General features: G+C 38.6%; 10 protein-coding genes and 2 long non-coding RNA genes across 32 annotated transcripts in view; 4 read left to right on the top strand and 8 right to left on the bottom strand.

Moving 5' to 3' along the window:
- The window catches only part of SOX6 (SRY-box transcription factor 6), a 381,731-nt gene extending 364,567 nt beyond the window's left edge, over nucleotides 1-17,164 (bottom strand). For 2 of the 3 annotated variants that reach the window (XM_075048005.1, XM_075048010.1), the window contains exon 1: nucleotides 16,906-17,164. The gene's annotated coding sequence lies outside the window, so the exon portion shown is untranslated. Of the gene's footprint in view, nucleotides 1-15,651; nucleotides 15,892-16,905 lie in introns of those variants that run through there. The other variant, XM_075048011.1, reaches the window with a different exon arrangement.
- A 40,262-nt stretch (nucleotides 17,165-57,426) lies between these two features.
- Nucleotides 57,427-62,889, top strand: C16H11orf58 (chromosome 16 C11orf58 homolog). The gene is made up of 5 exons (XM_075048003.1): nucleotides 57,427-57,580; nucleotides 57,856-57,936; nucleotides 59,266-59,326; nucleotides 61,126-61,235; nucleotides 62,423-62,889. The coding sequence occupies exons 1-5, from the start codon at nucleotides 57,521-57,523 to the stop codon at nucleotides 62,630-62,632; spliced, it is 522 nt and encodes a 173-aa protein (XP_074904104.1). The 5' UTR covers nucleotides 57,427-57,520; the 3' UTR covers nucleotides 62,633-62,889.
- Nucleotides 62,890-71,481: 8,592 nt separating this feature from the next.
- Nucleotides 71,482-238,391, bottom strand: PLEKHA7 (pleckstrin homology domain containing A7). 11 transcript variants are annotated; one of them, XM_075047990.1, is made up of 28 exons: nucleotides 238,237-238,391; nucleotides 238,029-238,105; nucleotides 237,773-237,830; nucleotides 140,223-140,306; nucleotides 131,829-131,940; nucleotides 126,090-126,194; nucleotides 124,234-124,306; nucleotides 122,932-123,032; nucleotides 115,342-115,520; nucleotides 112,861-113,346; nucleotides 107,004-107,523; nucleotides 104,842-104,928; nucleotides 102,459-102,512; nucleotides 96,669-96,737; nucleotides 96,424-96,504; nucleotides 94,933-95,082; nucleotides 93,135-93,236; nucleotides 89,444-89,552; nucleotides 88,116-88,354; nucleotides 86,901-87,089; nucleotides 86,528-86,645; nucleotides 85,596-85,675; nucleotides 84,995-85,195; nucleotides 81,753-81,905; nucleotides 79,135-79,268; nucleotides 78,144-78,286; nucleotides 74,798-74,906; nucleotides 71,482-73,043 (listed from the first exon to the last, which is right to left on the bottom strand). In XM_075047990.1, the coding sequence occupies exons 1-27, from the start codon at nucleotides 238,317-238,319 to the stop codon at nucleotides 74,809-74,811; spliced, it is 3,885 nt and encodes a 1,294-aa protein (XP_074904091.1). In that variant the 5' UTR covers nucleotides 238,320-238,391; the 3' UTR covers nucleotides 71,482-73,043; nucleotides 74,798-74,808. The 11 variants fall into 11 exon arrangements, with proteins under 11 accessions (XP_074904091.1, XP_074904092.1, XP_074904094.1 ...); XM_075047991.1 differs by having other exon boundaries at nucleotides 88,119-88,354; XM_075047993.1 differs by having other exon boundaries at nucleotides 115,342-115,460.
- On the top strand, nucleotides 126,646-140,226 carry LOC142040298 (uncharacterized). Its single transcript, XR_012653168.1, has 4 exons — nucleotides 126,646-126,736; nucleotides 128,263-128,768; nucleotides 129,499-130,681; nucleotides 137,470-140,226. It is a non-coding gene; the product is annotated as an uncharacterized LOC142040298 (long non-coding RNA).
- Nucleotides 238,392-283,345: 44,954 nt separating the features above from the next.
- On the bottom strand, nucleotides 283,346-287,342 carry RPS13 (ribosomal protein S13). Its single transcript, XM_075047989.1, has 6 exons — nucleotides 287,239-287,342; nucleotides 286,738-286,786; nucleotides 285,317-285,395; nucleotides 284,570-284,739; nucleotides 284,094-284,194; nucleotides 283,346-283,423 (listed from the first exon to the last, which is right to left on the bottom strand). Exons 1-6 carry the CDS (start codon nucleotides 287,259-287,261, stop codon nucleotides 283,390-283,392), a joined length of 456 nt encoding a protein of 151 aa, XP_074904090.1. The 5' UTR covers nucleotides 287,262-287,342; the 3' UTR covers nucleotides 283,346-283,389.
- A 195-nt stretch (nucleotides 287,343-287,537) lies between these two features.
- Nucleotides 287,538-364,299, bottom strand: PIK3C2A (phosphatidylinositol-4-phosphate 3-kinase catalytic subunit type 2 alpha). 5 transcript variants are annotated; one of them, XM_075047985.1, is made up of 34 exons: nucleotides 343,381-343,502; nucleotides 340,512-340,684; nucleotides 330,452-331,623; nucleotides 324,556-324,662; nucleotides 322,852-323,009; nucleotides 319,693-319,813; nucleotides 318,887-318,998; nucleotides 318,204-318,283; nucleotides 318,037-318,100; nucleotides 315,356-315,499; nucleotides 313,084-313,126; nucleotides 312,783-312,996; nucleotides 312,578-312,700; nucleotides 310,776-310,943; nucleotides 307,302-307,410; nucleotides 306,380-306,522; nucleotides 305,557-305,745; nucleotides 304,988-305,081; nucleotides 304,628-304,722; nucleotides 304,127-304,307; nucleotides 303,369-303,473; nucleotides 302,235-302,327; nucleotides 301,726-301,855; nucleotides 300,076-300,212; nucleotides 299,243-299,412; nucleotides 297,989-298,145; nucleotides 297,457-297,566; nucleotides 295,963-296,170; nucleotides 292,853-292,977; nucleotides 292,359-292,476; nucleotides 292,181-292,262; nucleotides 291,625-291,734; nucleotides 291,267-291,392; nucleotides 287,538-290,609 (listed from the first exon to the last, which is right to left on the bottom strand). In XM_075047985.1, exons 3-34 carry the CDS (start codon nucleotides 331,556-331,558, stop codon nucleotides 290,427-290,429), a joined length of 5,106 nt encoding a protein of 1,701 aa, XP_074904086.1. In that variant the 5' UTR covers nucleotides 331,559-331,623; nucleotides 340,512-340,684; nucleotides 343,381-343,502; the 3' UTR covers nucleotides 287,538-290,426. The 5 variants fall into 5 exon arrangements, with proteins under 5 accessions (XP_074904086.1, XP_074904088.1, XP_074904087.1 ...); XM_075047987.1 differs by lacking the exons at nucleotides 340,512-340,684; nucleotides 343,381-343,502 and adding an exon at nucleotides 364,247-364,299; XM_075047986.1 differs by lacking the exons at nucleotides 340,512-340,684; nucleotides 343,381-343,502 and adding an exon at nucleotides 350,783-351,858.
- Nucleotides 364,300-364,396: 97 nt separating this feature from the next.
- NUCB2 (nucleobindin 2) lies at nucleotides 364,397-395,516 on the top strand. The gene is made up of 13 exons (XM_075047982.1): nucleotides 364,397-364,655; nucleotides 375,885-376,028; nucleotides 376,692-376,799; nucleotides 378,112-378,238; nucleotides 381,532-381,635; nucleotides 383,347-383,532; nucleotides 384,181-384,271; nucleotides 385,829-385,887; nucleotides 387,417-387,509; nucleotides 388,587-388,676; nucleotides 389,254-389,424; nucleotides 389,754-389,835; nucleotides 391,644-395,516. The coding sequence occupies exons 2-13, from the start codon at nucleotides 375,885-375,887 to the stop codon at nucleotides 391,754-391,756; spliced, it is 1,368 nt and encodes a 455-aa protein (XP_074904083.1). The 5' UTR covers nucleotides 364,397-364,655; the 3' UTR covers nucleotides 391,757-395,516.
- A 6,512-nt stretch (nucleotides 395,517-402,028) lies between these two features.
- LOC142039933 (uncharacterized) lies at nucleotides 402,029-409,617 on the bottom strand. The gene is made up of 3 exons (XR_012653092.1): nucleotides 408,472-409,617; nucleotides 408,232-408,371; nucleotides 402,029-405,902 (listed from the first exon to the last, which is right to left on the bottom strand). It is a non-coding gene; the product is annotated as an uncharacterized LOC142039933 (long non-coding RNA).
- A 1,733-nt stretch (nucleotides 409,618-411,350) lies between these two features.
- Nucleotides 411,351-414,813, bottom strand: KCNJ11 (potassium inwardly rectifying channel subfamily J member 11). Its single transcript, XM_075047981.1, has one exon. It carries the CDS (start codon nucleotides 414,606-414,608, stop codon nucleotides 413,406-413,408), a length of 1,203 nt encoding a protein of 400 aa, XP_074904082.1. The 5' UTR covers nucleotides 414,609-414,813; the 3' UTR covers nucleotides 411,351-413,405.
- A 5,267-nt stretch (nucleotides 414,814-420,080) lies between these two features.
- On the bottom strand, nucleotides 420,081-500,986 carry ABCC8 (ATP binding cassette subfamily C member 8). Of its 5 annotated transcripts, none has more exons than XM_075047976.1 (39): nucleotides 500,717-500,986; nucleotides 499,205-499,346; nucleotides 496,374-496,564; nucleotides 490,601-490,767; nucleotides 488,129-488,371; nucleotides 487,075-487,263; nucleotides 480,737-480,901; nucleotides 478,590-478,745; nucleotides 472,233-472,367; nucleotides 470,955-471,117; nucleotides 465,861-465,901; nucleotides 465,411-465,556; nucleotides 460,851-460,956; nucleotides 460,520-460,630; nucleotides 458,463-458,538; nucleotides 458,266-458,371; nucleotides 453,526-453,561; nucleotides 451,882-451,917; nucleotides 449,285-449,383; nucleotides 448,359-448,443; nucleotides 447,011-447,091; nucleotides 445,314-445,451; nucleotides 442,788-442,913; nucleotides 441,985-442,084; nucleotides 441,120-441,367; nucleotides 439,964-440,124; nucleotides 438,743-438,812; nucleotides 437,891-438,048; nucleotides 436,593-436,685; nucleotides 432,302-432,404; nucleotides 430,754-430,867; nucleotides 429,998-430,118; nucleotides 429,705-429,835; nucleotides 428,899-428,977; nucleotides 427,906-428,014; nucleotides 426,233-426,336; nucleotides 425,218-425,351; nucleotides 423,788-423,850; nucleotides 420,081-420,712 (listed from the first exon to the last, which is right to left on the bottom strand). In XM_075047976.1, exons 1-39 carry the CDS (start codon nucleotides 500,904-500,906, stop codon nucleotides 420,575-420,577), a joined length of 4,854 nt encoding a protein of 1,617 aa, XP_074904077.1. In that variant the 5' UTR covers nucleotides 500,907-500,986; the 3' UTR covers nucleotides 420,081-420,574. The 5 variants fall into 5 exon arrangements, with proteins under 5 accessions (XP_074904077.1, XP_074904078.1, XP_074904081.1 ...); XM_075047977.1 differs by having other exon boundaries at nucleotides 496,443-496,564; XM_075047980.1 differs by lacking the exon at nucleotides 500,717-500,986 and adding an exon at nucleotides 499,880-499,958.
- A 12,385-nt stretch (nucleotides 500,987-513,371) lies between these two features.
- Nucleotides 513,372-565,818, bottom strand: USH1C (USH1 protein network component harmonin). The gene is made up of 27 exons (XM_075048667.1): nucleotides 565,783-565,818; nucleotides 561,824-561,891; nucleotides 559,702-559,845; nucleotides 559,055-559,193; nucleotides 550,370-550,478; nucleotides 550,256-550,280; nucleotides 549,471-549,528; nucleotides 548,603-548,706; nucleotides 547,268-547,352; nucleotides 546,759-546,818; nucleotides 546,418-546,474; nucleotides 544,431-544,573; nucleotides 543,770-543,835; nucleotides 540,638-540,762; nucleotides 537,109-537,158; nucleotides 534,056-534,208; nucleotides 533,561-533,677; nucleotides 531,168-531,416; nucleotides 529,127-529,183; nucleotides 527,441-527,560; nucleotides 523,642-523,701; nucleotides 519,404-519,445; nucleotides 519,040-519,093; nucleotides 518,793-518,892; nucleotides 517,286-517,395; nucleotides 516,527-516,582; nucleotides 513,372-514,748 (listed from the first exon to the last, which is right to left on the bottom strand). The coding sequence occupies exons 1-27, from the start codon at nucleotides 565,816-565,818 to the stop codon at nucleotides 514,736-514,738; spliced, it is 2,400 nt and encodes a 799-aa protein (XP_074904768.1). The 3' UTR covers nucleotides 513,372-514,735.
- A 3,329-nt stretch (nucleotides 565,819-569,147) lies between these two features.
- The window catches only part of OTOG (otogelin), a 112,773-nt gene continuing 105,204 nt past the window's right edge, over nucleotides 569,148-576,716 (top strand). Inside the window, exons 1-4 of the mRNA XM_075047062.1 lie at nucleotides 569,148-569,199; nucleotides 569,300-569,360; nucleotides 569,490-569,544; nucleotides 573,078-573,168. Coding sequence (XP_074903163.1) covers nucleotides 569,148-569,199; nucleotides 569,300-569,360; nucleotides 569,490-569,544; nucleotides 573,078-573,168 — 259 coding nt within the window. The remainder of the gene's footprint in view (nucleotides 569,200-569,299; nucleotides 569,361-569,489; nucleotides 569,545-573,077; nucleotides 573,169-576,716) is intronic.

Below are 576,716 nucleotides of genomic sequence, written 5' to 3'. Positions count from 1 at the left end.
TGCTCTGAATGATGTCCGTTGCTCAGTACCCTTTTCAATGGAACTAAAGGCTCTCACAGGAGGTGTAAGATACTTACAGAATCAGGCCCCATATGTCCCCGCTTTGCGCTCCATATTTTTACCTCTTTTGAAACATTTTTAAGATTTGCAAGTAACATTGCTTTAGGTCAAAATATGTTATTATACATGAGAGTACCAAGCTCCCATGGAAATCAGCTCCATTGCTGGATTTATTTTCTCTCTTGGAAAGCTGACTAGTCCATTTTATAAACTAGCAATAGCTATATTTTTAAAGTTTATAAAACCTGGCCTCTGGCTAACTTGTAAACATAGGATATATTATCCTTTTGTTTGTAAAGCTTAATCCTACAACTGTCAAGCTGAATAAGCCTTTAGAATAATAGTAAAAATACAAAAACCCAGTAATCATTAACAGAAAATTGAACTCAGATTGAGATAAAAATGTCAGTGGCACGATTTTTTATGTATTTGGTAGTACATATAGAACTGGGCACATTTTTATCATTCAAATTTCTCAAAAGCATTCTTGGGCCATCTAATTTTAAAAGTCATGAAGTGATAAATGTTTTTGAAACGTATCTGTGCTTCACCATCCTCTTTCAATGAATCTCTGGTAGCTGGCAAAAAATAATTCGTAGTGTTTTAGTCATGTCGGACCTTACTGAAACTGAAATGGAAATGAGATTCTACTTGTGGATTCAAAGCACATATCCATACAGCAGCATTAAAAACTATATCTGCTTATATATTTGCAACCCTCAGCATTTGTTCCCAGAACATACTTAAATACAATAGCCATGGTACAAACACTGAGTTAGAGATATTCTTTACACCTTGTAGTCTAAGTAGATCACACAAGAGGAAAGAAGGGTACTGTGAGTAAAAAGTAACATGTTTGTAATCACAGTCTGTGGCAGCATCAAAACAATAGATAATGCAAGTTCTCCTACCTCCCCACTCAGTGCCCTAAGTACTGTCGGCCACCGCTCCCTGAGCTACAGGAGAGGCATATATTGTTCCTCCTTTTATGAAAGCAGCTAGAATTGTTTAAGAAGCCACCGCTCTCCCTGCTAGAACTTACTGTCCCTCCACTTAGACATTACATGGTTTGAGCTGTGGTTTCAACTCACTCCCTTTGCCACACAGTGACATTACATTTGAAGCATTCACACAGTCATTTACTGCACCTCAGCTGAGAGGCAGGAAAGAAGAGCTAAACGTATGATCTCTTCTGTCCCTCCAGCTAGACGTGTGACAGCACGCCTGTCTACACTCTAATCTAGGCTATATATATATACTTTACCTCAGCTATTTTAAAGATGGAGCATAAAAAGAAAGACAAACAGTCAAGATTTAAGCTAGTACTTAGCTGTACCCCTATTCCATCTTGGTGGGAGCAAGCAAAAATCTCTTACAGAGACAATGAAATTCTCTTTCCTCACTGGTTTGAGAAGACCAAGGTTTGTTCCTGCTGAGGAGAAACGGCATCCATTACCTTTGCCTGAGGCATCTAGGATTCTCCCGAGTTTGATTTTTTTTTTTTTTAATTCAGTTTGTTCAGGTGATCCTTTATGATGCTTGGCCATTAATTTAGAGAGAATAATGGACAAATATGTAGGTAAAAATTTTAAAATATCATTGGGAATAATCATACAATAACAGAAAAAGATTCTCTGGCTTCTCTAATTCTAACACCATTAAGGTAGTGCCAAGATTATGCTTTGCAGCAGAACAGGTGAGAGAAGGAAGAAAACAATTAGAACCATTACCTTACGTGGCCAAGACATTTTGAGTCAAGACCAGATATCTGACAGAACTGCCTAGAGATCTCAATTCAGATAAAGCCCCCTGCTAATTATTGCCTGAAGAACACTCTTCCAGAATGAGAAAAAAAGCTGGTAGAAAGCAGAGAGAACTTGGAGACAGAAAAAGTCATTATAAACAAACATAACTTATCTTCAAAACTTGATATACTAATTGTAGACAGGCATTATTAATTTCTGCAGATAAACAACAAAGTTCTAAACGAGGGAAGAAATAAAATCTGGGTCAAATGTTGGTCTCCTGATCAAAAATTTTAGCAATTTAATATTAAACATAAGTTGATTATAGAGAAGATATTTATTTAGCATCAGTAATTACGTAAAATGAGCCATTCCCTCTAGAGATTATCCATAGCCTTCTAGACAAAACAAGCCCCAGAAGTTTTTAATCCTGACCATGTTGTGGGCTGACCATTAAACAAAGGTGCAGGTCAGTGAGGAAATTCATAAGCCAAAAAAATATATAAATCACCACTAGTGAACAAGGATTCAGTCCTCCAAAGTGCTAAGCACATTGGCTCCAATCCAACAAAGTACTTAACTACATGCTGAATTTTAAGCACATACATAGTCTCATTCCCGCTGAGATTATTCACAGGCTTTAAAGCTCAGCATCTGCTTATATAGTCTGTTGAACTAGGACCAGAGCACTTGGTGTCTTCCAGAACTTGAACCCCAAGTGTTATCAGCTGGACCTGAAAGAGCTCAAGCAAATGAATTTTCTACCTGCCTTAGTCAATAACTGCAAACATCATTCCAAAAATGTGAACCATTCAGAGATTGAGCTCTGCAACTACAAGTAGAAGAATGAGGGCTCAGCAGCCATCCCTGTGGTCCACTGCAGCATTTTCTTTTGGTTTGGGTGTCAAAAAAAAAAAAAAAAAAATTCCCTTAGGCGTAGAAAAATCACCAAAGCCCATCAGCTCCTCTGGCTGAGAAAAAAAAATGTGCTGCTGAGTTCCATTGTAAGAAACATCTTTGCCTGAATTATTGGGAATAAATGCCAACTATCCAATTTATCATTGCTATTTAATACAAAAATTGTGATGAGAGGCAAACTGCTCTTCACACATCTGATCTTATTCATTATGGCTCCAACACCAGAGAACAGGCAGCCTGTGGCTGTCAATGACTTCTGGCAAATCAGAACGTCTTACCCAGCAATTGCCTTTACCACAGCTCTGGAATTCACCATGAGGAGACTGAGGCCCAAGTGTGACCTATGAAAACTGGAGTGACACTGAGCATGCTTTCAGACAAGAAAAACAGCAGAAGAGCAAAATGCAAATAAATTAATTTCTCACATCAAACAAGTCATGGCTAATGTTAAACTGCCTTTTATCTATGTGCAAAAGGGGTTGTTTATTTTATGTTCTGCCTTTTTTTTTTTTCAGGGCCATATTAATTGCAAAAAAAAGATATACCAAATATTTTTAAACATAAGTAAAGGCATTTTATTAGAATCTGAATTTTAAAAAAGCTTAATAAGATACTGAAAGATACTGACACATTAATCAAGTGAGAATTTGCACAGAGAAACTGAAAGGGAATAGAAAGAATCACATGCACCTTCATGTCTGAAACAAGATTCAAAACAAATTGTGAAAGACTTTCGTGTAGTGGCTGCTGTGCCTCATTTGGACACCTATATTGCATTGTGGCACAGAACAGAAATGGTGAACATGCATAACCAGTAATAAAGTGACCCTAAAATTATCAGTCAGTCAACTGCCACAAGCTAGCAGCTTTAACTAGACAGAACATTGCTATGGGGAACCCTGGTCTATAGCATTCACCAAGAAAAAGAGCTGACATGCACCATGGAGTATTTTTACATGCTCAAGAATTCCAATCAAGCCACAGTAATGAATGATCCTACTACCCTGGGCACCCTTAGGAGTGACATTGAGGATATACGGATCCTTCCCTGGAAGTTTCAGTGGCTCAATGCCTTTTATGATAAGGCTTCACATTTCTTGTATTTTTGGACTGGCTCCCTATTTGTTACCTCTACAATACAACTCACAGGCCAGCCTGTGTGTCAGTTATTTAAACATGGTGCAGTGGACGCAGCCCAGCCTAACATGCACAACTGGAAGACTGCAGGTCATGGTCTAGTTCTTCTGAAAGAATTGTCTATCATGGGTAGTCCAAAAAAACTCTCACTAAAAGCACAAGAACTGCATAACTTTCCAGAAAGTTGAGAACATAGGAAAACTATTTTTCCCTTTTATGTAACACAATATTCCCAATTCTGAAGATTATACATCCCAGTTATCAACAGCTCTTCCATCATTACTCCCAGTCTAAGCTCAATTAATATCCCGTTTGATTGTGAGTGACAGAAATGCTGATTTTGATATCTCATCCTCAGTTTCTTGGAAAATGGAAGTGTATAGGTGAAGAAGGAGAACAAAGTCATTAAGCATGCCTTGAAAGACTGCATCCACCAGTGCTGATCTGGCCTCCCCACAGTTCTGACTCTCTGCTTTTCCCCCTATCCCTTTTCTTCCTTTTTTCCCCTCTCATTTCCTCTCATTCAAGTATTCTCCCTCTCTTCCCATCCACAGAAACTGACTACTTCAGGTTCTAAAGCACCTATTTCATTTCTGCTTTGCTTTTAGCTAGTCTCAAACCTTCATCGCTTACAAGACCAAAAAGCTAGCACTCTATCACTCACAACTATTTCAAAGAAAAAAAAAAAAATTCATTTCACATTCAACAGTCAGACCACAAATTGGTGTGCAAGTGTATTGGGATTACTAATTTATACTGATAATTCAGAATCTGCAAAGCCTTTCAACAATATTTGCTATCAATCAGTTGTTAGAAGGATCAGTAAACCACAAAAATGTTTGAGATTCATGCTAAGTATTCACGGGCTGTTTATATAAATATTATTTATGTACACATACAAAACTTGATAAAAAATACAAAAATGACCAAACTGATCCACTCAAATCTTCCCCAGAAGCCTACTTTTTCTCAGACAGCAAGGACAGATAACTCGTGTCCCAAAGTATTTGTTGTGAACAACTTGATGAGCAACAGCAAAGGAATATGGAGTTGAGCCTTGAACACAGCAAGCACTAAAGGGGACTTTTTGACCACTGCATGTTATCTTCTTAAAAAGACAGCATTACACCATCTATATAGTGAAGTTTTAATAATTTAAATGTATCAAGCTATTACCAAATACTGTCTGACTACAGATATTCTCCATGCATGTTCAACAGCAATAAGAGCATTACAGTTACTATTCAGTTCAACACATTCACTCTTCTCTCCCATCTTTGTCCTTTCATATCCCTTCCCCTCCTTTTCCTCTCCCTTTGTTTTTCCATCCCCTCTTCTCTCCCACACATGTTCAGGAAGGCCCAGTTCAGCACAGTGTGGCATCAGCAGACACCAGCGACAGCTGCTGTTCCAGCTTCAACAGCGAGTGGATTTAAAAAAATCAAGGGACAGCTTTAAAGTTTGGAAGAGCTGTTTAAATTGAATATTTAATAACTCTGCTGAGGATTTGGACTTTAGCTACACTCAATAGGGGTGCTTCATTACCTACTTGTAGGAATGCCACTTGTCTGCGATGAGGTCACAGCCTCCTGGCGATAAACTCCATATCTGCTGTTTAGCCCGGTCAGCTGAAAACAAACTAGCAGATGCCATGCTGATTTGCATCTAGTTGCTATCGATACTAAAGAGGCAATATGTGAAAGACAGGAAGTATCATGTGGGAGCCACGCTTAGACAGTGCAAGGGGAAAGGAGCCTTCACCTTCTTTATCTAATCATCCCATGCTGAATTACTGAAATAGAAAGTCTTCCACAAGAGGAGCACAGTAATCAAAAACAATTTGGGGCTGGATTTGTCTCTTACTGGTTTATGTGTTATCCTAGGCATTTCTAGGCATTTCTGTGCCACTTTGGGGGGGGGCGGAATCCATCAGAAGTAGAATCAGGAACAGCTTATGCCTTGAAGTTTGCACTTCTATAAGAAATCACCCTTACATACAACTCAGGAAAACAACTTCCTCCTGTTCCTTTTGCTTTTGGTCATGTTATACAATATACTCACATCATGGAAAACGGAATTCAACCTGTTCAAGGGAGGACTTCATAAATTAGAAACTCCAGCAAATCCTCAGTAATTACTTTTTAGGTCCCGCAACTACCTCCTCTCTCCTATCCACATTTTCTCTTTCCCTGAGAAGACAATATGTAACACAGAATTCAAAGCCTTTCCCTTTTACACCATCACCTTGACTTTGGGTCTGTAATTTGACCCCATTCCGTCTCAGAGTGTTGTGCAATGGTGTTTTCAAATCAACTGCTAATGGACACACCCATTCACCCCATAAAATGCATGGCAGTATATCTGCACTAAAATGCATGCTGGTGTATCTCCACTACCATCGCTAATTAGACTTTTTGTTACATTCTTAAAATAAACATTACAGATTGAATCATCATTGTTTAGAGGCAATGGTGAAGATTAAAATAATGGGATTTTTCACTGACTGAGGAAAAAAAGGAATCACAAGGAAAGGCTGTGTACACAAGCAAGGAAAGAAAAGAAAACTTTTTTGGCTTTCACTAAAGGCTGAGGGAAGCTCTGCAAAGCAGGGAACAAAGGCCCGCTTAACTGCTTGAATACTCAGTAGACATGGTCCCTTGAACTCTAGGTTGAGCATTGTGGGTGAGCACAAAGACACACCTGAACTGATTCCATTATGTCTGTATGAGTTCATATACAGAGGCAGCAAAGGACGAAAAATCAGAGGGATTGTTGCGCCTAGCGGGGGCTACCTGAAACTTGCTGTCCCTCAGGAGCATCATGCATACAGTGCAGAAGACTGAAGGCATGATAACGCATAAACTAACATATCCCCAACCTGTGTAAGTCATTCCTGAAGAATACAGGGAGCCTGTGATTTATTTACCTGCAGCAACAATACAGCTTTGAAGTAGAAAGGCTAATAGCATTTGCTCTCCAAGTCCAAAACAGCCAGATGCCAGAATGGCCGATATTAGCACGTTCTTCCACCTTAAGGCAGCAAAGTGATTGCCCACTCAGTATTTTAACTCTAGGCAGGTCTTCTAGCATAGGAACGTTCCTTTTTTCTCTGGCAGGTATGTAACTTGGGGGATTCTAAGAGTGATCAAAATACATAAACAACGCCACTAAGAAGAGTACAAAAGATCTGTTGTACTACCACTCAGCAGAAATGAGACTATGTTTTATCTTACTCCTTTTTCTAGAGCATCAGGTGGCAAGACCTTTCTTTCTTGAGCTCTTTTGTTTCACATTTTTCCAACTCACTACACTTCTCTGAACGTACTCCTCAGCCTGTGTAGCCATCATCCCATCCCAACACCAGTTAACTACCTTCTAGTTCATGAAATCAAGATGAAAAGCTGATCACATCTAACTTGTTTTGAAACAAATGAAAAGATTCCATTGTTACATTCAAAGAGAAATACCACAGGTACCGTAAGTTCTATGTGGAAAGAACAGGTAGTACAACGGGAACTGGAGCCTATAGAAGGCAACCAGAAAGCATGAAAGGGTTTTCCTAGAATTCATCTTTCACCTTCTGGACAAGCAATGATAATAGATATAGATAGCAGAATGTTAAGAACGTACACATATAAACCAGAGGTGAATACAAAATCTCAATCATAGGCACTGCCATAGCAAAAATACTACTAAAAATGTGTTGAAACATGTCTGCTTATGTACGTAAAAAAATTTTCATGTGCATATCTACATATACTTGCACTAAAGGTTGAATAAAGTACATTCTTATTGTAATGGCCTACATGAACCCCTCAGCAGAAGAAAAATATGAAAGGATCTGCAGGAAGATAATCTGCCCACAGCAGATCAGGTGGGACTGAAATTAAAAAAAAGAAAATGCACAGGCACAGCCTCCACCATTACAGGAAGTCAGCAATCAGAATCCCCACAAACTGCATATACTATACCAGAAGACCCACTGGAAGATTAGATTTGGAGAGACAGTTGATCTAATAGGTAGTTTACGTGAGATGAACTCTTGTTAATGTCATCCTAAGCCGTAAGCAAGATCATGGTGCCAAACCTGATTCCACCCTAACTGAAACCAAGTTACCTGCTACAGTGAATCCAGCGCAAACAAGGCCTTCACATGCAACCCCCCTCCCAGCACAGTCACAGAAAGGTCTTTCCATAGAATCCAGAAGGAACTGCATCATGTCCTAAGGAATGCACTTGTGGCTAGAGTAAAATGGCACCCTTCCACTTAAGTAAATGGAGTTACACTGGCTTATGCCAGCTGAGAATCTGTCAAATATCAAATTATATGAAAATATTCCTCTGAAATAGCTCGACATTCAAATAGTATATATATTAAATCCTTCAAAATGTTCATTCTAATAATAATAAGCCAGTCAGGCATATGGCACCCCTGTTATCCAGAAAGCTCCAAAAATGTGACTCATTATCTAGTTCCACCTATTACTTCAATAGCTGAATTTGGTAGTTCTAAGGTAAAATGCTGCAAGTGTCGTTAGCATGCTACACTACCGCATTTAGGAAAGGAAGTGAGGATTAACTGAGCCAGTTAAAACTATAAGAAGAATGCAGATGGCCAACTACATCCTATCTTAGCTGGAATTAGGCCATGACATTGAGGTTAACCCCCCTACTTGTGCAAAAATACCACAGGTTTTTACTAACCACAAATGGTCAGGAATTCAGTTTAACAAGCCCATCCACAACAATAATACAGATGTAAAAAGCACACAGAACAATCTCTCAGAGTGTGATACTCTAGCTCAAAGCACATATTCATACACCAATTGTAATCTAAAACTAGACAAAATGAAGCGAGATTGCAAGATTGTAATACACTACTTTCACAGTACAAACATCTGTTTAAATATGAAGACTTCCTAAAAGCTTCACCTCAATAGTTTTGGAGCATTAATGGACAGAGCCTCTGTAGAACAAGTATCTATGAGTAATGAGGAAGTTTGCAGCAGTCACTGCCTCCTCCGCACTGGGACGCTGACCAATACAGTTTATGAAGTAAACAATTCAACAGCAGCCCTTCCGGAACAGCTCCTCACCAGGCGATCTACTCAGGAATTAGTGTCATATTTATTCCAGAAAAGAGTATCCAGATAGGGAGCACCCTGTAGTATTTTATGTCAATTTTCCCACATTGGCAGGTCCTTGGAGTAATGTATTAATTCTCCTTATAATGTGTAACAGTTAGTTGGAATTAGTAAATACATATTGTTTCATTAAAAATACTATGTTCCAGCACATGCACTTAATTTGCCATAAAGTATGGTATGTAAGAAATCACACCATCTTCAATAAATCTGAAAAGATATTAGCATTTTTTGTTTTAATACAAGATATTTCAAGCAAGTAGTAAAATTTCAGTGGTATATGGAAGGGGTCTTAGAGAAACACACAAAAAAATACGACTATAAACAAGCCATCATTCTGGTAAGAGGAAATACAAACAACCAGAATAAAAATAGTTGATGCACAAAAGCCATAATGAGGGGGTTGCTCAAAAAATAACTTCTACTTTGAATGGTTTGGATGAAATACAAATTATCCACAGAAAAGTGTGGACTGGCATAAATGTTTGTACAAAATTATAAGTATATTTCTAGAAGTATGCAAGAGACAACCGCCTGCATGCTGCACAAGGTCCCAACTAAGTGCTAGTGCACAGAGTCCAAACCACTGCATTTTAATTACTATGCAGCCTCAGATATATTGCCTTTGATATGGAAATGTTCTTGTTCTCTCATCTTCACATACGGTCTCATGCACAGAAATCTTTATCTGATTCATAAAAAATAAACCAGAATCCAATCTCAACACCTGACCTCAGTGCTTAGAAGTTTTTTACTAAGCATGGTGTCACTATAAAAAGAATGGGTAATATTGGTGTAAAGTTAGATATTTGGAGCAATGATATGAAGGATTTGCAGTTAGGAATGAAATCAATACTGTACCTCTGAGGTTTCAGAGTTTGCTGTTGCCTTATACCAGTCTACCAGCGACCGGAAAAACAATTGACTGTACACCTTTCTGTGTAGCTCAAGAAGAAAGAAAAAATATTTCAATGACATCCCATCTTACCACCAATGGAAAAGATGCGACTTAGCCACTTGCTGTATGAAAGAGGTTCTGAAATCAAAGAAATCGCTAATATCAAACTTTCTGGCCTTTTTTTTTTTTCCTAAATTTGTACGTAACTTTTTTGTGTATATTTTAAAGGTATGCACTACAAAGTTCACACGGGAAGAAGTAAAATGTTTCCCAAGCTTTACTTTATCAAACAGGTAAAATAAACATAAAGAATACTTAAAATACAAACCCAGTACTTTTCTATATTTTACATTAATATGCTGCCTGTAAGAAGGCTAAGAAATTTTGCTTTGACAAATTCTACTAGTCATTTGGAAAAAACATTAAATATTCAGACCTATTTAGATAATTGTCCTAGCTCTATAGAATTACATTCTTTTTTTATAAAGAATATGATCTGTGTAACCTCCCTATAGAAGATAATGACCCATCTGTAAATCATTTTGTTGCAGGTTATCTGGTTTTTATCACTTCTAGTACCTGTCTGTCCCTGATATGATACCCTTAAACACATTAACTTGATGGAATGTTTTGCCTGACTTCAAAAAAATACGTCGATTGATAGCTATTTATTCTCCACTGTAAATGAATGACTCTGATTAACCTAGTTTACCAATATATCTAATTTTATATTACTCTTTCCAATTCACAAGGCTCAAGAAATATTTGATTAAGCTAATTTCCAAGCAATGATTGTCAAACTTGGGATACTGTTTTCTCTCTTCTTAATTTAAGGAGACAAAACAGTAAACATAAAACTGATATGAGTATTTTAAAATGTACAAGAGGAGGAAAGAAATGTCTATGTACTGATTCTTGTTTCTTTAAGAGAAAATCTATTTTTCAGGTTCCTGTTGTACTAATTGAAAGAGAATTATTTAAAACTTCACTGAATACTTGAATATACGATGGGTATGTGTAGCAGTTTCACCAGTGCCAAAGAACTCTAGACTTTCCGAAAGACAGTGAACTAAAAATTGGCAGGAAACCTCTTACAGTGATGTCACAAATATTTGTTGTTGCCACAGAATAATGTTTTAAAAGAACACCTACTTCTGTGCTGAAAAGGCTTTGGGAACATGTAATTATCCAGTTTTATCACTGTAGAAATACGGCTGCTTTCCAGCAAGTACGTCTATCAGACCTCTCCCTTCTGTGCAGAACTACATCTAAATAAATATACATATATTTCATACAGACATCACACCAGTCCAGTACACAACCTTACTAATGGCAGGATTTTACCAGATTTTGTTGTTTTCGCAATATGATGTCATGGCCTGGAATGATACATCAATAAATACTGTGGGAGAATCGTGTGCCTAAAAAAATTCTGAATGGCTCAAATACAAAATAAAAGGAAATTCAGTTTCTGTGGTTTGGTAGCAAGTCCCCTAAAGTTCCCATTCTTGCTGTTCTACCTAAGGAAAAAATAGAAAATGGTGTAAATAAAAATCACACAAAAAGACACTGAAAGAGATGAATAGCAATTGGCTTACTAAGGCACAAACTTGAAACGTGCATCTTTGTGTTTTGCTGCTACTTGACGCATAAGCTGTATGTGAACTACCGAACACGTCATAAAGCAGTACTTCTCTTGCAGGTTCTGACATCATGCAGGAACGTTTCAATGTTTCTGTTTCTGTGATTTACTATATTAACTGAAATGTTTTAAAAATATGTCATTGTATCACTTTAGTTGACATAGCTTATATATACACAAACACCCCTATTTACATAACTTTTAAAATGTTAGTCATTACACACAACCTCTGCCAAACCAGCCCGCTGATCTTTAAAGTCATACTATGGAAAAAGAAATATACATCACCCCATTGTACGGGGTATAAAGAAAAGTGCATCGCGGCTTCTCTTCCCTAAGTAATTTTTGTTCCGTGAAATAAATAAATAAATAAATTGACAGAAGCCTTTTAAGTGTGATCTATACACTTTTAAGGGGGAAATCAAACCAAGTGTAAAAGATTAATGGATATGCTTCCTGAAGTGGTATCTCCCAAGGTGATTACAGTCTTTAGCAGATACAAGGCCATGACTAAAGAAACTTTCTAATGCCCACTGAGAAAAAATGTATTTGGTTTTGCTATCATCATGCAAACCTCCGGCCTTTATTACCACAAGATACTCCAAGGCCTGTAAGAACTGCAGGCATACATGGATACTTTTGACTAAAAATACAATCAAAGATGCAAAAAAAAAACGTGTCCAAAGGGAATTTTTTCCCAATTGAGCAAAAGAAGTTCAGCTGGAAGTGACCACGAACAATTGTTGGCCACATACTAAAAACCACTGGCTAGGGAACAAGCACTGGCAGTTCCCACTTGTGAACAAAAATCAAACTGACAGGTGAAAGCAACTAGCTTTGGATGTCAGTTATTATTTTCTACAAGTCAGGCACTAGCGGCCTTCCGAAGGGAACTGATGGGCTCCGCTTTGCTTCTCTTCTCGCTTCCACCAGCGTGTAAACGTACGAAGGAAAAAACGGAGCAGAGTTACGTAAGTTCAGTAGAGAATCGGTAACATGCAAGGAGAGACAGCCATCTGTCTCACTCACTTTCTGCTACGTGTTATACACATGGCACTAGTTTGCACCCTACGATCTAGCAGAAAAGGGAGCTGAGTGAGCTTTGAAGCAGCCCACCGAAGCCTCCCAGCAGCACTGAGACGGAGTACTGAACGGCAAGGAAGGGAGAGAAAATAATGCATTTAGCAGGGGATGCGAGACTGCAGACCAAAGGGCCTCTTACATTCTCATCGCTGAATGAATTAAAGTTCTGAGGGAGGAGGCCAGAGCAATCAAAGTGAGCGAAACAAAAAGTATGACAGGAGAAAAGGAGCCAGGAACCGTAAATCCGGGGACGACGCGGGGAGAGGCCAGCGGCCGCAGCCCGCGGCCCGGCGTCCCCGGGAGGCGCAGGGTCCCCCGGCGACGGCCGCTCCCTCCTTCCCCGCGGGGCTCCGGCTGCCCCCGCCCGCCGCGGGGGCGGGAGCCCTTCCCACAGCGGCCAGGGCTCCGCGGGGCGCGGAGGGGGCGCGGAGGGGGGCGCGGAGGGGGGCCGGCCCCCACCGCCCCGCCGCCGGGGAGGGAGCTTGCGGCGCGACTCGCTCCGGGGGCCGGGCCGCTGCGGCGGGGCAGCCCGGGGGCCCCCGGCCGGCCCGGCCGGCGGCAGCGGGGCGCTCGCCCCGGCCCCCGCAGCGCGGCCCCCCCCTCCGCCCCCCCCAGCCCCCGGGGCAGGGCAGGGCAGGGCAGCGCCCCGCCGGGGCCGTCGCCGCCGCCGCCGCCGGGCCCCGGCCCCCGCGCCACCCCCCTCCGGCCGCGGGAGTCCGGCGGCGGCCGGGGAAGCGGCCTGGAGAGCGGCGCTCGGAGCGATGCCCGGGGCTCACCTTCCCCTCCCCCCGGAGACGTGCGCTTCAAAATGGTTTTGCAGGCGAGGCTGGCCAGGCTGCGCTTGGTGCGTTGATTCCAAGTGCAGTGCCTGGTTTGGTTTCCGTATATTCTTTGGCTTTTAATAGCTAGCTGAGGAAAAAAGAAAGCATTATTGTTTTCTTTCTTTCCTCTTCTCATTGCCTATTCTAAATTTGACTCCAAAGTTTAAGCAGTTGAATTGGCTAATTCTGAATACAGTCTATTGAGAGACCAGACACAGCAGTATATCCCTGTATAGCAATAGATACAATGTGCTGAATTGGCAGTCTAATTATAAATGTGGCATTTGGACCTCCTTTCAGACCCAGTGCCACCTTACCTTATGAGGGAACTTCAACTACAGCAACTGTTCAAAACAAAATGCCATTACAGGATCAGCTTCACCCAACACTGGAACCAGCCAGGGGATTGTTTTACAAACAGCCTTTCTCACTTAACACAAGAATGTATTATAAGGAAAAGTTATGGATAGCGCAGAGTCTGAAGAAAACGCGTATGTAGTTTCTGCCAGGTGTCGAGCTACTTCAAACTGCAGCATACTCCAAATGACCTCATTATTTTCTTCTAAATGTACTCACTATAAATAGATTATTTCTTAGTTTTACTAGAAAGAGCTGCTAGGTGCGCTCGCTCTTTATGTTCCGAGTGTAGTGTGCATATAACATTGTGAGCACAGAAACACGCGGAATATCCTGGCTCAGAACAAAAACCTGCAATAAGATCTTGCCAGAGAGTCACGGTGTGCTGAAAAAAAAGTTTTTTAAAGCGTCTTTTCCAGGGAAATATTTGTATATGATGGCAGACTACACACACATATCTCACATTCATTCTTATTATTTACTTTATGGTATAATGGCTTAATTAAATGAGTGGGCACAAGCACGTCAATAAAACAAGTCAAGTCAAGTCGAAGTCTCAAAACAGGTTTCAAAATTACTCCATTACACGAATAGAGAAAGGGAAATTCGTTGATTTTTGGACTTCAAACCCTGTTTGGGGGCTGGATAAAACTGTTCTTCTGCCCTCACAATCAGCACCGAAGATGGAAATACCAAAAATGTTAAAATGAGGGTAAAAGAGAACAGTAGGAACAAAGTGCCGCTCGTGTGCCGAAGGCTATTTAAATTAGCTTAATAAACATATACCTTATCTACAAACAGCAGGCGAAGATATATTACTTTATCACAGAAAGTTTCACCGTCTGTGTTTTTGGGAAACACCCCTAGGACAGAACTAATCTGTCGTCCCCAGGCTCCCACCAGGCTGACTTTCCCTGCAGCCCCCCCAGCCACTCAGACACAACACTAATTGTCTTTTCACATTGCCACTTTCACTCCTTCCCTTCCTTTAAAAAAAAAAAAAAAACACCAACCAGCCAAAAAACCCACCCAACACCGCCGTGAAACGGGCCGCAGAAAGCAAAGCCAGCAATCAAATCGATCCGATCGGTCCCTCGGATTGACCTCAAGGCCCTGCTCTGCTGAAGCACACAGCCCCTGCTGCAAAGCGGGTTCACTGCTCCACGCTGCCCCGCACGCCTCGGAGAGGGAGCTGGGAAGCTCTCTCGGCAGAGGAGCAGCTCTCTGGCAGCTCGGTTGTTAATGCACGCGTGGAAGTACCTGCTCACATCACGCCTATCTGTTCTCTCGCCCGTATCTACCCACAGCCGCGCTCCCGCAGGGGCGACCCCGCCGCTGGTACACGCGTGCATGCATTACACGAGCGGGCTCGGCGGCAGCGCCGGTGCCCGCTCCTCCCCGGAGCAGGGCAAGCCGCAGAGGCGCACTCATTAGCTCCCACTGATGATTCCTTTCAGGATCATGAATGGAACAATTGTCAAAAACTGCGGGAAAAAAAAACAAGCCCCGAGACTATTTTATACAGGCACAGCTTGTGTGCACGCATGTGACAGTTGCAGGCAACCCAGATTTGTTCCTAAACTCTTCAGCGCTATCCGAGATAAAACATTAAATTGCTTACATGGTTAAAGAGACTTCTTATCCCCAATCAAAAAGCAAACAGCGTCGAAGGTAGTGAAAGCCAGAAAAAGAACGAGCTCTCCACCAGACACACCTTGCCTTACTCGTATCCTACAGCACCGTCTGTAAACAGCTGCGCTCGCTTGTTGCAACTGCCACTATTTTGTTTTTAAAAAAATAATAATAATAGTAGTAGTAGTAAGTGAAATACTTCCTGAAAACTTACTTTGCATTTAGTTTAGGCACTATTCTTTTTTTCAGCTCGCAAAGGAAGCCGTTTTGTCCAGGTTAGGTATTGTCTACTTATGGATCAGCCTCTGGCTAAGGGTTTATTTTAATTTATGGCTTATGCATTCTTTTAAGGTCGATTTGCATGACCTCCGGCAAAGAGCTAAGGCAGCAAGAAATCCCAAGTCGAATGTTGCCACAAAGCGGCACACATCTCCCCTTCCCCGGGTGTAAACAGAGCTCTCTGATGATGGACTGCTTTCTTCCCCCCTCCTTGTGTATCACAAATTAGGGTGCGATATCAATTTTAAAGTTTTCAGGAGAACTTTATCCAAACCCTCTGCTCGGAGAGATAAGGCACCGCCACAGAACTTCAACTCCTCGGGACAGTGCCCCGGTGTGGCCAAACCCAACATTACCACCTCCGCTCCAGCAGCTTTGTATTATTCCTTGCTCCGTGGATAGCACTCATTTGTGGCGAACTTCAAAGCAGTTACCCACCTCAAACTTAACGGAGAATTTAACAGCACCACTAAACTCCCTTTCTCCATCCCGTGCCTTTCGGGGTTACCCGTGGAGAGAAACCCACGCGAGCACTTGGGAGTAATGACAGCAGCGCTCCGCTCTCGAAGATTTATTTCGGATTTTATTCTTCCTCTCTCTCTCTCTCTCTCTTTCTCCCTCTCGTGTTAGTTCCTTACGTACAATATCTTCCCAGCACCATGTGTTCGCCTGCCGTGGGTGATCTTAAAATACAACGCTGATCTGTCACTACATTTTAAAATAAACTGTACTCGGGAAGGATGAGAAAGTGTTGTGATTTCAAGGTAGTGGGGTCCCTTAACGTCTCGGAAACCTCGGGATTCAAACAGCCCCGGAAACTCGCACGGGGACGAGACTATAACTACTTTTCCCTAAAGAAAAAAAAAAAAACAAAAAAAAACCACAAGACACCAACAACACCCTCGTGGTATAAAAGTAAATAATCGTGCAGGGAGAGGTGGGGGGAAGGGGTGAATTCAGCAATGTTAAAAGCTAAACAACAGATCTACCTCCGGACGCTGCTGCTTCACTCAATTGCAACTAATAACCCATTAAAGACAGCGCAGGGGGAACCGGATTCTCTCCTGCAAAGCGACATAAATCCAGCGAAAACCCATTAAACCACCACCACCACCACCAAGCCACGCAGCACTACACACCACAGCAAACAACAGGTATACAACACAATAGGGCTTTTTTTCCTGGTTACCTCCTCGGGATCCAGTGTGGCACAAAGCACTGGGAGAGCCTCCTTTTTTTTTTTTTTGCAACGCGCTTCGGTAATTTTCATTAAAAAAAAAAAAAAGAGGGAAGGAGGTGAAAGGGGAGAGAAAAAGAGGAATAAATGGGTGGTAATTCGGTAAAATAAAATAAAAATAAAATAAAATAAAATAAACCAAAATAAAATAAAATAAAATAAAATAAAATAAAATAAATGAACTAGAGTCTGCTGGTGTTTCTCCGGGCCATGGATGTGCAGGATCCCGATCGTTAGAAGTTTGCGGATGGGTTGCCTGGAGATTTGGTTACAATCAGGTTCATTATTATTATTTTTTTTTTCCTCCTGAAACAAGTGAAGGCGATGGTTACTGCTGTCAATCTTGGCAATCAATGTGAGCGGCCATGTCGTAAGTATTCAAAGCATTTCCCGTCGTGCAACATCAGAAAGTGAGTGGCCAGGGCATTGATCTGAGGAAGGCAAAAGGAGGCAGGGCTCCCCCGCCCAGACAGCACAGGCAAGATGAGACAACACAGGGAGAGAGAGGGAGAGGGGAAGAGAGAGAGGGGGAGACCGAGAGCGAGCGAGCGAGCGAGCGAGCGGGGAAAGCAACAACTGCGGAGAAAGTGAGCACAAAACAGAAAGTGAAATCACCCCAGGCTGCCAGCCGCATCCCCGAGAAGCTATCACCACTCACATTGCTATTAGACAAATGAAACCTTAAACCTCTCTCCTCTAATGACCACTGATTGCCCGGAGTGGTGAGGAAAGGTACTAGAAAGTTACCGGGGAGGGGGTGCGAGGGCGGGGAGGGAGGGGAGGGCGGGCGGGGGCCGGAAAAGGAGGAGGGGGAGCGGGGGGGTCCCGGGAGAGCCGCTTCGCGGGGCCGGGGCTGCGCGGGGGGAGCGGCGCGGGACGCGCCGGCCCTCCCTCCCCCGCCCGGCACGGCGCTGCCCGGGGAGTGCGTGGGGAGGCACACGCCAAAAACGTCCTGCGGGCTCCTGCTCGCAAGTAAAATACAATTTAAAAAAAAAAAAAAAAAAAAAAAACAAAGCAAAGCAAAGGAGCGGGAGGAAGACGATCCGCAGGACATGGGAAGGGAGGACCGGCGGGGAAGCGGGGACGAGGAGGAAAGTGCTCAGCAAGCGCTTCCTGACAGCTGATGGATGGGGCTCTGAGGAGCCCGATCCCACAGCCCTGTCGGGGTAAAACGCAGACGACACGCCAACTATCCATTGCACTGGAGGTGGGAGTCCAGCTACAGGGACCCGGGGGAGAGGAGGGAGGAGAAGGCGCTCAGAGTCCACAAACTATTCGGGGATGCGTTCAACAGAAAGGTGAAACGTGAGCCCAGTTAAAAGGAAAACACAGGTAGGACCGGCGAGGAAAAACTGATTTAGGACGGACTCGAGCTGAAGTTGGGATTCTCGTGGCGACGACGAGAGATTAGCAGTGGCAATGTATAAATATCACTCTCTCTGCCTACCAAAAGGCAACAGATAGGGACTTGAATATCAGCTTGAATACCAATTTAGGAACTCACGCTCCCTTGGAAGTGCTAATTGGGGGGGGGGGGGGGGGGTGGAATCTGGAATAAAGAAGGGAAAACTGTAAGGAGCTGAGGAGAAAATCAACCAGTGGCACAGACTACTGCAAACCCAAGAAAGTCTCTCTGCTGTATTTTTACATGCCAAAGGTAAACATAAAAGAGTCTTTCAAACTGTCAGGGGCCCGCAGATCAGGTGGGCAAACAGCGCTGCAAAGCCAACGTCTCCCTCTTTTGATATTATTCACACCTAGGCTAAACTGTTGTTAAGATGGGAGTGCGGAAAGCAACCTCAAGCCCACAAAATGAGAGAGAGAGAGAGAAGTTGTTGATTCATCTCTGTATTTTTGGCACTTTCTCCCCATTTTCCAGAAGGCGCCTGGAACAGTTAGTAACAGAGAAACTTTTTAATTTTAAAATAGCTTCATAACTTATAGAGGCCAAAAAGACGAGGAGAAAGCCTGATTTCGCTTCCCTCCTCTCTCAAGTAGAAATTTGCGGAATAGGTTAGACCCAGAAGCATACTCTGCCCCACTGCGAATGAACCTTGCTACATAAGGACGTGATGAAAATTGAGCATTAACGTGATGGCACAGGACTCATCTGATCTGGCTCTATTTCATTTTGTTAACAAGCTGTAAAACTCAACACACTGCTGAAGTCGTGCACATTGCATCCTCTACCTTGCTATCCGAGGTACTATCGTCCGTCTCGAGTCGAGTCCAGGGAAAAGGAGTTTTAAGTCAGAACCTCTTGGAATAGCGGACCTGTTTTATACAGTATTTTTGGCAATTCCACTACAATAAAAGGAGCAATCAAGTCCTATTCAGCAAGCAGCAAACACCTTGAAACAGAACTTGAAAATTATCTAGCAAAGCTTTAGCACCCAATTAGCTGGCTGACAACACAGTAGCTAATTTCCATGCATTCTTTCAATTTTAGTAAAAGATACTAAAAAACCGACATTCGGAGACGGGGTAAATTGTAAGATTGTAAATACCGAGTTCGTATTCACCTGCGTTCAGCTAATTCAAAGTATCCACCTTGCTGCAGTTATCTGGGCTATGGATTTAACAACAGGAAATAGCTGCCTTTCCAGATATTGCTCTGTCCTTTTTAATCTTTAATTATAAGAATTCCCGTGATTGGTCATTAACACTTTCCTTGTAATACATTTAAACCTGCTGCAAGTGAAGGAAACACCTTGACTTTTTTGCATAACTAGTACCTTTGCCACGCAAAAAAATGAACTCTGCAAGAAAAGAGATGTAATCAGAACACAAGGACGAACTATCCTGCCCGAGTTTGCAACCCCAGCAATTTGTTACTGGAAGTTTTTTTTCTTTCAAGAAACAAACAGGGGAAAAAAACCAACCCAACCCCACTCCTTAAATGTAGCGTCCTCCTCTTTAAGTACGAGGCGGTAATGGGACGAGAGATAATTAAGGCATCAGATAAATCTAACCGCCCACCTAGCTCCAAATCGGGGGAGCATCTCGCTGCACTCCCGAAAATCCTATGCAGAGAATGACACTCGGCTGGGGCAGGACACGGCAGAGATGGGTCCACATTCCCAGGCGGAGCGCAAGGAATACTCTCTAGCTTGTTGCTTCCCCTGTGTGATCAATTAAGTTACAGATGTAACACACAGCGCCAGAGAGCTACAACTTCTCCGCGGGAGAAAAACAGGACTCCTTGGGCATTGTATGCAAATGTGCGCGTCTGTGCGCTGCACAGGAATAATTGTGGTTCCCTCTTTGTTTGCATAAGTGAACACCCGCCGCGTGGATACGTACACACGTGCCGAGAAACAAGAAAACGCTTTTACTTTTAGCGTTACCATACGTTTAGAGACGGTGTTTTAAATCACTTCCCTTGCTTTTTCTTCATTAAGGCTAAAACCAGTCAGAGAAGCCAGCGCAAGCAGATGTTGAGGAGGGATGCTGAACTGCTGTGGGTCCTGGCAGAGGGAAGGGATCGGAGGCGCTCAGTTCACGTCGGGGCACTTACCTGTTCACTGTTGTCATTGCATTTTGCACCGTCTCTCTCATTAAATACGTTAAAGTAAAGCAATACTCAACAAGCGAAGCGACCTGTCTGCGTGCTAAGTTTTACATACCGCATCTTTAACGTGATGAGCAAACCTACAACTCCTGTAGAGTTGGTGGAACAGTTTCAGAAGTTTTGATTCAAAGGGCAAGAAATTCCACCTTAAAAGTCATTCACCGAATTCTAAACTCTCCTCTCTCCCCAACTAATGCCGGACAATTAACCGGCATATTTATAAGTTCCCTCTGCTGACACTCTCCGACAATGAAGACTTTTTATAGGCTTGTTAAAGATGTTCAGAGAAACTTTTGCAAAATAATCAACAGCATCTGAGAGAAGGCTAAAGGAAAAGAAGTTAAAGCCTGATCATCCGATTGGGAGAAAGTTTTGTTAGACTAGATAGAAGCACATTACTGCACGTTTCTTCATAAGCAAACCCATCAGCTGATACGAGTTCCCCTAAAACAAGAACCTCTGGCCATCTCCTCAAAATTTAGGGGACGTTTGCATTCTATAACGCCCAAGGCTAAAGATCTGACTGAAAACAAAAACTCTGAATTCCTTACAGCGTCATCTGCCAACACAATGTATTGTCCTGGCGGAAAGAGGACCAAGGAGATTTTAATTTCATTTGAAACTGTGCATCATCTTGATAGTGAAGCAAAAAGCAGCAGCAACAATCTCTCCACTCCACCCCCCCGTTTCAAAAAAAAAAAAAAAAAGGGGGGGGGTAGAACTGGAAAAACCACATAAACTTTTACAAAGAAAATAAAAGCAAGTTTGACATGAAACCCCCTTCCTGTCTCGGGAAGTTCATTTTAAAGGTCCCCTCTGTAAATCTAAAGTGCAAACACCAGGCTAAGGTAGTGAGTGGCTGGAATTTGCATGCTGATAAGAGAAGGCTGTTGTACTTACAGTGACAGAGGGCAGGCTGCGGAAGAAAAGCTGTTTGTGTTAGCCTGAGAGTCACCCAGGGCTGCAATGAGAGGAGAAGAGAGGAGTGGGAGTGCCAAGCTGGATACACCTTCACCGCATCTCATCACATCTGCCAGCCTCTCTCTCCCTCTCTCTTTCATTTCCACATTCCCTTTGTTCCTGAAAAAAAAAATCTACACGTCACATCAGTCCCCAGATGCAGTCTACACCAAAGAAAAAAATGAATAATTCAATCAAACTGTGCATAGTCTCTAAGGCAATAAATCTATTGCACTTAAAGAAACGAAGGGTAATTACCGCTATAGAATTAGAATAAGGCCAGAGCGCGCAGGGATCCCAAGGTCTGTAAACTCCACGGTCAAATAAAGTTTCATTTATTTAATCCTTTGACAACCCCAATGTAAACCGAAGGGGAGGATCGGAACTTAGTCCGGTTGGGTTTGAGAATGCTTAAAGTGAATGTTATAAAAGGAGAGCGCCCGTGATCTGTAACAAACACAATGCAAGGAAGTAGAAGTGTTTCACTGCATCACCTCCAGGGTCCGTTCCCCCCTCCCTAATGAAGAGCAGACCACACTCCCACTTCCACCGGCTTCTGCTGCTCTCTGCAAGTGCAACGGGAACCGCTGGCAGCCAGCAGCCGCCTTACCTGCTCCTAGATTGCCTATAAAGCCTGAGAAAAACTCAGGGTAACCGGCAGTTTTGTTCCACGCTCTGGCGGAGAGAAGCCATGGGGGATTTGCACCGGCACGGACTGACTCAGAACGCTGCCCCTGACTTCTGGATTTGTGCTGGGCTGAGTTTGGGGACTGCCTGCCGGGGGGCGGGGGGAGCACGCTGGGGAGCGGAGCCCAGCTGGGCAGGCGGCGGCAGCGCTGCCGGAGCCCTGCGACAGACCGGCCGAGGTGGGATGGAGGAGAGCCACGCTATTCCCTCTCCTACCTCTAACGTTGCTCTCTCGGCTCGGAGGTAAGTTGACTCTATATTGTGTTTATTCTCGTCGGGTAACTCGGGTCCCAGGGGCATGCTTCTGTATTAATGAGGGCGGCGGCTCGGGGCTGGGGCTCAGATCGTTATACTCAAATCGAGCTGGAGTTTAACGTCGGCATCTGCTGCTTTACGCTTTCAGTCGCATTCTTTGTAACTTCTCCTGGGGGGCTGGGGGAGGAGAGAGACAAGGCGGGGGGGGGGGGGGGGGACACGGGACAACCCCAGGTGAGCCCGTGCTGCTCGGTGACACGGACTCTCGCTCTCATTCGGGCGGGCTTTGTGCCGGCCGGGAAGGTTAAAACACCTTCCACTGACGCAGAGCATCGCGCATCTCCCGCACTTGAACGGCTTTAATAGGCAGTTTTGATTTATCCAAAACATTAACGGAACTGTTATTCTAATAAAGGTAAACTAGAACACACACTTGCCTCTCCGCTCGCTTGGGCTTTGTTTATGTGCTTAAAACGCCACCGTGAGGCGAGTACAAATAAAGCAGCGAGAGCAACCGCCTGCCAAGGAGCTCTCGGATTAGCACTTCGCGAAGCAAAACAAACAGCGTTAGCGGCAGCGCGAAAGTCACGGAAGGACCCGCTGCCAGCGGGCGCGGGGTCGGCGGCTCCGCCGCGGGAGCGCAGCCCGGCAGCCCCCTCCGCCCCGCAGGGCTCCGGGGCCAGCACACCCACGGTCTCGGGGGCGAGAGGAAAGAGGGTAGAACTTCGGGCGAACTGAGGGAGAGGGGAACGCACGCAGCAGGACCCCAGCAACGGTGTTTTCCTTAACCATCTGCCCCGAGACCCTCATCTTCCTTCGCCTTTCCCAGCAGCGCCGAGCGCACCCGACTCCTTCCCACGGAGGCACTCGGTGGGGCGAGGAAAGAGCACCCCGGCCCCTCTCCTCCCGCCGGCACCGCTCCCTGCAAAACGCCTCCGACCTCCCCGCTCGAAGGCAGCTTCCTCCTGGAGCGTGTGCCAGGGAGTGCTTCTGCCTCCTCTGCCCACCTTCCTTCTACCTCCCTCCCCGGCCAAAACCAGGCCAATTGCACTGCCCGGGCTTTCCTGGAGGATTTTGCTCCTCAAGTCTTCTAGGGGGTTTCAAGTCAGGGGCTGGGTTTATAGTTTATAATCTACACTCGATTTATTTTTTTAATGGAAAGGGAATGGGAGGGAAAAAAAAAAAAAAAAAAAAAAAGACGAGGCTGTTATGATCCACGAACAGTACCTGGGGTGACACTACTAAAAGTTGTGGGCAAGACAGTGAGTTTCTTAGGCACGCTCCACATGCAAGAAAGCTATAGGAATGGATCAGCTTTAGGAGACAGAGCCTGTTACCTTGGGGCACGACACACCACAATACACTGCAGGTCTTAGCCCCACTCCCACGAAAAGCCTTAAATCAGGAAGGGGTCCTCTCCTGGGATTTTTAGCAGCTGGTGTGATTGATGCTCTCCCCCAGCCACCAGAAAGTATTCACCACGTCAGGGCATCCTGGCACCCAGAAAAGCACTAACTGCACCGGCAAAGTTGAAGTCGCCAAACTCTTGGCTACAAGTTGCACTGGCAGAGTAAGCTCTGCAAATGAATCATGAGAACACTAATAACAAGCTCCAAAAAATGGCAATTACATTCAGCTGTGATTAGAAATCACATTAAGATTGGATGCCTGATACTTTGCAGGTATAGAGTAAAAAAAGAAAAACAGTAGCGTGACTGTGCAAACATTTCCACTGAAACGCATCTGCTCCTCCTATTCTGAGTATTTCACCTAACAGCTGGATTTGCCTACTTGTCATCTTAATCATTTTTCTACTCCCATCTCTGTGTAATAGGATGACCATAAAACACCGTTAACATATAAAAAAGCACTTCAAGATTAACAATGATTTTAAATGTATTTTTTCAGAAGCAACCCAAAGCCATGCAAGAGACGCTTACAGCAATCGTCACAGTCATACTAAGGCATCTCTTCCTTGAGCATACACCTGTGTGGCCTTGCGTATTACACTGATATTCCCAGCTTCAGCTGGGAATAGCTGCGCTTGTCTTGTGAATGAGGAAGGACGGGAAGATATACTGGCATACCTATACCCGCACGCACATTTGAGCAGCTGGGAGGGGTCACATGCTAGAAGACCCCCTTACAGCCTGCAGTAGTCCTATTTTATATTACAGCCCAGAGTAAATTGCAGGTCAGTGATATAAACATGAAGGTTGCTGAATATTTTTCTCTAGAATGTCAACCACAGAAAAACCTTTGCTAAACACGATGACTGCAAACCTCTATGAACTATTGTAAGGGTTTATCAGCACACCACAGTGCTTTTCTTTTTTCACTGGCAATGTCCCATTCTGACAGCACATGCTGGAATTCAACAGAGTATGTATAGACTTTATATTATAACACTGTATTTATTCCATCAGTTTATTTTTGTTTCATAACCCCCCCCAAAAAAAAATCCCAACAACAAAACCACAATTTTTAAAGTTCCTGACCTAACTGTTGTGCTACAAACAAGGTATTATGTAAAAAAAAAAAAAAAAAAAAAAAAACAAAACCCTGAAGGCTAGAATAAATATACAAAGCTGTCTTCGACCTGAGGATTGGCCCACATTGCAAATAAATGCATTGCCACTAAGCCACATATATATGCCACATGAACAGAAACAAAAGGAATCCTCGAGGCAGGCCAATGATTTTGTATTTTATATTACTACCATCGTGCACTTAAAAATTGCATTGGTTTTAAGATGTTCCTGTGGATTTGTGATAATATGGCCTAATCTTGTAGGCTAATGTCACTGTCAATTATTTCACCCAGAAGCTCAAGTCCTGTGCATGTAAAGTGCGTGCTTCTTATTAAGAGCATCAAAATGATGATGATGGAAAGGATAAGCTGTTTAGAAAATATCAAGACAAAAGGTGAAAAAGTCTACAAAGAAATTTGGGGGTACAAAGTTGTTCCAGACTGTCCCATTTTGCCTGGAGCTTATAAATATCATGGCATATTGAACAGCTAGTATGGCTGTCTCCTCCCTTTGATCACCTCTTAGAACACTATACATTTTCTAACCAAAATACCCAATAGTAACTTCTTACAACAAAGTTGACTAAGAAGCAAATCACTGTATAAATCCTTCAAAACATGTTTAAATATAGCTTACTAAACTGGGAACATCAGGTAGAAACTGCTGAAAGTATTGAGACTGTTAAAAACTAAAATGCGACATGATCTCAACATATTTGAACATTCAATTATATGAAATGTTTTTCCAACATAATATCAAATTTAAGACTGAAGTAAAGTAAATGTGATCTGACTGCTTTGGAATCTTCCTAAGACAAATGACTGAAAGATCAAGGTGTTTTATTTCCTATTTGAATCAATGATCAATAAGTCTTACACACAAGACTCACAGGTTTTGAATATAAAACACACTTTTTCAGTAAGTGCAAGTTAGACCGAATTAAATAACCATGTTTTGAGAGCAAAACTCACTATTTTTTAAGTCACTGCGATCTATATAATTATGAAGTAACTTGAATAAGGCATCTTACATTGGTCCTAAATTTTTTACTCAAGTAAAACATTCATTGATTCCAATGTGAGTGTTGCCTGAGTAATAGAGTTCCCTGTCAAACTGTTAAAATCAGCTAACTTGCTTCTAAAAGCCTGCAGATTGATGGAATAATGTGATTATACTAAGGTATGTATTTAATATGAAAAAAAAAAAGTTACCAGGCAAAGCTTTTTAACGTTTACAATAAAATAAGGCAATAATATAAGTAGATATTTTTAGGGGGTTTATAATTCTGTGCCTGGTCATGCAGACACTTATGCTTGTGACTTTATTTATGTAAGTCATGCCAGTGAATCAGTACTTTCATGTCACAAGTATTTGAGGTTTAGCATCTAGGACAATAGAAATAGGAATAGATTGGCTTTAAATATTCCACTAGCAAAACAAGACTATTTGTAAATCAATTGCAGTGGATTACACTGTAAGAGTTATTTTCAAATGTCATCTTTAAAAGTTTGTGACTGATGATATAATTTTTCTTTGAGTGAATAAGCTCTTCAGTAACATTACATAGCAGAGTTAGATTTTAAATATGTTCTTACAAAAATTAGAACTCTTTTACAAAAAAACCAACATCAAACAAATGAAAAGCACTGATATACACCTTTTACTGATTTTTTTTAAATGAAGTATTGAAATCTTAGTTCTAATAAGAATATTAAGTAAATAAATGTTAACTCTACTCAGTGGTATTAGCATAGTTGAAACTGTAGTTTATAAATTTTTGAGAGCATCAGCATCATGATATGGTTGTCATAGAAACTGCAACAATATGTCATTTCAATTAATTTTACATGCAGTGATGCTGAGGTCTGTGTAACAATTCTTTTAAGAAGTTCTAGAAGTAAATATTGAAAAGCAGGAATAAAAATATGAATAGGCAACAGTACCCTTCAATTATTATTTAATTAACAAAACAGGCAGAATTCTAGATTATTTTAAAACTATAACCAAGCTAGAGAAACTGGTTAAGCAGGCTTTGACTTCAAAATTACAAGACAAAAGCTATGGAAACATTCAAACTCTAACTGAAAAGAAGTATCTTTTTCCAATGAAGCAGCTTTGGAAAAATATGTAAAAAAAGATTTATTCCTGTTCAAGAAATAAAAAACATGAAATAGTTTTAAATCATGAATGTTCCTTTTGTGTGTGCAAGAAGCAAAAAGTCAAATGTTACAAATCCACGACCATAATACAAGATAAAAAAAAAGCTTTAAAGGTAGGAAATGTAAGATGAATAGATTTATTTTTTCTGTATAATGCAGCTACTGTGTGTTATGAATGCTACCTTAAGTAAATCATTGCCAGACACACTCAACTGACATTAATGACTTGATTATTAGAACAGAAAAGCTAACCAAAATAAAGGCAGTGTTTTTAAAAAAATAGTAATTGTATTGTAGCAGTATAAAATGTATTTCTTTATTTTTGCTGTCATAGGACAGTATGAACATATACTCTTGTTTTCTTACTACATATATATGCTATAATACCTAATACGATAGTTTATACATGAAAGAAAATACTGAGCAGATCCTAATGAGAAAAAAAATGTAGATTTTCAACACATTTTACACGGTAATCAATAATTATATAGTATATTTTGTTTAAATTTACTAAGTTGCCACAGAGACTAGAATATGTAAGACCTTTCAAACTGAGGCATGAAACAAGCTGTTTGTAAGTAAATAAAAAACTATCAATATTAAAAACAAAACAAATAAAGGAAAGAAAAAAAAAAGAAAAAACACAGCCTAGAGAGGCTATCTGCAGTGAGAAAGGAGAAGCATCTAGAGCTATCCTTTCTGATAGGATTAAGGAATGCTACAAAAGAAGCATTTAAATCTCTAGTTTTCCCTGACAATTAACAATGAAAAGCAGATGTTTACAAAGCTATTTTACATGCTCGTTTATAAGATGCTAAAAGATGTTTTGTGGATGGTAAGAAGGAAGAGCTGGATAACTGCTTGTCTGGTGTATATTTAAAAGCATTTTCATTGGCTCAGTTATTGTTAATAATGAAAGAAACACTTTGTGCTGTATGGCTGTGACTATAGAAAACTGCCATCATAAAGTCCTCAACAAACTCTTAAGATGCAATTTACAAAGATAATAATAACACAGAATTATTTCACTTCTCTGAATGCTACACATTTGCATACCAGGACTGTGTACAATATACTCATAATGCACATTCATAACAACAAGGACTTCTTAACATTGCAACAGCACAAGATCTGTGCATTAAAAATCTACAGTTCCAAGTTTTCCTTTTTGGTGGGAAACCATTTGTATAAACCAGATGCTCTGCATCTACACAGGGTAAGCCCACATTCGGTTCTGCACCTTTATTGAATGGGATCATATCAAGAAAATTATGAAACACTGGAAGGTAGCAACAATATTAATGAATTCCCTCTCATATAGAAACATGGCAAATTAAATTTTCACACAAATTTAAGAAGAAGTCTGGTCTATAACTGTGAGTCAGGAGATGTGGCTTCTATTCCTGGCTGTGCTACAAACCTACAGAGTGTTTTTGAACAAGTCACTTACACCAAGTCACTTGAGTAGAAAAAAATTCAAAGAATGCATGCCTCGAGCTCAATTTAGACAGATCCGTATCTGCTTATATTGGATGCATGCAAATGTAGGCATATGTCTCTGAAAAGCTGAGGCCTACCCTTTTTGGACTTTTCATCTTCTTATTCTATTTCTCTACGTGGAGAGAGACTGTTGGGAGACTTAATTCATAAAAGACTCCTCACATATCAATTATATTTATGCATAACAAGATTACCATTAAAAGTCCCAGCCCTGCAAAGACTCATATGCACATTTCACTTCACACATTTGTAGTAGTCCAATTTACTCTAATAGAATTATTCACTCTGTATAATTCTAGGCATATAAACTTCTGCAGTATCAGGAACTAAGTTAATGGAATAGATAATGTGTAAAAATACTCATACAAGTTAGTAATGAGGTTCAGGCTTCACATTCTTAAAGTCCTACATCACATTCAATAGAAGGATTTTAAAAATATTGCTATTATAATGTTCTGGTACAAGTAAGAGGCTGCATAGCCAACTTGACATAAAAAATTTTGCTATCTTATCATATCTACATTTTCAAAAGAAACAAAAACCTCTTTGAGGCGTGCAAAATAATTCCAAAAACTTCAGTTCTAATCATAAAAGATACTCATAAATCACCTGTGTGTTGCCACCATCCAAGCTGGTTTTGGCTTTTGCCTCAGACACTGAATAAATTCTACTTTCTGTTAATGCTTATGCTATTCCTACTACTTATTCAGTTGTGAATGAATATATTACACTAAAGTACAAAAAATATTTAATTCATATTAGTTGGCCAGATTTCATTTCTTTGATGGACACTTCCACAACTCCGACTTCCCAACGACAGGCTACTCTCTTGGACTAAAATTATGCTACGTACATAATGATATGCAAAGTAGGTCAAGTTTCCAAGTTGCAGCTACAGCCATACTCAACTTCACCCAAATGGATACTGCTCGCATGGTTAAAACTAAACATGCGTATAAATGTTTATAGAATTGGGGCTGAAAGTAGCAAACACTTTTCCTAATTTGGATGGATTTTTACCATAACACAAATTATTTACACAGAAATCTAACAGTAAAGCATAATTGAAAATATTTTGTATACCTTTCAAAAAACACCATGGGGAAAATACCTCCCCAGCAGCTGTTATTGGTAGAGCAGATAGGGACAAAAGAAGGAAACAACTTCTCCCTCAGTCTGTAATAAGTCTGCACTGGTAGTGCACTAATGCCAAGTACCAAACAAACTAATACAATGCAGTTCACAACTGCCTATTTTTTCTAGTACCACACTCCTCAGCCCAGAGACACAAAAGGTATCCTCCCTTCTCCCTCCCCTTCTTCACACAGAAATTATACTGCTGGCTGGGTCCTTGAACGCTGGCCTGCCACAACCACAGAGGAGGGGACACAAATTGCCTCTGTCTCAGTATTTTGCCGTTATTTTAATTTGATGGCATGTTAGTAACATGGAAAGGTTAGCTTTCTCAGACTATCATCTAAAATGTCTGTGACTAAGGTTTCTAATCTGTGGGGTTTTCTTTTTTTTTTTAATTTTTCTTCTTTTCTGTTTTGAACATAGCTTTCAATTAGCTTTCTAATTCATGCAATAGAAAGACATGACCAGGGTGAACATTATAGGTTTTTTTTAAAAATTAACTTAGGATATGTTCAGCAAAGGAACCCATGCTTGTGGAAGTTGGAATTAAAAAGAAAAATACATTGAGCAAAAGGAGAGCACTTTAGAATCAATATGGTCACACACACCCCAAATCCCCAACTCTTATGATCAGCAAGTAATAATTTCTTTAGTATGGTAATTTTCCACTTAAGGACTGAAACCTAAACCTAGATTGTAAAGCAGTATTCAAGGGGTCATAGCTTCTGCCTGTGTTTTTCCTGTCCTTTCTAGAACTCAGAGATGCAAAGAAAATTTGTCATGTTACAGTTTTTAATGTACCAAAGTGGGGAGAGTTGAGTGTGGAATTGGCAATGTCGTAGATTTGAATGCACGCATCTATTGTAGCCACACATGAGGAACCTTTTATAAAATCTTCTCCATAATCATTGTGTTCAGCGCAGGTAGCAATTCCTAAAAATCAACACAAAATACTCTGACATGCTTTCTAAGGTTCTGGGTCAAAGGAGGTGAAACAAGGATTTGTTAAGGCCTGTTTAATGAAAGACCGAGATAGGAAAAGACTAAAATCTGTGCTTTAAATGTAGTACACCATACCGAATCCTCTTTCAATTCTAAAAAACCCAATGCTCTCTTATACAGTATTTCGCACACTTATTTTCTAAGACTGAAATTCAAACTTTTCAAAGCCCTTACATGAGTAACTTGATTTCTTCTGCTCAAAAAATTAATGAAAGATACAAATCCTTTGATTTGGAGAGAAGCTTTATTTTGTGGAGAATATTAAGTGATTTTACTGTTGATATTTTCACATTAATATACATTATTTATCTCCACAGGGTGGCGAAAAAGAGAAAATTGCAAAGACTTACTGGGTGGCAGGAAGTGGGATTCACTATAATCAACAGCAGCAGGGGACTCTTTGAGGTTGTGTTGCAAGATATATTCAAGATTTTAGCAGAAAGAAAATAATTGCATTTAATATTGTGCTGGTGGGAAATAACATATGTTCAATCTTTTCCAGCTTTTATACTTACATTCAGATTTAGACTCTTGCCCTTTAGATGCAGAGATACAACTCCTTAAGATCTGGATACTTTTTTTTTTTTTTAAATGCACTTATGTAGAGAGTGTCCTTTTATTAGCCAGCTAGAGCTTTATGCTACTTGCGAATTTTACTTCAAAAATTTACTAAGGTTTCATGAACATACTCACTGGACAAAATAAAGAGCTCCCTGTTCAATAAGCAAGATATTACCAAAACATAATTAAGTTTCCAGCATTATTTTATTTTAGATTTTTTAATGAAAAACTCAAAAATTATGTGCTTTCTCAGATGTTTGCTTAAAATTTTTTTCTGGGTCAGATCACTACACTTCTTATAAATTCAGAACGTCTTTAAAATGGATATAGTTCTGTCTGTGTAAAGAGCAACTGATAAGTTGATGAAGTAATTGAAGTATGTTAATACAAAAAGCTGCCAGTCATATAAAGGTTTTCCACACTTAAAGGGGATAAAAATTTGTGCATATGATAAACTAACATTGAAGCTCAATTATATCTCATATAAGTTCAGGAAATTAAAAGTAGCTGTCTAGTCTAAGCTAATTGTGTAGAATTCCTTTATAATCAAATACATACATACAGAGAAGTACCTCTATAGCATGTTTCAATATTGCCCTGTTTTGCCCACGAATAACTGAAGTATAAGAGACAAACTGGCCACTGGAGGAGTCTGTCCCTTTCTCTGGATTTAAAAAGGAGCTAGAGACAATTAATTAAGGCTAGATAGCTATCTTTTAGTGACTAAAGCAAGTGAGAGGAATTCTATCTTGCACGACTATTGCAACCCTTGTCTAGTCTTACCATTTATTTACCTTTTCTCATTCTCCTGCTTTGTGTTACTTCAGAACAGGAATCTCGGGGTAGACCATCATCTGTGTAAAATGCTAAAGGAACAGTGATCATTTACACCATATGCGGATCTGCCTATTCCTCCCCTATGAGTTTAGCTGCATACTTCAGGGAAATATATAAAATTATTTTTCAATGAAAATCTGTTAAAGCCCTATTTTTCATAACCCTATTGTTTTCTTAATTTTCTATGTAAGTACAAATGGTAGTACATGTATATACGTAGAAAAATACATCATAAACTTCTGGAATATGAAAGATGCCAGATCTGGCCTTTATATTGACATAGACTTACAGGTGTCTGCAAAAAGAAATTGGGAGTTGTATGTTGGAGGAGGAGTTGGGGAGAAACAATCTGCCATTCGAGAACAGTCCTCTTAAAAGTCATATCAAAGCTAAAGAGATTGGTTTAATTTGTAAAATGTAATATGTACACTTCACAAGCTGTAATTCCATGGTTACTTTACATGGCTTAATGGCTGGCATCACAGAATTTAGTTTTGTTGCTCCACCTTCACTGCCAGCAGTAACATTAAGTGGCTACATATTCAGTCAGTTGAAGAAACTGCTCTGGAGTTGGGGAGGCAGCGAGAGGGGGTCTGTTGTGATTTGGAATAGCACAGCTACACAAAAACTAGTACTGGCAGAAGAAGGGACAGTGATGAGTGAATGGGTGCTGGTACGGAGATGATGCCAGCTTAAAGAAAGAGTGGAACTGCAGCCTACAAGTGGGATTCTATGGCACCTTAATTCAACAAACATTCAGGTTGACAGAGCCTTGCCTCCCATCCTTTCTCTACCAACTAAGCATTTCTATTCTTTTCTTTGCATCAGCACTAACACCCACATAAGCGTGCAGGAGCCAATTCAGGGAAGTAATTTGTCTGGAAGCTAATCCCACAAAAGTAAAAAACAAAACAAAACCAACCAAACAAACAAACAAAAAATTTTTTCAGCCAGATCTGCTCCAAGGAGCAATTCACAGAATGATCAGACAAGCACTAGTGCCAGCACAGCGCAGAAGGTAGAAACACAGAACCAGAGACAACAGAGGAGAGGACAAGACAGCCCAAACTTAGACCAACTCCAGCTGTGATGGATCCAGAGCTGGAGCCACCCTGACCACTTACAAGCTTCCTCTAAAACCTCTGCACTTGCTTTCAAAACACTATGATAGAATGAGTACATATACAGAGTTGAAATTACCAAGATGTCAAAGAAACAAAACCAGGACTTTTACACACTGAATGAGACAAGAAGCAAGAAAAAAATCCCCATGGTCTTGAAACTATCCAGCAGAGTTTCTGTAGAATTTAACAGGCAAGGACACATAATTCCTGACTGGACTACTGGAACTATACAGACCACACTTTTGAGTAAATTTCTACTTTCTAAGCCTTCATTGTGTAGTTTTGGGCTGACAGGAAGACATCAGCAGTGGCTTCAGAAAGCATTACTCATAGTTTACAGGACTCCACATCATCATCATTCTAAAACACATTATTCTACATATTAATTTTTGCAATGCAATCATCATGGAGATGAGAAGATAAGGTAGAGACAGCTTGAAAAGAATTGGAAAAGATGGAAACTGAGAAAACTAGGAGCTAGCATTTGGAAAATTAATAGTGCAGAAGACTGGACTTCTTTTCTCTGTGCAAGTATCTAAATTCTGCCATCCCACATCCACAAAAAAACAAACCTTTTGTTACTTGAGGATTTATAAGTTTTTAAAACGAACAGATTTGCCCTAGCTTAAGTTTGTAAGGGCAACTATGTAGACATGATGAAGCGTTGGAAAACTGAATTTAAAAGAAAGGAGAAAAATCTTTATTCAGGGAGAAATAAAATCAACAACAAAAAGATTTCTAATATTACAGTCACACTGTAAACAAGAGAAACAAAGCCTAGTATGTTGACTACAGTAACAATATTAAGAAAAAACTATCTCTGTAAAAGATATATTTTCTTAAAACTTTGGAAATTGCAGACAAAAGCTGAAGGGAAGCTACAAAGGATTGGCATGTCAATTCTTGAAAGAGAATAGGCTATTTGCAAGTAACTTTGATTAGACCAGTAAGCGAGCTACATGGGGACTGACTCAGACCACTGAGGTATTTGATTAGTTTATGTATGCAAAGTACATAAATAAATAAAGAGATACTAGTTAGTAGGTTTAGATTTCCCATCTGCAGCCTGTACTAGTTGGAAGGAAGATAAAAACTGTCACTGATTTAGGGGAAAATATCTAAGAATAGATTAGAAAGTTTTTTATTGACACCTGACTTGCCAAGAAGGCCCAGAATGAAGGACTCTAAGACAAAAGTGACATGAGGACTGTGAAACCTCTGTTCCCACAAATACACATCAACTAGCAGACAGGTCTTTGAATCTAACTAGGATAAACCAGTATTTACAGATACATTCGTGCTCCCACTGCTGTAGTATCTTCCTGTACCAGATTACAAATGTTCTACGGTCCTCTGCTGATAACTTAGGAAATTGGTATAAATTATATAAGGACATAAAAAGATTTCCAAAAGTTAGGTAGAATGGTCAAGGTATGGTAAAGGTTAACACAAACATTTGAACACATGATGGGATAAAAATGCCTGCTTCTGTAGGGTAGCAGTGGAGAGCAGCAAGGAAAGAGTGTAAAGGATACTTCAAGGAGAAAATGCTGGAAAAACACTGTCAAAGGTATTCAAAGAAGAGAAAAGCAAGCAGAATTAATTCACATGCAATCAGTCCATTTTCAGCTCTGTAGAACTACTGGATGACAGTTTTCCAGAAATAAAAGTTTCTCAGAAATAAAAGTTTCATGTGTAACTGTCCCCTAGCTCTACCTCCAGGTATTGAGGAGAGGGAAGGTAAGGAGTTAGATTTCTGAAGCTTTGATTACTGGCCTGCCCTGGTTGCGATAATAAAAGCAAAGTTTAATTGAGTTAATCCAATTTGGATGTATATTGATTTTTTTTGTTGTTGTTAGCAGCATTGCTATAATACACTTTCTGTCTTATTGGGCAAGGAGAAAGCATCCTGGGAAGGGAAAGATATGTGGCAAGGGGAAGAACAGGATGCTATCTCTGAGGCTGCGAAAAGGAAACATGGGCTTTGATGATACAACGGTAAATACACCTGTAAACCCCATGTCTTTCTGGTCTGCTTTGTTTATACAGATTTGGTAGCAGTCCTCAAAACTGAGTTCTCGTTAGTCAAGCAGATCAAGTCAGTTGAACTCAAACTGCCTGTAGGAGCACAGCTCAAGGATTCAACCGCATTTAGTGGCTAGACTTAATTAGATTCAACACCTGAACATATTTCCTTAGGGAATTTGTCACAGAGACAAGACAGCCTTTTTATTTTTATTTTAAAAAAAACCACAAACAAAGATAAACACCACACACACACACAAAACCGCAAAACAAAAAAAGCAAGCACAGTTTCATCTTAACAGCAGAAAGATAGTAAAACATATGAATAAGAATATAAGGACCACAGAACGTCTTTCCTATCTACAGTATTTTAACCCAGAAACTACAGCTCTTGTCTAAGTCAGTCATCACAGAGTGGAGTGCCCAGATTTTAACTGATAGTCTTTTTAATCAGTATGTGTTGGTATACAACCATGTACCTTTGAGTGAAGCCTAGAACTGCTGTCTTCAGAGCAGATGATTCAGACAGTGTTTTGCAATTACCCCACACTGTGTATCACAGGACTGCTCAATCCAGCCTGCTTCCTCACAGTCGCACCATCACAATAAATTATGATATGCATACAGAAAACATTACAATAATACAATTAAGAAGTAACCACCCTAATTTACTAGATCACATATAGTATTCCAAAACAATAACACATTTCTTACCAAAAATTTAAAAGATTGCTACTAGTTGGGGGAGATCACTGGTCTCCTTTTGTAATGAGTTTATGATATCAGATGTCCTCTTTATTACATGTTGGTCACTAGGAGAATTCATGGGTAATCAGTGATCTTTTAAAATCTGCTGGATTGTCACTCACCTCCTGTAATGCCCTAAGAAATATGTCCTTTCCTGATTAGATGCTTTGATGCCAAAAAACCGAAATTCATTAAAAAAAATAACCACAGTGAATTTAAGGTTTGCAAATGTATATCAGTGCAGCAAGTATAAATTGCCTTATAAAAACTATAAAGTAGATAATCAACATGCCAGGACACTAGAAACTAAGGTTGCTTTTTTTTTTTTTTTTAACAGACTGAAGTCATGTTCAACTCACTCAAAATCTTAGCTCTCCTGTGGAAAGACATATAAAAGGTTAAATCCCTAGACAACAAGGAGAAACCCAAACAAATTCCTCCATCCTAAATTGTCACCAGGATTACAAATCAACTAATTACAATGCAAGAATATGAACTAGGTTGCTTATAGGCAGTGTGTAAACTTAAAACTGTTCTGCACTGAAGGTTAATTTTTCATGCATGCTGTCCTATACAAGGCATAAATAACTTTTCCTGCACAACTATTAAAAATATTTTCAAGTATACATATACTCTGCACATTTCTCAGGAATTATAAGTTTGAACATTTGAAGTTGAGAATTCTTAATTAAATTACACATAGTTAAACTCTGTCTTTTGGTATCTTACAATTTTAAAGTAATTTTAAAAATACAGTAGCTGCCTATTTACATGTTGAAAAGTTGTACTTCAAAATGAAAACTGTTATGGTTCCAATCTGCTACTCATAACATAAAAAAATAACAGATATATATAATTCCACTAGTCACTGTACCTTATTATATTAGTCTTTACCAAGAAAAACATTTTCAAGTAATTTTTCTGACCAGAAGTTTATGAACTGAAGTTGGAAAGGTGATCTATAATTCAGGTAAACAATTTCACTATCAATGACTTTCTCCCTTGCTTCCAAGTATCTATTGCACACAGAGACTTCATTAAAGTGGATTGCAAAAAAAAAATTATACAAAAATATTTGCCTTTCCTGTTGCAGTTTTAATTTCCTTCAATATATTATCACACACTTCCAAATCAGTTATCAGTAACCTTAAATTTAGAATTCCTTACCTTTTTTCACCAACAAAAAGTATTTAAAAAATAATTGTTCTTTTAATACTATTGTGAATATTAGTTTCACTGAAAACAGAATGAAATTATATTGCTATCCAAGAATAAAAATGTTACAAACAACAAAACCACCATCAACAATAAAAAATAGCCTTTGCCTGTATGTTAATTTCATTATGTATCTAAAAGATTATGTTATCTCTGTTTAACTGCTCAAGAGTTCAACATTCAGAATCCATTTTTATGGCCTCACATAATACATGTAGTCATTTTTAGCTGTGTTACAAAATGACCAAAGACTAGAAACCCCAACCCACAACTGCATCCCATTCTACCAGGCACTACTCATCTAGACAGAAGACACACAGTAAAAGGCAGATTCTGTCCTTAATAGTCTTAAGTTTAAAAGACAAGAGAAACAGAAGGTGCAAGGAAAGAATGTAGTGCCTAAATACAAGTATGGAATGTGGGGCAAAGAGAAAGTAAGCTAATGGTTCATGGTCACAGAGGAAGACCATGGCAGAGCCAGAAATTACACCAGATCTCACATCGTCCTCTAACACAAAAGAATTCCTCTCTGCATACATATGGCTTTGCTTGCCTTTCTGGAGGTCTTAGGCCTTATTAAAACTCAGAGTGAGTTAAACAAGATATTTAGGACCTATACTCACTTCTTCAAATTAAAATCTGATCATTAATAGGTTAAGCAGGAAGTCCCAAGCATCACCTGCCAAGACGGCAATGTGAGCTTGTCTCTTAATTGCTACTAATAGCTTTATTTCACTCAGTGTGTATGGAAGAAAACTTAAAGTAACAAATTTTCATCCAGTGAGCAAAGGAAGGAAATATAATCTGAAAGTTTCCTTTGACATCTTAAAATGGGAATCACATAATTATGACAAGGGAAATGAATTGCTAGCATTAATCCCATATCCTCATTGCATTCCTAATTTTTAGTTCACACATTCACCTAACAAGAAATATAACCCCACTGAATTATAATAATTGTGTTAGAGTACACACACATTTACATTCTTAACTGGTTATATATATGTATGTATATATGTATATTTATATGCATGGAGACACAGGAAGACAAATACATATATATTATATAGACACATTGATATGTATACTTCCTGAAGAAATCAAAACATTTTGAAAGAAGAAAAAAATACCTTGCTGGACCACACTCATTACCTGTTAGTGAGCTGTTAATTCAGACTTTTCTTAGGAAAATGCAGAGTCATGAGTTTTACTATAAATATTTTTTAAAGAAAAACCTTTGCTCAGCAGATTTCCAATAATATAAACTGAACAGTTTCTTACTATCTGAATAATGGATATATATTTTTGTTTAACATTTATAATCTCAAAAATACCTGCATAAGTAAAAACATCTCACAGCATTCTAGCACTTACGAGTGAAACTATTGCCTGTCATAAAAAGAGCTAACAGGGCCCAGCACAGAAAAAAAACCCCGTTGGGTTCTTTATGATCTTTCTGACACACCTCTTCCTATGTCAGACTGTGTAATGCTCTCTTTCATTTGCTATTTCTCTAATCCTAATCCTTGCCTCCATGACAGAAGCTACTAGTTTTGTGGCACTCAAAGCAAAACCAATTAGTAGTACAGATATATTCTCAGAGAAGGTCAAAATGCTCATGGAAATAAGGAAATCAAAGCCCACTCCAAGATCCAGCTCCGTGCTTTAACATGACTTCAGACAAAGCTTCCCATCTCACCTCTGTGTTGCAATCTTTGACCAACGTCTTTGTTCTGCTTCAAATGTGCACAGGTATCACCATTACAGTCATCAAACTGCTGTTAAGGCCAGCTATTCACTAACTGGTAGTTTAAAATTACAGCAATGCTGTTTAGCAGACAAGTTGAACAAGATAAACGATTTATTCTGTTGAGCTCCATATAGTACTACAGCCACTGAAGCCCTGAAAGAATTCTGGAGCGCTGTACCTACTTTCCCTGACAGCTAAATTCAGAACAATCTTTCAACCAAAGGTAAGATTTTATTTTAGCTATAACCTATCCTTATTCTTCTGCTGTATTTCTGCAGGCATATTTCCCCACTGTTGTAATTTATCTATCACCAGACCATATGTTTTGTTCTTTGTTTTGTCCAGCAGAGATTTTGTTGTTGTTATTGTTGTTGCCTAAGGGCACCAGCCAGAACAATAAGCAGTTCCAAATAAGTTCCCCTTACACAGCCCTGGATATGCTAAAAATTTACTTGCTAAAGCCTGATCACAAGTGAAATGTGTTTGAACTTTGTCAGTCCTTAATACAGAAAGTTTTCACTTATCCTGGCAAAAAAATGATGAAACCTAGATTTAAAACTTAAAACAAACAAACAAACAAACAAAAACCCCACATGCCAGGACTGTAAAACAGAACTACATGTCCTATTTCTCAGTGGCGCTCAAGGAGAACACTCTGAATGGTAATTTAAAACCAGAAAGTACATATATGAAATAAAATGCATAGACTTGTCAAACAGAAGGAATATTATAACAGCAGATCCAGTGCTGTTCTTTTTTACTTTCACTAGTCCACAGTTCACCTGATTTGTATTGACTAGATTGCTGCCACTGATAAGTCTCTTCATTACTGCATCTGACATGAAAATTGACAGAAGACTAATTTTAGCAATATTATAAGCATCCTTCTATAAGTATATCACACAGGTTTTTTTCAATGTGTGAAACACTTCCCTCCTCAATATCAAGGAGATAATAGACATTCGTTATCTAAATTCCGTTTTAAAAGTCCAGGTCCCCCACATTTCTCCATGTTTAAGGAAAGCTGGCCATCAGCAGGGAACAGAGGGTTGAAACTGTTACAATAATTGGCAGGACACTGTGCAGACTCCAAAACACTTTCTTGAATGGGTATCTCCTAAATAAAATATTACAGCTTTTCCCTGAGTTTATAACATTGTAACATAGTCCATTGGCTTGTTCATTACAGTAATTTTCCTTCCCTTCTCTGTTTTTTTTTTTTTCATTAGTACACATTTGGATCTATTCCCCTTCTTAAATATCAGAATATATGGTAAGAGCTTATCCAATAAACACTTTTCCAAATATCCTAAAACATGTTACATAGCTCACAAAACACCCAAATAAATGGCTATTGCATTGAAATGTTCAGCATCTTTAACACTCTTCACAGCAAAATAAATTTGTTTAAACAGTTTAAAATGCAGAGGTCAGCCTATATTGGTATATCTAAAATACAACTACTTAAGCAGCATGCCATCAGTGTGGTTCTCAGACTCACTAAGCACAGATTACTGAAAGATACCACCTTTTTGGAAGAGCAGCATTGCCCATTATGAAATATTTTTCAAATCCCAACACCTAAAGCAGCCATATTGTATCTTTAAAAGTAATTGCATGCACCTTTCGAAAATAATAAAACAAATGTTGTAATGTCCCATCAAGTGCTGCCAGTATACCATCTCCACTGTACCTACAGAGAAACAGAGATATAGAAGAAGGACTTGATTTACCCCATTCACAAAGAATGGCCGTAGCATAACTGCAAGAAAAACTCTGACCTCTTGAGTCCTTATGCCTTAACCACTCAACCAATATAAACAACCCCCTGCTCCTTAATAATTATTTCCTAAGAAATAAACGTAGCATACTTGCAAAACTGTAGCATAGATAGACTGAAACAACTCTTCAGCTGCTTATACTTACAGATATAAACAGTACACAGTTCATAATCCACCTGGAGTTTTCAGAAGGTTTTGATATCAATGCTGTTCAAACACATCCTCTAAAACGTTGAGTCTATAATCCCTCAATATGTGTCAGATAAAGGATTTCATATTGATTTGAGGTCAGGATTTCAGCATAGTGTAACTCATGCAAACTTAAGGCTTTTTATGTTGTTTCTTTTCCTTTGTCTGGCTTCTCCCTTTTCACTTTCAAACACGCAATCTGTGATCCATGAGACTTAGGAAAAAATCCAAAACTGTTTTCCTTGTAATTCAGTACATCCAGATAAAACCATGCTAGAAGGTTATTATTGATGCCTTGTTTGCTCATGCTATACGCACATTCTATTATACATAATCCCTGGATGTTCTGAAGAATCATTGCTAAAATTAAAGAACCTTTGTTTGAACTTGAAGTTTCGGTGAGTGAAAGGCATGTGCTAATAGTAGAAAAGCTTAGAAAAACCTGCAGAAAATGGTACTTCCTTACTATTACTACTTTTGCAAACTAGCCACAAAAAGATCATGCTAGGTAACCTCAACAAATTGGTTCAGGTGCCTAAGATTAACATTCACAGTGCTTTCCCCGGACATATCTTGCCCTCCTTAACACATACAGAGTTGGATCATTAACTCATTAAGTTTATTTAAAAGTTGTTCTCCCTATTTGCATGATTGGCTGCAACTAACAGTCTGTTTTGTAAACTAAGCAAGTTTATTCTTGGTCTGTGTTCATGCAATGCTTAAGAATTGTCTACATACAAAAGTTATGCTTAATTACACATTTAATTTAATCAGCTTAAGCCCTGTACTGTGATAGGATCATAAGGTTGCTTTTTACGTGTGAAGTTCCTCTTGTTAGGGAAGATGGACCTTTTATACTATTTTATACTATTACAGTTGCATCCACATCCAGGTTACACTTGCACAATTATTTCAGTAAAACATAATGCATAGCCAAAATACTTACACTGCTCTAGAACCCATGTTAACAGAACACACATCTGAAAGAGTAAATGGTCCTTAGAAATTTTGGTAAGAGACTTCATTAGGAATTAAAATACTCTTATTCTTGATGTGTACTATTTTAGGGCTGATGGAAAGTTCCAGATATAATAGTCAGTCTCTACCAGAAGAGAAAATGGCATGAGTACTGGTAGAACCAGCTTTATGAGTTTCTGTGGCAACCCAATAACTGAGAAGGTGTTTCAATTTTCACTGCAAACAATCCTTAACTTTGGATGCTTTTAAATAGAATTCAGGATGTATTTATATTTGTTGCTTAGAAAATTGAAAGACTGAAGATGCAAGGTCACCTGAGCCAACAAATCCTAGTAAATACTTGAAATTTCAGAAAGTGTTGAAAATGTCCAAGAATGCTTTCAACTTAGGATGAGATTTTTCAGTACTTTTGCAAAATATAATGGCTCTTTGCTATATGGTAGCACTGGCACTGAACTATAAAAACAATGTGAAACATTAATAATTTGAAATTTTCCTAATGGAAATACCTAATAAGAAACTTTAATCATTGATGACATTGCTATTTTTATAATTGAGCAGGGATCTCCATTCTAGGGCACTAAGAACAGAGGAAAAATAAAATTTAGGTATTACAAAGCCCTAGAATATGTAGTTTCATTAATGGAATTTCAATAGATATAAATGGTTTTAATGAACAAATTGCTCTGTTAGCAATGGAAATGTTCAGCGTGGCTACCAGCTGATTTGTGCTGTATCACGCTCATGTGGGTCCAACCACAATAGTTGCTCTTTGCTGCACATATGTCCTGTGGCCTCTCCCTCCACTTTCCCCTGACCATGGGTAACACCACGAGCGCTGGTTCCCTTTAGCACTTCACCAGGGAACGCAGCTAGGAGCTGGGCAAGACGCAGCACATGATTCATACAGAAATGAAGACAAGCTGGCTGGCTGGCTATAGATACTGCTGCATTCACTCTGCAGTCTTAGCTGCGCAGAGGAACACTTTGGATGATTCTCTTTCCCTATCTAATCTACTCACCAGTTTTTCTGAAGCTTATAAAAACTTGAAACTTTTCAGACACTGCCCCACTGTCAAATTCTATTGAAATCAGCCAACATTTTCTGAGATACAGACTGGCACAGACATTGCAGATGTGTTTCTATCAGAAACGAGATGGAAATACACTTGATAATGAACATAAATATATCTATTTTTTCTGGAGGTAAGTGGTTGTCCTGCTTTTCTGCTCCCAGATTCCTAACCTTTGTCCCTCTATGGATAATACAAGAGGTCTCACATTGCACTATCACAATGGCTGGTAGTAGAATGCTATATCCACAGATTTGTTAAATTCCAGCATCATCAATACTTCTAAGCAATCCTCTATTTCAGTAGCATAAAAACATTATTAACTACATGGATATAATGACAGAAATATTTAAAATGCTATCAGACTGTAAAAGCAGTATGTTATGGACTCCTGGAATACTAGGCAACAGGTTATGGAATATCCTTTATAAGTTTTCAATTTTGGAAAAATGAAATTGTTTGCATATGGAAATTTTTAGGTATAATATTATTTCCTCACAAAATACCTGTAGATTCAGAGAGGCAAAAACACACTGAAGTGTAAGAATTAGGTATATATGCATCTGACAGAGTGCACACAAAAGATTGCGTGCTGTTACTCATGTATTATATACAGAGTATATGTGTATATTCATATATGAATTGAATACCTTATGAAATTCAGTGTACGATAATGAAAATACAGATAGACTTAAAGATGAGCATTTAGGCTTCTCACTCAAATTTCTGTTATCCATTGTAAAGCAAAAATAATCAGAAATGGCCAAACCTGTCTTTAACAGGTACTTTTTTTTTTAACTAGGTACCTGAATGTTACACACGGTCTAAAAACTTTCATGTTATAAATCACTTCAGAAATAACGATGGATTTATAACTCCCTCTCGATACTGCAGACAAGTGCTACTCTAATCCAAATCACTGGGATCAGGCAGGTTGCATGATACACCCTCACTCAGGACTGTTTAGATCCACCTAAGCATCAGCACTGAAAGTTATTAGCAAGGCATAAAGCATTTGGAACTGTGGCATATTTACTATTGTTCATATTTAAAATCTCCTTTTAAATATTGTGTAACTTTCTGAAGTTTTATTAAGGAACATTTATTGGCTATTAAATCACTCCCCACCCTGTTGCTCTACAGGACAACACTGCATGCTCTTAAAGGCTTGGGTGGCCTAACAGAGTCTGTGACTGCTCTCAGACTTCACTTGCTAGATATATTTACCTTACTTCTACCATTTCATATGGAATCATTTGTCAGTTTCAGTGCCATTCCTTCCTCTGAGCCAGCACTTTCATTTTATTTAATTTTTATCTTTTAGATTCATTTTGCCTCTTCAAGGAATAAAGAAATTGAGGAACTAACTCCAAATTTAAGTTCATATGGCTTCCATCTCTTTATGATAACCCTCTAGATAAGCAGGCACATTCTGAAAAGGACAATGATAGATTCCTTTGTATAGTGGTCTCTCTTCAGATCCCACAAATAAGCACCAAAAAAATTCTTAACTAATATGGAATTTCAGCTTAGATGGTCACAAATTAACCAGAGAAGGGTGAATGTTAGTTTAAACAAATTACTCACATTTTCCATTTTTGGTCTATAGCATAAGAAATTAGATAGTTAATTTTAAATGCAAAGCTTTGTACAGCGTGCAAATCATGTCTGTATGTCAAAGTAAAATAACAAACCTAATGAGGAATGTTAAAAAAGCAAGACCCATTAGTTTAAAGATACATGGAAGCAGCCAAAGATGACAAACATGCATAAAATTCAAAACATGATGGAAAAGGGAACAGGCACCGAACCACATAAATCAGTGTTTTGAATTCTATTTCTCTGTGGGTATAATTGTACCTTAGTTTCTTATAATGATTTATTGAGGTAAATAGTCTGTATGGTTTAACAGCTACAGCTTCAAAGTGTCAGGCACAGACTCTCCTTTATTCATGAGGCAGCTGAGTATTGGGATGTGAATTAGCTTCTGTATTCTGGGACTTGGCAAAGTTTGTTTTTAAGGTCCTTATAAAGGATTCATGTTGATGCAGCTATTCAAATGTGAAAAACACTGTGCTGTAATGGATGAAATAGAAAAGCTTTACAGTAATTCTGGAGGCAAAAAAAGTAAAAACACTGAAATAAACCATTCAGAATTACTTTCAGCAAAAGAAAGGAATGCCCCAGAGTTAATTTTAATACATTATATCATTTGGGGGAACACAGAAAAAAACTAATTTCTTGATGAAGTACAAAAGTGCGATGGGATTCCAGAATTTACTTTTAAGTTAAAATAAAATAAAGTACAAAAAAGAAATGGTAGAAGTTTAAGCTGTGATATTCACATTTTGGGTTGATTGCCAAACCACACGTTCTATTGCTCTCAGACCAGGATAAACCAACCATTAACTAATCAAAAGAATCATTATCCATGAAAGCTATGATGGCATTTTAACAGTTCTTAATCTATTAATAAGAAAGAATAATTTGCAAAATATATTCCCTCTTCTGTTTATATTCATAGGGCCATTCTTAGCAGAAATTATATGTAGGCTCCCATGGTGTAGAAACCCTATGAAAGCCATGAAAATTCACTAAGCTTCCTTACGCACTGTGCCAAGATATTCAGCAGGAACTTTGGTCATTGCCAAGAAACACGTGTGCCTCAGATACAGAAGCTCTGCATGTACCGGTATTTCAACATTCCTGGAGAGAAATGTGACCCCTTGATGCATACACTGGTTTGCTGGCATGCTTGCATTCCTCCCCATCTGTCAGAGTGGCATTCTGCCTTCTCACAAGGTGGGATGCCAGTTTCGGAGCACAGGTGCCAACCAAATATAGGTTCAGACTAATACTCTGCAAAATGTGGCAAATGACATTTCACCTGCAAGAAGATCGTCCTACCCCTGACCCATGCCAAATTAGGATTGCATGCTTCATTAGCAAAGGGGCTCATCAGCTGAAAATCATAGGCAGCACCAGAAATGCTGGTTTTCCGTATAAAGTCTCCTAGCTGAAGGTCTTCAGCACTGAGGTTTAATTTACAATACACCAAATTTTCCTAACGTTGCGGACATACAGCCCTTTTGAGAAAGCTGCAACAGACCATGGACAGAGATCTGTCGAATTCATCCTCCCAGACTCATTTCTAACAAGTTCCAAGATTCTTAAAAAGGGCAAATGAATTAACAGTAGGGAGAAGGCATAAGTAAAGATTTGCGTTACCTCTAAGGGGGTTTGCTAACAACACAAAGAGAACTACCTTTATTATGACTGTCAAAAAACTCAAACCAAACCCACTTGTTATCAACGACCAAATTGCTCATATAATTCTAAAATCCTTAAATTATAATGAAATATTTTATTATAAAAATTGACATATGATATAAAAAGTTAAGTTAGCTTTTAGTTTGAAAATTTACATACATGTGAAAGTACACTACTCATGAACAACCATTATATAAAAACCATTCAACATACAATGACAACACTGGATAATATCAAATGGTGTTTCAATACCCTCAGAATAAAGTATATTTTGAACTCCTTCATTAATGAAAATATTCCACACTAAATTAATCTAACAAGAAAAGTTAAATATTCAGTTGATCGATAAATATAATAGCCACAAAGTAGTGTTGGTTTTGCTTCCAAATTAGCATAGCCTACTTTATTTATAAATGTATAAAACAAAAATGAAGCATTGCTAGTCTAAAAAAATTATCTGCTTTCAGGAAACAATTCACTATCCCTTCTTTTGTGATTTACTATGATTCCGTAATTTATTTATCTCAGGATACACCTAATAGATCATCAACTTTAGGTGATTTTGTTAAACTAACTATCCAAAAATGAGAGTCATATTATGCATAATTCTGCATTATTTAGGCTATTCAGAAGGCATGCCACTGCTATTCCCAAACGACAAACTCAAAGCTATTAATTCTTACTAGCACAAAATTATGACTCAATACATTGAATTCTATAATTACAATTCAATATATTAAGATGCAGTTTCCTGCATCTGAGATGGAATAACCCCATGCAACAGTACAGGCTGGGGGCCAACTGGCTAGAAAGCCTATTTGCAAGAAAAAAAATATAGGTCCCTGTGGACAACAAGCTGATCATGAGCCAGCAGTGTGCCCTGGCAGCAAAGGCAGCCAACAGCACCCTGGGCTGTTTTAACAGGAGCATTGCCGGCAGATTGAGGGACCTGATAATTTCCCTCTTTCTGGCACTTGTGAGACTGCATCAGGAGCAATATCTCCAGCTCTGGTCTTCCCAGTACAAGACAGATATTGAAACAGTGGAGCAAGTCTGGCAGAGACACCAAGACAACTAGGAGGCTGCAGCACGATATACAAGAAGTGGAGAGAGCTGGGTTTGCACAGCCTGGGGAACAGCAGGTGAAGGTGAGAGCTTTTTGCTGCCTGCAACTGCCTAATAAGAGGGTGTAGGGAAGATGGAACAAGGCTCCTCGTGGAGGTGTGCAGTGACATGACAAGAGGCGATGGACACAAGCCAAAATATGGGACATTCCAATTCAATATAAAGAAAAAAATTACCTTGAGGGTGGTCAAACACTGGGCCAGGTTGCCAAGAAACACTGTGGCATCACCATCCTTGGAGATACTCCAACTTGACTGGAGATGGCCCTATGCAACCTGCTCTAATTGGACCTGCATCAAGCAAGAGGTAGGACTAGATGACCCCTGGCGGTCCTTCCAATCTACATAATTCTATGTTTCTATGATATACATGATACGATTTTGTATGATACACATACCAGTTTTAACAATGCCATATACAGGAACATTTATCAGTATTGCACCCTAGACACTTGCTAAACTATTTAGGGACAGCATACAGCCTTACATTTGCTTTTCTCAGCTTTTCATTCAAACAAAGGCTTCAGTCTTTTGTACAGAACTTACTTCTAGTAAATTAACAGCATTACACATGGCATTTATACTAAGCCTTCCCACTTTGGATCCCAAATGCTTTAGAAATAATGCATTATTTAAAATAGAAAAAGGCACCTGTTAAAACATGCACCAGAAAAACAAGGAAAGTGGCATAAAGTCAGTAGAAAAGCATATTTTTCTTCCTGGCACACTGTGCCTATATGTCACAACCACTGTCCTAATGTTAAGAACACTGTCCTGCCTCTAGGCAGGATACCACAATTCCATGACAGTCTCAGGCATATCATAAATATCACAAGAGGACATGATCTTTCATGCCTAGGTTAATTTATTTAAAATTTATTATTTCAGACTATTAAAAATATCCTGATGCTTGGGCTACAAATTTCTACGCTCAAAGTCAAAATGTACATAAGTTGCTGCAGTTCTGCACCTGCAACTTAATGTCATTTATTTTAAGAAAATGAATACCAAAATGGTAAAATCAACTGCAGTATAGGTAGAGTGCACGGTAGGTTCTTGGCGAAGTCGTCAGATAGTTTATAGTTTTTTAACACAGCGTATACCTTGAAAAGATCACTACATTAATTTTAAAGATCTGATGTAAGAAATAAGATGTTGGTGTTAAACAGGTAAAAGAGGGTAATAAATTTCCCTTTTATTTTTGTGTTTATTGCAGTCACTCAAAGCCAATAGGCTGTGACTGATACACAAGTAATAATCCATGAGACCAGTACCTGGACAAAGCAAACATGTATTTGTATGTCCTTTTGTATAGTAAAGATCTTCCAGTAGCTAAAATGAGCAAAAATCAGCATTGCCAAGTAGACACGCTGCCTATGTTTTAAGTACCACAAGTCACCAGAACACATACAAACTGGCTACAATGGACCCGATTCATCTTCCTATAGGCTCCTGTAAATAAGACAGGTAATGAATGATCACATATTTGGAACATATACTGTCAGGACACAAATTAATGAAAATTTTTTTGCAGTAGGAAAAAACTTTCTGATGCAGTGGCAGCAGACAGTACTGTGATACAGCTCTATTATGGGGATGCAGATACTGTCAGAAAAGAAAAATCTCCAGCAGTCTTCAAAGTTTATTTGGACATTGGGTGCATATTAGAAGTCTATGTGCTCCACTGACGAAAGTTAAGCAGAAACATTTCTTTTCCAAAAGGAGTGACTTTGGAGCTATGCAGATATATCAGAGTTTTAACACACCCATTTTCTTCACACCTTTCTCAAAGCATTTTGGATGACGTGAAAAGCAGCAGTGTAAACATATCTGGTGTTATTTCTTATTGCTTTCCACTGACCACTTCCACAAATGTTACTGAAGTCCCTAGGGAGGAGCAACTAATACAATCGTAGAGGATTGGAAAGGAGAATACACAGAGACACTGTTTTTCCCGTATCAATTACATTTCCTTCTAATTTCTCTTTGCCCAACCAGTAAAAGATTCAAAGGTGTTGGGAACAGGAATAATTATATGAAGAGACAAATTCTGTATACAGACAACTTCCAACTGACTTCAGACACTTTGGCTTTCACAGCACCACATTACTCAAAAAGGACAATGTTAATTTTGTTCAACCTTTTTCAGCAGACAGTTATTCACTGAAGTATGTTAAGGAGTGGTTTGTCCATGCCATTTTCAAATTACCCAATAAATTAAATTCCCTAAGAGAAACAGATGGAAATGTTAGATTCCCTTTTCATTTAAGTATTCTGCTTTACTAGAGATGGATGAAACAGGAGATACACCAAAGGAAGAAACTACTGAGTTTTCACTCTAAACAAACACAATTCATTTTGATAATACTGAAGATTTTGTCTCATCATTCAGACTCGCAGTAGAATAATTGAATTTGGCAGATACTTTCTGTGAAACGTCTTTATTGGTGCTTTTATGTGTTAGCAAGCACAAAAGAAAAAGAAGGAAAAGAATTGAAATATATATAAAGCTATATCTTCATAGCAATAAAAATGATTTTTACTCAGGTAAATGAAGAGGCCTAGTCAGTCTAATACGATGTAAAATCTTAGAGGAAGCAAAGCGCTATATTTCCTTATTTTGATGTAGCTGGTTCACATCAACTCCAAGTAAGAGATATATGGTTGGCCTTGACTGGCTACACTGATACAAAACTACCTGGGTCCTGCTTCCACTAGGACTGTACCTAGAGAAAGGTGTCCTAACATACCTTTTACGATGAGGATTTTTAAAATCTTTGTATTGAGGACAAAGCCTAATACATGCAATGGTACTGGAAGCCTGCACAGCGCTGGATTCAAGGACATCATTTCTCCATTCTTTGTTTTCTTCATTCGTTAAACTGGGGCAACAATTCTTTTTTCTGTGGTATTGAATAATGGCCTGTTCTGCTAGCCCAGAAATAAAAGTAAGTGAAGATAGTCTTTGTATTGATGTGCTGCCTGCCTTGTTTATGATAGAAACTATTTTGTTTTTAGAGGGGAAGTGTTCTAAGAAAAGCTTTTATAACAGGTTCAGAAATATAAAAGCCATTTCAGGATGAGGACATCTCTATCCTTTATTTTGTTAGTCCTTGAAAGGGCTTTTTAAATGTTAACAGCTATGACTGCCTTCCCTCAACTGATGCTCCCTTCTCAGCAATCCTTCTGTTGACATCTCTTTGTTTGCTCTTAGCTTGTCTCTCCTTCTTCCCAACCCCTTAAAGCAAAACTTAGCAAGAGCTTGGAATTGAACTTTTGGCAGACTTCGGGCCACTAAAACACACTGAATAAGTATGTTGCATAAGTCAGATTTCAATAAAAAAATTTCTTTCCCCACCTCCAGTGATATACAGAATATTTTCCACTCTTCTCTGTGGCAACCTCTATATATTGCAGTGACAACTACTAAGCAAAGCTGGTCAGAAAACAGGAAGCATTCTCAGCTTAAAATATGCTGAAAGATATGAAAGAGTTTTGAAATGCTAGGGTAATGTCCTGTTTCCATTTAAAAAGAAATAAAGCTTTCTGCCTAAAACAAATTTAATCTAAACTGTGCACTTAAAGTAGGGTGTATGTGTACATACATACTTTTTTTTTATTTCAAGCTAAAAATTCAGTTGTTTCCTTGTTAAGCTTTCCTACAGACAGATACTGGCAGCATTCCCTGTCTCATGGTGATAGCTACTTTGAGTATCAGAAGTTCATTAGTAACAATTAAAAATTCTACAGCACTTGAGAAGAGGTTGATCCTATTTTATATGCCAATGTCAGTTAGCATATTATAAATTACAGTAGTCCAATTACACTATAGCTAATATTTAGCACTTATACATTGCTTTGAACACACACTGTGCAACCCTTAATTAATTCTTAACGCTGGCATGTAGATATATTATCCTAATTTCACAGATAAAGCAGAAAGGTGAGATAATTTGCCAAAGGCACTTAGTCTTGGGTGGAGCCAGGACTATAACAGGGGAAGATTCAACTCTGAATCCATGGCTTCCAGGCCATATCTTGGACAGCATGTGATAGTTCTATTACTGCAGCTTAGTCGGTCACCGCACACCAAAGACATCCTTACCACATTACACAACAAAAAAATTCTTTTTGCTGTCAGACCTAGTTCTACTTTCATCTACCCTAACTCTACACAGAGAGCTCAAAAAAAAAATTAAAAAAAAATTCTGAAGATTCTACATCAGGTTCTTCAAACATGAAACTGCTTCTGCAAGATCTAGTTAATCCTCAGCTTTCCCATACCTAGTTTTCCTAAGCTGTTGTCTGCCCAAAGTTTTTATAATACAGATTGCCGAGATTCAAAACTTGGAACTGGACTGGAATAGAAAATCTTCATTAAGGTAGTTTTTTTAGTATTTCCTGTAATAGAGCTGGTGTTCACCTATCTTCCTCCCCCAAAGATGGTTCCCATCCACAGACTGGAGCTCACGATAGAAGCAGAAATATATAGAAAAGTCAGAAGTGATTATATACAGTGTTATATAGCACATCATACAATTTAATTCATTGGCTATTTTCACCCCAAAGTAAATCCCCTTGAAGCACACATTGGACTTCCCCATCCTCCCACATTACCCACCAAGTGCACCCAGGTCCCTGAGCAAAAGCGATCCTGCAGATGGGTTTGCCTTTGCCTGAGACAGGCATAACCCAGACTGCTTTCCCTAGCATATTTTTTATGTGCACTACAGAGACTTTATCCCCTTCTGCGACACGTAAATGTTCTGATTAGGCAGGGCCAGCTCGATTGGTAGATCCTTGGTTGACTAACCAACCGGCTTTTGCTAAATGGGTATCCCAATGTTCAAAGGTCTCACCCCCCATTGCTCTCAGCATAGTCTTTAACAGTCCACCATATTGTTCGACTTTCCCAGAGGCTGGTGCATGATAGGGGATGTGATACACACACTCAATGCCATGCTCTTTGGCCCAGGTGTCTATAAGGTTGTTTTGGAAATGAGTCCTGTTGTCTGACTCAAGTCTTTCTGGGGTGCTCTGTCACCATAAGACTTGCTTTTCAAGGCCCAGGATGGTGTTCCAGGCAGTGGCATGGGGCACGGGATGTGTTTCCAGCCATCTGGTGTTGCTTCCACCATTTTAAGCACATGGTGCTTGCCTTGATGGGTTTGTGGGAGTGTGATATAGACAATCTGCCAGGCCTCCCCATATTTGTATTTCAGCCATCGCTCTCCACACCACAGGGGCTTTAACCACTTGGCTTGCTTGATTGCAGCACATATTTCACATTCATGGATAACGTGCGCGATAATATCTATGGTCAAGTCTGTCCCTCGATCATGAGCCCATCTATATGTTGCATCTCTTCCTTGATGGCCTGAGGTGTCATGGGCCCACCAAGCCATAAATAATTCAACCTCATGTTGCCAGTCCAGTTCTGGTTCCATCACCGCTGCACTTGTCCAGTTCCATCATTGCTGCACACTCCTCAGCTTCATCAAAGTTCATACTTCATTAATCTGGGTGCTTTTTACTGTAATACCCTTGATATGGCATACGGCCACCATAGTGATAGTAGCAGAGGATGGTTACAATCCATCGACCTCTGGGTTATAAGACAGAGTATAATTGTACAGGACAGTGAACAATTTTGTTACCTTATCTGTCATTTCACCTCATCTTTCTCTCACCTTATTGTCTATCTCTGTTCATTTCCAACAAAAAACCTCAACGTGCCTCCCTATTGTGCTTTGGCTATACTGATAGAGAGTCGTTTAGTTGAGGTCTGATTTCTGCATTGTAGGCAGTTTCTGCTTCATGCAAAAAATCTCACCTCCTGTGAATTGAATGTTAATTTCAGGATAGTCTCTTAAGAGGGACTTCATCTCCTGTGAATTGAATGTTAATTTCAGGATAGTCTCTTAAGAGGGACTATTTCAAAGAAATGTGGAAAATTCACACCGATATTGCCCAGGATCCTTACCTACTGTTTTGCTTATATCCTAAGACAGTCTCACAGATTGGAAAAGACAGGTTTCTTCTTAGAAACCCAGTCTGTCTTGTTCTCCTGTGAATCATTATATTTCTCAGTTGTTCAAAAGAATACAGCAAATATAACATTGAATCCTAGCACAACAGGATTTCCAGAACTCCTTTCTTATCACTTACTAGTGTTACTGGAATTATATAAAGCTCATGAGTTGCACATCCTCAGAATTATCTGAAATATCTCCATAAAGATAAATGAAATCTTTACATAACCAGTCTGCCACTGAGAGAACCCACATTTTTGTTAGCAGTCAGATCACTCCATTTTTAAGTTACTCCATAAGCAGATGGATGCCATTTAATGCTAGGGATGTATCTGTTTATTAAGGTACCTCTTTTCTGCAAAACCAGAGCATTTTTATCCCAAGTGAGCAATAAACTAAGCAAAAAAAAAAATCTAAAAGCCTCTCACTAAAATATCATCAGCACATCATTATTCAAAATGTAAACAAAAACAAAATTACCAAACCATTAGTCAGCCATATAAACATTAGTACATTTTAGTTGTCCTGAAAAAGACTTAAATTTAACAGTAAGCCACAACTAAGACCCAATTATAATAGCTGATTTAGAGTTTAACAGTCTCATTTTCTTGCACTTTTTTTTTTCCCAAGGCAAACCTTCTCAGTTTGTCCCATAAGGGAACCTTAGCCATGAAGCTAAAATTTCACACTTGTTTTTATTAAGGAACAGGTCTTTAGGCATAATAGTACAGAAACTGTAATAAAAGCTTAACTTTAAAAAAATTGAAAAGGTACAGTTACACTGGTATCAGATTACCACAATTCCTATTAAGTTAACAGACTAAAAATGCTGCTAGATACTACTCTAAAAAATTGAGGTTTTTAATTTATAATGTTATTTTTTACATTTTTTGCATTTTACTCCCCTTCTGTTAGAAATAATTTTTAAACACTGAAACTTAAATTAATCCAGTATTACAGTCATTATATAATATTCTATACATTTAAATACATTAAAATGAAGTTAAAGTGGTAAATATAACATTCTCTCATATTAATGCTCCCTTCTGCTCTTTATCATTGTCAAACAATAACTACAGAAGTTGTAGAAAGCAGGTGTAAGAGCTATGCCTTTCTATTTGATTTTGCACACTCAAGCAGTGCAATATATGTGAATGTGAATTTAAACATCACTATCCTAGTGCTGTTCCGTATAAATAATAATTGAAAATAATTATATTCTACACATATCTATAATTCTGAATCTACCTACCCAGGAGTGGAAGGGCTATATCAGCACATTTCTACATTATTAGATCTGCTGAACTTTTGTGCTCCATCTTCCAGAATATTTTCTTATCAACTCTTCTTCCATTGTATTTCAGTCCTACAAAAGAACGATGGGTGACATCTGAATAACAAGGCTCAGGGAAAACGTTAAAAAGTATCAAAGTGACTGAGGAGCTTAATTGCCATACTCACAAAAAAAATAGTAATGACACATTTTAGCTCTGTAAGGAGGAAATTCATAAAGACAAACTTAGCTAGGAGCAGTTCATCCCCCAAGGACACGGATTCCTCTCAAAGACAGTTCAGAGCTGAAGCCTAACTTTAGAAGCCCTATAGGAACTTTTCATTCACTACAGGGAGAGCATAGGAAAACTACATTCAGAAAACTGAAGGCAGTCACTGCAGGATCTTCCCCAAACTGTTTGAAAGCTTGACTCAGCTGCAGCCAGCAGTCAGATCACCTCAGCTAAAAGTGAGTTCATGGAACCAGACCGACCACCATCACCCACCCCAAGCTGCTTCAGCATAAAGAGAAGTTACTTGCAAGGAACTGAACATCCTTCCTTTATGAGATGTGCCGCCCATCAGCACCTTTACACTGTCTGTAGACCTATGTGTTATGGGACCTATGCGCTATGTTTTCAAAGTTATGTTTACCCCTAATCACTCTTTGCAGAGTGTGGTTTTCTTGCCTTGCAGATGACTACACCTGGCATTGGCAGGCACAGCCTACCTTGTCATTCCTTCCGTCTAGTCCTCAAAATCCAAAAAATTTCCCTGATGGAACACGGAGCTAGACAGGGTGGGTGGGTAGACTTACTGGCTCAAATCCAAAATGTTTAACAGGTGTAGCAACACAAACAATAAAAATTAGAATAAAACCTTGTGATTAGAATAAGCCAAACAAACCACTACAGGTAAGCAGATGCAAAGAAATGCAGCTTAGACCACCGCAAGTTAAAACAAAGTTCAGATTCAAGCCAGTTATTGAGAAGAACTGAAGATCTGGGGCATATTCTGACCACCTATACTGTATATACAAAGCACACAATAAGACTGAGAGAACGAGCACATGTAATTTATGGGTACTGCTGGAGATGAAAAGTCCCATGGCTGAAGTGAGTGCCTTTATGCACATGGACAACATGAATGTACAGACTGACAACCACTCAAAAAAGATCTAATTAAGACACTAACTTGAGTTCTTTTGACTAAACAAGAAAATTGCAATCATTTGTTTTAAATCAATTGTTAAGGAGGTTCTAGTAAGACTACATACACTTACATGCGCTCATACCTGTTTTCACCTTAAGTAGTTTACCTCATTTTAATTTCAAAAATCCTTAAGCACCCAACTTTAACCTTAAACTAGCCAGGTTTAAGCTGCAACATGAATTGGCACACACTGTCTGCACATTTCGGTATGCGCACCTTAGCCTCCTGGCATTAGTTGGACCGTTACAACTTTATCATGGGGATAAAGTCACTATGTAATTGAGGAAGTAAAACAGAAGGGATTTTCATAACATTAAGACGAGAAGACCTGAAGATGTGACTGTGCATCTTCCCATCCAACAAATCTAAGCAAAACCCCCAGAATATTAACATTCGGTGGCAACCCATCCAAACTGAGCTAATTCTGAAGCACACGTCTGTGTGTGAGAAAATACTAACTTGGGGGGTGGTAAGTGAATTTCTGCTTCGTACACGGCACACATGTGGAGGAGATGGGACGGCAGGAAAGACAGTGATGGCAAACGGCCAGAGCAGCTGAAGGGTTAACTGGAGACATTTGGAGCCCCAAACACAGAGGAGTCCGCACAGGTCACAGACTGCCGCTCTCCACACGAGGTGGCAGGGCCGGTAGGCGGGAGGGGAGCCCCCGCGTTACTCCGGTGCGGCGGCGGGAGGGATTTCGGGTCAGGCTGGAGCTGGCGGGACGCGGGCGGTTGCTGAGGTGGACCGAGAAGAGCGGGAGAGGCGCCCCGCCTCCGCCTCCGCCTCCGCCCCGGCCCTCCCCTCACCGCCGGGCCGTGAGGAGAGCGGCGGGAACCTCGCGGCGTCCTCGCGGCTCCGGCCGCTACCCGAGGCGCGCGGCAGGAGGGGGGGCGGGGGGAGCTACCGCCGCCTTCAGGCGACCGTTACCCCACCTGAGGCGCCGGCAGCGGCACGCCCGGGCGGGGACCGCGGCCGCCTCCACGCCGGCGGCTCGCACGTTCGACCGCGGCCAGGGCTCGCCTTCCCTCCTCGGCGGGGATTACCTCAGGCCCCCAGCCAGCCGTCGCCCGGCCGCGCTCACACGCCGGCAGAAGCGCAGCCCCGGAGCCGAGAGCCCCTGGCTCCCCTCGTTACCCCAGCGGCACTTCGCGCCTGACCGGCAGCTGCGCCGCGCCCGACGCCGCACCGAGGCGAACTCCCTCCCGGTGACCGCCTGCCGCCGCCGCCGCCACCGCCGGCCCTCCCGCTCCCCGCCCCGCCTCCGCTGCTGCGCGCGACCGAGGACGCCCAAGCCCCGCCTTCCTTGCCGCGCCACCGCCTCCCTCCGGAGACGGGGCCGGGGACCGGCCCGCGCCCCTGCCAATCAGCGGGCAGAGACGCCCCGCCCCCCCCGCCGCGGAGGCCTGTGGGACGGGCAGTCCCCGCCCGCCCGCTCCGCGCCGCCACCGGCCGGGCGAGAACTACCTGTCCCGGCGCGCCCCGCGGCCGACCCCGGGGCCGTGACCCGCCGCCGGCCGAGGGAGCGGCTCCGGCAGGAAGGCGGCGGAGGGGCCCGGTCACCCAGCCGCGGCGATGAGCTCGGCCAGGGAGTCCCAGGGCCACCACGGCCTCAAGCGAGCGGCCTCCCCCGATGTAAATGGGCGCGGGGCCCGGGGGGAGCGGGGAGGAGGCCGGCCGGGAGGGAGGGAGGCCTCGGCGAGGCCCCGGTGCGGGACGCAGGGAAGGCCGCGGCCTTTCCCGGCCGCCTCCTCCCTCCGCCTTCCTCGCGCTGAGGGCTGTCGGGGGGCAGCGGCCGGCGGAGGCGTCACGGGGACGGGGGGGGGGGGTTGTCTGTGGCGGGGGAGGGGGGCGGCGAGGGGCCGCTCGGGGTCCGCCCCGGCGGGCGCAGTCAGCGTGTGCTCCCGCAGGGCTCCAGCAGCTGGGAGGCGGCGGACCTCGGCAACGAGGAGCGGAAGCAGAAGTTCCTGCGGCTGATGGGCGCCGGGAAGGTGAGGCCGCCCCGGGCACACGGGGACCGGGCGGGAGGATCTACCCCACCCCCCCCCAGCCCGGGAGGCTTTGCGGCCTTTTCTGTTTGCGACGCAGCGAACCCTCCCCGTGAGGAGGCTCGCTGCGGGCCGCAGGGCTCTCCCGGGACAAAGACAACACTGGAAGGCGATTTCGCTTTGGGACTCTCCTTTAAGGACGATTTGGGTTTCACGGCCGCAGCTGTTACGTCAGTAGCGATGTGGTGCAAAACATGGGTCTGAAATCGTTGAGCCTCTGCTCTGCAGCTTCCTCCCACCCCCACACCTCTATACTTTCAGACCAGCTAATAAAATTACTTGTGGAAGCTGCCCAGAGAGTCCTTGTTACAAACTAACCAAGCTGTGCGCTGCTAGGTCTGTAAAGTTCGCTTCCACTGGAAAAAAAAATAAAGGTTCAGAAAAATGGTAGCTGATAGACTAAACCAGCAAAATAGTAAACCTAATTAAATAATGCAGGAAATACTTTTAAAGAGAAAATGCTCTAAAACTATTTCTACTATGCTCTTTGCAAAAAATGCTGCAAAACTAGTAAAACATAATTGTGCTTTTTCCACCTACAAAATATTGGTTTAGTGTTGCAATTCTACTTACCATCAAGAAAAATAATTTCACTGGTACTAGCTTATTTTGCTCAAATACAGTATTTCTGTAAGCTAAAATATCTTACTGTATTAAAGAGGCAAAAGTTAATACCTCCTAGTGGATAGGAATACAATACCCTATTAAAACATCCCACTACCACTAATCTTAACGTCTACTTGGATACTTAATGCTGCTTGCTACGTAATGCCAGTTCTTGCCTATAGGGATCCATTTGCTAATGAGAATGACTGAGCCCATAAATTAATGAGCACTGTGAAGGTCTTACCTGATGCTGTGACCAGTCTAAAAGTGGGATCGTCGTAAGATGCACAGACTGAACTATTGCGTAGTGCCAGAGAAAGAGACCCAAAGGGTAAATTGTCAGAACCTAAATTCACACTTGTCCAGCATTGTGTAGTGTAGTTTTTGTATCAGTGGCAAGAAACAGAATGGAGTAGAACCAGCTTTGGGGTGTGGGAAGAGTAAAGGGTATCTAGCTGTTGGGGTTTCTTTTTTTTCAGAAAATTCAACAAAACAAAGGTGAAACAAGTTCATCAAGAGACAGCAGTTGTTAGCTAGTAAAACTTACAGTCCTGCTACAGTTGGTTGTCAAGGTTTGATAGCAAACCTTTTCCATTCAAGATTTCCAGAATGTTGGCAGAGCTGTCTGCACCCTAAAGCTCCAAAACAAACTGCCTTTTCTTTTAGAAAGAACATACTGGCCGCCTTGTTATCGGAGACCACAGATCAACCTCTCACTTCAGGACAGGTCAGTTTATCCAACAGCTGATACAAAGTTGGAAATCGAACACTTATTTAGGAACATCCCAGTACTTTGAGCTTCATAGATACTGCAGGGAGGGATTTCAGATTTTGTGGCTGAAGTTGAAGACAGGGCAGGCTGTGGAGTTGTAGAAGTTGCTAATTTCTCCTGTTAGATTACTGACAAACAGTTTCTGTGACTGCACTTACTTGCCTTCTAAAGTCCAGGTTCAGCAAAGTACTTGATGGTCAATTAAACTTGTGTACAAATGCCATGGAAATCGGGGCCTATCGGTCCTCAGTCTTATTTTGCTGTCAAAATAAGAAAGTAAAGTTTTATTGCTATTGGTACCTAGCAGTATTATACTTCTTCCTTACTGCCAGGTATGGGTATCCAAACTTCTAAATTGTTGTGCAAGGAGAAGAACAGGGCTGATTTCTCCCCCCACCTGTGATTACCTATTGAACAGAAAGATCTCTGCCTTAAAGCAATGAGGGAGAGGCTGAAAAGATCTGCAAGGTCATCTTGGTAATCAGCAATAATTTAATGTCGTGTAACATGTGACCATAGTAACTTCTTATCATGCTTGCTTAGGTAGTAAGTCAAAGTACATCAAAACCAAGCTGGGCTTGACTGTCTGAGAGAAGCTTTGATAAAGTTGTCTAGAATAGCAACTGTCAAGAGTTCCAGAAAACTTCTTTCCCTGATAATGGTCCACTAGTAATTTTTCAGCTGATGAAAAATTATCTGTGGACCAAAACACCAAAAAGAAGCCTGACGATTAGTTCCAGATTCTGCTGTTAGGTTGCAGAGTGACTGAGAATCACCTCCTTATACCTGAATTTCCTAGAAAGGAGATGATGCTTCCCCTAAGGAGTCATAAAGAATCAGTACTACTTTGTTATTGGCAAAAAGTTAAGATGCTGTTTTTTTCACAAAAAAATCAGAACAGCTGTTTTCTTAACACTTTACTTCCTTGTCCAACATACAGTTACTGTCCTTTTATAATAACATACAGCTCTAACTTCCAAATAAGGAAATATTGATTTGCAATATAAGCTTTTAACTTTACAAAGTTACAAATTAAAAACTAGAGTGTTGTAGGCCTATCGGAGGAGAATTAGAGATTCCTACCTTTTACAAGAACAGAGGATTCTTAACTATATTAGACCATATTTTCTCCCAGTCAAAATGATTCTTTACTTACTTATTCAAACAAGTAAGTAAAGGGCATGTAGAAGTGACTCATAAAAAATTGGTTTTTCTGCTAATTCCTAAAGATGGAAAAATGTAGAGCTGTAGTAACCACTCCTGATAATTCAGGATGCTTGAAATAGTTTCAGATACAGCTCTATAAACAAGAGTGATAGTATTGTCCCGACTTCTGCTCCTATATAATAATCATGGTTTAATCATAGTAATCACATGTTACATAGCGAAGGTCAGAAAATTTCTCTTTTCTGTGATGTGTTGCAGTATTGGCAGGAAGCACAGGGAAGTCATACTGGTTACATTTACCTTGTTTAGTGGAACATATGCCATGCATAGTACAACTCTCTGAATGCATCGGGTCTTAGGAATTTAACAACCCATCTTTGTATCAAAGCACTTTTGCTTGCACCCTTGATACCATTGCTTATAAGTCTGGTGGTTTGTATGCAGCAACACTCAGTCCAGTAGTTTAAGATGTCTAAATTTAAACTTTTTCATGTATATATTGATAAACTTTGAAAATGTGACTTCATGTAATTTGATGTCTTTGTTAATTTGAATGAACCATAACCAAAGTACACTGGACAATGCAGGGGAAGAAGACAAGAAAATGAATGAAGAATTGGAGTCTCAGTACCAACAAAGCATGGACAGCACCATGTCTGGACGAAACCGGCGCCATTGTGGACTTGGTTTCAGTGAGGTAGTAAGAAGTTGTTTATTTCCATAATGATTTGGCTTTCGCTTCGCTAAGACAAGACGATACATAGTTTAAAAATCCAATCACCACAACCAGTGGCAAACTTCCGCAGTTTGGGTTAAAGGACAAACTTAGTGCAGGCACTTGACCCCTATTTGCGTACACTGTGGTGGCCATTTAGATGCCTGGAAATGATTGATGCTTCTCATTGTTCTGAAAAGTGATATGACATGCTTAACACTCCATAGCAATCAAGACTGATTAGGACAGAAAGTGACAAATATATTAAATCAGGGTATTGCCAAGGAATACATAAGAAGGCAGGATAACCATCTGAATTGTTGCTGAGAGCTAATTAATGTTAGCTTCTGGTTGCGGTGGGGCACATACCTCTCTATGGTCCTGAAAAGTAAGTGACTATAGAGGAGACAGACAAGGAAAATTTGCTGTACAGAGTCCTCCAGTGAGCTGACACCTGACTAGTCTTGTGCTTGCAAGGAATTCCATAGGAATGAGCAGGAAGAGGAGTGCAACAGAAACCAAGAGAATCAGGTTATTAGGAACATGTCTTCATCTGCCAATTGAAAGGTGCAGTAATTAATTTTTTGCTAACTTTTACCAGCAATTACTGCATAAAAACATAGCTGATGGTTCCAGAACGAGTAAAACCACCTGTGCAGTATTGGGAATCCTTAATATTACAGCCGTGGAGGCTTTGCTCTTTAGGACCACGAAAAAAAAGGCCATTTTGGGATTGTTCTTGTTAGCATTATCATTGGATTACTTCAGCATTCCACTAAACTAACATCTAGTTTCATTATGTTTCACTCAATGACAAATACTCAAGTGTCATTACGTACTGTGTACACCAAAGAAAGGAATTACTAAACTGATGTGATCTGAAACTTTTCAAACTCACTTAATGGTGTCTTTAGGATTTCTGCTGTAACTAAATAAGAATATGGCTGATGAAACCATGGATGTCACGGTTGGCATGGTTAACCAGTTCAGTGGAGTTGCTTTCCATCTAATAATTTGTACATTAAAGACCTGTGTTTAGCAACATAGCCCATTTTAGTACTAAAATGAAAGGAGCCATTAAGCAAGACTTTCTCACTGGGAAATTTTAAAAGCTGAAGTGGAGTTGCCAAGAAATAATGGTTTATCTGTCTCATAATCTGAACTTTTAGTTTCAGGAAAGCGAAGAACAAGAGGAGGCAGCTGGACACTCCTCTGAAGAGAGTTCAGAGGACTCCGAAAGTGGCTCTGAGTCAGAGCAAGAGGAGTCTGCAGAGGAGCTACAAGCTGCTGAAAAGCATGATGAAGCTGAGGTTCCAGAAAACAAAAAAGAAGCAAAAAGCAACTATAAAATGATGTTTGTTAAAGCCAGTGGTTCATAACTGCAGATGTAACAGCTTTGTATTTAAAGTACAGTAAGCCTTATTGTTACAGTGCAAAGTGGAGGACTGCTACAGCACAAATCTTTGTATTATGATTTTAAAAAGACCCTGTTAGATGACAAATAGTAGTATTTGCTTTCTGTTGCCATGGATAACATTTTTATGGGCACAGTGGTATTACTGGTTTTTGTAAAGTGTATAAAATACTGGATGGAGAAATAAATTCTTTTTGTTCCTGCCCAATCTCTACAATGTCATCTAAACTGTGTCTCCCCTTATTCCACGCCAGATAAGGAAACTTCATGTTAGTGGTTTCTTTAGTTAGTACCCCAGTCTTGAATTTCTAACTCTTAAGATTACATGTGAATTACTGGATGTTGCATTAGTTGTAAAATACCAATATCGGCACTATTCTGTGATGTACTAGAGCTTTAAACAATGATTTTGTCTATAGATGCTAGCGTTGACAGGGCTAAGAGAAGTCACTCACTTTTGTGACAGAATTAATCACTGTATCCATCTGAAGTCCTACAGCAGTTGCATGGGAGAAGGTGTTTTAGAAACGTGTAATACAACAGGCGGCTTTAATTGCTTCTCTGGCTTTATAATGAGGGCAGATAAGTTGTAGATCTTTATACCTTTCAGTAGAAAAAAAGTGACTTTTGAATTACTGGCTCCTGGTTATAGCACTGAGCTGTTATTAAAAATAACTCCTCCCGAAGAAACCAGTTTACTTGGAAAGAGAAAATATACTTTGATAATGAAATGGTTATACAAATTGTTTAGCTTTTTTAAATATAGAATACAGAGTTAAGTATGCAACCCCTTCTTCGTTTTCTCCCCGTACACGCATCACTTGGAGGTCTAAAAGTCAATTATCACAAAAAGGTTGTACCTCTCGCGTAAAGTTGATACGCTTAAAGAGTCAGGAGTTCCAGTAACTCCTTCCAGCAAGAATTAAGCACATCCATTCCTCTGTATTCCGGTAGTTAATAAAATATCAGAATGTTTTAGACTTTGTTTTCCTCTTAGTACATCAGACAGATAACTGCCTCTCCTTGCTGGGAGAACAGAACATCTGATCTGTACCTCTAGTACAGCCTCATTCTGCCACAACAGTGTTTCAGGAAACACTCCAGATGCTTGTGGGGAATCTTCCATTTCTGTATACAATTTATGACTTGCAGACAACATTTGCAAGCCAGCTGGCTTACATGAAAGCAGCGGTATGTACTATCACTGTATAGGTTTGCTGAACGTAAACATTGCAGCATCAGTTACTAGGGGAGGACTTGGAATAAGTTACATTATCGAAAAAATAAAAGTAATATTGTAAATAAAAACTGAGTGTATATTTTGATTAATCGTTTTACTAGATTTGCATTTAATACAAAATTTTTCAAAAAGTCATTCAGTTTTAAGAACAATGTTAGAGCAGCCAGTAACGGTCAGTGATTTGTACTTCATGTGTATGGATTTTTTGTTTTCCCAATACTGCAAGCTTCTAATACATAGACAAAAATTAAAGTTGTTTGCACATTGTGAAGACAGACAACCTCACTGTGACTTAGGAAAGTGCCCTATCTCTGGGAAGGTCAAATGATTAACTTCCCTTTTTCCTGTTTAGACACTCAAGCTACACTTAAACCAGTGTGTCACTGTTAAATTCTTTTAGATGTGGCTGCTGGCTGTTTATTGCTTTGAGTGCAATTACAAAATCAAGGTGTAGGCTGCAAAATGCTGCATATGTGCTGACCTCTTTGTCTTCTCTGTCCCAGCACCGGAGCTAGCGCTGCTCCCACAACCTCTCCTTCCGCAGGTGCTTGGCATCCACACACCTTGCCCGTCAGCGCACATCTGAAGAGAGAGTCACTTTCCGAAGGCGACAGAATCCGTTGCTGTAGACCCGCCCTGCCAGGCAGAGGGCCCTGCTGCTTTCCCACTAGCCTCAAAGGAAGGGCACAGGAAAAACCTCACCTGAGGGCTTTTCTCCGCGGTGCTACCAACTTGGAAAGACCCAGGAAAAGCAGATCCAGCTGGCAGGCCCTGCATGGGTCTCTGCCGACAGAACAGGCTGCCACAATGAGCACCGTCAGGGGCCTCTACTGCTCAGCTCTGCCCTGAATTGATTACATCCTCCCGCCTTGTGAAACAGATTTGGCCATCAGTTCCAAATGTAAATAAATAGACCACACAAGGATAAAAAATAAACTGAAATTAAACTGGTCTAGTAAAAGCTCTGACCAGAAAAAAAAAAAAAAAAGCAAAACACTACTTCCATTCCCCAAAAGTATGACATCTAATATTGTGAACATCTGATAACATTTGGTATAACTCATTTATGATGCTGACCTAAGACTCATCTGCTCAAAATAGGAAGGGTTCTACACAATCGCATCTGTTTCTGTGTAACATTTATAAACATACTGAGAACTTGCAGATTCATCTATAAAGCAGCCTGGCCAAGAAGCTTCTCCGTATATGCTGAGAAAGGCTGATTTAGTTCACTGTAGATTGTGCAGTAAATGTTTTCATTCAGAAGTCAGGTTTAGCGACATTTGGTATAATAGCATCAGCAGTAGTGGCATGGATAGTAACAGAATGGGTTTAGCTCTTATTGGAGACAGAGAACACAGAAAAAAATCAAGGTTGGTGTCTTGGTTGATTCTAGTCAGTTCTTTGCTTTTTCAGGTTGGTATGGAAGGAGCTCCCAGACATGATAGCAGAACACATGAGCAGACACTGAATCATAAAGAGGGCAACCACATTTGTCTTTTCAAACAAGATTTGGCCACTGAAATTCCTCAACTCGAAGACCAGCTTATTTCCATCTCAGTAGAAAGGCTGCCCGTACTCCAGCATGTCTTAGGAAACAACTGATGAAAGTCAGATCTGTCACAGAACAACCATCGCATCTGGTAAAAGTTTTCACCTGTTTCTAAACCACACTGGAAATTTACCTACACAAAGGTCAATGCAGGTGCATTATCAGTATTTGGCTTTGGAAGACTGAAGATAGGTGAACAGGTCGAAAGCACTGGTGTGCCTGTTCCTCTTCTGTGTGCCCTGGAATAAGGAACCCCTCGAGACAAGTACTATCACAGCCCCACTGCTGGCAAGGTCCTGCAGTCACAAAAGAGGATGCTTCTAAGCCAGGTAAAAAGGGATTCTCAACAGCATACAGGAATTCTTCGAGGCCAAGAAAACCAGATCTATAAGTCGCCCTGTAGCTTTATGCAACTGCTTTACAGTTTACTCTCCCTTTCTTCCTGAAGTAGAGGCTGACAACTTGATTCCTGAAAGCACAATTTATAGGCCAGCTTCAAAGCTATAGGTCCTTCTAAGGCTCTGGTTGGGGAATTCACATCAAAGACGACGTGCACATGTTGTTCTGATGCCAGAGAGGACGGTTGGTAGAAATCTCTGTGGATTTGCTACAGTCCCCAGTACAGGGATTAAATTATGTACTGAAGCTGCCTCTGTAAACTGCAGGAGACAAAGAGAATAAGTGGCAGTGCAATATCTCATAATCAAAGCCTGGCATGGTTATTTGCATCAGTCTTGGAAGCTGTCAGGGGATTAAGAGAAGGGACATGTGTCAAGGTACCCTCACTGAAGGGACAAAGCAGAAGTTGGTTCTGTTTGCTTTTAAGACTGCCACCTCAACTGTACTTTTCCTGAGAAAAATATCTGAGCAGTACACAGGTGTACAGCATCACGATGGGTAGATAAAAGTTTCCTTAGTTTTTCCACAGCATTAAAGAAATTAAATACTTCGTGATTTACCCTAATTTGATTTGGTTTTGATGTGCAGGTGCGGAATGAGATCACACTGACAGTTTGTGCTATTATCTATCCAAATCCAGTAACATTTATGGTGTCCATAGCTCAGGAAGATCTAGTTGGGGGGGGGCGGGGGCAGGGAAGAGAAGAATGAAAAGTAACATACACCAGAAGAGGGGTTTTGTATCATCAGTCAAGCAATATGGGTGCCATACAAAAAAAACTTCCTTGCTTTGAACTTTTTCACAGCTGCCCACCTTGACCTGCAGGGAAATTCTCTCAAACTGTTACCATAAGTAAGTGTTCTCACCACAAGTATACCAAGCTACATTAAAGACTGCAGAAAGGTTTGATAATCTGAACTGGCTCCTTTTCACCCTCATATTTATTGCTAAAGCTTTAAAACAAATGCAGGTGAAGCTTTTGATCCTTAACTGGTTGGGGCCAAGCCTCCTTCTTCCCGTTACAGTCAGTAAAATCTAGTAATTGCAATCTGTTTGTAAGGATGCAGTAACTGAACATCTCCTTCCAAAACATATTTTTTTTTTGCCAAACAGAATTCTTAACGTAAGAAATTGATTCTGGACACACAAAAAACCCAGAGATCAAATTTACTCAGTAGTCAACTGATGGACTGACTACCCAGATCCTGAATAAAATCTGTGTATAAAATCATTTACTAAGTAACTTTTAAACTGGACTCAGTGAAGACAACTGCTGAGTCCTCAGGCATAAAGTAAGCTTTGAGAAAGCCAGGGGACACAGTTACACCCACAAGATGTTGCTCTCTCTTCCCTCTGAGCCTCTCATCCAGGTTCAGACTTGGGAAGTGAGCGGAGCAGCCAGTTCTGGTACTCGGTGCAGCAGCAGTCCCTCAGCTTTTGCCGATTCTGTGCCTTAGCACCGAATGAAAGGAGAATGGGATCAACATGTGTGCGTGTGTACACGTTCACACCTCCCAACACATACACACAGACACGCTACAACCATGTTGGGCAGAAGACAAAATCCTGTCCAAACAGACTATACCAGAGACAAACAGAACTGGCAGTCATTTCTCTGATGTCAACATTTTCCCCCAGAGTAATACAACTCACTGTAACTAAATGTTAGCAGCTACTTCACTTCATTAGGGTTACATCTCACGTAAGCCATCAGTCAGGGTTTCAAGAAACTTGCCAAAACCTCCCGTGTGTCAAGAGAAGAACCGGAAAACCATGTTAAGGCTTTTCTCAAAACTGGCTCTAGAGATAAAAATCAAGCCAGCCCAAGCCCCCTGAAAATATACCGGACCTGAAGCCAGAGACTGCAGCAGGCCTCACAACACTCAGTCTTGCACGGGGCACATCGCAGTCCAGGCAGGACCAACCTTTTCCACCACCGGCTCTGGGACAAGCCATTTCTACAGGGAAAAGGAGAGTCTCACTCATACTAGCCATTCTTAACTGCAGTTTGCCTTAAAAGAACAGAGCACAGAAGCTGCCAATAGGAAATACAATTGTCCTGTTACCAAAACACTGTTCTGAAGTCATCAGTGATTCTCTCCTTCACCCACTGCCACCATCAACATGCTACTCTCGTTTATCCCATTCACAAGTATTTTTTGTACTAGGACACCGGACTTACATTCTAACTTGCCAGCTATTCCTTCTTCCTACTTCTCCCTCTAAGATTTAGGTTGAGTCCCCTCGTTAAAACATTTTTCTTCTGTCCAGGTCCATGTATTCCAGCTCCTCAAGTCTTTTTACCACCTCTCACTTCAAACCACTCGGCTGTTCTCCACTCTCACCTTCAGCCTCTTAGGCGTTTGCAGAGACATCTCTGCCATTGCTTCCTACAAACTCACTACTCACCTTTGTTTTCTTAATCTCTTCCTTCCTTTAGTGCTTTCTTACACTACAGCTCCTGGTAAAAGCCTTCTTCTAGTGGGCAACAAGAAAACAGCATTGTCCTTTAAGTTTACGCCTTGTAACACTATTTCATCAATAACTGCTGCAAAAATGCCATCCAATTCTGTTAGCGTTTTCTTTGGAGGCTGTTTTGCACTCTCTGTAAGGCAACCAGGAGCACCGGCAAGTAAATAACAAGTAAACAGTGCAGGAATGTGCACATATGCAATACTTTCTGGTTTTACTTACTTTTATAATTAGTGCTCAGAGTTATTCTGCCATCTCCCAGTAATTTCATGGTAGACTTTGTAATTTTACCTTCTTCTTAGGTTTACCTGTAGTTTAACATTCAAAGTATGGTTGTTGCACAGAATACCTCAACAGACTTGTATTAAAAATGCTCTTTAAAATTCCAAAGCTTTGAACTAAAGAAATATCTCAAGAAGTTTTCATGGAAAGTTCATCTCGGTTGGTTCAATTCACCTACAGTTAGATGCACCTTTTCAAATAATGGAAAAAAATGTAAAGGGGTCAGACCCAATCAATACAGTTGTTCAAACAGAATTTCAGGCACTGTGATGTGTGTATTTTTTGTGCTCTTTCTTTGTACTGCTCCGCTATGAAGAAAGGTTGCTTTTGCTAGTAGAGCAATAAAAGTCTTAGCCTTTTTGAATACAGCCAAATAACCAATAGGAATGTTTACTAGGTGTGGAAAACATAGCATTTTTTCATGTTTTTCTTGTGCATGGCTTTATTCTTTTTATAACTACGCAATACATAGACACACACACAGAGCACAAGCAAACACTTTAAAATACCTGAAGACAGGCATAAATCAGAGGGGTAACATCAGATCATGATGTTTTGACACTAAGTAAATCCAGTCTTTCCTTCATATAACATCCAGAAGTTAATTGCTAAGACGCATGGGAAATACGTGGTTTTACTGAGGGGAACTGACACTGATATAAAATACATACACATATATTTGAAGATCTGGAAACCAGGTGAGTAAATGGTGCAGGTGCAAAAATAAGTGTAAACAATACCAGAACCTGTTGGGAGTGCTGTGCTTTCTCAAAACACCAACCCCTCCCTCCAAAGGCTACGGGGTCCCTCGGACCACCTCACTGCACCTTTAACAACTGCTTTGAAACAGCAGCACTCAAGTTGAGTAGTATCTTTCAGTGGCTTTTAGTTCCACACATTAGCAACTTTCCAGAATAGAAGCTCTTAATACAGTTGTTTCCTGAAAAAACTTTCTATCAAGGTTTTTTTCCCAACTGTTCCAAAACAGTCTGGATGCCTCTAACCACTGCTTCTTGTCTAGTCCTTCAAAATAAAGAGCTTTATATAGATGTACAAAGATAAGCAACAGTGCTGTAGCTCAGCAGGATTTCCTAGCAGCCCAGCACTACATACAACTCAAAATAAAAGTAGTGAAAAATGGGGGGCGTGGGGGGTGTTATGCAAGTTCAAAAAGGTGAAAGCAGTGCTACTTACGAGTACTAGGCTGTAGTTTTATAAATTCAGCTGTGCAATAAAATTTTAATAACTTTAGTTGAAGAAATCGAAAACAGATGTATATGGGAAGGGAAGTCAGTCTGCATAATTTTTGCTTGGTATAACATTACAAGACACTAATTAGAAAACAGCGCCTTCAAAAGAACTGATACTGCTTTCTAATGAGTTTCTATTTCTTTAATTATAATTAGTCCCAAACACTTACGCTGCTTAATAGGCAGAAGGAAAAAAAAAGCGCCACTTTCTGACCACAATGATATTGATCTGCAAGCAGACATCATTTTTTTCTGGTCTTAATATTCAAGAGTAGTGGGTAAGACCTACAAAAGAGCATTTTGATTAAAGGAAACAGAACTGAAACAGGAAATCGACCCAGAACAAACACTATATGCATATGAAAATTAGCCCTAATTATTTAAAAATGACAGCCATCCCTGCAAAAAAGATGGTCACTGGAGAACAGCATTTCACATATTCAATGAAAAAGTTTGGAAGAAAAATGATCTTGATAATTTTTTCCCAAATATGGGATTAACTATGGACGCAGAACAAATCTTTAGAAAGACTACTTTTATTAAAAACATTAATGGTATAACTATTTAGGGCCAAATCCTTCTCTTTCACACAAGCTTGAGTGAGCAGATTTTGTGTGTTCGATCAAAGGAAAGAAAATTAACATCTCCCACAACCTGCAGAGCCAAAGTGCCTGCACCCTTTCCCTTCATCACTAGGGCAGCAGACGGAATTCAGAGTCCCTGGCCGCTGCAGTCCTGGATCCCATGGGCTGTGCTCCTCACCCACCAATTATGGGCACATACCCTTCCCTCCTGCATAACAAAGCTCCTGCAGAAAGAATGCAGTTTCACTGAACCACAAAACTTGTCGTCAAAGGCTCCTTTGTGTGCCTGAGAAACGGGACAGGCATGTCATAAGCAGCTCGGCTCTGAATTTCTGCTGCGTGCATCGAAAGGTCAAGCACTCACACTCTCAGATATTCGCTCTCGAGTTCGCAGAGTCAACACTACGCCAGAGAAATACTTCTAACTGCTTCTTTACATTTTGTTCTAGAGATTAAGTTCCAGAAGAATTAGACATTTCCGCCGGTCTCCACCAGACTGATGTCACCGAGGGAACTGTGCAGTGTAAACCACTGCTGGTTAAGCCGCTACTGGCATCTGCTTTGCCGGTTGCCCACCGACCCGCTCTTTGGTTGATACCCTATTTCCATGCAGCGCACATGTTACTATGCGATGCCTCCAGGTTTTTTGCTTGGTTGTTGTTAAATTGAAGTTACTTTTGATACTTTATTTCACCAGAAACTGAAGGGCTAAGAACGTGTCAGACAAACATGTATCTACGAGATAGAAAGGACAGTATTGTAGTCATTGTGTTTGGGGGACCACCCTGAAAAAGCTTTCTATTCAAGAGTAAATTAATCAAATGCTAAGAAACATTTCTAAAAAAGGAAGAAAATAAAAATGAAGCTTTGGTGTAGGGGGAACCTGATCCAAATCCCAGCGAAATAAGTGTAAAACTGGGGAACTTCAATGGGATTTGCACCAAAAAGCAAAATGTGGTAACAGCACAAATGACTGGATTTTCAACCACATGGATGCTGGTAAGAGAGCAGACAAGACAGAGGCAATAGGAGGCAGTTATGTTAATATTTTAATCTGTACATATACCATTTTCCAAACTGTTACATTTTATTTAAATTAATGTTTTCCCGCAAAATATTCATTTATGCTTTCAAAACTTCTTATAAAGGCAAAAATAAATCATTATTTTGGCAAAAGGTTTTGAAGTTGATACTGGCAGTATTGAGGTAAAATAGATTGCATTAGCTAAATACATACTTTTAAGAATATTTCTGACTATACTGTTAATATAATATGATTTCTCTTAAAGACTGAAACTTGAAGGTCAATTTCAAGGGTTTTGTAGCTAGTACTTGAATACAGCAAACGACCAAGTTAGTGGTTTCACAAGATACTGCAAAAGTATTTCTCAGTCATTTCTCATCCAGAGCTTAACTCAACTAATAATCACATAATGGGAAATTTTTGCATGTCTTGCATTCAATGCGTGCAGGTTTTTTTTCCAAGTAAAGCAATTGCAGCAATTCATGTAATCTTATTTTCTCCTTATGTAACTACCTCACCCTTTATCCTATACATAAGTAAAACACTGAATTTCAAAGTTTGGCAAAATTAAGCACCAGGTGAACATACATATGAAATTAGCAGATGCCACATTACATTAGTTTTGCTGTTTCCAGGATAAATACTAGTCAATACACCATATTGTAATGTTTATTGAAAAAAAAAAATCAAAAGAAAAATACATATTTACTAGTAAAATGACATATCCTATTATGTTTTTTTATTGCTTACTTCACATATTTTAATTCAAAGTTTTCTTCTTCCACATCTCAACTTTCAAAAAAGTATAATTTGTTAGCTCTTTGTTACTGAGGGCACAGCACTACTGTTGTCAAGAGCAACCTAGCATACTGTGTACTGATACCAGCAAGTTACTCATATGGGATCAAAAAAAGGAAACGGGAGTTAAAACTGGCTTTCATTATGGCTTTCATGGAAAATTTCAGCTATACAGTGGTTACTGATATTTAGAAATTCAAGCTAAAAGTTCCTGGCAATGTATTATTTAATGGGCAAAAGGGTGGGTGATTAAATCCACAAACATATTCAATCCAAAACACCCTTTCAGCAAACCTCTCACTTGCATTAGCTCTACCCATACCCTATAGGAATGTGCTCCTAGGTTTGTTCAAATTTACATTTTTGTCATGAAACTTTACATTGTGCATCTGAGCCTGAGGGGGAAGTAACAGCATCTTTTAACACCTATGCAAGTAGTTTCTCTTAAAATTAATTCAGCCCTTGATTTAAAAAAATTCTAGAATACATTGTTCTAAAAATACATTGTCAGTATTTTACAGAGTTTATTAAAAGTGCCATTTATTCATATAAAAAGTCTGAACTAAACTGAAGTAAAAATAAAATTATTTGCAATTCTCTTCATTTTCATAGAAAATCCCCCTATTATTCTCTGAATCTATTTCCAGAAGAACATATCATCAGCCGATGAGTATCTTCACAGAAAGCTGGTACAGAATCTCCTCTTTCTTCCATGCGGCATCACAAGGTGGGATTTGCTTTGAGTCTTACGTCAGTGTTCACTTACTGCTTTGGCTAGCATGAAGTAAAATAAAACATGGTTAAATATCAAAGCAAGTACACTAATCCCAAGCAGTAAGCATTTTCAGGAAACATTTTTTTATTAAAGCTTTCTGCAGTTTGACATTATGAACATTTCATATAGACACTTTAAGCAAACAGTTATCTCATGATGCCACTGATGTTCAAACTCCTGTGTCTCCTGCAAGTTGCTGGTTATTGCAATTATTTTCTTGATAATTTTCCTGAAGAAAATGTAGGCTTTTGTATATACAGATGTAAATATATATCTGCACATACACATGTATGTATGTATATTTATATCAACATGTGATACCTGTGTTTTTAAGTCAGTCTGGAATCACAGAATGGTTGGGGTAGGAAGGGACCTCTGAAAGTCATCTGGCCCAAGCCCCCTGCTGAAGTCTAATACCCTGGGACCATACAGTTATTTTTCTGGGTTCTTGAGGCCACAGATGCATACCCTATTTGCATGCAAAGATCTCATGTGATAGTGATAATCAATTAGCATACCCCTGGATATAATAGTAGAGTCAAATGTTATTCAGACACAGCAAAGATGGTGGAGTCCGGTTCTCAGAAAGATAAACTGAACCAGAAAAGCAAATAGCTATTTCCATCAAGGTCTGTAGAGGCTCCTAATGTCTATACACTTCTTGATGCAAAATTTGCCATTTTTCACAGGCCTTGTAGAAGGCAGCTCACTGCCCGTTTGGGCCTTTCTGGTATGTGCTCATTTTTATTTAGGTTTTTATTTCTTGTACAGATATTTGACTCAGATTAGTGACAATGAAAACAAAGGTATCTAAAGATTAATGCTATCTGAGTTATTCACTCAATCAACCCTCTTTACTACTTCATCTGTGTTTTATCTTTTTGTCCAACATCAGGCAATAAAATTAGGCCAAAGGAAATCAGAAAGGTGAGAACAATTTCAAAGGAAACTATGGAAGCATGGCGAGCGTCTTAACTAGGGGCATACTTAGCAGTCAAGTATCATCATATTTATAGGTTTTCCTATTTCAAATAGAGAAAACTCTGAAAATACTACTGGGAAAAGATGATACACATTTCTTTATAAGGACAATGAAATTCTCATAATTTTAATACTTGAAATGGCAAAATAACCTAATGAGAGACAAAAATCAAGTCTTCTGTTAACACGATTCAATGACAAAGACAACAAAAGCACGAAAAAGTCAAACACAATATTGTAGAATTAGTTATAAAGGGCCAAATTTTCAGCTCACCTCAATTAAGACTCCGATGTTAGTTCATGTGTAAGACACCAGCCCATAAATGAACTCCTGCTCATACAACTTTGCACTTTGGATTCTCTTGAGCAGCAACGGTATGTCCCACATGCAGGCAAAAATACCTACGCACCCCTACGGTAGCCACAGGAGTACACAACACTAGCCACAGGAGTACACAACACTAGCCACCGGAGTACAAACCGCTGCTGAAAATCTGGCCCCATGCTACTGAGAATACAGATGTCTCTTTCCTTCACCACAGTAAGATTATGGAAGCATCTTATCTGTAGAGCAACAGCAGCTATTTGAAGACTTTATTAGCCCACATGTTAGCTCATTAGAAGAAATATTTACAAGAATAAAAGGTTTCTGAAAAATAGATGCATGCGTTCATTTGGATCTAATCTATGTTTAGTAAAAATGTTAAAATTCAGCAAGCCACAGCAAAGGTACAATGGCAAATCAGACATGCCGAGAGCAGTTAGTTCTTACTTTTAAGGTGTTTAAACAAATGTGTAGTGAAATCCATTGCTTAAGGGGGAGTGAGGTGGCTGTGGTACAGAAGGTGAGGGTGCTTTAGATGGATAGGTCAACTGCTGAGCTAGAAGGGATCACATACAGGAATTAGGCTGCACAATCAAACATTCATATTAAAAACGGAGTGACCTTAATTTTCTACCACATGAATAGGAAACCTGATTAGTAATGCCATGAGGTGTTACACTATTTTAGTTACACGGAACACAATCTAAACAACAAAATTTCTACCTCCTGTTTTTTTCTTATTAATTGCATAAGTTATGCAAATAAACATTCCCGTTTTGATGATAATATGGACAATCTATCTTAAGATGAAGTTTCCCTGGAACATTTTAAGGCATACAACACTGATATACTCTAGTTCAGCCCTGCTTATAAAACCGCAGCTAGCACCTATATTTGCTAATTTGATTTCAAGATTTCACTGCAGTTGTACAGGTTTTCAACATTTCCTTTGTTACATGCCAATAAGCAGAAACAAATATAATATATAGAAAAATCACACACACCCCAAATTACATATGCATATAACAATTTGCTTAGTACAGTGCACGATATAGTAAATACATTTTCAGATCTCAGCTTGAAACTTCAGGATAAAGAATACAATGATTAAAACTATCCTTGTTTATAAAACAGAGTAATGGTATAGTAACAATAATCATAAAACTAAAGAGATTGAAACTCAGTCTTAAATTCTGCTTTTACATTTTGGAGGGTCAAAGGTAAACCTAATTCCAAAACGTACAATTTAGGAAATTACTTCCTGATACTCCTGCATTTGATTTTCATCTTCCAGATTCTTGTAATGATTTCCATTTAGAAGGTTGATTTCTTAGTACGAACAGAGGAACGCTAAAATGCTGCTTTACAAGAATTAGATAAATGTACATTTTAGAAGATTTATATTGTCATAGCATCTTACCATAACTTAACTGCTTCCCCTTGAAAAATGGGAAAAGTTAAGCTTCACAGCCTTCTTCATAAGCAAATCTTTGTAAAAAATCTAGATATTTAGGTTTGGATTTTCAGAGATGGTCTACTTTCTCAACAAGGAGCAAATGACAACCCATACTTTAAAAATCAAACTACAAAAATATGAATGTGAAGGAATCTGTAAAATCAGAATAAATGAGAATGTACAATCAGCTGTGCAAAGCATCAAACGCTTTTCTTTTTAATCACTTTAGATCATCAGAAGATAGGCCATAACTAAAAAACCTGAACTCCTTTTATGGTTTGTATATTTTCTATCAAAACCAATCCACTCTGGCTTTTTTTAGAATTCCTTGAAAGTTGTTTGTTTGTAAAGGAGTAAGTAATAATTGAAATCAAATTAAGACACATTACAAGAAGTGAGTATTTGAGATACACGTGTGGCAAGGAAATCTGTGCATGGACATAAAGGTTTGGGCTTCCTTAAAGAATCTAGTTCTTGGCCACTATGTTAGGTTTTTTAAAGTGTCTGAAAGACAAAAGAGCTAGCTGCTATACTTCACAATGAAAATTAAATTAAAAATCATCTCGCAACTGACTGCAAATTTCTTCAAGCAGCATTTAAACGTTTCAGTGCCAATACACATTTTAATTCCCTCTTTGGGGAGAACTAAAGAATTAAGAAGATTTCTGTGGTTACATATACTAAAGAAGATGTGGTGATCACACTTTTGAAATAATGACAATAAAAAAATTAAAATATAAACCAAAAAAACCATAGTAATGAAAACATAGCTACTACATTCACTCTACAACATAAAAAGATCAAACACATTTCAGTACTGTACAGTTACTGCAACTACACGCACACCCAGAAGTAAGTTAACTGGCCACATGAAGACTGTTTAGCATGGCAGGCACTCTGCTCTTGTTGTACTGACACAGAGGAATAATTTCAAGTATGGGCTGCATTCAATCTTTGTTGATCCTAGCTTCATCGCTACCTTTTCCGAGAAGAAGCTAGAACTCATGTGGCAAAATGCTGCATTGGCTCGTACCTCATGAAACACAAAGTCCCACTTCATAGCCAAAGTGTGTGAGTCACTGCTACAAGGACCTGGTTACTAGAACTGGGACCAGACTGCCTGTGGAGAAGGCGTTTTGACACACAGATGCCTGAAGGTCCAAAAGATTATTCCTATTCCTGAAATGCTCCCAAGATTTTACAGTTCTGGGGTTTTTTTTGTTTGTTTTGGTTTTTATAATGTCTAGCCTCCTCAGTGAGTCATTTTATCCCTCCCGGTCAGTTAAATTATCCACAGAACCTCTCCGAAGTCTCAAGATTCATATCTTGAAAATGTACTCCATCCCCTCAAAATCACATTCCCCTCGGGTTTAGCTGCCACGGCATCTGTGAGTATACAGCCACATTCAATCAACAGTCTGTTACTACAGATGCGTGTTACGCATCTGGATATTGGAATAATCTGTCTTTAATGGGAAGGTCTTAAGGGCTTCTCTGGCAAGTGCCGTAAGTTTAAACTGACAACTTCAGATGAGAAATGTGCATATTTTTTCTCCATCATAGTTGAAGCTCCCATTATTTCCATTCTCCACTGGAACAGTGAACTGTGCCAGTTATAAATGGCCAGTCAGATACTTGCTAGAATAGCTGCTGCATGTATTACTGTGTGATACAAATCTCTTGACATTGCTTACTTATTTCAACTATAAAGCAATCAAGAGTGAAATTATCACTTTTAGTAACATGTTGCAAAGGATCTATTAATTTCCAGGCATCAAGCAGAATTCATGCACAGCTGTCTTGCTCTGATCTCTAATCTTGGTCACCAGACAGAAACATGCCAATACCCATTTTACAATGTCTTTTTCAGCCTGTTGTCATACAGCTCAAGCTGCAAATGATTGTACTCTAATCTCAATCACCAAACCAGGGAATCTTTCTGTTAAAAAAAAAATTATTTAAAATGCCTTCATCTTGATTTTTTTTAAGTCATAGAACAATTTACTTTTTAAAAATGAATATAGAAATACCTAATTTAATATAATTATAGGGAATTCATTGAAAATGTTGATTTTTTTTAGTAGTATTAGTAAGAGCAAGTTTCCAGGCTCTGAACTTACTGAGCATACTCTTTTGTCCCTTTCACCCTGTCCATATGAGGCCAAATACACAATGTAAATCTTTGGTCCCTCTAAATTTGTTATCTATACACACTTTTCACTATTTTGAATATGAATGACTAAAACTCTCTCTTACACCAGGAGTTCAGTAACAACCCCACACAACTTGAGAAGCTGGGAAGAAATAGCTGTTATTTTGTAAATAACTAAGTATTACCTGCTACCTCCTTGCTCCTCTGAGAGGCTTCAGAAGCCAAAGCATATGATATGGTAATGATGCGCTCCTGCTCTTGCAACTGTGAATCTAAATCAACCGAGTTGTGTTTGTCCTGGGCAACAGTAGGCTGTAGATTGTGCATACTAGTGGGAAAGTGCAAAACAACATTAACATTTGCAAACATAAAGAAGAATCCACCATGCAGATGAGAACAAGCTTGAATCTATACAGCAGTTTTCAGATCTCATCTGTCAAGCTCCATATTTTATTGACATTCTTTAAAGTAGTGTTAGATATTGTACGCAAATGACTACAGCATACAAAGACAAATGATGCAGCCATTACATATTCAGTCACAGTTTCTGTATAGCCTTAAGTACATCTGAAAGTCCTTTGTTGTAGATACGCTCTTTACATGAAAACACTACCAAAAAAAATGCTATTTATTTGAAGTTGTTAATAAAATTTCTTGTTATGCCCAGAGAAAAAGGCATATAACCTGGTGGTCCTCAGGCACAGCCTCTTTAATTGTTTTCCAAAGAGACAGCAGATACTTGAGGTAATCAAATTCTTGAAACTGAATGTTTCAGCTGACTCTACATTAGCTGCAAGTAGCCAAAAGTGTTCTCTCAGAACTCCAGCTCTCTGGAGACAACAGAAACCTGCTCTCACACTGACTTTTCTTCTGCTTTTGGCCAGATCTGTGCCTTTCCTGCCTCCTCACTCTCAACTACAAGTTGCTTGGTAAGGACTCACTACTATTTTAGGATGCTCTGAACAAGAAAATGGACATATAAAAAAATTGTCATTATCTCTTCTACCCTGTTTTAAAAAGGAGTTTAAGCATACTACAAAAATTCTGTGTGCATTTTCTAAAAGCCAGAAGTTATATTTAGATAATTCAATAGGAATTAGACTGTTGTATGAAGTTAGTTCCCAACGTCCAACACCAGCCTCTATATAAGATTTGCGAAAAAAAGAAAATACTGACCTTGATTTAGTAAGAATATTCTTTATCTTTTCTGCTTTGCGCTGCCTTGCTGCCAGTTCTTCTGTAGAAAGAGGCTCTTCTGGCTCCAGTTCAACGTAGCGTTCTGGAATTGCAACCTTCTCAGGTTTTGACAACTGTGGAAAGAAAGCAAGCATCAAGTTTTTAATAACAAAGACTTAAGAAAAAATTAAGATAAATTCTCCTCAATGGGAGAACACAGTGAAAAAAATAAAGCATGGGTTTTCACAGTCAATACATGTACCTGATGCTAAACACTCCCTCTGGATATGAGCCGATGCCCTTTTAATAGTGTCTTTTCCCTCTGATTCCTTTTAGTTCAGAAGGTAGATCAAGCAAATATTGAAGGGGATTACAAAAGAAATCAGAATCAACAGGGAACCTTCCTTCAGCTCAGGCTTAGAGCCCGAACTAGGACTCTGCCTAAAGCTGTTACAGTAGAAAGAAACAACTGTTACAAGAGTGACTGGACAACCTGAGATTTTAATGTCATGATACTTATGTCATGCCAGTGAGGACTTCCTACAACTGAAAGGAAATATCACCTAAAGTTTTAATCTAGGGTATCATTCTTTTGAGACTGCATAATCTTCTTCTGTGAACAGCAGAGAAAAAAAAATGAAACACAACAGTTGGTCATCATCTTAGGAAATTCTTGGACTATAAAATCTGAAATCCTAGGTGTTCAAAAGTTGTCTAGGGAACTGAACCAGAAATACACTAACGTTGTGCAATTGTAACAACACATTGCATACACACAATTCTGCAGATTGAAAATTCTAATATGATTGCACAAAAGCTAGCAACAAGTTTTTGTTAGGATCAGTTTCTTTGTGAGAAATCTTTGTTCCACGTAAGAGATCTAAATCACCCGATGAAAATTCAGTTTACAAATGGACTTTGAAAACTAATGCTTATTATACAGAACAGACTGCTTTTGAAAAGTACAAATAAAGAATGTATGAATAAATAAAAATAAGTAAAAGGGAAACTATTTTTTCTTCTCCTCTTTGGATTTTAGTTAAAACACTCATGAGGCGATGAGTTTTCAAAATTGAAATTTTTAAATACAAATAATCCTAAATTTTTCACCACTGAACCTAGTCCACACTAATTCAATGGCATATGCAAAGTGGCCTGACCTAACCCCCCCAGTGATTAAACTCAGTAATTTACAGGCAATCATAGGCCCAAAGCATTCAATATAGCCCTTCTCCAAGGCTAATGCTTCCTGAAAAATCCTCATTTTCCACTACACTTCCTTACCTTCAAATCCAACTCCTCTCTGGAGCTCTGTAGCTATAGATATATATTTTTTTTTTAATTTATGTATCTATCTCCATACTATAACTAACCTAGATCAGCTCATCCTGCCACTTCCAGAATAACAAACTCAGTTATCATATGAACAGCAGATTTCTTGGCCTTAAAGACACAACTGAGTACATTTCCTTATGAGGCACAGAAGTTCCTCAGGTACAGAAGTGCCTGCCCGATGAAGAGGATGGGTACGTGAAATGGAAAAGGACAACCTGGCTAACCTGAGAAAGCAGCTTTACATTCAGAGCTTCAGACCTGCTTCAGTTACTCTAAAGTAGGACAGAAACACCTATAAGCAAAAATGTTTCCTATCCTAGGCTTAAGGTGCTAATTTGGATATATGAAGTGATTCATGTAGCCCTGGAGGCCTCCTGGAAAAAATTTTAATAGCAGAGTGCAACAAGGAAAGGAAATACAATGAAAGTATTTTTTCTGTTTCTGAAGTTTACAGGAGCACTGCATTTTCCGTAGAAAATATACAATGATTAATTGAAAGATACATTCATTCACAGAAATCAACAGATAATGGCTCACAGGTTCAACCTCTTACAAATATCTCTCTATACAAAATGATACATTGTCAACAGCTTTCAGAAGAGTAGAAGTGCTTACTACTCTAATTATCATTAACAATTTTACTGATTTCCCATCAACGATGGCATTTTACACATTGTGTAGTATCTACTCAAATCTTTCCACTTGCTATATTCTTTCCTTCCACCAGATGGCTCAATCGCATTTCAAACAAATACTTTACTCGGTTACTAGAGCTGAAAAAAGCTCTAATGCCCCAAACACCAAGTCGTTTGAAAAGCTGACAGAAAGGTGTTCTCTGTTCTGACCAGAATAAAGCAGTGCTCCCTCTTCCCTACCATATTTTGCCAGTCAAAATGAAGACTAAGGTAGCTCTGGGGAACTAACTTTTCCTTCATTGCTGTTTCTTATTTTCAAATACTCTTGATGTTGTCATCCCATCTTTTTCTCCCAATGTATATAACATTCCCTAACTTAAATCACTTTTTCTTCTAGAAAGCCTGAGATATATATTTCGAACAGTAGAGCCAGCCTTTCGATTTCTTCTCTCCACTAAAACACAATACGAACAGGAACCTTAGGGAGATTCTAAGTACCAGGCTATAAATTTTCGATACCCAAAAGACTCCTTTTAGTTCAAACTTCCAGCTAGCTTTTGAAAGAAAATATGAGAATTCACTACCTAAAAGTTAGAAAGGTTAATATTTTGGGGCACAGAATAGGAGGCAAAAAATGATGAGTGTTACCTCTCTGCTGATATCTAAATCATAGTCTTGAGGCTCCAGGTCTGTCTCTGTCACTGCTACGGGCTGAACTTTTAACCATTCATTTTCATCCTTGTCTTCTCCACGAATTGCCCTCTCAAGTAACTGCAAATCAAATTCTTGCTCTCGTTTCCACTGGTAATAGATACAAAACAATTAACAGCATTCAACCACACTGCCAAACTCATCATTTAGCAATGTACATTACTGCTGCAAATGCTATATTGCCGAAAGAATCCACAGAGCAAACCCCTTAACTGACAAGAAAATACAACTGTATTTTTTGGAACATATGGTTGGGAGAGCTGATCTCTAGCTGTGCTGCATGGATTTTGGAGTATTGTTTAATTTTCAGATAACGTTCAGCAGTATTAAATTCTAACAAATGTATTAATCACCATTTCACATATGTTGATTAACATGGAACTAGCTACACACAAACACCTTTGGAAGCACAGATGTCAATACAAGTGAGTCTACAGACTGACAGACTAATTAATCCTAGGCATTCTAACCAAGCAGTGCTGTGTGATTTTGAACCACCACACTGAAAGAGTATTTATAATGCAAGTTGAGAACTGCAACTTGAAAATTTTACGTATCTTTTTAGAATAATACCTAGTGTTTAAAGCTAATAATATTTTATGAACTAACACTAACTTGTTTTGAATTCAAAAATAATAATTTAGTAACTTCTAAACTCTTCAGACTTTACTAAAAGCAGTATCTAGCTACCTGCAAAGATAAAAAAATCTCTCACATTCTGTCTTTACAAAGTAAGTATTTAGAAGTAATAAATTCAGAATGTATTTAAATTAAGGAGCATAATTTAGAGTTCCCAAATCATTGCATAGTAGCTCCTTCACAACTACATACAATACAGCTGCATATAAACTCACGCTTAAAAAAAACTACCAACACTTCTTTGTTCAAAATACTAAATTCAGTTGCAGCAACATTCCATCCAGCAGATCTCAGCAGCTTTACCATACAGAGTTGAAACACGATATTAAAAGCAGTGGGAAAGAGAAGGGATAAGAAGAACAACAACAAAGTTATCTCCTCAAGCATTTGAGTGTATCAATAGGAGAATGTGCCATTATATGTTTCTTAAAAATATCTCCAGTATTTCTGTTACAAATCTTTAGCTTGTTTTGGTTGAAATTTGAACTCCATGTGAAGTCCTTAGACTTCATTATGCTACTTGCATTAATCAATCTAATTGAAACCTATTCATGCACAAGCTCTCAATATTCACTCAGAAGATACCTATCTTCCATGTATATTAAAAAAGTTAAATAGCTAAAAGGCATTATATCTCAAAAATTAAGATGTTTCTTTACAGAATTCAAGAGAGAGGAAAAAAAAAATTTTTCTCATACGAGTACTCCAAACTCATTCTTCTACTCATATTCGAACCAGGCCTGATTGACATAGTATATTTTAAATACACAGTTTCATTTTCAAGTTATATATAGGTAAGAAAAACATCAAACCATTCTTACGAAGCAGTATTTTTATTGGCTTTGATGTTGCGACTTTTACATTAAAAAGGCATTGTATATAACAAATGAATTCATGTACTGTGATTAATACTTAAAATGTCATACTACACTTAAGAGCTGACCGATTAAAAATTAGAGTTACACATACAATGTATGTTTAAAGCAAATGTTACATACTGAGCAGCACTTCAATTATACATTTAACTGTTTGCCATTTTGGCTGCTAAATAATTGTAATGCTGTAAGCAATTGTGCTATCAAACATGCTTTTTGCGTATCGAAGCCCTATAGGTACAAGAGATGATCTCTACAAAACATTGCTAGGGCTGAAAGATTCTATTTTAATTCTTTACAGCAAGAAAAAGACCAAGATGGCACCCAACTTTATAGATAAAGTGTTTGCCACAAATGTTAATAAGGAGTGTTATGAAAATGTTTAAATTTGGCTTGTGTATGTTATGTGAGTCAGGAAACATAAGCTCAGATTTACTTCTAATTACGATATGAAAATAACAGTGATACTATAGTTCTACAGTTCCCAAATATTATGCACTATCTTTAATAAATTTGTGATTGCAAACCAGAAGACAAATAGATTACTGTCTCCAAGTAGTGCACTCGTATTTACTGGGCAAGTAAATACAAATAACTGGCTGTAAATTAGTGCTACTGAACAGTGGGAATGAAAGGCTAAATATTACAGGGTTTTTAAAGCTAGCAATTGACACACATGTACTAAATGCAATTAAGCCTGGTAAAAATTGAGTAGTCCAGTTAGAAATTTTAAAATAACTACAAAATTCTGCAAATTAAAAACAAGCAAACAAAAAAAAAGAGGCATTAGGTATGATGAGTGACGGATCTAAAAGCAAGAGATCTTGTGCAATGAATTAGGTAAAACAAGGTGATCATTCTAAAGCTCTAGTGGACCAAATAAAAAATAAATTAAAAGACCACAGCATAAGTGCAATTACAGTACAATCTTGGTTTAGCACCAAGTGAGTGACTGGGTAACTTCACCAATTAGAATTGCTTTGGTTAGTATCCAAAATGTATCATTACAAACTTATCATCTGTACAGCATTTAGTCTCAGAATGCAACAAAAATCCTTTTCTTCAGCAGCTTAAATTTGAGCCTTATTAGAATATTCTATGTTTTAAGCTTTAAAGAAGAATTTGCATCAATTAAAACACATTAGCTCTTACATAAATTTCTAATCAGCATGATTAGATTTTAAAACTGATTACCCACTCATCATCTCTTTAAAAAAACAACCACCACCTTGGTCTGATATTACCACGACTATCTTGCAGCCTAATTTATAAATTAAAAAGAAAAATACCCATGGTGAATAAGAACATTCTAAAAGGCCCATTCCATTATGAAGCAGTTTTAAAACCGTACAAGCTTCTTACACTTTCTAAATACAATTCCAATAAAAAACAATCATGTCTCTGAAATCACTCCAATATACTCACACCTCCACTCAGCACACTAACCTCTGACCAACTTACCTGCTGAACCTGCCATATATACTATAGCTACTAGTAAAAAAAGATCATCTGTTAGTCACACTCTCTGAACTCATTTTATACTGTATAACACTAATTTAATTAGACTAGAAGCATCACACACTCAAGTGAAAGTGCTTGCTAGGAAAAAAAAAAAAAATCCAAAGATATTTTTAGTTTAGTCCTTTTAAGGCATATCTAACATACTGAGCCTATGTCTGCAGAAATGGGTCTGATGAAAGACCGAGATGAAACAGACTGCCTTTCTCCTTGGCTAAGAGTTCTCTTGCGTTCACGAACTAATGCCTTCTGATGTCGCTTCATTCTTTCTAGTTGTTCCTCTGCACTCATCTTGCCTCTTTGGTGGTCTCCAGAGTATAAACGTTCCAAGGCACTCTTTGGTCTCTCCTGTAGAAGTCACAAGGCACACAAAACACATGTTGTAATTAATACTTCATAAGAAGTATACAAAAAAATAAATTCTTTCTGCTACCTTATTACTAAATTAACATGATTTTGTTCTATTATTTTTGCATTAATTTGTATATTTCAACTCTATATTTTGTATTAGTAGTGCTGATTTTTGGTTCTAAACCTTGTCTCATAGATCTATTTCAAATGCAGCAAGTTGTCTGTCTGCTTCCCAATTCATTTAAAAAAGTGAAAAATTGGAGATTTTATTAGGTCATAGGTGTTGGTCATCTCCCATGCTACTACAATCCCACTTACAGGTATGCAAAATATATTCTGGACTTAAATGTTTTGAACAGTTCAGACATATGCCTTCAGATGTTCACTTAAAACTTACCTTGGACCTATCCCTTCGAAGTGTTGCATATGATGAAATGGTAGATGATTGGTGCAATCTGGAAGTTGATCCAGATAAACCTTTATAAGGAAAAAGAGAATGGTTTAAAACCAAGTGACAGGCAAAATGAAGACATCTGTCAGATATTTTCTAAATTATCTTGCTTTTTCTATGACATTTTGGTTACTATTTTAGGCCACATTTCACATTTTGCAGTTCCGGAGATCATGAGAGGCATGAAATTTCATTTCAGCCAGAAGTAATGTATTTCAGGTCACTATTTATCAAAATTCAGAAGGATCTACAATAATTTAGAAGCTTATATTAAATGAGGTATGGGGTATGGGGTGAACTCAGCTGTGCAAGAGTAGATAAACTGTACAAATAATCATCACATCTATGAAGAAAATCAAACCTTAACATTCGCAGTTAGAAAGCGAAGAAATAAGAAGAGAATAGCTAAGAAATTAATTGCTCTTCCCCAAATATTCTCTCTATCCTCATTTGTGAAACACTTGCAGGACTGTAGCACAGTGGGGATGGAGTGTCAAGTCACATGTAGTGTATGGGGGCATTATATTCTTTATCACTTTCATTTCAATGGTAATGTAAGTGTTTAAAAAAATACCTGAGTTTGTAAAGGATCACACAGAAATTATGAGGAAAAATAACTCTGAATATAGGAGACATTCTACTAGCTAATTTCATGTTTTGCTATTTTTTTTAAGCAGTATATATGAAGTTGCTTTGCAAAAGGCTGGTTGTCTCTAACGGCACCATTAAAATGCACAAAATCTCTAGACTTTCACAGCATTGTATAGTTAATCTAAAAATAATGATCTGATGATAAAAATCTCCAGAAAATCCTAGGAGAGAAAAGCTCTTATACAAACAGCACTGTTAAAAATCAACTACATAAATTCCTGGCTTACCACGGGTAGGTAATGTCTGGTATCCACTGTCAGAGCTTATTAAACCACTGGAAGGTTGGCTGAGGTCACCACCTATCGTTGCTAGTTCTGGTTCACTCATGTATGAACGCAGTTCCACCTATATGGAAAAATACTCATCAGCTCAAATGAAATCATGGACAGCAAGTCTTAATAATCTTAAAACAAATCCTAAAGCTTTGTTTCTGGATTACTAAATCTCTCTCCACCATTATACGGCATAGATCTCTCCCTGCCATTACTCTCTGTCCTTATTACAAGACCTAGAGGTCCATGTATTTTACAGACAATAATATCTTTTATTATAGGTTCACATATCAGTAAAGTGCCGGTCTACAGGTGTATGAGTGCTCACCCTATAATCTCCATTTACATACTGTCCGAGTTCTCGGTCTCTCTTTCTTTCATCTGACTGACGTTTCAGGCCCCGCACTGATGTGTGTCTGATGACAGTGGCTTCTCTCGGGAGAGGTGGAACAGCTGGTGGCTGATCATCAGGACTGTACAACTGAGGGAGAGGAGGTCTGGGCGGTGCTTCATCATCCTGGTAACATGAAAGCACACCTATTTGGCAAGCTCTGAAAACAGTCAGGCATAAAACGACTGGAAGTTCATTACATTATATGAGTTATTTGTGACTGCCCTGGCATACGCTCCTCTGTCCACACCAGGAGCTTGAGGCTTTAGAAACCAAACAAGACCCAAGAAAGCAAACAACTAATCAACCACAAAGCTTTACCAAGGAAGGCTCTGCATTGGTATGTTCTAAAAGAGTATATGGCTATATCGTGGTTTAACCCCAGCCAGCAACTAAGCACCACACAGCCACTCACTCACTCCCCCCCACACCCAGTGGGATGGGAGAGAAAAATCGGGAAAAGAAGTAAAACTCGTGGGTTGAGATAAGAACAGTTTAATAGAACAGAAAAGAAGAAACTAATAATGATAATGATAACATTAATAAAATGACAACAGCAATAATAAAAGGATGGGAATGTACAAATGATGTGCAGTGCAATTGCTCACTACCTGCCGATCGACACCCAGTTAGTCCCCGAGCGGCAATCCCCTGCCCCTACTCCCCCCAGTTTCTATACTGGATGCGATGTCCCATGGTATGGAATACCCCGTTGGCCAGTTTGGGTCAGCTGCCCTGGCTGTGTCCCCTCCCAACTTCTTGTGCCCCTCCAGCTTTCTCGCTGGCTGGCTGGGCATGAGAAGCTGAAAAATCCTTGACTTTAGACTAAACATTACTTAGCAACAACTGCAAACATCAGTGTTATCAGCATTCTTCACATACTGAACTCAAAACATAGCACTGTACCAGCTACTAGGAAGACAGTTAACTCTATCCCAGCTGAAAGCAGGACAGGCTACTGTACACAAAGGCCAGGTTATGCACATGTATCCTGCTGTAAGTGCTATATCACTCCGTTTCAGTACAAACACCTTAAGCGTCTCCCTGTTGTCCCTCCACACTGTGTGCACTCTGTAACCATGAAACTTTAACTGTTTCTGCCAGAAGTAAATGGAATCATTGGTGAATGAATCTCACAAGAGCAGTACTTACAACCTTTGGCTTGAGCTTAATTGGTGACTGAAGAGGCGGCTCAATTTTTTTCAGCTGCTGTGCTTGGTGCTGCATTCTGGCCTGGAAATAAGGCTGTGGATACAGTCTAACCTCCAGAGAGGATTTAACCGGACTGGGTGGAGGGCTTTGTGGAACTGAAAGTTTGCTCTCCGCAGTTGCGAGGGAAGCTGGTAAGGAAGGCACTGAAGACTGAGAAAATGAAGGCACTATTTTTCTCTCTAGGGGAGAAATATGCAAATGTGTTAGGTGTTGTTTCTCATCAATAATGTTCTTAAGAATAGCAATCAACATCCTTAGACTTCATAAAACAGGCACATTGCTTTGAACACAAACGGGGGGGGTTTTGGACATAAAAATGTTTGAATGTCACATTATAGCAGGGGTGGAAAACATTTTCTTGATGAGGATCAAGCAAGCCTTTCAGGTAGAAAATAAAAACACATGCTTTAGTATCATCCAGTAAAATTCCTTGGAGAGGGCAGTGGGAGGGCAGGAAGGAAAAGCCCGAGAGTCACACAAAATCAATTCATAGACTGTATCTGGCCCCATGCCACGGGCTCCTTAAGATGCCTGTAGACCTAGACAAGGCTAGGCACTCATAGCCATACCTTAAAGAAGATCTCACCATCTCAAAACTATTTTATCTCTGTATGTAAAAGGTAAGCAAAGATACTTTAAATATAAAGTGAATGTACAATAGGTGTTAACAGTCTCTTGGTATCCCAATGCATTCGCTCTTTTCTTTGAAACATAAAGCAACTGAAAGACAGATCCCACCCACTTTCCCCTCTTCTTTTCCATAGCTGATGTTGTTGCTCTACCCACCAAACACCTGCCTGAAGAGGGAGGGGGAAGGCAACTGCAGCAAGGGCGGCATCCAAGGGAAAGGGGAAAAAAAAAAAAAAAAAAAAAAAAAAAAAGGCAGTCGGGAGGAAGGCAGAGAAGAACACAGAGAGGAGCTCCTGGACAGAATGCAGAATAGATACTATGCTGGTATGAGCCTGGCGTGTGACAGAAACTCTTTCTGCAACTTGAAGAACTCAACCCATTACTATTATTATTGTTCCCTTTTTACAGTCATTACATTTTAGTGCCATCAGTATGTGAAAACAAATACAAAAAAACCTTTTTGCCGCCTCAACCAAATAAACACCAAGTTAAATGTGCTCAATCAACAGAGATTTCTGATGCAGCCAATAGCAGAATTAACTGGATTTTCTGCAGTAGAGCAAACTTCTAGACTATTTGCATGGACCTAAAGATCAGCTCCACTTGTATATTTTTTGTTTTAGTTATGTTCTCCTTACCTGGATTCTTGATAGAGTCTACTATGGTTTTGTAGTTTGTTTTATTTGCACTCAAGCCAGCTGTAACATCTTCAATTCTCCACAAGTCTTTTTGTATTTGTGTTTTCTCCTGATGTTTGTAGTAAAAGAAAAAAAGAAAAATCAATTATATCTCATTTTTATTTTATTATGGGCTTACCCTTCTTTTGATACCAAAACCAAACTAATGTTTCAGAACTTAGATGAAAACTTAGGAGTCTAGAAATGAGTTAAATGATTATTTTAAAATAAAATAAAATAAAAAAACAAACAAAAAACCACCAACACAAACCAACATATCTTGCCCATAAAATTTATTAGAGCATTTTCTGAGTCTTGGAAGACTTCTTATAGACGACTAGGGGAAAGAGACACCTCTACATTTTTCTCTACAATACTATTGAGGCTACAAAAACCTAGTTTAATGTTCTACATAAACTGAGCTTACAGAACCTTTTCATTTCAACTTTGTTCTTAAATTCTATACTAACACACTTAAGACTGCTAAGGCAGCCTTAAGAAACTCATCTTAATACCTTTAAGAGTATGCTCAATATTAAAAAAAGCAAAAAAATCAGTAGAGTTTCCCTGAATACTGCCATGAACTTCCTAATAGTTTTTAACGGATGAAATATAAAACCAAAACTAACTCAGAAGGGCTGACAAATTTAATTTCTGCTTATATTTGTGTTGGTAGGTCTACTGGACATGATGTATTGCAGGTTGAAACAGTATATTGCTGCTGTTCCAGGATTTGGTCTCATCTTGCATCCTATTTGCTTTACGGAGGCTATCCAGGAGGAAAGAAAGGGAAGCTTTGTCTACAGTCTGGACTCCCCCTTTGATTGCATCGTGCAGCCAGACGCCTTGGCTACAGAAGCCACCACTTCAGTCAGATGTTCACTGCAATCATCATAAATAGCTAATCTTATCTACTTAATCAAAGCCTGGTGATTCTGCCTTCAAAAACTGGCATTAAGAATAAACTTAGGAAAACCAAGAGGAAAACAGTAGTATTAAAGGAAGCAGAAGGCAGTGAAACACTTTAGTTAAGAATTGCTTACAAACTGCTCAAGAACTCTAGAAATCCATCACTTGCCATGAGCTGCAAAATAACCACTAATTAATCCTATAAGTCTGAAAGAGAAAAACTTTAGTAAAAGCTCTTACACCTCATAGAACTAAGGCAGGCATATAAATTGCTCTCCACTTTCTGTCTTAGATCAGAAAATATGTTCAGCCAGGTTACAGATCAGCAAACAGGGTGCCAAGAACACAAACATTTAAATGATGGAGAACGTTATTTGCCTGTAGTAAACTCACTCGATAGATGGGACATATCTTGAAAGATTGTCAGGATACAATCTATAAATTTGCACATTCCATTTCAGTTTTCTGAGATTAATCATACTACAAGGAACCAAATGATGGATTTACAATAACCAAGCCTCAGAACTGATTAAAAAAACCCCACATGTAGAAAAAATCCTGCTTCTGAAACCACTCAGAAAATGTTCGATTAGTAACGTACAAAAGCCAGGAGATCTTTTAATATTATTTCTTCCCATTACTTAAATATTGATGTGAAAAGAATATTTTAGATCAAAAGTGGACTAGATCTAAAAGATAAGCAGATGAATTTATTTTTAAATTATGAAAGCCAAGATTGCTGTTTATGAAAGGGTATAAATATACTTTATGGGCAAGCATAAAAAGGTTACTTGGAGAAATACATCGATTTCTCTAACTTCCTTCACACAGAAACATAATTTAGAATGATTTATAAAACCAGGGGAGAAACACTTACCAACTAAAAAGTTATCACTGACAAAATACCACATCTCAGTTAATTTCAGCATGCCCAGATCCCCCCAACCCTTAAGCAAAAGACAACGAAGCTACACTCTTAAAAGCAAGATTTACTCTGAGCTGGTTGAAACATTTAGTTTTTAACCTCTTAATTAATGTTATATAGAAACAACATTAGCTGTTTCCTACAGCAACTTGAGACTGTAAATTTACTGAATTTTTAATAACATTCCATGAAGACTGCATTTTTTTTAAATACAGCCTGTATTAATTTAGTGCTATTGGAAAATACTAGATAAACAATCTTGAGTCTACATACCCTTGGGCAGAGATCAAAAAAACTCTAACTGTTATGGGTACTTGAACTCAGACTTCTTTGAAGGAATATAGTTTTAAGAATATTCAGTACATTCTGAAAAAATCAGCTCCCCTTAGTATCTCCAAAATAGGTATTCAGAAACATTTTTTTAAAATCTTAGCCAAAGACAAACATATCTATGCATACATACATATATACATATATATAGTAAGTATACACACACAAAACACATAACATGCATATGTTAGTGTATGTGCATGCATGTGCACTTTTAATAATTATGCATATATGTGATATAATAATAAAACTGAGTGAACATTTTACTGTGCAAACCGCATTCCCTTTATATGTATTGCTGAATCACATGCCACACATTCAGTATTTTAAGCATGCTCAGTGCACAACTGGAAATTGTTAAAGTACTTTAACAAAGTAGATTTTGTTTAAACCTGTAATTTCCCTTTATTAAACAAAATAACTTCATACAGGGACGATTTTATTCTAAAATACCTCTGGGATTTTTTGGAGGGATGTATTCTACAGCTGAGCTCAATTACATAATATTCTGGCTCTAGAAACTGATTCACTCTCCCACCTCCCAAAATTAAAAGTAAATGCAAATAGGTTTTGAAGATTGATGCAATCTAAAAAAGTTTTACAACTCTTGCTTTGATACAAAACATTTATCTATTATTAGTGAAAATAAATAGACTTCAATCCATATCTGACCAGAAATCTCTTGCAAATAAATAAATTTAAATTTTTAACTAATGAGCTCTTTTGGTCCAGGATATTTGGAAAAGTAGGCTAAGATTTGAGCAAAAGGTATACATTAGCTTTGTTCCTTGTGTTTTGTCTTTTAAACAAAACCGTTCTGCTTAAACACAGGAAAAATAATCCAGACTGTATTCCTTGCTGTAAGAATAAAAACACCAGTTGTAACCAGGTATGTAGAAATAATCTGGTGTGCCACATCCAGTTCAGCAAACAGAATAACTTAGCTTCAAACAAAGCTTCTTCATAAGATTCAAAACTGAATAATTGACTTAAAACCGAGATGCCTTTCAATTACTGATGGCTGTTAAACACTTATTCCACTTCACAAAACAATCTGCAGAGATAAATCTTCCATAGATAGAAGAACATGACAAAGAACAAGTAATGACAATAACAAGTCAGTGACTGATGTTCTTAAAAACAGACGAAGAATCCAACAATGTCAGATCAAATAAATGGAAGACTAAGAAGTCCTGCATAGTCTTATAAATTAAATACGTTATCAATGTCAAGATGTCAGTATGTAATAAAAACATAATAAAATAATGACAAATTTGCATAGACAACTTATGAGAAACTATTACAGATGCTGCAAGATAGCTAGTTACTGCACAGCTATGCCATTACAATGTCTGAACTTTGCAAACTTAACTACATGACAGCTGAATACAGTGCAAAAATTGCAGAGGATTTCTCTTATGAGGTAATAGTTTCAAGTTCAGACAAAATCATCCTCATAAGTAAACCAGTGTCTGGAAATAGACTCACCTGAGATACCAATGAACTATTCATCTGTTCCTGTAAGGCTTTTTTCAGCTGGCTTACATCCTTTTCTAATTTCAGATACTCATTCCAGGCATTTTCCATTTCCTATTAACAGAGTGAATACTCTAATACAATGTTACAATAAACTTCAAAATCACTCTATCCATTCTCTAATTGAGCACCGAAGTGTTTTTAAGATGGTGTTGCTCTATTATAAAAAGAAGCAAAAAATCCATTTTTGTAGTCTACATTTTTGCTTGGAGTTGATGATAAACTTCAAAATGCTTTATAGCTTGCAAGATCAAGTCAAGAATCCCTAGTTAAAAAACTCTGGCCATCTTCCTCACACAAAACCATTTCTTAAGCATACAACTGGCACATAATAGAATCTGAACTATGACTAATATGCTATGAAGGAATCAAGTCTATTCCGATTCCATTTCCTTTTACTTCACTCCCCTATGTAAACAAGTTTATAATTAAAATCCAGTCACCTAAACCAGAACTCATGTTTTGAAACACAAAGCAGGTTATCCTTTAAAAGTTCTACAGACTGTGTTGTAATGGCATTAGAAGTGAATAAACAAGCAGACACCTGGAAAACAAGGCCATCCAATTACCCTTACTTTACTTAGATTATCTCCAGCATCCATGACACCATTGTCTGCCTTCTGACCCAGAACTTAGGAAAATTAAGTGTCTGGAGCATTTTTATGTAAGGAATGATGGAATAGGCTTTTCCTCTGAAGTCTGGAAAAGAGATCACTTCAGAGTTGAGGGCAAGAAATAATGGAGGTCAACGAAACCATAACTGGCACGGAGAGAGTAGATAACAACTGACCGTTCTCTATCCTTTCTCATACAAGAATAACGGTCTATCACATGAAACATATACAATTCAGGCTCAAAACAAATAAAAGAAAGGGGCTGTCCACACAGCGGGAAAAAGATCTATGCAATATCTTGCCAAATGATATTTTGGATGCAAAAAAGTTGGGACCCACCTCTCCTATCCTTACTACTCCCTAAGCATCTGCTTATGTCCACTGTTGAAGCCAGAACCCTGGGCTAGAAGCAGCCTTGGACTGGACCAGTACAGCCATTCTTACAATTACTTGCTATTTATGCTCCCAACTAAATTTTAAATGCTGTCTGCGAAAGTCATACATTTTCTAGAGGTACAAAACACTGTATATATACATATAAATAATACTAGCATTTTAATGATCAAATCTTACTATAGGAAAGGTGTTTGTGCAATTCTAGAAAGAATCTTATGAAGAACTAGTCCCATATTCATTAAGAGGTAGGAATAATACAGTGAGTACACAACACCCAGGTTTAATATACTCTCTTTCATGGCCAATTCTTAGAAATATTTTTATTAATAAAAATGCAACATTAAATTGCAATTGAATTTTATTAAGTCATAATATCAACAGTAAATTTTGACTGAAACATCAACAGAATTTCCCAGTTCTTCTTCCCCTGGAAAAATACCATGGAATCATATTTATATTTTCAAAGGGCTAGCTGAAAGAATTGCAATTTAAGCCCTATACATAAATGCAAAAGGTATAAAAAAGTTTTTTTGAGCTTTTTTTGGGGGGGGAGGTGGGAAGGGAGCATTGAAAAAGAAAGCTAGAGAGATTGTTTAAATTTTTTTATTCTGGTTTATTGTCCTGTACCTTAACCAAATCAGTTCAGAACAGGACTTAACTCTCCTATCCTACAAACAATACAGTTTTACTCTGACTGGTATTTTAATTATGGTTTTCTTGAAACAACCAAAAACACATACCGTTGAAACTTTGGATATTTCAGCCCGAATATGTATGAGATCCTCTTGCAAAAGTCTCTGCTGGTAAGAAATTTTTTCTGCATGTTGTGGTTGGTCTTTGTACTGTTCCATCTGTCTGTGTAAAACCTCCAAAACAGACTCCAGCTGATCCTAACAAAGAAGGAGATGGTAGTAAGCTTACAACAGCTTTACATGGAATTTTATTTATCTACCCGCGGGAATATGAAAGTTGTCTTCCACACTCCTAGTCTTTCTTATAAGCCACTAGAGGTTAGGATTGGCCTCCTGTTGTGAGACTAAGATGTAAATGAAAAAGTGCAAGAGCCTTAATTAACTATTATAACCAAAATTATCTGATATTTTCCATTCAATCTTTACATTAAGTAGCCAAAACTGGAAAACACAAAGCACTGAAAGGGGAATTTTTCTATTTACAGTCTGTACAAAACTGCAATTTCCAGTTTCAGAAAAATTCCCTTAAGCAGTGACAGCCCTACCACAGCACAGCATTAGCTATTTATTTAAGAATAGGTTCTCATTCACTGCTATAGTTGAATTAGCCATGTGAGCAATTAAAATAAAGTCTAAAACACAAAGTAGGTCCAATTCATTCAGTCAGGAGTAAATAACACTGAATAATTTTTGCACAGTAGCTCTTCTCAAGGATCTACCTGGACAGTACTTTCATTTTAGAACACATTTTTCTCTGAACTACCTCAATTTATTGACAGCTGTAGCTCACAGGCAGTGAAGCAGATAAAGATACATATAGGCCAGGAAAGGCAAACCATTTTGTTATTGTTTACTATTTGAACTCTGACTTGAATGGGCACAGAGGAAAGGAGGTGGGCTCCAGCTACAAACTTGTCACAGAAAATATTCCAGCATTTCAGTCATAACGCTCAGAACTAAGTTCACAGCACTATATATAAACCAGCATAGGTTTCTGAAATTACTACAAATTTGAATCTCTCCCCCTTCTCTTACTCCTTTCTTAAAAAAAAACCCCAACAACCAACCAAACAAAAACAAAAAAAAACAAAAAAACAAACCAAAAACAAACAACAACAAACCATGACACAAGTTACAGTGAGAGCTCAATATGGTTGCATGCTGCTATTTTTACAAACATTGTGCAGGCGGGAAGAACTGCAAATGAAACATGACTCAGACTCCCACCATATACATATTAAGACATAAAGCAAAACTACACAGAAAAGTGTATGTACCCCAATTTATAATAAGTGCCAGAAAATTAAATGTATATGGTTTTAAAACATTTGTTTTCAAAAATACGTTTTCTAAAAGTGGGTACTCAATCCTAACATAAAAACTAATTCTTTTCCTTATGTAAGTTTATATACATGTCCAAAGGAAACTACTACAATGCAAGCAGCATCCAGTATTTTGATTTTTTGTTTGTAATTCTGTATTTTATGATTAGATGAAAGTTGTTATTTAATTTTATAAACCCCTTTTTAACCTACTTACTTTATTTTCCTTAAGGGCTCTTATTTTGTCCTCCAAGTCCTGCAGAATTCTGTCCTGCTCACAGAAAATGCTTAGCTTGACCTGAAAATGAAATCATACATATAATGTTAGATTTTAAAAACCAAGCAGAAAAGTCTCCACTAGCAATATTTTACCCTTAAGAGCATAATAATGTGAACACGTGACAGTAAAAAATAAATAGCCAAAACAATGCAAGAGGTTCTGAAGTGGTATTTGATACTTACATCAATATCACTTTCTGCAATCTTGACAGGTTTTGTACTTCGTTCTTTTAACGTGTCACGCCCTGTCACCTAAGAGGAACAGGTTTTAAAGAATTGAGAAATTTGTTGGAAATTAAAACCTAATTATTCTTCAACAATGAAAAGAAAATTTTTGTTAAATATTCACAGTTATTAACAAAGATGAGTAACATTTTGGATACAAGGTTTTTCAAATATGGCTTTAGTTTGTAAAAAACATTATCAGAAAGGATTACTAGTTATATTAGACTATTTAATAACTCTTAACAGTAGCTTAAAATTCTGTACAAAACAGCATAACCCCACTTGTCTATGTTTACAAAGGTCCAGTTCCTGCAAAACCTAATAGTTTTAACAGTTCAGCTTTAATAGCTTTCTTGAAGCCAAAAGACTTGAATAGTTCCTTTAAATGTGTGGTTGCAAGTATTACAGCATTAATTAATGACTAAAAATACAACTTTTTGACAACTATTTCATTCTACAAAGGACAGTCTCTTCCATAGTACTGGGCAAATTTTATTAAAGACAGACTGCTATAAAAGAGCTATAGGGGAATTAAATGTAATTAATCTATTTTGACATGTTTATAATATACCAAATCTCTCGTTCCAGAAATCACTGGTTTCATATTCAATTTCTGGTGAGGTTATCTTCTCACATAACACAGTTTTTAAATCAGTACAGAAACTATACTATATTATACTTCCAACCTTCACAGCAATCTTAAAATGAAGGCATGTCTATCTCTGTAAAAAAGTTTGTTATTTTCACTGTCTACATGGGACCCTTTCTGTGAATAAATGATGTTATGAAAATGGCAATAGAATACAGCTCATTAATCATACAGTTTTTAAAAACCTTAAAATCTAATGCCTTAATATTACTAGATTAGAACACTTTTAAATATTGATTAAAGCAAATACTGTCTTACCAAAAAAACACCCGGTGTTTAGAAGTATGGTACTCATATACAGTATATTTCTGTTCGTATACAGGCAAGAGTTTATGAAGAAAAATTCACCTAAATATTGGCTTTAATAATATATAAGCAGAGGTTTTAATAGAAGAGCAGAAGTTCTTGGCTTTTGTAGTGGGGTAGGAAGGGTAGTTTGCTTTTTCACTGCCTGGCAAGCTCCAGACTTGAAGCTACATAGTTTACTTATTAACCTAACAGGGACCTACAGGATCATGCTAGCTTTCTTAAAGTAATTAAATTTTACTGTAACTATAGCTAAATCTTTAATACAGCCTCAGTTGCTCATCTAACATGTTATATGAAGTTAGCCATCTATACATAGTATTTTCAAATAACAAAGTAGTTTTGAGACAGAAGAGTATGGCCATCATTTAAGCTTACTGTCTTTTCTCTTTCAATGGCAGACTCCACTCAAAGACTTAGCATGTGTTTTCATGTGGTGAAATGTTGCTTACCCACCACCAAAATCAAAAGCATTTACTGCCTCTCAAAGCTTTCAATTTTTGGATATTCTAATTTTCAACAATGATGTGTTTCATATATTAAAAAAAAAAATCCTTTCTTTCGAAAGTATTAACGGAATTATTTAAATGCTAAATTCTATGTATAATAGTAACAAATAATGAAATAGAAGCATAAATACTAGCATGTCAAAGTAATAATTTTGCATATTTAATTATCTGCAAGTTAAGAGAATGCAAAAGCCTTTTTCAAAGCAATGGAATTAACATAAAAAACAGTCTACAGATTTTGGGGATATTTTCAATTACATAATCAGAACTGTAAAGAATTTGTTAATTATCAAGCAGTGAACATGAGAACATAATGAAGATTTAGCATGCTTTCACATTTTCCAAAATTACACATAGGAGTCACCACTTGGCACAATCATTTTCAAAACATGATAAAATGAAACCAAACACTGAGGTCAGCCATAATTTCGCATACAGACTCCAAAGGAGGGGGAAGAAGAAAAAAAAAAAGGGCGGGGGGGGGGGGAATCTTACAGAAAGCATTACTGTTTACCGTAAGACACCTGTAAAAGCCAGAATATGTAAACATTGACTGCTATTTTAAAAAGCAATGGATGAGCGCATTTCAGATGCAAGCAGTCTTACATGTATACTGGACAGTAACCCTTGTGCTGAGTTCTTTAGCACTTTGTATATCATGTTGATCAGAGGTCCATTATTTTCTATCTGTTTCAAACAAAAGTTTAGTAATAGCTTGTTACAGATGTAAAAATTAAAACCCACAAACCTTATAACTCAAAACTCCATGAGCAGCAGTAATCACACGCTCTTATGTCACACCGATCCTTGAGGTTTATACAATCTGCCGGTATGGAAGCTACAACTGGGTATCCACTTATCTTATTATATTGTGGGTAGACTGTTCATCCAACCATAAGACTTTTTTACTTTTGCAAAACACTCATACAAACACACAACACAAAATAGGATTTGCTCAGACTTGTCCAATTGCAGTTTTAAGAGTGTTGGGAATTACAGCAAGATATTTTCTGTCATGTAATACGTAGTAACACTTGCACCACGAGCTCTGTAATGATAATTTGAGCAACCTAGTTAAAACCTCAGTGAAAAAAGTCATTTCAGTCACACTTACCCTTCCCCCCATAACAAATACCTGCCATGCACTATATTCTTCAGTATCTATCAGCTCGCACTAGCAACCTCTTTCAACTGCAGTAGACGAAACAGCTTCAGATATTACAGTAAGACTGCAGAAGAATGAAGCAGGACCACTGCCGAACCACTGAGAGGGCCCCAGATTTGCCTCAACTGGTTGCACAATTCATACTTAGTGACACAAATGTTCCTATACTTCCTTATCCATATTTTGTATAACCTGTTCAGGAATGTTTGTAAAATATTCTGAAGGGAGGCTGCCCATCCATCCCTCCTGTAGCCTGCTTGAACTCGATTTCATAGTCACAAAAAGGGAAGCTTGCTTCACCTTATTTGCAAAGTCATCTTAGAAGCTTGTGGGGAAAATTGAGTTTTTCTTTCCTTTGTTCTTCCTTTCTGCTTTTCTAATACAGGGTCTGTCCACTTTAGAGATAAAAAAAAACCAACTGTGGAAATGACTGTGGAAATCTTTTTGCAGAAGAGGCATGGTTATGCTATAGCATACAGACACACCATTTCTTTCATGCTCCGCATACCTCTATTTCAGAAGCACAAGAATAGAGAGCCACTGCAACAATTGAGGGGAAAAAAAGTTCATAATCTAATGGCAATATTGTTAAAGGAACCACCACAATGCATGGTATTTGGCAAGTTCAAAATTATCAATAATTTTTTTTCATAGTGTGAGTAAATGGCCTTTAGACTTTTTTTTATGTCACAACTAGCTCGCATACAAGAGAAAACTACTGAAATGGATTAACACCTCTAGAGTGTTTTTATTTCATTTATACTTATGACAATACACTATAATGTTGAACAATATAATCTTGGTATTAACAAAAATTATTTCTTAGATAGTATTTTTAAACTCTTAAATAATAAAAAATAGACTTGTATAAAAGGATAAGAGCAAGGGGGGGACAAAACATGTGAGTAACAACAGATTACTAAATGCTCTGTAACCAGTTACTGTAATCAGTTTTAGTGCTATGGCATGCATTATGCAGTTAATTGCTTCATCACTGTTCCATTGTGAAAAGTTGTATTTTGAAATCTCTAAGAAGAGAGATCTTCAGAAATAATGGATTTATTGAAAAGAAAAAAGTTTAACTCCAGTTCAAAAATCTTCAGTCCTATTTGAAATTGTTTAATCAGAGCGGGTCTAACTAAAAGCCCAATGAAGTCAAAAGAGAGACTTGAATTAATAGGCTTTCTAGCTAAGCCTTCAGTGTCTTAAATGAAAGGTACCATGTATATTAACTGTGCATTTGCCATGTTCCACCATTACCAAATCAATATGTAATTTCCTTAGTTTCATCCAGCATGCTATTCTTTTTTCCTCATACTGCAAAACAAAGCATCTCTACATTTAGTGGCAAAACACAAATTTAACCAACACAATGTCACATTCTCAAGTTTCACATTCTCTTTAATCTCTGACCTGAATTTTTACATTTCTAGACCACTACTAAAAGACGGTTACTAAGAAATACCCATTTTGAAAAATTACATCATTCTTACGGAAACACACTTGACATTCTGACTGTCAAGATTTTTCTAAAGGGAACTAACGCTAACATTAAGTTTCTTTTCATGGAAAGATCAGGTGCCCCCCCCCCCATTTTTCTTTCTGGCTATTTTTGTCAGGTGCTATGCAGGCTGCAGAAAAGCACAAGGGGAGCTCCTGGGAGACCAAAGAGCTCTTCATGTCCTGCATTGCAACAAATCAATCTGGGTGGAATCCACCAAAATTTAAAAACTCATCTTAATAATTTTGTTAAGCATATAACATTTTCAGAGGCTTAAACTGTGGCCGTTTTTAATTGTGAAAATTGTTGTGTTTTATAACGGACAAAACACTGTGTTTATTAATAATTTTTCAAATCGTAGGACCTTTTTAACTGAAATTTGTCACAAAATTCAGCTGACGGCTTGGGATGCAGTTACATTTGGCAAAGCCATGAACAAACCAAGAACAAGGCCTAAAGTGAAATGTGTCCAACCAATTTTAAATTTGTATATTGATTACAACAGTTTACATATCTGATCATTTAGACTATATATACCACATATATTATGTGATAAATATTCTATCTTTATATATATATGTGACACTGTACATATGTGTAATACGTATTACTAGTATTTTCCACTGATCTACTTGGCTACATATTCAGTCATTGAAACATCAAATAAAATTGAAATATGCATACTAATAGGTTTAGTCAGCTCATTAGTTGCACATATGCAACGCCCCATGGCATCAGGGAGAACTACGTACATGAAAACTATAAGGATAACAAGGTCTCAAATTTCACGCCACCTTGATTTTCAGAAACACCATATGAATTATATATGGTGAGACATCCTACACACCATAGAAAGTGGTAGACTCCTTTGCTAAGCAAAATGATTACACGGTTTGGGGTTTGTTTGTTTTTTTCCTTCAAAACTGGTATTAATAAGTCTAGATTTGCTTTCCAATTGCCAACTATCAGGTGCACCAGGCACAGAAGTAGTTTAGTTTAGACAGATGCTTTGATGCTCAATATCATATTTTTAGGTGTTTTTTTTAAAGAAAATAACATTATTTGGGCAGATTATACCTACAGACGGATGGATTAATGGGTGGATTTGAAATCTCTTAGATGTAATAATATGAAAACCATGACAGGTGCTAATTAATCACCACATTTTCACAAGAAGGCAAGACATTATAAATAGGGCATATTATAAGAATAAGGAAAAAGTCAGCTCAATAAGATTTAAAGGGAAAAAGCTGGATTAAAAGTATCCCCTATTTTAACTTAGAGGAGTTAACTTCATATTAGTTCTAATGCTACAGCAGACAAACATTTTGAATCAGTTTTTTATCTGATTTCACTAAACCCACATAATATCATTTATCTGGAGTACCAGTAACATGAGTGCTTCTTACAAACTGAAGCAATTACATTGTCTGAGTTTGCACTTTAATTGTATAGTCACTACTATGAAGACACTCAATATTCCAAGCACAACAGTGAAGACACAGAGTTTCCATCTCTGAACAGAAGGTGATTTGAAAACTGCAGGTACAAAGATGATACACAGAAGACCGCTGGGTTAAAAAAAAAATAATGGAAGTAGACTCCTATAAAATCTTACCTTGAGATCCAAATACTCTAAATCCTTTTTCAATTGGATATAAGTGTCATCCGCCTTCAGGTAAGTACATAGGGGGAAAAAACAATGCAATGTATTTGAATGTTTGAAACAATTTCAGAATACTTGTATTGGTTATATATAAGAAAATGGATGAAAGAGGAAACAAAATAACAGAGTAGGAAGTATGTAAAAAAGCACATTTGCTCCACCAGCATATTGCTATTTACAGCTGAAAAATGGGCAAAAAATTTCCCAAGAAATATTACTACCTCATGCCCACCCTCCAAACACATAGATTTGAGTTTTCCACCTCTAATGAGACATGTAACTACCTGAAACAATAGGTTTTCAAAAGATTTTTTTTTCAAGATCAATTTCTACTGACTGTCCCTTCTCTGAAAAAGTTATAGTGTTGTCCTCCAGCACAATAAGTCTCTTTGGGAGCAGAAGAGAAAAACTGTACCTAACTGAATGTCAGATGTAACTAAAAGCCATCATATAACAAATCATTAGAATACTTTTGATCACATTTCATACACATTTTAAGATATGAATTCCTTTATTCAGGGAAAGTACAAAATAAGTTTTGTGAATAAATTACTGAAAAAGATCTCACTTATACGATTAGAGAATCCATTTTGTCTTTTAAGTGATAGCATTCAACTTGATCCTTACTTTTCATTGGCTCACCTGTAATTGCTATCAGCTTAATTTTATAGTTACATTCATCTAGCAACATCTTCATTACAGTCACTTCAAGAAAAGCATGCACAGAAGTCATAACAAAGTTATTTCTCCTATTTTCAAAAGAAGTATTTGCAATACAGAACAAAATAAAGTTTAACTGTTGCAAACGTGCTTTGTAGTCAGCCAAAATGCCCCCAAATTCCTAGAATTCCTAATGCTCTTTTGACAGGATTTTATATCCTGTGTACATTAAACTTCAGAATAAAAGAAAAACACAACTATACCTTTTCTCAAGTTTTGAGCCAATGAGAATGTGTAGTTAAAAAAGAAAAGAAAAACCCTTTATGCCATAAAATCAATAGGTCACACTTGCATTTCTTTAGAGGTGTTCACTTACAATTCTTGTTTGATCAGCTTGTAAGTCCAGCTGAGGACTTGACTAGAAAGTCTGCCCATTTTTTGAGAAATCCCTGTTACTATCACCCATCTTAGTGCAATTGTTCTGTAGGTGAGCTAAGTCCAAAAATGAAACTTTTCCAAATACAAAAAAATACCTTTGGTCTCGGGCCAATACAAAACCTTCACCAATTCCAAGCAGAGTCACCACATTTTATTCCCAGGTGGCTCCATTTTTGAGGCTCTAATATGAACCAAAGAGCTCTGTAAATACATTTGTTTGATCTCACATTTACAAGTTTCATACATCAGAGCAATCAAGAGCCCTGTTGATGATCCAAGATGCCCCTGAGCTTTTATGAACCAATGTTCACCTGCAGAACTGACACAGTTACAAGCTCATATGAATGTACAAACTGGCTGATGCATTTCAATTTGCAGGTGACGCAGCATGTGGCACAGGGAGCCAATTCCACCATGAAAGCAGCACAAAGAAATGGTTTTGCTTTAGAATGAACTTATCTAGTATTTTAACCCACATTTCTGAAGATGCAGCATTTTCAGAAATAGTATAAAAAGGAAGTATACATAACACTTTGAAACATATGCACTAGTGGCCTGTAACTTAAAATGCTCATCTTTTATAGCAAACACAGTAGCAAAGAAAAACTGCAAACAACCTGGGAATTGTAGAATACCAAAGAATGGGCAAGAAAGCACAGACTCAAGCATGCCACTAATGAAGCATGTGCAGAGTCACAAAAAATGTCATACGGCACAGATGAGCCACGCAGCAGCTGACCTGATAGGTGGAATTAGTTGGCAAGTGCTGCAGTAATTGTGCGATTGTGTAATTTCGTATACTAGCCAACTTAGCCTGATGTCTCCTTAATCGAATGAGAAGCAATGTTAGCTCTTCAGGCTGCAGGTATTTAGACACATTGTAAAGAGGAAATTAGCAGTCTTCAGGGAGAGTAACTGTAATTACATTTTTCACCTCAGTGCCCAGAAAGCAGTTACTTGACATGATTAAGCAATTATTCCATTAACTCTGCATTTGGTCAAATAAACATAATAAAGTTGAATCCTGTAATAACACAGACTTCACCCCTGTTCATGTTGCAGGTAGCAGCAAAATTCCTACAGGGTTTACTGGGAGCTGGTTAAGATTAGGTTCTCATTCAAGTTATTTATGTTTTAACTAATAAAAATACAACTACTATGGAATGAGCAGGTTTTTAAAACATAACTACAATACTATGATGACACAAAAGGAAAAGTAAGTGCTCTCTCAACTTACCGACTTGCCATGCAAACTGGGTGCGCTCACTGTATGTGTCATGTAGCCCATAGCAGGCATAGAGCGTCGATCAATGTGAGTTGAGCTCTGTAAGAAGCCACAGCCAGAATTGTAAGGATTGTCTCAAGTGAGAGTCATGTTGTACTTGAGGGAAAATTCAGAAGATATACACCTCTGCCACAAATTTTCTATTTGAATTCACAGCATGCTTAGATCAGGGTAACATTCACAGGCCAGCCAGATCCTTTGATGATTAAGTAAAACTTAGGAATGAACAAATGCAAATTTAGCACTTGTGTCGCTGGGCAGATCAGCAGATTCTGGCAGGACAAGATGCTTCAGCAGAATGCGCAGTGGCTTCCAGCAAATAAAACAAACACTCATAAAGTTCCCCCCTACCTAATGCCTCCCAGAGAAAGGCTGGTTGCCTTATGCCCTCCAACAGCAGGCTTGTACTCCATACAGTAACAACTGTGAATGCCCTCTTTTAGTCAGCAAACACTAAGCTGCTGACATGAGTGACACCTTGTGGCAATGGGTTCCATTAATACCAGGTGTTTTTTAAATAATCGTAGTTGATCCACCCCTTTCAGCTTATAATATGAAACCCTACTGCGCATCCATTCTTTCATTTTTCTCTTAATACCAAACTTTTATGGCTTTCCTCAAGGCAGACTAAATGTCTTATGATTTATTTTTATTCCTGTCTCTGAATTTCACTGAATGCTGTTTTGTTCTGCCTTTTTAATTTCCTTCCCTCCCCCCCCCCCCCCCCCCAAAGTGTAACTGGATGGAATTTAATAAAACATTCCAGGGAGGGGGGAGTATCACAGATTTCTATAGACAGATACATTTAAACGTAAAATGATGCTGTGTGCTTACATATAAAAACACGAGCATTTTTCTCTAGAAACTTTTACATAAGTTTCACAGCAAAGTTTTACAGATGAGGAAAACTGTGTTTCCCTATATTGGTAAAACCAGTGTGACATAAAAAGAGCTTTATTTTATGCGTAAAATTTATGTAGTTACATTACACAGGAAGGGAAAAGACTGCTGCACATTCCTTCGTAAGGGTTGTAATGCTCCTTCAACTTACACATGGAGAAACCAATGCCTGGTATAATATAATCAGGCGTTAAAAAAATATTAATTTCCAGTGCTGCACATCACTAGTCTTTTTCACCCTCTGACAGAATATTATAAATCTATAAAAGCTCAAAGACATCTGACAGCTACAGCGCACATACACTAGGAAAAAAATCTAAATTGTGCATGAAGCTGGCATGCAACCTAAAGTCATGGTCCTGAACCCATGCTGGGTGTCTGAATTTACAAGCCTCTTTCTTTGCAAATACTTTCCCCATCAGAGCCCATGGTTGAGGTCAAAGAATTAGGTGAATACAGAGGCTTTCATTTCCACTTATTCCAGTGTAAGAGCTACCAAGACAAGTTCTACATTGATTCAATCCTGTATTTTCCCTAATTTCCTTAGGCAAGGAGCACCATGTGGAGTACCGAATAGGGAAACCTCTGTCACCTCTGCATAAGAGGCTACAACAGTACCCACAAAAAAACCCAGACCGAAATTCTGCAGAAGGTTAAAGTTTCAGACCAACACTATTTGATTTTTGTTAGCCCAATGATAATGACTCTGTAAAGGGCTTAAACTATCAGATGTATGAAAAATTTTTAGTTATGGCTAAAAACATAATAACTGAATCAGCTGTAAGACTAACTACAATAGCAAGACACGTAGAGAAAACAGACGCGGCAAGCACTGAAGACTACAAGCGTAAGTAAATAATCAAGGAAGAGTTTATCCTGCTGAGTTTTATATTCTTGCCTACCTAGTCTATACACTAAAATACTACAATTCGTGTATTTCATACATATAAACATGTGCCTTCCAGTTTTTGCATAAAAATATTCCAAACCAAGGTGCTGTACCACCAATTTTCCTTTTCTGCCCAACAAAAATTAATAAATCTGAAAAGATCAGAAAGATAAGAGTTTTAGGAGAAAATTATTCATTGTGTTAACCTTTGCTTGCACGATCTTTCATACACAATGAAGGATGCAATGAAAAATGACTAAATTAAATTATCAATGTATGACACCACATGTAGAATAGTTTGAAATCAGTTATACTGTATACAAACCTTTACAGCATGATTTCGTATCTTCCTGGGTGATCCAGCAAAAGGAACATCTACAGTCTGTCTCTCGTCAGATGGTTTAACTGTAAGCCTTTCTGCAGGAGTATGTGGTCTCCTTGGGGGAAAGCTTTTTGGAGGTCCAGGTGGAGGAATATCAGATGGAGAGGGCGGAACAGATATTGATCGTGGAACATCTAATGAACTTTTTGACTTACCACGATCAATAAAGTCTGAAGAACTTACATAAAGCGGGGCAGTGGGGCTGCCATGTTTAAATTGCTGTCTCTGCTGCCACTCATACAGCTGCCAAACAGTTCCGTCTTTATTTGCTTTCCTTTCCTCCTGGGACATCTTCAAGTGGCTAACACGATCTTGTGCATATTTGTAGTCACTCGGCAAATTGCGGATTGGAGGTGGTGGTGAGCTCCCTGAAGGCTGCCTGGTATTCTTTGGCAAAGTGTGATAGTTTTCAGGAAAAGGTGGATTGGGACCCTGACGTGTAAGAGTCTGATCAGAAGTGAGGCTGTAAGGGAGGGTGAAAAAAAAGGGTAAATTTTGGCATACATTGATGAGCAGGAGTGACTGATGGAAAAAAAAAAATCTCTTATGACATTAGCATAGGAGCTACAAGACAGAACACACAAGTAATTTAAAAAGAATTTACAGAAATATTAACAAAGTAATATTGATGAAATCTACTCTACACAAAAAAGTTACACTGTATTGATGCAAAGATGTAAATAGTATAAATACAGGCTTTTAATTTAGTGTCTAACCTAGGATGACCTACTAGAAATAAACATAAAGGACAGCAGCATTATGTACTTAGACCAAAAAGAATGTCAAGAACATGAAGAGAGGAATTATTATGTTTAAAGAGCAAATCCATAAATTACAATATTTCTTTTCACTGAAAGCCTGCTCACCACTAGGTGGTGCAGTTTATGAACTACAAATGCATGCTCATTATAAAAAATTACCTTAAAGTGCAAGAAGAAATCTCACCAATCACAGAATAAGTATCTCAGATAATTTTTGTTGATGTGAATGAAGCAAAAAAAAAAAAAAAGTAAGAAATTGCTCAAGGTCCCCAGGTCTGTATGATTTACTTTCATCTGACCTAATGCTACCAGTTCTACCATTTTAAGCAACACAAGGTTTTTTGCAACACAACTCATTGACAAACTACAATATAAAAAGAGGCATTACATCCTGTCTTTAGTACTGCATCCATAATACACGTAAACTGTAGAAATTAAATCTTTTAGTAGGTAGAGAGTTAAGACAGAATTAGCAATAGCTTTGACAGAGTGTAGTTAGCCCCCTCACCTACTTTGAAGTCAAAATCTTTCCACAGCCTCATGCATAAAACCTGTCTGTCTTATTTCTGATTCTCCAATTAAAGATCTGGGGGGTTTGCACTTGCAGTCATTCGCTCATTGATTCAGGACCTCCAAACAGAAAACCATTCTGCTAGACTTGCTACAGAGCAACAATACAAAAAATAAATAAAAACAACAAAAAAAACCCCACAAATGAAGAAACTCTGAGCACATTCATCACTCCACTTGGTAGGCTCCACTCTCTGCATGAGAGGGAGACCTGATGGTGTGGAAACTGCAAGAATTGTGCATGAAAGACAGGGCATGATGGAAAGGAACATCTTTGTTCAGCATCCAAGAACAACAGAAGCAGGGGGAAAAGAATTGCTACTGCTGCTCAGTAGTTGCCTCTGCAGGATTTGGCTCTGTTGGGCTGTCTTGAAATATGGATGCTCTTGAGAGGATACATAATTTCTCACGCCAGAAAGCAGAATAACTGCCCTGCGCTGCATGGAGGATTACAAATTCGTAAAAGCTCTGCTCTCTCATACCACAGACCCTTGATGTTCCCTCGAATTTCACAATGAAGGTCAAAGCAGGCAGGGAGTATGAATAGAGCCAACTCAAAGATCAGCATTTAGTGGTCAAGTAACCTCTTTTATTTGTCTAGCTCATTACATCATGGGTACTCTGTATGTTCTTTACTGTACTGCCAATTCTTTCCACATGAAAATCAAAGTGGTTGGTAGAAATGTGTTTTCTCTAGGTAGGAATGAGAACTGAGATAACTTGCTTCAAAAGGACATCTGAGACAGGCATGAAGCTAGGACAGATCCTTTTGGTGATTTTCCTGTGGAAAAATGAGGAAAGGGGCTTGACCAGTCCTGTACTCCAACCTAGCAGAACTGTCATGAAGGCACTGGCAAACTACTGAATGTTGCAAATGATCTGTGTTGGTTATTTTCTAATTGGACATGAAAGGGTAAAGTACTGAGATCAGCAAGAATTAATGGTAGTCATGAAGTCATCAGGGCTAGCAGCTTTAGGAGCAAAACCAGTCTGAAAACAAAGACCCCATGTGGTTTTTGTGGGGAGGGAAATCAGGTCGTTCTTCTAGAAAAGGATGCATTTGTCTGAGAGGAACTAAAAACTGTTTGGATGAAAGCAGTACTTTGAGTAGCTGGGAAGTGCCGACTTCATGCAATACTTCAGCCTGCTAGAAAAAAGAACACAGTTGCCTGTGTATTACATTGCACAGGGAAAGTCATATTCAAAGCTGAACTTCAGAGGCAACTGCCTACATACAGGCAGGTTGCAATTTCTCAGTATATGAAGTAAGGAGAAACCTCCAGCTAAGATGACAGCCTTGGAGCAGGTGGCACCTCTAGCACACAAGGTTTCAGACCTTTAAAAATAATTTGCATTGTATAAAAATAGGCACTAAGACGACATAACCAATTTCTGTGACAGGAAAGGAGCAATGTCCCAAATGACTCAAATTAGTCCACCATGGACTGTGGACAATTGCTTTCTCAGGGATCAAGAGTAAAAATAAGCAAAAAGCAGCTCTTCTTGAGAATCTCCCTGTCTTGAATGATGAGGAATAAAGAATATAAAAAGGAAAGCAGACATTGAAGAGTGAAAAAATGGCCTGATGCCATATTATATGAATATTGGCCATGAAAATCATTCAGGGTCTGCAATGGGAAGCAACTGCACAGAAGGTACTGTAAAAAGAGAAGATAGATGTTCAAAAGAAAACAAATACAATTATAGTGGAAACACTATGCCCATTCATGGGAATGCACAGAAGCTAACAAAGACAAGTAATGTTTCTTCCTTAAGCAAATCAGGAAAGAAAGTTCTGCATAGCAAGAGATGTTTAACACTGTATTTGCAAGGAATGAAATTCCTCAACATGACTGCATTTAGATGGGAAATATTAAGGTTGCATTTACTGATATATATATTCTTTGTTTAAGTGCAAATAAACTGTTAGAAATAGCAAATCCTTTACAATTATGAATTCACTATGTCTATCCAGGCACTGGAATCAGATCAAAGACTAATAATTTCTGGACAGCTGCTGTTTGATGGTCCTGAACTTTAATTACTTAAACCCAAAATCTCCTGAAAGCCTCCTTTCAAACCTTCTTCCAGTTCTCTAGATCTCTCTCAAAGGCTGACATGAACCTTACCAAAGCAGGTATTCCCCTTTCCTGAGAACAGAGAGGGGTTAAATGACTACATTGGTTGTAACTGTAGTGCAGCTAACAGTGCAGCTAAGAGAGATGAATCTCCAAAGTGACAGCTAATATTTACTAGTTAGCAAACAGTTCCAAGTGCTTTATAAAAAGAGAAAGTAAAATATCTATTTGAAAGATCTAAATATCTGTATAAAAGGTGCAATCCCTGCAAATAATTGTACAAACAACTGCTGTATTTGTGTGAAGCCTCTAGCTGAAAGAGTTCTTTCTTGTCATAAACAACATGCTGGCAAGCATTGTGTCTTTATACACCTGAGCCAGGAAACAAAACTGTAGTCATTCTGTGTTCAAAAATTATAAAGGCTTCCAAATCCTCAGAGGTTCTTCATTTGTAACATTTCAAGTGGAATAACAATAAACATGGAGCGTTAAGAAATTAAGTGGTCCACTCATACTTACTAAAATGAAAATGGAATGTCAATCAAATTATCATCTCTATCTTAAATTTCTACATCCTGAAATCAAGAAGACACTCAACAACTAACATGCCACTTTTATCCGTCAGTTAAGGGCACTGCAAGAACCTCAGCAGGTTGAGAGAAAGTGCCATTTAAAAAAAATCAATCCATTAATCTTCGGGAAGGTAATGTGCAATTTATTCTGAATGCAGAGAATATAACAGCATTTGTCAGGGAAAGACAAAGAAAACAAGGTCAACTGAGCTAAAATAGAACATAAAGTTCTTAAGGTAAGAAGAAAATTACTACATACATAAAGTTAGATTTTGGTTACATGGCAGAACAAAGCAGTTAACTTTTGTGAAGTTTCTTTGAATACTTAACAGCTCCAGCTGAGGTAGCTAGTTTTATCTAGAACAAAAGCTTGCACCTGCAACAGTGCTATCTTAACACTACACCTGATACACGCCTAAAGGTGATTTACTGGAAAGAGTAATTAGGAAGAAAACAGTACTTATTTAGCTATCAGTCAAGCCTGTTCATTGCCAATACTTTTGATGTGAAAAACATCAACAGAAGTTTTCTTAAGCACTGGCTAATTAGTTCAATAGTTCTCCGTATTACTTTAGACTAATATATCTGTGCATGTAAGAAGAACTAACATACCAAGTACTTTTTTTCATTTAAGTCATATTCTTTTGGGAAGCACTGATTGATATCCAGGCAAAAAAAAATGCAAGTAAACTAACTCTAGCAGGCTAGAACAATGTTATATAAAATCGAAAAGTATGAAGGCTTCTTTAAGGGTAATTCCAAAGGTTAAGAGAGTAGAAGAATGGACTTCGAAACAGAATTAACAAGCTTAAATTTCTTACTGGATCCAAAATGACAAATGTTAGCTTCGATAAGCATTAAAAAAAAAAATGCCCCAAATGTTTTCTTCCTCCTAAAACCCACTAATGCTAATGTCTCCTATTGTTCTAGATTATGATTAGATTTTCGCAAATTTATAAGGTACTAATTGAGGAGGTTACCCATATTTGAAAAATCCTCGCATGCAGCATAGAGCCCAACTGTCTTTCCTGCCACTTGACACAAGGTGACATTCTGAACAGACACATGCATACATCACTTCATTTTTTCAACTGGTACCTATGCACACTTTGGAAGTAAAGCAATGATAAGATTTTCAAATTACAAAAGCACTCCCATGTGCATTCCACTTCTTGGTAGAATTTAGGTAATTTTCAGGGACTGAAAAGGGAAAAAAGAATCCTGGAGACCATGGGAACATCCTAGGACCTCTTCATTAACTAAATGAGTATACGCAGACCTTTCAATAGGTGACGCACACACTGTGACTTTGAGTGCAGTGATCTCATGTAGAGGAGCGAATGGATCTTTGGAACAGGAACAGAAGGGGGTAAAAAAAAGAATCAGCATTCTTTACTTTTAAGTGGAAAATAAACGATAATCTGTAATTTATATTGTGCAGTATTTTAATCAATAAGAAGTAACTGAGGGCTGCACTTCACCCTCTGGTTCTTCAATTGTAGCAAATTTTAAGAAGTTTTAAGCATCCACAGTGATAAAAATAGTAAAAAACCCAACACTCTAACCTCACTTTTGCTATTTGCAGTATAGTGACAATAATAAAGCGATTTGATTAGCCAATCACATATTGATTTTCCCATGAGAAAAACACCTGAAAAATACCATTCTGCACTGGAGGAGAAAGTAAGTTTTGTTATATATTGTCTCTGTAAAAAAAAAAAATAATCATTCTGATTTGCACTAAATTTATTACTAATACATATTTTCCTTTAAGAAAATGCCATTTGGCAGTCTATTTAAAGATGGGCCTATTACTAACCTTTTTGTATCTCCTTTTTGCACTTTTACCCAGTGCTCCACTTGAGCCATGTTACTTTTTCTTTGAATCTGTTTATCTGGGTTTGTTCTGGGAACAAACCCTCTTTTATATGAGCTGGTACCATTCTGTTCCACTAGGCCAGCACTCGTATTTAATGAACTAGGAAGCGTTCCATTTTTCTCAGCTGGCTGAGGCTGAGCTACTTGGGACCTTGATGCATTCGCTAAGTCTGGAAATAATGAATCAGCTTCTGTTAACGCATGCTTAGCCTTTCCCTTCTTAGTTTCCAGAGTTTCTTTTCTGTGGATATAACGCTCCTCCTCCTCTTTTCCTCTTCTTATCTCTTCCCGCTTATCATACCCAAGCACTTCAGCTGATTTTTGATAACTTTCTTTTGTATCTGGAATCTCTGCCTTCACACACTCTTTAAAAACATCCACATGATTGACTTGGGGAACAGCTTGCTGATCCACTTTTTCAGTTTCTCTGAAAAGAAAATACATGTCAGTAATGAACACTGCTTAACTGTGAAAAGTCGATGTGGTCTTGTTACTATTTTAGAAAGGATACCCACAAAAGCACCTTCTCCAGGCTGTAATAAATTTGACATGTTAAGATAGATATGCTCAGCAAAACTCAGTTGTTACCCAGTTAGACAAAAGTTACCTTTACAGTGCTATCAAAGAAGAAGAAGTCATTTATATGCATCTGTGACAGTGACTGAAAATACTAATATTGTATGAAAGAAGTGTTGAACTTGCAAAATATTATGTACAAACAACTGTAAAGAAGAAAGTCTTCCTAACCTGGGAAACACTAAAAGCCAAAAAACCAAAACCAAACTGCCAACTGTTCATTTCAAAGTCAAAAAAGGCTTTCATATCTTTGTAGATGCCTTAGGGACTAGTCATTTTTGGCCAAGAGAACAAAAATGTCTACATTTGCGTCAGTACTATCACTGTCCAGGCAATTTCTAACCTGGGGGCTATTCCTGAAAAGAGGAAAAAAAAAATTTCCATTGCTCCTAATACATGATGCAATGCACACTAGTTTATTTACCTTATTGTCTAAATATTTCAAAAATTTCGTATCAGAAATCTTGATATTAAAGTTAACAGCACATTATAAAAAGTCTAAGGATCTTAAAAGTTTTGTGTTGCTTTTGACACATAACGTACTTCATTTGCAATCTTCTTCATCTCCTTATAGTGATAAGCTTCTTGACAACATTTTTTTCTCTTACAATTCAATGGAGTATCATTGATCACCTCATCTTCTCTGAAACTAAGTTCAGCTTCTTTAAAACTTTATGAAAGGTGAATTCCGAGGAAGTGCCATGAAACAATTGCTTTCACTTCAGTCTATTTAGTGTCTCAAAATGAATAGTCTACTAGGAGGAAGGACACTGGATCAATACTTCTATTGATCTTCCCCGATTTTTCCTTCAATTATTCCTATCCTTATAAAGACAAAGAAAAAACAGGTAACAGTTTACATATTATTTCAAATTTAAACTAAATCCAGAAAATCTTAACACAAAGTCACATAGGATGCAAAGCTGTGGAAGAGGTGTTGATCCTTTACTTATATTTGATTTGCCAAAAGCAAGCAGTAGTGCGAGATACTCTGAGAAACTGCACCATGACATTTTAATCCTCACAGCCCCAAGGGTTAAGAGCAGGGTTGTCTTCAGAGTAACAGAGTCTTCTTTCACAAGGAGTTGTAGGGAAAGAATCACATTCCAAAGTCAAAACATCAAAAAGGCTACATCAATTTTAAGAAAAGGGAAAAACTGGAAGAACATGAAGGCACAGCTGAATTCCTTTGCCTCTAGCACTAATTAAGATTGGGACAATGGGACAAAGGACTTCCTCCTTTTGTAACAGTGCTTTTTTTCTACACCAAGAAAAACATTAAAAAAAATCTTACAAGAACTAAAGGCCACCAAAGTGGGGGGGGAGGGGGGGAAGGCAGTTAATTCCTGCATAAATTAGTTAATATCCATAACTCTATGCACTTATGATCTACCCATCATTAACATTGTTTTCCCTCTTAACAGAATTTTAATCCTAGTTCTAAACACTCATTTGAAACAACTGGTTACTCTTTTGTCTTTTCCCTTTTACTTATCTCTCCTCAAGGCTGCCAATTAGCTGTTGCAGGTGTATGAATTTGCTCACAAAAACTTTTAAACTGAAATTCCTAAAAAATTAGATATATACACAGAAATTAATCCATGCCACTAAATGTGGGCACATGATTTGTGTGTAGACACAAATACTGAATGCCAGGTTTTCTTAATTAATGATAAATGTAAATTAAAAGTAATTATTTCTTTAAAATGGGAATATAATTTTCTGAAATCATCACCAATCTGATTTTTTTATATATAAATGTGTGTGTGTGTGTATATATACATATATAAAAAATACATTTAAAAAATTTGTAAATTTGTAAAAACAGTTTCTGTATTGAACTTGCCTCTTCAGTGAAGAGTGTGTTTGCATAAGAGCAGCTTGATTCATAGCCCGGATCCAGCCATTCATATCCTCTTGGGTATCTGCACTGAAGTAGTATGTCCGCATCCCTGAATGCTCTGCCTGAGAGCCAATAACAGAATTCTTATTATAAATATATGCCCGCATACCTGTATGAACAGCCTGTAAGAAAAAAGAAAAAAGAAATAAAAATCAGACAGCCCTTTCATTCCCTGCCCTCCCCCCCCTCAAAAGATTTACTGTAACTTTTCCTGATATCTTTAAAAAAAACTTTCCAGATTGTTTGACCATTACTTGAATTTTGGGTAGAATTATTACACTGCCACAATGGGCCATAGTGCAGCAAACTCAAATGGCACTCTGCGATTTTTACTGAAATTCCTTTATCTCTTTCTCGCTCTATTAAGCTAAAAGTACAGCACTTCTGTTTTTCATAACAGGAAATTTCAGGTTTTCATTTTCTTTTAACTATTTCAATTGCCATAAATACCATACAAAACAAATTAAAGAAATTCTTACTGAGACATTTATAAGCAAGCCAATTTTCTCAGCTTATTTAATAAAGCAATTTACTCAGACAAAACACAGACAAAAATCTTATAATTCAAGCAATTAAACTGCTTATTTAAGAACTGATTATAATGCATGTTAAGATCTTTTGGTTAAAGCGTGCACTTGAACCTCTATATTAGCTGCAAAATCACAAGACTTACTGATAAAGTTAGTAATACTGAAGGAATTATCACAGCATATAAAATATTGATACATAACTGCACACCAAAATACTCCATGAAATTCCACTGAAAACTAGAGGCATTTGGAAGTTCCTCTATAAATATATTCAATATGGAACGTCTAGGCTAGTTGAATTTAATCAAATCTCATCCACATTTGTATAAGAAATAGTACACATATTACTAAGTCACGTCAGTCCTGAAACACTTGACTATATATCACAGAATCATAGAATGGTTTGGGTTGGAAGGGACCTTAAAGATCATCTAGTTCCAACCCCCCTGCCATGGGCAGGGACACCTTCCGCTAGACCAGGTTGCTCAAAGCCCCATCCAGCCTGGCCTTGAACACTGCCAGGGATGGGGCATCCACAACTTCTCTGGGCAACCTGTTCCAGTGTCTCACCACCCTCACAGTAAAGAATTTCTTCCTAATATCTAGTCAAAATCTACCCTCTTTTGGTTTAAAACCATTACCCCTCATCCTATCACTACACTCCCTAATAAAGAGGGAGTAAAGTAACTTTCCTCAAAGTTAATTTACAGATGTGCTTCGGATTAGCAAGGAGAGATTCATTTCCTCACTTTCCAAAAAAGTGAAGACAGTATACTCGGCTTGAAAGCTCTTGTAATGATAATAAAACAAAATTAGTAATTTAAACTGCTTTTTATAAAACGAAACCTGCTATCACACACAAAAGCTAAAGGCATGAAAAGCTGCTGAGACAAGGGTTTTTTTAAAGGGAAAAAAATTATCTCAACTTTTTTAATTTGGCTATGTCTTCTTTTAAAGGTTAAGCATATTTCACAAATCTTCCCTAAATGACTGGTCTTTTTATTTTGAGGAAACTCTCTCCCCCTCATTATTCCAAATTTAAAAAAAAACACTCTACATTCACAGATGGCTTCAGAAACACAGCAATAGTTTTGACAAAACGTAGCCTATTTAATCCAGTGCAGCCCTCCCTAAATGTTGTCAATTTCAGTTGTTTACCCTGAATTTCCCAAACTACTATAATCTTAGAGACTCCTATCAACAACTCCGAAGAGCAAAATATTTGCTTGCCATTACAGTGCTTCAAATTTTGTGGAAAATTTACTCCCTTTGTATTGCAGCCTGTTCTTATAAACATGTGAAACGTGGTCTTTCCCTTCTGTGTCTCAAGCAAGGAAGCATCAGTTTGTTTTGAAAACTGTGGTAATACAGTCTCCGCAAGGGTCAGTCCCCGACCTGCCATCACACCCGTAGTGGAAAGGCTGAGACTGCAGCAAACCAGCCAGCTAGAAAAAGGAGGAGAAGGAAGAGGAAGAAAGGGTGACACAGAGAAGTCCAAGACTCTTTCCGGCTCGAAAGAATCTCTGCTTCCTAACAGCATTGGCCAATAAGGGAATACACAGTGGTTTCTCCCTCCTCACCATTAGCTGCCTACCTTAACACAGGAAGACAGGACTTACATACATGAAAGAGTAGCTCTGATCAATTTGGCTATTTAGGAATCAAAGGATTTTTTTCATGTTTGGTTGAGTTCTTTGGGTTTGGGTTTTCTTTGTTGTTATTGGGTTTTGAGGGGTTTTTTTTGCCATTTTGAGACCATTACAAATGATCAAAACAAATATGACTTAGAAGCATTTAATTCACTGCAATTTATGGTTAGCATCCAATGTAAGACGAGACCATAAATTGGCACCTCCAGATGTAGAGGAAAACAGTGATTTTAATGCTAGACCTTATGACTACCAGGTTCCTTCACAGACCACGTGGAGCCCACAGAAGAAGATGCTAGAAGTGAAGTGACTCCTCAGAAAAGCAGACTACGTATGCCCTGCTGCAGATAACAGAGTAGGACCCTCCCATTCATTGGTTATATACTTGCTGAAAAAAACAGAACCTTGGGTAACTAACTGCGGAGACTGCATACCATATCAATAAATGGATTTCACAGCTGTGTCTTAACTGACCTGTACATCCTGATCAACATAACACATTTGCCTTTCAAGTTCTCTTTCAGCAGTGCATGATGAGCACAGCTGAAAGCATTGCCTAAGAGGCTGTAGGTGAAAATGATGTAAAAATGCGAAGTATGTTGCACCATTCTCCCTTGAGAGACTGAAGCTAACACAGCCATAAACTTTCATAGCTTCAGAAGGGATGGTGTGGAGATGGTGTGTTATTGTCAACAAACGCAAAATCCTTAAGCTCGTAATATGTAAAACTGGTTAAAGGAAAATTCAAATATATTTCAGTAATTTATTAGTAGCGTATTTTATATCCAAGAAAGCCACTTTGTGCCAATGTCCTGTAGCTGTCAGTGCTAGCAGACACAGAAGCTAGGAGGTCTTTTTTTTTTTTTTTTTTTAAAGCAATAGCTATTAGGATGACTACAGCATACTAAAAAGCCTAAAACACAGCACATGCACACATGTACACCATACACACAACAGGGAAAAAATAATATTGGTACCTATTCATGCATTCAGATGCCTTAATGTGGATAGATTGAGAAAAGCAGTCTCTCTCCCATAATGCACAGAAGGAGAAATGGACAGTAAACCCCAAGAGCATATCAATAGGACAAGACAAGGACAAAAAGTTAAACAAGTTAAAATCATGAAAAGATTTGTGTTTCCAAAGAAAATACTTAACAAAAGACTATATTAAAAGTAACTAATACCTAGAGCTGTTATGTTCACCTCCAATAATTCAAAATTCCTAGGGGAGAAGAAGCCACAGTTCATAGGACAAAGGGATGGAGAGGGGAATAGTTTTCTAATAATTGTAATCTTTCAAAGTTAGTCCTCTCAAAAAGCTATAACATATAAGAAAGTCTCCCTTCTCCTGAAGTTTGATATTTATGAACCATTTATGAGCAAAAATTGAAACAATACTCTGAGCCTTCACTATAAACAGAACAGCAGCACCCTACAATCTAACTCATCTTTCACCCTCAAATAATATTGAGCTTTTTCAGGACTTCTAGAAGCTAGAACCTTTCCTCTTCCAAATTCTAAAATGGCATCTCTCAAATTTATAGCCCTTGGTGTTTCTTCACCTTGACTCCCGAGACCCAGAGAAGTTTTATAAGTAATATGGGAGCCTAAGGAAGCAACAATGATCCAGAGAACATAAAGAAACAAACTATGTCAACATTTTTTAGGAAAACCAGTGAGATCAAAGAAAGAGATAAGAAGTTTGCCCTGGTCCCAGTGGATCTAAGCAATGAACAGATACTTCCATTAGTAAGTCTTAGAGAGTCAATAATGAAAAGATGTTTAAAAACAAGCTGCAGTAGCATCTTCTGGAAGTAATGATTTGGCCTGGCTTCCTAGGCTCTGAACACCCTCATGCTGAAAGGGTATATCTCTGAAAAAATTTAAAAGGTAGTATCAAAATAAAAAGGAGTAATTTGTATCTCCATCACTGCTTCCTGCCTCTTACAGGAACATCAGAGCATCTTTCATTGACTTTATTTGGTAGCAAGATATGCACCTAAATACAAACATATACTTGCATACATATTCTTTGCGTGAAGTTTTTTTGTTTTCTTTACAGCCAACATTGGTAGGCCTTCCAAGTTTCTAAATTTGTATTACTGTCAGATTCATATAAATGAGTTTTCTTCCAGTATTCTCTCATATATTTTAAACACATGTGAGACCAATTAAAAACAGTTTTCATGATTGAGGACAATGAGGCTTCTAAAGAGACTGCAATGAGATGAACCTTCATAAATTGATACTGTTCATGTTTAAAATTGTTGTATTACTACAAAGTACAGTCAATTTTCTATTAATCACAGGGATATTTGCAGCTATATATTAATGTTGTGTAAACTTTTTCACACTAAAATCTATACATTGGATTTGTACTCCCTCACATTTGTATCAGCAAAAAATCACTGTATTAAAAAATCTAGCAATTAGATTAATCAAATATCTTTAAGGTGTTAGCTACTGCACTAAATATGCAGTAAGAATCCTGAGTTCTAAAAGGCTGTCACACAGCTTAATGACAGTAGTTTACAGGTAGTCACAGCATTTTGCTTGGAACAAATAAACAAGGTGAAAAATTCATCAAGATAGATACTTAAAAGCAGAGTTTCTAAACAAAACAATTTAACATACATACTGCTACACTTCAAAGTAGGTTTTTGATTGCATTCTAACAGCCTGTATGCAGTTCTGCAGGCGTGTAATTGTTAGACACCCAAAGAGACACAAAAGCTTAAAGCTGGGCCGCAGGAGATGATGAAAGGAAAAGAATTCTGAGAACTCCTATGGTGTACATTAACAGCTAGCAGGGTTTAACACATATCCTAGTGAGCATGTATTTTACAAACCTTCTTCTAACTGAATCATATGCAAAAAGCATCCATGTATTTGCTAAGTAAATTTCCTTCGTTTAGTATTATGAACAAAACTGTTGAAATTTTTCACAGTTTGACTGCTTCCCTAGCTTCAAAAATTCATTGTTACTTAAAACAGCCACTTAAAATGGGAACCAATACCTCTATCGTAACAGAGGATTTACAACAATCCGAATAAATAACAGGCCAAATGTAAAAAGTAACATGGCACATTCTCCCACTCATTCAGGACTTAAATGCGAAAAAGTCTTATCTTTATTTTGGGCTTAATCTGCTTGTGTTTTCTATTTCTGGCTGCACTACGTCATGAGACAGAATGTCCATCTACGCTCTGGATAGCAAAGTGTACTGAAGAGATTAGATAAAGGTAATGGCTGGTGAGTGATGGAATGCCAGTACGGCTGTGCTCCTGCCGCCACATGCCCAGAGCCGACTCCGTGACCATCAGTGTTGGATGGGGTCCATGCGACAGGAATCCTACAAAATCCTCCTGCTGCTCTAGAAGTTGGTTCTAAATAAAATGAAACTGCAGCATCAAGTCTGCAGTCAATCATCAAACACCTAAAGCAGAGTTAAGACTCGCCCAACAAACTAATACAGGAAATAGATATTGTAGATTTCTATATAGATTTCTAGCATAAAGTCTCTTTTGCTATCAACTCCCTATTTCTATATCAACTTTTTAGTAATGACCCTATGTTGAAAGTCTCAGGTTACTGGTTCAAGCTTATTTTCAGAAAAAGACTCAGATTAGACTTGGTAGAGCTCGTATAGTTATGATATCCTAAAAGGAACAGGGGAAGTCTGCATTTGCTTCTGAAAATGTTTATGATCTCACCATGGATTCTACTCCACAGGGAAGGAGAGGCACAACTTGGCAGTGGTGACTTGAGAGCTTGCCTGTAGAACATACTGCCTGGAAACTACATGTGTGTGTGCGTGTGTCTGTATACACACACACACACACGATTTTTTTTTTTCTCCTTATCACTGAAAGTGTTAAACTAGTTAACAATCCTAATATACATTCAATTAACATTTACAAACACCCTTTCAATAAAATAAAAAGCAGATTTTTTTTTTAAACTCTAAAGCAACTAGATACTATCACTACTTTCTTTATCTCCTTCCCCAGTCTGCACTAATAGTTATTCACGAGAAGCAGAAGCCTAGAAGTACGTTGAGTCCTCCTCTTTCAGTATGTGCTTCTTCCTAGGAAAAGGCTCTAGAAGCGGAGGGGTCTTTATAAATTACACTTATTAAATATTGGAGTGGAATGTTTTTCTTATACAAAGGTTCCTTTGTAGCTTGTCCTGCTATCTCATGTTCGATGTATTTGAAAAAGTACAATAAACATTTCCACAAAGTGCACTGGATGGTTTTTTAAACATATTTCCCAAGTTAATATTTGCTTAATAAATTTCAAACCATTATCCACTTGAAAATAGAACCAAGAGCAATAAAAGGCAGTCTACAGTTTTAAAGCACCCCAAAAATCAAAATGCAAGAGAAAGTCTAAGCTGAGCAGATGCTCTTCATAATTTCAGAACAGAAAAGATTTAAACAGAAAGTTTCCTTGTAGATCTCCTGAAGTATACCTGATCAAAACCTGATTTCTAATTTATTTATTTTTTTAAAGTACATAGCTTATTTGCCTGGTAGAAAAACAGGTTCTGCTCCAAGTATTGGTAGAATTTAAATCTGCAACATACACTGAAGTTTCTAAACTTTGCCTTAGTGCTGCAGCTCAGACAATCAATTGAGTCAGGTTTTTCCACTGTCATGAAGGAATGTATGTTTTATTTCATCTTTGTAGTTTTTTATAACAAAGAATAGAACTGTAAATTATACAATTAATTTTTTAAAAATAAAAGAAAAAACACAAAACCAACCTCGAACTATACCAAACGAGTATTTTTTCTTTAAAAAAGTCCACGTCACTTAGGACAACTATTGCTTCCTCCAAAAAGGGAGAAAAAAATTGGTTACTCTTTTTCCCCTTGAAATGACGAAATGTAACATCAAAGTCTACAGTGTTGTCATTTTCTAACTGTGAGAACTGAGCTGGTTATTTTATTTTTTAAAAAACACAACAAAACCAAAACCAAGTGACCATCAGTCCACTAAGAGATTGAGTACTCTGTAAAGAAAAAAAGACAACTTTTCTTTCAATTTGTAAAGAGTACTGGAACAACTTATCAAAACTAATTTCTGATTTTAGGAACAGCATTTTTACTCACAGACACGTTATTAAGCTCTAAAGACACTTACATAGTAACAGGCATATGAATGTCAATCCATAAGCTACAAAAAAGTGTGAAGTCACATTTGAAAAGGCAGTCAATAAACCTGTCTACTTAAAAAAAATAATAAATAAAATAGGAAAGCAGATGATGTTTAGGTTTACAACAACAGCTTTTCTAATGCAAATAAACATTTTAAAAAACGATAAGCTAAAAATCTTTGTAACTGTACCTTAAAAGAAAATTTGCGATTTATGCGATCTTCAGGTCCAACTGGAGATATTACGTAACTAGGCAATGGTATGCTACCCAGAACAGATTCTTCTCTGCTGTCTGTTGAATAAAACAAACAAACAAGAATCTAATTCACTGCACTTTTCAGTGGCGTAACAATACATTCTCCTTTATGGACACACAGTCAACAGGCATTAAGTAGAAAGAAGAGCAGTTCAGACTGGATGTAAGGAAAAGCATTCTCCCTGTGAGGACAGAGCAGCAGTGGATCAGGGTGACCAGGGAGGCTGTGCCATCTCCATCCTTGGACGCTTTCAACGCCTGAATAGATTAAGCCCTGAGCAACCTGGGCTGACTTCCTTCCTGACCCTCCTTTCACCAGGCTGTTGGACTAGACACTTCCTGAAGTCCCTTCTGACCTGAATTTTCTTACAACTCAACACCAATAATATATGGAGAAAAATGTTTTATTTTTAAAGAAACAAGATTGAATTTTTTTGAAAAAAATCAGTTTGTTTTTTTGTTAAGGTTTTTTGGGAGCTTTGATTTTTTTATGTTCAGACAGAAGAATACACTTCAAGAATAAAGCTTATTGTGACAAATGAACTCTGACAGGCTGCATAACATGATGGACCTTCCATTTAGCATTCTACATCTAGGCTAATTGCTGTAATCAGGAAACCTCTATTACTGCCGGCTCTAGAGTGATCAGCAGCAGAATGCAGCTCCTAGAAATATGAATTCAAGTTTCATATTCTGTAATGCTTTCCAAAAACTGTAACACGCTACACAATATTCAAAACTTCAAAATAACCTTATGGAATACCATTATTCCTAGTTCAGCCTAAGATCACAGCTAACCTTTTTTTGGTAGAAATACTGGATTCAGAAGTTCTCATTCTTACATTGTCCTTTGGATTAAAGCTAATCAATGCCCTGATCTGGCCATAGTGCCTTCTCAAAAAATCAGCTGTCCAAGGGTAAGCAAGTAGGTAACACAATGCAGACAAGAGATAAGATAAATCTTAAACTGGTATTGCTGCCAAATGTTTTGCAACATAAACCTGGGCGTATATCAAAGATAAGTTATGTGACAAAAGATCATACAGCATCCCCTTGCTCCCCAACTCTGGCCTGAAATTTGCTGCACATTAAAGACATATGAATAAGTAGCTGTTTCACTATGCATCTTCTCAGAATGCCTAACTATATCTGAAGAGTTCAATTAGTTTATGCTTGCAATGTGATTTGAACAGGTGAACTGTTATAGACTAACTCAGAAGAGCTAGTATCTACTCACCTTTGTAGTAAAACAAACAATAATCAGCAAGCACAAACCATCGCCTTTTCCATAATCGCATTCCAGAGCTATCCTGAAATGCAAGAAATGAGATACACTTTTCATTTAAGGAAAGTTAACAGCCTATCATACAATGCTGTATCAGTGAATAGTTTACCAGAAGTTTACCTAAATACGGTATTAATTGCAGAAACAAGTGGTTTACATTTTTGCAAAATATTATGTACTGAGAAAGAGAAGAGGCAAAACATCCAGCTATAAAATAATCAGGGTAGAATATTCAAACTGCTAATTTTCATTAAGTAATTAAACTTGCATCCCAAACAGCATTCAGATTAACCTTACACACAACCAATGCATATTTTATCTAGACAGATTTATCTGCAATAAAGAAACAAAGTATGCATCTGGATGGCAGAAACTCCAGCAAGGATTGCCTGTAGAGCAAGATGAAAATCACTACACAGCTGTGAAGTATGACCTCACATTTCAGACAATGATCCCCTATAATTCTACAGTCAATCTCCCATATGTTACCCATGCCTAAAATGTAATTTAATCAAATATTCCTTAGGAAATAAAACAGGCTGCATAATGTGCAAATTTTAATGAAGTAGAATATAATATGCCTGTGGAGATCTATATATCTCTCTCTATATATAACATATATCACCTTGTCAAAATGAGTAATATTTACATTTAAATGAATTTTAGAAGCTTGTAAAATTGCCAGACTGTAACTTAAGCAAGTACAACATATTCAGCTGAGGTAGGCTTTGATGAGACCAGCAGCATAGAAAGCATCTTCAGACTTTAAGTGCTTGCAAGTAGAGGTGAGGGGACAGAAGTAAATAGCTAAAGGAATATTATATATACTATTTCCCTTCTTTCTGCAGTCATATTAAGCGTGCAAGGACTTTCTTCCCTTTCCTTTTTCATGCTACAATGCTGTCAACACATACTGTGTCCGAGTTCTGATTCTGTCCTGAAAACTGGACTTGGGTAGTGGATGTCAACAGAGCTGACAGCAGAATACAGCTCTCCATGTAAGAGGAAGCGGATGGCTGTCAGCCATTTCACTTTCCTGTATATGTAGAATCCTAATTGTAAGCCTTAGATTTCAGCCTTTTCCTAGTCATCCCTAAACCTAGCTGCTGGATCTCTGGTGATAATCTGATGGACACTGACTGCCAAATTAGAAACAAGTATTCTCATACAACAAACAGTTTTATTTACTTTTCGCACTTGAGGATGTACTTCTGTCAGCTTAAGAGTTCAAGATTCAGCAGCTGTAAAATTCTCTTTGTGGGATAAGATCCTATAATCCAGCCTTTGCTTGGACACTGGTCTTCGCGAGAGCAATGTGTGGTGAACAGGTCCCTGTCTCCCTTCATTTTATCCCTCCTGCTTCTGGAGAACAAAAGGCATATGGGTTGGAATTAAGCCTTTGATCAGGGTGTAAGGGCATAAGCAAGCAGATGGAATAAGGCCTTCACAGCCAGCCTCCGGTTTATAGTGCATTCTGAGGGAGACTGAGTCAACACGGCAGCAAGCCAGCAGGATAAAACAGGGAAAATAACCAGAATTGGACAACGAAGGTACAGCCTCAACATTTAAGCATGATAGCGATGTCCATTTATCACTGTTGCCACTTCTGAATCAAACCTGTACGAAAACTTGCTTTTCACACTTGCTGAGCACAAGCCCCTCATTACGGAACCTTGTGGGAGTACCCAACACTGCCCTGCATCACCAACATTCGAGCTTCTGTTTTTTTCAGTTACTTGGAAGGCACTCACTTTTACTTGATGATTGTATTGAAGTATATGAACAGAAACAGATGATTACACATATACCTGTTTGTGTAGCCAGCCTCTTACTATAACAGGAACATTGGGATTCCTCCTGATAGCTTGTTCCCTCTTTCCAAAGCTATGAACTTTATTTCCAGCCTTCACAACCTGTAAAGAAGTATAATGTAGAAGTGGTTTTTAAACTGTACTGAGACTCATTTCATATTACAAATAACCTCAGTGCAATAATTCATTCTTCATTACATAGTAACAAAGTATTTATAGCACTTTCAAGGGCAAGTAAATAGGCAAAGATATTTACAACAAAGCAAAAGTCAATCTTCCACTTTCACTAACAGATCAGTGCCAGCACAGTCTGCCAACTCCGGGTGGAACAGCAGCAGCACTGGTGAGTGAGGTCAGAACTGCTGAAGTTTTAGTGTGCTTGGGAAGTATTTTTGAGTACATTACAAGAGCTGCACGCAAGTCTCTCTCTGCAACATGGTACAAGGCTCTTACACACATAGGACTTTGTGCACATGAATCCTACTCTTGCTCTTTGTTTTGGGGGGTTTTTTTTGGTTGGTTTTGGTTTCCTTTCCTATTTAAAGTCAAACAACATTGATAGGTTAATAAAATGCCTGGACCTCGACCGTGCAAACAAAAGGAGACGACAGAGTGATGCTGCTAAGGAAGAGACCTAGACAGAGGTAAGTGGAAATCACAAGGACTAGGTAATGGTTTGTGGTTTACTGCAACCTGTTTTGACTCACATGGGCAAAACTATTTCAAAAACAAACAAGGAAAGCCTATCAGCCTGTGAAAAAGACAGTGAGAATCTCTGGATGACTAACCTGCCTGTTCTTTTCCAATCTGGGCACAGTTTGTTACTGCAATTGCTTTAGGAAGCTGAGGTGCACAAATCACCCTTACAGTTACTCCCGACTTCTCCATGGAAAGAGCTGTCCAGATTCACACTCTGTCTCCTTCCTACAATGTCTCTCCTTTGTTTGAATCTCTTCTCTCAGCTGGTCAAGGTATTGACGCTCTGTCAGCTGCAAACAGCAGCTCTGGAAACAGCCACAGGTTTCTGAGCAGATGCCCCTGCCATTCAGCTGGCAATAATAACCAGTTCACGGTAAAAGCCTGGTGAGGATGGTATCCCCAAGATCTCCCAGCCCATTTCTCTGCCATACCTGTGCTAAGGCACTCAGCTAACAAGCTGCAGAGCACTAGCTGTGCAAACACAGCGCGTCAATTATGACCGCAAAATCTCTCCCGGTACTCGCTCACAGACCTACAAGCAGCAAGTCTGACACTAAAGGAAGGAAGAAATAAGATGTTAGGCATTTTGTGTTTGCTTTTGAAAATATTTCAAAAGATAACTTGTGAACCTGTGTCCAAATATGACTTTAAACAACCACCACAAAGACGTATCACGAGGACAGCCAAGCTCTGGATGATCATATGATCATCAGGCCAAGCCATATATGTTTTCTTTTAAGAAAAATGAGAAGTAAATCAATTCAGTCAAGGTTTTAAAAAAACATTGCCAAATGTTAGATGCAACAGCTACATTACAAGGGTGATGAAAAATAATGAGGCCCAAACTGTTTAAGGCTCTGAAAGTCAAAAATCTATGCTTTGCACCTGAACAGAAATCAATTTACAAAATGTACAGAATTTAGCTTCCTAATTCTTCATTCTCATATTATCCTAGGAAGGGTGAATGAACTGAGGAACAGTTAAAGTATAGCTGATCTAGCCTTCCAGCAGGGTTTAAATTTGATTTTTTTCATCAGATCCCCTGTCACTGATCAAGCACTTTGATTCTCTGACCTTATTTAATTTTTAAAAAATTCAGACCACAATGTAGAAAAGTCATCCTTGGACTTGGTCAAAAGACCGAACAATTTCTATTACACAGGAGGGCGAAAAGTCTTCCCAAGGCTGTATATTCTATATCAATACAATACCTGTAATAGAAATAAAAAATGATTTTATGGTGCTTTATTATTTAAAATTTTCATATCATTTGTAGTATTAATTATCTCATTCTGCTCTGGAATAAAACAAAGCGTAACAGATACTGAATGTCATGCCTTGCTTCCATTAGTTAAAATAAAAAGTTAGTTGAAAAGAAAAGGTATATTTTAAAAACTATTTGTCAGTACAGCAGTAGTCTTTTCTTAACTTAAAATATTCTGATATCATTATCGTGTATTGAAAAACACAGGTCAGAGCAGCTAACTATGTCACTGAAGAGAAAGAAGTTGCTTTTGACTTCAGTACCTTTGTTATGCTGGCTTGCTTATGAATGACTCAGAGTAGCGCGACTGGAATGTGAGAGGAACCCCTCTGCAGATACCGAGGTCAGTGACGAAGGAGGTGGAGGGGGGGCGCCTGAGGAGGTTGATGCCCCCGCAGCCCGTGATGAGGCGGCAGGCTGTCCCCCCCCAGCCCATGGAGGGGAGCGGGGGAGCAGACGCCCACTAGCCCACTGTGGAGAAGCCCATGCTGGAGCAGGGGGATGCCCCCCAAGATGGCCGTGACTCCATGGGAAAGCCCGCGCTGGAGCAGTGTGTGACAGAAGGTCGGCCCACGGAAAGAACCCACGCCTGTGGAAAGGACTCACGCTGGAGAAGTTCGTGAAGGACTGTCTCCTGTGGGAGGGACCCCACGGTGGAGCAGGGGACGAGTGAGGAGTCCTGCCCCTGAGGAGGAAGGAGCGGCAGAGACAAGGTGTGAGGAACCGACCCCAACCCCTGTCCCCTGTTCCCCTGCGCCGCCGGGGGAGGAGGGGGAGAGAACCGGGAGTGGGGCTGAGGCAGGAAGGAGGGAGGGCTGGGGGGAAGGTGTTGTCAGGTGGGGTTTTACTTCTCATTATCCTTGTTTTGATTTGATGGGTAGTAGATTAAATTGATTTTGTTTCTTCCCCAAGTTGAGCTTGTCTTTTGCCCATGACCGTAAGTGGGGAGTGATCCCTCCCTGTCCTTGTCTCGACCCATGAGCTTTTCTTTATATTTTCTCCTCATCCCACCGGGACCAGGGAGGAGGAGTGAGTGAGCAGCTTCATGGTGTTTTGTTACTGGCTGGGCTTAAACCACAAAAATCAGCATGGCCTTTCACTTTTTATTCCCTCAACTCTATAAGCCTCAAATTTCAAAAGGAAGGATAGACTGCTTTGGTCTAAAGTCTTCGGATGACTTATTCACAGTGTCAGCATCAAAATGGTGGGGCCCACCCCAAGAATCTGTGTGCATTTCTGCAAAACTTCCTATCTCAGGTGTCTTACAAATATGTTTATATACATACCAATGAAACATAGTAACATTTTGGTAAGTATAAGCCTAATTTTGGCTTTTTTCTTTTTCTTCTTTCCAACATGCTCCTCTCGTTGTACACTGTACAACTGACATTGTTGGCCAGAACATGTGAAATTCTCTTTCCAAACAATTACTTTCTATTTCAGAAGTTTTATTCAATCCAACACCACAACAAGCAAGACAGAAGTCTTCATCTCTTTCATCTTGAATTGAGAATGACAAATCTGCTGTACAGTCAGCAGCTTGCCTTCCCCCTCCACCCCAAATGCAGCAATTCTTAGCTGTCAACTTTCTGCAGAAGAATCAAGTGGAAAGCCACATACCTGTTCCTGCACTTTCTAATTTGGTACTACTTCAATGAGTATAGCTTTGTATAAAAATCAGTTTGATTTTGGTCAGGATTCCAACACTATACCTAAACAATTCTGTAATGGCATTTGCATAAAAGCATTTCATAAAAGATAATAATTAGCTATGGGTAGCTAGAGACCTTTGCCATGACAAACAGAACACGTCTCGGCTTCATGATTGTGTCTCAAGTCCGCATCTGGGAACTCACTCTTTGAAAGAATGATTATGGAATTCATGGAAGAAAACATTTAGAAATAGATGAAAGGACGTTAAAATCTACTCTCAACGTGCCAGAAGTCAACCTCTAAATGGAGGACACAGGTTATTCATTTTACAGCCTTTATTCTCATTACTAGTTCACTTGAAATCATTTTGTGTTAGGCTGTGAAGGAATTCAACAGATCTTCTGACTCTACAGAACGAGAGGAGTGACTGCAAGCCTGGAAACACATGCAATGATGAAACAAAGCAACTATAAGAAAGACGCTGGTTCTCTGTCTTAATCAAAACTCCAGTAAAGTGTTTATTGAGGGCCTGCAGCAGGATGGATCTTACACAAACTTGGTGGAGAAGGAAAGTACAAGCAAGCCCTCTATGAGAGCTCTATTCAAAGTCTAAAGCTGCCACGTATTAAAAAAATGCCATACCTGAGAGCCTACAAGAAGCACGTGTGGCCACACTTATACTGGACTGTAAACAAAATAGAAGCAGAGATGCACTTGAGTTTTGGGAGGTGATTCTGGATATTCTCCAAGCTGTGATGGAAAAAGCATTACCCTCAGCTTTAGCTCTGCCTTTCTGACATCGCCAGTGAACTAACCTCTAGCACGTGTGTAGTGCTATAAGTTGTATCCAGTCACCATTTTTGATCTGACTGTTTCGCAAAGCCTGATTAGATCAGTGCAAACACGTGACAAAGAGAAGCAGCTGGAGTGGGTGACAGAGGATGCACTCTTTTTGGCAGAAGTATGATCCCAGGTAAGTTAAAGCCAACTGTGTCACTGTAGAAATCCCCAGCTCAAAGCAGAGTATCAGGTCCCCATTAAGTTTTCTGCTTTTAAGAGTGAAAAAGATGAGCCTTCTGCCTCTAATGCTGGCTTAAAAAAAATCAGAATAAGGAGAATAAATACAGTAAACACAAATGCCCAAGTACTTTGGTAAGTTCAAATGGTAGAACACCAAAAAGAAATGTATCAAGTAACTCAGGTAACCTACTGATTCTACTGTTTTCAGTGAAAACTTCATCTAGCACTTTAAGGACAAATGTATTCTTGAGATTTGATACATGACAATCTTTGTGTTGGTCCAATAACCTATACACTTTGGATCTAAAAAAATAATTTTTTTCTTTTTTTCTTTTTTTTTTTTTAAGCTTTTCATGAAATTGTTTTCATCTTTTCTAATATTGACCCAAGCATATCAAAACATTAGAAAAAGATTTTAAGTGATTCCAACTCAACAAAAATATCTTTGCAACCAATTTGGCAAAGTTCTTTCTTCAACTCAATTACCTCAACAGGTTTCACACTTTTGCATTTAGAAGAAACCTGAGAAGTTTAAAAACTGCAGGCAAAATTAAGAAATCTATCTTATCTCTGCTAATTCTTACAGTATTTTTTCGCTTCTTTTTATCCAGCCCCCTCCCATTCTCACTGTACTGTATTTATTGTAGGGTCAAAGAAGCATTAGAATACTTCCAAGTACAGCGCTTTACCATATTTTGTACAATAAACAACACAGGCCATTTGTCAATGACAAACAATAGATTTTTCTATTATTAAACATTCTGCCTGTAAACTTGGTGTCTGTACTGTTTGTGCACCACAGTGATGGCAGAAAAGAATCTAAGCTGTTACTAAGATGAAGAACAGCAGTAAGGTTTCATGGAAAAGTAAGAACTGCAAATTACAATTCCCGGTATTCTGCAGCATTTTTTGCCATACGGTGCTACTATGCTGTAAAAAGGCTTTTGCTTGGGTGGAAGATATTACCTCTTCTTTGAGGTAAGTTATTAGACTTCTAGACTAAACCCATGTCCCTATTAAAATCAGCATTAAATGAGTACTGGATTTAAAGTGAGTGAAGTTCTAATAATCAAGCTGAAACAACAGCCTTTTTCCTTTACCTTAGAGCCAGGTTTTGTATCAACAGCAGATGTAGTTACTGCGGTAGATGTTTCACTGACCATGCTTGAAGGTCTTTGGTTTATTTGTTGCTTGGACATAGATGAATTCTGTCTGGAAAAAAACAAAACCAGATAATCTAAAGCACATTGTTTCAAACAGTCAGCTTTGCCTTTTTATATTTAATATTAACAGTGAGCAAATGAATGACAGGCTAGTCAAACATTTCCCATGCATCTGCAACTTTCTTTGCACCACCACTATTATTTTGATTTCAGGTATTTGTCAAGCAGATGCTGCCAGTGGCATCTGATGATTGGTATTTGTCTATGTATCGGGAGGAAAAAACCTGCCAAATTGTCTGCAAGTCCAACAGAGAATCAAGATATAACAAAGAGCACTCAGAGAAGATAAGGATAACGTAGGGAAACTAGATTGTGCCCAAACATGTGAAAGAGCAAGTACTGGGGAGGGAAGGATAGGAGTCAGCACTTTGCAATAACAGGCTTATTTAAAATCAAAGTGAGACTAGCCTACTGTTAGATCTTTCACTAACTTAATGTTAGATCTTTGAATCTGCCCAAAATATGATTCATACTACAATATGAATTATTAAAATACCTTTTAAGTGAAATGGTGCAATTCATGGCAGATATTGTTAGAAATAAATAACTTCTGAGTCATACTAAGATTCAAGAAATCTTGATAACTAGCTTAGATGCAGACAGCCATTTAAAGCACAGGTAAGATCAATCCTACCATGAGAACCTGTTCAACAAGGAAGAATTCAGTACAGCTGCCCAGATGAAGAAATGAGAGGACAAACAGAAGTGCAAAATCTTGTGGAATCCCATATGCAGGTTGTGAGGAGAAGCCTCAGCATCCAGGCTCAATACAAATTTGTGAATTAAACCCACAGGTAGTATTTTCAAAAATCGTTAACAACAGAGTTTAGCAAATTATATTTTAGGAACAAGCAGCGATACAGTCACACCAGAAACAAAAAACCCAAACTATTAGCAACCTATGATTTTCCTTTTCCTACCTCAATAAGTCACCAAAGCCATTTATTTAAAAAAAAAAAAAAAAAAGAAGAAAAAAAAGAGAGACAAGCCACACCAAACATTACTTTTGCCACCACTGAAATTCAATCCAATTCTGAATGCAACAGAGAACAGAGTAATTTGGAGCAGTTATCACTCATAAGAACAGAGAAGAAGAGTTTGTGATTGTAGTAGCTCAACACAAAGTTTAACTGAGGACAAGGTGTTTGCTACCATTGCTCTTCCTCAGTTACAACATGAACAATTACCTGTCCAAAAGCTTTTATAGTTCATTTGGTGTCAGGGAAAGCACATTTTTCCATTTGTGACCACACAGTTTCAATTAAGCTTGGAAGGAAGTAAAACAACTTTGATCCCATTTCCTTTATGCCTTGCTTATCTGGCATAAATCCCTTCTTTCTAGCTTTTATACCTAAGTTCAGCTCTAAGATATGAGAACAAACCACAGCAAGTCCCTAAAATCCCTGGCCAGCCTTGAATGCACGAGAGCTTCATCACATCAGTTTGATACAATTTGCCTTACCTCTTATGGACCAGGTATCCTACTTCAGCATTTAATCAGCAAAGAGCAGATTAAGACACTTCCCATATATAATGCTGCCTAAACTGTTGATTTCTGTTGATCAGCCAGTTTTATCATCTCCTTTTGACTCTGTTCTCACTTGTTCCGTTCCCCCTCTATGAACTTTCAAAACAGGTAGAAAATGCAGACTTAGAATGTACCTGCATCTTACTTACCTTTTCCTAATATTTACTTATCAAAAAGGTTCCATTTCCCTGCTCGAGGCAACTAAACCAAGAGTAGGTATTTCAGCGAGGAAGGAATACTAACAGATATGTGACAGTCTTCTATGCTGCTTCCTCAAAAAAAAGTATTAGATTTTATATAATTAAGAAGGCCAATAGAAATGAGTTGCAAAAGTATGAAAACAGAACACATTCAAGGAAAATGTTTGGCCTTAGAGGACACAAAATTTCTCTTCTTCCCTTGAGGTTTAGATTCTCTACAATGTCCATACCACAAACTATTGAGTTTTATACTGTAGGACAGTCACACAATATTGTCCAGATACTCACTGGGGCGAGGAGGGAGGAAAGGAGGAAGTGGAGGGAAGAGGAGAGAGCACATAACATACATGTTCAGAAAATCTGTAGGCTTTCCACACTATAAATAATCTGATTAGATTATGTTTCTTTGTTTTATAGAGTAGCTATTTCATAAAGAGCTAACTTTCTCAGGAAAGACAAAAATGAAAAATAAAATTTAAGTTTTGATAAATTGGAATTAATATTTTCAATAAAAACATTAATGTGGAAAGGGAAATAACCCCAGAGGAATAGTTTTAATCTACAAATTCAACTCAGATTGAAAGGATTTTCACTATTTCACAAGATACTGTTTTACAGTAGGCTAAACATAATGCAGTTTAAAAAAAAAAATAAATTAAAAGAACTACAGAGGAAGATAAGCTTTATATGTTTAACAAGGCCATCACTATCAGAAAATCATAATGCAATACAGAACAATAAACGCATAATTTCTAAGCATTCATAATGTGGCCATTTAGCAATTTCTCTTCCACTTGCTACTGAAAGTGATCACTGCCAATAAATCAAGCTTTCCTCTTCTAGTAGTACCGAGATTAATAATGAACTTCAAATTCACAAGGAGAAAAATGCTTTTTAAGAAATGTGAGGTTGTTGCCATGTGGAAGAACTTAAATAGCCAGCAAAAAAGACAGTAAGTCCATCAAAAGAGAAAATAGGTTATTATTCTCCTAAAAAAAGGTTTTGGGCAGCAAACACTGGTAATCCAAATTGTCTGTACCCGAGATGTAATAGAAAACACCAAACAATATTGAAAATTAATTTAAGTACTTCTATATAGTTTTTCAAGGACAGAATAGATGTGTTGCCTGAAACATAATGAAACTCAAGTATTCAAGTGTCTTAATAACTGATTAATATTCTCAGTCTGTTTTTAAGAGCAAATAAAAATATGCAGAATATCCAAAATCACCTGAAACATCCCAGCATGTTAATGGAGTTAACGCTGTCCTAATAGTATTTACAGATTCATCTTTTAAAAATATATATTTATGTATAGCATTAACTCTGTGCATTGAGAAACAGTAGTTCAAAATCACTATTACCAAAGATGTTTGATAATAACTGTTATCCAAGATACCCCATCCTGTCTTCATAGTGACTTTTTTGTCTATTTTCAGGATTTTTTTCTTACTGCCTCCCTCAGATGTGTGCATACACACATAGAATTGTACTGTGTACATTCAGAGCACCAGTCCCTTCTAAATCTTTTCCTTCTAAATCTTTTTAAAATAATTGAAAATAACTGTATAGTATCTCCTGTCAGGCAACTCCCTGCTATACTTAAACAGTGCTAGTAGGTTTACAGAAGTCACATTTACCAGCTGAAAGAATTACATGGCTAATATTTGATTTATTAAAAAAACAAAAAACAAAAAACAAAAAACAAAAAACCCCAAACCACTGAACGACAACAACCACAAAATTATTACAGCAGTAGCCTGTATTGAAAATGCAATACTTACAACAGAACATATTCTTTTACTCTAAAAGATCATAAAAATTAGTCGACTTAGAAGATCCACATTCATGCCAGAGACTTAAAAAGTTTATTTTGTTGGAACCAAATACGACACAGTAACATCATGTCAATCCAGTTTTAATACTAATAAATCTCCTATTCAGCTAGATAAAAAATTAACTGTCCTAGTATTTCTATACACATAAACATGGCAGATATTTATTTTGGGGTTGCTTGGGTTTCCTCCTTTCTCTCCACCTGATATTTTTGCTGCTATAGTAACCAGATGCAATAGACAAAATAAGATGGCTCTCTCCCCAGAGATGATACACAGGCTTCTATCAGTTGCACAAAAAACAGGCAAAAAAAGAAGGTAACACTAATTGGATTAAGCGCATTTTTTTCCCCTATATTTCTACATTTACATTCAAGTCTTATCTTTTTTAACTTTAAAGTACTACCTTCTCATTTGCAAACATACTACTATCACAAATACATTGCAAAGCTTCTAATACACTACTACTAGTGTTTAGCTACAGATACAATTAGATACATGGCTGTAAGTGTCTGCTTCTTCCTTTCCGTATACAATTAGTTAAAGAACTGTTATTTAAAGAAAGATAAGAGAGAAGAAATCTAAACATTACGTGCATCTATCCTAAGTAATTCTATCATAGATTTTGTAGAGAATTGTGCGTATAACAATGTGGCTAAACTAGATCTAACGCCTGTCCGGCAGCCTTATCATTAATACTCATTTTTCCATTGGTTGTTTATGAAAGGTCCCTTTGTGGATTAAGGGGTCATTAAAAACATAAAAGTAAAGCACAGAAATCAAGAGACAGTTGTGAAACGGAGGGTGGCTCCCAGAGGGAATTCCCATACAGCCAAGATGAACAAATTATTTACGGATGATCCTGAAAACTGTGAGGTGACCAAGTCAATAGAGGACAAAAGTTATTCTGAACACAAACTGACATGCTGACAGGAGCAGATAGAAAAATAATCTTCATATATGAGTAACAATGTGATAAGATGCCAACTGAATTCAATGTCAACAACAGAAAACTAATTCAAAGGAGGAAGAAATTAAAAACATTTCTGCAGCTTTTATCGCTCAAAACAACATTGGCCATCTGAGGAAAGATATTTTTAAATCTTGGCACAATCAGTAGAAGCAGCCAAAGTATGTTAAGAATTATTTGGAAAAGAATAGAGAAGAAAAATACAATTAAATTATAAAAAACAATGAGCTCATACACTGAATACTGCATTCACCTATAATCCATCACTCCATCAGAAAAAAGACAAATCTAAAAGCATCATACAGAAAAGCTAGCTCTCAAACAGGGCTAGTGAAAGGTACAGAACACACAAGCCACGTGCTAAGTGACCAAAGCTGCTAAGCTTGTAAAAACAGAATAGGAGGTAGGGATTTGACAGTGGTCTCAGCTAAGAATGGGCTAGGACATAAGGAATTATCAATCACTATTTCTCAAAAAAAACCTAAATAAGAACGCCTTTAGGAAGAAGGAATAGCGTAAGAATCAAAAGATAATGTAATTCAAAAGTTATAGGTTCCAGGCAATACTCTTTGTTTTTATCCTTCAGTTACAATGGAGTTGAGGAAATCAAATTTCAGCTTAAAAAGCAAAATTGATGTGATACTGTTTAAAAGGGGAAATGCCTTGGGAAAAGACTAGTAAAATACACTCTCGGCCTTCTACTGAAAATATGTAGTTCTCATTTGATGAAGTGACGCAAGGGTGTCTGGTTCATAACTGACTCATAATCAAGCTAGGATTACATCATTTATTGACATCATTTTCCAAAACTTCTTTTCAAATCTTCTTGCCAGAACATTGCTTCCTGGATGAGAAACGGCCAGAGCAGTCTGTATATTCATCATTTCTAAATTACTGTAAATTACTTTTCTGATGTATCTATTAAAAGGACACATTTAACATTTGTTGCAGCCTGAACAAGTTTGTGCTTATGTCTCCCCACCAGCTCCCCGTCAACATCTGGTGACAACTCCTGGCTTTGGCCCTAATCTTAAATTAAAATCAACCCATAAGTAATAAATCACGTCACAACAGAACTGAAGAACAAATTGCCTTTTATGAAATCCTTAAAAGTGCTACTACTTCAGACAGGATTCTTCAGCTATAGAAAGAAGTACTCTCAGTCAAAAGGATCCCATGATGGAAAGTTTGCACCGACCATGCAAATCCAGAGACTATCTTTCCAATTGCGTCCTGTTTGTGAAAGTCATCTCATCACAAGATACGATCTGCAACACTGATTCCATACTAATACACCATGAACAACACCAATGCCATACAAATCCCTGATGCCTCAGGGAAAAGAACTGAACACACGGCATAGCCCCATTGATTCTTAGGCCTACAGACAGGGAGGTGCTAACAGCTCCTTTGATTTCAGCAGAGATATCCACATATGTCAACAGCATCATTTGACAGGAACTCAGGTATGACCATGATGAACAGCATCTGTGTAAAAACCCACGCTGTCACACAGAAGTGGTACAAAACTAAGGAAACCAGAGCATCCCACACACATGAAAATGACATCTTTAAAGCAATTTTAACTGATATATTAAAAACATCTGATTTTAAAACTGTATGTGTCAATAATAAAGCCAGTAATAGAGCTCAGGAAAATGTTCTTGCAAAAGACTCTTTCCTGAGTAGTCACTACAAACACATACTCCTCTCTATATCCCTCCAGCCATTCCCTCTTCTTTTAGAATAAAAACCACCTGTCTCTATTAATTCTACTACATTGTAAGATCTTTTTCCCGCTTTTCATACCATCTCAGTGTAACTGAAGTCTAGAGATGACAAGTTATGCCCATTCATCTGATTGCCCTCCAGATAAACACCTTCATTTCTCTTCCAAAAGAGTTTCTAACATACACAAAAGATCACTAAAACCACATGCCACCAGCAAGTTGTTCTTTCATTTCTGCTTTTAATATTTTATCTGCTACCATGATTACAAAACCAGAAACAGCCCAGGGAAGTGTGACTAAGCCCAGGGAGGCACTCCAAGGAGTTCTATCCAAACACCTATTTTCCCTTACATATGTACAAATTTTCTTTATATTAAATTTGATTGAACTTTTACAACAGATTAAATAAAAATCAGTTAACAGACAGAAGTTGGAACACAGATGCAGTGGCTGTTGTCCATACTGCCTTTGAGACTTGCTCCATTGCACAATCCCTGTTCTCCTCACTAAATGACTTGGAGCAGCTTGTTTGCAGACCTGTTAAGGAGCTGAACCCCTCCCAAGCAGCAAACCACCCCCATACCAGGTAACACCCGGGGTGACCTCCAGCTCAGTAGCTATCCCACAGTCTTTGTACCTAATCACAGGCCTCTCCCACACACTGCAAAATATGTTCAATGTTCTATTTCATGTTGATTCTCAGCAGGGACCTTAACATAGGATTGGCCCTTTGATGTGCTTTGGGCTTGGGGGAGGGCAGCTGTTTGGTTGTTTTTTTGCTGGGGTTTTGTTGCTATTGTTGGTTTTGGTTGGTTGGTTTATTTGTTAAACCATTTGAGAAGCACTTCTCAGGGCTGTAGCCGAAGCTCTGAGCAGAGGGCTATACAGTCATGCTCTACTTCTCCTTTCCTCCCCAAGTCCACAATAGAAGACACTGCCAGAGAAGCCTCAGTCTCCTGGGAGCCTCGCATGGCCTTCTCTGGGCCTCATTTTTCTTAATCCTACACTCCTCTAAATCAAACATAAAGCAAATTAAACGTCATGTAAGTTTAAACAAAGTGTTCAGAATTGTGCGGGCAGCCATACAAACCACCACATCTGGGCCATTACAGCATGATGGCCTGCCTCTGGGATGCATGAAGGGCTAAAGGCTGCTTAAACAGTGTTGGAACACTAGGCTGGAAAAAGAAAAGCTATCTGGTGGTGACCCTTTCCTCTTGCCTGTTGGAGTGATGTAGATGGAGTGATGTAGAACTTTTTCCTATACTCTGTCTAGGGATGATATCCAGTCATAGCATTACAGAAGGGATTCCAGGAGCAATCTAGCATGCAGCAAGGATGACAGGAATAGTTAAACCCTACAGTGAAACAGGGAGTGATCCAAACCAACGCCAAAGACATGCCCAGATACACCAGTTTGCACATACGCATCTCATGCCTTTTTTTTTCTTTTTTTTTTTTTTTTTTAAATCAGACAATCAAGATAAAATATGCTGGAAACTAATATATGTGATTCCATTTCTCAGAATAAGTGGAAGAATGCCTACTTTTAATAAATACCAGGCCAAGACAGGGAATACAGAAAAGCTAAAACATAAGAAAACCAAGGAATTACAATGGAAACCAGTAATATTTTGTGTATTTCAATTTCAGTACAAACCTTTCAGTTTGCTCTAAAGACATTTTACATTTATGTTATGTATATCTGATATTTATATAAAGCTAAAGCATCATTGTTTAAGTATCCTATTTATATTGTCTTTTTTTGTTTGTTTACTTTGGGGTTTGGGGGGATTTTTTTATTAAAGATTTGGTAAAGATTTTCTCTCAAGCCCTAATGTGGAACAGTGCTAGACTCAAAAACATACTATGAGAAGTAAATTTTTAAGCATAAACCATCTCTATGACATTTTTGCTACAATACCAGAAGAACTGTCAAACTACTAAACTACTGTAGGTAAATGCATTACTATTTTAGATGTCTTGATATGGGTATAAAACTACTTACTCTTCTCGCAAAATAAATTCAATATTTTCTGGAGAAACCTGTCCTGTCAGAGGATGTCTAAATGACGTGGTCTGCTGATTATGGCTGAAAGGAAAAAAAAAAAGAAAAAAAGAAAAAAGAAATTAATATTGCTAAACTCAGTAAAATATATCTATGATCTCTAAAAGGCAGAACTGTTTATACTGATGCTTTGCGGCTGCTACTCCAGAAATGAAACGTATTTCTGAGGTACTTTTCAAGCTAGAAATATTTTCAGCTCCTTCCTGCATTCTTGTTGACTTTGCCAATGGCACACTGTACCATTTAATTATTAAACAGGTTAATGTTTTAAAAGTAAACTAGTTCCAAACCTTAGTTAGGGAGACGCACTTGAATTTATGATTATTTACACCTAACTACTACCAGATTATTTAAATTTAACATAGAAATGACACATCATAAATTACTGATTTGTATTTCTGTAAATTTCACAGAACAGAACCAGTAAAATAATTTAACGTGTTACTGGACAATGTTTTACACAATTTGTAATATTTAATGAGATCACAGAGAGAGATTTTGTGGAAGCCATTTGCTGCATGCTTTTTCTCCCCTCTAGTCTGGTATTTCTTCAATGATTTTTCTTTACACCTCCATGCAGAGCATCATATATAACCTTAGCTGTCCAGTTGCATAGCCTATATAAAACAACATAGAATCATAGAATTATTTAGGTTGGAAAAGACCTTCAAGATCATCGAGTCCAACCATCATCCATGCCCACTAAACCATCTTCTGGAGTGCCTTGTCTATGCGCTTTTTTAATACCTCCAGGGATGGTGACTCAACCACTTCCCTGGGCAGCCTGTTCCAATGCTTGATAAACCTTTCGGTAAAGAAATTTTTCCTAATATCCAATCTAAACCTCCCCTTGGGCAATATTTCCTCTTGTCCTATCACCATCCACCTGACAGAAGAGACCAGCACCCACCTTGCTACAACCTCCTTTCAGGTAGTTGTAGAGAGCGATAAGGTCTCCCCTCAGCCACCTTTTCTCCAGGCTAAACAGCCCCAGCTCCCTCAGCCGCTCCTCATAGGACTTGTTCTCTAGATCCTTCACCAGCTTCGTCGCCCTTCTCTGGACACGCTCCAGCACCTCAGTGTCTTTCCTGTAGTGAGGGGCCCAAAACTGAACACAGTACTCAAGGTGCCGCCTCACCAGTGCCGAGTACAGGGAAACAGTCACTTCCCTGCTCCTGCTGGCCACACCGTTTCTGATACAGGCCAGGATGCCGTTGGCCTTCTTGGCCACCTGGGCACACTGCTGGCTCATATTCAGCTGCTGTCAACCAGCACCCCCAGGTCTTTCTCTGCTGGGCAGCTTTCCAGCCACTCCTCCCCAAGCCTGTAGCGCTGCATGGGGCCGCCGTGACCGAAGTGCAGGACCCGGCACTTGGCCTTGTTGAACCTCATACGATTGGCCTCAGCCCACTGATCCAGCCTGTCCAGATCTCTCTGTAGAACCTCCCTACCCTCAAGCAGATCGACCCTGCCTCCCAACTCCTTGTCATCTGCAAACTTGCTGAGGGTGCACTCAATCCCCTTGTCTAGATCATTGATAAAGATATTAAACAGAACCGGCCCCAACATCAAGCCCTGGGGAACACCACTTGTGACCTGCTGCCAACTGGATTTCACTCCATTCACCACAACCTTCTGGGCTCGTCCATCCAGCCAGTTTTTCACCCAGTGAAGAGTGCACCCATCCAGGCCATGAGACGCCAGCTTCTCAAGGAGTATGCCATGAGAGACAGCGCCAAAGGCCTTGCTGAAGTCAAGGTAGATAACATCCACAGCCTTTCCCTTATCCACTAGTCAGGTCACCTGGTCACAGAAGGAGATCAAGTTGGTCAAGCAGGACCTGCCTTTCGTAAACCCATGCTGACTGGGCCTGATCCGCTGCTTGTCCTGGACATGCCATGTGAGCACTCTCAAGACAAACTGTTCCACAATCTTCCCCAGTACCGAGGTCAAGCTGACAGGCCTGTAGTTCCCTGGATCCTCCCTCCGACCCTTCTTGTAAATGGGTGTCACATTAGCAATTTACATAATTTAGTATTTCATCTGAGTTAAATTAAAATCAGGATTTTCTATCAACCTTTCCCCCAGAGTGCTATCTAGATGTTTGCTACCCTCTGTGAAATATTGCTATCCATTAAAGACAATTATTTTATCTAGCTGTGTAACTGTACTCATATAATGCAAAAATACAGAGTGAAGAAAGCTTATTTCAAGATAAACTGGTAGTCTTCCCTCCTCCCCAAAGTCAATCATTTCAATTAATTGTACAGAAAACACAAGACAATTTCTATAGAGTCTTATACCTACTAAACCCTTTATTCTGCAGCCGTGTCAAAAGAAACAAGCTATAAAAATCACAAATTTTAAAGAAATAAGAAACTGAAGATCTTTCTTTAGTATTAGAAAGGTCATGGCTGACATGCTGTTAGGGAGCCTTAGAATTAGAGAGAGTAATGAATCAAGAGCTCACTTATCTAAGGTTCTGGATTTTTGAGTCTAGTTAACAATATTTAGGTAAACAACATCCAAAACTAGAAATCCCATCAAATGCAGCAAAATATTAACACATTGTGAATATATTTGGAAAACAAAAATAATAAAGCCATTAAATTAATTATACCTCAAAGATCCAAAAATGAACACTTCATCCATTTTTTTGTTTTAAAGAAGGGTTTTCTTCCTGTAATGCCCAGCAATTTCAGGTCTTACAGATTTGACCCAATTGTCCAGCATAGCAGGATGTACCCCCAGAAACAGAATAAGGCATGAAGAAATATTTTGGGGTTTCGGAGTAATGAAATTCCAAAGAGATAACAATCCTTCTATAGAGTAAAGGACAGCTAAAAAATCAAACAGCTTGTGCAGCCATAACATTCAAATGTAAATAGCTCAGGACATGCCATGATTTAAAAAACAAATGAAAACCAACCAACCAAAAACCACCACCAAAACAAAACAAACAAATAACCCCCCAAAACCCCAACAACAATAACAAAAACCCCACAACCAAAACCACAAATTGCTCACACTAAGTCCCACTTGGACCATGAACGGCAGAGGATGTTTTCTGTGCGTGCTTTCCAATATGCCTTGCTACAGGAAGTCATATATAAGGGACCAATATAATGAACATCTTTAATGAAAAGTTGAAAGCTGTGACAGCTTATGTTACACCAAAAGGTCTTTTTCCAGCCTCGGCTCTTACAAAATTCTAGCCCTACAGCCATTAAAAGCTGTGAACAACGTATTAGGCCATCAACTACCCCACAGCACCAGCAACAGCATTCATTCCCTAGACTGGTGAGAACTGACCTCTGCTACAGAGGTGGGTTAATGAAGTTTCTAACTCTTCAGTTTTCCCATGAAATCACAGATCAGGAGAAAGTAATTCCACTAAGCCTGCAGTGCTAACATCTACAAAGCAACCATGATCTTTTTCTCACAAAAGGACTGAGGAGTATTGTTTTCTAAAGAAGCACTTTTACATGAGTTTATTTTCTAATTTTGGGTATACATCCAAAGAAAGGAATAGGAAATTGCAGATGGTTTCAAAGAAAATAATAAATAAATTGTAACAGTAACAATTAAACTCCATATTTATCACACAGACCAGTTTTAAGCTGAAAGTCTTTCCTTTCAAAACAGGACTGAAGCAGCCTGTTTTATCTTTGATACTTAGGCTAGGCCTACTAACAAAAATGCAGATACATTGTCAGCTTTATTCTCCAGGGGCAGACAAACTGTCAACAAGCTCTCATCTGCAGGCTTTTAGTCATTAATAACTCACTCTACAATTAACACTAAGAAAAAGGACTATATTCCAGAAGTGCTCTAGGGTTATTTAGGAAATGAAGTTACTCATTATACCACACTAGCACTTTCACAAATGTTTTATTATTTCCCATGAAATAAATTCAGCAGGCCTTCAGAAGATGAATTAGTCCTCCTGCTGTAGTTAAAGAGCAAGTCCATTACTAATAGACTAAATATTACTTGCTAACAATAAAAGTTTTAGCTGGAAAGTAAACACTTCTTAAATATCTGAGCAATTGCATTTTGGGAGACGTTTTGCACTTCAAATAGCAAGAGCAGAGAAAGAGAAGGATAGTTCTGTTACTACATAAAATGCAGATGGTAATTTCACAGACAAGGAGAAGGCATACAAAACCAAAATTTTCCACAAATCTGCAGCTTCAATACTTAGGACTTGACTGAGAAGAGAGAAATGAAACCACTGGCACTAACAATTAGTTTTGCAGAACACAGTGGTTTATTTGAATTTGAAAAGTGAGAGTTTAAGTGTTTTGCCTCATAGGACTCATTAAGAATAAGCAATAGTATTCAAAACAACCTATACAACAGATGGCTAATGCCTTGCAACAAGGAATTAGATAGCAGGGAGATTTTTGTCCCAGTGAGAGCAGTCAAATATTGGAAGAGGTTGCCTAGCAAGGCTGTGGAATCTCCATCCTTGAAAACATCCAAACTGCAGACGGATAAGGCCCTGAGCGACTGAATCAAACTTTGTAAGTTGGTTCCAACTTTGAAGCTGGCCTGGCTCTGAACAGGAGAGGCTGGATCTGACGGGGTCCAGAGGTTCCTTCCAACCTAAATTATTTTCTTCTGCCTTTCTCTGCTCCTCCCTCCATCTTTCTCTGCAAGTATCACTAAATTCTTAAAATACCTTTGAAGCTTTCCCAGTATTTAAACAGATGTACTCCAAGAATATTAGCAGTACCTTGTTTTGATTAGAACGAGAGAAATTGTAACGTTAGATTTTTAGATTTAGATCATTATTTTTTGTTGTTGTTTTCATGTCCTTTAAATACTTGCTTAACAGTAGTATCTGTTTACACAACAATGATAACAATAACATCTCCAGTGAGAGTGATCTAATAACCTTGTTGCAGTGAAAGTTCTCCTTCCTTTCCAAGCACAGACTAAGAAAAGACCTGGCACAGTTGTTCGCCAGACACATTAGCTAACCAAGCCTCCTGGTAGTTAATCATCTGTATTTCCTCCAAACAGCAACTACTGAACGCATTTCTATTGTCCAGAAATCTACCATGTATAATGGGCACAATAAATGAGCCTTAATAAAAGGACACAATATGCTGCTCCACTCTTCATGCCCCTTTTATTCTTTCTTCACTGGAGAAAGACTTAATATCCCCAACAAAACTGGGAAAGGCTTATGACGCTTCACCATGCGAATTCTGAATGCACTGTAACTTGTATTTAGTACAATGCTACACATTTGAAATGCCAAGCTAACTTTCCTAGTAATGTTACACATTTTCTGTGTGATAAAATACTGCATTTTTCCTAGCAATCATCTTTTAATTTTAACAGTTCTGTATTATTCTGTTTTTGTATAATTACTAATCAACAGAACCACCAAACCAAAGCAAGTATGAAAACTCCACACAAAAATTACATTCATTAGCATCTACTACTACCATCATTATTAAATTACAGTATAGACTGTTAAAAGTAATTCTGAATTTCAAAGTTACAGAACACAATTTTCCAAGGCTTGCTGTTGGTTGATAATAGTTAAGGCTCAGACCTTTCGTAACAGAATCACAGTTCAAACACTGGCTCTTTGCAATTAGATACCGCAACACAAATTCTACCATTTCACAGCATGCATACACAATATCGACAAACATTAAGAACTGATGGTCACCCACTGTCTGAAGACCGAGGTACTAAGACTCAAGACCTTCAAGATGTAAACAATGTTAATACATCTGGCTAACGTTAGACACACATGAAAGTATGCTGCTTGAGCATCTAATGTAACTTCTAAGTTGGCCCTGGCTTCAGGGGTTGGGGGGATGGAACCAGATAACCTTACAAACTCCATGTTGTTTATGATCCTGCTGGGTGGGTGGGAGTGCAGACAGACACCTATAGCCTTTGATAGCACCTTACTGCTCACCATCAGAATGCAGCCTAAAACATTTCTCAGATATTGATTAAGCAAGTCTGCAAATTTAACACTGCCTATCATTTGTTTGCACCAACCTAACCTAGAGTATGATGAAATCTAACTGATTTAAACACAGGAAAACCACACAATTATAATCAAGTCTCCAATCCTACAATGTAACTGACACAGGCAGGCACTTTTGCCCACATGGATCCTTTTGCAGAACTCATCATTAATGCAACCTCACCTATTTTTTTTTTATTTTTTTTTTACCTTTCAGTTCATTTTGTATTCAAGTCAAAGCCAAGTTATAATAATTAACTTTTGGACATGACTGATGCTGACGACCTTTCATTTGAAGCCAAGCAAGTTTATAGATCGCCTCTAGAGTAATTTAAATGCCCAAGCAGATGAACCTTGAAATGTGTGAATCAACTACTGATTGAGTCTACATCACATCAAAAACAAATTTATAAGTTGCAAGAAAAATTCATGGTGTCATTGGACAGACTGTCCTATAAATTATTATGAGCTATTTCTACAGTATTTATTTTCCATGTAAGCTGACTCCTTTATGCTTCCCTGCAAGACTAGATAAGCATGAACATCTTTAAGTTGAATACCCCAAATGGTGATGATGTGGGCACCCACGCTTCTATGGGAGTTACTGGTATGAGTGCAGCCAACAGAAGAACTCACACAGTGAAGAACTGCTGTTCAGCCAGCAAGTTGTTACTTCAGACAGGAGGAAGTGCTTGTATATAACCAGGAAAACAGCCAGGCACAGTTTGCTTTATTTCATAACATGTTTCTGATATACATCAATAGCTTCAAAATAGTTTCAGCATTCCCTTCTGAGTATTTTTTAGATATTATCTTTTAGAGTTGGTTAGAAAGAGTATCAATGAATAGTCCAAGAAAATCAGTGCCATCAAAGTTCTGCAGATAATATTATAGGAAGAAAAATGCAATGTAATACAAACATAATTTGGAAGAGTTCAGAACAATACCAACTAACTCTATTACACAAGCACTACAAGCTGGACACACACAAAACCCCATCTTTTCAAGATAATGAACATTATCCATACTTTATCATAGTAGAGTGTCTCCTCGGAGTACCAGTAAAACCCTTGCTCCACTGTAATCAGTGTCTGGGAGACTTTCCTAAAGTCAAAATTTCACCCCCTCATACAGTTTAATTAGCATCTTAACCTATGCACTACTGCATAAGAATCACAGAGTAAAAGTTATTCTCTCAAATCTCACATCCTCCTTAGACTATCACCCTGAGAATTTGCAAGTGGTTAGTTATTTAGGCAGAATACGATTCTGTAACTATCTTGAGCAGCTATGTCTGTGACTACAATCAGTCAACACAAGAGCCTGTGCTTATAAAGACAGACAAGGGGACAGCTGGCATGATATCAGATTATATCATATTTTCACTTTTTCGTTGTAAGAGCTTGCAGACAAGAAAAGTTTGAAACTAACATTAAACCGACAGTCATGCTCTCACATAGTGTCCTTCCTTCTACCTAGCTCACTAATAATGAGGTTAAAAGGGAACTGCAGGCTTCTTTGGAGCAGGGTCTTTTTTTTTTTTTTTTTTGTTTTAATGAACTACCAAAGATAATTTATACTATCCAATAGTAAGATCGGCAGGAAAGGTTTTGCTATTAACGAACATCCTTTTAAGAACAGATCTAATAAATCACTGGTAAGCTAATATGGAAAATGCCACTGAATCACTACAGATATTTTCAGTCATTAAAAGACTCAGATAAAAGGATTAATATACGATCATCACAGACTTCCATGAGTATTACAGGTTGAAGTCATCTGCCGATTCACAAATCCCTTTGATGCATATCATGAGACACCATCAGGATTTTACTAACTCACAAAACCCACATTCAAGTAACTTCAAATTAAGGGAAAAAAGCACGTTAAAGTTTTGAAGACCAGGAAATCCTTAGAAAAGAGGACATTCCTGAAAAGTGAAATTTGATTCTATTTCCTTACTCTTGCAGTTTTAGAAAAATTACAGTCCTTGCCTTCAAAATTGATAATTAAGTTTTAAAAAAAAATCCTCTGATCACAGCAAAATAAAATTAGAAAGATAAAAGATCACGTTATTGTATCACATCTTAATTCAGGCTTGGAACTCACTTAAGACTGTTCCTTTCTTTCCCACTAAAGTATTTTAAGAGAGTCAGAAAATTGTCCATAAACCTCCAAAATAAAATGTAGTACCTTCAAAACTATCTATCTAAATTAATTTGGAACTTTGCTACCTAATAAAAACAATCTTGACTTTTAGTGACAATGAAATGTCACCAACATCACAACGTGAACAGCAGACTTGACTGTACATTCCTTACGATAGCATGTGAAAATCTAAGTCAAAACTTGAAAGTTTGAAATGGAAACAGGAGTAGGCCCAATAGTTAAATACATGTATTGGTGATATATACATACATATATTTGTATGCTTACATATATACACATATACATATTTATATGTATATCTGGGATACACACACACAGCCCTCATCTCCAATGCTGGCACAGATATTTCTGCAATGATACAAATAACTGTGGCTCCTACAGGATTAAATGGTTGGGACAAATAGTCCCAACAGTCCAATTAGATGCAGAAACTCCAAAGACAGATGCTCACATAGAAAGCAAGTATTTTTTTAATCAAAGATTTTTGTGAAGAAGGCGTTTGTTTGTTTGTTTTTCCACTGGGGATCATCGGTGTGACAGGAAAGCAGCAACTTAACTTTTTTCACGACTCAGTTCTGTACTTCACATAAAGCAGCATTTGCCCTACAGCCTTTCACACAGAAGAAAACTATGTAGACCTAGTGTAACCATATTACAGTAGCAGAGTCGCAGAATAGTTAGATGTGAAATACTGCTATAAACCAATCCTGCCACAAGAAAACAACATACAGAGAGTGACACGTCACATTATTTATTTCTTCTGGATCTGATACACAAACTAAATTAATAAATTCATTCTCTAATAACAAATAAAGTGGTGATATCACTAAGTAATATGATTAAAACACCCTGGGTAAAAAGCAGCATACCCTTAAACTCCAATGTCAACCACAATTTAAAGGGTTTAGTGTGGAAGCCATCCAACAAGCATTGCCATATAAGCATACTATTTTGGAAGAAGTTTTTAAGGGAAACTTTACACAAAAATATATAATATCTCAATTCTTAAGCCATAACAAAACTGGTTAAAATAAAAAAGATGTTTATATGCATAGCATCTAAATTTACCAATGGAGGCTAAAAACCCTCACCAGTCCTATTTGAACATATTTTACTTTGATGCAAAGACTTACGCAATAATAGACCCGACAATCCACATTATTCTACACATGAAAGCAAATACAAGTTTTCCAGCATTCAGCTTTCATCTAAGTAGCAAGCCAGACAGCGTAGAAAGCTGAAACAATTTTAATACAACAGCTATGAAAACTGAATAAAACAGCTTTCAAAAACTTTGTTCCTCTGCCGTGTAAGACACATAACCTCAAAACATTTTCTCTTCATCAGCTTTTTAATGTTGAAGACAGATTTCAACTTCTTAAGACAAATGCACTTCTGATTTGTTATTTATAGAATTTAATGCATAATACAAAAAAGTGATTATCAGAGGACAATACTGCAGACTGAGGCCTTGCTGGGGTGCTGTGTGTGCCCTCGGACAATGTGGAAACATATTACCCTTTTCCCCTTTCCATATAATGGAAACACTTTATCCACAACCTATACCATGGGAATGAAGTTTTAATCAAATACTGTCTTCTTACAAAATCACAAGCGTCCAGAACAGAATTAAAGAATTACAGCTGGTATCCATCAAGTTCCCTCAGGGCTACAGTCTAGAATACCGCATCCAATTTTGGACTTTGTCATACAGGAAAGGTATCAACAAACTAAAGTGAGTCCAGTGGAGGGGCACCAAGACGGTCAGGAGCACCTGCTCTGTGAGGGAAAGCTGAGGGAGCCAGCCTTGTTCAGCCCGGAGAAATGATAGCTTCAGGATGACCTACCAGCAGCCCCCGGCAAGGAGGTAATCAAGAAGGCTCTTCACAGTAGTGCATGACAGGAGTACAAGAGAGAGCAGGCATAAATTGAAACAAGAGACCTTCAGACTGCATGTAGGAAAAGCTTTTTCACCTTGAGGATACAAAGATGGATCGTGAGAATGGTAAAGTGCTGGAACAGGCTGCCCAGAAAGGTCGTACAGTCTCCATCCTTGGAGATTTTGAACACTAGAGTAGAGGAAGACCTGGACAACCCGGTCTGACCTCACCACTGACCCTGCTTTGAGCAGAAGGTTGCACTAGAGACCTCCTGAGGTCTCACCCAAACCAAGTTGCCCTACAATCATAAGGTTGGGTATAGTTCCCATTTCTACCACAAAGCCTAAAAAAAAAAAAACGCAACCAAAACCCAAAACAACCAAAAAAGTTTCACAGAACAGATCTTGCTAGCAGAATAATGTAAAAACTCCATATCAGTTAGGAAGAAAAACTCAAATTAGCATTAGAACCTGGTTTCTTCCTTCAACCTTTAATAATACCATTAATTAACTTCTTCACCAAATAATTAAATCCAAAGTCCATTTACATTCTACTAATAAATATTCCATGAAAGAAGAGAATGTACACAGCCTGCGTTCCTGTGGTTGTGTGCTTTTTATCTAACAGAACACATGTTCCAACCAAAGCCTGTCCTGGAGTTAAAGACATGCAACACATGCATGGGTCTGTCTCAGTCCCTCTCTAGCCCTACCAACGTCCTCCACTGCTTCACAATGCTGTTGAGGTACTGGCTGTAATCCTACAAACCTCATCCCCTTCAGATACCAGGCGAAAGAATAAACACAGGTATTAGCATCATATTCGCTGAAGTACCATTTAATGTGAAGAAACCACACTTCCCACAACGCACTCCTATTCTTGTGAGTTGGCTGTTCATGTTTACTGGCATATATATTAATAAAAGTTCCTTCATTAGTAACAAACTGTTCCAGCCTATCTTGTGGTTAATTCTGAAACACTTCAAACTCTATTCATATACAGCTTAAGTCAAAATTTAAAATTACAGCAACAACGTTATTTCCTTTTGTTTGTGTGATTCTTGACTGCTTTAAAGGAGTTCCTCCTTCCGCAATCTCATTCAGCTCACTGTGTTGGATAAAATACGATGCATCTCCACCAAATTTAAATGCATTTGTAAAATACTTTTTCCTAACAAGTCTTAAGTATAAAATGGTCTACAGTACTCCTGAAAGGCACATAACATCAAGCTTTTGCTCGAGAGAAGACTAGTAATACAAGATCATCTTGCCTAGAGCAGTAAGTATAAATTAAAGGAGTTTATCAGACCAACTCTTCAGAGCTTTGAATTACACACCTACTGGTTACTTTCCTTTCCAAAGAAGCCCAACACCTACAGCACTGAAATACTGACACATAGGATAGCCATGACGTTAGCATCAATTCACAGAATGTTACTCTAAGTCACACATGAATCCATGCCAACCCAGAGCCGAATTTACACTCCACAGTTAAAACCAACGGAAGGCCAGTTAACCAGGGGCAGCTCTTACCCTGGGGCAGTAGGAGCCATTCCTAGCAGAACGTCATCATCCCCTCTTTCGGAGCCTTTCTTCCCTCCTGCATGAGGTGCAGACCTCAGACCTGCAGGCACAAAGCCTGGCCCCGCAGCACACCCGCGCAGGAAGCGCACGGACCTGCATGCACCGCATGTGCACAGGGCCAATCCCTATCAGTTAGGAAAAAAACCCAATACATTACAGCTGCCACTGCCATTAAATAAAACTGCAGCGATTACAGAAAGGGGTTATTTGCACTGTCAGAGACTTGTATCTCTAAAAAAATTAATTTTAAAAAATCACATTAATCAATATAGTATTATGAGTTACCGTGTATTAATCACACTCTTTCATACCTCATATAAAATGGTTCTGAGGCTAAAGCTACAAAGTGGATAAAACTTGACTAAAATGTTATTTACCCAAATGTTTCCATCATTCAAGTTACCCACTGTGTAGTGAGAAACCCGCTATGATTCATAGCCTAAAACTAATTCCAGATAAATATTTTAGGGATTGGAACTGTAAAACAGACATGGAAGATTCTCTTTTTAGTTTATGCACAGAGTTTATAAATTATCCAGAAATGTCTTTTTGAGTCAACAAAAAGCTCTTCAGCATTACAAAAAAAAAAAAAAAAAAAAAGGATTTATAGCTCTATCAGTTGTTGAAGACTTCAGTCAAACTTGCTCAAAGAAATAACCTAGAGCCAGCTTGTCCTTATGGACATGTAGAAATACTCAGTGGTCCCAAGTCAGACAAGCAGAGAAACTCCTAAGACATTTCCAAACAATCACAGAAATACTGCTGTAGAATTAATTTAAAGTATTCTCTTTAGCATCTATAGAAAGGAAAATATGCTAAAATATACATAACACTACTAGACAAGCTTTATACAACCAACCAAAAAAAAATTAAGATATTAAGAATTTCAACATTGTACTAAACAATTCGAATCGCCAAAACTTTTCTGCTTTTAATACTCATTTTACTCCATGCAGAAACCCAAGCAAACTGTTTTGAAGGTGAACTATTTTGGTGAGTGTAATGCCAGAATTTTCTTTGCTAAACATAAACCAATGAACTAATTCTGCAGAAAGAAGGCAATTATTTTCAGTCATCCAGTGTCTCCTCCCCAACCCCCAAACCCACAATGTAATCAAAGCATGTCAAATCACAATATTACCTATAGCAATGGATTAATAACAATTTACGTTATTGACATAAATCATGTTGAGTTTAGTGTATTGAATATCTAAGTATGTGAACCAAATATAAATCAAATTTAAGAAAACTCACCTATAATCACATTCTGTGTTTAATTTCTTGAAACAACACACTGCACTATCAGAAGGTGAAAATTGGAGAATAAAATATTAAAATAAAATACAATCAGACAGCTGTGAGAGGAGTGGCATTGAAAACAACCCAGCCACAGAAGAAACATTTGCGTAGTCTTAATGTCACTAAGTAGACACATTAAGAGTGCCCAAACAGCCAGTTCAGAAAAAGTCCACAGTAGACACAACTAATGACAATACGAAGATCTAGTGGCTAAGGAAAATAGCACAAGGAACGTATAAAGAAATACATTTTCACTCTTTCCGTCTCAAAAATAGCTTTAGCTAGCAAACATTTTTAAAACTACTTTGCTGGTTTTCTATGAAGTGGTTCGGAGGTTACATTTGTATCAGAAAACATCAATATGCATTATTGGATAGAATGCAGCCATCTGGGGACAGCATGCATCTTCAAAATCAGCTCTGAATTAGACTCTGTGTGAAACCACATTATCCCGCTGGGAAAGATGAAAACTCCTTCCTTAAACACATGAAGAGTGCTATTATTTTTCAAAGTAACTGGAAGGATGAAGCAACTACAACCTTTCACAATAAGCCTGGAAGTCAAAAGCCAAATACAACAGCCAAAATATCAACACCCAAAACAGATGAAATCAGGCTCCTTAACTTTGGTTCAGGGAACAAGGCTGCAGCAAAATCCAGCCAAAAGACAGCTCTTAGAACATCACTATATATAGTGGAGCTATCAGCTACATTCCTCCTGCACCACTTGAGCAGCACGTTATGGCTGCTTTGTCTGGTTCTTGTCCTGTAGCTCCACCGTACTGAAGCCCCCACCAGAGCACTCCATTCTCACCAACCTGCAGCTGGTGCAGGTAACACCTCCAAGAGTACAACGGCACTGCTTCTGCTGCTGCTGCTTTATCGCCAGGGCTTTCGCAGCCTACGTGGCTCCACAACAGAGTTCACATATCTGAAGAAATACGCCCTTAAATAAAAGCTCAGCCAGAGGATCTACAGTATGACCCACCTCTCACCTTTGCAATGCAAGGACTAGTTCTCTGCCATCTCCCCGAACTAGCCAGCGACCTGAGAAGACAGTCCCGTGCCGGTTCCCTTTCTGACCTCAGACCACCACCACTGTTTGCTGCCGTCAAAGAACACAGCCAGAGCAGAGCGCAAGCACCACTCGGGGAGCGCTCCGGTTCGCATGCCTCGCCACTCGGCTGGCTTTCCTCCAGTCAGCCGCCGCGCAGGCAAGGGCAATGCTGAAGTGAGAGAATCTGGCAGCAGGCAAGCTCTCACATTGCTGACGAGGCCTGGGGTGAGGACAGGGAGCACTGGCAGGATTAGAGATTGAAAGAAATTCCAAAAACTTCTTCAGATCCTGCATTAAGTCCTTTCAATGCCAAGCAAGTCTCTATCAAGCACGTGACTGAAACTTGGCAGCTACAACGGTGAAGTAACTTCACATGAAATAATAATTGTTCTTTAGGTAATTATTTAACAATACATACAATGATAGAATATCTTTGAAAAATGTGCATCTTCCACTTACAGAAAACTTTGTAATCTCTTGAAAATATAGGTATTAAATAGTCCTTCGCTATTCAGGGAATTAAAAGGGTTTTTTCACCTTCAGATGCAGCAAGATCAAAAATAAAGTGCTCCAAAGCACGTAAGTGAGCAGAGCCAGACTAAGAGCTAGACACTCCAGGTAAGTTCAGACCAGCACTGTAGCAAAAATGGTTTTATTCAATGCTAACTTTTAAAATGCAAAAAACCCCAAGTGCAACATCACAAGTATTACATACATATATATCTAGTCAAGAGGATTACAAGCAGCACAGTACCTTTTCACGCGTTCAGTGCTTCAGTTGCATTTTAATTTACTTACTATAGAAAATGCACAAAGTCTTAAAAACACTTAGATGAATGTATAATCTAGCAATTTAACTATATGCAAAAGAAGATTCAGTTGTTTCAGGGGTTTTTTGGTGTGCTTGTTTTCTTTTGTTTTACATACTGACTATTCTGTACAATTAAACCGCCACCACACATCAACATTTCAAGGATTTTCTCAAGAACTCTTGGCATCTTCCCCTCCTCTCCAAAACTACATCTGATATTACAGCAGTCGAAACCAAAGCTAAGATTTATTTCTACCTTCTTGGACAGTGCGCCACACTACATTAAAAATTTTCAGCTTTAACTTCATACAATATACTTACGTTTATTTGCTTTTCACTTTGTACAACTGTAAAATATGTTAACTACTCTTTCAAGCATCCTATCTGCTTTCCTAAATAGTTATAAAGAGTAGAATAATTTTTCTGCACAGCTACTCACTTGGTCTCTCATTTTTCCACATGAATTCTGTGTGCTCATGAAAAAGGTGTAGCTTATAGCAATAACCTCCAACAAACAGCGGAAAAGCTCCAGACCTGTTGTTTGGAAGCTGGTTAGCTGTGACTGCTTCATTCACCTTCTCTGGGACTTTATCTGATTACAGAAAGTCCAAACTTTCAAATAGGAAACAGCTCCTCTTACTGTAGTCTAAGTAACTGGACAAACCCTGTATTATTTCCTCCCAAGGACTTCTTATGTTCTTCATATAGAAACTTCATTTTAGATTAATTTCTATTTTAATTTCTCCCAGCCAGCTGTTGAAACTAATCAAGGTCGCGAATCATTACTCTGAACACTTGCTGCCCATACTTATTTAATTCTAATAAAGTGACCAACAAATGACGCTTATTCCTAAAATGTAACTTAATAGACACTGCAATTACACTACCTTAAAAAAAAACAGTAAATCTATAAGCAGCACAGAAAAGAGTTAAGACTTCGGAGTGACTGATTTTTGCAAGTCAACACTGACTCACAGAGTGATTCTGCTTCGATGTTATATTCATCAGTTTTGCATTATGAAGTTGAAACAATTTGAACTCATTGAGTGATGACATTTCAGTTATTTTGGATACTGGATCAGGACTTGGAAACATGTCTTTACAGATAAATGGGGTTCTCCCACAAGAAAAGAGAAAGCAGTGGCTAAATTTGCAAAACCTGAAGTGCATTAAGTTTTTCTGCATCATTAACAGATAAAAGAAGTTAATGGTTTTGGCACTACTGCACTGGGATTTGGGAGATGAGGATTCAGATCTTAGCTCTGCAGCAGATTTCTTGTATGACCTTGTTGAGTAATCCTATTTTTGTAAAACCACCAGTTTATTACAGTTTAAGACTTTCAAAAGAGAGAAAAGGTGCCTACCAATTTAGAGTCTTAACCTCATTTGCAGCTTTTGGGGTGCTACAGCAGTACATACAAGCACAAACATTCATTGTTTTTCAACAGTAGAAAGGACTACCTCAACCTTCCCAAAGAATTCCAGCAAACCTGGGAGGTGAGAACAGGCTGAAATTTCTGAATCTAGCTGAAAAGATACATTGCTACCTTCCAAGTTTAATTGTTTACAGATTTACAGAAAATCTCTTCTAATGCATAGAAGTTTGTTCTTTAAAATATTTATATCCAACATAAAGTCGCCTTTATTCTGAAGACAACATTTTGGCTACATCAATTATTCTTTTCACTTCAAGTACTAAGTGTATGGATGTAGGAAGAAGAAGGTTGGCTTTTATACTAGTGTACTTTTTCACAGCTGTGAGATAACACACTGTAAACCAGGATACAGTTCTGTACAAACATAAGGCCCTAATGCATTACGATACCCAGAAAGCAAGTTTAGCAAAATTATTTGGCAAGATTAAATTGCCAGCGTGGTTCTTTAAAACTGAACCAATCAATGGCACCTGAAAACTTGCATCTCCAAATGTAAGTCTCCAAAAGTAAATTCACTTTGAGATTAACTTTCCTATACTACTTACTCAAAATCTTTCTGCTCAGTCAGTTACTTTCTAGTTGCTATCAACTTAATTCACCCAGGTACAACTTATAAATAACTGCACTGAAACATCAAGTTCAACCTAACATGCCCCAGAATATGTCTGCTTTTGTGGTACCACATACTGTCATCTTATTACTGTTCTTTGAAAACAATCTAAGAATCTAAATCTAAATTAGTGATGCTAATACAACAGATTAAATTCCAGAAGTGATGAGTGGCAATATTCATTCATCTCAAAGTACAACACTAGAAAGACATAACTGCATTGTAATGCAAATTACTGTGAAATCAGAGTAAAAGGAGTGAAAATGCCCTGTTTCTGAATAAGAAGATGCTCTCTAGGAAAAACAAATTAATTATTCTTATCTTGTATGACACAGACTTTGTTTTACATCCAGCACTCTGGGACTTTCATGTTATATGCCATAACTTTAAGTTTTAATACCTCTGAACTTAACTATTCTCAGACAGCTCACAAATTCTGCAAATACCACGTGCATATTCTACATTCTTCTGACATGAACAGGTTGCAGAGTAAGACATTGTGTACTTGAGACATTAAGAAAAACCAGCTCAAACTTTTTGGCACCTTGCACTGTCTGGTCCTACATACTTTACATGCCTACATACCTGTTTTTACTCTCAAATATTTCTATTGACATGAACATAAATTTTATCTGAATGAGAACTAGAAAAAAGACACAAAAGCTATTTTGTGGATACATTAGAAAATGACAACTGAGAGTTACCGTGGGAAGAAAAAAAACCCCTGGAGTTCTACATGGAAACAGTTATATTTTTGTTTTAAATAACATCATCTAAAGAAAGTAAACAATAAAATTGATTTAAGTTCCAACACTAATGTTTCTGATTAGTCAGCATGCCCTACAGGGAAGGACAACAAAAATAAGATATCAGTCAGGTACTTTGCTGTGAGTTGTGAGACCACCTCCCTGCATTTTATACTGAAGAGTTGGAGGAAACAAAAACCAAACAACCTTGACAGCAGGACCAAGAATCATGTTATGTTTCTTAATAGTCTTCCCCAGAAGTTTATCTGAAGGAAGAAAAATGACAGGTGGACCATTTTTATTAAGTGGTCTTACCCTACCCACCAAATCACAAATATAAGGACCGTGGTCCCATTGTAAAGATATTTCCTGCTGCAGTTAACAGCAGATTCTTAGGAAGGGGGGAGGGGAACCAAACCCATATACATGACATGTAACACCAACTATTTTTGGAAGCAAGGAACCTTCATCTAATGCCAAGTGGCATGTATCAAAGACGCATGCAAGATGCCAGTTTTCTAGCTGCTTACCAACAGAAAAGAAACTCACAGATTTCTTTCATGAAACCATTAATAAGCCAATCAACAAATAAATACAAGGGATTAACACTCCAATGTAATGATCACAGAATCATAGAACGGTTTGGATTGGAAGGGATTCTCATACTGAATCCAAAACATAACACTATATCAGTTACTAGAAAGAAAATTAACTCTATCCCAGCTGAAACCAGGACAACCATCTCGTTCCATCCCCCTGCCATGGGCAGGGACACCTTCCACTAGACCAGGTTGCTCAAAGCCCCATCCAGCCTGGCCTTGAACACTGGGGCATCCACAACCTCTCCGGGCAACCTGTTCCAGTGCCTCACCATCCTCACAGTGAAGAACTTCTTCCTTACATCTAATCTAAATCTACCCTCTTTCAGTTTAAAACCATTACCCCTCATCCGATCACTAGACTTCCTGATAAAGAGTCCCTCCCCATCTTTCCTGTAGGCCCCCTTTAAGTACTGGAAGGCTGTTATAAGGTCTCCCTGGAGCCTTCTCTTGTCCAGGCTGAACAGCCTCAAGTATCTCAGCCTGTCTTCATAGGAGTGATGCTCTAACCCCCTGATCATCTTCGTGGCCCTCCTCTGGACCTGCTCAAGCAGGTCTTTCTTATGCTGGGGACCCCAAAGTTGAACTCAGTACCGCAGGTGGGATCTCACCAGTGCAGAGTAGAGGGGGAGAATCACTGCCCTTGACCTACTAACCACAATTTGCCTATTGAAATTTCACAAAGTTCATTTAAAATGTATTTTGACCAATGTTCACTTAACATAGACTGTCTGCACATCATCTTATCAATGACAACTGTATTCTAGATTGCTCAAGATTTCCTATAGTTGATAAAAGTATCCAAGCATCATGTATAGTTCATAAACTAGGTGTTCCACAAATTCTTCTCACAACATTTTCAAGGCAGCTAGAGATTTTAAATTTTATCTGCTCTTTGTGTTATGCTGTCTTGCAGTGGGAACAGTTGAGTAAAGAGGCAAGAGTGAGGATGCAGGAGCAATAAGGAACAGTACATGCAAGGAGACAGGGGACAGATGTGTACAGGGCTGCAAAATGCCGAATGCCCACAACAAAATTAATTCTATGCAGTTGCCACTGAGGAAGAAAAAAAAAGGTTTATGAAAGTTCTGGTTCTACTACAGGAAAATTATCATTAGAGCTTGGAAACCAACTACTACCTAAAACCACCATATGAGGGACTGGACTAGCAAGAAATTGTATGTCCTTCAACAGGCACATAGCATTGCAATACACACAACGCAGGTCACCAGCTTTTCACAGGACCTTCCCTTAGGCGAACCAAGTTCCAGCAACTAAAGAAAGTCATATAAGCACTACAGGGATTTTCCTTGCTTCCTAATCCTCTACAACTGAAATGTTCTCTTCTGTTCCTTGAGCTCCCAACTGTTCCCTGGGGCTGGAAGTACAGGTAATTCCAGCTCTCCAAAGAAATATCCTGCCCTCCTCTTCACACAATTACTAATGTATAACCATATTATAATCATATTATAACCATATATGTTATATTCATATATAATTATACAACTTTTACAATCAAGATAACTATATATTCATCAATTCAAGAATCAAAAACGAAGTATTAACTGACCTATGAGATTCCAATTGGAGCACACTTTTTAAAATGCAGATATTCAGAATACTTTATGTAGGGCATTAGCAGCAACAATTGTTTCTACAAATTAAATCTCAATGGTATCAATTAGCAGATTTCTCAGGAAATAATTAAAATGGGATTCTCAATTCAGTCTTTTATAACACCGCTTCTACTACTCCATAATAAAACAGACTTTTAGAAAAATTTTAATCTTAAATTTTCTCAGGGCCTGCATTTACAGTATTACTTTGTAAATGAGAAGTTTCAGACACTTCTATCTCCAAATATTATAACAATGCTGCGCACGTATTGCTCCAGGCTCTCTCACCCCCGATCTCTCTAAACTATTCACCTCTGAGCAGGATTTTCACTTTGCACTACTTTTAATCCAACCAGTCTGTCATACCACTGTGGTCACTATAGAAATCCTCAATTAGAAGCAGACAGACAGACTGCAGAGACATATTTTATCTTCCAAAAACCAGCTGAAGTTCAAGACGCATCCAACTCAACCTTTCTTAAGAATATTTTTTCCACTAACTTTCCACAGTCTTTAATCTTCGAGAACTATAAGGCATCTGCAACAAGCTAGCACCAAAATGTACAAAAAGAAACAGAATGTAAGCCCTTGAGTTACATAATAACAATTCTCTGGCACACTTTCTCTTCCTTATTCTGTTTTCTTCATCTCTATCAGGAATACCATTTTAGATGTTGAGATGTTTTCATTCACAAATATTTTCTTGTTACTGAAAAATCAGAATGACCAAAGAGGGAAAACTGTACTACAGCATCTCAGCATTTCCATTGTGGAGTTTCTAAGAACAAATTTTAACAGTTAATACTTCTAAAAAGCATGAATAAAATTTATTCAACTAAACCCATATAATTTACTTAGCCTCAAAAACCAGAATTATAGTAGGTAACACTTCATGATCATAAATTAAGAATTACTACAATGCAGGCAGCAAAGCACAGATTAAGGCAGAATTTGTAAGATGCCAATTTTTCCTGGCTTATGAATGCTTTTGTCCATCTAATATTTTGTAGTTAAATGTCTTATCACATTATTTTAACTGGCAAGAAGCAGATTTCCTACAGAGGACTAAGGAAGAAAGTAGGGCTACAGGCCCTTATTAGCATTTTCCGATGTCAAATACAGTTATTTTACACAAAAGGCAAAGATCGTATCATTTGCTGACTAGATAACAAAACAGTTTTGCTTCATATTGCATATATTCACTGTATTGAAAGAAACTTTCTTTCGAAATCCTTCCATGTATTTTTCTTTAAATGACAAACTTCTGTGCCAATTCTCCTCTTCTCTCTATCCAAGACAGGACTAGAATCACCCACTGTATTTTCTGAACCAGTACTCTGTACATTATTTTAATTAAAATGCCTAGAAATGACTCATCACACTAAAAACTCTCTTAGTGTAAACTAATTATAGTGGGCACTATGACTATAGTACCAGGAGCAATTTTGCTAGTAAGAAAATAAAACACACATGTACAAAACATAATTCAAAACAAACAAGCAAAATAATGTTTACATGATCAACCCAGGAAGTGTATTACCTTCATTAGGAAGGAAAAATTTATGCAGTAATAGAAGCCGTGAGTTCCAACAAACAGCAAGACTTTTACAACAGTGCAATAATACCCTTTGCATAGCTGAGACCTATCAATAGTATCACCTGAAAGTCTAAACACAGCTCTGATATTATTTAAATTACTTAATAATAATAATAACAAACAGAGGAGTAAAAATTAACCCTGAAAAAACTGACCTGTCATTTGCCTACTACAATATAAAAACTGATTAAAGACATGTTTAATTTATAAACACTTCAAACAGGACAATTCACATTTCTCAGTGTTTGCAGAATTAAGATAAACGGACACCAAGCAGTACATCTGCTTTTGTCAGTCTCTAAAGGATTCTTAAGAACCTTTTTTTAAAAAGACATCTTAAGAATCAGTACTCGTATGATGAGTTAAAAGAGAGGTAATCTTAGAAAGTGTAAGACTACTTACAGAACATAGAGAAAACAATGATATTTAAAACTTACAATGCAATAAAAAAAAAATGCTTCAGTGCTCTGTGTATTCAACCTCATTTTTAAACAGTACTTTTCATGTAAGAATATGTTCTAAGCTACTGAGCTTACAAAGTTATGAGCCAGGAGCAAACAGAAAAATACTTTGAACATCCCTAGTTCACTTATTGCTTGGCAAATGAAATCAAAACCTGTCAGGGTTGACCAAGCATAGAATGACAGTACAGATCTAAAATACTTCATCACCTCTGAGAAAAATCTGACCCATTTGGTCAAATTCACAGTTATGGAGAAAATTTCATTGCATAGTCTCAACAGAGTTTTCCTCCACAAACACAGTAGTCCTTCAGCTCTCCGATTGTTCCAGTGAGTCTGCAGAAAGTAAGGCTAATGAGGTTTCCAGAACTACTATGCAGCCAAAAACAAAAATTAAAATTATTCCCTTTTGCTGTTGCTTTTTGCTAAAAACAAATATAAAACAAACAAACAAATATGTGTTTACTGATATATTTGCATGTACTTTTATACACACGCACACACGTAAAATGTGTGCATGTATGAGCACACGTGCATACTTGAGGTTTTCATTTTGAGGCTCTAGACACATCAGAAGTTAGGCAGATTTCCGAAAGATTAAAATTCTGTAAATTCACAAAGTTGATCTTTCACATATTTAGAAACAGCATGTAGGTTTTGATTATAATGTGCTCATGTAATTAATTACAATGCCTTTTAGAATAAAGGTATCAAAGCACAGAAACCTAAGCAGCACTATAAAGGATGGAATGAAGGAGTTAAAATCCAAGAGAAACCTTCAATTCAGCTTATTACCAGAAAGCTGATATATCAGTAAGCTACTATAAATTAATTTGTGTTTACCAGTGGTAAGAATATGAACTCAGGCAGCCAGGCGAACACATAATAATGATCTTCAGGAATTAAAATATTTTTCCTAAAACAACTCTCAAAACTTAAGAAAGTATCTTAGATTTGAAGAAAAACAGATATGTGTTAACAAGGATGCATATAACTGGATTACTGTTGCATACAGTGTTTTGAGACAGAACACACACTTTAGTGCAGTGCTATCTAATGCAAATCACAATTTACAAACACCCTTATACCTTGTAAATCTCAGTTCCCTCATGATTTTTAAAAACATGGAATTGATAGGGGTAAAAGCACTTGTGGAGACTGTAAAATCAATAATATAGAACTTCCCCTGATAAGTGTGTAACTTCCACCATTCAAAAATGGGATTCATAGCAACTTTTTAGGCTCTGAAAAGCAAGTATAACTCTAAACTGACTTTTCCAATACAGTCTTCCAAAAATGAATTTATAAAACTTTTCTACATGTAAGAAAATCTTTATAATGCAATGCTATTCTTTTCACAAATGATCCATTAAAACTTAGACCTGAAGAACACTACAAATCACGAAAAGGCACTAAATACAACATCATATATGCAGACTGTACATGCATGTACACAACAAGCATGTTCTAGGATGCACCATCTTCTAGGATGAAATGCATACACAACCCTGCCAAAAAAGAATGTTAGAGAACAATTCAATATACATGACCTGCAGGGTACTGTGAATTCAAACCAACTGCATCAGCTAACAGTTCCTGTGAATTTGGCCCTTCTCATCAGAGCAGGGCAAGAAAAAGCAATTAGCAGCGATATTTCACATGGCTCTTAAAAAGAACCTTCTGAAGCAAAGTCACCTAGACACTATTTCTTTATACAAAAACATCAGGTTAAAAAAGGATGTTTTTAAAGCCCAGTAAAGAAATCCTATTTCGTCCTGAAATCCTTCCTGAAACATTGTAATTGTTCATAATGGAGCTGTCAGTAGCAACTACTCACTTTGAAGTTGTCACTCAACTGTCACCATGACAACAACAAAAACCTTTTCACGCCTAAAGACAATAGGAATTTTAATCACTGACATTCATTCTGCTGACAGTTTGAGCGAAACAAAATTCTACTCTCAAAAAAAAAAAAAAAACAAACCAAAAATACAAATACCAATTTAAGATTTCAAGAATAATACATTTTTTTCCCCTCAAACATACTGCTCTCTAGAATTTTTTTCCCCATGTTTAGATTTCACACTTGTTATTGTCCTGGTTTCAGCTGGGATAGAGTTAATTTTCTTCCTAGTAGCTGGTACAGTGTGTTTTGGATTTAGTGTGAGAATAATGTTGATAACACCCTGATGTTTTAGCTGTTGCTAAGTAGTGCTTCTCCTAAGTTAAGGATTTTTCAGTTTCCCATGCTCTGCCAGCAAGCAGGTGTACAAGAAGCTGGAAGGGAGCATAGCCAGAGGACAGCCAACCCGAACTAGCCAAAAGGATATCCCACACCACAGAACGTCACTCCCACTCAGCATGTAAACTGGGGGAGTTGGCCGGGAGGAGCCGATCGCTGCTCGGGCATCGTTCAGCGGGTGCTGAGCAATTGCCTAATTGCATTGTGCATCACTTCTCTTTTCTTGGGTCTAAAGTCTCTCTTTTTGTCATACTCCTTTTCATTACAATTATTATTACTGATATTATTCTATTTTATTGTTATCATTATATTTTATTTTATTTTCATTATTAAACTGTTCTTAACTCACAAGTTTTACGTTTTTCCCTGATTCTCTCCCCATCCCATTGGGAGGAGTGAGCAAGCAGCTGCATGGTGCTTAATTGCTGGCTGGGGTTAAACCACAACAGCTATTTACCAAATACTTCAGTGAATATTAATTTTAGGATGGCTGGCAGAATTCTTCTTATGTCAATGAAGAGTAAGTTTTGTAAGTCACTTCAGCAGGAAATCTGAAATCAGGGACTGAATTGTCTAAGTATCACCACAGATTGGTTAACTGCAAAAGACTAGAGGCAAATCTGTGGGAAAAGCATCTCTGTCTTTTCCAATTGTTCCCAACAGCACACAAGATTTTAGTCTTGGCAGAAAATAAAACAATTCTAAGTGCTGTCATGGTTTTTTTAAAAATAATACTCTAGATACTGCTTTGAAAAAAAAAAAAAAAATTAAAAGTCATCATGTTTTGGATCCTGCAGATTCTTAAACATAAACCCCTAACTTGACAGGGCCATTCATTAGTCACAGCGTGCATAAACAATCCTGGACATTAGAAAGTATTTTCAGTTCCCTGACAAAAATACACAAGGGGATAAAAAGAGGAGCGCTTGGTGGTAATTTTTTCTCCATGCTACCACAAAACAAAGTAGTTCCTGTAGTTTGTGTATAACCACATGGCAATGTTTTTCTCAAACAAGCTAGCACATGGCTATAGCTTGATAATCTCGTAATTTGCCATTATTTGTAGCTGTCCATATACTATAGCCTATCATCAGACAATAATATTCAAAGCACATTTGGAACATCAGGTGCGATCACAGAACAAAGAAAAAAAAATTTACTTCTTGGCCTAAATCCACCATGACATGTCCTATCAGGAAACATAAAAAAAAAAAAAGAAACTCATATGATGCAAGAATATATAAATGAAGATAAAAATGCAAAATGGCAGAAAAACTAGTATTTATACAGGTTTCAGAGTAATCACTTTGCTTAGAAATTTCATAATATACAAATAAGGCATATGAATCAATTGGAAATGTAGTGAGATTTCTCAGGCAAAAAAAATTACTTTCTCTTTTGATATTAAGGACATTTGTTTAGACCACAAGAAAAAAAAAGCTGGACCACTCTGCATGTAAATTTAGATTATGCAAATATATTCATACAGAATATATGCTATCCTAATCAGTAAAGCGTTAGGATTCTTCCTTCCACATTTTTTTAATCATGCATACCTATTTGAAGTTAACAGTTGCATTCATACAGATTCTTAAGTATTCACTAATGCCAAAAAGCCATTCTATCGTACACTGATATGTACATTTAGAGATAGAAATGTGTGTAATCTTCACAGAATATGTGAACAGATGACATTTTCAATCCCTTGCTTGAACAAATGAAATAAGTAAACAACAACAGCTGTTTACAAAAACCAACAACAACAAAAGATTAAGAGTAATGCACAATGAATGAGAATGAATTCAAATTCTCCAGGACATGAAGCCTAGGTCAACATTTTAAGCACAGAATACAGCCAACGTGATGAACTGAAATATGAAGACCAAAACAAAGTAACAGAAGAAAAGCACAAAGGAACAAAGAGAAGTTATTTATTCTGATATTACAGAATGTCCTGAATAGGAAATATGGATTCAATCTAGAACAGCACTTCTGGTGAAAGATTTCTAAAACCAATATTCAAGAGAGACATTTGGAAAGCATCAATACTGAGAAGTTTCAAGTTCAATGCAGAGAACAAAAATGTGTTCAATACAGAAAGAGTAGATTTTTATTCATCAGTAACATCTTCACATCAATGAGAAGGCAGTGTTACATGGAGAATCGTGCATTAATTATTGATCTCTTAAAAGTAAAAGAGATGACAGGAAACTTAAAATTTGGGGAGGAAGCATGAAATTGAGTGTTTGAGGAATTGAAGTCTGAACTAAACATACAGTTTCACTAATACCACAAATACTTAGCAAGCCTGATCAAAAGTACCAAAAGCGCAGCACGGAAGCAAAGTACTTCACAAGTATTGCAGAAGCCTCAAATCTATCTAGAGGTAACATCCCAAGAACTTTTTCACAGCAAGAGAACTAAACCACTGCTAAGTCATTAAAAGAACACAGATGGAAAAAAAAAAAAAAAAAAAGAACAGTACATGTTAAATAGTCCACTGCTGTTAGATACAGTACAAAAAAAACCTTCTTGTCTCAGTATTTAATTTCCTTTGCAGCTGAATGGTTTGGTTTGTTATTTTTTCTAAATCAAAGGCATCATTTCTGTTGTCATCCAGAATTCATTAAGGTACTCAATCAAGTAGCAAAGGACAAAAAGTAGAGTTGACTCTTCTCAGAAAATACACACATATTTTTCTACCCAAAAAAACCTGTCTTTCTATGAAGAGTTAGTGTTGAATTACTTATTACTGCAAGGGCAAGAACTGGTAGGGAGTCAAAGCCCATTATTTCTGCATATTGTTCCAAATCATGACCAAGCAATGCTGAGCGCTGATTGCCATTCTAAAATGCACCATTTAACAATGGCAGGCTTATTCACACAGCTTAGCAGGTTCTACAGGCAGAATGTTCTAAACCAGCACCAAAAAAAATTCTGGCATGTACATTGATTAGAAAAATAAACTAAATAAAAATCTACAGCATTAATAACCTGTATTTACTTTGTTTAAACCATCACACTATCGAAGTTAATGATCAAAACTTGTAGAGGCTTTATCACTGAAACTGATTGAACTCAAATTTCCTACAGGGACCAAATGTCTCAGGGGGACTAATGGAATTATTTATATCAATATCTTGAATAGAGACAGGGTTGATAAAGACAATAATCACTAATATATAGTGCCTGAATATAGGGTTTTATGAAATATTAATGTAATCAATCCTTATCACAAAAGCCTCAAGTGATACCAATTGCCAGTATCACTTGAGAAATACAAGCCTTTTTAGGAAGTGTCAGAACTAACTATTTGTCTTACAGTGGATCACTCATAGCTGTGCTTATTAGGAAGAAATACAGAGATGTGCAAGCTACTCATGTTACGGCATACCTAATCTGCTAAAATGCAATGGATTTCACTTCAACAATGGATAAAATTTTTCAAGTGCAGCAAAATAAAAAGATCAGAATTCAAGATGAACAATCCACATTGTGATAGTGGGTTTAGAGTTATATCTTTAGATATAACCATTAAAATGGTAATAAAAATAACAAGATTTATACATACACGCACACTCACATCTCATAGCTGTATTTTCCTTTGGTACTAAAATTTGTTCCTATGTTATTTAAAGCTTAACCAGTATTACAAGTCAGATAAGAAAGAAGTGATCTTAGCTCCATGGAGATTTACTGTACCTTTAATTAACTGAAAATGAAGCATTCCTGAAAGTCACATCTAAAATAAAGGAATAAACTTTCATCCTGCCAACTACCTAATTATTAGCTTAAATAATTCTAAACATTTTCCTGTCTATCTTTAGCACGTTGACTTGCACCTTAATCACATACCCTCTACATAATACATAAAAGGGATAAGAAGAATGATTCCGTTACTGCAATCTTTGGCTTTCCTTTGTTCTGGGAAACAGACCTCATCTATTAGCGATATCTAATTATAATTGTGCTCTACAACACTTCTATGTTGGATTCTCTGTACTTTAAAGTTTATTGATAAAATTAAGAAGTGATGGAAACCAGTATCAACTATCAACATGCACTCATGATATTAAACTAAAAAAAAAGCCAGCAAGTAATTCAAATTTTCTTTGTTGAACTATAAAGACCTCATATTTGGCAATTCATCAAATCCAATAAATGCTGCAATTTGTACTATGCACAGAAGCATTTAACTTCCACTGTATCAGAAAGAAAAAAACTATTTTTACTAGCAGAAAGGAGCAGTGACTCAGAAACAATAGCTTCCAGATACCAATAATATTAATCATATTAATCAGACTATTTACTTCTAGCCTAAGGGCTACTGAAATTATTTCAATCATTATCTCATTTTCCTAAAGATCTTGCATGTAAAGAACTTCCAAATTCACAATCATCAGGATACATTACACAAGGCAAGCAGCAAAATTTCAGCATGTGTTCTAATTTTAGGGAAAGCAAGTTCCAAGTTAAAATTATAACCACCTCTTTCAAAGTAGCAAATAGAAAAACAGTAATTTTAAGTTGTGTTGTGTACTTAGCATTCAGAGAAAAAGTTCTTCACTTGTTTACACCACAAAATTATTTGCCTCAAAAGTGTATTCAGACATACTATCTGTTGCTTCTCATGTAAATATCTTTTTGGCTCTACATTCACAACAAATCATAGTTAAAAATCTTTTGCTCTTCACTAATCAAACAACAAAAGAAATCCTCAAGGAATTAATCTGAAGATCCCCTCAGTAAGAGAGTTGCTAGTGATTACTCAGTGACACATACATTTACTGTCAGATTAGATTCCCAGGTAATTTCATGTACTAGCACCAAAACTCAGTGATCCAAACAGCCAGTAAAATGACTACACATTCTTTGAAACATACTTTCAGGGCATTGGTACTTTGCAAAATAAAAGTGCATTACATGTAACAAAAATAAGACTAAATTATTACCATTTTAATTTAAAAAAAACCCACCACTCCAGGTTAAATCTAAGAGCAACAGAAGAGCAAGTTGTATGGGAAGCATGATAGTAGAGTCGGGACGCAGGGAAACAACCTTTGTTTCTCCTTCAAACACCATTTCTGTTATTGCTTCTGCTCTCACTACTTTGGCATCATTTTTCCAGAAGAGTGCAAGAGGATGCCTGCTTAGACAAAGACCAAATTACCAATCACATCTGACTAAGGTAATAGAATTAGGCGGGGGGGGGGGGGGGAGGTCTGTGAAAATATTAATTGAAGTCCATGCAGCAGCTTTACAGTTGTCCGATATGAAGATTGCAAAGTCACCTTTGTCCTCGAGGCATCTCCCATTTCTCCTTTCTGCCCTTTCTTTATCACCAAAGAAAATTTTCTCAGCTTCAGCACATGTGAGAATTCTCCATACAAGAATAACATAGCAATATGCACAAATGAGCGCATCATGACCTGAGCCCTATCATGACAGCTTTGAATCCAGAATAAATCAACAGCTGAAAGGAAGCAACAGATGCCAGCTGGAAACAAATGGTGATGTTTTAAGCTCAAAAGGATGGCCTTAGTACTGAGTACCCATGGTTGTTTGCATAGCTCTGACTTCCAAGTTTTAAAGATACATATTGTCATGTATCAGAAGACTGATGGTACTATAATGGCCAAGTAAAAGCAACTTACATTCAAACTAGTTTCTGCAGATTCATATGGGACAATTCATGCCACATGAATTTAGGAATTTGCTCTAAGGCAGTTTTTCTTTCCACTGCCCAGAAAGGGAATCTTTCTTTGAAAAAACTAATTCAACCATCTGAGTTACATTTCTAAACTCGAACCACAAAAGCTTGCACAATACATAGTGCCTCCAGCTGGGCTCCAGTGAAGGTTGCCAATATTTCATAAGATTTCTATGAAGTATATAAACATTTACAGCTTGGATCCGAGACACATGTCCTAACACTTACAGATCTCTACTTCCAAATCAGTGCACTTAACAATGATCAGCAGATTAACAATGATTACCAAAAAGTTCTGGTTAGTATTCAAGCTGGGCTTAATACACTGCACATGATGCAACAAGAAGCTGAATAAACTGTCAAGAAAAACAAACAGCATGAAGATATTCACAACTGGAAAAACAACCAGTGAAGAGGCCATAGTTTAAAAATAACAGAGCAGAGAATGGATTCATGTATTGGGACACAACTGCTTAACAGAACTAACTAGGCAACAGCATTGCTTCAAAGAACCTAAGCCCAAACACTTACTGCAGTTCCTGACCCATCCAGTACTGAGGTAGAAAAGAATAAATGCTGCAATTTACTATGTATCTGTAAAGCTTCCAACTTCTAAAAATTCACAGTCGTAATACAAAAAGCAGATATTATGGGAGTATACTCTACCCAACTTTAAGCTGAATCTAGAAAGAGTAGAGAATATTTTAGAAGAATATTTTAATATACGTTAATATTAGTAAACTACACAGGAAGTTTCTTTCAAATCACTGCAGTAAGTAGACTATGCAAACTTACTAAGTACAAACATTCAATAGCTTAGTTGTTAGGAAAATTTAGGTTTTAAAGCATGTAAAATGATGACATTTAAGCAACTGAGGTTTTCAGAACAGCTTGTGCTTAAAAATAAGGGGCTTATCTTCATAAGCTTTTAGCATCTGAAATACAGACCCAGCAGGGTGAGAGTGGGCAGAAAAGAATATAGAGAGAAAGCACAATGGAGCGAAATCAAGGCCCATGGTGCATAGCAATAGAAAAGTTTACATTAGCAAAGACACTGCAGATTTATCTAATGTTTTCAGCACATGGAAATAAGGCAGGCCCAACAGACAGCAGCAATAAATCCATAAAAGAAAAACATTCTGCCAGTGAAGGAACATAAAAGACTCTTAGCAGGCATTAATAGATTGGTGCTGCTTTTCCTCAATTGGAACAATTCTGAACGGTGAAGTGAGATTTTAGTATTACAAGTTGACACAGGTCATGTACTAAATATTCTGCATTTTATCCATCTACGGTAACACAGTGCAGAGAGAAAATAAACCTGCCTGTAAGGTTTCCATGCGAAGAGCCAGAATCAGAACAAAAACTTGATTGCATCTTTCCCTATCCAAAAGCTATATCAACACTTGCTCCTGTTCTTCAGACATCACAGAACCACTCACAAAAGCTGGAGTTAAAACAACAGAAGTATCTTGGGCACACATCTGAAAATCATTCTAATTAAAATCCAGTTGACCTCTAAGACAATATACACACATTTCTCAAATCGATATACACATGCTGACTTTTCATTAGTGTGAACAATTTATGACAGAGAAACTCTCGTGAACAATGTTTCTGGATCTCTGACATCACCTGGAACCCACCTTCCCTCACATCAGGCCAACAGAAAACAAAGGCACAATTAAAAGACTCCAAAATTATGGGTAATGCTCCAATTTCGTCTTTTACTTCCCTTGAGGCAACTTTTAGAGCAATCAGAAAGACAGAATGGCTGTAGGAAAACAAAGGGAAACACTCTAGCTTTTACCTGAAAGGGGACAGGAGGAGAGGAAGGAAAATCAGTAAAAGCCAAAATAGGCTGAGAAAGACAAGACAATTAAGTTTTCAGAACAGTAATAAGTGAATAATTACTCTTATACACCAAGACTTACAAATTCTGTAAGCCAGGATATATTTCGAATCTAGAAATCTTACCTAGTCAACAGCAGGCAAGCATGAAACAAATTATTTTTATTACAGCAACATTTGAATAGATTTAAACAGAGGGAGTAACCTGGTGAGAAACCAGAGCAGGGACAGAGCTAATGACACATCTTAAAGCAAGAAAGACAAGTTTGAACTTGATGCAGTTTAACAGGAGAGCCAAGAAACGGACTTTTTTAAATGGATGATGTAGTTAAAGCAGTAGGTAAAATGTGGATTACTTACATGGGAATAAGGAAGAGGAGGGAAAGTGCTACAGAGGTCTGAGAAGTTACAATAACCCTGGAGAGACACAAAGCCTCTAAAAGGAGACTGTAAATCCTAAGGGAAAAGGAACAGGACTTCAACATTTTAGGGAAAGGGACAGCAAAGTGCAGGCACAGTTGGAATTTGAAGAGTAAAAGAAAACAGCAGAGATGCTGCCTCACTTCAGGAGAAGGCAGTAGCCACAGCGAAGACAGAACTAACATCAGTAATGTCACAGCAAGCAAAACTTAGTAGTACAACATCCAAGAGTTTCCAAGGAAAGAGACTAACACACAGCAATGTCTGAAAATGATGGGTCTTAATTTCTGAGAAAGCGCTCTATGCCATCTGATTTGTCACTTTGGGCAAGTCGTATCCGAGATAGACATGCCGGGGAAGCAGCATGGTTATGCAGTGCCCTGGCACCCGCCCCACATGAGGTCATAATCTCAGCCATTACAATCTTCTCCACTGTAATTGTTTGTCTTCAGCAGATGATTATTCCTTACCTAAAGTTATGAGTAAATGAAACCTCTTACAGGAGCTGAAAACCTGATGTAAATTTTGAAAAGGCTAACACCATCAGCATTATCTGCATTGCAGTCATCTCAGCAGCGTACAGAGGCATTTACACGTCAACAGGACTGACCGTCTGTTTCAAATAAGTGTCTTTAAAGATGGCTCTCCTCTGCATGTGAGAAAGAAGTAGTCTATTTTTTGAAAAAAAAAAAAAAAAAAAAAAAAAAGGAATATAAGTACCCATTTACTACGTGCTCAAATTTATGCTCATTTTCTGCAGGAAGATGTCCTTCAAATGAGTTGCAGGACTCATGAAACTGGATTAACAATGTCATAAGTCATACACCTGCCAAAATAACCGCATAAAAAGTGAGACTAAATATAATCAACATCCTGTTTGAATAGATAGTATCTGTATTTAACAATTTGTTATAATTCAAATATTAGCTGACACTTATTCAAATTTTAACATAAATCACTGTATTGGTTATAATTTTCCTATAGTTAATTGTTTTAAAAATAACTTTTATGCTTCTGCAATGCCCTCAGTTCTGATTTAATAAGTTTTGAATTTGCATAAAGAAGAAACTTGCAAATTTATGCCTTACAAATTTTCTGCCAGTGCTTCAACTTTTTTACTCCAAACCAAACTGTAACAAATTCCTAGTTCACATTTCTCAAATTATCAGCTAAATACTGCGCAAACCAGGACCATTTCTAGGCCCACCCTTTAAAGTGCAGGATTTTTTACAAGTCAATGTTTCCTTTATGTATACTAGAAAGAACAATATTTCTCTCTAGGCTCAATTTCTAAGACACAAAATTAGTTTCCATGTTTAATTTCAAAACCAATTATTAAGAATGTAAACTCTCGGCCTTGTAGGATGGCTCTTTGATGTACATTTTGCTGCATAACCTGGACCCCCAAACACACCATGTAAATCTCAGAAAACCTCCAGACAAATCCCTGTAAGGATTTTAAAAGAATCCAAGAGGTATCCAGGCAGCTTCAACATTAAGAGAAGCAATCACAGTGTAAATCTTGGGAAGAACACTACGGAACTAACAACTATGATAATTCATTAACTTAATTCCATAAGTAGATTAGTCAACTGCTGAGGCAGAAATGGTAATAGAAAGAAGAACTGAATAGAATTCTGAACAACCGTCATCATTCAGGAAACCAAGTTAGTGTATGTTTGTAGAAAACCAGCAATTTTGTTTCAGAACACACACATGCACAAATTACTCTAAAACAACAGAAATAATGCACAATGTTCCAAAAATAAAGAAACAAACTGCCTTTTCATGCTGAAATCCTCAGAATAATGGAAGTAGAAGAGATTTAACATCTGAATCTCTAGTTACACAACACATTTTCCTTTTTTTTTTTTTTTTTTTTACAATGAAGAATATGTTAGAAAATAGCTGTTATAACACAAAACTTATAAGTGGTTCTGCTGGCTAAATATCAATGTCATTAGAAGATGAACTACAATTACATTTCTGTGCATAAAAGCTTGAAATACCAGGTATCACAAATTATTTAAAAAAAAAAAATTCAAAGTTTCAGTCAGAACTAATTAGAAAAGTAAGTAATCCACATCAGAGCTATTGCTTTGCATCATATGCAGTTTATACTTTTGTCTCCTTTTAAGGACACTTAATAGATAACATTATCATAATGCCCACATTTTCCCCTCAGAGTTTCCTCTTTTCTGACAGAATGATTTATAATGAATTGCTGCAATCTGCCATGCATTCATCTGATTACACCCTTACCACCAAGCGTAACCTGAGCCATGCTAGGAATGTGGAAAGAGACCTGAGGAGTCAGAAGGTAACCTGCGCATTGAGCAAGCCAGAAGTGACACATGTGCCTAAAGTAGGCAATACCCAATGTAACTCAACACAGGCGAAACTAGCAACTTACTACTGCCAACAGTTTCAGAAGTGCTCAGTTTAACACTGGGACAGCATCAATACACTCGCAGTTTCACAGTTGGTACTGCAGATCACAAAGGTGCCACGTGTGGGATTGTGGCAATCTACTGGTCACTCATACAGAGCTGAGGCTTTTAATTACCAGTTCAGATATCACAAAACAGCGGAGGTGGGTTTTTTGGGGTTTTTTTAAGTGAATAAAATAGAGTGAGGAAAAAAAGGGGGCTGGGGAGGATGGAAGAAGTAGGAGATAAGGAAGAGAGAAGAGACTTCCCATATCAGAGGCATTTTATAGGAACAGCCTTCTTACCCAGATCCACTTTTCCAAGGAACCAACTGAGGAAAATCATGCAGGAACCGCAACACCAGCCCACACCTTAATCAGCATCTCTCACTCACGATTTTGTGCTTGTATCTTCTGGACAAAATTTAGAGATGGTGATCTTGCAGCCTGCCTCATCTTTAACAGTTTTCCTCATTTTGTCTTCTCAGAGAGCAGCCTGTACTTAAGTTTTATACCCTGCAAGCAAAACTCTTTTTTCAAGTTCAATCTTGCTTAATGAGTTACTTTTTATTATGTGAAGCTTTTTAATGCATTGTTTGTTCTGTCAAGCCCAAATAACCGCTGACATTCTAATCATGAGGCCCCTTGGAAAAAAAGAGAGGGGGTTTTTGCTTAAAAGGAATCTTTATATTTGCCTGTAAAGCAATTATATCATGTTTAAACCATTTTAATATAAAAATAGCCTGCCCACATTTTAAATATTGCAGAGGATAAAATATATCAAACTGTATTCTTAAGATTTTGATAATTTCCTCTCTTACTTAAATCTGAATTTAATATATTCCTTTTTAGACATAAAGGAGGTAGCTAGTGATAGGAGCACCAGCTTTCTACACTAGTTCTTCCCAAGTCCTGAAAAAGGAATTATCCATCTAAAAAGCAGAGACTGATCTCCCTCTCCTAATATGAAAGCTCCATTTTATTGTAGGCATCTATAAAAACCAAATTCTGTGGGGAAACAGCTTCTAAGGCCAGCTCGAATTTGGCACACTACGTTCTCGCATATATTTTGGTCAATTTTGCAAAAAAAACTCTGCCCTCCCCTTTCTCCTCCTCTTCTCCCTGACAGGGAAAAAGAACAGCCCTGAACCAACAAAGAACAAAAAGTACAGGAAGTCTTGCTCAACTGATTTAGTTATTCCAAGAAAAATGCAACTATAAATCCCTGTCATACACATGCATACCGCTGAATATTCAGAACTGCAATATTAAATAGTTACCAAGGACTTTGGTTAAAGCTACCAAACAAAAATTTTAATATTTTTTTTGTTATTCTTGCTTGCTCTCTGACTGACCTCAGTATTCCTCAAAGTTTTTAGCTTAACTAAACTTGTCGGACTATGCTACAAAGAAAACTCCATTATTGTTTGGTTTCTTTAAAAGCACTTGCTGTCTCCTAACACTTTACAACATGATCAAGATTTATTCCTCTATCTAAAATACAGCAGCATTTTTTTTTTAATTTAAGAAATGGATGCTAATTAAAGATGAACATTTGAAGTAGGGAGTAGAGTAGCTCCCTCCTCAAAAGAAAAGCTCAGCTTAATGCTGCAGGATATCTTCCCTTTCCACAGTTAAGCACTGTCTGTTGCTTAGTTTCAATTATAATAGCTTACATACAATATTGCTATGACCAGAATGGATCTGCATTACTGCATGTGCAATCAACTCCACAGATGCAATTGACTCATCTTGAATTCATAAAATTACAAGTTTTCACTCTCCCACACTGGATACCTTTCTTTTTTTCCCCTTTTTCTTTTTTAGCAGACAGAAAAAGTGTAATAGCATGCATGACTCCAAAAAAGTCTTGATCTTAACAGCAGGCTTTTGTTGTGAACTTGGTTTCCATCAACTTCCCTAGAAGATGAAATTCCAGTATTACAAAGGGCTGCAGAGGTTCTGATACTGGTTAGGCCAAAGGTCTATGGCAGCCCTGATAAACCCTAAAAACTGTTTGCTAGTTTGAATCTAACTACTGAAAATGGTAAGATCACTTGTTGTGGTTTAACAGCCAACAACTAAAGCACCATGCAGCCATTCATTCACTTCCCCCCCACCCAGTGGAATGGGGGACAGAGTCGGGGGGGCTGGGGGGGGAAGTAAAACTTGTGTGTTGAGATAAAGACAGTTTAATAGGACAGAAAGAAGGAAAAAAATTATGTTAACAATAATAAAATGACAATAATAATAATAAAAGAAATGAAATTTACAAAACAAGTGATGCACAATGCAATTGCTCACCACTCGCCAACCAACGCCCAGTTAGTTCCCAAGCAGCGATCGCCCCCCAGGCCAACTCCACACAGTTTATATACTAAGCGTGTGTGTTGGTTTTGGCTGGGATAAAGTTAATGTTTTTCACAGTAGCAAGTATGGGGCTATGTTTTAGATTTGTGCTGAAAACAGTGTTAATAACACAGGGATGTTTTCGTTATTGCTGAGCAGTGCTTACACAGAGTCAAGGCCTCTTCTGCTTCTCAGCCCACCCCACCAGCGAGCAGGCTGGGGGGGCACAAGGAGTTGGGAGGGGACACAGCTGGGACAGCTGACCCCAACTGACCCAAGGGATATCCCAGACCATATGGCATCATGCTCAGCATATAAAGCTGGGGGAAGAAGGAGGAAGGGGGGGGATGTTCGGAGCGATGGCGTTTGTCTTCCCAAGTAACCATCACGCATGATGGAGCCCTGCTTTCCTGGAGATGGCTGAACACTGGCCTGCCGATGGGAAGTGGGGAATGAATTCCTTGTTTTGCTTTGCTTGCATGCGTGGCTTTTGCTTTTCCTATTAAACTGTCTTTATCTCAGCCCATGAGTTTTCTCACTTTTACCCTTCCAATTCTCTCACTCATCCCACTGTGAGCGAGGTGAGTGAGCGGCTGCATGGGCTTAGTTGCCGGCTGCGCTTAAGCCACGACAGCATGACGTCATATGGTCTGGAATATCCCTTCGGCCAGTCTGTGCCAGCTGTCCTGGCTGTGCCCCCTCCCAACTTCTTTTTTCCCTCCAGCCTTCTTGCTGGCTGGGCATGAGAAGCTGAAAAACCCTTGACTTACTATAAGCATTACTAGCAACAACTAAAAACATCACTGTGTTATCAACATTATTCTCATACTAAATCCAAAACATAACACTATATCAGCTACTAGAAAGAAAATTAACTATCCCTGCCAAAACCAGGACTGAAAATAATAAGATCTCTGAACTATGCAGAATACCCACATCTTGACCCCTATGCATTTGTGTCAGAAACAAGAAGATTCTTTCTAAAGAGGAATCTTCCTATGAAGATTATCCCAGTGCACCAGCAGAACTCCAACTACATTCCAGAAACACTAGTAGTTGCTCTGTAGCTGAGACAGGGTTGGGGTTTGTACTATCTCACATTTTGACGTGAGGAAAGACATGTAACTCCTCCTACTCAAAAGAAGTCCTCCTACTCAAAATTGGTTTTGAATGTGTATTTCTGAGGCAAACAAAAACAATGACAATTTTCTAAAATGGCTACAATTTGCTAATATCCCAGTGGAGGTGAAAGCTCTGGCTTCTCTTGTCAAACATGGCTAGGATACTAGATCTCTTCCTTTTCTCTTTGCCAAAAAAAAACTCATAAGGCTACCATCTTCTCCTCTAGGAGCCTAAAGCAACGAAAAATAGCAAATGTTCTTACAAAAAAGGTCTCTTGCCATACCAGGGTAACTGGGAAAAAGACACGAGCACAGCCTTTGCAAGCTCTGCCAGAGAAAGCTTCATTCTTAATCTCTACTGATTAAGCTTATGAAAATCAAAGCATTATAAGCATGTGTTCAACAACTTTTGAACAGTCTTCCTTCTACAACGAAATATGAAAGAAAAATAACTTTACAACATCAAGTAGGTGACAAAATGCAAGCTACCTGGCTAATGCCATTCAAGCTGCTGTAAGATGGCACATTGCAGGTTTACTTGCATGCTTTGGCTACCATTTGATGTTTAACCACCAATACTAATTTTACACTTGCTGCTACTTATCTTAAAGTATAGGAATCATAGATGGCAATATTTTCTTTGAATTTCTGTATGAAATACCAAATCTGTAAAAATCCAAAGATGATAAATTACCTGAGGAAGTGTTTTTCAATCACATAGAGTATTTTCTACAACTAATATCTAGATCAGATCTCTCATGTTGTGCCATAAAAGGAAGAAGAAGAAATTTGTTAGCAATCTCAACATAAATTCTATTAATCTGTAAATGTTGTCCAAATCTGGAAAAGCTCCCAAGAAACTCCAATTCTGCACTGCATGAATATCAAAAATGAGTTACAATATGGCTCAAAAACACAGTCCCCAAGATGACCTCCTGATTTATGCAATTCCATAATTCACAGCCAATCAAGAGACCCATGCCACACTGAGTGACCTAGTATTGGAGACCGTATCTTGGTCATCTCCAAGAAAAAGCACAAACAATGTCCCAAGCAATCTTTAATGAACAAAACGCTGATTGCACACTCCTCCAGAACAGGCTATCATCAATGCTTGCAACCACATTTCCACAAAAATATCATACCAAAATTATTACTCCTTATGTGTAACAGAAAACACAATTAATTTCAAACAGTATGCAATTCCGATGATAATTCTGATCTCTAGAAAATTAATCTTGTCTACACAAAAGGCAAAGTATCCTGAAAACAGAGCTTTTCCAGAACCGTGTTCAAGACTTTTATGCCATCCCAGTTGCAAGCCATATTAGATTAATGTCTCTGCCAACATATGAACTTAGCATAATGTATACTAACGCTCCCCACTGCATAGAGATCACAAACCAATTATGATAAACAGTAGTCTCACTGCCTACTTATTTTACTGGAAAATGTTCACTCACCAAAATATGACAACTAGAGTGGAATAAAAATCTTAATTCAGTCCTGTCTCTGCAAGCTATACTACTTCCCAGACAGAAACAGATGTATGTTACTATTCTGAAAGAAAATTCTGCACTGAGGATGAGCTCTAAACTGACTGCAGGAATACTGATTTTACATAGTTGGAACTGCCAAGTTATCAGTGGTTGTACACAACATAAAGAATTTCTCTTTATAGGTACAGGAACAAAAACAGTCACAAAGTCGGAATGACTTAGTCATGAAAGGAAGTAAGACCACCCAATTCTACATACATAAAACAGGATTTAATAATCTCAGTTGTGTATCACAGAAACTAATTATCTTATCTGAAAATCATTAAACACAGGCTTCAATGAAATGCAGAATAACTATTTAAAAACATGTAAGAAACAGAGAGGACAGAATTAAAAAACAAAATGCAGTTAAACAACAGGGATCCAAAAGTTCAGGAACTTCAATCTATCTCTTTTCAAACAGAAAAGTGAGGACTTGGAACTCACTCATGAGACCTTCATTTTGTCCAGAAGGTCACTGTGGAAACCAGGGAGTTGAGTGGCAGGCTCTTGTCATTTTGATCTTAAGGAGTAGGAGTGAAAAGGTGTGCATTTGACTAAGCATTTAACATACTTTTGGGAAGAGAAAGCTTTTGACATCAGCTGCCATTTACTGAATTTCTGTTGTCTTTAGTTTCCAGCTTATTCATGCCTTTTATCAAAAAAAAGGCCAGAAAAAAAGGAGAAAGATTACTAGACTTCAGTGTCCTCCAAAGTTAGGCCAAAGGACAACAACCATGAGCAATCATTGTGGCTGACCTCTAAATGGCTAACTCTGGTTTCACTAAAACCCAACTGGTACCTTTGATCAGACAGCCTGGTAGTGCTAGAGAGATACAAATATGCAAGTAAGTGCCAGAATTTATTTCAAGAAATGCAGAGAAAAATGGTTAAATGAGCACTATGCAGAACCACTTTTGTTTCTATTCACAAATGACTATCACTGCAGCCTTACAAAACTAACCTGTACCACTGTGTATGCTGCAGTTTATGAAGACTATCTGTCAGGTTCATTCTCTGGATATGAACATGTTAATTATTAACTTATTCTCTTATCCTACTCTTCAAATGTGTTACACAAAGATGAGTAATAGCACAAAACTCCTGTTCCAACTCCAATTTTCCCCTCCCTCTGTTATTGTTGCAGCATGAAAGGCAGGGACTTCAGATTTAGACACAATAAACAGAGATTACATTCCTTTATTAAGGTGTGCCAGAAACCTGAGATCTTTCAGCCAAAGAAGTATTGTAACACATTGCCTCTAATTATTATGCAATATTACAGTCTTCCACAGCAGGAACAGCAATTTCATGCTTAGAATCCAACCCATTCACTAGAAAACTGTTATACAGCACTCTCAGAAGGAAGGATTTTTAATACAACAGGACTGTTGAGTCAAGAAGATAAGAAGTAAGAAGCTTGTACAATTAAGCTTTATCACAATGCTAGCATTTATCACCTTTCAAGATGTGCACATTTTTTGTGAATTGTCTTAAAAGCATAATGACAGTAAGTACTTTTATTTATTTACCTTATGCAATTCTGCATAAAAAGACTTAAAATTATTCATGTTTCTAGAAATCTGTGTAACTTCCATTTCTCAACACCATAGATATCTAGTTCCTAATAAATGACTGAAATCTGAATACATAACTGTCTTAAAAAATCTCCAGGGTTACAACTTCATTTTTCTAGTTAGAAAAACTCTCAAAATATTTAGTATGTTTAGAAATAAAAAGTATTTGCTTTAAATACATGCAAACCTAATTACAAAGTCAGGCACAAAGCATTCTAAAATTGTATTTTTTTTTCACCTTCTTAATTCTCTGATTTCATGAATTTTTTCAGAGAACAAAGAAATGGAAACAAAAAAATCTGTTAACACAAGCATCATGCTACAGTTCTATGTGCAAGTGCATTAAAAGGTAAAACTTAAAACACAATATACCTGCATGACACCTGGTAGAATGGATATCCCAGTAGAGGAACAGAGTTTGAAAATCCAGACTGACTCGACATTGCCTTCAGGTATTGTATCCACTTAAATCATTTCTATATGCCATATGTTAATTCCTTACCAAAAAAATATGTATGTCTGTATCCATCTGTACAGTAGTTCAAAGCTAACTAAACAGAAACCAAGTGCATTTTTGAAGGTCTTGAAGATTCTGCCTGCATTTCAAACTGCTTCCTCAGTAGTGAAATTCCTAAAAGCCAACACCCTCATGACATCACATACTACAAAATCATAAACATGCAATTGTTTCAGTAAAGCAAGGACAGCCCGTCGGTTTTGACTCGACATAAAATCCTGCACCGCATTCTTCCTGAAAACACAGTGCCTTTCAGGCTGGCGAAAGGCAGAGAGACCTGCTGTCTTAAACAGCAGCCCTGCTTTGGCAGTCAGCCAGCAACCAGCAGAACTTATTGCCAATGCCGCAAATCCCTCCTATCAGCTAATGAAGATCCAGACTGCAGGTGAAAAATGATTTTAGCCCATGACAAGAATTTCCTTGAAAATGCATGAGATCCATGACCTTGAACTTAGAGACAAAAATTTCTTTTAAAAATTTCAGTTGAATGTACAATGCATGCTATTGTTTTACAAGCAACATCAGATTGCATCGCACATTACAGTAGTATGAAAAATCACACTGAGTTTTCCCCTGCTAAAAAAGAATCCTATCATGCTACACTCTCAACTGCACAGGAAAGCAGGCGGGAAGGATAGGAGATGGAATCTTAAACCACATTATTTAAGCTACTGAATACAGAAATAAAATTATGTGCATGCATTCCTGTAGTATTTTACTACAGCTTAAATCAAAGAAATATCAAAAGCGAAATTTCTTTTGATATACAGTACAATGGTAAGTTACATGAAAGTTTATTTGGGCATGCCTTCCTCAGGAGAGGAAAAGACAACTGGAAAGCAGGAAGACATGCGAGTAGCCACAGTATAGCCCAGTGGCATGACTAACGTCAAATAGACTTAAATGATTATCTACCTACACTACTCTTAGACTAAAAAAGGTGTACAGTGCTGTCACATGAAGACATGCTTAGTTTAAGCAAAATATTAAATAAAACAGATTTTTAAATTATTTCATTATCTGTGCTAGCTGCACTGGGAAACATTAAAATGTTGAATTTAATACCGCTACCCTATGACATATTATTTACTCTCATATTATTTTGTCTCTCAGTTTTGGAAAAAGACTGAATCAGTTTCACTTGGTTTATCACAAGTTTATAATCAACTTCTCAGTCATTAGGAAAAAGGTTCAGAACTCTGCCACTATTCTAGGTACCTTTTAAAGTCTGACTTAAAAGAATGGGAGCTTGTTCTTCTACCTTAAATGTATCTTAAATTTGAAACTAAATCTGATCTCAGTGAAATGTTTAGTTTCTTGTTGATACAACTCAACTGTTTTTATAGTGTTTTAAAAACACTGTGATGTTTTACATTGCCTAACTATTATTTGTCAAGGTGTAAAAAAAGGGCAATTTATTTGTGAAACATGATAACAGTAGTTCAAAGAGATGAAACAATAGGGGAAAAAACCCCAAAACAATCACAGGCTACAGAATAAGGGCTTGGTCCTCAAAAAAATAGGAATGCTTATTAATTAGCTCTGCACACTGTCACAGATAGAGCTCAGTCGAGTAACTGACTGTTCCCACCAGCTACAACTTGGGGAACTACAGGCCATTTTACACAATAAATGCAACGTTATTCTGTGTTCAAGTGTACATGTGGATACCATAGGTTACTGCATACAGCACCAATTTCTGAAGTCTTACAAAAATGCCAGGATAACACAAAGAGAGCACAGTTTGCCCAGAGAAGTAATTTTTTTTATTAGCCCAACTGATATGTCTGGAAAAACAAATAAGCTTCTGGGTATATCATTTTGCAGAAATTTTTATACCTCTCCTGGCTGCAAAGAAAAAAGCTTGAAAAGGCAATTCAAGCACAAATGATGTTGTGGTATCAGCTGAATTTTCACAGACTTGAAAAAAAGCAGCTTTTATAGGCATAATCTCCCTCATGTCTAGTATGGAGCATTAATTCCAAAACCCACGACCCTCAAAAACCACAAAGATAACAGCAAAAAAAGTTGTGTGCATGTGAGAGGAAGAGAAAACCCTACCAGGTCTGTCCAAGTCATCTCTCCCTGCTGCCTAATCAGGGATGTTAGGATAAGTACTGTTAGCTTTCATCCCTACTGCCACAGCTGTTGAGGGCCATGTAAGTCATTCTGCTACGCTGTTGTGGTGGGACCTGAGGAGTCATCTTGTGTGCATGTCCCTAAAGCACTTACATTTCTATCCTGTGTATTTACTCATTTTTTTATTTGGTGCCTCCTTGACACTGATAATCACAGCATTAACACATTTATCCAGTAATTCTCATCTCAGAATAATTCTTCTTAGTCCCAACCAGGATTTAGGGTGTTTCCATTTGATTTGCCAGCTGAAAAGAATGTCAGTGTCAAGTCAGCAGATTACAGGCTTATAAACCAGGAACCTTAGAGGCTGCCAGTGGCTTGCCATGCCATTTTGCAAAAATCACTCAGTCCCTTAATGCCTAGTTTATCCACATAATAAGGAAAATACTGGCTGACAGCAAAGGAATGATGTGAGGTTAAATTTTTTTTGTAATTAAGTATTGAAATCCTCTGATTAAAGATTTATGAAGGGATAAAACAGCTGTAGCATTTGAGGGAAAAGATGTGTGGGAATATTCAGAATAGAGTGTTCTTTTTGTCTCTTGTTCCTAGCTCTAACGTAACAGAAGCATTATTGCTCCAAAATTGCAATTTAAATATAAAAGCCATTTAAATTTTAAAATGTGGTGAAAACGGCATAGTTTTTAAACGGGTGGACAGCATTACATAGCATTTAAAGATAGGGATAACCGAGGTGACAATAGGCAGACTAAAGCTGAATTAAAGATGATCTTTACAGAAGCAGAATCCTTCATTGGTAAGCATCATACCAGTTCAGTGATTTGGAAACCGGAAGGGAAAGTGTGGCATAAGAGGGAGAAAGGGGAAAGAGAAAGTCTGGCAAAGACCAAAAAGAAAGCCTACACACAATGATACCCAACATTTATTAAGTGCCCCTTTTATTTCTTTCTATATGCAGGCTTGTTTACAGTACAGAACTACTTCTGGGATCCAGACCTACTTGCCAAACACCACCTGCAATAAAAGAAACAAGTGGGTTTCGTTCCAACTGCAGTCATGTTTGTTTGAGTTTTACTTCCGTGTTTTAGTGCCAACAAACTTACTTAAAAATAACCACATTAGTATTTTTTGTCATAGCATGCCATGTAGTACTTACTACTTTGCTGGAACAAAATTAAGCAAAGAATATAAGTTTGAGACACAAATACCGTGTGTTCCAGAATTTACAGTGACCTTAACACTGAAGTAACTGACCTGTTAGCTATTACAGCATTTAATGCTGCTACTTGAAAAAGTATGCAATACTTAACTGAGGTGCAACTGCACTTCAAAAAGCAAGGATAGGCTGAAAGGCTGGAGAAGATCAAGTTCATGCCCACTTTGACGTTATTTCAAACAAGTAGCATCCTTGGTAAACTAATGGAAAATTCATTTAAACTAAAATGGCAACTTCATAAAGTCTAGAAGTGAAAGCAGGCACATTGTAGACACTTATGTGATGATATATCAAAATGCATAGAAGATGTTTAGTATTCATAAAAATAGAATGAAGTGTCATGCAGAAATTATTGTAACATCAATACCATAAATCAGTAATTTACTCCCATACAAAGTGTTATATTTGATATATTACCTGCCTGCTAAGAAATATATTAGACACTAAAATAGAAGGAAAAAGAAGTTACAGGAAGTGTAGGAAAAATCATTATATGGAGTTTGAAAATAACAGTATTACTTACAAAGAAAATATTACAAAGATATTCAATATAATGAGCAGTACTTAGAAGACATAATGGAAAGTCTTTTTTTCCTTTCTGTACGAAAAACAAGAATCAGGAAATATTCAACAATACTGAAGAATAATGGCAAATTTGAAATGGAAGAAGGACAATATGACTGAAAACTCAAAAGACATCTAGAGTTAAAGACTAACTGGATACTTATATAGGAAAAAAACAAAGAAACAAACAAACAAAAACCCCAGAAGTGATAACAGAAAAGCACTGGAAGGGAAGAGGACTTGAAAAAAATGCCAGAACTTGGGAGAAAAAAAACCATGAGAGAAAGCGATCTAACCTAGCTGCTGAAGGATGTCTTTTGCTCTTTTCTGAGGCAGACTAGTGGGTTCAATGATAATGAATAATCTCTGCTGCACTCCTAAGCTTGTTGGTCAAACAACTGAGCTAAGATTTATTTTTTCCAGCCTAGTTTCTCAAGAAAACTCAAGTGATCATTGTCACATAAGCAGGTACAGAATAAGCAGGTTAGTTGTTTTCAGGTAGGCTACCTAATGAAAAATAAAAGTGAACAACCTCTGAAAGAAAATAGGCAGCACATGAAGATGTTTGTATTCTGACTTCAATTAAACTGGGTTCTCCAAAGCAAAAGAACTATCTACCTTCTCTCCTACCCCACCTTCCAGTCCTTAAAATTTCCCATTTACCTGCCCTCCTAATACCTGGTTGCTCTGTTCGCCTTTCAGTAGCTTTCAATTTCTCCAGCCCCTCTTTCCCTCCTGCTGTTAAGGCAGCTTTCTTGCCATATACATGGCACTATCCCAGCAGGCCTGTTACAAGCTTGTTCAGCTTGATAGCCTATTTATCTAACCTAGAGATGGTTACCTCTTACCCATCCTCATCCTCCATCAGCTTTACATCATTCCTAGTAAGAACTTTAAAAAGTAGTAAACATCCCAAATAGCAAGCAACAGTTGATTAAACTGTTACACACTTCACAAAGACACTGAAGTTTCCCCACATTTTCTCCACAAACTCCCTGTCCATATACTGTCATATCCTGAAATATGGCTAGTGATGCTGACACAAAACTGATTCAAAAGGCAAGATTCCCAAGAAAAGCAAGAATCTCTGCTTAGTTTCTCAAGCTTGTCTGTTTCTTATTTATTTTTAGAAGAAAACAGTGAGTGTAAAGCTACCTTCTCAAACTGAATTCTGGAACACAAAGATAGCATCTCTTATGATACAAAAGTAAGCGAAATCTCCTTTGGAAGGAGCTTTAAATTTGCAGTTGGGCCCCATGTTAGCCATTGAAAGGCTGGGTAGGTCAGATTAAAAAGTATGGGGCGGGGTGGGGTGGGGGGTGGGGGGACGCGGATCTACTTGCTCTTTCCTTGGTATCCAGGTTTGAGATTTGAACTTCACTGGCTATTACCAAATACTAGCACCAGAAACAACATACAGGTTTTAAGACTTTTCAAGCACTATGCAATCCTCCATCACCTGTCCCCATAAGTCCATCTCAGTTCCTCTCAAGCAGGCATCAGAGGTGGACCGTCGTCCCCTCTGCAGAACAGAGCCATTGCACAGCCATCCTGTACAGCAGTTAACAGAGTCCACTCTGGGATGCAAAGCAGAGCACTGAAATTTAAAACATAGCTATTCTAGGTCATTCTTTGCTTCACTTTATGGAAACCTCTCAGTGGCAAAATGCTTGCATTTTGACTTGCACGCACTTTAAAGAGGGGGAAAAACATTTTCCCAAACCTAATTTTCTAGATAGGAAAACATGTAACAGTTATATAGGACCTGGCTTTCAGCTGCTTCTGCAAGACCGAAGTTGCAAAAAGGTTCCTTTGAAGCAACTTGCATACCACGTGAAATTGTTGAGAAAGGCAAAATGCCAACACACTCCTCTCTGTGACCATGCAGGCTGGTAAGAGTGGTGGAACTACATAAAGTAAAAATAATGAGGGCCTTGAAATATAAAGTATCTGAAATTTAAGGAATTTATTTCCCTTAAGGATTTGTCCTTCAAGGAATAGGGAAGTAAAAGGAGCTGCAAGATATAGCAGTAGGTTTTATTTTAGGTACAGACACATTTCTGCATCCATAAGCTTTATCTCAAGCTGCCACATATGAAAGCAAACAATTCTGTTTCATTCCATGCTCCTCTTCAAAGACACAGAAGTCACACAGAGACATCAGCAGCACTGGCTTGAAAGTAGTTGCCCTCTAGACAGATACCAGCTTCCATGTGTTCTGAACATCATTCCAGGAATCAGTCACTAAAAACATACAATAAAAAGCTAAATATTACTTGACAAAATGAACTTCAAAAGACACTGGATTTGGAAGAATTCCACAACGAATACTTTATTTGGTACATTTAAAAAAATAGTAAGTCTGGACTGAGTCTTTCTGTCAGAGTCTGAAGCTAGATTTTAAAAATTCCTACACCTGAAACAAAGCCTAGAATTTACTCTAAACATTAGAGAATTCATAGTGGAGGTACTAGCACTGGTACATCTGCTTGCTACTTTAGTCCTTTCCAGACATTCTTACTTGTATTAAGAAATAATATTTTTAGTATCTTTGTTCCAATCTGGAACAAAAAAAAGCAAAAGTTATTAAATACTCATTTAAACACCATAATATTTTCAGCCCAAACATAAAACTGCTCTTAGCTATTTTACTACTAGACAGGCTGTAAAGATGCTCAAAAGTCCAACACCAGGGCCCTGACTTGCAAGGCAATCTAAACAGCATTACCCAAAGCATTTCACATACAAGCAGTTAACAGTGCAGCCTGCACAGCCTCCATTGACCTGACGCATTCCAATTCTACATCAAGTCAAAAATCACAGCTTAAGTACTAATCACGCATCCCAATTAGTACTTGAAAGCACATCTTCCTAGCCTTTGTGCCCAAACTGGAGATGGCACACCTCCCTCTCTTGCCTCTTCCACTCTTCCTGGAAGTTGCCACTCCCCATTCATAAGTAGCTTAAGGCTCCATTCCTGCTACTCTCCTTTTGGTGCTCAAGAGACAGGATCTTTCTTCAGGCTTCACATATTAATACTGCCACCATCCCTCTACCATAATGTTCCATGGCACCTACAGACACCAGGTTTTAGCACACTGTTCTGTAACAACGACCAACACAGAATGGCTGGAGGGCCACAAGGAGTTATGTACCAGTGGCAGCTTAGCCCTGTCCACCAGAGGAACCCTTTATGGCAAAGTATCTGTCCTGGGAGTTAGCTAGAACAATGTTGTTTACTACTGTACCTCAAAGCAAAAGCAGGTATGCTGTTGTGGGTAAAACCTGCATCACTGAAGAGCCAAAACAGAAGCTCTCACGTCCAGAAACAACCACCACCCATGCAACTCCTGTGCAAGACTGTGTTTTACACTGCAGCTTCCCCGTTCCTCACACATCACACCTTCAGAGATTTTTAAACAAGAAACAGAACTCGGTTACTGGTTGCAGTTACAGCACTTATTTTTGATGGTTTTATTCTGAACACAGAAGGCGGGATAGGTAACTAAGCAATGGCGAACAAAAACCTAAAGCTCATAGACCAAAATAAGCCACTTAGGGCGCCTGGAGCCATAACGGCCAAATTTTATTTGACATAATTATTTCACTTATTCTGTATCTCAGGTAACTTCTACCACTAGATGTTTCAAGAGTAAGCCCTGAATTCTCAATGGTTCTCACTAATATTGCGTAATAGCAAATATAAGAAGAAAGCATGTACTAGAATTGAGATTAAAAAACTGCAATCTTGATCTAGATGTCAGAAAACCAATCCATGTTTCTCTACCGTTTAGCAAGTGTTCAGGCAGAAGCTACACAACTCTTTATTGTGGCCAAAGGTTCACAATTGATTCATGAGCAACTGAACATGCTTGGCATCCTGCCTGTCACAGAGATAACCCTGTCCTGTTGAACTAGAGCAGTGAACGTTCCTGCCTGCAAACCTGAAATCACAATGCAGTTGCTGTGTAACCAGGTACTGTGTTCTCAACCAGACCATTCTGCCCTACAGCTGGCTAAATAGGTCTACAACAATTTGCAGAACGGGCAAGAAAAATTCTTGTCAACAATAAAACATGAGGATGTCTTCTGGGGGAGAAGAGGAATACCTGGGCTGTAAGTTAACCTACTGTGAGTCATGAAACCTCACAGATATAAAGCCACTGACCATGACATAGACAGGAAGGGGGAAGTACTCTCCTCACAACCTTGCCTTCCTCTCTAACTGTGTTGTGGTTTAACCCCAGCCAGCAACTAAGCACCACGCAGCCGCTCACTCACTCCCCCCCGTCCAGTGGGATGGGGGAGAAAAATCGGGAAAAAGAAGTAAAACTCGTGGGTTGAGATAAGAACGGTTTGACAGAACAGAAAAGAAGAAACTAATAATGATAACACTAATAAAGTGACAACAGTAGTAATAAAAGGATTGGAATGTACAAATGATGCGCAGGGCAATTGCTCACTGCCCGCCGACCGACACCCTGCCAGTCCCCGAGCGGCGATTCCCCGCCCCCTCTTCCCAGTTCCTATACTGGATGGGACGTCCCATGGTATGGAATACACTGTTGGCCAGTTTGGGTCAGGTGCCCCAGTTGTGTCCTGTGCCAACTTCTTGTGCCCTGGCTGGGCATGAGAAGCTGAAAAATCCTTGACTTTAGACTAAACACTACTAAGCAACAACTGCAAACATCAGTGTTATCAACATTCTTCTCATACTGAACTCAAAACATAGCACTGTACCAGCTACTAGGAAGACAGTTAACTCTATCCCAGCTGAAAGCAGGACAAACTGCAATTCCAGCTGAAACAGCCACAAGTAACCTGCAGTGGGAAATTAACTTCCAAGCTCACCTGATCACTACCAGCAGTCAGAGGTACACAGATGTTAGTTATTCTGCACCTGTGCACACAAACAGTCTGTACTGTACAACTTTGAATTTTAACCTACATAAACTTTGGGGGATGACCTCATCCTCAAGACTAGCGGGAAATGTTACCTGCCACCACCAGGTTCACTCTGTATCATCCCCATGACCTTTACCCAGGAAACACAGTCATACTTATTACCAGCAATCCACTGTCTGCCAGTAGACTGGAAGAGGGAGGGAGACTGCTGCTGCTGGAAAGCAAGAGGTTCACAGGCCACAGCCCAGGCTGCAGCAGTGGGCATCAGTGACACAGCGTTTCATCACTGGAGTCCTGCTGGCCTGGCACTGCCCTCGCACTGGCTTTGGAAGGAGACGACAAAAGTACCAAACACCTCTTCCCCCCAGCTTTACAGCAGATGCAAATCATAAGGCTGCCACGTGCAATACGCTGAGGAAGCTCAGGTCAGGTATAACAGTCTGGTGGAGAAAGGCTGCAAGATTCACATGCCTGAAATCCAGTGCTAACAGAGCTGCAAGGCTGTGAATCCACACCAGCATCATCACTGGCCAAAAAGAGAATTCCAAAACAAATCAAGCAAGACACCCCTCCCTCCCCCCGCCCCCCCCCCCCAAAAAAAAAAAAAAAGAAGAGAGAGAGAAGCCCAAACCAAACCAGAATCCCACCTAGGTCCTCCTAAAAGGAAGTTCATCAACTTGACCCATGTAGACAAGATTTTTCCAAAGAGTTCTACACAGGGTAGACTTTTAAGGCCTGTACCAGGTACTGACTATCTTCAAAGACCATTCGGAAGTGATCATTCCATTTTCTCTTGCTGCATTTGTAAACACAGGAGTATAAATCTACCTGCTGTAGAGCAGGCATTCCACATTTCAGTTCAAAGAAAAATCAGAGAATCAAATTAAATTCCCTCTCTGTATGAAATAATTCCATATTCTTAAATCTGAAATAGTTCTTCTAAACGACAACAAAAAGGCATTCGTGAAGACTTGACATTATTATATTAAAAAAAATACACAGGGCCTGAAATGGGATTAAGCTACTTTATCCTACTTAAAAATGAATTATACTGGATAGAGACAAATATTTACTGCCAAGTTACATGAAAATATTGAACAGAAAACTAACCAAAATGATTGAATTAAAAAAAATTTAGTCTGCCAAATAAACTTTAAAGGAATAAACTTTTGCTAAAAATAAACAGGAAATCTAGTATTTCACTGAATATGGATGCATGTAAATTGGACTGAATTGATTTAATAAAAACAGTCACTACAAACACACGTAGAAGCCAGAATGCTGGTATTATAAGCAATTTTAAAAATTACTTTGAATTTAGAAGGCAGGTTCCTCTCTACCATCACCCAAATAAATTTTAATTTACTTGAGCTACCAGAAGGTAGTAAGTTTCTCTGTCCAACAGACAGAAATCATTAATACAAATAAACAGATGCCTATTTAATGGCATCCAAACTTCAGCTTGCTGGCCCTTGATGAAGCTCCAGAGTATATAATGTACATCTCATAGGATTGGAAATAAGGGAGGCTGAGTCTATTTTTGATCTTTAGGATAAACCAAAGTCTTCTACATAACAGGACTGTCATACAGTATCCTTTTTAACTCAGACATTTTATGTTAACAGTCCTAATAAATTCTTCTGTCTAAGAATAACCTATTCAAAATTCTTACTAGCAAATAAACTGTAACTACAATACCTTGTAAATTGTGCAAATCACATACCAGATTACAGAAAAGTGTTACAATTAGAGACAAATGAAACACTGTCATTTCACTTTAAAACTGGCAATTTCTATAATTTGACATGCCTCAAAAGAACAAGAGTAAAAAGAAACTGTAGGGTGTACAAACTCCTGAGGTCAGGGTGATAAATGAAACCACTTCCAAAATAAGCTTTCCTCATTAAGGCTTCTAAACCAGAGCTGGCTTTCATTCAGTTAATATCACTGTTACAAGTAATCTAAAATATTCTTGATAAAATATTTTTAGTGTTGACTCCAGCATATTAAAACCAGTTGAAGGTCACTATGAGGATGAAAAAAAAAAATAAAGTTCAGACACAGGAAAGTTAACAAATTCATTCCTAAAACTACACAAAATATTTTGAGAACTCCGTACTTAAACCAGTTCAAGATTAATTGTTTCTTTATAACTATCATGTTAATACATTATAATCTGAGCATTAAAAAAAGAAACAACATATCCTGTCAGTTCTTCCATTACATCTACTGAATTCTACTTACTTGTCCCCACAGGCACACCCGAACTACTAAAAGAAGGGTCAGTGGGTTTTAGTTAAAAAACAAAAACACTATATATATAGTTTTAATCAATTTTATGTCATCCCAGCCTCCCTGAAGAAATATTTAATTTGCTTAATTAGTCAGATGGCACTGTCTTTGTATTTGTTCACTGCATTTAACAAAACTTTTTCATTTTATAGGCCAATTCATGTGCCACTAAATGACAATTCAGCACTACAAACTAAAGCAGAGAGAGATCTAACCTGTTCTCTGAATGTAAATATTTCATACCAGTCTTTTTAAACAGTCAACTGTTTAAACTCTTCATTCTGTGTTGGTGTAAAAATTTATTTTATTTATTTAACTTTGGCATATTCTTTTGCATACCACTTCAATCTCAGAAGAAATAATGCTCAGGAATCCTTTATATTCTGTTACAATCTTATGACTTCCATTATCATACACCATCTTGAAATGGAAGAAATTAAACTTAACCATGAAATGATACAATATAAAACACACATCTGAATCACAGTCACATCATTAAGAACTGAACTGACTTCATTAAATTCTAAAAGAAGAATAAGATTTATGGAAACACAAAAAAATGAAACACCTAAAAGCACTAGGAATGGCAGTGTGAAAGGTAACAGGGGCCACAAGTTTTTCAAGTGCATGGGATGCATTTCTATGCAAAACAGAGCAGACAAACAGGACATCCCTTAAAACATACACTGATTTACACACACACAAATATAAAATTATATTTTGATTAATCTCCTGAAGCCTGGGTGCCTTGCCAAAAGAGAAGAGCTTTTTTTTTTTTCCCTCCCTCCCACTAAGAACAACAAGGATAAAAATGCAAAGGATATAGACTCAAACCTGGACAATAATACCTATGATTTGCCATTATAAGAAATAGCTACATATTTTCCAAGATAAGGCATGATTTCATTCGCAAATGAGCTTTTGATTGCTAGAGCAATTTCATTATTACTTCAGAAGGCATTACAAATACTTCCACTCTTCATCCCTCATAATAAAATCTGATTTAAAACTTTTGAAATAATGCAAATATTTATTCTCTTTGATAAGAATTAATCATCAATTTGAAGGCAAAGTCTGCAATGACCAAGAAACAATCCTACCCTTCTCATCAGGATCTTTCACAAACCTGGAATGTAAGTACTGAGAGAAAGCCAGTGTTAACAGTATGTGCCAGGAATATCCAAAATTCACTGCCCTAATTATTTAAGATAGCAGTACTCAACTTTCAGGCAGGTATTCTAATCAAAAAGCAAACTTTGAAAAACATGGCACTTAATAAACACTGTACATTTAAAGTTACAGGTTGGAAAACTCAAAAGGGTTAGTAAGAGATCAGTACATAATCCTTATTATCTGAGGCATTTAGTACATGAAACACTGGAAAAAATACAGGGTTTCAAGTGAAACATTAGTCTTTTTGCAAGGACTGAACATTGATACATACCTCAGATAATACTTTTTCTCCATACTGTTTACAGACTGTCAGCTTCAGTCAGTCATTAACCGTTCTCATGATTAAGCCTGAAGCATTCATAAGCATTCAGAAGTAAAGCACAGTCATTAAAAAGGACCAGGATTGCCCTCTCTCCATTTGCTGAAAAAAAATCATTAACACCTTCGCTCCTCTCTTTCTGCCTAGGGAAAGAAAGAAAGGGGAGGGAGGGAGGAAGATTAGAGCAGAATACCGCCTACCTCATTGCCATCATTTCCTCCCAAGAGATCATCCACACATAGAAAAAGGACTAAAACTGGTCTCTAAATTGGTTTCAGTGCTTCAGACTGGTTTAAGAGAAACAACCATAATTAGCTCATTTTATTGTAACTGATGAAAGTTTGAACATTTCATGTTAGTTGATTTTACATTGATGTTAAAAGCACTTGCTCCTGGAGATGCCCTAGCATGACCACATCCACTTGGTGCCATCATTCTTTCACATGTTTCAAGATAAAGGCTGTAAATTTAAACACCAAATATCCAGAAACTGTAATTATGATATTATATCCCAGATAATTCCTAAAAACAGGAAATTGATGTTTTAATAGAGTTGCATTATTTTAATTAGCTCTCAACAGTAGTCCTTGGCTACACAGCTTCTGTGGCTGAGATGACAGCAGCTTTGCATAATTACATTTGCAGACAATCACCTTCTGGGTTTCCTCCCATCTAGAACAAGTTAATTGTCTTGCTATATAAAGCCAAATTAAATATAATCTTTCAAGAAAATATCCCTCCTCAGATTAATTACTCAAAGCAAAGCAGAAACAGTTATTGCAAGCATGATTTTAATGTAAGTTCTTATAAAATTGGAGCACTTTTGGGATGGGTGGATTAAATCTGTAAATTTCTCCTCAGAGGTATGAATTAAAAATCTCTGCAGTTTTGTGAGATATTACATTTATTAAAAGAGCCCTGACATGTTCCATGACTCCTACTTAAAAGTAACTAAATTATCAGGAATTATTATGCTTTATTTTAAAACTGCCTTCAAAATACCGCCTATCACAAAATGATTTGTGGTCCAATAGCTTCAAGAAGTTTGAAACTTTTCTGTAAAAAACTTCCACACAAACCAGTCGGAATACTCACTACAACTGCTCTTGGTAACTAAATTTTGTCTCAACAATATGCTGTGTTAAAACAAATTATCATAACATGTTAGATAATTAAGTAGGTCACACTGTTTCTATCAGATTTGCCTTAAAGCTCTTCCTAACAAATCTAGTTGCAAGAGAAGTGTTTGCCTTATTTTCTCTAAAAAGTTGTTCATTTACAATTATATATTAGGCAACCCATAGTCTTTGAGAGACTCAACACATTCTCTGCCAGTTATATCAAAGTACAAAAGATGTATTTTATATTAATTTTGTTATGCTGCAGATACATAGAGAAGCCTTTGTGAAAACACCATCATTTACAACTACCCAACTGAAATTCTTTTCATACTTGGGAAGAGAAGGGGGCTGAAGGGAGTTTTATTTACCACAAAGCTGCTATGAGTTTACTCTCATCGTTGAAATGCTCTTTGCAGCTCCCACGATCTTCACTGTTATCTGTATTTGTATTATGGCTGTGCTCAAATGAGCAATGTGCAAGGCATGACACAAAATCGGAAGAGATCCATCTTGACAGCGTAAGCATATATTAGCTATATTTACATATAATATTCATTTAAAAATAAAAAGGTTTTGACTGAAATAAAATGCAGTGCAAACAATAAAATGCAAAAGTAGCATGCTCTTTTTATTAAGGGATATAATTTTTAAAATAAAATAAAATAAAAATCTGTAAAACTGCAAGCCTTCTGCTTCCTTTCCAGTTCATCAAACATAGGTGTGAGAAATTAAACTTTTTCCTAAGCTTTTATTTTACTCATCATCACAGATCAAAAACTTCAAAGTTTGGAAATATTCCCATTACTCCTTATTTACCTTATAAATGAGATATGAAAATGCATGCAAAGAAGTGGTTCTAGGAGTAAATGCTATACAAGTGCCTCCATTAAAACTTAACAGAAGAAGAGATCTAGCGAGTCAGTGACGATGCATCCTAACTCAATATTTGTTATTAATTACTGTGTATTTAACTGCAGGTGCTCACAAAGTTTAAAAAATAACACTGATCTCTGCTTACTACAAAATATTTTAAGCTGGAATCATAGTATTAATTAGTCACTAGTAACTTATTTTTGCTTTGAAATAATATTTACATAGTATTACATCAGCAAACATATCCCAGACAGTACTTCCTTGGGGTACATTAAAACCAGAAACAAGCACATACAAGGTTTAGAGCAACATCAGAAAGAAGTTGTATTTTAGCTGCACGGTGCTGACAAACTTTCGCTCTTCTACTTTATACAAATGTAACAGTAATTACTCACATAACCTGACACCAGTTCCCACATTGTTCATTCCCACAAACTATATAGAAGGGGATGAATTTCTTCCTGCAGCACTACACATAATTGCTGAAATTCCAGTGTCCCATCCTTCTGATCTCTTTTCAGAATCAGCCATAAATGCCTTCTTCGTATTGAGCTACCAGTAAAACCAATTCTTACAAACCCTGGCTGCAAACAGGTTTTTTTTGCCTGTAGAAATTTTTAATCAACACATCTGCTAAGTCATGTTTTTTAGATTGCTCTATCCAATTATTTTGGATATTTAAGCAGCCACTTCTCTTCCCAGATTCTCACAGTACTCCCTATTACAACTTCACCATCCTGGTGACTCACTCCTTTTTTTCCTGCTCCCTTTTCCAAGACTCTTTGTGATCTCCCCAGTACTTCAGCTGTCACTTCTGTCCCTGACACCTTCCAAATTTAGGTACCGGCTATAACATGAAATCTTCTTATCATATTCATGCATTTGCAAGCCAGAATTTTTTTATACAAGACTAAGAAATCCTGGCCATTCCTAATGGACATATTTCTTCTCAACCCATTTCAAGTTTCATTTTGGCTTTGTGGAAAACACTACGTTTCATATCTTTACCACTCTTCAAAAATCAGATCTGTCTCATTACCAAGAAGTACAACTTTCTACATGCTCATTTTAAATTCTATGAGGGAATAGTTGACAAATATAGTAGAAGAAATCCCATGAAACAGGACCACCTCTTTTCCCACAGCATTCAGATTCAACAAGCTAAAGATCTCAAACTTAATTCATGGTTACTCTATTATACCAAAACAGTTTTCTCACTTAAAAAAGGAGGAAGGGGAGACAGATTAGTCTTTACAGGAATGATGAAAAAGGAAATATTAAACATAAAATGAAATACAATTTTCAAATTTCCAAAGGGCTACTATAGTAAGTTAACAGATGGGAACCTTAAACTATGGTATCTGTGTTATCAATGTCCTTTAAAGTGAAGAGAACAAGATTACATATAAGATACCTGTGAATTTGTGGACCTGTTTTCCAGTTTTGGTATATCATCTAAAATGGAATAGACCCAGGGAAGTATCAATATACTAAACAGCTTTTCTGCATAGATAAATACTTTGAAGCTATGTGAAGCTGTGTGAACAGCTTTCATAACGTTTAAGCTTTTGGCACAGGAAAAGTAATTTTATAAGAAGTTCAAATTAAAATTATAATGGCTCTAGAAGTATTTAAAGACACAAAAAACATCCAATGGATTTCACTGGACCAAGAAACCATTTCCCCTCATGCATGACATGTTTGGTACTATAAAGAAATTACAGCTGGAATACCAGAGACTGTGGGAAACTACTACCCTCTAAGACCGTACATGATACTTGAAAGCCTGATTTATTCCTGTTTTAGCATCCTAAAATGTCAAAGCCATTCCCAGTTTACCTGTGTTCCAACAGATTAATTTTGCCATCTAAGATAGAGAAAAGCACTGCAGTTCCATCACAGAAGCTCCCAAGTGTTTGTTCAGCCTAAACATATATTGCAAACTTCACATCATAAATGTGTTATTCTAGAATATTCTTCCTTTTGCATTGCAGGCTAAAACCAGCATAATAAGGATCTAGAAGACTACAGAAAATTTCATGTGGTTTTTAACTCAAAATGTCAAAAGATAAGTATACTACAGGCTTCATTGGATTTCTTTAAAAAAAATAAAGATCATCAAAAGCACAGAAACCTGAACACCAGACCTACCCAGATTCACTTTTACAATTCACCTTATTTCCAAATGCTTGTGCTTGAAAGATTCTTAAAGATTTTTTTTTTAACTACTTTAATTATCCAAAATATGTTACTAAATCTGTGGGCATGCTCAAGGAAATTTAAAAGGAGCTTCAACAGTCTTAACATGTTTAAATGATGAACAAGTACCACAGTGTAGAAGCAGCTACTTGTAATCAAATTTCCTCATGATGGCAGCATAAACCATTCTGATGAAGTGATAAACGACAATACACACTCCTACTCATACAGAACAGTGAGATCTCAACTGCTCTAGAAATAGTGTTCACTGATTTTCTCCCTCTTCACACTGCCATTTCTACACTACTTGACAGTCATCTTATTTAGTCCCCAGAATTCCATAGGAGTATTATTCTACTTCACACATACAATTCATCAAGAAAGAAGATGTACCACCCTACAGAGTATTTTGACAAGTGACATATAATTTTATGCACCTACCCCATATGCTCCATTAGATTTTGTATCATTTGTACATTCTATTTTGAAAAGCCTATGACAACTGCACAATCTATGCATTTGCATGAATCACTAAGTTGAGGCTTCAGTCAAGATCTATGAAGTTCTCCTGAAGAATGATCTTCCATCGAGTTCTGTTTGCTTTTAATGTTTCTTTATTACAAAGAAGACAATACCATGACTCTGAAGACCCCATTCTTTTCTTGGAACTAATGGTCATTTCAAAACTGGCCAGAAGGATTCTGAAAATCTTGCATTTTATCTTACTGACCTTCCACAGTTTATAAATTACAAAGATTTATAGCCAGTTGTGTACTTTTATAAGGTATGAAATGCATTCAGTTCAAAATCTGCATAGATTTCAGCTTATAAATAAATTATATCAATTAAGTCTGCGATTAAGAATAAGTTTGAGATTAAGAAGATCACCATGCTTGGGAAGACTTTGTTTAAAGGCTATTACTAGTGCAATTCACTCTTTTCAGACTGCGCTGCAAGCGAGGCATTGCTGAGGCTAATACCTTCAAAAGCTCATCACCTCACACTTTGAAAGGTTAATGTCCCCCTCAGATCAGCCACCGCAGCTGTACACGTAATTGTTCCTTAACTCAGTTCTAGCAAAATAATCTTAGTTTTTTAAAACCATGCAGTAGAGTATAAAGTAACACAGACCACTGAGACACCAGGTTAGGAAGAGACAATACACACAGTTATGCTGGCTGATCCAAGGGGTCAGTAAACTCCTGGAGAACAGACAGACAAGTAAGAATGAGTGACAAACTCAATCTCCTGCTCAGTTGCAAGTTTCATATCTGTCTACAGCCTTTAAAAGTGCACTAAGCCCCCACTTGTTTCTCTCTTAGAACACCTGCGCATAGTTTAAACATCAGAAGTACATCTTTCTTTATTTCATCTTCATATTACTGACTAGCCGTGCTTAAATATACCTAAAAACCTTACAGTTTTTAGTTTGACACCATCTTTGATTAATCGCCAACTGCTTAAAGGAAGCAAACTTGAGACTCCATCAAACTAAAGATAAACTGCCACTCACCATATTTCTAGATGTTAATAAAGACTCAAAGAACAAACAGTCAGAAGGATAGGAAAAAGAAAAAAAAAAAAATCAGTCTATTGTAGATAAAATAGAAGCTAGAAGAAACACAAATGAAATGCATTTCTAACCCATGAAACACAGAATGGATGTATTCGTTCTGCAAGTTTAACTCACAGCACATGTTGCAAATACTACAGCCTGTACGACTTAGCAGTTCACATGACTTGGCATTCCTGCACAGAGCAAACAAACATGCCTGCACACAGATGTAACAGCCAAAAGCAGCAGTGAAGGGTTTTTGGCTGTAGTTAAGCTTTTCCTTAACTGTCTCTTTTTGTGTCTTGGCAGTTTTATTTCCACTGTGGTAAGGCAGGTGGTTAACACCAATGTTCTCAAATCAGACTCAGATTACACTGACTGAAAAGACTGGCCATATCTTAATTTGAGGGTTTACAATAAGAAGATTAAAAAGAACCAGCAGCATCTTTGTTTTTAAGCAATGTACTCACTACATAGCATTTACCACATCAAAGAAAACATAGCTTTATAATGAAAGCCCATCTCCCAAACATTTATTGTTTCTAACAGAATTATTATTCCTCCAGAAACCTCCCATTTTCTTCTCCATACACCCTTACAGTACACCTATTCTGGCCAAGACAAAAGCAGAGATTTACCACGCTTCCTCTGCTAACAGCATTTTTCCAATGAGCAACAAAGACTGGGAACAGCTGGAGCTTCAGAAGAGGATTGCCTCGTTACCAACGGCAGTAAACAGAATGGATCAAGCAGAGGAAAAAGCAAAGTTCTCCATCTTAAAAAAAAGTTACTAGGTTTAAAAATCACAGCCTGAAATCGAAGACTCTGCTGCTGGTATGTACATTTGTGTACATTATTATATAACAACAACAATGTAATAACAGGAGTCCTATATGATTTTACAGAATTTTGTTCCTTTAAGTAATGTTAGCCTAATTCAAGAAACATGATGAGGTCAATTGGGTTATGTGAAAGAACTACCCAGATGTAATTAGAAACCATGACTTCTACCATTTTCAGCAAGGCACTTCTTCAAACATATAATGAAATATTCATGGCCATATTGTGACAGAAGAGCCTACAACTAACTTAAAAGAATCAAGAGGAATTGCATAACAGCCTGTCAATTAAAAAATAAAAAAAATCCAATAAAAAGGTGTAGTTGGCAAGACAAACTTTCACTCCCAAATTATTTTTTCCTCTAGTCTTGTCTCTCATTGTTAGAGACTAGCAGAAAATACTAATTTTTACAGAAATGTAACTGTGCAATAAATATAGCGTGAAGAAATTTTTTTCAATTATCAGACAAAAGGTTTCATATGTAGGAGATAATTAGTTAAACAAAAGTTTAAATTAAAAAAAGTTTTAAAATGCAAGGGAAATAGAACATTCAAAATTAGATCCAAACCATGACCTAACAACTGAAAGTACAGAAATGCAGAAATAATGCATAATGTATGTCAGACAGTAAACTGATCGGTAAGCGGGAGGTACCCTAGCGTAATCCACCATTGTATAATATGGCAATGAAAAAGACAGCATTCAATGCCAGGATACATCATGACGGGTATTTCCAGAAGACACAAGGAAACATTTTAAGCAGTCTTTAATTGTAAGTGTTTCGGCAAGCTTTATCAAGAATATTATGCACCATTCTAGATAATCCAGATTTAGAAAACATCAAATAGGTGCATGTAAAAAGGACTTCCTGTATCTGGGGAAGAGATCAGGACACATCAAGTACTCTGTCATTTGCAACAAGCTAGGGCACATCTTTTTTGTAGAACGTAGCACAAGGCAGAGAAACTTGAGCTAAAGCAAGCCAAACTAGTGTCTGAACCAGACTGACTGAAGATGGAACACTATGAGACATTTGATAGCCCAGGCACATCATCATGCAGACATGACTATACTGCTTTTGGCTGAAAACTAATGCCTCTGACTTGCATTGTGCTACACAGGTGTATGAGCTGGACCTCATATTCAATCCACTGCACAGCGTAGACATGCATTAACATGAAGCTTATTCAACCCTTTATTTTGTAGGGTGTAGGACTGCTCTGTTTAAAAACAAACCAACCCACCAGTAATACAAATACCAGAGAATGGAAAGTTGCCTTCGTCAAACAACAGGAATGGCAGGAGACCAACAGATACCAGATTGCCACTAGTTAATGCAAGTCAGAACTTAAAACAGCGTTCCCACAATTTCTTTATTTCTAACACAATTTGGTAGGTACAGGAAAAAGGAAGAAAAAAACAAACAAACAAACATAAAAAAACAGATGCAGATTAATCAGTCTGTGAGTTAATTTAGATAATGTGGTGAAAATTAGAAGACATGATTGAGTCAATACCTGCTGGCAGACACCAGCCTATTGTCTGCAAAAATTAGAAACAAAAGTTAATTCATATATTTACTAGTATTTCATAACACTGTTCATGCAAAGAATTCATGGCTGTTTGTAACATTGATAAATATTTTGGATTCTACTATCCCTCTGAAGCCATGAAATTTCTTCAGTTGTGCAAACACCTACTTGTGAACTTCAAAACTTCTGAATCAAGAATATTCAAAAGAAGTCTTTGATCTGTAGCATACTAGAAGATAATCTGTTATGAGTTTGCCATGCTAAGCTACTATGCAAACTAGGATTTAACTGTACTTTTTTTTTTTTTTCTTAAAACTGCCAGTAAGCGAGAGCTAACAAGCATTGCTGTAGAGCAGAGGTCAGCAAATTCTTAAAACTTCAAGTCACATTTTAGTTTGCTGAAAAAAATACATTACATTGTGTAATACTTAAAAACTGTTTAGATTCTGAAAAAAATTGCTTTACATCCACAATAGTCTACTTACACACAAAGCTCTAATTGGGCAATGCATGCTTCTTGGACCACAAGAGTTCAACATCTGTCCAGTTGGATGTCTCAGACAAACAATGATGTCTTCCTCAGCTAGGAAATAACTTTTTTTTTTTTCAATTATTTTTAACATACATGGGTTATCTAGTAAAAACTCACCAAGTGCTAATCATCTTCCATCTGTGGTCTCTTCAATCCAGCAAAGGAATCTGACCTGAATTCCTGCCTCCATCAATCTGGTTCCAGCAATGGTACTGCAATCTCCTCCTTCCTCCCCTCTAACCACATGAATGACAAGGGTATCACAAGTTGGGTATTTTCTTCTTGCTGGCAAAGTAGGGCCTCAACTCTTATACATAATTTCATTAAGAATATACCTTCTTCCGATATGATCCTAAGTCCAGAATGTCAGGAATCCCAGCTTCCTCTGGAATCACTATATTATCCCAAAAGTATAAAACCCATTTTGTTGCAGTTCAACCCATACAGCCAGGATGCCTGATCTGCTGAGAGAAGGAGTTTTAAAAGCTTCAGATGATCAAACTAAATCTAGAGAAAGGAAGAAATCCCTGCTTCATCCATAAAAGGACAACTAGCAATACCCAAAATCTTGCCCCAAACTAATCTGAGGAAGACTTTGGTGTATAAGCCTTACACTTTTCCAGAGAAGAATCAGAGAGACATAGAAAAGCCTAGACTGGAAGGGGTTTCAGGCAATCATCTAGTCCAACCTTCTGCTGAAGGCAAGGCCTTAGATTAGATGATCCAGGGTCATCCCAACTGAGTCTTGAATACTTCCAGCAAGGGAGATTCCACCCCTCCTCTAGGCAAACTACGCCAGTGTTTAATTGTTCTCACAAAGAAGAATCACCTTTCCTGGCTGACCAGGGATGACGGTGAAGGCTCGTGAATGCTATTGGATGGTAGCACACAGTGCTTATAGAGCCCCTTCAAGCCCCAAAGCACATAAGCACAATCCTTGACATGCATGGGTTTTCTTATGAGTGCATTTGTCAGGAGTGGGGGGACAAGAGGATAGATTCGCTAAGCTCTTACTTATGCTAGAAATAAATATTGTGTTAAATGAAACATTAATATATTTTTAACCAATCCAACAGAAGTACCAGACTTGGGCTTAGAACAGCTGACAAGAACAATCACACTAGAATATATTTGGCTAAGAGGCACTTGCTCATTAGCACTTCTGCAAGAAGAGTAACGTATAGTGGCATTTGCCAGGGAGATACACATTTTCAATATTTTGCGCCAGCCTTACCTTTAATCAAACTAAAAGGTTTTGGCAGGCAGCTAAAAGATGCCATTTGCAAACACAGGTGATATTTAGCATCTTTATTAAGACCCCAGCTCCTGGAATCATGTAAGACTTAAGAATGCCTGCTTTCATCTTAAAAAATGTTCCTAATATTCATAGTTCAAGAGATTAAAAATAGGCCCTGAAGAGCTCAGGAAACAGATATAAATATCTGGGTATAAATACAAAGTAAGCACTGTGCTGGTTTTGGCTGGGATAAAGTTAATGTTCTTCACAGTAGCAAGTATGGGGCTATGTTTTAGATTTGTGCTTAAAACAGTGTTAATAACACAGGGATCTGCTTGTTATTGCTGAGCAGTGCTTACACAGAGTCAAGGCCTTTTCTGCTTCTCAGCCCACCCCACCAGTGAGCAGGCTGGGGGGGCACAAGAAGTTGGGAGGGGACACAGCCAGGACAGCTGACCCCAACCGACCCAAGGGATATCCCAGACCATAGGACGTCATGCTCAACATATAAAGCTGGGGGAAGAAGGAGGAAGGGGGGGGATGTTCGGAGCGATGGCGTTTGTCTTCCCAAGTAACCATCACGCATGATGGAGCCCTGCTTTCCTGGAGATGGCTGAACACTGGCCTGCCGATGGGAAGTGGGGAATGAATTCCTTGTTTTGCTTTGCTTGCATGCGTGGCTTTTGCTTTTCCTATTAAACTGTCTTTATCTCAGCCCATGAGTTTTCTCACTTTTACTCATCCTATTCTCTCCCACATCCCACAGTGGGGGGAGTGAACGAGTGGCTGTGTGGTGCTTAATTGCCGGCTAGGGTTAAACTATGACAGACCCCAGTAAATCTAGAAATTGTTAAGCAATTCTACATAAGTATTATAGATTACAGGCATTCTCCTATACTGCACAACGAATTATAATAAGGTCCACAATTACGCTATTTTAAAAATAATCTTTTTTTGCATTTTACTCAGAAGATTTTCATAACTCTTAAACATTAACCATTTCCTTTGTGTGTTCTTTTAACTTCCTCCCCAACAAAAATTCAAAATTTTACCTTGTAGAGACTGTAGCTCAACATGAATTTAAATAAAACAAGTGCAATTCTTTGGCTTCACTGTTTCTCAACTGCCCCATCCATCTATTCCCCATTTCCATTCCTCTAATTTAATACATATCCTCTTAAAAATAAGCAAGCCATCTAAACTGCAGACATAAGCAGTGCAAAAACTTCCAGTCAAGCAAATTCCATGAACAAGCAAAGGCTATTTGATGGTTTTCTCACAAAGCTGTCATAGTCCTTCACAATGAAGAACAGGCACGTAAAACTAACTAGTTGAGCCAAGCACAGTAAAGTCTTGAAGAAGAATTAGAGCAAGACAATTACAGATGCCTGCACCAGCATTTCTAACTTGACTGTAACTTGGCTTGAAGTTTTGCTATAGCATGACTGACAGTAATGGAGTTCTTCAGTAACAGTGGTTTGATTGAAAAAAAACAAAACAGTTTTTTTAAAGCTTAAATATTTACTTACAAATATTTTAGCTCATACTCAGAAAAGCACAATAAACAATGAAGATTTCAACAAACATCTCTCTTACAGAGGTCTCTACCTTTCTTTGAACACATGCGAAAAAAAAAAATTCTATATGCCAAGCATTCACCTTCTATGTTTGTCAAATTTACAAAGTTCCATACTTGTACTATATTATATAAGCAAACTGAGACAGAAAAGATGAGCACTTTGTGTACTAATGCAATAAGATGCTAAAATTCAGGCTTGCCTTTAAGGCTGCTGATTTACCATACCTTCTTATAGCCACTCTTCACAACACAGAACTAAAGAGGAAACCAATGCAAAAGCTGACCAAAAGCTATGCTTAATAAGCATTCTAAATTTACTACAAAAGACAGTTTTAAACAACACTAGACTGGAGAGCAGAGCTGCCATTTGGAGAGCTCTTGACAGGCTGGAGAAATATGCTGACAGAAACCTCATGACATTCAACAAAGAATAAGCCCATACAGCAGTAAAGGTTGGAGGCCAACTGGCTAGAAAACAGCTTTGTACAAAGGGACCTATGGGTCCTGGTAAAGAAGTTGAACACAATTTATTTATTACACAGTTTTCATTCTGTATCTTGACATCTCCACTACATTACAAGAGGCAAATGCAGAAAACAAACAACTAAAGACAGAATCTACACCAAGAGATTATTACACACCTTTAAGTTTTCTAGAACAAGCAGTACCAGGAAAGCAGGGGAAAGCAACAGATAGCCCTTGTCTCAAAATCACAAACTAGCACATCAAAATAACTAATAAGGACTGACATGATCTTGCAGAAAAGCACAAGCTGACAAAAACAATTACAGAAGCCTCAACATACTTTGCCGACTAGAAGTTCCTTGTCCCCATCACCTCGAAACAGGACTGACAAAAATCAGTTTCAACAAGGTTCAGCTTCTGTGTTTTCCCAAAAGACCCTCCTCACACACAGATCTCCTTTGGTACTTCGGCTGCACTATCCAGAAGGCTAGCACATTTCTGTTATTTTCAAGAAGCTGAGTGTTCCCCTTCAGAATAAAGATGAAGCTTTAACAAAGACAGAAACACAAAAGTAAAATTACACTATTGATGCTCATTGCCTATCTGAGAGAGGTACAAACATTGAGCTCTGTGAAGTATGAAGATTTAGAAGTTATTTCTACTTTTAAAATATGTTATCTTCCTCTAAAACAGGCTTGGATAAGAATTTTTTAAATTACATTTTATTTCAGTATTGCTGTTCTCCTAATATCTCAGAAATACTCATGAACCCTAGATATAACCAGACACCATTGTATTCTACAGATTCATCCAAGAAATTTTCTTGGCTTAAACCTGCATTCTTTAAAACATACTTTTAGTCATTGATTTTTATACTCTTCCTGACTGCCATTTCTGAAGATAGATTTTGTCTAAATTTGATTATCTTGTTTACTTCTGTAATTTTATTCAATTCTTGCTGAACTATTTTTGTGATATTGAAAATTCTAGCCCCTCATCAAAATAGAGACACCTAAAATGACAGTCATCTTGCATTAATTACAATTTGATATTTCCAGTGAGGAAGAAATGCAGAGAATAGAGTGCGTGACAGGCAGATCTTTAGGAAATCCATCAGTCCTATAAAAAATTTTTACTTTTATATTAGACAGTAGTCTACTATTTAGAAATCCTCACAACTGATACACTGGACCTTACATGCGTAATTATCTCTCACTGATTACATGCCATAATCACCACCACATTCTACCCATATAGCTTCTTTCTGGAGATAAGAGAGTTACTGTTACTAACTGCTCCCCTCCCAAAACCACAAAAATGTACACACTTTGTCAAATACAACTCTTAGGGCTTAACATATATGTGGGTAAGGTTTGTTATAAAAAACCAAGAACAAAACATCCCCAACAAACAACAAAACAAAACAACAAAAACCAACTCTCAATTCCTATGCTTTGTTGGATTTCATTACGAAATAGAAGTAGGACAACATCCAAATTCACCACCTCAAGTTAGAAATACGAGTTTGGTTTGCCGTCTGTGGAAACTACATTGCAGCTAGTCAATACCACAAAGATCAATAAACTTAGTAACAGGCTTCCTTCCTAGACCTTTGCAAATAACACCATATTAGCATAAAAAGCAGACAGCAGAAGACTGCAGATTAGCTGCAGCTTTCAACTTGACTACATACACTTGAAGAACAATAAACAATTCATCTCACTTACTCAAATGAACCATTTCAATTTGCTCACCAGAAACTATATATGGTCAGGTAACCTTTCTGCTTTCTGGGATTCATAGAAGCGTGCCTCCTGTAATTCAGTTTAAGCCACAAATACTTTCAGAACATTCTCCAGCAGCACAATCCCATTCTCTACCTTGGCAATAAATGTCTTCTGTTGAACTGTAGAAAAGGCATGCCATCTTGCAGGAAGGGCTTCCATTGCATACATCTTTACAATTAAGCTGGTCTTTCTCGAAGCTGTTAAGCAACACATTTTGTTAAATGTCATACCAAATGCATTCCATGAGATGGAATGTACGTGGTGTCCCTGCAGAAACCACATCCTCCCACCACAGCTGGAGATTTCAATGTTTCTTTGTATTTCTTGTTTGGAAAAAAGAACAAGAATATAAAATTTTTTGCAAAAGTAACTCTCCATGCACCAAAACAATGGCCTGGTATTTGCAAAGTTCTTGAAAAGAAAATTTACTCACTTTCCCTATCTCAAAGGGTAGCAAAACAAACTAAGTGCCAAGCACCATCACATCTCCCCAGGAAAGTCTATGTATGATAAATATGTATCAGAATATATCAGTGGTCTAGCCTGGGTGTCTGCATACCCTTATATAACACTCAGACTCCATAAATGGTACTTTAAAGCCTAAACTATGTTAAAAGCATGCATATCTGTATTCAAAGATATTCATTGCCTATAAACATTTGTAAAGTGCCCATTTTTTAAAACAAAAGCTTAATGCTCTTCCAATAAAGCTTAAATATAGATATTGTTTAGCAAATTGTTAATTTTTCCTATCTCTGTCAAAGGATTTTTGGCATAGTAACTTCATTTCAAAGTTCACATGAAGTCCAAGGTAAGCTTTCACAGGCAAATCTATTCAATTTTAATTACACATTGTTTTTATTTAACTGGAGATGTTTTAGTTCTGCTCAGTGATATGACAGGCGTAAAAAGCAAAGGTTAGGTAAGAGGTATTTAAGAAAATTAATGTAAAAAAAAAGAGGAAAATAAAATTAATTACTTCAGATGGGAAGTGTATAAAACGAACTCTTTAAGGACAACTGCCAAATTTCAAGGAATATCTAGTCTCTTGGGAGGTCTAAATCTCTCAAACATGCTCTACTTAATTCTCATCTGCTGTGCAGTTTCCCTGAATGTATAATTTTCTAAAGAGCTTAAGTCCAACTAAGATCCCATTACTACTGAAAGGAACAGTCCCACCTCCTGCCTTCCCAATGTTTTCTCTGCACCAGTGCTCGTGACTGTGCAGCCATGCAGCAAAGTGAAGGGCAAGTTATTCAGTCGAAGTCAGCCTCCCACAGGATGCATTTTTCAGCTAGATCAAAGAAGTGAGCTGAAGCATCCGGCTGCTAAACAAGCGTTCCAAGACTGGTCAGGAAAGATACAGTGGAAATGTTATCATCCCTTTCACTGACAGCTCACTTTTAGATTAATTTAAGCCTCTCATGAAACTTATTAGCTAGTCAGTTTGTGTTCTTCTCATCCACAGCAATCAGGATAAGACTTCACACCTTTTTCTCCTAAGGAAAGTGAAGAAGTTGAATTAATTGGCCTCTAACTCAGCCATGCAGTAATCCAAAGCTCACCAAAATCAGCAAGCTTCAGATTAGACCTTTAATGACCTAGAGTTCTGAAAGCACATAATTTACTTTTCTTGTCCTTTATTTCTACAGAAATGCTCAGAAACAGGTGCATGCTAATTCCTTTGACTCTTCCACTCCCACACACTGGATATAAGTAGCCCACTGACTGGTGGCAACAGCTACTTCAACCAAGAACATAATACCCCCCTAATAAAAACAGTAACCTAAGAAAGAAATTCCTTCCAAGTTTTAAGCAACAAGAAACTTTTCAGGGCACCACTTAAAACTTCTCAGAATACACAATGCATAGGCCTATGATGGTGTGAGGGGAGTGGACTTGGAAATAGTACCAAACAGAAGACAAAAGTACACAACTACCCAAGGTCTGCTGTTTTCAAAAGTCTTGGTTCTTCTCCCTGTACATTTTATAACCTGTAAAAGGTAAACAAAGACACCTATTGCAGTGAAGGAAAAAGTGGAGAAGAGTTTTTTAATAAAACAACTTTCAAAACAGATACTGCAGTACCCTTAATGCTTTATTCATGGATTTGTGAACTTTAATCACTCTAGTTCTTTGTCTTTCACTTAGATACTCTTGCTGACAGTTGTTAGCTGTTTGGAATTTGAAAGCTCACAACAGCTATTGTCACAAATGAGAAGCAAAACAAGGGACTTTGTTGAACAGCTTAATTGTATACAGGCAGAATACATTTTAGAGTCAAACTGAGCACTGAAAAACAGCAAGGTATCTGAATCTGTGTTCAGACTCTATTTAGAATCAAAACTTTGATTAATCCCAGAGAGTATCTCAACTAAATAAGAAAAACCCAGGAAATGTTACAACACAGAAGCAACTATCCACTTTGAAATTATAACATGGATTTTAAAAACGACAACACTACTGTTTTCTTTTATAAATTCTTGTTATTTCATCAGTCCCAGACTAGTAGAAAGCTGAAAACACTGTCTAACCAAGTTCTCCTCTTTAGACCCAAATCGACAATCCCAGAAATTGACAGGTAGGTATTAATTTTAGGATCTTTACTGAAAGCATTTAAGAAAAGTTCTTTACCCAGAACAGCTACAGAGGTAAGCGACTTTTCTAGTACTGTACCAAAAGACCTACCCATCAACCAGATTCCACCTGCATAACAAGTTGGTAGAAAGCAACTGCACAGTAAGTTTCCACATAAGACATGGCGTGGGATTTATTCTTGTATCTCTAAACATCAATAGCTGTGCTAGTCATTGCATTGCAGTCCACTGCATTTCACAGTGGAAAGAAAGGCAATTTTGGCAAACAGTTCATCTGACCTTTTTTAGATGTCAACTTTAAGATAGATGAAGTTGCCCAAGAAATACCTTTCTTCTGCTACCTATAAATGAACCTGAAAGTGACTTTCTCAGGTGTCATCTGTTACAGATATCTACAGCTGGACAAAAATTAAATCTGTGTATGATTTCTAGCTAATAGCTTCAAGACCATAACAAGTACACAAGATATGCATTAAAGTACCAAAGAAAAGCCATGGGTGAGCATATCACATCACAGATTTTGTTGAGCTTGCTAACTGGGCAATCATAGAATAACCCGAGTACCTGCAAGACCAGGGACGGTTTGACAGACAGCATAGCTTTCAGAATAGAGACATTTTGCTTTACACACTTACCCTTTTGGCAGCTGAGATCTCATGGTCCTATCAGGATACACTGCTTCTGGACACCCTTAGCACAATCTCTCTCTCCCCTCTTATGGGGTAAGAAACCCCGTAAGAATACTAAGAACATGTTTTCAGCATTCTTGGTAAAGACATCTCTACAAAGTACCCACTGTAAAATTGTAGAGCAGTCCTAGAACACAATTTTAGTGGATAACATTGCATAAGGAATGAAAGATGCTAAAAGGCAGAACCAAAATGATACTTCCACTAAACTAACATTAAACAATTAAGAAGCACGGTTAAAAGTGATCCTACCTCATTCTTCAGGAACACTTTGCTTCTTTATGTTAAACAAACTGCAGTACAATTAAAAAGCATTTAAAAGTTAAGACACCTGTGTTTATGAACTCTAGTGTAAAAATATGTCTCTAAATGTAAAACTTGGTAATGTATAGGACAAAAAAATAAATTTGGGATTAATCTTTTATATATGTACATATGTATACCTGTATTTATATACATATTATATATATTTATGTATATAAGTATTCTGCCAATTCTTCTGTTTATTCTCAGACTGTACTGAAAAGATTTATAAGCTAAAATATTAATTACTGCAGTAATTTATTAAATCAATAGCTAAAGCAATAGCTATTGTTCTTCAGCCAGTATCAGCATACTGTTGAATACCCTCAAATCACACAGTATTTATTCTGATACACATAAAACTATGCAACATTCACTGAATACCTGGAACTTTCTCTCTCATAAAACTTGCATATATAGTACAAAAAAATTAAAATTAAATATATATATTCAATGCTGTTCAGGAAGTGCTATGGCAGCATATTTTGCAACAAAAAATATGATGGGGAAGAGGTTTATAGAAATAGGGATACAGCTATACTGAAGAGAATAACTTTTAGATTACAGCTTTCAGGATCAGATTATGTTAGGAATATCCAAGAACATAAAGGAAGTGGATACCATTAGAACTAATCTATGCCAAATCTGAAAACTCATTTAAATGGTTAAATTGGCATCACAAGAAAGTCTAGCCAAGGAGCATTTATCCTTTTTCTAAGGCAGGACTGCAGTTTGTGCTAGATCAGCAGGGAGTACAGTAGTCATGTATAGCAGGACTGCAATTTGGAAAGGATTTACAAAAGGAAGGCATTAGACATTGTGTAACTTCCAAATACACATGGGGGGGAGAGTACACTGAATTATAATTTGACTATTTGATTCTATCTGTAACAAAGTCACCTAGAATATTTAAATGAGCTGGTCCAAACTTCAAAGTTTAAATAAAAAAAAAAAAAGCATTTAGTCACCACACTGAAGGAAAAAATGAGTAAACATAACTAGTTTGGAATGACATTGTTTAAAACATTATTAATCAAAAAAATTGGGGGTAAGAGGGAGAAGAGGAATCCGAAGGTAGTAAGAGAGAGGGGAAAAACAACATGAAACAAATAGATAATAACAAATACTCTGCCTGATAAATAAATCTTACCCTATATACCTCCCACTTTCACTTTATTTTTCCAACAAAGATGCATAGAAAAATATAACAAGCATGAAAAAAAATGCCCAAAACTTAGTTAAAAAATAGAACAACATTGTTTCAAAGACAATTCCCCAAATATCTTTCTGTCCCTTATTCCACTTATTGCGGACCTTTACAAAAATCCAGAACTACACAGGCAGCCACAGGCTTTGCTACAATTTCCACATAGCCTGAAAGCTTAACTCTTTATCAAAGTGTTCGGCTGTGTTCAAGTATGATATTTTCTATATAGACAGAAATTATGTTTCCTTTATAAAAATATCCTGTTTTAAAATGCAGAACTGTGACAGCCAAGCTTTCCCAGTTTTAATATATTCCCTAGCATACTTGAGAAAAGTTAAACTGCAGGAGAAATGCATGTCCAGAATGTAACAACATATAAAAATGATCCTGTAACAAGGCCAGGTTTTATGAGAGTATAACTACACTAATTTTCAAGACATTTATGTTTTTCTGTAGACTCTTTTGAGTGACCCATTATTTAGCATTCCTCATTTCCCATCCATTAAAATTTCACTTGTGAATACTTCTCACAACCATCAGCACACTCAGCTTACTTGAAAGGCTATTGTTAAAAGCTCATATAAAAGGAAAATAGAGAGAGAGAGACACTGTGGGTTTACCTCAGAGAACAAAAACAGTTTCTGGAAAAAGTCAAGCCGTGAGATTTAAAGATGACAGAATAAAGCCTTTAATTATAATTCAGCATATCATCTAAGGATGCTAATTTATTAGTGTGCAAGTAAACATTTGGTTCTTTAAAGTCTTCCTCTACTTCCCACACAATTTTTCCCTCCTATCTTTACATGCATTTGCTAATACTCACTATTTATGGGTAATTTGATAGAAAACCCATCACGATGGATGACGCACATTCTGGCAAAACTTCATATGCAGGGACGACTCACTGGAGGGAAGGGTGCTGAGATCTCAAAAGTATAGTTTGAAATTCAGTACCTTAGTTACAAGCAAGATACGAGGTTCTCAAGCTGCCAACTTTGACTTTTAGTTAAAGAGATGAGCACTTCAGCCATCATTTTAGGAGAGCAACAGGCATATCCATAGCTACAGAATCAAAAGTAAGAAATGGTATAAAACATCCTACTCCTTTACATTGTAGCATTTTCCTGTGTGTTTCCTTCTAAATGTAGTCCCAGTCTGATACCTTTTCTGTCTTTGCTACATTCTCAGCTTTCTTGTCCTGGCGAGCTACTCAATGCTGGCCACTGAGGTCCAGCACTTCCCAACACAGATCAGACCACTGTTTACACATTCCTACATTTCTTCTGCGTGGCTGCTGAATACAGTATCTCCACTACTTTTTCAGCTGATTACAACTCAGATAACTGAATGGAACTTATGAGGCACACATAATGAGAGTTAATTATATTCACATGATGCAACTGAATTTATGGTCACACAAAATCTCAGCTACTGTAACAATTACACAGACATAGCAAATCCTCATGCACAAAGCAACAAGCATACCACAATGACATTAAGAGGTAAGACAGGGCAAACATGCACATCAGTATTACCGTAAGTAATCTAAACCATGGCAAGATGGTTTACCTAAGTCTTCTACATAAAATTAAATGCAAGTATACAAAACCAAGGTACCATTTTTCTACAAAGTTTTAGACTAGGATCTAATTACCTAAGAAACATATATGGTTATTACATTCTTCAGAAATAAACAGCAATAACTATTTTCTTATCTTGAGTAGTTCAGCTACATAAATTTGATCTTTTTAAGTATAGAGAGAAGCCCAACTCTAGTAAAATTCAAAAGTGGGAACACACAATCTATCACCTAATTTCATTATTTAGCTTAGAAACAAAAGGCCTAAACAAATGCCTCAAAATGGATGATAAGTTTGAACATTAACAGTTAAAGAAATTTCATTTTCTAAAAAGGTACTCTCAAGGTCACCGGCTGAATCATCACCAAAATACTGTCTATATTCATTAACCAATCCAGACATCAACTGTTATATTTCAAGATATCCCCTCCCATAATAACCATGAGGGAAACAGGCCAGTAAACACAACTGCCCACATCTGTAACAGTGTATATAGCTAGTGTATAGACAGTAGTGTCACCTTATTTTGTGCCAAATATAATAAACAGTGTGGAGGTAAGTAGAAAAAAAACCTAAATACATGTGCTAAGTTAATAGGAAAAACAACTTTTATTCACTTTAACAACTTAATTATTCTCCTATTTATTAAATATTTGTTAGGAGACACTTTATAAACAAGCAAAGCTTTGATATATATGGTGTTATTAAATGTTCTGGTTTTGTTCCATTACTTTAAGTGCAGAAATTGCAAGCCATTCATATATTTAAGGAATACACGCAAAGATATTTAGTTCCAGTCAAACAGATACTTTCTCCAGGTTAAATACAACTGTTCTCCCTTTCTTCCTTCTTTCCAAAAACCTGGAATGTCACACACAGAGGATTTTACAAAAGTGTGATGCCTACGGTGAGGTACTGTACTCTCTACACCAAATAATTTTGTCTGCAATAGAATGGCAGCACATGACGTATTCAAAAGCTCTGCAAGTAAGAACATGTGCATCATGGCCAAATTAACATTCCCAGGATTTGGCCCTGGCTTTAAACCACAAAGCAGACATGCTCTAGTTATATCCTGTAATGCTATATTGTTTGTTTTGATCACTACCATATTTTTTCCACATCAAGTAATACAGTAATCAAAGTGGGGACTCATGTTTATTCATTTATAGACCAGTATACAGCTGAGTAATCTCCTAACAATTTCTTGGAAAAGCTCATGTCCAAACATTATATGTTTAGGAACAGTCACTCACATTCTGTACACATCCCTCCACTAATTTTTTCCCCTCTCCTGTTATGAATTGCAAAAAGTAAAAATTTCTTGGGCAGCACATAAACACACCATTCACTGTTCTAATAGTTCAAAAACATAAAAAACATGTATAATTTAAAATGTTTAAAACAAGTGTTTTTCTAAAGAAGTTACAGTGTTAAATTAGAAAACTATTATGAAAAATATCCAGCCTATGAAGTACAGTCTAGTCAATGATCAATCATCTTAGCTGAAGATATTATTTTCCAAAGCCATTCTGAAGGCACCTGAAGTTATTCTGAAGTTAAACATCATGAAAAGTGCCATTTACATTACACATGCGAACAAAAGCAATCGCCTTGTCTCAATAAGGCTGGCTGCAAATACTTTACACTACAACAGGCCCTTTATTGTACTATCCAAGAGCTTTACCAATTTGAAGTAAATGAAGTTTTAATGGAACTTCCCTGGAATCTACTGCTTGGTTTGTTGGACAGGTCTCCACTGGAAATATTTACTGTACTAGCAGCATCTTTGTTAAACCTTACCATCCAAAACATGTTTTCTGACAAGACATTTAATGCTTATTTTCCACAAATGCTTATTTTCCACAAATCCAGCAGGATTTTTTCCTCACGTTGTTTTTTCCTCACAAGTTCTCTAGTTCCATGCTGATGCAAACGTTAAGTTCTGTCATTTCTACACATGCATGTGTGGGAAGAGGGAGGGTATGTTTGTTTTTAAATACAGCTAGCACAACTTGTCATACTTCCCAGACTCTAGATTTAGAGCAGAAAGTTTTCTGAAAAGTGTTTTATTGGCAGGATGAGTTCCAAGTCATGTATGTATCTGCAGGCAAGTGCATCTGTTGCATAGGTGTATATCTTTGAACTTCTACCAGCTTCCCCTGCAGTTTAACACCAATTTCTAGCAGAATTTCTAGAGGAAAACAACAGAGATTCCATGAGCAATCCAAGCCAAGCCTCAATTAAGACTTTCAAAACAATAATTACTTGGTGCCAATTACGACAGCACTTCTTATATGAACACGCTTTAAGAATCCAAGAAGGCCTAGACAAAGACTGCAAATACTTAGCCTTTATACATTCAACAGAGTCTCTCTAAAAGCATGTATAAACCCAAATCTCCAGCAGCTTTCTACATTTTCGATTGTAACCCCTAAAACTGTGAAAAGAATAGAGCTTTAGTTTGGAACTAGTTATTTTTGCATTTCTATGCAAAAACAAGCTAAAAATGTTTAAAAATAGAATTAGATGAACTGTTTTTACTTGCTATCCTAGTGTTAATAAATTCTTTCTAACAACTAAAAAACTGTTCCTTAAGGGTAAACAATAGGAATTACCAGCACATGCACTTTCTCATTGCAAAAAGATTAAAATTCTGTAACAGCCTCAGAAGGAAGTTGTCAGAAGATGCAGGAACACTGCAGAATACAGTTAAAAAAAAAGTTAAGGTTATCCTTTTTGTCAGCGTGTATTCAGTTTACTACTTCCCCTTTCAAAGCACATGCATTACAACAATGTTTTCATAAACTTTTTTTTGCTTTGTTTTTAAAAAAGCCAATAAAGTAGATTTTCTTTTAAAGGGAAAAAAAAAAACCACGCAACAACAAAACAACCACCAAACCAAGCAATGAAGTAATCTGATTATTGGCAAGCAAGCCACAAAAACAGGCACATCACATACAAAAGCACATAAATTTCAGGAAAAAATTTACAGCACAAATAAAAAAATTCCCAATATAAAGCTACATCAGCAGAAGAATTAATGTTTTTCATAATGAACCATGCCAAATCTAACTGAATAGCATTATTAAAAATAAGCATTCTCATTATTTAACTGATGTACAAAAATTATTAGTGCCACGATACCCTTCCACATGAAGTATTCAGAAGGTTTCAACCATCCTTTGAATAATCCTGCAGAGATGCTGCAGAACCAAATGACAAAAACACAGTTGTCTCTTTTCCCAATGCAGAGCATACCATGACTTTTAAATGAGCAATTTCAGTACAATTTTGATTTATGAATTGCAGTATTTTACAATGTTAACAAAACAGCAAAAAAATGCTAGTAACTAAAGTGAATAAAGCTAACGGTATTTCCATAACTTAAGTTTTTATGGACAGACACCTGATATTATCTTTGAAGATAATAATGCATAGGTTGGTTATTAAATAAGTTTTGTTTTTTTTTTTTTAAAGGTGAATTTGGTGGAGCAAAAAATACATTAAAACAATCTGGCCAAATTTTGCTGTAGATAGAATTTTTGTGTCAACTTTCCAAATTCTCAATGTTCTTTTTCTAGTGTTTGTTAATGTCTTCATCCTAAGTTTAGCCCACCAACCTGAGAGCATGAGCAATGGTTTGCAAGGTTTAAATTGCCACATTTTAAAAAACAAACAAACTAACTAACTAAATCCTACCACAATTATGTTTTGTGTTCAGTGCGATCGGAAAGCCCCTGAAGATTAGTTGAGCTAGCATAACAAACCGAACCTGCCAGAACAATTCATCTGGCTTATATGCTGTTCCTTGCAGCCATATTTCCTGAGGAATGCTCAAAACCAGATGTATTTCAACTTCAATAAACTCTTCTGGCATTCTGCTCCTGCAACAATCTTTTATGAGTAAAGAGTCCCCTTATCACATGACAGGTTTGGGAATCAAGATAAACAACTGAAGTGCATGAATGAATCCTCTCACCTGAGAAGAGCACACGCTGGAGGACGCCTCCGTGTTATTAAGAGGATATGCACTCACAAGCACACGCACGTCCCAAGCACATGATAAAGCAATCTCATGCAGATATCCTCATGCACAAGGAAGAAGCGACAGGCATAGGTCTTCCAGGGCTTACTGAAAGAAACTGTGGCTCATCCCACTACAAAGGGTGGGTGGGCATCTCAACTAAACGGCAAGTCAAACTTACTATGCACATTTTTTTCTCCCATTTACAGTATTACTCATCTTCAGTGATAAAATGCAAACTCTATTAAATGTTAGCATGACACTATCTTGCATTATTTAAAGTACTTCATGTTGCTGTATTTATAGTACATTTCCTCTAGTTTTATTAGTCTTGTATTCCATATAAGCAGAACTAAAGGATACACTGTTCTTATGATCACAGTCCAGACTGAACCACATTATTTTAAGTTACTCATCCTAAAAGGAAAACAGTTCTAGCACCATATTTTCTTCAATGACCAACTTAATTCCTTGTAATCAATACTAGGCAGATCATTTAAAGTAACTTCACCAGGCACAAAATTCTGAATCTAACACAATTCTACTTTGAATTCTCAGGCTTCATGTAATGACAAAAATCATTCAACAATGCCATGATAACTAGCAAAACAAACATCTCAAACTGTTCTTTTTTGGTTACGAAACTAAGGAGCTTGGAGAAAAAACGCATCATTTCAATTCTATTTTTCAAGATTAATTCATCCAAAGTGAGACACTTAAAAGCACATTTATTCCTTAATAGTTGCAGAGCTGGCACCAAAAATGCCCTCTTGTGGCACAGCAGAACCCTGCGGAGCCTGCCCTCGGTTCTTTCAACTTAAATTTTTAAAAGAAGAATGTATTACTCAGGGCTTATTTTGAAACTAAAATGAGATGGGAAAGTGCGCAATAAGCTAAACTAAAACTGCAGACATTGTTCAGAGTTTGAGTGAATATTTGCACCCAGTTTCTCTATGTGGTTCTTTCATTTTCCTTTTTTTGAGTGTTAGTGTAAGTAGTGAGAACATTTGGTCCCTCCTATAAATCTAAGCATAATCAAATTCCTGGGGAAAGTTGTTCTGGGAAAAGAACACTGTCGCTTTGGCAGATTCCTGAAAGGGAAATCTTCATGCTGTTTGAAATCTTTTATTAAAGAATATGTGTAAAAACAATTTCACTGGGAAAGTATCCATGCACTTCGACATCTCGAACAATAGGCGCCAACTTGCAAGGCTGCCTCACTCTCATTGTCACAGACTGCTAATTCTCAGAGGTGTACCACTGAACATAAGAGGAACAATCAACAGACAACTACAATCAACAGACAACTACCCAGCAGATTTGTTCTCCCATGGAGCAAAGCTAGCACACTACAAATTTTTCTGTTAATGGAAATGCGACTGTGACGGCTTTGATTCCCTTATTTGAAAGCAGCATCTTTCACACAGGTTTTATTTTTGCTGCTTTTTAAGTCTTAGTCTGCCAAAATGACATTAACATAGCGGTTCATTTGCAAGCAAACCAAAAAAACCCACTCGGAAAGCCTTTCAACTGAAGCCAAACCTCAACAGGCGCTGAAATCCTGATGCCCAGTGAGAGTAGGGGAGTCTCCCAACTTGCATCTACAATACAGCACAGTTAAGAGCACATTCTTTAACACATCACTCTTGGTTGTGTTTTCCCAACCAATGGCAATTCGGACTGCTTGGAAGCCTGCCAGATTATTCATGAGGATAGTCACTAACAGCTTGTTTCCCTAGTCCTGCTCCTGTGTAAACAGTCTGCTGTGAAAGGTGTTCTTCTGTTTTTTCCAAACACAGCTCAAGTAGGAAACAATTGTTTGTAAGCACAGGAATACCATATTTCAGCTGCTAGTTAATCTGCAACAACCCAGAGCATGGTCATATTTCACTCACGTGCGCTCATTACAAGCACTTGGACAGAGCTGGCAGTGGCATATGCAGTACTGCGCAGTGCAACAGATGAGGAAATAGGTAAGTTTGAAAGTGTTAAGTCTGAGATTAAAAAAAAAAACACAACACATTTTGGTCAAACAGGAAAATATTCCACCAGTATTTTTACCTCAGTGCAATAATCAAAAACAAGAAAAAAAACCCCACACAACACTTTCACAACCTATTATAAACCCTCAATCAAGCCCAAAATTTCAGCTGGAATATTCAGACAACCTTAGAAAATAACAAAACATTTTAATGATTTGAGTATCTGAAACCTTCTCTTTTCAGACAGAAACCATCCGTGTTTGGTTTATACAAAGGCATTTTTAAAGTTTTCAATTGAAGTTTGAAGTTCCAAGAAAATTTTTTTAAATACTTGTTATAAAATCAATCTTTTAAAATAAAGTTATCATTTAATCCTTAGTGAAATCACTGTCCTTTCATCTGTATGAGCACAGATGTAAAGTTAAAAAAAAAAAAAATCCTTTTTGACAAGTGTCACTGAGCTTTTTCTCAAAACTTAGGTTTGTATGTAGCCGAGATGCAAGTCTTCCTGTGAAGAGTCAGATGCATGCGCTATGGGCTTATTTCTATCCCATATTTTTGTAGCAGTCTGGGCTCCTCAGATGACAAAACTTTACACAATGGTCATGGAAACACACACATCGCTGACACTGGTCATACAAGCAGATTGCTCAGGACAAAGCCCTGTTAGCCATGCCGCAAAGCTACTCAGTTCAGAAACCACACAGGATTATGACAAGATTGTTTACCAACCCAGCATGACAACATGGGAAATCAGTAGGATATGAGATAATTTTGATCATTTTGCTCATGCAGCAATTCCAGTAAAGATTCTCAAACAATCAAGAGTCATTAAGCTGCATTTTTCCAGGTGTAACAGTCCAACAGCCCATTTCTTTCTAAGTACAACCAAGTTTTTCATCCCTTTTGAAACCAATAAATCAGTATTTCCTTTCAGAGTTGTCCTAGCTTGTGTCTATTTTCTACATCCTGGTCTTGCTACCTGAAAGGAAAAGTTAACTATCAGACACTGAGTAAAACCAAGCCATAGGAAGATCTACAAAACCAGTTCCCTGGTAAAGATCCCAACCTATCAAAGCTGCAGTTTGTCATACAGTTGCATGTAGTTCTCCTCCAGTGCCTGGAGAATATAATAAAAACATAGATGTTTGTACGCACCCATATTAAAAGGAGCGGTATGGGTTGGGGAAGAAGAGAAAAAGAAATCACCAAGTTTCCTTATTACCTGAGAATAGCTATTAAGCCACACCTAAGACTGGAAGACATAAGTCTCCAATCAACAGTATGCAGCCTTGTGAGGCTTCCTCTTCAACCAGCCTTCCTCAGGTATATCATAACAAAAATTCCTCTCTCCATAATTTAGCCCAGAACACTAACCTGTGCTGTCCCAGGATGTCTGCAGCTCTCTTAGCCTCTCTCTCTGCCTTCTGATCCTGGAAGGAAATTCTCAGTCTCTGTACCCACCCATCTTGACTCAGCAAGTCTTTGCTCCAGAGCACCAACCTACCCATTCAGGCAGACAGCACCATTTCCCAACCTCTACAGGAAATAACTCCTCATAATCCCTGAGCCATTGAAATGGTAAGAAGGTCTGTCATTTACAATTTCACTTCAGTGATGCATGTTTAAACAAATGGTATTGATTACACAGGTCACAAGTATCTCAGTTTTCTTGAAACTAGGAGCGCTTTCCCATCAGTTACAGTATCTACACCATCGCTAGTACCAATTGCGTACAAGCGATAGCAAGCAATTGTGTACAAGACAGGGCAAGTATTCAGCTGTATTGTAGGTCCCTTAGTTGTTTGCAGCTACTCTGAGCAATTAAGACAACATACTGTACAGGATATCCTTATACAAGTCAACTTTAAAAAGGCAGCTGTGACATTTAAGATAAGCTGCTTTAGTGGGCAATCTAAGGAGAAGCCTATACTTCTAAAAAAAAAAAAAAAAAAATCCACGTTATTATTAAGTACCTACTAAGCAGTAGCCCATTTCAGTGGGTTGGTCTGCCTTTCTTCCAAGCAATCAAACCGTTGCTTTCCAAGATACAACATCTCTAAAAACTGTCTTTATTATACTCTTTTTACAATTTATTTCCAGAGAAACATCACCTAATTACAAACCTGTTTTTCATGCCCTGTAGAAACTGTTTTCAACACCGGGGGGCAGGGGAAGGTATCAACCTAAGAGCTAGAAAGCTTTAAAGGACATTCCCCTCCTGTCATATTTCAGATTAAGTACAAACTCCTTCCTCTAATTGTTAGACCTGTTGATGACAAAGTAGCCATCCTCATGACTAGCCACCTTAAAAAATAAAAAATAAATTAAAAGCTTCACTGTAAGAGTTACCCTAGTCTATTTGAGTATTGAGTTAGTGAAAAAGAGTCTTTACCCCAATCAACGGTAAAGGTCCACACTTTAAAAAAGAAGGAAAATTAACAGAACATCATCTACAAGCTAAAAGTTTAGTGCAAATATCTGACTGACCTTTTAACAGCTGAAATGGCATAAATTCCAGGAAAGGCTTACGACGGAATTGCTCCTACCATTTTCCAAAGCTCTTGAAAGAGATACAACTTTTTTTTCCTAGCATCAAGAAAAATACCCAATGCAGAAATATTTCCTCAAAGTCTCATTTGTCTTAAAAGTAGCATATTTATAATGTTGTCTTAGGAAGACGGCAAGTGCTCCCCTCTCAGAAGATTTATTTATCCAGCATGAGATACAAAAAAAGCTTCTGCTAGACAGTCTTTGACCTGCTTGAGCTTCAAGAATACTTTTTGCAGGCGGAGGGGAGAAGCTGTTAGCTACATCATTATGAATGTATTTTAACATAATGCATTTTGACACAAACTGATTAGGCAGACGGAATAACTTCACTGTTCAAATCTTCCAAGATTAGAGCTCTACACCCTTCTTAAAGAATGGAAGCCATTATAAAAGCAAGTGCTATCTTAGATAGAATGACACAAAGAAAAAATTTCACATAATACCTTTTTTTTTTTTTTTTTTTTTTTTTTTTTTTTTTTTACATACAGCATTTAAAATTCCAGGGGTTTGTGTTTGTTTTTTTCCTAATAGCAGATGAAGTGTAAAGGCTTGCTTTTAAGACCTTGATGTGAGACTATATCAGGAGCTTTTCAAAATGTATGCATACATGATTATTTCAACACAACAATGCCACACAAATCTTTCCTATCATATCGGAAACTCCATGTTTTAACATCATCCTTGTTAATTTAACTTGCCCATAACAGGTGGTGATAAAGTAATTCTTGTACTTTTAAACTGCTTTCAAAAGTTTGTTTAATGCTTTAGTTTCTGGGCAGGCACAGAGAAAATATTTCCTCCTCTTACTCAGCTAATTCAGTTAACAGCTATATCAGAAGCTGAGAAAAACTACCAGGAACACTTAAGCTCCCTTTTTTTTTTTTTTTTAATTTATAACCCAGTAGGAATGGAAAAAAAATTTACATGGTTGTAGATTAAAACCAGCATTTGAAAACAGAAAATGAAATCAAGATATACTCTTTAAAATTATGTGAAACACTCAAAACAAAAGGTCTATCATGAAATTTAAAAAATCCATTTTTATCACATACTAATAAGAGGCATTTTATTTTAGTTCACTTCAGAAGTGAAATGCAAGTGAGACCCACATATTTATTGCCACAATTTAAGTCACTTTGTGACCTCTTCTCCAGATCCCCAAACATTCATTTCTGGAAACACTGGTGCAGCATGAAATATCCACTGAAGGACTTCTTATAACAAATTCAGAAAAATCCAAAACATTACATAAACAACTACAAGTAAGCAAAACTATTTAAATTGTTAAGCAGGGTATATTTCATAGATATAAGTCATTTTGTTTATGAAGACAGCAGTTCCAACTAATGCTAACTTCTACTGACTCTCTGCTTCCCCACAAAAAGTAATTTCTTTGATTATTAGACAGAAATTGTGTTTGTCTACCTCACAAATAGTTAAAAGATCCCAGCAAGGCTGTTTTTTCTTACAATAGTCCATTCCTATATGGCAGGCTCAGATGTTTCCTAAACATTTTTCATAGCTTTTGAACTAGAGCTCAACTTAAGGAAAGCCACAACCCAACTGAGAAACAAGCACACTACCTTCAAATCAGCTGAAAACACAGGGGCTTTCCTAACACTACTGCTCCACTCTAATTCTTCACATGGGCATTCTTCACAGACCATAGCATTCTGAATTCATACCTTCTTCATATTTCTACTCACCTCTCTGGTAGACAAGTCCTACACTGCATTTTTGCATTTTCACTACAAACTTCAGTAGCCAAAATAAATGGAATGTCAAGTTAATTGGCATGGAAACTGCTGAGCCGAATAAAAGACAAAAATGAATAATACAGTAGAATCTTTAATGCATTTGCAGAGGTCAACAATCTCTCAGAATTCTGTACTACTGCAGAACCAAGAAACCTTGTGACAAAATAGTTAAGAACTTTGTTAAATCAATTAAACATATAATCATGCTCAATTTATTTTATATTTTCACCTACGTGTTTCACAAATGACGAAATTCACCAAGAACAGCATTCTCAGCACGTTTCTGTAATTCAGTTTTGCCCAAAACCACTATATAGACCTGATAACAGGTAGAAAACATGTTCATTATCATTAATGGAATTCCTGGAAGATGAGATGAAAGGAAAAAAGTTAATTTATCATTAACATTCTGGGGAAAACAAAAATTATTGTTGTGGAACTTTGTTCTTAAACTGATTCCATCTGCATCACCTTATTTGGAGTTATCGCAGTTTATTCAGCTCGTTAATAGAATTTCTTATTGTGCTCCTAACCGTAGAAATCTTAAAAATTCATCAGAAATAAACCATCTGAAATTTTCTTTCCAAAGGAAACAAATATAATATTCATTAACAGGCCATTATCTATAAAAACTCACTTTTATTTCTATTCCCCCACAAAAAAAAAAAAAAAAAAAAAAAAAAAAGGTAACAGGCCTATTTACAATGTACCATATCATAGTTAAAGAAACCACTCAGGAAATAGCTGTATGACAGCCTGAACATAAATTTACAAGTCTTCTCACCTCCCTACACAAACAAAATTCTCTTCTGTACACCACTAATTAAAAAATTCTTGTAGCCTTACTACTCATGTTACTTAAAAACGCAATCTACAGCTACTTCTTTTTAAGATTTCAGGCAATGCTTAATCTGACTTCCACAAACCACAGTTTACTTGAGCTTCTGCTGTCTGCCTACCACAGTGACACAGGAACAGCCCGCTGCTAATCAGAGACACCCCTCAAATTGCTAACTCTAGTTCCCCTATTAGATCCATCCAGGAAGGTGAGCTGTAAAAAACTGAACTCCTGTAGCTCCCTTCTCTCTGACTGCTACTTTTCTGGTGAGGGAGGAGAAAAGTCACATTATCCATACACAGAAGCTTCATTTTTCCTCTGGGTTTTCTCTCTTCAGCCCGTCTTATTTATCAGTACCATTTAATAGTTTATTTGCAACTAGTTTAAACCAATGCTTTCCAACCTTCCCACATCACTAAATTTTACATCCTGTCCACTGCTTACTCAAGAATTTATACTCCCCAGAGATGGTTGATATATAGGGCTCCATCATTCACTTCTTGAGCCTTGCCTGCTTGTCTTTTTCTACAGCTTTCCAAGCATCTCACCACCCAGCTACTCCTATGCTACCAGAACCACAGGTTTGACCAGTAAAAGGACAAGTATCTCAGGCACAATAGCTGACCATTGCATCTGGTGAATGGGAAAAATAAAAAAATGTGAGCTTCTTTATAAGCAATTATGGTGCAGCAAAAATTGCAGAAAGAGGACATAGATTTGTGGGGGGCTATTTTAAAGCCCCCAGAAACTCTGTTTGAAACAGTCCATAGTATCAAACATGAACACTGCTTCTGGCCTTCTCAAGTCCATGCTGCTGACTATTCAAAATGCTTTTTCTCCTTTCTAATTTGTGAACATAGAGACACATCCAAAAATCCACATCAAAAGGCTTTCAGTTCACTACTTATCTACATTTCCAAAACTACTTCACATCTTTCCTTCTCTTCTGCTAACTTTGGTTATGTTATTTAGGCAAATTCAGTTTAAACAGCATTTTCACAAACTTCCAATGTTTGGGGCGTGTTTTTTACTATTATTATTAGAACTGGAACCATGACAGAAGATTCTGCCTGCCCAGTATGAGCAGCCAGCTACCCACAGACTAGCTACTGGGCCTGGCACCTAGCCCACCCTGCCCCTTGGCCCCCCACTGCCAACTGGTGTGCAGCGAGCACAGCAAGCCCCCAGGGAACCACCAGTTCAGACGCTGCCCCTGCAGTCCAGCTGCCCTTGGACTTGCAGCCATCCCAAGGGAAAGTCACAGCTGAGACCCCATCTTCTGCATCCAGAGAAGGGCAACAAAGCTGGTGAAGGGTCTAGAGAACAAGTCCTGTGAGGAGCAGCTGAGGGAACTGGGGTTGTTTAGCCTGGAGAAAAGGAGGCTGAGGGGAGACCTTATGGCTCTCTACAACTGCCTGAAAGGAGGTTGTAGCGAGGTGGGTGTCAGTCTCTTATATCAAGTAACAAATGAGAGGACAAGAAGAAATGGCCTCAAGTTGCACCAGGGGAGGTTTAGATTGGATATTAGGAAAAAATTCTTCACTGAAAGGGTTATCAAGCACTGGCACAGGCTGCCCAGGAAGTTGTTGGGTCACCATCCCTGGAGGTATTTAATTTAATTGGTACTTAGGGACATGGTTTAGTGGACTTGGCAGTGTTAGGTTTATGGTTGGACTTGATCATCTTAAGGGTCTTCTCCAACGTAAAGGATTCTATGAATCCTTACTGTAGTCATTATAGAGGAGTGAATGTTTCCTCGCAGTGAAGAAATCCATCAAATACAAAGGCTATTTAAATCTCATACAAAATTTGAAGACATTTCTACTGAAATTCTCTGGATCACCTGGCAAAACCAGTAACATTGTTGCAGCATTTCAAATTGCTCAGTAAGGAAGAGGGAAACTGCCAGAATTTAAAAATCCATATTATTTGTAAATCTCTAAGCATGGACTACTCTGCATCAATATGACAGCTCCTGCGTAGCAAATACTGGGCATTATGTTTGAATGACTTAATCGTATATTTTCATATCTTGTGTTTAACCTTGACACTGGATGTTCTGGGCTAGTAATGTTTACTGCAGGAATAACTGTAATTTATGTTTCTACCTGTGTTGGTTTTTTAATCCTTCAACTGCAATAAAAATACATAAGCAAAACCTGAATTTCATGCCCAACAGTCACATACTGAATGCCCAGCAATCACATGCCACACATGGAAGTATACTGAAAGTCATAAAAGCAAATGGTGTTTTACTTCTTTATCAGAGGACATTGTTACAGACCTCAGTAATTTCATTTTTCCTTCCTCATTCTGTTGTTTCAGTATTTCCTTAGACAATTCAATATTCTCCAAAACCATGGAAATGCAACTCTCAAGAAAGACTCTTCATCTGGAGATTTAGCTGTCCCCTTTCCCAAACAAGTTAGCAGTAAGAGGCAAAAAAACAGCCAGTGACACTGAAGAGTATCTATTACACTGATACTAACACCTTGATGAAGTACAGATTTATCACTTCACATTTCAACTGAAAGGACTAAATACACTGTTAAATGAGTATATCAGAGCCCAACTTGATACCTGTAATCTATTTATTAAAAGAATTTCATATAATGATTTTGTTTGAGAGAAGTTAAAATAAGTCATTGATTTTTTTTTTTTTTTTTTTTTTTAATATAAACGAGCTCAAACTGAAACTCACTACATAGCTAACTGGAAGAGCAAAAGGAAGAGGTCAGGCTATCTAAAATTGAATGTTGGGAGTAATAACATGCACAGTGTTGAAGGAATAAATCTTATCGCTATCTGAAATAGTTTTAGGTATTCAAGTGTTTCTGTGCTAGAAAAGTAAAGCACAAAAGTAGCATTTAAAGAACAGCATCAATCTATGATTTGCAAGGAAGGAAATAAGAACATTTTCTCAAGACACTTGACAATATCATTGTCTTAACTGGAAAGCAAGGAACAACATTACATTAAAAAAAATTGGCATGTTCACAAATTACTCTCTTTAAATAAAAAATAAAAAAATGAGGGCTGATATCCTGAGATGGTAACAATAAATATTAAGTGTTTGATAACTGTCATCTAAGAAAAATGGGTTTTACCATTTTGCAGCTAACTTATTAATTTAATTTTAATTTAGTCCAGGCAATTCAACATGGTTTTGAACCACCACGTTCTCTGTGGAACAACTGCCTACGTATAGATTTTGTCAGTCTTATCTCACCATGCAAACAGCTAACGTTATACCTCCTGATCTTCAGAAAAATGTAAAGAAAACACTACTAATGCTGCCTTACCAACCAGTGAAAATTACATATAATGAATCACACCCATTAGCATAGTTCTTCTGCAGATGTGTTTAAACACTCTGCTGAAATAGATCTAACAGATTTGTTATTCTAGGTATTAGGATAAGCCCCATTTCTTTTCCTTTGATCCAAAGGTAGGCATTGAACTCAAGTACTAAGAGGTTAACCTGCAGAGCACACATTTAAAACACCTAAAAATCGGCTTAAATAGACACCTATTTAAAAAAAAAAAATTACATTTGCCTTTTGCCCTCTGATTTACACTGCTTGATAAACAAACAGTGCCTCTAGTTTTTCACTGTTCTCCATTATTTTAATATTAACATCCCAAGTTAATCAAAATAAGTCTTTCTTCTGCCTATAAAAGGGACAGAGAAATAACTGCAAAAAGCAAAGAACTGAGTAATCATGAAAGTTAACCGAAAGTTGCTGCTCAAGCATTTTGCTAGTTTGAAGACGACTGTCAAACTATGGCATTTTTAAACAAATATGCAGCTTGCAAAAAGTCAGTAACTCTACATTTCTTCAGATAAAATAAAGTAGAATATTAACAGCAGCTTTTCTGCTTAGTCATATTTGACAATCACACTCTATATGGAGCTCCTGGAAAAAAAAAAAAATCACCTGTATGTTGCAGAATCAACATGTATTTTCAAAATGTTCAGTACTCTACTCTTAATTCAGGATATTTGGCCTCTAAGAAGTAAATAAAAACATAATAGAAGTCCTCACTTGACAAAGAATGGTAAATAAAATCCAGTGTTACTCAAATGATTTGTTTCAGCAGTGTATCCAAATCTCATTTTAACAGTTTGGAGTGTACTTTTTATTAAACTAAAGATAAAACCTTTAAAGATACAGATAAGCAATAAGGAAAACAAGAGTTTAAACAGAAAACTTCAGGCAGAAAAGCACATACCTACTACGTATTGGTTACAAGCTTTTATACCTGTCCAGACAAGTCAGTGACGTTCTTGCCAAGTACTACGTGGCAGGCAATCAAAAAGAAAAGGGTTGGGCACTTAACCAGATTCTTCTTGGATTTTAACATCTTTAATTACAAATCTGCTTTTAAATTAAAAGTTCTGCTTCTATGGACAATATCTCACAGCAGACCTTGTAAAACTGTCTAATAATGCTGCAGGAAAAGACAATTAAACTGCAAATAAAATGAGACTTTAGCCCCATCCTTTACCGTTATGCAAGCCAAGGTCATTAAAAAAAATATTTTAAAAAGGCACATCATCTAGGAGGCAATAACAAAACAAATTAGATTTAACAGTAAATTAGAATGTACAGTCATACCAGATAGAATCCAATGTGATATTAAGTAAACGTGACACCACATTATTCAAGTTGGTCTTTGCAGGGATGCAGCACTACAACACTTAATCTGTACCAATGAAACGTAAATATTTGAGATGATGGCAAACTTTGATCAGTAGTGAGGTGAAAACTCATTTTAGTATAATCCATCTGCAGTAAACAGAATGATGGGAAAATGCAGGGCATAGAACCCAGGAGAAAAACCTGCACCCATATACTTCACAGCACACGCTTCTCTCTTCACCGAAGCACTTGCTAAGATTGTTTAGTATTGCCAGACTCGCCTGGAAAACGTACTTTTTTGTTTTCTCCATTATAAAATACAAAAACATCTTGCATGATATATTTGCCTGCAGATAGGTAATCCTTTTAACTAGGTCCAGTTGCTAAAGAGTTTAATGGCTACTGATAGATTGAAGAAGCAACGCTCTTCAACAAAACGTGTAGTATTAATATCAAGATTCTGCTGTCCCAAATATTTGAGATTCTCTCTTTTCTGGTAGATAATGGGTAGCAAATAAAACAAAATTATAAGTGTTGAATAGATTATCTATTTCCTCATCTGATGTGGCAGACATATTGCGCGCTTCTAAAAGCAGTCTGAAATGTAACAAAAGATGATGAAAACTACTTTTAAGACTATAGCAATACCTACCTGGTACAACTGTATTTTTAATCTTTACATTTTAGACAGACTTTCAGAAATATTTAAACCCTCACTGCAATATGCAGCTTCCTAAAATGTATGCACATGTTCACCTACACACAGATTCAATGAATGCAGAAGCGGACACTACTTCAGGAAAGAAGCTGAATTAAGTTTTTCTGACAGATTCATGTTAAAGAAGCTAGAATGTCTACTGAACAAAACATGGATGCTGGCAGCTCTGGAGAACCAGTTCATACTCTTGTTTCTGAGCTACAATATAAGCAAGCAGTATAACCCCAACCAGAACAAAAGAAATGTTCCTCTGTTTCCCAGACAACTTTGATTTTCAGAAGGGCTCAACACCCAAAACAACATCTCAAGTTAATGAGAACTATGCTTTAAGTGTATGTTATCCTTGCTGGCCTCCTCAGGTAGCCAAAATTCAGTTTTCCAACACATATGTATTTTGGAAGAAAGGCAAACAAGGATTGACAAACCAAGCTAAGTACTTTTTGATGCAGCCTTGCTTTAAAAACAAAAACCAGCACCTCCCCTTACACACTCTTCCCCCCCTTCCAAGGAATGCACACAGTGTTCCTGTTCATTCATATACATTGCTGAATCAAACCACACATGGCATTTTACTTATGCACAGTTCCGAGCTTGCTCTTCCAGAGAGCACCCTGCAATTCAGGCAGCACAAATATCATACCCTTTTCACACTTTCTGGGAGCTAAACTACAAAGTACTTCTTTTGCTGTCTGCAATCATCAGCAATCTCTTGCCTCAGTACAAATCTATCAGCATTTACTGGACCTTTAATGAGTGATGTCTCTTTTTAACTGTCATCAAAAAAGAACACTTAATTGTTTCCCCAATTCGAATGGAACATAGCTACTGTATCTGCCCAGCAGGTCCAATATTCCCAGCTGAGTTCTGTTCACAATCCAGGAGAACAAAACATATTAAACAGGCGCTGTCTGATCAAGCCCTGAGCTGGACAACAAAGGACAAGAGGAGAGATACAGCAAAACCCATGCAAACAATACTATTTACTTTTACTGTATAAACTTCTTTTTTCCCATTGCCCAAATGGAACACTTTCTTACAACAAGTTTAAAAATAATAACAAAAAGTACCAACACGGATTGATCCCCATCCTGGCAGCTTTTCTCCTGCTACCTAATTTCGGGCCAGTGAACCAGTAGAGGCCGCCCAAGACCGCCTGTCGCTTCTGCAGAACTGCAGGATGGGACAGCTTCTCTACCCTCGTATTTCAACACAAAACGCAGTTCTAGCATTTTTCTTCCACTTCTCAAATTCATATCCGTTTTTACACCCGTACAAATTACCTTCATGAAGTCTAGTCCGTTCAAGGGCAACTCCTGACAGAATTCTAGTAACCACTCATAATCTGCAGATTGCTGCATATGGTGTCTCTCAAGACTTACCTGAACTAGAGCTTTACCCATTGCTGCAGAACCAGCCCAGGTTTCTTCCCCTAAAAGTTTCTCCACGATGTTTTACAGCACACAAAGTCCTTTCATTTTGCCAGAGACTATCCTCACATTTGCTACTGATGGTGTAAACATCTTCACTTTTGGTTGGTGAAGTTCTCATGTGGTTCCAAATAATAACTTGTATTTACTGTATGTGTTTCACGGCCTGCTGTAAGTCGTGCTTTAGCCCACCTAAACAGCCACTAAAAAGAAACAGTCTGCGACATCCTACTAGGAGCGTGGAAGGCAGGAATTTCTGCAGGGCAGAATAAAGCTGTTGATTAAATTTATTAATGAGATTATAAAACAATCTTCTCAGATAATCGAAAGGACTGAACTCCCTAATCTAGACAGCCTCTTCCCCTTTAGGCTTCTGTGATTAAATAATCATTAATTGGGTATTGATTGTAGCCCACACCAGGCGAATCTGAGCTCTTGTATGGTTTTCAGTGACATGGTATCTAAATGTATGCATTTGGCACAGCAGAATCAAAGTTACAAAGGCAGACTTCAATTTGGTGTTCACCAACGTCTGTGTTTTTTGCTCATTTACTATTGCCAAATACTTGAAACACATACCATGCATATTTCCTACATACAGTAAAAGCTAAATAAAAGCATTAAAGAATAACAGTTGCAGCTGCAGAGTACTGCTATGAACAATGGCTATTTCGTAAAAAGTTCTGTTTCTTGTACATCTACTGTTACCCAAAGAAGAGGCCAAGTTGAACTAAAAACTGATTTCAGAAATAAATAAACAAAGGGTTAACTTCAGATATTTAAGTGCCAATTTCCACTTTTTTGTTCTTAATTTTAGGCCACAACTTAAACATTGTATTACCTTTGAGATGTGCAATATTATTGCAGCATTGTAAAACAACCTCTATAGCAGCAGTACACTTTTTTAAAACATACTTTAATACAAGCCAGCTAGGTATCTAATACTGGAAAAATGGATCCTTTCACGTAAATACTCATCTCAATCTTTCAATGCTGTAAGAAGGTAACAAAAACAGCATTCCGGACTTTCATAGCTTTCCAATGTCCCTAACTCTTTTGGATGATCAGAAAAAGATAATAAGCAAATGGAAACAAAAGCCTGAACTATAATGCATACATGCACTGTTTTTCCATCAGTCACTATTTTCCCTGCATGTCACATCTCCTTCCCCAAAAAGAGAGTCTGCCAACCACTTAGGACTTCACATCAGCAACCCAACTGCCAGAAACAAACCAGAGCAAGCATTGAGTCCTCATTCAATTTCTCATTCAGTGCTCAGCAACAATATCCTTTCTGCAGTGACTCTGACATAAAGCAGTTGCCCAACGAACACAATGTATTTCAAAAACATCAGCAGAGAAAACAAAACAAAAAAGAGATGGAAAACAGTAGTGCAAGCTGTCCTCAGCACTCAAAGTCAGAAAATGTAACATCCATGATACTTTTAGACAAAGAAACATCCACTCTTATGATCATGCCTAAATCAATATTCCTCTCAAAATAGATCGAAGATTGGCATACCAAGCAAACTGAACACTCCATTTTTTTTGTTTTTTTTAAAAAAAAAGTTAAATAGCTGGTTTTACATATTTTTGTCACTCAAAGAAAAGAGGAAATAAGTCACATTGATTAACAAAGTCTAACAGTTCACAAGCAATGGTGACAAAATTGCAACCTTTCATAATTGGCATCTATATTGAGAATAGCTGATCACGCTATGCCTTTATTTGATTCAGAGTAACAAAGATGCTGACACTATGTATGTGGAAAGACATAAAACTGTACAAAAAGTTACCACATTTTCTCCCTAGGACAAACTATTTAAGTTGCAAATAAGCCGCAAAATAAACAGAGAGATTCTACAAAACTACCAAATGGAGATCCGGAAAAATCAGTTTCTACATCATTTATTTAATGTTTTATTTAGTGATTTTAGGATAAAAGGCAGGACTGCGCTAATAGGGTTTGCCACTATCAAGAAAAGCTGAAGAACAATCAGAACAGAGAAAAATCATTCAGGAAGAAGTGGATGTGCATAAATGGGAAGAACTAGAATGTAACTTCATACGTGGCTTCCTAATATAAACTACAGTCTTAAAGCAGTAAAGGCAAAGAAAGAACTGGATGTATCAGGCAATTGGTAGCATTCACATGTGCTGTCAGAGTGGGCAAACAAGCTAAAATGCAGAAAGCTATGAAATTTTTAGAGCCAAGAAAGCACTTTTATTGTTTGAGAGTCTCACAAAAGCTCATTCCAAGCATACGACTCTGTTCACTCACATGCAACAAAGATGACTTCACATTGCAAGAGGTGCAGAGAAGAACTACAGGATAATCAAACAGATGGAGACACAGGCAGACAAACACACAAAAAAAAACATTATAAACCAGATCACGTTAATTTGGAAACCTTCTGTCCATCAGAAGTAGAGTTCTGGAAATTTTCAAACTCCCAGTATGTGGAAAGGGGAGAAAAGCTTACCTGGTTTTGATATTAACCTCGATCAGCTCATAAACCTTTGTTTTACTACATGATCTTTCAAGTTTGTCCATAACATTGAAAGAAGTAGTAAAGACATGGAAGTAAATGGACAAAGAATTAATTAAAAAAAAATTTTAAGTCAAAGACAGCTCACATCCAATGTTTTATCTAACATTTTGATTACTGCTGTACCAGAAATCAGTTATGTAAGTAGAGTTAGTCAATATGCATTTAAATAAAATGTTTGATACTATCCCCCCCATTAAATTATTTAAAATAGAAATAATCCTTAGTAATACTTTAATTTCATTAAAGAAATAACACTTGAATAATATTTAAAATAGAAATAAGACTTACAAGATACATAAAGAAATTGACCAAAAAGGAACTACGATAGGTTGTATTAAAAGTGCAAATTATCACAAGAGAGAAGGGTTACTCATAGCATTCATCCTGAGACCCTTCAATAACTTAGTAGCCAAGGAGTGAGAACGTGCTCCTGAAATTTCTGTAGATTACACCACACTGAAAACTATCGCCAGTAAAAAGAGGACCGGGTAGTAATACAGAAGAGCCCATGGTTTTTGTGAGCTGGGATGCCAGAAAATGGAATTTAGTAGTACAACATGTGAAATCGTGTTTAGGGACCAGTAACCTTTTCTATAAGCTGAGAAGTCATCACATGGAAGCAACGTAGGAGGAATGAACAGAGCAGTGAGGTATGGAAATTCTTGTCTAGGGATGCTGATATTTACATGAGCACAAGGGGAGCGCAATATGTTCATGGAAGAAAAACTAAAAACTGGCTCAGGAAGCCTCTGAGCTGAAAATAGAGAGGCTAGAGCAGTGCTGGGGGAAGTATCATTGCTGAAGAGGATACTATATCAGGTGACTCTTTGGCATGAAGCAGTACAGCTGAACAGATTTATGTCAAAAAAATTGCTATTGCTCCTCACAAAACTTTGCTTGGCTAAAGATGGTTGAGTTTATCCAATTGCTCTGTAAAATACACACTCCATTGCATATTTCATTTCCTGCAGCAATTCCAGTTCAAGCTAAAGGATGCTATCAGCACAAGTTACGACAATGCACAACAAACAACTATAATTTAACAGATCAGAAATTAAAAGTTTTGTAATTGCCTGACAAACAAGACATGAGAATGGTCTTCCAAATAGAGCAGCTGGGAAAAGGAATCTAAGCTGTTCTAAAATTGCACCAATAAGCTTCTGGAAAGGACAGAAAAACAAATAGATACATTCCTACAAAGAAGAAAGAAGTTTGTGTTGATATATCTGTGTAAAGGATCTGTTTACGCTACATTTACAGACCGTACAGCTACCATATTTTAGAGTTCCACCAGTCACCTATGTAACCAGAAGAACTTTTATTCCTTTCTTTCAACGTACTGGTAACAGTGAAAGGGTGGCTGCTATAAGCAGTATTCAACCGCTCTCCAACACCTTGCTGCTATATTCTGTTCATGAGTTGAGGGCTAAACTAACTGCCCATTCCAGCACTGTAAGCAATTCTCTGGCTCAACCAAACAGGGACTGATGGGCTTTTTCCTCCTTTGTAGGGAAAAAAGGACGTTTTAGGATCATCTGGACATTTATTTAACAAACATTCTACCGTGCAAGGTACTTATGATGCGTTCAGTCAATCCCTCGTTCACCTGGCCCAGTATCATTCTAAAGTTTGATCTTTACTACAAACCTGAAGTTTGTCAAAGGTTTTGAGGTATACTCTGCAGGCATTTCAGAACTAGAGATCTGTGACACAGTTGTCAGCAGTTACCAGGGACTGTACTTAATGACCTGGGTTAACCAGTCCAGTCCAGCATAGGAGCAATAAGGTAGTCCGAGTGTTTTCCAATCCTTTTCTGTTAGTTTCACTGAATTTGTCATGCATTTAGATTTCCACAGGAAAATGCAAAGACATCGTAAGTGACACACAACTCTATAACCAGGATGTACCAGAGTTTTACTGATTTGATTAAATCTCTACTTGTACATCAGTGTTTACACTTGTAAAAGCCTTATATATGCAATGTTTGAAAGAAGCTGTCTTAATTGTCCTATTTTACTGCAACATGCTTGCATCTCATAGAATGAAAGGGCCTTAACAGGCAGCACATCTCAAGGTTTTAGCTGTTCTCTGACTAAGATATCCTACAGAAAAGATACAACAGCCACCACCAACCCAGGCAAGGCAAGTTCATCTGTTCAACCCCGTCTCTGGGAAGAAACGCTGAAAGCCTTTCACTTGCAAGACTTGCCAGCGCTGCATCCACAGCCACGAGTCATTTAAAAAAAAAAAAATTAAAAAAACCCAAACAAACAAAACACAAAAAAACCCACCCAATCCACCTTGAACCATGACCGGTGCTTAGCGATGCAACGCTCCACCTGCCGCGAACCGCACTTTAAATACCAGGAAGGGGGGGGGGGGGGAACCAACAAAAACTGAAGAGCCGCCTCCGGGGAAACCTGTTGCCAGCCACCGAGAGAGCGCGGCAGGCGAGGCGGGGGGGAGGGATCCCCGCATCCCGCCGCGCCCGGCTGCCAACTTTCCCCATCCGCCGCCGAAACCGCACACCTCGTTGTCACTTTCCCTCGCGCCGACCGTTAAGTAAAGCGGCGGACGTGCCGGGTTGGCGAAGGAGGGGGGAGGTGGAAGCGGCCCCTCACCCCCGCCTCCCGCCTCAGGCGTCCCCGCGGGCGGGCGGGCCGGGGCCGCCACCGCCCCCCGGCAAGGGCGGCGCGGGGCAGGGGAATACTCACTCGATGAAGTAGCTGGCGCCCTCCTCCGAGAAGCCCTCCTCCCATCCGCGGGGCAGGTCTGCGAGGGAGAGGGGCAGAGAGAGGGAAAGAAAAAGAAAGAAAGAAAGCGGGGAAGTAGGGGTGAGAACTTCGCCCGCGCCCCCGAGGTGCCTCACTGGCCGCGGCGGGGTGGGGGCGGGGGCGCTGTGAGGAGGGGGAGCGCAGCGGCCGTTGAGGCGGCGCGGCGGCAGCCTCCCCGCCGCCCCCGGGCACCCACCTGAGCGGATCATGTGGCCGGAGTTGACGGGCTCCCCGGTGCGAGGATGCAGCCAAGTGGTGGTGCGGGTCAGGTCGCTGGGAGGGGGGGGGGAAGAAGCGGAGAACATGCACCTGTTAGTGACTGCGTGCGGCCGGGCGGGGAGCGGGGCCACCCTCCGCCCCCGCACCCCCTCCCCCGGCGCCCCCGCCCGCCGGCGCCCCCTTACTCGATGAAGAAGACTCGCCCGTCCTTGCAGACGCCGTAGGACCAGTGCTCAGGTAGAGTGTCCCGCCCCACCGCCGCCGCCATGTTCGCCGTGCGCGCAGCCAGCCAGCCAGCCGGCCGGGGAGGGGGTGCGGGCGGGCGGGCGGCCGGCCCTCGGCGCCCAGCGCCCGGCTCTCTGCTCGGCAGCGCCACCGCGGCCGCCGGAGGCGCGGCGCCCTGGCGCGGGCGAGGGGCGACCCCTCCCGCCCCTCGGGAGGCCGGCGCCTTGCCCCGGGCTAAGCCGCGGAGAACCCGCGGGGGAAGGGGAGGGAGCCTGAGGTGGCGCCGGCCGCCTTTGTCCGCCGCTGCCCCGCGCCCGCCCCCTCGCCCCCAAGTCCCGCGTGGGCTGGTGGCCTCGTCCCCTCACGCCCCGGCGGAGCCGCCCGCCCCGGGGAGGCGCGGCAGTCCCCCCCCGGGGCCAGCCCCGAGGCGCAGGGCACCGAGGGGGACGGGGCCGCGGAAGCCGGCAGCGTACCGCGCGGGCAAGAGCGGCTCCGCGGCCTGACGGGGAGGGTGCACATCCTTAAAGGCGCTCCGGGAAGAGGCCGGATGAATCGGCTCCGGTCTCGGCGTCCTAGCTACCGTCCGGAACGTGTCAAAGGGGAGGATGAGTACAGGTGGGACGGCACTTGACTTCCACCGTGGCCCGGGATACACTCTCACGGGTGGTGGAAGGTGAGGAGAGAAAGGCCGCGGGGACTTTGAACCTCGGGTGCGAGGGACGATCGCTGCAAGGTTAAAAGATAGCAGAGAGCCAGTAACAGGCAGTTGGCGAAGTAGAGCTGTCGCCAGTACTGCAAGGGACCTGTGCCAATCCCTATGTTCACCGGTGACCTAGAAAAGGAGGGAGTGGTAACGTGAGGGAGCCTGCTAGGTGCATTTAAGTTACTCCCTCCCAGCCCAGACCTGTGACACTTAAGTTCTCTGCCGGTGCTGGCGCACGGGGAAGCTACAGCTAAGGACAGAGTTAAATGCTCCAGGCAAAGCTGCAGTCAGGTGAGAATGTGGTTTGGGACAGGCAAAGGGGTGCTGCGGCTGGGCTGCCACACAGCTGGGCCCTTGTGCTTCTTCCTCTGCGCCAGCCAGCACAGCGATGGTGGGTCCCAGGTGAGGAGTCCCAGCCTGTGCCTCCCAGCATCGGCTCAACAGGGATCATAAGTGCAGCAGAAAAGGGGGACTGAGAAAGCCAAGGTGGTGGTCAGGGTGGGGAAATCTGCACTCGCCTCTCTCCATGAGGGCAGCAGTGGTAGTAGAGCCAAGTGCGGCTCTGTGGGGTTTCTGCTGTTCTGATACTGGGGAGAGCGAAGGATCAAAAAGCCAGGAAATAGTATGTTTGCTAGCTCAGCATAGAAGGATAGTGTTAAATAGGGGAAAGACAGGCTGCAAAGGCAGATGGGCTTGACTGGGAGCAGGTGAGTAAATGAAAACAGAGAACAACTGAGGGCATGGCTGTGGGGGAGGAGAACCCATGTGATAGGGTGGGTGTAAGAGGGGCAAGTGCTGCACTACAGGGAAAATGATATATGTGTGCTTGCTTGTTCTTCCTCTAAATAACCAAAAGGCATCATCAGAAGAAAATAGGAGGCAAGAAAAGCAGCAGCAATGGGAAGAGAGAGGACTTTGCTCTATTTCATAGGAGTTTCAGACAACATGCAGGTATGGTGCCTCAGGATAGCATTGTGTAGGCTCCCTTTTTGGCCACTGCTGGAGAAGATGACACAATACAAGACCAAGAATGGTCATTACTGTGGGGCACATTACAGGCTAAATGTTGGAAAGTGGTTTGATTTCAGTTGCACATGAGAAAGCATAGGCTTGAAATCAAGAGTTTGGTGGGGGTTTTGTGAAAGCCTAGCAGAGTCTGATACCTGCAGAGTTATTGCTAACTTTAATTTCCCTGACATGACACCATCAAAAATTCTTCCTTGATATTGTCATCTTCCAACAACTCACAGAATTTTAGTTTATGCACAATTAAAAAGCAGGAGAGAGTGTCTTCTACCCTTTTATCCGAAGTCAGAATTTTGACTAAAACTTCTAAAACAAAAATTTCTGTGCTGCTTTTCTTTGAAACCCTAACAATTTTGAGTCATTCTGGTAATGTGATTAGGTGTAAGTTATCACAGAACCCACAGTAAGGTCAGTTCTCATGCAATTACAAAGTCAGTCAAATACAAGTTGCTTAGTGTCATTGCATGTTTAGATCTGCGTCGGCACAGAGATAGGACAAACTCTTGCTCTGGAGAGATTAATTTACCTTGGTGGTATGAAGCAAGTCTTTCATGCTGGTAGCTGCATGAACTCATTGAAGTTAGCTTGCACCTCCACCACGCTTTAGCTACTAGGCTGCTGTGACGAGATAAGCTTTTCCACTTACAGTGAGTAATAACTTAATTGAATAAACATTATTGTCATGGATTTCAGGTCCTAAAAGCATCCGTACTGGGTCAAACTAAATGTCTGTTTAGCCTAGTATTCTGTCAGATCTCACAAGAGCAGGTGTCTGGAAAGAGTGCAAGAGCCAATCATATGCAACTCCCCAGCTTCTTACCCTAACTCTAGTATCTACATCTAGTGCTTGCCTTCAGAAGCTGTGAGCTCAGAAGGCTCTTGAGCAAGATGTTGTGTCCATATGTAACTCCTAATGGATGTCTTCCATTAACCTGTCTAGGCCAGAGCCCACATAACTTCTATCATCCAAAACAGCCAGTAGCAAAGCGTGCCTAATGCTCATCTTAACTGAACTATGTATGAAGAATCACCTCCTTTTGTTTGTTTTGAACCCAGCTCCTATTTTATTGATTCTCCTCAGTTCTTGCAATGAAAGAGACAGTGGTCATCTAGTGCAACCGCCTGCAGGGTCAGCATTGAATTTAGCCCAGGCAGCTCAGGCCTTTGTCCAGGTGGGATCTGAAAAATTCCAAGGATGGAAATCTCACAGCCTCTTTTATCATCTCATTTCCATGTTCTTTTGGTGAAAATGCTTTCATTACATCAAGTTAGAAGCTCACTGTTTCAATTTATCACCCTTGTCACATGACCAAATCTTGAGTTGATGCATCATGGTGCCTGTGGCACCTGTTAATTTCAGATAAATGCATTATTGAAAAAAACATTTTTTATTAGAGTAACTTGCAGAGCTCTATTCTAAAATTAAGATCAAGAGGAAAACTTACTCTAAATTCATTAAAGTTCACAAGCTGACTTGCGTTGGGCTCATCAGGAGGCAGTTTGTGATTTAGAGCCCTGGAGGAAGAATGCCTCCAGGCATTATTCATTAATAAGGTTACCAGGTTCTTCTGATTTACTTTTCTTTCTGCACACAGCTGGAGCTCAAGCTCTGGTACCAGTCCTCCCTGGCTGATCTCAGCCACTTTTATTTTCTATTACATATCACTCCTTGCTCTCTAGAGGCACTATCTGGAAGAAGATATTTGGGGTTAAACTAGGAGTTTCAAGCCATAATACCAGGAACTCAACTAAAGGAAGTAAAATATGGTATTCAACAAGATTAAGGGTCTAATAAAAGCTAAGAGATTCAAGCCTCCCTTTGTTGATAACTGAGTAATGCAAGGAGACATACTGAGGTCCCTGAATGCTGCAAGTTTGAACCCACATTTGGCAGCTTTATATGAATGCATTACTAGTGTTACTTGCTCTATCTGCATCCCCTGGGAGCACTTTTTTGGATGACTTTGTTAAGTTTCTTCTGCCTTGGGAGAACAGTGATACATTTTAAAGTATGCCAAAATCTGTATCTACACTTTGCTATTTCCAGAATAAAATCAAACAACTGAACATGAACATCCTTTCTACCTCATCCCTTTCTTTTCAGCTCTTGCCCGTACAGCCCAGCTTCACCCTGTCAGTGCCAACATCCAAATCTTCTCATTTCCTTTTTTTCCACTTTTATTACATGCACCACCACCCCATGCCCCATTGAGGTCTGCATGTTGCCCTGCACTTTTTCAATCCTTCATGTGCTATAACTTTTCAACAAAACATGGAGTAGGAATCTGCAAATAATACTGGAGATACTATATAATAATCTCCAACCAAAAAAAATTTATAATTTCCATCAGTCACAATTAGATCCAGTGTCTGGGAGGTTACAGAATCACAGCTGGATTTCAGGCTGCTGTGTACTCTAATGATCTATTTCCTATTTTTTCTGAGAATTGAATATAATTGAATTTGATGGTCTTAAAGGTCAAAAGCTGCTGCTGTTTCAGGAAACTTAACTGAAGTGAGATATAATGCATAGAAAAGCCTGCTAGTTATGACTTTTTCATCATGGCCTGTACATTTTTTAAAGGACAAGCACAACCTATAAAAGGTGCAAGGCCAGACAGAGGCAGAGTGTTTGAGAAGCAATGAATCTGAATTATTAAATTGTGGTTAAGAAAGCTCATAAGCGATAATGCAAAATGTGTAACATCTTTTAGCGTGATTTACCAGCTCTGCTCAGAACAGCTGAGAATTAAAATCACAAAAGGTTTCACGGTGAGACAGATTAATTTGCAAGACAATTTCGGAGCAGTGTGCCCAATTCTTTTTCTGATTACTCAGATATAGGTTGTGCAATGGAATTGTTCTTCAAGATTGTGCAGTGAGATTTCCCTCTAGCAGTGGCAAGTGCTTAAGGGACCAGAAATCAAAACACTGATTCTTAGAGGTAGAAGAATATGTTAATCATACTATAGGGGAAATATGAAAGAGCTCTTGGAGAAATTGGGCAAATCCACATTCCAGGAAAATTTCTCATGCCATTTCTCCAAAACCGCAACACTTTTTCAGATGATGGAGGAACTTCACTAAGGAATAGATACGGTATTTGTTCAAATTAGGGAAAACAACTTTCACTGTTGAACTCTCAAACAGCATGGGAAAAAGCCATCTTGAGAACAGTATTAATGATTCCAAAAATAGCACAATAAGAATAATAGATTCCAGTGTCCCTGGGTAACTCAAAGAGACATGCCGAGGTCTCTAATTGCTGCAACTTTGAACATACAAAAATGGTACCACTTCAGAGACTTAGGACACTTCTGGGTGTCCTATAATCAAAAGGAATTATGAAGAAAAAAAGAGAATGTATGTAATTGATTACCTAATGTCAGTTTCTCAGTGCAGAATAAAAATATTAGTGACATCAACAGGACTCTTTAATAACCTGAAAAACAAAAAATGGCCATGCACAGCTAGAGCCAGTGTCATGCTGTAGGTTAAAGGAACCCTCTAAAGAAATAGATCAAACATGCAGAGAGTTTTGGTTTTTTAACTCTGAGGTCCAAAAATTGTTTACAACAGGAAGAGGACAAATTAAAAATATTCAAGTCCAAGAAAGACCAAATATTACCTTACTGGATAGAGAAAGCAAACAAGATAATGAAAAGATCATTATTGTATTCTTTCAAAATGAAAATATAGTTGTTGGTTTTTAACACATATCAATCAATTTTATTCCATGTTCATCTAGTTCAGGGCTAGTAGAAATCAGCTTGATTTATGCCAAGATAAATTTAAAGATGGATACTACATAGAAAATTTCCCAAATGTAATTAACAGTAAAACAGACTAAGTAGGAATGTCATGGTATTCCCTTCATCACCAATTTCTAAAGGCTGGTCCAGACAAAACTTCTGTCAGAGAGATTCTAAGCATACTTATTTTGTCTAAGATAAGGAGTTATGAACAGATGATCTCACAAGATCCCTTTTAGCCTAGGTTTCTATGAAAACAGAAGCTGATTCAAAATGTTAAGATTTTTAGAAATAGGTGGACATCAAAAATTGTCATCACCTGATATCTGCTAAAGAGCACCATTACTGAGTGGCTATCATCTAGCTCACAGAAAGAATACATGGCAACCATTTGAACTTAAAGATCTCTGTTATTTACAAGAAGAGGAAGGACAATCCCTGATGTAGTTAAGAAAGATAAGCAACTTGCACAATGGTACTACTGATGACATGACTAAATATAGAGCACATGCTCATTTCTGATCTGGAATGTTTTCAGTTGAACCACACAATCCACAGAAGTCAGGAGAGCTAGACACAAGGAAGGGTGGCAAGAGTCACAAGATACATATAAAAGTTAGGCAAACCATCTGCAAGATATTACCCATTTCCAGCCTAAGTACTTTCCAGGACAGGATTAATATATATTGCTTGCAATGCCAAATAAATCTTGAATGGAACAGGACAGGTATTGTCACCAAGATTGTGTGTTTTCTTTTTATAAGCATTGACGTTAAATGAAATATCTTTTGAATTTTGTGCACAGTGCAATTCATGCTGTGGGGAAGTGATGGCAAATTTTAGACAAAGATTTTTAGAGCCTGTTTCCCTTGCACTAGATCGAGAAGTTCCCCTAAATTTCCACTGGACAGTGTCAGGCAATAGAATTCTATGAGTACCAGAAGATAAATATAGCTCATAAAGTAAGAAAGATTAAATAATGGTAAATCTATTGCTGAGGGAATTCCAAATATGGAAAAAGGAATTATTCATTTTCCTGGCCACTGGAAAGAATATAAACAAGTTCAAATTATATCCACAGTTCCTTTGAGGAAGATATGGAGCATGGCAGACATTGTACAAGAATAATTCTCAGCCTCACTGTATCACTATGCAGTATGATCTGACTGATGACTGCACACATGGATCAGCCGAGACTGTAACACTGCTGAGCAAGACAGATGGGAAAATGACATTGAGAAGGCAACACTCATGCTGCATAACAAATTCAAACTTCTTCTTCCAAAACATGCTGAACTCTCCTAGGAGTAAGAAAAATGGTAATTATCTTTAGTTAAAAGGTTTTCTTTTCCAAAACACTGTCAGTATTTAAAAGCGTGTTCATGCTGAAAGTACCTTTTGTGGAATCCAGAAGATATCTTCAAAACAATTCTATTTTCCTTACAAATCTCCTTCATTTTTCAAGCCACCCTACTCATTTACCATTTAGATGCCAATATCTAAGTATGTCCAATTACCTCTGTCACCTGAATATCCTATTGCCCAAAAGATTTATATTTCAGGAATCAAGTTAAGCTTGTCCCCTCAAATGCACAAAAATGCATGCAAAATCAGAAATTAATGAATACATTTCCTAATGACTATGTCAATTTACAAATTTCTGTCACACAAGCTTTTATGATTACTATATTTAACACAGTCCTATCGCCGCTTCTCCTCGTTTTCTCTCCTTTGCATTTCACAAAGTCCCAATAATTTACATACCTAACACCTAGAATCCTTGTACTAAGTTATATTTGGTAATCAATAATTAAACTAAATAACAAATAGTCATAATTTTGTCATTGCATATGTCTTATCATTCTAAACAGAAGTGGCAATAGTTAAATGGCTGCACAGTGTTCAAGTTACTTGTAGAAGGGAGAGATACAAAAGAACAATTACAAGCCAAAGTCAGTTACAGGATAATTTCCAGAAATTTAACTAAGATTTTTATAATGAACAGTTGAGGATCTTTTTCTTACTTTTTTTGGCAAAGGGTACTGTAGGCCTGAGCACTGAGAGACCCTTAGTTCTTTAAAATTCATGTACCTGTGACTATCAACATTTGGTTTGTTTTAAAGCAGACACTTGAAGTCAGTTCTGTGTTTATGAACACAAATAGGCTCACTGTCTTCCCATAGCTGTGGGCACCTGAGTATGAAGAGGAGATCCTTTTGTAAGAAATGGGACAAATGGAAAGATGGACATCTCTGACCTTTAAGGCTAAAAGTGTTAAAATTTTTTAAAAAACTGTTGGATTCTCTGAGGTTTCCTCAGTGATTATGCACTTTACTCCTTTCCCCAACTTGAGATGCCTCACTTCTGTATTCCCATCAAAGCTCTTTTCCCCAGCTTTGAGTCCACTATCCTATGTAGTAGCCCATGACTGGAATTACCCTTTTTCAGCACCTCTGGCAACTGCCATTACCATATTTGCCTTTTTTTGCAACTACATACTGCACTCGGGACAAGCAGAATGTCACATATTCCCAGTAATCTTCACTAAGACATTTTTTCTAAAGAAATTAAAGACCCCTGAGAATTCACTATCCAGGCTTCTCCTGAAGTTTGCTCCTCGCTTGCTTTGCAAGACCCAAAACTTCACCCTGGATCCCCTTAATAACAATCCCCCCACAAAACTCCAGACAAGATTCCATTTTAGCGTCTTCTGCCCTGTCTTTCCAGAGATATTTTCTCAGCAGGCTTATAATTCTCTGAGGTCTCGGCCCTCTTCCTAAATAACCTTTTGCCAGGCAGAGCACTCTCCTCCCACTGTGGTCTCCCATTTCCTCTTTCAAAGACTCCTTTGCAGGAGAGTCTAATATTATGGTTATCTGCTTGTCCCCAGAAGGAGATAATTGAGGGTTAACCAGGCTTCTTGATTTTTCTGGTAACATGAATTGTACATACCTCATCACAGGTTCTCCAATATCCTCCTTTCCTGTTTCTTCATGCTTTCTGTTACAATCCTAGCAAGTGTGCCTTCTTGCCAATCCTCCACATCTGTTTTTGCCTCTTCCTGTGCTGGACTCGGATCCTTCTGTGGTTTTCCAGTCTCCTTTTACACGTCTGTATCTCCTCCACTCCTGGCTTTGATGGTTTGCAACAGCAGTCAGTCAGTTTCTAAAGACAATGTGATAAAGCAGCTGTATGTGAGCATGACACAGCCAGTAGCTATAGTAACGGAAAAGCGTACTTTAAACAAAAACGAAACAAGAAAAATCTGAGTGGTATCTCTCATCTTTTCCCCCATCCCCAAATATTGCAGGGTTCCATAAATATCCTCCTGCAAATCCTCACCTGATTGTATATCCCCCTAACCCAAGACAGGGTGAGATAGAAATAAAACTTTCTTTTGCCTGGCTTAAGGAGGAAAATAAATAAGTAATCACACACAACAAAACTAGAAAGAAAAGATCATCTCTTTCCTGGAAAAAGAAAAAAATAAATCTGTAAGTTGCAGATCCGGGATAGGCAAAATTGTCACTATCCCAGTTCTGCCTTAATTTCTGATACAGATTCAGCCATAGGACCCTTGCGGGCTGTGAAATTAATTTCCACTGTTCCCTTTTTATTGTCTTGTTCTCTCGGTAATCTTCCCTTCCTGCAATAAACCATCAGCATGACCAATGCCTCTCAGTTTGCAAGTCAGTTCAATCTCAGATGTAATGGTGCTGAATAATTAACGCTTATTCCTCAAAAAGATAGATGGGATGCAGATGCATGGCTATTACTTTTGGGTTACAAATTGGTCTTCGGGGCAGCACCTCCCAAAGGCTTCACCCAGGACGAAGGCTGGCATCATTGCCTGGCTGCACCATCCTCCACCTGCAATCCCCAAATCCCAGGGGTGCAGATGGACTCACAGGGCCATGGCACCCAGCTGGCCATGGGAATGAGAATTGCAGCTGAGCCTCCCTGGCTCGCTGGGTGCACACACAACAATCTCCTGTAACGGAGCTCGCCACCTCAGGCTGCTCTGCTGGGACTGCCAGGGTGCAGGTGCCTGGGGAGTCCCAGGAGCAGCTTCAGAGGTTAGCAAGGGTTTGAGAGAGGACGTTTCCCCCAGTGTGGTCCTGTGCTGCCTAAAGACGTCTGTTCAGATCCCGAAGCAGTAAGGCCACACTCTGATGCTTGCAACCCAGCTCACTTGCATAAACCTGGTGAGCAATTTCTAATAATTCAAAATAGCATAGGTAACTTTTAAAACACAGATACAAAAAGAAGAGCCTTCTGCAAGTTCTTGAGAAGAGCTCTTGAATCTCAGTGGACTGAGTCAACGTATTAAAGAAAAGATGCTTTTTTTAACCGTTATATATTCTTCATTCCTCTAGAGCCTGTGTAGGTGGACTTCCGCAGAATAGACCAAAATAGACTCAGTGCCTCAGCTTACTTTACCACTAAAAAGGTCAGCAGGGTGCAAAACATTATTCAGTAATTTAATGCACTTACACGTGTGTCACACCTTTTCATTCCTGCTTTTTGAAATATGCATGTTGAAATAGATAAACAGTACAGACTCAATTCATACAGAAAAGATGTCTAGTGAACTTCATTATTTTATATAAATTAAAAGAAAAGAAATCTTCATTTACTGCAGTATTACCTTTCAAAAATTTCTTCTTTCTTATCTGAGACTTCCTTTCTTGAGGGAGAACTATTCCATATATCTTTTAAATATCTACAAATTTGTTACTATTCACAATAAAACCCACCTGAAACATTTCCTTTTAATCAGTGAAGTAAGTAACCGTGCAATTAAGGAGAGAGAATTATGTATTTCAGCAAGCTATATCCTGATATTTATCAAACTGGAATATTGATATACCTGATTCAGTTTTATACACTGACATCTCTCCATTGTTATTGATTAAAGGTTAAAACTCTCTGAGGTTGTTCTAAAACACTGTCATAAATAACTTTTAATATTTAGATACCTAATGGATGTGATGTCTACAAATGATTAATTATATCCCACTTCTTAATTACAGTCCTCTGAAATCTAATTTAAATAGTAGCTAAGCAGTTTAAATACAAAAAAAAGATAAAAAGCAAGGCGATTTGCAAAATGGTAGATTTATGTTTTTTTCTCAGCACTGTATAGTTTTTCCACAGACTGTTTTGTAAAGTATCATCTTTCTCAATACCTTATTAGATCACTGTAAACTGGCTTTATATATTGATTCATTCAGTTTCAATGTCAATCATAATGTGAAAATTTAATAAAAAACAACTCTAATTGTTCTTCAGAGACTTAGCAATAATTACTCCCACATTATCTCAGTCAAGGAGATGTCTTTCACATGTTCTGATTTTCAAGCATAACAATTGTACATTTCTTTTGGGCACTGCATACTTCTCGAATCAGTATTTCATTCACTGAGATGTTGATGGCTGTCTTAACAACATATCACATAGGGGTTACACTTGATAAAATTGGAACTGTATTCTGTCAACAATAATTATGTGGGTGTTTTGCTCATTTCCTGCTATAGCTGTCCCATGGCAACAGTGTAAAAGCAGTACGCATTTTTAAATACATAAATGACTCTTTAGATGACACATTTCTGGCTCAGGTTTGGCAAAGGCACAGTGAAAACAAAGACTTTTTTGAGAAACCATCATAACTACTTCCATTATATGCAAATCTGTAGGGAATGTGCTAATTCCAGAGTGGAGGGTGCAGCTTTGCTGTAGTAGTAGCAGTGGTGGCCTGAGGCATTTCCAGAGATTGATAATAAACTAGCATTTTCACTTCAGGCCATTCTCTCCACTTTCTGGTGAATTTCCCAAGAAATGCCTCAACTGAAGGTCATTATTCCAATTAACCCTGCTTTTGGGGTTGTTGCTGCTAAAGCAAATCAGATAAAATAACGTTAAAAATTCCTCATTTTATCAGCATTACATCCTTCTGGAGTGCTGAAAGAACAGCTGATGGTATTGATGATACTGTCATATAAATTTTGGAGAATAATTAGTTTGGTACATGGGAAATCAGCTTTGCAATTTTCAGTTGTAGCTGTTTTGAGAATATTTACTTTTCTAAGATTATTTTGTTGCTTGTGAATCAAGATGAAGATAAACAGGCATTGTACATACAGTTCATAAAGCAGTTACACGATGAGTTAGGATATTGCAGGCTTTTACCCTTGGCTCTGTGAACATCTAAGTTTGATGTAATAAGACCCGATGGCAGGATTAAGCGCACCTACAACTCCAGCCCTTCAAATATTAGCCTCGCTGAGAAAACTAGCAAAATTGATACCATTATGGCTATTTTTTTTTCTTAATATGAGCACCCTGACTAAACTTGTTTCACTTAAGCTGATGCTAATGTAATGAGAAACATCTGGACATTAGCAAAGTGGATCAGATTCAGGCTGGATTTTTAGAAGAAACCATTTAATAACCCACCATATGTCCCTGGAAGCATCCTTTCTTTTGGTTTTAATATTCTAAAAGGATTTTCAGAACAAAATGTAGCACTAGCCAAGTGTAGGATACATAGATATATGCAAGATATATGTATATCTTAGATATATATAAGATATATATCTTAGGTATATATAAGATATATGTATTTAAGATATGTCTATAATAGAATTCAGTGCACAACCGTTTTGCAGTAGGGGAAAGAAATACAACTCAGACTAAGGCAACATATAATGATAAGCTGTATATTGACAAAGCCCAATGTGCCTGGAATGTTGAGAGTGAATCTTACGCTAGCCACATATCCACTGTCTTTTGTATTGTCACATGGATGTAAAGGAAACCGTGAGTGTTTGCTATCAGCATCTGATTAACCACTGAATTCTAACCATAGTTTTGGAACAAAGAACAATTTTATTTGATGCCAACCATTGTCTGTAACAGTGAAACAGCACAGTTTCCACTAGAGAAGGAAGAATTTTAATTCTGATAAGATGTGGGGATGAAATGTTAACTTAAGCCAAATGAATATTCATATAGGAAAGTGAAAATAAGTGTCAAGGACTTGCTGCACTTACATCCTTGGTTACATGAAAACTGTACACTATTCAACAAAACAACACGGTTTCTAATGATTACTTTCCCTATATAATTTATTCATCTATTCCAGAGCAGTGGTTCGGGGCTTAATGAGTATTTGTAAAGCTCTGGCTGAAATGCACTCTCTAAATGCAAAACATTATACCATTTACAATGAATGAAGTAGTGTAGATTACTGGTTCAAAAAAGCCACTAAAGCTCATCAACATGTGCATTTGAAGGGTGTATTACTTCACCAGCTAGGAAAGCTCCCTGTTAACGTCGTATCCAGTTGAAAGGCTAAGTGTGCTTCCTTCCCACTGAATCCACTCTGAAGTGCAGAGAGAAAGGAAAAGTCATGTAAATTTGTCTCTTCTCTTATTTTCAGCCCATTTCACCCTTATTTTCCCCATATGGGGCAATTCTGTATCATATCTCAAAGAACTTCTCAGAGAATAAACCAACAAGATTAAGTAGCAATAGCGCTCCCTTTGGAAACAGCTTTTCTTCATTTCTAAAAAATGATAGCTGTCTTACTGACATAGTCCAAATCTCTTCTCTATGTCCTATGAGTACAAGCACTTTTGTCACTGTCACTAACATCAAGAAGAGAGTGCTGGAGCACCAGGAAAGTTGAGCCCTCTCAGCCCATCTCTACCATCTTGGCACCCTATTGAAGTCAACTGTTGTTCCTTGCATGGCCATGTTTCTCCTTGGAAGATCAGCTTTCTGAAATAGAGATTTCTGAAAGTGTATGACGTACAACTGACTTCTATCAGCAGAAGTGGCAAACAAGATGATCTCGTGTTTCCATGTGCTATCTGCTTGATAATGTGATTCTCTTGCCCATTGTTGCAATACCATTGCATCTGTTAAAGATGCTGTATGTTCTTTTAACTAGTTAAGTGTCCATTTGAAAAAATGAGATTTCCAAAATGGTAATTTTCTCGAACTCTTAAATTTTTTTCATTCTTTGTACCTTATTGTAGCATTCGCTACATATCAAGGTGCCACGCTTAGATCACTGGTCGGCCCGGACCAGGGAAAGAGACAGATAACACACACAGTGTGAGCGCCAACTTCCGCCTTTTATTGCGCAGTTAATTCCTTTTATACTAACAAGGGGAGGTGGGGTTACAGGTACATCACAAGGCTGCGACTAACCCTCTAACTTTCCGTGACAACGCGAGATCTTCCGAACGCCGACCCCTACACCTTATGATAGTTGCATTATCACTAATGATAAAAACTGATGTAACACTAGTGATGGTGAAGAATAGTTCCACTAATTTTAGAGGAAGTCCAAGACATTTTAAGACCAGGTTTTAGTATGAAGAGAGAAACATCAGGCATAATAAACATTGGGGAATTAAGCAGTCCTTCTTCTCATATTAACTAACTGTTGCCCAAACACTTTATTTCTACATCTTGCTGTGCACAATAAATGAGAAGTCGGGAAGGGCAAAACCTTGGTTTTTAACATCTCACACCTTTCTGCCCATTAGTTCATCTCTCCCACACCTGTAAATGGTGGCTTTCTCTACAGTGGCTCTTACTTTCCTCAGACGTGGATTCTACTGCATCTTGGGACACAATAGAGGGTACGGTTTCTATTATATGCATCAGTGCCAATGTACCAACAAAAAATAAAGCTGTCAATGGTTCATGGCAGCCTCACGGACAGAGAAGGATACAAATTAATGTTACATTCTTTTTATTAAATAGCAAACTTTGAAGTTAAATGTCATTTTTCCTCATTAGCCAGGCATAGTAACTAGTTTGGCTAAAATATAATCTAATAACCAGGGGTCCATGTGGAGACTGCATTCTGTTGGGAAGGAAAAATAAAAAATAGCAGTAAAATTGCCCAGGAGAAACATGACTGAAATTCAAGATTATACCAATTTCCTTAGCAGAACTGTATATGCAGATAATATTTATAGAAACTAGCATTTATCAGAAAGAGGCATTAAGTTAATTAAAATGTGTTGTAGCCTAAGATTACATTTTATTAATTCCTGTTTGCAAGAAGGTCATGTCTAATGATTTCCTCTTGGAGTTACTGTTTTTTGCAATTGGACCATTAAAGATTCTGATTCTTGTTCTACTTGTGAAGTTATTCAGATTCTTGCAAACACAAGTGCCAATTCCCTGATCTTTCAGTGTTCTTTTTAAGTTTTTGCTCCAATGGGTTCTCTTTTTTTCAAGGGAAAACAGCTGCACATACAACATCAGGAATTGTAATTAATTTTGCATCAGTCCAGAATAGAAGCCATACATCCAGATAACCAGTATATTCCAGCATTCCAAATACCCAGGATAAATTACTGTAACAGCCCGATACTGTTCTCAATTGCATCATTGCTGCTTTACCACATTGTGAATACTTAATGTTGAATCATCCTGTAAGTGCATATTAAAATATGTATGGCATTTTACAGAAAATCACGTATTCCAACTATTCTAGACGAACGAGATGTGAATTGAAAAATAACCACCACCATTACTTTAATTCCTTGGGGGGTGGGAATGTCCTGACCAGTGTCGAGAAAGTGTATTAAAATCTCACCTTTTAAAATATTTTGGAAGCATGCAGAAACACTGTGGAGAGCATCGGAGTGGTTAGATGGATAGGCAGAGACACAGAGACAGGCGACCAATTTATCTGTTTAAATAAAAGGCAATGGTTTGTCAGCAATCTGTTTGGAATACGTCTATGTCTGATACCACCAGTAGCAGCAGCACATAACACACAGCACATTCCACCCTTCTAAGTAATATTAATTAATCACATTACTGACCTGAGTTCACAGAGGGATCGAACCAAAGGGAGTTAGCCAATTAAACACAAGTAGTCAGTGCTGGGGCAGGGGGAAGCCCAGGTTTGCCTGAAGTTCTTTTCATCCTGACTTAAACAAGTCAGTGTGTAATCTCATCTGCTGTATAGACAGCATGATTAGTCTTTCTAAATTTACTGTTAGAACAACTAAAGTTACATCAAGTCCTGGAAACACTGAAGCGCATGTTTAACTTTACATAGATTCAGCCTTTGAAGCCAATGGGGGTGTTCACTCAGGCAACACAAGGTATGCATACAGATTCCTATTGCATTAGGGTCTCGCAGTCCCAGTTGTCTCCCGACATACACAAGGACTCTATGACTTACTTTCATTCTCCTACAAGAAAATCGGCGCTTTGCGTTTTCCAAAACATTTGGCCACGACTGGCTGAGGTACCGGGTACATGGGGGAGGAATTTTGGAACTTCACAGCTATTTTGCACACCTTAAAGACTACTCAAATTCGCCTGTGTATTTTGGCCGCCCCTAGCACCTATGGGGTTTGAAAACATCTTGTGGTACCAGCATGTGCTGTGGTTCTGTGTCCAGGGTTGATTCTTGTGGGTGCTTTTAAAGATGCAGCCTCTTCAAATTCAGACACAAGCTTAGCTGTCCCTAGCAATCAATGCAATATATGTTGGCACAACAAGTGCAAATATTTGTAATCATGTCTCACGAGGGGTGCCTCATGACCTGAGAGCAAAGAGCAGGTACATAGTGAAAAGCAAGGAAAGTGCTTTCAGACAGGTAAGGGGGAACAGGATGAGAAACGCAGCTCCTCCCTAACACAAGGGGGATTCAGGCAGATTTTCAACATTCTTTGAATTTTGCTAGTTTTATATGTCCTGAATTTGTTCTACAATTTGAAAATCCTCTTGTTTTGACATTTGCCTAAGCAGGAATGTCATTGCTAGCAGCTGCTTTTGAGCTCCTGCAGGAAAGTCTCTCAGTGAAAGCAGCTGTCATCTAAAGAGGCAGCAAATCAATGTAAGAAAACTTGTTGATCAGCTTCCTGCTTTCCCATTCCCTGAAGCAATGAGCTCTGAAAGGCTTCTTCAAGGAACAAGAAAAATCAGATGCATACCAAAGGTCACAGTCAGTGTTTTCTAGAAAATTTTAAGCTTAAGCATCTACTAAGGCTTTGTTCACAGAAAGAAATACCATGTAACTAAATTCATGTAGCAACTTACTTGAAGTGCTATCCCCCTCCTGGGGGGGGGGCATGCCAGCTGATTTAAGACAGTCTAAAACAACAGATGTATTTTTTTTACCAAGAGCAAAGGCACACGACTGAGGAGGATCAGGTTATGACAGCGATGCAACCTATGGCTGAGGCAAGCTAAGGGCACAGGTACAGCTTGTTACCAGTTCCATTTGGTCAATGTGCCCATTCCAGCAGCATAGCAATGGGGAAAGGATTTGGGGGCTAAACAACATCTCCACTTTACCTGCAAGTGAAAAAAATTGCTGTTCTTTCCCGGGCACCTTGTGTGGCATTTCTCAGTCCTTGCAGGCAACTTGAGACACTCAAACATTTCTCTCTCCTTTCACCGGCCCGTGACCTAAATTCTGTCTTTCCTTCCCACAACTGACCTGAAGTAAATCCTGACTTCAGACTTGACCCATACCTTGAAGCAGCTTCCAGAAACAATGCACTTGCAAAATGGTACAATTGCTACCTGCAGATAAGGCTCAGTCTATTCTACAAAGCTTTGATGATACAGTATGTCAGCTAAGAATGTGGAAAAAAATCCACACCTTATCTTATATGGCTACATTGGGAAAAGTACAGGATATTTTGTTGGCTTACTTTATGTCTTTCAGGAAAGTGGGGAAATAAGCCCAGCAGAAAAACTTCCCTCTGTTACATGCTGCATCTTCAGTATGGCCCTCTGCTATCCTGGCTGCACCAGCGCAGACAAACTAATACGTGTGAGATATGCAGGTTTTAGAACAGCATTCCAGTGGGAGTAATTGTAACCAGTTTTAAGACAGAACTTGGCAGGTTTAGGGAAGAGACTGAATGCTGCTGTACCTGTGATAGCAGTGGGCTGGATGCAACAATCCAAGAAGCCCTATATTTCAAAGTAAAAAAGAAAATGAAAGCACTGAAGGCCTGAAAAAAAAAAAGAAAAAAAAAAAAGAGCTGAGCCTCAGAAAGTACAACAGCAGAAAGAAGCTGGTTACACATTAGCCAACACACGTGCTCGTACGTGGCTTGTGTGGCTGGACTGCAGAAGCTCACAGAGAGAAGCACATGATCCAGCAGGGCTGGGGCAGTCACTGCCACATAATGTCTCCTTTGCCACAGAGAATACAAAAATATTACAAAGCAAGTAAGAAAAAATGAAAAAGATTACAAAAAGCAACCCTTCTCCATCCCCACGCCAGTTCGCAGACACATAGCAGTCCTGGAAAAAGAGGGAGAAGGGAGATAATATTTTCAGGGATGGCAATGCATCCACAATTCCCAGCAGCAGGGAGACTGAGCAGGCTATTACTTGCAGCACTATAGTGACTAGAGACCTTAATTGCAATCAAGGTGCTGCTGACAACATGCCATGAAAATGTGTGCTGAGAGGTTATTCCTATTTGGAAGAGTATGCCTTTAAAAAGACACGATAGACAAAAAGCCAGAGACTTATCCAAAACTTATCCAAAGGGTGAGTTACCATTCAGAGGCAAATGCAGCCTCCTGAGTGTGTGTAAGGGCAGTGCCCTGTCTAGTAGCTAACTCTTTTGTCTCACTTCCCATCCTTCTTCATCCCATTCTTCAAACCAAAACCCATTCAGTGGAAGTCCACTTCAACTGGGTTTTGGTGGGTGTCAGGACCCAGTGGTAGATACAGAACAATGCAGAACTTCTGAACCAAGGAGCAATATGGGGATTGTTCTGCAGAGGGTATAACGTCAACCCAACCTTTATAGGAAGGGGGATCTGACAGATTCCCAGGAAAGAGCTGCACAATATTTGCTGAACTCTAACTGCATTCCACAGGCCTGGACACAGAAGAGGGAAGACAATAACAGATTCATTCTGAGAAGCAACAATTTCCTCCATCCTGAAAACCTGCTTGGAGATTTGGGAAATTCAGCAAAGTGGGGAGAAGTTTCCCACTGAGAAGCAAGCAGTCTTTCTGCTGTTTCCACTGAAAGGGGAACCCGCCTCCTTGTTGGCCTTCTGCAACTTGCTGTATCATTTCTGCTGAACATTATTTCAGATTTCAAGTTGAAAAGAATTAGATGCAACTTTTATAGCTGCATTAAGGCCACCTACAATTACAATTGCTAGTATCTCTGAAGTGGGATAACACTATTCGTATTTAGCTATAAAAGAATGGTCACACTGTGGATTATTTGTGAAGTTTGTTTGTGCTTTACTAAAATTGCTTTGCAAAACACTTTGATTTACATTTGGTGGCATTTGTCATCTAACAGTTTCATTGACATAAATATTTAGTATACCACTGCCAAAAAAGCCACAACAGAAAATTAACATGCAAGGCAAACAGCAAAGGACCAATTCAAATCCCCTTGGAATTTCCTTAGGAATCAAAAGCCACTTGGAGTAAACATTTGCCAGCTCAACAATTTTAAATGTCCTATACACATCTCTCTAATAGCCTCTGTAATAATTGACAGAGCACAATACATAGAAAAGATGCCAGCACATCACAAATATGGGGCTGTTGGGAGGATTAAGCATAATCCTGCCTCACCAATGAATAAAGAAAATAAGAAATGGAACTGTGTTGTGTTGAATAGCACTGAGTCAAAGATACACTTATGACAAGCTTTTGGGGTTTTTTTGCTCAACAGAGCTTCACTGAGAAGGTCATGCATGAATTCTGAAAAAAATGGCATTATTACTGAGGAATGCCAGGCAAAGCAGGAAATAATCTTTAATTAATTTGTGAGGAACTTTCATTTGGCAGACACAGTCTGCCAAATAAAGACAGAACAGTAGCTTTCTTATTAAGCTGATAAAATCGACCAAAAGTGAAGAAATCCCATAGTTAAAAAGCATTAGAACAATGGATTTTTACTAGGAGACGTAATAGAAATCCACAGGGAATCGTGGCAACACTCACCGGATTTTTTGTCCTGAAATCAAAGGTATTTCTGACAGAAATTTAAAGAAAGAATCTTAACATTTTCTGCTCTTCTAGACTTTGACTCAGTATTTGATCTCAGACACTGTAAAATGCAAGTAGATTCAAACTTATTCATTAATTCTAACAATTCAAAGTACCATACTTTGTTTTTTCTTATTGGTATTATTGTCTTTGTAATTCCGTTTCCAATTGCTACCTCCATCTCCCACCAGCTTGTACAGGTATTAAGAGATATTTTTGTCATTTGTAAAAAGCTGGAGGAACTTGAGATAATAGGCACTTCATAAATGTAATGTGTTATTTTAGTGAAACTGGGACAAACGGCTAGTTTCAAACATAATTGGCTACAATGGAAAAACTGGAGCAACTGTAGAAAACTGGGACATGGTACGTGTGAGGTGCTAATATTTATCCTAATGTGGCAGGTTTGTCTCTGGTCTTAGGAGCTCACCCCTATATTTAGGGGTGCGAGCAAAAAAGCGTTAAAATTTCATCTTTAGTTGAAAAAGTTTCCTGGGAACAGGAAGCAATTCAGCAAATCAATGTGTGTGTTTTTCACATCCACAAGCCAAAATTTAAATCTAGCTAAGCCTAAAGGGAAACAAGTTGGGCAATTTCAGCATAATCCCTTCAGAAATGTATTCTCTTCACATGAACACCACTCAGCACAGTAGCAGCTCTGTGCAGAAGCCTCATACTGAAACATAAGAACTGCTACAGTTTAGGTTACGAAGCAGAGTCTTTCTTGGCAGCCTTTATAATAATATCCTATATAAATTCATAAATAATCATAGCTTATTGACATCCTGTAAAGGAAATGTGGAAAACTTGCCTAGGAGCTGCCTGCATTAATCTTCATTCTATCCTGTACTGGCATTTTTCCCAGTTTCCTATGCCTGAAGTTCACAATTTCTGTTTTGAAAGGAACACACTGACCCTTATAGAGTAGAGCGCAGAAAGCCTGATTTGCAACTAGTTTTAATTTTTGCATCCTCTTTCCCTATAACAAGTAGGTTTTGAAGTACGACTTCTAACGAGCCAATGGAAAATGGTCTTTATGTGAAAAAACTTGGCGTGCAAATCAGATGACTGAAGAATGCGGATTTATTGCACCACCGGGCCTTATGGAGAGAGAATAATATAAAGGAGCGGTGTGCAATGAAGCTAAAGCTTATGGTCCAGCCTCATTAATATGTATCAACACTGGCTAACGGCTTTTTATCATGGGCTTTAAGCAGCAACCCAGGAGCTAGTGTCCTAGTTAAGGTCACAAGACTGTTTTCAGGCACACTCTGCAAACTCCTTGCCATGACCAACAGGAATTTTGCCTTCATGAAGCGGATTTGATACGGATAGGAGACTCCTAGTGCCTCCTCTGACTGAGAAAGGGAGAGGTGAGATCAGAGCCGGGCAACTGATAGCTGCTGTGCAGACACGCTCATTAAAAAGTTCCTGGAAAAATAAAATATGGCATGCTGTGAGACAAGGAGGTTCGAGGCTTTCTGTACAACACAACCACTTCACTCATCCAGGAAACTGTCAGAGCAAAACACTTCTAGTGTACATGCAGATCTACTGGCAAAACAGAGCTCATGTTGTCATCGGAAAAACACCTTCCTCTCAGTGAAACCAGCTCTCTAGATAACAGCTCAAATTGCCAGTGTACCAGTTTCACACGTGGACCCCTAATGTACCATCAAAGTTCATCCCTCGTCACAACACATGAGCACACCATCAACGCTCATTATATAGGTCTAGACTCGTCTGCATCGACAAGAAGTCAAGGAGTCCTGGCACCTGGGTTTGGGAGGAGACTGCTCTGGGGTAGCTGTCCTCACGCTGCCAAGCATAGAGACCCCAGCTCTCCCTCTGCTGAGGTCTTCCAGCTGTGAGCCGCTAAGTTTTCTACCAGCACGTGCACCCCTCGCAAAGCTTAGTGCATCACATTTAAAAAGACACTAGTGGGATCGGAGTGTCCAGTAAATGCTGTGGAAGGCAGGCAGGCAGGCAGACTGCATCTCGTTGAAAGCCCTGGCAAAGAGAACAGGGCTTGCCGAGGTGTCCTGTTCAGAAGATGTCACTGTCGTGTTCTCTAACTGAAGAGACACTGTCACCATGTCAGAGGAAGAGGTAATATGAGGTCTGGGTTTGGTGTATGTATATAAAACTAGAGGGACAATCAATGGTGTGTCTGAGTAAGCCTACCAGTGACTATCCCAAAATGTCTCTCCAAGATCTTACTTTCTACTTGATGGTGATGGTGTGAATTTATTTTGGGTTATCAGGCACCTTCTGAGATGAATACATAGTTTCCATACTAATCAGCTCCAAGGTTAGCAAAGGAGACTGCCTGCTGTTCTTGCTTATCCGAGCCAAGTTATTGAAATTAAGTCAGCTTACCTGCTGGCCTACGAGAGATGCATTCAGCGTATCCTCTAACAATCCATGATACTAGCCCCTGTGAAAGTCTTAAACAGCAGGAGAAAAGACGAGTACTTCCTACAGCTTTTCCAAGCAAAGTTCCCCTGTTGCAAGGCTGTTACCCTATAGCTCCTGTCATATACAGCATTTGGATTATATACTGTGCTAATGGAGACGCAACACCAGCAGATATTCTAGGTCAAGTTTTGTACACTTTCAGCACAGCTACTGTGGTTTTAGTCTGGTAAATTTGAAAGAAGAGTTTATCCCTCACTGATAGCGTGAGGATGTGAGGACAACGCGAGATGACTACGTAAATTAGATACAATGCACCTTTTATGCACTGGAGATCAAGAATATCTTTGTTTCTAACATTTTGAAGTTTTCCCTCTGATGCGTGAACATAATTCCCACTGATATCTGTGATGTGATCCATGCCCCAATTCCCATTATCCTGGCACACCGCTCTCAGTGACAGGGGACACAGAGGACAAAGACAACAATAAAAGAGACATTATTAAGGCAGGTAAAACTTCCCACAAGATCAGGTCTTAAAATATGTATGTTAGGTGAATGGAAACAGAAACCATTTGCCTGAGGTTGCCTTTATTACTCAACTAAAAAGACATCTAGGAAAAAAAAAAGATATTTCCACTGCCTTGGCAAGACACACAGCCTGTATTCACTCCCTGAACACGCTCATTCACAGCTTTCCCTCATTTTTATACAAACACTATGGTCTGGTCTAGCCAAAGTTTCACCCCCTGCGGCTGATGTAATTTGCAGTTTGGCTTTATCGGTTGTGCATAGAAAGTAAAGATACCACAGCTAGGCTGCTCCATGCTCCTACCACCACTCCTACTCCTTCTCCCAGCCCGCCTGGGCTTGCTGCGCAAAGGACGAGCTGCTAGAAGGGGTTCAGCGCCCTGTGGCGCAGCACTTTGTGTTTGCCAGCGAAGCCCAAGCCCTGCTTCGTGCCCCCGCGGCTGTGGTGAAATAACTGGTCGCAGCCCAGCACACTTCACTGTGCTCGGGGCGTTGTTTCGGGACGGGATATACATCCCAGTATTACCAACCCTGCGTATTCAAACCTGGGTCAGTCCCTAAAACCAACAAGAATAGTTTAGAAATCTTTTGATTAGAAAACCCCACATAATCGGGGATTCTTTGTTTTCGGGGCTTTCTGTTTGCCAAGGCCTAGGTTCACACTCTTGAGACCCTCGCCACCCTAGTGAGAACTGGAAGCATTTCATTTTCAGAGAAAGACTGGCAGTCTGGCCTAACCACGTGGCTCGAGGCCGCTAAGAAAAAAAGGGGGGGAGCGGGGGAGGAGAGTATGAAATACATAATAAAGCATAAAAACTAGCAATATCCAATCCAGGATTATATTGCACAAAGCTAACAGCCAAAACTCTTCTGTTTCTAAGAATGATTCTAACGCAGCCGAAAGTGAAGTTTAATAAAACCCCTCCGGTTTACATTTTACTTGCAGGCAAAAATGACGAGTTCTGGCAGGGTGAAAGGCCAGGCAGAGACCTTTACTTTATCTGTCACTTGTCATTTTTCAGAACATCTTTGTTTGTTACTGTAGCACTGAAATTTTGCAGCAGTGAAATTTCAATGTATGGGAACCAGGACCAAGGGCGAAGTGAAGCACGTACAGAAGGAAGCTCATGAAAGAGCTGCCAAACACACGCAAAGTAGCCCCAGAGTTTACTTCACTCTGCTCTCATCCCAGCCATGCAGTAAATACAAAAAACAGAGGAAGGATATCTTATGATTGAACACTGGCCTGGGGACATCTGAGTTCAGTTCCCAAATATTTCATAAACTTTCAGACTCAGTTGTCATCTTACAAATATACAAAGGAAAATAATGTTTCCTTTCTTGCACTCTTGTCCTTTTTCTTCATATTGTGAATCTGTCTCTTAATTTATATGAACTACTTAGCAAAAGAAAGCTCTGATCGCAGCAGGGGCCTGTAGCTGCTGTAAGAGCAAATAATAACTGGCAAGAAATCTGAACCAAAGCCCACCTCAAACCTTTGCAAAAGTTCGGACCTGGGTCTGCCTTTAGGAGCAGGAACATTTCTGCTGTAAACAGACTTCTACCTCTGAGCCAGTTGTGAGCAGACATCCCACGGTTCTAATTCTAGCAACCTCTAGCTTTTTGCCTGAAATGCTTAAAGAACTCTCAAAATACAGTAAGGAATAAATCACGCTGCCTGAAATTCTACCTTCCCTCCCCTCGAATCCTATGCCTTTTATTCTGAAATGGACAAATGGCAAAAGCAACAACGACAGGGTGATTATTAATCTTTGATCCTGAGTCACTTTCTCTTACAGAGCCCTATTATTCATCTCAGGAAGTGCGATACAAGAGCACTCCCACAGCCTGATTAAAGGTCCAGGTATGGGGTCACACAATGCACAAAGAGAGCTGCAGAGTTTCGGAGCGCGATGTGTATTTAAAGTCTGACTAAATGCACGTACAATAAAGAATGAAATAATGAACATTCCTAATGATTGCCATAACTGCGAAACTGCCACAGAACTGCTTGAGGCAATTGTGGTAAGAAATGGAGTTGCTTTTTAAGAAAGAAATGGCCAAATCTGTTTTCCAGAGTGTTAGCCTGGGTGATTACAAAACAGAACTCGCTGAGAATGCCAAGTTGTTGGAAAATGGCAGCGTGCCCTTCTCAACAGAAAACAGCAAAATGGACCTAGGTTTTACTGGCTCACCCGAAAGCTAAGAAATTAGAACTGAAAACAACCTGAGCGAGGTAGCTAACAACTGGGATTTCAGGTTTGGCGGCAAAGAGATGCCTAGGAGAAGGGTCAGAGGTTACACCTGGAGATTTAGAAGATAATAACAAAGTTCAGATAGGTGTCAAACCCATCTGGCCCCTCAGAAAGCAAATCATCATTAAAGCCAGTTTTGATGAGAACAACTTGTCTTAAGATGCAAAATTCATTACTTCCTAGGGAAGATGCTCAGTCCAGCCCTCCCTTTATTTCTTCTTATCCTAACTGAAAAAAATCAGAAGAAATATTTAGAAAATATATGTCAAAGTCTGAATTTTAAAGATTCCACAAATTAATCAGCTTTTGCAGCAGCCCCACACGATCCCAGCTGACTAAAATAGCAACCCGCCTGCAAGCTTTTATGACCATTCCCTGTAAAATTGACTTTTATGACAACGACTTTTCTACAAGGGATTTGCAGCTCTCTGAAAAGCATTGAAATTGCAGATGACAACAAAATTGTCTCTCCCTGAGAGCAGGCAGCACGGAGAGCGTGGCAGTCTCGCAGCCAGCCCACTTTGGGAATGGCATCCGAGTCCCGCCGCCCCGCCTTGGGCAGGAACCTCTCTTTTCACCAACACAAAGGACGATGTGTGAGCATGAAATCCACTTTGAGCACTGTTCACTCCACATAGCTGAGTCTAAAGACTGCTTTGGCTTGGCCACCATGAGGAGCTGCATTTTGATGTTCAAACTGTCAGAAAATACCTTCCCCCCGCCCCATACCATTCATAGGATATTTATGTTCTAAGTCACCTTAGGAATCCAGCTTAAGAACTTGATTCTCACTATCAATAGAGTTTATAGAGTTTCTAAAAGGGAAACAGCTGTAAAAATTATGGGAAATCAGTCGCTTTAGTCTTAAGCTACAAGTTCCTCAAGATTTTTCATCCTTGGTCAGATACAAAAAAGCAACTTTATTCTATAAACTCATACTTTACACTCATACATAACCCTACCAAATTTTTAAGGTGATAATCAGGAAAGAACTGGCAAAACATTAGGACAAACTCAACATTTCATGGTCGTTTTATTAGATCTAACAGCAATTCAGGCTGTATCAAGAACTCTGTTCAGTTTGTCAGCCGATGAGAAACCTTCTAACTAATCTAAACATAAAGGCTTAATCTAAGCATAAAGGCTTACCCACCTACTCTGTCAATAGGTTTTTTTAACCACTTAAAGAAATTTTGATTAGATGGAATACAAAGGAGGAGTTGATGACCATTTAATAACAGAAACTAATAAAGTAGCATTCACTTTTAATTTAAACCTGGACTTAGTCAAAGGTATTCTGGGAAGTCCTGAAGTATGAAAATATGTTGGCTATTAGATTTTATAGAGGCTGTTGTGCTGACAACTGTACATGAGCAGAAGAAAAAAGATTTTGTGACCTTGTTTCTGCATGTACCTGTGAAAAAAAAAAACAACCAACCAAACCCCAAACAATCTCTACTTGTGAGGGCTCATGAAAAGCCGTAGATCTATAAAGCTCTGGAAATCCTTGGTCTCACCTTGCTGCACAAAATATTAGGCACAAATTTCACATTCAAATTTGACTTGCAGCAATAAGCAGCCAGTACAGTTCATGTCCTGTGTGACCCTCAGACTATAGTCAAATACACTGTTTTACAAAAGGGATGTCAAGAACACTTGTCAGGATGCTAGAAAAAAGCAGAACCTCACTGATAATTCAGACACTGTAAAATCCCTACACATTTTGTATAATCATTACTTGAAGTAAGAACTTAACTAAAGACAGTAAGAGCTACCAAAGATTAAGCACAGGTATTTCAGTATGGTGGCTCTGCATTATGTTATTCTTAACCTGTTCTATTTTTTAGTTTCTAAAAAAGCTGCTGCATCCATTTACTGCGCTGGAAAATTCAGTAGGATGAATGGTTCTAAATTTAGGATGCAGGACACTGCAGCTGCGATAGCATTTCGGAAGTGGAAGGCATAGTAGATACAGGACATATTTAGATAAGACAACTATTTTTAGTCAAAATGAAGCTCGGTTTTGGCTACTTTAGCACATGCTCTAATTTGGCTAATCAGTTCAGATACACTTTATTCCAGCTCTCATTCTCACCTACAAGATATTGCATACTGTGACCCCTTCTCCCTATTTGTCTTCTGAAAACTAACAGGTAAAGCAGGAGAAAAGTAATCATAAACTTGTCACACAGCATTTCTGCTACCCCTTCCTAAGCATCGAGCAGCAGATATTTGGAGATAGGCCAGCGACCTGTCTAGTCAACTATACCCTGACATAGAACAGCCATGCCCTCCCATAATTTTCTCTTCTCTCACCCAACTGCTTTTGATGGTCTCCTCCAAATGGATCAAATTATCTGCTGATCTATTTCTGCGAAGTTCAGCATTTGATTGTACCAAGAGATAATGCAGTCTACTATATCTCTTCCAATTACTTCAAGCTTAAAACGGTGCTCCATGGCTGGGTCATTTTTCATCTTTTTTCTTTTTCCTAGCAACTTCTCCCCATTTACATCCTTTCCTCCTTTGAACACATCATGTCTTCAAAGCAATCCGTCCTGCTTTCTTAGACCTAAGCCTGGCTTCTGTTGGATCTCATTTTGACACATACTTGCCTTGTCATTTTTAGATAGCAAGTTTTCTATCACATGGAAGCAGATCATTGACAGCACCAAATGAAGTGGCAGTTTTAAAATCAAAAGTCCAGTCTTTCAAGTCAGGAACTATCAGGCATATGCTTTAAAAAAATTTAGTATTGAGTTTTGTTGGTAGAAAGAGATTTTTAATGCATTTTAGTGAAAATGAGTAATTTTGATCAAGATCTGAATGCAGTTATTCTTTGTAATATCGAGACAGATTTTCATTAAGAAACTGCACACGAATTATGGTTAATTACTTCCAAACTAATCCATATAAATTTCCTCAAATGAAAGGTTTGGGGTTTGGTTGGGTTTTTTTTGGAGGAGAAATTGGCAGTAATATGTTTCAAGTACCACTGTAGCTCTGGTCTCCAGCCAGGAAAGGGTAGAGAGCAGTGAATCTACTGGCACAGTCCTAATGGTTTAGTATAATTGGGATTTGGGCATCTGCAGCGAACAGTAGTTCGAGCTTCTCCAAGAGCATGTATGTAGTTCAGCAGATTGAGTTACATGTTTAAAAATGAAGCAAACTCTGGTGTTCCTAAGTCCGATCCAGCACACAACTTACCCGCAGGGAACTCCCAGTCTGCGACTCCACAGAGCTTAGTCCCAGCTCTGAAAAGCCTGGAGCAACCTCACCTTTCAGCGCACTCGGTGGAAGCTGTTTCCTGCAGTTCGGAAGAACTGGCTGTACCATACACAAATACACGCACATTGCCAGATGATACTCTCAGGGATACCAGTGAAACAGCACCGGTTTCAATGGAATTACACTGGCAAATATGGGAACAAACCTCTTTAGATTACCAGTAACGTGATGAAATTTATATAAACTTCTTGAAATTTTGCAAAGATTCCACAGTCATATCAATTATGTCTCTAAGAAACTTGAAACTCAATACCTGAAATTAGGCACCATTCATTATTTTTATCCCTTAATCCTGCTGAGCTCCCAGAAGATTTGTTGTACTGTATTTGAATTTCTCTTGCAGTACTTCAGTGTACATTTTGATGGAAGAATGAAGCTGCCAGAGGCACACTCTTCTAGCTTATTACACCAACACTGCTCTCTTGTGGCAGACACTTAAAGTGAAATATCGATCTCCTGTGCTCTACGTACTACAACTTAGCTATAATACAATCCAGTTGGCAAAGGGTATATACAAAGCAAATCACCAATAAAAATGGATGCTCAGATTTTTGATAGATAAAAGAGAGAAAAACCAACAACAGATCATTAGATTTGCCTTCTCAGATATAAAATATTCAGATGTTCATCCTCACGCCTATATCAATGCCAAGATTTTGCACAGAAAGCACTGCTATTGCAGCTCTCTTTTCCAACCTGTTCTACTGAGATACATTTATCAGACCAAACCTAACAACCATTCTGTGCATTTTCAAATGCCTTTCAGAAATTCAAATCTAGCTCCTCAAAATAAAACATCATTTCTATCTTTTAACCCTCACAGTTATCTGATGGTTTGAATTCACCGTTTATTTGTAAGTCAGCCGCATCCTCATTTTTTTTCCTCAAAATCAGTAAAAATCATTGTTTCCCAGGCATGATCCATATTAGCAAGCTAGTGAAGATAAGTAAACAGCTTCAAGCATTAATTTTCTTGATTTGAAGAGTGCAGATGAGGACACAAATTCAACGAGCAGGAGGGATCTGTGGCTGAGTGACTAGAAAGCACATGCCTACAAATGGAAAAGAGATTCCCAGGTTGCAGTCCACCATTAGATATCTAAGGTGTCTGAATTGCCCCCAGTTTCTATGGATTTTTATCTTCATGGGCTCCGAGAATACCACTGATGCTCTACGGGAGCAATTCTTCCCTGGATAAACATCAACCAGCAGGTTTGCTACTTTTTTTCATTGCACATTAAAAATGTCCAAAAAAAAAATGTTGTTTTTCTTCATGATGGTAGGAAAAGAATAAATTGTGCATAGCATGCACAACCATTAAAAGGGCAAATATTCCTTGAACAGGCATGCACTGCACACACAGCATAGAAGTCTGACACATTCATATAGGTGTAATCACAAGACATTCATTTAAACCAGACATATAGTATTAGTGACACTTCACCACAACAGCCTTGAGGCACTAAAATTAATTAATAATAAAGGGCCACACTGACAGCAGAATTAAGACAATCTGCAATGGGGAAAAAAAGTCAGCTAAACGCATGTGCTCCAGTGTGATAACTCATTGGGTCATTATTGGTTTGTTTTGGTTTTTTTAATCCAACTCAGTACATTCATGTACTGATCAGAACTGAGTAGGTGGGATCACTACTAGAAGCAGGTGTTGGTTTTTTGCCAAGTAACAGCTTGCCCTTCCCATCCTCTGCCTTTTCCTTCCTTGATGCACAATTTGACTTGCAGAACTCAAAGCTGCTCTACGTTCATTAGTGGAAGACAAAGCCCTCTCCATGCAGATCTCCCGCTCTAGCCAACAGGTGTTTTGTCACTCCGGTCTCAGACACACGGACTGCTCTTCCAACTTTCATGCATTTTACAATCATGCCCTATCCACAGAAAGGATTTGCATATACTCCGTCTGTCTTTCGCAAGCAAATTGAGCAGTTTCCCCCAGGGCAGCCCCTAGGAATTAATTGAATCTTTCTGTCCCCTCAGCTTTTTCAGAAAGGTCATGACAGCGATGTCAACCCTTGTTTATCCTTTCTGTAACTTCTGCTCTGCATATGTATAAAATTGAACAAACACCACCCCACTGCCAAGGCCAAGAACTGCTACTGAAGTGCCCAGCCCTCAACAGCTACGGCGGAGGACCGAAGAATCGGGAGCCCACTGGCCAAAGACACCCGGTAGCCCGTGCCAAGGAAAGACCAACAGCACTGTCATTGCTCTGAAGCTCCAGGAGGGTGACGCAGAGTTGAAGGACAACGTCCTTGATGGAAACTCTGCCCCGTTCAAGCACATACCACTTTGCAAACTCACTGCATAAAGATGTACATCTTTCAAAAAGGGTCCCAGGCTAAGACTGATTTTGCCAGTGACAACCCTCCATATGACAGAACAGCGGCGTCCAATATTTCACTCAATTGTCATGTTTTGATTGCATCTGTCACACACTGGTAGCTCTTTAGGTTGAGCGATATGATGAGCTTTTAGATTTCCTTTCTTACAGCTTCATACTGTATGCCTCTACAGGAATGAACTTGTCAACTCAGATGCAAAATGAATGAATGGCTTTTAATCACTTTGATAATGTTAACGTTATTGCTTTGACAGGATAGCAGCAGATACAGTTTGCTGATTCAGCCACTTGTATAACGATCTAATGGGCTTTTCTGACTAATGCCATGCTCTAAAAATATACACTGGACTAATAGATGAGCCTCTGCTATACTGAAAAACAGGCTCATTAAGACAATTCCTCTGAAAAGTGGCATTTTTATGACAAGATACTGAAGCATTTAATTACCCTGTATCCTGACGGAGCCGAAAGAAATTAATTAAAGAGAAAAAAATTGTGCAGCAGTGTAGCAGCTTTTGAGGTAGGAAGAGATGCCAATAGTCAGTAGCGTAAAGGGGAATTTGAGAACTGCAAGGCTGTTTCCCCAAAGGAAAGGCTCTGCTGATAGGCTACAGATTGCTGTCCATTTACACAGAACAGAAGGCCAGTTTCTGAGAGCAGGCTTATCATTACAGAGCAATTAATTTTCCCTGCTGTAGTCTGTGCCAGGAGAATATCGGCTGCTGTTAAAGGACAGTGAAGTCAGAGGTTTGGGAGGGCAGAAAAGTCTTTAGTGATATTTGAGGCAAGGGACTTGTTTTCACTGCAGTGTTAGCTTGGATTATCCACCCTTAAGCTCATTCCCTGCTCTTCAAGTGAGTGCGTAAGGAGGGTTAGAAACCCTGCTCAGGCTGCCCCATGCAGCAGGGCGGTTCGCCTGGAGGTTTTAGCAGCGCTGGCGTACGTGAGTGTTGTGCTGGGAAGCTGCTCCAAGTGACTCTGAGTGCAACCCTCTGGCCAGCTGCACTGGCATAAAACTGGGGTGACAGCACTGTAACGAACATGCAGATGGCATTAGCTCACTGTTGTTGCTGGTGCTGCCATCAAACGTGAAAACAAATCTCATGCAATCCCTCTTGGGGTTTGGGCAGGGATTTGCTCCTACCTTTGGTCCACTCTCCGACATAGCTGTTTCTGCAGTGGCACGGTAAACCAGATCAGAGAAAAGACTCTAAAATTTTTTTACAAAATCCACCAAATAAACCTCCAGCCTGTTTTATGATATTTTTTTTTTTCTTCTCAAACTATATTGACTCTCACTCCAGCTTACCACCCTGCTGCACCGGTAACCTTGCCGACACAACAGACAAGGGAGTGGAAGGGCCCGAGGAGGAGACTGCTAAATCCTGCTTAAGCAGGGCTGCTATCAAATGAGAAATCCACAGCCTGTGTTGTCCCCACTGCAGCATTAAGCGAGCCTCAAGGCACATTTCCTTACAAAGAGCTAACACTTAATCAGGCTAAAGACTTTTGCATGGGAATGCAGGCTACATGAGAGGCCAGGCTTTGAGCTGAACTTCAAAGTGCTGTAGGGGTGAAGACAGGCCCACAGTGCTCATGACTGGAGCAGATGGAGTTTTTCCCCCACCGTGAAGAATAGCTTCACTGGACACTGACAATTCATCAGCTGTTCAGTACAGCGTGGCTTGGATCTTGCCTTTATAGCAAGTTTCAGCTTTAAAAGAATGACGGGTCGTGGCCTGCGTGCCACACATGGTTTGCCAGGGCAAAGCCTCCAGCCCACAGTCGTTTCTAGCAGCTCTCCTTCCATTTGTATCGGAGACACACGTGGGCGACGCAGCAGGCAGAAGAGTCTCACAGAATAGATGGCAACCTCTGCTGCTCGGACAGCCCATGCCAGTTTGTCTAATAATGAAATAGCGCTGATTTTTCTCACCCTTTTCCTTTTGTCATCTCACCGTTTGATCGCTGTTCAGAGCCAGCAGTGTATGCCTGTTTTTGAACCACAGTGACAAAGTGCGACAGTTTCAGCGCCAGGACTGTCACGCTTAGCAGCCCACTGACATGAGCCCGCTAGTGCATCCTCCAGAGTTATAGGTTCACTCTTACTGAAAGCAGCGAAGCATTTATTACTCTTTGCGTTTACTTCCATACCTGTGCGTTAAAACTGGAGCTTTTTTCATTGTTGGCACAAAAGCACAGCTACACACACCTGTTTATTTCAATTCTTTGGAGAATTTTCACTGTTTTAAATAACACAGTCCCAGCAAACATACAGCTATCCAAGCACCCCTCTGCTAGCTCTAAGCAAAAGCAGAATCTGAGCCACAGCGACAGAGAACACACGTAGGTATTGGTATCGACGGGAAATGTGTGGGGTAACAGGACACTGCAAATACTTCAACCAAGGGCACACCTATGCTCCCTGCCATCCAGCCAGATGTACCTGATCCGCACTCCCTGCGTCGGAGGCTCATCTCACCAGCGAGGAACTTAAAAACGGCCAATGAGGCATGGGGCACACGTCTGTGACCGGCACGCTCTGGGGAGACCTGTGAAGAACACATCATCGGCTGCACGGGTAAATACGCTGGCTGAAAAGATGGGGAAGCAATGACCTAGATGGTCCCCCAGTGCTTCCTTGCCTTCACTGTCCTTGGGAAGTCGGCACGAGAACATCCCTGCTCGCTCTCATCCTACTGTCAGTGGAGCGAAGTAGCCCGGCATCTGCTGCGCATTACTGCCTGCGTGGGAAAGGTGACCCTTTTTGGCAGGAGAGACACTGCAGCAGTTCCCTCTTTGTGAGAGCCGCTCTTCACGAGCACAGTCAACAGCTCTGCCCAAGGTGTACAGCATTTTTACTACCGCAGTTAACAACAAGAAGCAGCTGTTTAAACAATATATAGTGACAAGAGCTAATAGTTTGAAGAAATGTATCCAACTACAAAATACTCAGCACAACTCTTCCCTCCGTTGTAGAGGATAAGAGAAGGACTGAAAACAGCTGAGTGGACATAAAGAGCTCACAAATGCCTTATTAATAAGTGTGTTGGATCTAATGATCTGTGAAACTGAAATGAGATTATTTGGATTATCTCATTAAACAAGAATAATAGCAATAGTAACCGGGTAGTAATTAGAAGTGGGCCAATCCAAGGACAAACTAAATAATAGGGCCAAAAGACTTTTAATTAATACTCTGCAATTTTGTGCCTGTGTTTCTACACCCAGAATTTATGAAGAAATCAAGAATCGTAGCTAACCAAACAGTCTCATTTTAACAATCAGAAAATAAGCCACTGGCTACCCACACCTGTATGGATCATTCAGTCCAAAAACTAAACAATGATTAAATGAGGCTATTTTGGCAGAGCTGGCCTTGAGGAAACAAAAACGTGTAGCCAAACTGTAAAGTTGTTTTCAAAGGCTCCACAATTAACAACCAGCTCCAGGCAAACCTGCAAGGCAGGGGCAGAGGCAGAACAGAAACAAGATCTAATGTCAGCCCTTTGTTTTAATCCCTGGCCATCCCAGCCTCCCAACAAAGGCATGATTTTTCCTCAAAGCGTGAAGGTAATCCCTGAATGGGTTCAATGCATAGTTTAAGATGAAGCACCACATGAATTTTACCTTTTAGACCTCGTTTACATGTAGGTATCCAGAAGGTCTTTGGTGCCAGCCAAAGGACAGGACATCTCTGAAGCCTCCCAGGGATGGATGGGCACGATGGATTAAAGATGACAGATTTGGCCTGAGTGGCAGTTAGGTCAAAAGGTCTGTGGCATGGAAACCCAAAGTAATTACTGTTGTGCAAAACCTCCTGCTCCCGTTGCCTTCCCCAAGTACTCTTTACTTAGCAGGGAAAGCAGGCAATATAATATACAGTGTAGTAGTAAAAGGCTTTTCCAGGGGATTGGATAAATGAATCTAAAAAGTTAAAACAAACTGCTCAAAGGCCTGGCACTTGACACCCGGCACTGTCCTCTCATGAGTTTCCTAAGGCAGCATGATCCAGCTGCACTTAATGCTCCAGAGTTATTGAGGCTACACCACAAACCACGGACTGCAATTATCAAGGGAATTTAAACTCAGAAAACGTCCATCTTACTGGCCAGGACACAAAGTATTTATTTCCCTTTTCAGGCTTCACTTCCACATACTGAATTATTAACATTGGCAAAGAAGGAAAAAAAAAAAAAAAAAGGGTAAATGGTAAATGAAGGAAGCTACTTTGAAGAAAGACGTCTTTGTTACTAGTTATTTTATTAAGAACAGCAACTGCAGTCCTGTAAGCCACACTCATAACTCTCCATAGAATACAGTGCAGTTTGGATCTTGCTTTTGTAGCAAGTTTGAACTATAAAAGAACTATGGTTTTTAAAAATTAATTTTTAAAATGACAATGGCTTGGTAGACATTTGAAAGACAAAGAGGAGGGAAAAAGTAAAAGCAAAACCAACGACTGCTCAATTACCCTGAAGGATAAAGAGGCAGAGCTACCTCCAACACAACAAAAGCACCGAAAGCAGTTCAAGACTGAGGGAGGAAATATTTGAACGGTCATAAAAGGGGAAAAACCACTCTACTACGAAAACCCCAAACTGCTTTGGGGTCCCTCTGAGAGGAACTATGATACTGCTACATATAAAACTAATTATCCTAATTTTCGGGGTTTTGACTTGCCCCTCACAGGGCTGCTCGGGCCATGCCCTGCATGCCACGCAGGGCGCGCTAGGGCCACGTCTCTGGGCCACAGCTCCTTTCTCTCGGCTTTTCCCCCTTTTATCACAGACCTGTGTGGGTCACAGAGCAGGCAGGGGAAGAAAAGGCATCGGTGGCAGCAACCTCCTGCTACTGGGACCACAAGAACTCCTCTCAACGCGCAGTTTCCCGGGTTTGTTGGGTTGATCACACCAACCGAGCCCGGACTGAAAGCTTGCTGAGGCGTTGAGCCTCCTCCGGCAAGGAGGGAGCTGCGTGACCTGCACACCCACTCAATTCTGTGCTGCCTTGAGCCAGCTGTCAGGCAAAGCTGAACTCTACCATCGGTAAAGAGCATCGAACAGAGCTGCGCACTGAAAGGGACCCTCTTCTGCCTCCCACTCCTTCGCTACCTCCTTCCTTACGTCAGACCTAGCGTCTGCACACCAAGCTGCAATAGTGACTATAGACTGGATTGCACTTCAGCAGTAGCAGGCTGATACACCAACATTGCTCAAATAGTAACTGCATCCTACGCAGCTAATGAGAGAACTTTGCGTCCTACTCACAGGGTGGTAGCAAATGAGGGTGTCAAAGATGTCAGTGGCAGGAGGGGGGAAGAGGGTCGGTTAACAGAAAACAGCCCTGCACCTGATGGACAGGGAACATATCCAAAGTGCACAGACATGGAGACATTCTTCTTCATGTGATCTTCAGCCCTAGAGCAAGTTGAAGCCTACATCAACATGTATGAGGTTTGGCTCTTGTCAAGCCACAGAACTGGGGAGGGTTCCCATCACCAGGACCCAGCCTGGGTGCAGACAGCTGGAAGGCAGTCCATTCCCCTGCTTGGGAAACTGAGGAGAAAAACTAGGTGGCCAATCTGTTTCCCCTTCCTCCTCCATACAGATGCCTGCAGTTCATTGTGTCCTGCATCAAAATGGATAGCAGTTTCTTGTTTGAAAGCAGAGCAAACTCCCTGGCAATGCAAAGTAAATGCGGGCACCTTGAGTGGGTGGAAGGTTTCTGTTTAAGCTGGCTCTTAACTTGTATCTTGCATGGACTCCAGCAAGTGAAACTGCATTTAAACAGGACACTGCACGTATGAACGATGCGAGGGCCAGTGTGTGCCCACCGGACGGGGGAAGTGCAGTAATCAGGTGGGTCACCTTTTGTGCCCTCTGGGGAGAGGTAATATGGAGCCAGGCACCACTACTTCTGACAAAGAGTTTTAGCCTGGGAATGAGGTGTCTTTAGCAGATCACCAGGATAAGTTGGCTTGGAAGGGAAGTGATGGAAGAGACAGCACTCAGATCAGAGAAAGCTCCAAATAATGCACATCAGGACTCCAGGCACTTTAACATACTCCCTGATGAGTCTCTGCACTTTAATAAGTGCAGGAGTACTCAGGAACTAGGGAGCAGAAAAAAGCACCACTGCTTGAAATACCCAGCACAATCTAACCCGCAGCCTGGCACTTTTTTTGTGGACTTAATAATGATGTGGAGTGATGCTAATGCTGCAGACCTCCAGGACAACAGTACACTTAACACTTCTTCACAGTGACCGTATCTTACCATCAAAAATACACAGCAAGAGGGAATTTCCTGCTATCTCCCAGGTCAGATGAGAAGAAATATTAAGACTAAAAATATGCTGAGCGCCAGCTCTTTTACACACATCAGGTGCTTGTACCTACTCTGCAGTCTGATGCTAACAGGTCTTGCTTTCTTTTACTGCTAACATCTTTTTAACGCAAACCTTTAAGGATTAAAAGTCAGGATGCATGGAGGAAGGCTCATTACTCAGGGTATTCTGACTAATAAAAGTTCTCCATTCTAAGACTGGCTGACACACATGCAGTATGTTCTAGTCTTTTTTTAAGCAAAAATCTTGCAAATTTGCATAAGTCCAGGAGATGGAGCTTTGTGCAATCCACAGAGTATCTCTTGTGAAAGTTCCCATGCAGGCAGCTGAACCAAACCCAGCCATATACCTCTAAAGTCTGTGTAAACACTCCCCAACCAGTACTTCAGCACATCTGCTTTATTGTCAGCGTTGTCTCTTGCATGACTCTTGCCACCACTGCCACAGCTTTCTGAAACTGCTGCTTAGTTTCCTGGGCTTCCACAGTGAGCCATTGCAAAAAGCTCAGACTGGAGTTCAGTATATGTGCTGTTATAGCAAGTACCATCGGATAAACCTCAGGTTCATCATCCCAAGTGCCATTTCACTCACTACAGAGCAAGTGACATGGGCAAAATACTCCAGTTTAACGTGGTTGTTGATCATGTGGCACACGAGAGCGATCAAGAAAAACACGAGCGTGTATGCAACAATGAAAGGAATACTCTCAACCTAAACTGCAAGCTACATAAACAGTACTAAACTGCTGTATGCCATGGGATTATCCATCATTGTGATGAACTGAAGCCAAAGCCTGTGTTTTGTTAAACCATATCTATCATGGGTATCTGCAGTATGACATTTCCGATTACAGTTGCTTTCAGATGAGCTTTTCAGTTTTGTTGGGGAGACAAATCTAATTGCTGTTTAATACCAAACAACACTGCAGCAGAACATGATTGCTTTGCTTAAATAACGTTGTTTCATTAAACTGCCCAGATTCGACCCTATGAGTCTGATCCGTAGATCAGACCAGAAGCAAGGCTGACAGGAACCCTTATCTGAAATAGCATTTTTTACTAGACCAATTTGTGACCCTCAGAATTTTATTACACAGCTGCAGAAGGTACTGATGTTTGCCAAGAAGGGAAGACAATTTCCAGAGATCACTGAAACATAGACTTTACCTATGCTTTAAGGGGAATCCTGTATATTAGGCAGCTAAATCAAGGGGATTATTGTGCAGTATTTTACCACAGAACTTGTAAATCGGGAAGTTTCAAAACTGAGAAGTGACGGTGTCTCAACTGTACAACGTGGCCAAGCTCCTAACTTTTACCTGCTTTATATATCCCCCTTTGCTACATCCAAAGCTGCCATACACAGAAAGACAAGGTAACAGGAGGAGACCACACCACAATCTGCTCTGAGCTGGTCGGAGTATAGCGTTGTGTGCCCCACAAGAGCACAGTCAGGTAGACAAAGCTCCAAGACAAAGTCTGGCTCTGTTTCCCTGCTGCTCTATCGAGGCCCAGCTCAATCCCCACTCTGGACAGAAAGAAAGTGGGGAATTGTTCCCTCCACCCTCTACCTTGCACATGCATCAGTGCAAGAAGGGATTATTGCAACTCCCCACTGTTGTCCACCAAGAGTCACGCTATGGTATCCTGTGCCAGCAGTAAGTGCCATGGTCTCTGTCCCCAGATGGCTCTGGGAATCGCCTCCATGCTCAGCTCTACACCACTCCCCACATGTGCCATTTACATATAAATATCCATCTCTGTTTAAAGTGTCACTGTATTACAGGCTCACAGATAGGACACAGGGCTGGGATTTCGGACATCAGAGCTCCATGCCTAGCTTTCCTACAGCCCCAGGCAAGCTATTTCACTGCTTTATGCCTCTGTCTGCCTGGAAAGGGTGGGGGATAGCCTATTCTCACACAAACCACTGAGATTTATGGGTCAGAAGTACTAAGAACTAGACCTCAGTGAAATGGTGTTCCTGCAGCATCAAAGTTGCAACACTCACACTTGGTGAATTCCAGAAAGAAAAACACTTTCTCCAGCAGCTGTCTCTTCCTAGGCCATTACACAGCACTCACAAGTATAATACTACTTGGAATTTGGGGCCACTGAAACACTGAGTCACCTCCCTGCACATCACAGGAATGTTATTTGGAAGGGCTTTATTTGTTAATCATGTATGTTTTTGAGATCCTAGCTTGATTGAAACTAGCTAAACACTATTTTTAAGTATTATTCTTGTATTGCTTTCCAGATACAGTGTGGCTTAATTGCAGAATACTAAACTGAAAGAGAAGCCAGACCTGATTCTGCTGCTGAAGAAACTTATCAGGAATAACTACTGAAGTGAAGTCTAAAGAGTTATCTGTAGCATGAGTTCGAGCTGTAAATGGAATACCCAATACAAAAGATAGGTATTACTGTATCAGCAGTTTCTGATAATTTATCAATTTATAGTCCTAGTTTTGCCAAGACCAGCAGAGCTGAGCAAGATGGAATGGACCTTATTTTAAGGAAAAGGAAGATGTGATGGTTTTTCCATAAAAACAAAAAAACAAACCAACCAAACAAAAACCACCAGGAAAAAAATCACAAAGAAACGAGTTCTTTTACAGCCTGTATTTCACAATAGCTTTTGGTGTGCCCCAGTGTCCACTAACATATATTATACTGAGAGATGTTTCCACCCCTCTTCTTGCAAATCTCAAATGCCTTTGACATCAGAACTTATCCTCTGAGATTTGGATCCTTCCCAGGTTCATTTAACCTGATTAATTTTTAATGGCTGTCACTGGTTATTTCACCCAGTCAGTCAACAGATTCTACAGTTCAAAACACCAGCCACCCTCTTCCTGCTCTGGTGTAACACAGGGCTCAGGATCTACCGAAATCATTCATCTGCATCATAAAGAACTTGAAGGAGCTGTAAAAGAGATTGATCCCTGACAGCTTCACTAAACTTGAAAGCCCCTACCTGGCTCTGAAGGAGGAAAATTCTGGCCTGAAAAGGGGTCTTGAGCGAGTAGCCTCAAAGGGAATAAAATATTAGCCTGTAAAACCAGCGCTCACTAGAAAACTCAGGTGATCTTTTAATGTGGTACACCTCTTGCCTCGGGCACAGCCAACATAATTACTTGCCACACAGTGTCTCAAGCTCAGGGGTTGATGTACCAGGCTGTACTTCACTTCCTTTTGTCCTAAACACCGAGCAAGCCTCCAGAAATTAACTGCCGGTGGTACTTCTTCTGTAGTGACCAAGCCCTGTAGGACGCTACCGTTTATCGTCATATCCAATACATATTGCTATGCCATTAACCTTTTATATTGATTCAGCTCCAGTTACTGTGTCTGTGCTGGTTAATGTCTTTAATAAATCCTGCGGCAACAGGAAAGGACTCACACTAGTCAGCAACGCTGTTCATTCAAGGGTTATAGATTTCTAACCGGAGTAAAATTTACCCCAAAAGCAGGAGAGGGTGGAGAGGAAAGAAGGAAGCCTTCATTTATCCAACCGCAAGTATGTCCAGAAATCCTTGGGAAGCAAGAAAAGGACATTCACAGACAACCCATTTGTGCAGCAAACATTGCTGAAGCATGTCCTGTTGCCAAGGTATGTGCTGGCAGAGGGAGGTTACCAGGACACCACGACATATTGTCATGCAAATGATGCAGTTATTGAAGGGACTTCCCAGCAACAGCGCACATTTTTTCACTGGTTTGATCCCGGCATTGAAAAGGAAACAAAACAACTGCGTGAATGTGAAGCTGCATTGGGCTAAGCCAGAAACACCAGCTATCTCGGAGCTATGGGAGGACCAAACCTGCCTTTGGTGAATTCAGCAGGCCCTACCGCTCTTTAGTTAAATGGGAACGGGGAAAGAAACCGGCCCTTGAGTCCTGAGAAACACGTGCGGTGCTTTTTAACGACACTGTTTTTCATGGTCTGTAAGTGACACTGGAAACAGTGGAAGAAAGTGACACACAAACCTTTGCTCAGAAAAATCAGAGCACATGTTTCATTCACATTTTGCTACTTGGGATTAACTCGCTTGCAATGATTTTGAGTTGAAAACTGTAAAAAGCTTACTGGCAGAAAAGGCAACCGAAAACACACTTTAGAAATTGTTTTCCAGAAAAAGCAGGAAAGCATATACTTGCAGCTGCACATTTATAAATCCAAATAATTTCTTGCCTTTTCTGATTGTTATTACTTTGGCTTGGTTGACTTTTTTTTTTGCCCTTTTCGGCTAGAGAAATTCATGGTTTCTAGCAGTGGTAATGACTTACCAGAAGAATAACTGGTGTTTCATTACTCAAAATAAATTACTAGAAGTTTCTTATATTTCACAGAAGTACTTGTAAACAGGAACTGTCGATTAGAAAAATTCACAGAGGTAAAAGATGGTTTATTTGCCTCCACGAGTGAACCAGCTGCACACCACAAAATCCTTCAGAACAAACAGATACCCAGTGCTCAAAGTGTCCTCTGGACATGACTGAATCAAAGCTTTCCCTTAAATACCTGCCAGGGTTAATCTTTCCCATACTCAACAGTCACCTCTCAAACTCTTCCCAAAAACGAAGGTAGAAACCATGCATGGCACCAATCACCTACTGACTTAACCATAGCAATAAAGACTCCCCTTTCTGGACTTACCATTGCAGCATGCACTGCAGAAGTAAAGAAAACATGTCATGTTCATACATTTGAATGGTGCCCTAGCTGACTCAAATCAGCGTAAGCTAAACTCATGTCACCTAAAGGAACGGAAGAAAACTGGCTTGACTGATTTGCAAACAAAGGGGGAAATTTCCTTAACAGAAACTCAGACACACAGCCAGAAGCGTCAGGGCAAACACTTAGAGCGCAGAAACTTGGGGGGGGACAGGGAGAGGGTGCAGGCCTAGGCTGAAGGAAGGCGAGAGGGATGACCTTCATGCTCCCAAAAAACCCCATGGATTATAAAGGACTGGGAATCTGCATGGAAAAAAACACCTATAACCCAAAGAATGCCCTTGTCCTAGCTCCCTGTGCCACATCCAATGGAGAACTCAATGCTTCAGACCCGAAGGAAACCAGTTCTCTCCTTACCACCCTCAGCAACCCAGCAGCGACTGCAAGAATCATCATTGTTCTTCCCAAAACCCTACAACAAACCTTCCCGGGGAATGGCAGACAACCGCGGCTACCAGGGGCTCTGCAAGAGGAAAGGGTGCCTCAGCCGCCAGCCTTCAAAACCAGCTGTTTATGAGCCAAAGGGAAGCAGCCTCTGCCACACACCCCACCGCCCTGGAAGAGCTGCAGAGCTGGCAAGCGCTGAAGTCTAGCGGGAGGCTTTCGTGAACCAAACTGGCCACGCAAACAAGCCTGGCACGGATCAGGTGTGGCCACGTGGCTGCCAAGGGGACACCCACATCCCACAGCTGGCTGTGGAGGCAGAGGCGCTGTGGCTGCACCTCTCTGAAGAAGGAAGGGCAGGCTTCGCTGCACCAGGGGGGCCGAGAAAGCTGGAAGTGGGGGACACTGAGCTCCTTTCTGATGTGTGCCCTGGCACAATGCAGGAAAAAGCTCACAATGGGATGGGGGGGGGGGCGGGGAATTGCTCAAATTTGTACCTGCTGGGGACAGCAAAAAATACTGCAGGAGGAAAAGGCAACACTGGAAATTCATAAAAAGCTGCGGGGAATGAGGCAGAAATGGGAACACAGCTTCTGACGGTTAAGTCAAAGCAAAAGAAGCCATAGGGACAAGACACTGCGATGTGAGAAAGCAAGAGGGCAGTGGGGCCCAAAGCCTGCAGAACACCCCAGATTGCTGATGAGAGGGAGAGCAGGGTAGTGCCTGAAGGTAACCATAGGGCAGAGACAGTTTGTGCTGGTTATTAAAAAGAATTAATGTGGGGCAACTATTTGCAGATCTGAATTTATTCCCATTATCGCATGGGATACCCACTCTCCAGCCAAGTGAAGTTATAGCACCTTTACCCAGAGTAGCAGGAAAGACTCCACCAACTCTCCGGGACAGCCACAACCTGTACTGTACCTGGGCAGCTGGATCACAAGTCCCAAGCCGCCTGGGGCACTCCTGGTGCTCGGCTAACACAGTAGCAGACTTAGGAGACCACCTGAAAGAATTTCTCTCTCCCAGACGCAGTCCTGCACCACAGCCCCAAATGGTAAAAACCTACCTGATGCTTCCACAGGACCACATTCCTCCTGGTCCCACACTCCTCTCTTCAGACACAGACTGTAGCACCACATCCTCCATACGTGTTACTCGGTAACCTGCTCTGTAGGGGTCCGCTTGCCAGGGAGGATTTACCTCTGCCAGTGCCTTGGCTCCCCTGTTCCCACACCTGGCCAGGCACCCGTTGCCCTGTGGCATACCAGATGCTGAGCAGACAACCTGCGTGCCCTGGGGAAAATGAGTTGGACTGATGGTGTACCTCTTTGGTAATCAAAGGGGTAAGGGACTGACAAACCTAATGAGGACAGACAGCTTAAGCTAGCCTATATGATTTTGAGCAGCGTTAGTAGAAAAATATATGTGCCTAACAGTACAATCACAATACCGTTACCATTCTTCAGCAAGAGATTGCCAAATTCTACAGGCAGTAAATATGGTGTACCTCTCTTTATCCTCAGGAGTACCTCCAACACCTGGATCTAATCTTACTGCAAGCCCAGGATCTGTTCCTGGCTAATTTTCATTCCTGACGGTACACCACAAGGCAATTATTTACATGGTACTCCCCATCTCCTCCATTCCCATCACTGTAACAACCCCTGCCCTTCCCTCTTCTTCTGGCAAGGTCAGCATCTTCCAGCACCTCTGGATGGGCAAAATGCCCCAGGGGTACAGCACAGCCTGCTTTCAGCCCTTCTAGCCAACTAGTGCCAGAAAAGACACAGTACAGAATGTATTCAGACCAAAACACCCCAGCAGCAGGAAATACAAGAATTGTGTAAACTTCAGCACGGCTGTCATCTCTTCAATAGCTTGCACGGTCAGCCCTGACACTTGATCTCTAGGTGGCACTATTTGCAATATGTAACTTTTAAAAAACTAATGTTTCAAAGTGCCATCTGCTGGTACTTTCGTTATTTATATATAGTTGTTTCAGAAGAATGAGTAGTGAAGTGTCCCATGTGCTTTTTCAGTTAGCAGTACCTCCAACCTCAGAGACTCACAGCAACTTTGGGTTTTGGGTGGTTTTTTTTCTGGTGTCATGGAAGTGGTTTATTGCATCTAATCCCAGAACACTTAATTATCAATGTAACAGCCTGGCAAGTAATCATCATCAGCTTTCAGAAACAAAACCAAGTATTTTGACAGCATATGGAGGCTGGTAATTTAACTTTTAAGATGGACCAGATAATAGCACTTCAGAGTTCAACTGGAATGCAGTGCTTTTCCTTTAAAACTCTTAATCACAAGTCTATATTTAGCTTCATAATCAGGGCAAAGAAATCCTGTCCTTCTGCAAAACTAAACCCAGAAGCTACCAGGTTCCACTGACTATGATCTAGAAAGTAGCTACTATACTTTACAAAAACATTAGGGCTTATTTAAATTTAGCTTTTTAATAGGCAAAAGTTACGTAATGCACCAAGGCTTAGAACCAAGTCACAACAGCACAGAATAACTCCATTTATAATTTTCTCCTAAAAAAGGAAAAAGTTATCAGTCTGTTCTCCACACATCTCCAGCAGAAAGATGACCCTTAAGGTTAAAGCTATTTAGAACCTGGAAGTACAACCTCAGCAACAGCCACTGCCCTTTGGCTTTAGGGAAAACTACCTCAGTAAAGATGTAACACCTGAGGAGAGCTCAACTCTTATCTGTATTTACCAAAATCTCAAAGATTCTTAAAATTACTTACAAATGACAGCAACAGTTACTGTCAGGAACTGGCTGAGGTCTGCTTAAGCTTTCTACACAAGGAAAAGATCCATGTTACCTGCAAGGAACTAATCAACCTCTCCAGTTTTGCCATCGTCCCCCCCCACTCCATTCCCTTGGGTATTTTCTAAATTTCCAATTCTTCCTCCTGTCATTGTTTTCTTCCCCAGTTCATCCTGCAGGACACACAGAGGCACAGCCCCACATGAATAAAATACATTTGCTGTGAATGACTAGGTCGCTTAACTAGAGGCTACCAGATAAAAAAAACAGTTTAAGCACCGAACTGTACAGCTGGTATAGAACAGCAACAACCACTACCCGAATTTGATACTGTAGGACAGCAATATGGAAACCATGGCCACATGTCTGCTCCACACTGAAAACTTCCCATTTGCAGCTTTCTGAAACAAGCAGAATTTTCTAAGACACCAACCATTTAGAGACAACACAAACTTAGTTAATGAAAATTTATTCTTTTGGTAAGTCAAAGCCAGCTCTTATGCGACCAGGGCAGAAGCTGTCGATGATTCACTAAAAAGAGAAAAGAAAGAGAAAGAGAGAAATATTAATTGCAAAGGCAGTTTTTCAAACTAGTCAAAAATACTGCTTCAGTTCAAAGCTTTAACTACCAGTCCTGAGCTTAATCACTACCTGTTTAAAATTTTTATGGCATAAAGATTTCACTCTTCCTTTTAAAATACAAATACCAGGATAACAGCACAAAACTGTACACTGGAAAACCTACCCAGCTGCACTTGAGTCTTTTCAGAAAAAGAGAAGCTAACCCTAACTTCTATGGGAATTCTCCTATGTTGGCTAATTTTTCCTAGAGAAAACTACAAATTACTTTCATTTTTGCCACAGCTACTAAGCCATTTCTCAATAGATTTTGAAAATAACATGAACTATAAAAATACCTGAGAACATAGACTGCAGTTTGAATAAAGTGTTATAAAAGTTACCTAGAAGGTAGTGACTTCATTCGTTGAGAGTTTTTTCTAAGTGTTATGACAGTCATTTTAACCAGCAGTGTTTCAGTAATTTATCAGTTAATATTTATGAAGACACCTGTTCTTTGCTGCATGGTTTATCTATATGCCTGATGATAACACACTCTTCAGCCTTTCAATAACAGCCCCAGCATATTGTTTACAAAACCTACAAGACTTCACTGAAAATAGCAACATAGAATACGACTTACTACTTCCAATTGGGTGGCAGCACTCTCTTAGTTTTGTAGTAGCGAGCCAGCCTATGGATTCTGCTTTCAATCAGAATCAGACGGAACTTGGCATCTTTATCCTTGAAAAGAAAGTGACATTACAACCAAGCACTACTTTGTCTTCTCAATGATATACAATCCAGACAAGCTTTAATGAAGTAAAAAAATCCACAGCTACTTCTACAAACTGCATTCCCATTACCAAAAGCCTGATGAATCCAGTAAATCAGAACAGGACCAGAAATACATGGTTTAAGCAATGCTTTTAAGGTCTTTTTCATGGACAAAGACCATTCTCCTTTATCAAAATGCCTCCTCAAAACCCTAAGTTTACTCAAAGGGGGTGGCTAACAAGTAGTACACTAAGACTCTTTTGCTTTGTCAAGTTGTAAATAAACTACTGTATTATTTGAAAAAACAAACATAGAGAGTTATCTACTTAAATTAGCACTCACCTTTCTGTTTCTCTCAAGATGTTTGCGAACAGCAACAGCTTTCTTAATCAAGTGATAAAGATCCTCTGGAAGGTCTGGGGCCAGTCCCTTCGATTTAAGGATTCTCAAAATTTTGTTGCCAGTAACAAAGCGAACCTGGGCAACACCATGGGAATCCCTCAGGATCACACCTGAAACAAACATTTACATCTCACACTGAAAAGAAAAACCTTATACAAACAAATCTTGTGAAACCAACATTACAGTTATAAGATATCCAAAAAAGGTCTTCTCTAAATTAAAAACCTTTCTGGTGGAAACTGTGAACAAATAGTAGACTATCAGTGAGCAAAATACAACTTAGCAAAGCTGCAACACTTTATCAGATAGCACTTAAAAGACAACTAACCCACCCATCACATTTAGTCAGGTAACTCATTCAGTGCTGCAATATTAGACTAAACTTCCCTGTAACATCTGTTAGTGGCCATTCCTAAGGACAGGTTATAAGATTAAACAGATGCTTTACATTTTCTGCTTAGAAAAAAGAAAATAAAAAAAAATACTCAACTACTTAACCAAATATGCTTCTTTCAAGAATCTGACATGTTACCTTTTTAGTGGTATCCACACAGTGAATACATAGGTACATCAGAAAACCTGTATTTTTTTCACATGCTATGTAATATAGGTTGAAGGAACAATTACATTATTATAGTGAAAAAAAATGTGGTTTGTCTCCATTTAGGAGTGATTTGTAAACCTTACCAATTTGCGAGGGAGTCAGGCCTTTTTTTGCCAGCTTGTAGATCTGTTCCTTTACATCATCAGAAGTAAGTTTCAGCCACTAAAGAAAATTAGAAAAAACCCAACTAAACAAACCACACTGATGAACACTGCTTAATACAGTCATAGGCTATCTATATGAAAGCTTTTTATAAATGGTTGAAATAGATACTTTGTAATACTTGAAAAAACAATCAAGAACTGGAATTGTATTTCAAATGATATAGAAACCTTTTTACCAGCTGCTTTATCATCAGTTTACTTTTAACTACCACACCAGAAGCATGAATACAAATTTACAGAGGAAAAAAAATCACTGCCATTGGGAAGGTACTCTTTAACTGGGCCTTTGACAGAAAACCAAAATTGAGAACAATTTAGCCATCTCTTAGTAAAGCACCTACAGAGCTTAGTAAAAATCAGAGCCGTTGCTTCTGCGATTATTAAGGGGAAGACAACACCAACAAGCTAGGTAATCCTTGCTCTTTCAACAAGCTACAGAAGCTCTTTTTTTTTTTCCAATACTGTCACATCATGAAACAGAAAAGCAGAGCTAAAAATATATTTGGAAGTGCTCTATAGACTACAATCCAAAACAGAATACAAATAAAACTAGGCAAAAAAACCCCCACAGGGTTTTTTAAAACAATTATAGCATTTGAGCATCCTAATCATTATTAAACTGTTTAACCCATCAGCAGTACTTCAAGCAGCTTCACATTATCTTACTTTAAATTGTATCACTTTAAAGCAATAAATAGGAAAATAATCTCATTTTTCCATTTAACTGTTTTTCAGTACATGCTTTTCCACATGCAGCACAAACTGATCTTTCTGCCAACAAACAGATCCACCAAAATAGTCTTGCAAAGCAAGACCGATTAAGCAGCTGCTCGTTTAGCTGACAAGTAAGCCTTTCAAGTGGAAGTACCCTGAATGAACTAAGGTCATGCTGAACTTACTTACGTTAGTGCTCTGACCAGCAAATTACTGTTGTAAATAGTTTAGAAAACAGTCGGTTTACTCCACAATAGCAAAGGCCAAACTCGAGTGTGAAGAGAATAATTTAATCTCTAGGAATTATCAGCATACAGAATAAAAGTACTTAAATAGCACTTAAATAAAGGGAGGTACAAAGAGCCAAAGAGACTTTTTTGTTTAACAAGTCATCTGGCCAGGAAACAATACTTGCTTTCTCGGTATCCTAAAGACCACAGACTAAGGTAGCATTTTATCAGGCCGAAATTTACGAATGGTGACACAGAAGATCACAGCTCTCTTCGGTTTTGTTTCTTTTCCTGGTCACTGCTAAGCTGCACTGTGGGAACCGGACCCTGCACTGAAGGCCACAAGGCAGCCGCCTGGGCCCGCCGAAGCACGCGCGGGGCGAGGAGGCGACTTACCGTCGGCACGCTGCGTCTGTAGGGCAAGGCTGACTGGGACAAGCCCTTTCTGCGAAGAAGAAGCAGATCACATGCTAAGCGGAGCCGGACAAGTTACAAGCCCTGACCCCGCTGCAAGACGGCCTACTACCAGCGTCTCCTACAAGGCCGTATCCAGCCTGCACGGCCGAGGCCTGCGGCCACCCTCCTCGCCTGGAGACGGCCACCAGTACAGGCCGCGCCAGGTCAGCACCGGGAACAAGAGCCCGGGCACCACAAGCGTGCCCCTTCCCGCGGCCGGCCAAAGAAACCCGCACCTCAGCACCGGCCCGAGCCTTTTCCCACCCCCGCCGCCATATCTCCAGAGGCGCCGGCCTTACCCCCCGCCCCATGCCCCACACGCCGCATTGCTCCCGTAGTAGCCTTTCTACTCCCACACCCGTCCGCTGCGCCCTTTTAGCACCCGCAACAGCCCCAAGCCGGCCCCGTACCCCAGCCCCGGCCGCCGCAGCGGCCACTTACCCGGGAGCGTGCATGCGACCCATGATGGCGGCCACAAAAAAGAGCGAGCCAGGCGAGGCGACGGCCCTTCCGGCCCCACTTCCGCAGGAAAGGGCGGCCCCGCTCCCAGCCCCGCCCCGCCCGACAGCCAATCGGCGAGCGCTGCGGGCCGTTGGCGGGCTGAGGGGGCGGCGCGCGCCCCGCCGTCAGGGCGGGTACCGGCGGCGGGCAGCGAGCCCCGCCCCCCCCCCCCCCCCCCCGCCGTCGCCTCAGCCGCCCCCAGCGGACAGTGAAGACCAGCACACTCTTTTTTTTTGTGTGTTCCCCCAGAAAAGCGTTTAATGTACTCACAGGACAGTTACAGAATCACATTGAACCCGTTCGGTGCGGGCACGACGGAGGGCGATATTGTACATCTTTAGTTACGAGCTCGTTTAATTAAAGTATTTGGTTCTTACAGATATATAGACAAAGGGAGGCAAACTATTTGCGCTCTCTGAATTTCATCACCTATAACGCTATCTTGGTCACAGTGTCTGGGGAGCAGAAGGGAGGGGGCAGCGGGGCCTCAGGAGAGCCCTGGCGTTAAGGCAGGTGATGGGGAGTTCTACACAACCCTAGCTGTAAAAATCGAGAAAATAACTGTTATCAAAGATCGCTGACAGGTAGCTGTAGATTGTAAAAAGGCAGTAATAAAAATTTCAGTGCAAAGTTCTAGGTTAATAGAGAAAAGGAAGAGGTCTTAGCGCAAGCTGTTACTCTGAAATACCAAAACAAGGTCTGTATAGACAATTTATTTCTGGCTGCAGGTCATACGTTGCATAAAAGATATTTTTCTTTTCATTAAACATGATATAAAAAGCTGTTAAAACTACATTTTCAAGCTAATTAGTGTACCGGTAAATTCCACACTAACTGAGCATTGTCCTCTTTAACATCCATCTTTTTTTTTTTTTTATGTAGTACATTAAAGTCTTATTGCAACAAACTTTTTTTTTTTAAATTAATTGAGAATAGTGCAAAGAGGTGCAAGCTTGGTGCTGTTCCTCTATGTGTGAGGAGAGGCCAAGGCCAGATCCCATAGACAAAATCCATGACCACAAAAAGCTTCAGCCAGTGACTATTTCGAAAAGGAAGGGAAAGGCACAAAATGAGTTAAGCTATGAAGAAGATTAAATCAGAAGTCAGGACAAGTGCTAACAATAATACAGTACTATGAATTTTTTTTTCAGAGTCCAGACAACTGTTAAAACTACAAATCATTTTTTAAATGATTTTAGTTTATTTGTATTTTGTGCTGTAAGACACTGTGCTTTAATAGCAAACTGCAAAAAAGGCAGTATATATTGCTTTCATTTTATTTCACAATGGAACGTTTCACAAAAACAGTAGTCTACTTTCCTGTATTTAAGTGACTTGTGATTCTAATGATGGAATGGAGTAAGTCTCAAAAGCATCAAGTGAGCAGGAAATCTATCTAGTTAGTTATATAGTTTACTATTTACAGGCTATATTTATATGAAAAATATGCAGAAGATGCCTAATAAAACTGGGATTTGTTAGCGCCCATTAGTATCAACCCAGTTTCTAACATTCAGGATGTTCTTAGCTTTTTAATTGTAATAATTCCTACAAAATTGGACCGTGAATATTTTAGGCACCAAGAGATTCAAGTTTACGTCTCTCTTCTGTACTGAAGGGAGACTGGTCAGTAGCAGGGGAAGGAAAATCAGATTATGAAATAAGTTGTTAGTGTTGGGCATATAGAAGACTTTCCCCATATTGTGTCTCTGTTCATAGTTGCATATTTCACTTCAAAATTTTGCTCTAGTCATAGTCAGTGGTGATAGTCTGTCTTGCTCCAAGACTTAGCACTAAAGTGTGCAATGTTATAGCTTTGCTTAGACAGAACATAATCATCCTAAACACTGAGTAAGGTGAATAAAAAGGCTACAGCTGTAGTGCAGAAGCACCTAATTAAGTAACCAGTGATATTAACAGGAGATAGTAAGTGACATTTGTACTCCACTGTCACAATATAGTTCAAACCTAATGTTCCTTGGAATGAAGTATTTTTAGTGGAATTAACTCTTACTGGGAGTGAGAAACAGTGTTGCTGTGAACTGTTAAAAAAAAAAGTGACCAAGTTCCTCTCTCAAAGGTCTGTTAATGCAACTCATTTCTGGCCTGCAATTCATCCACTAGTTGTGCTTTTTAAACTAGAGGCCATCCTTTACCTGGAGGTACAGGTGCAAATGCCGCTTCGGATTTAGTGTTTGAATCTGTTCCACATTTAATCACTGCAGCATTTAGAAGTTCTAGAAATTAAGACATTTCAAAACACTGAGAAGCTGGGCACATTTCCTATGGCACCACATTCAGCCAGTCTTCATTCAATTTTTAGAGATCATGGGTAGAAAAAGATTTATCTAAGTTGCACTAACTGTGAAGATCAGTGTAAGTGATGTTATTTGTAAATAACACATCTCAGGAAAAGACTTCCAGTAGGACCTGCAAGTTATCAAAAATGAGAACGTTTCCCCTTTTTAAGGAGCTGAAAGTTAATATGTATACATATTTAAATACCAGAAATGAGGTAAAAGAAGCATTTGAATAAGGCACCATTATGTACAACTTCCATTATTGGCACGCACTCCAGTAAGTCTTAGAGAAGCATGAATCTGGGATTAAATGCAACGCTAAGAAATTCTTCCAGCCCTTCAACCTTCATTTCTACAGGTGTGTGTGAAGCCACCAAAATTTTAGCCATCACTGCTTCTGGGATGTCTAGTTAGCAGTGGGAATGTAATCCTAAGACACATAATTTCTTTGATGTTCTCCAGCATCATGCCATGGGTGACAACACATGTAACAAAAAATAAAAGCAAAAATGGACTATATCCACAGGCCTAATGATTAAGCTATGGTTTAACCAACCAGCATGGTCAAACTGTTCATCTCACTTTCATGGATTAAAAACCCCTTCCTTTACCCACAACTCAAACATTTACAATGATGCTTTGATAACTTCGCATAAGCATAAACCAGGTTTTCTAGAAATCCTCCAAATTAGGCTACATGAACATTGGTCCAACATATCTGTTGACATGCAGACTCTCTTAAGATGTACAAGTTATCTTCAAGTAGGAAGATGCACAAAGCACAAGAGAATACAATTATTCTGGTCTTACTCAGGTGTAGAAATGAGTTCACAGATAGGGTACAGCAGTTAGTCGATACCAGTTAACAGTCTCCTTGCTCAAGTTGAAGTCCTTTAGTGAGAGTGTAATTCCACCCAAGAAAAAGTTCTCACGTAATGATTCTGCACTGAGCACACTTAACTGAAGTTCTCTCTGTTTCAGAGTCTCCATGCTATATCCACTGTACACAAGCTAGAAGGTAAGAAGTCAAGAATTTCTTGGTTATCCAAATGAAGTTACAGATTGCCCTTTCTTCTGACTGCCTACCCACTGACAGATGTCTTAACTGCACATTATGCCCACTCACTATGTCTGTTTCTCAGAGAATGGGCTGAAGTACATCCATATTTTAATTTGTGCTCCCAATGTTAAGTGTTTAAAAGGACCAGTGTTTTTAGATGGAAGTACCATTTACATGCCAAGACTTCTGAATTCATTCTTCTCCACATTATGAATCAGTGAATCCAGGGCAGGGGGATCTTAAAACTAAAGATTCCTTTCCTTCTCTTCATCATTCCTCAGAGTCAGACTGAGAAATTTTTGCTTATTTGTAATAGTACATGTACCTACTCAGTTGCTTTGGGGTTTTTGGGTTGTGGTTGTTTTGGTTTTCTTTTTTTGTTTGTTTTGGGTTTGTTGGGGTTTTGGGGGGTTTGGTTTGGGTTTTTTTAGGGGGGGGTTTTTTGGTTTTGGGTTGTGTTTTTTTTTAAACAGGGCACAAAGTTTTTCAAACAAGTTCCTTTTCCATTTATATATCTTCACAGATTTTTTTAGACAATATTTTGATTGCTGCTTAGAATAAGAGACAACAGCAAACCATAGGGAGTTACCACATAAATTTTAACTTGCCATTTCATTGAAAGTTGGATTTCTTGTCTTCCGGGAGATTTTGGTTTTGCGTTTGGATGTTTTGTGTGTATCTGGAAGTAAGTATGTTTTTACATAGGGATTTGGATCTGCACCATCTTCTGTAACCTACAATCCAAAACCAAGACAAGTTAGAAAACTAGTTAGTACACACCTATTTGAATTTTTATTTTCAAGTATCTAGACTTTGCAATCTAGCTAACTAAATGCAGCAGTTAAGTTGGCAGTTAGAAAATTTGGAGGAAGAGAGACTTCCACCATTCCTGCATCAGTCTAAGTCAAGAAGGTAATTGACAAAATGGGAACAGTTTTTGGCAGGGAGCTCAGTATCTCTACTTACCAGGTCTTTAATGTGCATCACCATGATAAATAGAGTGCTATTTCTATAGGATATGGATAGCTTTACTTCTCCTCCCACTTTGCCCGAGGTAGGACTTGATGGACTTGCATCTGAAAAAAATATACAATTATTTCCTCTGTAATATTTGTGCATTTACATCAGTACTATACTGACTTATATATGGGGGAAAAAAATACAAGCCTTAGACCAAGTTCAGTTTCTGACTTTATTTCTAGTTCCCTAATAAGAAGGCAGGGCCATAGGTTTTAAAGGTTTTTGCATTCTCTTGTAAGAACCAACTTGGAGGTTTAGAGTAAAAACTCGAATAATTTAGTTAAGCTATAAGCAAGCCCAAGTGATCACATATATTGTTGCAATTTTTGGTATGGTTTTATTTCCTTGAAACTGTATGCAGGCACATTTGGAAAGACAGTGATGCAATGTTTTCAATGACAAAAAACTACAGTTAATTAAAAAATTTTAAAAAAAATCACATTGTGAAGGTGTCATACTATAGTCAACCAATTTATGAACACCGCCCCAAAACATTACCTACCTGTAGGTCTGGCTATTCCATCTATTCCTTCCACTTTTTCATCACGAAGTAATGGATGGAAAAAAGTATAAACAAGATCACACTAAATTTGGAAGAAATGTTGCATATTAGTTTAAGTGTTAACAAGCACCAAAGTATGAAAGCTTGCATTGGATTTGCTGAAGATATTTGAACTCACTTCTGCCACCTCTGAAGAACTGTTCATCAGACTCTGTATATAGCTGTTGAGCTCCACTTTTCTTTTAGCTGCTACATCTTTTATATGTGTTCTTCCCAGAACCATCTTATTAGGAAAGCTACAAGGGAAGAACAAGGTAAGAGTTTTCAGTTAATTTCTCTGGGGTACATAGTTAGATTTCATTGTCATTTCCATCCTGCAGTGCTGACATCCATCTTTTCATGCCAATCATGAGTGGAAACACAGCATACTAATAGGTAACAACATTAAAGAAAGGCAGGGAAATATTTATAGGTAATTAAAGACACTGAGTTTCTCCTCTGGCTCCACCCCTTAAAACTTGAGACAACAGTTTTCTCCCTTAATTGCCAACTTTGAGGTCTAGTTTGCCCCTCAGCAGTTTTGTCTCCATTTCAAGCTATTTCTTCCTCCACCCAGCTGGGAGCAGTTTTGTTGCTTCTGTTATAATAGTGATGAGTGAGTTAAGAACATACCCTGGTAACTTCCAAAGAGGAAAGAGAATGCCAAGTTTGTTGTGGAGCTCCTGAAACTCATCAAATGTTCGGAAGACAAACGTTGGCTCAACTTGCCCTTCTCTCAAAACTCTCACTACATAGATCTGCCCAAAACACAAAAAAACAAAGATAAAAGTAGTAACAATATTATAGATCTGACTTAACAGTATAATTTTCTTAACAATTAACTCTTTCTACTATGGTAATCCTTCTCCTGGATACATATCCCAGTAACAGTGTTTGCACTTTATAGTAGAGTTAGAATTCTAAGTAGTCCTAACTGTAATGCAAAGTAACATCAAGTGCTCTTCCAATAACATAGATCCAATCTGACAGGGGGATAAAGGTAGCAAAGACTAAGCCGTCCTCATTCTTCCTTTTAAGCCTCATTGTAAATTCCTACCATATAGCAATGTACAAAATTTTAACACTTCAGTGCAGGATTACACCTAGACATGTATCTGTGTGGCCAGAACTACCACAAAACTTTCCAGGTATGGACTATGGAGGAAACTAATGCCTAATTTTTTTTTCAATCTAATTATCTCAATATTCTAAAGGATTCCACTTTTAAAGTGATAATTTGGTAGGCAGATGCAAGTGTACTGCATTATACAAAAGGAATGTTTAAAAATACTGGGCATACAGTCCCAGGATGCAATTCATCACATTATTAAAGGGAAATAAAGGTTGAGAAACTGCACAGAAAATTCAATTCAGTGGACTCATTTTATGGGCAGATGAATTAAATGTGTATTTAAAAAATGTGCAACTGGGAAGAGGTTTAAAAATCTAGACAGAAGGAGACTACATCATCTTAACAGTTTCCTGGAAGACAAGAGGCTGTTTTGGCTTAGACCAGGAGTACTCAAATACATTTATAATATAGTGATTCAGTACAAAGCTATCTTCAATTCTAGCATTATTCAGCTTTGTTCAACCTTCCCTAGCTGGTGTCTTACCAGATTCATACATTTACAGCAAATACAACTTGGAAAGAGATGTACATTTGCATATATCAATATAGCTAACTTTTTAAACAATCTGAGGAAAACGTAACTTGAGCTGACTATTCTAGGCCAAACAGCAGTAGAGAAGTAAAAAAAAAACAAACAAAAAAAACAAACAACCAACCTAAAATGCAGATGGTTGCACATCTGTATAGGAATACAAATATTAACACTAGCCTTAAAGTGTAACCCAGGTCTATCAAAATCTTGAGGGTAAATTTTAATGCTTGCCGTCTCTAGCAAGACTGGCTAGCAGTGTAGGTGCATGTCCTGGTTTTGGCTGGGATAGACTTTCTTCATAGTAGCTGGTACAGTGTTATGTTTTGGATTTAGTATGAGAATAATGTTGATAACACACTGATGTTTCCAGTTGTTGCTAAGTAGTGTTTATACCAAGTCAAGGATTTTTCAGCTTCTCATGCCCAGCCAGCAAGAAGGCTGGAGGGGCACAAGATGTTGGGAGGAGACACAGCCAGGACAGCTGACCCAAACCAGCCAAATGGATATTCCATACAACATCATGTCCAGTATATAAATTGAGGGAGTTGGCTGGGAGGGGCAGATTGCTGCTCCGGGACTGTCTGAGAGTCAGTCAGCAGGTGGTGAGCAACTGGATTGTGCACTTGTCTTTCTTGAATTATAATTCACTTTCTTTTTAATCTTCCTTTTCATTACAATTATTATTTTTTTTAATTTCAATTATTAAACAGTTCTTATCTTAATCCACAAGTTTCACTTTTTTTTGATTCTCCTCCCCATCCAACCAGGGGCAGGGGGGGAGCAGTGAGTGGCTGTGTGGTGATTAGTTGCCAGCTGGGGTTAAACCACAACATTAATACAGGAAGTTATGCTTTTACTTAGGAGGAGCAAATACAACTTTAATGGAAGGTCAGAACAAAAACAGAGAGTGTTTGACTTAAGTCCTATTCAGGAAGGAGCCACTTTACAGAAGGCAGCTACATAAGCCCATAAACATGACTCAAATTCCCATTTTTTAACATCACCTCCACCAACACTACTCCTTCTCAAGAAGCGTCTTCAAAATGAAGACTATTATTGGATGCTAAAAATACCAATCTGTACTCTAGCACTCCTGTGGTTGGTTTACCCTGGCCAGCAGCTAAGCACCCACACAGCTGCTTTCTCACTCCCACCACTCACCAGCAGGACAGGGAAGAGAATAAGAGCAAAAGCAAGACGACCCATGGGTTGAGATAAAGGCAGTCCTTGGGAAGGGAGGTGACACAAAGACAATCTCTCACCACCTCCCACAAGCAGACCCATGCCCAGCCAGTCCCCAAGCAACCACTTTGGAAGACAACACCCTCCCATCCCCTGCTTTCTCGGCTCTACCCCCAGTTTTTATTGCTGAACATGACATTATATGCTATAGAGTATCTCTTTGGCCAGTTTGAGTCAGCTGTCCCTGCTGTGTCCCTTCCCAACTCCTTGCCCACCCACAGCCTACTCACTGCAGGGGGGGGCAGGGGCAAAGAGGAAGAAAAAGTGAAAGTCTTGACACTGCACAAGCACTGTTCAGCAGCTGCCAAACCAGTGGTATGTTATCAACACAGTTTTAGTTGAACATCCAAAACACAGCACTGTGTGGGCTGCTGTGAAGAAAGATAACTCCATCCCAGCCAAAGCCAATACAACTCTCTTCTCCAGGACACAAGCAAGCCGGCCCATTCCCAGGAAGATCTAGATTTCAATTTTGGTTTTACTTTCAAGTCATTCACAGTGGGGCTCAGTCTTGAGTGTCAACATTGCCATAGGTTTCTAGGCTCCCATTATAGTCAGTGCAGTCAAACTTCAGAGAACTCTTCAGCTCATCCTAAATCTGACATTAGTACCTAACTGAACAAGTAAGTATCTATAGCTGTATTTATTAAATCTCTGTCAATAAAAGGAACCTAATTGTCCATCTCAAAGCTAGCTACTTAAGGCTAAACAAGGCAAGTTTCCCTGGACTAATCCTCTGTGATTAAGTATTGAACTTATGGCAAGGAGGAGAATGTATCTTGTTGGAAGAAGATACACAGTATCTTCACTGACTAGAAACAGATTCCACATACTTACATAATGTTTATCTGGGTTATATCTCTTCTGATATGTAAACACAGACACTTGTTTGATTCGGCCATCTTGTTTAAGAGAATATGTTTTAGCAGAAAATGAGAGGATGGGTTCATCATTAGAAGGTAGACCTGAGAAACGCAGCTGAGCCAAATTGTGAATGAAGAAATTAAACTTTGTGGCAACACTTCCCAGACTAGATTCAATCAACCTAGAAAAGAAAAAAATAATGTCAAAAAGACAGAAGTGGTTCTGCCAATGAATCAGACTTAAGTCTAAGAAAAATAAAAAACAATTTCTTATTGACAGAGAAGCAGTTTATAAACTAAATGTGATCAATGGGCTATACAAATAGCATCATATCAGCTTTTAATAGAAGATTCAGTATCCAAACTTTGGCATAGGTTGTTATCCAAGAAGCGAAGGCTTTCCAGAGTTGGTAAAAAAACCCCAACCCTGGAGTACTGCATCCAGCTCTGGAGCCCTCAGCACAGGAAGGACATGGACCTGTTGGAGGAGGTCCAGAGGAAGGCCACAAAAATGATCACAGGGATGGAACACCTCTCCTATGAGGAAAGGCTGAAAGAGTTGAAGTCGTTCAGCCTGGAGAAAAGGAAGGTCCAGGGAGACCTTATTGTGGCCTTCCAGTACTTAAAGGCAGCTTCTAAGAAAGATGGGGACAGACTTAGCAGGACCTGTAGCAATAGGACAGGGGTAATGATTTTAAACTAAGAGAGGGTAAATTTAGACTAGATACAAGGAATGAATTTTTTTACAATGAGGGTGGTAAAACACTGGAACAGGTTGCCCAGACAGGCTGTAGATGCCCCATCCCTGGAAACATTCAAGGTCAGGTTGGACGGGGCTCTGAGCAACCTGATTGAGCTGAAGATGTTCCTGCTCATTGCAGAGGGGGTTGGACTAGATGACCTTTAAAGGTCCCTTCCAACCCAAACTATTCTATGATTCTAAACTGCATGCATACTACTGCAGTTTCTCCCATATATTTAAAATGAAGTGCAATAACACATTTTGTAACTCATAGCAACAACTCAGTTACACGACATACACACCCCCACTTGCTACACTGGAGCATCATCCCTCCCTCCCCACTGTGCAAAAACACTTCTTGAGAGAGCTTCTTTAGAATGTATTACAAGGTTTCCAACATATACACTGCTATTAAGCAATTTAGAATGTCTTCAAAATGCAAGTCTCAAACAGCCAGATGGAATTATCTACTTTCAGTATTTCAAAAAAATTTTCTGCACAAGGTTAAGATTAAAGGCAAAGTATTTTAGTACAAACATTAATCTTACATGAAACTGATCTTATTTATGTAGTTCACTGGTTAACTGATATTTTGGGATTGTACAGTGTAACTATTCAACTTCTACAAACATGTTTGTGAACAGCCTTAGTACATTTTTTCATAGCAGAAAGCTCCCATTAAAAGGATGATGCTGGGAGGTATTTTAATTTTCACTTATCTAGTACCTCGTAAAGAAAATGGTAGCTTCTGCATCTGTTGTTTGGGGCTGGAGAGCATCCTGGACATACTTCAAGTCCTGAACCCCACTTAGTTCTGGTAACCCAGAAGAAAGCATCTGCAAGAAATTAAAATTTACAGTTTTAATGCAATAAACCTAGGATGATTTTACATTGAAATAATTAAAACTTAGACCCTCAAATTCACTTGAGGCTGCACTACATTGCTAAACACTGACAGTGATAGCCAACAATTACTTATAATGAGCAGTTATTCACTATTTCTGCTGAATTATAAGCAGTTAAAAACAGTGTGCAGTGTGATTTATGGTATCATCTTAGTTTTAAATTTTCAGGAAACAGGTAGGTAGTAAACAGCTTAAAAAAATTCCAAAGACAATCTTCCTAAAAAGTACATCTGATGTTTCTGGCTTTTAAAAGCACCCATTAAGAGTTTCTGCAGCATAAAAAGCATAGCCTTTGAATACAACTCAGCGTGACAGATCTGTCAAGTTTCAACTGAATTTAATAAAATTATTACCAATGAAAGTAGGTTAAGGAAGAGGCTGGCACGTTTTCTTATCAAATTGTAAGCTTGACAACAGAGATCCACAAACAACTGAAAGCGAATAGTGGGTTTTTCACCACCATTAATGACATAAGCCATATCTGATGTTAACACAAAAGGAGCTCGATCCCTGTTCAAAAAGCACAGAATTAATAAAGTTAATTAAAAGGTCTATTCACTTTGTCACATGCTTACTCCTCCCCTGCATCCCCACCCCAAGGTAATGATATTAAATAATCCCTTAATGCTGATTTAATTTTTTTGGGTTGAGTTCAGCTGCTTAGTGCTATCTCAGGTTCCCTACACATTCACATGGTACAGGACCTACAGCCAGATTACCCTACAATGCTTTCCATCTCTCATTTCTGGAAGCCACAACACACTAAAATAAATGTAATTACTATTACCGCCTGACTAAAATGTTAAATCCTCTATCCTGGACATAGATTATCTTCCCCTACACAGAGGAGTAGTAGTAAATACAAACTTGCTCTTCACGCTTTTCTGTTACATCGACACTCACAACTGTTTTTATGAGCCAGAGTCTGTTCTCATTTGTTTCACACTCAGGTATTCCAATGACATAAAGGTTCTGGCACTCAATTTCTCATTCATTGGTAAAGTTAACTTAAGCATGCAATACATAATCACATGAACATACCTAAAAAGGTGAAACTACACTACAGTTTTATCCAATATTCCTGGAAAAGTATGACACTAAGATCTGTGTTAGATGTAAGGCTCCCAAGTATCAATAAAAAGTTACATTAATCTTTTCCTGTACCAAAATACTTGGCTTTCATAACTATTGCAAAGAAATTCTCATTGAGATTTGCCAAGTGTGTATAGCACAAGTTCTTAAGGAATGAATGAATGCAGTTTGGAAGCACTGAAGTTAAATTATGTTTAGGAGACGAAATTCCTTACTTCAATCTACCAGTAGCTAGAACAGTAACTTTATTTGAAAGCTATGCCTATGTGCTTTGACTTAAAACAGTTCCAGAGATCAGAATATGGAAATAGGAAGCTGGAGCTTTCTCAAAATTAATTTTATAAGGGTAAGTTTGAATGCATTGTAGAAACTCTGTGGTTAAATTGGAAGATATTGGCTTCATAATGAGAACAGCAGATAACAGGAATTTAAAAGTTAATGCTTAGAATTATAACGCTTATAAAAATATACTAAAAATCACTTCATTCTCTACATTGCTTAGCTACAGAAAATACCTTTTAAAGCTACCAAACATTTGCGCGTGACCCAAAAATTTTCCGAAGTCAATGTGAAACATATGCCCTGTGTTTCGGAGCATTATGTTATCATTGTGGCGATCACAAATTCCCAATACATAAGTAGCTACACAGCATCCTGCACAAGAGTAAATGAAGTTTTCTGAAGCCTGGGAGGGAGAGAAAAAAAGTGAATTGAGATCAGATATCAGCGGGAAAACAGCATTCATGCATTCAACAATCAATCTTGACAAGTGTAAAATCCAAGCCAGACAAGACAGGCCCTAAAATTTGCTTTTTTCCAAAATGGTGTTCTTCAAATAGCTTTGCCAAAATCTTTAGATACCACATTTTCCAGCAAAAACGGTCTTGTTTTTTAAATAAAAAGAGGAGTTGAAGACAAATCACAAAAAAAAAAGTATGTTAACAGAGAAAAGGGTACAAGACTAATTTTTCCACTGTGTTGTAATAGCATTGTAGCCAACAGAAAACATTTTATTTTTTGAATCCCATGTGCTTGTATGAGAAGCGGCCACTGCTCCTAAACCACAAGTAAGAGCAGCCACCATTCTTTCTCATCTTAAATCTGAAGTACGTTTTTTCTATATCCAATAAAAACTCCTGATGTGAATCCTGAGAATTCATCTGGCTCCTTTTTAGTTATATAAAGGATTTTCGTTTGTTCTTTTTCAAGTATAGGAACAAATTAAGCTTCCTAAAGGTACAAAACAAAAATTCCAATGGAAGATCTGGAATAAGAATTTTATTCTTTCATAAGATGGTACTTATACCTTTTCAAAATCTTCAAAAACACCACCACTAAAAAAAGTTACCTTTTCATATTCCTCCTCTGTAGGATTATACTTTCGCAACCATTCTGCCAGAGGCTTGTCTTTAAAAGAACCTGTCACTCCATATTCCACTTGAATTTTTCTAAGTGTATCTGAAGCAGGAACAAGCTCTACCATGCCTTTATATAAAATATAAAAAAGTGTATTTAACCATCTCCTTAAGTTATACTGCATTTTCATTATTTAGTAGAAACTATAATCTTAGACTAGCTTCTTTCAAAACCCAGTTAGGTGTAAGAATAGTGCTATTAGTCTGCTAAGCATTTGCACAGACTATATTACAAAGCATACCATGAAACACACGTAGCAATTCAAGCTAGGCTTACTTTACTGCAATTACTTACAGTTGCTAGAATGCACATATAAATTATACTTTGAATAATTACTTTCTACTACATAAACTAGTATTGGTCCATAAGCAATAACTGCAAAACATTTTGACACTGACATTTCTCATACACTGACACTTAAGTAACCTAGTAACTTTAACTGCTGTCAAGTGTTGAAATAGACCAGACTGTTGCTCCAGAAATAAGGCAATGGGCTTTACATGTGGCCTCATTTTGGAGATACTGTTTCCTAAAAATACTTGTACAGTTAAATCATTAAAGGAAAACATTTGATTAACAGAATTTTACTTTTATCTTGGCAAGAGCAAAGGCAAATTTGTAATTTACATCCATTTTTTCTTTTCCACTTTAATCGTTTAAGTACTTTAGGAATACTAATATTAGCAGGAACAACAAAATAAATGTAACATGCTATGTGATCAAGTCACTGTTCAAAGTAAAAAGAAAAGCCATCTGTTTCTCTAAAAAGCAAGTCTTACACAAATAGAAGCATTTTGCTTAGTTTTGCCAACCTAAATTCCCAACATTTCCATGTACTAAGAGTTTTCATCACACTGTTTAGCATCTGACTGAAGAAATATTTAAGTTACTGTTTATCCTCTTAAAGATCTTGTGGTTCCCATTGGCTAGCTCTAGAGAATTAGTGAAAACTAGCAAAAAGCATGTTCAAGGTGCAGGGCAGTATTTTACACTCAGACTTAGAGTTCTGTGACCTAGTTTCCAACCTAAAAGACAGCCGCATATCACCAAGAAACTTTTACCAGCATATGACACTAATCCTGGGGGACAGTGTGTGTGTGGGAGTGTTTTTTCTTCTTTTTGCACATTTCAGTACATGAATGATACTCCCTGACTCAACTACAGTAGATTCCAAATACTTCAGAATTTCAGTTTAGACTTAAATACTTTCTTCCACTGTAACTAAACTTTCAGAATCAGGATTGCTATGGCACCGTTATTTTCTTGTGTTGCAGTAAGGGCATCAAGAGAAACCTTAGCTTTTGTCATTGTATTTACTTGTTTGCACCACTGTTCACTGACAACAGAATGCATGAGCAATTTGGGACTCAAGAGAAGAAACACATTTAAATGCAACTCAGCCATCAGGAAATTCAGGACAATTTAATTTGCTATACTCTTGAGTACTGAAGTTCCTTGCATGGATGGCTTTTGGCCTTCCACTGTTTCTTGGGCCTGCCTCTGCATAGAAATTTTTCACTGTCAGCGTGACAAGAAACTGAAGCAGGGGAGCAAAGATTATAGGCAGCATCTGGTTTTGCACCTCGATCTTTTCCAGTTGAGAGACACTTGAAGATAACCATTCGTAGATCCAGTCCCTCCTGCAGCCAGATCTTATCCATAATCTTAATCATTTGTAAAGCCAACATATCTTGTCTTAGATCTTCTCCAACCTTAAATGGAAAAATAAAAAATTAACTAGAGACTTAATATGCTTTCAGCAAAACTAAACTTCACAGATTTTAGTTGCTTTACATTTCTAGGAAGCATTTCTGGAAATTGCTTTACATTTCTTCTGTGATTTAGCTATACATTATGCTACTTACTTCCTCATGGCTACACACTTAAAAAGAGAAATGGGCTACATGTAAGTTTTCACATGTGGTAGACTGACTTTCACATTTTACAACCTGTTCAGACCTTGGTTTCTAGATACACAGGAGCAAACTCACAAAATAACTAAACTTATTGGTCTATGCTAAAGTTAACTGATACCAATGAAACAGTGATTATCATTCAACTTTTTTTCTCCAATACACACGTAAGGCCTACCTTAAACATCACATTAATTTCTTCTCCCAAAGGGTCTGCATTTATCAGTGCAACTTTCAGTGGTACTGCATTGGAGCTGAAGAAAGAACATGCCTACAAGTAGATTTAGTGTTAATACTCAAAAAGGAGTATTCCTGCTAGCCCAGAAAACAAGACATTCTGACAACAATCAGGTTTGACACACAATGTGTCTATTCAGACTTTTAACATTGCAATTGTGGCTAATATGTGCTTCCTTTGAATAAAGAGCCCTTTGGCTGTCATTTGTTGAATTCTTGTACAAAAGCCAACAGTGCTGCACAGTGATGATGTTTTATACACTTTGAAAGGAAGAGCGAATAAAACATGGATAAATATTTTATCCGCAGCCTTTTTTTTTTTAAAGCTAGAAGATATAAAGAACCCCAGGTATTTGCATGTGTTACAGTATTTTCTCATTTATCTGCTTTCAAGTATATATCCATGGTTTCATAGTTACAGTAGAGAAGGAAAGCAAGATGAACTGTCTTGCCACACAGGATTAAATCCAGTGTTCACAGACCTTTAGGTTCTCAGTCATGCATGATGATATAATCAAGATTGTGCTTGAGCAGGTATTGTCAAACCTTGCAGAGTTCTGGAAAAATAATTTACCTGCTTCTCCTACATTATTATTTGCTGGACCATCACAATAAAATAAAGGTACTGTCTGCCTCCCTGGATTCACGGCATCTCTTGGACACAACCAGTCTCAGGTAGTTTCACCTGTTTCACAGTATCTACCCATTGTTTGAACTTCATAGCCTTGTTCAATTTTCTCTTTTCATTACTACTGCAAACAGGACTTTTTCCTGCTTTACTATAAGCAGGATTGTTGGTCTCAAGCGAGACAGGGTCTGAATATATAATAAGTTATTACAGATTTATTTTTTTTTTAATACAGGTGCCTTCATTAGTTTTACACAAGTATGTGTATAAATTTTATCTTTGCTCAGCTAATTTCACTGCCTTGTTCAATCGGAATTTTTAATTAAAACCCTCCCCCCAGCATAAAGAGTTTTCAAGCACCTCAATTGATTTTTTTGTTCTATTTGTAAAAGCTTTGCCTATATATAGTTTTTCCAAAAAGGTTTTGAAACTCCCAATGTGCAGTACCTTAATGTTCAACTCTTTTGCCACAAGACTGGGATTGAGAGGCAAACGGCATTTGTTCTTCAAGAAAAATAACTGCACACGTTCCATACCATTTTGCAAGGCAGCCTGCAGACAAAGAAAAACGTCAGCTGAAATGTTTTTGTTGGTGTTTTTGTTTTGGTTTGTTTTTTTTTAACTGGAGCATCTACAGAAAACTTCTGGACAAAGTTATCCTGAAGCCAATGTTTTAACTCCTCAGTGTCAAAGGAACACTAGAAATTGTAACTGCTGTTTTAGCTATTAAAAATACATAAGCCTAGCAGTACAATACTAATATCACACAAGTTTGTGCTTTGGGTTTTCTTGTGTGTTTGGTTTTTTTTTACTGAACCAGATGATAACATCCCACTCTATCAAACCGGAAGTTCATATTATTATGAATATAAAGCCTATAAATATATCCCATTCTTTTGCATAATGGGATCATTCTTCAGCAGTAGTAGGTTTAAATCCAATTCCAGTTTATTGTACACAGAAACCATCCTACTTTCTTACCCTATCACCTCATACAATCTTATGTTTCAGACAACAAATTTGACAAAAACATCAACTTCATTAAGCCATTAACTTGTTAAAATGCAGAGCAATGGATTCCTAGATCTTCCTATATATTATACATAACATTTTGCTGAACTTAGACTAAAAAGGCAATTGAGGGGATTGTTTTGAGGGTTTACTCAGTCTCATCTTCCTTAAGAATATTAAAAATATATACACACCTGCCGAGCAGATCCACTTGTTTGCTTTACTCTTTCTGCTACCATTCCAAAAAGCTGCACTAGTCTGGTCTGCTTCTCCAGCTCTTCCCTCAGCCTTTTTCCACAGACTGAAAGAAAAGCTCCAAGAATTTGCTCATACCTTACACCAAACTTTGGATCATACAGTGTATCCTTAAGGAGCCTGAAATAAAGGATTTAAAGTAAAATTTTCCTAAGGAAAATACTGCAAACAATGCAATACCAAGACATTAAAATATTTTAGTGAATCAGTACTATATATATCTGAAGTTACTGATATACAGGATAAAAAGGCAAGAAGTTTGTGCCTCAGAGCCACTGTCTGTTCTTCACGAAAAAAAACATATCTACATTTTGTAAACTCCCCATTCACGATGTTTATTGTTTCAAACTATGATATTAAGAACAAACATTTTTTTTTCTGGAAATATTAATCTTATAGTAAACACATTATGTGAACAATGGAACAAAGTAATATCTTACCAATACAGGTAGTGTGCTATTCGAATGCTTCCCAGTGCCCGAGCCAAAAGAAATCTGACAAGAGCACTGTCAAGGTAGGTTTCATATTTCAATGCCTAAATACAAAGAAAATGAAATAAACCAGATCTGGATTTAATTCTAGATGAAGACTGAGATTTTATAACTAATGTACAGACAGAATCACCACAAATCCATAGGACAATCACAAAGCGATTATTTACTCAAATTGTTTTCCCTACTATGCATTAAGGTTATTAAGTATAGAGGCATGCAATTGCACTGCTGCTACTAGTAATCAGCATTTCCTTTGGGTTTTCAAGAGCAAAAAATGTCAAACTTCAGTATAGGAGAAAGTTTTACCTGTACAAATTGAGGGAGGAAATCTGTTAACTCATCATCACTTAATGTCTCTATCCAATTCACAGCTATATTTCGTACTTCCTGATCAGCAAACCTAGAAAGTCACCACAAATCCACATTAAGTTTATTCTGCTCATGTAGGATTTTTTTTTCTATTTTGAAATCAGCTAAATACAAAAGAACCAATATAAAGTTTTTAACAGCTCAATAAAGGACCTACAAGTTTGAGGACCTTCATTAGCTAAGATGCAAACACATGTGCATGTTTGGGACAACCATACTAACCTCTCAAAACTTCAGTCTTAATAGCTTGGCTGTATAGCTTGGTGTCCTGTCACAAATCAGATTTCAGAATCCTAACCACTATTGCTGTTCTTTAACTACATGACTTGGTTAAGCCTACATTAATAAAGTAAGCATGTGTTCTTTAAAATTTTAAGAAAATTTAGCTATTGCTAAAAGAAATTCAGCAATATTTTCCACAAGAATGCCATTCAGAATCTTCTACTGAAGAAGAGTATTTTAATGCACAATACACACAGAAAACTTATTTACATTGTTTTTCTTACTTTGAATCAAGTAGTTCCAGTGCAGCTAAGGGTGATAAAGGAGGCCACTGTTGAAGTAACGAATATATTTCTGGAAGACTTGCCCAGTCCCAGTGAGGGGCACTAACCAATATTTTTGGTAGGCTACTAGTATGACTATGACAATAATGTCTCTTCTCCCACAAAAATTCTTTATCTTCTTTTGATAACCTGCAGACAAAAGCATTTCAGTTTATAACACACATACAGACCATCACCTGAATAACCCCAATGCTACTGGTCATTGTGTATGTACAGATAATTGAACACACAAAATGCAGTGAAATTAAAATGGCTATTTCCTTCACAAAAGTCAACACGAAGCAAAATAAAGCCTCAAACATTATCGAAACAATTGTTCAAAGTTACAATTTGGGCAGGACAAAAACAAGTTTCTAGTATAATCTGAAATAAACCAAAACGTTAATGTTAGTTTGGTGCATACAAGTGGGAAAGCCTGCCAGAAAAGCTTTCATGGCATATGAACAGCCACTGTTGAAATTGCCACTGCTCCCTGTAACCAAAAAACTGCCAAGTAGGAATAGGCACATATAACAGGCAGCCAGAAGGGTAGCAGTCTTGTAACAGGAGAATATTAAGACACCAGCACTGGAATGCACAAGTAAATTCATTAAGTCAGCACCATTATTTCGCAAGTTTAATTCAATCTCTTGTTTAAGTCTCTACAGGTCTTCAAAATATACTAGAACCATATTAAAGAAATTCAAGACTAAGCAAGCATTCCATACCCTAGCCACAAATTGTCACATACAAAGAAACCATAGCTAGAAAGAGATGAACATACCCAATAGTGTTATCCTTGGACAGAATGGCAAGGAGATGTTCTCTCAATGGTTTTTCTAATGTTTCTATGGAATGATGCACAGTAGTCTTTGCAGCTTGAGGAATTTTGTATTCAATATCAAAAGCATGGGATGGAAAGTCAATCTGGAGAAAAAAAAAAATTATGAAAGTCCTTAAGAACAGTACAGAAAGCTCACCCTTCCAGCAACCTCAGATGTTTAAGCATCTGAACTCTTTAGTTCTACATGTCTAACATGTTTCCATGTGTAACTGTTTTCCTGAATATTTTTTTCAATCTCAACTCTTCTACTTAACTATGGTCCTTAACCGTATGACAACTGTGTTGTTGCACAGTGCAGTAGTTGGAGTACTCCTCAGAAGTGAAGTGAGGATGCTTAGAGTGGAGACTAATCACAGAACTATTAAAATCTGCACCAGTAGTTTCAACCCAACCACCAACTCCGACCATGTTTTGGGACTGCTAAGCCATGCCTAACAAGGTGCCTTCTCTTCAGAAAGAAATTTGGACTCAGAATTTAGAATGAGAGGTGCTTATAATTCTGTAAAGAAACTGGAATTACTATTATTTGGGTCTAGACAACTCCCATCTCAGCATATATTTCTATAGATCAGTTTTCAAAGATGTTCCCTCCCAGTACCAATAGCATGTACTACCAAGGCACCTCCAATTTCTCTTACTTCCAGATAGTAATTCCATAACTGACTTGTATACACTTACAGCAGCTTTCCATTCTTTGCCCTTGATGTTTTGTAATCACTATTCTATACTGGCTTTCAAATATGACTTAGTAATATTTACATTCTTCCCAAAACATCAACTGCTCTGTTACCACTCACGTAGGAGTTACAAGTCACAATGTTCACACAAAACATAGTCAGATCAAGTCAGAATTATATATAACCTGCAATACTATTCTTTCCATATTTCCTTTCTTACTGGCCATCCCTGACGTATGATGTGGATGTGATGAGGTCCAGAGTTGCAAGAGCTTTGTCCCACAAGTCAACAATCTGAAAAAAAAGCATGTACAGGTATTAGTGTCACAGTCTGTTTACTTCAACACGTTATTAGTTATTAAAATACTATTTGGAGATGATCAACGGTCACTACAAGGAAACAATTCCAAAGTATTAGTGTGGTATAGGAGGGAGGACAGTTCAAGCTGAATATGTGTTTCTACCGCAGAGAAGAATTTATCTTATGATGAGCATTTCAACAGTGATGTTCAGAAAAGAACACAGGAAATCAAACCATATTAGCTAATACAGTTCGGAGCTTAAAAAAGGGAATTATGATCATCAAGTGGCAAATAAATTTGTTTCTTTTCACTGAATGTCTTCTATACTTTAAGTCTTTTAAAATGCTGCAGACAACTTGTGGGTGGAAAAGGCAAAGGAAAAAGTTCAGTGCTGACACACCTAAATTAAGTGCTCCCTATTTCTTCAGGGAGAAAAGGAATACCTTTGCCTCTGAGGAATAAACTGAACATACACACCTTCTTAACTTCTCAGAAAAAAGGTACAGGCATATGAATATTACAGACATCGCCATTTGCCTGGACTTTCCACATTCCTAGATTCTGCAAGCGCATATCAGATGACATTTACATTTACAAGTTTATTCCCAATATTAATACCATTTCCAATTGTAGTAAGGCACAACTGGGGATACTTCATAAAATCAGTTAAGTGGTGAATGTTAGGTGTATAAAACTTCTACCAGTCCTTAAAAATCATAATAGAGTCTCAAAAGACTGCTTGAAGGCCAAGCCTTAAGTATATCCTGAAAGATGTTTTAGGGTTTATATGTGTTTCAAAGAAAGAACAGTTCTTTATATGTAAATGTTGATTAACTGGGAGTTTATGATGCCAATAAAAATTACTAAATCATGCCATTAAAGCGTAACAGCTTGTTCTTTTTAATAATCCTCCAGTTTAATATACTTGCCACAGCCTTCTGTCTCATCCACATATAAAGGTATTTTAAGCCACTCCACACACATGTCATCTGAATGGATTTTAACTTGACTATGGATTCTTCCAAAGCACATACATGACCTTTTATTCTTCCTATGTTTTAGTTAGCTAAAAGTTTTAGCTCCTGCCTGCTACTGACGCTATTCTCAACTGTAACTGCAATATTTGGCTAGTAACTTTAATTACCTAGGTCTGAATTTGATTTATGTAGACTGCAAGTGGATTAGACCACCCGCATCTCTACAGTTGCCATATATAGGCTGTTCAGTAAACTCTGGCATAACACATTCTACTGTAGTGCTCTGCATAAACAGATAATACAGTTTTCTCCCCAAACTAACTACTATAAGAACACCATGCAGCATGAAGACAAGATAAACTTGCAATTCAAATCAAAACAAAAGCCATGTTTTCAGTCAAAACAACTTTCAAGTGAAATGTGATATTTACATAGGAGACCCAAATGAAACATTTACACAGAAGGCTGAAATAAGCATTATTTATGAAAAGAAATCCAAGTTTCAGTGGAGACTGAAAACAGCTGCAGGCCATTGTTGCAATGCAGGAAAGCCTAAAGTCTTACGCACCCTCAAGCTGTTGTAATTGTCACCAATACAGAAGAGGAAGCAGAACAAGCAGAGCCATATCTAGAACCAGAGGATGCAAACCACATGGAACAGACATAAGCAATACATAGAAATAACTGTCCAGGAAAGACTTAGTTGTCTTTCTGCAGCCTTAGATAATTTAAGCTTCCAGTAAGACCTAGAAGTCAGAAGCACACATAAATAGGAAATCTTAAACATAAACCCTGAAGCTGTTTTGCAATGGTGTGATCACTTCTGCAACATCATGCCTAATTCTGGCATCCGTGGTTCAAATCTATTGGTTAATGTTTCATTGAATAGCTACCAAAGTGATAAGCATTTTGGAATATACTTCATAATGAAAGTTTCAAGGACAAGGTAACTTGAACAAATCCAGGAACACTTAACTGAGGAAAGCTACAGTAAGCTTTTCACTCTTGGTGAAAAAGGTATAGCAGGATCCAGCAGCTGTACTTGAAGGAAGGCCAGTCCAAACTAGAAATATGCCCTAAGTTTAACACAGTTGTTAACTATCCTTTTATTTTAATTTTTTCAATAAATCCAGCTCTGAATCAAAATGAGTAATTGCAGAATATCCTGGGATCTCTGTTACTCAGAAACAGGCTGATGGAAGAAATGGTTTATTTTTCCTATGAAAATAAACCTGTATTTTAAAATACAACTAAATTTTAAAACAGTATTTTCATTCTCTTGCTGGCTTGTATATTACCACCCTATTATCAGATTTAGGAAATTTTAAAAAGGGGGAAAAAAAAATCAATATAATCAAAATTCTCCAGCTTGGCTCCTGCATATGTAAACTTATAAACATGCAGCATTGAGTATTTTGCAGCCAACACAAAGATGCCTCTAAAGAATAATAGTACTTAGAAATACTGCAGACCTTAAAATTAAGGTCTTTTATTTTTAAAATTTCAGCCATCACTATATTTTGCTCTACAAACAGGATTGGGTGAAGATAAGAGCTACTCTTTCCTATCTTAAGACAGTTTTAAGGCAAAGTGCTTCTTTCCCAGTGACATGATGGAAGTATAACACATTGTTTACCTGCTGTCAGGATTCTGTTCTGCTTTGTATTGCACTAGACACTATTCCTACTAAATCCAAGGCTTGCTGCAAACACTTCTTTTGCAAGTTGCATTCTCTATCACCATGGCTCATGAATTGGCTGAGAACTGGCTGTTTACACTTCATCTGCTAAAATATATGCAAATACTGACTGAACTGCCTCTAGCCAATATAAATGTACTTTTAGATCTTCTAATCAGGTATTAGAACTCATGAAATGCCACCTATCAAGACCATACTCCTTCAGTAGAAGGGACACTATCAATTCAGTAAACAGTCACACCTGCAGATACTTCAACTGCATATGACCTATAGGGCAACACCTGAATGTCAGTGGGTTCCTCAAAGAACAACTTGAGTTATACTTACATACTCAACTGCTCCATACTTACAAACAGTTGGTACTAACATGACCTGTTTTGGCCCACATTACTATGAATAATTCCTGCAAATAAAACCACTTTCATCCAAACAATATTCAGCTTCCTCCAGCAGCTAAGTTTTTTCAGCCAGTTAGATGGAAATACTACAACACAGGACCGTGTTTTGTACCCTATTTAATTGAAGGTATTATTTCCGTAACAATACAGTTTATGATTCTTACTTTTATCACGGCCTACTACATTCAGTGGAAGAGAAGCAGCTTCTCTAGTTATAGGAGTGGAGTAAGCTTTATATGGAGTAAATCACATTAATAATATTACCCATATTTTGGATACTTACCGCCTAAAATCAAAAAGAGGTAGAGAAACTTGACCCAATATTTCTGGGCCCTTTCTCTGTTTATTCGAGTCAGGAGAACTCCCACTACTTTGATTTAGGATTCCAAATAAAGTCAGACATAAGACTGATTCCAAAGGCAGCTGTGAAATTTGGATGGGGAAAATTATTCTGTAAAATAAAAGTGTTAAAAATAAGTCAGAGGAAAGACAGTTGTTAGTACGTTACAGGCTTATCCGTATTATCTGTCGATGCTTCTTGCTTTCAAGAAGTTAATGAACATTGAAGAACAAGTGTTAAATTTCCATGCAATCATATTTCATTCCACTTTATCTCCTGTACCAATAGTTTGCAAAAACTGCTAAATTATACTTCTGCACTGTAGCCAGATTTGGAACAACCCTTTTTAATCTTTGTCTATTAAATCACATTCCTTACACAGAACTGCACTGTCCAGCATAATCAGTCTTCCCACTCTACTCACTAGGAGGACACACACAATTCCATTTTAGCTGCCTCCTAATCTCTCAGATTTAAAGAGTCACCTGACAATAGTTTCCCATCCAAATGAGAGACTCTATTAAGAACTACTGAAAGCTAAATTCAATTGGTATAAAACCAACACCCATAAAGAAAGCAGCTGGGGAGTATATACCTCACAGAGCAATTCAAACTTAGATTTTCGTTTACACTGTTTTTATTGCTTAAAATGTTCTTTAAGTTTGATTTTTCTGTAACACATCAAAATATCATTCTAAGAGTCATCACAGCGTATTACTAAGCCAGTTACACTATAAAACACTAAACTATATTAAGCAGCTTATAAGCAATCTAACACATCTTTCACTGTAATACACTAGTACTTGCCAGCAGGAAATCTGACAATCCCTTACATCAGGAAAAAAAGGTAGTTGGAGTACTCTCTGAAGGCAGGTATTCTAGAATCTGAAACTCTCATTCCTGGTCTGAAATAATTTGTCACTGTAGACTTTCAGGGTGTTCCTCAGGGTCTACCTCTGACCTTTAAAAACAGTCACAGAAACAGATACAGGGCAACATGGAGCTCACCTGATGCTCCAGTTATGACAGGCTGCCTGATTACTATTAAGTGGGAAAAAGCAAGCTGTGCATAGATAATGAAAAATATCTTCCCCTCTCAGTTATCAGGTATCACCTGCCATCTTCTCCCTATTTCTTCTCTGCACGGCCTTCCTTCTTCCTTTCTACCCTCTTGCTCTGCCCCATAAAGAGAAACTTAAGTTTAGTAGCTCAAACCAGACATTCTCACATGCTACAGATACTCTTAAGCACTTATGCACCTGCTCTCTTCATAGAAATAATCCTAAATTAAATTTTAAATTCAGATACAAAGTTGTTACAATGTATTTGGAGCAAAAAACAATTTAACACAAAAGTTAGTAAAAGTCAGTTGCTTTTCCTCCCTATTTACACAATTTGAGCACTGCTTATAAGCAAGCTTTATTCATCCTTCTTTAAGCAGCACAAGCTGTTCCCATTACAAGGAATGCTATGACCTTCCCAACTCCTTATAACTGTATACTACAAACACATTAGCACAGAGCACTTGTCCAGCATTTTCATTTCCACTTTTAAAATCAGTAGTGAAATACCAATTGGAAAAATATTTCTGATTTTGGTCAGTAAGTCGCACACATTGCTCTTTCAACACTTCAACTGGAATTGGAAGCAAGTGTTGCTTGAATGACTGTATTCAGCAGCTAGCTAGGTAGGTACTGGCTAAATCAAAATATTTTAGTGAGTTTTAACATGCTAAAGTCACTTACAGTTCATCCCATTTAATCAAGTAGAAGAAGTTCTTGTATGTGCCAACCTTCTTGGACTGAACAGGTTTAAACAGATCTTTTCCATTATGGGTCAGAGAACAAATCAAGTAGTATTTTTCATAACTGGACAAGGAAAAGAAAGTAAATTAAACAAGAAAAACCCCATCTATAAAAGGATGAATTTTACAATTAATAAATTACTCACTTTGATACCCAACCAGAAGAAATTCCATGAGCAGCAAATATTGTGAACTGGAGATGTTCTGTGGCAGTCCATGCTTCCTTGGTACTCTTACTATCTTTCGGAGAAATTGCTGCAGAACTGCTACATGAATTCATATGGAGTCGCAGAAGGGCCTCAACTGCTTTTGTTAACTGGTCTATACTCACTTTCAGAGGGTTTTCAGGCTGCAGTGAACCTAAATTATAATTAATCTTTAATGCATATCTTCCTAAAACAGCCCCCTGAAAGCGGTTTTTAAATAAAATTGAAAAACTTCACTCACCAGATGAGCTCTTGCTAGTGTCATCGCCACATTTTAAGGATACCTACACAGCAAAGTTAGAGCGAATTCAATACCGAGAAACCCATATTAATTTTCTGTTGCTCTTAATTATGTTGTACAGAATTTACAAAACATCTGGATTACGCCCATATTTGGGTTTATGTAACATCTCTCTACTCAAAGCTCCTCAAGAGTTAACTGACAGCATCACAATTTCCATATCATGCAGCAACTATTCACCAGGTTCAACAGCTCACGTTTTGTCAAGTCACAACTATTCTGACACCCTTTATGAACTCTTAAAAGACACAGTACATTGGAATATTGCTCAGGATACTCTAACTTCTCTGAGTAGAGATAAAACTTGGTGAGGGCTGTTACAGATGAAAACAGAAGCTCTTAGCTTTCTTACCCAGTAATTTAAGTCTGAACAGCTGTTTTGTCTGCGGCATTTGTTAAGACACCTTTTGTAGGCAGAGTCACTATAAATTTACTGAATAAATAAAATGTTAAACAACTGAGAAAACTGAACAGCAAGTACTGTTACTTTGTACTATCTGCTGTGTTTGCTTCTTGGTCTGCTAAAATGGAATTCTAAACATGATGCAGTATTACAGCAATGTGTAGTCTCAACAAGAACACTGTTGAAGCTAACAGGTGACAAAGAAATCATGGGAATTTACTCCCTTCTAATAAGGGAGGGTTTCATGCCAAACTCAACTTCTGATAAAACAAAAACTTTTAATGAAAACCAAGTTTGTGATTTAAAAACAAAACCCAGTGAATTCCTAATGCTTCACAGAAAGTCTAAGAAGTTTGCCACAACCACTGCAGAAAAATTAAAGCTGTCCTTACACTTTCAGTGTATGAATTGAGCAGCTTGTCAACATTAAGTTTTAACTGCCAAAAAATTTCACATTCTTATAAAAAACATGCAGAAACTTAAGGGGAAAAAATTAAAAATCACATCATTTTCCCCTCTCAGAAAAACTGCCATATGTTTCCACCAATACTTGTCAAGTAGTCCAAGTACTTCTGGATAACAGGATGCCAAACTATTGAAACAGCACTACACAAGTAATTTTCTACTTGACAATCTACTGTTTTCTTTTACTTTTTGGCCACTTCTTCCAACCACAAAACAATTACTTAAAAAAAAAATAATCAAACAATATCTTGCATAAGGTTTAGATGCAGGTGGCTCCAATTTTTACACCAATTTTGTTTCTGAAAGCAATCCTGTACGCCTTCATACACTACTGTTTAAGCCAATGTTCATCACAAGAGAATTGCAGGGTTTTACTGATAAAGAAGTAGCTTTTTCAAATTCTACTGGGATAGCATTATTTTTGGAGGTTATTTTTACAGGGTAATCTAATTATTTCTACAGCTTTCTCCTATTAAAAAAGCAAATGTTGAAGAAATATCAGAAACACTGTATTTCACTAAGTTTTCTTAATATGTCTTCTGCACTTCCCTACAAGAGTTTTTGTTCTTGTGACAACTATATTTGGTCTGTGCATTTTGCAACTTCTGCTCAGTATTAAAAATATATCACTTAACTGATGAAGCTGAAAGTGAATAGAACAGCACATGAATCACCACCAATAAGGCAGCAGGACAACAGAAATAGCATTACAAGACTACTTAGCTTTTTTCTTTGCACACTTCTTCATTTAATGACTGTTTTTGACAATGTGACTTGAGACCAATTCTGCTCAAGTGAACTCTTCATCGTAAGGCAGTTTTATCATCAAAATCTGTGCTATTTGAGAGATTTTATTTTTGTCCATATGATCAAGAATGCAGAAGCATGAACTGTTAAGAGTTTTCAGATGCTATTGCTATTCACATAAATATTGCACAGAAAATTCATGACATAAATTCCTCCTTTAAGCATAACCGTGTTGATTTTAGAGAGCATGAGCTAGCTGTCAGTTTCCCTTGGTCAGACTTAGTAGCGCCTGCTGTGACACAGGTCTGTAGTTACAGAACCAGAAAACAGTAATTTAAAACTAGTTTTAAAAAAGTCACTATTTTGAACAGGAAAGGATTCCAAAAGCAAGCAATTAATGCATTAACAGCAAAGAGATGTTAAAATAAATGGAAGATACCAGGTAAAAAAAGCAAAACAAAACACAACACCAAAACCTACAAACATAACCCTGACAGAACTGTTGCTGGTACTTGCAACTACCAAAGATTATGAAACAGTATTTATCTAGTGTTAAAAAGCATACCTCAGAATGCAATTTATAGTGTGAAAGTTTACCTCAGCGTCTTTAGTCCTTGGAAGATTAACAGCCCTCCTTAGCTTCTTTACCGATTCCGTTATTGCAGGAGTCTCTACACAATCGAATGTAGAACAGATTTTTCTGACAGTCTTAATTACGTGATCTACTGCTTTATGCTGGTTCTAATAAGGAATGTATGAGAGAACAGATTACTCTGATCACAATTGTGAAACTCAGTATTGCTTTAATTTTCTTTTTTTTTTTAATGAATTGCCAAGAAAATTTCATTATGAGATGCATATCTCAATTACATTAAACTGTGGTGTAACAATTTGATTAAACAAAAACCTCAGTATTAAGAACTTCCTTATAGCTCAGTTATCAATGCCAAAAACATAGCAGTACACATTCTAGAATGGGGTCCCAGAAAACATTAGCAGGTTTCCAACCACTTTTCTATTAAGCTGTTGGCAGACAAGTATTTTCTAATGAGATATTAAGCTCAAATTCCCTCATGGCATAAAAAGAAATTGTAGTTTAAAAAAAAGGACATTCAATTAGTCTGAGGAAGGAATGCTAAAGAAGCTGTGTTTCAATTTCAGCCCTCTTAAAACAAACATATAGGCTCAAATTACACTTACACTATAGTGTCACTTCCATAATGGAATTTTATCTTTTTTTTTTTTTTTTTACTTCACCTTAATATACTTCTGAAAAAAGTTTGTTACAACTTTTGCCTTACATGTCATTTAATTTAAATGGTTCTTCCACCTGAAGCAATTGCAAACTGTCATTTTGGAGAAGGAAAGGAAGGGGGGGTTGCACACTTAACAGGAATCTTTTTTGAAAGGAGTAAATCAACTTCTTATCAGAGAATGAAGATGCTGGTACACTGCTTAAGACAAACTCAAGATGCTCTTAATATTCCCTTCCTTCTTCTCTTCAAATAGAAGAAAGGCCACTTAGTTTAAATCTAAATTATCCTAGGCTTCTTGGCTCTTGATCCATTTTCAAAGAACACATGCAGAAAATGAAAATACTTGCTTCAAAATAACTGTTTAAAGGCTTAATGTATAGGTTTCTTTCACAATCATTTATGAGCACTAACAACTAAATAAGAGGGATTAGTGTAATAGCCTCTCAGTAAGATGTACACTGATTCCCAGCCCCCTTCCTCCCCACCCCCCCAGACATATTCTCATGACCTTCCTAAAAATGGATAGCAAAGAAGCCATTTGAATCGAAAAGTTGTTGGATTGAGAGTTACTTGGCAACAATTAACTTTGTTCTGGTAAGAAAATAACCATAGAAGTCAGAAGACATTGTAAATATTTAAGCCATACTTTCAAAGCTAGCACTTTGAAGATAACAGCTGTTTTGACACATGAAAAGCAAAATTTCCACTGCTATTTTCCTCACAGGCTCTCAAATTAATCTCAATAAAAAGACAACAGATAACTTTAAAAGTGTCCAACAATGTGAAATCAAAGGCTATGTACAAAGTTATTTATGGATTTCTATACCCTGTTTCACTTTGATTAGCAAGCTTCAGCTTCTAAATACATACAGGAATTCACTTCAGGAAGTAAAGCATTTCACATACAACAGCTGCTGACATTTGGACCTAATAATCATCACCTACAGGGTACATCTCCCATCCTCAAAAAGACTGTAGAAAGAGTAGAACATAAGTCTGAATTGAGATGTTTTGCACTCCTCACCTCAGCCTGTGAAATCACAGTTAAACAAGCAAGCTGAAGCAGCCACAAGAGCAAAGCAATAAAACCACCATCATATTAAGGAGCAGCAACATCTCACTTCTACAAAAAGACTGGGTTCAAAACTACCCTTGAGAACATGGTGAATCGCCATCAAGGGAATTAAACAACATTAAGGGAATACGTAAGTAGCGGACATCAGCTTGTTCAGACCTGCATTCCTGGAGAGGCAAATGAACATAGTGGAAATGAAAAGTATTGTAATTAAGTCATTCATTTCAAGACTGTTCTTATAGAAACTGTATTATCTAATGTTTAAGAATTTAAGTTTCCAAGTTACATTACTATAAGGAGTTAAACAAAGCTTCTCCTTTTAGAAATGAGTAAAGCAGGTTATCTTCAGCTAGCTTTTGCATTTGGGAAACCACTCCAAACTACTTCATATACAAGCTGTTTTAAGCTACCTATCATGCACTGAAATAGACAATGGTTTTGACAGTGTATTTTTAATTAATCCAATACTGCAGAATAAGACATTATTACACTTTTCATAGAACTTGTGTGCTCCAAACATGCTTCAGTTATAACTGCCACTGTACACAATTATTACTGCTCACTTTTGTGTAGATTCCTATCTGTTACCAATATATCATTCATGGCTGACAACAACCGACATAGTCAGGATTCAGACCTTTTCCTATTCCCCTAAATTAATCTCCTCCAGCATTTTTGAGGAAAAGTTTATTTTGCACCCCAGGACTTGGACGATACATTTTCATTTGTGATGATTAGGTAGTAATTAGTTTGCAAGAAAAGCTAGGAAGAAAAGCTAGCAAGAAAAGAAGAAAAGCAACCTAAAAATCCATGATTCCAAATTTCCCTTTAACAGCTTGTTCAGATCTCAGTTTCCCCAAGAATACCTGCAAGTCTATCCCAACTATCTCATTAGTAGACCTTCTCATGATAACTTTTGGTTCAGCAATAATTTACAATGAACTTACCTCATTTTTAAGAGCTATGTTAACTTGCTTGTGATACACATCAAGAAGCTCTTCAATAGAGGACCTGCAAGAAATAGTAGTTATGAACACAAGTGTAGGAGCATAATAGAACCTTGGTCAGAAATTCAGCACTAGGCTTGATTACTAAAATAACCACATAATATTACCTTATAATAGGTTCTCTGAAAGGCTTTTCTACTTTGTAGAGGTGTTTGGTTAGATGTATGGGTGTTCTGTCATCATCTTCCTGCAATAAAATATTAGATATTAAGTACAGTTCTCACCTTTCTATAATTTGTAATACTGTTTTAGAATTTTCATTACTAATACCTGTGGAACAGAAAGGTAAAGATATAAGGCAATCTCTTCAAAGGGGAAAAGAAATAACTAATTAATAGCCTATGAAACAGGTACACATAGGGATAGGCAGAAGAGGGAAGAAACAGCAATCAAGTGCCTAACTATACAGATATCAAATATTCCTCCCTTCCTCTTTGATGGTCTGATACATATCTAATTAAAATCAAAACCTGTTCCCAAATTTTATTTAACTCCGAAATTTGTTGCTTCTCTTTCAGGCTTCAAGTTTAGTCCAAATGCTTGCATACTTTTCCCAGCTATAGTACTCAGTCTAATAAGAGACATTATCCATACTTATAATATTTGCCTTGCAAAAGTTGAGTATTTATTTCACTTCCTCGTAGTATAAAAGGATACAATTGCCAACACCAAGCAGACATACTAATTTGTTTGTAACACAAAAAGGTTACATCTGGGATCCATCAACTCTGATGCAAACTCCCAAACTCTTGAAGACTTACACTGATGCTGCAGTTTAGGAGGTACTTACTGTTCGTGCCAGATCTCTGCATATTACACTACGGGTCAAGAGCTGCAGTTTGATTTCTGTATCCCACTTCCGACAGTTCTGAATATATTCATGACTTCCTACGCAGTGCTTACTGTTAAACAAAAGCAAGCTATAGTTACACTAAAAATATGCAGCGTTTTTCAAAAAACTCACAGGGAATATTTAAGGCAACCTGCTGGCTCAAAATAAGGAAATGGTGAATCAACCTCCACACCACACTTCTTGATCTGATTTTTACTTCTGTAGTCTTAGTATACTATTACAGATACCCATACTTTTGCTAAAGCTCTTAACTACTGAGACTAACATTGAAACCAAATATTGTAACCTAGAAAACTAATGGGGATTTGTAAACCACTAGTTCTGGAAAAAAAAAACCAAACAAAACCAAAAGCAACCAAAAAAAACTCCCCACAGATTATTTCAGAGTATTAGAAAACATTGGTAGATTTTTTTTCCTGGTTGCTGGTATTTGAAGAGCAGCTGAGAACTACAACATCTATCTACAGACATACTCTAGAAATCTGCATCTGAAAAAAAACCCAAAAAACCCTGTGTTCCACACAACAGATGGCAGATTAGAACAGATTTCTAGGAAGGTGTTGGGAACCTACTTCGCTGTATCCCAGAGCAACTCTAAAGACTTCTGATCTTTGTGCAAAGTGTGACTCTTCTACATTTAAGACTCCTGCTTTCACACATTTAATCGTTAAAGATATACTTTCCAGTAACTGTGCCATGAAAAAGCACGAAGTTAAATATAAATGAAAAAAGAGTTTGCTTACTTCTGTAAAACTTCTTCTTGGCCACAAACTTTCAGGATATAGCTGCCAATGTCCACTTCATTCAAGTCATCATGCACCCAGCAAAGTGCCTGCATTATTATAAGCTCAACAGGGGAACTCACTGTTTAAAGAAATTACATCTAAAAGTTAAATATAAATCTAGAGCAAGTATTATTAACCATTGTTTACCCACAAATTGTAGTTATTTAATGAAATTTATTTTTATACTTTAGGGAAGACTCTTATGCTTCTATAATCTCCTAGATCTCATAGTTTGAGATCTTCACTTCTTTCTCACAAATAAAGGCACCTTATAAAACCTGCCTGTAGCTTCAGAAAACAATAAATCCTTTTTAAATTAGGATACAGTGTAGTTACTTGACCATCAGTATAAAAACCAGTCTGCAGTCTGTTTTCAGGAGTTTATATATGAGGATCGCTTTTTTTTTTCATTACAGATTTGCCTTATTTAGTAAGGAATTCAAATAGGTAAGTGATCCCAGAGCTGTTTAGACTTTATAAATCATTATCTGAAGAGTTGGAGATGGAACTTCTCTATTTGTTCTGCTTTTGAGGAAGTATCAGCTGTAGCAGAGGCAAATCCTACTGAAAGTTCTTTTTGCTTTTTCCTTTTCATTTATCTAGGGCAGTTTCCACATTGTACAGATCAGATCTTAGTAAGCATCACCAAGCCTTTGCAAAAGCAACTCTTAACTACTAGTACTTTCACATCAGGCTCCAAATGCTTTTTTGAAAAATCTTTCTCTGCCATCCAGCAACTACAGAACAAACGCAAGAATCCTAGTCAAACCCAAAATTCATTTGCCCACAGCTATCAGCTGTCACTGACGAAAAATCCATAGATATGTTTTAATACCACAAACGTTTGAAGTACAAAATGCTCTCTACCTCTCCCTACCTAGTTTCTGATGATCTTCTTTAAAACATTTGCAACCAACGTCACTAAGTGCCTCAAAATTCTGTAAAAAACACTGTATAAATGCATTGTTTTTAATCAGTACCTTCAGAGTGGTTTTTTTTTCCCCTCCAGGGGCCTTCCTAGTTTTCTGGAATTTTATTTTTTGTAAAGAAAGAAATGTTACTACTATGGTGGACATAGAGAGGTAATGCCACAATAATCTTTTCCACAAGATACCGCAAGTGCTTCATCTCCGATGACTTAATTATTACAAGCATAGAGGTATTTGATAGCATCTGAAGAATGAGTATGTGGAATTCAAGAACAAGGAATAATAAGTAGTATGAATTCAGAAACACAATTTAACTCATTATTAAGACTATTTAACTTATTATTGATCTAGAGTGAAACTGCTATACTACCTTCAGCAGAGAACATGGTGGTTGATAGAGAAAAAAGATGCAGTAACAGTTTATGGGCTATAGTCACAGGCTGCATTGACAAAGGTCTGCCAGTCCTGCAAAGCCTAGTGGAGTAATGCAAAGATGTTACCACCTTTTTCCTGCCCTCCATCTATTTGAAAGACATTCATTTCTTGCTGACACGCAATGATTGCTCAGGTACACTTGTACTTCCACGTAAAGTCTAATAAACAAATGCAAAATGAATAGGTATACCCAAATAAGCTCTGAAGTTCACCTGTTTCCCTCCTGGGTCCTTTCTACACATTGAGTTGTCAGAATACTGAAAGACTGCAGCTCCTTCTAAGCAGGACTGAAAGCCACACTGAAGTAGTTCTAGCATTAGGATGCTAAGGTATGCAACAACTTGACCAAGAACAGAAGGAATTAAAGGAAGAGAGTAACTTTAAATATGCCTATTACTAGCCACATATGAGCTACAGATACCTATCTTTCACTAGCTACAGAAGACAAGCAGTTTAACTGTGATTAATTTCAGCATCAGAAAAAGGAAGAGAGCAGAAAGCACAAAGAGTAAGACGTGGGGCTAGAATACAAAACACATTCCAAGGTATTCACAAAACTTCTAGAAATAAAGGGCCGATGCCATAACATTTTAGCTACGCTACCAAAGCCTTTTGTAGGAAAGGATTAAGCCTGTAATATTAGGAAAGTGTAATCTTAAGAATCAAGAGCAGAAACCCTTCCTAGGCTACACTTACAGTCCACCTCATTTCTTAACAAAAGAGTATTAAATCACAGCAGAATAACTCAAGGGCCCAGCAAATTAATATAGAATGAAAACACTTATGCATTGAGAGCTTGTTTTCCATTACAGCAGCTTAAGTGAGTAATAGAGCAACTTCGTCTCTTCTGAGAACAACCAACTGCAAAGCATCTAGTGCTACAGATAGAGAACCAAATAATAAACAAAACACCACAGCACAGACCCATTACAGGTGACACCATCTGGGAATGGAAATGCTCACAAAGGGCTAAGAGACTACAGCAGTATAGAGGCTAAAATGTTAAGTTGCTCTTGAGGTAATTTATTATCAGCTACTATATCACCAAGAACTGCCAGCAGTTGATAGCATCCAGAGTCACAGCCTTTTAATACAAACAGGCTGTGCAGTCAAGACTGCACAGATAATATGAATTTATGTACAGTAACAAGGCAAACCTAGAAGTTCCACTCCAACTAATACTCCTGGTACCCACAAAACTGGACCAGCTAGTTGTGGCACATCACAACAGTATTATTTTAGTGTCTGTGTGCATATGCATATGCTGAAGTCAAGTAATAGATAATTTCAGTGTTCATTCTTATTTCCCAACAGCAATTTGTCTGAATTTTCAGATAGCCTGCAAGAATTTATTAGACACATGTTAGAGCGTTGCAATAAAAAATTAAATTAAAAGTTAAAAATCTCAGTCCTGGTGTTGTTGTCCCCTCAATTACCATAAAGTAGGTCAAACTCTTGAAAAACTGTTTTAACATTCCCAGCTGTGGATAGAATAGTGGTTCTGGTTTGCTTGGCTTTCCTTTTTAAAAAAAGTTACACTTTGTCAGCTTCTAAATATTTTATGATGGAGGCACTGACCTAGAATTAGGTTCTTTCTTCATTTTATTTCTTCCGCATTCCCCACAAGCAACCCATGCACCTGAGACCCTGGGATTACAAAAACTGAAAGCCACTAGCCTAGACCGAGTGTACAGTCTTAAACCACCATTCTAAGTCTTACAAGCAAACTCCAATTTAAAAAGCAGAAACATACCATCACATGTAAAAGTTACTGGTTGCTGGAACTCTTCGATTTCTATAGAAACCTTGATACTGGCACTCTCCCCGCTTATATTTCTTTGCAGCATGATTGGACTCAGCACAAAGCCTGGATTTGTTTGCTGATTAGCATAAGGAAACTTGGTCCTCAATCTGAAAGTAGAGAAGGTTTATGAAACATTGCAATGGATAAGTCTAAGACTACAGCAAAATAACATGGTAATAACCACAAGCCAGAACAGTAAAGACTACCTAAATTGCACTCTTTACCTAAATTGTAAGTACAAAACACCATTTAATTTTTCTACTCTCAACAGATCACTGCCCACAGTAATTATAGAAGTAGTAGTTAGACAGGAAAAAACCTAGCTTATAATTAGGCAGGTTTTCCATACAGATTAAAATATTTAATAGGTCAATGCTTACAGGACATATCCAGCTTCTGCAGAAACTAAGCTCCAAGACAGTTTTTAAAAAGCTAATCCATAGCATTTGCTAAAAATTAGTTTTAAAAAAAGAGTAATTTCTTTTACATACAAAAGGCCACAAAACTCTTTACAAGTTTCAATTTTCAGCAGTCTAATCTGAACTTAGATACTATGCAGAAGGTAGTTATTCCAAGTTGTGGAAGTTAAGAGGCCTAAATTAAAGGAAAGGCTTTTATTTAGGACACAAACAGTATAAAAAATTCAACTAGTAATGAATAGACAGTACTCTGATAGCTGCTTTTTATCTTCTGCTATTTAACATGGATAAAATAATTTAACCTTAACCTTCTGCCAACATTAAAGCAGTATTATAGGAGATCAAGAACAGAACTCATCTATAACAGTCATCTATTTCATCACCTTGATTCCTGATGATAGCATGAATGGGAAAAAAAAAGAAAGGAATCCCTGTAGCAAAAGTTGCCCAGTCAAAAATCCATCAGCATTTTAAGGACTGGGTCTTGAAAGGGCAACAATTAGATTTAACCAGAAACTGTTAAAACAAGTCTTTTTTATGTGAGCTTTGTCTTAATGTTGTTCATCAGTAAGTTTCACAGGTATATGACTTCCCATTGGTTTTATCGAGTTGGCTTTTCATTTCAGAAACATTCCTGTTTTAAAAAGTGGCTGTTATCCTTCAGATTCAAAGATCTCTATTTCCCCCATTATGTCTTGGATTTTGATCTTGAGAGGAAAAAAGGCAAGACTCCAAGTACGTCTTCTCTAGGAATGAAGCAAAAAAACCCCAAACTCATTAAATTGTGGCAGTAAGCAAAAAAACAGGAGTATTGTAGGCTATCAAGTCCCATCTTCTTTGGTATGACCTTTGAGAAACCTAACCACCTGATCAAAGCAGGAACAAGTTTGAAGGTTTTATTTGTTACAGAATTCCAGTTGTGGAAGCAATAAAAATGAGAGCATTTAATGAGAGCATTGAGTGACAGGATTTAGTGAGGTGCATCACCTAAGAAAAAGAGACTTCAAATTCTTTCAAAAGAAAGAACCCTGATTGAACACCTAAACAACTCCATTGCATTTTTGAACAAACAACACAATACCAGGAAAAACTGGGATAAGGAAAAAGGACACATACTGAAATTCACCCCATCAAGCAAAAAACATAGGACTAGCCCTGTCAACCTAACTGAAAATGAGTTATTTAGCTTTTTTTTTTTTCCCCAAAAGCTAATTTGTGTTCAGTAATATCTTACTTCGTAACTGCTTGAGAAAAAGCTGACAGTTCTTGATTCTGCCCTTCAATTTCTTGGAGAAGCACGTTCTCTGTCAGCATGCCAGTGGTCCCATTGTCTTTCTGCAACTCAAAGATAATACAGTATTTAAACAGCTGCAAACATACTCCTAAAGCCAGCAAAGCCATGTGTAGATGACAGATTTTCAGGAGTCTGAGGTTTATCATTAGCTTTATGTCTACTTCTATAAGGAGAAAAATGTGTATCATTACTAAGTTGAAAAGTAAAGATTCACTGGACCAGTGACTCCTTTACAGAAAATTTATTTGACAGCATCATTATCAGTTAAGATTAAGTTGAGAGCTCAGGAACTGTTATGCTTGCAGTGACCTGTTGCATTAGAATTTGTCTAGATTTTGCTGAACCAGAGGAGGAAGACAGACAAATGTTTTTTCCGCCACTTCTGCGATTCAGCCTTCAGTATAGTCCCAGAATCAACCATTACACATCAGTTCTGCCCATGTTTACCTTTTCTTACAAAGCAGGAAAAGATAAATTGTACACTGGAAGGAAGTAGCATTCAGAACACTAAACTCAGAACTAAGCTCGTGGTATCAAATAACTGCTGTTTTAATCCCTTATGCCATATGCACCCACCACCACCTCTAAAGTACCCAATCTAAAAAAGAATTGCTAAGATAACTGCAGTTTCAAACAACAAAATCTAATAAACTTAAAAAAACCCAAACAAAAAACTGCAGCAGTTATTAATCTGTATCTGTTTCAGATCCAATTCACAATACAGCCATACAAATGCTAGTGTAAGCAAAAAAGCAGAGAGCTGCTGGAACAGCCAGTGGGCTTGAGGTAGAACTCAATCGTCTGTAGTCTAGCAGCCACCACTAGCCTGAAGCACTAGTGAAACTCCAACCAGATACTCCCTAGAATAAATTGACCTTGAAGAGTTTGCTCATGTCAAACGCAGGGTCATTGCACACAGAGATGAAGCCTTCTGACCAGTTACATTTTACATCCAGAGCTTTTATAATGCTTATAGAAACCTTTAATCCACCCAGGAGTCCAGAAAAAAAAGCAGACTGCACTACACTTTTTCTGAAAATCATCACAATTTATTCATCTTTGAAATAGTGATTAATCACTTAACTAGTACGTGGGTTATCTATTATTAGCTGACAAAGTTAGCTGAGCATCTGATTTCATTAGATCATACCAGACAATATAGTCAGATTAGACTGTCTCAGAAAAGGGGTCAAATCTGTAACACGTAGAGATAGGGAATGTCAGGTCTTTTCCTTTTAGCATTTTTTTTCCTCAAATTAACTTGTTTAAACAGTATAGCATAAACTTAGAAGGGTAATATGTGCAACCCATAATTGCCACTTTAATTGCATTTAAACCTAGTTATTTCAGCTAAAATATTGGTTTGATGAACACTGATCAGTTCAAAAGGATAAATTCTATATAACTGGGGATTAGCCATACCATGGGAAGCTATTAGAGTAGGAAGCTGTAAAGCCACAAAGCCTGGAATGAAATTCAGGAGCATGTATAATACCTTAAACTTAAAAAGGTTCTTCTATTCCAACATCTCAGACAAGTTCAATCACATAAAAATACTTCTGCGCAACTGCACAAGACCTGCTGGCAAACCTGTGCAATTGTATCTAGTACATGTATTCTTTAAGCAATTACACAATAACAAAAAAAAATATCATACAATCGTACAAGGAAACAGGAAGTTAACAGACCAAGCGAAAGGTAAACACCTGATAAAGATTCAGCTAACTGCTGAGCAGCACACAACACGAAACTCAATCATTTCAAATCAAGAAGCTGGCTATACAAATGTTAAATTTTCTTTATGTAGGATCTCTTTCTAAAGAAGTAATACTACAAGTGAGTACTCAAAGCACTTTGCAACACCAACCAGAGTATAAAAGCACTACACAAGGGGATTACTTAAAATGAAGTCACACCAGTGATAAAACGTTGCCACTTTATGCCACTATGTGACACTTTTGAATTATTTACAGCAAAATTTGCAGGCTATTCTGCCCTTAAATCCAAAGAAGTTTAGGGAACTACAAGGCATTTGTACACATACAAGCTCAGCCAGGGTAAACAATAAATTTTAATGTAATGAGCAAAGAAAAAAAAAGTTTATTTGGTTACCCATAGTTGACCTCAGGGTCACATTTGGCTAAGGAGAGAAACCTAATGTTATTACAAATACATATTGCTGCAAATTACCTCCTGGTGGAAAATTAAGAACATTAAATACCTTCTTGCTTTTTTAGTTGAATTTCAGTACTAATTTTTAATCACTTTTTGGAAGATAATTTCAGGAGGACAAACTTTGATAAACTAATAAATCTATCTAAAATCCACTGGATTCAGATGATTAGGGTTTTGAACAACAAGTAGGATTTGAATTTCTTTAACTTCCAGATAAGCAAATCTAAGAGGTGCAAAAGCTATCAGTCAAACAGGAAATAACTTGTAAGAAAGGACTTCAGGCCAAACTAGATAAATAGTTCAAATCAGCACAGCCTGCAAAAATAGAATTGGTCTGCAAACACAATTACTCTTAACAATAAAAAACCAAACCTAAACCCCAGTAAATTACCAAAAGTCAAGTTAAATTAAATCCCAGAAGTATACAAAGGAACAAGACTCTTCAGCTCTGCAGAGAAGAAAGGTAGAGAAGACAACACCTAAAATAGGACAAAATGATGATTTTGCCTCTGTTTTCAGAAACAAGAGTGACAAACACTGAAGTATTTAAAGAGGAATACTGAATAAATAGATACTTCATCAAATATGAAGCAAAACTCAAAGCAATCTATTGATTCAAGGGATTAAATATAATGATAGAATCAAAATATATGACTAGAAACTTTTATTAATACCTTTGTTTAAAGGGGCAGTGAGACTATGAGTTATTCAAGGGAAAAAAGTGATCCAGGCTAGTTAGGGTGCAACACTTCAGAATATACTTTGAAGGAAATAAATACCTGGAGGTAAATGAGATAAAATACAAGAGAACTGCCAAAAATAGAGGCTACATAACTCACGCTTCCTACTATACCAGATGGAAAATTATTTGAACTGGAAAATAAAGTAGCACCACACGATGGGCAAAAGATAAACCAAAAGCCACAGGTTATGCTGAAAGGACATCTATTTAAGAGACTCCTCTTTAAATCTAATTATTATCATCTTTAATAACTCAGCACAAGCAGCAGAAACAACCCTGCTGAAAACTTAGTCTTGTATCATCAGCTAACTTTATAATACAGACTAGAATTGGAGTATTATGTCAAAACTAGTTAACCACAAACTGGAAGAACACAAGTGGAAAGTAAATGTCAAATCTTCAGGTGGGCATTCTCTCCAGAAGTCTGCTATAAACTAAGAACTGGTTTGAAAAAGATGGTGGCTTAAGAAAATCAGCTATATTAATTGACTAGAGGATTGATATATGCTGTTGTGATGCCATCATGAATAAAGCAAATGCAATAAATGTATCAAGCAGGATGCACCTATCTGTAATGAGGGTTTATTCAAGCCACTGTACACGTGCTCTCACACAGAGAACTAAAATTCTCATAAGTCATCTTCAAAAAAGTGACAGGAAAGAGAAGCTATCACACTGAGCTTGCAATGAAAGCTGACAAAAATCGCTGTCTCTTATAACGTGTTGAGGTAAATATCAAAACGGTTCTTTATCTTAAATACCTGCTGTTCCATTCTGTTAAGAAAAAGATTTCCTAAGACTGATGAGGACAGTGAGGATCTGGAACAGCCTTTAAATCAAAAGTAGCAGGAGGAAAAGACCACATGTGAAGGCAGAGCTTGAGCATTTTATGAATCAGTTAACATGTGATGTGCAAATAGCATGGGATAGGACCCGTTGAACAGGAACAACCCTTTTAAATTCTACATTCTTGAAAAAAAACCCTGGAATTTATAAAACCAGATTTCACTCAGCAACAGTCAAATATTACTTTTGACAGACAACACCTCAGAAGCACTGATCCAACATGGTCAGCTATTCCAGTCAACAGTTACATGACAATCAATCAGAAATCACTGGAAAACTGACAAATACATCACTAGATAACATGACAAACTGAAGAGGCAAACTGCTGTAGAGCTCAAATTTACACACCTCTACAAATACTAGGTAATAATTGAGCTCACATACCACAGCTCAACAGTGAGTGGGAAAAAAAAACAAACCCACAAACACCAAAGTTAGACCTAAGATCTTCACACATGTAATGTTAAAAAAGTGATCACTTAAACACAGAGGTAAAGGTGGTTTGGGTGTTTAGGGTTTGGGGTTTTTTTGTCCTTCTCCACTGGCCTTCTATGAAACTTTTGCCAGAATACTGACAGCTAGCCCAGAAAAAAAAACAGGAAATCCTTCCAATGAGGGGCCAAAAATTTCACTTCAATGGAAATTTAGACAGCCCTTTAAGCCAAAGTCCTGTAAATATTCCTTTTCCTGACGAAAAAAAAAAACCTCCCCCAGTTTGGGGAGGTGGGAAGAATTAAGGAGCAATGTGGAAAATATCCTTGACTGATAACAGTTGGGTTTTATGGCATGTACCTAGCCTGTCAAAAACACCTAGAAAGACAATACCTAAGATTCAAAGCAGCTGTAATCCAAAGCCTCCAAGGCAAACAAGTCTTCTACTCCTCCCTCTCTAACCAGTTTCTATAAATAGGATTTTTCCTGCCATTATCACCCTTGCCAGAGTGTTGACTTTTCCACTGAAGACTTCTTCAGTCTTTTGTACTCTCTCTACCAAAAAATAAAAATACATAAGTATTCATATTCATTTTCTAGTGAGGTGACTAATTTTTTAAAATGTAATGTCTTGTTTTATGATGGAATTCTCACAGAAAGAATTTTAAAAGATAGGAAAAGTTAAATAACCTACAGTCATTTACTGGATTTGGAAAAGGGTAGGATGCACTTATGGGGCCATAATTAACCAGATGAGATTGCTACAGTATTGATCATCTGCTGTAGTTTAGTTTTGATATAAACTGCATGTGCTCAATGTCCAAAGAGATGAGTGTCATAACTAAAGCCTCTGATGACATGTTTGTCATGAAAGTGATCCTGATCCTAGAGCAGAAATCACTCTTTTGCCCTGCCTGATAAAAGTAACATCACACAAACACAGTTTTCCTTCTTCCAGAACAGAAGTACAGGGTTTCTGACCCAACAGGCATCCCACCTTCCAGGACAGTATAACCAAAAAGTTCGGTTATGATCTCTAGCATTCCTGCACAGAAGGAAAGCTTTCTACCTATGAAAGAGAATTATAGCGGTCCTGTGAAATACCACAAGTGATACTGGGAGAGCAGAAAAGAGTTTTGACTATGCCACCTTTCTATTCTACCTTTTTTTTTTAAAAAAAAAAAAGCTGACATGTTCAAACATAAGGCAAAAAAATTTTTTTTTCAAAATCTGAGATAAAGGCTGCTCATGATAAAGCTTTCAGTGTCTAACTCATCATCTTTTTATTTTGCAGTATCATGTGGATCGCTTATTAATTTATATATTTATCAATATGATTTAAATACTTAGTTGTTCTGAAGATTATTTCCATTTTTTTTGGTAGTGTGTTGAAAAACAGCAGTTTCCTCAGTAAATGTGGAAAGATTAGACAAGGCCAGAGTTATTCTGGGATTTAGTTCAGTAGTAATGCTCAATTTTGTGAATATCACTAATACATACACACACCAGTAACATCACACCACTTGGACACTGCTCAAGCCAAGTGATATTTAGCAAGCAAATCCAGACCATAAAGTGTCTTTAAATACTGTGATTAATCTTTGCTATCATACTGCAATTTAAAAATACTGATTTACATACCTGTGACATTTGGCCCTGTAACTTTGCAAGTTGAGTTGTTCGCATGTTTAAGGACTGGCTCCTTGTAACTGTTGCTCCAGAAGATTTCCCATTAACTTTTCTTTCCAGATGACAAGTTACTAACAGCTTTTCTTCTAACAGCACAGCATCCCATGGATCTTCAGCAGTCATACTTGACACCCTCTCTCCATCGTCTGCCTTAGTTAAAGCCTCCACATTATCCACTTTTGGTTTACTTAGGGGATCCAAATCTAACCAATCAAATTTACTAACATCCCTGCAGCTTTCTGAGGCTGGTAGGTTAGAAACCGCAGACTTTATAGCACTCATTTCTAAGTCCGTGCTTGACTTCCCATTTTTCAGAAATTCTGAGGTGCTTGCAATTTTGTCAAATACTTTTGCCATTTCCGGTGTAATTACAGGAGGATATATAGGTAGACTTCCTGCTGGATGGAAAGGTGCAGTAGCTGCCAATGGGTATGAAATGTATTGCGACTGTCTTGGAAGACCAAGATAAATAGGTTCTCTAGAGTGATAGGAGGACATACTTGGATGGAATCCATTCTGAAATACACCAGTCTGTTTTGTGTAGGAAGCTGAGGGGTAAACAGGAGGTAAAGTGCATGTCACAGGTGCTGGTATCCCAGGCATCCACTGTCTTCTCTGACCCATAGGCCCAAGATAAAATTGCGAAGACACAGATGGGCTCAAAATAGGACTTGCTGGTAACGTAGGTACTTTACTAGATTCAAAACTGTCATCCAGCAGCAGCTTCTCTAGTTCAGCATGAGTAAGCTTCTCTATATCAATGGTACTTAGTTTATCTTCCATGCTCTTGGCATCAGACTCTGGAAACACCATGAGATCATGGTCCTGTTTGTTATGACTCTGTGCTTTTTGTCTGGTGCTACTAAAAGAATGAAAAGTTTGTTTATTACCAGCTACACCTCTTTCTTTCTGCATCTTAGCTAATGCCTCAGCTTCCATCTGCAACGCCTCCTCTTTGTCCACATCTTTTGACCTTGCAGCTGCCAAAGAAGGTGATGAGCGCTGTTTAAATCCATTGCTACTGGATATCTGGGCCATACCGCAAGAGCAGATGTCCATTTAAAGAAGCAACACTTCCCTTGTACTGGTCGTCTATCCTTGGCTTCAGAATAGATTTAGCAGATCTGAAAAGGAAATGAAATGTTAGAAATGCATAAAAGAAATCACACGTGGAGAACTACTAAGTCATACACCACCAACTGACAAGGTTGCACATGTTCTTCAGAAACCCAGCATATAAAATTTTAGAGACCAATTTTTTTGTGGGGTCAAACTTAAAAAAAAAGCCACACAATTATTCACAGCCTTTGAATTATGTGAGACCCATTTATTTTTCTTACTGGTACTTATGAACAGGTAGAGTAAGTACTTGGTTTCTCTTTGCACCACTAAACCTAAGACACAGGAAAGCTACATTCAGGTACCTAACTGTTTTCAGACTTGAGCCATTCCGCACACTTAGCCAGGTTCAGTCTTAGAAGTCGAAATCCTGCTAAAGACTATACAAATATCTATCATTGATAAAGCACATTATCAAGAGGACTTCCAGTTTACTTCAATGTATTACAAAAACAATAGACCTATCAAACTGCTGTACCATGATTATGATGGTTTTCCTTTGGAAAATATCATTGTACTTTACCCTCTTAACAAGAGAAATAATGCTTATGAAATGCTATTTCTTGGACAAGCAAAATAAGTGATTTAAGTACAGCTGCTCATTAAGTAATCCCTTTAACAGCCCCTTAAAGGAAGTGTCATTCACTGCTAGGTAAGGGAAGAAACTCCAAAAGGTCACTTTTGCTTAAGGCTACCACCAAGAAAATGACATCTTACATTTCTCCAATTCCAATCTTGTGCTCAGTACTATTATACAACTTCCTGTATTCACTACAATATCTATGCCTCTTTAATAAAACAATCTTGATTACCACAAGAACTATGTTATTCTTCAATATTGTTTCTAATTTATTCTACAGCTTTTACACACAGCCAGGTTAAAGTGGAGTCCAGGAGATAAGATGTCTTCCAGTAACAGCTAGTATGCATATCAAGTAGCAAGATAAAAATCATGAATAATGAGTTTCTGCTAGGAGGGTTACTTAAACAGCAATCCCCATTAAAACAGTTTCACTGAACTAGATGAGCCCTTCAGATGTAAATCATCATGGGTTTAAGTCATGCAACAAATTAAAGAGTTCTCTGCAGCAAATAATGTAGATAACTCAAAAGTCTGTCTTTATGTTCCCATACTATTCACACCCATTAGAAGGGGGTGGGGGTTTTTTTGTTCAGGTTTGGTTTTTTTCCTCCTTGACTCAGACCAGAGATATGTGCTTTAAAAAACCTGACTCTACTTCTGTGGACTCACCACAGGGACAACAAGATTCTTAACAGATTTCTAACAGATTCTTTAAATTCTTTAAGGCTCTTGCCAAGCTTTTGTTTCATCTACTTCATTTCAGTAGCTTATATTGTGAAGGACAGACATCTCTATAAGAGGTTCTATACATTTCAGCTGAGTCTGAAAACAAATTCAGGTGAAACCCTTCACAAAGCAAGATTAAACTAGAACTGATGTTACAGGTACCAAGACAAAATTTAAGTGAAAGCGGGAATCTTCAGAAAGACTGAAACAGTGACAGACTAACACAAAGTTATAAAACCCTGAAAACCACACAACTGAAGTCCTGGGGAATAAAGTTTTAAGGAGGAGCTTTGGAGATTACTAGTATGTATCCATTCCATGAGATAAGATGGATGAAGCCTACAGAAAAAAGCAGATACCAGATCCTTTTCCATAGAATACATTAAGCTGCAGAGTTTGACATTCATTAAACACACAACTTTTGCTTTAAGAAGTTCTGCCCTATCTACTGCCTATTTGCACAGCTGAGTGTTGACCCCAATCAGGGAATGGATTAAAAAAACCACCAAGCTTTTTTGCTGGGTTCCCTCATAGACAGTGCAGGTCCCTGGTGCCATTTGCAGCACAGCTGTGGCCATCAGTGCCATTCAGTTATGTACTACCCTCCCGTTAGCAGGACAGTCATTCTAAACCTTCTCCTAAAGATGTACTGAATATTTTGTAGATAGTCCAAGCCTACTAGCCACAGATAACATCCTAAAAAGAAGACTAATATACTTTACACCGACCACTTAGACTGCAGAGATATCCAAGCAGGCTTTCATCTCTTAACTTTTGACTGGTTTAAATTGCTATGTCAAATTTTCAGATGCAAGAACATCTTGATGTATGAAGTCCTCTCAATAATTCCTACATGGCTTTTCCAAGAAGAATCAGCATGAAGTAAGTGCAGTTTTCAGAGTCTTGCTGTTGCCTAAGGATTCTAAATAGCAGGGGGATTTTTTTTCGTGAATTTTATTCAAAAAAACTAAAATAAGATCATACTTTCTGATACTATTCAGAACTGTTTGGGCTACAACTTTGAAGATTATCAACGCATTCTGGTGCTGCTTGATAATTACAGCAGCAAGTGATTTTTCTTAGGGCAAAAAATATCAAGATTATATGCTCTTCAAAGTAACTATATATAACAACTGTGACTCCTTAAAAAAAGTAGGAAGCCTTATTTTTCTGCTGAAATTGACAGCTTTGATCTCCATACTCGTCAAGCACTCTCCTACTCACAAGAAGTCACTGCTCCACAAAGTCACGACTGCAGATAAACATACATTCCTTAGCACTCTGAAACGTGGTGCAAAGCTACTGCGGCACATTCATTCGTACCATCTAGAGAATCCCAATCACTCAATAATTGCTTGTTTATTTTACAATTTCACATTACAGTGCTGCATTTTTGTCAGTATATGAATGCACACTTGCACTGACAAATCATGACTTCTAGTATTCAAGACAGAAGAGTATTATTACTAGCAGCTATCTGAAAAGTTGAATTTTATTTTTATTTTTGCAAGACAGTCTCATCAGCATACATACACACACTTAATTTGATCACTGTATTTAAGTCCTGTCCTTCGGAAACTTCTAAAACCAAATCATTGTATAAATTTCTGTCAAATTTTATAAGCAGATTGCAGTTTTCAAACAGTTTGAAGTTAAAAACCGATTTAAAAAAATCTGATAAAATTGCAATAGTTTTAGCAAAACTTTATCCTGCCTGCCAGTTTTAACCAGTAAATGCACTTGAGAAAACATCAGAAGAAAAGCTCCCTATGCATAATAAGCATGATTAAAATAAAGACAGACCTTCTTTTAAATGCTAACTACACCCCATCAGTTAACATTTTAACATAAGATTAGCTTCACTTTGAACTTCTGACTTTGTAGCCATCTAAGTTCAAAGGCAGAGAACTAGCAGAATTTGAACTTCTCCAACACTTACAGAGAAGGGCAAATTCCATTTGGACTATCTATCAGCAGGGAACTCCTCTCAAACACTCAGAATAATATGTTTCAATTCGAACCCCAGAAACAGGAAAACCTGAACCATTACTAACCATACCATAGGAATTCACGAGAAGTTTGCAACAACTGGAAGTCATCGGAAGACCTAGAAGTAATCCTTAGAGAGTCGGGATTGTTTTCATCTCAACTGCTGCACACTATTTTAAGTAACAGTAATAATCAGTTTTCAACTGTTTGCCTTCAAGACCACAACTCTCCAACCAAAGAATGGGTCAAATGCTTCTTTTTTTTTTTTATTAAAAAAGGAAAACTAGAAGCTACTGAAGGAATTATAACAGAAATTTGAAAGTGATAAAACAATCTCCTACACCACTTATTTCTCCCCTAAATCTGAAATTAAATGGACACATTCATGCCTTATACAAAGTCACCATATTTACACTGCCTTATAGCAGTAACTCAGCAATACAGCCTGCTTCGTTTAAAAGCAGGTCTAAGAAATCTCAACCACCCGATTTATCTACAGCCTTGATGAAAGGTAATCTGTCTCTTGCAGTGAGACTTAGTTAACTTTAAGCAATATTTTCTTTAAGTATTCAACCAGATGTGATCAGACATGAGTCTGCAGACCTCCTTCTCTGGCTCCAGTCTAGCAGAGTTTCCCTAAGTGCAACACTTCCTTGGTGGCAATTTTGAATAAACGTGTTTAGAGTCCGAAGTTCATTTGCTCAGTCAAGTACCTGTGTATTGCTATGCAATTTTATTTGAGTATTACTCATTATTCATTATTTCAAAGGCATCAAATGCTCTTTAAAAAAAATAATGCAGCAACAAAACTTCATTAATATCAAGAACCAAGAAATAGCAAATGTCTGACCATCTCCTTCAGATCAAAGCCTCTACATGGAATGGAAATTAATTTCAAACAAGATTTTAACTTAGAGGCTTACATTAAAAACAAAATATATTTACATAGGCACTAATCTAGCAAATACATAAAATTGAACCATGAAGAAATTTTCTTCTGATGAGTAATTCATAGGTTTTTAGTAAGAAACTTCAGGAGAATCAGTACAGGATATTTCACCTCTATCAGGACAAAGACTCCCAAAATCTAAATTAGTTTCCCATCTTAATGAGCAAGGGATGACTTCATTAGAGATAAATCCTGTTACCTTAAGCAGAGGTAATCTCACCATCTGCTCGTGTACATGTTAACATTCTTCTCTACTTAAGATGAGTTGCACAACAATTTTCTTCTCAAAAAACCCCAAGGCTTTTAACATTCTATTTATAATTTGTTCTAGTGGTAAAGAATCACTGAACATATTATTTGGTAACTCATTCTTAAGAAATACTTTATAGTTATCACAAATCAGTGCACATAAATTCCCTAGAGTCCAAACACTAAATACAAAAGCAATGAGAACAAGTCAGACCATTTCCTGCATTCTTTATAAAGTAATGCCCTGACATACAGTAGCCAGACCTTCCTCAAAACAAGTGTAACTTTCACAATAACTCTGTGGTTATTTTGCCATTAATTAAAAAAAAAAAAGATTTGAGGTATTTGCCTAACAATGATAGCTATACTTAAGAATTAACAAATCTTGCCTGCATACCAGGGACGGTAGCAGTTTTATGGGATACCAGGGAAAACTTAGCAAAATAAGACAGCAGTAATATACTACGGAAAGTACTAATCATCTGGAAAGGAATTCATAGCAAGACATTTGCCACAGCAGGAAAACTCCTTAGCAAGAAAAAACAGAAGAACTTTGATGTTCAAAAGCCCTCTCTGCCAGATGCATTCAGATTGCTACAAACCAAGAAACAACTGAACAGATACTTCTAGAAGTCATGTCACTAAGTCTGTTATTTTTTAAAATACTGTTAAGTTTAAATTGGAAGTTTTTTTAATAATGTGTACTTATGTAGTCCTGAAAAGTTAGTGTTTCAGGTATATAGCCCTATCATGCTATCTTTCCACTAAAAACTTAGTAGCTTCTGTAATCCCGTCATTTTAGCAAAAACAGAAAGTATCCCCTTACAGATGAGATTAACACAGTTAACCAAAAAATTAAATCCATTTCATTTCAGGTCATACCTACAGAATCTTCAAAGATAATTGCACTAGCTTAAATCAGGTACAATTCTGAATTGGGCACAAACTCTGAACCAGCAGTCATTTCTGTTTTGCTCAAATCATTCGGCTCGCAAATACCTGAGCAGCTGTACAGACACCAGCAACTGCATCTCTTAACTTTGATTTTGAAATTTCATTTACAACTAAAAACTACAATCTCATCACAAAACCTCTGCTCTTGAGAGCTAGGTAAGAATAGGGTGTTTCCAGTACTAGAACAGGAAGCCTTCAGGAATGCTTCAAGGTCTTTCAACATTGGCAACAAATCCCTTGAAAAATCCAGCCTTGGCTGTTCCAGTGCTTATAAAAACACTTATGATAGAACTCTTCTAATTAGTTTTCATCCAGGACACTGTGCAGAAGACTGTTACTAGATATGGCATACTTTATAACTGTAGAATCTTGACTTTTTGATCAATGTTCCAAGAGAGACAAAGGGTGGAAGCATCTGTCATGATGTTCCAGCCAAAGCTTAGTGTAGGCAGCTACAGCCTACAAATCATATATTTTCTATTGTCACAAAGAACTCTTCCCCTTCTTGAAGCAGTGGTTTGCACCATTAGCCACTGCAAGCCACTCCACCAGTAAATGTGGATACATGCAGATTTGATACAGTATGTTTGCAAGCTTCTTCAGCATATTTGTGCTGTTACACTCCTCCCCTCAGATTCTGAACTCAATCACCATTTCGTTTAAGTCTGTTGAAGAGATAGGGGTCTTAAAGATAATTAAATTTCATCTAAGTTTCATAAAAACAAGCAACCCAACACTGCCAAGAACACTGGGTGTCACAGCTAGAAGAAAACAGTAGCATGAGCTCATATTGTTGGACACCACAGATTTATTACCAGGATAGTCTTTATAAATGCCTGAATCACGCCAAGAAGTCCTTAAAGCCAATCAGCTGAAGACACAAATCAACAGGAAACTTGACATCGGTTTCATCAGCTGTAGAACTACTCACCAACTCTTGCATCTCTGTATTTCTCCCTATTTTGTTGTCAGCTCTCTAACAGCATACCTACAATTCTGTTGCTGCCCAGTATTTTCTGGATGCAGATACCAGAAAAAAGCAATAATGAAACTGATGGCATCCCGGGCTGTTTCATTCTGATGCACTTGGCCAAGATTTTTTTTTTCCATGCCTTACAGCCAAGCCTATTACCAGCATTGTTTGACAAAGGCTAAGAATTTTAGTTTTGTTACAATGTTTCTCCTTACAGAATCACACTTTCATATCCACTCCTCCTGTTTTAGAATTTTGCTTTTAAAAACTTTTTACTGGTTCTTTAGCTTTTTAGCCACCTCTAAAGTTGCGCTTTTCTCCATGTCACCCTTATGATTCACACTCTTTTCCACCAACCCCTCTTTTCAAAGGGTACTTGAAAACACTCATGCAATACAAAATATTCCACGCAGAATCAACATTAGCTACTGTTTTAGGGTTTGGGGTTTTTTTTCTTTAAGTAATACCATTGCCCCAAATATTTTGATTCCCCAGCTGAATGATTTGTGCAGTAATCCATGATTTGCAAAATAGTTTTACTCTGGAGTATCACTTTCATGGAACACTTAAGACTGGAAGGGGCCTCAGGGGGCCTCTAGTTCCATTACCTGCTCAAAGCAGGGTCAGCTATGAGAAGGTAATAAGGGTGCTCAGGGCTTTATCTAGGCAGCAAGATTGCAGACAAATTCATACAGTGCAGGTCTGATCACAGTAGAGCATGACAAATTACCTGGAGCATCTGTCTATACTAGTACTTCTACTAATCCCAATACCAGTAGTACTAAGCAGGAGGTAGACAACATTTTAAACTACATATCCAATTCAACCAAAAATATAAAAAGTGTCTAGATCATGGGGAGGACAGAAAAGAAACATTTGTGCTATCTGTTTTGATTACCTGAATAGAGATGCCCAAACACCTTCCCTATATGTTTTACAACATTCTACAGCATAGACATAGGACCATGGTAAAACCCCAAATTTTCTTAAGTTATATCCCTGAAGTAAGCTCTGCAAATATCCTCCTAATGTCACAAAGCATTCAAAACACAGCAAAATGCAGGAAGTTCATGATGCAAATGTACAGTGGCTATTAACACAGGGAGATGAAAACAACCCTCCCCCACAAAGACCCTATTCTATTCCCTGGGCAGCAGTGCACAGTGTACACCTTCAACAAAACATAATCAAAAACATCAGTAGGGTAGGTAGAGAAAACCATGTCACCACAGCTCTGTCCCAGATTTAACTCTATATCACTTTATTAGTATCAACCTACCAGTCTAACCAAATGCAATTCTGCTGCATTAGCCAAATAATTTCTACCACTTGCTTCAGCAGATGAGTTTCCCCTCAGGCAGGAAACTTGCACAGTTTCAGTTACAACCAGCAGATACTTCTTAGTCACAAACCTAGTGTTTATGAAAGTATTAAGCAGTATTGTTGATTAATTGACAGAACAAATGCACTGTTCACATGTACCTTTTTGCTTTATATATTAGAAAATATAAGTGCTTATTAGATGTATTGATTAAAAAAACCAAAAGTAATAATTGAAAACACTACACTGGCAGAAAACTGAACAGGATGGCTATGCTCAGTCAGACCAAAGATTCATCTCATCCTTAACTTGTCTCTAAGGGTGGCTTCAGAAACGCAAATGGAAAAAAACTAAACCAAGGCAAGCATGTAATGTCACTTCCGCAAAATACTCTTCTAGTCTCCATTAATATGCCACTCAAGTACTTCCTGAATCCTGAGGTAACTTCTCTAATATTAAAGACCCCTGATGGATTTTTTTTCCTCCAGGAATTTGTCCAGCTGCATGCTGAACTCAGGTAAACTTTCAGCACTCACCTTATAACTCAGCACTGTTACTACCCTCTGCTTTTCTGCTGTGACTACAGTTTAAGCAGAAAACTGTATCAGTTATTGATAACCTGTTCTTGATGTGTCTGCTATAACTACTAGTACCAACTACAATATTGAAACCTACAAGCTACAAACTCTATATGGACCAAATAATTTCATCTAGGTCGTCATGCAGTAACCTACCTCTAGATACAAACTAGTGACATACACAAACAAATACCATGAGGTCCTCATACCCTACATATTGCAAGTTTCCAATTATCATTGGTTTTTTGTAAGTTTATAACTTTATGTTTATAACTTTAATGCCACACACCTGAAAATTACAAGTTACATGAAATATGCAGGCATACCTTCTCCCTCTACTTCAATTTCTTCAATGAAAGCACTCTGAAGCCACCACCACTTGGAACAAACTAAACTTATTCTAAATAAATAATTTCAGGTTGCATTTCTACTAAGGTACAGATCGAAGTAATATTTCTCATAACTTTTTTTAATGTGAGCTTTGAGGAAAACATTTTATTCTAAATCTTTTATAGATTAAGCGAGCTTTATTGTTACTGGCATGCTTTGAAACATTTCCTCCTTCACTTACTTGTCCAGTCTGGAAACAACTTCTGCATTCTTCTGCAAAAAATGACATCACAGCAAGCTTCTCGTGTACAAAGGGGCTGGATGAATGCTGTATTAGATGACTGATGTTATTGACCACTGCTGATAAAAACTGAACTCTGGTTCTGGTAAGTAATTACACATCCACATTTCCTACTTTAAAAATAGAGGAATATGTTTACAGTTACACTTCCACAAAGCAAACAATTTATATTTGTGCTATACTCTCTCATTTTTAAGTTTGTTGTACTATTCTAAAAATAAATAAATACCACAGAAATTTCTGCACTAACTGCAGACACTAAAAGGCTATACTTCTAAAACAAAAAAATGGAAGATCATTATCCGAATGTCATTAAGGCTGACCTTCAAACACATACCATATTTTATGAATTCTAGTCATGTTAGCATTATGCTTATACTGTCCTACCTATCAATTTATTGCAATTTTTAAAGCCTCCATAAGATAGCCTCAAGATTGTTCAAGAGTTTGAAGACAAACAACATGCAATTCTACTCTAATCAAATTCAAATCTAGTATTCATTTTCTAGATAGCCCTATACCGGCCTGGTTTTGGTCCCATATCAAAGCCTAACACAACAAAAAAAAACCCAAAACATCACCTCAGCATTTTTATTTTTTAAGTAACGTTTTAATTCAAGTTTCTTCAGCTAGATAGCAGGTACAATAGCAGCACTGGATAAGAAGTATCAGCAGTGTCAAGTTAACTTAGTTTAAGAAGTAAGAAACAGAGGAACACAAATTCAGAGAAGATTTTTTTTACTTGACATTTTGAAATGCATCATTTTCTATTTAAGGCATTCAATTTTCCTTGTTGCTACACAGAGCGCTACTCAAAAGAGATAAAAATAACTAAATCATCAATTTATATACACTGATTATCTGTACTGATGAACCTTCACATTTGAGTTCTTAATAATCACAATAATACTCCAAAAGGAAAGAGGAACCTGAAGTATCCAAGTTAGGATTACTATTACATTGTAATTAAGTAGGACAAATCTATTTTATTAAATCAAAGTTTTAAATCTTTCTTGAGATCTCTTATGTATTTTTTTATAAACAAGCATCTTTATGTTAAGGACTGTTCAAATACAGCACAACATTTAAGAAGATGGGACTCTAAATAGTTTATTACTTGTTTGGTTTGTAGGGTTTTTTTCCCCCAATGGAAGGCCATTTAATTTCAAGTATTTGTTACTTCTCTCTGTGCTTTCTCCCACTGCCTTTATCTTTTACGCAACTTTCTTTCAATATCCATTTATTCCTACTAGTTTTGCTTCAACTTGCTTTCAGTTTAAAAAAAAAAAAACAACCTAACTTGGTGGGCATTACAGTCCCTTTTTTGCCCTCCCATAAATGTGGTAAATGAGTCCCATTTAAGCAACTTCTCTTCCTCCCAGACACATAAAGAAGGTTTTTTCCAGGCCTGCTCTCAGTGTTGGGGGAATGATGGACACAACTGCCTTCAAAGCTAACAAAAACCAACTAACAAAATACTTTCGTCAATCAGATTTCATCCCCCCTGCCCCACTTCTACTTCCCCTTTAGATTCTTCATAAATCATCCACCACTACTACTCCTGAACACAGTTTACATTCTAAGTAGGTATTGCACAACATCTTTTACAAACATCACACATTTTTCTTGAGTTTTCAGTTCCCTTCAGAAAGGGATTTACATTAAACGTGTAAGGTTGTTATTTAAAACCTCTGCATCTCTCCCCTACCCCGTCAGCTTAACTGCACTATGCTCTAGGACTACATTTGCAGTAAGTAATACAATGACAAGGAAGAACATCAGAACCCTTTTTTTTTTTTTTTTTTTTTTTGAGTGCACCTTACTACCATACTCTCTTTCCCCAACAACGACATAGCTGTTAGCGGGAGGCTACTTGTGCTAACAAAGATGCAGGTATACCTTTTTTTATTGCATTGATACAGAATAATAAATTCGATCAAGTTGTGAACAGTAAGCCAGTTACACGCTTCCCTGTACTACTACTATCTGCAAAACTCCCGGAGGAAACAGCAGAGCTGTTTAAGGATCAGCTTTGTAAACAGCCAACTTCTCTGGAACCCAAGGTTGGCTAACCCACTCAGAAAGCCATCAGGAAGATGAATAAAAGGGAAATGTAAACCTGGTGTGTCTCTGCAGCGACACCCAAGTCGTCGTCCCCAGGGTGAGCACTCCGGCTCCCGAGAGCCTTCCCAAGCGCCTCCCGCTCAGCGCCCGGTGACAGCTACCTGCCACCCCTCACGCTTCACCCTCAGCTACCGAAACCACCCCGGGACGCGGAGCGCTGGGGAGCGCAGGCAGCTCCTCAAGACGCCTCCGAACCGCCGCTCCGTGTCAGAAGCGGCACCGCTCCAGCGCCCCGGACAACGCAGTTAACCGACCAAGCGCTTCGAGCAGGCAGCGCCTTCGCCGCCGCCTCCCGGCTCGCGGGGGCCCGCACCGACACGGAGAGGCGGGGACGAGCCGTGCGGGCAGCGCTGACCCGGGCAGTGCCGACCCCGGCCCCGCCGCCCACCCGCCGCCGCGGCCCGAGCCCCGGGCCCCACCGCTCGCAGGTGCCGCCCCGGCAGCGTACGGGGAAGACCGGCCGCCCCCCGGGGCCCGGAGCCGCGCCGAGGCCGAGGCGGGGAGCGCCCGGAGGCCGAGCGTCGCGTCGCGGCGACCGCTGTGGAGGAGCGGACGAAGCGGGGCGGGGGAGGGGGGGGGGGGCGGCGGCAAGCGGACACCGGCGGGGAGGGACAGGACCGGGGAGCGGGGGGAGCAGAGACCCAGCCTCGTCCCGACACCCAGCGGCGGGGCTCCCCGCGCCTACCTCGCAGCGCCGCCGCCTCGCGGCAACGGCCATTTCCCTTCTTCCCTCCTGCCCGCCGCTGCCGCCGGGAACGCGCGCGCCAGGCGGGAGGCAGCCCCCTGCCGCCGCTTAACCGCCGCCGCCGTGCGCTCACTTCCGGCCCCGGCCCGCAGCGCTGGCGCGGGGGAGGGGGGCGGGCCGCGGCCCTGAGGAGATGGGCGGGGGCGGGGCGGGGCGCGGCGCCGGCCGCTTCCACCGGACCCTGTGCCGGGCGCCCGGCCGGCACCTCACCTGTGTCTGTCGTGTCCCCCCCCCCGCCTCCTCCCCGCGGCCAGCGCCGCCTCCGCTCGGGCCCGGCCCGGCCGGCAGCGGGTCTCCGCGCCCGCAGGGGAAACGGGCCGGTAAGGGCCGGCCGGCCGGCGGTCAACCGTCGCCGCTGTGGCGGCCGGGCCCCTTCGGCCACGACAGCGCGGGGGGGGGGGGGGGGGCGCTGGGTGGCTCTGAGGTGACCCTCCGTCATTTCCTCCCCTTATCGCCCCATCTTCCCAAGAATGCGCGGCATGCCTGGAAACTTGCACAACGCACCAAAAATGTCCGTCTGGGAGGCTGGAATGAACTTCCTCCGCCGCTGGCCGCGGAGGGAGGGTACTGCCCGTGCCCGCCGGGAACAGAAAACAGGCCGGAGGAAGAGGGTGAGGGGTGACGGCAGCGAAACGAGGGTGCCCGCAGCACACGGGCTCTAGCTGAAGGAAGAAACGCTTCCGTCACTTGCCAGCGGCTCGGAACAACACGTTCCACTGAACAGCATTTTGCCGAGTTTAACTTCAGAAACTACTTCGCCAGCCCCGGCAGTTCCCTGCTGTCAACTCCAACCTTCCTGACATACCAACGCGTTTCAAAAAGACGATGTTTTGGTTGGACCTTCACGATAGCTTCAAAAGAATATAATGCTTTGAGTAAGCTCAAAAACACCGCATCTGGGATTTTATACACAGTTGAGACAATGGGCCTTTCGTAAGATCTAATTAAAAGTTGTAATGGGCATTTGAAAGTAACGACGCGATTTTTAACGTAGATGAAAAAGAATTCCAGAGAGAGTAACTTTGTGTTCTGTCCATTCAGGGGCTACTACTTAAAATAATCAAATAGTTCAGTTTATGCCTACCGATATTTTATTCAGCACTTTTAGCACACCAAAGTTCAAAAAAATACAAAATGATTAATGAAGCACAGAAGACACATGAAAAAGTGTCAGTTTAGAAGCTACAATATAAATGAATGAATAAAAGGCAAGTCATAAATACGTGGCTGGAAGTGACATTTTCTGTGTGATTATCTATAAACCCCCACCATTTTAGCATCTGAGCATTTTCTATCGGATAAATCTTGACCTAGCACCATTAAGGTCAATGAAAGCCCTTGCAGGTGACTTCAACAAGAGCAAAATGGAGACTTGGAAGGCTGACACAAAGTGTGTCCCTGTAGAAGCATCATAGGCGTGACTCTAATTACACAGATTAAAAAAATTACCAGAGTTCTTGCTACCCTTGTGATCTAAGCCATTAAGAATTTTTAAGGTTGTCAGTTATTAAGAGGAGAAATTGATCCTTTCTAACACCATTCCAGTATCGACAATCAATAAGCCAATTCCGCTCCAAATCTGAACACAGAACAGAGCATCAGTGGAAGACCTCTACTTTGCTCTCAAGGTCCAGGTTTCTTTCCAGACTGTCTGTCCAAATATACCTTCTTTTCGGATTGCATTTTAGATTTTTTTGTCCTGGCAGTCGCAGTCATGTCTCCTGGCCACCTCTTCCACTGGGCTCCTGGAGAGATCCTGGCCAGGAGACCACTGTACATGGAGCAGTTAGTGACCCACATAACAATGAGACAGAGGCCTGTGCTGTGCTGCCCGTACAGCCTGGCCTTCAGACCCGTGTTTTGCTGTGGGTATTCCCTGGCCGCAGGATAAACTTCCCAGCTCCCCGTAACAGGAGTCTGCAGGCAGCTCCCGCTTGGTACCAGCGATTGCACCACCTGCACATCCTTGCCTTTATCTAAAAGTGCAGCAAGAGGTTCCCATGTGAACGCCCTTCCTGTCTGGCAGCAGAAATCACAGACGGAATTGTTTTCTTCTAAGAAAGTCCTAAAATGACTGACATGGGAAACCCTTTTCTATGGATGGGGTCTGCAGACCATGCTGTGTCTGTTTGTTGCTGTACAACTGAGGGTTCCCAGCATCTTCACAGTGCTGCCTCTAATAAACAGCAGTTTAAATGATACTTCACAGAGGCGGAGTGCCTTACCAGGATCCTAACAGACCAGCACCTCCTGGTGCAAACCAGTTCCCATGGTGTTTGTGTTGCCTTCCCCCTCACATGCGGGTCACATTAAACTGCTCTGTATTACACCTCCGACTCAATGGCCCAGGGTTTAGTTCTGGGACAACCATTTGTCTGTTTCATCCCTCACTAACCAAAGGAACACTGATCTGCTTAGCCTAAATAAAAGGCGGCTACCACATCCGACAATTTCAACAAGATCACGAGTATCTGACTGACCAAGCTCCATCATGTTACATAATACATGACAGTATGACAATGTCGAATATGATTCATAAAAGTTGAGATAGGAAAGGTGATTTGGTTCATTCTATAGGTTAGTACAAAATTTTAGACTATTATCAAGCCTGCCTACCAGTACCACAATAACTGTAAGAAGCTTCTGTGCTTTTCCTTAGAAATTATTTCCTTGTCAGAAAATCTTCCTGCTATTCTGCATTCAAATAACTTAAGCCCATCCTTTTTAGCTGTATCTCATTTTTGCAAAATATTCTAAAGGTACTTCATGTTAAATAGGTACTGATTTCCTTTTATCACACTGAATAAAGACTGAATATGCTATTCCCTCCTTTGCTTTCACCCCTTACACTGAAAAGCAACATCAGTACTTCTGCCTCTGCTTTCATTGTTTCTCAGGTACATTCACATTACATATATACCAATTACTGGGTGCACTCCAGAAGCAGTACTAGCCAGTTTTAGAAATCGCATTTGTATATCAGATGCCACGTAGCATTCTCCATAGCTGGGCAGCCAAAATAGTTCTGCTTCAAGAGAGATAACCACTTGGCATTGGAAGCTCAGCTTCTAGGTAAAATGACACTACCCCCTAGATAGCTGAGTCAATGAAGGGAACAATGACATAGCCTGCAGACTTGCTTATGAATGGATAATTACAAGTTACACATTCCCACATGAAAACATTACGTCAGTTTTAAAGTATTTCTTATACAGGAAGTTACTAATATGTCCATGTAAATACAATGCACAAGGTGTGTGTCTCAGCAGTCTCACTACCTTGCTACTACATACGTTGTCTGTGATACATTGACCAAATACCACAGTTGCCCTGAGAGTTTTCAGGATACACTTGGTAAAGCAATGTCTTGTTAAAAAAAAAAAGTATGTTGCAGATAGACAAGCAGTAAAAAACCATACAATTTTATTAAGTAACATTTTTATTAAAATTTAAATTGCACACTACAGACAGAATAAACATGAGAGAATTTGGTCAAATACTTGGAGAAAGTTACGTGCTGTGCTCATCACCCCGATACTCAAACTTCACAAAAGAATTCCAACACAATATATGCAAAAATCAAATCAACTTGTGTAACTAACTATCCTGACACCGGTATTAACTGGAAATATGAGAAACTGCAGTTGGCCGGTGCCTTTTAAAACAATACTTAGGATACAAGGAAGCTTGGCGTATACCCAGATCAAAAGGACGGCTACATGTAACAAAGCATAACAAACGTGTTTTGGTGAAGATAAGATGTGGGAAGTAAAAAACCAAAAAAAACCAACAACAAAAAAAAAACTTTAAAAACAAACTTGCCTGAATTTTCTTCTCACCCTAAAATGCATTTATGTAAGCCCTCCAAATTTGACAGATTAATGCCTTAATTTAACTACTGGAATTGCTACTTGCCTTTAACTAATTGGAAGGAATAAACTTGATGTCTATTGTTAGAGTGTCCTTTTCGTGAATGGGAAATTGTTAGTAGAAGCACAGGGATTATTAAAGGACAAATGTGTTTCCTCTGACAATAAGAAGATGGAACATACCGTAAAGGACAAAAACCTCTTTGCAGATACTGTGACGTGTACCAGAACATGGTACTGACTTTGTGCAGCACTTCTGTTCCACGGAAATTCCCAAACATTTGTTCATTGGGGTGGGGACAGCAACACAAAGTTCACCCCCGTCCTGCTGATACACTCTCGCTGGCACAGACCCCGTGCGGGTGTCTCACTGCCTCGTGGTCTGGGGGAACAGCACTGCGGGGCTCCTGGCTCGGCAGGGTGGGCAGTGCTGCATTTTGGCCAGGTGCGAGCACCCACCCCGGACCAGCCAGCCTCAACATCGTAGTCCCAGCAACAATTCAAATAAACCTCATGCAGTTGTCATTACCAGCGAGCTATGCTCAGTGCTGTAGCTCTTCTTGTGCGTGTGGCCTTCAAAAGCCTTATGGCCTGTGACTTGTATTTATGGAGCAGTTTAGAAACTCATATTTGAAAGAAAAAGGCTTAATTATAAAGTACACTAACTCAGACTATGCAAGAAAGGAAAATTATGCATCTACACTTACAACTCCAATATTACACTGCTCTTCAGGATAGCTACAAGATTCAGTGATGTTTGAATTAAAGGCTAAATAGTTTAAATTTATCTTGTTATGCTTTCTTAAAGATGTACATATAAAGAAATCATGTAAAATATACTGGGAAAGTATTAGCTTAAACAGAGTAAATACTACAAAAATCTACCAATCCTCAGCTAATCAACACAGGTAGTTCTAATGTCCTCAAGGTGACTCTTAGGTATTTAAAGGCAACAAGTTTTAAGCCCTAATTCTGGAACATCTGGTAATTTGTATCAAAATTTCAGCTACGATTTTTTAGTCTCTATAAACTTTTTTTTTCTCTGAAAACCAGCAGAGGGAGACAGGTTCTTTTTTACTCCTAAAGAAAGCAAAAGATTTTACTACTTCCTCAAAAATATACCTTCTGAAAATTAAGTATAATTTCCCAGATTAGTCTCACAATGCCTTTTCTTGGTAATTTTGAACTTAATTATTCATACTCACTTTTCTTGTTCTGAGTGTTTATTCAAGCTTAAATGGCTATTGCTTACATCTGCAGATGTTTATTCAACAGTATGTTGCTATTAATATTTCATTGTGGATTTCTTTCAGGGAGAAAGGGGATATAGCAATGAACGAAAGAGAAAAATAGGCCCTATTATGTTTTTATTGTTTCACTGTTATGCAACAGCTTGCATGTGTTTTTCACATGTGTAAGGTCTGCATATGGCTCTCAAAAAATCTATAAAGTAATTTCAGCTGACTATATACACGAGTTACATACTTAAGGCTCAAACATAAGAAGAAAATTCTACTCTGCAATCTAAAAATACTGCCAATCATTTCAAGTGCAAGTAAAATGTTCTCTTGAGTTAATTTCTTAGGACCCAGGTCCTGTTTCAGTAAATGGGAATTTAGGCACACTACTACTACAGATCTTGGCACAGAAACTTAGGTATGTTCCACACAGTTTAGGCAACATTCTCTACAAAATGGCATGACAGGGTATATATTTGAAATTCTTCAGTGATTTTTCATATATACCCCTAATTTTTTTTTTTTCCAAATAAATTATGCCCAGAAGAGCTACTAGAACAGGGAACTGAAGAACAGAAACAATTTAACACATTTTACTACTTGTTTTACTGTAAATACTCTGTAATAACTTTTAATCTATTTTTTCATATAACCTCCTTTTACAGATGGTTTATATAACCAGAGAAGAAATTATAAGAAATGTTTTTTTGGATAGGATGCGCTCTAAGTGATAGGCACGATTTCTATCATTTGAAGGCTTTAAATGAAATGAAGCTTCTGAACATTCTTAAAATGGAGTAGAAGAGTTAGAAAACACATGCAGAAACTGTGTCACTGCTGCAAAATACTCAGGAGGTACCGTGGGATAGTTGTTAGTCTACAGTATGCTTTGGTAAGGGCTATTAATGTAAGAATGATGCCAGAAAAACCTGAGGGAGAAACTGTGGGCAACAGGATGCATACCTGGAAATAGCAATCATTCCTTGGGTAAAGGTAATTGTGGTAATTGGGAGGACTTCTGGTATTTAAAATCCCAATCACAGCAAGTCATGCTTAATTAGAGACCCAAAGGTAGAAGATAATAAAACTTCATATTAACTATTCACTTGAATTATTCCGTATTGAAGAATTAAAATAAAACAAACCAAACCAAACCAGCACTACTAGTAGGAATTCTAGAGCAAGAGACTTCCACAGTGATCTCTTTGGCAGGCTGCTAAGAAAGAGGCTACAGGGTCTTCTCCCAGCTGCCCAAATTCCTGCAGTTCCAAGAAAGATTCAAGCCCTCACTAACAAAATCTGGCATTTCCTTTCTGGTACGAGCTAATTGCATGAAGGTTCATGTAGTAACCCTATGTTAATCAGTAACACAACCTCCCAGTTCTTTAAGCACTGCAAGTCAATGGAAATATTCTACTATTTAAAAAAAATTTGAACAATTCCTTATGTCATGCATTTATTTGCAGTCACACAGTGTATATTGCTGAAAAAAATTATCCTATCAAGTACCTTCAGTGAGATAGTTCTCATATCCCTGTCCAAGTCTAACTCTGTCATGGCTCTAGCCCTTAATCCTTGTATTTTGGTATACAATTTTTTGTAGTTTTCATAGGGGAAGTTAAGCACACAATGTGTTTCCTGGAGGACATTTGTAAAACTGGTTTTCAGGTTAAGGGTCAATGATTCAAATTCATCAGATTTTATCTAATGGATGTTGTGGTAGCAGCAGAATTAATTTAAAATGCCTGAAATCCTTGCCAAGATGCTTTAATTGGTAAATAAGCATCTTCTGCTTAGGAATGACAGTTATGTAAGAGTAGATACTGGCACATTATTCAAAGGGATTTATTGCTTGCCTTTGCCGTTTACATTCACAAGCAGAAAGACATTCATGCTTGAGGGACAAAACTGGATATTGTTTTAATGAAGATGATGTATGAGTTTGGTGGAAAACTTTTCAAATAGGATTGCAGTGGTCAGCCCCCAGCAGAAAGAAGCCAACAGCATTAATACGTGTCACAAGTCACTTAACTTGATGCAGCGCTTGTGTGCGTGGGAGAAAAAAAGTAGTGTATGCTCATGTATGCACTGCTCACTGAGAAACTTCAAGAAGGACAGCTAATCAGCATACCGCACAGTTCTGGCCTCATTACGAACCCTGTCTTTGTAGATATTCCTCATCCATCAGAATAATTCTACCACATACATCAGGAACCCTGTCAGGATCGAGCTTACGCATCCAAGTGTGGGTGTGCAGAACACACTGGGAACGTCACTTCTCATCTTCCAAGGTGTCAGAGAAATCACCTGTCAGCAAACCTTCTCGGGATCCACAGTCATCCTTCTGCAATGAAGCAGTGACATCAGGCCATGGAGAAATACAGTGCTCATCCTAATTAAGAGCAGAGCTCAGGCAGTATTGAAGCATTTGCAAACACAGCATCAATGTTAAGAAAATTACTTGTTTTCCAAATATAAATGTAATACTAAGTTTTAAATAGTAATGGTCCTTTGCTTGAGAAATATACTACTGCACAGTCTTTTGGAAGAGCAGAAATTCATCATCCAAATCAGGAATCACATCACAGTAGCATTAAGCATGATCTTGTATTGAAAAGCATGACTGTGTATTTAAATCCATGGAAGTTTTGCTCTGGTTTCACTGAAAGCATAGCCTAAAAAGAACAAAATTATCTTTGCTTCATCCCACAAAAACCGATGGATGAATCCACCTGCAATGTTTTGGCAACCGCTAGAGGTACCTGGCTGAATCTTTGACCTGTGAGAGACTATATATTAAAATACCAAACTAATGAAAAGCTAGGTCCTCCAGCTATTTGTTCATACTCTGTTAGCAAGGTCATCCTGTCTTTCTTAGTCTCACATTATTAAAAACAAGTCCAACTCTAACCTGGTCATTAGATTATAAAGTAAAATGCCCATCTCCTATCTAATATTAAAAACCTTTGAAAATCCGTAAGGTTTAAGTTGAAAAGCTAGAATTTTTCTAAAACCAGGTAGTCTTTATGAGATTTAAAACCCGAATAAAGTTTAAAATGCTAGTCTTATAAAATGGCCCTACAATGCAGTGAAGTATTATAAATGTAGTTCCTGGCTACTACCTTTTCCTAAAGCAGCAGAGAACATGCAGTACTGATCATCTCTGATCTCTCTCATTGGTAGAGAGAGACTTTAATAGCTTGTTCTAAAGACAGACAGAAGTGGACTTTTTTCAACCCTGCAAATACAAGAAACATTCCCAGCCTTTTAGATAATTCCCTGAATACCTTCAAGTATGCATACAACTTTCACTAAAGGTGTAAGCCATGGATTTGAAACAGATTTTTTTTTTTTTTTTCCTAAAATTATTCCTATCACAAATCCTACAGTTTGGAATAGCCAGGCTAAAAATCCTGTTCTCAATTATACCACTTCTACGTGCTTAGTTTTTCTCACATCACAGTTTCATGAGCTTTGCAGTCACCACACAGTTTTCTAAGGAAAAGGACAGAGAGCCTGACAGCTGTAGAGGGCTTACACTGAAAGCATTTAAAGAATCCTTCTTTAATCTGATTTTAATGGAAATTAAGCTTTACTCATTTTCTATTTGCACCAAAATTAACAGGGTTGATCTCACAGATCACTAAAACATTCCCCAGAAGTTTACAATCTGTTACGTGCAGTCTCAAAAGCTATTATTATGTTGCATTCAGACAAAGAAAGAACGAATGAACAAACCAGAGCAAAAAGCTGAAACTATCTGTTTCCATGACTGTGTATCATAGTGTAATTTGTTAAGATTCCATGTGACCCCTAAATAAAGGGGATTTGCAGCAAACCCTAGGGTATATTCAGTCTCTGAAAACCAGGCCACATGGTGGGACGTGGTTAAGCCCAGAACTCAGGTATTCAGCTTCCCACAGGCTCTTCCATAACTATTAGATTGTTTCCAGAAAGTCCCTTTTAACCCTAAATTACTTCAAAAACACTCAAAAATTTTTAATCTCCTTTCAGATATTGCAATTCAGAAAATTCACTAACCTTTTGGAGTGTAATCACCAATAACATTTTTCCACTGCTGTATTCTTTTTCCTTTTTTCCCCTTCTTAAGTAAGCATATAGGTTAAGGAAGCTCACACAAGCATGCTAGGTTATTTCACCACTTAGCATTTTAGCAACCTAACCCAAGTCATTTAGGGTCAAAACAGACTTCTACAACACTGAAGACCCTGCAACTCATTAGAAACCATTAGTTCATCAGTCAAACATAAATGTATTATGACCTCAACTAAGTGCATACATGGAGATTAGAAAGTACTAAGAGCATGACTAGCACCTTTGCAAATAAAGGACTTCAAAGATATATACACTGCTTGCCCAATGGCAAAAGGCAGACAGATGTGATGACAGAGGTAGAGCTTTTATTGAAAGCTTTTTTTTTTAATTTTAAACCCATGCTTAAACTCCCATGTCCCTCTCTGATCATTAAGCACTGGGAATGAATATTTTGGGCTGTTGTTGTAAATGAGGATTTAAAAAAAATCTGATGCTGATATTTTTACTGGCTTTGAAAAGCCTTAAACGATTAAATAACTTGATTGCAGTCTATTACTAATCCTTAGTGGTACAGAAGTCAGAGTATTTTGATGCAAGACATCAATTGTCGCCCAAAATTTGAGTCCTATGAGGGACTCTACATCTGCAGTCATTAATGTGAAGGGAGTTTTACCTTGACCAGATGATAAAGCCTTAAGATTGCATTTAAGTATCTAAAAAGAGTTTTGTGCAGTCATTTCAGTTGGTAAAGTTCCTTGAAATCTCAGAAAATAGTATTAATTTAAAAATGGCATGGGAAGCAATATTTGTTTCCATCTCCGCGAGTATAGCAATTCCACTCAACACAAAGACTGTGTGATTTGTTGGGTAGGTTGGGGAAGAATGACTCTTCAGGAGGATTTGCAGGAGCTCCCTATGTCCCTTTGCACAAGAAGTTTTGGGGAGAGGCTCAGACATGCCAGACAAGGACAGATGAAAAGGATTCGCTGCAAGACAGGCTTTCCAGTCCCCTTGTAATTAGGTAACTGAACCTGCACCATTTCTTCGATGAAATTATACATCTGCAGCCTGAGGCTCACAGAAAGAGTTTGGTAAAGCTTTTACAACAGATAGTTTGTTGAGGCAGACCAGCCTGCAAAATGGACGTTAGATAACTGTGGTTTTGTGAGACAAGGAACAATTGCAGAGTGCTTTCAGATAGACCGATGAAAGCTTTTACTTTGTATGTTACATTTTTATTGGTGGAGGGTATATAAGGATGTGGGAGTGACACCAGAAGATGTGACAACATAAGCAAAGAAAATAAGGTTCAGAAGAAGAATTGTTGTTGTGCTGATCTATTTTATAGGTCAGTCTTTCTCTCAGACATTTCCACCTCCACTACCTTTCACAACTGTAAACACTTTCAGCAACTGCAGCAAGTACCATAAAGAAAGGCACTATTGGCTACCTTTAATCCAGTGTCACCACCAGAAAAGCAGGCAGCATGTAGCTAACCAATTGTAGGAAGCTCTTAGGTGTTGGTTCACAAGGCAGTTTTTCCACTTCTAAGTTGTATCAACACATTTGGAATCAAAGCTTCTGTTTATTTCCAGTGTGGCAGTTGCTCCACAACATAGAATAACTTCTTTGCTTCACAATCTATGAAACCCCTAGCTTAACATTTACCTGTTTCACAGAATAAGTATGAACACTAACAACCATAAAATATTTCATATCAAAATTGCCTGCAAGAAGAAACAGTGTCTAAGTAATTATAGTGTGATGGCCATTTAGTTGCACAATTGATTTCATGTTCGTCTTCCAAAATTATTTTAAAGGTATTACTTTTATATTCATACCACTATTTAATTCCTGCTTCTGCAAAAAATATTCTTAAAAGTGAGCAGTAGTTGCAGGAGTATGTAGCAATCTTTATTTTCTTTCTCCACAAGGTTTTTTGTACACTTTGCTTCAAACTGTCCTTCCCCCACTTACCCCTGTGACATGAGTCATTCAGGTCAACCACGTAACTTTTCATCCAAATTAGATACATTCAGTAAAATTACCAGTTAGATACCAAAGCAAATGTCTATATTTTGAAAAAGCTCAAGCTATGCAACAAAATGTTATACTGATCTATGAGTTTTCCTACTCCAGGATATATAATTTCTTTCGAAAGAGCTTGCATTATGATTTATTTCCATTCCTCTGCAGGCAGTAGAAGCCCGTATTTCCATTTTCTAGACACTCAGCTCAGCAGAGGCAAGAAAATTACAAACAATGCTCTTTGAAGTATTCTCACCCAGCCTTATTTTTATGAATACTTTTGGAGGTGAGGAAAACTATTTGCAATGCAGTATTAAACATGTATGAATTGACAAAGAATAAAGATCAATGGTTGATAAAGTACAAAGGGTGACAGAAGCAGAGTGAAACAACTTTTAAGCTACTTTTATGTTTATAACTAGAGTTTATATAGATCAATACAAAACATGCAAATTCCCCCCAGCACATCTTTTGGAGAAACCTCTTTTTAGAAGTTCATCAAAGAAAGGAAAAGTTGAGATGATTTCCCTTTCTGTAATAAAGTCGCCCCTCGCCACATATTATTTACACATCTTGCTCATAATACTACTACTGAAGAGAAAGTGTTTCATCTCTGAAGTAGACAAAATGTTTCCTGATGGCCAGGGTCCAAAACAACACAGGATGGAGCAGAACTTGCAACCATATCCTCTCATTCTTGTAATATTCAAATTTCCTCAGCAAGGTTTTCAGGAACAAGATAATGTTGGGGTCCAACAAGGACACCAACAATACTTCTTGCTAAATACTGTTCCTTCTTCCAGAGTGAGGAAATAAATACATGTTCAGTCTATAACTCATTGTTCCAAGAAGCACATAGGTATTTTTGTGTGTGTGTGTGTGTTTTATTTTCAATTCCCAAAACTGTAAATATTGCCAGCACTATTCTACAGATGTCCACAAACATGCATATTTCATTTCAGCGTAACCAGATGAAACAGTGGACAAAAGGGTGCTTTAGGCTGTAGAGAGTCTAGAAAGGTTGGGGAAATGGCTTCCAGACCAGAAATGCTCTTGCTAGCCTTTCACTGCAAGATTCGGTCTTCAACACATTCCCCATGGAAGAGTAGCAGGGAAAAACAAATAGACTCCAGACAGGCAGGGGACTGGGGAGCGAGAGCCACCTCTCCTCAAACATCTGTGGAGCACAAAAATGAAAGGCCATGAATTCTGGTTTAAATCCTCCACTTGCATATTTCCTGAAAAACACTCAATACACATATCCACCTGCATCCTTGCTCAGGCTTGTGCATGCTTATGCTCACTTGCATGCTCACCAGTATGAATACACACTGATGCATCTTTACATTCACTCACACGCATCCCACATGCCCGTTGCTCACATGCACCAACTCCTGCTCTGTCTCACGCCCATGCTCATGTGTACTCACTCACACTCAGCTGCATCCCCTTGCACTCACGTGTGCTTCCCCCCATCCTTTGAGATTTTTCTTGCTAGAACAACTAATCTCATTCTTCGGCTATGCATTTTGTATTTTCAACACCAAGTTCTGCTAATGGCACCAATTATTATTTTGTATGCAATTAAAGATAAATCTTTACCAGGAACTAAGTACCATTATTTAAAAACTTAAAGGAAAACGAAGACCTTCGGTTCATACAATTCATCACAACACAAGGTAACAGCACTCTTCATCCACAGTGCCTAAACTTTTCACATATAGGTAAGTGAAAAGCATGCTCTGAACTTTAATCTCTCAAAGATACATCAGATCCTACCTCATCTTTCTCCACAAAGCAGTTAAAAAGCTTATACTTTAACTCTGATTTGCAATCCAGCCCAAAAGGTGGGACAACTTTGCAGTGCAGAAGACAGCTAAGAAATTGCAACATGCAATACCAAGGAAAGACAGGTAGCAATATTCAGCATGTACCTTTGAATCTGCCACCTGATCTGATTGCTTTTTTCTTGTGTTATGAGAAATAGTGACCATTTCTACTCACCTCCAGCATGCCACTCATTACATTACAGGAACAGACCCACATGTCATATTTACGATACAGGTGCACAACGGATTTATGCGGTAATGTAACAATCCTTTGCATTTTATGCTATCATTTTCCTAGCAATTCCATTATTCCTAATACTTGCTATTTTGACCACCACTGAGCATTGCGCTGATGTTTTCACAGAACTTTCTTATTACACATCCACAATCTGAGCAACAAGAGAGCTAGTCCAGAGTTTGCCATTTGGGATGAAAAAAAAAGAAAAAAAACAAACAAAATCAAGACTGTCTTCTTCAAGGCAAATAAGTTTACATTACTAAGACATTTGCTGCTTTATCACCCAGCTACTGAGTACTCTGCAGATCCAAAGTAAAAGGTCAATTTTCAATTTTATTACTCTAAGTAATTCCCTGTCATCAACAAACTTTCTCACATCATTTTGTACCCCCTTTGGGATCATTTATGATAACACTGAAGCACAGAGGCCTGGTACAAATTTCCGGGAAACATCATTGCTGACTTCCCCCCATTAGTCCAAGGTTATAGAAGAAAAATAACAAATAAACCAAAAAACCTAAACACCACAAGAATAAAACCCCCATGTTGACTCCCACTTTTTTCCCTGCAATAACTGAGTGATAAACACATGCATATAATTGTGACAGGGCAGAAGTAGATGTAATTTTAAAAGACAGGCATTTTTTAAAATTACTATGACAATCTTGTAAATATCTGGTAGATACTTAGCCTTTGCCTAACATTCAGATGCTGCTCATCTGCTTTACAATGACAGTGGCATTATATAAACTGCAGATGACTTGAAAAAATATGTAATAAAATATTGATTTAGACAAGAAATCAAATGAAAACTGCATCAGGAATAAAGTACTACATATTCCTTTAATGAAACATTTATGGTACTTCTTATTCTGCATGAGATTTGTGCGATATACATACACAGTATATCCTTTACCACAAGTCTTTTTTTTCTACTTCTTTTAATATTTCCATTAGTGGAAACGAGAAGCCAAGAAAATGCTGTAAGTGATACACTTCTTGCTGCAACCACAGTACCCTACCTTTTACTTCTTGTTTTTCTTACTGTTTGTTATTATCTCATTTCCAAGCCATCCTCTCTTCCGTTGAGAGTACCAAAATAGCTTGTACCAACTTAGATGTCTTATCTCCTTCTTAAGCAAGATATCATTCCTCTTCTGTCTTCCCTTTGCGACTTTTCCATGTTGCTTCAAGTCTGAAATTATCCTCATGTCCTGTACTAGTATTCATATTTTTCTACACCTTCAAAACAGTGAAACCTGTTTTTTTTTTTTAAACTATGCTTTCTTCCTCAATTTACTCTGTTCTTTCCTTCTGAACATACTACGGGTCTTGCCTCAGTTCTAACTATAAGCATTTTGGAGGCAAGATCACACCTGTTTCTCTGACCACATCTCCTTCTTTGTTTCTAAAGCACCCTGCATCTTTACCAGGTTTTGGTAAATGTGCATGTAACTAATCTTCCTCTACAGAATAAAAACTGTCTATATTCTTTTCCAGTCAGTGTAGACCTGAAATTTTCAGGCAAGCTTCCCTTCTCCGATCTCTAAAGTCCTGAGTCACTAGCTTGCTCGTTTAGAAAAATGTATTTTACAAAATCTTACAGAAATGTAAACAAATACTCAAAAGGAAGTGGGCATAGACCTAAACATATGATTAAATACTTTGCTGCACCAAGGCCTAAATATTCCTGTTTCCAAATGAAGTTATTTGGCTGATAAATTTCTGTTCAAGAGTTGCTGAATTTAAAAACTGAATCTGATTAAGCATGTTTACCTTTATAAAACATTTTTATAAAACCCTTTATCAAACCCTCTTTGATCAGACTAAGATTTATTATTTTTCTTCTAGGGTAGCAAGCTTATTAAAATTCAGTAAATAAAATTTTCTATTATGAAAATATTTATTTCTCCTCATCCTTTCCAACCCTTTCTAAGTTCACAGTATATTTTACTTTTCCTTTCACTTACAATATACAGAAAAAAATATTTTTTATAATTTTAAAATTAGAAAATCAGTCTGAAAATTAATACATCACTCTGAAATCTGCAGCAGAAAGCCACATAGGTACATACCCAAGAAAGTACAGGCAGAAGATGAGAGATAATATAGGATCACTTCAGACTTACAAACTTTCATAGACAAAGAGCTCTCTCATTCTGTGTCTGAGCTGTTCCGTACCTAACAGAAAAGGGACCTGGAGTTTCTACTACTGCAATACAAATAGTTGCAGTTACACTGATAACTCATCGTTATTTTAGAATTTGGGTTTTGGTTAACATTAGAAGACAATGAATTTTTTTCTCTACCTCTCCAAATTAACTAGTGTAATGGAATTCTCCTCAAGAGTTGCAATAAATAGGTTCTCGTTATATGTCATTGAGTAGATGACTAAAACCAAAACAGGAATGAGAAATCTCTAATAACCAACCAGAACAATCCATCTAGTTTTTCGTTCCAATTAATCACATGACATGACCAGAAGCAGATCCACCAAGGGACCAAACCACAGGCACTCCCAGTCACCAAGAGGCACACATCCCACCCCGTGGCTGTGGTCAGGCTGCCAGATGTGCCCCAGATCATGGAAGGGGGCACGGGCACAGCCCCAGAAAGCCAGGGATCCACCCTACCCAGAGGTTCTCCACCCTTCAGTAAAAGCAGGTTCCAGTCGGACATGAAATAGCCACATAGTCTTTGGAGAGAGAAAAGTAAGTAGCATAACTAACTAGGCTACAGTACTTATCAGCTTGTGACTGACAGAGGGTGAAAACAATCTTGAAATAGTCAAAGCAATGATAGAAATCTCCACTCCAAGCAGCAGGCCTTACAACAGCTTGGGACCTGAGAGAAGGAAAAAAAAAAATTATCATCTTTCAGCTGTTGGTTATTTGTTTTTAAAACTATAAAATCTTGCTGCTTGTGTTTTCTACTAAGGGGTGAGGTATTGCAAATTTAGCATAGAATAGCTACAACACTGTAAGAGCATGTTGCGGTTTAATTCACAGCAACTTATTACTGAATTCATACATTTGGCTTACAAAACCACAGGTTAGAAATATTCCCTCCTCCCAGCCTGGAAGGGGTTCTTAAAAGTGACTGCAATTTTCAGCTCTGAATTGCAACATTTGGATTAGTTCTATACAAAGTCTTTTGTTCTACTTTCATTTCCTAGAAAGGCTTCTACTAGCCAAAGGTAATATACAATGCTACTGCAATTCTGTAACAGAAAGATGTATCTTGCCTCAGTAAATTCATCTCAGTTGTACAAGGAATAATAAATCAGTTCCATATATCTGCTACTAAAGTAAGACTGTCTATGTATGAATTAACAACAGAAGATCTGGCAAACTCTTCCCTGTGTAAAAGACAAACTACAAAATAAAAAAAAAATTGCTAAAATTACAGCATAATTCCTCTACTCCTTTTTTAGCCAGGATACTCGTACCAGGGCTTAAATGTAAGGAAGTAATTTTGTTGAGAGAAAAGCTAACCCTGTTACAACAGGAGACAACACCCACAAAATGGGTAATTCTGGTACAGAACAGTCTCCTGAAAGCCAGGATATGGCCATAACTGATAAGCTCATGGAACCAATAACTACAGTAGGATAAAGAGTTTAAAAAAAAAAAAAAAAGGTAGTATTATTCAGGGAGGACATGAGCTGTACTTGTTCAAACTGGAGAAAGATACCAGGCAGAGGTCTGCTAGAAAAAGAAAACTTTTGGGCCATACACTAAGCTAAGTAGAAACTCGTATAACTCCTCTGAAACCAATGCCTCCTCAAGGAGATATAAGCCACAGCAGAGTCCCATCACTGAATTAACTGCCTTCTTGCCTGCCACTTTCATATGAAGTCAACAGCCCTCCCACACCAGATAAATTAGGCACTTAACCATGACACTCTTTACAATCACTATTTTATTTCAATTTCACGTCTGTGGTTATGTCTATGAACTCACTGCTGTGGGGAAACACAGTGAATGACTTCAGCAGCCTCAGCTCTGCGGCCAGCAGGTACTTGTACACCTCACAGGAAACCACACGTTGTGCTAGTTAAGCATGAGTTTTTCAATACCAGCATTGCCACAGCCATAGAGGCATGGAGAATAAACTCTGTTCTCATTTCTGTGGTTTTTTCCTAATTCAAATGAAACAAGTTACAATATGGCTTCTGCCACTACTGCTTCTTCCAATAGACAGAACTGGGGGGGGGGAGTACTTTGCCACCAGCCTTGAAGTTATCAGCTTACTCTGTGGTTAAAATACTAATGCTAGTAAGTTAGCCTTTCTACCCACTTTTACTCTGAGAAAATAACATTTGCTGCTGCCAATGGCAAAAGTAGCATCTGTCACTGTGTTTCCCAGAGCAGAGAGACAGAAGAGAGAGATTAAGGAGCCAAAGTTTAGGACTACTGCTTCAGAGACATGTGAGTACCTAACTCTTTGTTCTGCTGGTGAGAGTTTTTATATCAATAACCTTCCACAAAATAAAATTAAAAAAAAAAAAACAAACCAGGAAAAAGTATCAAGGACACTCTGATACATAGGAAGCCTCTTGAAATCCTACCCATTTTTTCCAACGTAGTGGAACAGGGTAACAAAACAGTAGCCAAAGATAGTCCTTTCTTTCACTCTGCCATACTATGTCCAGCGTTAAGAACAGTGTTTCTCAGTTTCAGATTAAGGTAACCGCTTCCGTTGCAATGTTGAAATCCTTAGCAGCTTTCAAACCCCGCAGCTTCCTGCATGTTGAAACTGGTGTGACATTTAAGAATCCAAAAAGCATCTTCTAAACCATCTAAAGTAGCAATCAAACAGCTTTAGAAGCTGTGTGGCTAAAGCCAGGGGAGATCTGAGCTAAACAGACCCAAAAAACCAACATACAAACCCAAAAGAATTAAGTGAAAGAAAAAAAGAAATGGCAAGAGCCAGAAAAAGGAGAATGAATCTGTCAATCTCAATAAGCCTAACATCATCTTGTAACTTATAACAGAAGAAAAACCTGCTTTAGAAATTTAAAAACCAACTTAGAAATAAAGCAGGAAATCATAACAGAACAAACCTTGTCACTGCATTAAAGTGAGCGTATTTTGTCTAATAGTATACACCAAGATGAATTTTCTTGCATTCAGATATGCCAGGCTTCTCATGTATTGACCGGTGTCAGTACAGCTATTGCACTACTGCCTGGGCACCTGCCCTGTTGGTTTACAGGATGTTTGCATAAACTGGCCATGGATGTTTTTACCATCGTATATTCCAAATCAGCCATTGAAGAGCTTGACATTGTGCCTTACTGGGAAAAACAACATTGGATGTCCCATATTACCAATAGCATCAAGGGCACAGCTCCACACAGCTTTTTTCCTTTTGGCACCAATAGCTGTTTAAAGAATTTCCAACTCTCCCCCATGCTCCCCTTCACTGATGCTAGTAAAGGCAGAAAAAAAAGTGCATATATTTTAATATTTCCAGCAGGAAACTGATCTACCCTGCAGCCTTGCAAACACCTGTTCAAATACAGAAGACAAAACAGTATGGCAGAGCAGCATGTTGTAGGTTATAACCTTAAACTAAGCTGCAAAAAGTGAGGGTGATCGTGTTCCCAGAAGGCCAACTAAGTCAGTTACGGCCAAACACTACCCAGCGCACTAGAGGCTTTCCTTCCTGCCTTATCATGTAACTGGCTCCTGACGACACGTAGGTGAGGATGCTGGGTCGCTGCCACGCAGGCAGAGCACGATCTCCCTGCCCACAGCAAGTCATGCTTGTGGAGCCGGTTACATGTCAAAAGGTCCGGTCCCAACTGGCTCTCCTTGTGCAACATTGTGGTTTACCCGGATAAAATGCGGAGCTGCAAGTTTACAGGTTCTTTTTGCACATATTTGTGGCACGCTTTCAACTGAATTTTAAGTATCATTGTACGTTTGTTTCAACTGTTCCCATCAGAACAGCTACTCAGTTTTTTGCTGCAAGTTGTTTGTGGTAAGTGACATGTGCGTACAAATTTATGCTTAATAAATTCCAGTGCTTCCAGGTCCCCCAAATGAGTCTACAAACTAGTAAGGAATGCTAACTGACCACAAAACTCTGTTTCTAAAGTGAAAAATAGTGTAGGAAAATGATTTTTTAGTATTGAACAGTATCTCCTTGAGAGACAGGGAAAGCTCCAACTAGTGTCAGCCCTATTACTTTAATAGCTTTCTATTACCGCAGATGTCATTATAGACAGTTTACATTCCCATTTTTTCTTTCACATGCATAACCCAGAAGCTACAATTTCAACCACTGCTTTGGACTCCAATTCTCATTATAATTAAGCATTCAAAACTCCATAACAGTTTTGAGTATCTTGCCTAGACTGCGCAAATCCCTCAATTTATTTTTTCCTCTCATTTGTATAAACTATTGCAACAGTTCCTTAAAAAAAAAACCAACTTAACTTGTAGATACTTGTCCTGTAAATCAGAATAACAGAAATACAGTGCACAGTGATAAAAGTTTTTCACTTTTGCACATGTCAATACATCTTTGTTTAAACATGAGTACAGGCTTACAGTATTGTTAAGAGGTTACAACTAGAATCTATGCTTATTCCAGAAACAGTTATTTTTATAGGAACTATAGCGTATTTGCTGTTACAGCTGGTATTTACCTAGCTGCTAAAAATAACTTTTCTGAATAATTACTGAGCACTTTTAGTGTTTGCACAGGTGTTTGCAAGGCTGCAGGGTAGAACACACAGAAGATATTAGACCAAAAAAACAGGTACGACACTTTGAAACAGGGTAGGAATGGAAAACCACACATCAAACCCCAAGCATAAACAAATGTGCAGGCCAAAAATAGTTTCCTAAATTGTTTAATCTGCATAGAGGTCAAGATTTCCCCCCACCCCTCTTTTTCTCCTCTGTTTCTAATAGAAAGGGAAAACCAAGTCCGAACACAGTAAGGCTCAAAGGGGTAAAAAACAGCAAAAAGAAGGAGCAGTCCTGGAAAAGGATGCCTGAAAATACATTTTCAAACTCCCATCTGTCAGTTCGGCACCGGACACGTAACGGTCAGGATTTACTCCAGCCAAGAGAAGGGTTGCACAAAGCCCATCTGCCCGAAGGAGCCGGTTTTCACGAGCGGTACCAAGGGAAGCGACGGCGTTGCGGGACAGAAGGAGCTCCCGTCCCCGGGGGACCCGCTGCTGCCGGCAGCGGGCGGGCGGGCGGACGGACGCGCTCCCGCCGCGGCCCGAGCCAACGGGAACACCTTCTCCTCCCGCCACGCAGCGAGGGGCGGCCCACCCGGGCCGGCCAGCCGTTCGCACGGGCAGCCAGGACGTGTGGAGAAGACGGCACCGCGCCCCGGCCCGGGCCCGGCGCCTCTCCCCGCACCTTCCCCATCCCCCCGCCCCGACTAACGGGCCCCTCGGGGCTGCCCAGCGCCACAGCCCGGCCCCCCCCGCGCCGCCCAGGTACGTGCCCGCGTTCCCACCTCCCCCGTGACGCCAGAGGCGCGCGGCCGGGGCCCGCCCCCCCGGCGACCGCCACGTACCTTCTCGGCGCAGGCGGCCGTGGCGGCGGCCCGGCCTCTCGCGTAATCTCGCCTCGGCGTCCGGCCGCTTGCCCAATCAGAGCCCTCCGCGACGCCCGAGCGGGGGTCAGGCCCGGCCAATCCCCACGCTCCGGGGGGCGGGACCTGTCCCCATGGCAACGGGAGCCGGGGCCGCCGGAGTGCTGTGGGGCTGTCGCGCCGCGCCGCGCCGCACCGCACCGCACCGCACCGCACCCTGCCCTGCCCTGCCCTGCCCTACCGTACCGTACCCTACCGCGCCTCGCCACGGTGCCGAGCCCCGCAGATCCTCAGGAGGACGCCCGGGGGACTCCCCCTTCATCCCCGCGCCCAGGAGACACCTCGCCCTTAAGAAGCAGCGGCTCCTCTCCCACCGCAGGGGGACCGAAAGGTAGCATGGCCCGCCCCGGGCCGCCCCCGGGGCGGCGGTACCCTCCTCGGTGGCGGAGGGGGCCGGCGGGAGGCGCCCCGCGGGCGCGGAGCGGAGCGGAGGCCTCGCGGCGGGGCAGCTCCTGTCAGGGAGAACCGTTGGCCGGCGGGGGGGGCGGCCGGGGAGGGGGTGCGTGCTCTCCCTGGTGGGGGTTTAACCGCCCTCCCTGCTGTCAGATTTGAAAACACAAAATAACGGTAATGGGGGGGGAACGGTGCCGGGAGGCGGGCGGGCGGGCAAGAGAGAGCAGCCGGCGAGGCGAGGGGCTTTCTCGCGGGGGGGGCGGTGGCGGTATGAGGGGAGAAGTGAAGTTTGACCGAGAGCGTCCTGCCGCCCGTCAGGAGGGAGGCTGCCCGGGTTTCCCTCCCTCCCTCCGGCCTTCTCGCACGGGTGCCGTCCGCCGGAGCCGGTGGCTTTTCAGGAAGTAACGCTTCAGCAGCCCCGCTGATGGACGCGTAAGCAGTTAGCTCTAAAGCACCAGGAGAAATCAATGCATACCTGGCAGCAGCAGCAGCAGCAGCGGCAAAACCTCGACTGGCTGGTATCTGCACAACCCGCAGGAAAAACTTAGGCTGCTTTGCCCAGAAGATTAGACTGATTTCACTAGAAAGGGTACAGCTTTTCAGCGTTATGTTTACTGTAGTACCACTGGAGGAGGTAGGTAAAGTACTCTAGTGTCAGGCTAGCTGCTGTACTCAGAAAGTATTCCAAAAGAGGAAAAGGTTGAAACATGGTTGTAGAGAGGTAACTTTTTTTCCTGAAATGAATGTGGTTATGGTTTCCAAAAGAGTTCACGTTTGGCAACACTTTTTAGTAAGCCTGTTGGAGAAGAAGCCTCTGTTGAGTTGCAAGTATTTGCTGTGGAGAAATAACGTCCAGCGTTTTCAAAATTAGACCATCACAGTAACAACAATGAAGCACCAGTACACCATGGTATCGAGTTCAACGTGGAGGTTTGCTTTGGGTTTTTTTTTTTTGTCATCTTGTTTTCTCCCACTCTAAAGAAAAGGCCTGTAGTTGCCTCAGTATTGGTGCAGTTCTACCCCGAATTCTGAAGTGACTGTCCCTCTCAACTAAACAGAGCAGCACAGGAAAGATTCCTGCTCTGAAGACTGGATAGGAGATGAAGAGCCACTAAAAAATTGTTTGAAAATTGTTTGAAACCAGGTGCTGTTGTAACCATTATGGGCCTTACTTAAGACTCACAAAAGGTTTATGGGAGAAGCCCACATTTCTGTGAGCACTTTAGATCCACTTACATCTTTTACTGGTATTTGCTACACAATGATCTCGTACAGTCACAGTGCAACATCCACCATGGGCTGTTACATATAGTACCTCCTAACTGTGATTAAGTATTTTCCTTTTTACTCACTACTGTAATCTTATGGATGGTGGCAATATTTTATTTTAGAATAAGAAAGTTAGTCATATTAAAAAAAGTAATAACATGTCTATATCATTAAACAAATTGTGTGGTAGTAGAACTATGTGAATCTCATTCACTTCTAACCAAGATAATTAACTAAACAAAAAGGGGGAAAGCAAAATTATAAATTAATATTGCCCATTGGGTCTGCTTAAATCTTCCATTAGCTATTGTATGCGAAGGCACCTAATGTAGGCATCTGATGTAAATTTGCTTGTGACTTGATGCTGTAATACAGCTTGAGATACCATTATTTGGCATCTGAAATTATGTTCAGAAAATCCCATCAGGCAAATAAAAACTAAGCAACAACAACAAAAAAAGAATTATTTTTTATTAAGACTAAGGAGAAGTTTCCATAACTTGACTGTGTAGTAATGGTAGTACTGCTGAACATAAACTTTCAGTTCATATAAGCCAAGTTAAAGGTTTTCTGTCAAAAGCTGCCCCCAACTGATACGTATATAACTGAAATTGTAGTCATGAAAGGGGAGAGCAGTAGTTCTCTGAGACAATAAAAAATGTAAAATACTATATTGACTCAAATGTCAGAGGTGTGGAAATATTGACCTATACTTCTAGTGATATACTGACTAAACAAATGTGCTTTACAAAGGAAAGATAAAATCCTTTACTGTTAAGTTAAAAGCCGATAGCAGTGTTGCCTTGATTTGAACTCCTGTGCAACAAAGGCGTTTATCTAGTGAGGTATTGTGCTCTTGTCTATTTGATTGCTCAGTAAGCAGAAGAGATCTCTCAGGAGGTCCTGATAGATACATAGTAGACACAAGCCTTCTGGTAAGGGATGTGCTTGTAGGTCACTAAAAACATGGCCAGGTACTTAAGCCAAATCGAATGAAATCGGAGGCAAAATTCATGTTAATTTCGACAGTTTTTGCTCTTGCTTACTATGTATGATTTGACAGTTAGAAGAATGAAAGAAACTGCATTTTATTAGAACTGTTTTAATCATACTCAGTTGTAAATATTATTCTTCATCACAGGTAATTCAGGAAATATATAGACCCTTTTTGTTTTAACATTTCTCATGCTTTATATTATTTGTAAAACAAGAGTGGCATATTTATGCATATTTGGATTCCTAAGCACGTAGAAATCAATGTTAATTAGCAAATTATGGGAATAAATCTCACTAGGCAGCTATCATTAAGTGCCTAAATATTTAAAAATCTGGCTCTGTATCATTAGATCTAGACTTATTCTTGTGAGCTATTTTGTGTTTTCTTTCAAAGGGGAAAAAAGTACCTTGAAGTCCTGGGGCATTCAAGGTTTACTTTAGCATCATTATTTGTTATTGACTAGAGCAAAATCCATATTAGTAGAATAACTGAAATGCTATTTGATTTGAGATTAGGGTTTGAGCAAATACTTTGGTTGCATGTAGTAGCATATTTGAAATGAGGTTGCTTTTTATGCTAACACTGACAAAATTGCTGTTGACAGTTATACAAAATGAATTTGTGAGATTCCAAGTGTGCTGTTATATTTTGTTCTATATGGGAACTGAATTTATAGTACAGGAAGCTATATTTGTAGTGGCAATTATTTTTTTTTATTTTGCTTTTGAGGTTGATAGGAGTTATATCAAGTATGCCTTGAATTCAATACAAGTGTTTGCTTGAGTATTGGCTTCATAAATCTTTTTGGTTTAGCCAACTTTATTGAAAAGAATTGATAAAATCATGCAAGTTCCTTTTAAAAACAAGACTAACATTTCAGCATTCTTCAGTTAGTAAGATAGCTTTGTAGACACTGATACTTATTTTTATGAAATGATAGGGAAGTTCCTTGGAGGCAGGTAGTATTATAAGTATGTATGTGTATTTGTGTATGTGCACAGAGGTTTTTAAATAATGAACCATTAACATTGCAACAAGAAAAAACAGTTTTCTTTTCAAACTTCACTTATGACAGAGCTAAGCATGTGTAGCAGCAGGCCATATGTTTTGCTTGTATGCCATCTTTATTTCTGGACATACAGTTGCATTGTAAATAGTACTTGCTGCTTTCCCACTTGAGCATTCATAGTTTGTGTTACTGTATAGTATCCTCCAGCATTTGGGTGACTCAATAAAACAGATGAAGTATATTTATTTTTAAAAAAGGTTCTGTCAGCAAATGTTGTACTACACAGTTGAGGCATGCTGTCTTTTCCAAGAAGCTGAAAAAAGAAGCTGTTCTATCAGCCAACTTTTGTAAAGAGAATGAAGCAGATAAAAGTGCAGTGAGAAAAATGTAGCTAATACACGTCAAAAGAAAAGAATTAAACAGGATGAGAAGAAAGGATTCTACTGCTTTTATGTACTTAAAGAATACTGTTTTATATAAAACTATATTTACGTACAGTGTTAAAATGCTTCTTGAAAAAATAAGGAATGTCTCCTGGTGCGGAGAATTGCATGAAATGTATTCTAACAAAAGATTAGGACAGCATGTCCAGGTTGAAACCTCTTGGATTTTGGCTAGAAAAAAAGAAGCAACATCTGAATTATGGGGTTAATGGACAACTTTGACAGAAGAGAAAAAATACTTGAAGGATAATGAAATGAAAACTGTTGCTGCTTGTGTGGATGGGACATTTACTGAAAGAGGAGAGGGAAAAACGATGCTTACATATTAACTTTTAAAAGGATGAATTCTCATTTGGGAAGAAAAGTATGCAGGTGTTTCTGTATTTTGAAAGATAACTTGTAAAGGGAAAACTATTGCAGACTGTAGCCATTTCCCTTTTTACATTGTTCTCTGCTCATGTCTTCAATGAGAAATCTATATCTAGAGGATTGGTGACCTAGTGAAAAGACGTCTTCACCGCAACCAAAGGTTTAGCTTAGCATCTTGAGCTGAAACATGTTTTTGCACTTCCTTCTCAAAATTGTTGCCACATTTTAGCCATGCTAATACTGGATTAACTCACTAGACTAACGTTGTGAAGAGGATGCATTAACTATAGATTAATTGACTTTCATTGTTGGTTAAGGTATGATAGCTTACAGTGTCTGTGCTGCAAGTTCTCCTGAAAGAACAGGGAGGAACTAACACTGATACTTCAGGTGTTTCCAAACAGAAAATATGGCAGAAGAATAATCTGTTTCTGCCTAATTTCAAACATTTAATGTATTTTTTTTAAGATTTTATGAGCTAATCAATTTATATCTTTGCAAATAATTCTTAAAGAAATGGAAAAACCCATGGCATTAAACATTCTCTGTTTAAACTGTGATATATGGACAGGTGTATCACTGTTTCAGAGAGATGAATGCAGACTGCAGATGCTCAAACTGCTGAAGGAGTACTTTACATAATATTTCTAATATTCTCATTTTAGTACTGAGGTTAGAATATTCTTAGGAAGATGAAAATCAGTAGATCTCTTATCTCTTTCCTGTTTTTTTTTAATTCACTGCATATGAAGATTATTCGCTTCTCCAATGTACAGCATTAAAATAGGAAGTCACAGTATAGTCATGACTAGAGAATATTGCTATCATCCTGCATGTCTGCACTGTATCTCACACAGGTTTAATTACTTCCATATTAGATACAGCAGGCATATGTGAAATTTTATGAATAGGTAGGCTTATTTGTGTATTCTATAAGTCTGGACTTATGTTTACGTTGCCCATCAAGGTATGCATGGATTTGGCAAGTGCAAACATACAATATGACATTTACAATGTCGTGCTATGTTACTTCATAATCATCTGCTGAGCTTCTACACGTGCAGATGCTACACACTGATATCACTATGTGTTTTTGCCTATCTCAGTTTTAGAAAATTTGACATTGGGTGTTACTCCCTTAAAAATACTTGTGCTTTGCTAGGAAGGTGATGGAGACGTTAGTACCAGAATAATGCTGTTTTCTGGGCAATAGGTGTTAAGTTAATGAAAAGTAAATTTTCAGGTTTATATTATAAACACCTGGCAGTTCTGTAAAACAGGTGTGCTAATGGTATGTCTGGTTGCTTGTGTTAATGTTGCTAGAACAAACTCTAGAAGCTGCATTTTGTACTTATCTTTCAAAGCCCATAGCTCTTTATAATTCAAATGTCCGATACTGTTCCACTGAAGTTGATAGGAATTTGTGATTAACTTTAGTGGGATCAAGATCAAGGTTGCTGGCAGACAGCCTGCTGCTTTTCTTTTCCAATTGTATTTTTCTGTTCATGCAAGTACATCGGTGGCTCTATTTTCTGCTGACTATCTCATTCTCTTGGCTCTTGCTCTGTTTTTTTAAAAATACTTTATACTCAGAGAGGTTTTTATTTTTCGTTTTCCCTGAAAGCTTAGGATATTAGCTTTGTTTATAAACTACAGTATTTGTCAGTTCTAGAGCACTACTTTTATGATTAGCTCTCTTGATATATTACAAGTAGAAATGTTTGTTTATCCCTTTAGGAAAGATGAGATTGGTTTCTGATACAAGGAGATTAGAGTTGTGCTACCTTTTCATCTAGGTGGGCTACATGTCTTTGACTAAAATCACACACCTATGGCCGGGCACGAGGATGTATGCTGTGCATTATGTACCCCTGATGACAATTATCAACTTGACATTGCTCCTCTTCTGCGACACCGTGATTGTCAGTTGAACTTGGTGGCTCTGAGTCCTTACAGAAGAAACCACATTCCTGGGTCAGACGCATAGATTCACCCAAAAATGACTGGGAAGAGATGGTCATCCAGGAATGGGTTTCTCAAAAGTCAGGAACTCTTGAAGGTAGCTGGCAACAGGCTGACGGTGGAATGAACTCTTAATAGTAAAGTGTTTAGTGGAACAAAAGCTGGAACCCCAGTTTTCCTCTCATGTTGCCTCTTGCCACTCTTCCCTCTAGTTCCTGAATTTGAGAATCACACTGAGTTTTTTTCTTGCACGTGATTAATATTAGAATTTGCAATGGGCCTGGTTTGTCTCTTCTGATACGCGTCAGAGTAGAATGTGCTCAGTGACTCGGCTGTGACTGTCACACTCTAAAGGCTGACACATGTCTTAGTCACCTGCTTTTATTAAGGGAATTTTGATGAATATAGTCCTGGGCTAATAGATACCTAAACACAATAACTCTGTCTTTACTAGGTAATTATTTTTTATTGTAATAAATGTATTTCCAATTTGCTTGTTAAAGCACAGATTGTGTAAACAGTGGAGTTCCTCAAAATACTATGGGAAATCCTGTGTTAAGCATAGTAGTCAGCAAAGTCAGCTGTAATTATAGAGATATCTTTTGCTTATCCATTTTGGTCTTCTCTGCTTTTAATTCTTCCTGGTACTTCTGGATTTTTTGGCCTGTTTTATCAAACGGGCTACGATAAAAACAACCTATGCACAACCTGAAACAAAACTGCCTGAGGGGCAGTAGATAGCCTTATTTTCAGAGCAGCTTATTATGTCAAATAGATGTGAAGAACATGTTGTGGTATCATCCAGTCTTTCCCATTATGTATGACAGCGTGTAATTACAAAGAATGGTATTTCCAAGGGAACCCAAATTGCCCATGAGCACAAATCCCACAGAAAGTCAGCAGATCCAATGGCACTTAGTTTGATGAGGGCTTTTGATAGATAAGCTCTGCTGACTACTGCAGGGGTAGTTTAAGATGATACAGCTGCAGTTGCCCATCCCAAATCCACTGGAGATTAGTGCTCCCTAATATGAGGTTTGGCAGACCAACATGGTTGCTTATATCTCAGTTGTTTCAGTTCAGCATGGACATTTTATGTATCAGTTTTCCTGAGTAGCAAGGGAAAAAGTCTTAAAAGTTTAACGGTGTACGCCACTTTGGCCTAAACTGGCAATCCCCATCTTCACAATTATTCACATTACTAGAAGATGTAGGTCATCAGCTTTAAAAAGAGTATTTATGTCTTTAAAATGGATCAAAGACCAGGTATCATTGTTGAAAGTGTTGGCTTCAGTATGTGCCATGGGCAAAGAATGAATCAATGCCGTAACTATGGCTAGCACATGGCTTCTCTGCCATGGTTCATCTCACTACCTGACCTGTTGGTCTTACATGAAATGACCATGCTCAAATAATAGCCACATGTGATTTTCAAAAACACTGTTTACACACCTTACATGAGTAGAGTGGCTTATGGTAATATTGTGTATATATGAAAATATTTTGCTTGGAAAAAATATTTATCCATCTATCGGGGTCCCAATTTTTAGCATTATCAGAAGCTACAGTTTCTTTAAATAAATACTTCAAACATACCTAACCTTTTGAAAAAATATTTCTAAAAATACTGAGAGTATACTTATTATATACTTTGGGGTTTTTAGTTTTGTTTCATATCCATTGTCTAGACTTCCTGCACACTTACGGCCTTTCACTTACCAGTTTACTAAACTGTCCCATTCATACTCTGTGAGAATTTCAGCAAGGTGGACTTTTGTTTTACCTGTAAATTTTTTTTGTAGTAATGCTCTGTGTTTAGAGAAGTTATTGCCCAGGCTGTTCATCCAGAATCTTTCAAAGTAGATTTTGAGGTTCAGTTCTCTCCTATTCATTTTTTAAATACACTTAGTTGACAGATACTGAATTGTTTGCCTTACTTTTACTGTCTTTCCTGTTTCTTTCATCTGAAAAGGCAAGCACAATGGCTTCCTCACAACTGTATCTCAGTCTACTTTGGAGTGAACCATCACCTTGCAAATATTCTTAGTCCTACCTGTAGAATTTATAAACCTTTCTTGTTAAGAAACAATGCTCTGATAAAATCTGTAGCATAGCCTAGGCCACCCAGGGTTCTTCTGTTTCAAATTGGTTATTAAAGGACTGGAAAAGATTCAGAGAAGACTAACAAGCATGATCAAAGGTCTGGAAAAACTTCTGTAAAAGGAATCATTAGGTAAGCTAACACCCTTTAGGCTAGAAGAGTGAGGACTGGTGTATGATCACTGTTGGAGAGCTATAATATGGAAATGGTACTTAAGAATAAATTGTTTACATCTCTTCCAATACAAGAACTTAGGGGGTTCATTGAATGAGGTAAATGGATGACAGGTTCAGAGCAGAGATGGTTCACACAACATGTTATCTGTGGACCTACTTGCCATACTTGTCATGTTACAGGTAGTCTGTTACAGAAACACTATTTTCTGTTTCTATCCAACCTGGTGCATAGGTTAAGCTATTTCCAGTTTCCATTTGTTGTCTTCAAGCCTATGTGGTGATCTAGATGTGTTCATATGTTGACAGGTATATCAAAATGCCTTAGTAAGGACAAAATAACAAGAAACAGTGTTCAGAGACTGACTCTAACAGCAGATACGGCAATCTACTTTTAGAAAAAGGAGGACAAAATTAGGTGATCTTGTCCATGCAAGACAAAAAATTCAGTGACAGTAAGATGATAGTTGTCTGCCACCTAAAAGAACTGATGGCCTGCATAACATATATAAACTTAATGTTATCCATGCCACTGATACATAAAATGAACTGTGCCACTAACAGTCTCAGCTGACAGCTCAAATTCAGGACTTCCCAGCAGCATTGTTAATCTGCCCTAGTAACCTAGCCTGGCCTGAAGATCCAGTATGAGGATAGGAAGGGAGACTTCTGGGCAAGTCCATTAACTTGGTGATTTGGTTTATAGAAGTCATCCAGTTAGTACTCAAAAATATTCAGTCTTGGCATCTACATCAAGATTAGGAGACTTGAAAACCTACTATTTGTTAGTTATTATCATTTTCTGTGATTAAATCCTGATGAAATTGCAAACCTAGACACAGCATTTTTACAACAATATTCTGTAATTAAAAACATCTGAAGTATTAGACCTTTGGCATTTGTAAAAGTGATAGTGAATAACTAACTCCTTCATTCCTTCATTTATCAGCTGTATAAAGTCACTGCAAGCTAGCAGCTTGTGTGGAAGTGTAGAAATTAACTTACTAGTTTCAGAAAATCAGTCTGGATCTGACGGGTTTTTTTTTTGTTTGCATGTTTGCTTGCTTTAAAGGAATGACTGAGGCAAAGCTAATCAGACTTGCTGTTGTGGATCTGACAGTAGTGCTGACATTGAATCTAATATGCTCAATATGACAACAAAAATAACTCTTACTATCCTGTCTGGTAATGATCAGATGTTAGTCATTTTTTACACGAAAGTAACAAGTATTTGCTGTAACTGAGCAGAATTCATTTAGACTCTTTTTTGCTGAAGATGTGATTAAGAAAAAACAGTTTCACAGAATTCTTGTAATTCTTGAGCCTTTGACACACTAAACAGAAGATGTATAGGTAGATATGTTTTTATCTCTAGCTGTTGCCTCATCCGCAACAAAAGAAAGGATATCTCTGCACATCTTATATGCATTTCTCATTTTTTTCTTAATAAGAGTGCTTTCTTTTATGTAATAGTTATATGAATAAAGGGTGTCAGCAATGCTTAATATTAAATGCTTAATGTTATCTGCATATATGGCCTTAGTAAAAGGGCAGCTTAATCCAAGCAAAAGTAATGCTTCACGGTTGAGTATCAGAGCCATGTAGTCAGGAAAACTGGCACTGACTGTAATTAAAGTTTGTTCCTCCCACCCCGCCCCAAAAAAAGAGATTTCCTGCTGGTGGACATAAGTACTTTTGATGGAATTACTTGCATGGCTAGTTAAAGCACTTGTACAGAAATTCTCCTTGTAGCAGGTATACTTTTGGTTTGTTTGACTGCACATTTTTTAAATATTACATCCTTTTCTTTGACATATTTAAGCTAATTTTAGACATTATTTGACTGGCAACTTTCACTTTCCAGGAAATTATTTATATTACTTATGTAACATTGGAGTTTGCTCAAGCTTTTTATAGAATATCCAGAGACTGTGGACTGTCATAGGCTGAATTGGCTATATTGTCTCAAGAGCCTGACTTCGCTGTCAGATGTTGGATTACCATCATTACTTTTTTAGCTGGATTTTCTGTACTCGCACTGTTTAAGTATTCCATCTTACCAGTTTCTGAATGAATTGAGTATTTTCAACCAAATTTGATAGAGGGAGAGAAGAGAGAGGTCAAGAACTCTCAAAGTGCTCAGTGCTCACAAACTATGTGTGAGTTAGCCCCGTGTAAGATACCAAAGAAAGTCTAGGGGAGACTGGCTCCCTAGACCTAAAGCCCCGGCCTGAGCAACAATTTCAGGTAGTGTGAACACTTTTTTCAGGAATCTCTGTCAACTTGACATACAGATATAACATGGATAGTAAAATATTCTTCCTGCAAATAAATTTTGGAGGGGATCCAAGTTAGGCAAACTACTCCATTGCTGAAACATAAAGACAACTGGCATTACTACACTAAGATCTGATTCAGTGTCCATGATTATCTTTAGGAGTTTGCCAATAACTTCAGGAAAAACATGATCAGAGTGGGAATGTCAGTATTAGTTATGCAACACTTGGCCATCCTAAACAAGTGTATGAACATTGGATGTTCCCACCTGTTCTGCGGAGCCACTGATAATACCTTTCAACATGTTAAAAACCTCTTACTGTTTACAGTACAACTGAGGTTTGCCACACAGTTGTAAGGTAATCTGAGGAAACCTGCTTGTATAATAATGGCCTTTAAAAATTAAAGCTTTATTTAATTCTTTGAGTTTTAGTGTTCCTTGAGAGCAGTAGAACATTTGGGAAGTGGGTTATTACAGGTATCTATGTAGGAACGTAAAAAAAATTCTAATCAGTACAGTATGATAATATCATTTATGTTATTTTTTGTGACTTGGTCTCATTTCAGATGAAGCGGCTATCTGTCCTGCCCCAACAGTGTATTTTGCTGATGACATGTCTCCTAATGGCCTTGGAAGCTGTACCTATAGACATAGATAAGACAAAAGTTAAAGGAGAAGGCCACGTAGAAGGAGAGAAGGTAGAAAGTCCAGTAAGTGTAATGAAATTTATCTAATTAAATATTTTTTCATAATTGTTAGTAATCTGGCTATAGCAAACTACCTTCCTGAAATTTAGATGTTCTTTACTGGAGTTACTTGCAGGAAGGAAACTAATATTAGCCAGTATTGTCATACATCTATTGTGGTGAGGTTCTTTTTAAATTTGTTCTCTTTTATTTTTTTTCCATGAGGGGCTAAAGGTGAGGTGACACATGGAAGGAGTTCCCCAGCTTACAGTAGGAAGAAGTGCTTACTGTTCCACAGAGACTTCTTTCAAGCGATTGAGTGGTGGCTTAGGAAATTCCACTCAGTGATTCCAGTTCAGTGTTTCAAATAGAACAGTAATGAATGAATTACACTTTTGAAAAAACAAAACAAAACAACAACAAAAAACAACTATATTAACATGACAGATGCTTGTGTATTACATGGATTCCTGAACACTTTTCTCCTCTTCCTTGTCTGTTGTTGAAACACATGAATCACAAGATTAAGTTGTTTTAGGGCAATGATGCAAATCAGAAGAAAACAAAGATATGTAAGAGAATATAATGCCTGTGTTGCTGAGATCTGAGTTTCAGTTTAATTGTATTTAAACAAAATGAAATGTTTGGTAGTATTTCTTTTCTCAATTTCACGTTCTTTTTTTGAAGGATACAGGACTTTATTATGATGAATATCTCAGGCAAGTAATAGATGTCTTGGAAACAGATAAGCATTTCAGGGAGAAACTCCAGACTGCTGACATAGAGGAAATAAAGGTATGTACAAAAAAAGACTTAAATGAAGGTTAATTAAATCCATAATCACGAGCCATGTATGTTGTATTCTTTCTTCCTTTTCTTTTTTTCCTACTCCTCTCAATTTTTGTGAGCTTAAATTTCCTCCCATTCTTATTTACTTAGGAATTTAACTCTTACTAGATCTTTGTCTGTAGTCAAGGGACAGCAGAACTTCTAATTAAAGAGTATGCCATAGCATACAAAAAACCCCCAACAACGTATGCTTGAATGCATAGTTTCTGCCTTCTGCCTATCTACTAAAAAGCCAGTTTCAGACTTCATACAGGGAGGTGAACCTTCATGTACATCAAATCAGCTGCAAGCGTAGCTCTCACTCGCTCTTGCCTGCTGAGTAACTTGGAACACTGTTTTGAACACAAAGGTATATCTGCCTTCTGAGATTAAGATAGTGTATCACAAACGAATGTGATGACATGGAAGAGGATTACAAGACAAATTTTAGAGTCGGGGGAAATTGAGGAGTTGTACTAGAGATAAAGCCAGTGTATATAGGAATAAAATAGACCTCTGGCTTTCTCTGCTGCTGTCCTTTCTTTTGTGCCAATCCATATAGCACTCTCTCCAAAACCTTACCACATTCTTGTCTTTTCTACTTTAGTTCCTGGCTCTAGGTGGTGGCTGTTCTGCATTCCCCTTTATGAGCTAGAAATTCAGCAAGGGACAGGTAGGAAACAGTCTAAAGTGACAGACTTAAAGAGGAGATCCTGCCTTTTGCATTTCCTTTAATTGCTCGTGTTGCCATTGGCAGCTTTTGGCTCCTTTTTCTTCTGTGCTACATCTAGTGTAACCCTTGAAGGTTACTATCCATTTCCAGATCCTGATAAATATTCATGCAATACATATTGTTCGCTGTTGCTGTGCTTGTACCTTCTCTCTCTCAAGTCTTACAGCTATCATCAAGTGGATGAAGAACACAGCACTTTGTGTACATCTCACAGTTGTTTTGAACTAATTTGAGAACATTTGATCAAGAAATTTGTCACTTAAACATTATTAGGTATTGCTGCTTAAAGGTCATGCTTTTGCTCTTTGGAGGAGCAAGATACTTAGAAATTCTCTTTTCAGAAAGCTTTTAGGATTCCTCCTGTTTCTATAACCATAGGCTTAAAAAAATTTGAATCTGCTCTTTGAAAAAATTTTGAGATTCTTACAGTGTGGGCTACAGCATATCCAAAGACTGCCACTAGTCTGCTGTCTTGCAGCTCATGTCTAATGGGAATCGTAAAGACTACTTTCTTCTATTTTTTATACATAACTTGTTTTTTGACAGAGTGGAAAACTAAGCAGAGAGCTTGATTTAGTAAGCCACCATGTGAGAACACGGCTGGATGAACTAAAAAGACAAGAGGTGGCAAGATTAAGAATGTTAATTAAAGCTAAAATGGATTCTGTTCAAGGTAAGAATACAAAATTTAACTAGGTGAGTTAACAGATGGGGTTGTGTTGGAGAGGTATCCAAAGTTGATCAGTTATGCTTTGTTGTCAACAATAATGACTGTAAGCTGAAGGTGAGTGTCCTTTCTGAGCTGGCCTAGGGCCAGTAAAGATCCATCTTTATAGGAAAGTGGGGAGAAGAGCCATCTGTGTTTTATAAATAACTAAACTTGATTCTGGCAGTGGATTTTTCAGATACTCCTAATCCTTTTTGAACCTCTTTTTATTTTTGTAGTGCATCAATTTATAGATTACTCACTGAGAACTAGTAACACAGTAGAACTATGTTTAAGAATACAACATGACATAGCATTTCATGTCTTTATAGGGTAGAAAACGATTTTTTTTTTTTTTTTTTACAGTCAACGCAAAAGTTTTCCTTTTTTTGTTTTTAAGCCCCCTTTCCACAAGTTAGAGTTATTGTACAGATTTATAACAAATATTGAACATTTCGATTTAGAAGAATATTTTTCTTATTTTGGGGGCAGTTTTAAGCTCCTGAGTAAAGAAGAACATTTGGAGTGAAAAAAATTCTCCGTAGCGTTTTCTTAATTGCTAATGAAATCATACAAACTCAGGCAATTTCTTCTAATGAATAAAGTATACAGGTTTCTAATGATTCTGATTGCTGTATGTTTGTGTGGGAAATGGTGCTATCCCTTTTTATTTCTTATTACTGAAGATTTTTTACATTTAGAACTAATTCTGTAAATTTCTTATTAGTGGTTTCTTTTTGAAGAGAATTAGTTGCTCATAAACAAAGTCCTAATAATGGACTGCATTATCTTGTTTCTGAAATGCTGTTTTTCACACAGAAGCTCTAATAAAAAGGGCTTAATGTGCCTATGCAGATTATTCTATTATTAAAAATCTTTGCAAGTTATGGGGACGGATCCTACTGAATTGAATAAGTAATGTATCAATTTAAAATACTCCAAGAATAAGGAACTGTCTTCTAGGCTAAGGCGAATTTAGAGGTGGCAAGTAGACTGAAGAAGTATGCATGTGCAAATATGTGTTTGGGGATGTTACTACGGTCAGGAAAGCATCAGATTAATTTGGGAAAAAAAGGTATTTACAGTGTAGTACCTTTCCAATGAAGTCTATAGGTACTATCATAGTAAAATTAATGAATAATTATATAGAGTCAGCTGAGGGCATCAGGTCACCTTTATGACCTTTGCTTTCTTTTAATGAAAGTTCTCGTCCAGAGAGTACAGTCTACTGGTAGCTCAGCAGTGCAAAGCAGCGGTAGCCCCTCCGCAGGAGTCAGTGCATTGCCTCACATACCTGCCAGACCCCATGTTCATCTTCCTCAGGCGGCTCTTTAGCTGCCAAGAGCCCTGTCTCATGCTCCTATTGCAGGCAAGCAGTCCAGTGACAACATGGTGACACTCACAGTGAACTAGTTGACAGCAGCTAATGGTACCTGATTGTGTACATAGTAATTTTGTGTATTTTGTAATTTTTTAGTAATTTAATGGACTGATTACCTCTAGCCCTCTCTACTTTCATAAATCAAGAGTAACTAACAGAGCATGCTTTAGAAGAATAATTCCCCCCAACAGATCTGATCTTTTACAGTATAAATGTGAGATCTTCCATTTGGGAAAGAACAAGAACAGATTATTCCAGTTCAAAATATTCAGATGATTACTAAGACATGAAAACATCAGGAGTGGGAAAACATTTTGTACAGTTTATAATCAGCCCTGCCAGTGAGTACTTCACATCACATACAACAAGTATGGCCAGATTATCTATAAAATACAACTGCATCTGTACACCTAGGCAACGTCTTGGAACATGTACAAAAGAGCATTCTATAGTAACAGCAGGCAGAGCTGTTTGATTTCCTTTTATTTGTTCTGTTAATCTTTTCCCTATAACACCACTTAATGTCTTCTATCTGATCTAAAAAAAAAAAAAAAAAGACACAAATCCCCTGTTTTCTTCCCTCTCAGATGGATCAGGTTTTAAAAAAAATAAAAAAAAAAATTTGAGATTATATTCTACATATATTCAGCCCTGATCCAGATGTGTTTTTAAACATTTTCACCAAGATCTTACTAGACTGATCAGTACAGAACAGAAGAATGTTAGGGGTTGGGTCTCAGATAATACAATAATGTGGCAAGTAAATACTGTCAAATAGAATGAGTCTTTTCCCATAAATATAAGAAATGGAAGAAAATGAGTTTGGGGGCTGTTTTGGTTGGTTGGTTGGTGTTGGTTTTTGTTGGTTTTTTTTTTTAAAGACTATTATTACACTTCTAAAAATGTTTCTAAAATAGTCTAAGGCACATATATTTCAACAGAAATTGTGATCTCACCAGGGAGGAATGATGGTTGAAATCTGCCCCAGCCAGTGTTTGCTGTTTTGTGATAATACAAACACAGCATTGAGTGTAACAAAGACAGATAGTTTGCCAAAGAATAACATGTTCAAAATGGTGTTTTCCAGTTTTTTTAAACAACTAAAATATTCTTTGCTAAGCCATCTAGTAAAAGGTTGTCGAAACTGTTATACATATCAAAGTGTATACTGCTTAAGATAGCATTATTATTAGCAGTCAGAAACCATGGTAACAGCTAGAAAAGCCTTTTGTAGAAATGTGTTTTGTTGTTAGTGCATTGTGTATTGATAGTGTTGGGTATCATTCCTGTCATAAGGAAGAGAGAAATGTTTGCAGCTTTTAGACGCAGGACCTGACTCCACTGTCTTGCACTTCTCGTTTTGCACAAATGAAATATTAATATCTGCTTATCTGATTTGATATGATTTTACACCATATTGCACATACATCTTTGGCCAGATATAAGTCATTTGCAAAATGTTGAGGGCAGTAGAAGAGTCAGACTTCTCCCAGTTCAGGAAAAATATGCAAATCGTTAGCTTTGATACTGCACATAACTTCAACTATCTCATTTATATAAAAGAGAATAAAATGTTTTTCTTAGTTTGTGAAGCTGAAATTGATTGTACTTTTCCTTGCTGAAACACAAGCCTTAATTTGTGCATGTTGAATTATCGCGTGCAATGCAACACTGACACATCAGAAGGAATCTAGTGCAAATTGCTATCAAGTTTGGCAATCTTCAGGAGAAGCAACTTTGGAAGTGTTGCTATAGTTTCCTCCAACAGTGAAAAAATTATCCAGTCCTCAGGGAGCTCCCATATGAAAGCTTTAACTTCCTGATCTTGCTTGAATTCAAACTTATTTTAATGTTTTACTTTTGTACCTTGTTCTTTCAGACACTGGCATAGATCATCAGGCTCTCCTTAAACAGTTTGAGCACCTGAACCATCAGAATCCTGACACGTTCGAACCTAAAGACTTAGATATGTTGATCAAAGCAGTGAGTGCTAGATATAAACTACTGTGGGTTTTTTTGATATTAATTTTTATGCATTTTTCACTGGTAAAGGCAAATCCTTTTATATATACCACTTTTTTATAGACAACATACAGTTTTCATTTTCAGAGAAAAGTCAGCTGTCTCCATCGCACACTTGAAAACTGTTGTCAGTGTGCATTATGCTAAAGAGCCCATAAATTTTGGGGTGGCATTGTAACAGGACTTGCATTCATGTGCCAGTACAAACAACTTCAGGAATAAAATACGCCTTTCCAGGAGCCTTTAAATTAAATACGATTTTGATAAGGGTACATTTTTCCCAAGTGTGTTTTCTGATTTCTATTTCTAAATGATTTAGGTGTCTCACAGAATGACATAAATAATTATCGCTAAACTAGCCATTTGAATTTTGGGATCTGTTATATATACATCAAGTTGCAAAACTACAGCAGAGTAGAACTTAAGCTATCAATGTTAGAAATTGCATATGCTGGGCAGGGCATTCAGTGTCTATTTAGGAGACTCAGTATCAATCACAGGTGTGGGGAGGTGTTCAGTGCTTGTTTATTAAGGGGATGCAGTTAAGCTAAGCATGGCATGGCTTTTTTCAACTGCTGGAAAAAATACGCTTCCCAAGGAGAAAAAGATTTTAATCTCAGATATGCTTTAGAGAGCACTGCATGTCTGACATGAGAATTTGACAGGTTTTATATTTTCAAAATAAATTGAAAGATAAGGTATATTTCAAGCTTTCTGTAATTTTTGTGGATTTTTTTTTTACCCTTGGAAAATTTTAACTCAATTTTCTGTAAAATTAATTTTTATAGAGATATTATAAGGTTTCTTGCCATTTCTGAGCATCACTTCTGGGAAAATTCTGGTTGGCTAGGAGAAGCATATCGTCAATGGGGCAGTTCTTTCTCTTGGTACATGTTTGGGTTTTTTCTGTCTTCTAATTTCTCAGTTCTCAGCTGAGATATTGACAGAGTGTAATGGGCATTTTAGGGGACTGTTGCTTTGGAATTGTTTTTGAAAAGGTACAGTGAATCTGAAAACTGAAAGGTAAATAATGGTGCGCCTATATCCGGTATAAACATGTTACTTTGAAAAGCACTACCAAAACATCCTTTAATACCTTGAGCTACCTGAAAATGATACATCTTTAAACTCTATACAGGTCCTTGTCAGAAATTCTCCCCTCACACCCTTTCTCTCAATATAATTGTGTTTTTTGATTTAATCTGTATTAAGCTACTGCAGACTAACTCCCATTATAAATGAAGGCACTTTTTTCATTAAAAGGTAGGATAATCTACAAAAGTTCTTATTCTGAAATAATCAAGCAGGTTAATGGTACTATTTGAAGCTGCACTTAATTCGTATGGGACTTACTTAACTTGAGTTAATTTATTATTAATTGATGAGAAGGGACACCTTGATGACTTCTTACAGTACTGTGTAGTTGCAGAAATTGTCTAGCAGTTGAACCCTTGCAAATTAATTTCTGTGAAAATAACAAAGTGAGGAGAGATGTTTTTGCATCACTGTCACATGAAAGGAAACCCCCAACTAGTCTACCTCATGTTTAAAAGGAGAATGGCAATATGGCCAGCCTTGGCCACAGATCTGAACAATACAGTGTTTTTAATGTCATATGTGTTAACATAATTGTGTGGCATAATCATATATCTACATATATCTATATTTTTAGGCTACAAGTGATCTGGAAAACTATGATAAGACCCGCCATGAGGAGTTTAAGAAATATGAGATGATGAAAGAACATGAGAGGAGAGAGTATTTAAAAACACTGGATGAAGAAAAGAGGCAGAGAGAAGAATCCAAATTTGAGGAGATGAAGAAAAAACATGGTGATCATCCTAAAGTTCACCATCCTGTAAGGCCACAGTCTCTTCTTACATAATTGGGTGGAAGCTTTCCTTTCCAGAGAGAAAAAGCTAATAAAGAGAAGGGTGTATCTTCATATTCTCAGCATTTGCCTCTTCTCATTGATATGGGAGCAGAGTGTGGGAACAATGCAGAGAGCATTACAAAACCCGCTGTATATACCCCCATTTTTTCTATACAAGTATGATATTTGCTGGCAGAATTACTATTTACAAAGAAGATAAAACTCATGAGGAAGATGCCAGAATGGTGTTCAGAACTATAGGAATGCCTTCATGGTATGCCTGGCCTGCAAGGAACTGCATCACAGTACCATTTGCTCTAGAAAAGGCAAACTAATTTAACTTCCTTTAAACTGTTATTTCTAGATGAGTCTGTGTGGCAATGACTGATGATTAGAGATGTTCCTTTCCACAGAATATGCATTTCCTTGACACCCCCTCTTTGCCTGGGCCTTTCTGTCTAATGAAAGTATTAGACCTGAACAAAAGAAAATTAAAGAAAATTCCATTGATTCCATTTGCAACATGACTCATGAGAAAATAAAGCCTTTCAGAGAAACCATAATGCAAAGGTAATGCAGAAAATTTACACTTAATCATATTTTGAATAGTTTTTCTTTGTAACCAATCTATAGGGAAGCAAAGATCAACTGAAAGAGGTGTGGGAAGAAGCAGATGGACTAGATCCGAATGAATTTGACCCCAAAACATTTTTCAAATTACACGGTAAGAGGTTTAGTTTAATTTAATGAACAAGTGAAGTGACTTTCTGTTACCTTCTGCTGAGGGCAAGTTTGTCTTATGCTAGGATGAAGACTTATACCTCAAGTAATTTGGATGAATCTGAAGAGTTAGAGGACAAAGTATTTATGTTATTATTTGTAAGTTTACTGCGAAGTTTTAAATGGGGTTTAAAAGTTGGAAACAGATTTTTGTTTAACTACTCGTAAAATCATACAGCAAATAACTAGTAGTGATTCCTCAAGGAAGTATGGATACTTAGAGGGCTGTCCACATCTATAACTTTGCTTACACACTACGTACTAGGAATAAATCCTCAGAGGTGTCCGTGGGAAAACCTGCTTTCTCATCATCTCTGCAGATAAGTGGCAGACACCCCTTATCTTTGGAATGGTCATAGAAGGGCCAAGCCTCTTCAGAAGTTGCAAGATTTCCTTAATAAAACAAAAACCAAATTGCCCTCCAATCCTGCCTCTATATTTCTGAGCAGTGTGCAGCTAGAAACAATAAAATAGGAGCAGAGATGAGGATGCATCTCAATGGGCATTTTGCTTTAAAAGGGATTATATAAATGTATAACCTTATATTTTGACATTGTTAAATGCTTCATAATAAAGTACCCTTAAGCAGATCCTGCCTGGCACGGGGCTGTGAAGGCTTGAACAGTACATAGAATTTGACTAATCCCGAAGATGACAATTTAACTGAAGTGTTCTAGCCTGAGTCTGAACTTTTATCTTGGTTTACAAAATATATAAAAATGGATTATAGTTATTAACCTTATTTATTCTCTCTAGAAAGAGATCTTGAAAGATAATTTTCTGAAAATTTTTGGTAGCTTTTTTATGCAAATCTTACCAAAACAGAAATAGCCAAAATAACCCTTTGCCTTAGAGCTTAGTATACGAAAAACTTTGAAGCAATTAAACAAAAAGATTGCATAATAATGCTCATTTGAAGTAGACGTTGTCTTTCAATTTCAGAGGTAGTCTAACAATATTCAGAGTAGAATGTAGGATAAAAGACGGAATGTTAGTTATCAAGTATTCTCTTCTAATTTGTCATGAAAAGTCATTTTACAGTGATCTCTTCTCAAGCGCTGCATATTTATATAGATTTTCACATAATTCTTTAGTTTTTTTGGAGAGTCATACTGTTGTTAACAAAGTTTTTCTACAGATTTTTATTGCTCCTGAATCTATTTGCAAATCTAGTTGTTAAATTGGGACAACTTGTTCTCAGCAATATTTTTTGGCAATTGCACTCTGTGCAATCCTTTTGTGACCTTTTTCAGTTTGCTAAGAAGTAGGGAGATTGTTCCAGACTTGTCTAACCAACCAGCCAAAAATGGCAATACAGTTCAGCCAATGCCTGATAAAAACCTAAACAGAAAAAACAACTCATGTAACCAGCTTCTTGTTAAATGATGTTTTTAATCCACATAAGATGTGGATGCTGATACTTACTTAATTCACAGGGAACTATTACATGTATTACTTTCTGTACATACTCAACTTGTATTTTCAACACTTCTTTTTGTAGATGTCAATAATGATGGTTTCCTGGATGAGCAAGAATTGGAAGCCCTATTTACTAAAGAGGTAAAAAAAGAAAAGTTCAGAAACTTAACTGGTTTCACTAAATGGTTACAGGGCTGTCTGTATTTTTTCAAAGATATATGGGGGCTTTGGACTAAAAATTAGAGTATTCATGGCAAGTTTTGTGTATCCTTAATGTTTCTACAAAAGTATAAAAATGTATCAGCAGGGAAGATAAAGTAGTTGAAGCATAGGACTCAGACACCAGAGATTTAGTGTTCATGCATTTCTCTGCGACAGGCATGCTTGAGATTTTATAATTAATCTGCAGGATAGCTATACCTGTGTAAGTTGCACTGCAGAGAGCTGCACTCCTGCTCTACCTAGATGCAGCCTGGTAGAGGTTCTAAAGCTGGGTAGCTGTGCTCATTCAGTGCTAATCAACAAGTCATAAGACTTGTTGAGAGAAAAAGGGTCACGCTCGTGTGAATTGGCTCAAAGACAGCACATTGTGGAAGCGGCTACAGAAATTTCATGTATTTTCTATCTAGCAAGTTTGGAGGACATGTATATCTGATAAAGTAGACAGGCTCTTAGTTTCTTTAAGCTTTGGTTTGTTGGCTGTGAAAATGCAAATATTAGTACTTCTTTGCCTCCCAGAGGGGTAATGACAGCAATGTTTGGAAATTCTACAGGAATGGGAATTGCAGAATCAATGAATAAACAAAAGGCCTTGGTCTTCATTTTTGCAGTAGGTTGTGTTTTGGTATAGCAGAAAAAAACCCCTAAACTTTCCACTCAAAGATCCAGTACTATGGCTGTCAATATCTAGTCTTACAATTTTTTCTAGGTTTCAGAGTCGGGGAGCACATGCACTAAACAGTATATATAGAAGCTTATAAATTCAAACTACTGTAAATTTTTGAAGAAATTAAATTTGCAAATACAGACTTCTAACAATACTTTGCCATAATCCCCTCTAATACAATGAAGATATATGGCAGTCTTTTTTGACAGATATGTCCCACCATTTTGCAGTTTTGTAGTTTAAAAACAAATAATCTGGCACTTTAATATTACCTATGGCTAAGCAAGCAAAGCTAAATGACTAAGAAAACTAAGTAAAAGCAAATAAGCATGAACTCACCAGAAAGACATTGTGCAAGAAGAGCAGTGGACCATTAAATTAAGCACTGTTTGTCTTGTGATATCCTGAATGCTTACAGGGTTAGCTGCATGCTCTGGTAAAAAAGCTACTCTCTCCTGTTCCAGAAACCATGTGGAAACTCTGCCTGCTTTGAATCAAGTGTAGGATCAGACTGTGTCTGCCGAGGTCAATTTTACTGTAACGTCCACAGCACTGAATTATAACAGACCACATGAATTAACTGAAAACTTCATTCTTAGCAATGAAAGGCTCACTTGTTGCTTAAATACTATGCTGAAAGAGAAGAATTACACACACACACGCTCACTCTATTGAAAAAATGGTGAACTCGTTTTTAGCAACATCTTGCACTACTGTTCCAAATATGCTGTCATTTGAAAGCAGCCCTTTCTCCAAACTAACATTTGCTAATTTTGAATTTCAGCTAGAAAAAGTTTATGATCCCAAAAATGAAGAGGATGACATGGTTGAAATGGAAGAAGAAAGGCTAAGAATGAGAGAACACGTAATGAATGAGGTGGGGACTGATGTTCAGTAGAGCTGCTGATTTCTTTCTGTGTTCAAGAAATACAGTCCTCCTGACAGGAAGTGTTGTCCAAGTACAGCAGAAAGGATTGTCCAACTACACCTGTCACACTGAATGCTCTTTGTGCTGGGATACACATAAAGTTACAATTCTCAAGCCCTGTTCCCATGTTCTGATGTAAATGCCTGCTGACTAGTTTTTATTTAAGAAGTTCAGAGAAGGAATTGTGCTGTCACCTCCATCTTCTGCAGATACTGAGATTCAATAGAAATTCCGTGTGAGTTTTGTGTCAAACAGGGAAGACACTAAATGTGGTTTTGCACTTGGCAAATTGGTAAGATTTAGGTGTGAGAAGAGGCAGTAGAGCAATGTTTTCCTTCACATACCTCACCTTTGTCTCTTCAGAGGAGGGCTCAGAGCTCAAGGTATCCCCTATGACAGTGAATAGCTCTACTGGTTCTGATAGGTTTTCAGTTCAGGAGACAGAGGAAAGGGAAGAGGATGTTTTGAACTACCGTGTTTTTCACTCGTATCTTTTCTGTATTCAACTATATTCCTTAAGCTTGAGGAACGGAGCAAGACTGGTCTTCTATTAGTCATAAAGGGAAGCATTTCCTCCCTTCCCCTTAAAGGATTCTGACACAATTTAGTTGGGGTTTTTTTGATGTTTCAAAACCTCCCCATCCAACAGCGGAGATTACTCTGACTCACAGTTACAAAATTATTACCAGAAAGCTACAAAACATTTTTCTCAAAATGCTGCTTTCAAAATGAACATTTTCTCATGCATGCCACTACTAGTGTTGGGGCTGTGACCACAAATAATGTTTCCAATAAAGCCAATGAATTTTAAAGTAAAATGTGAGGATTTACTTTTTATTTCCATCTTTGTTAAGCTTTGTAAGCTTGTGAGAGAAGTTTTCAGAAGATGTTGCAGGCAGTTCCCTTGAGAATGGGACAGTTTAAAAATAAAATGGTTATATTTGAAGATATTTGCATGATGAAATTAAAGATTAGCTCCACCAAAACCTGTCCTTTAGGTTGAGTTTAATTTTTTGCTTCAAATAGGTTGATATCAACAAGGACCGGCTAGTGACTTTGGAAGAGTTCCTGCGAGCTACAGAGAAAAAAGAATTTTTGGAGCCAGATAGCTGGGAGGTAATGAAAATATGTTCCAAGTGCAACATATGGTACTATTACCATCACTCCAACCAGGAAACCAAATGGCATGTCTCTGACCTTTGCTTTTTTTCAGTGCCGTTTTGGTATGTGTGTGGTTAAGCGCCTTAACTAAATGTAAAGTACAAAATGTAGCAGACTAATGTAATGCAGATGTAATCTTTATGGGGCACATGCAAACAGAAAAGGCCTTGCGCCACCCAGTGGATTCTAGAAGAGCTTTTCCCACATGCTTTTCAAACAGAAAATGGACATTTTGTTTATGAATCACTTTAAAGGGAAGATAAGAGCTCAGCTGGAAGGAAGAGGAATTTTTTCTCCTCCCTCTACATCTGTAGTAGAATTTTGCTGAGAAAATAGCTGAGAAACGGCTATTTTGCTGTTTCTTACAGTGAGTGTACTAACCTTTTACAGTGTCATGTCTGGTATTTTGATGAAAAATGAGTGTTGTTTAGTGAACTGTACAATTCAGCTAATAATAATTTCAGTGGGAAGATAATAAAAATATATATGCATTCCTGGCTAAGTAGTCATGTTTGTATGTATTTTCTTGCAGACACTAGATCAACAGCAGCTCTTCACTGAGGAAGAGCTGAAGGAATTTGAAAGTCATATTTCTCAGCAGGAAGATGAACTTAGAAAGAAGGCAGAAGATCTTCAGAAGCAGAAGGAAGAGCTACAGAGGCAGCATGACCAGCTTCAGGCTCAGAAACAAGAGCTTCAGCAGGTACACTTTTGAGAACGGAATTTTTTTTTGCCTTTTCTGTATCCTTATATGTGTAACAGCTCATGACAATCCTCAACTCTGGAGCATTCTTTACCTTGATTTCTGATATGACTCCCAGCTGAATTCTAAACCAATGGTACCACAGCAAAACATAATCTAGTATTCAGGATTATAGCAAACAATGCAAGCATCTCAACTCAGTAGTATACCCATTAACAAAGATTTTACATAATGACTGCAAAATTTGTTTTAAGTGTATTCATTTATGTCATATCAGAGAAAGCTGACAGATTTAAGTTTTTCAACTGTCGTGTTTTATTTTTCACCAGGTTGTAAAACAGATGGAACAAAAGAAACTACAGCAAGGAAATCCTCCTGCCGGACCAGCTGGAGAACTGAAATTTCAACCCCGTATGTGTCTTTCTGTGTAGATACACAAACTTTAAAATAAGATCTCTAATGTAAAAGTCATTAAAACTGCATTTTCTGTTGAAATTGTTAATATAATGTGGTTTTAATGATCTCTGTAGAGACGTTCACTAAACTGTCTTTAAGAGGGAAGTATGGAACTCTTCTAAAGTATTCCTGAAATCTCAGTGCTTTTAAGTCCATAGTAAAAAAACAGAGCTCTAACTCAAGGCATCAAATGGACAGAGAAAGATTGTGTTGTACCTATCAGACCAAAAATATTGATATCTAGTATATCTAGGATTCCTGAGCATCCAGAGAAGAATAGGGACATACAAATTACCAGGTCTGTCTGATGTTCTGTGGCTGCATTACCAGTCTCAGACTGCAGAACAGATGAAAGCATTTAAATGCTTTCAACAAGTCCATCTTCAGCGGCCAATTTACCGCAGTTGGGCACAAAATGACATGACAAGTTAGTTCTAGACAGTATGAATGACCAACTGCTTCAACACCCTCAGAAGAAGATATTGCCATAATAAATCATTGCATTTGCACATTGGTGGCAACAAAATGGTCAGGTATACATTAGCACTTCTTATCCATAACACATTGTCCATGGTTTTTTTGTGTTTTAATACATCCTAACTTAGCTTTTTCTCCCCGTCTAGAAAGGTTGAAACTAATATGGCTTTATTGGCTTCCATGTTCATATGCTAACACTATCAGTAGAGCTCAAGAACTTCTTGACATTCATCTCAAACATAAGGCTTCAGACTATATCCAGGCAGCCTTTTGAATACTGGAAGCTCTAAACTGTTCCTGCAAGGCCAACAGTGGGATTTCAAACCTTAAATGCTATATTCAGTGATTACAGCTTACTTTGTTGAGTACCCTGAAATTCTATTCCTAAGCCACTCAGTTCTGTGAAGAGAAATAATGAAATTTCAGTACCAATTTAATTTTGTCTTTCATTTGCTTCAATACTGCCTTTGGGTAATTTCATTTTATGATCCTTAGTTCTGAGTGCCTCACTTCCCCTCACCTTCAGTAAGAACATCCTGTGTAATAGCAGATGCCCTGGGAGTTGGACTAATGATACATCTTTTGATACTGTCAATATTGTAGCAGATACTGTTCTTAACACCTATTTTATGTAAAAACTTTCTGCAAAGTCATTTAATCAGGTGTCATAAGAATTCATTATATTAGCCGAAAATAGTCGCTACTCATTCAGTGAGTTAAGGAGGTTCAAGTAGACAATATTTCTAATCTGTAGGCTACTGGAGCTACTAAGGGCCATTTAAGGAAAAAAAAAAATCACAAAAATGCAGCTGCAAGTTCTGAAATCTTCAGCAAACTATGAAACAGTATTATTCAAAGGTAGGCAAAGAGAGAATGTTGTAATTATTGTTGACACAGTGAGGAGTAAAATACAGGAGCAAGATGTTAATTTTTTTTTTCCCAAGCTTCCCATATTTGGATTAAAGGTTTCATAAACACATAATATATTTCAAAAAGAACAATCTCCAAAGAACCAATGTGTTATGGAAGTAAAAATATTTCACAGAAAACAGAAACAACTAGTAATCCAAGAGGAAACACTGAATATTATAATAATGCAGTCTGTTGGGTAATCCCAATCCGATTTCATTGTTAGTCACATACAAAATTCTTGATTCCACTTACAAACCAAAAACCAGAAGGTTTTGTTTGATTGTCCCTACACTAGAAACTTTCCTGTAGATACTTTCAATGTTGGGGGCCAATTTAATTGAGAAGTTACACATGGTTTTATTCTTCTTTTACAGCCGGGGAACACAAAGTTGGAGATGCACCGAAACATCCTGCGGGAGGTGATCAGCCTTTACCACCAGGACATGTCCAAGAACCAGCTGCTAGAACTGATCAAGTTCACCCTTAACCACTTGTGCCTCAAATTTATAGCATCTTTATTATTTGGGGGGTGGGGGGCAGGAAATCAGAGTGAAACATGAACTCTATACTTTCTTCCCCAGATTGTAAAATCATTGGGAATGTTAGAGATGAAGTATCAATCAGATCTGAATCATAAATTAAACTAATTTTGTCTCCAGTGCATCAGCGAGAAACAGAACAAGGGGATCATTTAGAGGCTATAATGGAGGAGGGGGTTGAGGAAACTATTAATACTAAAGATTTTTATGGCCAGGGGACTGAGCTGTTGAACTCTTCTCTTACAAAAAGGGAGGAGATGTCTGCCATTCTGTGTTTAGGCATGAATTGGAATCTTCTCGGAGAGGAAGCAGGGAACTGGCCTGAATGTCGTTAGGTCTAGTTTTATGTAGAAACTCTTTCTGGAAATGCTGAGAAGCAAAAATGGGGAAATGAAGACCATAGATAAAGGCCTACCATTTCCAGCACTACCAAACCCTTTCTTCTTTGAGACCAAATAAAAATCAAACTTCTAATCCTTAATCACAGAAAATTTGCACTTTCTAAAATCTAAACACAGCAAAGAATTACGTGGAGCAGTGAATATTTTTAATGTTTACAGAAGCCTAAGAATTTCACTGTAAGCCTTGAAAAGGAATACTGTACTTTTGGTGTATTGATCTGAACCGTCCTCCTTGTTGAGATTAATTCTGTATAGCAGTTGAACATTCAACTGGCTCTTGGGACAGTACTTTTGTCCCCATTTCCTTCATCAGGTGCCAGCTGATCTCAAAATTTTGCATGTTATTAAGTAAGCTTTTTATGTTGATGGAAATATTGTGCAGAACAGAACAAGACTCATTGTCTTTTTCTGTGCAGATTATCCTACCTCCTGTGATTATACCAGATTTTTCAAAATGCACCATGTGCTTCAGAAAGCTCTTCTCAAACATGAATCTTTGACTTAAAGAGTCTCACTATTAACTCTTATTAGTCTTTCAGCAGATGGTGTAAGTTTATGAAGTGTCCTGAAACAGGGGTGCTATTGATTGTATTCTTTAGGTATTGAACCAGGATAGGTCCCTAATATTGTAAGCCAAGATTTTAAAAGAATAAGTTGATTTTCCTGTGGGTTTTACTATAATGTTGAAAAGTTGTGTAATTGTCCTTGCTTGTTATTCATTTCAGACAAAGTATCCTAAAGTGTAAACCCTGTTTGGGTTTTTTTGTTTGCTTGGGGTTTTGTGGTGGTTTTTTTTTTTTTAAACATGGATTGTTCTGATTGTATAATGCTGGCTTTGAACTGATACACACACACACACCTTGGCAAGCATCCTTTGCATTTCCTTCCTGTTCTGTGGCTAACTGCTGACAGTGTCATTAAGGGAGATCATTTGGGTTTTGAGCAAAGAAACAGAGGCAAGCCTCTGTTATAGAAAGATGTTCCTTTCAGAATAAGACTTGAATATTTTAGGCAAACTCAAATTAGACAGGAAGCAATTACTAACATTTTGTATTGACATTTGGGAAGTTTCTCACTCTGAAGAACTTTGATTGATAGAAGCTAGGCACATTCCTTCCATGTTTAAGGCTTCTTTCATCAGGCCTGAGCATATTCTTGTTCTCCACACAATATAATAGAACTCACTGCCAGAACAGATTAGGTTTCCTTATCTGTTTCGTCTTGTTAGCTGTCATGTCACATTTCCTTCATTTATACCACTCAAACAATTGGACTTCTTTTACCTTTTTTTTTTGTTGTTCTCTATGCAAGTCATTAACATTTTAATTTAGTTTCCCAAACCAGTGTCTCCACTGTTTGTAATTTCCATGCAATTCTAACGTCAGTTTGATTATGTCTTTGTCAGGAGACTAAAATACCTTTCAACAACTTCATCTGTTTGCTGAGAGGCCCAGACATAGTTAGAGCTACATCCAGACTAATAGTGTTTCTCAGTGCACAGCCCTGGCTTTGGGGTTGTAGCCTGATAATGGGTAACAGAGCAAGGAGGGAAACAAAGAGGGAATTATTTAAATGTCGTGGAAAAGGTGAGGGGAATTTTTTTTGTGTGTTCTCCCCATCCCACATGAAGGTTTACAGAGGTCAAATGATACAGCCCCAGATGTTTGTAGAGAATCAAGGACTGAAACCTTTGGTGTGAAGGCATTTCTACCATACAAATCATTCCTTCAGGCTACATCTGCCTCCTAACACATGTCATTATATGTAATGACATGCTTTGTAATGTAATGCTCAAGCTTCGGTTTCAGTGCAACTGCTTCCAATTTGATGATAAGATTCTGACTCTCCCTGCTGTTGGAGATGGGCATTATATCCCCTTATTCCATTTACTTTGAAACATCCAGAGTTTTGTAAAGAACTGTTGTAACTTGGGTGCTGAGCTCAGCTTCTGCTCGCCACGGTGTAGTGAGTGTCGGTGACTGAGGAAGCCGCTTGTGAGAAGCCAGAGATTTCACTTATCATTTCATCGTGAGTTAGCATTAGCAAAAGCTCCTCATTTTGCATTTCAGCTAGGCACTGCGGTGCGTTCAGCATAAAATGGTGCACATCTTTCCTTCAATTGCTATCTGATACCTAAATGTTGTTCTTATCAGTGTTAATTTAATTAGTAGGCTTGCAGTTTAGCAACATACAACAGATTTTCTGTTCTTCTTTTAGAAGTGGAAACAGGTGGTTTTTTTAAACCTTAGAATTGGTGATTGGATTTATCTCTAACAATAATCAAGGTTTAGTCAAACTGACAATTATTTGCCCTAAATTGTGTGGAAGTCAGAGCCTCAGTCCTCATATTGCTTAAGTTATTGAATTCCTACTGAACACATCTTTTAAGTTTGTTGCCTAAATGTTTTTGAGATGAGAGCCCAAATTAGAACTTCATGCTTGTCCACCCAATTCAAAAATCTCATATGCATGGGTACCTGTGTCACGTGTCCACAAAGATAACAAGGACTGAGTGGATGTTCTTTCAAAAGATGATCTGTCGGGTCTGGTTTATCAACAGACTGCGTTCACCCAATACTATCCATCTCATCCTCCTCTGTAGAGGAAGGCTATCATTTTTCAGGCCCAGGCTAAAAGAGGTCTCCATTTGAGTGTAATAGTCACCAAACTTATTTTTGTGGATCAGTTCTGAAGTGTGGTTTAAGTAAGAGTTATCTCACTGTGAGGAACATCTGCCTTAGAGGTTATGCAACATGCTGAAGTCATGCTTACACATGAAATGTTTAGCAGATTTGTTGTTTTTTAATGTGTGTGTTGTTTTCGATGCTGATGTCTTCTTTTAATTGGGTTCTCTCTTCCATAAAAGAGACTAAAAGTATTAGCCACTAAAAGCATGTTTCTGCCATGGTACTGATTTCTCAGGAGCTTTTTAAAGTTGAAAAAAAATTATTAAACTAAGCTTATAGCTAAGTGAGGAAGTAGAAAGCTATAATCACAGATAAATAAGGGACTGGAATATCATGGGCACCAGTGCTTTCACCTGCACTCTGCTTTTTGTTTAGGAGGTGATGACAAGAAAACTGAATGTAACTTCATACAGGCACCAGTTCCAAGACAAAGATGCAGAGATTTGGTTTTGTTACTTGGCTGGGGTTTTGGTAGGAGGATGAAGGGGTAAGATTTGGTCAATGTTGTACAAATTCATATCCTCCAGTGCAATATATGTAGGGAAAAAAAAAAGAAGCCCCACTCTGGACTTTGTATAGATTAGTTTTTAACTGGATTAAACTGAAACTCAGTGCAGTGACAGACGTCTAGTGTTTTATTTTAAGCGGGTGGGAAAGAGGCGGGTTTAGATCTTGCCTATATGCACAACTTTGTATTTCTGCTTAGTGGCCCATCCTGTTTGCCCTCCACTTTTTGCTTCCTGGAAAGATGTGAAAAGGAATTTATAGCAAGATAGAAGTATCTTTTGTTCTTTCCTGGCACCAGCTGCCTCACTGCAATAGCTATTCACTAATTACTTGAATGCTTAATTTTCTATATTCATAAAAATACAAAACCAACTAATTAAAATGCTGCTGCAACAGCATTACAAACTCTTGACAACACCACACGCTTTTCTGACTGTTCAAATTCAAAGCAGACATCCCAGAGAAAGTGAAGCACCCACAGATTTAGTAACAGATTTTTCTGTAGGTTGCTTTCTCTTTGCTTACAGATTTTGCCTTCAAAGCCAGATGTCAGCCATTTCAGGATGTCATAAGGCTGTGGCGATGTGTCTCTTGGGGAGATCCACAGCCACCTTTACAAAATGGAAAAGTCTATCTTGATTAAGAAAAAGTTGATGTATGGTGGCATTTTGCAAAGAAGTGAAGCTCTGAGCTATGGATTGTCCTTCTGTAATTTGTGCATAAGTAGGTGGTGGATGCCAGGAGCTGTCCCTAAGGTTGGCCCCAGAAGTACTTTCTTGTTTACATCCTCAAATAATATCTGTTACTTACTGAAATTAAGAGGTAGTTGTACCAAGGTAGTGAAATGAGAGTCCCATCTGAAAACAGCAACACTCACTGTAGTTTAGTTACGTTTCTAAAAGTGAACTTTTTTTTTTTTACATAATGGGAAATGAGGAACTAGCTTAAGTCCTATTATTTACTCATCCACAGATAGCAAGTATCAAACCCACCTACAGTTACCCTAATGTTTTCTAATGCTTTAAAAGCTATACTTACCAGAATCACGTTGTATCCAGTTGTACACTTTTTATAATTATACTCTCCAATACTATGCTAAATAACAGCCTGCATACTTGCTTGAGTAGTATAGTACAATATCAAGGAAGGAAAGTCATTTTTTTTCAGAGATACCAGTTTCTGAACCTGCTATATTTTTCAGTGACAAATGCAGGGATAGAGCAGCACTACAAAGTTGGCCTCTCCATTCTTTACACCTTTTCCATCAATTCAAGCAGCTGTTTGTCTGAATGACTGCACAGCAACTGCTGCTCAGTCTCTGTTGCAAACAATTTGTATTTACTCTAAGGTGCATTTCCTTAACTTGTACTAGCTCACAGCTAGTATCTTCTAAGAAACTGCCTATGCCTATAGGGGCGCTTTTGTGTTATAGAAGGTGATGGTGCATACAATACATAGTTTCCCCTCTAATGCTTCATTTCACACCCTCTCCCACTACCTTATCATTGCTGTTAATACTACACTGAGAAGAGGACTTCCATTTTTGTGCTCCCTATCACCAGTGACGGTGGAGAAAGCAGGATGGAGGTTCAGGCAGCCATCCACCTCCACTGTGCTTCATGCCAAGCTACGCCGCTGTGCGAATTCCAAGCCCAGCCAGGAGGAGAGGATGAATTATTCAGCCATTGAGTAGAGTCCTATGCACACTTGTATGTATGGAAATTTCCACAGTCACAGGAACACGCTGGATACTTCTGTAGCAACGAGTGAAGTTCCTGAGCCCACACCTGTTCGACAGGCTGTGCAGACCTTGCCAGTGCATTTAGTACCATGGAGAAGTGATGCAATGTCGATTTTAACACAGGATTTTTCACATGATAAGCACATACAGTTGCATACCATTTCTGCACTAGAGGGAGTCTAAGACAAGGATTACTGAGCTAATTAAGAAGCAGAATGGTGGCATAATAAAATAGAATGCTAAAAACTGAATGGTCCCTCAAGAGCCAAAAAAACAGCTGCCATGTTTCAAAAGGGCTTTTTTTTTTTTTTTTCAAGAATGCATTTCTTACATTATGCTGTTTCCTTTTGGAAGAGACCCTGAAAGTGCAAATGTGCACTAAGCTAATGATGCTCTTTCTGAATACAGACACCTCTGTACCATGCTTGATCTCTGAATACAGTACACCACAACTAGATTAACAACAATACGAGAATCACTTGGTATTTAAAAAACCCAAGATACTGACCAGGAAAAGGCACTGTTCACATTTACAGCTGGAAACCATAGTCCGCCTAGAGTAGGATCATACACTTTAGTGAAATAAGAAAGGCAACACTGCACTATTTCTGCGAAAAATACAGCTGGAGGAAACAGGATTATACAGATGTCAACTCATTGTCGTGCCTGATGCTGCTCAAGGAACAGCTTCTTTGGATGTACTTGCTAAGTTGTTTTATATTAGTTTTTTTCCCAGGAATTCTAAAGTCATTACTACACATAAAGCCACAGCTCATTTTCAACTACAATAGTTTTATAATTCTTAGTATAAATATCCTCTTTCTATGCATTTTACTTTTTAGCAAGGAAAGAGGAAAATTAAACGCTGTAAATGTTCAGTTATTTGTGGTTACCGAGTATTAAAAAATTATCAAGAACTTAATAAATCACATAAGCTACTCATAGTCTAAATAAGTATCTGTATTTTAACTTTCTGCTGTGTTTGCAATACTCAGACAAGAAAAATAACCAGCCTGTCATCTGTCCTGATGCGTAGATTTAGTTCAATCTACAGGTAATTACAGTATCATCAGAATAGTCTTTATTAATTTATCTATTATTTACAGGTCCCAAGTTGCATTTTAGTTGGCTCAGTCTCTGGATTAACAGCTGCCTGTCTTTTGTTTGGACTGATTGCTTTCCTGTACATTAAGCACCATAAACCACATAAGTGGTTTCAAGCATCTAAGTTTCTATTTTGATTGTATTACAATTTCTACACTGAAAACTGTTTTTGCAAATGATTTTCTTCTAAGGCTAATAGGAGGGATGAGCAGCCGGCACTGGAATACTCCTCACCGCTATTGTGATCTTTAGCCACTGTTCCCAAAAGCAACACTCACATGCTTTTGTTTCTATTTGCTTAAAAGCAATGTTTTCTTTTGGTACTTGGGTGGGTGCAGGCAGGCTGGAGATTGCTCACCCATCTGTGCTGTTGGGTGGCACCACAGACCTGCGCTGCCTGGGTTCGGGTTGGATCCCGTGACTGTCTGACTGCCCACACCGCACCAGCCTCACGGAGGGCTGGGGATCACCCGTCCGCATCGTATCCGTTTGGTCTCTGCCAGTTTATATGTGCTTTGTCAGAGCTCCTCTTTCAGTCTAGACATGTCCTAAATGTTTCAGATGTCTCTCGGGCTCCTCAGGACAAAGCCAGGGTTGCACCAGTGTTGCACCAAGTATGCACACAGCATTTTAAAAAATTTGTTTAAAAAAAAAATTTAAAAAATTGTAACGGTAGTTATGAAATAGACAAAATATGGTGCTGGAATTAGATGTGGTGCGTTCATATACTGCCACAAAGGACTAACTGAAAAGACGCGGTTTGACTCAAAAAGTGGCTTAATATCATCCTGCTCACGCCTGATGCACATGTCATCAGTAGAACTTCAAAGAGGTAACTCCCAACTGCTTGGCAATATGGTTTCTTCATTACTAAAAAGAAACAGTGACAAGCTCCTGCATCTAAATCACCCTTTTGCAAACAAATTCACACAGAAGAAACTTTGGAGGCTGGCTAGCTGTAGCTGACTCTGCAGTCACAAATCTGGCAACAGTGGTGGACTAAACATTATTTAAATAATTGCAGCTCTTCAGTCAAGAGAATTTAATCACGTTTTAAGCAATAAAGCAACAAAATATTTTTATGCACCACCACAGTATAGTATCTAAGCCTTTGTAAAGTGAGGAACTAACTCGTGTTTCTGATTTGAAAAAAATAAAAGCTAACTCAAGCTTATTTGAAGCAGCCATTTGCACCACGTAAATGCAGCTCGCTTCTCACATAGCTGTTCTCCTTGGGGCATGGCTCCTCAACGCTGCCCAGAAGCTGGCTGCAGTCTGTCCAACGCCTGGGGCAAGCTCCTGGGGCAGCTCCCACCACTGGCTTCCCAGCACTCCCACAGCTGGAGAGGGAGGACATCATCTGCCCACAGCTGGCAAGGAAGGGGCAAAGCCGCCCTGTGATGCAGAGGGCAGCGTCCGGCCACATCCGCAGGGTAGCAGAGAAGATCTTCCTGGCACAGCACTGCCTGCCTGGATGGAGGCAAGGGAGAAGCAAGCCATGTACCATCCCAAGCCCCTCCTGATAGCAAGCATACTGCTGACTGGATGTAGTTCATGCAGGAGAGAGAGAACAATTAGTGTTCATTTCTTTTTCTTGTTCTTTTTAATTTAACGTGCATCTAGAAGCAAACGTATCCCTTTTTTTCCTTACAGTTCCTCAAAAAATACTAGCGTTCAAAGGAAGCACAGAAATGAAGCATTTGGAAGAAGCTGTTTTGAATCACCAGATTGTGGGCTTTCATCCCAAACCATTAACACTAAACTTTTTATCTGAAGTATCTACAAGAGACAAAGGTACAAATTTTCTTCTGGAGTAATGTGCAATGTAACGTTGCAAGACAAGAGAAAGCAATTCTGCTAAAGGACCGGGTGGATCTGAAAGCTTTTCAGTTTCGGGTGCACGTAGAAGAGAACGGCGCTTTCATGGCTCCACACACTGTTCATGTTTCTCCAAGTTTATGAGAGCACAACAGGGCAGAGCTTCCCATCGAAACCATTTATGATGCTCTTAAGTGGCATCTTCTTGAGTGGACAATGCCACTGACTGTCATAGGTAAGCAAACTGCTTTGCCATGCAGTGAGGGTATGATTTAATTTCTGGAAGACAGTAGCTGTCTGGATTTACAGTTGGTAGGGCTATGGTTGGTGTTAAAACGGATAATTTTTCAAAGCAAGTGTCCACCTTAGGACTCCCAGATTTTCAACTCACTGTTACAAGGATGGGTTTTCTTTGTCTCCAGTGCTGTGGCAGCCATTTCTTCTAACCCAGACACCCTCACATGAATATACAGTTATTCCTATGGGCTCACACAGAATTGCTCTTAGTAATACTATATATTTTCTCCAGATAGCTGTCTTAACCACTACTCTCAGTTCTCCAACAGCTGGTCATTTCCCTCACAGGCCCTCAGGAACTATGAGGATGCAAAACATTTCCCTAGATCTTAAGATGTCTGGAAACCATTTCCCCAGAGAAGGCACATTCTCTTCACAGAAGGCAGCTTAATCTCTCAAACTCTGTTGGTCATAGTCACTGAATCTCTCTAACTGGGGAAACAAATACCCTTCAAACACGTCCTTGGTTCTTCTTCAGAGGAATTTCACAGCTGCATAGGGTGCAACTGTGAAGCTCATCCTTCCCCAACCCTTGTCTTTTTGCCTATCTTATGGGCTTCCAGCACGGGTTTCTCTGGGGGCCATGAGGCTCAGTATCTTGGGGAGGGGGAAACCCCCAATCAGTACCTTGCAGTGCTGTATCGTATCTTGATAAAATTTAAAGAAATCCGATGATTTGCTTTTTATCCCTACCAGCATTGGATGCAGTGCAATGTTTAATGGACATGCCAACTGCTGTGGAGTCATTCACTTTAACTTGCAGAGCCCATTCCTTCTTTCCTGAAGGAATTAAACTCTTTAGGTATCAAGATGATGAGTTGCTCTCAGAAGGATCCTTCACAGATGCTGAAGTTAAAAACAAAGGGTCTCTTGCTCATGGAGACAAAAATGTAATGCAAAGAAAACCAAATTCCATTTACACAACCACGGAGTGCAGTTCACTGCTGACATCATTACACAAAGAGTGCTACAAGGAAATTCTATTCTCTCAGTTTACAAGGTGACTCTTTTATCCTGTGTTCTTTGGGCAACATGTTTATGCTCTCCTCTTTGTTCCACTTGAAAACATCTGGAGAGGACATACTGCCTTTAAACCTGTGTTAGCTCTGCCATAAGTCAGACTTGCTCAGAGTCTGCTCTGGAGTGAGATGAGAGCAGCTGGGTTCTGGACATCCAGCTTTATATCCATAGACATGCCAGAAATAGAGAGGTTTGAGAGGGCTGAATCTAAGGAGCAACAAAGGACTGCTCCTGATAAAATTTCACAGGCTTTGTCATGAACTGTCTTAATAAAGTATTAAAAAATGGAAAAAAAATTTTTAAAAAAATCCCACTCAGATCTGATTGTTTGTCCCAATGTGAGACACCTACATAGCACTGCACTTGCAAATCAATGCATGCAAAAGAAAGAAAAATGTTCCAGATATAGATCTAAATCTAGCTTGAGGTCTAGATTCAGCTTGAGAAACAGAGCTAGCCTGAGAATTTCAAAGTGTCCACAGCATCTGTATTCCTGCCTACCCTACTGGAAACCAGGGAGCCTAATCCATTGAGCAGACTTGACGGTCTCTATCTCTTAAAAGGTTTCAAGAAACTCTTACATAAAAAAAAAAGAAAAAAGGGAAAGAATAACTCTTGGAGTTTGTGAAGTATTTTCCTGAGGAAGTATTTTTTAATAGGATGACACTGACACTTTACAAGAAAGTAAACAGATTGTTCCTCCTGCAGCAGGGAAACCACTCGTACTCCATAATTCACCACCTTTTAAATTGTGCTGGTGTAGCTGTTTTGGTGACCGTGAGAAGGACTAGGAAGAAGAAGCTGAGAACTTCATAAGCCAGGGAAAATATTATAAAATATGTAATTACATGTTACATTTGTTATAGAAGCCCTGTAGCTGGACAAGTGCTAAATTATAAGTACATTTTCATATCCAGAGGACTAGGTGTTCATTGTGTTTAAGCTGTCAAAAGAATATTATTTCTCATACTTACCGTATTCCTTACTGAGACTGGATCCCTCTTGCTTCCTGTATAAATAACCAAATATAGGCTATAAAGAGCTAAATAATCAAGTTTCTTTCATCTTTTTCACATCTTTATCTGCTTATCTAGCATTAGCAAATACTGTATCATCTCTCTGTGTCTATGTGTGTGTAGAGTCAGTGATTTCTGCCCTGAAGAGATTCAAATCCAGCGATTACTGGAGGATATAATCAAGCATAACATCAGACAAGAGCTACTGGGCCACTCAGGCAACTGCATCTACTTACAATCTGTGCTTCAGCTAACATCTACAGCTTTCAGGTTTGCCAAAAAAAATTGCTTTCAAAGTAATGTACAAAGCCTGGAGAAACACATCACAAAAGAGATATTTCTAAGGCTTCCAGGTATGTATAATACATCTATGGGTCCTTTCACTTTAACAGCAGTACAGAGCACTACTTGATGTAACTTGAGGGGGAAAATAATTTTATTTCAGCTGTACAGAGTCATTTGGGACAGGAAGGTGTAACTTACAAGTCACTGTGCAAGCATGATTCAGCCCCAGGAGACCCTGGCTGTAGCTTTCTATTGAATTAGTCCATGCAGCGTGCCAGTACGTATATTTACTTGGCATGTTATTTTTGCTAGTGAGAGTCTCTACAAAAGTTCCAACAAACTGATATAAACAAAGGTTGACTTTAACTTGGATTTTTGCTTTCCTTGAATTGTTTTATTTCAAAATGAGTGAAGAATGTTATATTCTCCACTATGAAATTTGCTAAAAGTAAAGTGGCTGGCAAAAAAAAAAAAAAAGAGAAATAAAAAAAAATTGAGTTTCTGTTATCTTTAACCCAGCCATTTCACCACCAGTTTGCTTTCCCAGAGATATCACATCTGGCAGGAGCAATTTCACTTTCCCTCTCCTCTCTCAACCACAAGATATAATTTCTTATTTACCCTGCTGTAAAATTCTAGTGGTGAGAAAGCAATATAGATTTTAGATTTCATACTTGAGGAGTGTTAGCATCAAACCCTTGTCTGGGGGTTACTTCTTAACTAGTTTGTCCTCAAATTACTGATCTTTTCTTATTTTGTAGCAAAGTAACAGAATATTTTAGTTGGTGGAAGTGATGGTGAATGGGCCAAAACCAGCCTACTCAAGACAAGTGCTTAATTGCTATCATGTTGATAGGACTCATACTTTGATCTTATTCCTGCTGCCAGAAAAAAACCCCACACCCGTTAACAAAGAGCAAAATGTCTCTCTTTTAACATATGCAGTATGACACACTGTGTACGTACGCATGGAAGTGCAGTGTCTAACTGAGTTCAGGTACAGAGCACTCAAAGAACAGCAGGCATATAATTTTTTCCTGTTGCAATTCTTTATTCTGTAATAAGTCACTCTTGGCTTAGTGTTCCAAGAGAATTTTACTGCAGCAGCTTTTTAATGGAAGACTTTCTCTCTTGCTTTAGCAAAGTCTCCTTTTGTCCCCAAGATAAGAGAAATTCTTACACAAACCACAGTCAATAAGACTGTCTGTCTTGAACTTTCCATATCAAATTTTGTACCCAACAACATCAAGCGTTATATGTATGTATGTATGTATCAGAGCCAGGAACACTAGACAGAGTTACCTGAAGCCAACCAAGTCATAAAAACTAATATTGGAGAAAATGGATTATGTTTCTATATGAGCAAACAACTGTTGTCTCCAAAGACATCTGACAATATTAAAATATTAAGGTGTGAGGTTTTTCATCCAGCAACTCAACATTGTGTAGAACAAGCCTTTCAACTCAAGCTTGCAGGTAAACTGTATTGTTTTATTATTGTTTGTTAAGTCTTGGAAGTTAGTTTAAATTTGAATACTAGTTTGCAAACACTCAAGCTTCTTCTAGTGTGGCTGGATAATGGAATAAGACACCCCACAAAGTTATTAGAGGTATTGGAATCTTACCTAAAGGAGAGTATAATTTTGAGGAAGTATTTCTATATGTCAGAATAATATGGAAATTATCAGATTTTCCATCCCACAGTTATGCACTGAATGAGCTATAGCTACACTGTAAACTTTAAAAATGAACTAACAGCACTCGCCCTCTATAACTCACTAAGGATCAAATCAAACCTCTCAACTAACGCTGATCAGTAATTTTTTTTATTTAAGCTGTTTCAGAAAAATGAATGAAATATGACTACCGGCACACCATTTCAGTCAGGCACTCTCTGAACTGCATCCAGAATTTTTTTAGTCAGTAAGAAGACATCTGTTGAATTTCGCACACTTTGGAGTAGTTTCCCTGAGAGTCAATGTGAAAACCAGTGATGACTGAATATTGAGTAATGAGAACATACTACTAAAAATGTTGTGGACTGGTATAAATCTGGCAATACTTTTTAATACAAGATTGTGGATATTTCTATGGATACATTAACTCCCTTTATGATAGGTCAGTATAAGATTATTACTATTGTAAATAATTGTATTTCTTCCTACTTTGTAGAAGAACCTAACAGGGCCGATAATAAACTGTCTCTAACTGCAAATCACAGCCACACAAAACCTTTAAAGTATTAGTTTTAAAACAGAACAAAACTATAAAGGCCATTCTGATAATGTCATTCCTGATCATGATTCTCGCCTCACCAGGCAAACATTACTGGAAGGTATGAGAAGCAACAGGATGGCTTATGCAGCAGGTGCACACCCCTCTATCTCCTACAGGACCCTAGGTTTGGGATCAGCAATGTGTGTGTAGAAGGGGAAGAAATGGGCGGGATGTATACTGCCCACCACCACTAAAGAAGTTGTCCCCAAATTCATGCTAGTAGTTGTTAAACGAAGACCTTTTTTTGACATGGAAGTCACCTGAAGAAGGCAGTAAGGGATCTCTGGCGATCCAGCCAGAGGTTAACAGAGATACAGAGAAGGTTTCTGAGCACACAGCAGTTTCACATTGAGCCTGCTCAAGGCCAAGACCAAACAAGGGGCATAAGAAGGCAGGGAGTCTTATATTCATACTAGTCTCTTCAGGTAGTTATTTAATGTTACGGGACGTTACTGAAAAGTGAAAACTACAGTTTTAATAGTAGAACACAAACCACTCAGCCAACATGACACATTTATGGAGTGGCTTTGGTGCCAAGACCTTTATTCTCCTCTCTCTGAAAAATTAAAATCAAACATTCTCATCCATCTAGCCGAGAAGCAGTTACCACTTGGAAGATAAAGTGCATTACTGCGCATCCAAAGGCTAACGTGGATGTGACATGTCAGTGCTGTGTATCTGGAAGGAACAGAAACAGGGTGAGTTTAGTTACCTGGTTTAAGGGACTATTCCCAACTGAGGAAGAAGTAGAAAATAAAGGCTATGAGGATGGATCTGGTTTCACCTCCTGTGTAACTAGCAAAACAGAAAAGCAGAATGAAGAATGTAGGATCAGATGTGAGTTTTCTACTGAAGATGAAACTTTTGAGGAAACTTACATTTTAAAGCTTGATTGAGCTCCACTTAACAAAGGAAACGGACTCTCTCCAGTGAAGACAGATCTGCACATAACAGTAGAAACACTTGTGATACCATTGAAACATCTTGAATGGTAGTACTGTAACTGAAGAGTTCTGACTGCAGGTCACAGGGCTATGGCATGCTGTGGAACTTTTTGTTTATTTTTTTCCTTAAACAGATGCTGTTCAAGAACACAACAGAAGTGACATACTTTTCAGGCTATGTACAGTAATGAACATAGTAAGTAGGAAAAAAAATCAAATAAAGGAATAACAACTATGCCACAATTAAGAAAAGGAAACATGAAGGAACAACCTTTCAAACTGAATGATCAAATATGACTATCAAATGCATCCATTTAGTAAAGCAGTTTGATTCTACGTGTAAAGATTTCAGCTATGGATGTCCAGACAACACCTGGTAGAAGAAAAAACTGTGAGAAAATAATGGCTACTTCCTACAGAGACATTTCTAAACATAGATACTGCCTTTGGAAAAATATCTGTTTACTGCCTATAATTCTATGTGAATTCTCAGCAAGCACAAGCTTTCTCCATGGCTGGTGAAGCCAGGCATTAGTTCTTTAAAATCAAGCCACCATCATGTATTCAGTGATCAGCACACCCACAGAGTGCTAGTCATCTTCTAAAACCTCACTGGGGACAGCTGCATAGGGTAGCTTCTTTACCCTCAGGGTCAAAATTTGCCATCATTTTACGTAAGAAAGCTGCTCTCTGGGCACTCTGCTCCAACAAAATCCATACATTTTGCAAGAAGAACCCTCCAATCTTCCTGGTCATCTCACTGCTCTTCTCCACCCATCCCATGAAAGAAGCATTATCTTGCTAACTTTTTTTCTCAAGTTCTAAAGCTAAAGTAGAGCTAACAACGCTGGAAAAATGCATCTGGGGCAAAGGCAGGGTGTGGAAGATATTGTTCCCATTACTTGTATGCACTCACCAGGAGACTGCAAGAACTTAGAATCATAGTCATTTAGGTTGGAAAAGATCTTTAAGATCATGGAGTCCAACTGTAAACCCAACACTGCCAAGAACACCACTAAACCATGTCCCTAAGCACCACATCTACCTGTCTTTTAAATACCTCCAAGGATGGTGACTCAACCACTTCCCTGGGCAGCCTGTTCCAATGCTTGATAACCCTTTTGCTGAAGAAATTTTTCCTAATATCCAATCTAAACCTCCCCTAGTGTAACTTGGGGCCATTTCCTCTTGTCCTAATACTTGTTACTTGGGAAAAGAGACCAGCACCCACCTCGCTACAACCTCTTTTCAGGTACTTGACAAACAGGGCAAGCTGATCTCAGAACACAACATAAACATTCAAATCACTCAAATACTTCAGTATATAGGATTATACCATATGCATAGGGCCATATTCTCTCATGTTAGAAAAAAGGAAATAAAACAAGATTTTTATTCACAAGGCACAAGAAGAAGTTCCCAGGAGATACTGAATCAGAAGGAGACTTTTAACATAGAACACTGGGAACAGCATCACTGTTGTAGCAAAGGCACTGTCAGGGACTACTTGAGTCAGCTTCCCACCCCGTTAACCTAATAGTACCCAACCCTAAGTGCGAAATCCTGGTGCTAATGAACTCCCTAGCAAGCTCTCTTGGATTTAAAGGCCCAGGATTGAACATGGGGGCCTTATTTGAAGCTCACTGAAGTCAAGGGCTTCTGCTGCTGGCATGGATGCTTGCTATCAATCTCTGTGCCTCAGCTCTGCTCAGGAATAACATTATTAAGATTATAACAATAACAGTGCTATTTATACACTGTGCCTATCCTCTCTTGGGTAGAGAAAACATAAATGCAAAACAGTAAGAGGTATTTGCCACTTAAAACAGCAAATAAACAAGGAACAGTCAGGGAAGGAAAACGATGGCTCCCACCACCTGCTGTAGCATGTGGCAGCCCTACTCCCAGCTCAGAGCCTCACCACCCTCATGGCAGCAGGGGCAGAGGAACTGGATGGGATGCTTGATGCCTCCTGCCAGGGCAGGCCCCAGCTCCTGTGAGGGGAGGAAAGAGGAGACATGGTCCTCTGTGGGGCCACCATCACAAGATATCCGCCCCCCTCCTCCAGTTCAGATGGGATTGATTATTTAAGGCTGCTCAGCTTTGCAGTAAGGGAGCTGGTTAGGAAACCTCTCATAGACTTGCCATCTGCATTTAAATTCAGCCAGTCAGGCGCAAAGGTTGACAGGGGCAAGTGGTGAAGAGGGGCTGCAGGTTTTGATTTTTTTTAAATTACTTTTAAACTGAGTCATTCCCCTGTGATGATTCTTTAAAGTCACACTATGTATTAAAATAGGGGCGTAAGTCAGAAAAACATGCAGCATACCATCCTCTGTAGGCACCCAGTAGTGCCAAGAGCAGGATGGAGGCAGCGGTATCTGCAGCGTCTCAAGAATGTCTTCTGCTCTTTTAATAGTTCTCCTTGGGGGGGTGTGGAGGTTTGTATCACGTATCTTTCTCCTGTTGCTGAATCAAAAATAGTACACTGAGTCATTTGTTACAGGCAGTTAGACAGTCACCAGCCACGTTGAGCACACATCCCACCACACGCTCTGGTCCAGCTTACCCAAGGCCTCCTTCACAGAAGGGTCTTCTCACCTCAAACAGCAGCTTTGCTTGAGTAGGGTCTGCAGTGCTGATTAAATCCCTCTTTCTGCTGCAGCACATGCTTTCAGCAGGTTGGCAGATTACCTTCTTTGATGCAAAAATCCACTGAAATGGGTGGGAATTTTTCTGCTGCCTTCCAGGAACCTTGGGTCAGGGCTGTTGGGTTTGAGATGTCCACCTTGGAATGGGGCAGCTGGCCCTGGATGAATGCAGGGCCACACGGGAACATGCACTGCAAGGAGCATTGACCCTGCCCATTTTTAGTGGCAACACCAGTATGACTTTGAGCATGAGGAGAGAGAAAAGTGTAACCAGGGAGCCTAAAATGCAGTGATTTCAAACCTTCTTCTCTTCTCCCTCAACCCTAACCTGAAGACCTAAATTACTTTCCCTTCCACAGGGACCTGCAAAATGAACAACAGGGAATAATCTGTGGTAGTTTATTAATATCCAGGTCCTAAGAATAGATATTTCCATGCTTTGTACAAAGAATCACTGTGAAAGTTGCAAGCTTGACAATTTCACAGAGCGTTTTGGTTTTTTAATATCTATTTTATTTTTGTATTTTATTTCCCGAACCACTCTTGTGCTTTATCCCAAATCAAAACAATCTGTGCTATGAGACCTACAATAACTACCTTTAGGGGTGACCAGTGTATAAAGAAAGAGTGGAAGAATAAGAAAAACATGAAGGAAAAAATTCAGCTTTCAAAGAACTATTACTTATTCATCAGATTGATATTATTAACTATTAATAAATAACTAACCACAAGAATCAGGTGCCACAAAGCCGTCTTAACACTGCTTCCAACAGGGCTCTGTTGTGACTTGTACCTTGCTCAACACACAGCAGTATTTACCCACTAGATTGAGCAATTGCTGATCGTAGCCAGTCTGCAGTCTCACTTTACAGGGCAGACAGAATTTTGACATTGACCCCATTGCTAATCTATGCTAGCATGTAAACCTTGGCCTTGTTAAAGACTTTTATACCAGCCTCTCATATCTGCTTTTTAGGTCTCTGATCTTTCATCTCTGCATCGTCACACGTTTGCTGGTGTGAAGGGCTTAAAAAGAAAATAGTTTATTACTTCTTGACATTGTCTTTCCACTGTGTCACTTGTGGATTTTAAATGTATTTATTTTGTTTCCCTGACCCTCTTCTGCCTTAATATGCAGCCTCTTGAGTTCACTTCTGGTTTTTATCTATTTTGTAGGGACATTGTCCTACTGAAGTACACTGCTATAATACTATACTTACCATGTGCCTTGGGGGATAAAGAGACGAAGTCAGACCTTGTTATACTCTAATTTTGTATACATATGTCACTTGATTTCATTCGGAAACACAACATGAAACTGATACGCCCGGTAGCTATGGTCTCACCAGCAGTCACTACAAGTATTTTAAAACTATGGCATATATAACATAAGTGTTCTCCAACCTCTGTTTCTGATTAATAGGCTCTGTGATCCTCCTGTCCATCCAAACAGCTTAACAAACTCCAGTTCGACTGCACCAAACAGTGTGAACTATGAATATAAACTGGTAACAGTCTCCAGACTCTGAAGTGCATGAAAGGCAATTCCCATGGACACAGTTGGTTCTGCCACACCCTAAACTCAGCAGTGGGTCACTACAAAACCTACAGCTTCCCACTTCTTGTGTCCATGTCCTCCCCTCTCAGGGCAAGCTCTGAGCATGTAGCCTCCAGCTTCCCTCACACTGGTTTCTGCACAGAGGACATGTGGAGAGGTAGTGGCAGTGGGAGCCACTGCGCACTCCCCCCAGCTGCTCAGCAGGATCCCAGCTGCAATACCACCTACCAAAAAGGAGATGTAGGCCGAGAGAGAAAGTTCAAAAGCCCACTCACTTTGGACTTCAGCTATGGAAAATGCAGTGTTTGCTCATTGCTAAGAATGAGGACTTTTCTATGTCAAACGATAGCACTGACGCCGCCTTCAGAACCTTCCTACAGAGAATGGGGGCAGTCCACAGAAGTACAACTTCAAGAACAATTTCAGATATTTGTGTTCCCACATACTTTGTAAATGACAAAATGAAAGGATCCTCACAAAGAAGTAATATCCCTAGTACAAAATAAATATACTTCTTATTCTTTGCTCTGCCCCTGAAATGCTTCTGAATATTTTAAATGGTGAAAGAACAGAAGGATTTAAAATTACAATCCTGAGATTCAAAATCACCAACACTTTGACCGAAATAATTCACTATGGTGATTTTAACAGTACAAACCCTGCCTTCCTCATAATATTATGATGCCTATTTATTGCAAGACTTCAGAAAATTAGGCAGACTCTTGTCAAAGAAGTGACATAAAAGGTAGTCCTGAAAGCAGCCCAGCGAACACAGGCTGTTGCCTCCCATCTTTCCCCTCCCATCTCACAGTGAACAAAGAGAATTTTCTACCTCTCTGTAGCACAGATTTCCCTGCGGGAAAAAGAGGCTTGCATCAGTTCCTGAAAACAGTTGCATGGTAGTGCTGCTGAAACTGCTTCACATTTAGGTCAAATCTTAAAAAAAGCTTTAAAATGCTACCAGAGCGAGAACCATTGAAATAAGGCACTAAGGAGACTACAGGGAAGCCAACGATTTCAAGTCACCGGACAGCTAACTCTGGTATTTTGTCTATGACTCTTGTAAGAATAGAGCAGTGGTATTGTGACAAGTGATAAAGAACAATGAACTTCCAAAGGAACAAAGGTGTCTAGGAAATTCAAATAGCTGTCCTGTAAGTGCCCCTCTGATGGGTGATGGGAGACGGAACAGAGGCAGTAAAAGGGAAAGCTGAAAAATAATGTGACAATTAGACTCCATCTTACAGAAGAAATTTAATCACCAAAGACATTTAATCATTCCCTATTTTAAAAAAATAGGATTTTTTATGATTACAAATGTAAAATATGCCTTTCCAAATTTTCTTTTATAACTACTTGTTAATGCTAGTTTGACTGTCTTTTCATTGTGAAACATATATCACATTTTCAGAGCTGTTCACAGAATAGTATTGGTGTATTGGGAATTTGGAAACTGAACAGGCATTTATTCTCTTAACTGGCAGTCTGATAATGCTGATACAGGTCTTCATAAAACTGAAATACACAAATATTGAAAATATAACTCCTATTTTATCATTTTAAAACAACCTTTGATTTTACCCAAACATTATTTCATTTTAATATAGATGCCTGAAAATATTCCGTAGTCAATATGGAAGTTTCGCCACACTTTTGAATGAGTTTGTCATATTGTTACACTGACAAGGCATCAAAAATGTGCCATATTATTGCCAACACAAACCATTTTAGGTGTCTGTCGTGAAGTACGTAACACACAAGATTTGATACTAAAAGTTCCTTGAATAATGAAGTTGAAAGTAACCTGGTGCCTCTCTGCACAGCTTGTGTAACCAGGTGTTGGATCAGTTCTGTAATGCTTATTTAGGTTTTATTTCGACAACATTATCTTTTGTTTACTCGAGCGGCAGTTTGCCCTGTTCACAGCACACTGTAGTTAATACGGCTGCTATCTCCTAATAACTCTGCATAGAAATAAAATTCCTGCTGTTACTAATATCCCCAGATAGAGGATTTGCAGGAGTGTGCTAAGAGGAATTGCTCCTATTGTCTCTGTGGAACTGAGGGGGTGAACATGGCTCCTTCATGTTTGCTGGTAAATGCCAGCTCCTGAATTCAGCTAAAAACCAAGGCAGACCTCAGCAGTGTAGGGAGGTCAGGATGTAAATAGAAAAGAGAATCGTTTCCTCAGCAGGAGTATGTTTTGTGACACAGCATCCCAGAAGTGACCACACTGCCTTCCACATCCCTCCTTTCCCTAAGCACAAAAACCTCAGCTTCTTTTACAGAAGGGAAAGGAGTGAAAGGTTTTGCCTACTGCATGCAGATACAATTTCAGCATTCAGCATTGCCTTCTCATTTAAAATATCTAATTCTATTTATATTCCTAGATTATCTAACAAAATTCTCTCTGACCTAAGAGAGAGATTAATTTTTTTACTGGGTATCCTATTGCCATGTGGCTCTGTGTGTGTGTGTGGGGATGTTGCTTCTCTTAATTTAGAAATTAGAATACAGAATTCTTCCTATTTATAATTAATTTCAGTTGTATACTATCTGCTACTCTTTTTAAAGGTAAAGCATTGCTTACTATCAGAAATGTACACTCCAAAAAGGTATTCCTAAATGTTTTATTTTGGAAGTGTAAAGGGTTTTAAAATAAACAAAAGTAAATATTCAAATACATTTCATATTGCATGTGGTAGGAGTGGCTCCATACAATACAATATGGATGAAGCAAATCTGGCAGTTAATTTCTTTGAGACATAGAGTACAATACATAGACACTTCCAGATCTGGTCTTGTGTCATACATAACATTGCCTGACCCTTTTGTTACCATTTAAATCCAGCCTACTTTATTAATTATTAATATTTTATTTTGTTGTATTGATTGTTCAAGTTAGGAAAAAACAGTTAAGAACTACTGACCTGAGGACACTGCAAGACCCTAAGTACTGCAATCTCTGAGGCTAAATATACATTTATTTTTTGAGAAAATATGTCATTACCTGCAGATGAATCATTGCAAAATGATCGTGCAATTAAATAGGACAGCCTGAATTGAAATTTAAAGCTGCAGACCATGATTTTCCTACTCCCAGTGCTGCTTGAAATCTCTCACACCTTTAAAAAAATATAATTAGCTTCAGATTTATCCCACAATAAATAATACCAGAACATACCTTGTGCTACCAACCTGAATTTAAAAAAAAGTAAGAGGCCACCTCAGTGTTTTGAGTTTATGAGATCTTTCAGACACAAAGCCCTAACAGAGTTTCCCAGTCAAAAGGCATCAGGAAGGCTCATCGCTTATGGTAAACTTGGGCCTTAGCTTGACCGACCTCTTCCTTATTGTGCCTTTAGGGGACAACGGCATGGTGTCCATAATGCTCTTGTCCTCCTCCAGCTGCCTAGCAGTGCACGAAGGGGTGGGCACTTTCACCGTGTTGCCAAATTTAGAGTAGTCCACAGAGTATTGACCATCTTCCTCTGCCACAATGGGCACAAACCTTTGGCCCCAGAGGATTTCATCCGCCAGGTAGGAGGTTCTGGCTTGAGTGGTGATGCCGGTGGTCTCCACCACCCCTTCCAAGATGACGATGATCTCCAGGTCCTCGTGGTGGTGAAGGTTCAGGGGGGAGATGTCGTAAAGGGGGCTGTTCTTGTCTATCACATGGTAGATGATGAGTGGGGAGACAAGGAAGATGCTGTTGCCCCCCACAGGGTTCTCCATCTGGATGTCAATCTGGTTGAGGGGCACCACCTCCCCCTCCAGGCTGGCGGTCTTCTTCACCACCTGCATGCGGATGGTGGCGCTGATGATCATGCTCTTCCGGAGGTCACCCACCCGTAGCATGAAGCAGAGCTTGCCCTCCCGCAGGGCGATGACTGCGTGCTTGCTGAAAATGAGGGTCTCAGCCCGGCGGTGGGCCTGCGAGGTCTTCATGAAGATGCAGCCCAGCATGATGGCGTTGATCACCAGCCCCACGATGTTCTGCACGATCAGCACCAGGATGGCGGCTGGGCACTCCTCTGTCACCATGCGTCCCCCAAAGCCGATCGTCACCTGCACCTCGATGGAGAAAAGGAAGGCGGAGGTGAAGGAGTGGATGCTGGTCACGCAGGGCACAAAGCCAGCCGGGGCCTCCGCCACCCCCTCTCCGGGGTCGCGCTGCAGCCGCGTGCTGTGGTCCAGGTCCCCGTGGGCGAAGGCGATGAGCCACCAGACCATGCCAAAGAGCAGCCAGCTGCAGAGGAAGGACATGGTGAAGATGAGCAGCGTGTGAGGCCACTTGAGGTCCACCAGGGTGGTGAAGACGTCCTGGAGGAAGCGTCCCTGCTCCCGTATGTTTTTATGGGCCACGTTGCAGGCACCATTCTTGCCCACGAAACGCGCCCGCCGCTCCCGTGCGCGATACCGGGCGTGATCCGGCACATCCTCCGCCAGCCGGGTCAGCACGTACTCCTCGGGGATGATCCCCTTCCTCGACAGCATGGCTCCCCGCCGCCACCGCCGTTCCGACGCTCAGCGCCGCCCCATGCAGCCGCCGCTCCGCCGGGGGCGGGGGAAGGACGACCGCGCCGCGGGGGCCGAGCGGGTGCACGGCGCCGCCGCAGCCCCCACCGTAGCCGGTCCCGGCAGCGCGGCGGAGAGCTGGCGGGGTCGGCGACGGCCACCAGGCGGCGGCAGCGGAGGCCGGGAGCGGCCGAGCCCGGCCCCACACGCCGGTTCCCCTGTGGGGCCGGGCTCGGCCGCTCCCGGCCTCGGCGTTGCGGTCCCCGAGCCGTCCCCGGCCCCTCGGCCAGGCCGAAGCGGAGGGACGAGGGTTCGCGGGCGATGCCGCGCGCGCCTGTGTGGGGGAGTCGCGCGCGCCTCCGCCTAACGGTCGTTGGGCGACGGGCGCCACGGCAGGCGGCTGGAAGCCGTTGGGCGCCGCTCCTCAGGGTCGCCCTGTGGGAAGGGACGGGGGCAGCCGAGTCCCGGATTGCCCCCCGGTGAGCGCTGGGGCCGTTTCTTTACCTTTTTACCTCAGTTTTGGGGGGTTGGTTGGTTGGTTGGGTTTTTTTTGGGGGGTGGTGGTGGTGGTTTTTTTTTTCTTCCCCGTGGAAGAGGGAGGTCGGTTTTCGGGGCCGCGGTGGTGCCAGCAATCCCCTTTCCCCAGAGCCCATTTCTGTAAGTAGTTGTTCGAGGATGGAGTTGCTGCCAGTGCCTGGCTGCCATTAACAGCCGCTACTTCACGGGAGGGTGTGGTTTCAGGTTGGGCGATTATTCCATGAAATAGAAAACAAAATGGTACCGGGGATTTTTTTTTAAAGAAAATCTTTAATGTAAAAAAAAATTTAAAAATTAAAAAATCTGAAATTCACTTGCATGTCTTTCTGTAAGTAGGAGGAAAGCATTCATCTAATGAATCGGGCAGGCAGTAGTAGGAAGTTTACCTGAAGAGGCCCAGTCCAAGGATGTAATGTAATGGTTAAACAGAGACCTGGAACTAAAGGGGCTCGATCCCACTTACAAAATGTGCATATTTAGCCTTGACTAAGGAAGGATTTTTTTCTGAAAGAAGGAACTCATGAAATGATGTGACTGCTCAGGAAAATGTCTGCTGTCCAAATAGCGGTAAAAGTTGCAAAAGAATGATCTGGCTGCACATGGTTAACCCACAGTGACAGGAACTTCCAGAGAGACACCAAAAACACCAGAAGAGGCAACAAAAGGAGACAGGAAGCTGGAACTTATGTGTGGCAGTATAATGTCTCTGTGTGTATAAATACATATATGTGCATGCGTATGAGGATGTATCTTTGTGACAAAATGCATTATTTAAAAACACTTCAGGTGTGACTGCTCCACTGTTGAAACAGCAAATATTCTCATTCATGTGTTTACTTACTCCGATCTAAATATTTTGTTTCTATTTCAGTTTAGATGCCAACATTGTAGAGTTGCTAAGGCATCCTAGGATATTCTGGATAAGAGTTTTTTCTTTAGTGCTAGTGGATTTATGATTATATTTTTCTAATTGTATGTGTCCATGGACTTTCCCTTCAGTTTTGGCTCTAAGTGCTTTGGTACACACTGCAAGCAGTTATTGGCATTGATTCCCTGGGCAAGGCAATTGCCCAGTTGCTAGCTGGGAGCCAGCTGGTTGGGGTTGAAATTAACTTTCACCACCTACAGCTACTTACAGTGGCCCACCTAGGGATTTCAGAATACTGTTTTTAAGTAATCGCTCTGAGCAGTTATTATAGGTCTTGTAATTAAATTATTATTATTACTTTAGACTATTTCTACTTTTTATGTATGAATAGTTGCATGTGCTTGGACACATCCATTCCTTTTGGAGGGGTCAGTTTCCCAATACTCCATGCTTTCTCTTGTTCTGGGTAGTCTTTCTTGCTGCTTTGATAAATAAAACTAAAATAACAACAAGGTGCCCTGGCACCTGGCTGCCAGGCCACTGAGCTTAGCCAAAGGTATTTCCCCTCTCTCTGTATCACTTTGTCTGCTGGACATTTTTTGTGTGCTTGCTGTGAATATGTCACCTGCACCTACACTTTTACTTTGTTAAATACATGATTTATATATACAATTTAACTTTAAAAATATTTTATTTTTTATACTTTTCTCTCTAAACATTTTTTAAAAACCCACATGGAGGAAGTAATTTGAAGACTTTTACTTGTCAAAGGTGTGGTTCTCCAGCTGGTGGCAGCTCATAGTTACTTCCAGCGTTTTGAAGTGAGCATAAAGAGGCCCTATAACACCATGCAGTACTCACTGGTAACATTTCACACTCTTGTACAGAGATAGAAGTAGGTATTCAAGAGGCAGTCATGTCTTTTGTGCCATTTTTCCTTACTCTTTTCTAATGGTTGTCTCATTCTGTACCTTTTTCTCCAGAGGGCGGTAACTACATGAACGTAGAATGAAAAAAAAAAACCTGTGTCAGGAAGAAGTGTTTTAAAGGGAAAGGTAAATTGCTTCATAGTCTGGTGCTAGAAATGACCCATGGAGCCTACTTCAGCAAGGGGTGTTGCATGAACACACTCACTATATTGGTTTTGGGAATCCTGAACTCTGTAGAGCTAGAAGGGTATTTCCTTGTTTCCACTTCTGTTCTTTACTGGGACTGTCATTTGCCACTTCTTTTCCTTCACCTCTGAGCACATATTGGCTGAGGTGGGACAGCAAAGCAAGTGGCTTCTGCTGAAGAATTTCTAGAGCAGAATAAAAAGAAGTCCTGTCTTTGTGGATCAAGTGACAGATACTTAAAAGAAACAAGTGACAGATCTTCTGTGTGAGCCAACATAGTTGTGTTAAAAGCTGCTGAACAAATTGGGCTCACAGGAACAAACAATCCCAGTCTGCAGTATTGAATCATGAGGAGTAAGTTTTTTCCACGCACAAGAGGTTTTACATTTCAAAACTTTCCCCCCCACCCCAATTTATCCTAATTTTAGTGGCTATCAAAGAAGATATTACTGTAACTGTTAAATTAAAATGTAGTTGGCACCATGGTATTGCTCTGTCTTTAGAAGCAGACCTTTCTTTCAAAGGCTGCGCAACGTTAGCCTAACATGAATTATGCCTCACAAATCACCTTGCTGTACAACTGGGTAGACAGAACAAAAGAGACGGGAGTTGGTTATGCAAAGCCACAGGGCATTGCATAACCAATATGCATGAGCAGAGCTGGGAAGAGGGCTGATGTTGCAGGCATGCTGTGCTTCCTGGCCTCCCAAGGAAACAGCACTCCCTTAGAAATAAGTAGGACAGGATGAAATGGCCACACTAAGACAAGGGGATAAATGCTATAAAGCTTTTTGTATAATGGGGGCATTTATAGAAAGCAAACAAAATAAAAAAAACCCTGGTTGCATCTCCCTGGGTAGCCTATCCCACTAACACCTTTGGGACTGAGCTTAAATGAGAAGAAATGAAAGTCTGGACATGGCAGTTCCCCTCAGCAGCTCCACATGGTGCTCTGGGGCTGTCTTGCACCCATTTGAGTACAGCACTTTGCTTAGCAATGCTTCACTGCCATGCAAAATAATTTGTGAGCCTGATGCAGTAGTGACTTCTGGACTGCCTATCTTGAGGTAACAGGTTTAATGACTGGGATAACGGCAGTGAGCTTCCCACCATAGAATCATTTTCTCGGATACTGCTTCTGGTCACTGTTGAGACTCTGCCCCCTTTGGAGTTAGGGGGCAGAAAATCCCTGGGACTTGACCCCATATAAACAAGACTAGATAAATGGGCTGAGGAAATGTGAAGTGTATTCTGTCCACATGGCAGCTAACAGGCCTCCCTGTTCACACATATTTATCCAGCAGTGTGGTACCATTAAAAAGATCTATAATTGCTAGATATGAACCAACTCACCCTACTCTCCTGCAATGCTGCTTTGTGAAATATAAGCCCCATTTACAATGGAAATGTATGACACTTGGGGTTCTTAATACTGCAAGATATAATACAGTCATCTTAGTAGTATGCTGTGTCCTTTAATCCCTTGCATTCCTTTCTAGGTAAGGTTGTCAGAACCTTGTGGAAAAGGAGCTAGTCCATATTGCAGTGCCAAATCCCAGGCACTTTATTAAAAGCATATGAAAACGTCACTGCTTTGTGTCTTTTGCCTTTACAGGATGAGATGCTGTCTTAGACCAGGGCTGGGCAGCTAGGAGACGGCACACACAGTAGCTAGAGTAGAAAACTGCTCTGCGCTCTCTGTGCCCTTCTGCTACCGTCGAAGGATACTCATCTGTCTTCCATTTCATCTCTCTTAGCCCTAGTAGATGCCTGGTATCCCACAGTGAAAACACACCAATAGTTCTGCAGCCATTTTTTCTTTGAAGCTCTCCAGCAAAATGATTCCCTGGAGGAGGTGGAGGTATCTCCAAGTGCCTGTTTTCTCCCTTCATCTGTAGTAGGCAATGAGAGAGCTCATGCATTTCATCTGCGCAACTGTATTCTACTTCCCCACTTCGACCATTGTTCATACTACACTCTCCTGTTGGTTTTACGTTCTCTGGCTCCAGTTTAACACCCTTAGGTATTGCACAAGTAATAGCAGGCAGACGCTGCAAATACTCTGCTGCGGAACTGGTAACACTACTTAAACAAGAACAACAGTTCTTCAGTTTTCCTTACTCTCTGTTGCAGTGCTAGAAAAGAAGTAATACATTAAAAACATCACAAGTCCTTTGAGAACACCGAGATGTCTTTTTCTAGAAAATAGTCTTTAAAAAACAGTTTCCAAATTAATTGAGCAGGCCAAAAGAGATTAAAAAAGAGAAAGGAGTTTTCCCAAGTGCTAGGAATTCTTCAGAAAGGGGAAGAGTACAAAAATGAATGTAAAGCCAAAGTTGCTATAAAAAGAATAATGGTGAAAAATTCATTGCAGCCTTCCATTGGGTCATTGACATTTTAACCCCTTAACAATTAACAAGTCCTGGAACAATTGTCACAATGAACTGATATGGCAGGGATAAGCAGTTGTCCAGCCAAATGAGGATAATTTCAGTGGTTACAAGTTATCTCAATAAGTATACATAATGTATCGGTAAAGATCACAGTGAATCTAGAAACAGCATGACAGTGGGCGAAATATGTGAAACTAGGAGACAATGAGTCAAGCTCTCATAGCTCTGAGCTACAGTGAAAGGTTTAATACTGTTTATTTACCAGATTTGGAGCGATAATTTCCAGATGAATTGGTACATCCATATTGGTCTGGACACAGTGTGCATTAAACACTGATACTTTATCACAACCTGCCTTCTCTCAGCTTCCTCACAGTTTGGGAGGGAGTCTGGCTCAATCCCATTTAGGAACAGTATAATATGATTCAATGGGGGTAGAGGTCAGGCAGCCTAAGAAAGGCTAAAGGGATCAGCTTGTGATTAATTTCAAGAGTACGTCAAGAGACACAGGCACTATCAATAAACCACAATCTAAAAAAAAGTTTCATAGATTTTATATTTAGATATTAAAGCTTTACAGAGTCATATGCTTAAAAGAGATACAAGCTTTTGAGAAATACCTTTGGTATATAATTTTTCCTTCCGCATTTATTTAGTCATAAGCATTATCTACAGTAGGGCTATGACACATAAAAAGTAACATGTTAATAAAACGACAGGAGAGGTTTAAGAGTTACATAAAAACTCCATGCTGGCTGCGTTTGTTGTTGTTGATGTATCCTGTCATATTTCACCCATGTAGTTTTTTCCAACTATATTTCATGATTCTTTGGTAGCAAATAAAAAGAAGAGTAGTAGTATACAAAAAAGGAAAATAGATGGATAATTCATTAATGCTTCAGATGGAGAAAAATGACTCATTTTATTAAAAAAGGAAAACCTCAATTTATTATGAAATAATATTTATTTACAGGTATTTTACATGTTTAGAAAATAATACAATGGTACTTTTAAATGCTTCATTTATTTTTATTACTTATCTGCTTGTACAAAAGAAGCAAAGACACTATCTTCTTGTTCTAGCAGAACTTCAGGCTTGTCATATTCCAAAATAACTCCTCTCTTCATTACAATAACCAAATCTGCATTGAGGATTGTGTGCACGCGGTGCTGAAAAACAAATAACCAAAACGCCAGTTCAGTGTACCTATCAAATATATTCCAAGATAAGACAGACTTCCAGAAATTAATTTTCCTGACAAGTTCAAGGTTGATTAAGGCTACTTATTCTACTTTTCATCCTCATTTACTGTTCAAATACTGCAGACAAATATACAGACCAAGAACCACATGGATATTCAAGTACCTAAATTGCACATAGGTACTTGAGTATGAAGAGTCATGTGAGTTCAGACTACGATGTCCCTAGCCCGCAGTCCTGCCACCATGGGTTGCCACAAGAAGGTAGCCAGGAAGAGTGGGAACAGGGCAGGTGAGCATGGTACTGCATGCGACTGCTCTCCCAGTCCTAGACCACATCTACATCAGGGGGGTTCCTGAGCTTGGTGTGGTTTGTCTATTTGTAAAACTGAATAGATCTCTCTTCTGAGACCTTGACCATGTCTTCTCTTGAGCTTTCATAACCATTTTGCATCCACATCCTTTGGAAAAGATTTTTCCAGGCCTGCCCCCCACTGCATGAACAAGTACCCCTTTTTGTATGCTCTGGGCCTCGCTGCTCAGAGCTTCATCTGATGCCTCTTCCCCCTTGCCTCATGATTGTGCAGACCTCTCTCACATGTCCTTATGACATGTTTTTTCCAGGCAGAAGAGGCCTAGTCTACACAGCTGCTCCCCATAAAGAGCAGTTCCATGCCTCCGATCATCCTTGTGCTTCTCAACATTTTTCAGTTGCAGTGTGTCATTATGGGGATGAGGAGACTAGAACTACACACAACATTCAAGGTATGGGTGAACTACAGACTTATGTAGTGGTATGATGTTTTCTTTTTTGTTCTCTACCCTTTTCCTAGTAAGCCCTAACATACGATTATTTTATTAGGAAGAAACCTCCCCAGTTCTTTCCACAGTGAATACTGAAAAGAATTAATTTAACTTTTTTGCAGTGCCGTTATCTTTTCTGAGCATTCCTTCCACGTGTCAATTATCAAATGGCCCTATAGACTGACAGACTTTTGCTCCCAGTGTGTTTCAGGGGTTCATGGATTCACGAATTCAGTTTTGATGGCTTCCAGAAGCTGCTCTCATAATTTTTTATTTTTTTTTGGCCTGCCTTACTGCATTTTCACATGTAACATGCCAGAACTTATGATCATTTCTGTTTTCTTTATTTGGCTTTGAGTTCAGCTTTTACAAAAATACCTTCTTGTTTCTAATAGCCTTTTCTATTTGTTTAGTCATACCAGGTTCTTTCTATCCTTACTCAAGCCTTTCCAAATAAATAGCATGCATTGGCTCTGAGATTTCTGAATAAAATCCTTCAGTAATTTCCATGATCTCTGTCAGATTCAATTTTCTTTGCTTCCTCTTTCAGCTTTGTTTTTCCCCTCATTTATTTTTGGGTTTTGTTTTTAGCAAGCCTCCTCATTTTTGCAGAATTCCACTTTTTAAAGTTGAGTGTAACTGCATTGGATTTTTTGGGTCTGCATTACTCCTGCAGGGATATTTAATCTCAGCATACTGTGGACCCTGTTACATAATCGCTCTTCACCCATAAGGTTCCTAATCAGATCTGGGGCACTCTCAGTACCAAAACAACTCTTTTATTTCCTTCTGTGGCTTCCTAGCCAGATGTTCCATATAATAATCACTGATGGTATCTACAAATCTCATCTCTGCTACAGTCCTTCTGTGACATTTATCCAGTCCCCAGGCAGGGGAAGGGGACTGAAATATCACATTCTAGTTGTACTTCCTGCCCTTGTTGTCTAATCTCTTTCAGTATAACACAATCAGTGCTGCCATGCTGGTAAAGTAACATAGATAATATAGACCCCGTACTATACTATTCCTATCTTCCCAAGCACAAATTAGGAATATATGGCTTTCTCTGAAAAAAAAACCCAACCCACCACCCCAACCCAAAACCAAATCAAAAACAAACAACAAAACACCAAACAAAAAACGCAAACCACTACCCAAAAGCCCCCCAAACCCCCACATTGTTTCTACTACAGAGCATTTTGAATGCAAACCCACCTACTGTAAATCACATTTACATTCAGAAGTAAAAACAAAGTAAGTTTATTCTAAAATGCTGTTTGTTTGAACTGTGCAGTTTAAAACTCACTAAAAGAATGAAAGACTAATACACTTTCTCAGCCTATGCCTAAACAAACTGAAAAAGATATATAAATGCAAAATGCAGTGCAACTCAATTTTCATGCAGAGAAATCAGGAAATTTAATGCTTATGATTCCTTTGCTTTTTTTATAATGACACACTGAATGGATACCATAAGATAAATCAGGTTTTCTATTACACATTTGCTAGGTGAAAATAAAAAGATGCTGTAAGATTCCTGAGCATAGATTTCTTGAGTTGTATTTAATTTTTAAATTTTAAGAAGCATAATGACTAATTTCATCTCCCTGAAATATGTGTATTTTTAGAAAATAGAGGACTGAAAGATATGTACTACTTCTGACATATCTGTTGAGCCAACTGCTTTGATTCAAGTCAAATCTCTTTCATAAACAATTTCCTTACAGATACTCGAGATCTTTGTATAATCACTTCAAGAATACGCGAACTTAAAATCCATCACTGTCAACAGGGAAGGAATGTTTGTTTTTAAAAGTTAGTAAGATTCTCATTTATTTGTTCAAATTCTGAAAGACAATTGCTTTATCCAGTGGCAGAACTAGTACACAATTTTACTTGTCCTTAGTGAAATTATTGTAGCTTGATGAAACATATTCTTAGATTTCACAGTAGTCAAAGTCATATTATATTTTAAATTAGCCTAAAATGGATAACAGAAAATAGACCACATACTTAGATTACATGTCTTTACAGGCAGACTTAGCATCACACAACACATTTAAGAAACATGTATTTAAATAAGAAAGTAGTTTAAAATGGAAAAGAAAGTTTGCACTTAAATACCACTTAAAAAAATGATTAATGGCCAAATTAACACATTTATTAACATTGACAAGAATTGACTAATGTGGCATTTCTGATTCTTGTTTGCATTAGAACGGCAGCAGGGACTGTACTTACTGCTATTGTAACTACAGTACGGTCAGCGAATGCAGTCATGACTACCTTCTGGAGTATGTTCTCCTGTGAAAAGAAAAACATTTGTTGCTTTTCAAACAACAGAAGTTACATGATAGACAGACAGACACTAAGAAGGCTTAAGTAACCACTGATTATTACATGCTTTTATTGATCCTTCATTACAGAAATAAAAAACTAACTACATGTCAGAACTAAGTCAGAGCCTGGTCTCCAGTTAGATAGCCCTGCTCGATCCTGCCACCCCCACTGCCTCTGCGCTTCAGTGCACAGGAGAGCTGTGCTCTGGCCCCCAAACCCCTGCTATCCTGACCTCAGTTTTACAGTGAGGAAATCAAAGATCGATTCAGGGTCCTGCCAGCCTGCCTGCATGCTGGCACCTCTGCGGTGCATTCTTCACCCTGCTGCAAGCCCAGGAATGTCCCAGCACAACGGGGACATCTAACACCAAGGGGTGGCAGGGATAAGCAAGGGAGTGTGCTGTACCTGGCACAGTTAACAGTGGAGATGATATTTAAGATGGTCTTAACGTACATAGTTCTCACTCAACAGGTACTCATCCTTTGCTATTTAGAAAACATGTTGTTGTGTACCAAACTCTGCCCAGAAATGTCACTAGCACAGATACCTTTATTTGTTATTATCTGTTCTTTAGATATGTATCTTAAGGGAGGAACTATAACCTCAGTGCATCAAAATTCAAAATGTCTTTTAACTGGGCTGCGTACAGTCTAATTCCCAACCTTACTGACACCCAACACATTAACATTTTACCTAACTAAAAATTATAGCTGTTATAACAAACCCCTTCAATTATATTCTTTACTCAGAATAACCATGAAGACTGAAACATTTCTCATAACATAACAGAGGAAAAAAAATCCTAAGAATATACTGTTCTATTTGGCTAAAATCCAGTCAGTATGCTATTATCGTGTGGTTTAACCTCTGTCTAGCAATTTCAGGCAATTCATGCAATAACCTAGTATGTCTTTTCTATGTCTCTGTTTATCTCCTTGACTCTACTTTCAAACCTTCTAATCCTCCTGACTTGTGCTGTCCATCGTGCTGTTGAAATCTGCTTGCCAATTTACCCTTCACTGATCATCCTAGCTGACCTTCCACAGCTTTATTTACTTTAGGAAATCAAACTGCCCATTAAAATAACATGCTTCATTTTCCTACTGCAAGCAATGCTGGAATAACTATTAAACACCTGGTAAAACAATTTAAAAGCTCTTTAGATCAGTCAGCAATGACTCACAACTACCTGGACTTGTGAACACATCTGCATTAAATATGGTGTAAGCATATTACAGAGCAGATAGAATTGCTTTCCACATTTTTCTTTGCATATTAGTGGTTGTGTCCCCCTCAAGGAAAACCAGAAATCAGAAACACTCCAAACTCACTGTTGCCATGTCAATAGATGCTGTGGCTTCATCCATGATGAAGATGCTCGTCTTCCGCACAAAAGCCCTTGCTAGGCAGAACAGCTGTCTTTGGCCCTGGCTAAAGTTTTCACCCCCTTCTGTGACTATAGCATCTGGAAATGATATAGCAAAAATAGTATTTATGGTGTCTGCCTGTGTGTGTGTATGAGAGGGTCAGATCAGAGTAAAGCATATGTTTGGAAAATTACGTCTTTCTTAGAGCATAAAGACTTTCAAAGTAACATTTCCTAGGTCTACAGCTGCTGCTGACCCTATTTTTCCTGTTTATTTCCACTGTTCAAAACAAGTACTTCTGTCTCATGATATTCTTCATATCTATTAGACATCAAAGTAGCTAAGGAAGTTTAAGAGCAAGTTGCTCTGGAACACGTGCAGTCTAGGACACTGCATCCCCCCTGTCAAAGTGGCATCCACCATTTCTTTACCCTAAGGCTTTATAATGTACCATTTTTAAGGTTTGGGTTTGTTTTGGGGTTTTTTTTCATGGCCAAATGCTTCACACCTTTAAGCTTCTCAAATCTTCCTCCCTGGACACAAGTATTGGAAAATACAAAAGAACATATTCTAGATAACACCTGACTTGATACCTTATTTGAATTCACAAGACCTGTAAACCTCAATGGTTCATAACGAAGACATACTGAGATAAAATAATAATTTTACCATTGATTTGAATAGAAAAGGATTCTGCCCTTTTAAGGGAGTTATATGGATATAGGGATAGAGAGGGATATATGGATATAGGATAGAGGGATATATGGATATAGGATATCCTATATCCTTAGATATAGGATATAAGGCTAAGGGAGTTATATGGATATAGGACCTTTGCCTGCAGGCAAACACTTTTTGTCACCTTCCACAAACCTAAAATGCTTTTTCTTCAGCAACTACCTTTTTAATAAATAGTAAGTGTGAAACAGGAATGTTGTGAACACTGGAAGCAATCTTCTCAAGAAAGAAGTCTTATTACCTAGGCCCCCAGGGAGCGCTTTCACCACATGCTTGAGCTGTGCTATTTCCAATGCTTCCCACAGCATGCTGTCAGTGCACTTCTTCTCAGGGTCCAAGTTAAACCTACAGTTATGTGTAATTCAAGAATATCAGTCAATACAAACTTCTGCAACTTATTTCTTCTTTCAGTGTGCTTAGAAACAAACATGCAAATAATCAGAATCGTATGCTAAAGATCTGGGCCTGATTGTGATCTAACATTAGTATAAATGCACCGAGTTTTGCAGACGTAGTCAACATTTATACCAATGTGATTAAGAACAAAATTTGACTCTCTCAGTTGCACAGAATGGGAAAAGCTTTCTGTTTTGCAGATACCTTTGTGGTTTTAGAATTTATTTTGTTCTGAATAAAGAAATTCTCATGTTTTACTAGAAAAAGCTCTGAAGAAAAAAGCTGTGAATATAATCAGTTTAAATTAACATTCATTTTTAACAAAGGCCAAAATTCTACCATCTCTCCTTTTAAATCCAATGTCTCTTTGCTATAGAAATTCTAAACAGAACAATCAAGCTTCATACTGAATTATAAAATGCAAGTCTTCACTACAACCGAACAAATCTTGGATTTATGAACAGATGAATGTTATTTTAGCTTGCTGTAGCCCACAAATGATAGCAACAAATGTGAATGTCATTATCATATTAATATACAGAATGATAATCAGAAATAAAAGATTTAATGGTGCATAACACTTTATTTTTACTTTTTACTCCTACTGTATGTGCTGTCAATGACCAATGCTGGCCTAAATAAATTTTTTAATAGGTTAATTAATAAAACAAAGGTATACAGTCACCTCATCTTCTGACACAATTCAATCATGCTCTATTCAGGCAAGTTCAGGAGATAATCTTGGGATCTGTATTAGCGTGGAGTCAGCAAACCACAGAAGCCTATATTATTTTCAGTGAACTTTGACTTTTATGTAGAAACTGTAACTGCAGGTGATGTAACTCTGCACTGAGCATTGTACTGTTTCTTTCTAAGGTAAATGCCACAGACATAAGGAAGGACATTTGTTTGAAACTGTGGTACTTTCTGCCACTGTTTCTATTGCATCATCCTCTCAGAGAGAGTGGGGGCAGGGGAAGAAACAAGGTGTTTATTCTCAGATGAAAGAACATCGCAAAGACTAGAAGAGCAACACGGATAGAGGCTCCAGGATAAAATACCCCAGACTTCCCCCAGTACTTCTCATATTGTTCTATTGCTTCCTCTTTTTCTACATAAATGTTTTAGTCTGCATTTTTTCCATCTCATTTTTTAAAGCAGACAGATGAAAACAGATGTAGGAGAAAGGTTTCAAGAAGTGCTGGTGGTTATAGGTATTTGATCAGTGAGCTAAACTGATTACTCGATCCTGGAGAAATAGTGACTTTCCCTACTTCCCAGGCATGGGATGCCTTCTGCCCACAGTGTGCTGACCAGGCTCAGGCACTGGGAAGGTGCAGTCTGGCAAGGGTGGGTAAAAAGGACAGAAGGCAGTGATCCTCCCTACTCCAACTGAGGATACTGCAATTGAAGAGTTTGCTATCAGCAATCCTGTAAAAGTCATTATATGGTATAATTACAGTACATACTGGCTTATAACTCATTATATAGTTTTTATTGTTGGTGCCTAATGCTTACCGGATTGTTCCGCTGAATAAAATAGGATCTTGGAGAATGATTGACAGCCTGGATCTCAACGTCTGTAAGGGGAGCTTAGCGATATCTATACCATCAATTATAATCCTTCCTATTCAAAAGAAAATGGATAGTCTGCTAGACTGTTTATCATGCCACACAGCTGTCAGTAAAGACATGGCTTACTTTCAGCTTACAATACAGTACAGCAGGAACAGGCCTTGAATGGCATATCCCCTTATTCATTAATGAAACAAGTTTTGGTTAAGCAACAAGCACAATTGTCTTGAGACTAAGTCTCAGCTGGGAAGAATACGAAGTGTACCTGTAGTATTTTGTAAATGATTAGACACACTACTTATCTGCTTGACCATTACAAACATCTATCAAACAGCAAGGCAAGAGGTTACTCAATCAGGGACTAGCTACCAGGGGGAACAAGCATTTCAGAAAGCCAAATTATTATTGAGGACTTTGAAATTTTATCTCCAAGTACAACTGTCTGGCTCTGCATAAAGGTCCTGTGGGCAATGTGGCTGGGAAACCGAGGCTAAAATTTTTTGAGATGCACAGGAAGACACTCATGAGGTACGTGGACGTGGCACACATAGCAGGAAAGATGGCAAGAAATTCCAGGGCAGCAGGCCAAAAGGCAATCCCCAGTTGCTGAGTTTTCTGGGCCTGTGGGTCCTATCTGTGCCTTGTGCATGGACCCATCATTGTACTTGAACACCTTCCTTCCCCTTTTATAGTTTGCTCCTACTGCTGTGATTTAACAGCACAAAAGGACTTTTCCTTCTGTCAAGTAGGATTTTTATTGATCCAGCTTATCAATGGCACAGCTGTTAGGTAACAGATGATATCATATTTAAATGAGGCCAGAGAGTATGTCCTGCAGATTCAGAAATCGCACTTCAAAGCTGCTGCTGTTCAGGAAGGACTACCAAAGCACCTTCAGGAGCTAAGCTTAACCAACATGAAAAAGTGTAATTTTACCTTCAAAAGTGTCAACCATTCTGAAAAATGCAAGAGAGAAGGAGGATTTTCCACTGCCTGTTCGGCCGCAGATTCCAATCTGTGTCACAGAAAGCAGATGAACATCAGGTGAGCAGAAGTGGATAATGTCCGTATTTGAACTTAAGATGAGTGGACAGAGCTTTTCCAATCCATGTGATCCTCATGTCCTCCTGACAGTTCAGTCAGACTTGAACTGGCCATAACAGAGTCCCTAAGTTTGCTCTTTGTCTTTAGGGGTCTGAGCATTTAGGGATAAACCAAGGCCAGTCCTATATACAGGAACAATAGGAGAGTGACACAGAGGAACAGAAGGAGAGCTAGCCAGTGCTGCAAGCAAAACTTCAGATCCTGACGTGGCCTTGTTTAGCAGGAAGGACACAGGCAAACAGGACTAAGGAGGAGAAAACCAACAGAGAAAAAACAGAGACGCAATGAAGCAGAAGAGAAATGGGAATAAAGGCAATGGGAATAAAGGCAAGGGAACCACATGGGAATGATGGAAAGTAGGTCTAACAGTAAAGGGTCACTGTCACTTCTTTTGACACTGTATGCTGACAGCAGGGCACTGGGATACTGAGAAGTGGTGTGTAGTTCTAACTTCTCACTATAACATATACCTAAACACACCCAACTAAGAAACCCATAGACTCCTCTACAGTGTACTACATTCTTTTAGAGCAAAAATTCTGTAATTCAGTCATCAAAACATACTGTATGTTTTTTCAACTCTGATTTCTGTGATGTGCTAGTCTAAAAAACTTCTCAGAATCACTGCAGTTCTCTACCTTTTGTCCTGGAGAGATGTGGGCATTGACATGCTTTAGCACTGGCTTTAAGTTGCTGTCATATCGGACACTGAGGTTCTGGATTTGGATCTCCCCTCTGTCTGGCCAGTTCTGGGGAATCTGTGAGGAAGCTGTACCAAGAGCACAGGGGAAAAAAAACAAGGAACCAATCCTCTCATAATAAATTCATCAGCTCATTAAGTGATTTACTACATTTTTTCATGGTAATACAGTGCAAAAATCATTAAAATTTCAGCAAGCTCTTTCTGCATGCTGCACAAAACTGCACTTACAAAGGAGCCCTTCGTAATTTTCAGCTTCTGTTTTGAGAAGGCCATTGATTCTTTTCACCGCACCCAGCTGGATCTCCATGTCAGCCAGGTTACGAACCATCCAATTCAGATAGTTAGACACCTAATGTAAAGCAAATACACTGCTAAATTCCAGATTTTTAGTAGTTTGCATCATTTGACCAGCATGCAGTTTATATTCCTCCACAGTAACGCTTGTTCAGCCTTCATAAGCTGAAGTTGTGAATGAACTGTACAGTACACATCAACAGGGTGATAACAATAACTAAAGTTTAAATTTCCTAGCTGCAGTGCAAAGATACTTTGGTACTATGGAGATCTGATCTACACCAACAGGAAAGAGGGAGGGGAACAGTAAAGACAGATGAAAAGACATCATATTGGTAACTTAAGGTTTGACAGTCTAGAATGATGTACCAGGGCATAATTACAATTGATGCACTGAAAAAATATTCTTCACAATGGAAAACAATATAAAAAGATATGATGCAACTTGGCCATGTTTTGTTGACATATTTGAACTAATACTACAATAAATATTTTATCTAACAACTGAAGAAAGCATATACTCAAATATGTCAACCACTGAATGTGAACTGAAGTTAACACATGGTTTCAGTGATGTTACAGTACCCACTATAGATGTACAGACACCTTCGATCTTCCTGTTCACCTTTGTGCCCTGAAGAATTACAAAAATATGTTGGGGAGAGACAGAAAGGGTCCTGAGATTCTTACCATAAGAGCATAGGTTAGTCCCAAGCCTACAAGTCCTGAAGAGAGTTTACTATACAGGCAACTGGTAATAGAAGTGACAGCTGCTATGAGTACCACACATGCTCCAATGTACTCCTGAAGGAATATGAATAAGCTCCATCACTGTTAAGTCTACAAATGATTAAAACGTTCTCATAACTTTGCATACCAAATAACAAACCCATTGCACAGTTTGAAATACAGGCAGAAAACACCATGTAACTCCATACACACCCTGTCTAGGAACCCATTCTCATTGCCTTTAACGTGGCTGTGCTGTTTGGAAAGGCTGTTGTACACAGAAGGAGTTGTACCAACACTCCTAATCTTCTTCTGGAGAAGTCAATACAGATATTTTAAGCATGTAATGGAGATGACTGAAACTGTGCAGCTGATGTTACCTGGGGTAGGAGGGAAATGCTCATGTGATCCACTCTGTGAGCAGATCCTCTCTGTGGCTGATTATGAACTGCTGGGAGGCACTGCTATTGCTGCTGAGTGGCTACAATCCACATTTGTTCAAACAAGCTGTTCTTGCACAGCGTGTATCTGTTAGTTGGACTGTGTCCACCCATGATGGTGTTTTTGCTGTTTTAATTTAAATCATTAGTGATTTGACTTCCCACAGACAAGTCTTTGTCAAAAATATGTAACAGACTAGAAAATGAACCACGCAGGAGGAAAACTGTCACTTGTCTATGTTTGTACTGTTTAGTGATCCAGGCATTGATCAGAATTAGGGACTTCAGGTGGTCTAGGACTGAACATATAAAAGGATAATAACATTTTATTTAAGTCGTACTCAATATCTAAATTTAAGTAGCAAAAGGTACCAGCTAAAATGGAGTCCAAAATGGAGATATAGAGTGTGACATGAAATATGAGGTACACTTAGCACATATAAAAGGATCCCGTGTTACCATAACAGCGGTACTACACCTGTATCTAACAAAGTCTGATACAAATATCACCATCCACAACATAAAATTCCTTGATTTGCTTCTCAAGAAATTGTTTTTAATAAATAATTTCTCATGCCAGGCCACTTTACTGAGCACTCTAAGGAAACAGGCACCTGAGTATCTTTGGCATTCTTCAGATGACCCAAAATAGGCATAAACCTGTCTGTGTCCTTCTACTTATACAGAGAGCTTTCAAGATGTTGAAATGTTCCTGGGGAGCCACAAGGCAAAGGCCTGCTATCGCTGACTAACACAGTCCCATAAAGGCATTCTGGCTGGCGGCACAGCTTGACCAGCTCTGATCACTCTTCGCGCACAGAAGAGTCAATGTGACCTATAAAAACTATTCTTGTCTTGGAGAAACAGCTGCAGGCTACGGGAAAAATTTGTACTCCATTCAGTTTCCAGGATGGGTTGGGCACATGTTCATTAGAGAGATAGAGATATAAAGGGTAAAGGTATAGTTTCGAAACCCAGATGAGGCTGGATAACTGCTGGATGCCTCATCAGATTGCTTGGAATGAAGTAAAATAAATTCATTGTGCATACACAAAAATAATGTACTTGCCATGCGGACTTCCAGCCAGCGATTGGCAGCTGTAAGGAAAAGGGAAGCGATGTTGTTGGAGTCTGTGTATTCAAGAAGTTTTTGTCGAAATTTGGCTTCATACCTAAAAAAAAAAAAAAAAAAAAAAAAAAAAAAAAAAGGTCAGGCCTTGGGGTCTTGGATAAATGAAAAATAAAAATAAAATTTAATTTCTGGGGGTATATGGTCATGGACAGCTTGACACAGAATCTAAATCAGCCTATCAATAATTCAGAGTGACATCTTCTGTAGACTTGTATTAGACACATACAAACTGTATTTGTAAAATATCTTCAAGAGTAAATGGATGTTATTGCATTGATGAAACACTATATGGGACTTCTGGATCACACTGGGCATTTTCTAAATGTATTTTATTACACGGTAACTAAGAAAGACAAATCTGAAACTAAAAACATTAAAAATATATGAGAGAACACATGCATGTACTTGTGAAAAGAAGTATTAATGCATCAGAACACAGTTCCTCTTCTCAATCATATAAGCAGAAGTTTTAAAATTTATGTTACTGCAACGCCTAGAAATTGTAACCATTTATGAAGTATAAATTCAAAGTACGGCCAGTCATGGTAGCTCCAGTGTTAGACAAACATGTTTGTTCTTATCACTAAACAAATGGAGCACTTTGGAAAACAAAAGTTGAAGCACATGGTGCAACAAAAGTTACAGACTGGAAAGAAACGTATCATGTCCCCTCACTCCCCCATGAATTAGCCACAGAACACAAAATAAGATTAATGGCAAATAGGTCTGTTTACAGTTTATGATAGTGAATCTGCACCCTCTCATCAGAATAGTTGCATCAATGAATTCTGCCTTGAAATCAGCAGATATGGAAGATGATTCCCTGTTACGCCCATTTAGACCAGGGTCTTGGCAAGCATGCGAGTCAGTCAGTCATGCCTTTTAGGTGGGCATATTTATTTGCATAGGTGTAAATTAATGTGATGTGTTAATAATAAAGTGTATCAATAATTATGTCTAATAATAAAGGAGAAGTCTGGCACAAAAGCTTTTTCCACGGTAGTAACAGAAGCTTGAAGGCCTGAAGATCTAGTTGAAGCACCCAAAGCTTGCCTTTTTCCCCACCTTTATTACATTAGCAAGTTAACAAACTTGCTAATCTCCCCCTATAAAACCTGGCCCTATTTATATCCTTAGCTATTACGGTGCAACAAGCACTACTTGTTTATAAACTCAGCTCTCCTTATACTGATATGAGAGAAAGATATGACAATGTTTTGTTTAAGTGTGAAGTACATAGCTTAGAGAAGCTTTCAAATTTGTTCACTGCAGAGTATCTTAATCCTTCTTCTGATTACAGTATAATAAAGTTACAACTTTACATAAATCATTTATGCTTCTGAGGATAAGAAATAAGTGCCACTTTGTGGAAATAATTCAGCTGTTCACAACTTAGCCAATGTGTCAAGACATAAGAGACATGTCTGCTGTGTGCAATGGAGAATGGCCTGGGCTGGCTCCAAGCGTGTTTGCATAGCCTGGAGTGGCTGTTCCCAAAAGTGAGCATTAGTGTCACACAGTGTCAGAGTTAGTTAGCCCTGCCTTTCTCAGGATGAATTGCCCTCAGTGCCCTACCATACAGAGGTGGCTGTACTGCTTCTGGAACCAATCCACTCACATTTAACTTTCACATCTCTATACCATGAGGTATTACGTGATGCAGATATGCCTCAGAAGATGTGAGGTTTGCATCATGAGTCAGTCATGCATATGCACGTGGAACAGGGATTCAGACAAAGTTACCACTGTTGGTGGAGTACTGCAGAAATATCAGAAAGTGGCCCCAGATCACCAGGCCTCTCAGAATACAGATTGGTCATTGCAGAAGCCTTCACATTTACATTTTACCGATTGTTTAGCACCAATGCTATCTGAGGTGCCAGATAGCAAACTATAAATCAGGCCAGGGCATCTGCTGAAGGTGTATTTATAGCTGCAGCAGTAGCTGTCTTTCTGGTCTCCCCCTGGATTTTTTTTTTTTTTTAATTTCTTTCCTTATGCATTCTGAGTAAGTGCAGGACGGAGAGTTACCAAGGGTAAGGACACTCCACGAATAACTGGCACCTAACTTAATGACTGGATTCCTGAATTAGTGTTATTTTTAGGGATGCTCAAGCTAGCAAGTCTAAACTCCACTGCTGCTAACATGTTAGGCAGCTGAAAAGCTACACAGTCCTAAAAATAGCTAGGTTACCAGCTGATGCGGGACACTGGCAGGCAGATAGAATACAGAACTTGCTGAATGCACATGGCTGTTTGGGTCAGAAACACATCAGTTACTGCAGGATTTAAGAAAAAGGAGGCATGAAACAATTCTTTTAACAGAGGAATTCATTTCAAGGTGACAGGAAGAATCAAGAGGGAATGCTCCAAAAGACTGAAAATATTAGCTAGATAGTATTGAATATTATTTATTGCATCAACACCTGAAAACATACGGCCATAATACTCTAAAGATCCTGTTGATGAAGCAGAAGAATTTATGGATAAATGAGAAAAACAACAATTAAAAGAGAAATTGAATTTCTTTAAAACTGAACATAGACATAGCTACAAACTAAAGAACACTCTTGGCACTTAATGAATTAAATATCCAATAATAGTAATTAATAATGGAAAATACTATGCTGTTCTACCACTCTTCAGGAAGATATCTTCAGTCAATAAGAAACAAACTCTTAAATTGGTTGTTCTTTCATTAAGCTATCTATACCCTATTTAGAATAATTTAAGAAAAGTTAAGTTTGTGCATTACTTCTATTATAAAATAAAAATTATATGTTAGGAGGAATAAGCAGTACTGTTTCAAAGATAGAATGGTAACAGTAATAATTAACCAACAAAACGTGTAGACATCTAGATGAGATGTGTGTGGAAGACAGTTGACCGCATTTGAGTCAACTGGGAAAAGACAAGAATAGCACTAGTGCAGGGAAAGCAGCTGGTAAGCTCAGCAGTAGCTTTACTGGCACCTCTGCTAGTATCAGTGTGACTGCTGTTTTTGTAACACAGATTGTCCTGGTTTCAGCTGGGATAGAGTTAATTGTCTTCCTACTAGCTGGTACAGTGCTGTTTTGAGTTCAGTATGAGAAGAATGTTGATAACACTGATGTTTGCAGTTGTTGCTAAGTAATGTTTAGTCTAAAGTCAAGGATTTTTCAGCTTCTCAAGTCCAGCCAGTGAGAAAGCTGGAGGGGCACAAGGAGTTGGCACAGGACACAGCCAGGACAGCTGACCCAAATTGGCCAACAGGGTATTTCATACCATGTGTCATCACATCCAGTATATAAACTGGGGGGAGTGGGGGCAGGGGATCACCGCTCGGGGACTAAGTGGGTGTCGATCGGTGGGTGGTGAGCAATTGCACTGCGCATCATTTGTACATTCCAATCCTTTTATTATTACTGTTGTCATTGTATTAGTGTTATCATTATCGTTATTAGTTTTTTCTTTTCTGTTCTATTAAACCATTCTTATCCCAACCCACGGGTTTTGCCTCTTTTCCCGATTTTCTCCCCCATCCCACTGGGTGGGGGGGCAGTGAGTGAGTGGCTGTGTGGTGCTTAGTTGCTGGCTGGGATTAAACCACGACACAGATGCACAACCCAGGCATGTTATCAGGTATTTCTGGGCTGCTCCTGTGAGCTAATGTGGACAGAAAAATGAATCAAAACAGGCGATCAAAGACTTTGCCTCCAGCTTCTGTATTTTCAAGGTCAGTATGAACAACCACATTTTCAGCTAGCAATCTGAAAATAATTTAGGGTGCTATTGTATCCTCTGAAGTCACTAGCATGCACAGTTTATCTTACCAGGACATCAACTCATACACAAATTACTGTAGTATAACAAGTTAGTGCATATTAGTTGTTCCATGGAAACTGTCCAAGCGCACAGTCTGCCACACCGCATGCTGCAGTAATTGCAAGCTAATTTAGCTTCTTAAATCACATTTGCCCCCAAGTTTTTTTTCAGGCTGCGTGCAAGTATATGAAAAGTTACTGCCGGGCAGCTGACACACATTAGCTTGTTTTTCTACAGTAACTCCTTCACATGCAAAATGCTTAAAGTTCTTCAATGTTTTGGAGTTCCCCCTTACCAGTGTTTTGGGGACTCTGGATTTTCCAGGTGATCCAAATAACCATTACTTACAACTACACAATTGCAGAACAGAATCAGAGATAGATATTCAAAAGCAAGGTAATGTATGTTTCTTAAAAAACTATACCTGAAGGCTCGGATGGTGGTAAGACCTTCGACAGTCTCTGAAAAATGGGAGAGTAATGGTAGCTGAGTGCTGTCATCCAGCTGCTGCAGGTCCCTGGAAAGGGTTAGGAAAAGAATTCTCTAAAATGCCAGTTTTGTTGTGCAGTTATTCTCTTGAAACAGGCCCAGGGAGTGAAAGGGAATATTATCACAATAATTATATATGTAAGGTTCAGATAGATTGCAAGGCAGTGCTGCATGTCTCTGAGCAGGGAACGTAGAACCCAGGAGGGTTTTTCTTTTAAGATTTGAATACTAACAGTGCTGGAATTCAAATGGGTCTTTTCCCTTTGCTGCCTTCCTTTGTTTCTCCTATACTCCTATTTCTTATAATAAATTGTTTATTCATTTAAACACTATTCTGGCTTCAGATACTGCAAATAAGAGTTCAAGTTAAGCAGAAGGCGAAATGCAACCTCCTCTCTCCCCCCTCTCCATCCCCAGATGACAGCACAACTTTTCACTCAGCTAACAGTATAGCTTATACACTCAGTAGAATAAATGTGAGCCTGTACTCATCGTTATGCTGTGCTTCTCAATATCATGTTTAGTCATCAAACCAGTGGAAGCACATGTGGGGTGAAATTCTATGTAGCCTCAGTTCCTTCCATCAGAAAGTAAATTGGTTGCAGACTCCCTCTTGATTCATGCATACATGAAGGGATAAATGCAGCATTGCTGCAAATGCTTTTTGAGTGCCACTGGGAGGGAAGCTGGATCACCTTAGAAGGAGAAAAATCACAGATATGGCTAAAATTTTGCAACTTGTTAAAAACCAAAAGGCACCCAGAACAAGAGAGGATGCTTGTGCACATTGGATACTTAATGGGCAGCAGTACCATAGTTACACTGCATTCTCCAGCCTCTCCCTGGCTTTACAGATTTCCACTTCTACCTGGACAGGCAGACATCAGTTTCCCTGTTATGTCACCACAATTTCTTGGACATGCCCAGCATACAGCCTTTGGGGAGGACAGAATCCAGCTGGGTTTGTGTGTCCTGTGAACTCTAAGGAACTTTGATCAGGGACAAAGACCCTGCTCATGCCTCCCAGAAGTTCTGCTTGAAGAGCTGTAGACAAAAGCACTTGTAAAATGGCACATTTTCACTGTAGTAGATTCGGCTCCCTTTCAGACAGGGCCATGGCTTTGACAGGACCGAATTTAAACATGAAGTTCCCCAGAACTGCAATTCTGCAATACAATTGTGCATTGCAGAAGATGTTTCTGTTGCCAGAATGATACAGGTTTATGCTCTTACCGTGATGCAACTCGGAAGTACTTCTGGATGAAGTAACACATGATTGCGAGGGGAACCAGGGCAATGAGAAACATCGGTGTGACGTATGAGATGACAGCAAGAGCAGATACACACAGCAAAGTGGAGCGACTCAAGCACTCCAGGGTAGCTGGAATGTGCTGTATAGATAAAGAAGAATAAGCACACAGAATCTTCCATAACTTACCAAGTTTAAAACAGCATTGTTTCATTTTTATTTCTCCCACTTACAAAAGGAAAAAAAAAATTGAGGATTTGAAGCACTAAACATACAGGCCTTCTTTTGAATTGACTCCTGGGTTTTGGGAAAGTCTGAAGGGACTTCTGTGGGGCTGCTTCATGTCTGCCATTGTGGACCACAATCCTCATGTCAGAATATTACAGATGGGATGCAACAGATGATTTCAGTGTCTGCATCGGTCCTATGAACTGGCAGTGCAGTCTGGGGTAAGTGGTGATAATTTGAATTTCAGTCATTTCTATTTTGGGCAACAGCATTTGCCTTTTTCTCATTTCATTTGCTCATATGTGCCAAGTTAATGTGTTTACCCACTTCTAAAAGAAGTAGATCCTCTTAATTTGGGGATATCGCTGTTGATCTAATTGTGCTTCCCTTTTCTATACAGGGCATCTTAAATAAATGGTTTTTCTATGTCCTTTTAAGATGAGGAATTAATTCTGAACCTAGAAAATCATGATGCAAATTGATACAGTAGTCAAAATTATAGATCATCAGTAAACTTCATCTAAATGAGTGCACAATGAATGAAAATCCAGTCTTTCAGACTGGGAAAGATAGGATAATTTGGCAGCTTGAATATATTTATTCAGTACCTGGTCAATGGTATTGCAGTCAGCTGAAAATCTGTTCAATATACTTCCCAGAGGTGTTGTTTCAAAAAACCTAAAATGAGACAAGGAATGGGAAAGATTACAATACTGATACTAGAATAGTTTTAAATTTTTTTTCTGTCTTCCTTAAGCTAGGTACTGTATCACAGACACAAGCAAATAAATTGACAGCCACAGTAAGGTTTCTTTTTTCCCCATAACCATGGCTTTCCATTAAAATGGCCATCTTGAATGTAACGCAACAGCAAGCATGTCCTCAGCTCCCTCTACTGCTTAAGCTACACAAATCACATGATTACATTTTAAAAAAATCCTTTCAGATTTGCAATTTGAGGTCTCTTCAATTCATGAAAAATGCAAACAAAGTTAAATCGCAAGTCTTGCATTTTTCTGGGAATAGAAATGCATAACTAGGAACAGATGTTGGAATAACTTATTAAAAGAACTTTCCTTTGTATTTGTATATGTAAAATGCAAACTTCATTATTGCTCTGTAATTGTTAATTGTTCCATAACTCATGTTGAATCTGAAGTCTAATTCTATCCTGAAAAAAGAGTTTTAAAAAAAAAAATTCTGAGGTTTTCCATGTATATTATTTCTCCATAATTTCTGGGTCAAATACAGTTGGCTTAAAGATAAGAAAGTATTTTTCCTAATGTGCAGTAACAGCTGCAGGTTTGAATCAAACTACAACTTTCCTTTCATGCATCAGAAAGAAAACTTAAGCAGGACAAAGGCCTTTACCAGTAGCTGTGCATCCCAGTGTACTCTGATGATGCCTGTGATGACACTTGTCTAAGCTCATTATCTTTCATAGGCTCTCACAATTGCTGCCTGACAGTAAGTATTTCCAGTGATTAAGATTATGATGCACACTATGAATTAACTGTACAACATATTGATCAATAATTGCGTTTTCTCTCCAATTAAAAACAGCAAAGAGAAATTAAACATGCATGGAAGTAAATCTCTAAAGTTGCAGTCAGGCAGTAAAAACAGTTGGCTAGTGTCTAGGAACTCAAGCAGCCTGGGTACCATTTTCAAAAATTGCTCAGTAGTTTGATACCTGGTGATTTTCAATGACAAATTAAAAAAAATATGATTCACAGTAACTTCTTAATAAAAAACTGTGCTTAGAAGACTGCCTTGAAGTAAGGAACACAAAATGACTACAATACAATTTGTGTTACAGTCAGGAATACCTCATTGGAGCCAAAATAATTTTATTTAGTAAAGAAGAATGTAGCTTTTTGGTGACTTTCAAGCCAGTCCACTCCACCGCTATTGATGTGACCAGACATAATACAATCCCAAGACAGCAGAGAATGCTGAACACTTTTGAATATGGAGAATGGTTGAAATCCTAAGAAACAAAGAAAGAGTAACAAAATTATTCACTGTAAAGTATGTTTAAAATTTATTGTAAAAACACAAATGCAGGACCGAAAAAATCTAAGGAGTAAATCCTTTTTCCTCCCTAAATTAAACTGCCAGTGATTTTCAACCATCTTAAACCATAGTTTATTATTTTGGACAGAGGACTGTTTGCATGAAAATAAGAGATTAATCAGAAATTTGAAGTCATAGAATACTACAAAAAACCCTTAAAAGATATATTTGATAATTTAATCTGAAGGAAAAAAAAACATCTTCAAAGCATTTCTTACAGCTTTGTTGTTTTGGTCTATTTTTTGAATAGGAACAGAATATAATAGTTTTTATTTTGAAATACTTATTTCATATTAAAACCCAGCATCAATAAAGCATATTTTAGAGATGAAAGTATGACTCCAGTGAAATTACACATGCACCTCCTGAACATTAACGTGGATTATTTTCAGGCACTAAATCCCGATAAAGAAAACAATCCCACTTCTAACAAAATCCCTCCACTACTGCTTTATACATACAGAGTAACCTGCTAGGTAACACTGTGGTCAGTTCCATGTGGAATTCACACAAAAACCAACCAAAAAAGTGTGCTCATCATAAAAAAAATAAATCTGTGTTTCCTGTACGTTACAAAACCTGAAAGCCCTACTTGCAGTGGGAATGCAACAGTACAGGAAAAAGAAAAAAGAACTACAATATCAAAATTACTTTGGAGACCAAGGTTCAGGCACATCAGCTAGATGATGAAAATACAACAAATCTAGGAAAAGGAGAACAACTGCACAAAACTTAACTGTCAGTTTCGTTGCACTGTGTACCTGAAAATGCATTAACCTTCAAAATACTCTGGAAAGGCTCTACTACTAGAAATATAGCACATCATATGCAAATCTTGGAGCAGAGGTTGACAGCAGCAGGTCACCACCAGTTAAATCATAAAAGGAAGGTGAACGAGGTGTTGCATACCTCACAGTCGGAGCAGTTTTTCAGCTCTAGCTCTGTCTTCACAGAAATGGCCTCTGAGGTCCAGCATGCCAGGCAGTAGTCGATGGCCACCATTACCGTGTGCTTCAGCAGTTGGGACAGAACCAGCAGTGGCAGAAGGAGGATTCCTGCTGCGCTGAGGTACTTGCCACAGGCTCTCCAGGGCATCTTTGCTCTCTGATGTAGCACCGAAGACAGGTTGTCTTCATCATCGCTTTCTGTTACTTCTTCTGCAATGAGCAAGAAAAAAGTACAGCCACACTGACTTAATCATACACACCTTTAGTAGGGACTGGCAAGTGGCAGCTACAAAACAGGTCTTACCATGCAAGATAAAAAGTGGCTTTAAGGTGAAATTAACTGTTTACACATGCACATATTAACCTGCTAAAGTTAGTAGTAATGCATGCTAAAAAGAAGCAAAAAACCTTAGCACTAGGCAATCAATGCCTTCAGCAATGTTTTTGCAAAAAAAAAAAAAAGTACTAGCTTGATAAAAATGAATTGATATTTTTCCTATGTAAAACTTTAAACAAGTGTGCTTAGCTATTGACAGGTTTGAGGCTCACCCAGTATAAATTATTCAATATTATTCCTCTTTCATTATCAAAACATGTTCAAGTATAAGGAAAAAACCCTCAAAAGTTTGGAGGAAGCTATGATTTCCGAATGCTTGAAATCACTGTAGTCCAGAGATAAAATCAATGGAAATATCACTTTTATGAACCACGACCCACCTGAAAAATGATTATTCTCTTGCCAGTTTGAATTATGTTAATTCTTTCTAATATAATGCAACTGTGAAACAGTAATGTAGTGGTACTGGGCTCAAAGGGTGCCCTTTTACCTTCATCCTCTTCATCATCTTTCAGCAGAGCTTCACGGGAATACATAGTCCTCCGGAGGTTCGTTCTTTCCAAAACAGTTTTTCTTTCAATAATAGTCTCCTAAAAATGGACAGTTCATGTGTTTTCAGCCAGAGAATGACTAAAATAAAAATTACTAGCTATAACAAAATTTGTTTCCAATCAGACCATCAGTGAAAAATAAAAGTGAGAATCTTACAGCAGGGAGTCATAAGTGATTGATTTGCTACCTCTGTGTAAAACCTAAGGATATAAATTAAATATCTGACATTAATTTCAGGTTGTCAATCCCAACCCTCTTGGAATCTTAACTTGGACAGATATCGCTGAATTAATAAGAACTAAGATTAATATCTCATTCTTCCTGTGTTGTAGTATTAAAGACAAAATGTGTTAATGATTTAGAGAGCTTGATATCGGCGCATCTGAAAAACTTCTACCCAATGCAATGAGTAAATTCAGGCATATTTAGAGAAGCAGTGGTCAGTATTGCACATTACCAATGCTTTTCCTAAAATGGCCCTATTTATTATTCTTTAGACAAGAATATTTTGATAGGGCTTCTTATCAAGAATGGATCAGAGGCAACAGTATCAAGAAAGTATGAGATGTCCAGATGAAGGAATTTCTCTTAATAGATAAATAATAATGGTAATAGTAATACTACATTCCTACTAAGTTAGAAATCACACACAGCATGTCAATCCTTGCTAATGCTTTCAACCTAAGAAAAAAAAAAAAGTCACATGTTTTGCAAATGTCGATTGCCCTGCCCATCAAAAACCTTCTCCAGCTCTTGGTCTTGTCGATTCATTAATGTCTTCCAGTGTTCAAAGAGCTCAGTCTCTGATTTCTGAATGTCCTTGAGTGTTCCTTCTCTCTGGATGTTACCATCTTTCATTGCAATTATCTAAAAAGTTAGAAAGACAAGTGGTGAGATAAATAGCCACGTGTCTATTCATTTTAAAGCTACATTGCTCTGTCTGGAGAGAATTTTCTCTTTTCTTAAATAAAGACTATTTCTGCAAACAAATCTGTCTTCTAAAAAGACAGTGAAGTTATCTCTTGACTTTACCCCCTTCACTCAAGATGCTGCAAAACCAGGAACTTCCTGCACTTCATGCTTTCAGAAAGGAAGGCTGCTTTTAAGTAAGAAAGAACAGGGACCCCGTCAGCAGACAGGAGAGTGCATTACTCTTCCTAAATACAAGTCATTAGCAAGATCAGATATTAGAGTTCTCTTACCTCCTAAAAGGAAAAGGCTTTTAGTAACATACTGTGCACAGTGTGTTTTGCCTTCATTCAGGCAATTAGATATGAGCACGCTGGCTCTACCATCTGTTTGATATCATGGACCTGATAAGGAAAATTTGAATCCCTAAAGCTTTTAAAAGCATAAATAGTGGACAGTTTGAAAAAAAAATTACATATGCAAGACAAAGTCTGAAGGGTGTGGTTTCCAGGTTTATATCAGTGTAACTACATTATACACACAGTGTAACTACCTTCACTTTAGATCTGACAAGCAGAATTGGAAAATGAGGCGTGTGGATTGTAAACCCATGTGACATCATTAGAAAATAGTTAATGCAGTATTTTTCTCTCTCCCTGGAAACTTGGAAATTTCCATGGGCAGGGGGTGGGAAAATAATCTATTCCACTCATTGCGAAGAATTTACACCAGAAGAAAGGAAAAAATAAAGCAAACAAGAATCTTTTTTGTGGTCAATTTATTCAGGAAACCTGTAATTAGGCTGGACCTTGAATTCTTCTGAGGGTTTTGCTACAAAGATTTAGGAGGGCCATCGCATATACTCAAATTATATTTTTATTTACAATTCCTTAATAAGAGAAGATAAATATTCCTGCTGCACTCCATTGGGTAAGACCTGCTAAGGCTTAATGAGACCTCTGCTTAGGGAAAAAACCAGAACTATTTCTTAATAAATATTTTTTAATTATAAACTTAATTAATACAAGTCCTTCCTGTCCTACAGGCTGTTTGGAACAGTATATTTCATAAAACAATACTGAAGCCAAATTAGAAGATAATTAAAATAATTCTCAGAGTATCTCATAAAACACAAACACCTACAAATGGGTCTGACATTCATAAAGAAAATTAAAAAGATTATACTGATACAAAGGCCATAGCTGTGCATATTAAAAAAAATGCAAATATATAACAATTGAAAAAGTGGAAGTTAAGATAGACCTCGTAGGGAGGGGAAGAAGGCAAAAAATTCCTGTATCCTGAGACACACTAACGGGAAAACCAGAACTATGTTGAGAACAGTAGTAATTCTTAAAGGTGTACAACTGAGGGACAAGGTCATGGCAGACACCATACAGGATAAATGTTGCCCACCAACAACATGATCAGAACAAGATTAATGTCTATCTGCAACTTTACAGCAAGCCAATATGAAGAACAGAAAGCAGCTGAAATACGATTATTTCTTGAGACAGAGTAACTGCTGCTATAGTGTTTGCAAGCTGCAAATGACAGAGAAGTCCTGATAGGAGGCTTAATTGCAGTCATCAATCCCTCTGGGCAAGAAGACCTGTGATGTTGTAGCTGCATAACTGTAGGAGAACTAAGTGCAAGGCCAGTGTGAACCAATGAACTAAAACCAAAGATCCAAAAAGCCAAACCTCCTTATCCTGCTTGATTTGCTTAATCTTTGACATTTGCATTTGCAAACTGTTATAGAAAGCATACCTTCATTTTTTCTGTAAACTACAAGATATAACAAAGAAACCTAACAAAACAATTGAATACTACGCATTTCTTAAAATTTTGCCAACATACAAAGGGTAAAGATGTTCTTGATATATTATGCACTAGCACTAACCACAAGGAAATACTGTTTTTTCCCTGGTATTTCCATGCACCTCAATATCCATAAACACACCTTTTCCTGTGACAGCACAGACAAATTCCTTGTAACATCCCAGCAGAGGCAAATACATTACTCAAACATTTCACTGTTTTGAGATAAAAAAAAGAGCAAAATTCTCCAATAAAATTAATGGTTTTGGATGATAAATATATTTTAAATGTAGCCTGTTTTCATGAGAATATTAAGTATCAGCTCTATGAGAATCCAACCTGTTTAGATGTTCCAAGATAGGAATCCCAAAATTATGGCACCCCAAACTCACTGGCTAATTTTCAAAAGATCTTTGTTATGTCTCTTTTCACTAAACCACCACTTGGTGGAAAGATGCAGTGAAAGCCTTGTTTGTAGCAAGACATATCCATGCCACATTCTTGCCTCCTCAGAAAAAACGGGAAGAGCTTTCTTACCCAGTCAGCATGGGGTAAGTATTGCAGCTTGTGAGTTACTAGCACAATGGTCCGCTTGTCTTCCCGTAGCATTTTCAGGATCCCTTCTTGCATGAGATGGTCACTTAGGTGAATATCCAGCGCAGAAAATGGATCATCCTGTCACGAGGAAAAGAAGTCAGCTTTTGAAGCCAGCACTTACAGGATTTAAGGAAACTGACAGATTTTAATACCGGTAAAACTAATTAAATCAATATAGACAATCAAAAGAGGCCATCAGAAGATCCAAAATTGTTCTGAGGAATGGCTTGCTTAAATTACATAACAACAAACCTTGAACTGTCTTTTTGCAGTGAGTACTCATACATAGGGTAACATCAGCTTTGTAAATGCTATGATTTTGTGAGGCTTTCTGGGAACTGCTCCTCTCAACAGATGTGTTTCATAGCCTTCGTAACTGCAGTACGTTGTTTCTGTCAGACTCAACACAATGCAGCAATGTATGTCTATGGCATATATTGCATAACTGCTTCAGGGACAGTGACAAAGAGCACATTTTATTTCCCTTGTACATAATTGCCTTCCGATTTATTTTTTTTTTTGATCCATAAGTCAAAACTCCGTTAACAAAGAATCACAAAAGGAGAAATGTTGATCATTTTGATGACTCTGCTCAGATGCTTGATTTAGGACCAAGATTATCTTACTGAATCAATGAATTATATGGAATTAATTTAGGCATAAACTAATCTGTACCATCTTTTGGGGGACTTGTTTACCTAATCCTATTTATATGGTATTACAAATCTATTATTTCTGCTTGCACTAGTGATACTGGCTGTAGGATTTACTTAGTGTTATTATTTCATACTATTACATTACAGTAAAATGAGGAGTGCTTAAAAATCAAATTTTGTTTGGTTTGTTTTTTTTTTTTCTCCAGATGTTTGCTGATAAAATAGGGTTGAATTTGAATTAATTCTGCTTTCTGAGTGACATCAGCCCAATACTGGATCTGCTGATTTGCAGCATCTGGCCCAACTGCTCTCTGCTGTCTTGCTTTCTGGCCATTGCCTGGAAATGCCCTACACATGAAGCAAGCACATATTGATCAGTCGTAACAGCTGGGTTCAAAGCTCCTTAAAAACTGATCTTAAGAAGGAAGTCCTAAATTGGAAAGCCAGCAAGCTCACTACTGATGAGTGTGTAGGATGCATTCATCTTCCCACATACCAAGTTTTTAGAGCCTGCTCTCACTCCTTTTTCCATAGCACTTCTGCTGAAGCTGGGGCAGGATATAAAACAAATAGTTCAGGGTGGGAAGACAGCAGTGTTTATTGCAGAAAGGAAACACCCCAGACACAGGACAACGTTAATTTTAGGCCTGAGGCAGCTTAGGAATCTCATGATTACAGCTGAGAATATTAGATTTCTAAGTACCAAAGATAAACACAAGGATCAAAAAAAAAAATAAAAAATTTCAATAGACCGAGAGGCAAAGCATCAGCATTTCAATTTGTGTCCCATTACCTATCTGTTTGCAGCATTTACAAATGCTTCTTACCTGCAGGCTAGCTAACAATGACTATAAAATAAACAGTGTACATTTAGCTTAGCTCAGTGAAGCACAACGTTCCATGCGTGTTACCCATGAAATGCTCTAAATACTCGCATCTCGTGCTTCTGTTTGGATCATAAACATAACAACACTTACTCACCAGGAACACAACATTTGTCTGCTGGTAAAGTGCTCTTGCCACACTGATACGTTGGCGCTGCCCTCCAGACAGATTAATACCCTGGAGATAAGCAGGAGAAAAACAATCAGACAGTTATAAAAACATCAACTGAATATTCATGTTCTGATTGGATTATCCACAGAAGCCTTTCTGGACAAAGAAACCCAGAGAAATTTTTCAGAAGTGTGGGCCTGCAATTCAGCTGGGAACACAGTACACAAATTGTTAGAAAAGCCAGAGCACTCTGTCTGGAGCTGTGCTCCATACATACTGGAGGGATGGGAAATGTTTAATGGTTTGTTGTGACATAATGATGTAGGTGGCATAGATATTCTGCAGGCAGTCTAAACTAGACTCCTACTCAAAAGTTAGCCTTATGAGTCTGTCTGTGTCCTGTTTTTTATTTATTTTTATAATCGTATGCTGTCATACTATATCAGCTCCATCATATACTGTAATCAGTAATTGCTAGCTGGGAGGTCAGACCATGCTGAGATGAACATTACCTGGTTGCTATTGTGCTTGTTTTCAGCCCTTAGTCCTCTGCTACCTCCCCGCTCTAAGTTACTTATCCTTCCTGTGATCCACCTGCAGTTTCACAAACACCTTAAGCTCTCATAAGCCAGTATTGCTGCCAAAAGACGCTACCTCACCTTCTCCCTCCCCTCCACTTCACTCCTCCTGTCAAAAAACCATTTGTTTGGCTACACAATGAATTGGGTTAGGAACTAATCCATTTAAAATTAACATGGTAGCCAGTGTGGCGATTAGACATGGAAATGTATCCTTAAATATATCCTTGTATGTGGTGTTTTGTTGTTTTTTGGGGGGGTTGGGTTTTTTTGTTTGGTTGGTTTTTTGTGACAGTGCCAGTATATGCCAGAGTAAATTGTTTACGAATTTGTGACTTCTATTTCCTTTCTTGTCACTCCCTAATCTTCCCTGATATGATAAAGCTTAGTTTGCCATTGATTAAACACCTGCCCTTCTTTAATGAAGGGGCTCTAAAAGTCTACGAACTATTTATTTTTATGTTACTCCTAAAGAAACCAAAAAATGCAGTGAAGTCAGGATATTTGAGACAGCGGCTGCAGAATTAGTCAAACATTCTGATAGCAGCACATTTAAATCATTGCATCTCACATAAACGACCATGTTTCCATGTTTACTGAGCAACGCGCTTTCAGACTAATGACCCAAATGTACACTTAACTAAAAGATGACCTTTGTTGCCAAATAACCACTAAGATTTTAAGAACACAACAAAATAATAAAACCCCCTCTCTAGATTTAAAACAAAAATAGAAGTCTGTAGCTGTTTACTAACCCTCTCTCCAATCTGGGTTTGGTCTCCATGAGGGAGAATGTCAATATCAGGCTGGAGGGAACAAGCATCAATTACTGCTTTGTACCTGCGGAAATAAAAAAGGTAATGCAAAATCCACACAGATACTGCTAAAGAAGCACATTTCCTACTTGCAGAGGAACAAAAATTAACCAGCTGGAAAAATCACACAGTGGAAAACATTTTTGTTAGCCACTAATTGTTCTAATGGGATCTCTTTCAATCACAGGCAAGTAAATATTTCAGCTAAAAAAAAAGCATCTTAGGTCACCTTCCCAATTAAAAACATTTAATAGTTAAAACCAGGCAAAACAAGCACAACTTCTTCCATGGTATATTGTTATTGTTCAGCATTTAACTTTTTTCATGCCCAGGGCCTTTGTTTCTTGTTTCAATATCCAAGGATGACAGAAGAAAACATAGCCAACCACTTCTTTTAAGGGCAGGGGTGATAGGATAGCAGCAATTAACTTTTAAATATTTTAGAATGTTTGGGTGGGCCTTTATACTGAATAAAAAGGCAGCCCATTAATCCTTCACAATGTACCAAATACTGAAATGGTAATAAACATTCTTACTCCCGAACAGCTAATGTCCTTCTAAGACAGTTAAACTAGTCAATTAGGTGTAAGAAGAGAATACTGCATGCTAAACAAACATGGTACTTGGAAATGAAAACACTTCTACACTTAAGTTCAAGTGAGACTAAACACTGTCTCTCGTGTCCCTCAGGAAAAACATGGTCAAAGGGGGACTGCACAGAACTCAAGGTCTTTTGTCATGTTCAGGCAGGGCAGTACGTTTATTACTAGAGGAAGATGGGGACCCATATGTGAACTGAGGCCTATGCAACTCCATTATTTAGCAAAAAGGGGAGTAAAGCATGTAACAGTGCAGAAACCTGTTACCTCTGTTTGTTAAAAGGGCTTTCAAATGTGATATTCTCTTCCACTGTGGCATTCAGCAACCAAGGCTTCTGTGATGCATATGCTACTGAGCCTCTTTTCCTGAGGGGGGAAAAAAAAGCTCCCAGTTTACCAGTGCAGGTGTTTTTGGAAACCATTTTCTTGTAAAGAAGGGACAACTTACCAGGTATGATCAACAGGCTCTCACCATGCATATTTTATTTCATAGGTATTATTATTATTACTATTTAAAAATAAAATTATCTGCCTACTAGTGAAGCAGTAGTGCTTTTTTGGCTGTTGTGCACTAAGGGCCTCAGTAAGGCACAGCTGGGAGAAAGGCAACTTTTTTTTTTTTTTTTTTTTTTTTTATTAGAGCAACTGATACTGTTGGAAAACTCATTGGCATATCACCGTTCCTCCAGAAAAGGGCCAAAAGAGGTATCATACGCCTAAAAGTGTATCTGTTTTCTTTCCAGCTATATCAGCTAATCCAATGAAAAAATAGGACCTCTCACCCAAATGTAGCCTTTGTCTGCTAGACAGCCATTACAGCAGCTTCTTTCTAGTTGGACCTGAATGCAATTCAAACCATGAGCTGCCAAATTACACCAGGCACTTTATCTTTTTTTATCAGGAGTTAAGGTCGCTTGCCCTGCTCATTTTTTCAGGATTTCACCAAGGTTGCTTAGAAGTCATTAAAGGATCCAATTTTCTTTGATGACCTGAAAGAACACACAGTTACATTACCCTGCTAACATGCTTCCAAGTTCAAATGTCTGATGGCTCATTAGAATTTAATTATGTTTTATGAATTCTCTTTATTGGAAAATGACACAGAAAAAAAAAACCCAGAAAAAATTCCCCAGGCAGTCCAGCCCACAGTCCCAAAATCTAATTCAAAGAGCATTCAGTTCAATTAATATGAAATTTTCATCCCATTGATTGAGAAAAAATTGCTCTGAGCATTCCAAGATGAAAATGTATTCCCTTCCTTTTCATTGCTTGAAACTATGCTTTTGCTACTCTTAATTCTCCACGTGATTGAAAAGTTACTTCTAAATTGTTTTTGAAAAATAGTAGCAAAGTTTTGAGGAAAATGTTTTTACAACTTTCGTAAGGAGCGTTCTTTTGTTCAGTGAAGATACAGGCACTGCCAGCAAGATGCACTCCATGCTGAGTACCAGCACAATGCCTGGGAACACCATTCACATTTGGCTTACTTAAATTCTGCTTTGAGCCCATTGGTGAGAATTAATTACTGCAAGGAATTTGGGAACAAGCAATAAGCTTGCCAAAATTCATCACAAGACTTAGAATTTAGTAAACACCTCCAAATTAACCTTAATTACCAATTGTCACTAGGATGACATATCAGGGCAGATCATATTTTGACATAAGCAAAAAGCTTGCAAATGCTTGATCATATGAGAAATCTATTGTGTGTCTACAGTACTTCTTACAGTAAAGAGGCAATCAAACAAAACTTTTTCTGGAACTGTGAGAAACGTGGCCAAAAATCCAGAGAACAAAATATTCTGAGGCGGAGCGTGCAACACTTTCTCTGAAAGCCTGCCTTGAACCTACCTAAGGTTTCACACTTAAAAGACTGAAAGCAAACAAATGGCTTAGCAGACAAAGACTTATGAAGAATTTATTCTGCAGGTGGAAGTAATTGCCTCCTATCCCCAGACTGCATAAATAAACATGCATTTTTGTCAAAGGAGTGTAATTTTTTTCCTCTGATAACACAACATAGACTAATCATAGCCCCTTAATTATCACAAAGAGGCAAACAGCAAAATTTGACCTTTCAATAAATAGGTAAAACCTTCCCTGAGCTCCCTGGAGACTATGCACTTTGGCTAATATAGGATCAAGCTTGTTCATTAATTTAGAATGAGAAACAACATTGTCAAGATTGTCTGTTTAAAGTTATTAATCTAACTCTAAGTTCACATTTCAAGTCCAGTAAGCTCAGTACATGTTCAAGATCACTGAAAATAAGACTAGTTAAGGGACATTCATATATGAATCTCACCGTCTTCAACCTACCAAGTCTGAAATATTGCCAATTTTTAAAAGAAAATAGATGCACTTAAAATGCAATGGAGTTATGATTACAATGGTAGGGAAATAATACATTGCAAAGCCTTTCCTGTGTATTTTGGATTGCTGACTACAGTTGTATATTGATTATTTTGCACAATTCATGAATTTCTAATATCAGTCAACAACTCAAAATCAAACATTCTCCAGATACGAGAGAAATGTATACTGTCCTGTCCTATACTATTACTGCATGAACAAAAAAAATGCTTCCATTATTTTCAGCCTGATGGTAGGTAATAGAGCATTCTGATATTGCCAGTCCTGAGTATTCAGGAGTGTACTTTTTTGCTGTTATTAAGGGCAAGGGTCATTTGCTTATTTTTATTTCTAAATCTTGCAGTAGCTGCATACAGAGACAACCTATCTGCCTTCTAAGGAGGAACAACTCATTAAGTGCAGATACTTCTGAAGAATGTTCACAGAGTCACAGAATGGCTGAGGTTGGAAGGGACCTCTGGAGGTTCCCATTAGCTTTTAAAGTGTCATACCTGAATTCCATGTCAACAGGAGATTCTTTCTCTGGGCTGCAGAAAACAAACACAAGGTGGTTTTTGTTTTTTTTTTTTTTTACAATTTAATGATTGTAGACAATGCAAATAATACCTTAAAGTACTATCACTATGCTATCATTAAAAATACTTTTATTTCTGTTACGTAGTCATTTTGTAACTCTTAAGTATGTTAAAATTCTGTACATGATATTGACCTAAAAAAAGTATGGTTAAAGCTTCAGTTTTGAGAAGCACTAAACAATCTTGCAGAAAGTATTCAACACCTATGAGCAAATGCTCAAGATCTCACAAGACTTTGGCTCAAAATACTCTCTGTTCTGAGAACACCAAAAATGTTCTATAGGATGCAAGTGCAACAAAACCACCAGACATATTTCTACAGCACTTAACCGACCCAACTAGTATTCCCAGAACCTACGATAATGTAGGTAATTGTTTCATACAGTCTTATATTCTTTCCTACTTTTTAATATGCTCGCCATACTGCTGTGCATGTTATCTCACTATTTGCTGTCCATCCCCATAACAGTTTCAAACATGTGAATGTCTATTTCTGATCATATTTCTCTTGTATCTTAATAGGTTCAAATGGTTTCACTTTAACTTGGCCCACAAATTGCAGTCTCTCTTATACAGAAAGAACTGTGAGGTTTCTGAGTATCCTTTGCCATGAGGCTTAGTCTTTAGATACATGAAACTCCCTCTTATACTACACAGATGGGACAGAAGTTTTGCAGGACTCAGCCTGACAAACAGGTAACAAGTCTGAGAAATAAGGTAAATGGGAGAGAAGAGACTGATAAATCTAAAGAAAAGGCAGTAGAATAGTTGGTGTGTCACAGAACCAAGAAAATATTCTGGTCAGCAGAAGACATACAGTTTAGCCTAAGTCAAGAAAAGGGACAACATATGACATTTTTCCTCTGCCAATTTCAGTGACAAAGTTCTCACTGACTTCAGCAGGGATAAGATTGTCACGATTGTCACTTTTACAAGGTTTACCATTCTGGAGGTTTGTGTGCTACGCCAAAAAAGACAAGCATGCCAGAAAGCTTTGCTCTCAGTTGATTTTGGTAGATATTCCCAAAATCCAAGCTGAGCTATGTTAATCAGGTAATAATAATTTCCACGCATGGATCCCTTGCCAAGAGATGGACTAATCTGCTACTCCCCACACTTCTCAGTTTGTGTGTGTCTGAAGAATGCTATGTGAGAAAATAAACCTATGACAGGATGTAAAAAATGAAGAGAAGGGTAATGGGAAGAATTTGCTTTAATAAATTAAACCTTTAAAGCAATACTTGATACTATTTTTTAAAGTGTAGCACTAGGGAAAATTCTGGTTGAGACTTTGAGAGAAGAATTTTTGCAGACATACAGGAAAGTTAGGATACGATTTTAAAAATCGCCAAACAGCAATGTTTTCATAAAGGAAATCCAACTCTTATTTCCGTAAGTCACATAGGATACAATTTTTGAAACCACCTAAGCTAGTTAAGACAGTGAAAGTTTCACCGATTTTTTGAATTCTGACTCTGAAAATGTTAAGCACAGATTTTAAAAACCTTTGGTTGCTTCTATTGCAATTGATTTAGTAGGAAGACCAATACAGTACCATACCTGACATCTTCCCCCGTCTCACTGTCAGAAGTACAGCTGCATCACAAATAGAAAGCAAAGACTGTTTACTTAAGTAAGCACAGGCAATCTGCCCCAGAAAGAAAAACTATTAAATTCCACTTAGTGCACAGACTGCAAACAGTATTTATCACAGAGCTGCAGCGCAGCATCTGTTCCTTCTACACAAACTGACTTGATTTTAGAAGTAAAAAAAAAAAAAATTGGTTACTTTTTTTTTTGCTTACAAACATTTAATTTGACTCAACAAATAAAATCACCTCCACTTTGTGCTGGAGGTACTAACAGAACTGAGAAGCCCTAGTGTGACAAGAATGCAGTTCCATTAAAAACGGACATTTTCAGGGAAAACAAACTGATAATTTGTGATACTGTATTTTTCCATGGCAGTAACTGCACCTTTGCAGCATATAAAGGGTTAGTCTGAACCCCAAATCCCACCTTCAGTTGACTTGCAACATGCTGCATTCTGTATTAGCCCTATCCTTGGGGGGATGCGCCTGTATAAGTAAATGTGCGTAGGTCTGAGGGACAGACAGGTTTTGTTTTCGCTATTTTTGAATGCATATGAAGATGTTCACAGAGTTGTTTTGACAGGATGACTGGTCATACTTATTACTGATACTAAAGTCAGTTCCATTGAAAAGAATGAAAAATCTGTGTGTCAAGTGGTATAAACAAAATCAAGGAGGAACAAAGTTTTTCATGCTTTAAAGAGAACAGTCTCATAACTTTATGCTAACATCATTTGCTTATAAATATCCAGGAAAGAAAACAATACCTGCAGTTTAAAAGGTTGGTTTGCGACACCTCCAAAAAGTTAATGCATCATGAGTAGATACCATATCTAAATTCAATTCACTGTAGAATTTGAGAGCACCAGCCAGCCACTAGTATCTTTATGCCAAAGCTCAGTGCACTGAACAAAGCTTTTCCACAGTTACCTCGCACTCCACTGGTCTTAGTGACACCTTCTCTAAACACTCATGAACCTGTTGCATATCATTAAGTAGAAACACATTCTTTACAGAAAATATCAAGGGGCTGAAATAGTGAATATTTTTTTCAGCCCTTCCATGCACAACACGAGGACCCTGAACAACAAATACCAGTTCCTGCTTCACGGGCCACCCCAAAGGCAGCCAGGTATCCATTCTACCAGGGAACACCCTGGTAACTTGTGGCATGTAGTATTTGTGTGTGACAGTGACTCCCTCTCCACGGTGCTCTTCTGCTACACCAGCCTGCAAGAGAAAGCTGTGCAGCTCATATAATCCATCAATGGAGCTGAAGCAGCAAAGATCAGCCAGGGTCCCTCATGGCTAGCACAATTTACCTGTGCTTACTGCAGGCATGCAACTTTGCTCCCATTTCTGCTCAGAAACCAGGGCAAAGCACCATGCTCCCAGGGCACAAACGATTCTCAGAGAGTAACAGGAGATGCAGCAGTGCACAGCAATGTCCCAACTTCCTCTGCTGTGTTCTTTTGCTATACAGCCACAGGTGCCACAATTTTCATATGCAAGATCAATTGTCAGATCAATTCCCTGACCTGTGTTTCTATTCTGTAGCTGTAAAAAATTAATTCTCCATTTACAGTTTTAGCTCAGCTGTTTCAAGCCACTTTTTCCCACTTTTACTTTGTTTTATCCCTCCTTTCCCTGGATATTCCTGGCAATTAAGGATGCATTCATCTTCTACCAGTGTTGAAATGTTAAAGTAATGTATGTTTGATAATGAGGTCTAGAACTAATTTTTCAAGGCATATAGAAGTCTAAAGATGCAAATATGTGCCTACTGAGATTTTCAAGCCTTCAGATCTCTATTTCCAATTTAAATAAAGTACCTGGATGTTTCCGAAAACTCCAGTAAACACGTTTATAAAAATCAATGTACTTTTTAGGCATCAAAATAACTGTAAAAATATTGTCATTTGATGGAAATGGCCAACTCCACATTGAGTAAAAGAAAATCTACTGTTAACAGTCTTAACAAATCTAGCACTTCCTTCACATTATAAGGACTCTACATTCACATGAGAGTATAAATGTCTTGTTTAGAAACAAATGACAATCTTGTTTGAGCAAACTATTTCTCATTTCAGTCAATTTTCTGATATTATTTACTCCAAAAAGACTTACACTATAAGCTGCTCCCTGGACTTGAACTGGGACTACTCAAAGTGAGATACTGCCCAGAAGAAATTAGCATGGCATATACTATAATTATTTACTCAATAACCAATCAAATCAATACTATTTACCATCTGTTCAGAATGTAAATAATTATTTCTCTATTTTTGTTAATCTCTAACCATATTATAAAATATTTACGCTAAGATGCTCTCAGCCTGCTTTGGACAAGGGGCAGTAATCTGAGATGGATCTTCCAGGCACACACTGTATTACAAACAACAAAAAATCACAAATGAGCCAGTGCTCACTTCTGATTAACCAATTCCTAGCCCAGGAATAAATTACATTTCTTTTTAAGGCTTTGAAACAAATAATTTTTATAGGAAGCAAATAAAGATGATATGCAGCTAATCCTGTTTTATCAATAGACTATGGAGGCACAGAGGGAAATGACTTGTGCAAGGTTATCCATTAGTCCAAGGGAAGGGCCAGGAATAGAATCCAGATTTCTTGAGCACCGAGTGACATGTCAGCAGGATGTATCCTTCATCTTCATAGCTATGACCTTGGAGGAAGGGAAGGGGAAGGAAATTTGGAACTAAATAATTGACTATTCTGTAACATGAATGACTGAAGCCAAGCATTCATCTCATCCCAAAGAAAGAGCTGTAACAAGGATCTTAATGATTTTGGTGACATTTTATTGCCTGAGCTAAGGCTACAAGCTCTCATGATTACTTGGTAAGACTACTCTCCTTGAACCTGGGATAATGTTGCATGTACCTGGTCAAGCATTACTATTTTCTTATCAAATTAAGGAAGCTTTCATCTGATAGCTTTACAACACAGGTGTGCAGCCTACACTGACTGCATCCATCACTCTGAATAGACAAGTGCACATGATACCAGCTCTGAAAGATGAGACAGAACATAATCTGTCCCAGTGCAGCCAGCACTTACAGTGCTAAGACTGTTTCAGCCACAAGCCCCTTTATACATATCTGACAGATAGCAAAACAAATGTGATAACAAGTGAATTTTACCTTGGGATACTCTGGCACATATAGAAGACATGAAAACCAGTTCTGACCTTTACACTGTTGTGAAGAACATACTTCTAAACAAGTGCTATTTAAAAACACAGTCTCATCAGAACCATCATGTCATCTGTTTTAGTTTAGCATCAGACATTCAAATTACACTTCTTAATCATGTTATGTCATCTGTAAAAAATTACAGCCTTGCTGAAATGAAATTAGTTCACCTAATAAGGCTGCAGGGATTCTGTATTGTTCCTCACCATATTTTCCTAAGCAGAAAATCGGAGTATGTTTTAATGGATAGATCACCACATTCTGGAACTTTGGCATCTGTTCTTGTCTCCCTCACTAGCTGAGAGGGTCACCTTCTTATGTTTCATTTTCCCCACCTGTAAAATAGGGAATCGTCCTTCTTTGTACTATTACTATTAAAGCATGTGCAAGTCTGAGTAGTGCGACTGCCTTACACATGAAGACGGGATATAAATAATCTCTCTAGAAACACTCAAGGAATTTGTGAGATTTGTTTCACAAAATCAGTGCAGAACCCACTGAGTAACAATGACCCTCTGTCCATTGGAGTGTGTGGATTTTACTTACAGTTGCACTGTTGTTCCTTCATTCCCAATCAGTTGGAAAAAAAATTGTTTCTCTAGGTTCTTCTGCAATTTGACAAGCTTTACCTACAAATAATTGCATCCCAATAGGCAATGTGTAGTCTGTATGGCTAGGAAGTCTAGTACTGTAAAATAAACAGGCCAAAAATGTTCACACACATTGATCAGCCAGTGTACTAGAAACGGCAGTAATTTACTGGAAATCACATACAGGAGTTGCAATATATTATACCATCTGTCATTTAGTTTGAGGGCCAAGAGACCAAGTCTGAATAGTACAGCTGTTGGAGTTCAATAGCTTTCTTTTCCTCCCTTCATGGCCAGTACAAAAGTTAGACACAAGTATAGCCTGTTTCTGGCTGTCAGAGCGCAGCTGCTGTGTCCTCTTGGGAAAGGGGGGAAGGACATGACTATCTCCCTCTTGTCAAACCAGGCAGGATGCACTGGGGGAGTACCCTGAGGTCACTGCCACTTATAAAAATCTCTTCAATTCCTCAGGCACTAGAGCAGTGCTGGGATGGAGCACATACCTAAAAGCACAGCCAAGGACCACTGCTGGTGAGCTGGTACCTCTTTATAGTTCCATTCAAAGACACAAACTCATGCCTGAAAGTGCAAATGCCATTCTGTAGCAGCACAACACTTCAGCTAATTAATTCTGATCCCAAATTAGTTACGATTTCACTCAGGTTATGTTGCTGGAGTACAGAATGCCCAAGTATGGTTATCTATTCCTATTAACAGAATAGATAATTTGTTTGACCCTGGCTGGGGGTTCTTTCTGATGTGCTCCCCTACCATTAGGGTAAGGTTTTTATCTTGAATGTACACCTACAAAACCCCTGACTCCACAAAAAGGTTCCCAGGATAGATTTTGGCTTTTTTCTGCATTACTACTCAAGTCAAGCTTGAATGTTTAAATAACACTACCTGCTCCAAAATATGTTCCCAGACATCTTCTGCATCTCACCAAGTATGGCTAGCAAGAGGGATGACTTACCGCAGCCAACCTGTCCTACAATCATTGTTAGCTGACCTGTGAGAAAAGAAGGCATATATAAATTTCTGATCTACCAAACGCTCACGGAAAAACATTTTATTCTGATATGTCTAATGTCATTTTGTACCTTGAGGGATTCGGATATCAATGTTGGACAATGCTGGAGGACCTTCAGGTGTCCAAGTGAAAAATCCATTTGTGATCTATGCCAAGATGGAGAGAAACAAGAAACAGAAAACCAGCTTTAGAGCTGACTTCTTTTTTGAACATCAGGGACACTTCTATTTTCATTACACTGAGCATAGGAAGAGAGTTAGCCTTTCCTCAGTGCAGGAAACTGATCTTCAAGTGAGTGATTTTTGTGAAGGCCTGTATTCTGATGTGCAAGAATCTCTGAACACAAACAAGAACAGCAGTTCGAAAATTATGGAAAATTCCTGAGGAAAAAAAATTTGCTGTTTAGGGTTTCTTTTTGTTTTGTTATCTGTAAGGTGTGCACATGAAATAAGTGAAGTGATTATGACACCATTAAATTATATACAGGGTCACGGTTTGCTCTCTGCAGAGCACTGAATGTCACTCTAGACACACTGCAGCATATAGAGCAATTACACAGTCCAAATTTCAAGCAGATTTGCAGAACTTTCCACAGAAATTGGATATTGCTGCCTATTACAGTATTTTCCTTTGTAGTTCTGATATGATTCTCAAATAACCTAGGCTTTGCTAGATACAGCAACCTTTTCACTGAAAAAGACTAAAAACAAGACACAAAGCCTGTTCAGGACTTTAAATGGAGGAGATTTCCATGGATACTGTGAAAAATAGGAAACAGGAGACAATTTTAAAAGGCCTGTATTTATACAGGACCCTCTTCACCCCCTTTTTCAGAGCCACTGAAGCCTTCAAAGCCTTTCAGCAATGCAAGGTACAACATTTTTTGATCTGAGTGGAATGGGACACTTTTATCCTACCCTGGAGAAAAAAAAAAGTGATACTCTTATCTTGGGAAAAAAAATGAAAAAATGAGCAAAAGAAAGTGCAGTGTTCCTCCCTTTAGATTACCAAAGGCAGCCAAAGGATCATCTCTCAAAAAAAAAGTCCCTTCATGGGCAATGAGCTGCAGATAGACAGAAACTGCAAAAGCTCCCTGACCCACGTGCCACCGGTGACACCGATGTCAGCAGATGGAGCCAAAGATTATAGCTGGTACTGGCTTTCTATTCCGAGACCTTATAAATACTGTCCTTACAGAGGTTACCGCTCTGGCCTCTCCTTTGTGACAAACTCCTTTGTTGTCACTCTGGCTGTCTCTTGATTCAACACCACCTCCCCAAAACCCTTTCTCAAATATTCCTCTTATTTTCTTGGAAGTCTATTCAAGAAGGATCCTGCACCAAAGCAGCATGTCAAATGACAGCCTCTAAAAAAAACCACACCCAAACTGAAAGCACTACCAGTTGTCCTATTTAATCCCATGAAACCAAATTATTCATTCTCTTGTGCAGGAAATGCAAGTGTAATAGCAGACTTCCTAAATAAATTGCATCACCACTATAAAAACCATCAGGATTTTTATTACTTCTGGCCATTTCTACAGCAAATCAATAGCATCAGTCTTCAAAGTGGCATGGGTAATTTTCATTTTTTCTTCAAAAAAGTTAGGTCTTTGGGGGTTAGTTTTTAACTTCATCTTGAAAGGCTACTAGGAATTTCAAAAGAGGAAGGGAAGACCCATAACAAGATTATTTTAGGAATGTCTAAAACAAATTCTTATCAATTTTCTTCAAACCATTTTTCTGTACAGGCATTGGAAACGGAAGAAAGTCTGGCATACATAAAAGGTCAGACCAGATGATCTTTTGAGGTTCCTTCCAATCTGGCCTGTTCTAAGTAGGAAATTTTTGTCATAAGAACAGGGCTAATGACTTAAACAGTTCAAATAGAAAATTGCAGAGTGAAATCTAGAGGAACATGCACAGCTAATCATAACATAAACGTCAGTAGTCAATTCTTAAAATGGAAGACATAGAAAAGAAAGGCGGAGGTTAATCTCTGACATGAGCACAAATGTCTGACAGTTCATATCAAATGATGGTTCTTGAATTTGAAACTGCCATCAGAATACAAAAAGTGACTATTAGTGAACTATAGTAAGTGTTATTAGAGTGACCTTCGTATCACCTTTACACAAAAATCATCTGCTTCTGTGATGTTAATGGGTCTTCTCATATGAGAGCTGTAATTGTTCCAGTCTTCCCTGGCAGGCCTCTTGCGGTTAACAACTTTGAGTGGCTGTGCAAAATCAGAAAGGCAGAAATAAGCAGTAATTGGTGGCAGTATCATCAAAATGTCCTAAACACAAGCAACCATGTTATGACCTATACAGGAGAGGGTATTAAAAAGAGCTTTTCCAATTGCAAGAAATAATCAGTAAGAAATGGAAAAGTAAAAAATTTGTTCTGGGTACAAACTACTCCAGCCACTTCACCTGCAACTAAACAGCATTACTCACCACCGCTTGGTATTTGCTGTGATTATCTGCACTTCTTAGCTCTGAAGATCTATCATGCTCTTCTCCAATTTCTTCACTTGACAGGAATTCACTAAGTTTCTGCACACTGAAAGGGAAAAAACAGAATCACACGTCAACCCGGAATGCAAAACTTTTGTTCACTGCAATGTTTATTAGATAGCATCCCTTTTAGTACTTCAACCACTGTCTGCTGCATGGTTTGTCTTCATTTTGTTACAGGCATATGAATATGTGCAATGAGAAGTGACTACAAGGAAGTTGACAAAACCCGCCCTGTTGTCTATTAACAGTGATGATATTTTAATGGCTTGTGCAGATGCTTCTCAAGTCTTGTATTTTCTGATACCACCAGAGAGATTATATAAAAGATTTTTTCAGGCATTTTGTGGGATGCAGACCACCTAAAACAGCAGCTCGTTTTAAAGCCACATGCTGACGTAGACTTAATGTAATTTATGTTACTGAAGTGTTGCAGTCAGTTCTATTGAACGGTCTTATGAACACTAGCAGTCTGATGAAATCCATACACTGTGAGCTAAATTCAACCAGCTATGATGAAATACGAAGCATATGAGGTGTGATAAAGGAATATACCTTAATGGAACAGTGTTCAACAGATAATATAAAAGGAATCCTGACAACCAGCAACAAAGGAGAAGGCATAAAATCTTCACAAGCTGCTTAAGATTTAATTAGCTAAGAGATAATGTGCCTTTATTACAACACTTAACAGATTATGACATCAATTTTATCTCTCTACCTGACTTTATAAAATGTATGCCTAATCTACTTACAGGGACAGCAAATGAAATTTGTAAAGGAAGTGGATTGAATCATGAACTCAACATCAACGGGGCTCAATTAGCTGGAAGTTAACTATCAGACTCCAAAATGCTAAAGTGCCAGAAGGCCTTCAGTTCCTAAAAATAGATTTATGGACAAGGACTAAAAAAAATTATTTTGGTATTTAGCCTTAGGCTGACTGGGGAGAAACAGGCAAATGATGCCACTGTAGCATAGTGATACATGGCTATCTGTTACTATGCAAATCTCAAAAAATAAAACCCCTACCATTTATTTTGCATTCCACTGTCAGGGATTTCATCTTCAGAAGGAGACAGTTTCCTCTAAGAATCTCATGAGATACCCCACTGGTGCCAGAACAGTGCTTGGACCAAGGCATTACAGCACTGTCTAAGGCAGATGCCCTGTACAGTTAGCACTTGTCCTGCAAGTAGAGATCGAAGCTGGGGACTCCCTAGGAGAGAACTGGTTCTACAGTTTTTCTGTCAACCTGCCCACTTACTAATGGCAGCTGAGGACTAAAAGATATACAGTGGGGTGAATTTAGCTAGAGCAGGTACTACAATCTAAGCAACTAAAAAGGGGGAGAATAACTATTTGGCATGGGACAAGAGGAGTAATAACTAATTCAGGACCAATGTTGGACCAAAATTCCTTAAGGGGAAGATTGATTATCTCAAAGAAAGAAATCAGAAGTCCCATTGCTAGAGATATTTATATCTATTTGCACAAAGCTCTGGAAAACAGGGCTAGGAATGATCTTACCTTTTTTGTTCAGTGAACCAGATGTTTAAAAGAACATTTTAAAAGACTTTAAATGGACCAAATGATGGTTTAGATGCTGCTTATACGGTGTTGGTATGCAGTTGCACCTACATTCTCTATAGGAAAATTACACTGACATTTTAATGATTGCTCTGAAGGTATAAAAAGCAGATAGAGAAGTTCCCTGTGTATCTGCTCCAGGGTCTAGAGGGGGAGGAAAAGAAGACAGCAAACTTATTTTTGGACCATGCATACCCAAACAAGACCATTCAATAGTTTGATTTTGCTCTCTGCTCTCTGGTTGCGTATAAGTGGCTGTACTTTAAGCGTCCTCTGCAAGACCTCTGCACAATGCTCTGCTTAATTCTGGAATTGCCACTCCTGTGGCAATTAGTGAGAAAACGGTACAGCTGTGAAAAAACCTTTTGTTAGAGGCAGCAACATATATTTCAGGATGCCACACCATTCTACAGTCTTAAAGAATAAAAAAAACCTATGTTCTCTGCAGAGCTCTCGCTGACATTGTATTCCAATATCTCCACAGGGGAGCTTATTTTTAAGCCACAGAATATATGTATTGATCAAAACATGGTTATTTGCACAGCTAACTGAAAAACCTGTTTCATATTAAACCCAGTAAGATACATAATGCCACTCTAGCTACATGACCTTTGCTGATGGAAAATTGTACACTACCTTTTGTCCTTGAAGACTTCACATTTAAGAAATACCTCAACTGACTGCTCAGTTTTAATTTTCAATGGCACAAACATTCTACCTATTAAAAAAATCCCAAAACTTTTCAAAGAGATAACATAACAGAATTTCTCACCTTCCTAAAGACTTTCAACAGTTCTCCCTCTCAGAAGCAAACACCCTAGCCCTTTAACTTGGAAAGTTTGCAGGGGCCCTATGTGAAACAGAAGCTTTAAATCTGTTTTACCACTAAAATCAGTCACACAGTTGTTCTGATAGTGTCAATGGCAAACCATGATGATGCTTTGCAGTTGGGCACATGTGTAAAGATTAAAGATACTGACAAGTTTATTTGTGGAGATTATTGTCCTTAATAGCATCTGGTATCAGAGACTGTAGCCAATATTAACAGAGCAGGGGTTGTGAAGTGCCTGAGATGAAAAGCCAGTAACACCCTCTTAGTATCCTTTATGTGCTGGTTTCACTGCTGGATCATCTTCTGCTTCACTTAGCTCCTTTCTCTCACTACAGGAGAAGCTGTCTTGTACACTTGCTAAAACCAATTAGAGTATCTCAGCCTAAAGAAAGCTGAAGTACAACTTGATAAATTAGGTTACCTCTACCTGATCTTACTGATCAGCTACTTATTAGAAGGAAGGTGTAACAGCAGGACACAATTACAGCAAGTAAACATTAGTTGTGCTCAATTGGCAGAAACACAGCTTTCTAATAATTGCCTGCTTTTTCACATTTACCAAACTATTTAAGGAAGCATGTGTTTGCATGTATTGAAAATACCTGGTACATGCTCCCAAAATATTGCACTGAAGGATGGGGTACTCAGAAGACACACCTAGAGTAGCACAAGCAGCACTGCAGAGCAACGCACTCTGGAACACTACCTGGGGTACTGTGATACAGCCAGCCAGGGAGACAAGGATCATGTCAACTTTGTTAGAGTTTGAACCGGGGGATTCCTGTCTGCAGCACAAATGGCAGGGAATTAGCCTGCTAACATGAAGTTAACTACAGAATAACTCATGAAGAACTCCCACCTAGCAACAATTAATACTTGGTTGATAATAATTGCTTTAAAATTGTTCCTGCAGCATTAACAGGCACATAATTAATTTACAAAGAAATCTTTAGACAAGCCAAAATAAATGCCCATTACCAGTGCTAGTGTGGGCCCCCAGACACTTCGCTGGCTGCAATCTTAGCATGACAATTTGTCATGACTCTAGGGACTGCCACAGTGGCTGCAAAACATTTCATGCCAGCTGCTGACACTCTCAAATTTCACACTTGTTAGGAGGGAGGGCACAGCTGTGACTTTGCACTGTCAGGGAATTTCAAAACAGCGAGGGCAATCTCAGCCTCCTGCTGTAGTCTCCTTTCCACCTCCAAAGTGACACAAAGGCAATTAAGCAAGGGCTGATGTCCAGTGTCTGTCCCATAGTTTAAACAAGCTCTTAAGGCAGCTATATTGGAGGTCACAAAGAGCTCCTAATAAAGTAAGCCACCCAAAGTCCCTCTTCCCCCCATCAGTCAGGTAGAGTTACACTGCATATGAAAAGCATTAAGAGGTTTTTACACAAATCTGTTGATACTCCAAGTAAAACTCCTAGTGAAACAGCAGTTCTACTGGTTGTTATTTCAGATTTTGAACACTCAAACATGTTCTTAAGAAAGTAAAAATTCATCAAGTCTGGAGTAGATATTTAGTCATTAACTTACACTCAATACTTAACAGTGATTTTTAAGGTTTTTTTTTTTTTAACTTTCTTTATTTGACTAAGTCTATCTCTGCACCAACAGGCAACCTCTCAGGCAGAGGGGTGGAGGCTGAGTACAGCCCAAGAGATACATGCTGAAACACATGTGCTTCTGTGATTACCTTTTTTTTGTTCTACATGCTTGATGGAGGGAAACACTTGGATGATTTACAAAACTAAATCTTCAGTAAGTTTTCATTTCCTTTCCAGTTACCACATATTCGTTGCAAGCAGTACCAATATAGCTCAACCCGTTCTACACAATGAAGTACCAGCTGTGGACAACTAAATATTGGTTGTGATAATTGTATCAGGAAAGAACTTGGCCAACATGCTACAACCGAGGGAATTGTGCAAAGTAAAAAGCTGGGAAGCAATTTACAACAACAGATAAATAATCACCACACTACCTCTAAACTTAAAATGGTAAAATGAGCAATAGATACATTCTCAAAAGTCAGAGAGGTGGTAGCAAAGATATTAATTTTACAGTTCTTACCTTACTAATGCTTTGACAGTGGATCTAACCACACTGGAGAGCAGGAACAACGGAGACACAAGAATATGAAACAGGGAGATGGAGGCAAATGCCACGGATGGGGAGAAGTCAGCCTTTGTTGTCAGATGAGCATGGACCACAAAAGTCTACAAAGAGACAGACATCATCATCAGCGTTTTGTCATAAAGAAAGAAATGCACAAAGACTTCATATTTCATAAGCATTTCATTTACAGAATCTTAATTTATACTCTTTCAACAGTTTGCGGGGGTGCTGCATACTCCGGGCTGCTTCTGGTCACAGACAACAAGTGGGCATTTTCATTCTCTCCCAGAGGAATTGCGAATGTGTAGCAGGTTTGCATCCTGTCCTCCTCCTTCCTCATTTCCACATCACTTATACTTGAGGGCACAGTTGTAATTAACACCACTTAGAGAAGTCCATACTTACTATAAGTACAGCTGCAATTGGTATTGCTGCATTCATAAAGACTGTGGAGGAAAACATGTAGGAACATTTAGAAACAATTTCTATTCAGACATGCTAAATGTTAAAATACTGCTAGCACTGGTTTACAATGGTAGTTTGTATGTTTAAGATCGGAAAAATGCTCAAGTATCTACACAAGTCAGTACATTGTTTTAAAACGCCTACGCTGTACTTCACGTCATCAGAACAGACAGAACCCAGCAGTGCACCCTAGAAGAAGGCGACTAGATCACTGGTTTTGAGCCGCCATCAGCTCACACGCCGTTCAGGCGAGGGGCACCGCGGGCCTCCGTCTCCTGACGGGCAGAAAGGCCGAGCTGGTACAAGGTCTGGTGGGCGACTCGGGTTCCTGACAGGGAGAGGAAAGGAGACCCGGCAGGGGCTGCGCAGGTGGCGGGGCTGGGCCTGCCCCGCAGGGGCTGCAGGCCAGGCCGAGCTCTGCCCCATCCCGCGGCTGCAGGCCAGGCCGAGCTCTGCCCCATCCCGCGGCTGCAGGCCAGGCCGAGCTCTGCCCCATCCCGCGGCTGCAGGCCAGGCCGAGCTCTGCCCCATCCCGCGGCTGCAGGCCAGGCCGAGCTCTGCCCCATCCCGCGGCTGCAGGCCAGGCCGAGCTCTGCCCCATCCCGCGGCTGCAGGCCAGGCCGAGCTCTGCCCCATCCCGCGGCTGCAGGCCAGGCCGAGCTCTGCCCCATCCCGCAGCCCAGCGGCGGGACCCCCCGGCTGAGGCACTGGCACATACCTCGTGTGGTGACCACCTCTGAAGCACAGGGCTTTGCCGTCCCCCTCAGGTTTCGGGATAAGGATGAAAGGGTAAGGAAAGATTGGCAACCCTGTGCTGTATCGCTGACTTAGTTTATTCTTATGTAGGATTTACTCCTAATTACTCCCACTTTGTCAGGCTTGGCTACTTTGTGAATGTCCTTGGGAGCTCCACAGAGGTTCTAACAGTACCTAAATGTGGTAGAGCTTTGATTTCAGCTGGGCCTGGCGTTATTAAAATGCAAACAATGAACCTGTTTCCTCCCTGACCTTGAACAGTGTCTGTCTTGGTGCCTTGGATCCCCTTACTATAGCAGCTCATACACTATAGCATTCAGAGGTTATTAAACAGATGGATGGGGAGAAGCAAGCAAATACCATTTCTGCATAGGGATGTCTTTTAGATCAGGCAGGAATACAGGTTAAGAATGCAATAAAACCCAGTTATCCATCTGGAAGCTTGAGTCGGAATCAGAGCTACAACCTTACCCCACACATCTGTCTTCTCTATCACAACCTGAGGATATTATTTAATCATCACCTTTTCATTTTGACCTTTGCTCAATTTTATTTCATGAAGTAAGCAATAGAGATAAAGAATATAGAATCTATAGCTAAAACAGAATTAAAAGGTCACTACATGTATAATGGAAAAGAAGGAGGCTAGCCACTTCTTTTTTGTTTAAACTACGCCTGATCTTTTTTCCCACCAGGTACAGCCAATGTTCAGACAGTAAAAGCACTCCCCAGTTGCTTCATCTGAACTGGAGTGTCATCATTTGACCCACAAATACTTCTGGTTGACTCCATCCTTTTCTGGGCATAAAGCCCCTGAAGAACTTAACATACTGTCAGTCATTCCTTTTTTTCTACATTTAGAAGATATTTAATGAACCCTGTAACACACTTGTAAACTCTGTACTCAAGCATAAATAAAATAGCTATGTAATTTCATGTAGCTCTAATTCCTTGACAGAAGAGAGTTTGAAAATGTAGGTATATTTGTATATATATTTCCAAAATAAAAGCTTAGCCTTTGAAAGATGAGTATGTATTAAAGCCTAGAAATTCATAGTTTACTCTTCACCTTAGGAAAAAGAAAAATTCTGAGGAAAATGTTCTTTTCTTTGTTGGAATACAGAGCAGCTTCAGTTCAGACTCATTTCTCCTAATGGTTCTACTTTCTGCCCAGTTTTCACACTTTGTATAAACTTGAGGTAGTTGCGCCATAGAAATTTCGAAAAAGAAGTGAAGCTTGCTGCCTGCAACTATGGACTACTTAATTCTATTAAATCCTTGCATTTGCAATTTGCCTTCGAGACTGCTGCAGTACATGAGTTTGCTTTTATGAATGACTCTGATGAGGGAATCTAGCAAAGCTGATAAACTTCTCAGAGATGGAATCTGTTCTTCTGCTGCCTACAGTACAAGATCATAGATCATACCTGTCAAACACAAAGCTGGAGAGGTTAAATATACTGTGGGGTTGACAAAGCCCACTGCCGTTAAGACAGCTGGGGTCACTTGGTGGCTCCCAAGAAGTCGCTCTGAATTTTGCTGTTCTGTGAGATCACAAGTACATCTAAGGACTTCACTCCAAACATCTTCTTGCAAGCCAACAAATAAGGGCTTACTGAGCCACTGGAGTTTGGGAGTTTTTTTTTTTTTTTTTTTTTTTTTTTCAATTATGCTAGTGTTCAGAATAATAAAATGTTTTCTAACATAAAATTAGTTTGCAGCTAAGACTTCTGGTTTAATTAGATTCAGTCAAAAGTACTTTGTTACTGGAAAAAGCCAGACTGAAAACTGGGAAAAATGTTTTCAGTAATTTCTGAATATTTTAGAATAGTAACTACTGTTATTTTCCTGTGAGAAAGCCTGGAGTCACTTTGCTTCTGACAGATTAGGCAAAAATTCATAGAAACAGGAAAACCATTCCTTCCTTTCTCCATCTTTCCTAAATATATAGTATATACTAAATCCTGTAAAACTGAACATAGGATACTCTTACTAATCAGTATGAAAAAAGTTACACAGGAATATTCTTTGCTATAGTTAAAGAATTCACCACTGAAACTCAAAAGGTGTCACTACCAACTTTGCAACCCAACTTTGATTCTGGTGGGTACATTCATTAAAATCATAGGAAGAGCTGATGTCTATAATAGCTCTTTTAGTATACATGAACAATTCCATATATGTACAAAGTGGATCCAGGCACAGGAGGCAAGGGAGATGAGATCCAATTTCCATGTGGTCTTGAATGGCATTTTCCTGTGGTCTAGCCAACACTGCCCTGAAAGTCATAGGTATATTTTCTGTAATTCAATGCAAATCTATTCTTCATGAATAGAAGTAGCTCCACCCACATTCTTTCATTCATGTTAATAGCTAAGTATACTTAGAAAAGTATTACAGAGTCCTTTCAGCACTGTATGTAAAAAAAAAAAATCTCATTTCTGCTTTCTTATTGTTCTAGGAAGTGTCTGTCGTCCTCTTATCAATAATACATAAAATCTTGGTCACCTCCTACTTTTTTCATGCTTTTTCTTTTTCTCCTTTCTTAAAAAACCAAAATCATACATTTACTGTAATAGTAGCAAACATGCTTTGTGCTGATCATGCCTGTCATTCTATTTATACTTGTGGTAAGGAAACCAGCAAATTCTCCTACATTTATGTTCCCTATGTAGTCTGCTAAAGTACAAGTTTGTAAAGATCAGTGTAATTTCTGCTATAGACAGAGGGTATAAGGAACTCATAGGCTGAAACTATAGGAACTCTTTATAAACCAAAATGATATGCAACAACAACATAAAAAAGCTGCACTGGTTTACCCCAGCTGAGAAACTGATCTGTATCTTACATACACATAAATAAATATCACGCATAATACAAACAAGAATGCAAATGTACACATGTTTCAAGAACCATCAGTACCTATTTAGAATTGTTTTTAATAACACAGTTTCATATTTATGTCACTATTCTTTACAGAATAGTCAGTACTCTTGAGATGAAAACACCTTTTTGTACCTGTTACAAATGATACTGTGAGGACTTAAAATCAAATAAGCCTCCACAGCTCCTTCAGTCCTACAGCTAAACCTGTGGCTCTGACTATAGATTTTAATGCCACCTGAAGTAGTGCAAACAAAGGGAGCCTGTCTGTGTTGATCTGGGTGTAGGATGGAGTTTCCGGTCACACAATCTACTCCAGCTAAATTCAGTTTTATGTCAAAATGGAAATTACCCTCCAAGCACAGAGAGGTCAGGATCCCCAGAGAGAAATTCTGGTCTCAGAAGTCGATAAAAACCTCGACTTAATGCCAGGTAAATTCAGCGCGATCAGGATTTTTCCCTCAGAGCGTATTACCTTTGTGATCATTTGGCAGGGAAGAATGTCAGCGGAACATCTCTTGGGTGAGTGAAATTACATAGTACTAACCAGACTGGAAGGTATTTTCCTAAGGAGTAGCCTTCCTTGTTAGTCTAGAAGGCATTTGTACAGGTAGCTCATAGTACTTGAACACTTCTCACTAAAAGTTTCCATTTCATTAATACCTTACAGATTATATGAAAAGCCTTTTACAGTATGACTTTACTAATTATTTCTAAAGTATTACAGTGGCAATTATACAGGTGTTGCATATGATCTCCTCAAATACAGAGCTAAATTGGCCCTAGGTCTTTTTAAAAGGATGATAAATGCCTTAAAGCAGCTTGAAAGTTACATGAGACAAACGAATCTGGATATGGACTGATGAAATTGCCAGGATTCTCATATTTTACCTTTTTAGGATATAGAAATGCTCCTAAGAATTACTTGTTTTTATAAGAAAACAAAATTTTAGGTAAGAACGTATAAGTACCATCTGTTGGAGCTTCAATGCAAAGACAATTCCTGTGATATATTATGATAAGCTGTATTGTGCAAAATGCAGGAGGAAAAGAAAAATAAATATCAACAAAGGCTTCTTCCTGAATCCTATGTTATAGAGGGGAATAGTGCTGGCTGAAGGTAGCCTGGGAAACAGTTGTCCCTTAAAAGTTCTTCTCCAGAAAAGCTAATGCTATGAAGCATTAATCTTGACTTTCTCTTTGAGGCGTATTTCCCATACAGGCAAAATTCTACTGAATTAAATGGAAAGTCTGACTAAATGGAAATTGAGGAGCATGGACCACAACCTAAAGCAACTGAAACAATCTCAACAGAGAAATGGTAAACTCATTAGTAGCTAATACTGCAGTAGCAATTCATCTGAACAGTGGATTAGAACGAAGGAAGAGACTTACTGGATATGGAAGTATAAAGGGCAAAAGACTTGAGGCTAGTCATTTCTTTTTGTCTGGTTTCCTCTACACTGCTGTGAAAGATGTGTTCCCAAGCATAGAGTTTAAGGAGCTTAATGCCTCGAAGCATCTCATTTGTCTTCTTCAGTCTCTCATTGGAGTACTCCTGCAACATTTACATACATATTTACTTAAAAAGTATAATTAAAGTACCTGTCTGCTAAACATAAGGATCACACAAAAATTGTATGCAGCCCCTTGTAATCAGTCAGGTATACTTCACTAGTTCTGTCCATTCAGATGTTTTGTTACTGTTTTTCATGAAGGCGAGCTTCCCTAGAGCTCAAGTGAACAGGCAGTTGGTTGGCACTCCTAAATCATATAGCTTGTACTGAAAATTTTACTCTTCTGTCGGCTTTCTGATCCCTTGCAAGGCAGCCTCTCATGACTTCTACTGCCCAGCACGGTGGCTGGATTTTCAACAGGCACACTGACAATGTACAGAGAAGATAAGAACACAGAGACAAGCTATGACTTGGCACACCGCTCTGTCCCATCAACTTGATGTGGAACCATCGATGCCAGGCTTCAAAGCAGCAAGGCCACATTAGTGAGAAGCTGTGATACTGTAAGGAACGTTCACTCTGAGCAGGGCCAGCTGGCTCAGGCACAGTAATACCCTGCTAAAGTTATACTCCCAGTAAAGCATAACTAGAAGTTATGCTGCTTCCAGTTTTCAGGCTAGCTCAAGGATCTTTGTACTGCACTACATTGTGCAGTGGAGCTACTTTAGCACAAAATGTGCTGCTCCCATCTGCAGGAATTTCTAGGTGAGGCTGACTGCTTGGATGCTACAGGGATGGATACTGTCGACATTTCTAGAAGGGTATATGCTGTTGATGTGAAGGCATTACTTATCACACAGGAATGTGCACAAATAACTCTCATTACCACCCATGATTTGTGGTGGAAGAGATTTCAGCAAGCTGTCTGGCTCCATTACAGGTTCATACGGCTTTCTTGGCAGTGCAACAGTGGTTGAATGTGGGGATAAGGTTCAGAGCAGCTGGGCATGGTAATTCCTATGAAGCAAGGTAACTTTCTCGGCAGTGATGCAGGCGATTCAAATTATAGACAAGCCAAGCGAGGGATCAAGGAACAGCTCATGACTTAGCAGACCTCTAAGCTCCACAGTTCCTGGTCAATGTCCATGGTTAGCTTTGTAATTCCAAACACAGACCAATGCATAATTACATCATGTACAAGTTTGAAGACACTTACCAATGTGCTTCTCTGCGCCTGTGAGAGTTTTGTCGCCACAAAGTACTGAACAGGTGCAAGGATGATGATTACTGCTGCTCCAATTAAGGCACTGATTCCAAGAAGGTAGTAGAGCAGAAGAACTCCTACAATTATCTGTTGGAAGAAAAGAAAGCGAGGGGAAGGCTTGGGATGGCTTCACTTTGTATATGCACCACAAAGACCAGTCACAGGGTAACTGGGCAGCATGTTCAAAACCAACAGCCACTGCAGCTAACCCTAGCCCCAGACATCATATGTTCTGCCTCGCTGGCACAGTGGGGTTTGGTCAGTCAGGATATTCTGTCAGAAGACCAAATACACCCAGCTAGTGTTCCTCCCCCACTTGTGGATTCTGTGTATTTCCATTTTATGGACTCCCCATTATGAACAGTAGAATATGGTTGTATAGATTTGCATATCTTTTATAATGTAACTCTCACAGCTCTTTAAAATAACTTTACTTAAAAATACATACATTTATAAAAAAACCTTTAAAATAAAATTTAAAAGTTATTTTAAAATACTTCCAAAGTAACACACTGAGATATTCCCTTTGCAGTCACTATTAAATATTTTTCCCCATTGGCCAGAAGATGTAGCATGCATTTTCTTTGACTTAAGATTCTTTTTTTTCCTTCTTTGACATTTAATCATTTTTACACTGGGGAAGAAATTACATCTCCTAGTTTGAACAGAACTTACTAGTCTACAACACAAGGGACTTGCACAAAGAAGAAATGCTTCTTTGCTTGCTATAGAAGCTAGTATGAAATAGTATTAAAGATACAACTGATCTTGTAAATGTTAACATGACATTATTGCTGACCAGTACATAAAAAAGGGACATAATAAATCATATCACTAAGAATGTCCACTTCAAATAAACTGTAACATAACCTTGCAAGGAATTGTTTTAAGGATGCTTAGTACCAGACTGGTGATGACTATTAAAAACAGGTTACAAAAACAGCTTAAGGAAAAAAAAGTTTGTCTTTGGATAAATAAGAATCTAGAGAGCCACAGTCTGGATGGAAAGGGATACTGTAAGCAGCTCAATAAATGCAAACAAGATGTACAAGCTATCAATGTTAGTTACCACTATTCTAATGACTGACTCCTAACCAATCTGGAGCACAGACACTCTCTACGTTTATCAGTATAAGCTGAGAAATTAATCAGAAGACATAGTGATAGAAAGTTAATTTCATACATCATTTCCCTTAATTAAAAAAAAAATAAATTAGAAGTTTCCCTAAAGCGTTAGCTACTAGTCTTGCTATATTTGCATACTCTGATAACCCTTAGAGAAACACTATATTACATCATTTTAAAGCTCAGTAGTCATAAGCCCATCCATTCCCACACATATTTATGGGAATTGGGTGTTTCCATGAACAAAAATGGAGTCCTTACTTTGCACATTTCCATCTTGACATTTCCATGAATTTAAGGCACACAGAGAGAGAAAATACATTTTTTTTTCTTAACAATCCTTTGATATCTCTCTGCAGATGAACTTGTCCTGGTTTCAGCTGGGATGGAGTTAACTGTCTTCCTAGTAGCTGGTACAGTGCTATGTTTTGAGTTCAGTATGAGAAGAATGTTGATAACACTGATGTTTGCAGTTGCTGCTCAGTAGTGTTTAGACTATAGTCAAGGATTTTTCAGCTTCTCATGCCCAGCCAGGGCACCTGACCCAAACTGGCCAACAGTGTATTCCATACCATGGGACGTCCCATCTAGTTTAGGAACTGGGAAGGGGGGGGCAGGGAATCGCCGCTCGGGGACTGGCTGGGTGTCGGTTGGCAGGTGGTGAGCAATTGCCCTGCACATCATTTGTACATTTCAATCCTTTTATTACTTACTGTTGTCATTTTATTAGTGTTATCATTATCATTATTAGTTTCTTCTTTTCTGTTCTATTAAACTGTTCTTATCTCAACCCAGGAGTTTTACTTCTTTTCCTGATTTTCTCCCCCATCCCACTGGGTGTGGGGGGAGTGAGTGAGCGGCTGTGTGGTGCTTAGTTGCTGGCTGGGGTTAAACCACGACAAACTAAACTAAAATGTGACTCTTAAAATGAGTCACAGTATTTACTTAAGAAACGTGCAGTAACATGAAAGTAAAGTCCTAGTGTATATACACCACACATCTAGTAAGAACAAAGTTTAATTTGTAAATTAAAAATCTTTTAGTGATGAGCAAGTGAGCAATCTGCTTCCATCTGAAGCCAGGAAATCCATGAGTGTTCAAAGCCAAAGAAAACATGCAAGGCCTCTCCTCTGTCAGATAGCCCTGGCAGAGCTCCCCTCCAAAACTTGAAATGGTCTTGGTCTTACAGATTAAAGGCAATCATTCCCAACTGCTTCTTCATGGGCAGACAACCTAGGCACTCAAAATACAAGCAAGCATTAAACAGTGCACAGTTAAGAGATGTTCAAAACTACTAAGCCAATGTGGAACACTCGCCCCCTGCTTTCCCCCACTACTGGTTGTTTTTCAAGGATGTTATGGGACTGGTTGGTTCAAGAAACAGAGTGTCAGCTTCTCACACAGACAAGGGGAAAGCTATTCTAGCTATTGGATCCTGAAGGAATTGCTAGCTCACAGCTTCTTCCCCACCATCCTAGATATTGAAAGGGTCTGTCTTTGCAATAAAAATTTTATGTTTTCAATAAATTAGAAATGATCCCATTTTCATCTTCTTTATATTGTGATAATAAGGGCAAACTTTTAAAATACATTCATCATGTATGGGACAAAAAAAATATATATTCTCAATTTAAGTACATGAATACTCGTAGCTGAAAAATGCTGAAATCTGTAAGCATTATTGCAAGTAATTCTATATTTATTATACCGCACACTACACAGTCAAGAATAAACAGTACATAGATAATATCTGAATGGCTGGAGGACAGTATCTGACAGATGGGAAGACTCTCATTAATATTTCTGATAAGGTAACGAGCATATTTTTAAAAAACTGTGCAACAAAACACTTTGCTTCCCTTTCATCAAAATCTCAAAGCTTTTACCTATCAGAGATACATATCACAAGCAAGACACTCACGAATAGCTCTTTTTAGTTTGTCTTGATTATTTACTGAAGACAGCAAACACTTTCTGCCAGAAACTGCTTTGTGGCCAGTTTTGAAAGAGACAAATGTCCTTTCATTACAACTCTAAACTATCCCTGCCAATGAACCAGAGATATGAGAATACAGGATTTTTTAATATTAACAATGAAAACAAACAAGGGTGTTTATAAAATGGAGGCAGTGGGGAAAGCCTTTATAGGGCCTCATTTTGCTCCCAGGGTTTGAGCCAAGCCTACTGAGGGCATCTTTCAATTGATGGATATGCCCAGGCCTCTTTTCATGGGTTTCAATGGCCTTCAAACAGTAACTTAAGGCAATGATAAAGCTCCTATTGACTCCAGTCAGAGCAAAGATGGGGCTCAAATTAACTAGACTATATGGAAAACCTAACTTGTTATGAATGGCTAGGTCTTCTAAGTCGAGGATAATTACAAAATCCGCAGCAGATGCTGAAATGCCAATTGTTAGGTTAAGAGCTACAAAACAATTAAAAACCTGTTTTAAATAATAATCAAGTTTGTTCAATGTTTCTAGTAGCCATCTCTCCAGCATCCAACAATTGCTTTCACTGCCTCATAAAACAAGGTATTGAATGAATGTTGCAGAAACATGCTTTGGAGAAACCTTTGTGACCACCGTGACTCGTTGAGTTGTGCCTTACAATGCGTGCACCATCCACAAAACAGGAGCATGCTTTGACACTGATCATCCTGATCTAAGGAACATCACAGGGTCTGAGTTTTAATGCAAATATAATCATATTTTCAGATGACTGTCAGAAAATCTTTATGAGTCCGTGACTTCTGGCACATTACAGCAAAATGTTGTTACAGAATATGCAATTAAATTGGCTTAATTCTAAGTTGCACTAAAGCTGTCCGTACCCTGAGCTGCCAGAGTGGTCTTACAAAAAGCATGCATGAAATTGGTACCTCTCACATAGCCTGTTTTACTAACAGACTTACAATGGAGACTAAGCCTAGGGGATAATTGGACCCTAAAAGTTATCATTAAAGAGGTGGACTCGTCTTAATGCCTCATAGCTCTTTCAGCAATATCATTTTAACAGTGTACAATCACTGACTTCTTACTGCAGGGTACTTCTAGTAAATGGACAAAAAATACTCTGACATCCAAACTACTACTAACAAAGAGCCAACCTGTAACCATATTTAATATTGTATTTCCTATCAGTTTCTCTTCATTACAGTTGTCTTCTCTTTTGCAATTAGAAATCAATATTAGCACATGTTCCTTGATAATTGTTTTTTTTCCCCACTTTATAATAATCTAGTTCCCTATTTTCTGCCCCATAATTTCAGGGAAACCATCCTGATGCTAAAAAATAAGTCAAGTTTCTTCCTGAAAAATTCCTGCTGATAATTGCTATATCCACCACCCTTTTTTAATTCTAGAAAGTAAAATGTTTTTAACTGGCATATAAGTCTCTCCGGTATCAGGAAAACTAGTCTATACCCCAATGCAGTTACTCCTGCACAAGAAAGAGACAAATACATTTACACTGTATGAATGCAGCCATACTATAACCTGTATAAATATGACTACAAGCACTTTAAACCTTAATATTTTAACAGGCATAGTTATATACAGCTCACACGTGTAGAGTAAATCCAAACCCTAGGCATGAAAGCAGAAAGTAGTCATCAGTTAGTAAGCTGCTGACTGTTTACACCTTAATGTGCTCGCTATCCTGATTTGAGGCTTTACACAACTCTCACTGGAGTCAGCAAGAGTTTTATCAGAGATTCAGACAGATTTCTTCTTCCTCCAGGTTCAACTGCAGTCTCGAAGCAATCTACCCCTCATGACCACAGAGATACTAGAAGACATATGGTAACATACTAGATTTCAAACACATAGTAAAAGTGTGAAGACTCCCAGAGTATTTTGAGGACACTAACTGGTTTTCCAGAGAACAAATCCTCCCCAAGGATTGAGACTACACAAGATGCATTCAAGAACTCACTATCACTGACAATGAAGACGACTTGCATTTCCCCTCCCCAGTATTTTCCTCAGTGAGGAAAAAAAACCAAATACAGGGAAAATAGTTAAACCAGGTTGTTGGTTGTTTTTTTTTTTTTCCAGGTTAAGAAATTAATCTGGTTTACCATGCAATTAAATGATTTTAAGACTATCACAAAGAAGGACTTGCTCATTTGATCTGTAGCAGCCTGACCTCTTGTTTTTGACAGGAACAACTATAAAACCCACTCAGTTCTAACATGTATCTTTATTGTCAGAAAAGAATCCAGATCTCCTGACGGCCAGCAGTCTAGCACCTTTGAAGGATACTCCTATAATTTATCTAATTTTCATCAGATTAGTTTTTCCATAGCTCCGCAAGCTCATGTGACACAATGCATAATCTATAGAGCTGGAACAATGAAGGAGATAAAAATGCCATGTTTCCATGTTGAACGTAGCCTACGAACTCCTGTTTCAGTAAGGGAACAGGCTTAGATTAATTTAAATCAGTTGTGAAAGTACCCTCTGAAATGGGACTCTGCTTTCCTCATCTTAAAGACTTGATAAGACACAGTTGTACTTCGCTGGGCATTACACATGCTGTGAGGCTACAGGACATGGAACTCAGTCACCAGGCGACTAAGCATGACTCAGAACAGTGATCTGCCCCATGTCATGCATGTGGGAAAGGAGATCGAAGGGGTGAGGGTGGTATTTAGAGACAGGAGACCAAAGACACCAGAGAGAATAAAGTACCAAACCATTTCATATAACAAATGAATCTGTGGAATTTCGTACACAAGAATGTGTCATCCATGAGGCAGCAGTAGTCTTAAGGGATGTCCAAAGGACAATCTCTAAGCGATCATATTTTTTAACAAACTGCCACTTCTCTTGCTTCTGCAGGGATTCAAAAGACAAATGATTGCAATACTTGCCAGTTAACTCCCCTGATGTAACAAATGAATGCACTGGAATAACATGACCTGCTGCACCCTATAAATTCTTGTTACAAACGCAAAGCATGTTTGGCAGCAGTCAAGATCCTAATACAATCCTAAATACCTAGAGTCCCGTCACAGATGTGAAATATATTCCATACAATGTTTCTAGATATTAACAGCTTGAATCTTACTTCAAGTTATTCTTTAACTTCTTTAATATCTCTACTTTCATAAAATTCATACACAATCGCTCACTACAGACTGATGCACATTAATAAGAAAACCACGTTTGAGCTTCTTACCTGTACTGGCATAGCCCAAAGGTTAGGACAAAGAAAAAAGAACCACATCAACTGATTTGTGTCTATGGCAACCAGGTTACAGATCTGGCCTGCAGTCATCTCCCCCATAGACATGTTAGAGGTTGAAAGCTGCATAATTTTATTGTATATTTTTGTCTGGAAGAGAGATCAAAAAGTGTTAGCATACAGAAATAAAATAAGATTTCTAGCTCCATCTAGAACACATGCATTCTGAGGGAAACCAACATTCCCAATAACTTGAATGAAGAACTTAAAGTTTGGCCTTTTGTGTTACGATGAAAAATTTTAAGCTACAGTCTTATTGTTCACCCACAAAAAGCACAGTGCAATTAGGTACATATTGGTTGTCTAAGTACTCCCTTTTTGCATCCCTGTGGATCAGTAAGAGAATGAAACCTTTACTGCCCCAAAGGTCCAAGAACCATACTAACAACTATGATTTATACCTCCAGTTTCTCCATGTACTGCCCTTGCTGTAACTAGTACTAATAAAATATTAGCACACTCAATATATAATAATCAATATATTATAATCCTTGTTATTTTTCTCTGACAATTGATTCGGGTGCCATCCAACTTCAGGACCATATTCCTGGCTGAGAATGTGCTATATTTTGTTTAGAGAGCTCAACCCCATTACAAAGTTTAATTCACAGACAACTAATGTAACAGGTCCGATTCTGTACTGAATTAAGTAGTTTCTGCAGTGCAGAATAATAGTATCTTAATACACAATAATTAAAGTGTACTTTTACCAGTTGGTTTGGTAAAAGGCTACACAGTGATGCTTTGCCATCACGAGACTTGGCTGACAGGAGGCACCCTGATTCAATAAGTGCCTTTGGATCAAGTGCCAGCTGTCCATCATGAAGCGTAAAGTCATACAGGGCACATTGAACAGGTGCAGGTTTACACAGGGGAGGAAAAGAGATAGAAGGTTTAAAGAAAATTGAAAAATTATAGGAAAAAATTGTATAAAAAAACTGGCACAGAGACTGCCATTAATACTTATTCTGCTGCTTAGAGTGATGGCTGGAAATTGTCTTATTTGAATGGTCCAGCTGCCAGCGTTATCTGGGCTTCTGTGTAATATCCAGTGCAGAGAACACAAAGCTTTTCTTCAACAAAATTAATGTAGCACTATTTTCCAACAATTCGTCTTTTACACTTGCTGTCGTCCATGTATTTTTCAGTTAGTTGCAGCTCTTCTGCTTGACACAATACATGTAATTTTTATATATATATTTTGGGTCAAATTTTTATTTCTTAAGGAATTTTCTACTTCACTCTAATAAGGGAAAACCAATGGGTGGAATCCAGAAGTCTGGCAGCTGACAAGTGCCTCCAAGTGTAAGATCAAAAGAGGATTAAACAATTATGCTGCTATTAAAAGCATCCATCTATCTCACAGACTCTCACAGGATCTATGTAGTTCCGTGGATAAATAGTGTAACTTATAAGGCTGGCTTTCAAGCTGGCAGAGGGTAGGTTTCAGCCAGTGCACTTGGCAATATCGCCTTGTAATCTTACACCTAATTCTCTCATTTCCAGGCACAGACCTTTGTATACTACATAAAACTTTGATCTGCTGTTCACAGTTATACAATGATTATGGACTCCATTTTACCAGTCTTACTTATGTTCAGTAATTACAGGCTCCACAATGCCTGGCAGATTTTTGTGGCTTGACCCGTGGAATAAGACACTACTCCATGCACTGGAAATACAATCTATCCTTTTGTCCAAAGTATACTTACAAGACATTATAAAGCTGTATTATTTGCACGGGATGTTATAAAAATGTGCCTTTGAGACAGGAAAGGTGTAGTTCACAACCTAAATTCTTTCAAAAGTTACATTCAGTTTTACTGAGAGCAAATTTATGCTCAAAGGTAGGAAGAAATACAGCATTAGATATTACAAATAAATGTTTATATAAAATCATTAAATAAGATGCAGAGGAAGGAGAATGCAGCGCTAAGTTAACACAATCTTTAATGGCAATGGTTACTTTCAATACATTTCAGGAGAGACCCGTTTCAGAATTTAACGACTATAATTAAAATTTGTATTTAGAAATACACATGACTGTATGAAAATAGGTTAATTAATAATATATTGGCTACCTGTATTGCACCTCTCAAGTTGATCCCTGTTTCAATAGCAACATAATATGATGCTTGGAGAAACGTCCTTTGCAATAGAAGAGCAAAAAATAAGAGTACAGCCAAAACATAAGCATTGGACAGGAACTCTTGAGACGAAATAAAGAAGACACCCAGAATTTTAGTCTATAAAAAAAAAAAGTTAGAAATCAGGTGCAATGGTAATTTAATTACTGGTTTTGCATAATTAATAAGCAGAGATAACCACAGTTTATGACTTTGAAAATGCACCCAACCTTATCTGAAACCTCACAGTTTATTAAATCAAAGAGAGAGTCATATAATATGCCAACTCAGTAAGCTTTATTTAAATGCAGAATGACATTTATAGGAATTCTGATATCCTTCCAAAACTCTAGGACACTAAGTAACTCCATATGGTCATTTGCTAAAAAATGTGCACTGCCCATTGTTGGAAAGGACTAGTTAACATCCTTTTAGAGAATTTAGTCTCCTTATTTTAGCACCTCATGTTACTGAACACTAAAATGACCTTCACAAATTTGCCAAAACCACATCCTTCCAACTCCTGGAACAACGCACATTATTTTGGTTTGCAGCATCTTGTTCAGCATTTTTATTCATGGTCATTACCTCCTAGCAAGTTCATGAGTTCACCAAAGTGCATTCTGAAGCATGTCAATAGCTTACTAGGAAAGCAGTGCATTTATTCTGGATTATATTTAACAAGCAGACACCTTTGGTGCCACAACTCACCAAGAGGCTGGCTCACCTTGGGAAGCCTTCTGAAACTAAAATGTCTCTGCCTTCCTCTTTCTCCTCTCGGCTCCTTCAAAACTTTGACTGCTGGCTAATGCTGCCATTGAAGGCAAAATTAGGAAGAGATCTCTTTCATTTACCTCTCAGAGGGCTTCTTGTCATTTGCACTCTGGTTGTATTCCTTGCTCAGCACATTTCTTCTTGCCTACATAGTTTCATTGCTGTTGTTTTCAAGACTGCTATAATACTTAAACTATATTTCACAAACTCTCACTGTCTGTACATTTTATTAGATCTGATCTGCACCTTGCAGTTAACTGTTTATAGAAACCCCATGTGACAAGTTAATACAGAGGCTAAACTCAGTTTTTAAAGCAGTGATTTTTTAAGATGAGGCTGAGCCGGCTGAAAGAGGAACGAACTTCTCCCTACCTCTAATTGCACCTGGGTTGCTCCAACCTGCATGTTTCTGTCGCTTCCTATGCATTTGTTTGGGAGCTAATTGGATCTCTTCCTGAGCCGATTCAAATCACTGACAAAAGAAAATCAGTCCAGGAAAAAAAATCTGCTACTTCTCATTTAATTGGCCAAATCAGACCACAAAAGTGTCCAGTCAGTGCCAGAGCTAGAGCAAAGGAGAGAACAGGAGCAGGGATGACAAGGAATGTGGAAGGAGGAAGAGCAAGTCCTTTCAGCAGTGGTGACCCAATAGGTCACTTCACCTTCTTGAGGAACCAAAGTCTTGGGGTATTTTTTCCATCTCTTTTTACTCCATCTTTTGACATTCGTAATTGCTCCTGCCATTGCTGTAGTAGGCACACTATCCCTTTGACATCAGTGGGATAATTTATAAGCTTAAAAGCAGAGAAATGTATGCTTATCTTTGCAAACAAGTAAACAAGATGATGAGCAAAACAGGTTTTGAAAGGATCTTTTGTTTTACTCCATGAGAAGAGCACATACAAGAACACATCCAATACAAGTTTCCTGACACAGTGCCTCCCACCTCACAAAGCAATATTCCTTCTCATGAGAGGAAACTAGTCTGATCTGTCCACACAACTGTTTAACTGTCTGTTGAGGTGCCTGGAAGGTCATTCATCAACGCCAAAGAGTCATTCTCCACATCTGATCACTTCCAAATGAATTATGGAACTCTTACATGGCCAAACTAAGCAGCCATCAAAGGACTTTTGTCTACTACGTAACACAGACGGACATGTGTGGATTTCTTAGGTTTACCCCCTTTTCCCACTTATGTGGCATTTATCACAAGCTACTCAGATTCAGACCAAGGCTGGACACAAAGAAAAGCAAGTAATTGTGATTCCAATCCTGTAAATCTTTGTTCATGCAAATGTTCCTTATTTCCATAAGGAGGCATCTTGATAGTCATATACTACTCTTATGTATGTATACAGTGCAAGAACTTACAAGAACGTGGAAAATTTCTCTCACTGACACTGAACAGTGCTGAGCTTTATGCTTTGAAAACAGGGAATAAAATCTATTTTATTCAGTAATTTATTTCTTGCTCTCAAAGGTAAATTGTTAGATGATAATATTTTCCAGTTCAGCTAGGTACTTCGACTTCAACCAGATTTGATGCACTTAAACATGTCTGCAGTCTGTAGGGCCACTGAACTAAATAAGGAATTAGCCTTCAGAGAAGCCCTCTGAGAAACTATTCAAACATACAGAGTTTTCAAAGTTAAATCAATAGAATGTGAGCAATCACTGGGCATATTTGTTTCTTTAAATCTGTATCAAGTGCAACACTCTGAACAATTATGGTACACATCAGCAATTGTGTTCAGGTAGACAGTTAACTACTGTTTTAGTTATTTGTAACTTAAAGGGATTTTAAGCCCTAAATTATTACTTATTCCACAGTAATTCAAATAGGCTACAGCAGCATTATATACAACAAAAAGTCTATGGTACAGTAAAAGTGAGCCTCTCTTCCATATTATTTACATTCTTGCAAGTTCAGCTTTTCAAATCAAGTTAACTTGTCTTCGACCCTTGCAAGATGTAACTGTGGTCGTAAATTTATTCTTGCTGTAACTCTGTAGAATAAGAAGGAAGACTCAAGGCTCTACATTTAGCCTGGAAGCTTTAAAAAATGTACCACAGGTCTGGAAAATTACAAGTACAACCAAGTCTCCTCCCATGCTACCTGTAAGGCCTTGACAGTGGAAAAGAAAAGAGAAATTCACAAATTGGCCAAGTCCATGGCCAATTAGATGCATCCAATTTATCTTTCTGACTCTTAAATATAAGCATTAGGCACATGGAAGGTGGAAGAACTGCCCCTGCTGCTCAACTGTACAAGTTTAAAAGCCACCTATTGTTTCCTGTGCACTGTTTATATACTCAAATACAAAACAGAATGCAAAACAGTACATAACTACAAAACGGGTTGATTTAAAAAAAAAGAAAGAAAAAGCACATTTAGGGAAAAATGGGATCATGTACATTTGTGATGTGTTCATTTCAGACATATCTTGTTAACTTGCAACAGTGAGAATCTTTCCTTTGAGTTACCCTTCCTCAGGTCAGCTATTATTTTAGCAGTTCTTCACTGGGATTTCTTTTTATTTCAATACAGGATGACATCCAGGAAAAAGTGGCATCTCTGTAATACATTAAAAACTAAAAAAAGCTTCTTATGAAGGCAAAGCTAGAACATACAAGTCTGTGACACTGGGAGATAGTGATTGTCAAAGCTACTAACGTGACAGCAAAGAGAAAGGCTAGAGCATTATCACAATCATGAACCATGAAGGTTACAGGTTGTGCTGTATTATATCAAAGGCAGTAACAGAAGCAGCACAATGTCAATGCTGTCCTACAGATACACCTGGCTAGTACTGTTAATTACTACAGCTAATACCACTTTTTACTGTATTTAGAAGAATACCATTTTTTACACAATCATGTTTTGACAAATCACACTTTTCTAGCAATGAGATTTTGGTGCAGTATTGATTCACATCAAAACACTGTACAATAGATAAACAAAGAGGAAAAGTGAGATGAATATTCTTGTTGTGTCTTCTAGTACTCACTTGAGAGAAAATGAGGACTTAAACGTATACACATAAACGCCACACACACAGACGGTGAAAGCACCAAGATATTTGCCAAGTCTCAGATGCATTATCAGGCCATTATGGTTTACAAAGTCACTGAGCATCTGTGTTTAAACTACAATAGTTGTTTAAGTACACTTGTCAGCCTGCAGGAAACACAAAGAAGTAACTGAACTTTTTGCATATAAGGCAAATAACCTTGTTTGAGAAGTTGATGAACTAATTAGATGTTTTATTTTCAGAAATGGCTTTGGGGACATTCAGCGTCCCCCCCTTCCTGATGATTTCAGGATAATACCACTTTTTAGAAGTGCCAGTAGGGTCTAACACTCAGAGAAATTAAGGTCATAAGAATGTTCAAGGATGGCCATAAATATTGATACTGGAGTTATATATAAACATATATACACACACACACACACAAGAGCGTGACAGAATTTAAGATGCTGTTGTGCTCTGACTGCGGCACTAACTAAAGCAGTTAATACTGCCCACGATGCCCACGTGATCTCAGAGTTCCAGCTCCATGGTAGTTTACCTTTGTCACAAAGGGCCTGAAGAATAGAGCAGATATTGTATTTTAGGATCTATCTCTTGGCTTTCGGTTTCACAAACAGAATTTCTGTTTGAAAGATACAGTTGAGCCATTACAACACCTCCTCAATCTAATCTATTTAAAATGAAGAAATGTCACTTTAAGGGGTGGGTAAAAGACGTTCTCCGCTGTACTCACAGTTTAGTTTGCTTATCCAATTCTGTCCCACCATACGGCAATTCTTTCCAACGCCCTCAAACTCAGCAGCACAACAGACACAAACAATGTCTCCCCCCCAACTTATCTTTACCTTCATAAGACAGTGTTTTAGGAGGCTTGTTTCTCACACCTATGCGGCTCTCGGGAGCAAACAATTAATAAGGCAAGGTTCTCTTTTCTTGACTCATTACAAGTAAGGATGTAACATTCCTAGTAGTAGAGCTGGTGTTTTTTTTCCAAAGTAGACCCAGTTGGCTAGGTATGTATATACACGTGGGAGTTTTCCTAAACACCTCCATCTGTTTACAGATGGTTTGAATAGAAGGCCTTCATACATTTTAGAAAGATATTTCACCTAATCCAGCAAAAGCAATTTTCAAATGTAAAGGTAATTAGCCTCTTAACAGAAAAAGAATGTGTACAAATCAGGTCAAAACAGAAGGAAAAGCCTCTTGGAGACCTTTTAGCAAAGGTAAATATACACCCGTGTCACCCATGGACTGTCCCCATCAGTGAATCTTGCTGTTAGGTAATCCCCAAACAGCATAAATGACAACAACGAGGCTACCACTTTGCTACATACGGTGAGGGTGTCAATGCTGGATGAGGCCGTGTAGGGTTTATCTGGACCAGACCTGAGCTTTTTCCACAGAGAAGCACTAGCTGATACTTTAATAGGAAAATTAAATAGGATAATCTGTAAATTGTGATTTGTTATAATTTCAGCTGAAACAGTGTTCCAAATTATCAAGAAGCAGAGCTAAAAAGCTCCCACAGTACTTTGCTGCAACATAGCCCTATAGTCTTAATTTTTTCATTTCCTGCTTTAACTGGTTTCCATTGAATCTACTTGCTACATTAAAGTTTCCAAATATTGGGATAAGGATTGCAAAATGGATAAACAATTAATTTTAGCCTGAGGCCTTTGTTAAATTCTCTGCAATGCATCTGATGTTTTTAAATATTTACAGTGGACCTAATCCAAAGTGTACTTGAATGAATGGGTATATTTCCGTTAGTGTCAACAGACTTTGGAAATAAAGTCTATATCAAATAATAAGTGAGCTGCAGAAATAAACTGATCTTTCTTATAGAAATCCAGCCTGAGTGACCTCACCTTATAATGAAAAGATGCTTCCTGAGTCTGTCTTTTTTTTTTTTCCTGTAGTTAATCAAGAAGTACATCTGTTTCTTCTTGGGGAACATTCATTTAAGTAGCATCCCTTAAAAATATGTTTCAGCTGATCTTTCAAAACCAATCTCCCCAAAGACCCTAGTGGAAATTCTTTGTCACAGTTAAATTACTTGGCATTTTATTGTGATGACAAAAGCCTGCTTTAATCCTCTTTGACATCACTCATTTTTGGAAATGAAAAGCCAAGCCTATTAAAACCACACTTTTTCCTTTCCAAAAAGCACTTGGTCACATACTTGAATCAATCTTTAATCAAGACTGTAACTAAAATCCTTATGATACTAGTGGGATTCTGGATATGCTTCACCATTGTCTTGAATGAGGTTATTTTCCAGAATGCAAGCCTGGCTAGATGCGTGGGTAATGTGTTTTGCTCCCCATCAAGGTAGAAAAGTGGGTAATAGTCAGTACATACATACTGTCATTTCTAGCATTCACAAATACATTGCAGAGTCACTTTTCTTTACTGAGGCCAAATAATATATAGTCATAGCATTACTTTGACTCCTCTATTTTTATGAAATTTTGATAGTACCTGTGGGCGGATGGTGTTATTTCCTTTTCCAACATTGTGAACAATCCCAGAGATGCAGAGTGGACCAGCAAATCCAAGCAGGTCAGCCAGAATACGGAACGTGCTACTGAGAAGTAAGGGTCTTCCAAAAGCACAGCAGAGAGCACGCCAAATTGATCTGGATCCTTGTGGAGATGACGACCTCCTGTTCTGTTCAGAATAAAAAAAAAATTAGTAAGGATTATGTTATACATTAACCTCAGGCCTGATAAATTGTTGGTATTTTTATCCCTGCTTTAATTCATTGACAACCAGTTGCAATCTTTGAGCTAGAAAAGCACAGGAACTACAATTATTGTTTCATTTGTTCTTATAGAGTCAGAACAATTTGTACTCTCCTCCACTTCACAAAAAGAACCATGATTTCTTCCCTACCCTTAATAGGGATCAATTAAGTGTGGTGTTTGTGGTTTGCTGGGGGAGAAAGAAAAAAGAGGGAGGGAACTGACAGTTGGTTTTTGTTTTGATTTTTTTTCCTGTGAACATAAGAGACTGGAAGCCTCCACTCTTTTTAGACAGGATGCAAAAGACTTCTCTTAAAATCCTGATCACACTCAGCTCCCACCAGGGAGTTAATGTGAGTTGAGGTAGTTTCAGCCCTGAATTCTCCTACAGACAAACTGTAACTGAAATAACATGGAAAAAATAGTCCTGTGAGGCCTCATTAATATTGACTCTGTAATTGAATGATTCCAGGTTCTTATTAGGAAGAATGATAATGGTGTTCAGTGAATACAGTCTGTAATTACTTCCCACATCAAAACAGAGGCCATTTGGCTTTACACGCATTTAACCAGTAATGTGTTTGATATGCATGTTTTGGTAGAGAAATTTCATTATTTGTATGAGGTAAAACTGAGTATGTGATCTCTCTGTATATGGAAAGCTATGCTAATAGATACTTCATTTGCATCATGTCTGTTTACGTAATTTTATATCATGCTTACAGCATAAAAAGTAATGAAGAACACAAGCACTAAGCAAGCAGACGGACATAATTCCATGCTTTGCATACCTTCTGTGCTTCAAAGGCCTCATTGAGGCGAATGTAATTGGTCAGAGCTCTCATCGCAATGGGAAGCTTGCCTATGGTTTTCAAGTCTATTGGTTTTTTGTGGGCAGTCTTGATGAACGTATTCATCCACCAGTATGTTCCTTTGGATAACAGATTCACAAACGGCTGTAAGAATCGAACGCCAAGGTCCTGGAGATCCTCAGGAGGTTTAACTTCTTTAGGAGTTTTGAAGAAAACATACCTCTGAAATTCAGACAAATACCAAAAGAATCACACTAAATGCATACAAAATAAAAGTCCACAAAGAATAGATAAGAGATAAAGGATGTTGCAGATAATCAATGAATCAGTCTTGGGTTCGCAAAAGTAGTCAAGGAACTTAGGTATTCAAATTGAAGCAATAGAGCAATCCAGTTTCCTCAGGTACTGAGTAAAATCAGAGGCATCCAGTCTAGAAATAAATCAACCTAAACATTCACTGTTACTTTATTTATGGGATACAAATTTGCACACTTGTAGAAAAAAATACTTACCTTACATTTCAAATAGTACAGTCCCAGCCTCTGTCTCTGAGTTCCAGACAGCGCAACATGGGATGCACTAGCTTAGGCACAGCCCTGAGGCTATCACAGCGATTCATCTTCCATACCATACTGCCTCACATTTAGTTAGCTCAGAACGTGGAGTTACCTGTCCTGTCCTGAATGGGTCTGGGAAACCACCCAACTAGAGAGTGCATATGGCACCAACAGATGTTTTCATTGGCTTAAGTATCAAAAGAGAGAGGGCAGACTGCTGATGATTTCCTCTTGTCAAGACAAAACTTTTTCAGACATCGCTTATTTTTGGGAATGAAAAGCCAAACCTCTTAAAAATACACCTTTCCTTTCTGAGAAGTACTCAATCACATATTTCATTCAATCTCTACTCATGACTACCTAAATCCTATTAAACTTAGTAGGATTTTTGGATATGCTTCACTATCATCTTTTCTCCAACCATATTTGGAGAAATAATTCACCGATCCTAGAAAAAATGGTGATGGAGTTGGGAAAGGCCATCTAGAGGAACAATGGGAACAGCGGAAGGAAGGGAGAAGGTACAGCTGGGACTGAAAATCAAACAAGTCAATCTTCTGTCTTCTGGAAGAAGATGGGAGAATGCAGGAGCAAAAAGGTGAGGGCAAGGTCTGCTGTTTCTGCTAGCATAGAGGCCTCACCCCTTAGTTTTATTTTCTTTTTCTACCCCCCCCCCCCCAAACCCCACCCCTCCTCCTTCTCAGCGGTGGCCAACTGTCTGTGCACCCCAATCCCCTCCTTCAGCTGCTGCAGCAACAAGCCTGGCTCTCCAAACTCTCCCACTGACACAATAGGCAGTAAAGAAATCCACACTGCTGGCTAGTTCATTCTATGCACCAATGACATCTTTTAATAATTAAACCCAAATAAATACAACATAAAAAAGACTACAATAGGCAGTGACCATTTTTTATTCTTCTTAGTGACCTATAATTCCACAGTGATTAAATCTCATTTAATTACGCAGTTCTATTATGAGAAGGTTCATGAGCAAGTGTCTCTGATGTCACATTTGAATTTTACTTTTCCCACAAGCCAATCCACTGTTTTTCATTTATGATATAAATACTGAATGTCCCGCATTGAGGTTTTTATTCCTCTTTCTTTCAAAGATGTTACTGAAAAGGCTGCTTTTAGACATATTTTTGTCCTAAGTTATCAAATAAACATACAGACACACAAAATCCCCCAAGAAAACCACAAAAGAACAAATACATGGTAGATGCAACTCTCATTGCTGAAAGTGTTACTGGAAAGAGTTCACATATTAATGTGAGGGAAACAGCAAGAAAATTTATATGGAAAAGTTTCTTTCCCTCCTGAGACTAAGTTTAATTTGTGCACACAGTTAAGTGTGGGACAGGTGAAGGGAAGAACTTTGGCATTTATCTATCCGTCAGTCTTCAAAACCATCTCTCAGTTTGGATTATGACTGCAGACACCGCAGAGGGGAAAAAAAATAATATATATATATATATATATAGCTGGGAGGCTAGATAGCAACCTCAGCTGCCCCAATAAATCACTTTCCTCATGGAAAATGAGATATATTATTTGTGTGTCTAAGATATTCTCTGATAGAGCAGACAACTCCTTTCACCCCGTCTTTCCTTGCATCGGAAACTGTGAATCATAATAGACATTTTTAAAACAACCTTGAAGAGATGAAATTCATCTTAATTTAACTACAATGGAGTCTGGCATTTTTTGAAATTATGGATTCATCTCACCTAACAAAATTTGATTAACTTCAAATCTCAAATATATTTCAATTTCTAACTGGATTTTTCTCTCTCCTTTCAAAATGCATTTCATACTACATACCCAGAAAGGGGAATTAAAAAACCCAAAACAACAAAAAACACAGAATGAGACTTTTATGATACTAACTTACCCTCACCCTGATGACATTGATTTCTACAGCTAGTAGCATTCCATAGAGAACAACCAGGAGTCCTGTGAGGCAAAATCGAAGCTGAGAAAATCCAACCCCATTATCACAGAACTTTACAAATTTGATGGTTTTAGTTATGAAAGCTAAAGTCCAGTAGAACAGCAATGCTGTAGGGGAAAAAAAAAAAAGTTAATCAGCTCCACAATTGCAAAAGTATGCAACAGCAGTATTAAATATTCATTCAGAAAGAATGCAACAAGAATATGTAAAACCAGAGAGTGGCCTTTCTCATGTCAAAACAGAAGCCTAATTCAACTCCATAAACATGAAAATATTAAGATAATGTTAGCTCCAAATTCCTTTCCTATTAGATTTAGTGGTATTTGGAAAGTTTCACAAACTGAAGGCTGCTGAAGGAAATTTCCATCTGTTGTAAACATGCATCCACACAATGAATTCAAGGGAGGGAGTTGCCGCACAAGTGAAGGTGGCTGTGAATAACACTCTTCAAATTTGGTTAATGCTACAAGACTGCTACAAATTTGGCTTGAAGGAAAATTGATCTCATTCCCCCTGCAGATTTCTGGGACATATGCAGGAATAGATATTAAAATATTTTCTCCAAACTGCTGCTGCTCTGTTATTCAATGCAAATTCCATATATGTAATTTATAATGCAGAGACATGGGCACATCAAGGAAGGGTGTTCTGGCATTCATAGAGCACAACTTTAACTTTTGAGAGTTCTATACTGAACTTCTCGTCTAAAAGTGCTCATGCTACTGTCAGTTATAGATAAATAATCCCTGCAGTAAGCTCTGGTGATTTGGAAACACACTCCATGCCATTCACCACACCATAAGCCAGCTCTTGTTCCCCATTCTTAAGGAAATACCTTCTAGGGTATGTTCTTTCACATGAATTTTTCATTGCTGCTGTATCTGCCATGGTACAACAGCTGGAATGTGCTCTAACTGCCAAGAAAAACATGGATATGCTTTCTGAGTGTCTTGCTACGACACCAGAGAAAGTCTTCAACCAAGACATTAGCAACTCTAAGTCTAACTTACAAATATGGATAATCATCAGGAACTTGCACAAATTCCAAACCATCTGTGGTGTTCCAGCTACCCTGAGGCACCCTGTGGGGATGTACTGTGGGGCTACCCCTTCCAAGCAAAAATAAATTCAACACAGAGAGTCTGTATGGGATTTGGGGCTGCCAATCCTGCTCCTATGGAAGTCAATTTCAAAACTCTCATTTAAATGAGAACAGTAAGTGGAATAGTACAGGAGTACTGGGCTTTAGGACACTAGCCAAGAGAGTCTATCTTCCTCTAAAATTAATAGGACAGTTTGTAAGAAGAAAGCACTAAGAGGTCAGATATTTCAGCACTGTATTTTAGCGGCTGATGCAGTTGCAGAGATGATTTAAGCCACATACTTAGAGAATCCCTCTTATAAAACTATAGCCTTCCTATGTGAGGCTTCTTACCTTCTTCCCAATTTATACTGCATCAAATCTAATCTCCTCATCCTGCTTCAGACTGTTTCCTACCTTTAAGGCATTATTCCTTCCTATTTGCAATATGTCTGGCTCTAAAAATCTCACTTCACCCAAGAATACATTCCACATTGTTCTACTCCTAACCACCTTTATCTGTCAATCCTTGTGTTTTGTCTCATTCTTCTTGCAACAGGCTGCAAATGCATCTTTCTCAGAGTAAAGAGGACTTACACAAACATTGCACACTGAAAATCTGCACCAGCAGAGGACACCTAAAAAAACAACCAACCCAACTGGCATCTATGTAGAGCTCTTAGAATTAGAAATAAGAACTAGCAGAACCATTCTCCTATTTAGAATTTAAATAAGGGTCTATATAACCTTTTAAATTATTATTATTTTATTAGAACATTCATTTATCTTTTATCTAAGAAGTATTAGAAAGTGCCAAAGGCAACATTCTCAGGTGATAACTGACCTCCCACTGTCATATCTTCTAGAAGCATTTGAACTTATTTAGCTTCTTACCTTTGAATAAAAGTGTATATAATCTAATCTGGCAGATGTTCACAGGCCCCTCAAGATACGGCTCCTTGGAAAATATAGTTATGGCTCTTCCTTTTAAGCTGTGTTTTTATCATCTGGTTGGTGAGTGCATATTGGCTGAGACTTTCTAGAATTATCCCCAAGAACATCCACTGGCCTGAACTGCCTAGTAATCAGACCACAGAGGCATGCTTTCATTTACTTGATTGCTTTAAATCTATTCTAGATGCCTGCAGCCTAAAAGGCCTCGCTTTTTCTTGGGCCACGTGAGCTACCACAACCCACAACATCAGAGCGTAGATTCTCGCCTGGCGCCAGACCACTGAAAACTAAGCAATGTGGAACTCAAACTATTCTACACCTTTATTGGATTAAGACCAACACATGAAAAACCATGCACCTAACTGGATGGGATTCATTAATTAACCTGTGTCTGTTTGGAGAGAAATTTTATGTACTAAGCAATAAGCATTGTATTTATACGATAACAGGAAGTGCCATTTTAAACAATAAACTAATTTCAAGGTAATTAACTACAATGTCAAGGCACAAGAAATTTAAATTAGAAAACTAGATTACTGTCAAAAGTGGTAAGGCAGTCCTGTAATTATGATTGGTTAAAAAAAAGAAAAAGACAATTTTCTTAAATCAAAAAATTCATGTGTTCCCATACTACTATCCCTTTCAGATTAAAAACTCTAAGTCCTATTGTTATGTCATAATTTTCTCCTACTGTTTAATTTCTGAGATTTATCTATAAAACAAATAAACTTAAAAAGTAGTGCAATCAGATGCTACCATTAAGTTACATATTTTGAACGTCGAGAAAGCTAGCAGATTTTCCAATTAAGTAAGAAAACTATTCTAAAATGTGTCCTGCTAAACTGTACAGCTGTTATTCACCCATTCTGCAACACTATGCAAAAAGCACCAAAATTAGCATTATTACGGGAGTCCCCTGGTAAACAGCACTATACCGGCAAAGCTATGTTTGTTGAAATATAATTACAGGGCAAAACCATACAGAGAAAAAGATCCAGACCAGTTCAAAGTATTCCAATAGTTTGGACACTCAACTGGGACCCTGGACTCAATCATTAGCTTCAGAGAATAAATATTCGAAACCTTGTCAGCTTTTTTGGTAAGAGATAGTAAGAGCAACTACTTCAAAACAGCCAACAGCCTGAGCATAAAGCTGAAATGCAGGATCAGTAGAGGAACTTTGCGTCCTTGTCTCGCATACCCCAAGGGAATGTGCTAATCCCCGGGTCTGTTATGGTATCTGCCTCTTACTTGTTTATGAAGAACTGCAAATGGACTTGGTTTCCTTAAGGTACAGAGTGAAAAAGATTTTAAAAAAAGAAAACATCTCAAAGGTTCACAGAATTGGAAAATTCAGAATTCATGAACAGACCTTTAAGGGTCTTCTGCCCTGCATCAATGAGAGTTCCCCCACTGGATTTAGTAAATTTTGGATAAGGTTATGTTAGCCTTTGCTTTATATGGCTACCAACTCTTTGCAAGTGTAGGCATCAATCCAGCAGCTGAAGCAGATGATGCCCTGCAGTTCGGTGGAACTTCACTGATGCTCAGAAGCAGCAGAAGATGCCACATCAGGTCATTTACTTTACTCTGTTTGTGTGCGCATGTGTAATATTACGTCTCCTCTACAATGTTTTACTAACAAAAGAACCCTCTTTTGGTTTTCTTTCTCACATACTCAGCAAAAGTTTATCACCAACTTAAGTTTTCCTCACGGTTTCCCTTTACCTCATTTGTATTAGGCTCTAAAAGAAAGCTGCTTCATGGCCACACTGCACTCTAGTGGGTTGATAGCTGAGTATAGGTAAAACTGAACTATCTCATACTGGGCTAATGTGCATAAAGTTATCACCCACCTAGTTCCAGATGTCAATACAGAGTAGTTGCAATTAACACTGAAAGATGATGATCCTCACAGTTAGATAACAATAAATTCGTGCAGTCAAGAATAAAGGATGGAGACTTCCAGAAATGTCTGTCTTAGGTTCTCTCGCAAACACAGGACAATGAAAAGAAAAACAGAGCCAAAAATAAAATAAAAATCAAAGGCCATCACCTTGTGAAGACTTTGGATTAAAATTCAAATCAGACCAATTAAGTGGGAAAGACTGTGGTAGTCTGATTTTCTTTTTTGCCTGAGAGTTAGCTATTAAGATTAGATTTCCTAAAAGGAGCCTATTCCTTGAAAATTCTTGCAAAATGAAAATTCATAATTATTACCTTCAGTATCAATTAACACTTACTTAAGTGTTGGTTTTCATTGGTATAACTGTTTACTATTCAAGTATTGTCCAGAGCTTATCCAGCATCAACACTTTAAAAACTGAACAAAATTATCATAAGAGAAATCTCTACAGAGAAGGCATTATGCAAAAATGGGTAATCAACTACCAGCTGTAAATTTGTGCTACCCTTCTCAATGACTTAACAACAGGAACATGGTAGCAACACTGAATAATTAAACAGTGCATTATACATCTAAAATCACAACAAAAAAAACCCAAGAAAATAACTGCCTGCTTTCCACAGGTGATTGTAACTGGCAAGCAATGCTTTCCTGAGACACAACATCTAGTACTGTGAGATGGTGTTAAATAGACTGTGTGGACTTATTAAAAAAGTAACTAAATGACTGCACCTGATTATTAAAGACAAAAAAGATCCTACTTAAAAGAAAGGTACAAGAAGAAAAGCAGTCCCAGATGAGAAGACATAAAGGTTACCAAGCCTGAATAGGAATCTGAAGTTTTTAAAGAGGAATGAGGTCAGGTTTTTTTCTTTTGTTGTTGTTGTTTTTTTTTTTTTACAGGAGTTACAGTCTCCTTCTGCAGAAGGGGATGTTCACTTAACACAACATGTAGTTCAAAATAATCTTCAATATTTAAAAGCTTTCTCAAATCCAGTTGTTACTGACTTTTTACCACCTGACAAAAACTAGAACAGAACTTTGATACACAGAGCTACAATGACACAAGACACACCTTAGCAGGATCTACTAATACAGAAAACCAGCTCAAACAAAATTTGATGAGCCAGGACCACCAAAGAAATAACAGCTAACAGGATGACTAAACATGTAGACATCCACAGTCTGCAATCTACTTAAACAGCGGAGAACACATCACCAACTGCATGATTGTCAGCAGTAATAGATTTCCCATAGCTAGCTACAATTTATTTACAATCTTGCAAAAAATAGAGTATACTAGGTAGTTCTTATACATAGCATTTTCCATTCAAAAGCAGTTTACAAAGGGAGATTAAGGAACAGCAAGCAAGAACAAGCAGGCAAAGTAATATATCCAGGGTCATACTGAAAGTCAGTGATGTCATTAATTTCCCTTGACTCCCTGCATATTTCAGTAGACCACACACACGAAGATGGCTTCAATCTTATATCATGCTTAAATGCAACATGCTGACAAGCAGGGGGATTTGGATAGCTTTTAGAGTTACGATTTGATGTGCTACTTTTCCTACAAATCCAGTTTTTCCTAGAGAAGCCTTTGGCCCATTGGATCCCCAAGAACACCATACAGAATACTATTAGAAGTTAAAAGCATTGAAAACAATGAACTGTTTCAGGAAAACTCAGAGCTGAGTCTGGTAACAGCAGCCAGCAGACCAGAACATAGGTGTAGCTTTATCCATACAGGCTAGCACTGAGACTGCAATCACCTGTCATAGAACCAACAGACACACAGCACCGCAGTCGCGCTTCTGAGTCTTCTAAGTTGTGAGACGTACCGATTAACAACTTTGGGAAATTGGATGTTTCGATATTATGGTAATAGACAACCGATGTGATGGCCGCCAAGAATGCCATCCCAGCTGGCATGTACAGGTGTAAATGGCGCGATTCTGAAACCCTTAAAAAGAAAAAAGTGAACATCTATTAAAATCAAACCCTCTTAGCTATTTAAATATTTCCCTTTTAATTTATGGATTGTATCCTGTACCCAGCCCTGACGTAGGATTTTCTAGAATGAGTTATGGATGTAAAGCTCTCCAATTTTCAATTGGATTTATGCTCCTAAATCACATAGTTTGATTTCAGATTCCTCCCCTGTGCTGAAAATGAAACGTGTGTACTCCTATTTCCTACTGAAATCAGTTGGAATGTTGTTTAAATTAGGATAAGCAGCTCAGCTCCAAAATGAGAAAAGTTAATTTAAGCTAAACTAGTTTGGGAGCTGTCCATCAAACTATGTAGGTAAGATCAACTGACAGCACAGTTTAAGATTTCCTACAGAAACATTTGGTAGAAATGTTTAATTTTCTTGTTCCAGTTTGGAAGAAGGAACAGCACTACAGCATGGGAATTACTTACAGCAAGTTCTGCTGTCAGTGACTGCAAACCAACAAACAAAACCTGTAACAGAATCATATACCCTTAAGCTTTGTCCTATAAAGAAAAACTCCTGATGCTTCAACTTGACGTAGCAGCGGAGGGGGTCCTGCCAACTACAGCCCTTTGGGAATATGCGAATTGTTGGGCAACGTTGTTGGTTTGTGCAGAGGTGGATAGAATCATCCCCACCTCTTTCCTCCTACTTGCCATCTTCTCCTCCTCCCCTTTTCTTTCTTTCACAAAAGTAATGGAGTGAAGAGGTACAATTTCCTCTGTCTCACAACCAACTCCAGGAGAAGAGGCATCAAGAGGAAATCTTCAGGACACAAACACTTGGGGAAATTTACGCCTTGTCCTCTGAACCTCATGGAAAATAAATTAGCATCCCTTTGTGTACGTTGGAGAGACAAAAGGGGCTGTGCTGTCAGGGAGCTGGATACCATCACAGGACATCACATGCCTCAGAGCAGAACGTCCCAGATGACTAACAGATCCGCAGGAGCTCAGGAGGACCACATCCTGCATCTGTACTGGGAAAGGAAAGCCCTCCCTCACATGGACGTAGTGCTGAACTCTGCAGAGCTGGCTGGAGCCATGCTGACAGCCTGTGTCATAAACACTTAACTCATCTTGTTGACAGTGAGTTGTACATGTATACAGCAAAACCAGAAAAGTTTCTCCAGCCTCTGAATTCCTAGTAATGCCAGGGGTTTTTGTACATCAGGGCTGAATTCTCAGCAAGGAAGAACAAAGCAGTAGGAAGAGATTTCTTCAGACAGCCTAAGCTTCAGTAGGTAACACTGCAGGAGTGGGAGTTTTTTTTAAAATTTATTTCACAGACAAAAGTTGCTGGAATTCCCCTATATAACTGTATCTCCAATACGCCGCATCTACTGCTGAGGTGCCAAAGCCTTTGGCACCCAATTGCTGTCAAAAGGACTTACCAACATGATCCCTTTTGTGTCTTAGAAAGCTGCCGAGTCTCAAAATCTGCTTTTATTCACTGGAGCACTCACTAGCCTGCCGAGTGCTTGGAAGGCACAACTGTGGGTTGGCACTCCCCCAGTATAGCTGGGAGCTTTGATTCTCATCAGGTGACACTTATTACTTAACAGCAGCATTCTGAGTCAAGTTAAATAGCAAATAAATATAATGAGAGGAATTGCTAAAGAGCAAAATAAAACAGAAAACTAAAAGCAGGAGATTTTGCTCTGAGCATCCCACACCCTGATAACTCTGAATAAGCACGAGGAAAAATCCTTTTTAGAAAAACCTGGCACTGAGAAACATCCTATTTATATACGTTTAAGAGAAATTATAATAATGATGATATCAGCTTCTACAGCAGAATACTGCAGTGCCTTTCACACTAGTTGGTGGATGGTTATATAGATGGCTAAACAGAAAGGTTTTGTTCTATTTAACAAGGAGCTCCAAATTTATAATCCTTGGGTTGCAAATTCATAATACTTATGAAAATCAGACCTTTCTTTAGGGGAAGATGACCATAGTCATTGTCATAGAACATTAGCTTTTTTTCATAATAAATCACTCTCCTGTATCACTTGTTTCACTTGGAATAATTTTTCCCCACAGATTTAAAGACATCCTAAGCTGAGTAACATATGATAGATCATGCTCATATAATGTGAGCTGCTCTGCTCAAGGTAACAGATCAGACGTACTGCACAAATATCAGAAGAAACTCTATGGGGTGTGAGATAAGGCCCAGTAGATGCACTCCTTTTATTAAGATGAGCAGAACTCCGTTTGTGGGGAAATTGTATGACCTACTGTGCACATGGGAGTTCTGCCTGAGTAAGGACTGTGGGACTGGGTCCTTGGACATAAAACATATCACGAAAATGTCACCATCTGCTTGAATTGTTAGGATTTATCTGTGATTACTCTTCGGAAAGATAGTGTCATTAAGCTGAACTAAAAATGATTAAGGTCAGTTGTGCATGTGTACATAACTTGGCAAGGCCTGTGGAATTTCTGATACAAGGTCGGTAGGTTAATCACCAAGAATACAGATTACATGTTTAGAACCACAAGGAATATGGTCTACATGAGAATTTAGACGGGGAGAAAATACCTACCCCGAAACCTTTAAAATGCTCAGTGCTATCGGGAGAAGGTAGACATACACACTTACCCATCAGACACTATGCCCTCTGCAATTTCACACACAAGCACAAACAAGAGGATAAAAGTCAGTATCCAGCGTAAATTGTGGCCAGGAAAATGAAGCCATGTGCTATGGTGTATATGTACTTTGGAACTCTGACTTCCCCATCCTAAGCAGGAAAAGAAAATTAGAAAGAGCTTTCTTAACAACAAGAGTGACATACAAAGCTCCTGCATAGAGAAAAGCATATATGTAACAAACTAGTGTACTAAAGTTGACACAACTGTGTTGTTAAACATGCACATATTTGAATATTTTCAGAGTTGTGTTCTCATTGCTTTACTTCATACAGAATAAAATCAGTAACACAGACAAGACACAGCCTTAAATTCCTATACTTTTAGCATCTTGCTATCAAGTAATTACATGCATTAAACATTTTTCAAATATATTAGCAGTTTAAATGAACAAATGAACATTTTGACAAATAGGCACAAACACTATAACACATACACTATTTTTTCTTCAATGCATTTAGGAATTTACACCTTATCTTACTTTTTTTTTTTTTAAAGTAACTCATGCTTTTGATCTAGATAAAAATCAGCAATACCGAGAAAAGCCAAATAAACACAGATGACCCTAAGCAGCTCTTCAGCTGACCCCCGTTTTAACAGTTGTACTGTTATTTCAGCACCGGACCTTTTACTCTCCGCAGACGTGAGTGTTCAATCACGCAGCTCCTGCCCTGGCTATCTAGAGGACAGACCAGGCTGAGGAGAATGGTACTCAAGTAGTGACAACCGCATGTATTAAACCACCGGGCCACCTACCGGTAACCCCAGTTTTATGTCATCAAATCATTCCCGCTGCAGACACGGCAAGAGTTACAGCACCCCGGCAGCCCTCGCAGTCGTTACCAGCGACGAGGAGGGCTGTCCGGCTGCTGCACCTCTTCAGTAACTGCAGGCAGCATTATTTGATAAGGTAAGACTGCCTTACCAGGTTTTCTGGTTTTTAACAGCGCGTTTATTTTTCGCTTCCCGCGCTGCCAGTCCAAGCCTGCAGGCAAACCCTGCCGCCTCCTCCGGCATCCCTCCCCTGCGCACCGGGTTGGTTTCACCTGCAGGGAGGGAGCCCCCAGGCCGCCCCCCCCGGGGAAGCCCCCGGCAGAGGGAGGTGGGCACCGCTGCCCCGAGCCGGGAGACGCCCGGGGAGCGGCCGGGCAGCCTCCGGAGGGGCGGCCGCCGGGGCGTCCCGGAGCTCCCCAACAGCGCGTCCCGGCAGCCGCCCGCCTCCCCGCAGGGACGGGAGCGCAGCACAGAGGGCGAGGCCAGGCCGAGGAGGGGACGCGGCACGGCAAGGCCAGGCGAGCGGCGGGGGAGCGCGACACGCACCACGCGGCAGAGCGGGGGAGGGAAACCCACGGCAAGACAAAGCAAGGCGGGGGGGGGGGGGGGGGGACGCGACAAGGCAAGACGGGGGGGGTGCAGGAGAAAAGGGGGGGGCAGAAGGCGAGGGAGCCCCGCAGGCACTCACCGATGAAGAGGATGGGGAAGGTGATGAAGAGCAGGAAGACGTGCGGCACCACGTTGAGCGCGTCCACGAAGCAGCCGTTGTTGAGCACGCCGTGGTCCACGTTGTAGGCGGTGGAGTTGCCCTCGTCGCCGCAGAAAGCCAGGGCCATGGCGGGACCCTGCGCGCAGCCGGGCGCCGCCTCCGCGCACATCCAGGCGGGGCCGGCGCGGGCTGCCCGGCGGCGGCGGCGGCGGCTCTGCCCGCACCTGCCGGACGGCGACGGCGGCGGCCGCCGAGCGGCCCCGGCCCCGGCCCCGCCCCCGCGGCCCCGCCCCGAAGCCCCGCCCCCGCGGCCCCGCCCCGAAGCCCCGCCCGCCCTCGCCCCCCGCGCCGGGCTGGGGGGCTAAAACGGCCTCGGGGGGGGGGGGGGGGGGGGCCCGGGGAGGTTGGAGCCCGGGACGGCAGGAAGGTGTCCTCCCTCCCGTTACTGCGCCGACCCGAGACCCACGCGAAAACACCGTGACAGCCCTCGGCTACCTTACTGCAACACAAACCAGCGTTCCAGGATTCCTGGGGCACGGTAATTAAGCATTTCACGCATCCCTAATGAGACAGAACATTACAAAAAAACCCCAAACAAACAAAAAAACCAAACCACAAAACACTGCATTAGTCGTGACAGAGGACCACAGACTACAAGAAGTATATATTTTTAACCTCATCAGCTTTGTGCTTTTTTCTCCACCATGATGAAGATACTACGAGATTAAATCGTGCACACAGCTGTACCCTGTCCTCAAAAGAGAGTTCAACATCGTATCCTAAACAGCTATTACATTCGTGCTTTACCTTTTTTTTATCCCTAAAATGAGTTCAAGCCTCACTTCCCCCCCTGCCCCGAGACCGCTGCAGTCTGTGGGAATCAGACCATTGAGTGGGTTCTGCATCACTCCCTAAGCAATTTTATGTATATCAAAATAATCTACAAATCAAACTTTTCAAACCTTTTTGTCTTGAGGAGAAATTAGGCTCAGCTGAGCCAAAGCCAAACAAATACTCTAATCAAATACCTCCATGCTGGGGGACAATACTGGAAAGTAAAATGTGATGTGCATCAGAAATCTGCACCTGGCTTAGACTTCCAAGCACAGGTGGAGTCAAAACCTGAGATTCGCGTATCTCTGGTATGTAGCCATGAAATACTCAACATGAAGTTATGTAACCAAATCCTTTACTTCAGAGCTCCTTTCATCCCCAGTCACGCTTATCCACTGCTCAGCTGAGTATTTAATACAGCTTGCCACATCCTACCAACAGAAGTGCAAACAAATAATGCCTACATATCTAGGCTTAACTCTTCAAAATGCAAAAGCTACAAGTTGGCTAAATGCCTCTAAGGGAAATGACCCCATAAATGAAAAATCTCCTTGTTTTTCCTTTAATGATCAAGCTATGGATGCTCAACATAACAGAGAGCATTCCATTTCTAGGACAGACAGCTCCACTAATAGACCTGAAAATTTTGTCGTGCTGCTTTGTTGTCAGACAGGAGAAAAGAAAAAGTAGTTCTCTGCATGCAACATATTAATTCCTATATAGGGTCTTCTTGGGCTACAGCAGTGTGGTTAAGAATGAAAATTAAAAGACAAACCCCAAGCCAAATCCTGTGTATATGTATTTTCAGATATTAAAGTTACACCCACACTGGAAAGACTATAATTATTTTAAGTTTTGGACAGAACCCAGCATTCATCTGAGCTTCTGGTTAAGCTCATCTCTGTTATCCTAATAGTTATTTAATAAACAGTATGTGCAGTTTACATGCAGATAATTTTAAAATAATTTGTATTTGAGTATTTCCTGAGGCCCCAAGTAACACAAGGGTTCTGTGTTACAGACAAATAGCAGCGAGGAACTCTTGACAGTTTACACTCTAGAGGCTGAAATCATGGGGTAAGATTTGGGGGAGGAATCATCATCACCTTCATTGTAGCCAGAGAACTAAACACAGAAATCGAAGTTTGCCAAAGCCTCCAAAGGAATCCGGGAACTGAGCTCACATCCCCACCCTCTGCACGGTATCTGAACCTTGAGACCATCTTCCTTTACTACAAGGTGTCAATTACAATATTTTAAAAAACTTATTTCTCAAACAACAAAACATCAGGAGAGTCCATAGTTTGGAATTTGAAATTTATCTTTTCAATAGTTTGCAAATGCAGCCAAGATGACATAGTTAACATGGTGGTTTAAACTTAACGGTCCTAGTCCAGGTCCTGCAATATATGTGCACCCATCACAGAGCTAAAGTTGAGTCAGAAATGTGTTGGCAACCTGAACAGAAAGGTGATGGATTAAAATGGGGAAGAGTCTTCGATTACAATTAACTGCTTAATGAAATACTGAAAAAAAACACACTGACAGAAATCAAAACACTTGATAAACTAAAATTGGTAAGCTGAGCATTTTTAGCAAGAAACACACACATGCACACACACAAACTCTTTAAAGAGCTCACACTTCCAATAATAATGCCACACTTTTGTCCCTGCTATAACAATGAAATTAAGAGTGCTGAATTTGGACTAATACTGGTTTTGCTCACTAAAGCATCAAATGACAATCTCTTTTTCACTCACAAATGGTGAAAGAGCTGCTCTGTGACTTTACAAAATAATTCTAAGATGGAGTTAGATCCTTTTCTGAAAAGCTTAGACGTGATTGCCTGTGGTGCTGAAAGACTGAATCTACTTACCCAGAATATCTTTGCCAGTCCTGTGTCCGGTGGGCTTTGGTCACAGAGAAATAGTTTTTTTCCTCAAAGTTGCATTTTTGTGAAGCTTTGTGAGAACAGAATTACTTCTCAAAGTTCAGAAAAGGCAAAAAGCAATATGAAACCAACAGGTAGGCAGCTATGTTTATCTGCATGTTGCAAATGCAACCTAATTTTTCACAAAAGTCCCATTAGATCTCTTTTCCCTCACTCTTTTTTATTTCCATATCACAAGAAGTCAGTTTTCTACTTCATCATTTCAACATATCTATTAGCAAGGAGAAATCAGGTTAGATCCTGGCAGCCACCAGCACATTCAGTAGGTGACTGGAAACATTTGGGAAGCATCTTGATTATTTGAAATCGAATTCCAGGCAGCCAAGGGCAATATTTTTAATACAAGAAAAAAAATCACTTTTTGTGCTTGCTTTGGAATTTGAGTTTGTCGACAGGATGCAAACAGATTCTGGTATTTACAGTTGAAGTATTGACACTTCAGAATTTAAAACATAATACTTGTTTTTAAAAGGTAAGACTATTCATTTACATGGAAGTTTTAATTTTTCTTTTCCACCTTCGTCATTTGTTTCTTGCTCCTCTTATTCAGCTGCTTTGCGCTGACCTGTCATTCTCAATAGTGCTATGCAGGGGAAGCGATCTATTTCTAAAAATCACATTTTGCTACTACAGATCACTCTGCAGGTTTTTGCTTGTGTTTACATCTAGAAATGCAGATATAAAAGAAAAATACACTTTTGAAAGTTCTGAACAGCCACAGCCCACATTCAAAATTAGTTAGCATATAAGTTTAGGCATCAAGCAGGAAAATTTCATTTTCCTGTGTATTTTAAAGTCCTTAATGGGACCATGTATTAAGAGGAAATCTTAATCAGAAAAAAACCTAATAAAGCAAATCCTTACTGTGATTTAGAATTTGCTAAACAAGATATACTGATTTATGACTTTTGCTTCCTATTAAATTTTGCTCTTGGAGGTAGAGAGGAAAAGCAATTTACATGAATGGGAGAAAACTACTAATCCCTTTCAAAATCAGATTGGGAAAGGTTGAGAGGAAAAAATTGGAGAAAATCACCTCCAGAGAAAACTGTTATTTGATTCTTGTGGAACAAAGAATTCCATTCTATAATTTCATAGAAGATACCATTTGTCAAAGTAAATGAAATAACTTTGTAAAAATTTTCTAAGGTACTACTACTAAAAACAGTGCAATAAGCATAATAGTGCAGAAGTTCACAGAAATGGCTGGTTTTCTCTAAATAAACCTTATTAATTTTTAATTGCTGTCCCTCATTAAAAATGAAGAAAGAGCTTATGAGTAAGCAGATCTATCTTAGAGTGGAAACAAAATACAATCATCTTTAGGCAAATAGTCAGATAGGTGTTTTAGATTAGAACACCTTATTTTTAAGTGTGTGCCACAGAGTTCCATCGGAACTAATGAATGGGAACTCTTCTGCATCCACTTGTGTCCTGGTTTCAGCCGGGACAGAGTTAACTGTCTTCCTAGTAGCTGGTACAGTACTATGTTTTGAGTTCAGTATGAGACGAATGCCGATAATGCTGATGTTTGCAGTTGTTACTTAGTAGTGTTTAAAGTCAAGGATTTTTCAGCTTCTCATCCCCAGCCAGCCAGAAAGCTGGAGGGGCACAAGAAGTTGGGAGGGGACACAGCCAGAACAGCTGACCCAAACTGGCCAACGGTGTATTCCATACCATGAGACGTCCCATCTAGTTTAGGAACTGGGAAGTGGGGTCAGGGAATCGCTGCTGGGGGACTAACTGGGTGTCGATCGGCAGGTGGTGAGCAATTGCACTGCGCATCACTTGTACATTCCAATCCTTTCATTATTGCTGTTGTCATTTTATTAGTGTTATCATTATCATTATTAGTTTCTTCTTTTCTGTTCTATTAAACCATTCTTATCCCAACCCACGGGTTTTGCTTCTTTTCCTGATTTTCTCCCCCATCCCACTGGGTTGGGGGGAGGGAGTGTGTGGCTGTGTGGTGCTTAGTTGCTGGCTGGGGTTAAACCACAACAACTTGTTACGTCACCAAAAATAGCAGCATATATATTACTGATGAAAATGTCCAGTTTGTTTCCCATATTTTACATGGCAAGAATGGGTATCAGCACTTGTTTTCTCCACTTCATCTTCAAGGAATGCCATTCTCCTTTACCTATGATTGAGGAAGCCACATTATGTCATTGTAGTCCTTGAATACTCTTTAGGTATCTTGCGGCTTCAGCTACATACATGACCTCTATCTCTAAGTCATTTTACAAAGCACATTTTCTAACATACAGCATAACATTCAGGCAGTTACACTTGCTTTCAACTAGCTCCTCTGCTGAACACTAGCTTCCTAGTTCAATACAGCCAGAGCAGTGCTGGCTTGGCAATACCACATGCCATTTGAAACCTGAGGAAAAAGCTTGCTCTTCTTTTCACTCACTCTCCTTTGAAGCTTTAAACAAACACTCAGGCATTTGGTGATACCCAGCAAAATGCATGGTGAATCAGCTGAAGTGCTGCAGGCTATTTCCCCTACTAGCCTGACCTAAGGATACACCTGATGTTCCACTGCCCCCCTGCATCACCAGGATCTGTCACAACAACGAGGACAATATTCTCCTGGTACAGTGCTTTCCTTGAGTGACAGTATTCTGCATCTTGCTCTCACTAAGCAGAGAGGTTACTGTTGCACTCATCAGTCCCCTCTCCTCTGGGCATCCACTTCTCATTCCAAAAGAAGAGCCAGCTTTTCAGTAAAAGGTTTGCTTTTCCTCTTACCTGCCCACTTATTTACACCACCTATGGTTCTGACTCATCCTGTAAGTATTTTGGAAGGTAATTTATTATCCCAGCTTCAGTTAGCTTGGTTGGTGCTCAACACTTGAAAATATTTTAGGTTGAGCTGAGAAATGCTGAGGCAACCAAAGCAGCAGGAATTTTTGAAAAATCAGGCCTAAACTAACTTCCTATTCACTCCTGACTATCCTCGTACGTAGATGTACTCTCACAATCTCCGCATGATCTCACTGGTGACATTGTACATTAGTTTATTTTTCCAGCATTTAAGTGGTTAATATTTTGAATACTCCCTGCGTAGTACTTGTACTACAAGTGTCATGATTTCCTCAGGAGAATAAGTTGAGTGCTGTAGACTAACTCATGCCAATAAACAACTCGCGTGCTGGCTCCAGTGTGGTATTCTTCAGCAAATGTTATTTTAGTTAATGATTCAGTTAAGCGCCTTTATGATGCCTGCCTTGTATATGGACTCTTGTATACAAAAGATTATTTTGCCTGTTTATACTACAAGAATCACACGCACTAACAAATAAACACATAACCAGCAATAATTTCTAAAAGATAACAGGGCTAAAAGTCACTGGCCTTTCTAGGAACTCTTCCAAGAAACAGAAATTAGACTGAAAACTAAGATTTGAATTGTTTGTTAAAGATTATTAGAAACAAAATGAAGCTACCACCTTTCCTCTTCAGAATAGAATATGGTTTGCTGTTCAGGCACACTAGAAAATTGTAGTTAGTTGATTTGTTTATTCACCACGTGGGAATTGTTCCAGGCTATCCTCAATTTATCCTGTGGGTAAAACCGACACAACTGTTAGAGAGAAACTTAAAGCTGTCAATTCAGACTTGGATTTGGAATGTATTTTTCTTGTGCTGCTGTTTGACTAAATTATACAAAAAATGTTGCAGTTTAATTAGGTTTTGCACTACAAATTTTTCTTTTATCTATTTTTAATAAATTCCATTTATTCTAGCTCTTAAAATAAAACAACAACAACAAAAAAAGTCACATTGTGGATTCAGTAAAAATAAAAAAAAAGAAAAAGAAAAAAGATCATGAGTATGCACAAAACCTTGATCCTGTATAGCCAAGACCGTGTATTCCCTGTTGTGATTTATCATATAACTAACTAATTGTCAATGGCCTATTTCAGGAGACTTTCCTCTTGAGTTCAACCCACGTGCAGACTACATTTGGGATTTCCAGAGGCTCAAGGGAATGAAAACAATCAATACCCATACAAAATATACAGAAGATTAGTTTACTAACTTTCTACTTACTAATTGAACTCCTAGGCAGTGGGAACTTTTTTTTTTTAATTGTTTTTCATTTTAACCTGAAGCTCAATCTCTTGGAGTAGTACAGTATTGTTTGTATACAACAAAGCGCTGTACCTGCATTCATAGTTGTGGAAGCTTTGCATGGAAATAACTGTAGTCTGTGACACTGTTACCTGGCAGCAGTAAATCCTCAATGCCCTCACTTATGGCAGATGGTCTCTTCCACTATTGGGAACACAGCTGACTATACTGGTCATTGCCCCATGATTAAGAGACTATATCGATAATAAACAAAGAATGGTTGAAATTTAATCCTCAGGTATAATCTGTTTTCTAGGAAAATAGTGACATGCCTCATATAAAAGTCACTTGCATTGTGGTAAACAAGAAGGGTAAGCATTTTGTCCCTTTGTGTCATTTATAAATCTAGCCACTTTTCTCCATCTATTTACTATGGTATTTTAAACACATCTGTTCATGTACACATGGGTTTAAATATACCATTAGAAAAGGCAATACTGGGTAATTTTATCATCGAGAAGGTAGGTAATTCATGAAGTACTTCAATAACAGAACAGAAAAAAATGTCTCTGCATCTGTTTGTCTGGCTAGAGGTAGAGAAATGTGAATATTGACATAGTTTTAAAAAAAGCAAACAAGCAGCTTTCCTGCAGCAGTACAACTTAGGACAAATCATTACAAGTAAGCCAGGCAACTTAATACACTCAAATAACTTTTGCCTGTGAACAATCCAGCCACAACATATGCCCACCCATGCCATTTTAATCTGTCCTATGAGTGTTAACACAAATTTGTTGCAATCAAATTCTCTACTCCAAGAAGAAAAGCAACGTTATAAACTACGCTGTACCCACCTGTTAAGGCTGAAACCACCAGTGAGCAATTTATATATTAGCTGGAGAATAGACTTATTTCTGTTGTCCTTCTCTCAATCTGGACTTTATGTCTTGATCATTTGCATGATTTGTAGACCACAGCATTCCACATACACTGACTTCTTTATAACAATGCTGATTTATTTGAAAATAGACAATTTACCCATACCCAGATGTATGGGTTATGTGATGGGGAAGTTGCCTTCCCCTTTGTGAAGAAAAAGCAACCTGGAGTCAGGGGCACAATGGACATACCTCAATCATCTCAGTTCCTTCTATTCTCTTAAACAGCTACAATCTCTGTATGAATGGCTTGATGCCTGTTCTAAGTGATTGCTCTGAACTGGAATTCTCTTGCCTGGCTTGAGGAACTCTTCTGTTTTTGATTCCTGCTATGCATGTCAATCCTTTGCACTAAGGTGGTGCTGCCTGATTTTCACTAAGAAACAGTATGCTATTTCTTCTGTCCTACCAAGTCCATACTTCACATTCAAAGATCTGCTTCATGACAATTCTTTGTGAAAAATCAAAATGTAAATGTGCATCTCCCCTTCTCTTTCTTCCCCTCTTTGGAATTGTTGCTGATCAAAAAGTGTTCCTGGGTCTCTCTCCTCTAAAAATTCCAAGTTTTATGCTGAGAAGGGGAGGAAGGGTAACAAAAACCACATTGTTACTTGAAAAATTATAATCTACTCAGTTTCAAAGGATAACCCTGAAAAGCTATTTCACCCCGTCAAGGAAATATTTATCAAAAGATTTTAATCAAAGTTTAATTTTGTGCCCAGTGTTTCTAACCAAATGGTTTCTATCTAGTGTTATTTACACTCTATTAAGCAGCATTAACACTCAAATGTCTCAAGCTGTTGCCAGCATGAACATGGAGTCTCAGTCCCACTTCTTGCTAAAGCATCCAAAACTGCTTAGTGGAAAGGCAGAGGGAAGGGAACAAAAACTCAGAGTAAAGTAATTTGAAAATTTTTGGGGGGTGGGGGTAGCTTTACATAAAGAATAACTGTTGGCAACTTTCCCTCTCACTTCCCTGTTGTTTAGCAAAGTTCTTGTCCTCAAAAAAGCTGTCTGATTTCTATCTAACTCAGTTTATGTTGGGAGGGTCTCAGTCTTTCTCTGCCAAATTTTCTTTTAAGCACCAAATAAAAAACCTCTGTTATAGCTATTGAAGACTAATGGGTTCTACTGATGTCTGGAACAGAAATGGTGAGAAAAGATAAGAGGAGGACAAGCCAAGAAAACGGGCGGGGGGACTGGCAGGAGGAATAACCTTTAAAGATTATTTGAGAAAAGGAAGAGGAACCAAAATTCAGTATGAATACTAGAACCTCAGTATTAACAATAATAACTTTCTATAATAAGCATCTCCAGGGCTTAGGCATCCTTTGCCTTCAGATTTTGACTTCAGGCCCCAATCCAGCAAAGCCCTTAAACCTGAGTAGTATTAATGAACTCAACCTATGTCAATGGGATGGGCTCATAAGCTTAAATTTAAGCATGTACTTAAGTGCTTTGCTGGATCAGAGCCTTGCTTGTTCTAGTCGATGGTTACCTTATAAGTGGGAAGTGTCTATCAAGCAAAATTACCTTACAGATGTGTAAGGGAAATCCATTGCTAATCATGCAGCAGGTTTTGTGATACTGGATGAAGCAGCTATCTGCCATGCATCAGACTCCACATTTTTTCCATGTAGACAAACAGTCCCAGTTGAATACCAGCCACTCAGACTTAAGTATCCAAAAGCTGCCAGTCTGCAGTGTACTTGTTCAAAATTAATTCCTTAAAACTTCCTTCCAGTGGTTGTTACACTAATAGTTTAGCACCTTCATTGGACATTATCATACACATCCAGCATCACAGTGCTTTTGTTTCTTACCCATAATCCATGATCCTCCCAAAGCTGAACATGCTTCACATTTCAAAAACTTCCTTTCTAGATCTTACTGCTTTTCCTATGTCTGTCTCCACTTCCTCTTTCATCTTAGATGCTTTCAGTGGAGATCAAATATAGCCCAAGTTTCCTTGTTGTAAATATAGATAGACCCTGAGCCCCAAAGCGCTGTACTATTATCTGTTTCCTCCAATAATGCACCAAATGCAGACCTACTAATAGAGGAAGAAGTATTCCCACAGAGGCCCCAGTATTCCAGCAGAGGCAAACTTTTTGCTACCTTCCTTAGGAAGAAGGAAAGAAAGCATCCTAGTCAATCTCCATGAAAACAGTTTGCATGACTTGTGAGCAGCCCACCTGGAGCCTCTTAAGATTTCAAGTCTGCAAAAAGGGAAGTCTGGATTCTGCTCCAGAAATTTCTGAAGGTCAGAAAAAACAGAAAACCCCTGAGAATAAGAACAACAGCAAAAGATAGAATGAATGGGCAGATGGTCAGAAAAACACTGGAGGACAAACTTAGTATCAGGATCAAACACTTATTAGCTTATCGTAAATTGATAATAAGGGATTTTAGATTCATCTGATCTATAATCCTATGAGTCAGCTCCTTACAGGTAAAACGCTGACTTTTCTATACTAGATCTGGTCCTTAGATGGTGTAAAGTTTGTTCATGTCAGCACAGATCCCAGGGGGACATTTCTTTGGTGAGACGTGGCTAAGAATTCCATAGCAGCTACCCTGAGTCTGACCCTGCTTCATCAAATTCAACATATAGCTAAAACATACAGAAAACATGTATCAGCTATTGTGTACCAAGCTACTTACAACCAGATATATGTCCTTTGATGTGAAACCATGGTTTTCAATCCTGTTTTTAAGGTAAGAACATTTTCTAACAACTTATTTATAGTCAGAGGTTATATCTCGTATTTGTGAAGTACTGAAATTATCTGTACATGAGTGCTACTCAAATCGATTTTAAAAAATCTCATTGGTTTGTGTACACATATATACCTGTCCTTTATGTATGTAAATTTTTTTATTAATAGAGCATTTTTTAAAAAATCATAACTTGTTTGAAACACACTTAAAAGTTTTAAAAGATGCCATGGTCATATGATAAACAATGGCTAAAGTAGGAATTCTTAAAGTAGTGGAATGGCAGTAATAAATAGATCAAAGACTTCCCTATGGTAATATCCATATGATTAATAAACAACAATATTTCCTATCCTGTAATCCATGTCATGGTTCCGATATATAAGGTTTCACATTTTTTGCCTGCACACAGGCACGCACAGGCTCACAGAGCAGATGTGAAAGTCACAAGTCTCTAATGTAATTCATGCTCCAGTTCAGCAACTGTGAGGGTATGCTGAAGACAACGCTGTGACTAACACGGACAAGAAATTCCTGAGAGAATAAGAATGACTGTTAACAGTTCTGAGAAACTCTTCCTCTGGGTTATTATCCCATAGAGAGAGATAGTGGGTTTTAGCGGTCTTAACCAAACAAACAGCTCTGAGAAACTAGACATATTCCCTCTGAGATTACAGTGAATGAAAAACAAAAACCCATCTTATGTTAAAAGTGGTTTGAAGCATTCATGATACTCTCAGTGAAGTACTTGGACTTCTTCCTGCTTTGTGCATCAGGTCAGAGTTTCCATACTCCCAAAGGAAACTAAACATTGGCTGAAAAAAAAGGGAAAGTCCCATTTACCCTTACTGTTATCTTTTCACAGCTGGCTTGATTGAACAGGGGTGAGGCATGGGCATATGTAGTGACCATTACAGCAACCAGAAAACAATGCAGTAGCAACTCAAACAGGTGCACCTGTTTAAATGATTTACATCTGGGACACTGCTCACACACATCAAAGTAACTGAAAGGGAAGTTGCTTGAAAACTCTATGTTCTTGTAGCATTCTCCATCTCCTTAAGGTAGCTGGCAAGTGAAAGATGTGATCCAGTCCCAGGGCACTGAAAGCCAGAAATCAAGTAAAACACTACCTAACTAATGGCTTAAGATCATTTCAAGATTTCAGAAATGTCAGCCTCCTTTTTTCTCACACCACCTACTTACATTGCCTAATGCAACTCTGCTGTCCTAACACAGGTTAAACACACAAAGAAACACTATCTTATATACATGAAGTAACGAGCAGTAACCATTTCTTCAACTGCCTCTCATGCAATTCAAGCTGTGTCAAAGCAAATCAAGTTAACAGGGTAGATGGGGAGAAGAAAGATAGTTTTGCGACTAAGAAGCATGGCTACAACTCAACTGTTGGTACTCCCACAGATTTCCCAGCTCAGTCTTCTGTGCTCCTTTTGTCTTTGAAAAAATAACAGCAGTAAAAATATTTCTAGTATTTAGGTTTTCTGCATTACGTTTCCTAGTGTGCTGAGACAGTGATTGGCACAATCAAGCACTGGCTGCAGACTGAAGTTCACTACTGGTGCATTACTGTGGCACTTTATTTGCTCGTACATAGCATCAGAGCATCCCTTAAGACAACATTTGATAGCATCACTCATCTATCTGCGTTGTCATACAGTCCAGATGGTTGCGATATGTAGGCAACTGGGAACCAGAGCAGCAGGAGTACATCCTGCTGCAATTTTCCCTCTGGTGCTAATCTTGATGCATTTAGATTAGTCTGTTGGTTAGAAAGTCTACAGTTCTGGTGTGATGCACCCAAAGACCTAGCAAACTAAATAACTGGACCAGCTGCACTCAGTAGCTTGCCAACTATCAAATGACCAGATTTGCCCATAAAAACTCAGTAAAAGATTACTGCAGCTCAGCTGAGTGACAATCCCCTACTATGCAGAGTGAATTTTCTTTTGAACTCCAGAAGGATGGCACTGTTGCAAATGGGTCTGTTATTAAAGATCAACTCAGAAATCTGTGTACTTGAGCAGATTAACTATTACTATGATGTACAAACCCAGAGGCAAAGAGGAAACAAGACTTATTCCATTTGGCAAATGCAATTTTATTTCTGGATTAGTTGTAAGAATTAAAATTTTAAACATTCTATCATGTGTACCCTGCCAGACGCATTAATTGGCATACTGCAACAATACTGCAAATGAAGAAAGTCAACGTAATTAATCATCTCTGTATAAGTACAGAGTTCTCAGGAACGTAATAGTTATTTTTCTGTGTTACAGAAAGGAGGGTTTCCAAACTTCGAAGAGGCAAGACTTCAGTGGGAATTTGATAAGCCAAAAAACTATAAACTGGCTTTCATTAGTCCAGGTAAGAAAAATCTAAACACAATATGAAAAACAGAACACAAACTGACAGATACAACGAAGGAAGGAAGACAAAGACATTTCTAAGGAGGCATCTTGATAAAATAAAGAAATTACTGAGTCTGTGACTGTAATCATACTTAGTTAAAGCCAGGTTAGTATAGATTTTATAGTCTTGAGGAATTTACTCAAACAGAAGATATAGTCACCAAGAGCAAAACGTTATACTTGGTGACTTCCTGTACAGTTTAGTCACGTATATAGCCTCACTGACAACAAAGTACATAACTGCAAACTGTGAATCACACCCAAATTTTCCACCCATGACTATATGAGGGAGTATTTTTTGCCACCAATACAAATACTCAGTGGTATAACTGTGACTACACAGAATGATTTTATCTGGACTAATTGCTAGCTATTTACTTTGCTGGTAGAGAAGATTCTTTATACCGTATAAGCATCACCAAAATTATTCCTTATGCTAGCACTCATGGTGTTACTGGTTCTTCCACCAGCAGGGTTTTTATACTCAAAACAACTCACAACTGAGCAACAGAAATGGACACCAAGAGAGCTACAAGAATATGAGTGAGAACAGAAGTTACCTATATACATTCCCATTTCCCCAGGAAAAATCACTGTGTGTGGAGTAAAAATATAATCCTTTTCACAGCCAAACTGGCCTGTGAACGTGTAATCACAAGTGTTGCATGTGGGAACAGACATCTGTGTTCTATCTTCATTTGTCATTTTGGTGTCTATTTCCAGGAAAATTGGAAGATAATTTTCAAAATTTGGCCCCCCAAAATAGCAAAAAATAGATTGAGTTCTCACAGACCAAACCATGCTCACTGGCAGTCCTTCTCAATGATTTTGCAAAAAATTCTTGCTGTATATGTATAGAATGATTTGAAATTACTCTAATTACCTGAACAATCTGAAGTCTCTAGTTCAATTTACAGGTCTGATTGCTCATATTTCTTTCAGATAGAGATGCATTTCATGTGGTTATTGATTCCCTATTAATTTATAGAGCAGCAGGTTCCTGCAGGGGAAAGACTTCATTTCTCCAGTATAGCCTTCTTTAGAAGAATGTCCTGCAGAAAAAAAGAAAGAGTGATAGTGAAACAGATGCTGTTAGCTGTAGTGCAATTTTTAGTCTTTCTGGTAAGCACGATTTTATATAACTGGATCTCAGTGGCGTCATTTTGATTTGTACTGTAGAGTAGTAATTGAGAAGACCACAAATACCCACATGCAACAAGAAATTTTACCTTGGTTCTTCTAGAGATCTATGACTGTTCTTACAAGTAATTACAGCATAGAGAAACCATACACAGTAAACTGAGTTTGTGACACAAGGATAATTTTGGGACAAACCCATTGTATAGTGACAAATTAACACAGGCAAACTTCAGTGAAAACCAAACAGTCATGAATACTTGTTTACAGGCACACTATCATATAATACAAATGGAAACTTGTTCTTTGGACAAGCCTTAACAAGGAAGTAATTTGTAGTTACTTATATACTTATGAATTCACAAAGCCACAGCAGTGGTCCACAGAGAAGGAAAAAAAAAATTAGATTAATCCTACTTCTTTAGGCAGGGCCTATTTATTTTATAGTCTGGCAGATGATAAACCAATTCTGCAGGGGACATCTAAGGGACATTATGAAGTAGAAACTAAATACTTGTATTTTAATAGGACAGGCATGGCAAAAGCCCAAAGAACACTCCAGCATGCCAGGAACAAAAGCAAGCGTGGCATGCAATGCACAGGCAGGCACATGCTGAAAAAATAATGCAGCCTCACAATGGACAGTCATGTTAACTCAGGTCTGGCTATTCACCATGAGGTAACACTGCAGTGGCTACAGCTGCAGGAGATACCCTTGTCTGTACACAGGTGCACTGCCTTCAAAAACCTTTCTGTGTGTGTTGGGACTGACTGCTGATGAGGGAATAGTAGGGCTAAATATACAGGATATGAAAACAAAAGCAACAGTGACAGTTATTTCCTTGCTTGTTAGTTTATGCACAGGTATTAAACAAATTTTTACAGCAATCTTCAGTTGGTGTTAGCCAGTAAAACTATACTGATTTACAGCAACTAATACTCTAGTATTCTACATAGAACAAGAGTCTGGGTTAACAGTGACTACAAAACTCTCCTCTGCCATTTTACATAGCAGTAAGAATATCTTCAAGTCTTTTCATTCAGTCAAGCTAGAAAACATTGGTCTTGCTTTTGAAACTGTTTGTCCAAAGTAAAGCAAGTTGTATCGACTTGATACCTCTATCACACTAAGCCATGGATTCTTCTGTTTCACAACTATGCTGATTATCTTTAAAAAAAGGACTCTGTGAACACCACAAATTGCCAAGACACCCAGATCACTTTGCTCTTTTGAAAATTTTACATTTACTTTGGCTTAGACAAGGATAGTGACTGCGATCTAATTAAAAAAAAACAAACAAAACAGAATTAAATGTCTAGTTGTGATGAAGAATGCTTATAGGCATTTGTTTCCTCAAATTATAATTCATGGGACCATAGTAAATGATCCAGACTGAAGTAAGTAATTTCTAAAAAAAACAAAACCACCCCCAAAATCCTCAAACTTTAAACCAAAAGTATGAGTGTGTAGTCATGTACAACCAATTCTGAGAATCACCATTTTGAAGAGTCTGGGAACCACTGCTGTAATGTGCGATAGCTACTTATAACTATCAAATTAGCAACCATGTGATGCAGGTTATGTAGTTCACAAGAAGTAAATACTTGAAATACGTCTGATGAAAAAAGCAAACTGTATAGACTATTGTTACTAGCCTTTTAATTCCCAGAGAAAGAAAGCTTATGCACTTACATTTCATCATTGTATTCCTTTGGTGGTGATGCCGCAATGACTAAGTCAATCCAATCCTGAAAAAGAAATGCACAGGCAAACATGTGCTGCTAAATGCTTTTAGAGATGGTTAGTGGACCACCATGGAATAGCAGATACAGGATCAGGAAGGCAATCTATTCCTGGAAAACCACAGAGAGCAGCAGAAAGATATCTATTAAAGAGTTCTATAGGAAGACCATTTCAAGATTGAGCTTTTTGATTTGTATCCTGAAATTAAAGAAAAATCTACTGGTCTTGCAACGAGCTTTTAAAAATCATTTTTCTAAGAATCATCCTGTATTAGGTCATGTTAGCAATTAATACAGTTCTTGCTGAGAAAACTGTAGCTGTAGTGCAGTGTTACTTGTACATTAAGAAATCAAAGATAAGATAATCTATTATCATAAAATTCCAATCAGCTTGCAAGTAATTTTCAATATCAAAGAGAGATTCTACAGATAAATGTACTATAAACACTCAGAATGTAATGTGTTTAAATACCAATCTTGACAAGTGACTAAACACCATGAACTTTCACAGTAAATTACATGCATGATTTTCAGAGATGCTATATGCCAATATCTTCTGCAGATTTCAGCTCACTTTGGTAGTATGTGGCATATCTGTCACTTCTGATGTTTGCAACCTTAATTGTGTTGACATGACAATGTCATGAAAGAAAAGTATACCTCATATGAGCGTTATAGGTAGAATGAAGAAGTATTCCAGGTTACTTACCCCACCCATGTTCCAAGCTTTTGCTAGTGTTGCCTGTGCTTCTGCCAGCCTGCTGTCAATTAATATCTTGCCATTTACAGCTAGTATTTCATCCCCTTTCACTATGCCTCCTGGTGAAAAGACCAATATGGTATACATACACGTAAGCAAAAAAAATTCTGTGGGTCTTTTCTGTCCTGTATTTATGCAGTAATGAGTATAATGATAAGTGTCTTCACTAGATGTGAAGGCTTACACTAAAAATTGATATAAACAAGGAAGTTTGCTACAGGCAAAAGCAAAAGGAATTTTTAGGCATGGAAAAGCCACACTGATCTCTTATTGATCATGACCAGTAAGAAACTAGTTCAGTAAGATTTTCCGTAGTAGCAGTTTGCCTGTCTGGGTAATCCATGTATACAGTCTACAAACTGGGGTTGATTGTAGGCTGTTACTACTATGAAAATGGCAGCATTACTTAAAAGACCTGAAGGTATAAGTAGCATTTGTCAAGGGTTTGCAGAACTGTCTTTCCTTTGCAAAAGCCTGTGTAACGTTTAGTCCTTAGAACTGACTTTGACTTGCTAATCTGGAATGAAGCACAACCAACTGGGATTGTATTTGAAGAGGGGAAAGCACAGATGGGAAGGGGACAGCATTAGCTATAAAAGACCCTCACTACAGTGAAGAGTCAAAGAGAAGCAGAGTACTTGAGAGATCAAGTAGCTGAGATGTTTTCACAGCAGGAGTGACTTGAAGTTGGGTGCAGATTGGGACAAGGTCAGCAAAGACAACATCAGGAGATACTGTCCTGTCTGTCTACCTGGTCATTGCCAGAGTTCTCAAGGAAAGGATGGAGATACTGGCCACCAGGAGCAAAGCCTGGACGTGTTGGTATGCACGTTTTTCTGCCTTCCAGAGAGCTAAGCTGCTACCCAGAAGGCTCTGGCCTTTAGTGGGATTTTGGGAGTAAAGCCAGGTGTTATACAAAACAAATTACTATTGAAAGTAGCATTAAGAAGAAAACTAAGCAGTGTAGTGTAGCCATGGTCAGGTGATTGCTTTGCACATGGAAGTACTACAAATGTCATTGTTTGGAAATTGTGAAATAATGGAGACCATATGCTGCTTTCCTTAATTAACATAATACACCAGAGAATCAGCTGTTGTTGTGTTTTTGTTTTTTTTTTATATATCAGACCGGAAAAAGGGGAGTCCTTATTAATAGAACAGCTCTACATTTTCAGGCCACATAATTGAAAATTCTGTAATGATAGAAATACAGCAGCAATGACCATTTCTTCTTAAACACTATTTATAAATTTTACATAATTATTAATTTAAGCAGCACCCTTCAAATCATGATCCTCTCTCTGAGCTGCCCTTAGAACTGAGACAGAACTTGGCTGCCTTGGACAATCCAAGTGTGCCTCTCAGTACTAGGCATAGCTATGAAGTTAGCCAATAACTCTCAGTCAGCATAAGGAGCCACTCTGCAGCAGCATTCAAATTCCTCATTGTTACTCACCATGTTTGTCTGCAGCACCACCCTCATAGATGGCAGACACAACTATCTTTCCAACTGGAGAATCAATTCCTCCCTCAACTGCAAGGTCTAATGATCCTTCCTATTAAAAAAGAGGTTTAGTTCAGAAAAGGCTGTTAATTTTTGCCATCAACAGGAACTTAATCTTTCCTTCATCCCAGTAAATGGGACTGTACATGAAATGCTCACATGAACCCTTTAAATATCAATCAAATAATATAGTATTTACCTTTTTAATTCGTAATAGCCGTACATCTTTTCCCATAATCTGCTCTGGGGTAAACTATGAAAAAGATATAGTGATTAGTCATTTCCACCTTGGAAACACAAAACAATTAGGCTGATCTATGTAGTTCGTGGGAGAAAAGGGACCTTTCCCTCCTCCAAAATAGTGTTAGCAGAAGATCAGAACACCAGATAATCTTTTCCTCTAAGAAAGCTCCTTTTTAACATGACTAGAAAAGACAAATACACAAGCCCCAGCAAACCAACAAGCAAGAATCTTAAACCCTTCCAGCCCTCAAAATCAAGGATGCGTTTTTTCTAGTGTATTTCATATTAAACAGAGAGACATATTTGAATTCTCTCCTTACCATTGAATATGGATCAAAATCTTCCAAATATTTCTGGAAGCCCTGAGAATAAAACAATACTTAATTGTGAAAACATTAGACTCATGCACACACTTAATACACAAATTCCATTTTCTTTATTAGTGAGAGAACATGTTAGTCTATAAGCTATGAAAGAAGACAGTAAATGGAGAAGAGCACAGAAAGGCAGCAACAGTCCATCCTGACAGTCAAAAGACGTTTCAAAATCTTATGACAGATCGGCAGTTTGAGCTGGTCATACTATGGAGCAGTTTTGAGGAACAGTTTACCACTCTGTCAGCTCCACAGTTTCTCTCTACACCTGACAGAACAGAAACAAATCTTGAAAGCATCACAGGCAGGTATGTTCTGCCACACTCTTCTGAACAACGCTTCTGGGGACTATCACCATGTTGGGCACTACCTAACACAGGCAGAAGTGACAGGCTCCAATTCACCTGTCAGCAACACTACTCCATAGTGTCTGGGTTGTAGGACCCTCTTCCAGCCCCATTCTCTCCTCCTTTCCACAGAGTTTCAGAGAGTTGGCTCCATACCACAAGCAAACACAGGACAACAACCAATTTTGTTTTCATATGGTTCTGTGGAGGACTTAAAAGTTTTAGCAGGGAGTGTCTGAAATGGGGAAGATAATATTGCAATTAGGTAAAGCAAGATTTAAGCTTTGAGAGGACTCATACCTTCTTAAAATTTCAAAACCTAGTGCCTTACCCTTGTCAGACCAACACTGCAGGGAAAAAGCAGGAGTTATGTTTTCTGCAAAGACAAGAGTTCCTGAGTCAGCAATCAGGAATCAACGGTGTTTGGGTGGTGGTTTCTTGTGGAGGATTAGTCGTTACCAGGTGAGACTGTGTGGGCAATGCTGGAGATTTATAAAAACTCTGCACTTATTCTGCATGTTAACATAAGGACTATGGGGACTTAACAGAAATCTTTACTGAGGTATCTACATGCTGCATCGCTCTTGTGACTTCAAGCTGCAATAACCTGGGGATATGAGAACAACACAGAACCACACAACCCTTTGCTGACACAGCAGGCAAGCCAAATCTGATGCAGACCAGTAGTTTAGTGTGGGATCAAGTTTTATATATGCATTATTGCCCTCTTTTCTACTGGATCCATCTGATGACAAAGTCTATTCTACTCTCAGACTCAGCTAAGCCTTTTTCCACTTGTAAATCAAATGCACAGCTTAAGGTTCCTCTGGTATCTTTAAGGGTTGGCTGTTAAATGACAAAGTTGCAGCAGAAAACACTAATGCCTCCTGCTGTTATCATCTTTATCATCTCTCTCAGTTGCCTAATTTTGACATGACTATGAATGATCCTCTGGGGTCAGATCTCATCCTTACCACCACTACTTCTGACAAAGTCAGGGAGCAGTACTACACAGCTCTGCATTAGCAGACCCTCAAATGTACAACAGTGCTGCCCATTTGTCTAACCACACTTATACAGACCATGCAATAGTAGTGGTGATGACTCTTGCATTGACTGGCAGTCATTACACACAGGCATACTGAATTGCACAGTGTGAACCCTGGCTTTCCTGCAGGCTGCCTCTCCCTTTATCCTTCCCCTGAGGTCAGAACACTAACTTAAGCAAATCATGTCCTCGTTCTGTGTTTCTTCTGAGACAGAAGAAACACTTGCAAGGACTGAAGCATGACTTTGTCTCCCCAAGCTCCAGAGAGCTAAATCATCAGGGCACAACTGCAGAACTTTTGCTTACTGCCACAAGCGGGTGTTTTTTGTAGGGAAGTATGTACTAAAAGCATCTTTTGGGAATAGGAACATGATAGACGTTATTTAGCATTTAAATTAGTATGGGTTGAATTACATTTGTTAACCGCTACCTTTGAGGAACTAAATAAATGGGAATTTCATCACAGACTTCAGAGAGGGTAGAATTTCATCCTGGGAAAACCCCAATCATTCATTCATTTACAAAGTGTATTAATACTATAAGTAGTTTTACTAAAACTGTAAGAGAAACATTTTACAATGACAGCTACCTAAACAACTAATAGTTTGAATAGCTGAATATGTATTGACTTTTGGAATCATGGCTGAAGTAGACATCTATGTTCTTGGAGCAAGCAACTCAGAGGAAAGGACTCCAATCTCAGCCAAGCCACTAATTCATTATGTAATCTAAAGGAAGTCATTGAACTCTCTTTGTCCCAGGTCGCCCTCATGAAAAACAGATGTTGCCCTTGAAGAAAGTTTTCCTGGGAAAATAATTTTTAAACAGAAAAAAACCCCCCACTAAACCCCACAACAAAAAACCTGCAAGCAAAGAAGTGACATGATCTGGATCCAATAATGTACAAATAGAGCTATGATACAATGAAGACATCCACTGAACTGTAAATAAATCTTCCCAGAAATGGGAATCACAAATTCAGAGAGTAGAGAGCGCAATCCATATCCAAGCAGGGACTAATAGACCAAGCAACACTGAGTGAAAACCACAGTGCTAAGCCCACTCTCTCACTACTCAGGACATCTCAGGTGAAAGAGTGAAGACCATTCTAATCCTTTCTTGACTTACAGTGATATTCATAGGACTGCACATAAGTAGAATGTGGAACATTAAAATGTTTAATTGCACTGAAACAACTGTCTGGACTTCTAGATGAAAAGTAAAGCTACTACTTAAAGAAAAAAACCACAAACACAAGCACCTAAGCCAATGGTACTGCTCACTGAAGTTTCTAGCATCAATAGTCAATAGCAATTGAGACTTAACTGAAATAAACAAAAAAAGAACTGAAAGAGAAACCTATGACTAGATTTAACAATTTTTTCCAAAAAACAAATTTGCTAAGAAAACAACTATTATATATACAGAACATACTAACATACAGTGGCAACTGACCAATCTCAAAGTTTGATTTATCTTAGTCAAATTCAGTCTTCCATTCTAGATCTAGATTGAAACTGATCAAAAGAAGAAAAAAATCAATTATTGATCTTAATGGTTTACCACTCAAAAGCTCACACTGTGAGCTCACAACTGTGCACCAACATTTTCATATAACATGGCAATGCATCTGACTTAGCTTGCATTAATGGTGTTTTGCACAGAAACTGACACATTTAACAGCAGCAGAGAAGTTAAGCAAGAAGTTCACTTCTTCAAGAGAACATCTATTGAACCACCAGTCAACCAAAGAGGAAGAGACGAAAATTTCATCACTGACAGAGGGAAGCAATAAAAGTAGTAACACAACAGAAATATCCTACAGAATACAGAAAGGTTATATGAATAAGTGCTTTCCACCACCAGTTCCTCTGATTTCCTACCAATAACGATGTTATGATAATAGCTCTATTTGTTAAACTATTTTATTACTGAAAGCATTGCAACTGGAGACTAAAAGAAACAAGGAAATCTTAGGAATAGAAAAAAAAAAGCCAGTATCACATCAGTTATCAGTGTTCAACTATCTTAAAGATTGTACTAAGCATATAAATAGTTACAGATGGTTCAACCTGAAGGATTTACTGTCCTCTCACTCTTCACCTGTCTAGACTAGCAGGAGCCACAGGCACACACTGAAAGTTTACAAAGACTAGCAGTTTTCATGCACTAGGGCTGTCTTGCACCTCTGTTTTAGAAACTGAGCAACAGGATTAGAAAGGAAAGTTTTAAATCTATGACCAGCCAAAACAAGAAGTACCACACAAAATACGAAAATTTTATTTTACTTGTTTTTTGTTAGATCTAAATGATGAATTGTAAACCACCATCCTTTTAAACATCTCTTGTGGCTGCAAAAGAAAGAAAATTGCCAAACCAGATATTAACTTTTTGCTGTTAATAACTATCACCTACTCACAAATAAACTCACTGCTTTTCTTGCACGTCTAGGGACCGAATCACACTTGCACACTTGTTAGTGGTTGTTCCCTATACCATTTCAAAATGAGAGAACACACACAGTGAAATAGTACTGAATACAAAGAGGAAAGAATTCTAGAGAAACTACATAAATAATGCACATTTCCATACCACAAGATTTCTTAAAAATATTTTCCATGACTCCTTTTATCCCTAATTTCTACAGAACAGTGCTGGGGTCTCTTCTCCATGATTTTGAAAAAAATAACTGAAAAAACCCACATGGACAAAGTGCTAGACAAGTAATTTCCAAAATATTGAAAAGTCATGATAAATATATATTACACATTTCAGATTTGCTCTCCTACCATGGATTTCCTATACTGAAAGGTGAATTTCATTATTAAGTTCCTCATGAAGTTGATAAGCTGAAAGAAAAGATATGTGTATTTGGGCTCATCCTGAAAGAAGCGATTACTTAAATATCAATTACCAGTACAGGTGCATTCTACTTAAAGAAAAATTCCTTCTGAATTTAAATTGACTTATTTCTGAGTGGTCTTGCTTCAATTTCGATATCTACAAGTAATTTCACAATATTGATTAATAACTACTGGATTTTTTTTTAATTGTGTTGGGCTTCAGTGATTTTAATCCCATATTGATTCTGTATTTCTTTTGCTTCCAGTGCATTAACAAAATGGTACACTGTAGTTTGGAATCACTTAAAACACAGAACCTCTTATTATGTTACAAAAATTTCCAAAAATCAAATGGGCTAAAAAAAAAACCCCAAACCCCAACCTTATACACCCGTTACAACTCTCCAGCCTCCATTCAAAACCCTGCATCAAATCAGGTAATGTATTTCAGTCTTCTGAAACAAGAACAACTTTCTACAGACTAAACTATGGTATTTACATTTCCAAACTCAATTTGCTTTAAAACAAATTACTATATATCAGTTTCACTACTGATTCTATCAGTGTCCTATAGTCATACCATTACTTGGAAAAACATATCTTTTCCCAAGTTGATGAGAGATTTGTTGTCTGCATTTAATTAATACAATGACAGAGTTTTTTGTCTTGAGGGACTTTTGGGCAAGCCTGGCAAGATTTTCCAGAAAACTCTTCAGGCCCTCTCTAGCCACTTAGAAAAAAATTTCCTTTTCAACACAGACAGTTTTGGTATAGCTGTGACCAATAATAACTGAAACTTCCAGTCACAGCACATCTGGCCACACAGTATCTAAGCACCTGTCTCAGGTCCCTTGACTGCAGTCCTGCAGAATCAGGCTTCAAATCTTGCAAATTAGAGGAAAGCTTAAACATTCATTCTTCCTTTTACAAATGCTGCATCCAACCACAAAGCAGTGAGGGAGGAAAAATCTTTAGTAGCAGCAAGCGCATCCAAGTTTTCTAACTCACACAACAGGATGTTTGTGATAGTTGGGATAGCAGAGGCTAATGTCCATGTTGGTTTTACTTCTCTGAAAACCCTACCACTAAATTATAACAATCCTCTCCTGTTCTCTGAGCCAAAATTTAATTAGCTTTGCCACGAGTGTATTCCAATTCACTCTAGTACAGCAGATACAAACAATTCACATTGATTTTGACCCAGAGCAACCCTCAGCATTCAAGGCCACACTCAAAGTTTAATCCTCACCCATCATTTTCCTATTTATAAGTGAGAACAATTTCATTTTCATGAACTGTTCAAAGACCTGGGAATTGTGACCTGAATTCAGTTAATATGAAGACTTAAGTCACAACAGACACTTCACTGTTCCTATCTGGCCCAACTACCTTCCAGGTAACAGGAATATTTTACCCATTCTTGCATGTTTAATTTATTCTTATGTTCATGCTTTTCAGCTGCTTTATTAGTGAATTGCTCGAGTATAGGCTCACTTGATTAACTGTTTGAATCAAGTAAATCCATCAAGATCAGTTTCTAGAATTTGGTACTCTGGACAGCTAAACTCAGACAAAAACAAGGTAGAAGAAATTATGTGTGTTATGTCATATTAAGACATAAAGACTAGAGTTCTGTAAGGTGTGTGAAATCTACCAAGACAAGAAATAGGGTAGCAAAAGATACTTTTCCTTTGGTGATACCCCCCTTCACTAAGAGAAGCCGAACCAGTCCGGTACCTGAACCATTGACTTAAATAAGGACCCCTCTGCAAACAAACAAAAAGCATTCCTTCTGCATGAAATCAAATTATAATTCTTATACATTTCTGGAAACAGGCAAGTACCTTCTTGTCTGTTTCATCATACACTGGCCTTTTCATTTTTTAACTAACAGAAGTAGACTCCCACTTCACTTTGGTACCCATAGAAGTGTAACTCCACATACTGCTGTGACTTCATTGTAGCTCTGTGCTGCATTAAAGTCATAAATGGAAGTAAGAGGTAACAGGTCTACAAAACCAATTTAAAGACTGATGTTTCTCTCAAAGTCCTATCAGAATATTGCTCCCACTGAAACTGTGATCTTCCAACTAACATAAGGCAGTTTGGGAATGAAGATGATTGACACCTGAAACATTTTAGCAGACTTGTGATTTGGAAAATGTGCATGCATGCATAGCAAATCATAGAAATTTCCCTATGGAGGTGGATCTTATTGCCAATTTCTCAAACTAATTGTAAGCAGTTACAAAAGAAAAAAAAAACCCAAAACCAAACAACCAACGTTTTCAATTTGTACCAAGACCGTCTGATCACACATAAGGGTATTATCAGTTTTGCAGACTAGTTTACATTTGCACACCAGGCATTTATTTTCAAGAGCTAGATTATATTAACTGCAGAATATGATTTTACTCTGTTTACTCCTCCCCTAAGGAATTTCATATTGCTTAGAGATGCTGAATTACTGAACACAATCAAAATGAAAGCTCCAATGCATACAACTGAAGGAAATATCTACGCTGGGGGTATTTGAATTTATTTTTAGCTCATGTAGCCTTCTCTTGAGCAACTTATAAAACCTGGTTTCATTTATCATTTCAATCCATTTATAATATAGAAGTTTCAAGATGACTATGTCTGTGGGAAAACTGGTTACTAAGTACCACTTAAATTTGTTCAAACTGTAACGGGGAAAAAAAAGGAACAAGAGTATCTAAATTATTAAAGCAGAAAATGACAAAAAAATCCATCGCACTTTAATGAAAAACAGCTAGGAATATTACACGCATCATTTACTGTCAGATACAGCATAAGCTTGTACTTAAATAAATGAAATGCAAATGCGATGGTTTTTTCCATCACTTAGAAAGCTCACGTGCTGCAATACACTGTCTTGCTTATATAAATGTATATATACACACATGTCCACACACATGCATATAACAGACACACAACTCTAATTCTAACACCATAAATCATGATGACCCTCAAGAATAAATACTACTAATTGGTCCACCACCTATTTTGGATGAATTTTCAGGGCTGTCACTTGGGAGTTATTACCTGTCAGAGCAGTATTTCTCTTTTTTTTTTTTTTTCCCAGTACGCTTTGGCTCACTTTCCCTTACATACCACAATTCCTGAAGAAGCTACATGGCTGGTCCTAAAATACTTAACCTAAGAGTTTTTTTCTTCATTTACATTTGAAATAGAAATGGAAAAAAAAGAAAGAAAAAGAATCTGATTGTGAGTCAACTTTGCAGGAACACTGCACAACCAGTGTATCGGAGTCTAAGATATGACAACACATGTTTTTTTTCCTCTGGAAATGAAATGATGAGATATATATCTACATTTCAAGTATGGTCATGACTATTTACAAAGGAAAAATACAGTGTAGTTAATTTTTACTCTTTAATTTCTGACAAATGAATTCAGAATTTATAAAAATAAAAACCAGCATGTGAATAAATGAAAAATAGCTTCTACAGAGTCTAAGGCTCTACACTGCTCTGGAATTATGCACCCCTGTATAAAAATTGTCACTAAAAGTGACTTCTAGATAATGGGGGGGAGGGGCAGAAGGAAAAATACCCTTTTGTACTTACCATTAGTGATCGCTTGACAATCTACATGAATTTTAGTTAGCAGAAGATGAGACAAGAACTGATTCTTTGAGTACAAGTCAAGAACAAATCCCACAGTACTATAGCACTCGGAAAAAGAACAATAAAAGGCTTACCAGGGCCTCTGATTTGATTGTTGGCCTGACCATAAAGTTTGGGTCAGGATGCAGCATGACAGGTTTAGAGACTATTGGTACCCCTGGAGGTCGTTGGGTAGGTGGACTTGGAGCAAGCTGCTATGGGGTTAATTTAAGAAAATTACATTCACAACGTAATTTGTGCAAATCCATCATTTCATCAAGATGCCTCAATTCTAATAGTTTATGGTAACCAATTTAATGACACTAATACAACAAAAAGCTTACAGAATTATTTTAACTAAGACTTAAAAAGTCAACAAGCCAAAACATAATTTCTCTTGCATCCAGATAGTAGCTTTTTCCCCTAAACTTTGACTTCACCACCAAGATTATGGAAAAATCTCATCCCTGCTTTTGGCATTTATCCTGTAAAGGCAATTAACTTAATAAGAAACTACAGGAAAAAAAATAATGCTTAAGTTGAGTATAAGAACATAGTGAACCTCAAATGAGATTTTAACTAATCTATGGCTAAATAGATCTTTTAAGATGAAATTCACCAGGACTGCAGCAATCAGCTTTCCGTAAAGAATTTCAAGCTAACTTAGCTTGACTTAAGAGCAAGGGTTAGTTATGCTAATTACCTATCCTTGACTGTAGAAAGTACAGATACCCAGAGGCATCTAAGACCTAATCATCCAGCACGTACTAACCCGGTTGTACGCTTCTTACTCAGTCAAAACTCCCACTGACGTCAAGCATAGTTTTATTCAAGTTCAAAACTGAGCCCTGTGGGTTTAGTTTCTGACTTAACCCCAGCAACTCTCAGCACACTCTTGTCAATGTTTCTCATAGGAAATGTGATGTATTCCAGATATCATTCATATAGTACAAGCTGTATCCTCTGAAATTATTTGAATTGCTTCCAGCAAATTGGTTAAGCCATGTTGTTGGTTTTGTTTTTTTTTAAAGGGGAGTTTTTGGAGTGGTTTTTTTTTTTTTTTTTTTTTTGTTGTGTTTTGTTTGTCTTTTTTTGTTTTCCTCCTTTTTAAAATAATTTAAGAAAAAACTTTTGGAACCAGATCTTTCAAAGTCCCTGTGGATATCCCTCAACGAATGTTGTTCCACACTGCAAAATGTATCGTATCATTAAGTTTTCTGATTTTAGAAGAATGGGCAGGTTCACAGATATTAATTTGTTAAAGTTGCATGAGAACCAGATGATTTCTTCTGCAGTTGCACAGTTTAGAGACAGACTTTTCTAGAGTGCGTCAGAATGGGCAAACCTGACATCCAGCCATCTTGAATCAAAATCAGTGCAAAGAGTTATCAAACAAATGTTGGTTCTTCTGAGAAGCTTCCTTCTTAGCACCCATTATGTTTAAAATCTAGTTTGGTCCTAGTTCCTTTTGTCTGTCTTGGCAGAAGAACAAAGTATATGCTCCATGACATACAGATATCCAGAACATGGATATCCAGATATCCAAACATGGACTGTATGTTGCTGAAGTGTTGAAATATGAAGTCCTCAGACCATATAGGAGTCACTTCCACTACCTGGTATTAGGTTATATTGTTACAGAGCAATGGATCCACGCGCATGAATGCAAGTGCTGAATTTTAAATAAGCCATGCAGTGTCAAACCCTTGGCATTTCCTTGACATTAGCATTACATAGGAAGTCCATAAAACTACAGTCATTATTAACAGTATATGACATACCAGCGGATTGCTTGACACAGAAGATACTTTGCCGCCATGGGAGGTGTTTCTTACAACCTAAACAGTAACAGACTTAGTACTGGGTTCACATGAAGTATATAGCTAATAATAGTTTTGAGAAACAGATCAATTTATACCAGATATTTTAACAGTTAGTTGTCAAGAATGTATATGACAGCATTTCATTCCTTTTTGGCTGGTATTTGTTCAAGCTGAATTTAAAATTAAATGATTGGGGGGGGGGCGGACCCACCAACTTAGCAACATAGAGGAGATTTACCGGTTTGATTAATTTTGGAAAAGTACACTTATGGGACAACAACAGTTGTCTTATTTTTTGCTTTAGCAGGCATAAACCCAAGATATTTAATCACTGACATCAAATAAACACATTGCTTCTGCTTATCTGCCGTGTTAAAAACCCACTTTTTAAAAAGCAGCAAGGATAAATTGTCCAGCTTCTGATTTTTCTTCCATTTCTGAAACCACATCAGAAATACTGAGTTATCTACTTACAAACAAAGCAACTTTGGCTCAGTATTCATACTTTACTAAGAGCTTAGTTCTTTCCTCATACACACTAATTATATTCAGTGAAAAATGACTTACCATTTTTGAAGGCTAGGTCTTCTTTTGCTGTTGTTACTTGATGTATTTTTCTTTAATTATTAATGTCTTTTCTCTAACATATCTAGCAGTGAAAAACTGCCAGAAACATATTTTGTAATATATGGGTTTGGGGTCAGATCCAGTATGGCAGTTCCTATATTACTTCTTTTATCTGAATATTTTCTATTAGCGTTAGGAGAATGTATTTCTCCTCTGAACACTAGCACTTTGTACATTTGTGTCATTTCACATCATTTTTATTTCACAAATAACTTGGGAAACCTGTTATCCATAAGAACATCTGACATCTCCATTTCAGTGGATCTAGTATATCCTTGGCACTTCAAACATAATAAAGGACATAGATCGAGCACTACCAGAGGTCTACTTAAGTTTATAAGAAGAGATTTGTAGTTCACATTAGGGCGATTATTCACATAGAAATAATCTGCAAGTTTCCCCTGAAAAGTGATGAATTTGCATATCCTTCCCCACCCAACCAGAATCATGCAAACATAAAGCCTATTATTTCCAAGCAAACATGCAAAAAAAAAAAAATAAAAAAAATTAAATCCAACAATGCAGTCAGTCAATCCATGCAGAAAACTGTGCAGGAAAGACGTGACCGTATGGGATCCTCTTCTGCTGTTCGAAACAAATAAGAATCTTTTGCCACAAAAATGAGTACGTGCATCCCACTACAGTGCTTAGCAAAGGGAATTATGATGCAACAGCCACCATTTCTCTCCTAAAGTGAGATCTGGCACAAGATTTCTTATATTTGATCCTCTTTTGGACTGAGATTGTAATAAGGAGAAAGTCAGAACATTTTCTCAAAGAAATCCCTAACTCCTGTGTGTGCAGAAAAAGTCAAACCTGATTATCAGCTCTTGCTCATTTAAAAGTATTTTACTGGTAATTTATACAGTGTTGATATTTTAAAAGTTTGAGCTTCTGATTTTAAGCTAATTTTTTTTTTGTCCACACTTCTCACCTAACAAATCAATTTGATGACATTTAAAACACTTTCACAAGTCATTTTCACTACAGAGACATTTTTATCAACTGTGAGTTAATCTGCTGCCTGCCATTGCTTTTTTTTTTTTTAATCTTTAAACACTCAAGTTCAAATTGTCTTTTTAGCTGATACGTTCTGCCCAAGATACCTGCATGTGGTAGGGTTACAATGTACATAGGGAGGAGAGAGCATAGCCCTCTGGACTTAAATTAAAAAAACCAACAAAACAAAAAAATCCAACAACCTATCTCTGGACTGCATTCACTACTATGAAGCATTGAAACCATTGCTTCTTTTAACATTGCATATGGCAGATAGGTAGATCCAGTGGATAAAGTGGGCAATGGAGCAGGGGAGGAAAGCCAGGCAGGGGAATGGTAAAGGTGCATGCATCTGAACAGATCATGAGGTCACCTGGGAAGCTGGTGTTACTGCCAGGGCTGGACCTCTTGAAAGTGGAACATTTGATGTAGGAAGCGGATGAGCTGATGATGCTGGAGTAACAGTGGGGGGTGGTAGCAGAGGCGGTGCGACACGTTGTTTAGGCTTGTCAACTTCATCTAAGTTTATATCATCAAGATCTGTGGTATGAAGCTGCAGGCCACCAGCAAAACGCCGCATTGATGTGGCCGAAGGAGAAGCGGAAGGACGTCCACTTGCCAACTATGTGCAACAGAAAAGAAATCTGCCTTAACAGTTCATCTGCCTGCAACAGCTCTGAAGAAATTAGTGGCAAATCTTAGGAACATCACTCAGCCTAACTGCTCCTGCACAGGAAGCTCCTGGCTTCTCCCACACAGAATATACATAAACTTTTTCTCTGAAAGCCATTTTAAAAGCACTTTACTTCTAAACTGGAAAGAAAACTGGAGTGCTGTGACACTAGGCTTGGCTGTTGGGGCAGGGGGGATGACACACAAGAAAACCCCTCAAAAGACAACCAGAAAACCCCAACTGCATGGAGTCTTCAGAAAGTAAAATCATAGGACAAATCACAGATAACACAACTCTTGCCTCTCTAGCTCTTATGAAGAGAAAGCAAGAATTGCTCCTTGAAAAGGTGATTATATAAAAGGAAAGTAATTGAAGAAGGGCCCTGAAATTCCATGCCATTTAAAAAGGGAAAGGGGCTAAAGTCTGGGGTAAACATAATGAGACATTAATACATGTGAGAAAAGTAAGCTTAAGGAGCTATCAAAACAAAAAGTTTAGGGTGCTATGAAATTCAGATCCTCAGGAGGTTCTGGACCTTCTAATTTCTGTTAATCAACACCAGATGCATGGTGGGGCTAACAAACTCCAGAGTTTGAACATAACAAGCAGCTCACCCAAAAAATAAGGTTGTGTATGCAAAGAAGGATTCTACATATGCTGTTAGAGTGGCTAACTTTTCTTTTGTCAGTGAACAAACTGAAGTATTTAAGAAAATCCAGTTGATACTCTTTCATTTTGCTATTTTGTAGACTCGGCTGAGGAAATATTTGAGATGAGCTGTCCTACAGACACATGCATCTCAGTCTAATATGACAATACTTCCCTCAAGTAGGTATCTCTGTTGACATTCTTTGGGATCTCCTTATCTGCCATACTCACCCCTTGGTACTAAAAAACAGGTATTTCATTGGCAGAGGTCAAGAGATCTTGACCGCTCTTATACTCAAGCAGCAGTTCAAGCCTGTGGTACCTGAATATTGTTCAGCTGCATTTATCTCTCAGAAGCATTTTGGTTTTGTTTTATGTGAGTTTAACTGCTTAGGTAGTTTTGTAGAATTGTAATAGCATATTTATATGTAATGTAATGTAACAGAAGAATTGATGGAGCAAATACAACAGAGTGCTTGTCTTAAATCAGGGTAGAGCTCTGGAAATACAATAGTGATTTTAATCCGTAATGCTCCCTTTTACTTTACAAAGTAAGTGGGACAAAGACCTACCAGAACAGAGGCAGCCAAAATCGGGTAGCGAGAGAAAACTCAGCATAATCATTCCACTGTCCTAGAGACCTGCACTGAAAGAGCCACATGGATCTGAGCCCGAGATCAGGAAGAACAGAAGACCAGCTGCTTTTTTCAGAGCAGCTCCACATTGACCTGAAGGAAATTCATGCAAGAGTGTTCCCCAAGGGTCTTCTTTGTGGTTGCAATTTCTCGGGGATCCCAGGGGAATTCAACAGATTGCAGTGTTCCTCTTGAAAGCAGCTGTGCTTGGAAGAGAGCCAGAGCAGCAGGATGGTGGGAAAGCCTCACTCCACATCTAGAACCATCAGGCTCTAAGGCACAATCACTATCTGCAACTCTCTTCGTTTAAGGGGACTATTTAAAAAACAAAACCAAACCCTGTTATTTGGGAGTTTCTTATCTTTGTCATTTTCTTAACCTGTAGCTTTATTTCCTGCAACACAAGGAAGCATCCAAGAGCCCATCGCCAATGACATTCTTATTTTCATCGGATACTAAAAAAATATGGCTGGGTATTCTAGTTTCAGTTTTATTGTTGGTAGCACATCCCACCTAGGCCAAACAGCTCACAAGCCAATAAAACCGTTAATTTTGTGGTGATAATATACTTTAAAAGAACAAAATAAAACCAGTTCATTAAAATAAAAAACAAATCTCAATAAAATATAGGAACAGCAAATTATATCGATTGTAATTTATCAATTACTGACATTTTTTTCCCCTCTTAGAATGAAGGCTGAGAGGGAAAGGTCAAAACAGACTTTTCTCTGGTAAAAACCTGTTGCTTTTAGGACACAACTACTGAGTTATTTAGAGCTCATGCAATATATGGAGAAGTCAGAATTTTACCTCAGGAGACTCATTCTCCACAGAGGAAATCTGTTCTAACCGTGTCTGACAAAGTCTTTCCACCCAGTGCTGCACCTTTTCTGATTCTTCCAGGTCTTCTCGTTCTGTCTCAGATACCTTAACCATAACATCAGTGCATGAAAAAAGGTTATAGGTACAATTACAATACAAAATGTTTCAAAAGTATGAAATGCCATTTAAATTAGTTTTAAAACTAATAATGCTTTTGAGAATGATTTCCTATTCTGCTGTCTTTCATTAAATTCATCACTACACATGGACACTCATTAACTGCAGAGGTATCTTCATTTGGGCAAAAACTGACTGTAGAAACAAGCAAACATGGGAACAGAGTTCTACAATGAAACAGCAATTTTTAAAAACTTCATTATCTTTGAAATAATTAAACAAGTGTCCTGCTAAGATAATTGCACTAAAGATTCAGTTCATTTTCTTTCAATATAATTTTGCACTTCATAGGAGAACACAACATACCTCTTGTACAAGACGATTTATTTTCAGTTGTTTTTCTTTCTCCAACATTCCTTCTTTCTCTTTGGCAAGTTTTTGCTCAAACTCCATTTCCTTTTTATTCTTCCTCTGTTCACACAGACTGTCACTTTTTGACTTCTTTCGCTCTTTCCCTTTCTGGGAAGTTTTGGTGGTTTAATTTTTCTTTTTTTTTTTTTTTTTTTCCAGTTAAGCAGATTTTTACATCAGCTAAAGACACGGCAAACTTCAAGCTTGGTACATGAGTGCCTGCCTTGAAAATATAATTAGTCTGTGCAAGTATGGGGATGGTCTTTTAAAAGAAAATCTGAAGTCCATTTCCCCAGCAATTTGCAGGAAACTCAACCTTATTTGGAGTGCTTGTGGACATTAACATAAGTTGGACAAGATCAGACAGCTCAACTTTTTTGCTCCTCTGCAAAGTTACAACATTAGGGCACAAAGGCCCAGTACAAAACTTTGAATATTCAAACAATTTTGGTTAGGTCTTGATTTGCCATCACTCTGTTCTGGCATTTTTATCTAAATACAAGACTGACTGCTTTCAGGTGACAGATGCTCATGTACAGGTAGATGTGAATATTCTATGCATAAAACATCTTCATGCATATGCCCTAAAACCAGCATTACCTGCCTTAATACCACTGAAATAAGCAATTACAAAGGAAAGGCTTAGATCAGTGCAGAAGCTGAATTGCTCCCAGGAAAGAACAGTCCATCACGACGGCCAAGTAGCTTTTATGAGCACTGGATAAAATCTGCTCACGTGAGTGAACTAATACAGCACAAAGCAACTCTAAAATTTTAGATGTAGAGTGCAACCAAAGGTGAAAACTACATAGTCTTTTTGGAGCCTCTGTTCCTGTTATTTTCGAAGTACATCCTGCTCCTTATTTCTACTTTAATGACGTCACATTTCTGCCACCCTCTCCTGTTTGTACCGGTATTGGAAAGCCCATGTTCTCCTTTTATTTATGAAAAAGTAAAAAGGAGGAGCAGCTGGCCACTTATTGTCAATTACTGCCAGTGCCCAGAAAGGCTATGCTTTGGGTTTGATTTTGCTCTGCTCATTATCATCAGCTACTGACTCTTCATGGTGGTTTGGGGAATTCAAGGCATGAACATGCTTCACTTTAAATAGCATTATTTGTCTTCCTTCCACCTTTTACGTGTAATATTGATATTAAACCCTTGGAAAACAGACATTTTCCCTGGCAGCTACAAAAGATAATTCTCCAAGGCAAGTAGTTAGTCGGAACTTTGTACTACTGAATTCAGTGGGATGTTTTCTATTGCTTCATGGTTAAGTAGAGTTGTTGTTGGGGAAAAAAAATAAAAAATAAAAATAATAATAAAAATCAATAATAGTTGGCAACAAAAATTTAAAAAAGTTTAAGTAAAAAAAACAATCTAGCTTTTCACACTAATGTTTTAACATAAACATAATTCTGTTGGCATGTTTTATTCAGGGCTAATTAGTTTGTACCTTAATAACAATTGCTGATATTATCTTATCTTCTAATAAATTAGAAGATACATTTAGCACTAAATGTAACATCTAGCAGGTCAGCTGCCTAGGTATCAACATGTGAAAAATTACTGAATTTAAAGGCACACTAAGCAGTACACACACAAGCCAAAGTGTTCCAGAACATGAACATATATCAGACAATCTTAGCTGCATTCACTGCATTCAGATACAGCAGGATGAGTCACCCTTTCCATCCATTTTCCCCATGGATTCAGTTTACTTCCTATTATAGACATTTTTAGTACAGAATGAAATTTTGTTTTTAAAACAAAACAAAATATCAATTAGCAATTTGGAGTAGGATGAAAATTCATCACTTCCAGACTTAAAAACATTTCTGAAAGCCGAAGATTAAAAATATGTCTTTTCAAGCTTCTAGTCCACACTGTGCAGTAGAGTTCAACAGGAACTGGGTAAGATCTTCATTACTGTATGAAAAGGTATTTGGACACTCTATAAACTACCTTTGTCAGCAGCAATACAGAAGATCACCTATTTGTGCGAAGAGATTGAGCTTTCATAACATGTATTTATAGTTTTCAGATAGATATCCTAACTGTACTGGCTTTCACACAAGTTACAGATCCATGCTGATTTAGAGTTGCTAGCAGTACAAAATGGTATCGGAGTGTACCATCATTTCCTATTCTCTATTAAGGTGAACAGGCATTTCCTGTCCACACAGAAGGTTAAAGTAATAGTCCTAAACTGTGACACAAATACTTAATCTGTCAGACACAATCCTGACCTACTCAGAAACCCTGAGCTCTCAGAAGATAAACATATGAACTCTTCTTGACATTTCTACCCCAGTTCATGACCATCAGCCATCACAAAAAACCCCATCACCAACACACAACACAACCACAAAACCCCTATAATATGGCTAATATACATTGAAAGAAATAAAGAGAATAAAGCAACAGCAGGAATAAATTATTAAACTCTAATAATTTGAAGTTGCAATACTTTATCAGCAACTCTACAGATATAAAAGTATCCTGTCAAGCTTAAAGATTTTCTTTTTTCCTTTTTTTTTTTTTGTTTGGGTTTTTTTTTCTTTTCTTTTTTTCTTTCTCATTCTGTGTGATGTACATGCCTAAAAGCCTTTTGCCTTCAGCACTCCTCTTACTGGGATATTTGCAAAGGTATAACTGGGAACTGCATACTTGATTCCTATTGAATTTTTGTCTCTGCCTTTTTCTATACATTATTCTGAGGACTTTTGGGGAACATAAAGACACGTACTGCCCACCTGTACTGAACACTTTCTGCAAAGTACTGACATATAATTCCCACTGCAGCTGGCAGAACTTGAAAAGTCCAAAGTATTCAAAAGGACAAATTCCTAGGCAGATGCATCCCAAACACATCTGAATTTGTGCACACGTTAAAAGAAAAAGCATTTGACTATAAAGAATGTCTAGTAATAACAGAGAAGAAGAAGAAAAAAGAGGAATTAAAATTCAAATGCACAGCAAACAAATTCACATATCACACTTTGTACCTTGCGGATTGTGGGAAATTTTCCTTCATACCGATAAAACCATCCAAAAGCTACAAAAGGTAAAGGAAACGTTGAGGTTTTTTTGGAAGAAAAGTCAAGGACTGGTTCAGATTCAGATCAGTCCACGGTGAAACATATAACTGATGAAAATTTATTTGAAAGCACAAGACCAAAGGTCTGATAGTATATGACAAGTTCTTAGATGATTTCTTGATCAATGGTGCTAGTACATTTAGTCATGTTACCCTTATTTTAGTGATACACATTTTATGTTAAACAAAGCAAATGCAACAAGTAATCTTCATACAGAACCATACAGCCATATGCATTGCTAAGATTTCTATGGTCACAGTCCTACTTTACACTAGTTTTAACAAGCCTTCTTAAAATGAAACAGGTATTCAAACTCATTTGAGCTTGTGGCAGAACACAGTGGTGTTTGAGGAGACAAGAAAAGCTCCATTTCCTAGGATAGAATATTTCAAGCCAAGTACATAGAGTATTACAAAACACATTGCTAAGTAAAAACATACAAAAGAATCTGTTACCATAATTTTATATAAGAAACACCGATAACACACACAGCTCTCAATTTAAGCCACCTTTCTGTAGGATTGATAGATTTTGTATTTGTATCAAGGTATCTTTAGAAAGCAATGACAGCAACAATGTCATACCTTTCATCATTTACCAAGGGACCACACATATTGCCCTAGCAAAATCGAATGATCAGTTCAGTGTCAGGACTGACTGTCAGGAGGAAGTGAAACACAGGAAGAATCTGAATCAGGAAAGGAAGCTAAGGCTGAGCTGCAAACCTGTTTGTCCTGCTTCATGATCACTTCATCCATGTCATCTGTTTCAAGTTGGTCATGTGCAACTCCCTTTAAATCTACTAGAGAAACAAAGGAGGAAAGGAGTGAGGAGACAGAAATGACAGTCTCACTGGAGGTTCCCATGAAATGAAAAAGAGATCAGCAATGTGTGACTAGAAGTTTCCATGAAATAAAAAGTTAGCAACACGATATTCTTCCACATAATTTTAAAAAAAAAAAAAAAAAAAAAAAAGAGGTCCTGCTTAAATCAAATCCATTTCCAACCTCCTCCAACCCTGAAAAGCAGTTAGTATCTGCACATGGCCAATTAGTCTGCTCTGCTATGAAGGGAAGCCTGCAGAGGTAGGTGGCTTTTCTGGGATATCTGGCTTCAAAAAGAAGTATCAGCCTTCTACTGTGCTGTCACTGGGGCAAATGCTATACAGAGAAAACACTGTCCTGAAGAATCAGAAAACTAAATGGATAAAAGAGAGTTGCAGAAAAAACATTTCCCCATCTCAGTTTCTCATCCATGAAAAGTTACGTGACTTCCCTGAAGTCACACAAAAAAATAACGTAATCAGGTTAGGAACTGACCCAGGTCTCCCTTAAGTTATGCAACAAGCACTTTCCACTTTTTCCTTTGTCTAATACCACTTTAGTACACTCTTCACATACTATCTGTAGCTTCCAATTTAGCCAATTAAGCTCCAATTAACTGCCAATTAAGCTCCAAGGGTCTTAAATTCCTTTGGACATCTAAGTCAAACTTACACTTCAGGGCAATTCTTCATGGAAAAGTTGCAGTGTAACACAGTACCTCCTCAGTCTCTTGACTAATTCTGAAGCAGCCTGCCCAGTGATATCAAATCGATTTTCAGTGTGTGCAGACTACAGATTGTTTGTGAAAGATTTGGTGCAATGGATGAAAAGAGGAAAAAGACAGGAAAAAGGACAGGAGAGGAGGAAAAACAGATAGATTCAGTAAGAAAAATGATAGTAGGAGAGGAATAGAAAAAACAAAAAGTAAGGAAAAGGTGTTTCAAAATCGACAAGTAAACCACACTTGAAAAAGCAGGATTTTTCTTCTACTCTGACAGATGATCTATTCAAGATATTAACAGATCTGCTACTACACACAGCAACTCATGGACAGATGCCTGAACTTTGCAAATTCTTAGAAATGTGCCTAGCTTTTTCACGATTAGGTCCCTAGGAAATGATTCAGAAGTTCTGATTGCATGCTTTTAATTAGTACATGCTTACATGTTTGCTACCCAAGCTCTTAGCATGCAAGATTATTTTTGCACTGGTTGTAAATATCATTATACCATCATCATTTCATTTTCAAGATAGTTGTCAAAAGAGCATGAACTGAAGAAAGTGATATGCAGAAAAATGATGTGGTAAATACTTTAGCTGGAGAAGAAATAAATTAGATGTGAAAGGCATGCTGGCAAGAAACAGATTTGTCAAAAGATCTAGGAAAAACACTTAAGTCACTGATTCTTAAGAATCTTTGATTTTTCTTTTTTGTTTAGTGTCTCACTGTTCCTTTGCAACAATGATTTCTGTTGCAATTTTTAATGACATTTAATATATTAAGTTGTTTACTCAATTAAGTTGTTAACTCCTCCTCATATAAGAGAAGCAAGGGAGCTTCAAGACATTCCCGCAGCCCTCAAAGAGTGCCAAAGTAAGAGAGGACCGAGATCCTGCTGAAGAGATGAGGGAGAAGATCTTTAGATTATTCTGAAAACTAACCATTGAATTCATTTCCTCCAAGCCAAAAGCAGGGATTCCATATCTGTCTTTTTTAGTTAAGAGCAAGCAGACAAAAATACTCAAAACCATAACTTCCACCCTCTGTAATACACTGATTCAGAGTAAGGGAGAAGAAAAAAAGGTAACAATAGGAATAGTACAAAGTGCATTCATTCACTCTAAATGAGACTGCAAATCTAGTACTCGTTTTCTACCTTCAAACACTCCACCTCCCAAGATCTCTTCTCAAATATAAAAATGATGTTAAATTATTTGCTTATATGATTAATGCAGAAAGCTCAAAGCTAATTCCAAATGAAGGAACAAAACCAAATGCTTGTCTCCCCTTCGTCATACCTTCATTTTGAAAAGTAACAAAACCCAGTAGAAAAAAGCCCATAAAACCTAAAATATTACTTATAAGTAATATTTTCTTCACCGAGATGAAAGCACTCATACGTATATAACTTAGCATTTGAATATCAGCTTATCCACAGGGACATAAAAACATAATTGCATAGCATATAAAAAATGCAGCACTGCTTCCATTTGGGCATGTAGTGGAAATTAGCACAAGTCTAGTGACACAAGAACTGCTCTGTGAAAAGGTTGACAGGCAAAACACTGAACAGAAACAACATGGAAAGCAAGGCACCAAAACCCCAAACTAAAGAGGCTGATACTTCAAACGATTTCTTAGTGAGCTTTATTTTTTTATTTCTGCTGCTTCTTGTTAAAAAACATGACTGTTTGAGTGGATGTAGATTTTGCTAGGTACCTGTTAAATAAGAGCTATTAAATTAATCAATCATATGCTTTCAGCCTTCTGAAAATAACCAAGTCATAGCTAGCTTGACTTGGACACACACTGGTGATATATTCCACACAGCTCAGTGATGTGTCTGAAACAAATACTTTCCCTAGGAAGCAGATTGAAATCAATTACTTACTTCTGTGTTTGGAATGAGGGGCAGGGTGCACTTCTGCAGTCACAGTTTTTAGAGATTTGGGAGGTTCTTTAGGACCCCAGTCTTCTTCCCACTCCTTTTTAAATTTCTCTTCCTCTGCTGTTATCCTATAGGAAAAAAATGCAGCTAGGAATTCTGACTATAAAAACAGCATCATCAATATAAACTCATTACAATTATTTAGTGTTCTATGTTTGGTTTTTTCCTCTTTAATATAAAGCACAATAAACTGCCCCTTTCCCCAAAACAAATTCCTTTCATCAATCTGTTTAATTTACTAAGCTACTAAGATAATTTGTAAAATACAATGTAACTGAGTAAAATATTCTTATTTAATATTGAGACTTCTAAGGCCAGTTATATAAACATGTGCACAAATATTAACCCCAGAGTGATACACTGCAATACTGACTGTTACCTTAACTGAAGCCAAAAGCCATCTCTCACCTAATACTTCTTCATTTTTAGAACTGGGAAATATCTATTAGAAAAACAGTCAGTTTTAACTAAAATACTAAGTGACAGAATATTTACCACATGCCTAAATCAGATGTTACAATGGTAAATTATACCTCAAGAGCGCGTGTCTTATTTCTGTATCTTATCTCCATTTGGATGATAGTTTCCTAAACACATAATTCTAGGCTACACTAAAAAGTGACTCTTCCCCAAAAGAACTAGATACTCTTGAGACACAAACCATGTAAAATTCAGCGTTCTAGGGGGGGAAGGAAAAAAAAAAAAAAAGAAAAAAAGAAAAAATTGTCACGCTTCAGGACAAAGCAGCTCATAAAACAAGTAAATTACCTAGAAGGCACCTAGAAAGACATCATGATCAAAAAACCACATTTTGAAGGAAAATTCAGCAAATCCCAAGTATGTCACAAGAGAACTACCATATAACCTAATGGCTTGTAGCTTCATATATGGTGCCTTTAAGTGATCCAAGATCTATTCTTGGCTGTAGCCTGTCTTGAACTGGTTAACTGATATATGGTTCAAAAACTTACCAGATCTTAGATATATATGAAGCTATTCATACTTGGATTATGTTTTGCATCTCTAAATTAGCTAGGGTATATTTAAAAAATATCCATATGTGGTCAAAGTGCTATTAAATCAGCAGCTGAGGTCAGTATTTAGATTTGGAGGCATAGTCAATAGCAGGGAACATTGGACAGAATGTTTAGATTTGTTTTTACATTTCCTTTTAATTAAAAAAAGGAATGGGGTTACAATGTAACTTGAAGTACACAGAGTTAAGGACCTCTGCCATTTTGGCATATTTGAAATTTCTTCCTAAAATGTATGCAAGATACTAATAAAGGGCACAGTGAAGCTATACAAGGAATTCCTGCAGAAAGGATTTTAAAAATACAGCAAAGGGTCATCCTCACAAACTGTTAATACAGGAAACCATTACATTCTAGTGAAACTGCCTGCCTGCAATTGCTTATTAAACCTAAGCTTCAGATTAAATCGAAGCTGCTATACTACCATCCTCCCTCCCCTTCACCAATGAGATTGAGACAGATTTAACAGTTTGGATTGTAATATGGAAAAGCTTAATAAGTGCCTGAGCAGCACTTGGAAATTACACAACGAAGTATAAAGACTTGCTAGACCTTACAATGAGCAGCCCGATCATGAAAGTCCTCCCAGAGTGAGCAAAGATGCACTTAGTTCAGACGGATAATGCAGATACCAAACATTCATTATAACAGACAAGCAATCTACATTTGGAGAACGGAATCATTTTTCACCTGTGATGGTCTGCTTTTACAGCAGATTTCCATGGCTATTGCAGCAATTTCTACAGTAGACCACAATAAAGAACAGGATGTTACCTATTCCCCAGGAATTAGAAAAAGAGAACGTGTAAGAATTCATCCACGTGCTGCAGTAGAGCCCACAGCAGGACTGTCAGAAGAATATATTCCTTTTTGCACCTCACATATTCAGAAATCCCTACACTTCTTCTATCAGAGAATTTTAGCTAATACAGGTACATGTAAAGGGACTTAAGTGAATGAATATGAATTAAAAACTGTTTAAGGTGTCAAAGGTGCAAAGCTGAATACTTCAGGGTCAATTTTGGCTCTAAAAGGATGCATAAAAACAGATATTGTGCAATTTCTCACTATCTTTTCATGCAATTTCCCAACATCATTTAGAAGGGAAATTATTTACTGTGATAACAACAACATATTAAACTGGTTAATTTTAAAGTTCCAAATGTAGAACTATGCTTAAGTTACATTTATAGTACTGACTTTATTATAATACAATCTTTGAATGTGTCTAGTTCCTATAATCACAGATTTTTAAAACCAGAATAGACTGTGATAATAAAAACCAGATTTCCTGAATAAAATAGGTTATAAGAACTTCCTGCTTTAGGTGCCACAGTTTTAATTTAATTAATTCTCTCCCTAGAAAAGCAAAAGCCTACTTAAAATTTATGACTGAAATTTCTACTCAAGATGATTAACATCACATTGTCCATATTTTAGTCTAAATCTACACAGCTTTTGTTTTCAGAACTGTCTGATAGACTGAAAAGGCTATTAAATTTCACACTGTTTACACTCTTACAGATAATGAACAAACTACCTGTGTTTTGTTTTTTTAAAAATTTAAGCTAAGTGGATAAGTCATCAAGCCCCTGAGTATATGCATGTTTTCTAGCTCTTTAGTCATTCTCCTATTTCTTCCCTGATCCATTTCCTTGCAACATTAATTTCTTTTTTTCTGTTAGAATTAGATGTAGTAGTTCAGTGACAACAGAGTAAATGAGTTCTGAGACACAGAACTTCCTTAATCTTAAGTTTCTCTATACATTTATAATATATTTTTAAAATAAGCACTCAAATTCAATTTCAGATTGAATTTATTATCACCATAATCCTCATGTTTTCAAGGTGCTGATTTTCAGATCGTTTCCTGTTCTGTAACTGTGGTGTACTTACTCATATGCACTGGACCCTACATTTCGCTAAACTGAAATATTACACAATTTTATTAGAAAAGAACATGCAGAATGTTTTCAGCCAGATCTAATATATAAGGACCCTTTTTCAGGCAGCATATTGCCTATGTAAGCTTTTTACTTACTGCTCTATTTCTCTGCGATATCTCTCTTCTTCCTCTGCAGCCTTCTGGGAAATCTCCAGTTTTCTTCTATAATAAGAGGAATTAGGACACCATGATAAAAATAGTACTTTCTGAGTAAGAACTTGCACAAAGTGTGTCAGCATATAGTTAGTAAAAGATATGGACAGTAAATACATATGCATTGGGGAAAAATGCTCCTTTTTAAAAGTCATCTTTAAGATACCAAGGGTTCAATATACTTTTGTAGGAACCCTGAGGACATTCATGACCATCTGGATAAGGGCATATCATCTATTTAACTCTGTAAGTCACTACCTGCTTCTGACACAGTTCCATAGTGTGTTATTGTAAGAGTATAAAATTTGTAACTGTCCTGCTAAAAATAAAGGATGAGGGAATGGCATTGGGAAAATAACTAATATCACACTGAATCATAGGGGTATGACAGACAGGGAACAAGGTGACCCTTCTATTCAAGACGTGTTTGAATGATATCAGCTTTGAAAACCCAGAAGATCAAAAGCACCACAGGATAAGGATTTATGAACAGAGACTCTGTAAGTTAATCTAAATTGGGAGTCTTGTCACAGTTGCTCCTGTCTTCCATAACCTTTCCAAATCCAAGCTAAATTTTTCAGACTGTCCTATACCGAGTCCTTACAGTCTCTCTTTCTCTTGCTGCTCTTTGATGATTTTGTTAGTCTCCAGCGCGAGTCGCTTTTGATGCATTAACTCCTGGCGTTCTTGCTCACGGAGACATGCTTCTCTCTGCCTTTCTTCTTCAGTCATGAACAGCTCCTTTCCCTGCAATCAGAACCGCCACCCAAATCAGTTGTGAAAAAGTCTCATGAATGTAGTTCTTCTAGGAAATAATTCAAAACCAATTACGTACTAGAACATCTGCCATTTCCTCACATCACTTTTTCTGAGGAATGCTTTCTGAAAGACCCTGAAAGATCTGACCACTTCATTCCAAAGAGCTACCCCAGTTTCAGTATCAAAGTTATGATATTAAACAACTCAGAAGAGGCATGCGACTACTGAAGTCAGCAACAACAGCATAGAGGTCATGCCAGAGACATGCTCAGTGTGTCACCCAGAAAAAACTCCACATTATACTTCCTTGAAATCTGAGCAATGCAATGCTAGAGAACAGCACATTGAATGAATGCCAACGTGGAAGGCAACTACACAGTTACTGTGTTTTAATGCTCTTGTGCCTGGCTGCTGTGGAAATGCACCATCACTCACGGAACTCAAATATAGGGAACCTACATTGCCAAAAGGTTATATAGTTGATGTGTTTTATTTGCTTTAGAGTTAAGACACCAGCACTATTTCTATTCAGGAAAGGTATTTCCACGGTGCTATGTGTGGAACAGTTTGATAACATTTATCTAATTTTCATTACTGAAATTACAATCCCTTGTTAAATAGGAAGGCCAGATTTTTCATGTCTCTAAGGCTCAAAAGCAGACGGCTTGAACAAAAACAGGCAGTGAAGAATGCCTTTGCACCACGGTCTTAGCTGACCAAAAAACAGGAGTAGAGAAGCTATTTCCCATCGCAATCTCTTCTTCAGTACAAAGATGTGTACTGTGGAAAGGAGAGACATGCAAGGTGAAGCAGGGTGGAACAGAAGAGTTCCATAACAACAGTTCACCATTTTAAGGATGCAACCCCAGTGGTACATGCTGGAGTAGATCCCATCTTTTCTAACAGTTGCTAACATATCTGGGAGTTGAAACTAAGCCCTTAGGATGTTGAGTTCCTGGACCTTAATCACCTAGTCTGGAACATTTGTTTAAACAATTTCTACAAAGCCTTTGGACAACTGCATCTTTTTGTTACTGTAAGAGTAGTTTAATTAAACCATGAATTCCTTACTATAGCTACACAGTATACATGAGCCCTTAGGAAGCAGCTTAAATCATTTAATAAATCTTGTTTTCCCTATTTAATTCAATTGCAAGGCAATCAGAAAATACCATCTTTGATTAGTCAATGGAACTTGAGTATCCTCTTGTATAGAACTATACATTTTACTGTAAGAAGGCTTGAAGCAGTAAAAACATTAAAACGTTTATTGAAAGTCACACTGAAGTCAGTGGGAAGACTTAATTAATTTCAGCTGGTTTTAGATTAGGCCCCAAAGGCATATAGTTCTGTTATACAAAACAGTGGAAATGGAAAATTGAACAATTTTCAATGTGTTGATACACTGAAGAGATCAGATAAAGTTACACAAGGAATTAATTTGGAATAAGACTAAGACATCAGCTATTCAGGATGGAAAAATTAATTTACTCCAATTCACCTTTCATGTTTCAGCAGAAGCAGCTATCTATTAGAACAGAAGCTCTCAAACATGAGAAACAATTACAATAAAAGTTAATTTCCATTCCTTGTCAAGGGAATGGTTTTGCACTGGCCCACAGTCACGAAACTGTTTTATTTGAGAATACTGTGGATAGTTATCAATTAAATAATAAAAAGCTACTCAATGCTGCCCTGGTTTGACAGAATTTAGTGGTATAGACATCATAAAGAAACACAGCTCTACTTCTTATCTATTTTTTTCTACCATTTATTTGCCCACATAGTAATTTTCACAAATGTTCTGCTTTTATAAATATACTACTACTTACAGCACCTGCTACCACAGAGATAGTCAAAGTACGACTACTTTTGAGCACTCTGACAGCCTGCAAAGTAAAACAAAACAAAGATCAGTCTGAATTAAGTGGTAAAAGTCCTGTATACATAGGATGAATGATGCTGGTTGTCAAAGCTGGATTTCCAGAAGACCTGTCTGAACTAAACAGGGTGGTAGATATTCAGATCTCCACATTCCCATGTTCAATACACAAACTCTTTGGTTATGTAGCTCAGTATCAAAACATATTTTTTGCAGCCAGGAAAATCAGACAGATGCTTAATAAGCTGACAACTACAAATTCAGCAAATTAGGAAGAAGACTTGATCTTACCTCTTTATGATCCACATTAGAAAAGTCCACTCCATTTACCTCAACAATCTGATCACCGACCTAAAGGAATTAATTCAAATTTTAGTACAGATGCTAAATCAGTACATACATTAAATTAAAACATAAATAGATATACTCTCTAACATTCTTAATACAATAATCATAGCTACTGGCAGAGTACAAGGGGAACAGACTGGAAACTGGCTAAGCTTGCACATCCTCCTGTATTAGCATTTCCTATTGCCACTGTTTTGAGACTAAATACTGAGCTCGATAGACTATTGGTCTGACCCAGGAAGGCGCTCTCATGTTATTAAAATTTAGGAAACTTGTTTCATTTTGAAACATAACCACAAGGTATTTCTTTCCCACGGAAAACAAACAAACAAACAAACAACCGAAAAAAACACCCCACTCCTAGTGACTTCACAGTGATCCAGAATCCTCAATGTAGTAAATACTAAACAATATTTCCTTGTGGTACCTACCTTGGACGGTGGCATACTTACCTCTAAGCCCACCTCTGCTGAGAGAGAACCCGGCTTAACATTGCTGATAAAAATGCCTGGTTTTTGTGTTGGACCACTGGAAATACTGGTATAACATAAAAACCAAACACTTGAAGGATAATATTTATAAAATATTGCAGTGTAATACAGTGAGAAGTCTTAGTTATTTTCTCATAATTTCTTTCTGATTAAAGAATATTTTTGTGGTATTAGCCTACTTTGAAACAAACCCCCAAATTTGCCAGTACACGCGCAATGGTTTATCATCTCACTTTTCTATCCCTTGCAGCACAAAACTATGACTTAAAAAAAAGCTAAAATAAAAATATTCAAGCTCCTGGATTTTTCCTTAGATGTTGAAAATAACAGTATACTGACCTACTGTCTAAGGGACTGGGACACTAATGACAATCAAAAGCAAGCATCGAACACAATGAAGAATTACCAATTGCTTCCACATTTACTCACTGAACTGCGGTATACTGTATATATAATACAATGGTATTTTTCAGGATTACTTATTAGAAGCAGTAGGATGTTTCAACCAGGGGTCAACATCTAGCCTGGAAACTTTAAGCTGCAGTCTAAGCTGGGCCCAAACACAGAAATTATTTTTGTAGATAATATATCCAGCAGGTGATGTTGAACCACCCCTCCAGGTCTGTAAATAATTTTTAAAACTTTAGATCTTCCAAATAATATGAAAGAAAAGTTATGGTTTTGAAAATATTCTGTGCAGTTCAATCTTGATAACTTCAACTGTATATTCCTAAATATATAAGAAATCCTACAATATCCTTTCTACCTCAAAACTTCCATAACTAGCTTTTCAGCTAGGACAGGAGTCTGCACAGCATCTGTTCATATTTCTAAAAATCTTGCAAGTTCAACATTACTTTTAGGAACTGGATATATCTCTGTGATGGCTTCTCAGTTTTGAAAAGGGCCACAGAAAGCAGTCTAAGTTCAGGGAGTGAACCTGACACTGGACAGTGCTGAAACTTGCTATATCACAGAGCAGCATTTAAAAGTATTTTAAAATGGAAAAGCATTTAGAAGATCCAATTCCACAACAGCTTGTATTATGTCACTTTCAGCCTGCTCTTATTTTAAAACCAAAAAAAATCTTTTAAAGTCAGAACTTGTCACACAGGTATTTATGATTTGTCTAATAATACACAATGTGTGCCATAGATATCCTCCTGTTCCAGTTTGCTTTCCTGAACCAGAGTGGATCTCCATTTTCCTGATATCGTATCAGTGAACGATGGAAATAACTGCCTTGGATGTCTCACTTAACAAACCAGTGACATTAAGTAAGAAACATGTACCCACCTGCAACCCATGCCTTTTGTACCAATCAAGCTAATGAAGACTTTTTTCTCTTTATTGTCTCTCCCTCCAGAAGAAGCAAGCCCAGCAACACTGCCCTTTCCTTCCTGTAGGGGGATTGAAAAATGCTGCAGATGATAGAGTTCAACACAGAGTAACAAGACTACTACAAAACTTCATAAAGCCAGGATCAAACCCTGCCAACATCAAGATAAGATTCCTCTGAGGTCCTGCTGGAGATGAATGTGAAGTACAGTCATTTCAGCAAAGCTGCATGGCTGAGGTGAAAGACTGAACTTATCTTTCTATTTAGAGAAGATTGTTTAAATAGTCAAACTGTCTTCAGAAAAGGGTGAAGGAAAATTAGAGGAAAGTGATATGGCAAAATAATCACTTAGATGTTCCGTGACAAAAGAGCTGGAAAAATACATGAAAGTACTCGCTATTTAACGAAGTCTTTCTTCCTGAAAGCAAAAGAACTGTAATTGTGGTCTCTCTTTCCACTGCTGCAACCCATAGAAGCCACTTGCATTCATACCTGTCATTCCTTCACTAATATAGCTAAGATAGGCCAAATAATCTGTTAAAGACTTATACAATAGAACTATAGGCTGGTAAGGTAATAAGCTCAAGCAAAATAAAGTACCAATTAATGAGTAAAAGATATTTCATTTGTATCCTGCCCTTTCCTTACCTAACGATTTTAGAATCATTTCATATCACAGAAGATGTTTCTCCGAGAACACTTGTAACAAGATATTGCATCACAGAAATACATACAATAACTTCTGTGATAAGGTCAGAGGAGAAAGTGTTTCAGAACCATTACAGATTTCCCAGAAGATATCTTCATAAAATATTGATCTCTTACCCCAGAGTCTGACACAAACTGGTCCACATATTGCCATTTAAGGGGTTCATCTGCTGAACTGGAAAGAAAAAATAATTTAAAATAATGAGGACAAAAATAATTGTGAATGTATTCAAGAAGCTGCTTTGGAATGTGGCATCCTATTTTGCATCCACAAGTTCCTTTGGATACCATTCACAACAACTGGTTTATTTTCCAGCAATTTAGATGGAACATCAAACAAGTATACAATTACTTAGGCTAGTAAAGCTCGTCAAACATAAAATTGAGAAAACGTCCTCAAGTGAAACAATTTCGGGAAACTCTAAGAAAGACTGTGAAAATAATCATAACAACTTGAACAGTTTATGTAAATGTCTAAGCAGAGAGACACCTCCCATCATTAACACTTCTCAAACATTGCACTTAAAGTTTCAACTTTTCAACAAAAATTGAAAGAGGACAATAATTTGAAATTTTTCTAAGCTCTGAAGCAATCCTCAAATGTCATGTACATAGAGAAGCAGTGGAGCTCTCGGTTAAGGTAGGTGCATTGATAATGAAATTTCCAGGTAATATCCACAAATAATGAGGAAATAGAAATTGGTTCATTTAAGTAGGCAACTGGCATAAGAAATCAGATTCATCAAACAAGACATCTCCCTGTTTATCACAAATGACATGACATTTTAATCAGCTGCGGAGATGCCCATTCACACATTTTCAAATATAAACACAGAGGTTCTTTGGATATTGGCTATGTGAAAATTAATAATCTAATTTGTTTTCAAATTAAATACCATTACCTTTTGACAGGTATCATGCCAATATCTGAAAAAGAAAAATACTCTGTTAAGTAACACTTTCTACAGATCACCAGCAATCTTTAGTGATGCAGGTGATTTTTTTATGTTACTTACGTCTTACTTTTATGGACACTATTTTCTTTGTGCGAATGAGGTTTATGACTTCTTCATGTGTGCATGATGAAATGGAATATCCATTGATACGAACTATCTCATCTCCAACCTCAAAAATGAAAGGGAGAAGAAAAAATAAATCATGAATTAACGTTAAAAGGTTTTTAATCGATGATGCAATCTGGCAATCATTTTGATGCAATGGTTTGATAACGTCCTAAATACTTTTTGAATTTCATGTAATGTCCAGATCAGATTTACCTGTAATTGTTTGAACTTAACATTTAACACCAAAAGGGCAGATTAATGGCCAAATAACAATTTTATAAATAATATCTAGTCTCTACACATCAGACTTGTACTCCACATATTACCTTAAACACACGTGTCTTTATTTCAATTCAAATAATGTTGGAGTGATTTTCTTCCTCTACGCTTCAGCAATTTAAGTTTGCTTCTACCATATGTTCTCCAAGATACCTTAACTATTTTGATGAATAGGAAACTAAACTTCATCTTATTACCTTGTCTGATTATGAGTTATTTTAATGGCACTTACTTCCATTAAAGGTGCAATTACTCTAATTAATTACAATAGTCATACACTAGCATAATGAATGCTTGTTCTGGGGTGCAGTAGCTTAAGCCTTCTTGGATCATCTACATTAGTTACAAAATTGTGTGCTATTCACGTGTGACACATTTTCAAGTGTTTCACAGCAGCAACCCATCATATACTATGGTTGAGAAGATGGTATCACCACCCTACTGTGGCCCCTAGACTGTGGCATTCCCTCTTTTGTATTACATGAAAAAAGTGAGAAAACTTGAGACAGGACAGAAACACAGAAGGAAGCTCCCACCAGATAGAAGGCAAGTCAATCACTTATTCCCAAGCTTACTCAGGCCTCCATGCGTATGCAATATATATATATACATATTTGGGCCCCAGGGGTGACAGGAAGCATAGTCAGCTACAGAACAGACCAAGAACATGCACTCTGAATAGCAGAGACAAAACCAGTGTTATCCCTGAGGCAAATTTAGATGAAGATAACTTGACTGAAGGGAGCAGTAATTTGTGCTCTGTCCTCCACCCTAGAGGACTGGCTCTGGATTTCTGTACAGATACAGGCCCTCTTTGATTATCTTCCAAATCTATGTGCCTTTTGTCTCACAAATTGGGTATACAATGGACTGTATACTAGAGGTTTTTCCACAGAGGTTTCATCTGTTGCGCAGGAAAAGATGTAGGGGTTTTACTAATGGAAAAAAACAAACAGAGAAAAAAAAATACTAGATAACTAAGTGTATACTAGTGTAAAAGATAAACTTCATTGCCAGTGTGTACCACCTGCCTCAAAACAGTTCAATATTGTTCTGAACAAATCACAGAACATATCACAAAACTCTCATGAAGGAATGAGAGCAGAAATACAAAACAACTGAACTATCCTCCAGTATCTTTATATTCATATACTGCACCAAAAAGAAGTAACATATCTGGAAGCAAAAGACTGTAAAAACAAATCTACGTGCTGAATTCAGTTGATCTCCAAGACTCTGTCTGATCCAAAACCAGGCCAGCCTTAAACAGAAATTACATATGCCCTCATATATAAATTAAGTATAAAGACCATTCTCTAGCACTGAAGACAATTCCTCCAAAGTAGGGTGGCTCTATGTAACCTGCTCTCTAGGAATCACCCCGGCACATGCTATCACCTGAACTGTGTAGGAATTGATCAACAATGCTTGCTGGCATAGACCAAAGGCCATACTGAGGACCACACTAACGTTCAGCAGCAATCAAATGGCAGCACCCCAAGAATATTACCCACCAGTGTTCAATTTTCTAGTGCAGAACAGACAGGGTGCCATAAGCTTTCAGCTGCTTCTATAAAATTTCAAATCTTATTTATCAGAATACACAAAAGAACTAATAGAACTAATGTTTATTTGGTGATAAAATGACCGTACATCACCGGAAAGCTTTTATTTCAAAAGGCTTCCCTTCCTTTAATATAAATCCAAATTTGTTTTGATATTACAAATAGACTAGAAATTTCCAAGTTTCTATGAACTCTGCCTAATGATCCCCCTAGCTATGTAGATTGAGAAGGAATCAGTGATGGAAACATTGCCCACTTCAAGGTTGTACCTTATTAGCTGTTCAAGATAACACTGAAAAATGCAAGGCCCTGGCTAGAGCATCATAAGTAAAGACTTTTACCTAACGTGAACCACATGACATGGTTGTGTGAAAACTAGTGCATAACTCTTCCATTAGGCAATTCAAATCAATCCTCCACACAGTAGGATACACAAATGATTACCAGGAAATGGCTCTAACAACAAACCATCAACAATACCCTCCTACAGCTCTGTACTTTGATCTCCACAAGAACACCTTGACTTTACTGCTCTCCAGTAGCATTTCTTATGAACTGCTGTGAATATTTATTATGTAAAATGTATCAAAATGTCACCCTGATAGTTGACAGGACTTTTCTGATTAACATCAACAGCCTAGGATTTTGTTCTTAATCACCGACACTTTGCATGCCCCCTCGCAAATATGTCCACTTCCACAGCAGCATTGTCCCTAGTTAATGATTGCCTAACATGTTCCACTTAAAGACTCAAGTTTCAAGCTGTCAAATTTCAGTTTAGGCTTAAATTTTCCATGCTGGTATCTGCACCTAAAGCAACTAGTTCTAAACAACAAAATTTGGGTGAAATGCACTGTCACACTCATTAAAAAAAAATAAAATATCTACAATTAACTTTGTTGAGAGGCTCTGTGCTTTCACTTTAGGTTTGGAAAAGGTCCTTATACAACAAATTAAGAGCACAATTTTTACAATCTTAGTGCACATCTTTGTTGACTAAAAAGTTTAGGGGAAGAGGCAGGTTCATCATAACACATTTGGTGAAAGTTAGTTAATAGGAAGACTCTGGCTATACTAGTTCTGATCTGGGGGGAACTTCCCTTTCATCCACTTGCATTGGGACTGCCCGTGCACCAGCCCCCGGTGCCAAGATCAGTTGTGAACAAGACTTTCAACTGCTGCTGCAAAAGATCAGAAGAATTATTTCTTCCAGAATGCAGGAGGCACAGGAGACTCACCAGGAACAGGAAGGGATAAAAAGCATCATTCAGCCCTAACCACCAAGGTGGTGCAGGAAAAAAAAAAAAAAAAAAAAAAAAAGCCATTGTGCAAAACCCACTATCTGCTTACAGAATTCAAGACTTTGTTGTAATTTCACAACAGTATTACAATAAACATTGTAATCTTTAATGCATTTGTTCAGACTGTGCAAGCGATTGACACCTTAGATAACTCTGTGACCCAATTTTATTTTTTTTAATATAACAGTATTTTTTTTTCTTTTGAGCCAGATACTTCTACTCTCCCCCATAGAAAATTTCCAACTTTACTGTCACTGGAAGGACAGAAGGTAACACCTCCAGTCTTTGTCAGACTGAGCGAGTGATCCACTAAGGCCATACAGACTAAATCATACAGTATATCCACTGTTCTCTCCATCACACAAGTTTGATGTGCCTGAAAAAAAGTGAAGAATTCAGTCTAGCTCACTGAGGACTAGCTTCCTTGTACCTTGCTGACAGTTTTAGGGAAAAAATGGGCACAGCTGGAGACTCCTCATCTAGCACTGCACAGCTCAGCACCAAAAGCCTAAATTTGCATCACCACATTTATGTGAGAGGAGGAAGGGGAACTGCAAGTAGGAATTCCTCAGTATGGCCTATGTCTTAAAGACTGTCACATTAACACACACTGTGACCCTTGGGTGACAGGGCAGTAGGCATGCCATCACCTTCTGCCTTTTTTCATATGTAATAAGTATTATTGAATCTTCCTACTGTGACCTGTTCAGCTAAAAAAAAACCCACAAAACCAAAAAAACAACAAAACAAGAAACCACCCGCTTATCGTCTTCACTTCTTTCACAAACCTCCCTACTTCTTCTGGGAAGCGCCATATATACCCTGCAATAGCACACAAAACATTAACAACACGTCCACTGTACCAGCATAGCTCATATAGTGCTGTTTCCTCTCCACTTAACTTAGAGATTTTTATTTGATGACACAGCATCAGAAGACTACAAAAGCAAAGAAAATGCAATATGTGACTGTCCTGCAGGAGAGAATACACTTGCAGAGGCAGAACATGACTGTGGTCCCCAGTTCCTAACCAGTGGGACTGCTGCTCCACCTGCTGGACATCCAAAAATCTCACCCAGGGCAAAGGCCTGTCTGCAATTTGCAGCAGTCCTGATTTTCGTTTAAGCCAGTCAGATTTTTAACATGATCTTTAATAAGAGTGGAAATAGGTCAGTACTGAAGGCTTTTGAACATACAACCTGTGCTAAAAATGCAGAAAAAACAAGGAAAAGCACATCGTGTCTACAGTTTAGTGTTGCACCCCTGATAGCTCTTGCTATGAAAGAACAATCACTTCACCAACTTGTTCCAAATGTTCAAAACTACATCCATCCACTCACCCACCCATCCCACAGGCCTGGCAGCCATGCCATTGCACTCCTCTTTCCCCTGCTAAATTCTAAGCTAGCTCCCCACCCCAAACCCAAGAATTTGGTCTAGAGCTGTTCCATTGCCCTCAACGCTTCAGGAAATCCATTTTAAGTAGGACTGGAATTAGCACTGGCAATGTGACTGTACCGCCAAGAAGCAAAATGGCTCAGAGAAGTCAGATTTGTGTCACTGTGCATAAAGACTCAATATCCTCTACAAGGATAAAGACTCTCAGCCTATTTAGGATTCTGCTGGTTATTCTAAGGAATGGTAAGAAAAGTGAGTCGCCTCTGCTTTTCAAAGGAAGGTTGAGTTCCTCTACAGTAAAATGCTCAAAAAGGTTCCTCCATTCCCATCTCTGGCCTCTCTATGGATTATTTGCTTGCAAAAATACCAGAAGTTTGTGTATAACTATTCAGCCTCAAGTATGCGAAGTTGACCTCATTTGATCTACCTAGACTCTGCTGTTGATCTCTTTTTTTTTGGTGGTTGGGGTTTTTTGTTTGTTTTTAGTTTAGTTCAAGATCCCTCCTTTACTCACATCTTCCGCATCATGCAGGCTATAACAGACCCTGGGGCCTGGGTTTGCACAAACTCAGCTTTTTAAAGGGGTAACCTAACCTACTGTTATGAACTGCAATGCCATAACACACAGAAACAACCCAGTTTTAGGACTGCAAATGGCAGTGCCATTTGTGAGTGTCCATATAGCTTCTGTATCAGCAGAACTAGTGCTGTTCTGAGGATGTCATCATTCATTAAGCAAGTCACATCTGTTAGTATTATATCATCTCCCTAAGAGGCACACAATTACAAAATTACAAATCCAGCCAAGATCATATTTTATTTTTTCCTCCCATATGGGAATGAGCTTTTCCCTTACAGATATTCTTAATACTCCTCTTTGCTGAGTTTCAGAAATGAAACGAAAATACAGTCTGATACTCTTCACTCATTTGAATGACTTTTCTGTTACTAACTGACAATGTATGACTGAAGGTGCTTTAGAAATACCTGTCTAGGCTAAACTACAGGAGACATAGGCATGTAACAAACTGCTTTCTCTTTAGGACACTTGAACAGCTTTTCTTGCAAAAGAGTGTCCATACACTGAAGTAATTAATAGTTATTTTCATATATTTTGTTACTTTTGTACTGGTATCACTGTATATCAACCTTCTGAATCAGAAGCAGTAGAGATAAAAGTCTGCAGGATTGAGCAGAGTAGAACAGTAACAATTATTTTGTTATTATATATCACTGTTTCCCCTTTCCCTATCAAACAGGGAGATGATGGACTGTCAAAAGAAAAGCTGCAAACCTAACTTTTCCCCAAGTAAAATGCCTATTATTTGTAACTTTTAACATAAGAAATATAATATTTAGTGCTTCCAGGAAATTGAAGCATTTTTACATAACACCACCACTGTTTCAAATTTCTCATTTTGTATACTTCTTCCACGTTCATCACTCATACCAATCTCCAACTCTTTGTATTCAGCAGAATCCCCACAGACATAAGTATCAGAAAGTGGGGGATGGGAGGGGTGGGGAGGGTGGGAAGATGAAGTACATTTCTTCATGAAAGGACAAAACACTTGCCTTCTAGAGAAACTGTAGTTAAAAAAAGGTCAAACTACAAATGCCTCAGTAAGCCTTCAGAATTATTCAATTATTGTAGCGTAACTTGGAAACTACTTCAAGGAGAAATCATGCAAAATTAATTTGAATTCTTTAAAAAAGCAGTAGGATGTAAAACTGATGGTATAATAGAAGATCATTATACCTTTCTCAGACAGCATTTTTGGGATAGAAAATGTGTAGCGATTTAGTCAAATAAAGCAGGTGGGTGAAATTTCAGAAGCAGTTGGCTTTACTGTGAGACAGCAATTTAGAACAATGGACTGCCTGTCAGCTCTCGTTATTCAGTGGGGTTCAGAAAGTGCCTGGTGCCACCTATTATGAGGGCACTTTAGGCTGGGCTTTAACAGAACATATGAAAAAACTCAAGTCAGACAGTTACGTGAGCTGTGAAGCACCATCTATTCATATTAATACATACAATCTAACTTTATTAAAGTCATAGTCAGTCTCAAGCATATTTCCCCCTTATTGTCCCTACTTTGTCTGCCCAACTCCAACCACATTCTGAGTTGCAGTACAATTTGCACAAGCCAGTCCAAAGATCCTTTACAATCCCATTCTCTGTCACCAATATGTAGTACAATGGCCTCAGCTACAGAAAGCCAGTACGGCCTTTTTGCGTACTGAAAATTGACATCCTTACAGCAGCCCAACAACTGAGCATAACTCCTTATCTATCATGTCAATACATTAGTCTGAAACAAGCAGAGAAGCAGAGCTGCAACACAGCATTAAGATGAACATACTAGCATAACAGTTTAAGATAGTGGCTATTAAGTCCTTTATTGCTTAGCATCATTAATGCCTTCCAGTATTTTCCCGGAGATGTTTTCAAAAGCCATGTAAGTGACTGGTCTTTGTCTATTTCTCAGTTTTCTAGCAGTGGAGGAAGGATGCAGCTGGAATCTCTCTACTGAGCTGATCACAATCCAGGAACAACTCTCTTGTCTACACTTCCCATTCTCACTGTGCAACGTAGCACACAAGGTACACAAGCTTCTGTAGTGCAAACTCTAGGAAGGTGCATCGATGTCCTTCTCTGGAGTTACCCACTAGCAAATCCCATACTTAGAAGTAGGCTACCAACACATCCAGCACAGTGTGATGTCCTACGCCACCCTCTCAACTGTAACTAAATACAGAATTTGGGGGGGCATATTCCCCGAATTTGTGGTTTTGTTGTAAGAAGGAGCTTCTAACAGCATCCAGGGAGCCAGTCACATGCCTGTCCAGAGCAGGCTGCCAGAAGTTGGGACTAATTCAATGGTGAATCTGAATTAGTGAATGGGATGTATAGGTATGAATGCACAAACAAAAGGGCACATGCATGTGTGCAAACAGACAGGAATATTTAAATAAATTTTAGAAAGCTCTCAGCATGAATTATACAAACATGGAAACCTAACTTTGACTGCCTTGCTGACAGAGCTTTTTTCTTTTATTAATCTAAAAGAGTCATCGGGCTACACTGAAGCATATCTACAAAACACATTAGTTTAATTAAACAGTGTAATGAATCGTGCCAGTCTAATACATTTTGAACTAGAATTAAATATAATCCTTAAACATCAATACGTCCAGCAACTATTCAGTTGACAAATTGAAATTAACCAGGCATATCAGCCTTTCTACTCAAACACAGACCTTTAATACACCTTATCAGCTTCGAAAGCATAGAAAGATGCAGACATTTGCCATAGCAATGGCTCACTTCTCTCCTCACCAAGGTATATACAAGCAAAAAATGACACATTCAAAAAAACCAAACACCCAAAACTTCATTAATATGAATTGCATAAGTATCAATTTAGAAAAAATGTGTTTCTATACATAATTATTTTTGCCAGCCTTGTTACGGTTCACGTATCTAAAATTCAATCACTGAAAGTGCAATTCCATGCAGTACAAAGGATACTGGAAATGGTTAAAAATACGTTCTTTCTTTTATGCACTTCCATTGCATAAACCAAAACCCCCAGCATTTATACATGAAGTTCAAATAAACGTTTCATTACACAAATTATATCTGTGCAAGGTGGAATTATCATTTTTAGTATTTATACGCTCTGTTCTACATTTAATCAGAATTTGGCAACTTAAAACACTTTTCCACAGTCTAGTTAGAGATCTTTCTTTCCACCCGCTTACATTTAACTGTTGCTACTCATGAAGTATAAACACTCCAGAAAGCCCTTCTATCTTCAAAAGTTATCATATCCCAAATAAAAAAAAAAAAAAGTTTACATATCATGAAAATTGGTGAATAGGAAAATATAATTTTAATTACTTGATTCACCATTGGTATAATGGTATTTAATATGGCACTGACTTACATATTTTATGAATTTTATTACAAGTGACAAAGAGCTTAGCAATAGCTATTTCTAAATATTAAAGAACAATTCTTACTGGCTGCTTCCCTAACATTGTAGCAAAAGGCTTTCTGCAGACAGCAGCCATGAATATAATTTTATTACCTGAAGTCCAACATTGTCTGCCTGTCCTCCTTTAACTAACTGGGAGATGAAGAGGCCACAGCTAAATTCCACTCCACCTCTCACACTTATTCCAAGTCCTTCAGGATGCGAACGATCCAACCTCACCTCTTTCAGCTTCCTGCAAAAATAGAACATACTTGACTATTCAGCTGCATAACACTTCATGGCAATAATGTTTCATATGAAGGTTACACATTATTTTTCTCTTACAACATTTAGGCATGAAAAAACAGCAAGCTGACTGAAGTTGGGACAGATGTGTGTTAGCTAAAGCCATCAAGTATTTTTCACAAGAAAAGACATCTGCAACTATTGAAGCTGCCTGCTTCTAATGGGTTAGAGCTACAAGAATTTTTTTATTATTAAATGCAGGAAAAATGAGAAAAAGATTGTTTCACCTGGAAAGCATCGCTTTTGACTCCCTTACACTGCTTTTATTAGATTAAGCTACTTGGCAACCAATTTCAGGTAGCTCAAAACTGTTCTTCTAGCAAACATAGCAAAAGTAAAAAAATTATGCCCAGCTCTACACAGGTGACTGATATTTTACTTGAAGTTTGTCTGAAAACTCAGTCAGTATTTCCTGCTTGTATTTAACTTAGCTGCATTGTTCTGCATTCTCTTACCGTGATCTTTTGGGTGTAAGCTGATCATATTCCACCTGATGTTTTAATGGGATAAGTGGGCGGATAGCATCAAATAGAGGCAATCTGCTGGGTTCATTAATCACAAGTTTTAGGTCCCCCACAAGCACTGGGAGATTCATAGATCTATAAAAACACAGTGAGAAAACAAGCACAGGTAATCAACACACCAATGCAAAGCATCATTTAATAACTTGCTGTACATGTGGCTTCAATGTTTGCATGCCCCTTCAACCTACTAAAAAAGTTACTTATGCAGATACTGGTTTAACCAAAGCCAAATAGCCTCTGAGAAAGCAAGCCTTCCATAAGCGAAGAAGAATAACAACTACCTCCTTCAAAATAACTGAAATCTCCTAAATATTGCCTTTAAGGTCACACACATTACTTTTACAGATGACATCTTTAGTTTCAGAGTCCCAAAAAGATTTATAGAACTGTTTGGAAATAACTTTCTAGATCAGATATACCTGCCTACTATATTTTTGTTTCCTTACTAGCTAGCAATCCTTCTAAGTGAATCTAGGTTACAAGCTCCTTCCTCTTCTGAACTTCGGGGACTGACAAATTGTTTTCATCCAGGAACAAAAATCATGAAGCTCAGTAACTAGAGCAAAGATTTGTTTTAAATTTAAAATTTTTTTTCCAATCAAAATTGAAGGGCCATCAACCAATAAACAAAATCTACAGAAGTTAAACCACTGTGACCATCTGTCTTACGAGAGCTAGGCAAAGTAGCCTCCTTGATATTGTCAGCACTGAGATAGTTAGAGGTCTAGAAAGTGTACTTTGCTGCCCAGCTGCAAGAGTGGAAGAACAGCTCCCTAAGGTTCAGTGGAGCTATTCCTACACAACCTCCAGTTAAACTTCGGCTATATTATTTGCTGTTCCCTCTCTTAAAATTTACATTTCCTGGTATACAATATTTCTGAGGCATATGCATTGACAATATGGATCAGGAATGCATATTACATGGGATTAGAGGTGAAATGCGTTTAGAAATGCTATTCACAGTGAAGCAGACATTCAACGTTAATTCCAACAGCAATTGCACATATTTTTGCCCTGGAATACTTCATATTGTATTCCAAAAGAGTGATACATCATCAACATATATTCACAGAGATATTGGAAGTTTTGCTCAAGTCATTGCAATTTTGGAAATTGAAGAAAAGTCACTATATGCATTGGTAATTTTGTAACTGCAAGAAGATTTTAAATAATTAAGAGCTACTGAATCAACCAGCTTTCCAAACAACAGGCTTTATGAATGGATTAGCAGTTAGACAGACATGAGTGAAACTGAATCAGATATGCAGCTGAATACACCCATAACTATAGCTCAGTGCAAACATCAGATGGAAATGTCTACATTTCACTCAGCTGAGATGCTATTAATTAAAATATGAATGGAAACAATGTCTGTCAGAGCCACTTGTCTATGATGAGTGGAAAATACATTCTCATCTTCTGTGAAAAACAACGGATCAGACACTGATCTCATTTGTGATGATACAGGTCCTAAGCAATGATACAGGTCCTAAGCAATGGTGGTTTAAATCAGTTCAGTAAAAGGATTGGTAACAGGCCTAGCACCTTACCATTTTTTTCCCATTATGTCATAATAAGACAGAGTTGTTAACCATGCCAACAGATTCCCAGACTAAATTTTTTCAGCTTTCAGATAAAAAAGTTGCAAAGAATTTTTTATCTGAATAGTTAGCAAAAATCTTTGGAAAGCAAACTCAATGAAAGCCTCTGTTGCAAGTAAGCATTATTTGGAAATATTAATGAATTTGATTAATGCTCTCTTCCTGTTTCCTAAGAATAGTTTTATAATCCAAGTGCTTCCCCCCCCCAATACGAATCCACCAAATTCTTTTACAAAACTGCCAAAATTTCTGGGTGATTACAGATATGCTCCTTCTGTGTCTGCAAGCTACACTGTAAAAGGATAAGACTTCATTAAACAAAATAAAAACTATCACTTCAACTGCTTTTCTAGTAGCATGTAGAAAGACCACTTAAAATCTTAATTATTCACTCTTCACATTTAAAAGCATTAGTAAAATTCTACACAGACATATATAAAGCTAGATCTTACTGGTGGTACATCCGCAGCACATCATAAAGGTAATCCTTTTCCGCTTCATTGTCAATTAGTAGATTAACCTGAAAACCCAAGAATATTGTTCTAAATCTCTGACTAAATAGCCACAAATGTTGAACATACAAGTCATTCACAAATTCTTAAGCCATAGAGCAAAGATTTCAATAAGACTTTTTTTTTTTTTAAAGATAAACACATTTTTGCAGTAGAGTATTACCTCACAATGTGAAACTTATAACAAGACCTTCTAAAATTAGCATTACAACAATTGGGCAAGGTGGTAAATACTGATGTATTCTCTATGCTACGTTTCCCTCAGCAGTAATATTATTACAATAATATGATATTTGCCTTACCTGATAATCACTGTATTGTTGAATAAATGTTTTCAGAAACCTTTTTGGCCATTCATTAATATAGCACATGCTGTCACAGATAAAACCACCACAATGAGATAATTATAATCTATGTTCTGTCATCCAAACCACTGATTTCAGGATCTCACTTATAACATTATGCAAACTGCTACACTACTGTTTCTCTTTGCTCCAGCTCTTAACTGACAGAACTTGCTAGTTATTCTTTCCTCCCCCACTAATAGTACATTTACTTAAACCAGTGTCATATTACTATGCCTGCTCTTGGATAATTACAGTAAAATAAAGCACCCCCCCGCCCCTGCCCAAGAATTCTTATATGAGTTCAATTTATATTCAGTGACACCGAGACCCCTGCTGATCTTACTTGGAGTGAGAGGTCACATCACATTACTTTTACATTTGGACAAGCTTAATGTTTAGGAAAACAATTTACATCTGACCTAGAGGCTAATATTACTGTGACGTGAAGTCTGAGGACCAATTTGCATACTTAAAGAAAGGCCCTTTCTTTCTAGAATTGCAATGGTTTGTGTTATATTCTAAACTAAATACATGCTTCATATTCCCTTTGTCCCTTTTGGCTCTCTAAGCCAGCAAGACTCCACATACAGGCGGTTTTCTGTTACGCCTCCTCTGGAAAAAGACACTTTGAAAACACCTAAAGGCCAAAAAGCTACATGCAGGACAAGATTGCTTGACAGCAACACTACTGAGTAAACCAATTTATTCATAGTGAATTTCAAAACACAGAAGAAAAAGTCTGCCTTAAAAGGAAATAAAATGGTTGCAATCAAAATTGACTGGTTCACCAATACTGTACACAGACTCAAGGCAAGGTGATACATGTAAAACTGTCCAACATCCATTTTTCCCTTCCCCATCAGGAAAAATACAACATATAAGTCAGCTTTGGTTCTGGTATACAGAACTCAATCCCTAGTGCTAGCTAAGATACAGCAGGAGCAGTGTCTCATGAAGAACATTAAATAAGTGCATCAGCCCTACGCAGCAAAGAGCAAAACCATCATCATTTTTTCTCCTGATTGGGAGAACAGCCGGTAACAACATTACATTTTTCTCCTGATATGCTAGCTGATAGACACATCTCCCACTCCCTCTCAGGAACTGCAGGGCCATATCTAAATTCTGCCATTTCTTCTCACAAAACATTCAGTCCTCCTGTTTAATTCCTGCACCAGCAACTTGCTGGTACTCTCACAAAAACAAACACCCAAGTAACTTCTTATATATTCAGAATGCTACAGCTGGGTTAATCTTCCTGGGCCATCTCTCTAATTAGGTCATTCTTCTGCTGCTGCCTTCTATTCCATCAATTATCACTTCATTGTAGCCACTTGCATTTCTTACCATTTTCATAATTCATTAACTCCTTAGGACAGAGTCTTATTTTAGACATACACTTTACCTCAGCTTATCAACTAAGAGCTCACTCTAATTTCACAAATCCTAAAAGAACATGTCCCCACATGTTAAGAAAAAAAATATTAAAAAATCGGTGATAACATGATGTAATTTGAATCATAAAAGTATTTTAGTATCTCTCTGTTTCTCAGGACAATAACTGTGGAGGTATGGGATAGATGATTTCACAGCTTTTAAACCAAGAATATTAAAAAACCATCTGGACGTGGTCCTGGGCAACCTGCTTGAGGTGACCCTGCTTGAGCAGGGGAGTTGGGGCAGATGACCTCCAGAGGTTACTTCCAACCTCAAACTTTCTGTGATTATTTAAGGGTATCTTCATAGTAGCTGTGTACTTTACAATCCTAGAACACAAACAGAGAGTTGCTTATGCTCTGTTTCTCACTATATAAATTGCACTGTTTTTCATAAAAATTAATAAGGAGTCATCACAAAACCTGCACCTACATACAAAAGAAAAACAAAATCTGGCAACACATCTATATAAGCTTATTCAGCAGAATAGAAGTTGGGGGGGGAGCGCTTTTTGGTGTGGAAAATATTCAGATTACAGGAATGCACTATTGTAGCACTAGCCCAATCTGTCAGCTTTCAAAGAATAATATAAAGTTCTATTTAAACTACACAGCCTCTGAAAAACTGATGGAAATGGAAGAACTTGCCAATATATTTGCATTTATTATATATTTTGCATTGCTGCTTGGTTGATAGGGAGAACTGATTAAAATTACTAAGAAAAAAATAGTATGGAAGCAGCAAATAATTGAGGAAACTCAGATCCTGTGGCTGAGCATTTTCACTGTTTTGATACAGAAAAAGTATCCAAGACATTAAACTTGCCACAGAATCCACTAGAAGCAGGATGATACAAAATAAAGAAAAGACCTGTTCCAGTATCCTCTTACTCAGATGAATTTTCACTCAGATATGCATCTTACTTATTGCACCAACAAACACTGACAGTAAGTCTTACGTTATTGGGGTGGGACTAGAATGATTTATGAATTATAGCAGCAGTGAAAGGGAAAAGGTTTAAAGTTCAAGATGGTAACTATTTGCCTAGGAACCAGAGTCTTTATAGATATGTTGTACAATCCACCGCTGAGTTACCCAGTAATAGATAGCAAGGCAGAAATAACTTGCTAGATGGCTGTAGTCATCACTACAGAGTACCCAGGTCCTCAATGTTTTTGAACTTCAGTTTGCCATATAGGTGTTTTTTTGCAGCCCTTCTACTTCATTACAACAATTCTTTGATGGTTTTATTACCAGGTGATACTTCTACAAAACAGAACATTGCACTACTCAGAAGAAACTCCATTCCCCAGCTGACCAAAAAAACCCAACGAACCTCCCCCCCCCCCCCAAAAAAAAAAAAGGCACAAAACAGTACTGAAAACTTTAGTGTGAGAGAGTCTTAAATGGATATGGAAAAACATCTCTTAGATGTGTAAATCATTCCTTCCCCTCCTGTCCTTAAATAGGGCTTTTTGAGCTTACTTTGCTCATAGGATTTTGAGCTCTATTGAGCACTTATTTGACTGGGTAAATGTCAAAATGACGTGCCACGCAGACTGAGCCGCTCCATGTATCAAGTGCATTTGCACATGACTGCACATGCACAATTGCACTCTTGAATGTTAAGGCGGAGCCGAAGTCTTCCGAGCAGCGGCTTGCAGCGCGCAGGACCGCGAATGTGACCCGCCTGGGCCTGGACTTCAGCACCTGCACTTTTGCCATCCCTGAACTGGACTGGGTGCAACATTTTTTACATGACACTAAAATAAAGTTAATTGTAGCAAGCCCTGAAAAAGCTCACGCCCGGGGGAACGTTCTTCCTCTTCTGTCCCTGCCTTTTCAAGGGCTTTAAGTTTTACATTCGCCCTCTCGCAGTTGGCTGCCGCCCTCTCTTCCGCGCCATTGGGGCGGCAGCGCCAAGAGCCCCGCTCTTCCCCCCCTTCCCCGCCGCTCGCTCTGGCACACAGGCAGCCTTCAGGCGCGGACGGCGCCGGCAGCCGCGCCCCAGCCCGCCGCCTCGCCTCCCTCCGGGCCGCGGGGCAGCAGCTCTGCCCACAGCCCGTGGCGAAGCGACCCCGGGCGCCCGCGGGTCCCGCGGCCGCGCTCTCTTACCTTGTGCCGGAACTCTCGGGCGACCCGGCGCTCCATGGTGCGCGGGTGCTGCGCGGGTGCGGGGAGCGGCTGCGCCGGCGAGGCCGCGCCCCGGGGCGGTGGGAGGCGGGAGGCGCGCCCGCCGCCGAGAGCGCCCGCGGCCCCCGGCCCCCGCCGCCGCCGCCCTACCGTGCCGCGTAAGCGGTGCGAGCCGCCGGGCAGCGATAACCTCCCCGCGACCCCCGGCTTTGGTTGTTTCGGGCCAAAGCAAAAGAGAAAGAAAAAGTAAAAGAGAAGCCCCCCCCCCCCCCCCTCCCGCCGCGTGTCACCTGGACTTTTTCCTGGGCTGATTGTTACAACTGGTGCTTCTCGTACAGCACGGAGCTCACATCCAAACTGCTCTTTTGTATTTGTAGGTATGTATGTCACTAGCCCTGCTAGTTAAGAAAAGCACGAAGATGTGACATTTAAAGCATGCTAACACCTGGGTGGGGGGGGAGAACCATTTGCTGCAACACGTTGCTCTACTGCAAACAATCTCAATTTCTTGTTTTTAGGTAAGCAGGGTGAATCTGATGTATTGCTGTCTAGGTCTGATTTCCACCAGCCTTTCCCACTACAGAGTATCTATGAGTAACTGCCTAAGAATCAAGGTCAGAGTACCTGAAAAGGTATTTCAGACTAATCTCTTTTAGGTAATTTTGTCTCGGGCTGGTTCTTCTCCCACATTCCCTAATGTAATACACAACAACAAAGACTTCTGCAATCAAGGCTAAAAGCGAGTGGAGGAGACCTGCTAACTTACGTCCCTTAGTCTCCCTGAAGAATCAGCTTTACCCATATAATTCCAGAGAGAACGGGGTTTTCGTAAGCACAGGTAGCTTACCTACTCCTTCTAACAGAGTGGAAACTTGTATGGATCCATATAAAGGGATGATAAAAAAATTCCATAGTGCCAAATACAAACTGGAATCTGTTTTATTATCTCTGTGTGATAACCTTCGTAAGCTACACCAGCTCCTTTAGAAATTGCTCTTAACCCTTTCAGAAGATGGCTTCGCCGTATCGGAACATTTCAATGGTATGTATGCTACCCCTTTCTCCTATGAGGTGTCAGGAATAAAAGAGGAATACATTTTAAGCCTGTGTACAAACAAATACAAAAACTGTTTTCAGAAAACAATTTTCTCTTAGAAGTGTAACTACTAGTATGCAAATCATTTGTCTTCTTCCTAAGTTCCAGTACCACACGATATTGAAAGGCTATTCTATCCAAGCATCAGACACACAGCTATAGAATTTCTTCCCTGCATATGCAAAACAAAATTGTCTTATATTTGAAAAGAGAAGGGAGGAGGTACATGAAATTTAAAGGACACATAAAATACTATGTATGTTTCCTTTAATTTTACATATAGACTGCATCAGTCATTGATATCTATCAATCGCTTCTAGAAGACTACAGGAATAGATCTTTTACAAGCTGAAAGTTATGTACATTTGAAAGAAAGTAACTTTTTTTATTATCATGTATATAAATTTTCCAGGAGTCAGAAACTCCTCCATGTAGTAAAACATTGTGGAATTAACTTCATTTGGTGATATGAAAACTGCTCTGAATCATCAGGTACAGGACAGACCACAGAAAGGATAATGAACTTGGTGGGCTGTCAGTCTGCTCTGTTATGTGAATTCCTGTGCTCTACTGTGCACAAATACAAAGCAAACAAACCCACAAAGTTATCCCATGCTCCAAAACTGGAAGTTTGATAATCAGTAAATTTATGAGATGGTTCTGAAGTTTCCATTACTTCAAATATGTCATATTAAAAGACAGTACAATTACGACTGTTTGTTAGATTTAGATAATGAAATCTTTCATACCAAGAAATCAAATTGCATCTAAATTAGCTTTAAACAAGTTTCAGTTATTGTTTGCTACTGGTGGCATTAATGGAAAATGAATAAAGTGGGCAGCCCATTTAGTAGGCAAAGAAATACATTAAAATGTGTGTTGTGTAAACTGATTCCTGTTGCTTTTGATCTACTTTCTCTACTTCCATTAATGTAACCTGGATCAGAGCAAGCGCACCAAAGCCAAGTGCATAGTGCATTCAGAGTAGCTGGGCTCTGCTACAGGCTGAGGCTAGCATATAATTCTAAAAACCTGTTTGGGGTTATTGGGAAAAGGCTGTGCTGAAGTTAAAGAATATCTTTTCTGTCTCACTTTCTTTTCTCTCATACACATTCTCCATCCAACACTTACAGGAGAGAACAGAATTCTCAGTGAAAACATCACTAGTTTTCCATCATTTCATTAGAAATGAAACACTTGTTGCAGCAAGAAACACAATCCACAGGGACAAATTACAAAGGCAGAAAAGAGATCCTTTTAATGACTTACTGTTAACAGACTTCCCGAAGCAGTCAGAAAAGGCCCCTTTTCATCTGAGACAGTTTCTCACCTGGTATGAGCAGCTTCTAAAGCTTCTGTTATAAGATATGCAAACCTGAAGAATGATGGGGAGAGAGGCAGCAGCAGATGGGAAAGGGAAAAGAACAGAAAAAAGGCAAAAGCAATAGGAAGAGGGAAGAGAAAAGGGGAGAAAAATAATGGAAAGAAGGTAAAACAGACAGCAAAATTTAATCACAAGGAAAAAAAAAAGAACCTGCAAAAGGGTCCACAGAGAGCTCGAAGTTCAAGAGTGTCAATTTATAGCAACAAAAAGTTATCAGAAGCTATGGAAATAATCCATACACATTAGCTGCATGCCACATTCAGTTCATGTCCTACTCATGCCTTTCATTACTCAAGTTCTGACACTTTTTTCAGTGGGTCGGGGCCAATGCTCCGTGTTAAGCATCAACCACGTTCGCTGCCTCTCAGCACAAGCAGGCAGCTCTCCGCAAACAGGCAGCTTCCAGCCATGCGACGTTCCCAGGAGCAAAGGCAAAGCCCGGGGTTCGTTCGCGTCAGAGGCGGGGCGCAGCCTTAACCCCGCACCCCACCGCGGAGGTTTGAGTTCCTCCCGAGAAGCTGTGACACTACTCGTTTCCTAAACCTCAGAAGGGCGGAAAAGTGGAAATAAACGTGGGGAGCCGGCGAGGTCGGCGCCCAGCACCGGCACTTAGGGAGGGGCGTTAGTGGGGCCGGAGCTGTTCCGCTGTGGGGACAGCAGCCGGCCTGGGGCCGCAGCCCCGCTGCAGAGCGAGGGGTGGTGTCCGGGGTGGGTGCTCGGGGAAGGGCCGGGGGCAGAAGGCGGGCGGGCGCCTGATAAACCCCTTGGCCGCCCCGCCCGGGAGGGCGGGATGAGCCTAGGGCGCAGGTAGCGGCCGGCGCTGAAGCCCGCAGCTCCGCGGGAAGCCGCTGCCGCCCGTCAGCCCGCATGGAGGCCCGGCTCCTCCTCGGGGCGCTGCTGTGCGCCTGGCTGCTGCCGGGTGAGCCTCCCGCCGGGCAGGGCGCGGGGACGGGACGGGAGGGAGGGAGGAAGGACGGGGCAGTCCTGACCATCACTAACCTGCCGCCTTTGCCTTCCAGTGCCGTCTCCGTGGGGCGCCCGGGCGCAGCTGCCTGTCGGCGGGGACCCACCGCTCCCCAGGTAAGAGCCAGCCGGGGTACGGTGGGGCTCCTTTGTCGCCGCTGAGGTGCGCGGCCGGGCGGGCGGCAGCCCTGAGGCGGGGTGGGCTGCCCGGGCCGAGCAAACCCTGACTTGTTCTCTTGCCCTCAGCCGAGGCAGCGCCGCGGGACCTCGGAGAGGGGGTGGCCTCGCCGCGGCGACGCAGGTAGGGGGCGCGGGCCAGGCGCTGTGAGGGGCGGCGGGCGGGTACGACGGGGCTGGGCGCTGCGGCGCCTTCTTGGGGAGACGAGGCTGCCGGAATGTGCGGCTTTTCTCTGAGGAGCCCCCCGCGAGGAGAGCAGCCCCTTCCCGCGGTCGGTTGCCTCCAACCTCAGTGCGAGCAGGGCTGATGAGGAGATGAGGAGATACGGTGCCGTCGCTCGTGGCCCAAGATGGCGCCTGGCTTTCCCGCGCTGCGCCGCCGCCTGACGAGCCCCTTCTGAGGGGTGGTTGGCGGCGCGGGTCTGAGGGACGGGTGTTCTGGTTGTCATCAGAATAACGTGTTTGTCATAGCTTACCTGCATGTATCTGTACATTACCACGATACCGTCAGTATTTCTGATGAGCTTTAGCTCGTTCAGAAATAGTTCTACGTCACATGAAGCATCCTTGCTCCAGGGAAAGCTGAGGTCTGGTCTGGCTCATCCAGCAATAATCGCTTTGTGGGAGCCTTTTCTCGGTAAAAGTAAATGAGCTGGTACTGTCAGATCACTACAACTCAGTACTGGTTTTTGGATGTGGTTTATCTTGGCAACCCGATTATATCATTCGTGGCGTGTTGCTGAAATGTAATTAGGGTGTGTGGTTCCCACTCCCTTGTTCGATGGTGGCAAAAGGGAAGTTTGCTTTGTAGCCCTTGTTCACAGCTCTGCAGAGGAGTTGCCTTTTTTTCTGCTTTCTCCTTGCTCTTTCTGGGAAAAGCTCAGCAGAGAGAAGAATGTGCTACATAACAGCAAACAGGTAACAGAATCGACCACCCATAAGAGCAAATGCTTGTGGATTGACACCCCCCACCCCACCCCCCCCCAAGAATTCAAGATACAGTAAGAGACTTTGTTTCCTTCTGTACTAGCCAACTGAGCAGAAATCTTCAGTAAGAAATACACTTAGGAGAAATTAAGAAAAAAAATTCAGTGTTAGTTTTAAAAAGATAATAACCTGAAGAGTACTTGTTCTAGCCATTTGAACTGTCTAAGAATAATGCATTTTTACACTTTCTTGCTTTTAATAAGCTTCTTCAAGAGAAAGAGATAAAGCAACACTAAGCAATGGTGGTTAAGCCCTCTGCAGAATTTTACGTCCATGAAGACTTAGTTAATGACATAGCTTCTGAGATCATTTGTCAGTCAAATGTCTAAATGGGTATTTAGAACACAGAAAAGACCTGCTATTTTAAAAATACTTTGCAGAATTGTGCACAGGACTAAGAAATTTGAATGATAAAACTAGGCCATGAAAATTAAATGCAATAAATCTAACCGAGGCCATAGGTAAAATTATGTAGACATAGCTGGTGTTGTTTATAATGTTATTTTGGAAATGTTTTGTTTGGTGATTTGTATCGCTGTCAACATCATACATTGTAGCTAATGCTGTTTTTTAACAGATGCTGTATTTGTCACTGAATTTTCCTTAATGAAAATTGTATTTTATAATTAACGTGCCACTAAAATATGAACATTCTAGAGGATAGAGCTGCTGCTCTTCATGAGGTGAAGAAATAATATGAAATGGCTGTAACATTTGTGTTACTGTATTAAGTAAACTAGGTAAATGTAATTAGATGCTTCATATAAAACCATATGACAAAATATCAACTGTTTTCTGTAACTTTGCTAAGCAGGTCTGCTCTTCTGTTTTCTCAGATACATGATATAGGCTGAATTGGCTTTTGTGATTTGATGTATTGCTGGGTTTTGGTTTGTTTGTTTGTTTTTTTTAAAGGAAATGTGTTTAAGCTCTGAAGAACTTCTTAAGGCACCTTTATAGATCAATGCTGACACTGCTTTCCCTTCTGTATGACAGTACATTTTACAGGACTGGTTGTTTTGTGTACACTAAAACCACAAGTTAGTATTATTTCCTTAAAGCATATTGTCTATAAGAGCTGGTGTGAAAATTATTTTGAGTAATACATAAATAATTTTGGATATTGTTTCCTCTCAGGGAAAAGTTGTGGGGAATATTAAACAAGCTATACATGCTCAGGTGCTATCCTATTTCCTTCAGTCATTAAAATGCTCCCTTTAAGATGGATTGTCTTTGCAAGTTTCCTTGAACTTGAGCATTCAAAGCTGTGTCTTAAAGAGCAATTTCCAAAATCCTATTTACAGCACCTCTTTGTATAAATAACTGGGTTTGCACCTAGTCCCAATTCTCTGTAAGTGGGGTAGGCAAGGTCATAAATTTTAAGTAAAGAGCTGAAACTTTGCACTTGCAAGACAATGGGAAGGAACTCATGTTCACACATCATACCTAAACTATACACCATCCTTGGGTAAAATGGTGTGAAAGAATGTTGTCCTTCCAATTTATCTAGAAGCTGTCAGATGACTAGTGACCATGACTGACTTTTAAGCTGTTAAAGACTAACATGTAGGTTTTTTTGTTGTTTTTTTTTTTTTTTTTTTGGTTCCCTCAAAGTATTGATTTGAGTTCTTGTTATGGTACTCTGGTGAGACTCAGTATATTTCTGGTTCAGAAGTGATACAGGTGCCACTGTGTAAATAATTTGAATTTGGAAAAGGAATGGAGGGATTGTGAGTGGCACCACTGATAGATGGCAGTTGGATTAGTAGATGAATATGGCAAGAATGAGGGGGGAGTCAACATTATCATGACATAACAGTTTATAAAAATGATTACAAAGTCTAATAGACTAGAAACACTGGGATTCCAAAGGGCAATTTATTGGAGAAAAAGAAAGCTTCATTCACCACAATATTGAGAATTAATACAAGAAAACTCAAGATACCTTGCTGCTGCCTGTTGAGGGCAGAAGTGCTTATGAGAAAGGAAACACAAGAGAATAAAAGCTTTAATCATCATATATCTTTAAATGTTAGAACAACAGGAAAAGATTAAGGAGAAGATGGTAGGAAACGTTTTGCAAACTAACCTGGGTGTTTATGACTTTTTTTTTTTAAAAACAAACAAAAAACCACCACAAAACAAACCTGTTGATTTTTGCTGGGTTTTGGATCAGGTTCTTGGAAAAGAGTGTGAATTTAGGACCTTATAAGACATTTCGTTAATTATTGTGATGTTGTTTAGTGATTTATGCAAGCATATACTCTAAAATGATTTTAAATAACTGCAACTGAGTGGTAAGAATTTCCAAAACAGCAGAGTATTTATACTGAGAATTATGTTAAACACACATGATGGTATAGAGGCTGTAACTAAGAGTAAAAGGAGTATGGAGAATGGCACAGAGGACAGTGTTTGTATATGCAGTTTTAGGCATTTTGGCTTAACTGGCTTAAAATCTGCCTGCTGTCTTCAGGCATAATGTACTTTACTGGAGTCTTCAGTAGAAGGACTATACTTTTTACTTTACAATGGTGGTGTTTCATAACTTTTTAGTAAGCCAATATGAAGCAGTGAGCTTAGTAAAAATGGTAAATTTACTGATAGACCATGAAGAGATTTTTCAAGTGTCTTGGTTATAGCTGCTGATTTCTTTGTTCTTTCTGAAAGGAGCCTGGAATGATGGTTTATAATGCTTCATCTACTGCAATATCCCTATCTTGGAACAGGAGACTTCACAGTATGAAATGTGGACCATCTAGTAAGTTATGTTTTTATGTGAAATAAGTTCAATTGTCCATCATGTTCTGCATCATTTAATTATTTTTATGAAGAAAAAAACCCTAAAATAGCTAATACAGGTCTTCACAAGGGGGCTCTACCTTGATTGGTCTCAAAGGACTACAGGAGTATGACAACTTATTATGGGGTTTGACCTAGCTTTAAGTTTACACCAGGTTCTGGTTTGAGCATTTTAAAGACTGTCTCTAACTGCAGTTTTTCTAGCAAAGAGCTTTCAGCAAGGCAATCTGGTCTTGTAGTGATGTACCTAAAGATGTGGATTGCTGCCTAGATGCCATTAAATTACCTGTCCTGTATCTTTTCTGTGCTTGGAGGTTTTTTTGTTTGTTGCTCTTTTGCTGAGGTAATCTATGGATGCTTTTTGTGTGTGTAATCTCTGGGTTAGCAGGATGAGGTACTCTTTAGCCACCAGCTTGCAGTGGTGGGCATTTGCTTGAGGAATTTGCATCTTGGCTTTTTTGGTTCATTTTATTTTCAGCAGTGGACAGGCTTAAATCTCTTTGCTCAAGGGTAGAGATCCTCTGTGTTAGCTCTTCTGTAGAGGCTGTGTCATGCTTGTCAAGGAGAAACATGAGGCAAAGTAATTCAGAGTAATTTTAGTTAGTGATGTGAAATCTCTGGTTCTTCTTCAGTCAGCCTGACTGCTGGCATTGAACATGGGACCTACCTAATAGTGAATAGTCTGGGTTTGCATTGTCTGGCTTTATAGCACAAAATGCAAGACTGATGTGTGGACTGGACTCTTATAAATTGTGATTAGGGTTGTGTCATCTCCAAAAGCTTTTAATTTCTTTAATACATATTGTTTTCAGGAGCTTTTGAGAAGTTTGTTATCTGAATGTGGAGGAATAATAGAAGGGTTTAGAGAAGCATAATACTACTCAAGTAAAAACTATTACCTATGAACCTCTTCAATATATGAGAAATATCATATATATATAGTGTATGATAAAATTGCTCTACAAATGTAGCAGTCTATACCAGTAAAACTCCCTCTGCTTTTGAGGGTTGCACCAGCTTATTGACCAAGAAGTAGTTCTTTCCTTAGCTCTATTTTTTTTTAACTGAATAAAGCAGCTTCCAAAAAGATGTGCAAATTGTGCTGAGAAATTTGTTGTCATAAGAATTGTTTAGTTCCCTGGGTTATTTTTTGCAAAGTGAAAATCCCTTTAGTGGGACTAGTGGGTTTCATGTTCTGCTTCAGAGCAGCCAGCTAGAAAAAAGACTTTTAAGATGCACTGTGCTACTGGAACAACTCTTGAAAAGGGTTTATGTGCAAGTTTATTGCTTTTTAAATAGGCCTGATATTTAAGGAAGGGAAGAACGAATCTAGAAGGAGGGAGAATGAAATGGGTAGCAAGTATCTCATGCTAGCTCATCACATGTTTAAGATTTTAGAGGAGGATGTAGTTATGATGGCAAGAATTAGGTTTCATTGCCCTCTGCAGATGTAATAGGATAAAATTCCTGGCTTATTTCTAACTCAGATTATTAAACTCTTTAAACAGTTGAATACCTAGACTTGGAAGTTTTCTCTTTAGATCCTTGTAAACTCTGCGTGGGAAGTGGAATCCATCATTGCCTGTGTGCAAAATATATATTAAAAACAAAACAAAAGAATAACCCGATCTGCTTTGTGCAAGAGTTTCAGTAACACGCTCTAAATGCTTAGAACAATAATTTTGTTTTGGCCCTTCCTTTTTGAAGAGAGATGCAAGCTGCTATAGCTCTGTCCATGGACTGGAGTTTGCACCAATCTCGGGATACATGAAATAGTACAGCTTTTTTTTTTTTTTTTAATTTATTTTAAACCATCAAGGTAGGTTATCATCTTTTTCCAGTTTAGTGATGTCTGTATGAAAATTTTTTCCATAACATGTTTAGAAAACTGTGATTATAACAGACTTATATTTCATCCTATTAGTCAGTTCTTGTTGCAATAACATTTTTTCTTGCTTCCTATAACTCTGTATATATAGATAAACCAACATGTTTTGTGTGCAACTTTGTATGACGGGTGCGTGATTTATTGTGCAACAGATCTCTTTACCTTTGTGTTATGTTAGTCATCTGAAAGTAGTTTAGAAAGCAGGGTAATGTCTTTTATGTCAACAAAACAAAAAAGTTGGTATAGTACAAGTAAATGCCAGGAAATAAACTTTTGTGTTAGTTTCTTGTACCCAGGGGATATGGGATTTGAGTCTTGAAATGTTTATCAGAATAATTGACAGCAGTTAAGGTGTAGTTTACATAGTTGTTAAACTTGTAACTTCCTTCCATACCAATCTGTTTTTCATGCAAAGTTAAAAAAACCAAACCAAACATTCAAAAAACCTAAACAAAAAACTCCGGAGCTAAAGCATATTAAGAACCTGGGACAGGAAAAACAAATGCTTTCTGGAAGTAAGTTTCAAACAACTGCTGAAAATTCCTAACAGGCTAAACACTTCAAATTTTGTTGTGTTGAAATGCTGTGGCAGGCACGAGTCTTCAATGTTTAAAGTCACCATTACTATAGAAGATACTTGTCCCTTACAATATGTGTGCTGATTTGAAGAGATGCACCAGAGCAGAAAATCTGCAGCTAACTGGAAGGCTCTTAGTATTGAAGGATTAAAATTACATCCTACTTATTCACCTCAGAATCTCAAAAGGAAAATTTTACATCCTAGTGTAATGAGATCTTTGTCCTCGTTTTAAGGCTGTACTGCATACTGTTGAAGCCTGCCTGTATGCCACAGAAAACTTGTGCTGTTACAGGCAGATGCTTTCAAAGACTATGAAGTTGAAGGATAAAAGGCAATGCAAGAAATAGTTGTTGTATTAGTTCTCTCATAGTCAAAAGAACACCTGAAAACTTTCTAGAGAAAGTGTGCAATGGAAATTATGCATAGTTACAAAATATAAAATTTCAAGAATGTCGACAGCAAAAGTTTACATATTCAATTTTAAGCATACCTTCTACTCTTTTATGCATGGCTATAGGTCCTAGTTGATGTTTCTTGCAAATTCTTATCCCAAACTGCTTTGCTTTTTCACTTTTCCATTTTGGAATAAAATTTGCTGATTTTTTTTTTTTTTTAATTATTGATTTTTTACTAGTTTGATAACCTTCAGGCAGACCTCTCTTTTATACTTGCATAAAGCTTTTAAAATGTGTCATCTTTTAAAGAATCCTGAAAACTGTAAAGTTGTTGTCTGTTTCTGGAAATGACTCTGGAGCTCTGAAACTGTTTGGGCCAAAGTTGCTGAATAGGCAGAATCATAAGAACTGAGGGAACAGGCTAGATCTTGTACCTGCCTAGCTTAAGTAAAACTTGATTGCTTTCAGATCTCTAAATTAATATTTCACACTTCAACTTTTCTCTCCAAGTGAATCTAGTAATAAATATCCTGAAAGGAAACCTGCCTTGAGTGATTTGCATTAAACAAATTTTTCATGCCATGTCTTAAAAAACAGTAGCAAAAAACAGAATTCCAACACTAGGAAGTGCTTAATGTTGTACA

Source organism: Buteo buteo, chromosome 16, assembly GCF_964188355.1.
Source record: "Buteo buteo chromosome 16, bButBut1.hap1.1, whole genome shotgun sequence".
Taxonomy (NCBI): domain Eukaryota; kingdom Metazoa; phylum Chordata; class Aves; order Accipitriformes; family Accipitridae; genus Buteo; species Buteo buteo.
Note: the sequence above shows the minus strand (reverse complement) of the source record. Positions and strands in the feature narration are given on the sequence as shown.

Coding starts and splice junctions, on each gene's coding strand:
- C16H11orf58 (XM_075048003.1), top strand. CDS start 57,521: ATGAGCTCGGCCAGGGAGTCCCAGGGCCACCACGGCCTCAAGCGAGCG. Junction 57,581..57,855: donor AGCGAGCGGCCTCCCCCGAT/GTAAATGGGCGC, acceptor GTGCTCCCGCAG/GGCTCCAGCAGCTGGGAGGC. Junction 59,327..61,125: donor AACCTCTCACTTCAGGACAG/GTCAGTTTATCC, acceptor TGGACAATGCAG/GGGAAGAAGACAAGAAAATG.
- PLEKHA7 (XM_075047990.1), bottom strand. CDS start 238,319: ATGGCGGCGGCGGTGGGGCGGGACACTCTACCTGAGCACTGGTCCTAC. Junction 102,513..104,841: donor CCAGTTTGCATGGCAAGTCG/GTAAGTTGAGAG, acceptor ACTTACCTGAAG/GCGGATGACACTTATATCCA. Junction 85,676..86,527: donor CCAGACATTACCTACCCGTG/GTAAGCCAGGAA, acceptor TTCCTTATAAAG/GTTTATCTGGATCAACTTCC.
- RPS13 (XM_075047989.1), bottom strand. CDS start 287,261: ATGGGTCGCATGCACGCTCCCGG. Junction 284,740..285,316: donor CCTGACTCCCTCGCAAATTG/GTAAGGTTTACA, acceptor TGTTTGTTTCAG/GTGTGATCCTGAGGGATTCC. Junction 283,424..284,093: donor CTGCCACCCAATTGGAAGTA/GTAAGTCGTATT, acceptor TTCTCTTTTTAG/TGAATCATCGACAGCTTCTG.
- PIK3C2A (XM_075047987.1), bottom strand. CDS start 331,558: ATGGACATCTGCTCTTGCGGTATGGCCCAGATATCCAGTAGCAATGGA. Junction 318,284..318,886: donor GCAGAGATCTGGCACGAACA/GTAAGTACCTCC, acceptor ATTTTATTGCAG/GAAGATGATGACAGAACACC. Junction 292,477..292,852: donor CCTCTTTGGAAGTTACCAGG/GTATGTTCTTAA, acceptor CTTCCCTTGTAG/CTTTCCTAATAAGATGGTTC.
- NUCB2 (XM_075047982.1), top strand. CDS start 375,885: ATGAAGCGGCTATCTGTCCTGCCCCAACAGTGTATTTTGCTGATGACA. Junction 384,272..385,828: donor AACATTTTTCAAATTACACG/GTAAGAGGTTTA, acceptor TTCTTTTTGTAG/ATGTCAATAATGATGGTTTC. Junction 389,425..389,753: donor AGAAACAAGAGCTTCAGCAG/GTACACTTTTGA, acceptor ATTTTTCACCAG/GTTGTAAAACAGATGGAACA.
- KCNJ11 (XM_075047981.1), bottom strand. CDS start 414,608: ATGCTGTCGAGGAAGGGGATCATCCCCGAGGAGTACGTGCTGACCCGG.
- ABCC8 (XM_075047976.1), bottom strand. CDS start 500,906: ATGTGCGCGGAGGCGGCGCCCGGCTGCGCGCAGGGTCCCGCCATGGCC. Junction 480,902..487,074: donor ATAACACCATCCGCCCACAG/GTACTATCAAAA, acceptor TTTTTTTTATAG/ACTAAAATTCTGGGTGTCTT. Junction 441,368..441,984: donor AGATGATGAAGAGGATGAAG/GTAAAAGGGCAC, acceptor TGCTCATTGCAG/AAGAAGTAACAGAAAGCGAT.
- USH1C (XM_075048667.1), bottom strand. CDS start 565,818: ATGGAGCGCCGGGTCGCCCGAGAGTTCCGGCACAAG. Junction 550,479..559,054: donor CAGACAATGTTGGACTTCAG/GTAATAAAATTA, acceptor TTCATTTTTGAG/GTTGGAGATGAGATAGTTCG. Junction 519,094..519,403: donor ATTTTGATCCATATTCAATG/GTAAGGAGAGAA, acceptor TCTTTTTCATAG/TTTACCCCAGAGCAGATTAT.